At 39.1% G+C, this 463,612-nt stretch overlaps 12 protein-coding genes across 15 annotated transcripts; 5 read left to right on the top strand and 7 right to left on the bottom strand.

Annotated features, from left to right (window-relative positions):
• Positions 1-14,017: 14,017 nt before the first annotated feature.
• Positions 14,018-24,914, bottom strand: LOC135469582 (endoglucanase 4-like). The gene is made up of 12 exons (XM_064748071.1): positions 24,907-24,914; positions 24,185-24,372; positions 23,747-23,957; positions 22,607-22,777; positions 21,525-21,709; positions 20,609-20,768; positions 20,116-20,227; positions 19,320-19,476; positions 17,846-17,990; positions 16,308-16,473; positions 14,980-15,170; positions 14,018-14,351 (listed from the first exon to the last, which is right to left on the bottom strand). The coding sequence occupies exons 2-12, from the start codon at positions 24,365-24,367 to the stop codon at positions 14,311-14,313; spliced, it is 1,722 nt and encodes a 573-aa protein (XP_064604141.1). The 5' UTR covers positions 24,368-24,372; positions 24,907-24,914; the 3' UTR covers positions 14,018-14,310.
• A 1,329-nt stretch (positions 24,915-26,243) lies between these two features.
• LOC135469619 (endoglucanase E-4-like) lies at positions 26,244-39,325 on the top strand. Its single transcript, XM_064748129.1, has 11 exons — positions 26,244-26,420; positions 27,296-27,509; positions 28,575-28,745; positions 29,138-29,322; positions 30,275-30,434; positions 30,956-31,067; positions 35,077-35,233; positions 36,084-36,228; positions 36,427-36,592; positions 37,401-37,591; positions 39,174-39,325. The coding sequence occupies exons 1-11, from the start codon at positions 26,367-26,369 to the stop codon at positions 39,218-39,220; spliced, it is 1,602 nt and encodes a 533-aa protein (XP_064604199.1). The 5' UTR covers positions 26,244-26,366; the 3' UTR covers positions 39,221-39,325.
• Positions 39,326-41,649: 2,324 nt separating this feature from the next.
• On the bottom strand, positions 41,650-62,130 carry LOC135469840 (YTH domain-containing protein 1-like). 4 transcript variants are annotated; one of them, XM_064748451.1, is made up of 17 exons: positions 61,972-62,130; positions 60,770-60,865; positions 60,149-60,445; positions 59,155-59,364; positions 58,094-58,294; positions 56,940-57,065; positions 56,271-56,419; positions 54,229-54,283; positions 53,670-53,787; positions 52,679-52,763; positions 51,812-51,984; positions 48,574-48,650; positions 45,750-45,774; positions 45,195-45,246; positions 44,581-44,658; positions 43,763-43,927; positions 41,650-42,933 (listed from the first exon to the last, which is right to left on the bottom strand). In XM_064748451.1, the coding sequence occupies exons 1-17, from the start codon at positions 61,997-61,999 to the stop codon at positions 42,850-42,852; spliced, it is 2,019 nt and encodes a 672-aa protein (XP_064604521.1). In that variant the 5' UTR covers positions 62,000-62,130; the 3' UTR covers positions 41,650-42,849. The 4 variants fall into 4 exon arrangements, with proteins under 4 accessions (XP_064604521.1, XP_064604522.1, XP_064604523.1 ...); XM_064748452.1 differs by having other exon boundaries at positions 59,155-59,361; XM_064748453.1 differs by having other exon boundaries at positions 60,158-60,445.
• A 1,965-nt stretch (positions 62,131-64,095) lies between these two features.
• Positions 64,096-70,122, top strand: LOC135470689 (RWD domain-containing protein 3-like). The gene is made up of 3 exons (XM_064749723.1): positions 64,096-64,168; positions 65,243-65,769; positions 69,994-70,122. Exons 1-3 carry the CDS (start codon positions 64,096-64,098, stop codon positions 70,120-70,122), a joined length of 729 nt encoding a protein of 242 aa, XP_064605793.1.
• A 608-nt stretch (positions 70,123-70,730) lies between these two features.
• LOC135470687 (putative ferric-chelate reductase 1 homolog) lies at positions 70,731-312,310 on the bottom strand. The gene is made up of 9 exons (XM_064749722.1): positions 311,821-312,310; positions 309,339-309,548; positions 307,873-308,027; positions 307,509-307,597; positions 305,650-305,998; positions 304,900-305,004; positions 304,231-304,384; positions 302,840-302,965; positions 70,731-70,828 (listed from the first exon to the last, which is right to left on the bottom strand). The coding sequence occupies exons 2-9, from the start codon at positions 309,535-309,537 to the stop codon at positions 70,731-70,733; spliced, it is 1,275 nt and encodes a 424-aa protein (XP_064605792.1). The 5' UTR covers positions 309,538-309,548; positions 311,821-312,310.
• On the bottom strand, positions 139,401-153,130 carry LOC135469736 (ferric-chelate reductase 1-like). The gene is made up of 10 exons (XM_064748307.1): positions 153,005-153,130; positions 151,206-151,411; positions 150,507-150,652; positions 148,689-148,777; positions 145,994-146,201; positions 144,797-144,994; positions 143,700-143,801; positions 141,869-142,022; positions 140,933-141,052; positions 139,401-140,320 (listed from the first exon to the last, which is right to left on the bottom strand). Exons 2-10 carry the CDS (start codon positions 151,402-151,404, stop codon positions 140,262-140,264), a joined length of 1,275 nt encoding a protein of 424 aa, XP_064604377.1. The 5' UTR covers positions 151,405-151,411; positions 153,005-153,130; the 3' UTR covers positions 139,401-140,261.
• On the top strand, positions 253,512-266,183 carry LOC135469740 (uncharacterized). The gene is made up of 6 exons (XM_064748312.1): positions 253,512-253,615; positions 260,903-261,061; positions 263,441-263,621; positions 264,346-264,483; positions 264,970-265,105; positions 265,492-266,183. The coding sequence occupies exons 1-6, from the start codon at positions 253,554-253,556 to the stop codon at positions 265,638-265,640; spliced, it is 825 nt and encodes a 274-aa protein (XP_064604382.1). The 5' UTR covers positions 253,512-253,553; the 3' UTR covers positions 265,641-266,183.
• LOC135469675 (uncharacterized) lies at positions 273,827-279,563 on the top strand. Its single transcript, XM_064748227.1, has 3 exons — positions 273,827-273,894; positions 277,996-278,152; positions 278,325-279,563. The coding sequence occupies exons 1-3, from the start codon at positions 273,827-273,829 to the stop codon at positions 279,561-279,563; spliced, it is 1,464 nt and encodes a 487-aa protein (XP_064604297.1).
• Positions 284,813-288,753, top strand: LOC135469673 (sulfotransferase 1B1-like). The gene is made up of 5 exons (XM_064748226.1): positions 284,813-284,999; positions 286,566-286,889; positions 287,711-287,814; positions 288,323-288,503; positions 288,641-288,753. Exons 1-5 carry the CDS (start codon positions 284,813-284,815, stop codon positions 288,751-288,753), a joined length of 909 nt encoding a protein of 302 aa, XP_064604296.1.
• Positions 312,311-409,221: 96,911 nt separating the features above from the next.
• Positions 409,222-420,185, bottom strand: LOC135469739 (putative defense protein 3). The gene is made up of 5 exons (XM_064748311.1): positions 420,021-420,185; positions 413,786-413,996; positions 413,390-413,532; positions 411,745-411,833; positions 409,222-411,259 (listed from the first exon to the last, which is right to left on the bottom strand). Exons 2-5 carry the CDS (start codon positions 413,988-413,990, stop codon positions 410,821-410,823), a joined length of 876 nt encoding a protein of 291 aa, XP_064604381.1. The 5' UTR covers positions 413,991-413,996; positions 420,021-420,185; the 3' UTR covers positions 409,222-410,820.
• Positions 420,186-425,871: 5,686 nt separating this feature from the next.
• Positions 425,872-444,729, bottom strand: LOC135469737 (putative ferric-chelate reductase 1). The gene is made up of 11 exons (XM_064748309.1): positions 444,601-444,729; positions 443,046-443,141; positions 441,654-441,795; positions 437,699-437,818; positions 437,078-437,193; positions 435,675-435,761; positions 435,287-435,370; positions 434,734-434,833; positions 432,863-433,012; positions 431,038-431,111; positions 425,872-429,989 (listed from the first exon to the last, which is right to left on the bottom strand). The coding sequence occupies exons 1-11, from the start codon at positions 444,601-444,603 to the stop codon at positions 429,864-429,866; spliced, it is 1,098 nt and encodes a 365-aa protein (XP_064604379.1). The 5' UTR covers positions 444,604-444,729; the 3' UTR covers positions 425,872-429,863.
• Positions 444,730-444,739: 10 nt separating this feature from the next.
• Positions 444,740-449,302, bottom strand: LOC135470686 (ferric-chelate reductase 1-like). The gene is made up of 5 exons (XM_064749721.1): positions 449,284-449,302; positions 447,961-448,109; positions 447,592-447,680; positions 446,435-446,552; positions 444,740-444,796 (listed from the first exon to the last, which is right to left on the bottom strand). The coding sequence occupies exons 1-5, from the start codon at positions 449,300-449,302 to the stop codon at positions 444,740-444,742; spliced, it is 432 nt and encodes a 143-aa protein (XP_064605791.1).
• Between the last annotated feature and the right edge of the window lie 14,310 nt (positions 449,303-463,612).

Genomic DNA, 463,612 nt, shown 5'->3' with positions numbered 1-463,612 from the left:
GTTCATGTTAATGCACGAATAGTAGCAATTTACGCGCCCCCAAGCAACATGGCTTAAGCAGAATTGGGTCAGACAAAAATGCACCGCTGTTAATTGCAATTTATTTGACGTCACTGGTCTAGAATACTCAAAATGTTGTGTTTTCATCACATTTAACATACAACCACATTAAAACATTGCAAGGGGGCCAGGCCTCTGTGATGCCTAGCCCACCAGCAGAATCCTGGTTTATGCAGGAATACAATATAATTAAAGACGTACAGCACAGAGAGTAAAACCAGAGCAGCGACGCCGGTGTGACAGCTGGCAAATGGTCACACGTAACCGGTGAAATATGGCTTCTTGTCAGTTTACCTCAGTCAGGGATACCTTATGGTGTTTTGATTAGTTAATCTGTATCCTTTATTTATCACCATTGCTTTATCGTGTGTATAAAACTCCTTTTATATTTACATGCTTTTCATCATGGATGTCACTTTTGCTCCATTCCCGCTCTCGCTGTTTGTCTGGTGCTTCAAGACAGGACGTTTGAGATGTATCATGCGAAGTACTGTGGTTTACTCATGACCTTGCAGTTTCCAAGGAGGGGGCACGTTTTGATGCTAAAATTCCAAGATTTTAGATTTGACATGTTCGAGGACTCGTACGTTTGTTAGGTTTTCATAATTTCCCAGTTGATTATCCGCCAAGCAAGTTGTCCCCCAGAGATAATTACGCTATAGAAACTGACACGGAAGGCTTAGGGGATAATTCCTGTTCTTAGCCATTCTCTTACTAAAAACCACAGCTGCGCTTCGTAAACAACTGAAGCTTATACCAGACCAGAGAGCATCCGCAAAACTCAAAGCTGACGGCTATTCTCAGTCACCATCAGTCATTGACTTCATAGAGATTGCTAAAATTTACATAATAATTTGTTTATTTTTTTTTCGCTTACTTGGCACTCACCTTTATAAAAACAATTGGTAATATCTCTAGCTGTCTGCTTTTGTTTATCATGCATGTATCCATAACAATTTCAACCGGTACCGCGGACCTAAAACATACTAGGAAGGCAATTCGAACCATCTCGTATAAACCTCTGGTTCATATTATAAGAACTTCTTTTTTATGGCCCCCTAAGACTTTCCCTTCAGAGGCTGCGCCTACATTTTTTATAAACAATCCACAGTAGACTTCATGAAAGTCAATTAGAATTCACAGTTGGTGTGAGAGAGACACATTTACGTTTACGAGGCAGAATTAAGTAGACACTTAGTAATTTTACGCGGTTGGATTAGATTTTCCTACAGTTTACACAACCCGACAAACCCTAGAATAATCAATACTCTAAGTTCACGCACGCGTCTCTGTAGCAAGCCTCTTCTATTTTTAACCTTGTAATTTGTTTTCTCGACAGAGACTTTATTTTCTTCTCCACAGGGACAATAAACCAACTTGATGTCAGAGACGCAAACGAGTTCAGTTTTGAACACTGTATGTGTACCGGACAATCAGAAGTTGTGAATGTTCGAAAAAAAAGGAAAGCACATCAGTTAAAATAAATTCTGCTCTGTTCAGTGTTGAATTCACTTTTCAGAATAATGAACATATATATTAATTAGATACCAATTAAATCAATTTTCCCTTTCTTTTTTTTACAACATTTATTGTGTTTTCTAATGGAGGTGCATATCCTCTAAATGTGTTTTTCTAATGGAGGTGCATATCCTCTAAATGTGTTTATCTACAGTACGCTGTATATATCTCACAGATTCGTCTGTCTGGGAAGGATGGACATTTTGCTCTATACTTAATATGCAGTTCTTGTCAATATTGCTTAGTTGTACGTCATTTGTTATGTTAGATTGCGATTTTATTAATTCCTGTTTTATCATAGTAAAACTACAACGCGGTATTAATATGACTGTGTTGTATATCATCAATTGTTTTAACCAATTTTTTGTTATTATTTTTTGTTATTAGCATAGACCTACAGAGGGGGTTAAATAACAGCGACATCTACTGTCATCACTGACATCACTCCCCTCAAAGTGTTAAATAGTTTGTATCTGTTTTCTGGTCGGCTGCTGGTTGATCACTGGTCACCTGACGTCAATTCTGCTGCCTGTTTGGAAGACTCGTTGTCCGGGGCTCATCTAGTCAGCTTCACATCTCTGGTGCTGTAACCAGACAGAAGGCCCCAGGATCGATCAGACCCGCTTAGTTTTTCCAAGGCCGTAGCTTGAGCGTTTCGTGCAATTTCCAACTTGTTACATTGGCACGATGCAAAGAAAATAAAAGGAACAACAAAAAACCGCCAAGGAACAAAGCCGGTGTTTCAGTAAAACGTCTTTCAGGAAAACATATTCAGTCCAGAAACCGGAAATTTGCCTATGTTTTTCCTCGTATTTTAACCGGATTCTAATCAAGTTGGTGGGTGATATCAGCTCAGTGAATACCGTTAGCGAGGGGCAGTTACGTCCTCAACACAAGCGCTGTCTCATACAAATATGCAAGTAATGCCTGACAGATTGTTCATTTTCATGTGGATTAAATACGTGTATTAATTAATGACTTTATGTTTTATACATGTGAGGCATAGATTTACATGTTGTGAACTGATACAACTGTACCACACTTACCATCTAGGCACGAGTATAAAGCCACCATTTGACCCATCATTTAACACCGGGGACTGAACTAAGGTGCACACGATCTAACCAGAACGTTTTACATCCATTGACTATTAAAGATTTAAGCGTTCGTCCTGACGTTCAGTTTCAAGCTTTCGTTGTGATTGGAGGTGCAATGGGATTGAATGTCCAGTGTGAATGGGGGGGGGGGGGGGCACTGTGAATGCATGTCCAGTGTAAATGAGAATCCAGTATGATTGGATGTCCGGTGTAAATGAGAATCCAGTGTGATTGGATGTCCATTGTGAATGGGAGTCCAGTGTGATTGGATGTCCAGTGTAAATGAGAATCCAGTATGATTGGATGTCCGGTGTAAATGAGAATCCAGTGTGATTGGATGTCCGGTGTAAATGAGAATCCAGTGTGATTGGATGTCCAGTGTAAATGAGAATCCAGTGTGATTGGATGTCCGGTGTAAATGAGAATCCAGTGTGATTGGATGTCCGGTGTAAATGAGAATCCAGTATGATTGGATGTCCGGTGTAAATGAGAATCCAGTATGATTGGATGTCCATTGTGAATGGGAGTCCAGTGTGATTGGATGTCCATTGTGAATGGGAGTCCAGTGTGATTGGATGTCCAGTGTTAATTTGGGGGGGGGGGGTCAATTTGAGTTGATGTCCATTGTGAATGGGAGTCCAGTATGATTGGATGTCCACTGTGAATTGGGGGGAAGTGGGGGGGGGGGGGAGTGTGAGTTGATATCCAGTGTGAATGGGACCCAGTGTGACCGGATGTCCAATATGAATGGATGCACAGTCTGAATGAGGGCCCTATATGATTGGATCACTGTGAATTAATTGTTTTATTTATTTGATTGGTGGTTTATGCCGTATTCAAGAATATTTCACTTATTATGGTGGGAGGACTCCGGGCAGAGCCGGAGAGGAAGGCATGAGCTGGACTTGAGGCTGCTGGGTCAATACGCTAGCGCGCTAACCAACTGAGCCAGGGAGGCCCCCGCACTGTGAATTAATGTCGATTGTGAATGAAGTCCAGTGTGATTGGATGTCTACTAAATATGGACAGAGCGACCAGAATCTGTGGTGCTCTTCTTCATGATTGTGTCCTATTTCCGCTTAACCCTGGGCTAAGGACTGTACACCCATCGTTTTGAATTAGATCGCCACGTTGGATATATTAACAATTTCAATCAAAGCGCAAATGAGATAGATATTATTTATTTTCTAGCATGGTACACGATTTGAATACTGATTCTCTTCTTCGCCTGAAACATTCCTTGCGTCTTTCAAACATCATCGAAAACTGTTGACTCCTTCTCTTTGCGAGATACCGTCCTAATTTCGTGTTTTATATAGTTTTTTGATTGGTGGTTTGTGTTTTGTGAATTGGCCTTGCGATTATCGACCTGGAACGTCCTTATTGGTTGATGGCTGTTATGAGAATGTCTTTATAGACGCATAGATCAATTTGAATGGGTGGGAGGTGTCTGTGTGTGTGTGGGGGGGGGGGGGGCACGTGTGTATGGGCGCCCAATATGAATAGGCATCCTGCGTGAATGGGCGTTGGTAGAGACTCTATTACGCCTCATTGTCAATTGTCGAAAACTGATGAAGACGCCTGATATAAAAGAAAAAGGCTTTTTTAGGTTCATTTCCATTCCGTTTGCCGAAATCTGCAGACCTCGACATTAAACCTTGGTTGGGTCATACAGATCAGCATGTCATTTGTAACATCAAAGATGGTGCCTCTTGTGGTATGAGATTTTTACATATTAACTGGAAAGATGCAATCGTCCGTTACTTTTGAATCACAATCTGTTCGGTTAAGGTCTGTAACGCTCGTCATTTTCGAACTGTATCTAATACCGCTTAACCTGGGGCTAGGGGCCGTAAAAACAGCCATACTCATTACATCTGCATGATGACTTTATGAACAGTTGCAATCAAAAGCGCGACTGAAATACCTTGTTTAATCGTTATTTGGCCTGGAACCCATTCATTGACTACAAATTTGAACTTTGATATGGAATTCATGCCTGGAATATCCATTGTCTGCCCGGCATCATTGAAAACTGATGACCGCTTCTCTCTTGTGTGTTACCGGCTTTATTTCCAATTTGTATAATTTCTTAAATACCTTTGTCTTTGGGAGCTAGTGTTAAACTTTGTTTTGGAAATGTATCTTGCAATTATCGACTTGGAACGCCCTTTACGGACTACGAATGCTATACGAATGTCGGAAATGACGCTTATGTATACCAAAGACTTTAAAAATGATACGTGCTGCTGCCCCCCCCCCCCCCCCCCCCCCCCCACTCTCCCCCCTTGTCGCTCAGCACTGGAGAGGTTAGAGCAAGGAAACAGGATTTGTTGGCCCGGTGTCATTAAAATATGACTTGGTGATTTGTCATGTTGGGTATCTTGGGCATGATACTTCAGTAGCGGCAGCACCGTGGCGGGATTATTTCCCCCTGGTACAAGAGGACACAATATACGTACACACACCGAATGACTCCTCGTCGTGATGTGACTGAAAAGTTGTTAAGTACGACGGTAAACCCGAAACATACATGCAAATACACATATCACACCAGGTGCCACTGTGGCCAGGGGGTTAGAGTGCTAGCGCAGCACATCCAGTCACGAGCTTCTCGTTAATGCGACCTCTCACGCTGGCTTCCCTCCGGGAATGACTAATTCGGGTCTGCAGCAACCAGTGGAAGGTTGTGAGCTTCCCTAGGTTGTGCTCTGTTTCCTCCCACCTTAATGCGGGTCGCCGTTGTATAGGTGGAATATTTTAGTATTGCTAAAGGTCATCAAAGAAGTAAAAAAGTATTTGCCACCACCGTCGATATGGATGCCAGAAAAGTTTGAGAGTGAAGAAAGGTGAAATATCGCCTTAGAACCCAAGCTCTCTTACAAACCACCTTGGAGACTTGTTGACCTATAGTTACAGCCGATTCTGACAGCTTCGGCGTATATTGTGTGAGCTCATTAGTTACTGTCTGGTTCACAAGATCCACATCGCTTTGGTCTGCTGGATTCCAAAGGCTTTCGTTTTCTAGACAGCAACTGTGTCCAAATATGCCAGACTAAATTATTTATTGACCAATGTAGTTTTGATTTTTGCAAACAGGAAACAGGAATAGGGACAACGACAAAATAATACCAACTTCAGATAGAATGCCCAAAAGTATTATATATTGGACAAAGTAGTTTAGTGTTTATGTATGGTTTTATAAGATTGATATATATTGCGTAAATTTTCCTCATGTAGAATTGGATGTTCTCTAGATACACATTTATGTGTGTATACATTAACAATAATTCGTGAGAGTTCTCCCTCCCCCCATTAGCCATGCTATTCATCAGTAGACGGTATAACGGTAAATTTAAGACAAATTCCCATTGCTGTATCTTTTTTATTTCGTAATGATGTTCATTGCTGTCGATTTGTACGAAAAGATCTCAATCAGTTCTAACAGTCTGCACTATGAAAAAGAAAACTAAAAATAATGGCCAACATAAAGCAACAAGAAACTAACGGATGTTTATCCAGAACACATTGCCGTTTCGATGCCACTCCTCATAAAAAAAATCTTAAGATACGTTTTAAAATGAATTCTGTATCACACGCTTTGAAAACATCATATCGATTTTTGGAGCCTTGTATTGTCCGAATCATTAGCTGTGGAAACGAAGTAAAGAATTTATCTGAGTAATTTGAACAGTTGTCTATACCATCTCAAAGAGCAATTTTATCTCCTAATGACTTCATTTTACAGAATCTAGCATTCGTCTGGAAATATAGCTTTCATGTCTTGAACTCATATAATACATGGTAGGGAAAAGAGGACGGCTGGGGTGGAGATTGATGGAAGGGGTGTGGGCGGGCAGACGGGGATATCACTAAAACAAATATCATCCCTGGCACAAGGAATGACGAATATGCTACTGGTAATTCTGGTGACACCGTAAATATATCGTATTTATCACCGGTAAATGCCGGAAAACATACGGAGAATTTTAGTAACAAACTACTCACAAATTCGCGAATACATATATGTGGAGAATGATTATGTAACTATAACTAAGCAGCAGCGAAAGAACTGATGCTCTAGCATCGGTGATTAAATTAAAAAGAATTTACACAGGTGTCGTAGAATTAGGGGTAAACAAAAATGTTAAATAAATAAAGTGATAATAGACCGGCGACACCAGAAGATATATATATATATATATATATATATATATATATATATATATATATATATATATATCCCATGGAGTTAGCGCAGTTTAAAAAGGTAACGCCCTCATTAAAGCTGTTGCCAGTTACACACTTGTTAAAATTCAGTAGTTTATTCTACAAAAACAATCGATTTGTTATATTTCATAACAAAAGAGGCTGACGTTTAAGTAGGAAACACACCTCACAACCCTTTATTCTTGATAGAGACTCGATGTGGCATGGAGATTCGGAGAGCCTAGTCGATCTTGCCAAATATCAACAGTTGCTCGACTTTCATGGCTAAGTAGCGGTACTATAGAACTTCAAGCTCTGTACTTCAGGACTATCTAAATTCAGTGTTACAAAATCTACCTTGAAAGAGGACTCAAACTTTGGCAATTAGAAATAATTGTGCGCAAATTGTACGCCTTCAACAGATCTGTCATTGATTTGTCATTGACATTTTTCGAAAGAAAACCTTTTCTTCTCTAATGTACGATCTTGCGGTCCCATTTCACGTCCAATTTTTGTTGCAGAAGGAGAATGTAATCAAGGAATAAACTGTGTTTTGAGCAGATGACAACCTATAATCACCTCATGATAAACTGTTCGAATACTGACCAATTATCACGTGGGTACCAGTGGGTTATGTTCGTTACCTACAGGAAAATTTTTTTTATCTGTATTGGGTATAAAAAAGTAAGGCATAGAGAGTAAAACCCGAGCATCGACGATATTATGGTTTTATTCTGTTTATGTAAATGCGTTAATACCGTAGTGGCAAATTATACAGCCCCTGACATTCAGGTTACTTCATTTTGGTTAGGAAGCCAGATTGAGCTGGATGTGAAGTTATAACACTCACACTGGTGAGAAGTCATTATGCTGCACTGGCACGCTAACCAATCGTTCCCACTTATTCATGCATGTTTTAAATGATTCCTTACACCCAACGATTAACTAAAAAACTGCATTCTCTCTTCAATAAAAGGACCAAAGCCAGACATGGATCTTTGAATAATTATGGTAATTTTATAATAATGAAATTCTGCAACAGTCAATTAATACGACAAAATAATGTAATAATGTATGATACTATAGCATATAATAATGGCAACGTGTAATAATGTATGATATTATAGCATATAATAATGACAACATGTAATAATGTATGATATTATAGCATAAAATAATGACACCCAAAACATGTAATACTATACAATATCATATATAATTTTCGAAATAATGTAGTCTTTTTACATCTGTAAACCTAACACTCTTTGCCGTAAAGAAGAAGTAGCACAATGATATAACACTACACAGGATAGGCTACCCTATTATTTACAATATAACAAAATACACGTTTCACAACAAATGTAATGTTGATCAAACGTACAGGTCGTAAATGCAAATAATAGAGAGTCGCCTATACCTGTCTGTAAAATCAGTCATACTCGCACCCAAAATCGTATTTAGTCAGTGATGCTTAACAACACAAGCTCTACACATGGATATGTTGGACGTCCATATTCTTGCAAAGAAAATTAACACTCCTTCTAATTCATAATGTTAAACTTCATGGAACACCAGGAACTCATTGCCTCGGGTGACGTCATAATTATTTTAAAAAAGAGTGGAGAGTAATTTGTCTTACAATACGTGCATCAACATGCGGTTAGAACGAACTACACATTGTAATACAGTCTACACCCCCATTCTCAACGAATAGCAAATAACAAAATTTCCATAACATCCAGCTTTAAAACCATACTGCCGTGAGATAATATACTACAGCAGAAAAGATTAAGTTCATTTATTACGGTTATATTATAACTAAACGCGTAAAAAAATTCAAATATGGCAGAGGCAGAAGCAGGGTTTACAGTAAAATCGATAACAGTTTGAGAAACTGGTGTCGCCCTCCATGAAAACATGTTGAACTCCACACAATATCCATGATGGCACTGTTTTTTAATAATTATGACGTCACTGCAGGTAATGGATTCTTGCCGTCAAAACGGGGCTGATGGACTTTAACCTTATGAACTAGGAAAAGTGTTCTAACTTCATTTTCCATGCAATAATGTGAACTTCAAACATATCAGTGTGTAGAACTTGTGTTTTTAGTGTCAGTGACTACAAGCAATTTTGGTCGCGAGTAAGACTGATTTTACAGATAGCTAAAAACAGGGGACTGTATAATAGAAATAGACTATAGGCAAGTACTCCATCTACGAAACGCCCTATAACCTTACGGCTTAGTAGATAGAATATAGCGCTACGTCCTCTGCCTGGGGAGAGTAGGTAGGCAAACTGATAGTTATTGCTTACATTTCCTTATTCGCCTTTACACACAAAGTAACGTATACACCAGATATAATCAAAAGAGTTTCGCTATTGTATTGTTACCCGGAAACCCCTGACAACGCACATCTGTAGGGTTCCAACATATGGGCGGCATCATCCACGTTGCATCGTAATGCATAGCGCGAACTGCCTTTTTGATGGTGGCTATGTCTGTAACGAGTATGTCGTCCATGATTTGCAGGGTTACCATTACTTTCAAGTCTTTGTATTCATTCAGATTTTCCTGGATAAACAGCAATCCAGCATGAAGATATTAGCAATAAGCGTAATGGTGAGGCTGTCAGGGAAGACCTTGCAATATCCTCGTATCTGGGATATCGTTGGAACACAATCGCATGGGGGACAACCCAATTCCTCCTATAAAATTAAAATGAAATATTTAAAAATAATGAATTAAAAAATCAATCTAGTATAACACCCACTCATAAAAGTAAACAAAGACATGGATAGTTAACAGGAAATGGAGCGCTTGTTTAATTTATTAAAATAATTTAAACATAAGTATTGGGTAGGAAAATATTATGATACAACCGTTAACCAAGAACGCAAGGGGCAGAGGGTCAACAAGAACTAGGTTTCCTCTCCCAGTCTTTTCTGAAGGAGAGATACTGTTTTAATTCATTTTAGTTTTACACTTACTATTTTTACTTAGGTTTTTTTGACGTAATTGTGTCAGAACCATGGTGTTATGGATGCTGTGTGTTTCTTTACTTTGTTTTAGATCTTGAATTTCGTAATTTAATATAATCCTAAGTAATTGAGCTCAGTTTATTTGAAATGTTCAAATCAGTGAGGTAGGGAAGCCGATAGAGGACCTATCGCGACCTAGACCTTTCTGAGGCGAGGTAGCTAAGACAGGGAAAGAGGGAGCGAGGTGAGTCTGGCTACTTGGTTCACCTGACTGCCTCATTGTCTCACATCATAATGTTGGTCGCCGTGGTTTAAGTGAAATGGTCTCAGCGGTTTTATTTTTTTCTGAGCTGTAATGCTCTGTACAGTTCAGCTTTCTTTAATACACGTTCAAAGATATACATGGGGACAATTCCAGTCGTAGATGAATGAATCCAATCATAAATTATATTAACGGTCAAGTTTTAGTTCAAGAAAGATATGACTTCCGTATTTTAAACGAGTGTTATACGAGGCCATGACTCGATTGTGCACGCTGTCAATTTTAATCACCGTATTTTAGACTGACATCAGAGGTACTTATTCTAAGAGTGCAGTTATACCTTGTGCATCACATATGTTGGTAGCATATGTTTCCAATTCTTTATCAGAAAAAAAGATCTTTTTTCTCTCTTTACAGACATGTGTGGTCGAACTCTCGTTGATCAGATCGCGTTATGTGAAAACGATCTGTTTAAAGGTATAATCCGGTGATCATGGTTTGCTAATTTTTTGCTCGGTCAGACTTGTCGCTATATACGCAATCTGCTGATGTCGTTTTCATTTGTCGTGGAAATTTGTCGTTGAAAAGACGTGGACCGACTAATTGTGATACAAAATGTCAGACGAAATGTAGTCGACTAGAGAGCTCATTCTATAATCGCCGTCTCGCATTACTGTGTGTTTGTTTTGCATTGAAAATTATCGGATAACTATAAATCATATTTGTGAGTTAGTCATCAACATATATATGTTTATTACGGCCGAAAATATTCACGGAATGGTTTATTTTTTTTTAACGCAAAACTGTGGTATTAAGCTTTAAAATCACCCTTTTTCCCTTCGTACATTATGGATATTCACTCACGAGGTAGTTACTGTTGCCAAATTAACGGGATCCAGTTGTGTATATACATAAAGGTCATACATAATTTTTCTTTTATCTTAAGCACCCTTCAACATGAATTACGTTATGTGCAAGCAAGTAGCCTTCCCAATATGAGACAGGAAGGGAAAATGCTTTTCTATTGAGACATTTGTCATCATCCATGCGTATACAGGTTGTCACTTGAAGCACGATCTTGCTTCATTACAGATAAATACCCGTTAGAGTGTCGACAAGTCAAAATGCACAAACTTTCACGAGCATCTCTAATTGCGCGCTTTAACCTTATAAAAACACGCGTGCCCTTCAGTATGCGTGTATGTATGCTTGGGTATTAACGTCGTACTTTACAATTTTTCAGTCATATGACGACGAGGAGTCATTGGGTCTGTGTACATATAATTTGTCTTCTTGTGGCAGGGTGACTCCATGCCGCCAAAGCTCTGCCGCCCGTGAACTTTTAATACTGAAGACACCAGACATGACACCCTATCCAGTAACATTATACTGACGCTCGAGCATCCAGTCCTGTTTCCTTGCTCTTATCTCTCCGAGCAGCGCACTTTAGCATGGTATTCATAACAGTAGGGTATAGGGGCTTAATATTACACACAAGCGTAATTTGGCTGAACGACTAGCCAACAACTAATTATGCTCTACTTTTTTCGACTTTTTTGCAGCTCTAGTTTTTCGACGCACACAGTGGGAACTGAACGCGTGTGCAATTGATAACAGTTGTGTGGGATTGTGTATGAATTCGACATGTGGTGGTTCTAGAACGATGAATTGCCGTATAGAGACGTCATGGAGATGCTCACGTTTAATTTTGAAGAAGTTTTTTTTTCTTTCTTTGTATGTCTAACTTTACTTTCGACATCAAGCCGATTATACATGTATCACAACTATGCTCTTACGACGGGTCCCATATACAGGCATATGTGCAATATTGTACTTGGACGCCCTGCTAAAAACACCATGCGGGGCCTCGTTGGCCGAAGGGGTTAGCACGCCAGCACGGCGCAGTGCTCCAGGGTCCACCCACCAATGCGGTTGATGTGAGTTCAAGTCCAGCTGAGGCTAGGCTGTTCTCCGGCCGTACGTGGGAAGGTCTGGTAATAACCTGCGGATGGTTTCTCCTGGGCTCTACCCGATTTCTTCTCACCATAATGCTGGCCGCCGTCGTATAACTAAAATACTGTTGAGTACGGCGTAAGACACCAATCAAATAAATAAAGAAAACACCATGCCGGCATGATATACCGACCATTCGAATCTTTTTATTCTGGCTCTGTCGAAAGGCACCCTCTTCATCGAATGAAAGTAGACAATAACGAAATCAGTGTTAGCCAGTGGAACGAACAGTTCTAGTTAAAATCCTTGGCGAAAGAGTACAAATTCAAAGATGCATCAAAGAGACAAAATAGTTAATTGATGATTTGGATTTTTTTATTTTGAAAATATGCCAGTGCACTTATGACGTTTGCACTAAAGTGTCACTTTTAGTGTCGTTATAGATGCGCCAACTGAGAATGCCCCCATATTCATTTCGGTCAGCTTTCTTCGACCTATTTTTAGTTCGTTATAGTTTTAAATTGAAGGCAATTAATAAGTGTTCTGTTGAGACAGAGGTGTCTAAATTTGAAATTATGTGACCATATACTGTCTATTATTTTGGTGTTTACAGTTTTGACTGAAATCAAAGGCCATTCTGTAAAATTTCTGGAAAGAAGAAATTTGCGCCCTAGAAAATTGTTTGGACAGGGTTTGCATCTTAATATCTCCAACCGCTATGCAAAACCTCTTTTGGGGCACGGCCTCTTTCATGGTTAAGACAATAAATATATATTTTTGATTATGACTCGACTAAATACTATCGTTTAACGTGGGTTGGTTGAGGTCACATAATATTTTCTGTCAGAGTAACTCTCGTGATGACCACTCAGTTTGGGGTTTGCAGTTTACCGATGATTGACAGTTGTCGATTTTTTCTGGCTGTCGATCGGTTTATATTCCCGCGCTATGGCGACACGGTTTCAAGCTGACTCGACCATTGCTCCCATTGTTCTGTGTTACAAGTTTGCCGACTAAAAGTTATCTTTTAACCAGAATCAACAATAGACCACACAGTGACGTAAATTGCTTTAAGAAAGGAATGTTCCCCTTCATCTTGAAACAATAGATCATTTCACCGATTTACCGATTTGCCTCCATTAAAATTCATTACAAGGGATTTTTCCTTTACAAAATGCTTTTGCATGCCGAAGACCAGAAGTCGTTGTTATTCCAAACGTTGTCACAGTCGACTGAATCGGCATGACGGTTTATGTCAGTTTACGTGAAATTCCTCAGAGATTACTTGTGCGTGACTTTCAGGTAATGTTACTGGTTATATGCCAGAGGATGGTTCTATTTACCTACAAAACCTACCGCCATCTTATGTATGTATGTATGTATGTGTGTATGTGTGTATGTGTGTGTGTGTATGTGTGAAAGGGTGTATGTATGTATGTATGTATGTATGTATGTATGTATGTATGTATGTATGTATGTATGTATGTATGTATGTATGTATGTATGTATGAATGCTTACGTCAGACTCTAACATCTCAGTGCTGAGTGCCAAGCTATTCAGCATCAAGTACCAGTTTCACATTGGTCTGGCCCTGACTCTCGTTATGATTTCAGGTTTTATGACTAAGAGGTGGACGCTCTGACCACTAGGCCACCGATGCGGTCGATTTACTCTTGATGGTTCCATCTACTTGCATGTACACTGAACGCTGCGTTGTATATGAAATATTCTGAGGAAAGTTTAACGCCAACAAAATAAGAAAACGTTTTATTTATACCACTGTCTATCTTGAAGTACCTGACAAAACACCTAATTTACAGGCCGTTGAAAAGCAGGCAAGAGCTGGATTTGAACTTACGACCCGATGGATCGGGTGGCCGAACAGCTGTGGTGGGAAATTATCTGGCGAGGCTAAGTTTATTCTTCAAAGCTCTAATTTTTTTTCATTTGTATTTTAATATGAACGGGCACAAACAATATCATTTCGGAATAAAAACGAAATAACGTGACCTAAAACTAGATATAAAACATTTGTTATTTAAGAGGATTAAATGGGAGGTGTGACGTAAAAACATCAACCACTGAAATTACTGTATCAGTTTTGAGGGACATCTGCGTACAGTATAAAGATAACATCCATGGGAAATGAATGTTTGTTCCACCTTTATAACATATGTCATCTCGCCGTCAAGGACTCCGGATTATCCCACTATTATCCGGATGTCCCACTAATGAGGCAACTGATTGTGAACGGCCAGATGCTTGAGGCCTGAAAATCGAGGACAAATTTCATGATGTAGCAAACGTAGTATTGAATTCTTGATTACAAAGCAAAACTATTCGGCAAATGAATTCACGTTTCCGGTCACCACCCTAGTTATTATTGTTAATGCTTGGCTAAATAAAGTCAAATCTTATAATCATCAACCATTAACGAGGGTAAATTTGGATCCTGCCATCAGGGCGCTATTTTCCGATTTAAATTAACTATGCCGGAAATGATCAAATCCTTTTTACCCGAAGAAACCAAAGCAGAACACTTTCGGTGGGCAAATGTATACCGATGTCTTTGGAATATGCAGGCAAAATGAATTCTGTAATAAAATTTATGTGCAATAATATTTTTTTCAATTATATCGAGTATGAAGGCTCTCATATGTACACGCCCGACCCTGAACTTTTGCCGTGTACCTGACCAACCTCCAAACTTAAACGTCACAGCAAAAACAGTGGGAGTAAGCTGGATTCGAACATGCGATCTCATTGGTCTAGGACCTGATTGTCGCAGCAAGTCTTTAGCGAAAACTCTTACTTCATTACTCAAAAATTGGCTGGATTTACAATATCACGTAGACAAGACAACACTGGGTAGTCAGAGTTAGGAAGGTAGAACTCACCCGCCACTGCCGACTGGAACCCAGCATTGTAATCGCAGGCTACCTCGTTCTTTGTGTAGTCAGATCTTTCGTCCACATAATCGTCACTTCGTCCCGGACCGCCAACGAGAGCGCCATAGAGAACGTGCGGATCGGGGTCCTTCGTCTGCTCGTGTTCCCAGTCACATGTGGCTGGGATGTCAGGACAAGAACTGAATAACACCGATAAGATTCATTTGTTTATTTTTTTTATTGTTACTTAACTTTATTTCTTTGGTGTTAAACGCCAATAACTTTTCATTTATATGATGGATATTTGTTTTATGTGTGGAGAAAACCACTGACCTTTGGCATGCCACTGAAGAACTTTCCCACACATGACGTACAGATATGCACCTGCGCCATATTGGTGGAAGACAACTGGTCTTCAAGGAACACTGGAAAGTACAGCAGTGTACAATATGCCATTGCCTTTTATTTAAAGGCGTAACACCGATCAAAAAATCCATGAAATTTTAATTTATGTCATTTTTTACATGCATAACTGATATATAGATGTGCCTTTCGATGATGAAGTAAGCACGCACGACTTGGACAGAATACTAATTCTGTATTGCTATATAAAACGCTAGGCCACGGATCATGAATAGTCATTTCGACCATGGCATTTAAAAAAAAAATTACAAAAATAACTGCACAAATAGAAGTACATGTTGTAGAATTACAGTATTGACATAGCATGGAATTACATCTACTTACATGTACACTGATAGTAGCTGTAACTTTACATTAAGTTGATGTTCGTATATTTTCAGCGCTTTCGCTGCTAAAAAACGTTAAAAGGTGATGCTATACTGATCGTAATTGGCTGTAAATTCACAGTATGAAGGGGGCTGTTAATCTACACTGTAGCCCAGGTCTAATGTGAAAAATGTAGTGTGCCAGAATTACATATTATCAAATTACTATAAATTAACCCATACATTCATAACCATATGTTTGGAGCTAATGCTCAAACAGCCCTGGGAGCTTCCGTGGACGAAGTGGTGTTAGCAAGCCAGCACAGCGCAAGGACTCAGGAGTCTTTCACCAATGCGGTCGCTGCGAGCTCAAGCCCAGTTCATGCTGGCTCGCTCTCTAGCCGTAAGTGAGAAGGTCATCCAGCAACCTGCGGATGGTCGTGTGTTTCCCCTGAGCTGTGCCCGGTTTCCTTCCACCATAATGCTGGCCGCCGTCGTAAGTGAAATATTCTTGAGTACGGCGTAAAAACACCAATCAAATAATTAAATAAATCAATCAGCTCTGAAGTAATCCAGTCTTGTAGTTATACAATAACAAACGTTACTCACGCTGATCTGTGGTGAGGTTTGGTCGGAGGGTTTTTACCGAAACCCACCACGAAACTCCTTCCGGCGTCCCCCAAAGCGTAGTGAACCTGACTCATGGCCCACTTCCGGTAAGACGCAGGATTAATGCCGTAGTCAGCTGCCATCAGGGCGATCATTGCCATGTTTTCTAAACAAAGAAGACAGATTGAATAATAAGGAGCACAGTGACCTGGCTTAATACCAACGTTCACTTTCAGAGCTATGTTTGGATATGACTTTGATGATTTTTTGTGGGGGTGGGGGTGGGTAGGATTTATGAAGAAATAACCTAAATAAAAACAAAATTTAAAGGCATATTTCTAGTTACAGATGTGTACTTTTTCAAGCTGCATTTTGATTGTATGAGCAATGTGGTACACATATACAGAGGCAAAAAGTTCAGGCAATGCTATTTTGTCTTGTCATATCCGAGCAAAACTATGGATCACATCCATTATCATGATAGCATATTTGTCAACAAGAAAGCGGAACCATACAGACGGAAACTGAGCCCATTTCCTATGAATAACGGCTGATAACGATCATCATGGGTCATCAGGAAGGCCTTTGTCTTGCTTTCTTAATATAGACAGTAATGCACCGTGCATGGTGACACGATGACAAGGTCATTATATCATTCAGGCTGCTGATGCGATTGGCATTTGCCATTAGGAGGGCGACTCGCCCGTGTTCGAAAAGCAGAGGGTAAGGCGCAATTCTGAGTGAGATGACAGACTCATCTGAACATCCCTGTCACGACCAGAGAGAAACGACATCACAAAAGCACAACTTGTTATTTTCTCAAGTACGCGGATAATAGTATCCTTACTTTACGCCTATGGCATTTAAACGCGACGTGATGCCCAAACTAATCGATGTACGATATCATATTTGTTTTCGTGACTTATTACGAGTGCACGGTAATGACGTTAATATTTTATGGAAAAAATAGACCTCTGGTAGAAGTTGACACTCAAAATCATAATCTGTTAATTTTGACAGAAAGTCTGTTGTCTGATAAATATTGGAATGTATACTGTTATTATAATATAATACTACGTCATATTCAACATAACATTCTGTTAGTTTATTCTATTAGAATATTCCTGCTATATTTAACAGAATAATCTGCTGCAATGACAGAAAACATTCTAGCATTTCTCAGACAATAACATTTCTGTTAAATTTAACGGATTATTTTCTTTGGCCCATTATTGTAGCTTTCTGTTTTTTTGCTTTTGCGGTACCCATATAGTCCTGATAATGCGAAACAATACTCGGATATCGTCCATGACCAACATAAGCAGAGCGCCATCTAGTTGTTGTCTGTGGGAGGATAACTTAGCTGTATAACCCACTGGGTTATATCACGGAGTAATGGGTTATATCAGTGAGTTATCTTCCCTTAACCAACATCATGGTGTCTGTCTTGGCCATGGACTATAACTGAGTATCATTTCACCATGGCATAGTTAATCATGCGGGATATAACAGCATAGGGAATTGGTTGGAGTACATACGTGCATATCTTAATGGTCCCCACTCCAGTCTCCAGGCCAAGCCTTTAGGTGTGTAAGTTATAGAGCCACCAGGCATCCAGTCTTTGTACGTTTGAACGATGTCCTGTTTGTATGTATCCTTCTTCGTGAACTTGTAAAGAAGCAACTGAATCGAAAATGAGTAATATAAGGAATAGGAGACAGATTCCTGTAAGGTGTAAACATAGACATGTTACTTAGTTTCAAGCAGGTGTGAGCATCACAATTTAAGCATGTATGTAAGCTTGGGGTTTTAGACATTTTTTCAGTCATATGACAACGAGGAGTCATTAGGTGTGTTTGTTAACACGGTGTGTTCTTGTGACAGGGTGAGTGCATGCCACCAAAGTGCAGCCGCCACTGAAGCATCATGCTAAAAGCATCAGGCACGAACCCACCCTGACACGTTACACTGGCTGCAGGTCAATCAGTCCTGTTTCCTTGCACTATAAAATTCAGTGCTGTGCGCCATGTGAGGCTGTAGCAAGTACCATTTTTAAAATCTTTGGTTTGGCCACAAATCTCAAGACTTGACGCGGATGATCGAACTACTACGCCAACGTGTAGTAGCCCCAGCGGACAAAAGCCCCTCGATCAGAAATGAGTGTATATGGAAAATGACATAAGTTGTTTGCTTGCTTGATAAAACTTGAAACATTCTCCCTGAAGTGACGTTTCAGAATGCAATACACGTTTACAATCAATAGAACCCCGTTTTACTCGTTCAATCTCTATATATTCTAACCGACGAAATCGGAAAGAGTTGTCTTTCAGACAAACACGTGTACACAAATAAGCCAAATATTTATACATCATTACTAGTATGTCTTCCAGATAATGGAGTGTGCAAAAGAAAGCACAAGTCTAAAAAATCATTGAATGTGTAAAACCCAGAGTGCATATGATTTATAAATCATCAAACGTACATTTACCAGTCAGATGATTTCATAAACATAACAGAGGTTTTTGTAACTAAACAACGTGCACAAGATATAATCCCGATTTGTACCACGAAATGCACAAGCAATGCCGCGTGATTTAATAAAACTGTTTAATGGCGTATACTACTCTCTTGAACAAAAATATTTTGGGAAATTTTCCGTTCAAATCGTGTAAAACATTCTCATGGAGAATTTTGAAATGGGTTTTCGTTTCGGCTTGGTAGAAAGTATTCGTTACGTTAAAGACCCAATATTTATAGAGATCAGTGCTCACTCTCTGGAGCCAGGCAAAGTTTAACACAGCTTCTTAGTTAGTTTTGTCATTATAGAAACGGCCGTAAGCGGGAAGGTCTGTCAGCAACCTGCGGATGGTCGTGGGTTTCCCCCGGGCTGTGCCCGGTTTCCTCCCACCATAATGCTGGCCGCCGTCGTATAAGTGAAATATTCTTGAGTACGGTGTAAAACACCAATCAAATAACAAACAAATAAAATCATTATAGAACAGCGTGTCTTACATTTGCTCCAGCATCTTTCTCGTCCCAAGACTGTCCCCAGGCACCTCCAGCTATGGCAGGATGATGCTTTTCCGCATCGGCCAGATATTTAGCGTCATTGGTGGCGTAATACAGCCAGCATCCCGCCCACACGGCTTCGTCCTCGTAAGAGGCGGATCTATTAGGGGATACATCAAAAATAAGTGAAGAACTCTTGAGTATGGCGTCAGCCACAAACAAACAAATAAATTCATCAAACTGAACCAAATTGAATTTGAGGTTCTCTCTGCCCTCGAAATTTAAAGGTGGACAAAACATAAAAACACATAAAAATCAGATGAAAGAGTGCGAAAAATTAGTCGTAAATGTGGTCTTCCATACTTTTTCGACTTTTCTTTAAAGAGGAAGTAGTCCCAAATAAACACCATAAAAGAATATTTTAAATACCATTTTCTCGTGAAAAAAACATCAAAAAATAATCACACATCATACTACAAATAAGTTTTGAGGCTGTTTCATCTGACACTGGCATCATCTTTATGTTTTCTTCTCCTTTAATGGTAAGGCCGTAAAAATCATTTCTGATAGTAGTCATCAGCATGTTCTTCCTATCCCCACCCCCTGATCTTCAGCCTCTCCATCTATCGCGTTACCACCTTATATGTGTGTGAACAGTGTATATCATACACGGTGATTGGTTGGAATTGGAAATTTCCTTCCACGTAAGAAATCTTGGTAACACCTAAGTATATAGCATGGTTGACAAATTTCGAAAATGACAAAGATAAAAGAGACAGTGTTTCTGGAAAATGCAAACCTGTAGTATGCGGCAGCGGCCGGGACCGATGTGGAGTAAAGGCCCTTATGGTTCTTGGAGAAATCGTACAGCTGTTTGGCATGCGACAGTAGCTTGTTGGCGTATGCAGGATCTGTGTGGGAGGAAAATGCAACAAGCAGCTATTATATTATAAAACACGTTTTTTTTACATTCCTTCACTGTACCAAACCAGTGAGAAAGGTTGCAAGACGAGAACACTTTTGTATAGGCACATTTGATTGGTCAAACGTCTTCTTTAAAGCTTCCATCACTGGACAAATGCGGCCGTCTTAAAGTGGGCAGACACTTGGAAAGAAACGGGTTCGATTTTGTGTATTCTTTTTCGGCACAGGTTCTATGCATAGTGACGAGTAAAAACACTGTAAATGTGTTAAATATGATGAGTTGTATACCATTTTTAGCGCATTTCCATATTGCCTGTTTTTTTGTGCTCGTCAGCATGCGAACAAAGAATATGTAAACCTATGTTTACTTTTGTTTTTGAACACCAGATATCCAGCAGCCATGGCTGCGGCGGTTTCGCCAGCTACGTCACTTCCGGGTTTGGAGGTGGAGATCTTGTAGGAAGGTCTTGCCATGGTCATATTCTCCGGACGTCCCCAGTAACCGTGGTCTGCGCTACCATCTCCAACCTTAAAGAACAAATAGGATAAAATTAAGTATGAATATGGAGATTTCACATTTATGACGCAGTACTAAATGGATAAATTAATGAATGAATAATTATGGCTCAACGCCCAGTACCAATTTAAAGTTTTACAAAAATATGCACACGCATGTGGCCTTTTCTAAACTTTGACCACAAATCCACAGAAAACACATGTTCATGTCGAAGCTGTGCAAAGTATAAGTACAAGCCTTAGACTTACCATAATAAAAGGTTAACTTCATGAAGAGTATATAAACCACAGTTATCTCAATGTCTCCCGGCTCGGTTCTATCGGCAAATGCAGCATAGAACTTTCCATCTGATACTCCTTTGTAAGAATCTGCTTTTGTTTCGTATGTAAAAGTATATAAGTCATTCAATCGGCCATTAGGCCTTCCATGACAGCAAATCAATCAAATATAAATCACCATGTACGTTCATTTCTTTTATGCAAAAGCCTGTGTTATGTGCCCTCAATGTTTGTCGTGTTGCACTCGCTGACACGGACGGTTAAAGATGTGGATCATGAAAACTGTCTCTAAGCCCCTGGCGTACAGGTCGTGTGTTTTAATCCAGCTCTCGCTGCCGCGACAAAAACTTTACGTCGAGAAGTTTGTAACATATGAACGGCTATGGTTTGTTCAGGTTACTTCGGTTTCCCCCACAGATATGAATAGTTTATTAAACATCGAGGAGATTACAACACAAAAAATCGTTTGTCGTGTTCACCTGGACCTACCTGAACATACAGCTCATTAGGACCTGTGTGAGCTTTCAGGAAGTAATCCAGTGGCCATTTAATGCAGTCGTACATACGGTCAAGCTGTCCGCTGGACTGATAGGCGTCTTTCCACTGTAGTAATCCCCAAGCGAGTATTGTGGTAGAGGCCGCCATGGGCAATCCAAACTTAACGTGATCACCGGCTGCATGGGACATATCGAAACAAAAAAATTGTAACTGCACTTTGGCCTCGACCTAGAGATTTTTCTGTTTTACAAAAACACATTTGAATGAAAATAACTTCTTGGTGTTGACGGTAATAGAACCAGCAATGCTGTGAACTCTCTAATGCTGGAGGATAATTAAGTAAAAACATTTTAGATATAAGGAAATGTATTTATTACATTGTCGAACATTGTTTGCCTAAAATACAACATGCCGTTTACACTTACACCCCCCCCCCCCCACCCCACACACACACACCACCCTCCGCTCTAACTTATAGAAAATATTTATGCCATTGTTGTTCAACTCAGAGAAACCCAATAAGCGAAAACCTCCACAAAAGTATTGTTCAGTAGCTGATAGAGGTGATCTTTGGATATATCTATATCTGAGGTCGCATAGAACATACCTTGCCTTTTTCCAACATCATTGAAAACTGCTGATTGCCTCTCTTTGTATATTTCCGTCCTATATTTATACTATATACTTTTTTAGTTCTTTGGTAGTTTGTGTAAACACGTAGTTTGGGATTTGGTCTTGCGATAATTCACCCAGAACATCCATCTCGACTGACAATTGTTATACGAATGTCTGTTTCGACGCATAGAATAATTTCATTACTGATGAGTATCATTCATTTAGGAGCTATTGTAAAATGGAATTCACTTGGACCCTTCCAGTCGTTATCTCTAGTAGCAACAACAGCAACTTTCTTGCCAAAACTCCAAATAAATATTTCTCCCGAAGAGAAGCCTGCTAACAGCATGTGCGTAGTTCGATTTCTGCTTTAAATCAGGGGATTTGCCAGGTATCCATGGCAGCGGCAGTGGTGTCCTCCAAAGAATCAGTATCATTAAACTGACATTGTATCTCACCGTCATACCAGCCACCTGTCAGGTCATGTCCTACATCTTTCCCGTCATTGAGGGCGGAATCACCACGCCATGAAATAGGGTTATTTGCCGGAAGTTTACCAGACCTCTGCGCGGCGTAAAATAACAAAGACTTCATCAGGACTTCGTCGTAGTTGTATTTTGTGGATTGGCCTAAAGAAAAAATGTATTCTTATAGTTGTAATCATGGTACTTGTTTAATTATTATGTTGCAAAGTTTACCAGTGGTTTACTTTTTTTTTTTACTAAGTGAAAAATTCTTCAATATCGCGATAAACGACAATCAAAAGGCAATTAAAACATCCTGGATAACTTGGGCACTCGGAAAATTCAACACGCATAGGTTCCGCAAATCTCTTCGACAAACTAGACAACAGCATGCAATGTGTAAACGATTGCGGCAGCGAGAGTCAAAACAGAGCAGCGACGACAGTGTGATAAAATAGAGCTGGCAAATGGCCACATGTAACCGGTGAAATACGGCATCTTGTCAGTTTACCTTCGTTAAGATTTCACTCCACCTGTTAATGTATATTCTTCCAAAGTAGAAACTTACACCATCTCTAGGTCAAACTCCAAAAAGTGATGTTAGCAACTTTTCTTTCATGCCTAAAGAGTTAACAGCAATTAAATCAGTCAATACGTGTATATCTTAAAAGGTTCACTTACGAAACAAGAAGGACTGTCTGAATCATAAACTAAGTATTGTTCGAAGAGTTCGAATGTTGACCTAACTAAAATGTCCTCTTCGGGAATTTCTCCCAGACAAGCTGTGGGTTATATTCAAGAAGATATTAATTGCTTTCTTTTGGTTACGTTTACTTTCAAAGTAAGTATATGCTAATACACACAAAGTAATATTTTACTTATATGGATGATTAGTTTCATTTCAAAGGACTTTGAAATGATACGTGTCAAACCGTAACTGTAGTGTTTTGCAAATCAAGACAGACCAGAAGTGCAGGCTGAATATGGGTAAGGCCCACTTTCTCCAAACAATGCATATCAAATAAGCCTGACCTTTGACATCAGAGGAACACGCTGTTATAGACTGCGCAGAGCTAGTCACGGCGGGGTAAGTGTAATCTAGGACGTTTTGTGATCCAGGCGATTATGTCTCACCAGTATGATGTGGTAATGGGGGCAGGGTCTGGCTGTCGTGGGTGACGTCCACGAAGATCCCTGTAGCTGTTGGCACTGTACTGCCAGAGTACTGCCCCATCATGCGGATCTCCAAGGCCTGACCAGCGGGGTGAATTCCCTTTGACTTCTTGTTCACCAGGATAAAGTTCTGTCCGTTTGGATCCTTCTGGATGTAATCGCCATCCCATTGCTTTCAGAATATAAAAACTGTGAAAATAAGTTTTGGTCGACATTTCATATATTTTTTTTTCTTAATGGAGTAGACCAACTTAAGACGAAGTGAGCATCAAGAGAAATCCAATTATCAACAGTAACATTTTTCTTTCATTCGGTTCGATGGTATGATGAGATTTATGAACCATATTGATGAAAATATATGTGGATATACTGGTACAGGAATTCTTCGAGTGAGTTTACCTGGAGACTATGGACTGGGACGGAGAAGTGAATTTTAAGCTCCCATCCTTTGATGCCATATGTAGGTGTATAAGAAAAAGACCCCTCAAAATTGCCGCTCCAGTGCTGCTTTAATTTCATATGAACTGTGACGTCTTGGGCCAAAGCACCCCCGAGGAGAGCCAAAGCGAATACAACTAGCATTTTGTCTGAAAGAGAAACACTGTACAATAATTTCCAATAATATTTATATAATAATAAATATATCCCATCTCTCACTTTTCGAGAGGACTTGGTGACGCATAACAAGCTTTCCTTGGCACTCACAGAGCATTTTTCTTTCGCGTACGACCATCTGTTTTCCACCAATGTGTTGTGCAATTATGTGTGTGTCACACGTCATGGGAAAGTGCGTCAGTTGTTTACCACAGGTCGTCGGTTTACTCCGGGAAATCTGGATTCCTCCACCCATAAAACTGACCGCCATCGTATAAGTGAAAAATTCTTCATATGACGTAAAATAACATCAAATACATAAACAGAGCTTTATTTCGCTTTGGAAATCTTGCAAGGAGAGACATAGCCGGTCCTATTCTCCATGACACATGAGAGACAAACGTCTGGTCAAGATATTCATATACAACTAAACTCATAATTACATTCGGTATTTCTATGAAATTATTTCCAATAGTGTTTACAAAAAAAGTAACATTTTAAACGAAAACGATGTCCAGTAATGTTACCTTTTGTCTGCCTATCCCGTCTGGCAAGCGGCACCCTTGGTCAGCACGTAACTTATATATGTGGCAGAAACAGATAAGATATATCTCACTCTACATGATAGCTGTAATTTATCTGTGTGGCTTGTCCAGATTGGCTACATTTAACTGTGTGAATTATAAGTCTGGTCATGAATGGATGATGAACCGGCCTACATTCCAGTACCCATGAAATTTTTTAATGTTTCAAGTAAGCAAGCATTTGCTAACGTCCAAGCAAAGTTTCTTTAAAAGAAAATTTACAGAGAGCTGTGTTATCTACTTAAAAACTAGAATATCTATCATGTATATTCCACGTGAAGTTGTCCGCATACTATTACTAAAAATGTGGAATGATAAAGTTTAACTGAAAGATAATCAAATTAAAACGTCAGATAAATTTATGTCAACACGTTTAATATGAAACACATAAGTGAGAAAATTAGCCATACATGTAGAAATATGTAGGGTATCGGTACACTAAAACTTCAGAGTAGCAGATGGCTTTGGTTACATGCCACGGAGTTTGATTTTGCGTTGTTAAAGACAAGAGAGTTTCAAAAAGACCTTACAGACAGAGCAAATTTTGGCGGGTAAGTATTATTGAAGTAGGCTTGTCAGATAGAGCAGAGAAAAAGTACTCACACAGATATATGTGCAGAAACCAATTTGGAGTTATCAGTATATCTTTCGTTGTTTAAAGGATATATGTTTGTTTTTATGTTTCTTAATATGTAGTTTAAGATGTGTCCTTACATAGAAAAGTAGAAGAAATCTTCTCAGTTTACGCCTTGGGCTTTAGTCTACAGCGGTCAGTCCTCAAATTAAGTAGCCCACTGTCGTCAAGTAAACGATGATAGCTGTTAAAGCAACTATCTGGGGCTGAGAAGAGTCTAAATAGGGGAAAGGGGCTGCTAAGCTTTTCCCATGTTCATAGTAAGTTCATCGATGACGTCATCTCTGAAATTTTCCTACCTTTGACGTAAAGTATGCAGAAAATAGTGGATAATTAAAAGTTATAAACTATGCCTTAAAATGATTTTTTTTCTTCATTGTTCGTCTAGCCTTATCCATGCCCAACCTCTGTTTTATGTCAAAGACATAATTAAATATTAGAGATTGTTTCAGTCAACGCTTTGATTTTTAGAAAATCCTTTGAGTGAAAACTAACTGCTAAGCTTAAATATAAATTCTTTGAAGGGTATGCATGTTTTATGGACACTGTTCCCTGTGAAATGTGCTATATTATGATCCTAATTCTTCAGGGCATAATTAATGCTAATCTGCGCTCTATTTTTACTATTCATGCAGGAAGGATGTGGTATTGGAGCTTTCTGGTGATCTTTGCAGTGGTCAGGGGTCAAGACGTCACCGTACAGCTGAAGCTGTTACAGAGCCGGGGTAACCAATGGGAGGGAACCTTCGGCTACACCCCTAAAGATGAAATGTACGGTTGGGCCCTGAAAATGCATTTTAACGTTCCTGTTTCAAATATCAACGTAAGTGTGGTTTGGAGATTAATTTATAATTCTCCCTTCCGGCCTGTCAGCAACTTGCGGATGGTCGTGGGTTTCCTCCGGACTCTGCCCGATTTTCACCCACCACAATGCTGGTCGTCGTTGTATAAGTGAAGTATTTTGAGTATGGCGTAAAACACCAATCAAATAAATAAATAAATAAATTCATAATTCTTTAATAAATCATATCCACAATAGGCTGTTCGCCGGGCCAAGCGCCATTAAAGGTTGGATCAAGATGGATCAGTCCATTGTTATGTTTGAAACAGACCGTCTGACGTGATGTTATGCTGGATAAACACAAGTTCACTATATGCTATGTGTGTGATTTTCGTGTGTAAATCAGAATGATTAGTATGTAAATGTGTTGAAGATTTTTCGCTGAATCCCCACGATCATCGCGGAAGCACCCCTCTTTTGATGCATAATGTGGAATTTGCAACAGAAAGTTAGAGAGAAAGCTCAATGGTCTAAATGAGAGTGAAAGGAGAGTAGTGAGAGACAGTGTGATGGCAAATGATTACATATAACCGGTGAAATATGTATCTTGTCAGTTTACCTCAGTTAGGGTTTTGTTTTGAAAAATTTATTTCCCTGGGAGTTTATAGACGTTCATGTAAATTCTTGAATGATAACAATTAAGCAGAATTCGGTTAAAATGTAGAAAGTGATTACAGTATGCTGGACGTCACTGGTCTAGAATTGCTGAAATGCTGTGTTGTCATGGCATTTTATAACAAGTAACATGAAAACAATGCTCCACCAGAAGAATCCTGGCATAGTACAGGTAGAAATTCATAACACGTGGCGGGTTTTGATGTATTTTCTACGCTAGGCAAAATTGTTATGATTTCTAGCAATACGACGGAGATTGGCTGCTTAAGGATCCAAAAGGCCACGACTTCCTGCTGGTAAACAAACAAGCTAAGGGCATTCATCCGGCCAATAAGCCGTTCTCAATCAAGATGAGTGGCAACTTTGAAGGCAGTGAGCCTCCCACAGCGATTGGAATCTTCATGGATGTGTCACACAACCATCAGACCCTCCCACCGCTCCACGTCTCCAGCACAGGTAGCGTACCATAATTGTTCGTTTTGACTTTGTATTCAATAAGGTTTATACAGGAAGTCTGCACAAACCGAGGAACCCGAGATATTAAAGCAGGGAAACAGGACTGGTTGGCCAGGTGTCAGCATAATGTGACTAGGTGGCGTGTCATGTGTGGTGTCTTCTTCATGATGGCGGCAGTATTTTGGTGCCATGGGTTAACCTTGTCACAAGAAGAGACAGTATATATGCACACTCTTTATGTCTTCTCGTCGCCATTTGACGACAAATTGTTAAGTACGACATAAATCCCAATCATACATAGTCCGCAACATAGTTAAATCAGTGCTAGAAAATTTCTGTCCAAAACAGGATACTTAAACCAACTCAGATAAATAGGAGCAAATTTTTTCCATACAAACATTTGAATGTCTGTTTTTTTACACCACACTTCACAGTGTAATAATACTGCTGATGGGTCCTTAACAGAGCGATGTGAAAACATTGTCGCTTTGAGATTGGCTATGAGCGCAAACACTATACACAGAAGGTATCTTTATTTCTTTCACTGGGAGTTTAAAGACGTGTTCGAGAATGTTTCCCACAAGCACATATGACTCGTCAGTTTAATGTTTAATGGGTGGAAGAAACGGACCAAGGTCTATGGGAGACATTGCTCCAAATGTTCCGCCGGCAAATGCCCGTTCCAAGCCGTTTAAAACACATCATTCTCCTTCTCGTGAACTACCTATTTGTTTACGCCTAGAACTATACAGAAACCGTGACGTATTACGTACACTGACAAACATAATAGCACACCGCTCGGACCAACATTTTTAAGCGGTCAGTTTTCCTCGTTAGCTGCCAAACTTTCCAACACGCTGACCACAGGTTTTCTTCCGCATAAAGACTTTACTTCATGTAGGATCACGAGAACCACCATGGGAGCTCTGTTAACCAAGCTCTCCAGAAGAGTGGAATGGACGGAACATAAACTACAAGCCAGTGTAGTAAGTACTGAATTACTAACCAATGCCAATAAGAATTGTAGGTCTCATCTTCCCGTCTATTGTCGTTTTCTCTAAACAGGACAACATACGAAGTACAACTACGATGAAGTTCTTATGAAATCCATACTATTCTATGCTGCACAGCGATCCGGCAAACTTCCGGCTGATAACCCCATCCCTTGGCGGTATGACTCCGCCCTAAATGACGGAAAAGATGTAGGACATGACTTGACAGGGGGCTGGTATGATGGTAAGGCGTGTCATGTAGGACTACTTATCTGTTGGACAGTACTGTAGGATGATGTGGCTTTTTATATTCTAAAACTAATACGGAACCGATTTTATTTCCGAATGTATTTCGGATTAATGTTTTTCACCCCAAACTGCGTCTGCGTGTTCGGCATAATTAGGCGTGGACGTCCTAAACTTGATTTATCTCACCATTTAATTTAGTTACCCAGCATTATTTACGGTGTGTTTGTAAAAAAAAAGACAAGCAACAATCGAATTCCCCTTCTCATGAATTTGATAAAACTGATAATATATCATGTATTTAGGCAATCAGAAACCGAGCTACTACTACACGACCACGTGTATAAACGATTCTACTGTATGATGACCGGGTGCTTGTCTATAATCCAGCTGGAGATCACGTGAAATTCGGCTTTCCAATGGCGAACACTGTTACAATCTTAACTTGGGGTCTCATCCAATGGAAAGACGCGTATGTAGCAGGCGGTAATCTGGATCGCATGTACGACTGTATCAAGTGGCCCCTGGATTATTTCCTGAAGGCACATACTGCACCAAATGAGCTCTATGTCCAGGTAATGATATTGGCCTTTGTGCATATTCGTTACAGCTGCATGTGCCGCTCTTTACCCTCGATTTCATTACTGCCACCAGTAGCTTGATTTTAAAGCTTGTTCGACGCACGTTGGCTTCTTTAGGCTTAGCCTCACGATGCACAGGTGTCCACGCGCGGAACTATTTGATCAGCATTCAGCAATAAAATCATTTCATACTTTAGATGACTAAAATGCAAGTACATAAGGCATTATTAGGAACGAAGTCTGATACAGAGTTGTTGTGTTTTCTGACACATCACTTCCTGTCTCATCATCTCAATGAGAGTGGCGCATGCGCTGAAAGGAGTATGACCTTTGTGGGGAATAAGAAGTACCGGCATGAAGAAATGATACAGATTAAACTTAATCTAATATATGTACCGTAAGTTTTAGTAATACTCTATACCCTATGTATGTGTTGATATGCGAATATATCTCTGTCACGCAACGATACAGTTGCAATGTTGCTCATTAATTGTCTTTACGTGAAATGTTATTATGTGCTTTTTATACACCAGTCAGCCAGATTAAATCCATTCAGCAATTTAATGACAAACCTGTGGTGCTTGGAAAGCTACTAAACAGTAGAGCAATTCTGAAAAATGGAAATGTGGACGAAATTATCCATGTAGTTCTGTTTTGATAATGGATAACTTTTCATCGTGTGAGATCTTATCCTATGCTGGTTGTAGGACCTTTTTGGGAAATTTATGAAAGATATGGAATCTCTCGTCAACAATTGCCTATTTAACTTATAGCCTTGTTATTTTCTTTCCTCAAGTAACTGTTTGTTCCATGCAAAACTTAGGTGTTATCATGGTTATAACATTGAAAGCATTGCCAGATTCTGGGCTTACCCGCGCAGTTGTAACTTCTGTTCACCTTGTTTTAGTGATACCCTATAACACACTCAATATCTACATATGTCTAGGTTGGTGCTGGTGGTCCTGATCATGGATATTGGGGTCGCCCTGAGACGATGACGATGAAACGGCCATCTTTTAAAATAGACGCCAGTAGGCCCGGAAGTGACGTAGCTGGAGAGACCGCGGCCGCCATGGCTGCCGGCTCAATTGCATTCAGAGAAAGAGGTGAGAGTGAGGACTATCTGATAGGCGACAATAACTTCAAGTGTTAACACATACAGCTAATTTGATATTCGACTTCGTCAGCCTTTATAACTGGAAGGTGTAGCAGTCAGTAAAAAACTTTTCTGTTTGGAAATGTTGCTCATATCCGGTCGGTCGTGTGACGGCAGCGTGGATGGCAGACGGCAGCGTGGACCGTGGGTTTTATCGGTCCCTTCACGGTCTCCATCCACCATAATGCGGGCTGCCGTCGTGTATAAGTGAAATACGTTTCAGTACGACGTAAAATTCTAATCATAATAAATAAATAAAGCATAATTTTTAAATGTATCTTTATTTTTAATTAGTGGTTTCGTTGATACGCTGTTTCCAAATATTTTATTTGAATATGGTAGTTGCCGGGAAGTAGGGGCGGGGCAGGGCGGCTGTAGTTCTATACATCAACCTTGGTTTTATCCACATTTCATTTAAAATGGTCTGGGAATTAGTAGTACAGATGTAACTGTATTAAGGCTCCTCCCCAGATCCTGCTTATGCCGCTAAACTGCTGAAGCACGCCAAACAGTTGTACGACTTCGCAGTGAACCACCACGGAATCTATTCCCAGTCCGTATCAGACGCTGCTGGATATTACAGGTAGGGTCTAAGGTGAAACGAGAGCTATTGGGAATCCAAGAGTTTTAAATCTTATTATGACGTCATTATCAAACAACTGCGGATGTACTTTATACTGCCAATGCCAAGACTTTCGCCCCGAAAGTAATTATCTTATAATTGGGATATTTAATATATTCACTTATTTGATAGTTGCTTAACGCCATGCTCAGGGTTCTCATTCATCAGACAAGAATTAAATCATAAATTGCAAGGGCTCAAAATTACTAAATTACTGAACTAAATTCAAAACGAAAAAGAATTCAAATTGTGGTGGGTACATTGTTCTGCAGTAAGGAATCAGTGTAGAAATTTAAAATTTCTTTCAAGCAAACCATTTTAATTGTTGTTTTGTTCATATTTTGCATCCAAGTGTTATGGTGCTTGAGAATGTGAGCTCTGGATTGTTTTGTTTAATACATGACAGCGGTCAGTTTTAGTGGTAGAGGAAACCTTTGGTAAGTTTAGTAGAAAGATTAGCGTATTGGTGGGAGTCATGTGGCCTTCAACTAGCGTATGGCGTCGTAAACGACACAAAAACACGGTGATTCACTTACTACAGTCACCAAGGTCTCAGAAAAACTGAGCACATTTCCTGCCCAAGGACGGGATTTGCCCCTTATACCTAGTGATTGGAGCAGCACACTCCTTATAGCATACACCTTATATCACATACCCTATAGCATACACCTTACAGCACACATCTTACAGCACACATCTTATAACACATACCTTATAGCACACACCTTATAGCACACGCCTTATAGCATACACCTTATAGTACACTCCTTATAGCATACACCTTATAGTACACTCCTTATAGCACCAACCTTATATCACATACCTTATGGCACATACCTTATAGCACACACCTTATAGCACACATCTTATAGCACACATCTTATAGAACACACCTTACAGCACATACCTTATAGCACACATCTTATGGCACAAACCTTATAGCACAAACCTTATAGCACACACCTTATAGCACATACCTTATAGCACACACTTTAGAGCACATACCTGATATCACACCCTTATGGCACATACCTTATAGTACACATTTTATAGCACAAACCTTATAGCACACACCTTACAGCATACACCTTATAGCACACACCTTACAGCATACACCTTATAGCACACATCTTATAGCACACATAACAAACACCTTATAGCACATACCTTATAGCATACAACTTATAACACTTACCTTATAGCACACACCTTATATCACACATCTTATAGCACATACCTTATGACACATACCTTATACCATACACCTTGTAGCACACACCTTATAGCATATACCTTATAGCACACCTTACAGCATACACCTCATAGCACACACCTTATAGTACACACATCATGGCACATGCTTTATATCACATACCTTATGGCACATACCTAGCATACACCTTATAGCATACACTTTATAGCACATACCGAGGGCTTCCGTGGTTCAGTTGGTTAGTGCGTTAGCGCAGCGTAATGACCCAGAAGTCTCTCACCAATGCGGTCGCTGTGAGTTCAAGTCCAGCTCATGCTGGCTTCATCTCCGGTCGTACAAGGGAAGGTCTTGCAGCAACCTGCGGATGGTCGTGGGTTTCCCTAGTCTCTGGCCGGTTTCCACCCACCATAAATATAAGCGTCATGTTTGACATTCATATACCATTCGTAGTCCGTAAAGGACGTTCCAAGTCAATGCTGGCCGCCGTGTTATAAGTGAAGTATTCTTGAGTACAAAGTAAAAAGCCAATCAAATAAATAAATAAATAAATAGATAAATATAGCACATAGCTTATATTTATTTGTTTTGTTTAATTGGTGTTTTACGGCATACTCAAGATTATTTCACTTTTGTGACGACGGCCAGCATTATGGTGGGAAGAAACCGGGTAGAACCCGTGGGAGACCCATCCGGAGGTTGCTGGCAGACCTTTCCACGTACGACCGGAGAGGTTCATGAGCTGGACGAACTCAGAACGACCGCATTGTTGAGAAGCTTCTGGGTCAGTATGTTGCGCTAACATACACTTTACAGCATACACCTTATAGCACATACCTTATAACACACACCTTATATCACACACCTTATAGCACACATCTTATATCACATACCTTATAACACACTCCTTATAGCACACGCCTTTTATCACATAGTTTATAGCACATACCTTTTGGCACATACCTAATAGCATACACCTTACAGTACACTCCTTATATCATACACTTTATCGCATACACCTTATAATACTCTCCTTATAGCATACACCTTATACCACATACCTTATATCACATACCTTATGGCACTAACCTTATAGCATACACCTTATGGCACATACCTTATATCACATATCTTATGGCACTAACATTATATCATACACCTTATAACACATACCTTATAACACACACCTTATAACACATACCTTATAGCATGTAACTTATAGCACATACTCTATATCACACACCTTATGGCACATGCTTTATATCACATACCTTATGGCACATACCTAGCACACACCTTATAGTACACATCTGATAACACACACCTTATTAGGCATACCTTAAAGCGTACACCTTATAGCATACACCTTATAACACATACATTCTAGCTCATACCTTATAACACACAACTTACAGCACACATTTTATATCACATACCTTATAACACACTCTTTGTAGCACACGCCTTATATCACATGCTTTATAACACACACCTTATAGCACACACCTTATATCACACACCGTATAGCACATATCTTATAACACACACCTTATAGCACATACCGTATGGCACATGTCTTATGGCACATGCCTTATAACACACAACTTATAGCACACACCTTATAACACACGTTATAGCACATACCTTTTAACACACACTTTATAGCACATACCTTATGGCACATACCTTATAGCACACTCCTTACAGCACAAACCTTAGAGCACATGCCTTATGCCACATACCTTATCGCACACTCCTTATAACACACACCTTATAGCATATACCTTATAGCACACACCTTATATAACACACCTTATAGCACACACCTTATAGTACACACCTTACAGCAAGCAGCCACATCTCATCGACAATTGTCTGTTCACAACTGTATTTATCTCTAGGGCGCAATAGACTCCCTTCACACACCACATCTTCGTCTTTTTCCATCGGGATAATGACATTGAATCTGGAATCCGACCATGTTTTTCCTTCCCCAGTTTGTTGTCAAACGATGCTTTCAAGGACCCAAAGGTGAAAATCACCATAGCCACAGAAAGCAATTAAAATCAGCTTGCACATAAATTCGATGGGGTTTTTGTGAGTTTAAACTGGTGCAAATGGCTCAGAATTATACTGTTTATATGGGGGAAGGTGGTATACTCTTTGCACGGGGAAAGGTGGATTGCTAATGCTTTTGAATATTTTAATTTTTTCCACATTGAAGTGCAACATTTTTCTGTCAAAAACATTAAAAAACACTACAAATGGGATTTGCAATGTGATTTTAATCACGTGGAATGTTGTTAATGGAGCCACAGTTTTGTGCAACTTGACATTTAAGACAATTAGTCTTGAATCCTTTCGCTTAAAAAGTGCGAAAATCTGTCGTCATTAAGGCGATGAAAATAGCAGATTTAAATGTTCGAACTTATGTGTAAAAATAATAGGAGAGTCATTCTACAACTTTACCTCGCCTTTTATTTCTTATAATCAACAGCTGTGTTTTTTTAATACCTAGGCGTAAAAACAATGCCAAATGATTCCAAAAAAAAACCCAATATGATTTATTCAAATCTAGACACACTATCTTTTGATCAGTACATTCGTGTTGCACCTCGTGTTTCGTGTTCAAGAGAAGCCCGTAGTCGGTAGAGAAGCCCGTAGTGGAACCAATCATGCAAGTATAAAACAAAGATTTACCCACATTTTAAGAAAGCCGATGACTACCTATAAACTTGTTTTTGTGTTGTTCTGTCGCAGGTCAATGGCGATTGAAGACGAGCTGGCGTGGGCAGGATGCTGGCTTTATTACGCTACCAACGTGTCCAAGTACCTAGATGACGCGGAGAAACAACACGAGGCGATTGCAGGGCCAGCCTGGGGGCAATCGTGGGACGAGAAAAATGCCGGTGCCAATGTGAGATCCTTCACCATGAGCAATTCATATACTATACATGTTATACGTGCTATACATGTAGTTGGTATTTATGAGCGCAAAACCCCAAGATCATGAATTGCACAATGAACAGTTTCCATCTTTAACTAAAAAAACGTGAACAACATAATATTAGCCTTGGCAGCTTACTCGTCTATCCCAGTTGGCAATTTCCAAGAGTTATCCTTGTGGAATATGTTTTTCTTCAGGCTTCAGTTCCTCTGGGAGGCGCTTTTAAGTTTTTTGAAGAAAATTTTGTTAAATTTTGATGTAGTAAATTTGATAAAGGGCGTTTACGATTGAGCTCACTATATATATGCGTGGAACCGGGCAAACCCTGGAAAAACTTTTTTAAAGTCATTTTTATTTGTACAACAGAGAGAATGGCATAAGAGCACATACATTTTCAAATATATGTCTTACAGATATTCGGGGAAATTATACATTTGGTAGAGATTTTTTATATAGAGACCCAAAACAGCAAAAATTAATTTATAATCTCAAAAGTAAAATGTATCAGAAATATAAACCCATTCAAATAAGTAATTATCTTTGCAACCCAAATAGGGGCCTCCGTGGCTCAGTTGGTTAGCGCGCTAGCGCAGCGTAATAACCCAGGAGTCTCTCATCAGTGCGGTCGCTGTGAGTTCAAGTCCAGCTCATAATAAATAAATAGGTGACATTCACAAATCTAACTGATGTACATGTGCTATATCACCATACGAATCACTATACGACATTGCTACATTTAAAATGGTTTGAAAAGTTTTTACACTGTAAAATACAGCTTACATGCGGACATTCTTGCGTTCTGTTTATCCTTGTCCTCCAGTTATTGATGTACAAGTTCACAAACAAGGACGTTTACAAAAAAGACATCGTGGATACATTCACAGACTGGATGCCCGGAGGGTCCGTGCCTTACAGCCCCAAAGGTCTGGCCTTCCGTCTACAGTGGGGGACGCTCAGATACGCTCGTGAGTCTCGTCTTCACCAATGCTTAAGGAATTTGTTCAAATGCAAACACAAAGAGTTAACTAGTGGTGTGTGAGCTAGATGTTACGTGATCAGCTTCCAGCCTAATCTTTATGTGACTGCAATGTTTCTCAAGACACAATGTGGATCTTTGACGCAATGTGAAAAGTCAATGTTTTTCTTTCTTTATGTGATTTTAGAAAACATGGCCATGATCGCGTTAATGGCAGCAGACTATGGCATCAACCCAGTATCTTACAGGAAGTGGGCCATGGGCCAGGTCCATTATGCTCTGGGGGATACTGGCAGGAGTTACGTCATTGGGTTTGGGGTGAATCCCCCCACAAAACCTCACCACAGATCGGCGTAAGTTCAAACCTTCTAGAAAATTCTGGAAAAAGTTAGATGAATAGTTTTTTCTTGGCTTACAGCTGAATCACACCTTCATCAGAAGATCGAGTGAATCACAAAGGACAAGCAAATCATCCATTGACGTACATTGTATCAGTAGTTTTCAGTGGAAGAATCTATATTTGACTTTATATCTTAATTTGTCGGGTTGACTATAATGCTAGTCTCATTTTGTTACGAAAAGACGTATACCATATCTGTTTTGGAAAATGTTTATGGGGAAATTTTATTAGCAAATTATCGATAACGTGTTCTATGTTATAACAACAATGTTTGATTATCATCCGCTCTCAGACTTCGGAATTGGTAATGCATCTTGCCGGTCTGTCCGCATGTTAAAGGGATATAGAATCGATACTGATTGGCTGAGAGATTCTGAGAGATAAAGGAGCCCAGGATAGGACTAGCCTTAGCTGAATTTTAGATATGGTAGATTTATTCAAGCTTGGCCAAGACTGTATGGCTTAATCTAGGAAACCTTATCTCCACTGTCAGCCAGTCATTTGCCGATTCTGTATCCCTATAAGCTAGGAATCAGTCTTACTCTAATCTACATGTGTATTTATTTAACTATTTGATTGGTGTTTTACGCCGTACGCAAGGACATTTCACTTATACGACCGCGGCTGGCATTATGGTGTAAGGAAACCGGGCACAACCCGGGAAAAACCCATGACCAGGTTTGCAAGTTGCTGTGTCTGTGGTTATGATTTAAATTCGACCCTATTCATCATATCTAATGAATACCTTATGCATCGAGCAGATCGTGCCCAATGCTGCCAGCACACTGCGACTGGGAGCAACAGAAGACCAAGGACCCGGATCCGAACGTCCTGTATGGAGCTCTGGTCGGAGGACCAGGCAAGGGAGACGACTATGTAGATAATCGGGAAGATTACGTCAAGAACGAGGTGGCATGTGACTACAACTCGGGATTTCAATCAGCTGTAGCAGGTAGGCCTTCGGTTTATATAGATGGATTCGAAAGCACATGGGTCTATATTATAAAGCGGGTTTACTTGCCTTCGGTAAGGCGTTTCAGTAAAGCAGCACTAGATAAAAGAGAGGAGGAAACCCGTCCTGCAACTAAGATGCACATTACATGCATTCTAAGGATTCCTTCGTCGTCATACGACTGAAAAATGACTGAAAAAAAAAGTACGACGTTAAACCCCAGGCATTCACTCACTCACTCACTCAAACCAAGCATGTATAGGGCCTATGGATGTTTCTTACGCCCGCCAGGATTTGATTTATTTATTTATTTGATTGGTGTTTTACGCCGCACTCAAGAATATTTCACTTATATGACGGCGACCAGCATTATGCTTTGAGGGAATCGGACACAGCGCGAGGGAAACCACAGAGTAGAGGGGATCTACTTTGTTACAAAGAAGCCCGAAGATTGCCTACTTAAATTGCGCCACATAACATCGTAAAATAGACATAAAGCACATGTAAGTTAACTTAATATTTATTTTGCTTATTTGGTTAGTGTTTTACGCCGCACTCAAGAATATTTCACTTATAGAACGGCGACCAGCATTATGATGGGAGAAAACCGGGCAGAGCCCGGTGGAAACCCACGACCATCCGCAGGTTACTGCCAGACCTTGCCACGTACGACCGGAGAGGAAGAAGGCATGACGTGGATTTGAATTCACAGCGACGTCGTTGGTGAGGGCATTATGTTACGCTAGCACGCTAACCAACTGAGCAATGGAGGCCCGGGTTAAGTTAATAAAACAAATGTCTACATGAAATAGTATTAATGATTCATTAATTGGTCGTGTCATACTCAAGGTTAATTAGTCTACGTTTAGGCTCATGTAAACTGCAATGCTGACCATGCACGTCTACCTCCAGGTAAGTATTTTTAGTTCAAATTATACATCATTTAAAAGACTGTGACGCTAATTGTATTAACGAAACTTGGACCGATTCCACAAAGAACTTTTCTGACTGAAGTCAAAAATGACTTAACACTGATGGGGTGGTCTAAATTTTAATTTACACGGCTCAAAAATAAGAAGTGAAATCAGATTTAAAATTTTTGACTTGAGTCAAAACTGGCTTTTTGAATCCACCCCAGGTATCTGTGAATTTTGCTTCAGATACAGTTTTTCCTGTTGATGGCGGTTCTGAACTGTGATTTGGATACTTTGCTTAGGCCTACCGTATCTGTGACGACGGTCACGTTTTTGGGCGGAATACACTGAACGCCAATTACTATATAAATAAATTCTTGGTCAAAGCGTTTATGACTTCCAAACTACCGTACCGAGGTTGTGATGGAGTTAAGGAGAATATACCTGACAGTTGGATTTTCATTTTTAACTGGGTGTATCAGAGAGGCCGGACTACAACTACAGTTGATCCACTGAGTATATATACGTTGTTACAAGTTCTTTAGATCAAATTAGCTTTTTTTTTTTTTAGTAATTTTAGTATAACAGCACACCCCGTGATTATATGTCAGTTACATGTTCCGGTATCTATTCACATACAATTCTGTTTGTATTTTGTCTGTCCACAGGTTTGCGACACTTGTCTCTGGTGAGACAGATCCCTTCTGCCAGTTAGGAGGAAGAAACTGGACAGTCAACCACCCGATATTAACGTCCAACTGTATTGCCTTGTCTAGTGTTGGAAAAGGTAGACACATAGCAAGGCTCGAAATTAGTCCTTACACGTGACATGTTTTTAGCTGTTAATCATAAAACGCTTGCCAATCCATCGGTCTTGTTTTCCAGTTGTTGGGACACTGTTTTGCCCTTACATCGAGCTTACTTTCCTCTCATCATAATGCTGGCGCTGTCGTATAAGTGAAATATTCTCCAGCACGGAGTAAAACACCAATCAAATAAATAGATAAATTACATCGAGCTTACGAATTATTCTAGAACCCTATACCTTTACGGTCGAATCAGAAAAGCACTGATGACGAACCTTTCCGGTCTAAAGTCAATCGGCCTAATCTCTGTGCTCAGTTTATTGCTGCCCTGATAAACACTGAGAATGCCGAATAACAAGCTTTGTACTCGACGCGACTTGGACTTGAACCGTAATTGGATGCCTTGCTTCAGAGACTGCTTGTCGGCATGCCAACGCCTATATCACTGTAGCTTGAGCACAGAGGTTGGCAGTCGAGTGTGCTGCCATCAACGTGTCAAAGTTACAAAAATACTTCAGTAATTCTGATTTCTGACACAAATGTACCTGTCGTATCGAAAGCAAGCCAGACTGTGCTAATCGCTATTTTCGATACGAATCGGTTGCACTTGACATCATCCAGAAGAGATAAAGTCGTGGAACGTTTGAATTGAAACTAAAAAGATTACACCATTAAAATGGCGGTTGGGAGCACTAATTATGGTTTTCTTTTTTATTAATGAACATAATTAATTATAACAACATAAGTTCTACACATTTATGTTTGAAGTTAGAACACTTTTTCTAATTCATTATGTTAAAATCCATATGCTGGGTTTCGACGGCAAGACCCTATTTCCTCGGGTGACGTCATAATTGTTAAAAAAACAGAGGCATGATGGGTATTGGGTGGAGTTCAACATGTTTTGACTGAGGGCAACACCACTTGCCTGAACTGCTATCGATTTTATTGTAAGCCCTATTTCTGACACTGCCATATTATACACGTTTTAGTATAAAATAACCTTAATAAATGAATTTTATTTTATCTCTTGTAGTACATGATCTCACGGCAGTATAATTTTAAAGCTGGATGTTTGTTATAAGAAACAATGTAGTCGATTCGCTGAGAGCTGTGTTCCTACCCAGAGTTATTACCGTATGTTGGTGCACCTATTGTAAAACAAATTACTCTCCACGCCCATTCCACAGCACGTCACTTGTTTTTTAATAATTATGACGTCACCCGAGGCAATGAGTTCTTGGCGTCCAAACTGATCTTATGCGGTTTAACATTATGAATTAGAAAAAGTGTTTTTCCGATTTGATCCTCTTTGCAAGAACATGGGCTTACAACATATCCATGTGTAGAGCTTGTGTTGTTACTGGTTACTAACTCAAGGCAATTTTGGTACCGAGTATGACTGATATTACAGACAACTGAATATAGGTGATTCTCTAAAAGAAATAGATTATAGCAACAGAGAAACCCCACTCGAAAATGGTGAGTTCCGCAGGTCGGATGATGTCCGAGTAGATACTTCGGTTTTGGTCTTGATTATTCTCGCATAATGAGATCATGTGAATTCAAAATTATTTTATTTATTTATTTATGTATTTGATTGGTGTTTTACGCCGTACTCAAGAATAATTCACTTATGCGACGGCGGCAAGCATTACGGTGGGAGGAAACCGGGCTGAGCCTGGGGAAAACCATCCGCAGGTTACTGGCAGACCTTCTGACGTACGGCCAGAGCAAAATTACTTTAACATCACGTCGTGCACACCTGTGGGGACAGAAGAGAAAACACCGCTGGGTACCAGGTTTGTAAATGTAACAATTCGGCGCCTTTGATGGCCACCTATGGTCAACCCACCTCTGAGCTAAGCCGCAGTAGGCCCACTCCAGCACAGGTGCCAAAAGCTACGCACGCAACCCCTCTACTTATCACAGTGGTTGGGCTGAATGAAGAAACCTAACAAAAACTAAATTTGCTTCTATGAGGGTAAAGCTTCAGGCACCAGGTAATGTATAAACATTTTTGAATGTAACCTTGGGGTTCTAGCGAACAATTTTTCACTCATATGACAACAAGGGGTCATTGGGTGTGTGCATATACCGTGTCTTCTTGTCTACTGACATCGGGCCAACCAGTCCTGTTTCCTTGCTTTAACTTCGCCAAAAGTGGTAGCAACATGAACCTTTCTTATAATCTTTGGTATGACCCGACCCGGATTTGATCCCAGGAATCCCGATATCAATGCCACCCAAGCAGTCCCACTGGACAATGGTAGCGACTTCACGTTGGATTTTATGTGTGCAAAGAACAGTTCAAAAACATCATGAAAGTTTTCGTATAGACTTTTATTGTGCACATCATATTTACAAGATGTCCAAAATGTTCATTTTTCACAAAACTAAAAATATAATGTCCACACAATAAAATGATCTTCAGGAAAAAAATTAGTGTTGTGAAATGAAAATGTCGAATCTGAATTACGTAGGCATAGCCGCAATAAAAACGACAATGTTCTTCACCCAATGACCTAGACAATTCACAGTGTTACAAATCCACGTTAACAAAAAGGAACAATCACCTAATGGACTGGAATCACTAGGTCCCTCGTACTAAAAATTGGCGAAATGAATGAGCATTAAGCACATGTGAACGTAACATGTCAAAATGTTTCTAACAAATTAATGTGATGAAGCCAAATGCTATTTACATGTCGTTACTGACCAGAGGACAGCCTAAGTAATCAGCCATTAGCACCTGATCATTATTCCCCAAGCCTTAAGATGTGTCAGCACCTTCACTTAGCTATCATTCATAAAATTGCATCCCTCTCACTGTACTCGATCAGACGTCATTTGTTTCAGGAAAAAAAAAGTAAGTGATGAAGAATGACAGATAAATGTATATATGAAAAAAAAACACAAAACATTTCAGACGGCAGGTAATGTATTAATTAATACAGTAGAAAACACTACTCTGACAACGGAACATTTTACTGGTTACTGAAAAGTTGCCATTCAAAGGGCATACTGATAACCCTGCCAACTCTTAACCACTCCTTCATCGACTGTGTCAAGACTGATAACTGTCAGACACTTACGCAGCACAGTAGATGATGCTGCTCATAAATGCATGTAACCCTCTCTAAAGGAAAAGTTTCAGAAATGCAAAAGAGAGCAAAACTCTTAAACATCAAAATTTAAATAACCATACAATCTTATTCTTCTATATGCCTCCGTCCACATACGAATAATTGAAAATTTTCAAAAAACGATACTCTACAGTATTATAATTTTTTTTTTCTTTAACTGCACCATAATTCTTACTTTCTTCTGATTTAACTGGCTCACGGGCTTCCCATATAAAACCACAATGGGGAAAATCTCATTTGCACAAATTCACTACTAAGCAGTTTCTCTTCATGAGAGCACAGCCTCCAAATGACTCAGTTACAAAACTAACTTTTATTCAGATGTCAAACTCATGTAGGGTTTTATCACGATTAACAGACACTCTCTAACCAGCTGAAGTGATCTCCATTGCTCATCGCCTGTCACGATGTCTGTGACGATCTCGGCTGGTTCCATGCGTGGTGCGGCGCAGGAAGTCATCCACATCCCGTTCATACTGAAATCAAAATATAGGTCTTATAAGAAACAAAATTTAACTTCAAATCAATTCTAATGTCTCACTACCTAAGCCTAAATATGCAAAACCAATGCACGGATCACACTAGTTTTCAGACTTGATCTGAAGAGCAACAGAATGAATATCAGCACGAAATGTCATCAAACTGGGAGCGGTTACTACATGGATTTTATTTGTTTTTCAAGCAGTACCAAAAATATTTGACTTGTACGATGGCGGCCAGCATTATGCCAGACGGAAACGCAGTAAAGCCTGGGAGAAATCCATGACCATCCACAGGTTCCTGGTAGACCTTCCCACGTACAGCCAGAGAAGATGCCAGCATGAACTGAACATGAACTCACAGCGACAGCACTGGTTCATCCTGGATCATTGTGCTAAGCTAGCGTGCTAATCCCTGCAGCCGTGCAGGCCCCCAATTTAGTAAATATACAAAACTTATCCACTGACTGGGATTGGTTTTCACACGTGCATTTGTGGTCCACAACATAAACCTGCAAACTATTTATTTATTTATTTGATTGGAGTTTTATGCCGTTCTCAAAAATATTTCATTTATACCAATGCATCCTGTATTTTTGTGGCAGGAGACTGAGCAGAGCCCGTCAAGCTGCACACAAGATTTGACTAAACTCAAACTGTGATGCAGTAATTGCATGGAAATCTCACTAGATCAAAAATAGTGCCATAGACTAGCTTCAACCATAGTGGTCAGCTAAACCAGGACACATGTAAGTCCCAGGACACATGTAAGTCCCAGGACACATGTAAGTCCCGAGGCATAAACCTGAATACATAAATTACTCACTGATCGGCTGTTCCTTGACCTCTTGTGTTCTGGTCGACTTGACCGGGCATTAGGGGGTGGGCCTCCATGATGGTAGTCTGGGGGTGGGCCGTAATCCCGAGGGGGCCGGTTATACTGGTGACCAGGATAAGGGGCCATGGCCTCCATGTGGCCATAACCAGGTGGCTACAAACAATACACACACAGGTTACAGTGAAACACAATGGGCTTACAACTGCTTGGATATGTATATGTATGTATGCTTGGGGTTTAACATCGTACTAAACACTTTTTCAGTCAGATGATGAGGAGTCATTAGATGTGTGTACATATATTGTGTCGTCCATGCCGCCAAAGTGCTGGCACCACTGAAGTATCATGCCGAAGACACCAGACATGACACCCCACCCAGTTACAGTATACTGACACTGGGCCAACCAGTCATGTTTCTTTGCTCTAACCTCTGAATGCTGAGCGCCAAGAGAGGCCTGGAAGTACCATTTTTAAAGTCTTTGGTATGACCCGAGTCGGTTTTGATCCCAAGGTCTCCCGACTTTCAGATGAACCAAGCATTAGACCATCGAAGCCGTTCAAATACCTTGGTGATTAGGATTCCACATGGCCACACTACATATTGCAATACATAAATACTGTCTTAGGTTTTTCCAAATCATTCACCTTAGTAACGTTACGTGTAGACATCAAAACCTACAAGACAAACAAATTTTCACTTTTTTTCTGTTTTTATTTTCGGCAAATTCCTGTTCCTTAAGTACATGTAACTAAGTCCCATTATTTCCAGTCTGAGTCATTGAGCTAGTGTATTAGGATGTACTTACAGGTGGGCAGTAAGGTGGTACACCTGGAGGTGGGGGTGGTCTGGTGTGGTGAAACTCCCTCATGTAGTCACTGTACGACTGTCAGCATACAGAAAGCATTGTTATACACATAATAATGTCTGAATAATGTGTAAAACAGACATTAACAGTTTCTGTTTTACTTAACCTTTTCACATACTTTCTCGAGATATTTATAAAACCTGTTCCGAAGGGCGTTGTGCACACAGGTAAAATTATGCTTTTTGTTTAGCCATGAAATTTGCCAAAGCATTGTCTACAAAGTGAATTTAAAAAAGGAGTATTCCAATGGAAAGAAAGTTGCTCTTTCATTTGGGAAAAGGGTGAAGAATTAGGGACTATATTTCATAACTTTGCATCATAAAATCTTAACATCTGAAGTGTCCAACAAGAGAAGGATGCAGTTGCATGAGTGAATACGAAGAGATACTGGACCCATATGCGAAAACAAAAAGGCTCCTACCCAGAAACTAAGCAAGACCAAATTAATAGCAACATTAATTGTGAAATAGTTTAAAATATATGTCGTTAAGGAATGGGTAATATATTAATCTATGTTACTAATGGACAGTATCACAAAGTTGTGATGAGCTCACCCCATTGATGAAGGTCTCTCTTCTAACGCCAGAGTACCGCTGAGAGCCTCTCCTGTAACGGTAAGGGAAGAAGTTGTTCTATTAAAGTTGGAGAGCAAAAAAATTACATAAAGCTGCGATCAAAGACTACAAAAATTTACTTGTAAATGTTGTCTTCACAATTCTTTTTTTCTTTAAAGAGAAAGACATTTAAGAGAGTGCTTGGGGTTTAAGGTTTTACTTTCAATCATTCAACTTGGTATGTTCCTTTCCATTATTTTAGCTGAAATGTGTTTTACAATAACTTACCCAGGATTTACAATGTCAAGCATTATTTTGTCATTGCTATGCATGAAATAACAATTTTAGAGGATATGAATTACTGGCTTAAGTCTATCATTGTTTTGTGATCCCGGGGCCTGGCTTATACTGTCTCTGAGTAATAATGTTATAATGTCATCAGCATGTCTCATTACTCAAAGGTGATTCATGAAGGTACATGTAAGTATGGACGGTCCTTCACACCACGTGTGCATGTGCTTGTATTCTGTAATATACTGGATCTAGTATACGTACCCATCTCTTCGGTCTCTGTAGAACCCTGGGTTAAAAAAAATTAAACACAATATGATCAATCAGAAAACTAAGTAAGTTTATGAGTTTAAAATAAAGCTTTTAAACATGAACAATACACATGAAAACTTCTACACCAAGAACTCCTCCTTTAACTTTATTTAAGCATGCATGCATTTTAACATGTGTCTAAATAGCCATTGTTTTTTTTTTTTTTTTTTGATTGGTGTTTTACGCCGTACTCAAGAATATTTCACTTATACGACGGCGGCCAGCATTATGGTGGGTGGAAACCGGGCAGAGCCCGGGGGAAACCCACGACCATCCGCAGGTTACTGGCAGACCTTCCCACTTACGGCCGGAGAGGAAGCCAGCATGAGCTGGACTTGAACTCACAGCGACCGCATTGGTGAGAGGCTCCTGGGTCATTACGCTGCGCTAGCGCGCTAACCGACTGAGCCACGGAGGCCCCAAATAGCCATTGTCATCACATGTACATAAATATACCAGTAAACATAAATATAATTCATAAATTTGCTAAACATTCAAGAAAGCCACATTATTGTTTTCATAATTCAGTAATCGATAATTCAGACCCTCCAACACAACTCCTTCAAGATGTTGTGTTCCAGATTGTTTTAAATTTCCCGGTACAACAAATTTGATTTTATTTAACTTCTGATAGCTATTAACAATTTGGGCCAAGAGGCTTACATGTACATGGTTAGAGTTGGTGGTTTGATCCAGTTTCCTACCCCCATAAACCTGACTGCGTCCAGTAAAAGAAAAAAAATCAAAATTCTGCTTTTTGACTTTTGGTTTTAAACTGCCTACTTCACTAGTCATCAAAAAATCTCTTGTAACAAATATACCGGTGGCATAGGCAACGACGACAAAGTATATGTAATTCTGCTGTCCAAAAAAGAATTAATGCCTTAATGGACATGTACTCCGTCCCTATCTTTGTCTTGTTAATCCACTACGGTATTTCCACTGAACATGCTGAATATCTGAAAACTTGTACAAGTAGCTGTGTAGTTAAGTCAACACCTACATGTATGCAAAATTTACCACAAACATCTGAAAATGCACAGACTGGTAAAACTAGGAGGCTAGGCAAAACTTGTAATTGAGACACATGTCCAAAATGCAGGGGCTATACATGTAGGTTAAGACAGTACTCTGGTGACTGTGCTACAAGCCTGTGCCAACGTTTATCAAACGCCCTGAAACACAAGTTTGTCCCAAAACACAGCTACAATTACAAATTTTTTCCACTAGGAAGCTTAAAATGTGTAGATTGATGTTTTCATTGTAGAACAATGTACCAACCACAGTTCCAGGTCTTCCCTGTTCTGAGTTTGGCTTCTTAAACACTTGCAGTTTGTGATATACGTTGCCAAAATAAATATGAACCTAGATCAGTACCTTATCTCCATTCCCAGATGGGTGAGGTAAACCCACTTTAATTTGTTTATATTACTCGCTTGGCATTTACTGAACAAGTTTTCATTTCTAATGTCGCTGATTTATTGCTGAAAGACAACAAAGTGTCTGGTGTAAACCAACAAGGTATTTGTATCTGATAAACTCCTTCACTTACCCTAATTTCCCGAAGTTTTGGGATAGATATTAGTAGTGTTGAAAGTAGAATAATACATTTCTTTACCAGCCTTTGGGAAAAGTGAAGATATGAGCATGTTGTTCATTAGATTGTCTAACCATGTGAGAAAATTGAACTCAATATTCATCCCAGACCAGGTGTCCCAAAACTTAGAGAAAGTTCTACAATTCAAAAGCCTTTGTGTGTTTGAAAATAAAGAGTACAAATAAATAAGGGTCTATATTATCTGGATTCCTTAGTGAAAATATTACTGCTGGATATCAGAGACTCACATAGTTTTTCTGGGTCTTTAACTTCTGCTTGATGTTATGTCGTGTGGAATACACAAAAGTCACTCAGAACATTTAGCCACAAATGACAATTCACTTGACACAGTTTTTGAAAGAATTTCTGCAAAATTGCCTCATTCAAGGTCACATAAAGGCTGTGTTGTTCCCATGACCTCTGGTAAAATTGTGTAAAAACTATCAAAGGTTTTAGTTTTTAGAAATACACGTACATAAAAAACACCATTACATCTTATTATGCATCATAAATATAGTCAATGAAATTAATTTTCTTCCAAGACACTTTATATCAGACAACTGTATTAATTCAGTGATGTTTCTATCAGAACTAGGGTAGTACTTCATAGCGTTTGTCAAACCCGTTATCTCAGTACAGGTATGAACGTAAAATTATGACATTTTTTACTTATTTTTGCTTATAGTACAAAAAAAAAAAAGCGGAGTGTCTGGCATAATCCGGCAAGTTACTGACTTTCCCACTTGTGAATTGAAGATGTGCACGCCGTATCTGTGGAAGACAAGTCACAATGTGCACTTTCATCAACGTTAGACTCTGCAAACGGCCTCATCAGCATCACTGACCGCTGATTGTCACCAAATCCCAACGAGCAGTGAAAGAAGGGGAATTAACAAATTTTCTGTCTAGAGTCGGTTTGGAATAGCTATGTGTTACATGATCCTACCTTTATCCTGATGATCATACTAAAAAAACTCATAGAGACCTCATTAACTTTCACAATAATTCTTTTTTACTTTTATCATCCTAAATGGTGGCTAATGGAACAGCCAGAAGAGATTGGAACTCTGACCTTGCTCATGGGTGAGAGTCAAGGAGTCTTAAGTACAATACTCCTATTACTGAAAGTTCTTCACAAGCTAAATAATCACGTACATTTATGTTCAAAAGGAAATTTACCATCACGATGATCATAGTCGTGTCGGCTTCTTTTACGACGAGGTGGTTCGAATACATCGTCATGGTGACGTCGCCTCCTGTGAGAATCATCCAAATATCATTCATTATTTCAGTAAAGGGAGCTAACTCTTGATTTTCTCTACACTCCATGTGAAAAAGACACAAACCCAAAACAGGCACAAAAATCAGTTACTATGAAATACTTACAAGTACATACATGTTCAAGCTGAAACTGAATAGTACACATACGGTAAGTGACCTGACATTTTGCCCATGACAAAGTTGGCTAATCACATATGATCTTGAGGCTTTTATTGATCAAAGAAAGTACTTCAAATTATGCTTGGAAAGTAGAAGGATATCTTATGGAGAAAATATAAGTATTAGTAGTATTATGGAACTTATTTGCCTCCAAAGATGCAATTCATGGGGCTTAATTTCAAGTCATTTACCATAACTTTTGAATATAACAGATAAAAGGCACAAAAAACAAACAAAACAAAACAAAAAAGACCACAGGAAAAGAACATATTAAATGATCATTGGATGATAACAATTATACTTTTCAAGGAGATGGTTTTAGAAACAACCAAATTAATGGGAAAGTATTAACATGAAACTGGTATATATGCTGTATACTGTGTTGCACTGTTGTTTTAATAGATACCTGGATACACACACCTGCTTTTTCTCATTTATCTGCACAAAAGCTACTTTATATGTGGCACAATTTTCCTGAAATCTCTCACTCTGAATTTCACATTCTATTCAATATTTTACATGTATGCTTGTCTTAATATTCTAGAAATATTTGAAAATACAGTAAGTTTAGCAATGTGAAAATGTGTGAAGCCATTTATTTATTTCATTGGTGTTTTCCACCATGTGATGCCATCTAATTTCACACATTTCAAAATGTGTATTAATTAGAAGCTGATACTAAAATGTGTAATTTTTACAAACTAATATCTTGTAACATATGCAACAGACTGAATTCCATTAGACAAAGCAATGACAGGTACAAATAACCTGAACAGCAGAAGAAAATTTTGCCAACCCTGTCGAAATCAGCCTATGAAATTATCATGTTCATGATCTTTCTCATAATGAACCTCTTCAGTTACAAGCAAATGTATTTGTGTAACCACGGATTCATAGTGAGTCTGCAGTTTGACCACCCTACAGGAATTACTCTGGTTTATTTTGTACGCACATTTTGCATGCATCTAGAGCACCAGATACATGTACTCTTCTGGGTGGCTAAAAGCACAAGGCTTCTGGATTTAACATTTTCAAATTCAAAACAAATTTTTGTTTTGATTGGTGTTCATGGTTGGACTCCTGAATCTTAAAACATTAATATACACATGGTTTCAAATACAAGTGGACTAGTATTGCTCAATTTGTATTTATTTATTCATTCCATCCGTGTTTTACCTCGTACTCAAAAATATTTCACTTATATGACAGTGGCCAGCATTATGGTGGGAGGAAACTGCTCAGAGCCCAGTGGAAAGCCACAAACACATGAAAGTTGCTGGAAGACCTTCCCACATACGACCGGAGAGGAGGCCAGCATGAGCTGAGCTAGAACTCACAAGGATCGCATTGGTGGGTGGCTCATGGGTCATTGTGCTGTGTTAGCTCGCTAATCACTTGGATACAGAGGCCCCTAAGCGTGTATTACAAGTGGTTAGTTTTGTTTCCAAAGCTGACTGTGTTGTGCGGAAAAAAGGCACTTTAAGAAAAACCTGATGAAAACACTGCACCAGGTAAGTATGTGTACATGTGGGTATAATAGATGGGCTCAAGGTAACTGTAATTTGGATCTACCTGTACTTCAATTACATCATTCCGTTTAAATCCCAATTTTCACTACCATATTTTACACAGGTGAACAAAATTACTTATCCAAATGCAATAATCATCTACATGTATGCTTTTGGTATTTGAACTGAACGGCATTTCGATGACAAATTTACAATTACAATAGCATCGGATTCAAAATTTTATTTATTTGATTGGTGCTTTACGCCGTACCCAAGATTATTTCACTTAAACGACAGCAGCCAGCATTATGGTGGGAGGAAACCAGGCAGAGCCTGGAGGAAACCCACATCCATCCGCAGGTTGCTGACAGACGCCAAATTTTTCTTTATGTAACGTACCATTAATGTATGGAGATGTGTGGTTATCTACCTTATCAATCTGCAACTGTTATGCAAACAGGGGTTCTAGAAAACGAAAACAGTGAACGAACCACTTACGTAATGAGACTCCCAGTTGAATGGCTTCCATAATAAGCACGACTCTTACAACATTAAACTGCATGTACTCCACAGTAAGGCAGCATAGACAACAGGTACAGTGTCCCATACCTCAGATTACACACTGCACTGGCGGGACCCTACTTGTGTTTACTAGCCCCAAATACACTCCAGTCCAAACTGCACTATAACATGCCAGTTCATCAAACTATGAACAGTTCATCAAATCCATGAATAAATCTTTAGCTAGTTCATCATTTCTTGTTGTGCATTGGGACTAGTAAAGCCAGCTGGGGGGCTCAGGGCAGATCTACTACAAAGTTACCACAATCTGCTCCCTAAGTGATCTCCAGCAGGGGGAGACAACTCTGGTGGTACAGACTCTCCAAGAGATAGCACGTGTCAGACTACAAAGGCCCCACAATAACAGGCTGTTGTTTTCAACCTCGGCTGATGCCCGCTGTGATAGATTCTACTAGTGCCCATAGCTCAGGCCGCACCTCAAACAGTTCCCTGTTTTACATGGCTACTGGGCTGCTAGGAATTTCTGCCAAGCAGCTAGGTTCCAGCTTGCTGTGTCATGAGAAACACGACAAGAGTTCTTTAGCTGATCATCACAGACACCACAACCCCTCCCAGAAAAGCTGAAAAGTCTATCGAGAACAGTCTTTTAGTCCCTTTGATGGTAGACCTGAGAAATATACTTACCGGAGATTAAAAGGATTACAATTAATCAAGTTACCGAAAACAGCAACCACATATATCTTATTATCCCTGTGTTAGATTCAAAACTCATGTTTTCAAACTTTTCTTGGTTACAACTGGAACACAGCACCCAAGAGATTTGGGTATATTTTGAAGCCGGTGCACAAATACCAGTAGCCACTTCGTCCAAGGATGAAATCAGAAATGCGAGCACTGACAGGCACTCCAGACAGAGGCTCTGCTGGTCAAACAGGTAATGTCCTAACCTAGGAAAATCTCCATGCCGTGATGGTCCCCATGGGCGTTCCATGCGGCGATCCCGTGTGTGAGAAGATCGATGCGACGCTCTCCGCGCTTTCCGCACAATGGGGCTTAACTCCACGTTATCATCTGGTGGGAACAACTTGCATAGGGTTTCTCCAACGCTGGGTGCCACTTCCTGGAAGAGAAACAAGTCTTAGTTAATTCTGCTCTAAATCATTAGAACACATAACCATCATAAAACTATTAAAGGTGAATTTGAGTGAAAGGTGGAAATGATAACAGGCAAGATGCTAACTGACAAGTGGGCTATCATTTCCACATTCCATGATAAAACCTTACATGTACTCAACCTTCAATATGCAACATTCTACTTAGTCTTTATTTCACATTTTGGCAACATTCTGCTTTTGTGTATCTGAAACACCTGAACAGGTATATAATGTGACGTCATACATGATGTGATGTATGATACCGTGTCTAATAGATGCTGGACGTAACAATGTTAAAGTTGAATGAACTGATGTTATGACATCATTTCAAACGAGTTTGTCACAAAACAAACTGTCCTTTTTGATGTCATCGAGGTAAAATATCAACATGTAACAAAAATGATATTTAACGTGTGAAATGACACGAATGATGAAAAAAATCCTGATATTTGACTGGTATTTCCTGATATAAATTATAATTTCTTTTATCCTTGTTTTTTTTTATCTGAAAGGATACAGAGCATTTGTCCATTCTCTTCCTAATCAGTAACAGGAAAACAAGTGGGATGCTTCTGTGAAGGTTTATTTTACTTATTTATATATATATATATATATATATATATATATATATATATATATATATATTATTTTGGCACTTACTTGTCCATCTCTGCCTATCTTGACGGGCTTGTTGTCATTCCATGGATTGTGCAGGTGTGTGGCTCTTGTGAAAGGCAGCTCCTTCCTGTGACAAACATTTCATAGTTAAGTCCCTCAATCTCTTGTGCGTACATATATGGTGACCTGGGCCTAGTTTCACAGAGCGACGTACAACATTTTTTTTATTGTACATTTGTCGAACGATATTTTGTATGTCACTATTATATGCAATTACCATACATATACAACATCTTTGTGAAACTGGGCCAAGGCCCTCAGTGTACAATTTCCTTAGGACAAATTGTTGTAGGATAGTGGCATGATGGAAGTCAATGCCTATTTATCATAAGTGTTATTATATAATCTACTGGCCATAATCTGTTCAATCATTAATCCTTCAGCTATAGTCAGTTCCATATCTGACTACAGTCTGATCTGCATAAGAGCAAAAAGAACGAATCCTTGGGTTTTTATGTCGTGCTCAACAACCTCTTAGTCATATGATGAGGTGTTATTGAGGTGAAGCATTATGTTGAAGACAGCAGACATGACACCTCACCCAGTCACATTATACTGACGCCAGGCCAACAAGTCATGCTTCCTTGCTCTAGCCTCTCAATGCTGAGCGCCAAGTAAGATAGCAACAGGTACCATTTTTAAACCCTTTGGTATGATCTGACCCGGGGAGCAGAAAGAGAAGTAGACAATATATACTTGGAGCAGCTCACATGTCTGTCTGACTGACAAAGTTAAACCCACAGCGTAATCAAGAAAAACACACTTTGGCCAAAACACCGAGGTTTTTATTGAGTGCATGTATCTGACAAACTTATACATGTACATGTGGTGTGCAGATATTGACAATCAAACACACCACTGTACTTTGAATCATATAACAGACTAACCAATCAGGTATCAGACATACTTTACCATTCAGCCACCTGGAGACATACTTTGTCCAGTGCGTCAGTTTTGTGTAAATGAACATTACCTGTTAATCCAGTCTAATTTGAAGACTCCACTGAGCGCCTTCACACTGAGCCCGACCGGTAACACCCAGCGGATCTGGGGGTGGTCTTTGGTGGACTCCTGGGCCAGGCGGGCAAACCCTGTAAAATGCATAACTGGATGAAAAGCCTGACAATAGGTGCATGCCATTTTTGAAAACACTCGTTTTGCAGAAGTGGAAAGAGCCATGTTTTCGATGTTACACATTACTAAACCAAGTGGACATTCGACCCATCACCTGCGACAATTTATTTGGAGTGGTGTTTTACACCATTCACAAGAATACAGCCACCATGGCGTAGGGTATTTATTTCTGTATTAAATGTGCACTTGTATTTGCTTGGTAATGCTAAAAGAAAAGTACATGCCCAGAGAAAACAAGTACAACATCTCTTCGAACATGATACCGCTCCACTTGCAAAAGACATTTCAGTGACAATAAAAATGTGAAAGAAGACTATCATGGTATAAAGAGATAAATAAGGCCTGCATGGAAGTGAGAAACTAACAGTAGACAACTATTCCATGGTAGAGATACAAACCTTGGAACTTTCCACTCTCTTTCACAGAAAACACCAAGATAACATTGCTGCAGTCCTGAAAATGAGAAGAAGAATGTTTAAATAATGGAAAGATCACCAGGCCCAATCCTGTCCAGTTGTGTTCTTGGAGGACTAATTGTAGTTCTTTTCCATATGGCCTTGACCTTATCAGGGTCACAGTGCATGTCTCATCATGCAGTCAGCTGATTGCGTGATTTACACAGTCTATTGTTCGGCCCTATATAAGCTCAGAACATCAGGCCTTTCTCTTGATGCTACAACATTCACTGCCAATTCATGGAGAGAATCCACGAATCAAGAATACCAGTATGTCCTGGTGCCTATGGTCTCGTAAACGAAATGTCAATCCCCTTCCGCCAAATTTAATAGAGGTTTTAAACTACATGGCAGAACTAACCACTAAACATTCGTATAGCGTAGTCAATATGCATGGCTCAATGTTAATGCAGACATTGAAATTTTTTCACTGTGGGCGTATCTGCAGACTGTGTTAAACGATTCATGAAAGGGGTGTATGAAGCTGCATCTCCAAGACCCAGAGATATTCCACTACCTGAGATGTATCAGCTGAATGACATTTTCTACAAACTTTAGTTCCATTGGAAATTTTACCTGTGAAGCATCTTACATTTAACTTAGTGGCCCTCATGGTTTTAGTTGAAAGGGAGTAGGCGTTATACCCTTTGACATTTCTGGTATGAAAATGTCCAGGTGTGGACAAAAATTATATATTTTGCTAGTGCAATCGTTACGACCATTCAACAGGGTGGTGGCACAAAGAAAGTTGAGTTGATAAAGTATCATTACAGTAGTTTATGTGTTGTTTCCACTCTGATAGAGTATCAGAGACATACTATGTTTGAAGGAAGACCTGATCAGCTGTTACTATCTTTTCAAACAAGTAAACCTGTTTCCTGTAGTATGATATCCAGGTGGTGAAATATTGGACATGGCTGGAGTTGAAGGGTACTACGGTGGTCACTCTTACCGAGCGGCAGCGACTTCTGCTGCACATCACTAAGGAATGTCAGTAAGAGACATCATGAAAACGGCGAACTGGTCGTCAGCAAGAATATTCCACCAGTTTTATTTTAAACCTTTAGACGATGAAAATATATTTGCTAGAATTGTGCTGTGCTGAGGAAACTTGGTACTTAAGGGTGGAAAGTTCCTCTGTGTTATATGTAAGATAGTACATCTACACAGGAACCGTGTAAAGACTGTTGTCCTGAAGAAATGAACTTCACAATGGAAGGATTGCGAAGAGCTTTGTCATAAAAGACGAGATCTGTCGTGTGTTACAAACATGTATATGAATTTGTTGTCAGTTCTTTAAAGATACACTGTGACCCCAATAAGGTCAAGGCCATATGGAAAAGAATTCCATCTCTCATCCAAGCATCCTGGAGGTAAATGATGAGAGGAATTCTTTGAGCATGGCCAAAGCCCTTGAGGGTCACACCCACCCGTTCAGAAGGGGACGGTTCTTTCAGTTTCCTCTTGATTCTAGGCTACCCACCCATTTTTAGACTACCAAAATATTGACTTCTGATTTAAAAAGACAGCGGGCAGGGGTGGTGTGGGCCTTATATAGGGCCTCACAAGAGACTGTATATCATTTAATCAGCTGACTGCATGACAGGACAGCACTGTAACTCACAGAATTCTTCTCATCCTTCGCCTCCAGGATGCATGGATGAGAGAAGGGGAAGTTTGCACATGGGTGACTCAATTCAATGAGAAGCTATCACTTGCAAATAAGCATTGGGAGACTAATGATAACTACATCAATTGAAGTTTCTAGGTGAGCTCATTGTCAGTTTGGAAACAACACAACTGGATTGGCCAATTTCTGGGCTTCACAAAAATTTAGCAGCTTACCCAGAATAATGCCTTCAGAATTTGCTTGACAAAACAACCTGCAAACTCGCGAAAACGTTGAAGAATTACAGTATGTCCCGCCAGAGGAAAGAACTTGTAGGGAGAGCTCTATGAAAGAAACTGTACATTGTTTCACTTACCCTGAAAGCTGTGTTAAGCTTAGCCTCATTCTGGGGTGGAGTTGACCACACCCCCTTAGCTTTGGCCAGAGCTACGTTCTCATGGTTGTTACTTTTGATGAGGAAATAACGAGCATCTCTGAAAATGTACTTCATTCTCGAGGAGTAGCCTGAAATACATGTACAAGCATGTTAAAATGGTGAACGAAAAGATAATGGATTCCACCCATTGTTATTTTATGCCATACTCAAACATTATTCATTTACATGAATACAATATTCTAATGTGCGGTCTACAAGAAAGACAAGGCTGTGTGAGCAGCCCCTTGAGTGCTTATTGTCAATATGACCACATAAACATGGATAAGCCAGCAAAGCCAACAAATTCTCTATCCAAGGCTGGGATTGAACCTGCATCTCAGGTGCCTTGTGATTGAAATTGCACACCTTAACTCTCACCCACATCCTTCTCCACTGGATTATGATGATGACAGACATAATCGAATAGTAAGAAGTGTAAAACTATGTAATCATGAAAGAAATGGCACAAAACTTTTCAACTCTTCTTCATGTCACTTTATCTGCTACAAAATGGAAAACAAAAGCAAACTATGATAAACAAGTTACATGTAAGCTACACTATGGTATTCAAAGCCAGCTATAAAGCTCCATCAAGCTGAGCTGACTCACGCCTGGCCTCCCTCTCCTGGTGCTCCTGCTCGCTCCTCTGGTCCCACTCTATAGGGGAAATCCCCCGTTCTCCTCGCTCGCGGTCTATTGGACTACGGGACCGCTGCACTCTCTCCTCATCTTCACCTACAAAACAAACGACTGTGAAACATGTGCATGGCAAGGCATCATATCCATTATTATCCCACATCAGACAAAATACTCCGCTTTTCACTGAACCCCAGAGTCATGTGGGGTACAGATATATTCTCGAATCCTGCAGACCATGTCCAATGTGTCTTCTAAGTAGGTTATCTCCCTTTGTTGGGTTGTGAATGCAGAGAACAATAGTAACATCTCTGGAATGATTTCCGTATACATCGGTTTTCTGCATTGAACTGATGGGTTTTTGCAGGATAAATTCGTTACAAGGTTACTCGGTGATAGGAAATACACAAACATATGGTGTTACTAATCCTCGCATTGGGCGAGGCATCAATATGAGGATTGTTGTCAATATATCTGCGAATCCTATCACTGAGTAACCATGTAACTAATAATTTCAGCTGGCATAAGAATAAGCAAATTTCTGACAAAATGGTCTAACATAAGCCCTTAGATAGGAAGGAAATCATTCTTGATTTATTTATTATCTATTTGATTGGTGTTTTACTTCCTACTCAAGAATATTTCACTTATATCATGGCCAGCATGACCATTCGCAAGTTGCTGACAGACCTTCACACCTGGACTTGAACTCACTGCTACAGCATTAATAAGAGGCTCCTACATGTAGTTCATTGCCACATGCTGGCACACGAGCCACCTCAGCCATGAATATCATTCTTAAATCAAAAGGGTAAATATCCGATGTTCAATGTTTATGGAGGCCAAACTCGGTAAAAGTGACAAATGCAAGTTTTGAAGGCCACTTGTAAGTGCATACAGTACTTATATGTGTATCAAAGATACAAAGCAAATGGCAGATATTCAGCCATGCCTTCTCAGGCCTTAAATTTTGTTTTGTAGCAGGTGTAAGTTTTTCTGATTAGAAATTAATCAAACCACAAAAAGCTCTTGAATGTCCCTATAAAGTGGATGAATCTATCAGAATCAAATATGTCAGTCACTTGAACAATGCTGAACTGTAAGCGAACAGAGTCTGTATTTGTTACCCGAGTCCGAAATGCTTGTTTCTGTGTCGCTGTGTGTAGACTCGCCCTCACTGGAGCCCGCCTCACTGCGGGTATCGTATGCCTGTGTCTCCATTGGTTCAGGAGCAGGTTTGATGTCCTCAGGTTCCTCGGCCGTCAGACTCAAGTTCAGTTTATCATCAGATTCGTCCAGGTGACTTTCTTCTTCACCCGAATTATCACCTACAATGTAACAAAGATAAGAATAAAAATGGGTCACGGGTTCAATGTATTTCACTAGACCTTTAATGCAACATTTGGTTGCCTTTTAAAGTCCCATAATTTAGGCCAGAATCAAGAAGTTCTTGAAATATATTAAATATTAGCCTAAATAGTAAAGATATTGATTAAATAATAAGCAGTATTAAATCACTTATTTTCAAAAATAACTTATTCAAAATAAACACATTTTTCATATTTTTATCTCCTCTTAATTTAGGCTTTATTGACTTTTGGCTTAATTTGGGCACCCACAAAAAATTGCCTGCATGTGACCTTGCACACAGAACTGTAAGTCTTGTTTGTTATGTGGCATGTAATTTTAGCACTTGTAGCATGCCGGTGAGACATCTCTAAGCTTTTATAACATACCTACACCTGTACATTTTAAGTTGGTTTTTTTTTATTGTTGTTTAATGCCATACTTAGGAATCATTTTACCGGACTGATTGCTTCACATTTTGGATGTAGGGAACTGGTTTGCCTGGGGTAAACTGCCAATCTTTGGAAAGTTAATGACAAGCTATTTTTTAAATGTTTTAAACATAACAAAGAAACTTGAACACCATGTTGGTGAAAGACACATGGTATTGAACAAACAAAGAGTGTTCTGACATTTATGTTTAAGTATTTATTTGATTGGCATTTTAGATCATACTCCAAAATATTTCACTTACAGGCACCTATGGGGAAACCAAGCAGAGCCCGGAGGAAACCCACAACCATCCTCATGTGGACCTTCCCACATACGACTGGAGAGAAAGCCAGCATGAGCTGAAGATTAGGAAAAGCCCTCTTTATCATTCCATCAGTTACTGACTCACCCTGAAAATCCTCCACCGATTCACGCTCTGGCTCAGGTTCTGGTTCAGGCTCTGCTTCAAACTCCGCCTCTGGATCTATCTTCACAACAACCTTCTGTGTCTTACTGACAGCTTTCTTTGGAGCAATCTTAGAAGATCCTTTACTCGATACTTTTCTCACAACCTTCTTGTCACCACTGGATTTGGTAACCGTTTTCTTAACACCCTCTGCTGAAATTGTCAAGTTATTTATTTATTTCATACTTCTATATTACCATACTCAAGAATTTTTTACTTACATAGTCAGTCTGGAAGAAACATGGGGCTCTTTCTCGAAGGGGTCGTAACGTTACGCAAGTCACAAATACCAATCCGGCATATACGATCGGTATGCGACATCATAGTGATTAGAATGGCAAAACGTTATGAACCCTTTGAGAAACAGCCCCTAGGAGTACTGCAGGTAAACCACTAACCTTTGGCACAATACTGATGCACATTCCCACATGTGAAGTACAGATATGGGCACCATACTGGTGAAGACAACATAGCACCATACTGGTGAAGACAACATAGCACCATACTGGTGAAGACAGCATAGCACCATACTGGTGAAGACAACATAGCACCATACTGGTGAAGACAACATACGCTTGGCAGTGCAAATGGCAACATAACCCCTTAAACCCACAGCTGGAGTCTAAAATTTCAAGCCAAAAATATTCTTGGTACGTAGTTGCTGAAATATACTGGACATCACAACAGACCATCGATAAATCCCATATTTTGAAAATAATTTCCTCCATTGTAAAAACTAAAAAAAACAACAACAAATAATTCAAACCATTTTCCTTGACTTCCTTTGATAGATATATGTATACTTCATTTATGTGCTTTCTTTGCCTTTCAAATATGTTCATACTGACAACAGCTTTGAGTTTATCCTTGTAAGTCCATTCCCATACACTGTACACTACAAAACATAATCTACATGTAGTTGACCATACATGCTCACCAGACTTACTCGAAGTGACCTTCCTCACTTTCTTCACTTCTTTCTTGACAGGAATATCTTCTCCAGTCACCACAGCCTTAGTACTTTCGCTCTCAGATTTAGTTACAGTTTTAGTGGAATTACTGGATGTGGAATTCTTGGCCTTAACAGAGTTAGCACTTGATGACTTTTTCTTTACTGGAACGGATCCAGAATTCTGAGCAGTCTTTGATTTGGCTGATTTTACTCTAACTCCTGGTTTAGCTTTTTTAACAACTTCTTTCTTAAAACTTTTTTGGGCAGATCCTTTTTCTTTTTCTGAAACACAAGAAACGCAATATGACAACGATACTAGTGATCAGTTTAACATGAAGTAAAAATATCTGTGACACTGTTCGAAGCTATAATTTTTCTTCTCTTTGGGAATTACTATGATAAAATAAAGCACCGATATAACGACTTACACTAAAGTTGTGTGATAAAACTACTTATGTACTGTGCCAGTATTAGCTACCCTAGTGTATAAGAAAATTAACATCTTGAAAGGATTAAAATAATAGATATATATTAAAAATATGACTTTTTTAAGTGTCTGCAAATCCTCACTGCAAGAAAAGAAATACATGTACATTCCTCACAAACCTTTCTTGGTAGATTCGTCAATTTCACCAGTCAAGGTCAGATAGTCGTCCCCTGTGTGAGCATCAAGTATGAAGTCAAGAACGTTATCTTCAACACCTGGAGGTTAAAGAAAATTGGACTCATATTAAACTAGCATGGTCAAATGTAATACTTGTGTAAGTTTTGAGCGTAAGTCGTCATATAACACAATATTTATAGCACTCAGAGACAGCTTATGTGCCAATGGAAATGTCTTTTACGCCATATTTAAGAATAATTCACTTACACCATCTCAGCCAGAATTTTGGTAAGTCCTAAGGGACAGCGGCCCTGATGCCAACAATGCTACCTGTCATATAACCGTACCTGCTTTGTGTGCTGTCTGTCACACATTGATGTTGGGGTGGATAAAAAGTGCCTGCTTGTACTGGTAGTTGACCAAAATGCTCATCTTGGCCAGATGTCCCCTCTTCCAGTCACTAGTAAATTCAACAGAGTCGAAAACTACATGGCCATCGCTGCTAGGCACATACAAAAAACTGACACATTGATCTTGCAAGTTCTCGATAACCTGCGACATAAAGAGCTGATATTTTGTGGGTTTACCATTATTGACTTCAGAAGGACACGATAACAATGGAATGATATTCACACCAGGTCACATGGGTTATTGAGAACTTGTGAGATCATTATGTCGGTTGCGTTAGGTGCCTAGGAGCGATGGACACATACTTTTCGGCTCTGATGGATTTACTAGCGAGCAGAAATGGGGAAATCTGGCCGAGCTGAGCATTTGTAGCGTCCACTACGAGTATAGACAAACACTTTTTATCTGCCCCAACATCGATGTGTGACGGACATTAGGTAAAGCTGGTACGGTTATATGACTGGTAGCATTACTGGCATCAGGGCCGTTATCCTTCAGGATGAAGAGACGGCCCGGCCGAGTTAGCTTGCCAATGGGCCTCAGATTTCCGGTTTTCGAGATTGATGGAAAAAAGTGAATGATGTACACGAGACGCACAAATGAACGTCAAGCCATGAGCTCAAGTCTGGTTCACACAGTGTTGCACAATCCGACCTAGGATACGGTGGAGAGTATAAATTCTACAACTTTCCTATGGCGATCCACTGCGTTTCGTCGTCGAACATGTCGAAGACATTTTCCTTTTTTTCTTTTGCGCCGGGCACATGATCCTTTTTCATGTACATTTTTCGCTTACCTTTACTATCAGGGGCCTCTTCACTCATTGTGCCGTACACAATGGCCTTTTTCTGTTACCAGGCTGCTGTCTACGGTCCCAGAAAAACCCAACGCTACAGTTTTTAAGGAAAATTAAAAAAATTGCATTCATTCCTCTGTTCTCATTTTGATCATAATGGCCACCGTCTACTCTCGTGTTTTCTCGTACAAGGAAACGAGATTTAGTCATCTCCAGTGATAGAGGAAGCGGTCTGTTTTCAGTTATCTCTGCTCCAGCGCTCTTTCATGACATGTGTGAAAGACAGCGCGACTGTCTAGTTGAGGCGTCAAATTCGACTAATGGAAGGAAAATATGACCTGCACGATTTCATACGTCATCACCCCCGTAACAAACATTTGTATCTATTGTATAACATTAACAAGACTGAACAGTTACTTGTATTCCAGATGTAGGCCTTCTTGTTGAATGTCCTATAAGAACTCATCCGAATGTTCGGTTCTGTTAAGGATTTCCTGTATGATGTCAGATAACTGCAAATTTGTTTTTGACCACATGTTGGTTTATGCTAAAGAGCTATTTTGGTGTCAAAACATCTGTGTCTTAAAAAGCAAGGTAAATTGATAAAGACTGGGATAGTCTGAAATGCTTTGCTAAACTGTGAAAATATTGCAGTGAATTAAAACCGATATTGTACGTTTCGTCAGAGTATTATACGGAAACAAAATATTTCTGTCCCTTCCACTTTGCCTGGTGTCTCAACATCACATCTGCCTGATTCGACGTCATACAGGTAATATTATCACGTCACATCAGGAAAATTTTACGGACACAGCCGAAGATTTTGATTTTCAAGGAATCTTCAATTATATGGGTTAAATAGTGTCATTTATCAAAATCCTATTGAAACATAGTGTTAGGCTTACTCCATAGGATTTCTTTCATGCCATTGTAATATTTCTACGCTATTTGTATTCTCACCAGAATGGCACTTAAAGATAGCACAATAATAATGGGCTCAAAGTAACCGTTGAATAAATGGTGAACAAACGGTGAATAAATACAACATATAATCCAATTATGCTCAAAGACAATGGCTAGGTCTATAAAATATCATGTAATTAAAATAACACCCATGATGTGTTGATGTAGTGCATACCATCTATGTCTTTTGTTTTGTTCTTGAAAATATCATATTTTATATCGTTAAACAGCTAATGAAATGTAACCAGCATAAATCTTAAACTTTGGATGGTTAATTTGACACTGTTACCGAAAATGTGGGTAGGGTGCTCTGGGCCAAATAGATCTACAGAGCTTATATGGACCTTTGTTCTTAATTGTGACAGGTGCTCTTTGGTCACATTTGTTCATCAGAATATTTTATGTGGAAAAATCAAAGCTATTTTTTTTTTTTTTTTTTTTTGTAAATGATAATTTTTTATTATGGTAAGGTTGTTCTTGCCTTTAGCCAACATTGGCATCTCTATGCCATGAAAATGGTTTTCTGTAAATGTAGCATTCGAAATGAAATGCACAAATTTGCTTAAAACGCCCTGGCTTATTCCCCTTTAATTTCGGTACGTCGATAGTCAAAAGGGCCTTAGTTCATTCATCTCACTGGCAACGATGTTCTAAATACAAAGATAGATATTTAAGCAATGATTTTAACGAAATGTGTCGTTGTGATTTAATTGTAGGAACCATTTTTTTTTAATAAAACAGGCTTTGAAATAAAATCAACTTATGACAAATTGACGAATCTTGTCTTTGCTTCAGGGGGTCGGAGTTATGCTCTTGAAAAATACACTGACCCTTAACTGAAAAGAGTAATTTTTAATTTAAATTTTTTTTTTCAAATAGTCATTAAGATTGCTTTCAAAGGTGACGTGTTTTTACTTTAAAATGGAACTTACTTCGAAATGGGAAGGGGGGGGGGGTATGTGCGAGACATTTCAATATTTACGCTGACTTTCTTGTGCAGAGATTAAGCTTACCGGAGCCATTCGATGTGCACATGTAAGCAGTTTGCACTCCATGTCACAGTGCCATCTAGTGGCGGGTTATCGAAGGACAGGGAAAACATGAAAATGTCATACGTTTAGTCTTGCGGGAGTTTTGTTTTGATGATACCTTGTCCATATGATGGCTGAAGAAGAACTTGATGCAATTAAGGCTATATTCAGCTTACCAGGGGAAGTGCGCGTGGAGTCGTCAAGTAATTGTATAGAGTTGTCGTCTTCAAACAAAACAATCCCGTTTTCACTCGGACCATTTTAGTTTTCAACAACAACACCCCTAATGTTGACAATTGGAGTGATCAGAATTTTTACGCAAACGATATCATAGTATGCGGCATTTGTACAGTTGAGGTTGTTGTCATGTCGTAGAGTACTTGACTTCGATTCTTAAAAGAATCTGATTTCTGACTCTGAAAGGGGACTTGAAACCATAGTAGGCATGCTCTTGTTGTAGTAATAACAAATGCCAGTGACGATGTAGGCCTAGTAATAAAAAAGTCGCCTTAGTGGGCTAGGAGCTCAATTGCTCAACAAAACGTTATAAGCCAAAAACTTAAAAAAATGTTACTTGCACTGGTGAGGAAAATAGTTAACTTTTAGATCTCAGTTCAGAATCAGAGTGCAATAAGCTGAATCAGCATTTCAGGAGTCTCAAGGGCTCGCACACCCTTCAACAAGATAAGGTGGAAGGCACTTGCAAACTCTCATATCCGATGTTAAGTAGTAGCTATATTTAAATGTACATTTTGCATAATCTGATCTGTCTGCTCAACGATGTCAAACCTGTGTGAAGTCATAGGACTCAAGTAAAAATCCTGATTCACCTTATTGGTCCTTTACTTGCAAACTTCGATTGGTGAACTGAAATGAGTTGATTGGCCAATACAGTTGAATTGGAGTCTGTTGGCCAGTCAGAGTGCATTGCAGTCTTAAGGAGGTTGGAGGAAGCTGTGGCATTCAAATTAAGCTCATTCTACTGGTAAAAACAAGGTGACATGTTGGAAAGCTGGTTAGTTACTTGCCAGAAGCCAATCGTTTACTCCCTCATGAAAATGACTACTGGTGTGTGTCAAACATTCTTCAGTATAGTATTATGTATTAAGAGCTCATCAATCCATCAAATCAGTTGAGAAGCAATTCATGAATTTTTGTTGGTTTTCCCTGAACTCTGCTTAGTTTCCTCCCACCATAATCACCAATTAAATAAATAAATATTTAAATTAGTAAAGACAGGTAAATATTGTGTTTGTGGTTTATTGTTATACTTTCAGGGTCATCTGATGCAAAGCAATGTACAGTTGTGGTCAAGCCTTACGAAAATGTGCTTCACATCTTCCCTAACTGTAGCCTTACTGTTGTGGTCACAATACCGGCCAGTTACCCCGCAGAAGCTCCCACGTTTTCTGTATTCTCAGATGACTTGCCACGACAGGATCTCAGTAAACTTCGAACGAAAGCAGGACAATATCTAGAAGATTCTGCAGGGATGTTGCCAGGGATTTTGCCCCTGCTGATGTCCCTTCAGGATGAATTTTCTATGTTAATGTCGGAGAGGCTAGGGACGGTAGCCTCACTCAGCTCTGGGAACCCTGGGAGGCAGATCATGGGAGGCTCATCAGGAAGGGATATTTACGGCGATATGTGGATCTTGCTGGTACAGATTGACCACATGAGAGCTAAAGTGAAATACACAAAGACTCTGAGAAACTGGTCCACAGAATTAGGCCTAACTGGCAGGCTTCTCTTCCAGGGCAAACTCATCTTGAACTTGCTACAGGGTAGCAGACAACAGTTAAAGGTAAGCTCTAATTTTACTTGAGGATACCTCCGTGGCTGAGGTGGTTACCGTGCCAGTGTTGCACAATGACCCAGAAGCCTCTCACCAATGCAGTCTCTGTGAGGTGCTGCTCTTGCTGGCTTCCTCTCTGGTTGTGGGAAGATCTTCCAGCAACCTGCGGATGGTCATGGGTCTTCCTCGGACTCTGCCCGTTTTCCTCACTCCATAATGCTGGCTGCTGACCCTGTTTCATTAACCTTTTCACATGTGAAATAGCAACTTGCAAAAAGAATTACAGGAAGTTCCTTGAGTATTCCAAGTCTTAATGAAGTCATAATATGCTGGAACCGAATTTTATATGACAGATGATTTTGATGAGGCCATTTTTAGCTAAATTGGACTTTTTAGGCAGTACCAATAATTTTGTGTTTAATGGATGAGCAGACATAAAACATCCAAAATGCAATAAAAATTAAACTGAAATCCACCCTTTTCTGATCTTGATATTTTTATGATTTGCTTGTTTTTAAAAGCTTTCCTGTAGTGTCACGTAAATGTGTCCTCAACAGGAAAAATTACTGGTACACTCTACATTTCCCACAAATTCATCAGTTTTTAACTTAAATTTTTGCTTTTTATTCTCCTTGGACATTGGAAAAAGATTTCTTCTGCCCATAAAAGAACAAATAAGATTGGTGTGGCCAAGCTTAAGTTAGAGGCACAACATCAGGAGATCAGTCACCACGATACGGCTGAGATATTGCTGATGTGGGGTTAAGCCATAATCATTCATTCAAGAGATCAAACTCTCTTGATGGAATTAGGCGCTGGATTCCTGTCACTTTGAAGCAAATTACAAGTTTGGTCATATCAGGATCCAGATCTGTTTAATAAGGCCAAAATTAAAATATTATATGTTTGATGTTAGCCAACCAACGTTTCAAAAAGATCCCGACCGAAATTCATTTTTTTATGATTTTACAAATGCAAATTATTTTTTTTTTATTTCATTTTATATGTTTTTTTTTTCGCCTATCGTTTAAAATGTCACACTGTTTATACAGGTAACGCTTTTCCGAGATATACAATTTCCTATATCCGAAAATCCGGCCTGAGGATGGCTTATATTTACTAATACAGGGAGACCGCTGCCATCCTTAGCCCGGAGGACGTGTGCACCCGATTATGACATTGTATCCGTATTCAGCTACCCCATCGGCAAATCTCGCTGCTTGCGCAATACTTAATATCCATATCCACTTAATTCATGGTCTGCCTGCAAGCTAAGATATTTATGAACTTATTGCAACCATTGACATTTGCCATTATTCGATATATCCTCAGAAAATCTCGAAAATCTGCTTTAAGCGTGATTCTATCTACCCGATTGACCTAAATTGGTACGTCAGTCATGCTGATGTCTATTGAGACTCTGACATCATGTAAAACTATATCACGCCGTTGTTTATGTATTCCAATCTATAGAACAGCTCAACACGCAAAAGTGGACGACGATGGTCTTTTGAAAGCTTATGGTTGAGTGAAGTAGAAGTATCAAGTGCCAGATGCTTTTAAAATCACAAGAAATTTACCTTGTGAGTGCGAGTTTTTTTTTTTCTTTTTTTTTCTTTTGTACCGTCTAAACGCCAACCACATGTGCGAATGTGCCGCGCGCGAAAACAATAGCTGCACGTTTGTGAGTAGTGCCCAGAGAGCGAGATATTGTGAAATTACCACTCATATACGCCCCGGAATGAGATAAAAATTGTTCAGAAGACCGCGAAGCCGTGGGCGAATGTAATTCACTTGACTTTTGCCGATGACACGGTAGTGTTTTCTCGTATTTTCGTTCCGCCGGAAGGCTCTGTTCCCAAATATTTTACTATGGATAGGTTCTTGGCTGTGAACTGGTTTTTAACCAATATTAAAAGTTCACAGTCGATTTCTTGCTAACAGTTTCCTCTCCTGCTGTTGTACAAAGCCGGTCTTATAGCACTTCGACGGGTATACGTATCCGATACCCGTACATTGCGTATAAATTTGGATACCGGTACTTATAAAATAGTGTAGCCATATTTTTTTTGGGAAGTGGGTGGGGGGGGGTGCGTATACTTTACTGAACTGATGACCAATGTTCATGTGTTTCCATATTGAGGTGGGATTTCAAATTAATTACTCATTTTGTGAAATAATCATTGTAAAATGTTCAAGGAAATCTTGTAAACATTGCAGCTGTGTTTCGACGGCAAGATCTAGAATTCTCCTTGACCCAATTCTATTGGCCACGCTATACCTTAAAAATACACCTTATCTCGCAAAATTGAATTGCTGAGAATTGCGTGGCTGTGGTTATAACCGGCGCGAAATGTTTACAAAGGGGCGAAACTTGGACACAGGCCTATACCTCCAAGGAGAAGTCGCTCAAGCTATAGCTGAGATTTTACACGTCGCCCGCTTACGTAAATCCCCTAGTTTATGTCTTGTGAATTAAATTAATTTAGTCATGGACTGGTATAATCACGGTGAAAAATTGAGACCATACACCTAAATATCCCCTCAAACATGGTCAAAACGGAATATTTTTGGTTTAAACCTACATTGTCAAAAAATCCCCAACAGAGCCCCGTTTATGTTGGCATCCACCATTGTTACTCTCATTTCACATGTATCAGTGGCCCCTACATGAGCCCCTTGTGTTGGCATGGGAAGATACCGTTCGGTAGATCCCAAAATGTGAAAAACTTGTTACTCAGGTGTGTAGATACCTTTGGACCCCGTCAAAACTCAGGGATGCCAGGGAGCATGTACTGTCACTGTCACGGAGATCACCACTGTCAGATGCTGAGAAAACTTTGGTGGATAGAAACTCTATCTGTTTACTGATATATTGTTGTGAGGTGGAAACAATGGGAGTGATACTGGAAAGGGCAGAAGCATTTCTAAATGGATACAGGGAAGTTCACATATGTTGCTGATATGTTCCATCCTTTAATCTTCATGCAACACAACATGATTTTGGCTCTCCTCTTCCTCCTTTTAAAGGTTTTGGACAATGTAAGTTAGGTCAAAGCTGGTGATATGAGCTGAGGCTCACTTGGGTGCTTACACTCTTCATACTTTTAGACAAGCATGTAGATTGAGTGATGTGTTAGTGACAATAAATGTTTGATCCTTCACATGAAGGAAGAATCCCCAAAATCTCACAAAGTTTAATTAAAATTAGGAAAATTGAAACAGATTTCTCAGCATAGATTTTCTTTTACTAGGTCATGAGGTTCCACTGCACTCTGTCAAAAGTATCAGCTGGACAGGAGTTTGGTTGTACTTTCACAGGCTTGCCCACTCTGTACAGGACCTGAAAATCCCAGCACAAACTGTTGACTTAAATTATGCTGTGGTACTCATACAAATGTTTAACAGATGTTCATATGTTAATTTTATTGTAAAAATATTTATTTTGAGAATTGCCAAATATTGGGTGATATAATTTAGTACTGGGCTCTGATCGATGTTGAGAAAGTTTTATTGTGATCAATCATTTGAACAGGATTCTACGATTGTAGAAAGAAAAAGAAAAAAAAAAAAAACAAAAACAAAAAAAAACCCCACATACCAACCCTCTTTTCTTATAAAGGGCTTGTAACATGAAACAAGAAATACTAGTATTTTAATTTTGGCCTAACGTGAAAACGAAGTGGTGTAGGTAGTTGTAACTTTGCTAAAGTTTTCTGCCTAAAGCAAAAATAGTGTGTGTCAGTGCATTCAGTGGCAAATTAGAAGCAATGTATTACGTGTACCTGTAATTTTCTCCTTGTGTGCGAATGTTGTGGGGTCAGTCATTGATTGAGTTGTCGTTGAGTTATTGCTGATTAGCCAGACTGTCTCCTGCTCTAGAATAATGAAATAGGTGCAGCACTCTGGTCTCAAAATATGAATCTCTGAATTACTAGACAAGTAAAATATTTAAAATTGGTAAAAGATGGTCAGCAGTGCTGACCTCATCATTTTCACCTTGTTGTTATTTCACTATATTCTTGTGTTATAAAGACTCTGGAGGAGAATCCGCATTTTCATTGAATGACCCTTATGTTATGTTTGAGTTGTGAGTAGATGGATTTCTTTGGTTGACAATATCATATATTGTTACCCTGAAAAAAAGGGTAATTTGTTTGACCACACCATAGATCTTGTATTATGGTGTGTTAATAACTTGTACTTATTTGAGTACTTCTGCACATTGGACAGGAATTCTTGATGCGTCAAAAGATGGTGAACGTTGATGTTGACTCCAGAGGACACAAATGTAAAGAGCGACTTCTGAACATCCTGTGTGAAGAGAGGTTGCCCGACCAGGCAGAAAGGTTAGTCTCCTAAAGTGTGTCTCCCAAAAACTAACATCCTGTGTGAAGAGAGGTTGCCCGACCAGGCAGAAAGGTTAGTCTCCTAAAGTGTGTCTCCCGAAAACTAACATCCTGTGTGAAGAGAGGTTGCCCGACCAGGCAGAAAGGTTAGTCTCCTAAAGTGTGTCTCCCGAAAACTAACATCCTGTGTGAAGAGAGGTTGCCCGACCAGGCAGAAAGGTTAGTCTCCTAAAGTGTTTCTCCCGAAAACTAACATTTTGTCTGAAGCTAAAGTATCACCAGTCCTCTAATGAATGCTTGGTTCTGTGGTATTAAACTGTTCAGAGAACATCTGGTTTCCGAGACAAATAGGCATTATGTGAACTGTGGGATCTCCATTGACCAATTTGATTTCTGCCTGTTGCTTGAAATGCGTGAGTATTGGTTATGCAGTTGTTGGTTCAAATCCAGCTCCTGCATTGCCTGCAGTTTTTTTGGTATCTGTTGTAATGTTTTGGTTTATTATGGATTATGCTGAGTTTCCACAACCCTTCAACCTGCACCTAAATGGAATTTTTAAGCGCATATATTTGAAACAAAAAGTTTCATGAAATATTGTATTATATTATTATGAAGTATCTGTTACTGAAAATTACAATTGAGGCCACAAAGTTTGGCGCAAACGAAACGATTGTTCTCGTATCGGTTACGTGGAATATAATTGTGTAGACCCATAAATTGGCTATGCTGATGTGTCCTCCGGAACGTTCCCACAAATGCAGCACTTGAACTGTGGAGTGCTCAGTGGGTATATTAAACTTTCCCACACTAGGTTGCTGGCCATCCTTAGCATATGAATGATATGACGACAGCTACCACAAAATTGAAGTTGTGTCGTTTGTAAGAGCAACCTCTTCCCATACTTGTCCGTTAACAAAAAACAAGCGCTAATACGACTGAACGAAAGCCGTCATTCTATAGAATAGAAGCAGTTCAATGCCATTATGCACTATATGCAGTCACGATCTTTCTGCTCTGATCAAATTTCGTTGAGGTCCACACCTCAACAATTATTAATGGGGTCAATGCATCTGCGCTGTCTCTTGCCATTTGTGCCAACCTACAAACCACCTATTAACTTCATGACGGCATATAGGTATCTCTTGAGGAGGCTTCTGTGTTAAAAACAAAATATTAAAACTTTTGGCTAAGAAAGCATGTTTTGACTTTCAGACACATTTTCCTGACGCTAGCATGCGCATTATATGTCTCCTTTGTTCTGTATGCAACACGTGCTAGCTGGTGGCATTCATTGATCATGTATTGTGCACTTGGCCCTAGCGGGAGAAAGGTGACATTCAATTTGAAATGAATTCAAGCTTTCACTAATCAACAACAATCTAATAGCTGGCCATCTTTGACATTCCTTTGTGTCAGGGGTTATATCATTTCATCCTGTTGACAAAATTTATCAGACAGGGATGGTGAGGGCTCCATAAGCCAGTTGTATGTTACCCACACTACAAGTACATGCAGCCAACTATGAAAGTAATTATTAAACATCAAAAGAAAACAAAAATAATAAACAATTTGCCTGAACGATTGGCCTGTTTTTGCGTTGTGGCGAAACCGAACGATTGATTATTCAAGGCATAAAACCAGTAATCAATTTTTTGGCTTTTGCCAACCACCTAGATTTCCTGGTCTGCATTTTCTCAGTAGCACACTCTCCTACTTTTGAAACATTTTTCTTGGATCAATAGAGCACTCAGAATCCAGCAAAATTAGAAACTGTATAGTTATTGGTGAAATGTTAGGTCATTTACCAGTTGTGAAACATTCAAGAACATGATGTAAAAATAAACAAACACCTAAGTATATAATACACTGCAGTGACTGGCCCGTCCATGTAAGATGAATACACCTTGGACAGCTAATTATGTCTGATAGGCTTCATCAGTACCATGTGCAGCCAGTCAAGCTATGGTCTCACAGTAGAGAGCTGATCTGACATTTGTTCTATAAGTATGCGCTGATCGATAAATAAATAGTACATTATATTTTGCAGATACACAGACTTCAGGGTTGTTGAGTGTGAGGATGTGGCAGACTTAGAACAAGTTTTTCTCCAGGCCCATTTAGACCAGATTTACCTGAAACACGTTAAGCCTACAGGGAGCAGGTGAACCCTTAAGACTTCTGGCACCATGTGCGTGAAGAAGTACCACATGTTTCTATGATATGGCACCAGCCTGACAACAATGTGACTCACATTGATCTTTTGCAGGTACTCTCAAGTTAGTATTCTAGGTTAACTACTGCCGAGGCTAACCTACAGATTTAGACAATCCACTTGTTGTACATGTGATGGCATGTAGGTATCCTGTGTTTCTTGCTGTTGGTTAAACGGTTACATTTGGCTATGTTTGTTATACATGTTGGTGGAATTAGGAGCCATGAGGTTTGTTTTTTTGTTTTTTTGTTTTTTTTTTGAATATATTTGTAATGTATTTTGCTGAATAAAAAACCCCAAAATGCCTGCAAGATGCATACTTGATACATGTATCATGTATTTTACCAACTTCTTGCTGGTCTTAAAAACACATGTACCTTTAGTAGTAAACTTTTTCTTATTGCCATGAACCCCGGCATACATATATATACTTACTATCATGCTTTGAACATCTTCTCGTATCTGAAACCTTGATTAGAAAGCATAACATATAATAAGCGACATTCGCATTTTTTGGGATGCGCGCCACTACGCTTGCCACAACAAAGCAGCCGTTATCAGATTAGCACCCATTCGCAGACAGTGGCCTGAAATTTCTGCCTTTTACAGCCAATAAAATGGCAAGCTTCCGAAGTAACACTTTTTACTGCGTGTTTTCAGTTTCTCCATTATTTTTACTATGTGGTACTGTGAATGGGAACACGATTTCCAATGCAGAATTTCAATGAAACAGATGTTTAGCAAGCATGCTCCTGCGTAATGCGAGATCACGCGACATTTCTGTTTAAAAAAATGGCGGCCTTCCGAAATGCGAAAGTGACTTATTCTGATTGTATTATTATTATGCATGTAGTTTTGGTCTGATCATAGGATTTACTATAACAAAAATCATTTCTGCTGGTCAGTGCATTTATTCATGATTCTCAGGTGTGCTTTTTGAAGGTTGTAGCTTAAGTTATCTTTTATTTTTGGTTGGCAGTTTTGTAAATATGTAATACTTTGGATTTAGTCACTTGGTGGTTATCTGTTGACATCACAGGTACCTGCAAATCAAATTATGATCTCTGCTTCTTTTTTGTGTTTGTTAGTTTTTTTTTGTTCAATTTCCAAAGTCTAAAATGTACAGATACTTTTTATTTGTACTAACCACTAAAATTGCGATTAGGTTTGTGATGTATTCGTGTACATCGTAGATTTTAGAATAAGAATCATTTGGTGTGTATTCAAATTGTATGAAGTGATAGTATTATATAAAAGTCCTTGTTCATCATTTTGATAACTTTTTAAAAATTTTACGTGTCATGTATCTGTGGAAGTTACATGTGTGATATCTTATGATGTGTCACTGTAGAGTTACATTTCATTTTTTTTAAAATTCAGATTTTTTTTTTTTTATAGAATGGCAAAATACACTGTTGTTATATACAGCGTAATCACAGACACATGCGGCAGCTTTTCCCATAGGTCTGGGTCAGTAAACTATGTCCTATGACCTAGTAAATCATGTGACCTTGTAAATCATGTGACAAAAATGGCTCATGTTAACAGATTTCTGTGATGTTTGATCACATTGTCAGCTTCAGTTGTCTTGATCGTTCAAATTCGCTGGAGTGAAATCATGGACATAATTTTGATACGAGTTAAAATAGGCGCAGACGCCTGCAGAATACGTTCATATTAAGTGGGTTTTGAAAGTTTTTGCAAAATTCGACTTGTATGTGTTTTATGAATCAAAACAAGTCGCGTAGTGTGTTTGCAATCTTTATACCTTGGTTTGACGAACAGTCCTTCCATCACAAGTTTTTCTGTCCATTTTATTTTCACTGATATTTTAAACGAATTATTACTATTATCCCTTTTGCTGTCGGGCTGAAATTTGTGGCAAATATCTTGATTGCTTGCTGGTATGTATTAGCCAGCAATAACGTGATTAAAATCAAATGTAACTTCCATTTGCCAGAAGTGCCACTTAATACAAAAAATCCACCAAACTCACTCGATCCACTCAGGCCGCCATGGTCTGACCATCACTGTAAATACCATCATCAACACACTGGATTTCTTGTGTCTGTACGTACACTCACATGCTGGCTGTGGATGTAGACATTTTTGGGTTTACAATTATTGTATTTTAACTAATTTAAGCATGACAGGTTTTGAGAAATTGTGGAATGCATTACGTTGTTTCTTAGAATAACATATACGCACACCATTTTATTCTTGCTTTTGGGATTTTAATGTGGGTGGATTACCACCGTTTGTGCTTTACCGTTCATTTAGCATTTGTTTTTGTTTGAAGATTGTTCTTCACAATCTGTATAAAGAACTTAGAACATTGATGGTTCTTTGAACATTTTAGACGCACCTATACTTTTTTTAGTCCTAGTTTGGCAGGTATATGTTTGTTATGTCTTGATACTGTATGAGTTCTTTATTCGATGGTGAGAAGGAACAGATTAGTGGGCCGACATTGAAGGGAGATAACTCTTGTCGGTCTCGCGCGTTGTTGGTTGGGACTGCACAAGTTGTATTTAATTCTGTACCACGTAAATGATGAATATTGAATTCACTGCCTTAATAAACTCAAAGAAAGTCAAGGAACTGTATTTGATATTAAATAACCTTGTCTGCGTACTATTGGACTATATGTGGAGACGAATGATTCTTGACTCATAGGGCTACTGTAATGAGTCAGTTTCCCATATGTTATTATGTTATAAATAACAATTATGTTCTTTATTTCCACTTTCCGGATGACCTATAACAAGCCTCTCAGAAATAATTTTGGCAGAACCAAATTCAAATGTGGCTGAGTTTTGTAAGGAAGTCCTCGTCATGCCCTCATCATACAAATTTCTGGACCACTATGTTTCTGGTTCTTATATTCTGGATTATAGAGAAGAGGCAAGTTTTCATATCAGTTTATTTATACATACTGGTGGATGAAACACTAGTGCATTAAGCCTACACCGAGCAGGAAGAACTCTTTGTAAAGCTTTATGAACAATCGATGAATGAGGCGGGGCGGCTTGCTTGCCTTCGGTAAGTCATCTCAGTGAAGCAGCACTAGTTAAAAGAACGTTGGAAATCCGTCCTGTAACAAAAAGGGACATTACATGTCCATTGAGCACTCCGTCGTCATATGACTGAACAAATGTCCAGTGCGACGTTAAATCCCAATCACTCACTGACTCACTTTATTTTAGTGTTCCATGCAGTAGTGTATACAGCTATAAACCATGTGAAAGATATATACTGGTTAACTCTCAGGGTTGTACGTGGGCTCAGTAGTAATAATAATGAAGTCGAGGCATCACCACGTAAATGTGAATGATTTCATAAGCTTTCGATCTTGATAATGCTCCCGGCATGTGGATCAAAAGCTTGTGAAACGTTTTACCTTTATGTGGCGATGTCTAGACTTCGTTATTATTATTAACATGAAAGTTATATTTAAATTGTCACTTTGCGGTTTTGAAAATTAATATGCGATGTATTCAACCCACCAGGAAATGCTAAAAAGCACCTTAAAATAACTTAACTTGCATTGTATATACAAACTTGAACTGCAGCCTAACACTCAAGGGTGTAACCAGACACGTTATTTATGTGTTCAGATTTTATTGATTCGTCCTCCTTGTGTTGTTAGTTGTGTTTCAGCTTGAAGTTGACAATGTCAATGAAAGGTTGATGTAGGCCCAAATTCATTGGACTTAGATATCTATCGCTCTGGCAACCATGGGTGCAGTTATGCAGTCTATTGAGTGATAGAGGGCACCACGATGAATGGTCAAATGCCATCATGGGTGAAGTCAAGGGCAAAGCCGTATGCGGTGTCATAGAGTGATGGATCGATGCGATGGAACAATAATACCATAGAGCGATGGGAGATGGACCAAGGCCATGCATGGGGCGATGGAGCAAAGCAGTAATGTAATGGAGCGATGGGAGATGGACCAAGGCCATGCATGGGGCGATGGAGCAAAGCAGCAATGTAATGGAGCGATGGGAGATGGACCAAGGCCATGCATGGGGCGATGGAGCAAAGCAGCAATGTAATGGAGCGATGGGAGATGGACCAAGGCCATGCATGGAGCGATGGAGCAAAGCAGCAATGTAATGGAGCGATGGGAGATGGACCAAGGCCATGCATGGAGCGATGGAGCAAAGCAGCAATGTCATGTAGCGATGGGAGATGGACCAAGGCCATGCATGGGGCGATGGAGCAAAGCAGCAATGTAATGGAGCGATGGGAGATGGACCAAGGCCATGCATGGGGCGATCGAGCAAAGCAGCAATGTCATGTAGCGATGGGATACAGCGATCGATAGAGCAATGTCATGTAGCGATGGGATGGCTCGAAGTAGCTGTGCCCTGGAGCACTGGAAGGAGAGGTCAATTAATGCAGAAGGGACCGATTAATTATATAATGCTATGGAGATGGAAAAATGGACTAGTAACATTGAGCAATGGGATAGCTACATGGGTTAATTCCTTGCTGCAATTGGATGGAGCGATGGAGCAATGCCATGGAGCGATGGAGTGAAGTGGTGGATCAGTGCCATGGAGTGATGCCATGGAGCGATGGAGCAATGACATGAAGCAATTGCATTGGCTCTCAGAAGAGACACACATAAGCAATGAAACATTGCCAATACCAAGCATGAAAAGAAGTAGAAATAAAATAATGTATAAAATGAACTGATAAGCATAAAGAAGAATCGAGTCTGTAACAAGAGGTATTTTTTTTATATTATTATTATTTCATTATTGGTTAACGCCAAACTAAAGAACTTTCGCCAAATATATGGTGGAGAAAACAGGAGTGCCTGGAATAACCCACCTACATTTGGCAAGATACTGAGGAACATTCCTGCCGTTGGCTAACACGCCCTATATTTGAAAGACGTGGTCCTTGACAAACGTAAGCACGCGGAAGGAGACTCACGAACAGTTAGAGCAAGCAATCCCTGGCCAGTGCCTGGACCGAACTCACATCTCATGTGTCAGCAGTTCCGAGTCACACACCAGTACAATTTACCCACATTTGACTAGTCCAGGCGTTTGATCCAACTGATACGTAGGGCAGATAACAAGGGCCCAGGTACTCCAGGTATTGCACAGTCCTCCTATAAAACCCACACACTTAAATATATCTTTCCACATTTATTTATTCAGTATTTTTGACATTCAGATTTAGATATGGAATCGGTAAAGAAGAGGTGCGATGCGATGGCGCGATGAAATGTTGCGTTGGAGAGATGTCATAGAACTAATGTGGCTCAGTAGCTCCATCACATGACACCATGCAAAGGTGTTTCACCCCACTAACTTCCTGACTCTCACAATGACATAGCTCTAGAGGACTTCATGCATGTGAGCATACATGAATTTTGTAAAGCTTTTCAGTAATAGGATATAGATACATTATGACGTGTTGTGCAGCCGTAAAAGCGAACAGAATTTACATATATCACCTGCTGCGCAACAGTGAAGCAGAATCAGATATTCTATTCGCGTTTTGATAGGGCTGTACAATGGAATATTTGTAACTCAACCGGGCGTTTTAGCTTAAAGTGTATAGGTCCATACAATGCTTACTTCGCAAAGATTTTCCACAAAATACGTAACTAACATTTACACCAATGAACAGATCTATCCGCTATACATACACATATTTTTAAAAGATTTCAAAAACTTTACATGCTATTTTTGTAACTTCCTGATGTCAAACTTCATGTATGAACAAACACACGTGTACCCAGTACGTGTAAATCTGCATTGCATCAGCACATGCTGACAAAAGAAATAAAAAGATTTAAACGAAAATAAAACGAATAAATATTGGGCTTTAAGAAATCCGAGCCTGTAACTTATATACATTTATTTATTTATTTGACTGGTGTTTTACACCGTATTCAAGAATATTTCACTTATACAACGGCGGCCAGCATTATTTGTGGGATTAAATCGGGCACAGCCCGGGGGAAACACACAACCATCCGCAGGCTGCTGAATGGCCTTCCCACTTATGGCCGAACTTACATTCAGTATATATATATATATATATATATATATATATATATATATATATATATATATATATATATATATATATATATGTGTGTGTGTGTGTGTGTGTAGTCGTACAAACCACCCCACCCTCCTTCCCCTTAATATATTTCCAAAACATATCTTCCTAAAGTAAACGCAATTACAGCTTTTCTTTATTTATGTTTATTTTTGACAAACAGATTTGTGTTATAAAATTGAAATCAATGGTTTTGTAGCAATATGTAGTCGTTGGTTTCTGTAAATGATTTTATTGAATTCCTTTAAAAAAGTAATCCTCAACTTTTCGTTCCTTCGCTCGTAAATATCTAGCGGTATAGACATTGTGGTTACAGTTGTATGATTAAGATCAACGTGTATCATTTTAAGATGGAACTATATTCAATGCTAAATGGATATCACCATATAGATAACCACTGCATGTCTCGTACGACCCGAGAGGAAGTCTCGATAAGCTTATTAAAAACAGGTTGCCATGAACGACTTCTTGTAAAACGGTAGTCGTACAAACCACCCTACCCCACCCTCCCCTTAATACACATTGAAATGAGGATATGATAAGTTAACTCGCGTATACGTCGTGTTTGTTGTACATTTAGGCATTGCGGGCATCACAAGCGATACAACCACGTAGCAAATGCTGAAAACATTGAACTACAAAGAGCTATTGAAAGATGGCCTCTGGCTCTCCCCTAGTGCATCTCCGTTGACAAAGAAATATTTGTTTACTTTAACCGCCATTGCCTATCGTTTGGTTTGTTTAAATTAAGAGACTAAGCTCGGTACAGCCAAGTCAGGAATGTCATTGCTCTACTCTATAGTTTTAGTCTACACTAAGTGCGTGCTTTATATAACTGACAAATTTGACTGATTGGTTGACTGACCCGTATAGTCGTCTTTTACATGCACCAGAACTAGCAAAGGTGGATCGAATTAAGTGGTGTTGTTACTAGCATCAGGACTAACACAAGTGTGTCTAAATAAGTGGTATTGTTACCAACACGAGGACTAACACAGGTGTGTCTAAATAAGTTGTATTGTTACTAGCACGAGGACTAACCCAGTTGTGTCGAAATAAATGGTATTGTTACTAGCACGAGGACTAACCCAGGTGTGTCGAAATAAATGGTATTGTTCCTGGCACAAGAAGTAGCACAGGTGTGTCGAAATAAGTGGTATCGTTACTGGCACAAGAAGTAGCACAGGTGTGTCGAAACAAGTGGTATTGTTACTGGCACAAGAAGTAACACAGGTGTGTCGAAATAGGTGGTATTGTTACCAGCACGAGGACTAACATAGGTGTGTACAAATAAGTGGTATTGTTACTGGCACAAGAATTAGCTACCAAGTCGTGATTTTAATAGAACAAAGACTAACCTCTAATGAGGGACGATTTTACTTGCACAAGAGCTAAGACGGGTTGACGCGGAATGAGTGGTGTTTTCACTGGTACCAAAAGTTGTGTTCTTTTTTAATTTACTAGTACCAATAGTAGCTTTTATTAAAAGTGGTTCTATTAGCACCAGAAATAGCACGGCAGGTAATAGTAAATGTTGAATCATACCAACATGGTTGTGCATGTATTATTTTCATTCTGAGCGAAGGCCTATATAATGATGCCAATAAATTTCATATACTAGTCTATATCTGTTCAGATATCTCCTGAAATTATTTTTTTGTTCATTTTATACACTACACGCAGCTTTGCAAATCACTAATGTGAAAAGACCTATTGGATGTACGCTTCGTTGTTCATATTTACATTTATGGTGTAATAATTATGATATATGTATTTATCGGAGGCATACTATAATACACTGATGACAAACCATGCTACAAATCGACAAATCAGTTTGATTTGCATTCATTTTCACGATGCTTTGCATTTTTATGCTTCTTGAGTGAAATATGCATTCATATAAGAAAGAGTTACAAAGACTTAAAGAGAAAATCTATATACTACATGTAGTATGCATAGGTAATGTATCCCACCCAAATTTTTATTTATTTATTTGATTGGTGTTTTACGCCGTACCCCAAATTTTAAAAACATAACTTTTTATTTTGGTGATGATACATAGCCGAGATATCGCATTCGCGAACATTGAGAAAATCGAATGCCCTGTCATGTTATCAATTTTAACCAATTAGGCCCCAGTTTTTTTTTCTAGAGTTCAGGAATGCAGCTGTCTCCACTTACGTCACCCGAACTTTGATTTGCCTTTAAGCGAAATGCTCGTGGGTTAAGAGTGATGTGACATCGTTTTTCCGGTTCCTCTAACCTAGTGTGTTCCATGGCCTCGTCAGAATCTCACGCTAAAAGCTGAGGAGGTCAAAACAAAATGGCTATTCTGTTCTGGAATAATTGAGGTTAGAGTGCAGCTTTTGTCTTTTAAATGATGTTTAAACAAATAACAATCGTAATACTAGACTATACACACTGTAGCAGATATGCTGGTTTCTATCTTTGAAACAAACGTGATCATTAAGATTGGTACGGTGGACTGTATTACATGTGTTGTTACGACAGGAGTATAAATATTTCAGGTCAAGTTATATCAAGGCAAGGTATATGATGTGTCGGCTCTGTATGTCGGCCCACATAAGACAAAGTGTTTTTTTTTTTAATATTTTTGTCAGTGGATTCAACCTTCGTGAAAACAATTTGACCCGAATTGTTACCATGAGGATTTCAACTGCGTAAAAAAACAGTTCTCACCCAGACGTTTTCACCTAACGAAAAAAAAAGGAAACCATCTCGTTTTCGTCTCCAACGCAATAGAATGACATTTTTAAAATACGACATTTTAACCAAAAGTATATCTGAATGGAGATTAAGGCCATATGGACATGCCCTTCTACACTAAAATAATTAATCTATTAATTTTAACAGTCTGTTATCTGAGTGATGCTAGAATGTATTCTGCTATTGCAGCAGATTGCTCTGTTAAATATAACACCCTTCTTGCTATTATATCAACATAAAGATTCTATTAAACTAACAGCGTATTATGTTGAATATGACAATATTATGCTATAATAACAGAATTCATTCTAGCATCACTCAGACAACAGACTTTCTGTTAAAATTAACAGAGCAATATTTTGATTGTAAAGAATATTTCACTTATACGACTGCAGACAGCATTATGGTAGAAAAAAACCGGGTAGAAGACCATCCGCAGGTTGTTGACAGACTTTCCCACAAACGACCGGAGTTGAAGACATATTAATTAAAACACGAGCATGGAAATATATGTTATCTATTGTCAAGTATGCATATACCTGATCTACCAGGTTAAAAGGTTTTCTCCCAAGTGAGATCTTTTCTCATCCAGGGAAAAAGCTTTTGCAACTAAGTAAAAGCTGTTTTATCTACCTTGAAACCAAAGAAAAATAAAACAATCAGGCCGTAAGATATGATATCTGAGCCACACACACTAAAAAAAAGAATATGTTAATTTTATCAGAAAGTCTATTATCTGAGCATTGCATGTATTGTTATAATAACGTAATACTGTGTTACATTCAACATAATATCCTGTTGGTCTGATACAATCTTTGTGTTCATTTACTAGAATTTGTCTACAGTATTTAACAGAATAACCTGCTGCACTAACTGAATACATCCTAGAATCACTCAGGCAACATACTTTCTGTTAAATTTAGCAGATTATTTTTTGAGTGTAGCCCAGTCAGTTCCATTGTAAACTATCCCATGTCAGTTTGTCGCCAACTCCCAAAGTGTGCATAATGAGGCTATTGACCCGCTGTATTACACGCACCGTGAAAGGCGTAACACATGAGGCTAACGGAGCTTGGAGTGTGAATCTCTTAAGCGCTTCATACACCCTCGGGTTAGTTTTGGGATGCGCGTTAAACGTTCCACCAGTCTGTACAGACAGGATCCGTGGCATTGGTGATTAAATGAGAGTACAGTCTTCCTTCTTCCTTACCAGGTTCTCCCAGCGAGTTCGTGTTTGTTCGTTTAATTAGGATGACCTTGTAAACGATCGAGCTCTGGTATTTACTGATAGCATGACACTGTTCAACAATATTTAACGTCCTTTACAGATCCTGTATAATGTGATCTTCCCATCTGAGATGACACAAGGACGTGCTGTTTTGATGAAGACTCTCCCTGTTAAGTCATTATACTTTTGTTTTAACCAGACTAGGATTGTCTGAGAAAAAAGAAAAAGACTGTAAACAAGTCTTAAATAAATACGGCAGATTTCTGAACCACGTTGAAAGACTACCAAATAATTCAAATGCCATTAACAAAACTGTTAAACAGATAGTAACATTTTATTCCCTTCGATATATCGTATGAACAATATATCACGATACAGAAATGACAAATAACGGTCTTGAGTATTTACTTACAAAAAGCCAGAATTTTCGAAATTTAATTATTGCACTGAAATGTGACTGTGATTTAATTGACCAGCTGAATACGCTTGTTGATTTGTTTTATACACGGTGAACATGATGTGGTAACCATCCCTATTTTATTTATTGGTCTTAAATAGTAACAATGACATACATGCATACATGTACATGTATATCTGTGTGTGCACGTCTATCATACCAAAAACATTAATATATGTGGTACATGTACAATTTTCACGCGGTATTGCATGAAGTCCATTAATGGAAATCACTTTGTCTTTTACCATTGTGGCGTATACAGTGATTTTAATCTCCGGCAGAAATCGTATAGATGAATTTCCTCACTTTGCAAAAGGCGATTTCTTGCACCCACATAAATGTGAAAATCGATCAATCAAACAAACAAGCAATCAGTCTTAAATTAAGAATACAAGCAAGGGTAGAACAAAAAACTGATGGATTGGGCGCATAACTATACAAATGTATCGTTCTTGTTTTAGTGTCGTCAGCAAGATGAAGTATAATAAATACAACGGTGACAGTTTGGGATCCTAAAGCTACGTGTAAGAAGACACCAATCTCATGGGCGATGCGGAGGCTCAATACGTTTCAAGCGTCGACATTCTTACATGCACGTTTACATGTATATATGCTTTACAGCCTTTAAAAGTAGAATGAATGCCTATATGCCGGTATATGTTAATGGATTTAAGGTGAAGTAAAATGTATGATTTGTAATCGTTTTGTTCCATGACATATTCATTATTTTTATTTTTATTTTTTTGTTTTTGATTGGTATCAAAAAGACCTTCCCACATGCTGCTGGTTTTTAACTGTTAATGTGTCACTGCACTGCAATATAACATCCGCCGCATGAGGTATGCAATGGATCTTGGTGTGTAGTTTATAACGGTATATCCAGACTCCTCTGTCACCCTGAGATTCCCATAGTCGGTATATATTGACTCGTCAGCCCGACTTCCTGGTGAGGTTGAGTGTTCGGCTTCTTCCAGTTACCCAAGGTGGGTGGGATTTGTAAGAAAGACAATTATAACGGGAAAGAAAAATCCGAATTATATCACACTATACAGTGAAAAAACAAACCTGTTTGATACACGGAAACCACAAAAATGTCTTTCATCGCTGTTTGAAAAAGTTCTTGTTCGTTTGCAGAAAAAACAAGCCCAAAGTGTAAAATCTCGTCCTGGGGCCACGTAAGAGTTGTTGTCACAAGCAGGCTGTTCAATCCCAGGCCAACACATTTAAACATTTGTATAGTTATTATTAGTTTGAACTGAACGTTTACGAGGAAATCTCAAATGAACACGTGTATATGTGGAGGGATTTTCCCGTTTCCCTGTCTGGGGTGGTTGCGAGGTGAATTACTCCCCCCACCTCCCCCAGCCTCTCTCTCTCCATCCCTTCACCCCTGGGTCGTTCTCTATTCCTCTCATGGAGGGACTGACATGTTAAGGCAACTATTGACCAGCGTTTGCACTGACAAAGTGATAAGACCAGATCAAACTCTGCGATTATTCGGCACCTCGGCTACACACACGCGGATTTATAAAGGCTGCAAGGATTGGGGTGTGCAAGCTGGAGACATGGAGAGCCGAGCGTGCACTGTCCAAAGGAAAAACGATAGGGTTTACGTTTAAACACACTTATATGTGCAAATATTCAGTTTTATTTCATTTGTATCGACTTTTTTTGCCTTATATCTTTAATTTATGCAATGGATGTGGGCTTTGACAGAAAATATTCGCTTGCCCAAGCACGGCAGATTCAGGCTTCTAGGGGTTTTTTTTGCAGGACGTTTTACCCATTGTTGCAACTGAAACATCTAGAGCGCATTGCGACTTCTTGGCAGAGAAACACAGCTGCACTCCAAAATCACCAAAAAACGATGACACTTCCACGTTTTTGTGGCTTACAGCGCAAATGTGTGTGACGAGTGTATCGCACATATGCTGTTATAATATATAATATTAATGACTGTAGTATTATTAATTTATCAAAATATTATGCACGCCAGTTATCACATTTATAAAACTATATACATGTACATATAATATTTTTAAACACTTCACGATTGATCATGTCGTAGAAATAGGCGTTCACCTAATACGTTAGGTAAACACATTTAAAGGCGTTAAATGTTGTTGAAGGACAAAAGTCACCTATAGATATTGGACCAAGTGGTTATCCTGGCAGCTTTTCTGGTTGTAGTTTTGGTAGGTCTGTCAGCAACTAGCGCATGATTGTCGATTTCCCCGGGCTGTGTGCGATTTCCTTCCACCTTGTAGGTTTATTCCTCCCCAATAAACATACAAACAAATTTTTAAAAAAATTACAGTGTTAAAAAAATTATAGCAGTTTCGCTTAACTACGAGTTGTTATATAGAAACAGTTACTTTGTGTTACCGTTATGTTATCAGTTGTTACCATACCCACCATGATTTTATAACACTTTTTAATGATGGTTTCGATTGAACGATTGACATAGGCCTACAATCGGCTACACATGCCTGCGTGTAAATGTTGGCTTTCAGCTCAGAAGCTCGCAAAGCTTTATTATCTGTAACTGTAACATGCGGTTCATTCTGGCCCCGGTTTACAGGCCTACGTTTAACGACCTTATTGACGTAGTATAAATAGGCTAATAGTTTTTAAGACGTGGCGTGATTCTTTATAACTGGGTCGATGTCAACAACAACAACGTGAACCTCGTCACGACCTGAGGCGCATTCGGCTGTGTATTTGTTAATCCCACAAAACATCTTTCGATATTGGATTCTTTATCTATCTATACACTGCACTAAAACAAAGCTCTCATTTAGCTCGATCAAAGTCGCATTCCATGCCATTAATTACCGCTGCCGACGGGGTCGTCATTTTGCCCCATCAGGTAGACCCTAATGGTATTTCCGTGTAGTGCTAAGTGGCAGAGACATTTCCACTATCACTGTGCGCATGTCAGCTGTCACGCGGAGATCTCAGGAGCAAAATTAAAGAAAAAAAACCCATACATTCTCTGTATATACCGCAGATCCGTAACTGAAACGAAAACGGGTACATACCCAGCATGACACACTTAACACGCCAGTGGTGTACACGAATGGCATAATGTGATTATAGCTACATACCTCCATCGATTGATAATCAATGGAGTTTTCAACTTGTGTATAAAAAATGAAAATACCTTGTACGCTCAATTGCCCATACTGGTGTAAGGCTCTAATGTTGTCAATGTTATTTACAGATATACTGAATGTCGATGTAAGTGAAATGTCATGTATTGAAAAATGGAATTCATTTAATGTAAAGGTACCATTGATGTATTACTGTGAATGTCAAGGGTACGGGTAAATACATACAGAATTTGATATATGAGAAAAAAGTTGAAGATAGCTAAGACTTACAGCATTTTCTAACTCCAGTTAGACTGGATGTGTACAGAAGATCACTGCATTTTTGATGCATTTGAATAGGTACGTGATACATGGTCAGTAACATAAAAGCAGGACACAAAGAGCTTGCTGTGTATTTAACTGATTTGTATTAGTCTAGACTTCTCCTCCGGCTTTCAGTTAGCGGGTTTAACAGGTACCTGGTGAAAGGCGGTAGTTTGCCAGGTTACCTTTACAAATATACAAATGACCGCCTTGGAAGATGTGGAATATGCAGTTAAATGAAAACATAAATAGGAGGATTATCTGGATTTATTTTTCTGTCACGAAGACTTGATTCCTTTAGAGGTGTGACGTGACCAGGCTTTATATTGGTGTGGAACGCGCTGATTTTGATGGTGGATGCATTGTTTAATATTCTTGTTTTGATTGTTGCTATATGCAAAATTACGGCGTTGAGGAGCGTCCAAGAAGCTGAAGATGAGAAGAAGCCTTTAAAGAAACATTATATACAGAGACTGGACACGAAAATAACTATAAGATGAATTACAATGAAAACTGAGCAGGTGCAAGTACAATTTCTGATGAGCATTACATTGAAAATGGGACAATTTCAAGAGAAAATTAATTCATGTCCAAGCTGTATATAGTCTCTTGTTCGTCCATGTCGTTCTGGCGTTTTTAAGGCAAACTTGGATACATATTAATCATTCATTCCAAAACAGCAATAGTCAATTCCGCTGAGAGCCTAGGCACATGCGCAGGAAAAGATACCCTATTAGACCATCTATAAGCATATGTCGTTTAATTATGACAAGAAAGGCAATAAAAATTGAGACAATCATGAATGATGGCATTCTGTAGAAAGGTCAAGCTGTCAGGTGTCTGTGGCGTTCAGAAAATTGTCTTATTTGAATACGAAGTCAATTTAACCAGCGCGGTATAAGGTGACACGACGGACGGGCGGACATGGCACGTCCCCAGGCCAATACCAGTGGGTCCAAGCACGCCAAACCCAGTATGTCCGTATGCCCAATCAATGTGGTCAAGGCAATCGGTGAGGAAAGCAAACACTGCGTGCTGGGATCAACTCGGTGTCTTCTCTGTCGCCAAAATTACAGTGCTCACTATATTCGAAAAACTACAACAGTTAAATATTTAATTATTAAATTGTATCTTGCATTAAATATTAAATGGTTTTTATACGATTAAATGAATATCGTCCGTGACGCATGTATATAAGATGAAACATATATCGTTTTTAAAATTTAATCTATATGTGGGCATATTCATCCAAAAAAGGGTGTAATAATATCGACATAATCGATATAATAACGTAATATACACAAAAAAACTTAAGTTGAATTTGTTTACCACTGTCAAATTCGGTCGCCTTCTTTGTATTCAATCTGTTCGCATTCTTCGGCTTCTGGTTGATAATATTAGTTTATGAAGAAAAAAAGTTTCACAAGAAGTTTGAACTTTCAGGACTCAGTAACGTGCCTTTTACTTCGTCATTCACACATCTTGATTATCAAAAGTCGATTTATGTGTAGGTCTTGCCCATGAGAAATCAAATTTTCGCCTAGATTTATCTGAAGGGCGTTCAAGAATCTAAGCGGACACGCTGGGGATTGTGTAAACTTTAGAGGCCATAGGATCGAACCCATCCGTTATCCAGTGAATGGATGGCATAAAAGATTGTGCTATTGGCTATTATTGGGTTAGATCATAGGTTCTCCGAAAACCATGTCCAAAATTTTTTCCATCAAGTTCACAAATCTTTATGAAAGCAAAATCAGCTAAAATAAACATTGTTTGTCATTTAATACTGTTAAAATATTTCCATACGGATGCTACAAGTATTTCTAACTCCTATCCAGCTACACCTTCATTTTGTGCTTAAAAGTCAAATTTATGCTGATCCACTAACCGTTGTGTTGGTCTCCTTGTAATGGATGGATCCAAATTGAGTAAAGGTTAAACCTGTGCCAGTTCACTAACCGTTGTGTTGGTTTCCTTGTAATGGATGGATCCAAACTGAGTAAAGGTTAAACCTGTGCCAGTTCATTAACCGTTGTGTTGGTTTCCTTGTAATGGATGGCCAAGGACCCAAAGTGAGCAAAGGTCAAGATTATGCCGGGCAACTAACTGTGGTGTTGGTTTCCTTGTAATGGATGACCAAGGATCTTAAGTGAGTGAAGGTCAAAATTACGTCGGTCCACTAACCGCTGCGTTGGTTTCCTTGTAATGGATGGGCAAGGATCCTAAGTGAGTAAAGGTCAAAATTATGCCGGTGCACTAACCGTTGTGTTGGTTTCCTTGTAATGAATGGCGAAGGATCCAAAATGAGTAAAGGTCGAAGCTATGCCAGTTCACTAGCCGCTGTAATGGTTTCCTTGTCATGGAAAATCAAAAGGGTATAAGGAGCAAAATATACAGTTGCCACAAACGTTTGTGTCGGTCTCCTCGTGCCAGCATACTGATCCTTAAAACGACAATTATTGTGATACAACAGCATAAGATATGTCCATCTTTGTCATGAGCAGAAAAATCTAGGACTATACATGTAGTCTTTCATATTTTCCCGTCTTTAGTTTAGGGACGATATTTCATATACCACGTCTAAGGTAATAATGCAACTGTAGAAATTTGTGCAATTCCGAGCACTTTCTCTTTTCACTTTTTTGTCAAACCAACTAGGATTAGAATGTTTGCAGATCAGATTTTGTTCCACATTCCGTATTCCGCCGCTATCATCGTGGATTCATATATAAGAACAAATTGTGCAATTAGATCCATGTGTCAATGGAAACACGGGGCCCTACAATGTGAGTCTACAGCACTGATCTTCCATCGTTCGTTTTTTGCCAAAATCTTGTACTTGGTTGGTCTCATTACCACACAGGCGGTGATTAAAATGGCCACCGTTTATTTAGCCGATCGATCCTGTGTCCAGTGGCTTCATAGCCATTTGTAAATATCAACAAACAGCGACGAAAGAGGGCAAGTGCGCCCCAGTATAAAAGTGCGCCCCTTTTTGGCTGTTATCTCACATTACAAGAGCTCCCGCTGAATGAATCGACTGCTGTGAGGAGAGTCTACTGGACACAGACAATGTTAAATCATGTTAAGTAGTTCGTGGGTTTATTCAAAAGAACACATAGAACGATCCTGTTGTAATCGCTTCTCCATGCCTTTGTGACAAACACACGATTTTTTTTATTCTCTTTCTCCAGTAACTGGCAAGCGTCCAGATCCTGTTTGAAATTTAGCTCGGCTTACGAATTTCCACGACTTTTAACGAGTGGGTTCTCGGCAGACGTTGTTGTGTATCGCTGTGTGTCACTACCGCTCACGACTTGCCTCCAGTTCACTTGTATACGTGAAACAGCCCAGTGCCCATGTGTGGATTACAAGCTGTTACGTGGTGAGAGCTACAAACTGAATCCCACTGCAGCGAGCTTTCCCCAGATCCGCCAGGTGTCTGCTGCAGATAAGGTCTGAGGCCACCGGGTTAAGGAAAGGTGAGCTGGAAAACACCCTGCTATACTGAAGTATCTATACATACCTTCTAGTGTTTAACGGGCAATGCTGTAGGTTGGACACTTTACCTTGTGCCCAGATCGCTGTGAGTCGAAGTACCGGAGGTTTACTTTTGGAGTGATTGAATTTTTTTCCACCATGAATTGCATGGCACTAGAATTGCCATGTGCCCCTCTCGGGCACATCATGGGCATGTTTTCTCCCCGGAGTCTTAACACGGCTACTGGTCGTCCAGTCAGGTGTAAATTCACCGGGGTGTATGTCCCCAGCAGTAGCACCCCGATGCTGACGTCCTGGAGCAAGAACGGTCCTTCGGAGGAGTTTTCAAGGGACGTGGACACCCTCACCCCAAGATACGCCCAGCTAGGGGTGGAAGACGAGATTCCCCAGGAGTCGACAGCATCCTGCGAAGACACAGTGGACTTGGATTCCGACAGCGGCCACTCTAGCGATATCAGCGTCGAGGACACTAATCCGGACACCAGATACATTATGCCACTGGCTTCAGAAGCTTTTGAAACAGTGATGTTAGAATTAAAAGACGAGGAAGATTCGATGAAAGCCGCGTTGTCTTCGGAAAATTCGCTATCAGATTGTTCCGATGACAGTTTTGATTTCGGTGTGCACACTGTGTATTCCGAATCACCTACTCTGGATAGAGGTATATCCCGGGTAGTGGAGAACGAGTGTTCGCAGCTTTGTTGTGAGGCAAAAAGCGAGAATGGTACCGATGAATTAGAATTCCAGGGCTCGGATGGTTCCGAAGCTTGTGGACTCACGCGGAGAGTTCGTTTTGCTGATCATGTTCGACTTTCTCAGAGATCTCGTGACGGCCGGAAATCGACGAGGCCAAAAAGCAGCAAAATTCTTAAACCCATACTGAAATCTTCATCAGTTTTCCATTAACGCAACGAGAAATGTTGGCCGACAGCAGTGCAGACGCAATTGGGTACAGATTTTTTTATCTTCTGCATTTTTTTTTTCGACGATCATGACATTTGTGAAGGAATTCCTAGGAGACTGTTACCCAAGAAATTTATCGTAAGGAGAAATACATGTGACTGGATATGGATTGTTTTGAATATGAAAAGTTAAAAATATATACCGTAGGAATGACACTATCGTAACATCGTAGATATATTTCTTATTTCTTATTATCTAAACTCTATAATAGACTTGTCAGTGATACGTATAGATTTTAATTCAAACTACCCAAATATTTTATTACATGTGTACGTGTTTGTTTTGTTTAACTTGTGTGGAAGTGCAAATTCTACAATCGATAATTCTTGAAGGCAAAGCGAGTATCTCATTTTCATCAGCAGAAAATTGTGCTTGCTTCCATTTTGGTTTGTACAAAAGTATATGAAAATAACTTATAATTAATACTTATCGGTGTGAAAGAAATGCTACTTGTGCAATGGTGTGTTTGTATGTGTCTCATGGATTTATAATACTCTAGAATTTTCATTTTCAGAAACGAAATCTGTTATACGTAATGTTTATCCTTGCCTAAATTGTACAAAGTTTCAGATAAAACAACAGACAACAGTTCGTGCACAAAAGGGACATGCTTAATGAACATTACCTAAATATAGAATGTTTTCAAACTCTGTCAAGGAATCCATGCCTGTATTAATTATTCTTTTACCCTAGCCCCGTGCCAGTTATGGATGACCTGTTTTAACTATAACAGAGAAGCGTTTTTTTTTACCGTTTATAAGCCCTCATGCCAATTATAGATGAACAATTTGGAACATAATAGAGAGCCGTTTCAAATATCTATAGAATTCTAGTGTATTTATAGTGGCAGTTCGTATCTTAGCTCGTATGAAGTCTACTTGCATTCAGTTGGCTGCTTTGTTCCCGTCAATCAATGTTTGTGTCTTGGTCAGTATGCTTGAGTGGCTGACAAAGGAGAACCGTATGACCAACTTTATGATAGTCATTGTAAAGGAGGCATTTTTCTGACGAATGCCACTTCAATAACCATTGTCGGCTTGTTTTGCAGTTAATGCGCTTTTCTTACAACAAACCTCGCGAAAAGCTTCAGGGGCATATTATTTGCCCTAGCATTGAAGTCACGGTGTGATAATCAGATTGCTTGCGTATCGATTCTCAGTAATCACGAACAAGTACAATTGTTTACCGGTATCCATGTATGAGTTTACAGCAATATAGGATTCCTATTATAGTGTGCAAATCATGGCATATTTCCTATACTACACCCCACTGACATGACTGAATAAAGTAAGACGAAATAATCAGGAACCTCTCACATTGGATAAACATTTTCATAAGCCTCAGAGAGTTCTGGATACTTGTTCTCATAAAGTTAAGAGATAATCGTCTCTTCCGGACCCTCAAATTAAGAAAGGCTGTATGGACAATTAGAAGGACTGACTATTAATCCCTGCATTACCGTTTTTAGCGCACCCGAAATACCCGAATTAGGTATTATCGTTGTTGCATAATAATGTTCTAAATAAGGATGTGATGCTTGTCTAATAAATTTATTTGAATGTAAATTTGTTATTTATATCGAAACATATGCATTTAACCTAAATTATGATAATATTTATAAACATATTAAAAATATAAATATGATCCAAATTGAGGTTTAATGCATTTGTTAGCTGAAAAGAACAAATTCTAGAGCAAAAATATTTATTAAATCTGTGTTACATCCTCATTTATGACATTATTAAACAAAGACTATAAATACCAAAAGGTGGTCCCAAATATTCACCATATAAAAATTTTTTCAAGTGTCATTTTCTCCTTAAGGCAAAATCGGAAAAAATGTTGAAGTCCGCATTTAGGAATAACTTTTCGCACTCTTTCGTCTGAACTTTATGTCATTTTTATGTTTTCTCCACCTTTAACGATATCTGTAATTCGCAAAAAACTACTTCCCGCCTTTATCAAAATCTATCTAAACCTAAGTACTTTTTGATCGTATTTTTTGTATATAATTGCTCATATAACACTTCTGTTGCAGACAAGCAATGCAGTGTAACGGCAGAAAGGGACGTATTTTACTTCGATTTAAACCATTTTGCCTTGCTAGTAAATTTCCCGTTGATCCATAATTTTTAAGCTCATTTGAAGCTTTATTTGTCGGGAATTTGTGGCGACGAAACTGTTCTCTAACAACCGTCAATAACCTTCACTGTAGTTGATTTTAGTTCCAATATCACATGCTATGTGCCAAACCTGTTAAACAACTCTTTAATGAGACTGTGTCTTATACTTACAAAACCAAAAGTTTTCGCCAGACACGTTTTATAGGAGAAGGTTTGTGGTGATTGCAAAGTGGCCGAAAGACGTGTTTTTCCCTCGACTAACTGTGTACTCCGTCGGTCTTAAGGAAAATACATCAAACCAGCCAAATACACCAAGCTTGGCTGGATAGCAATTAACTCTCGTCCACGTGGTTGATGTTCTACAATTGCCTCTATGGTTGATCACACACTTTGTTAACTACGCACTGTGCGCTCAGTTTGAAGTCTCCTTTGTGTTTTTCTATGGCAAGTGTAGGGTATACATATAATTGCAGCCTATGGGTTTGGCAACTCCCTGTACAAGTGCCAAGTGTCCAATAGACCAACTGTCAACAGGTATCATGGTGTCGAGGACTAATGTTAAGTGTTTACATGAGGCACTCAACAAACTACATTGTTGCGGAAAGCGGATAGGAAACCCATTTGAAGCGTCTGCATCCTTTAACGTCAACAACGGAAGACACTGGATAATACAATGACCTGCATGCTTTCCTGATGTACTCTACACTGATTGGTGTGAGTTGTAGATAGCGACTTTGGCCCTCGTCTTAAAAGTTCGGTTCAACGACTGCTGTGGAGTTGAATCTAGTACCGAGATTCGCTTACCAAAGATGGAACGTTTTCGAGAGCCGGAATCCCACCGCAGACGAACAGCATTTGTTGCCGAAACATAGGATTTACCGGCCTGGATTCATGGACATTAGTATATTGAAGTTTAACAACTTTTGGTCTGAAGAAACTGGGTGAAGAGACAAAATAACACGGATATTGGAGGTTGTAAAGGGCTTATTACCCGGCTGAATGATCCACTTAACTGCATCTATGTCATTTGCAATAATTATGCACAGGAACTCTGAACCTCCAATCACATTTATGACGTAAAGAAGACTTTATCTGCTCATCGTACATGTAACTTGAAAACTAGCCGTATTTCACCGGTTACGTTGTGTAGTTTGCTAGCTGTCACACATCCTACTCTCGTTGTCAAGCGAATCATATTTTTGTCTGAGAATGTAATTCATGAATGCGCTTGATTTTCAAAACATTGCATTCTGTTTAAACAAAGACGTTGATCACGTGATCTATCACAATTTTTCACCTTGCGCCATGCACTAGGAACCCCATAATGCATTTCGAGTTAGGCTGAGGCATTATAACAGTGATATGTCAAATGCGTCACGGATGAGATTTACTGTTCACACACATCACAATAAAAGCTTGTCTATTGCTTTCTTGATTATTTAGTTACAGTCAGTTAACGTCAAACCGTGGTTTCGTGGTAGAATTTGCCGTTTTATATTCTCATCTATAGACGACTTTATTGTGAATGATGCAGAAGCAGGTGCTATCCAGGAATACACGTATCTGTATCAGCTGCAGTATATAGCCTGTGAGGAATATGAGTACAAAGCATATTCATGCGTACATGCCTATGTTTGGCGACATAAATGGACTTTCATTGTATAGTCATCATCCAACCACTGTGCTTTCAGGAAAAATGCAAAGTTCAGAGGAATCGACAAGACAAAGATAGCGACACGTGTTTGGCAGTGTCTTGATGATACTTCACAGATCACGGTTATTTTTGCATAATAACATTTAACTGTCAGGTGTAAATGGTAACTGTTGAGTTGCGGAAATCGGTGACGGGTGTCTGTGTAACACACTATATATGTATAGTGGGTACCAAATTTGGTAAGCTCGCTTTCTGACTTCCTGGTCGGATGAGATGACGGGAAATACCCCGGTCATTCCACCGTATTAAAAGTCACCTGATCGAAAGTTCTAATCTGCCTTCGTGAGTAACGCACTCCGTCCCCTGCCTGCTTTGGCCCAGAATGACGTTTGCTTTATATCTGTTTGTGGATTTAACGGCGATCTTCTGGGTTTGAGCATGGTATGGATCCGCGGCTGGTTCAGCGCCGGGGGCCCGGGAAAGGTTTGGCTCTGATAAAACACGGGGCTGCCCAGTGTCAATAGATGGCCCGGGGTGAACAGGTAGATTGTCATGTTTGATCGTCAGACGCTCAGCAGCTATCGAGCTCAGGTGAAAATGGCAAATATATTTTGAAGCAAGAAAATATGCGAAGACACATACGTACAGCAAGACAGCCAATCCGCCCTAACCTTTCTGTATATGCTTGTGTTTTGTAGTGTAAAGACATGATGCGCTGCCTATATGTACATCTGGACTTGTAATCCGTGACCAGGTATCATACCCATCCATCAAAGAGTGTATAACGTGAATTTGGCTTGATGTAAAGCACGTTAACGTAAAACACACAAGTTTCTGTAGTCATACGCCACAACATGTGTACCGTCAGAATTACAGCTATGTTCCTAGACGAATTCAACCCCAAGGTTAAAAAGGATAGATTTTCGACGGACACAAGAAGATGTAACGTTTAGGACATTTACACTTTCTCGACATAACACAGATTATAGTGCTAATAAGTTTTATGAATCAGAACCACTGTTGTTGCAAATGGATAGCATTCCGAAAAAGCTATCCTGTCCATTTCGTGTGAAAGACTTGAATTGGAAAATGTGTGCCGTTTTATACATTTGCATTCCACTCGTCAGTTTAGAGGACGTCCTAGCCCATCACACGATGTGTTAACAGGGTCTTTGTTGTGACAATGAAACTATTAATAAACAAGGGTATCTGATTTCCTTTAAATCTTTAGCCCCAAACTGCAATATAACTGATTAAAACATCATGTCAGTTAAAAAGGAGCTCAAAGAAAGCATGATCTACAACCAAGCCATTTTACCAACAAGAAATAAGCCACAATTTTCACACCCAAGGGAGACCTCTGATTGAGAATCTAGCTTTGTCTTGCCGTTTTAAGTCAGGAAATTTGTCATTTACCTGGAGATTTCCTTATCTCCTTGTTTTGATTGGGACACTTATTCAACATTATTCTGCAAAGACATGAGCCACGACGCTCCAATCAGTCATATAATATTGACACTAGGACGACCAATGACCATCTCTCTTACGCAGAAATTGAATCCCGTGTCTCCCTGTATACAAGTGATTGAGGGTTTAACGTCATACTTAACAATACTTCAGTCATATGACGACTAAGGAATCCTGGTAATGTGCCTCCTTGTTGCAGGACGGATTTCCACCATTCTTTTATCAAGTGCTGCTTCACTGAGGCAAGTACCGAAGGCAAGTAAGGCGCCCCGCTTATACGGATACTAATACGGGTCAACCAGTTGTGGCAATATCCCCTTCATGCTGAACGCCGAGCGAGGAAGTTACAACTTTCTTTTTAAGGTCTTAGGTGTGACTCGACCCAGGATTGACCCAGGATGTACCGCTCCGGAAACGGACGGCCCACCAACAATCGGGGCCGGTTCCCTGTATACGAAGCAAACGCTCTGTTCACTACTCCACCGCAGCCTATGACAACAAATTGCAACTGTCACAATCATTTTTAATAAACCCTGTGGTCAAGGGAGACAAAAAGGCTACCGTCCTATCCCTTGAACAATGATGTTGCAGGATCAAATCCAGCTCCAGATGGTTTTAGAACTGCGGTTTCAAGTTTGGTGATCTTTTGTCGTTTACCTGAAAAAAATGTGTGGTAATTTCAAATATACGTGACATGCTTTTCAGTACAATGTCAAATGCCAGTCAAACAAATAAATATATACTAATAAGTACATAAAAACAGTATCTTCTTTTCTCTCCTTCAGTGAAAGAGCTCCTCTATCTTGACATAATTGTAGTAGATAACACAGTTTCTCGTTATTTTGCTCGGATAATCGTTGGCGATGATCTAAATTGGACGTGCAACCTGTCATTCACAAATCACCTGATGCCACTGGCCAATTACCCGCTCTGGTGACACTGACATTGTGAGATTACGTCATCCTAGAGGGATCTAGCTCGTATTAACAGTTATGTGCTAAACAGTTGAAGGAATTTTCGTGGCAGCCCCACGGGTCCAAGGTTGCCTTGTCAGCCGAGACCTCGTAATCTTCAATGGTTTGACGTGATTATCTGCGTTATATGGGCGGGATAACCCACCATGACTTGTGCAGGCAAAGACCACCTCAAGGTTTACCAAGAGCAAGGTTATCGAATGTTTGCTCGAAATTAAAACCCGAAAAGCAAGTCGGGCATTACATCATAATCTGCTAGAGGTCACAAGAGTCTCATCTTCCTGTCCGATTTACTGAAAATCTGCGGCTGAGCGCCAGTTGGCCGCAAACTGATCAGAGAGACACAAGCCAGGAATGTAAGCAAATATTGGGACATTCCAAAGTGAGCAAACCTTACAGAGGTGAAAGCGAGGCACGTCATACGATATGCACCGAAAACACCCGAGCTCTACATTGACATACAATCATGTAATACTTTTGAAACTATCTGTTTCAAAAGCAACTGATCGCGCGAACATCCTGTCAATCATTTTGTCTCTTCATTATACAGTATATTGTTCACTTACATCAAATATTCTCCACAATATTTGCAAAAAAAACATTATTTTTTTTGATTCGTAGTAAAATCCCACCAATTTTTATTTGTAGATTTGCATGGAGTTGTCCTTAATCGCATATCGTTGAACAAATTACAAACTGCACTACAGGACTAAAGCCATCCCTTTTTCAAACTTTCACAATCTGTTAGTCCTTGTGGAAAAACTGTAATGGGCATGGATGACGATAAATGTCTAAATCGCAGGTAATATCAAGACATTGAACCTTTTTCAAATGTATATGAATTAATTCAGTTAACTTTGCAACATACTAATATAAAACTTAAATAAATAACATAACATAAATATTCACATTCTTATCTTGAAGTTCCATAAACTCATCATCTAACTGTGTGCAGTTCGAAAAGTGCGTTGTAGCCAGTGGGGTTCAAGGCTCGACTCCAACTCGCGCTAGTTGAGCTGTAGCTTGAATACATTTGCTTTTTTTTTATTATCTTTTTTGCTTAATTGTTGTTTACCTCTACACTCAATAATATTCACTTATACAATGTCGGTTAGTTTTATTATTGATTCATTAAATAATTGTTTAAGAGTTTTCGCTTGTTGGTGGTCAGATTTGTGGAGGGAGTAAACTCTCTGACCCTCACCCCCACCCAAATATGTATGGCTTTTGTACACAAATGCTTGTGTATTTGATATACATTAAAAGTAAGAGTACATGAAGATTATGTATCCAAGGAACACTAAAATATTACAATTAATGTGTGACTGTCGACACATCTTGTGTAGTTGTTGCACATAACTGCAAAGAGTAAAGGAGCAAATTACTAACAAAGATGTTCAAAGGACGTTAGGAAGCGCAAACGGCCACACGAAAGTGAACAACTATATATTGCCACTAAGGCCCCATAAACAGTGAGAGTGGAAGTCTACACATCCCTTGTCCACAGTGGCGTTTGAACACGCACCTCGCCTTTCATATACGGTTTGATAGGGAAGCACCCAAACCAATCGGCCACGATGTCTCCTAGTGGCTTTAAGTCAGGAGGTCTACCCGCCGGAAACGTGGTCGTATAATTACCCCAGTCACCCAGATTTTCGGCATACACAAACGTACCGAGCATCATATCACGAACAAAAATTGTTTGTCGTTATAAGCATCACTAAGATAAATGAATACAAGTTTGTTCGACACAGTTATCTCCCTTGTATCAGCCGGTATTCCTTACACCACCAATTGACCTCAAAGGCATGAAATTGGCGGCGCTCTGGTTATGTCGGATGCGGCAAATGTTTATTATAAAGGCAGCTTTATTTGCACCAGTCTTATCGCACGTGAAAGTTCATATCGCGAAGTGAAGCAGATTATTCAACTACTGTAATATCGCCTGTGCTCTATTTGACTCATGCGATAAAACTGTCTCCCTTAATTGGCGAAGATGATTATCCAAGGACCAATGAGGGCGAAAGTTCGAATCCAGTGTTCGGCCTCCTTTTTAAATCATAAGGTTTGTCAGGCACCTAGGATCGGACAGTGATTTTCTCTGGGCTCTGTTAAGTTTTCTCCTCTCACATCCATGGCCTCAACGCCGTACAAGCCCAGCGGGACATATATTTATGTAGTCTATTGTTAACAATCTTAGTATATTTATTAAACACTGCTAATTATACTATGTACTATTAAGATCTGAGGAATAGACAAAACCGCATCTTAACAATGGGTCTTGGGTTAGCAAATGTGGCTTAAGGATAATTAAAGGGGCTTACTAGCTTTTCACCATGGGGAGAAATTCTTGTAAAGGATACAACAGCTGTAGGAAGGAGACACCCTAACAAAACAGTCACCCCAGGGTGTAAATCCAAGCCATGACTGATTGGCTTACAAATAAACACTTTTGTACTTAACTAAGGGAATAGATGTTGTACTATAAGTCCAACAAATGATCAAACTGGTGACATCGAAATACAAATCTTTATAATCCGTGTGGAATTGTCGTTATTACCCATATAATTAATAAAACATAATTTTATATAACACAAGGCGTGAATCATATACTAAAGCCTCACAAAAGAAAACAGATGTTAATGATTTTGTATCAATAATTAATATTTGTTCATACTACTTATAGATTCGGCTCGGAAGTAGTTCTTTCTGGAAATGCCATAAGCAAACACTTCACATTTTCTTTCTCTCACATGTGCGGATACATGAACATAATATAGATAGGGAGGCATGTATACGGTTTCAAACACTAGTGACATACTGTAATTAACATACCGGTATTTAACAGCACACTTTCAATCTTTTACATACGTTAAACCTTACCCGCACAGTAATCTGCCGGCGTATTTATTACAGATTTACCTTCCATAGTATGTATCACACTATAGCGACACTGGCGTGTCAGGGGTCAACATGCCATAAATCATGCATTGTTTGAACTACCAGGTAAACGAAGCCAGTAAGACTGACTTTATGTGTCTGAGCCATATGCGAGTTCGTGACCACGATACCAGTCTAATAAGATGACATTGTTTGTACTGAACTATCATGTTAACAGCTTTACACGGAATTTCGTCCCGGTTTATCTGAGATGGATTTCCCTATAACTCATAGATTGAACATTTGTTGCATTTTACCTTTAGCTGAAATCCTGTGCAGGGAATCTTTTTTCTAGCAGGAGGTATATCAAGATTCTTTGTACAGCCCTGTTTTCAATTCGCTTAGCCCGGACAAGAGTTTTGTAGCCAAATTCTTTTACATGTTCACATCTAAATTGAGTCCATCCTTAAATATAAAGTTAAGGTCAAGAAAGTGAAAACTGTTTTGCGGACGAAATGTACCTTAGCACCATTCATTGCTTGAGATTATAACGTGCACGTAGGTCCATATCCCCCAAGCTTTCTAAAGAACAAGCAGCACAACACACACAATGTAACATTACGGTCCACTTAACAGTGACCAGTCAATTCCTTAGTACCTCTTTCAGTTTCCTTGGACTGAGTAGGTGAATCAAGTGTCGTATCTGCGGTCGAACATTAGACCTATTGCGACATTAATCTTGCCAATCCAGGCTTATGAGACTTGACGGATTGCAGACTAGACTGTCTACTTACTGGTTTTCGCCTGGAAGAGAGCCGGCTTTTATCATCATCGTCGCCCTCTGAATCCGAGGATAAAACAAATATATCCTCTTGTCTGGACGTCTTTCTCAATGCGGGCTTACCTTCAGAACCTTTGGCGTGTCTTTGGCTGCTCGAGTGTGACCACTGGCCACCTTGTCTTCGAACAGGGGATTGGTTCGTTCCGGTCAGATTTGAGGAACTCACCCTCTTCGTCAAAGGCGTTTTTTTAGGCTCGTTGGTGTTTGACATTACCCTTCCTTCCAGAACGTCCGAGGATGCGTCTTGGGATCTGAAGGAACTCGATCTCTCCTTTGAGACAATGTGCCTTGCACTCTCCGAAGAAGAGTCAACACTCTCTTGTTTTGTCTCAGAGTTGATATCGTGCATCACCTTCCTGAAATCTTCGGAACCTTCTGGTAAAGGGCATCGTTCCACCGGCGTCCCTAACTCCGCTGGTAGATTCTGTATACATTGCTGGATGAAGATCGACGCTGATGTTTCTGGATAAGACCCTTGTATCGATTGTGGGGAATCTTGGTAACTGGTGCTAGTCCAAGACTGTGGCAGCGAATCGGAGTCCTTGGAAGTTTCTTCGTATCTGGAAACACTTTTCTTTTTGATGAGTTTCGGAGAGGAAAGTTTACGACTAAGGCTGTTTTGGCGACGCACGACTGCTACACTAGGGCCTTTTGTTGGAGAAGACATCCTGGGCGTTAACCGATACAGTTTCTTTACTATGTCGGCAATATGTATGCCGAAGATACCACCGAAGTTATCCCCTTGATTCACTGTTTCTCGGTGCTGCGCATTTAGTGTAAGGATAAGTGTTCGCGGGCAGCACACATACTGTATGTATTAATCGTGTCACACCTCGAGCACGGGTCAATCAAATCTGTCTGATTATATCAATACACAAATCTTGGCAGCTTGCCCCACAACTTCTTCTTATTGCCTTCACACTTGTTTCGTCCTAATACTTGTTATCTTTTGTTTGCGTAGCTGTACAAAACACGATACCTGTCATGGAGGCAGACAACACAGGGAGTCATATAACAGTGCTGGGGTCTGGTCGTTACAGCACTGCTGGGATACACAATGACACACATACACGGCCAGAGGGAGAGAGAGAGAATACTTCATTGAGATTTACATAATTACTCAGGTCAATACCTTAACCAGTAACCCTACACTCTCTCTCATTAAAACGTCTACCATCACAGATTCCGGGGTTGACTTTGTCTGAAACATGTCGGTGCTCACCCAATCCTTTCCCCGCGAAAAAAAAAAAACGCCTTGACAAGACATTCCCAAGACTTACACATGCATCTTGTTTATAGTGGCCTTAAAACAGTTATGGGGGAAATATAGGGAGAAAACCACAATTATATATATTCTCCACTGGTACACATCACCATATAGGGATGTGTAGTATCGTTAAACTTACTGTCTTCAATACATAATTATTTGTTCATTGGATTAATGTCTGTTGGAGAAAAGTTAACCCAACATTTCATTTACACAACGGCAACAGAGCATATGAGTGAAGAACAGGTCCATGCAAGAGCTCGTGGCTTAAAACTGCAGTAGACTCTTGAGGGCTCTGGCGGTTAAAGCGCTGGTTCACTATAGCTATATCATGCCCTTCACCACTCATGTCACACGTTCGAATCCGGCATTTGCTATTTCGACTGCGGCTGATATTTGTAAGCTATCTTACAATATCCGCGATGAAAAGTTTACTCCGCGGTGTAAACGTTTTCGCCGTGGTGTAAACGTTTTCTCCGTGGTGTAAACTTTTTTCCTGCAGTGTAAACCTTAATACAGCGGGGAAAACGTTTTTCGCTTTTTTTCGAAGCTTACAATAGAATTTATCAATTTTGTGTAAAATGTTTTTGTTTGTGCGTTAATTCCTTATGCATTTACTTCAAATTCTGAAGGTCATAATGATAAGTTTCATTAGAAAGTCCTCTTAATTATTGTAAGTCAGTAGAAAATGTCAAAAATTCGAATGGCACTAACGGGCTACCGTAAGTGTACACACAGACTATTCAAATGAAGGGAGCTCGTGTTTTTATTCAGAATATACAAGATATGTGTAATTAATGGTTACAAAATTCAGTTATATGCAATGGACAAACACGTGATGAAAATAAATTGCCAATAAACTTTTTACAGACGGTCGGGAAAGTACTTTGCTGCTTAGACTATTTTCATAACACCAATCATAATACTATAATAATTCTTATCGGTTGAGCAAGGCATTTTGTACATAGTCTGAATTAGACTAATATCGTTATGTGGCTAATTCAGAGACCCTACAATTTTAGCACCGCGACTACAGTTGTAGTGGTTTGGAGGGGAGCTCGAGTGTTCTGGATTAGATGATGAGAATAATGCAGGTTCAGATAATCTTCTTGAGTAGATGACAGAGATAATGCAGTTCCAAAAAGTCTTCTGGATTAGATGACGAGAACAATACAGGTCCAAACAGTATACTGGATTAGATGATGAGAATAATGCAGGTCCAAACAGTATACTGGATCAGATCATGAGAATAATGTCGGTCCAAACAGTATACTGGATTAGAAGACGAGAATAATGCAAGTGCAAACGGTATTCTCGATTAGATAACGAAAATAATGCAGGTCCAAACAGTATACTGGATTAGATGATGAGGATAACGCAAGCCCAAATAGTATTCTGGGGTACATGTAAGTCCAAACAGGATACTGGATTATATGACAAGAATAATGCAGGCCCCAACAGTATTCTAGATTACATGACGAGGATAATGCAGGTCCCAACAGAATTCAGGATTATATTACGAGGAAAACGCAGGCCCCAACAGTATTCTGGATTAGATGACGAGGATAATGCAGGCCCCAACAGTATTCTGGATTAGATGACGAGGATAATGCAGGCCCCAACAGTATTCTGGATTACATGACGAGGATAATGCAGGCCCCAACAGTATTCTGGATTAGATGATGAGGATAATGTAGGCCCAAACAAAACATATGGCCAGGAACAATCCTACAAGAACATTCAAGAAAAAGAATGACACGTTACGAACAAAAATATATAGTCTAGAGAGAGATACTATCAGTCAAATAACGAAAAAGCTGCACTTTTATACATACAACACTTTTACGGCCCTTTTAGATACCTCCGCAGGCTAATATACTGAATAATAATATTAGAATTCAGCTATTTGCCGATAGGAAACCTTGAATGCATGAAGGATAACGGCATAAGGGCACATGTCAGTGTACATGCGCATTATAACTGATGCGGTATGATCTGGACACTTATAGCTGTTGTCTTTCCGTATAAGCTCCTGAATGAAATATCCTATTAAATAGCGGTAAAAGTAAAATGGCTAGATTTACTACGATTTCACTCAATAAATACTTTCATAATCATTCATGTTCGATTAAGCTTTGGTATTATTCAAAAAATGTAGCAAACTGAGAAAAATAACAATCTTGCCTTTGGGTCTGTAGGAGAAGCTACTATTTGGTGAGGTAGTAGTCGTCCCCTGGTTTTCAGATCTGACGAAAGTCACTGGATTCAAGGTGAAAACTGGTCTCTTTGTGTGGACTTCTTTATCATCACCTACAGTAGAATTATAAAGGGTATTCGATGTCCGTGGTAATCTCGCGAGAATCGCGGGATTTTAAGGATATAGAGAAACACACTTCGGGAAAATCTAACACTTTATACTAAGTTTGCAAAGGCCTTTCGATTATTGTTTATTTTGACATTCTGGTCACTGGGTAGTCATGTACGGAATGCAGAATGGTAATGTATTTTCTGAATGTCGGTTCAAAACTGTTGAGTATCCTCTTGTCAAACCGTGGAATCCTGAATAAAATGATAGACCTATCCTTAAGCTATTACCGTGGCTATCTTCTGACTCTTGTGAGATTTCTCCAAAAGTTTAATATCATTTAGTGTTCATGGAAAATAAAATTCGATGTTGAAATGAGGCGTGATATAGGCTTAAATAATTCTCGGTGGTTGACCCATTCAATGTAAAAAGTATAACTAGAAAAATAACTAGAAAAATAACTAGATTTTAGTGATTCTGGACAGTCCGAAACAAGTTCCAAATTCGAAGTTCAATATGAAGTTTCAATGAATAGGCCCAGTTAGATGGATAGGCAAGACCTTCGTAGAATCGGAGACGTCTGTTGTCCCTCTGAAGTGCGATAGAAGAATAACTTTGTGCAAATAGCGTAAATATACGCTTAAAAATAAAAGTCGTGTTCCCGTGTTACAACAGACTCGTCCGCATCAAATGTCTGCCTAATGATAGGCAATGTTGCCTGAAGGCTTCTCATATTACTTATGACAAATATATTGCCTATTCTATTTGCAAAGCATTTTCATGTCGTCGGAAAGCTTTACGTTCGAATTTGTAAGTAGGCCTACACGTATTCGTCGTAATTAACATGCAGTTGTAAGTAGGCCTACACGTATTCGTCGTAATTAACATGCAATCAATGGAAGAAACGCAGTACCCATTCCCCTCAAAATAAAATGAAAAATCAAATATATCACAAAACAAAAACAATCGAATATATATGCATCACTTTTATTCCTATGTTGGTTTATTCAATTGTCATATTTCCCCAGAGCAATTCGTGCAAGTGGGTCCAAGATTTGCCTTCGAACTGAAAAGTGCAGGGCACTGATTGGATAATACTGCCACACAGACATTTTAGATTCTTGATACATTATAAATTTCTGCACTACTATTTTCCACGTAGTTAAAATATATTACAATTTTGTCTCTCTTGGATAGAACAGAAACCTTTTTGCCCAGTGTTACTACCCACACATGGAGGTTATCAAGGTAACATAATGCTATGACTTAAATTCCGGCAACCATAGCTCAAAAAGATATATTTATTTATTTTGATTGGTGTTTTACGCCGTGCTCGACGGCGGCCAGGAATATAGTGGGTGGAAACCTGGCAGATCCCGTGGGGAAAACCACCACCATCCGCTGTTGGCAGACCTTCCCACACACGGCCGGAGAGGAAGCCAGCATGAGCTGGGCTTGAGCTCACAGCGACTGCATTGGTGAGAGGCTCCTGGGTCACTGCGCTGCGCTAACGCGCTTACCAACTGAGCCACGGAGGCACCCCAGCACAACAAGAGATGGTTATGCTAGGTTGATTTTGTGATATGCTGAAGAGAAAAGTACAAGTTGCATGTGGTAGTATAATATGGTTAGGGGAAAAATATATATATTTGAGGCTGAAGTTGACAAACTGACAGCATAAATATTAAGCAAAATCAATGCGCTCGTGTAACCTATAACCGGGATTTTGCAGGAACAAGGGAGACAACTCATGCATATTTGCATGCAATGCAGCGTAAAAAATGTTCATTCATTTCAAACCGGTTTTATCCAACTTCATGCCACTGTCTTCACTTGCACACCCATCTGACATCTTTGTATTACATTTGTGCAACTTACTGTCAATGTAGGTATTCCCCCAGGCGACAAGAAGAAACCAAGGGTAATTCAGGCTGAATACTCGACCGTCCCTCACGGAAAGCTTTCTCTGGAAGGAGCAGTGGAGGATGCCGTCGTGCAGAGATAGACTGAAGTTCCTTGTAACGATATCATCGGTGCCCTGTTTTAAAAAAATTCGAAGCACGCACAAAATTTCCAATGCTTCAAATGAAATATGAAATGCGCTGAAGCCTTTCATTCACGTCTTGTTATGAAAGAGAAATACAAGAAAAGACAGCTAATGGTGAATACTTAAATCAACACTGTAAAATTTAAATTACTTAAACCGAATGATACACAAGGTATCACTCAAACAACAAGTATATTATTCATTTATTTGATTGTTGTTTTTTTACACCGTACTCAAGAATATTTCTCTTTTACGCCGGTGGCCAGCATTATGGTGGGAGAAAAACGGACAGAGCCTGGCGGCGGAAACCCACGACCTTCCGCAGGTTGCTATCAGACCTTCCCACGCATGGCCGGAGAGGAAGCCAACATGAGTTGGACTTGAACTTACAGCTACAGCTTTGGTGGGAGGCTCCTGGGTCACTGCGCCGCGCAGACGTGCTACCCTCCTTGGCCAAGGAGGACCCGATTTTACAAGTTTTTTTTTTTTTTTTGTTGTTTTACGCCGTTCTCAAGAATATTTCACTTATACGACGGCGGTCAGCATTATGGTGGGTGGAAACCGGGCAGAACCCGGGGGAAACCCACGACCATCCGCAGGTTGCTGACAGACCTTCCCACGTACGGCCGGAGAGGAAGCCAGCATGAGCTGGTCTTGAACTCACAGCGACCGCATTGGTGAGAGGCTTCTGGGTCACTACGCTGCGCTAGCGCGCTAACCGACTGAGCCACGGAGGCCCCGATTTTACAAGTGACTGTACACGTAACACAACATGTACCACAGAATGCGAACGTGGAGATACATATGCCACAGAATGCGAACGTAAAGATACGTGTGCCACATTTCATTTTAGTTTCTCTTTAACTTTTTAACTTGTATGCAGCCAAAAGAATCATATAGAAAATGTACAGTACAGTAGATGAGTACAGTACAGTACAGCAGATGAGTACAGTACAGTAGATGAGTACAGTACAGTAGAGTAGATGAGTACAGTACAGTACAGTAGATGAGTACAGTACAGTAGATGAGTACAGTACAGTACAGTACATGAACACAGTACAGTACAGTAGATGAGTACAGTACACGGCATTTATTAATAGCTGCATATAAAACTGTACCGTTGTGTGATGTCATTGACGACAATGTGCTTTATCAATATGGACCATAAAGCCGCGACCACAATGACATTATTTGTTTGCATTTAATTTATATCAAAAAGAAAAAAAAAGTAGCTGAAGTATTTTCAGATACTTCATGGACCTTTTCTACTGATGCCTAGTTCTTTATTATTTTATTCCTTTCCTTTTTAAAATATATTCTGGCTTCCTCTCTGACCGTACGTGGGAACGTCTGGCACAGACCTGCGGATGGTCGTGGGTTTTCTCCAGGCTTTGCACTGGACCACCGCCGTATAAGTGAAATATTCTTGAATACGGCGAGAACACTAAATAAATAAATAAATGCCATTATTTTTATTTTCGATTTTATTTAGGTCCAAATCTGTTTGTTTGTGGGAAAGCTCTCTTTAAAGCCGCGTTCATACGGAGCGAGTGTCGAGCCGATTCGCCGAATTCGACTATGGCAGAATGAAAATAGGACATCGTCTGCGGGGCTAGGGTCCATATATTCATCCTGTTGGATTAGATCGCCACGTTTGATATATGAACAGTTGCAATCAAAGCGCAACAGATATACATATTTTGTTATCAGTACAACTAATATTTCAGCATAATACACGATCTGAATACTGATTTCTCTCTGTCGCCTAGAAGATACCTTACGCCTTTCCGACATCATCGGAAACTGTTGACTGCTTGTCTTTGCATGATGCCGGCCTATTTTCGTACTTTATATTCTTTCTTAGTTCTTTAGTGGTTTTGTAGACGTCGTTTTGGGAATTGGCATTGAGCGTATTGACCTGGAACATCCTTGTTGGTTGAATACGAATGTATGTTTGATGCATAGATTGGGAAATGGACTAGTCTTATTTACATTTCACTTGCCGAGCTCGACGAGTCGATATGAAATATAGCACCGAACGCGTATTAGTGTGAATAAACTGCCGCATCAATGTCGAAGGAGAGAAGAGATGAAAGTAGTGTAAAGTGAATAAGACAGTAATCTTACTGGTTGCAACCTATTGTTACGTTTGCCGTCTATTTGGTTGAAGGAGGGATATATCTTCGCTTCCTTGTCGTAAGATACACATTCAATGACGCTGTCGTTTCCCTGAAAGTTGTAGAAGCGGAAAAATAGTTTTGACACTTTCATATCATAATATAAGCATATTTTCTAAATCATTGTTTACATGAGCGCAAGGCGACAAGTCTTACGTCATCCTCGTCATGGTTGACAACTTTGCATTACAGGCGAAACAGGCACACCACAACTACCATGTGATATAGCAGGCAAATCTGTTGTTAAAATAAGAAAAAAAAACAAATATATACCGTTATTTATTTCAGACAATTTATTCTTTAAACGGCAACTTTCTGAGGGGCTTTTTTAATCACCTTTAACCAGAAATTTTTAAGAGGCCATGGAATACGCCATATTCATGCATACGTAAGCTACGCCGTTCAGTCCATGTGGCAAACAGGTTAAACAGCATTCTAAAATAGAAATGTAACTACTGCCTCCGTTGAAATTACATCGCTTATAGAATTGGGCGCCATACTGTTTTACATCAGCGACGTCGAAAGCAAGGCTAATGTATTATGTCACCTGATCTGAGACGACTACTTTCGCCTTATGTAAACAAGTGCACCTGATGGCGAACGTACCGAACTGTTGAGCAATACGCTATATACATGGCACCATGGCAATTTAAATATATTTACACACTTACCACTTGTTTTGCATACAGAATTCACAGGGGATACAACAATAGTTATTGTGACTTCTTCATTGTGGTCTCGACGCTGGATGACCTAAGGCATAAACTGATATACAAGATTTTTACCGTACCAGTCAACCAGACTGCAATGTCATCTCTTTTCTCACATGTCGCATGAAGAGCGGTGACCTGTTTTGCCTTTAGCTCTAGAGAAACGCCACCGCTTGCCTTGGCATACGCGATTACTTCTTCGAACTCTCTTTTCATGCTGTCTTTCGTGGGCGCTGGCATGTTGAATAACTTAATATTCATTAACTAATACGTGAGTAAATAGTTCATTTTTATTTTGGATGTTTTTTAATTTAAATGCAGGTAGTTCCTTGATTTTATACCATTGATACAGATTTAGACTCAAGGAATCTTAAAATACTTATGAATATCTGATACTCCTCTATCAACAATTATCCCCAAAGTTTGGGGGAAATCACTGCGCTGATGGCGCCCATCTATACACGCACCATGTCTTAGTACCGTCGGATCAAGTAGAAAGGCGCGTGATCTCGAATGGTTCAACAGGAAACAGGTGCCTTTTGGGGTTTACCGAAAAAACTTGCGACTCATTACTCGAAGTTGATAACACGGCTGCACTATCCTGATCTTCTCAAGATCCTGAGAGGCGCAGTTAATTATAAACTTCAAACCGGCTAAAATATCATAATGGTTGTATGGTGGTAGAGTAATTAAAATTTCTGGTCAAATTACTCTCACTCGTCCCCGGCATTCATGCATATCTGTATTCAGTCAAACAGAACCAGAGAAGAGAATATGACCCCAATATTTCTAGATGTAGACACCAAACATGAATTCTCTATACACAGCTTTAATAATAACGTACCATACTTGTGTCGTCGGACAATCCTATTGCCACCCATTTCTTTTGTCCATCAGCCACAAAGACAGACAAATGGAAAGTAACGAAATCCTCCATGACTTCTCCCCAAGAGACCAGAACTTGGCATGACGGCGTGTCGCACAGATGGATATGCTAGAGTGATGAATACACTTGACAGATGAATACGCTACAGAGATGAATACGCTTGACAGATGAATACGCTTGACAGATACCATAATATTATGTTTGCTGGGTGATGCTAGAATAGATTATTTTAAGACACCATAATAATAGCATTCTATGAAGAACACAATACTCGGTTACAACAAAAAATGTATTCTGTTGTAACAGCAGAGCTCGCCTACCATATATAAAATAACGGGTTGCAACAATAACAAAATCTATTCTGCCCCCACTCAGAAAACACAGTGTGTGTTAGTTTTTACATTGAAATAGAATTTTTGACTGAAATATTAGCTACCATGGAGATTCCACAAAACTATGAAAGGACTTAATTAAAAATTTTTAACAATGATACCAAGAAAAAGCAAAGAATTTAACCCCCATCTCAGAGCCTACCTGCATTTTGTCAGGGCAGGTCCATGATGTGGGGTACGTCTTGTTGGTGTCGTCGACAGTTGAGGAGGAATTGAAATCACTTAACACAGCAGAGAGAACGTTGGTCCAAAAAAATGAATATGTTTCCACAAATGTAACTCTGGAAATTGAAGAATAGGTACATTGATTCAAACACGATATATTACGAGAAGCACCGTAAGGACATGCTAGGTGCGGGTATTGGACTCACTTTCGGTTTACATGCGCACGAGATTTACGACTTCCTTTAGTTCGAATAACCACGGAAGTTACCATGCCGAAGGCGACTCGGAATACTTAAAATATGGATTTGACACCAGTGCGAAATTATACACAACTCGATTTCCAAACATAAAATGTGATTTTCCTTTCGTTTTGCTGCATAAAATGTTTCACCAGTACGAACCACAGAATTGTTATTTTCATATTTCTTAAGTGTAAAGAATGTTATTTTAACATTTTGATTCAGAAAAATGTAATAAAGCTGTAAAGGTTTAAGCATGCACTTTCGATGCATTTGTACATCCGTATAAACCGTGGTTATACAAATATCCGATACCACCATTGGCTAACTCTTTTGGTGTTTTTGAAAATCGCTATACGTGATGTATAAGAAGACACAAACGAAAACCTATTATGAACGCTCACCCAACCTCAAGCGCATGCACTAAAAGTTGAAACATTGTACATGCTAAAGTATAGCCCTCTGGATCGGCTACATGTACAGGTATGTTTTACAAGTCTTTCCTAGTTTCCTTCTTTTACTCGTCTTTTTACGTTGTATGTACACACATTTATGCTGCATTTCCCCGGGTTCTGCCCGGTTTCCTCACACCATAATGCTGACCGCCGTCGAATAAAGGAAATATTGTTGAGAAGCGCAAAAAATCCAAATAAATAAATAATTAGTTAATTAACAAAAGTTTAAAGAGTTCAAAGCCAGGGGCAGATAACAACCCACTTCTCTACGGGCTACATTGAGAAGATAATTGGCCTCGTGATACCTACGTCATGACCACGTGTCCAGACGGTGTAGACGGCGCTGTCCATTCGAAATCTACAGCCGATCTTGGAGAGGGTCCTTTATGGGTCATAACCTGGGGGAATGGGCAAACATTCACAATCAGACTGAGCTAGATCAAATGATGGCAAGGCTGTTCTGGCGTGTCGTGTTTAGAAGGCGACAGATGTTTAGATGGCCACTGATGTTAAACATTGAACTAAAACATTTTTTTTCCTTTCTCAACCTCCGAAGATATCAGAGTTCACTAAAAAACTGCTTGTTGCACTTGAATTCTTTCTCTCTTTCGGTGTGTTAGTTGGTGAGCACTGTTTACGAAAGACATTAAACATGGTATTTTTTGCTGCCTCGCTTGACGCTCATCACTGAGCAAATAGAGTAAGGAAGCAGATGTGCTTGGCCCGGTGTTGGTGTATTGCGCTTGTATATTTTTAGCTGCTGCAAACAGCTCTATAAGTCGTTCCATTCCTAAGAATGAAGTGCGCCACTACAAGGCAAAAACAATATATCACATATCGTATGGCACAGTGATATACCGTGTGGCTGTCTGCATTTGCTAACCAATATTCTTGGGTATGGCCTAAAACATCAAGCAAATAAATAGATAAAAAAATAAATAAATAAATAAATTTGCAAACCAAGCTGTTTTATAGATGTTTTGTAGATAAGTTTTAATTGAATGAATGAATGATACGTGTCTTAGGCAGTGTTTCAGCCATATCTATATCAGACTATGAGGCTTAACGTAAATTACCACTTTATAATTAAGGATATACAACACAGAGAGAAGAACGAGGGCAAGAGAAATACGGCTTCATTTTGGGTCCAGGCTATACAATTATTACATATTTTTCACTGCTGTTTATATCTATCTTCATTGACTTATAAGGCCTTATCTTGCAGCACAAGCAGAACATTCTAAATGGTAGCGAATACCCAACCAACCTGGCCTGGTGTCCCACAGCCTTCCACAACTTGTGTCCCCTCTGGTGAGTTGAATGATCCAAGTAAAGTCACGTTGTCACCGTCTGACTCGACACTTCTGGCTTCCAATAGAAAACCTTTGAACATTCTCCCACAATGTGCTTGCAGTGTCACTAAAACCAAGGCATATAAGCAAAATGATTGATCCTGTAAAAATTGCCTCTTACATCGCGGCTATCTCCACCCCTAAAGCTGAAAGGTTCACGAGAGGTTTATCTGGCTGGCCTTTCAGTCGATAGATACAGGTTCAATTCCAGCACTGGACGGGGAATTTGTAATCCACCTGATCTCACTGCCTTTGGGCCTTGGTAATAGTAAGTGGTTGATGACGCTCGTATGACCGTGTCTAATGTCCAATGAAGACCATTTGTCTCCACTATAGTGTGAATGCTTGACAGTAATCTGCCAAAGGTCGGTGCTTTAAGCCGTCAATTTTGGTTCCCTCCACCCATAAAACTAACCGCCATCGTATCAGAAAAACATCAGTGAGTATGACGATAAGCAAGGTCAAATTAAATAAATAAATAAATAAATAAATAAATAAATAAATAAATAAATCTAATCACAGGCGTAGGGTTTTCACATTAAACGTTTTAAGTATGCTAGTTTTAGCTTCAGTAAGATTTACCACTACGTATGGAATGATCTACTAGATTCACGCCAGTTGGTCTACACTGCGAACTGCACATCAAAAAAGTAAAAGTCATTTTCTATGCTAATTAAATGAAAAAAAAATACGGATACAGAGTAAAATATGAATTCATTGTTGTACCTATGGTTTCACATGCATATCCAAGAACGGCTGAGGGCCATTATATAAAACATTCTTGAGTAAGTTAAACATACAACACAAAAAGCTGAGAGCATTACGGACCGAGCAATAGTCATCAAGGGAAAGAACAAGTGATCTTGATTTCAAAGGAGTACAACTGGAGAATTGGACACAGAAACTGTTCTACATCAGACATGTTGAAAGAACACGAAAACAAGCCAGAAATTCATCTTTCATATTTTCTGCTAATGAATAAAAATAATATGAATTTGTTACATTGTTGTTGGAAATTATCACATCAGCTCTCTGTAATAATGGTAAAAAATGAGGTCGTATACAATAAGTCTGAAAGAAAATGTCTTAACCCCTAGGCTACTTAAAAACTTCAGAACCTCTCATCTTTTGCACTGGTTCTACCTCGTTGATATATACATTTATCATATACCTATGCCTGTTACCCGCCTAATACAGAACCGTGTCACCGTCCTCTGAACATCGCACGCGCCGAACTTCTTCGCAATTGGTGCCCTCTGGCTGGGAAAGCCCTGTCTTTCTGAGCGCATATTTCCATGCAGTGCTGGCATACTTACATGGACATGCGATTTACTGTCCTTAAACCATCGGAACAAGTTTCTACATTGTCTGAATGCCATTATCAAAGGCAAGCTATTTATAATAATTATTTGCGTCAGCTTTTTAGGTCGTCTGCTTCGTGCTTTTGGTACGGCCAGGTTCGAAGCCGTGGAGCATACAGCATTTCAGACCAGATTTAGCGTTCAAACCATCCGCACATTAAGTGTTATCGCCATTTCACTTCGGCATCACCTACAGGAGAACAGCTTCCAGTAGAGTGTTTTACAAATGTCAGCCAATGGGATAAGCCATAATTCTGAAATCCATTAATGAAGACTACGAAAAAAAGGTCTGACTCACCTGTCCGTTTAGTGCAAGTGACTCTGCGTGACTCCTTCATGCTGGTATAGCAACTCACTGGTCACAAAAAATGTTGCAACCATCTACAATTACACTGTTGCTTCTCTTAGTACTTTACAGGTATGCAAGAAAAAATGAGCCACCCCATTTCAAATGCACCAGTCCCATGTAGCCTTCAATCTCAAGCGTAGCCCTGTCCTACCAGCATAGAACATCTAAAGTACTGGACTCGTGTGTCCCATTCTGTACTTCTCCATTGCTGAACGATCCGTATTTTTTTCACAAAATTTCGCAGACAATGTGAACCATGACACTCGCACAATTACACCTGCAGGAATTTTCAGGGAGCACCCTTCTTAAACTGCACATTCCACATAAATTTCTGCTAAAGTTCAGATAGCCATTAACATTGATAATGAACCTTCCTATGCAGGAACTTCAGCAGTCTTGAAATATAATATAATTAAAACGTACAGCATAGAGAGAAAAAAACAATGATAGCTGGACAATGGTCACACGTAACCGGTGATTTACGTTACGTGTTCACTTGTTAAGAGGGGCATTTTTTTGGCGCATACAAATCTGGACTGTATTATATTTGAAAGTATATAAGATTTTGGTTTTTCAAAAATTGATGGTATGTTGGCGGAAAAATGTTTTTAAAAGAACAGTTACAAGTTATAAAGTTTATTTTGATCGTTTTACACGACTTTGCGTTTGCCTGTTATTTTGTTCTCTCTTTTTTCTTCACATAAACTGCTGTTGTCAACTATTGAAATACGCTACATTTTGGACGAACTCCACGTGGGCGGAATGGTTTGGAAGCGTTGTGGAAGCCATCGCGCAACCAGATAATACGCCAAACAACAGAGCACGAGGTACATACCCGGCATTTTAATGTCTCAAAATAGCTCTTATAGGAGGTATATGATAATTAGATTATCAGTTCACTGTTCTGATCTGCATCGTCGTATCACTCTCATTCTCTTCGGTTGCGTTGCCACATCGACCTCGCCCTGTGGGATCGGTCGATGCGGGAGCGCAACCGCAGGGAACTCGAGCAGTACGATGTTGCAGATTAGCAGTGTACTGATAGTCTCTGCGTATTGCTCAGTCCTTCTCTTAACACAACTTGCCTCGTATTCTGTCATCGGGGCTGTAGGTTAACCTGCCCACATCCACCGAAAAGACGGATGCTGTGACCTGTGGTCGGGATCTCCCATGAATTGGTGTCATATGTTGACAGGTTTTGACTGTGGCTCCCTCTGGTAGAGCAGTGTTGCCATGGGGTAAAGATAGGCTTATGATACAGCTGAGCCACAGCGATCCTTCACACAAGCTAAAATATAAAGACCACGTCAATCACCTTTTTCTTTGCTAACATTGTTTCAGGGTCATCGAAAAATTCTAATTGAAGTTAGTTAAAGAGGGAGAAGAAAACTTACGCAGCGAAAAAGACCGTAGTAAATTTTTTTTCTGTTCAACAAATGTCCGTTATATGTGCCTCAATTATCCATGACGCAGATATATTCTCGGTATTTCTGTTAAATTTTACTTTTAACAGAGAACTGGGTTTTATATTGTGATGAAGTTTGCATGTAAAAGTGCTGCTTCACTCAAACAATTCGCCGTTATCGTGTTGATCATTTATTGACACTTTTGCCCAAATGCTCGCAAATATCACTTACAGTATTAATAGCCTTTGTTAAAGCCATTCGAATTTTTGGAGTAAATTTTAATTTAACGCGTGGAAAATATGGACACTTTTATATTAGGGAATTAAATTAACCCAAGGATGACAGATCATAATAGTAAACAACAATAAAACAGCATAATATATGCCTCTTTCCAAAATCAGGCTCTCGCTATTATTACTTACAATAATAATAGCTTTTTCACATTTCTTCCAATTTTTGGGGAAAATTTTCTTTCACGTTTGGTTAAAACGAGGCATTGTACTATGTTAAAATAACAAAACAGCACAATTTCAAAAACAAGTTCCGTTGAAGTAAAAAAAAAATGTGTTATCTTACCTGAAAATACTTTTGGCCATTTTCAATATGTAAGTGACAGGTATTAAGGTTGAAACGCACCTGACGGCATACGTGTTGAAGGTATAATACCGATATCAGGGATGGTGCACAGCGTACCCTTTTTACTGTTCATCGAGAACGTTGATAAACTATTTGATTTATGTGATTGTCTGCGGCAAATCACATTACATGTCAAAAATGTCAGGCATCGAATAAAGGAACTCAAGCGGATATAATGATATAATGATATACCACGGTATCTCATTACGGTCTTCAAGACAGCCATTTATTGACACGTATATAGGCCTACTTGTGTGTTCATTGAACAAAATGATTGATAGAAATTTTACTTCTCTGAAATAACACCCCAGTCAGGTGGATGGTGATTTTGTGTTTTACACGTGTTTCGTAAGTCTTCGTCTTATGGGATAGAGGATGTCACACGCAGTCCTAGGGATAAGATCGAAAAGTGTTAAATGCTTTCTGTCTTAGAATTCTCACTTTTGTTCAAAACACATGTCTCATTTCGAAACTTTGATTCCAGTATTATGAACCAAACAGGGTTTTGAGAATTTCATGTTGGACACTGTCTCTGCAGTTTCACCTCAAAAAAGTGATGTTTAACTTTACTCAGTACACGTTATTAGTTGGAACTGTAAAGTTATAGAAATGTATGCATTATTTAAAAGTAAAATGTTGCTGGGGTGAAGCAATTAATACAATCAAAACGAAAAGAACAACATGTTGTGGAATAAATTATCAATGGGTCATCGCTGGACGAGATATTCAAAGTGATACTGTATGTGTAGAAACCACTTTAGTCTTTTTGGTTACTATAGTTTCAGTTTTAATGTCGACTGAGGATTTACCCTCACTTATCTTCGTTGTCTTTCCTTAGACGGTTGGCAAGGTGTTCATATCATTAAAAGAACCATCAAACTGGTTATTTGGGAGTTTCAATATAACGATCGATAATGTCATTCTTCAAGTTTGTTTGGAAACCACAAAGTGTTTAAAACTTGGAAAATAACGAGGAATGTTTTATGTGAGAAAATAGGAGCAATGTGAACTGAAAATGGCTTGCTTGGTGGCTATTTTATTTATTTTATTGCGGTACTCAAGAATATTTAACTCATACGACAGGACAGGACAGGTCCCGGGGGAGTCCCACGATCTGGTGGATAAGGAAGAGCCTATATTTTTGTTAGAGTGTTTGTCTATCCAACTGGGTATTCATAGTTCTCTGTTACCATAGTGTCTTTTAGGGTTACCTTAGTAACATCGCATCTTGAAAAATCTGCATAATAGGTTAAAGTTTAATAAAACATTAAACATTGACATTAATTATCACGTAGTCATTGGCAAGTACCAACTGTAGATACGAACCCTTTAACGAATAATAAACTGAACTCGTGTTGTCGAGAGTCTATATATTGCACAGACTGGATAAGATTGAAATAATTTAACTTCCACGCATTGTATTTAATAATTAAATTTAATTAGTGATTTAAACGACTTCTACAAGGGTATACAGGAACACGCATAACAAAACAGAGATTATGACAATTGTTGTAATTATTGTAATTGACTATGCTCATATTCGTATTTACAGTGTAGCCTCTTTTACCTGTTTTGAATACTGAATATTTTGAATATTAGTTATGAAGAATACCCAGCAAGGAAATTGAATTAAATCAATAAAAGTCACAAAGTTGCTCATCGCTATGGAAGCCGGATGGGGACATCTCGCCTCACGCGGCCCGCGGCTCGAGGACAGTGCACATCGCGCGCGAATATCACCGTTCTCGCCTAGGGAGACATACCGCAAAGGGCACGAGGAGGGTTCTGTTCGCGCTGACTGCGGGGCGAGATTTCTTCACCCGACGTCCACACAACGCTGAACCAAATAAATACAACTACAGGTTTTATCGTGTGGAAAATATTACACGACATGCACACCAAAAATACCTTGCTACGTTTTCTTTATTGAGTGTATATGTGCAGTTATTGTGATTCTACATATTTACTATGTATTTTTTTTATACTGTGACATGGTGGAATTTTGATACTATATACTATGCTATACTGAGACACATATTTTTATTATCGACAACTTATATACTAGCATGGTAAACGATTTGAATACCGATTTTACTCAGTATTCCTGGAATATAACTTTTTCCAACATCATTGAAAACTGTTGACTGTTTCTCTTTGCACGATTCCGTCCAAATTTCGCACTTCATGTACTTTTTTAGTTTTTTGGTGGTGACATTTGCAGAGGATTTTTGTGGATGAATTTATTCTGTTTTTGATTCTATTCAGGTGAAAGTAAAAAAGATCCACGAAGAGCATGATATATTTGTACTGGACGACTCACAGCGTAAGTACAAGGGATCCTTCGAGATATGAATTCTAACACGAGAGCTCTTTTGATCAGAACAACGCAGTTAAACGCTCAAGTTACGTGACATATCAGACCGTACTCCGAAAGGTTGAAAGGTGCACAAAGTTTGATCATTCAGTAAGGATTTGTATGGCTGTGTTTATCTGAAATATGATCTATCACAATTGCCAGAGCGTGCTGACTTTAGTCGTAAGGCACTAAGTGATGATCTGTTGACATCACGAAATCTGAAAATACGTTACCTTGTACCATGAAAGGTACCATCGACAAACACTTTTAGTCAAACGATAAAAAAATGTTGGGTATTTTAAGTACCGCTGATTAAGAGGTAGACAAATGCAGCCTGTGGTCACAATAAGACATAGTATATCTACACACATCAAAGGACTCTTTTTCGTCATATGATTGGAACACTGTAGAGTACAAAGCAAAGATACACACGTTCCGATTTGACTCGAGCAGAAACTGGATTCGAACGCGTGACCTCATTATTCACAAAGATAGCGGGAACCCCTAGAGCAGGGAAGATGCAGCCTGCATGTGTAGTTTATCCGCTCATGGAATTAAACTCCTACTAAATAAATATAATGAATATAATTAATTAATCAATAAATAAATAATACTGATATATAAATATAAATATTTATGTATTTATTTGATTGGTGTTTTACGCCGTACTCAAGAATATTTCACTTATACGACGGCGGCCAGCATTAAGTGGGAGGAAACCGGACACAGCCTGGGGAAATATGAGTAAAGAATATTAATAAGTGACTACAACTAAATAAAAAAATAAAAGAGATAAAAAGAAATAAATAAAAATGAATAAAAAAATAATCAAAACGAATAAAAAAATAATAAAAATGAATAAAAATAAAACTAAATAAATAAATTAATAAATAACGTAAATAAATAAATAGATGGACGATAAATACAGATTATATCCGTAACTGTTGGATTTTGGTCCTCAGCGACTGACATAATTTTGATGCAATGTGATGCGATGAAATTAAAAGTTTCGTATTGCAAATAAATAAACCTGCCAGATAACCTAACTGCTTAACATCTGAAACCATTTCAGAGGTACGAAGGAAAAGCTCTTTGTTGTCCCCGTGGACAAGTCTGCTCCTGTGGGATAGCATCGATTTGATAAAACCATGCACGGAGACTGGGGCATTGATAGCATAATTTCAGTGTCATGTAGTCCGTGTACTCCATTTGCGACCACAATTGAATTGTCGCTGTAGAGAAGAAAAACAGATAAATGACACTGTGCACTAGCTGTGTAATCCTGAAGGATGTGAGACTCCTGTTGACTCGATTTTTCGGATGGTGATTTCACGTTAAACCACTCTGAGAATTTGGATGCATCGTTGAGTGAGTGAGTGAGTGCTTGGGGTATCAATTTTTCAGTCATTTGACGACGAAGGGATCCTTAGAGCGCATGTAATGTGCCTCATTGTTGCAGGACGGATTTCCACCGCTCTTTCGTCTAGTGCTGCTTCACTGAAACAGCTCTTTACCGAAGGCAATTTTGCCGCCCCGCCCGAGCCATTATGCTGATACGGGTCAACCAGTCGTTGTACTATTCCCCTCATGCTGAACGCCAAGTGAGGAAGTTACAACTTCCTCTTTTAAAGTCTTAGGTGTGACTCAACCCAGGATTTACCCTCCCGAAGCGGACGCTCTACTAATTGTGCTGTCGGGGCTGGTAGAATGCATGGTTGAAGTTTTGATAAAGAAAACGGGAGACGCTCTAGACCAAAAAGGTACCAGAAGATTAAGAAGATTTTATAATAAGCTAGCGACAAAAGTTTTTTTACAGCAATCACAGGCGCTTGCTTTTTAATTGTTATGAAACACCCCGGTGCGGGTTCAAACCCGGTCTTAGGCAGAGAATTTGTAGATTCACCCGATCTCACTGCTGGTTTAGGCCTTGGTGAAAACAATGGACGAACGTCGTGCAACCATTTGCACAATCTAGCGACATTAATTTAATGACCACCTGGCTCCCACCACTATCTTGTGCATGTATGTATGTCACAAGTGAGAAATTTCGTCAGTTAATTACTCAACTTCGGTGGTTTATCCCCCTCTGCCAGGCTTTCACCACAAATAAAACTAACCACCGTTGTAGTTGAAATAGACTTCAGCTTGGCGCTAATCAACCATATGTAATTTTTATTATACAGTTGCAGACTACATATACATATACACAAAAAGCATATTATAATATGAACACCAAAGATAAAACACTTTATGGTTTTCTGTGGTTTACAAATTTACTTGTACTGTATACTTGCAAAACATATAGAAATGTAATTACTAGAGTTACAGAGCTTCCAACTGAAAGCAGTAAAATCTTTTTTCCTCTGTCAACACTTATGTTGGTTTAAATCACATCAACTATTTCTTCTCACAGTGGTTTTGTTTTTTACCAAGCACGTTTTTAGCTACCCATTTCTAAATCAAGACGTCTAAACTCCAAAGAACTTAGTATTCATGTACTGAATTATTAGTCAAACACGTTTAATTTTGTGCTTGGTTGAATGATGCACTCATTCCATAGTATGTTGTTAAAACTGTTAAAACGGCCTTTAAATTAAACATGTATGTGGGTCTACTTACAGGGTAAATAATATTGCCATTTATCTCTGTAATTCTGTAAGTGTTCTTTTTTTACCATCTATATATGTTGTTGTAAATATTTTACTGACATGGCCATTGTATCGGTTATTCGGTTTATAGCTGCAGGAAACATGGCACATGAGCCATTGAACATAGTCACTGAACATAGGAGGAAACTGGGAAAATGAGTAATCTGAAAAATGGGAACCCACATTGCACCCCAAACGCCTTAGCAACTTCAATGCGCACCGATACATGTAAAGCAGCGGTTTTGGGATTCTAAGACGCAAACTCGTATGTCTAGATCCAGAACTGACGGTCTATACCGCAACTAGAGCACACACATAATGCATTTGATTTAAGTTGTCACACATACATGAACAGTAATCAACCTCATGGAAACATAAAAATGACTCGTCGTTAGCATTGTGCACATCCAATGACCACAACACGTTGTAGGCTACAAATAACTAAGACCATCCTTGATTCTGGAATACACATACAAACTTTCCTTCGTTACATCAGTATCAGCTATTTTTTGCACGCTTGCCAAGTCACTAACAGTGACAAATCATCGTCGCAACAATAATCAGTGCTGACGTCAGGGCGGAGTCTGAAAAGTAGGAAGAAAGACCGACAACAGATATAGGTAAAGTAGGATTTTTTGGGTGATGTTACACGTTGTTGGTAGAACTCCTAGGTGCATGTACGACCGGAGAGGAAGCCATCATGAGCTGAGCTGGACTTGAACTTTGACTGCTTTGGAAAGCCTCCTGAGTCGATGTGCTGCGCTAGCACACCAACCACTCGCTCACTGAGGCCCCTGTTAAAGTAGGATAAACTCCTAAGAATTTGTAAGCAAGAATTTGTTTTTCTTTCTTGTCTAGTTGGTCTTAGGCAGTGGCAGCATAGGTTCATGACCGCCTGACTTGCAGAAATCTCGCCACTCTAAATGCCAAACCAAAGCTTCCTCCAAAACAGATGACAAGTATCACTTTACTGTTCCGCCTTAGCATCGTTTTTGCCATCAAAATCATGAACTCTTTACCTTTTGTTTTTTGCCAAGAAATTTTCTACTTAAATCTAAATATAAATATATTTTGTGATGCTTTGTTATGGCACCAGGTATTCAAACTGTGACTGTAAGGAATCTTTTCACTGATTATTTGATAAAAAAAGGGTCAATGTGGAGCTTTCATAAACTCTTTTGAGTCAAAAATGGCTCTGAAGAATCGGTCTAAGATATTTTAATTTCCTTATACTTCCGAACATACAGCATAGCTTGCAATGGAAACCCTTAGGAAAGGGAGGCATGTTGGATGGAGGGATGTTGGCTTTTCTGTTTTACATCATGGGTTCACTCACACATAAAAGTGTCGTGCTCGACACGATTTATTATCGTATAACTAAGTTACACAACTAAGTATATATACTATCTTTTATCTCACACGTATCAAGTATCAAGTCGGCCGGACAATTATACATGAACCGATACCATCTACAACTGAAACATTGACAACGTGGCAATTGGATATCCAACTATTGCATGAAAAGGTATTTGTGTTCATTCATTGTCTTATACATACTGGACTTGTACACAAGAGCGGGCGATTTTGGCGTTGTGAACTTTGCTGTTGGTTTTAAGGTCGTTGTGGTGACAGGCGGCTCCCCAAAGAAGTAGAACCGTTTCTGAGAGATGATGGGTTCCCCGTCTGTGTGCTCTCTGTCGTCAGCTGTTTAAAAGGATTCAAATGTTATTCGAATGGTGTCACTGCACATCATGGTAGAAAAATGTATGTACATTGATAACATTAGCGTTCACAAGAATATCTCACTTATACGACGGCGGCCAGAATTAGGATGGAAGGAAACCAGTTAGAACAAGAGGAAAACCCACGACCATACGTAAGATTGCCCGCAGACGTTCCTTTGTACATCTGGAGGTGAAGCCAGCACAAACTGGACTTGAACTCATAGCAATAACACTGAAAGGTTCCTGGGTCATTGCGCCGTGCTGGGTGCTATCTCCAGCTAGTTATGTGCTAAACATCTAGTTATATTTACCACAAACTTACTTTCATTGGCTGTATGTCCCCTTGAGAATATCAGGTACCAGTCCTTGTGAAGGTCGTATATCATTGAGTTATTCTCAACTTTGACCGCCCGGCGAAAGGAACACTGGAAAATGCCATCTTGGAGGCTTCCACTCTCCATACTAACCGATTCCTGATGCTGAACAAGAGGTGAACAGACAAAATGATTAAACAAGTATACTTCAAAGAAGTGTGTTCTGGATCATACAACCAGACACATAATCTTTTTTCTGTTTTTAGATTCACTACAGCTACCATTTTTGTAAACCCTCTTTAAGTAATATTTTACTTGACGGTAAAAAGAATGATTCCAACATTAATAACTCTTTTTTTTAAACAGCAACCCCCGTTGCAGAATTCAAACATTCGAATGTATTTTGCTCCCTCTGATGACTCTTTCTTCAAGTTTTAGCTTTCTTTCACTTTAATTCTTTTAAGCAGTCCATGATACTAGCAATTTCCTTCATGCATAATCAAACACTGGGTGGATTGTCGGGCACAACCAAACAGTCAAAAGTCAACTGCCAAAAGCAGTTAATATATATTTCTATCAGCTACACTTCCTGATCACTCACGTTGTCCAGCCTGTCCAGTCAAAAGTAAACCGCCAAAAGCAGTTAATATATATTTCTATCAGCTACACTTCCTGATCACTTACGTTGTCCAGCCTGTCCAGTCAAAAGTCAACTGCCAAAAGCAGTTAATATATATTTCTATCAGCTACACTTCCTGATCACTTACGTTGTCCAGCCTGTCCAGTCAAAAGTCAACTGCCAAAAGCAGTTAATATATATTTCTATCAGCTACACTTCCTGATCACTTACGTTGTCCAGCCTGTCCAGTCAAAAGTCAACTGCCAAAAGCAGTTAATATATATTTCTATCAGCTACACTTCCTGTTCACTCACGTTGTCCAGCCTATCCAGTCAAAAAAGTCAAAAGTAAACTGCCAAAAGCAGTTAATATATATTTCTATCAGCTACACTTCCTGATCACTTACGTTGTCCAGCCTGTCCAGTCAAACTCAACTGCCAAAAGCAGTTAATATATATTTCTATCAGCTACACTTCCTTATCACTCACGTTGTCCAGCCTGTCCAGTCAAAAGTAAACCGCCAAAAGCAGTTAATATATATTTCTATCAGCTACACTTCCTGATCACTTACGTTGTCCAGCCTGTCCAGTCAAAAGTCAACTGCCAAAAGCAGTTAATATATATTTCTATCAGCTACACTTCTTGATCACTTACGTTGTCCAGCCTGTCCAGTCAAAAGTCAACTGCCAAAAGCAGTTAATATATATTTCTATCAGCTACACTTCCTGATCACTTACGTTGTCCAGCTTGTCCAGTCAAAAGTCAACGGCCAAAAGCAGTTAATATATATTTCTCTGACAACGGCCAATCACTAAATATCACACCGTCTTTGCTGAGTTGCAGAGTCATCCCAGTCTGACTCATGTCCACTATCAGCAACACTTCCGGATCACTTACCGTGTCCAGCCTGCGATTAATACCCGAGGTCTCAGTGTTGTAAGAAAGGTACACACTGAAATTCCCGCCAAAAGATACGCATTCCACGACGCTGTCATTTGTCTGCAATGAAACCGATATAAAAGCGAATAAGCAAATGTTTAACATTCCCGTGTACTGCATGTGAATTGAACATGTTATGAAAATTTATTAGCATTTACTGTTATGTGTGCAGACTTCTGTTTTATGAGGTTATAAATTATTGCTTGCTTTCCATTATCAAAAACATGTCGAAAAGCGAAAGTGATAATAGGGTGCTGATTTCACATCGGAGTCAAGAGGAGACTAGCGTTCACACGAACCTGGCGTAGAGCCGTCTGGTTACCATACACACTGCTACACACTGTATCGAAAATCATCGTATTGTTTGGAAAAATCGAATAAATGCAAAGTATTATGTTCAGGGCTTAAAAAATAAGAGAAAAATATGCTACATGTCCAAGACAATTATTTGAATGTTATCAACGGCAATATTCAGGATTCAGTCGATAACACTGTATGAAGACAATGACCTGTTTTGCATCATCTGAGAAAGCGATTGCCATCCAATGATTATCTCCCCTTCCAACAACAGTCGACATGCTGAACATCACTTCCTCTGAGACCGGTATCTTGCTCCAGGTGACGGACATGTCACAAGTGGAACTGTCACAATGGGCGAAACAACTTGTATCTTTAGGACAAGGGTCATCTCGTACACTCGGCTATGAAGAAAACAAAAATGACTTATGATTTACTATATTCATCACACATATTGCAGAATACCTCCAACTAGAGATTGCGTTCTGAAATTAACAAAATAAAATCAAACCTTATATCGTTAAAATTAATATCCTCAGAAATATTTGTAATATGACAGAGTTGGAAAGGAGTTTAAAGGTGTAAGGTCTGGCAAAGCTTTGATTTGGTTTGATTCTTTGCCACAGATTATTATTACATAATGAGTGCCCGTGGAAACCACGAACAAAATTGTAATCCGAATGGCTGATTATCTCGGTGCCTGAGATTTTCCCCGGCAGTATTTCTTTTTTATTATCGTCTGCTTAAAAAAGAAGAAAAACTGCTACACGATCTCTTTTTCTGGGAATTTCTCTTTTTTTGAGGGCCTGCTTAAAACGCACAGTTAAAAAACCCCTCACCATGTTCCTTTTACGGCTAGAGGATAGGAAAGAAAGAAAAATAATCCACTGAAGGACTGACCAACGAAATGACCGACGGACGGACGTATAGGGCTGCTTTTCGCCACTGCAGTAAAAGGTAAGCGCTGCATTCTGCAGAGAAACTGTACAAATGACTGTAAATATACATATTATCTATAAAGAGGCAGAAAAGATCTACAAAATACTGTAGAGATAGAAGTACTTTCTGTAGGTTTACAACACTGACTTACCGTCGTATTGCGTACTCTCATTTTTGTTGCAACTTTACATCATGTTGTTGTATATGTGATTAGCTATTGCACATTTGCAGCATCTTATATATGCACATATAGCTACCCAACTGGCTGGACAGGCTTATCTACAGGAAAATGTGTCCCACACTGCTAGCAAATTTTACACACTGTGTACCTTGGGTGTGACAGAGCAGTCTTGGACCGGTGAAGGATAGCTCTGTCCTGTGAGCACGGCGTCATCAGAATTTCGATCTCGGATCACTACCGATCTTAGCTTCACCCAGAACGTCCTAATATCCTGCACAAAAGTCACTCTGAAAACAAAAAACGCCACAAAAAAAAAACAAACAAATAAAAACAAAACAACAAAAACAACAAAAAACACCCAACTATAAAGCACTAAGAAAGAGCAATTACCCCACCAGATGGCTAATTAATGTACAGAGGCTCCATACTCTTCATTTCCGTTGAAGTATAGGGTCATGCGCATGCCATCGATAGCAGATGTCGCTCAGGTCGACCAAGGGCGACAACTACTACACTTTTGATCTTTTACAGAATATCCCCAACTGTTTTGAATGGTAAATGTACATGTATATACAGATCGTCAGGAAGTTCTGATATGAAGTCAAACATTAGACATCCTAATAGCAATGATGCGTACAGGGAAATTGAGAAATCATACAATTTTTCAGTCATAAGGCGAGTCCAGGCCACCAAAGTATTGCCGCCACTGAAGTATCATGCCGAAGGTATCAGGTATGGCACCCCAACTATTCACCTAGTACTAAGTGTTTTTTTTTCAGAGATTTTGGCACGACCCAGCCTGAGTTTGATCCAAGATCTCCCTATTTCAAGACCAGCACTCTAACCATTAGGCGACCGAACCGTTTAACAGAACGTTCTGAAGTCAATGAATTTAGTATAATCACACTGACACATATAAGTTTAATGTCAATGACAGCATACGTACAGCATGACAACATGTCCTCCGGGCTGGGTAGGAGCAGTCCATTCAAACACCATGGTAGTTTTCAAACTGTTGATCACGTGGGTTGCAGCCTGAAACGCAGAGACACAGAACAACTAGACGTTATTGCCTAACTAATAACAGCGGATTGAGTATCGCGAGAAAGTTGTCCCATGTGTTGACCACGATGTTAATGGTAAACTAATACCAGCGAACTGGATATCGCGAGAAAGTTGTCCCAGGTGTTGACCACGATGTTAATGGCAAACTAATACCAGCAAACTGGGTATCGCGAGAAAGTTGTCCCAGGTGTTGACCACGATGTTAATGGTAAACTAATACCAGCGAACTGGGTATCGCGAGAAAGTTGTCCCAGGTGTTGACCACGATGTTAATGGCAAACTAATACCAGCAAACTGGGTATCGCGAGAAAGTTGTCCCAGGTGTTGACCACGATGTTAATGACAAACTAATACCAGCGAACTGGGTATCGCGAGAAAGTTGTCCCAGGTGTTGACCACGATGTTAATGGCAAACTAATACCAGCAAACTGGGTATTGCGAGAAAGTTGTCCCAGGTGTTGACCACGATGTTAATGCCAAACTAATACCAGCGAACTGGATATCGCGAGAAAGTTGTCCCATGTGTTGACCACGATGTTAATGGCAAACTAATACCAGCGAACTGAATATCGCGAGAAAGTTGTCCCAGGTGTTGACCACGATGTTAATGCCAAACTAATACCAGCGAACTGGATATCGCGAGAAAGTTGTCCCAGATGTTGACCACAATGTTAATGGCAAACTAATACCAGTGAACTGGGTATCGCGAGAAAGTTGTCCCAGGTGTTGACCACGATGTTAATGGCAAACTAATAGCAGCGAACTGAATATCGCGAGAAAGTTGTCCCAGGTGTTGACCACGATGTTAATGGCAAACTAATACCAGCGAACTGGGTATCGCGAGAAAGTTGTCCCAAGTGTTGACCACGATGTTAAATGGCAAACTAATACCAGTGGACTGAATATCGCGAAACCGTTTCATCGGATGTTGATTATGTTGTTAATGACAAACTAATACCAGCGGACCGAGTATCGCGAGACAAATGTCATAGTGTTGACTATGGAGTTGGTTTATCTGCTGATAATATTTTACATGATTTGGACATTCATTTAATTCATTCGCCTGGAGCACTCCTAAAGTTTCTTCCGTCATCGCTAAAAACTGTTTCTATGAATCCCTCCTAATTTCGTACTTTCTGTACTTTCTTAATTCTTTCGTGGTTTGTGCTGAGCGTTGTTTTTGGTAAATGTTCCTATGATTACCGGCCCGGAACCTCCATTATGTCTGTTATGTTTGTTTTGACTTCTAGATGATATAAATACCTCAGATGTTGATTATAAAGCTATTAACTCGATGTTGACTGTGACACAATTATCTCAGATGTAGGTTATGAGACACGATATGATCACCTCGCATCTTGATTATGAAAGTATATTCTCAGATATCGAACGGTGTTACGATTATCAGCGATGCGAGTTGTGAGACATAACAACCTCGGCTCTTGATCGTGAAGCTATATACTCAGATTTCGAATGGTGATACGATTATCAGCGATGTCGATTGTGAGACATGATACAATCACATAGGATCTTGATCACGAAGCTATATACTCAGATTTCGAATGGTGATACGATTATCAGCGACGTCGATTGTGACACATGATACAATCACATACAATCTTGATTATGAAGCTATATACTCAGATTTCGAGTGGTGATACAGTTATCAGCGACGTCGATTGTGAGACATGATACAATCACATACAATCTTGATTATGAAGCTATATACTCAGATTTTGAATGGTGATACGATTATCAGCGACGTCGATTGTGACACATGATACAATCACATAGGATCTTGATCACGAAGCTATATACTCAGATTTTGAATGGTGATACGATTATCAGCGACGTCGATTGTGACACATGATACAATCACATAGGATCTTGATCACGAAGCTATATACTCAGATTTCGAGTGGTGATACGATTATCAGCGACGCCGATTGTGACACATGATACAATCACATAGGATCTTGATTATGAAGCTATATACTCAGATTTCGAGTGGTGATACAGTTATCAGCGACGTCGATTGTGAGACATGATACAATCACATAGGATCTTGATTATGAAGCTATATACTCAGATTTCGAGTGGTGATACGATTATCAGCAATGTCGATTGTGAGACATGATACAATCACATAGGATCTTGATTATGAAGCTATATACTCAGATTTCGAGTGGTGATACGATTATCAACAATGTCGATTGTGAGACATGATACAATCACATAGGATCTTGATTATGAAGCTATATACTCAGATTTCGAGTGGTGATACAGTTATCAGCGATGTCGATTGTGAGACATGATACAATCACATAGGATCTTGATTATGAAGCTATATACTCAGATTTCGAGTGGTGATACGATTATCAACAATGTCGATTGTGAGACACGATACAATCACTTAGGATCTTGATCACGAAGCTATATACTCAGATTTTGAATGGTGATACGATACAATCACATAGGATCTTGATTATGAAGTTATATAATCAGACTTCGAATGGTGATACGATACAATCATATAGGATCTTGGTTATGAAGTTATATACTCAGATTTCGAGTGGTGATACAGTTATCAGCGACGTCGATTGTGAGACATGATACAATCACATAGGATATTGATTATGAAGCTATATACTCAGATTTCAAGTGGTGATACAGTTATCAACAATGTCGATTGTGAGACATGATACAATCACATAGGATCTTGGATATGAAGCTATATACTCAGATTTCGAGTGGTGATACAGTTATCAGCGACGTCGATTGTGAGACATGATACAATCACATTGGATCTTGATTATGAAGCTATATACTCAGATTTCGAGTGGTGATACGATTATCAACAATGTCGATTGTGAGACACGATACAATCACTTAGGATCTTGATCACGAAGCTATATACTCAGATTTTGAATGGTGATACGATACAATCACATAGGATCTTGATTATGAAGTTATATAATCAGACTTCGAATGGTGATACGATACAATCATATAGGATCTTGATTATAAGGTTATATACTCAGATTTCGAGTGGTGATACAGTTATCAGTGACGTCGATTGTGAGACATGATACAATCACATAGGATCTTGATTATGAAGTTACATAATCAGACTTCGAATGGTGATACGATACAATCATATAGGATCTTGATTATAAGGTTATATATTCAGATTTCGAGTGATGATACAGTTATCAGCGATGTCGATTGTGAGACATGATACAATCACATAGGATCTTGATTATAAGGTTATATACTCAGATTTCGAGTGGTGATACAGTTATCAGCGATGTCGATTGTGACACATGATACAATCACATAGGATCTTGATTATGAAGCTATATACTCAGATTTCGAGTGGTGATACAGTTATCAGCGACGTCGATTGTGAGACATGATACAATCACATAGGATCTTGATTATGAAGCTATATACTCAGATTTCGAGTGGTGATACGATTATCAGCAATGTCGATTGTGAGACATGATACAATCACATAGGACCTTGATCACGAAGCTATATACTCAGATTTCGAGTGGTGATACAGTTATCAGCGATGTCGATTGTGAGACATGATACAATCACATAGGATCTTGATTATGAAGTTATATACTCAGATTTCGAGTGGTGATACGATTATCAACAATGTCGATTGTGAGACACGATACAATCACTTAGGATCTTGATCACGAAGCTATATACTCAGATTTTGAATGGTGATACGATACAATCACATAGGATCTTGATTATGAAGTTATATAATCAGACTTCGAATGGTGATACGATACAATCATATAGGATCTTGGTTATGAAGTTATATACTCAGATTTCGAGTGGTGATACAGTTATCAGCGACGTCGATTGTGAGACATGATACAATCACATAGGATCTTGATTATGAAGCTATATACTCAGATTTCAAGTGGTGATACAGTTATCAACAATGTCGATTGTGAGACATGATACAATCACATAGGATCTTGGTTATGAAGCTATATACTCAGATTTCGAGTGGTGATACGATTATCAACAATGTCGATTGTGAGACACGATACAATCACTTAGGATCTTGATCACGAAGCTATATACTCAGATTTTGAATGGTGATACGATACAATCACATAGGATCTTGATTATGAAGTTATATAATCAGTCTTTGAATGGTGATACAGTTATCAGCGACGTCGATTGTGAGACATGATACAATCACATAGGACCTTGAATATGAAGCTATATACTCAGCTATCGAATGATCATTCGGTTATTAGTGATGTCAGTTGTAAAACGTGATAAAATTACCGTACATCAGATGTTGAGTACCTGGCTGTTATTTCAAATCACGTACAATGACTTCAGATGTCGATTGGATTTGATAGCCTGAACAAAGATTTTGAAGCTATTATATGTACACAGGTGCTCAAAGAGTTGGAATAAAAAATTTTCACGTCATGTCTTCAAACTTATTTGTTTCTGAGCGCCTCAGAATTCATATTAGAGCAGGATAATGATTACATAATGCATCCTCACGACCTAAGTGAAACAAATTCATGCAAATTTTGAATTATGTAACAAAGCCTTCTGCTGGGAGCTATTAAAGACCAAACGTCTGGTGTTCTGTCCTCTTCCTGGCTTAAATCTTGTGTGTAAGGAGCTCACGTTATCCACAATTGGCTGTTACCTTCATTACAAAAACTGACACAGAGGTTCCCTAGGATATGCCTCGTTGACCCGCATGGCCAATACGCCGAGGAGTGCTTGAACTCTGACGGAGATGTTACAAACAGGCCAAAGTCGCTGATTTCGTCTGGTTATCACACAGTACGGTCTGTAAAATCCTCACACATCACCGAGAGGTGGGTCACTACAGAACACGAAAATCTCTAGGACGACCACGCTTAACTACCACACGAGATGATTGCCGGTTGCTTAAACGAGCTGTCTTCGTCGTTTGTGGATAAGACATTATGGAATCAACGTTACTGCCAAACTGTGAATCGAAAATTGCTACAACCGAGCAAGACGAATGACCAAATATCCAAGCTTGAACCGCTGAACACAGACTTAAGCGACTGCACTGGGATAGGATCACGGAAAACTGCTGCCCGGGCACTGGCGGACATTTTGCCTTCACAGACGTTTGCCGCTACATCCTTGACCGTGTAGATGGACGACAAAAGGTTCGGCAATTACCTGCCGAATTCATCCGAGATGACAGGGGCATAAGGTGCTGGCAGGTTCAGTGATGGTATGGGCCGGGTTTTCATTATGCATGAAAAACGTTACTGGTGGTGCCGAATGGAAACGTCAACGCCGTGGTGTAATCTGGGCATTCTGGGGAAACACTGCCTTCCACATGCAAGAAGGGTTTATAGAAACAATTTTCGACTGCAATACGACAACGCTAGGCCACACAGGGCAGCTGCGGTGACAGTTTCTTCCAGCAGAGGGAGTGGAGCAGCTACCATGGCCTTCTCGCTCTTCTGATATGACCATGCGCTGGAATGCCTTAGGCCGAGCCATCAATGACAGGGACTATCATTTGCGAACTCTACAGGAGTTAGCTCAGGCTCTGTCTGATAGGTGGAACGCCCTGCCTATTAACATCATCAACAACCTTGTGGACAGTATGCCGTGACATCTTGAGGCCCTGATTCATGCCAGGTGTGGTCACACTAGGTATTGGTGACTGCTTCACATTTTGAACACTGCTAGTGAGCGTAAGGTACATGAAATAACCCAACCTGTTTTTTGAAAATGTTTTAACTGAGGTGGGAAAAGATTGCACCAAAATTCTTAATTGTGCTGTCTAAATACCCCGTCTTAATTTCAGGCTGAGTATGCAGTTCGTGAAGAGTTAAAGGTAGCAAAATGTCATGGTGATATCTTCTGAAGAGACCGAACGATCAAGTAGTATGGTGATATCCACCTCAGATATCATAAATAACACATACTATGAGAATCAATCTATAAAACGTGGCAAAGAATATTTTATTCCAACGTTATGAGAAACGGTATATTTTTGTTGTCGTCTGTGATACGACCACTTGAGAGTTCATGTATCTCGTATATCGATTATGGGACCATGATTGGCAGCTGTTACATGTAGCTGTGATGATCAGGATAGAGTGGAGTCGTACTGAAATTTAAGTTCAGATTTCTGTATCCACCTGCATGTATTGCGGTTTGATAATGCATACATACAGGCCACTCGAGATAACAAATCTAACATTAGAATGAGTACAAATTTTCACACACAATGTTAGATCTGTTAACGAACTTACTCTATACACATCATCATCATGACATCATTTTAATCCATACAACCGACTAGGGAACGTTTTCGTTGTTTTGGTATAAGAGTTGAAATCAAAGCCGTATTACCTGGCCTACGACACCACACCTCTGCAAGAATTGCGACCCATCCGGTTTGTTAAATATTCCTACACGAGTTATCTTCTCTTGATCCAAACTTCTTGCTTGTATGAGGAACCCTTTGAACTGCGTTCTCCCGCACGGCGCGTACAGTGTGACTACAAAGAATAAGGTTTGGGTAAAAAATCGTGATACACATACTAATATATAGGGTTTAAAATGATACTTTGTGATTCAGACTCGTAAGAAATTAATTACTAGCTCATAAGTGGCCCTATAAAGTGGATGAATCAGTCAGAAAGAAACAAAATGTGTCACTTCAAATAGGCCATACTTCAGAGGAAATACAGTAAACAATTTCAATAACAGAAACGTATTTCGGGTGACAACCCCACTGTACATGTAGCTCAAAGTTACACCAGTACGCTGCCATCTTCAGCCAAGTTACATAAAGAGTCCGTCACATTTTCAGGAATAACTCAACAAAGGTCATTTATTGATGACATCAGATTACAACTGGATCTCAGCATCTGATGTCTCCATCGTGTGTTAACTTCGTCAAAAGAAATCACTATGACTATATGAGTTTGTGTTGATATATTTACTTTTTTATTGGTGTTTTACGGCGTACTCAAGAATATTTCACTTATATGACGGCGGCCAACTGGACAGAGCCCCGGGACAACCCAGGTTGTTGCCAGACGTTCACACGTACGACCGGAGGGGACGCATGAGTTGGACTTGAACTCACAGCGACCACACTGGTGAAAGGCTTCTAGGTCATTGTGTCGCCCTTGCGTGCTAACCACCTCGGCCAAATTCAAACACAATGATAATCCGAAAAAACTGAAAAGTCACATATTTGATGTCTGAATATTTTTTTTACAAAACTTTGTCATCTTAAAGATACGCAATGATAAATGAAATTTTGTGAACATACATTGAAACGTCAAATAGGTGATTTCTCAGTTGTTTTCGGTGAATCTATGCTTTTGCATTATGCTTCACTGGAGTGAGATTAACGCTTGCATCCCTTTAGAAGACTTGAGTATTTTAAAAACTTATTGAGTGTTGCAGTCACAGTCGTCTTGTGAAAATAAAGGAATAACATTTCTGAAGAGAAACTTGTGCTTTAAAAAGAAACTAAATTGAAATAAAATAAATCTCGGTCAACAACTAAAACATTGTAACATTCTATAGTAATAACTTAGAAAACCGACGTTACATTTGAAAAGACTACGTGAGGGCGAAACATTTATCCAAGACAAATTTGGTTAATTGTCAAACAAAACAATGAGCTAATTAGGCTAAGAACAACAAAATAAACAACATAACTTGCGAATTTGTACCCTGGATTTTCTCGTTGGGACCATATGTGTCTGATGACACGTTAACAGCAAATGGTGCAGGGGAAGTTTGAGCAGCAAAGCGATGAAATGGTGTCATGGTTTCACAGGCGGATTCTGATGCCCCATCTGGGTACGCCCCGGTGGGCTTCAATGTCGCGGCCATCAAGGACCACAACACAACTGTAGCTGCCATTGGCATGCTTGTTTTCAATGTTGCTCTCTGAAGTTTTAAAAGCCTAAAACAGAACTCCAAGCGTACCATGTGATTCATATTCATAATTTTAAACGGATGAAGCTGATAAAAGCCACTATGATTAAGTAGATACTTATCATATTTATAAATAAGTAGATATTTATCATACTTAAATAAATGATACTTTAAAAGTACTGATATATTGAGAGAAAAAGGCATTTCTTTTTTTGAATTGTAAAACAAGTAAGGTTTTAAAATTGTACCAGATACGCTTATTATGATAATTATACCGTTAGCTTAGAATTTATATAAAGCGAAAGTAACACGAACTTAAATGAAGCAAAAAAGTTACTTGATGATGGCAAATGTGGGAAATTACACAATCTAGAATTGTGATGTTATAAAACGAGAAGTTTTAAAAACAAGGATACAAGAATTTTCTTCCACCTATTTCAGTCTCTAGCTGAGGTCTTTTGAGCAGAAAACTTCCCCCAGAATCATGAAGCTGTCACAGGCGTAAGCAAGTCTTAGTATGAACTTGTGGTATTTATTTCTGAAGATGGAATTCTACTTAAATGCTAATTTTCATTTTTGCCACAAAACTCGTAGACGATTCTAAGTTATAATGTTGCAAATTCACCAATTTTTTTAGCGCAGCAAAATTGTTTTGATGTTAGGACTAAGCCCATCTTAAGTCTAAGACAAATTCCTGATCCTGGAGGCAAGGATTAAATAGTTGTATCACTTACTTTTAAAAAGCAACCTCAAAATTCAGACACACAGGCTAATAAAGCTGAGAAGGTACAACATGAACGATGACGTACCGTTGAGCCGCCATGGAAGTGCGGAGTTTGTTTCAAAAGTCATAGTACATCTCCTGTAACAGGTATGAGTCCAGGATTTATCACAAACTCCTTTTTCCTCCTATGAGCTACATTTCAATCCGACATAAAATATAACCTCATGAAAACAGAAGTACAAGACAACCTTTCTGCAACTTACCAAAAGTCGTTGTAACCGACCAGTAAAATGGATAACCAAATGTCAGATCCGCTTGATACCTGCCCCAAGGCCGTACCCCACAAGTCATGTGATCAAAGTAACGGGAAGTTCACCACCGCTATAGATCTATTACAATGCAATCAAAAGATGCTTTCGTACAAATCGATGGCAAGAAAGAAAAACAAAGCAGGAATGATTGCAGTAATCTCAGTTTGCGGTGTTCTGTCATGATCTGTAGTCATCTTCCACAAATCGAGCAAAAATGCTTGGATTTCATTATATAAAGAATCAGGCAAATTGTCCTTCTCGTTAAGAGCGTGTCTGTGAACGTGCCTGATATTGACAACACACTATAAAGTGCATGTGATAGACGGGATGTGGAATGTCTTCTCAAGGTTTGGCGTAGTTTCGCGAACGATTTTATTATATACACATATACTTATTTATTTATTTGATTTGTTTTCGCCATCGTACTCAAGAGTATTTCAGTTACTAGTATGCGACATTGGCCAGTATTATGGTGGCAGGAAACCTTTTTGGTAGGAGGCAACTGGACAGAACCCGGGGAAATCCACGACCATCCGCCGGTTGCTGACAGACTTTCTCACGCACGCCCTCAACATAAATATTCATGTTCAGCGTTTCCACAGTTTGACGCAAATGTGTGTACCTGCTTACCAGTGGCCACTTCGTGCATACGATAAACGTATCGTACCATGAACGACAAAAACTATTCTTAGAGTGTTGATAATACGGGCAAGGACAAACAGGTCTACATGTATGTTCTTTTCATAGCGTGACCTAACATCGCTACAATGCGCACCATTTATGTAGATTTGCATACATTTTTTTTATAGCCTCAATGCACGGAATACAAAATGAATTCCCACTTGTTTAGAATCATACATTTTCGATTTTTGACGTTGGACATGGACCCAAAGAACAAACACCGCCTGATTAAACGATATGTGACTCTGAGAATGTAAACAAGATCTATTATCTCTTGATACCAGATCTTGGGAATATGTCACGGCCTTTACCATGATAGCTGAAGCCTCGTTGACACAGCGGATCAATGCATTATAAGCTTTGTCTGGAGCAGGCTGCCGTTCACAAATCTCAGATTGTGTTGTAGCGGGAAATAATCCTTTTTCTTTCTATAACCTTGCTCGTGCCAATATTGATCACTGGCTCCAAAGTTTGATCTTTAGAACCATAAAGAGGATATATCAGGATTTTCTGAACGTTTTCTTTGAAGGGGTATTGACCGTGCAAGAAAGTTCAAATTAGTATCGATGGCGTGTCGCTATTATGGGAGAAATCCTTTATATAATACTGTATGAATGCAGGGATATTTCAAATTCTGGTACGTTTGAAACATTTTCATATTTTCCCAAAGTGTCCCCACTCTAGCGCCTTTTCTGTACAAGGTGTAGATCGATACTGCATTTTTGTACACTATGCATGGATATACTCTAGATAAACATATACATAACCGTTATTAATAAGCCTCGGTCAACAAAACTCAGAACCATAACTGACCTTCTGTATCCAAAGACTGAAGCATTCAGGGTATGGTCAACTGGCCGGGAGCGTTAGCCAAAGACTGTGCGGATCCGGTCATCCACTGTTCTTCACATTACTATTCGTTAATTACGGCTATGGGATAATTTTTAATTCTGTTGAAAGCTTCCTGGTCTTCACGAGGTATGTTACACATGTATACACCATTAACACTTCCTCAATATCACTGATATGTGCTAATTTCATTTTCTAGCAAAGTGCTGTGGCACTATCATTCTCTCTTGTTGAGTGAGACCACTCGTGCCGTTACACGGATGCAAGAGCACTAGCCGCCAGAGCTACAAAATGGATGCTGGGGTAAAGGGAGTGACCAGCAGCACTTGACCACTGAACATTTACTCTTATGTTGTAGCCTTAAATATTGTTATCCTGTAATAATAACAAAAAATGTAAGAAGATATAGCAAGCAATTTTTGGCAGAGTGTTTGGCATGATTAATCAACATTGCCTTGCATTTGTGGCCCACCAAAAGACTTACAGCATGGAGAATAACACCAGAGTAGCAATACTACTAAGCCGTACTCAAGAATATTGACTTGCACGACGGCGGCCGGCATTATGTAGTGGAGAAGCGTCAATTCGTTTTCAAGAATCAGCTGTTGCGATCTGTTTCATCTACTTAAACGTGTTTGTAGTAATGTATTAACTATCGATTCATAGAATCGCGCGGTGTCGTTTGAAACAAACAATAAAAAGAAACTTTACTTCAAAATTAGCGTAAGTGAATGCTTTTTCGAGCCGGCTGAGCCGCACTATTTGCACAGCTGAAAATAATACGTAACATGGTTGATCTTTCGTGATGGTGTTACATGAAGTTTTAGTGCAACAGCGTTAAGTTGGCGCTTCAAGCCAATGGGACACGAGTCAGGTGTACTCTATATAGGTTACTACATGAGCATACACAGTGTGTGTACGATTATGGTCAGTGATTAATTATGTGGGAAAGTAAATCTGAATTGATTAAAGCTTACATATAATCTGGGGAAGTCTGACAGTAGGTTATACAATTTCTGTCACATTGACATAAGCAGGCCTCGTGATGTCCAAAATGTTCGTAATCAGAATGCCACAAATTCGACCCAACAATTCACTTTAGTACAAATTCTGTTTTACTCTTCCTATGTGTGCCTAAGAGAATTGATGACGCCACTCTAGCTTTTCTAACACTGACAACATTTGGTGTATTTGAAATGAGGGCGAAGAACGAAACTGTTAGGAAATAAATTTCCAGAATAGAACGGATCCTTCTTATGATCGATTAGACAAAGGACTGACGTCACAACATATGTTTAAGTCGTCTAAAAGGAAAGGTTTGTATGGTCTTTATGGATAGTGGGGTATAGGAATGTTTTAAAGATATGTGTTCGTGAAGGTAAACCATAAAAGAAATACTACAAACTTTAAAGAAAATCATAGAAAATTTATTTAAAATAACCGACAATCAGATCAACCTTTTTCAACACTCTTCATGATATACAGATGTTAATAATAACTGTGGTGATGCTGATACAGAACAATAGACACGAGATACACGAATCAGTAACATATATTCTCACTATAGCAGACAGATGTTAAGACAGATCATACATATGTAAACCAATTTAAAATAGATATGAATCTAATGGACAGTGACAGTTTGATAAAGATTTTGTAACCATGGAACAGACAAACAACTCCTCCATTTTCCCAATTCCTATAGCATGAGTGGACAATAGACTCAATCTTAATGTATGCAAGAAATATTTAAATGCTGCTTTTACTTATGCAACTGACGTCTTGGTAGATTTACCAAAAACTTCCCTAGTTCATCCCAGAAGCAATATTACAAAGAACAACTTTCCATTATCAAAACAAGGCAGCACACGAGTCTTGAATGTACATATAGTAACGAAAACCACTAACCAAACGTTAGACTTAGAACAATATATAATGTATATTTTATATGTATGTTTCCGATAAGTAAGATTCTCAGAGCTTGGTCACATGTAAAATAATAATAAAATTAAACCAAACGTGGTCATTTGTAATATATAGGAAAGCTGCACATTGTATTTTATGCGATATATAGTAGTATATATGGTCATCAGGGTTCAGTTGTTCAATAGTGTATTACAATTTCTAAGCCAGGTACTAACTAAACTATGGATGGATTAAAATTCCAAAAGTTATGTATTAGAACAAGATTTGTATCAAGATTTAAGCCTGGTCTAACTTTTAATACACTTTTGAAGAACCGACTTTTGCAGCTTATGTATGGTATTTCCGTTGGTTCTACAGGAAAAATTTTCCCACGGTACACATGAAGGCCGACAGCAGCAATGGCAACACGCCTGCGATAGAGAGCAAAGTTAAAGCTGTATTATTAGACCTGTTATATACGCATTTATTTTTTAATTCGGATGGTCACGTATAATATTTACAAATAAATCAACACATTTTACTAAAAGACTTTAAATATCTGAAGCGTTCTTTCGGTTCTATTTTTATGCAGGTATGTATGTGCATGTCCTTGAGTCATTTTAAATATTTACTGAACTTTTCATATACATGTATGACACACCGCTGACTAACAGTGTCATGAGGTCGAATCCAGTCTGCTACATTCAACTTCTGTGAATGTAAAAATACAGAACAGCTCTAGTTTGGTCACCTTTAATGACTAACTTCTCTAAAGAGCCGAGGTCCTATTGTTTTATTTTTTTTAACACAGAGGCTTCAGGAAGTAGCTGAATACGAACTGAGCCAGCTCGGTTGTAGGTATTTGACAAATACATGCAAAACTCTAAACTGGAAATCTACCAAACAGTGATTTCAACCCCCGAAGCTGTGTACGATTCGAATTAATTTATTGCTTTAATAAACTCGACCTTTGTGCTTTGACGGCTTGCCATCGACTCACAATGTTGGGCAGAGACAAACGTTAACTAAGCTTAGTAACTTACCCACGGTATTCGCCTTGCCACTGCTGGCGATCACGGGAGGTGGCATATTTTCATTGCCGAAGGCATTGAACTTCGTCTCCGTATAGAACGGCGGGTCATCGTGTTTCATTTTATCATCCGCTGAAAACGGCAAAAGATTGAACTTTTAAAGCAAGAAAGAACAATGGGTCTGATACCCTTGACGTAACAGGCAGCCTCGGACAGGGAATATGTACATTGCCTTGTTGACAATGAGCGGTCGATGTGACCATATGCATAGGCACCTTATCGTCTACTGATGACCACTTGTCTTCACCGATATACGTTACATGTGGGAAATATCGCCGGTAACTAGCCAAAGATCCGGGGTTTTCTCTGGCACTCCGGTTTCCTACACAAATAATACTAATCGCCATTGTATAAGTGAAAAATCAAATAAATAAATAAATAAAATTTAGTCGCAAGTTGACTCATTATACCCTATTATAATAGAGCTTTAAAGGTGGATTCAGTAAATGCATTCTTACATTGATCATAAATAATGATAATGCGTTGGTACAAGGTGATAATTTATGCATGCATTTGCCGGTACATAGGGAAAAAATCCTAATTTAACTTGGGTCATTAGTGGTTGAAAATATAATCTAACGATTCTGTGCCGATAGCTTTTAATAAACTTTTAGTTTTAAAGTATGTGTTGGTCAGGCAACAGGGTTACCAAGCTGTATTAGACTTAAGTTATACTCATCGGTGTTAAACACCAATCAAATACATTTATTTATTTATTTGATTGATGTTTTATGTCGTACTCAAAAAAATTTCACTTTCAATCAAATAAAATAAATAAATTACTAAATGCCACTCACAGATAGGCGGCTCAACAATATAAACACAACAAAGACCTAAAATAATAACCATTAACAATGACAACAACAGCAGCAACACAATAAAACTTACAGAACTGTTGAGTTTTGCCCGTGGCCAAAAGTAAGAATCGCTCATCAAACAAGTCAAAGAATTCCGGTTCTGGCGAGTCAATCTCTCGGCGAAACGAGCATTTGAAGATGCCATCTATAAACGATCCGCCAACTTTCGTTACGCCAAGGTACATCTGTGTACAACGAGAACACACACAGCAACATGCATAAATATGAACTTTTTCTGACATCATGCATGCATAAATCATGCAGCACTGATACCATGCGGTTCTGGTAAAATGTATGCAGTAGTGCCTAACATTTATTTATTTATTTATTTGATTGGTGTTTTACGTCGTACTCAAGAATAACTTACGCATTATGATAGGAGGAAAACAGGCAGAGCCCGGAGAAACTCACGACGACCCGCCGGTTGCTGGTAGATCTTCCCATGTACGGCCGAAGAGGGAGCCAGCATGAGCTCGGCTTGAACTCACAACAGTTGAACTGGAGAGAGGCTTCTGGGTCATTGCCCTGCACTAGCGCGCTAACCAACTGAGCCAGGGAGGCCCCGGAGTTCTAATATCATGAATGCGGACATCATGCCGTAAGCCCACTGACATCATGCAGTATTCATATCTTACTGTACTGCTTAGTACCGGGCATTTGTTAATTCGCAGTATGCACACTATGACGCACTTGTGCTGTACAGCAAAGAAGAAAACTACACCATAGTTTTAACATTGTATTATATTTTTATATTTTTTTTCTGAGTCACTGTCTGACCTACATTTTCCGATTGTTTACGTTATAGCCTGTACTGTATCTCAGTCCAACGTTCTCGAGGCTTCGGTGTTTATGAGTTTAGTGTAATTGTACACCAGGTGTACATTCTGGAAATATCTATCGGCATTGTGAACATGTTACGATCAAACCATCCCGAATTTTCTGTTACGTTAGTCTATAAATATGAGTGACGGAGTTGTGAAGCTCGCAGCCGTTCATTCAAGTTCACTTATGATCAGTTAGTTACTCAAGTCCATTTGAGAACAGTCACATTTACTGTCATTCACTGTGAAAGATTTTGCTGGGTTAGAGATATTCGTCATTTGTACTCTATTTTCTATGCAGAGTACTTTGTGAGTTTGTGATTGGCCACTTGCTATTTTTGGAGACGTCATTTTGGAGCTTGTATCGCTTATTGTATGATGGCGTACATTATATTCAAAGAAGTTACACATTCAAAGGCAACTGGCGAATAAACCACTTATCGGACTGTCATCTGTAAACTGAGTGAGTGACTGCTTAGGATTAACGTCGTGCTCAAGAATTTTTCAGTCATATGACGACGATGGAATCCTTAGAGTGCATCTAATGTGCCTCTTTGCTGCAGGACGCCTTACCGAAGGCAAGTAAACCCTCGAGCCATTATACTGACACGTAGATTGAGGAAATCATCTTAACTGTGGATAATTTGTAACTATTTGTGCTGATTTGTATATAAGTGTCAGTTGTATTGTTTGTCTATTGTATGATCTTGTATAAAGTTTATCGCTGATCTGAGAGTTAAACAAGACAGTTGTTTCTCACCTTTACTCTCCGATAGTGGTATCATTACAATATTGCACTGGGACTTGTCAAGTCAGAACAATATTTTGTGCGTATGTTGAGATATACAACAAGGTGTAAAATCATGCGATAGTGCGATAGGACTGAACTCCTCTGCACCATATCACGCCCAGTACTGTGCATTTGTTGTACAGTAAGTATCCCACACTATAAACCATGTGGAAGTACGCACGGACTTCTGTTCAGAAAGAGGAAATGTAGGCGTAGTACAGTGCAAAAAAACTGTTATTGTGTAGACTTACGTTGTTGAGTCTTGTGTTGTACTTGTAGTACGGGTGATTGTACGACGAGTACACATTAATCTGCCCTTGATAAGAGACACATTCCACAACACTGTCATTGCCCTAAAACATGAGTAAAACATTTACTGATAATGGTTTATATAAATAACGACAAATTCAAATTATCTCAGTGTCACGAGGTCGAAACTTGCGTCCGAGCAATGGGAACACAATGCCCAGTCATGACCGATGACATTCTAAAATAGAAATGTACCTACTGTGTAGTGCGCTATTTACATTCGTTCGTGGGTATTATTATGATCTCTGTTATGGGGGGATACAACAATAGTCATAGTGGGTTCCTCACTGTGTTCTCGACGCTGGGTGACCCAAGGAATAAGCTGATATGCAACACTTTTACCAGTCGATTGGGCTCCAGTGAGATCTTTTTTCTTATGCGTATGGAGAGCGGTGACCTGCTTTTCCTTCAACTCTACAGAAACGCAGAAGGGCTTGCCTTGGCATACTCGAATATGTGAGTAAATAGTTCATTTTTATTTTGTACGTTTTTGATTAATTCAGATACAGGCAGATGCTTGAGTTTTATACCATTGATAGAAAGTTAGACTCAGGGAATCTGAAAATAATTATTAATTATCTGATACTCCTCTATTGTCAATTATACCCAAATTTTGGGGGAAATAACTGATAGCGCCCATCTATACACGAGCCGTGTCTCGGTATCGTAGGATCACGTAGAAAGACGCGTGATCTCAAGTGGACCCATGAACAAGACAGGCATAGCGCCATCTGGATGTTGTCCAAGAGAGGATAACTTTGTGACATAAACCTATGAGCTGTATCACGGAGTAATCTTCCCTTCGGCGATATCCAGGTGGCGCTATGCCTGTTTCGGTCGTGGGCCGTGGGTGAACATTGTTTTCTATTTCAACCATTTAATATCTGTCATAGGTGTTCGATTCAAATATTCTAACACAAATGATGCTATCACTGATTAAATGCTCGTTTAAACGTTTTAACTTTACAAAGGATCATAACGACATCGTATCAGAGAGAAACATACACCGAGATTACCGTTTCACCAGTTAACTGATTACCATTTCCTTATCGTTCGAGAAACCGATAGCCATCCATCTGTTGCCTCCACCCGATATTTTAGCCTGTATCTCAAACAGAATGTCATTAGACTGAAACTGATAGTCCCAGCTCACGAGAAACGAGCACTTCCCAGCACGACAATCGCTGAAACAGCCTTTAGAGACACCACAAGCGCTGTCCGGCATCACTGAAGTTCCCTAAAATGATCAAGAGAAAACCAAATCTTGTTCGGGTTACTCCACCACGAAAGGCAGTTTGTGTGCAATCGAAAGGAAATGTGAAAGCATACACAGATGTCGTTTAGCCTCCGTATTTATTATTTATATATTTATTTCAGCTGCTCAAAGAAGGTCACCTACGGCAAAACATACAGGCCAATAGGGTTTTTATTTAGTTATTTGATTGCTGTTTTATCCCATAATTAAGTACATTTCAAGTATACCACGACGGGCAACATTATGGTGGGAGGAAACCAATAAGATTTGTGGTTAGCGGCATACTTATGATTCTCCCATGTATATAATGGTTGTCATTTAAGCATGGGGATACTGGAGTGCCTGGGGTAAACCACCGAACTTAGGCAACTTACTTACAAGTATTACTACATGTGACGTTCCGGACAAGTGATCGTGAATAAACGTCACATTGCACAAACGACACCACGAGTATCCTAGATCGCAGTAAGACCTAACACTCTGTGACAGAGTGGCCGGATTCAAGGCCGAATTTGAACTCGCACCACATGTGTTCTATGATCGAAAACCACGGTTCGCTCCGTATTACACACGAGGCAGACGTGTTCTTGATTAAATAGCCTTGACGTCGTTAACAGATTAAACACATTAATGGGTTTTAGAAATAAAGTACTGGTAACAATGTTGCTGTCAGTATCACCTGTATGCAAAAACACATCGCTAAATAAGGAAATCATTCTACACACAACAATACTTATTTATCAGCGATTTTGATATAAATGCTTATACACCAGTATCGATGAACAAACCATGAATACTTTTCGGTAGATGACCAGGGAAAATGCGATTTGTTTTGGAGTTGTGGATTAATGCTTTGGAATATCTCAAGGAGAAAAGCACAACACTGGAATAAAGGCACAACACTGGGAGAAAAGCACAACACTGGGAGAAAAGCACAACACAAGGAGAAAAGCACAACACATATAGATGTGTATACTTAACCATAGTTGTGGTTTGCCACAGCAGAGTAGTACTTGTGATGTTTTGCACCATCTTAGTGGTTGTTTTCATCAATGGCTGCTTAGTGGTGGAACAGGCAAGAGGAGATGGGTACACAGAAGAATTGGAGCCTACGGCTGGTCTACTGTCAAAGACGATCGTGGAGTTCACCTTCACCCAGTAAACGCTAAAGTGCTCCACAAACGTTGCCCTGCAAAGACAGTATGTATATTTATAATCGCTGTTTGTTCTATTAATCTGTTTTATTTGATCGGAGTTTTACCCCATACACAAGAATATTTCACTTACACGACGACGGCCACTTTATGGTGGGAGGAAACCGGGCAGAAACCTGAGACAATTCTCGTTGCTGACAGACCTTCCCAGATACTACCCTGTTAATTGTAAAATATTTCTTTCACAGATATACATTTCCAATTACCTATAAAATCGTCATGATTCAATTAACAAATTAACTTTTCTTTTTCCTCACGGTGCTTCGACTACACTTTGATATTCTTTTCGATTTTTTGCTTTCGGGACAAAAGTGTATTTGAACATATTTTTGTATGGTGGGTATTTTGGAACCATCTCTTGGTTTATATCGTTTTTGCAAAATAATGTTCTAAATAATTGTGAGATGCAAGTCTAATAAATATATTTGATTGTAATTTTTTTTGCTTATATCCAAACTCATGATTTAGTCTTAATTATAATATTTATGAACATATTAAAAATATAGATATAATCAAAATACAAGTTAAACACATTTATTAGATGAAAATATCAAATTCTAGTGCAAATATATTTATTAGCCATGTGCTACATCCTCATTTATAAAATTATTACTCAAAGACAATACACACCTAGAGGTTGCAGCAAATACCTACCAAACAAGTGTCTTTTTCTCGTAAAAAATCGAAAAAAATATATTCAACTAACTTTGCGCATTCTTTCATGTGAAGTTTATATAATTTTTATGTTTACTCCACCTTTAAATGAAAAAAAATATTCATATTAACAACACCACGTTTACATTGAATACATTGCTGAAATTTTAACGAATATTGTTGCAAAAAGTTATCGCCCTGACCAGGTTTCATGGCTAAGTTATCTGATTTTCCACGGCTACATTTGCTCATTTTGTCTTGGGCAAATATTGCTGCATCTTCCGCGTGTGTTGACCAATTGACGATACTGTATCTGCCGCGTGTACTGGCGAATTGACAATACTGTATCTTACGCGTGTACTGGTGAACTGACAATACTGTATCTTCTGTGTACACTGGCGAACTGTATGTTCCGCGTGTTTTGGCGAACTGACAATTTTATCTCTTGCGCGTGTATTGGCGAACTGACAATACTGTATCTGACGTGTGTCTTGCCAGATTGACAGTGTTTAATTTTCCGCGTGTATTTGCGAATTGACAATTCTGTATCGTTCGCGTATACTTGCGAATTAACAATGCTGTATCTTCCGCGTTTATTGTCGATTTGACAATACTGTATCGTCCGCGTGTATTGGCGAATTGACAATACTGTATCATATGCGTGTATTGGAGAATTGATGATTCTACATCTTCTGCATGTATTGGAGAATTGATGATTCTACATCTTCTGCGTGTATTGGCGAATTAACAATACTGCATATTGCGCGTGTATTGGCGAATTGACAATAAAGTATCTGCCGCGTGTTTTGGCGAATTGAATACTGTATCTGAGTGTATAGAGAATTGACAATACTATATCTTCCGGATGTAATGGCGAATTGACAATTCTGTATCTGCCGCATGTATTGGCGAATTGACAATACTGTATCTAACGCGTGTATTGGCGAATTGACAGAACTGTATCTGACGCGTATCTTTCCAAATTGACATTGTTTTATCTTGTGCATGTATTGGCGAATTGACAATACTCTACCTTCCGCGTGTATTGGCAAATTGACAATTCTGTATCTTGCGCGTGTACTGGCAATTTGACAATACCGCATTTTCTGCGTTTTTTTGCGAATTGACAATACTGTATCTGACGCGTGTATGGCGCATTGAACTTTCCTGATGTTGTTACTCGACACGGCAGCAGATTATTGGATAATTTACGTAATTGATTCATTTATCAGTTTTGGAATTAGCACATATATGTCGCCTCAGGGCTAGCCACGGTATGGAGGAAATACAGACGGTGATGTTAAAGTACAAGTCTAGGCGTCCAGTCACCTTTGCAAACAAGACATATGTACGTCTGTACTGCACGCTCATGTCTGGATACACTCAAACACTGAATGACCGTTTCAAGTGAAAGAATGCTGCAAAAAAAGCAAACTTCAACAGACAAAGAACTGAAAACTATATTTTTAGGACGCAAATGTTTGAATTCTATATCGAATGGTGGGCTTTATTAGCCATATAGCCGAGGACAAGTACTCTGACGTCACAAGAAGCATTTTCCGTTCTAAATGCAGCTGTACGGTATATATGGTATATGGTCCATACAGAACACATTAGAATTCAAAAATTCTGATCCACTTAGTTCCATGATAAAAAGTTGAAACATTTACATTTATCGATGTAAAAATTAACAACCCTGCATTATCACAACATGGAACATAGTCCTGTTTTAAAGAGTAAATTGGATCTTTTCCACTACCAGATGAGTGGACTTGATCCGGTAGTTTTCAGATTCATTGCATGCTTACATGAAGACCACGTGACCTGAGGACTGAGCTGGAGCAGTCCATTCAAACGACACACTGGACTTCTGGGTTCTTTCTGTGTGTGTTACAGCCTGAAAAGACAGATGCTAATTATAACCATCATTATCATCATCAGTAACACGTTCTATACCATTTGGAGCAAAGATTCCAAGCAGTATAGCGCAGTATATATGCTTACATGAAGACGACGCGACTTGCGGACTTCGTGTAATCGAGGTAGGTTCACTCAAACAACTGTTAAATCAGAGCCTAGGTATTAATGCCTTTAATGCGGTCGCTGTGAGTTCAAGTCCAGCTAACGCTGGTTTCCTTTCCAGCCGCACGTGGGAAGGTCTGCTAGCAACCTGCGCAGGGCCGTGAGTTTCCACCGGACTGTGCCTGTTTTCCTCCTACTATAATGCTGGTCGCCGTCATCAAAGTGTAATATTGCGGCGTAAAACACCAATAAATAAATAAATAAATAAATAAATACACGTAACTATAGAAAATAAACTAGAAGCACAGGTCTGAATTCTGTATAGTTTCTGTATTCTAAGAGGTTAATTATAAAATAATTAGTTCTCTCTGACGTTTTAAGACATGCTTCAGAGCATTTTGTCATTTAAAAATGCAGACACCTGACAATCTTCCGTCGCAGACAAAAGAGCTGCAGTTGGATTCGAAAATGTATGTTTCTGTTCCATATTTACAGTCAACACCCTTGTGCCACAGGTCGCATAGAGCATCTTTGTATAACCCAGAAAATGTACACTATTTTGCACTGTTTTCATATTAATTTTCTTTTGAAAATAATATACCACAGTATTTTAAGCAATCTCAGATTATTTACGTCTAAAACAATGCCTTTATAAAGATCGCTGACATTTTTACCTTATTCGGCTTACACCATGGTACTTGGGGTTAGGGGTGTACTGGGGGAGTAAAAGCAGAAACTTCATACGCATTTAAATGAACATTCTGAAAATATGTATCGGTGTTGTAAACATGTTTACGATCAAGTCATTCCGAATTTTCGTCTCTTTAGTCTATAAATATGAGCGACGGATATGCGAAGCTCGCAGTCATTTTACCGGGTTTAGAGATATCAACATTCACGGCATTCGACATTCGTCTTATGTACTTCATTTTCTCTACGTAGCACTTTATGAGCTTGTGTTTCGCCACTTTCTTTTCTTTGAGACGTCATTTTTGAGCTTGTATACCTCGATCATTGTCTCTTTGAGTGATTACGTACATTTCATCCCAATTTACCCTGACAGTGACTTTAGGTATATTTCCGAGGGGGGAAGCATACGCGTCATACATCGCCGGCTCGGTGTCACGACGCTACTGTCAACCTAGCCGCCTTGAGAAGTTACACCTTCACAGGCAGTTGGAGATCAGTCATCGTCGGCGTACCCTGCCGACTACAGCTGGTCACTCATGGGACTGTCATCCTTCGATTGGAAAATTCCTCTTAACTTTGGATTCTATATTTACGTGGACTCACTCGCCTATGGACGCTGTCATCAGTAAGAGACTATATATTTTTGTAATTATTTGTATTGTTTTCTATGTTATAGTTGTATTATTTGTCTATTTTTGTTCAAGTATATGTAATGAACTTATTCAAGCGTGTTAGTGTTTCTTAGGTTGATCTTGTGCAAGGCCTATCGCTGGTCTGAGATTTGTACAATCAGTTGTTTCTCATCTTTACTCTGGTACCCTTACAATATACACAAGATGAAAGAAAATATCTTGACATGCAGTATTTGAGAAAATGTGACGTGTGGAGGCAGGCTGAGGAACAGGTAGCGTTACCTGACTGGATCCACAGGTGACGATCCTAGATCCGCTGGGTGCGTTGAAGGATCCGAGAGCCTCATTCTGATCCTGATCAAACTCCGCTCGTCGAGCCTGAAGCATGAAGCCTTTGAAGAAATTTCCGCATGGCGCATTCAGGCTCACTGGAATAAAATACAATAGAACCAATCGAACCAATCAATTCACAATTCGCGAAAATTAGCAACAGCTTTCGACACCCTGCATAAAATCTTAGTCATCTTAGACGAGAGCCATTTTTCTGAGTGAGAGCACACGCTGGCTTACTGCCAACAGTACTTAGATTAGTGTATAAGATTCGTTATACTAAATCACTGAAAAAATGGCTAGTATATCAGATCAGAGTCTCCCACCATAATGCTGGCCGCCATTGTATAGCTGAAGTATTCCTGAGTGTGGCGTAAAACAACATCTTCAGGCAATGCATCGTATATCATTGCCTACACTGATGAGAGAGCATCGAAATTCAAGTTGTCTCTATCAGTGATGGAACCATATCTATTTAACAGTGTTTATCCGACCATACATTTAAACTAGTTTTCACGAAATCAAGGCATTTCAGGCAGATCCACAATCAAATGCTGTGGAAGCCAATAGAAGACGGTACCTAATACAAGTCGTTGAAGAGAGGTAGCAGTATAGGGAAAGGTGCTCTATCAACTTCCACACAATACTGACCTGTGATTTTACTGCGGCCATTGTAGGTGTTAGAGGACGTTGTAACAGAAAACGGCGGTGGAGTCCTCTGAGCGGAGCTTTGTCCATGATATGGTAACATACCTGAACACGCCTGGATTGGGGCACCGCCAGGGTATGCAAATGCGGACGGAAGGGCAATCCCCAGTGTTACCACTGCTATAATAAAAGCCAACTCCATGTTGGATCTGAAAACGAAAACAGAGATGAAAATGTGGTACGATGTGATTTTTCACAGAAAAAAAAGTCCTGTAATATCGGTAAATTGGGGAAGAAACTCACTTAAAATAAAACCGAATGTAGCTATACATGCGAAATACGGTAAAATATTTTACCGGGTACTAGACCAACCAGTCATGTTTCCCTACTCTATTCTGTCGTTGCTGAGCCCAAGCGAGGCAGCAACAATTTCCATTTTTAGTATGATACGATCCAAGGTTGTTCCTAGATATCCTGAATTCGTGGCGGTGGCTCTTATTCTTAGGCCACCGAAGCGGCCAGTCTCGCATACTTCAGTTTTAATTTTTTTTTATTATTTTCAAACGTACTATTATTATTATTATTTAATTACGGAAAGAATGAAAGATTAACATATAGAATGGGTAGGTTTATCGAAATCCACTAATTCTTCAGTGAAACGTTGTACTATCTAGCGTTGCACGATTAATTTAACTTTGCACATTTATGTTAACGTTGTGCAATGTAACGTTTTTCCACCAGTATGGCGTGTACATCTATATACGTAAAACATTAAAAAGCTCGTTAGTATAACATGTGACAGGTTGCTGGTTTACAATGGCAACTCCTGCTTTCTCCACTCGTAGATCTGGGCCCATTTTCACAAAGCGGCGCACGGCATTTTTTTATCGTACATTAGTCGTGCGATACTTGTGCGCCACTATTACCGTATTATTGTTCGAAATGTGCGATTATCGTATATGTACGACATCTTTGTGAATGATTCATATGATGTCAAAGTTGAAAAAGCAAACCACTGTGTAGAGGCCACGATCATACTGGTATATAGAACACGCGCACTGGTATGTACTGTGTGTATCTTAAGTATTCTGGAACCTGCTGGCCACACAGAACAAAACAAATATTTGCCTGGGTTGTATTTCCAAATTTGCCAAGCAGCGCGGTAGGTGGGCTTTACAGCCACTCCTGCTTTCTCCACCCATAGATCTGAGCCAGTTTCAAAAAGCGGCGTACGGCATTTTTAATCACACATTAGTAGTGCGACATTTTGTACGCCACTATTGGCGTATCATTGTACTATATGTGCGATTACCGTCCTTGTACGATATCTTTGTTAACCTGGCACATGATCACCAGCATATAAGTAAAAATCTCTGTCGAGTTTAACGTTAAACTGTTCATATCAAACTGGCGCGTTCCGCACCAGTAAACTACTCTTTAATCAAGGGGTGTCCTTACTGTTCTCTCAATACATTAGAAAAATGCTATGTCAGTTGCTATGTCAGTGTGGTGACACGTACATATGTACTGTCAAATTTTGTCTACAACCGTTCGACCTATCTGCTAAATGCTTGCTGGATGTATCTGAGAATCCAGCAAATTTCCGTATCGAGTATTCGAAAACATTTTGTACATTGAGTATCTGGTTCCCTGCACTTACAAAACTGACTACCATCGTATTAGTAAAAAATTCTTGAGTATGACGTTATGCACAAAATCAAAACAAATAAATCAAAATGTGTTTCTTTGAACATCTTCAAGCGTTCTTCAAAGTCAAATAAATGACTTTTGCTAAAACATACCTGTTCCTAACCTCGGGTGACACACAGCAGATTTGGAGAAGTTACACGCCCAGAATGTCCAGTCAATCGCCTTAACTATATGTCCCGGTAGAAAGGACTGAAGAGTACATAGTGGGCCAAGTGTATATGTACATGTACAAGTATAGCCCTTTTATCCCATGTCCTTTATACACTCAGAAGCCTGCCTATTCAGAGTGGGACAAAGGTACCAAGCTTACCAGTCACATGATTTTCCCGAGCAGGGTTAGTCATTCTTTGTATGGTGCAAAGCTCTAGCATTCTGAGGTATAGGACACCGTTTCCTATCACAGTGTTTACAAAAATATGAATACATATTATCATGTACACTGGATTTCACAGGTTAAGGTTAAAGTATTAGACACCTGTTTAATATATCAGGGTTTTACTTGTGATATATTCTATGGATATGCTCAATTCTAGGGGCCTCCGTGGCTCAGTTGGTTAGCGCGCTAGCACAGCTTTATGACCCAGGAGTCTCTCACCAATGCGGTCGCTGTGAGTTCCGCTCATGCTGGCTTCCTCTCCGGCCGTAAGTGGGGAAGGTATGACAACAACCTGCGGATGGTCGTGGGTTTCCCCCGGGCTCTGCCCGGTTTCCTCCCACCACAATGCTGGCCGCCGTCGTATAAGTGAAATATTCTTGAGTACGGCGTAAAACACCAATTAAATAAATCATTATAATCCTATTATATTTCAGCTGTATATATACTATTGGTAAAGGTGAGCGATTGCATTGTGTATGAATCACCCCTCCTCTCCCCTCCCCCAAAATCCAAGTTATGCTGCAAGAGGTTTTTTATATTTTTGTTTTAGTTCCTGACCGCCATCGTCTGAGTGAAATATTTTTGAGAATAGGGTAAAACCCCAATCAACTAAATATAGACATATTCCCATGCCACCCTAACATTTAGGACTGACAAAATCCGGCAATTTAACATAGATAAACCTATTTGAGTAGGGGGAAGAGGGGGTAGGGGCAGTGTGTTTCCATTTTCTTTGTTCACAAAATTTTTGTTTAAGTTTTGCAAAACAATTTTTTTTAAATACAGTATGGCTCGGTTGGCTGTGATAACCTCGTTCTACAGGAATCTAGGTCTGTCTGACTGGGACTGTGGTCGAACTTTCAGTAAAGTACCGGTATGGTGTATTCTTTCCGCTGCTTTGTGTCTTGTGTCAACATTTGTGTCAGTGTCAACATTTGTGTCAGTGTCAACATTTGTGTCAGCGTCAACATTTGTGTCAGCGTCAACATTTGTGTCAGTGTCAACATTTGTGTCTTGTGTCAACATTTGTGTCAGTGTCAACATTTGTGTCAGTGTCAACATTTGTGTCAGTGTCAAGACAGAATAGGATTCATGAATCCCACTTGGTAAGAATTTCGCAATCCAAAAGTCCACCGGCTTTCAGATTGCGAGATTGTTAAACCCGAAGTATGTTGCACTGACACGAGTCTTGTTTTCCTTCCAGGTTGTGGTCTGACCTGTCATACAGAATATCAACTGATTCTCTCACGCGTAAAGTGTGCACGTACCTATCCCACGCCCAACTCTACACCCTACCTCCTCTCCTAAGTTTTTTGTGGCCGTCACCTTTGGGTCACATTCAATCTGACTGCTTCTGACTACACTGAACAGATATATGAAAGGTAGAGGAGTGAGTGAGTGCTTGGGGTTTAACGTCGTTATATGACGACGAAGGAGCCCCTAGAATGCGTGTAATGTGCCTCCTTGGGCGGGGGCAGGGATTTGTAATGTCGTTTTGGGGCGATGCGCGCCAGCCAACGCTTGGAGTTCAAGTAGTTCCATACATTAAGTGGCCATTATCATTTATATAAGTGTTATGTCCGACATTCATATACCACTCGTAGTCCGTAAAGAGCCTTCCAAGTCGATAATCGAAAGATCTGATTTGTTTATGTCATTCCCTTAGAGCAGCTAGAATCTATGGCATCGAGTTAGGAATTTGCAACAGTCTGAAATACCTTACTATAATTTTACATAGAGCTCAACACCGTTACTTCATTAAAACCACGGATGCCGAGAGGCTGTAATTCCGTGTACAACAGGTGTCGGAGGTTCGTGTGACGTAGTCAACGAAATATGAGATGTGAATTCGAGTCCTCGACAAAACTCTCTTCGCAAAGCCCTGCATGGTGGAGACCAAATCTGAATAAGTATCGGTTGGTCGGTAGATGAACAGATAGAAGTCGAAATAATAGTATTTCATCCTGACGACGATTAAGCGACGGGTCATAGCGTAGACTAACAGGTGCGTTGCGTTCATGGAAAAACCTCCCTTTCTTAGAATTATTTCATTTGTTCTGCCAGATACCTGTGAACTTTTGCTTTATTGAACTAATTGCCTCTTCCAACGATAAAGGGACAGTGAGGGTTATATCAAGTAACAGAAGAGCCTGTTTAGCCAACAGGTCAGCCAGCTCGTTGCCAGGTATACCTATATGAGCCGGCATCCAGTCAAACGACACAGATAATCCGCGGTAATTAAGCGTGGAACATAGACGAAGTATTTCGAATATTAGTGTAGATGATTTGTTCCCTCAAAAATTAACAAGAGCTTGTAAAGAAGACAGATAGTCCTTGAATATAACAGCGTGGATTGGTCTTCGTTCCATCAAAAACTGGAGGGCACTAATAATTGCAGTGACTTAGGCACTGAGCACAGATAGCGAGTTTGTCAGTCTATAGGACTTGCTATAGTTATATTCTGGAAAACAAAATGACGCTCCCACTACACAAGTGCCAGGGCATTTAGATCCATCAGTATAGATTTGCAGATATTCCGACCAGTTAGACTGGATTTGATCTTTAGCACAAAGTAAGAATATAGCAGGATTATCAGACTTGTTAATCTTTTTATGGAGATCGGTGAAATGTGCCTCCTTGTTGTAGAACCACTCTTTTATCTAGTGCTGCTTCACTGAGATGACTTATAGAAGGCAAGCCGCCCCAACCGAGCCATTACATCGATACGGTCGTTGCACAATCCCCTTAATGCTGAACGCTGAAAGTTACAGCTTCCCCTTTAAAGGTTAGACACAACGCAGGATTGACTCTGGATTTACCGCTCCCAAAGAGGACCCTCTACCGCCTGAGCAATCATGGGCTGGTCAAATAAATAGTTCGAAAAAGTCGCTTAATATTCGAATCCATCTTCTGCTTTTTAGGCTACGGCCTCACGTTAGATGATTTCTCCGTTGCGGTATTTTTCTCTGGAATAGTCTTGGTTTCCTTTAGCCACAAATTTGATCTCTGCCCAAGTGAACTATCTTATTCCGGGTGCCACATCCTAATCTAAACTACATGTAGTTGTTTGAGGGGTTTGTTTTTCAATGGTAAGGACACACCTGTTGAGGGTTCAAGCCCGTTCTTGGGTATGGGATGTGTAAATTCTCCCGTCCTCACTGCCTCTGGAGTCTTTGGTGACAATGAGCGATAGACGACGCCAGTTTTATTGTCTGCGCAGTCGAAAGTTCGTTTCCGAGCAGCTGTTTCCGAGCAGTATGATGTACATGCTAGGCCTACGTCATACGTGGGAATGTTTGTCAGTAACTTGCTATAGGTCGGTGGTTTACAGCGGCACCCTGGTTTCCTCCACCCATGAAACTCATCACCATCGTATGAGAAACTTTTTAACATAGCGTTAAGCAACAAACTAAGTAAATAAATTCCCTGGCTTTATCTATAAAACCTCAAGACCCGATGAAAATACGTGTAAGCGACCCATAAAGATCCGCATTTTAGGTAAAAAGTGAGTTTATGTGACTCATGTCACTTGTGGGGATATTTAGATTGAGCTGCATGAGCTGGATTTGAACTTACAACGACCATACTGGTGAGAGGCCCCTGGGTCCATCCGCTGCGCTAGCACACTAACCCCCTCAGTCACGGATGCAGCAGCAGCACGCTCTGGATTTTGTTGAAGCATGTAAATAAAAGACTTAAAAAAGAAAAGAAAGGAGACCTGTCGGGGGGGGGGGGGGGACGGTGGGCACAAAATCCATTTGGTATAAAGTGACAAGACTGATTTCACTGCATAATGTTTATACAGCAGTCTTCAGGATCTAGCCTTTCTTCCATTCACATGTACAAAAAGGAAAAATACCCTGGTACTCTCCTTTGTTATCATATTACTTAGTAAATTTAGTTTATCAAAATATAGCAGACATAATATAAGAGGTCTGCATGTGTCAAGGAATAAGATATATGTAAAAAGATGTAGCGAGAACAATTATTATGAAAGAAGAAAATGGTCTTAATTTAGGGAAGAGCAATTGAGTTCAGTATGTCCAGGCCAACCATTAGAAATGGCGGTTGCTAAGTTAGTATATTGTCCAAGCTAATAGGGCGGCTACATGGGCGTAATAAGATTACACTGCTATCGCTCATGGACAAGACACTTATATTATGTCAGAATTATTTGAGGACTCGAAAGAAACCTTTCGAAAGCTCGAAAGCTACACGATCGAGTTCAAGGGCAACAACGTGTATACATAGAGCACATCAGTTAGCTCTCTTTTTATGTGAAAAACATGGAGACCTACAGAGTGAAAGGTAGTTTCATTTGGAGATGGATCATCTCGTTTGGAGAAGAAACATTAGCATCATATGGAAGTTGTGCTGAACAGCTTTGCCTTGGAAGCCGACACAAAAGCAAGCCTTATGGAAAGCAGGTGTTTTTATTACATGGTAGGTAATGCAATATTTAGCCAAGAATCCATGTGTAAAGAGCTAAGTTACCCGTTCCACTTCGTTAGCTTTCACTATGTACAACTCTAGCTCTTTTCCCTCAGCATGTATAAATCAGCTATGAGAGCTCCGGTACTGTATCTGCGACTTGAGGGCTTTATTGTTGTAACATGGTCGACCGATTTCATATTCCGTCGCAATCATTTTAGACCAACTTTGAAATTTTATTCATACCCAATTTTTCCCTTCAGAAAAGGCAAATCTCAGAATGGGTATGGGCTTTTCACGGCAAGCACTTTTTACCTTAAATATTTGTGCGTCCAACTGAACTAATGCTCTCGTGTACTCCTTTGAAGAAAACTAAGTTAAAAACTGCAGCGTAAACACGCGAATGTAGAAATCTAGAAAGTTGTTTTCCATATCTTTATATATACATTATATATACATATGTATAATCACATGAATCGTATTTTAAATACGTGCCTCCTCTCCAGCCGTACTTGGGAAGGGCTGTCAGCAACCTTGAATACCGCGTTAAACACAAATTAAATATATATATTAAATCCCTGCCTATTGATTGAAAACCACACAATTCTAACATGTTAACATTTTGTGCATCTGGCTTAGAGCGTTTATCCAGTGATGTGTTTTTTCTAGACTCTTCACATCGGTTTTTCCACACTTCAAAACGCTGATTGATCTCATATTCGTGATACATTATTGATGTGTGTATGTAGGTTAAGGTGACATAACACGTAAGAATTTGTTTTTCTCACGTTGTCAGCGGCTCAAAATGGAGCAAAAGCTGGGTTACAGATTTAGGAACAAATCAGTAATATTTAATGGATTTGCAAGAATGAAAACTACGGCCATTATGTCATAAATATTTATAATTGTAATTTATTTATCGTATTTTCAATGAGTTATTTTCTAAAATAAAGGCATTTAATATCACTGTAGTGGAAGTAGAAATAACATATTATAGTGACGCATGCATGCGTGGAGCACCTGCGTTATCAAACGATCAGTTTATGTTTCTGTCTCTAAGGCGCATGTCGTGTGATAAAGACTATCTATCGTTCTCCATTCGTGATAGTGTGATCGTGCGACTGAAAGCGAAATTGTATCACACATTCAAAACTTTTGTCTGGACCAGTAAATCGACAAATATCTATTTATTTATTTCGTGTTTTACGCCGTACTCGAGAACAGTTCACTTATATGACGGTGGCCAGCATTATGGTGGGAGAAAACCGGGCCCAGCCCGGGGAAAACCCACGACCAAAAACGACGAGTACGATCCTGTTGAAATAAGATAATCACATTCCACGTACGTAGAGATCGACAAATTTTCTGTGGTATAAATTACTGGCAGCAAGTATGATTTATTATGTATAACTTGAAAAAAAGAAAGTTGTACAGCATTTCTAAACAGTCTTTTGCTGTAAACATTTGCCATTACGATGCCTCGAAATACAGAAAAAACTATTATGCGTTTTTTTTTTTCCGCATCGCACTGCACGTCATGTGGAATCCCAGCTAATCAAGTTAAGTGCTTCCTCGATTAATTGCCTATATTCTCCTTACAAAAGTTACTGTAAATTCGCTAGATATACTCTACGTTATGACAAAAGGGTGACGTCCCAACATGTACCGTGAATTTTTTTTATCTTTACGACACCAAATCATCAATATAAAATTTGATCATGGAAATATTATATAGAAATTATGTAAGATATACCACACGAATTCAAGAAGATTCAATTAATCTTTTGAAATATTTTCTTTGTTGGGTTTGACCCAACGTTGAAAAACGCCAAAATGTTGTAAAAGTATTGATCTTTTGGCGATGGTTTTGTTCTAGACACGAATATTGCATAAAAAGATAGGCAAATACGGCGATGTCACTTTGCACTGGCATGTCACTCAGTTGTATGTAATGATGTTGCTCGAAAAACTATGTCAGCGTTGTTGGTTTTGAGAAAAAAATCATTTCATTATCGTTATAAAGTTGAAGTACTATGTCTCGGGAATAAACTACATGTATTATGGGTTGTTTTTAGGGAATCGATTGTTGTTAGACTTGGCCGTTTCATTAAATTGTTATTACAGTATTAAGCATCATGTGAGGAAAAATTAAGAATTAAGAAACATTTCAGTCAGATTTTCAAGTATTTACAGTATGTACATGTAAAATTTTAAAAGTAGTATGTATGTGTATTTATGCTTGGGCTCTTAAATGTGTATATATATATATATATATATATATATATATATATATATATATATATATATATATATATATATATATATATATATATATATATATATATATATATATATACTGTGTCTTCTTGTATTGAGATTAAAAGTACATGTAGTTGTTTATGTACAAAAACTGTTTGCAAGCCATAATGAAGTGTAATTACTGAGGTTTTATAGTTCAAATCCTTTGTTACAGTCTACGTCGATTTGTAATCGTGGGATATATAGTCATGAAGGCTTTTTAAATTGCACTAAAAGAAATCGTGTATGATTTTGTCTTATATTAAAGCCCGCTATTTTTAAGGCTCCTCATAAGATCGGAGTGAGGAGGGCTGATTACAACATAACGAAAAATCAGCTTACAGTTACAGATTTTCAATGAAAAGCGCAAATTTTTGATCTGAAACCTCAGAATTATAGCTCCAATTGATGCCACTTATTGCATCAATCTTTCCACTGTTCTCTACTGTTTTATATAATACGGCGCTTTCATTATGAAAATGAACAGTTAAGATTTATTTATTTATTTCATTAGTGTTTTACGCCGTGCACAAGAATCAGTTCATATTGGACAATGCACAACATACCGATGGTGAACGCCGCAACTCCGTTGTATGTGTATAGGACAGTAGGCCCGTATAAAATCTCGAATCCAAGGGTATTGAACTTCCTGGGTGTGAACAATGGCGTCATGTTGGGCATCTGTTTATCATCCGCTGAAAACACCAAGCAGGGGGGCTTTGAAAGCATTCTTTGCTTTATGAGGGACATTAAAGGGAGTTAACAGCTAATCGAGAATTATCGACAAATAATTTATTCTTCATTTATCAATACCGCCAAAACAATTATCGGCCACCTTCGCCACGTAGGCCGCCTCCAAAACATAGCGTATCAAAACTGGCTGCAATATCCCCGGTTTCAAAAACCAGTCTGTCGTTACACTTCATGCAACTATTAATGAAACAGATGAAAGGAAATCGTCAGATCTCCAGCTTCCTTCATGTCAGCTTACGCGGTCTGTCATAGATGTTAGGTTTGACGGAACTAAACACTACTCATGACAGATAAACAGATTAAATCGTCTGTCTACGGAAAGACTCGAAACGCCTTCTACAAACGATCCTCCCATCTGTGTCACCCCGTAGCGCGTCTTTGAAAATATGAAAATATATGTACATGTATGCATCGGTATAATTATATGGATTAAATGAAACAAATATTCCAAACCTGTATTTCTTGACCAGTGACGTCTGATAAATTACGAATAACATCACTGCATTTTTTAAAATTCTGCTTAAGCAGAACTTAATTCTGCTTAAATCCTGGTGGTAGGGGCGTGTAGATTGTTATTATTTATGCATTTACATGAACAGTTAAAATTAAACGCTGACTGAGGTAAACTGGCAAGAGGCCATGTTTCACCGAAATCGTGTGACCATTTGTCAGTTATTACAATGTTGTCGCTGCTCTGGTTTTACTCTCTGTGTTGTTCGTCTTTAATTATATTAAAAGCATGCTGTCCATCTGGACAATTCCTGAATGGTTATAGACTGAAAATACCGCTTGCAGCATGCCCTGGCGCTTGCCGGCTACACGACCGGTCACTGCAAACATTGTGACGTCTTACTTCATATGACTGAGTCAGGGCAAGTCTCTCTGTTTAACATACAGGTTTCAGCCCATGCTGAGGCAAAACGAAATCAATCGATTAATACTATACCTTGAATTTATTACACCATAGGTCGTCATATCCCAGGTCATAATGCTTCTCGCGAAGCACCTCTATAGTCTTCTAAATATCGTCATACTTTTCCGAAGTGTCTCCAACGCGACACTCTGTGATCCAAGGCCAATACATCTTTCAACTTGGCCAATACAACTCGGCCAATACAATTCAGCCAATACAACTCAGCCAATACAGCCTTGTTCTTGAGGTCTGTATTGTCAGACCGCATTGATTGTATTTTGGTAAAATTGCACACCTTTGATTAATAATACATGTATAATGTTATTAATCAATGATTTCCATATTGGCTAAGTTACAGGCCCACGGTGCACGTTTCCTAAGTACTGTATTAATAACGTCTATAGTTAAAAAATAATGCACCACGTGACCTGGGTTCCTACGTCTAAAATATAATTAAAGACGTGTAGCATAGGAAGTAAAACCAGAGCAGCGACTACAGTGTGATAGCTGGCAAATTTCTGCCTCTTGTCCATTTACCTTATTCAGGGTTTATTCTAACTGGTCATGCATATGTATAAATAGTAACAATTTACAAGCCCCCTAGCACCATGGGTTAAGCAAAATTAGGTAAAAAAAATGCACTGATATTAATTGGAATTTATTAGACGTCACTGGTCTACAGTTACTCAAAATACTGTGTTGTCATCACATTTAACAAACAATCACATTAAAACAGTGCAAAGGGACCAGACCTCGGGAATGCTTAGTCAGCCAGCAGAATCCTGGTTTATGCAAGAATACAATATAATTAAAGACGAATAGCACTGGGAGTAAAATCAGAGCATCGACGACTGTATGATAGCTGGCAAATGGTCACACGTAACCGACGAAATACGGCCTTTTACCAATTCACTTCAGTCAGGGTTTTATTCTAACCTTCCAGTCGTCGCCTGTATCTGGTAAACCAGCCAAGGTCTGCTTTCTAGCTTTATTCTGTAGGACTTGTTTTACAAACGCTGGTCGATCCAGTTAAATCCTTAAACGGATCACACATGGCTTTTGATTTGGGTTTATATCATAATAACATTTAGTAATACCAGAACCTAAATGGGCGAATCCTGAATGTAAAGATTGTAAATCGTCCTTTGATAACGTTCTTTTCAAGATACATCCATTCAGCACACTTTTTATAAACTATATATATATATATATATATACACACACACACAATATTTGGCTGAAAACTACAGTAAATACCTTACGAAGACAAGAGCTGTACAAATACAGGAACCTATTTCAAGTTTTACAGAACGGACTCTCCCCTGATTTGGGTACACTCATTTCAGCTGGAACTTTGCTTCACATTCACTGTTGCCCAACTTGCCAGCTAATATTATTGTAAGGATGCAAATTTGTTATTACAGTGTTTACTGGCATCAGAAAGGGAGCAAATTTGCGTCGTTGAGACGTGTGTTGTTCCCGTTGTTAGGCTGATTGTAGGATGGATACACGCTTAGCAGGCCCGTCAACCAAGATGGACATTTGTTGTCACTAATAATAAGACCAATTCCCAAATCAACATTCAACACAAACAAGCAAAACTAAAATAATAAAAACTACGAAAGCGTACAAAGTATGAAATTAAGAGGGATTCATGCAAGGAGAAAGACTCACCAGTTTTCAGCGATGATGTTCTGGGCGTATCAATTAAGTCAGTGTAGAAAAAACATGCTAGCTGATGTTTGAAAGACACAAGGCATGTTTCAGAATTCCTTTTTCAGTAATATAAATACACTGTCTTGTAAAACAACAGCTACATGTATACAGTAAGCATAAAGCGCTCCTTCCTAAATATAGACAGAGTGTTCAGGATCTCTGGCAGTTTGTGTCATATCTATGTTCTTATTCCGCTTAAACCGAGGATAGAGTAAGCATAAGTGTAAGTATAAATTGCAATAAAATCGCGACTAAGATACCTACACTAGTCATCAGTTTTGAAATTCTTCGGGGATAGAGAGTTTTAAAAACTGAATTGAGTGTCATCCCTACAGGATATCGAGTGTCTTTCCTTATAACAGTTAATTGGTCATCATCTAATTCCAGCTCATGCCGGCTTCCTCTCGGGCCGTAAGTGGGAAGGTCTGCATGCAACCGGCGGATGGTCTTGGGTTCCCCAGAGCTGTGCCCGGTTTCCTCCCACCATAATGCTGGTCGCCGTCGTATAAGTGAAATATTCTTGAGTACGGCGTAAAACACCAATCCAAAAAAATAAATAAACCATTTAATGTACTTGTAACAAGTTCAACTGTGGGTCTTTCGACTTATTTAGTTCCTGAACATAGTTTATGCATTTAATGCCCTTTGAAACGAGTCGTTTGGACACTGACTCTGAGTGTTTTTATTGGTTTTGGGATCCATGCGTATTTAAAAAAAAATGCACCACACTATCACAAAATCTGCAACGACAACAACAACAACAAAGCCGTCTCACAAGGAGAGACACAAATCAGAATCCAAACGGTGTACCATGCTAGTTCATAAGATGCCATTAATCCAAAATGTCTATTTCAGTTGTGCTTTGATTACAGCTACTCATATATCCAACCCTTTCGTATATTTCTATCCAGGTAATGATAACTGTCAATGTCAAAATTGAAACTATCCCAGCAAATTCTACATTTAAACCATTGTACAGAGAATGCAACGGAACAACTCTGCGCTAAAGTCAAGGTACGTGATATTCTCATTCGAAGAAGATTCTGCTGATCCAGATTTTACATACATGCTTTCGCTTAGCCGAGAGTTGAAAACTGAGAATTCTCAGAAAACTTAGAACGTGTTGGTCTAAAAAGACGCTGTCTTTGGCCGAGGTGGTTAGTGCGCCAGCGAGACACAGTGACCCAGAAGCCTCTCACCAATGCGATTCCTGCGAGTTCAAGTCCAGCCCATGTTGACTTGCTCTCCGGCAACCTGGTTACTTCGCAACATAATGCTAGCCGTCGTCATATAAGTGAAATATTCTTGGGTATGGCGTAAAACACCAATCCAATAAATAAATAAAAAAAGACGCAGTCTCATTAGGATTTAGCCGAAATAGTTACCATGAACATATCGTCCGAGAACCCGATAGCCGTCCAGTGGTTATCCCCACCGTACTTCAGGCTAGCCCGTATCGCAAACTGCATATCGTTAGTTTGGGACTGGTACTCCCAGGTCACGAGATATGTATACTTGCCACGCGTACAATCACTGAAACAGCCTTTGGAGATCCCGCACGCATCGTCCGCTGTAACCAAGGGTGACTGAAGTATCAAAAGTAAAAATGTCATTATGATTACATCTGCGTCAGAAGAAATGCACAAAATGGTTTATTTATTTATTTATTCAGGTTGAGCTCCAGAATATTTCCCTTACACGGCAACGATCAGCATTACAGTGGGCGGAATTGATCGGCCCCCCTGGGGGAAACCGACGAACATACGAAGGTTGATGTCAGACCTTCTTACATAGGCCAGGAAAGGGAACCATGCAGACTGAGCTGGGCCTAACTTTTTGAGAGTCATTATTCCGCGCTAACAACTCGACCACGAAGGCCTTCGTGTGCAAAATGAAGACTGAAATAAAGTTTTAATGTTTTAATCTTACACAGCTCATTTACCCTCCAATCGGATTACACTAGAATAATGCTAATCAACTTACTGCAATTGGGTATTGCATATAATTACCCAGATTTCTGTGTGCTAAATGTCCAATGGAGGGTATATTTTCTTCTGCCACATTAACCTGCATGGGATGGTGCCTTAATCATGTCGATTGTTAAACCTTTTTTTGACAAAATAGGAATGATTGATTGGTTGGTTGATTGATTGATTGGTCTTCAACCGCGTTCTCAAGAATTCCCCACTTAGATGATGGCGGCCAGGTTTATGGATGCAGGAGTAAACCACCAGCCGTCGACAGTTAACTGAAAAACTTCTTTACTTAAAGCCGCATCGAAACAGTAAGAGTGAGTTTCGTTCAGGTGAACCTGTTGGTCGCAACGTGTAATCTGAGATAGAAATATATGTATGCATCAATGAGTTTTAGGAATACAGTGACAACGATGTCTTTGAGACTATCAAAATCTTGGAAATATATGCGTCTATGACATCTGCATATCAGTCGTCAACCAAATTAGACATTCCGAGTCAATAAATGGAAGCCCAGTTCCCAAAACGTCGTTTAACACAAACCACCAAAGAAGTAAGAAAGTGTATCAAGTACAAAGTAAGGCGGGAATTGCATGTGTGCAAAGAGAAGCAGTCCATATTTGCAATGATTGTGGCAAGACCAATGGCATGTTCAAGACAAATGAATGAAATCAGTATTCAAACCGTTTAACACGCTATTATAAAAGTTGTCGATTACCCAAATATGTACCTCTCAGGTGTGTTTTGAATGCAGCTGTTAATATATCGAACATGACGGTCTAATTCATATTATGAAACAGACATTAAAATAATTATCGTACATGTATTTTCAACAATGATTATTAATCTTCGTCATCAGGCCATCTTTTCATATGATACATATGTGCATCTATGTATGCTTTATGTATACAGTTTTAGTATGCATAACGACGAGGAATCATTGGGTGTATTTATACCGTGTCAGATTATACCTGCACCAGGCTAACCAGTCCTGTTTCTTGGTCTAACCTTTCACTGCTGAACGCCAAGCGAGGCAGCATTAAGTGCCATTTTTAAAGTCTTTGGTATGACTCGGCTCCACACTGATCCCAGATCTACGGACTTCGAGCCGGACGCTCTAGCCATTAGGTTAACCAAGTTGTCTGGAAAAATATCTGAGTGCATTTACTTGTATCACTCCGTTCGTAGACAGGTTTAGCATTAGCCAGAGAAAAAAAACACCGCACATTCAAAAGCAAATACTCAACCATTGTGTTGACCATCGGTTGAGGTGTAGGAGGACTCCGTCGGAGTCATCATGTTAGAGCTTGTGGTAGAGTCAATCTCAGCACAGGCAAGAGGAGATGGAAAAGTGCTAGAGTTAGAGCTGGGAAATGGTTCCAAGTTACTGTCCATAACCACTGTCGAGTTAACCTTCACCCAGTAGGAGTCCGACTGCTCGATAAACGTGGCCCTATGAAACACAGAACGATGCATGCATTTTAATCGCTAAAACTTTTATCATATAATATATATTTTCTTTGGATAATTAAAAAAACCTACAAAAATCCACATCTTTTCGTACAAAAGCATGTCATATCCGTGTGTTCTGAAGAAAAAAATAATGAAATACGCGGGACATACATTGCTAAAATTTCAAAACCTTTCGTCATAAGGAATGAATATTAAAACCTAAAAATAGTGACGATATGACATATCACATATGTCGAAAAGTCTAAATTTACATTATCCGTGTATTTACTCTTCATAAAACTTGAACTTATAGGATTATCTAATTTTTGGATCGAAGGTCATCAGAGGTTCGGGTGATAATTAGATGCAAAGCGCATAAATATCCTTCGCCTGCGACCATCTCTTGTCCAGAACCACACAAGGGAGACTATCGCCAGTTTGTGCTAATCCTCAGAACTCTAGATTACTTAGGTGGTTAAGAAGTAATATCGGATACTAGTGGCTTTAGCCGACTTAATAGGAGCCCTTATGACAATAGCAGTTCATGAGGTATGTGTGCAGTGCCGACTGGGCGATCTATGGTTCTCTGGAGACCAATTCCCCTCCATCAATATGGCGTGCATATCCGTGCTCGTCTTTAATGAAACACCTGCAAACGTACATGGAGTACATGTATCAAATAAATACATGCTTACATGAAGATCACGTGACCTGTGGACTGGGCTGGAGCCGCCCAATCAAACGACATGCTGGAGTTCTCGGTGCTCGTGGAATGTGTCACAGCCTAAAAAGACACATGTTAATTACAGACTTTTTAACACGTTCAATACAGCAGATCAATACAGCAGATAGATGTCAAATAGATGAAAACAACTAGAAGAAAATCCAAGCATTGCATTTAGAATATATATGGTTACTTATTTATGTACGTGCGTGTGTTTTTGTTTTTTTTCCGGGGTGGAGGGGGGGGGATAATGGTGTTTAAAGACTTAATCATTATCAGTTTGCTTAATTCATGCTCTAAGCTGTGTAAAAAACATATCATTCTCTGCTGTTACGCTTCAGTGTTTGTGAACTACATCTTTGCTTTACGAGCACAGCTATACACAAACTGTGAAACTGTATTACAGGAAAGCAAAAAAAAGTTCACCGCTTGGGCCCACTTAGGCGCGCAATGTTTCCTATTGGGTTCATGGAAGAAGCAGGCGAAGAGGACGCCGTGTTATGTATTATCCTGACTACTGCAGCTCGCCGACAATACCGAATTCTTACACTACGTCACAGTTTTATATTATTGACAACGGCGTGTAGACGCACCATTTCGATTGGTCGAATCATACTGTGAGACATTTACAATACATGAATATATACGAAGTAACCTTGTGGACAGTATGCCACGACGTCTTGATTTACCGATTCATGCCAGGGGTGACTACACGCGATATTAGTCACTGCTTGACATTTAAAATAGTGCTCAGTGAGCATTCGGTGCATGAAAGTACCCAAGTTGTGTTATCTGAAAAATTAACTGAGGTGGAAAATATTGTGCCAAAAGTCTTAATTGTGCTATTCAAATTCATCATCTTTGTTTCAAGCTGAGTATGCAGTTCGTGAGGAGTTAATGATGGCCACAGGTCATGGTGATATGTTGTGAAGAGAATGAATAATCAAGAAATGTAGTGATATAAACATCAGATATCATAAATAACACATACTACGAGAATCAATCTATAAAAAGTGGTAAAATATTTAATTCCAACTTTATGAGCAATATTACATATATTATAATTAAAAAAATAAGGATTACGCCAATCTTTCCTCGTAGTATACTAATACAAGTTTTTTAAAATCTATTTAATATCTCATTTGTACGTGTTAATCTCCAACTTTGACGAGTTAATAAACCAATGCAACTAACGGTCACATAAGCCATCCTTCCTGGTCTGTACGAGCAATATGACCGTAAATAAGAATTTATGTTGGCTAATTATATGTAACCCGTCCAAAGGGGATGTTATGTAGTCCCAACGAGATTTGTTCTTTGCACGCGATATTATCTCCTTAAAATGAGATGTTGTCGTTAGAACAAAGATATCATGTCGCTCGAACAATGTAATACACTATCCGAAGGAGTTTTGTTATACCTCTCGTTTCCTTTGTATGATTCCTTGTATAGTTTCTAATTCTAACCCTTCTGTGATGCCAGCCGCGTGATTCGTGTATTTGCTTTACAGATATGGCTTTACAGTTACATGGCTTATTTTACCTGACAGATGTGAAATTCGTCCAGTTACCTGAGCGGATCCACAGCTGATAGTTTTCGAGCCGATGGGTGTGTTAAAGGATCCGAGAGCCTCATTCTGATCCTGATCAAACTCCGCTCGTCGAGCCTGAAGCATGAAGCCTTTGAAGGTCTTTCAGCACGGGGCATTCAGGCTTACTGGAAGAAAATAGTTTAAATGTAGTCTATAATATATCAACTTTTTCAGTGTTAAATTAACAAAGGTTTAAATTAACCAGTTCCTCAGATGTCTTATTTTTTATGCCAAATAAAGACTTATATACCAAGTCTGTCATGACAAACAATGACTTATATGTCTGATTTGTCTTGATGTGTAATGGTGAGCGAAGTTTGTCATTAAGCTGAATGATCGATAATATTTTAGGTTTGACTTGACAAATAATGGCTTATATGCCTGATTTGTCTTGATGTATAATGGTGAGCCAGATTTGTCATGTTGGCTGGTATAAGTTATCTCTATATTGAGAAGGATTTATACACATACTATATATATTCAAGAGTTTTTCACTTCAAGAGCAATGTCCACACAGAAAGAAATGGAAAAGAAAACCTGAAATTTCTTTATCACATTGTAATCTGCTTAATTAGCGTTTGTCACAATCTCCGCATGCTCTTGATTTCTCAAACTATTCGTCTACTATACCAGTACAGAACCGACCTATAATTTGACTGTTTCCTCTGTAGTTGTTGGAGGACGCCATAACCGAAAATGGCGCTGGGGTCGTCTGATATTGAAAGCCATGCTCTGGAATCATGGTGGAACACACCATATATGGCGCCCCCTGAGGATAGGCATTCTCGGAGGGAGAGACAATCCAGAGAGCCAACACTGATAAAATAAGAACCATCTCCATTCTGAACCTGAAAGGAAAGGTCAGAGGACGAATTATGCGAGTTTTGGGACAGCCCTGTTTATACAGCACCAGCCCATGAAATGGTTACGAAATTACTTTCTTTTGACATAATTTATTCAAAATGCTGGCTAGTTTACATGGCTAATACTACATACATATCATTTAACTTTATACAGTTTCGGCAGCTAATATATGCAAACACACACATACACTGCTATACATGTACCGCTTTACAAGTAGTAGTTACTGATTAAGCATGTATATATACAAATTCGTCTCAGTACGTCTGATTATCACAATGACACGGGATTGGAATGTTCCGACGCGAATATGAGGGGAAAATATTGACTCAGTAATTGTGATTATCACAATGACGCGGGTTAGAATGTTCTGACGCGTATATGAGGGAAAAACACTGGCTCCGTAGTCATGATTACCACACTGACGTGGGATTGAAATATTCCATCGCGTGTATGAGGGGAAAATATTGACTCCGTAGTCATGATTATCACACTGACGTGGGATTGGAACGTTCCGGTGCGTATATGAGGGGAAAATATTGACTCAGTAATTGTGATTATCACAATGACGTGGGATTGGAACGTTCCGACGCGTATATGAGGGAAAATATTGACTCATTGATTGTGATTATCACAATGACGCGGGTTAGAACGTTCCGACGCGAATATGAGAGGAAAACATTGACTCAGTGATTGTGATTATCCCAATGACGCGGGTTAGAATGTTCCATCCCGTATATGAGGGGAAAACATTGGCTCCGTAGCCATGATTATCACACTGACGTGGGACTGGAATGTTCCATCCCGTATATGAGGGGAAAATATTGACTCACTAGGTAATGAATAGCAAACACAGACTCGAAAACGATATATCCAAAGCTCACGGTGGAAAACTTCTGTTTACTGCCATGAATGACTCACACAATTGACTGGCAACGGAGCGTATATGGCAGAGGGCGATCATGACAAAAAAGATAGGCTGGTTTACCTGAAGTGAAAGAACTGTTGAATAACAGCCCACTGGGCCGTGTCCTGGCGGGTGTGGTGAAACGGAGTAATCTGAATGTGGAAGAGGATGGGTTAATTACTAATTGTTTCTTCTCAAATCAATCACACTGCTTAAGCCGTCAACCAAATCAGAGTTACGAAACAGCAGGTTTTTCACAGGGTCATGTGCATGATATGCAAAGATTGTGTAGCCCATATTTGTTAGCTTAAAGTTTTACCATTTTGTTCAACAACGTTTTGATCATATCGCAGTTGAGTCTTCTTGTCTTGTGAGGAACCCTGTCTTGTCTCGTTCAAACCTTTGTGAACTTGCGAGACTTCAGGAATACTCACAAGACTTATTGTTTGCCAAAATTGTTTAAGCCGTACTCAAGAGTATTTCACTTATATGACGGTGGCCATCATTATTGTGGGGGTGGGTAGTGGGGCTTCAGAATAGAACCCGGGGAAACCCACCACCATCCGCAGGTTGTTGTCAGACCTTTGACAACCCTGAAGTCAATGCAAAATTGATGTCTGTTGAAAAGTCCAGGTTTATTTGCTCTTCTGTAAACCTGGGGCCGGTTTCATGAAGCTTACCTAGTGTTAAATCACCCTTGCCCAAGTGCACTTATATCTCTACAACATACGTTGTCATGGTAGTTAGGGGCTTACCAAACTAAATGAGCTTTAAAAAACCGGCCCCAGGTTTACAGCAGAACATGTACAACAAGTTGTCAATTCGGGTCTTAAGAAAGGTAACACATGTCGTTTATGCTGTGAGATTTTATAGAGAGATTTGATGAAGAATTCAGATTTTCTGATCACGGAGGTGTGTAGCAGGAGGGACAAGGTGTGCTGAAGAGTTTAAAGATGATATTCTGAACATATTCTCTTAGTGCTGGTGATCGAAAAGCTGACAATAAGAAGTAAAAATATCTATTTGCCACAGATATTGATTGTTAATAATATATTTTTGGAGCAATATGATCAGTTCTAACGTGGTTTTACTGAGATTTTTCGACGGCGTAACAACTTCTAGGTATAGATCAATGCTATAGTTTTCTTGTTTAATCGCCTTTGGATCCTTAACAGAAACGGTATTATCGTAAAGGAAGCGTTTGAGATCACGAGCAATTAAACGTATACTTATAAAGCAGGGTTTGTGTATAACTACTTTTCCCCCTCCACAAGGACGACGATCGTATTTTAACTAATGTTGAGTAAACATGTATATGCCGTAAAGCACCAATCACATCAACCAATCAATCCATGCGCTTTTTATATATCATATCAGCCTAATACTGTATACATAGTGCATTACTAGGACACCACTATGTGTTCATTAATTAGAAGTTTACTTCTACTATTGTTAATGTGTACAGAGCATCATTAGTTTCCTCCCCCAAGCACAATTTACTTGATGTCATTATACGTAGATGAGAGGAAACAGACGACATTCCCAGATATAGAGATCTGCAAATTTACCTTATTAAGGAATGTTGTCATGGTTTCCATGCTGACACTGGGACATTACTCCACGTAGGTGTGAATAGCTTATGAAACTGCCGCATCTAATCAATGCTTCGTCCATATAAATATATATATTAAGAGACAGTATTATTTAGTTTTCTGCCACATCCTATATTGACAATTGGTTTAACGTAATAAGGTAACGTAAAATACAGCACGACAGACACATCCTTGTTAATAATGACAGACGAGTCCACCATTGTAATGGGACGTGAACAAGGAAAACAAAGACAGACGCCGCAGGACGATTTGTCCAGTACGGGGGTCATTTCCCATTAGAGTTCGCACTTCATTAGCCTCTCCCCTCTGAAATATATGACAAAACAGCGTATTTCGTGTACATACCATGTTAGAAACACTTTACACGAGAGAGTCTGAGCACTACACATATGGGCGGACTGAAATGTCCGCATGGGTGCCGAACCATTCTAATGTTTGGGTCTATAACGCTGGAATTTTACTAACAAACAAAGATTGGTCATGTGCTACAAAAAGGATATAACGCAGATTCAGTCTTTGAGCTCTGTACAGTTGACATTTTTCTTAACAGACGATAACGACTATGGTGTAACAGAAACTCAAAGCCCACCATTCCCTTGGAAGAAAGAGACAGTTGTAATGGAAATGTGTCATTATTCTCTGATTCTGTGATTCGATGATTCTGTGTCTTCACACTATTTTAAACTCAACAATCTTCACACATTCAAGAACTTTTTGTGTACCATCATCAAGAAGAAATCGGATGATTGTCTTGTGAACAGAAAGAAGCCTTATAACGGAGACAGTCTTGTGAGAAGTGTTATTGCATTGGTGTTTATGGACAAATTTCAAGGATAACCGTTCTTGCCATAAGTGATGATTAGTATATTTCACGCCCAAACTCGGGCTGCTTTACTGGCTTTGAAATGCTGTTGATAAAAGAAAGAATTAACTACAATCATTGGATATTGCTGGGGTTAACAATCTCATCAAACATGTATTTCGTCAATGGGAACGCCTCTGAGGCTGGAAACATCACAAGAGACGACCACGGAGTTCGCACAGCTTCCACAAGTTACTATATTATCGCGTCGGTGATGTGTGTTTTCGGAACTCTTGCAAATGCATTGTTTCTTCTATCATTTATTAAGGTACGCCAGTTGTGGACAGTGTCGTACGGACTTCTCTGGCACCAAGCACTTACGGATCTGCTAAACTGCTGCGTCGCTATACCGTGGTATTTAGCAGTGACTACAAACAATGTCTCAATTCAGTCATGTTATCTATGGAAGGTCTCATTCACCCTGTTGCCTAGCATGTCGCTGCAGACTCAGTGTCTAATCAGTATTAACAGATACTGTCTGATAACCAAGTCAGTGTCGGTGTACAAGAAATGGTTTAACAGGCGCTCGGCCGCTGCATACCTCGCCACTGGTTGGACTGTGCATGTTGTCATCGTTGGGTGTGTGTCTGTGATAACAAAGATGACGGATAAAGAAGATCTTCAGCATTGCAATAGCTTTACCGAATTTACAGCTCCAAGGAAACTAAATTACTATGTCTTAGGAATTAGTGCCTTGATTTATCTTGTGGTTGCGTCAGCATTTTACAGAAAGCTTATAGTGTTTGTCCGGAGGAACGCCATGACATTGAATGTCTCCAGACGAGCTGAATCCAAAACATCGCTCACCCTTTTCATCTTGCTTATTTTCTCCGTATTTACTCTTATTGTATCCCCTATAGCCCTACACCTAAATTCCATTTTTCGAGCTACACCACTTCGACTCAACACCCTGGATGAAATGGGAACATGTGTACTATTTCTTAACTACAGTATCAATCCAATTGTCTATGCCTTTCGTATAAGACCGTTCACTAACTCTCTCAAGACTATCTTTTGCTCATGTTGCAATAACAGGGTAGGTCAAGATCCAAGGTTAAGTAATATTGCAAACAGTAACAGAGTTCATTTACAAACCACTGGGCAATGGTCAGTATAATGGTCGTCTTCATGCTGCATGGGCCACGACTTTAAGTAAGGACCTTATCAGATAGTTCACGTGACGAACAGCAGTTATTTACTCTTTTTCTTGTGTCATCAAACTTGAGTGAGTGAGTGAGTGAGTGCTTGGGGTTTAACGTCGTACTCAACAATTTTTCAGTCATATGACGACGAAGGAATCCTTAGGATGCATGTACGTGTAATGTGCCCCTTGTTGCAGGACGGATTTCCACCGCTCTTTTATTTAGTGCTGCTTCACTGAGACGACTTACCGAAGGCAAGTAAGCTGTCCCGCCCGAGCCATTATACTGATACGGGTCAACCAATCGTTGCACTATCCCCTTCATGCTGAACGTCAAGCGAGGAAGCTACAACTTCCTCTTTTAAAGTCTTAGGTGTGACTCGATCAAGGATTGATCCTGGATCTACCGGTTCCGAAGCGGACTCATCAAACTTGACCTCGGGTATATAAATAAATAAATAAATTCATAAATTAATAAATAAAAATAAAAAAATTATAACTCTTTCAATCGCCCCTCCCAAATCCTTGTCATGTAAGTCAAAAATCTAGAGCACGGCTTTACACGAGAGAATAAATAAATCAATAAAAGAGTAAAAATAGCAAAACTAAACCCATACATGTCTCTCATCATTACAATATTTAAAAAACATGTCAGTCATTTTTGTTCTGCTGCTTTTCACTGATGTATTTGAATGGAATTTTAAGTCGTTATCGAACTAATATACAACCGAACAAAAATTGTATATAGATTCGAACATTCGACTTTGTTGACTTTGAAGAAGCCATTAGACTAGCGATTGTCCTGTTTTCTGTTAAGCTGCATGACTGTTTTATTCGTGTTTTAGTATTTGACTGTTCCCGTGCGACCTGCTCAAATATATTTCACATATAAAAGAATTTATTTTTTAGGGAAAACGGATATACTTTGGCAGTTTCCAGCACGGGTGGACAGACATGTGTGATTTAGACGCATCATTTGTCAAATATAAGCGTCATGTCCGACATTTGTATACCATTCGTATTCCGTCAAGGGCGTTCCAAGTCGATAATCGCAAGATCCATTTCCAAAACAACGTTTAACACTAGCTCCCAAAGTCAAAGGTATATAACAAATTATACAAATAAGAAATAAAGCCGGTAACACACAAGAGAGAAGCGGTCATCAGTTTTCAATGAAGCCGGGCAGACAGGGGATATTCCAGGCATGAGATCTATATCAAAGTTCAAATGCGTAGTCCGTGAATGGGTTTCAGGTCAAATAACAATTAAACAAGGTATCTCAGTCGCGCTTTGATTGCAACTGCCTATGGCCTCAAGGGGAACTTGACGCTCTACGACACAGCGAGAAATGTTGCTGTTATCACTTGCTACCAGTAACAGATATGGCTGGTGGTCGCTCGTGTGCGTAATTGTATTACAGGTCTACTCGGCCTCAAGACATGTACATGTACCTCATGGCCCCAAGAAGAGCCCACTATAATTTTGCACAGAAACGTCATACTGTATATATTTTAGAAAAAATTCTCTTGAAAGAAAGAAAGGTTCTAACTGATAGCTAAATTATTGCCTGTTTACATGTACAATAAAGACGTGGTTAAGAAGATTTAACAAAAAAAAATAACGGTTCGTAGGCGCATTGTATGCTGTTTTGTATTTTACAGTTCTTAGCATAGTGTTAGACGTTTTGTTTTTAAACTGGATAGAAAGTTGTATAGTCCTTTATTTGCAGTATAGCTTAAGCGATCGAGAAACTGGGATTAACTTCGCCGATCTACTTTACACTGATTTGCAAATGTCTCCTGAAGTTTTGTCACGCCTATCAATGGAGCGGCTCACCTTTATGGCATTTTACAAGGCTAAAACTATGTCATGTATACCTAACGTTATCGTGAAGTCTAACCCGTGTCATATTTTACAGAAATTTCAATGTCAAATGTATTATCATCTAACATCTTTTCCACGCCAGTCTTCTGATATCAGGAAAATAATAATGTTAGCTCTTGGTCAGTTTATCTCGCTTTAATTTCATGAAAAAGCTACTGAATGGAAATTGTTATACCGCTAATTCACGGAGAACTCCACGACCACACGGCGCCCTTTAGGTGGATTAATTTGACGTGAAAAATACGCCCCTGGTCTACATTATAATCTAATGGAGCTGTAAATATCACATTTAAGGAATTTACCTCTTTGACAGCTGCGTTAACACATGTCACATCCTCTACTTAATTCCCCACATGATCTAAATTTGTGACAAAATTTGACAGCGTCTCGGTTAATTAGCAAATATTTAACTGGTCTATGTGTGCTTTCTTCAAACTACCTCGTAAAAAGGGACATTCGCCGACGCCTGAGATGAAAAATTTGATCTCGGCGGAGAGAATGATCTAAAACATTCCTAGTGTCGAATCTATTCGCGTCCTCAGCTACGTGTAAAGGTTAAGGCCACGCGTGGAACAGACATTTGTTCTCAGCGACTTGTAAGTCTAACACCAAGACTGGGAAAGATATTTATTGTTAGTCACAAGTTAGTCGTGATGTCTATATTTCTTTCCAGCAACCGGTAACACCAAGGTCACGCGTGAGACACATATTTCTTCCTAGCAATTGCAGATAAGACCCTGACCATGTGTGAGACAGGCATGCTTGTTCTCGGCCACTTGTAAGTCTAACATCAAGCTTGAGAACGTATGACATATATATCCTTTAGCAATAGGTAAAACCGAGGTCACGCGCGAAAAGGATATTTCTTCCCTTCAACAGGTAAGACCGAGGTCACGCGCGAAACAGATATTTGTTCTCAGGCACTTGTAAATCTAAGGTCACACGTGGGACAGATATTTGTTCTTAGCTACTTTTAAGACGGACATCAAGCTTTGGAAGGATATCTATTGCTAGTCATAGGTAACACTGAAGTTGTTTTCAGCCACAAGTAAAAACAAGAGTACGAGTGGGGAAGATGCATGTAGAGCTTGTCATAAATATTAAAAATGCGGTTGACGATGACGATCTGCGGTTCCTGACATTGTGACAAATAAAGTCGGGGCGACAGTGAAGGCTTTTGAAAAGTATAATGTAATCTTATGGATCTCAATCGATCTACCTCTAGTGCAATAGAAATTCGCATCTCGCCGTTGTTATATTGGTAGTACACTTGTATTGTTATGCACGTGTTGCCCTCTGCCCTCACTCTGATTTGCTGCGTCATACCCTCGAGATAATTGTAAGATCTACGTGCAGAACTGCCACAGAACTGTCGACAGCACTACCGTCATTTGTAAACCTTCATTTCATATCGTTTGAGGTTAGGGTTAGGGGCGAAGCGCGACTCGGAATGTAACAAATGGCCAAATATTACTTTCTTTAGACTCTTGAGTATATCGTGTGACTGTTAATGGTTATCATCTTTTCAGCAAGATTGTATATGAACCTGCCTGTCAATTCATCATGCAGGTGGATAGACGAACAATAAGAAGGCCCTTTTTATTCCATTAACGAGATATACAATAAATTGTAATAGTTGGAAGACTGGGCTCAAGTCTTCATTACGTAGGAATGCATAAAAATGGAAGTACGTGCTCCCAGTCAAGGTTGCTGCTCTGTGGCCGTCACAAATGATAATACTAAACCTGGGAGCTTAAGCCATCGTAACACACTCCATCTATTGCTGATTGAAAAGACACTTCATCTAATGGATTTTCTGCAAATAATTAACGTACTTGTCTAAGTTCACCGTCTGCAGGAAATCCACATCCCGTTAACAGAATTATTAGAAGATGGTCAGTTCTGTGCTGTAGCTAATATAACGTTCCGACCCAAGCGTTTATCCGCCATAATGTCCCTAACACATAACATATTTTGGGACAGTACAGAAATAAATGCAGCGTGACATTTCAACATGCTGCGAGAAATTTGCGGCGCTGTGTGCAGTGGAAATTGGCCTTAACAGTGTACGACGTCACAAACGCCAACGTATGAGTAGTAGGCAATAAATCTGGACGGCTAATGATGGTGAAATCGATATCTTGTACGACTTTGTGTGACTTCGGGATGTCACGGCCTTGCGACTGGGATGTCAGTATAGTCACGGCCCTTCGACACAGGGATGTCAGTGTTACTACAGCCCTGTGACATCCATATATTTCTGTTATCACGGCGATGTGACACCAGTTTGTTCTGTCACCACCGGCTGTGACACTTAAATGTAACATGAATTTCTGTAACACTGGGATCTCATACTCATCACGGTCCTGTGACATTAGGATGTCATCATCATCATAGCTCTTTGTCACTGGAAAGCAATTGTCATCCCGGTCCTGAGACACTGGGAAGTCATACTCACCCCTGACCTGTGAGACTGGGATATCATACTCATCCCGGTTCTGTGTATGCCGTACTCATCACAGTTCTGTTACACTGGAATGCCATACTCATCCCGGTCCTGTTACACTGGAATGTCATATTCATCCAAGTCTTGAGACACTGGAACGTCATACTAATTCCGGTCTTGAGACACTGGAACGTCATACTAATTCCGGTGTTGAGACACTGGAACGTCATACTAATTCCGGTCTTGAGACACTGGAACGTCATACTAATTCCGGTCTTGAGACACTGGGACGTGAGACTCATCGCAGTCCTGTGAGACCGTGATGTCATACTCATCCCTGTCATGTGAGACTGGGATGTCATACTCATCCTGGTCCTGTGTATGTCATAATCATCCTGGCCCTGTGTATATAATACTCATCTCAGTTCTGTGTATGTCATACTCATCCCTGTCCTGTGTATGTCGCACTCATCCTGGTTCTGTGTATGTCATACTCGTCCCGGTCCTTTGTATGTCATACTCCTTCCGGTCCCGTGTATGTCCTGGCCATTTGTATATCACACTCATTCCGGTCCTGTGTATGTCATACTCACCCCGCTCACGTGACACTGGGATGTCATACTCCTCCCGGTCCTGTGAGAAAGGGATGTCATACTCATCCCGGCCCTGTGGCACTAGTATGTCATACTCTTTCCAGTCCTGTGTGTGTCACACTCATCCCGGTCCTGTGACACTGGGATGTAACACTCATCCCGGTCCTGTGACACTGGTATGTCATACTCATCCCTGCCCTGTGACAGTGGTATGTCATACTCATTCCAGTCCTCTGTGTGTCATACTCATCCCGGTCCTGTAACACTGATATGTCATTCTCATCCCCGTCCTGTGCATGTCATACTCATCCCTGTGAAACTGGGATGCCATACTCATCCCTTTGACACTGATATGTCGTACTCATCCCGCTACTGTGACACTGGGGATGTCATACTCATCTCGGTACTGTGACACTGATAGGTCACACTTATCCCGCTCCTGTGGCACCGTGATGTCATCGGCCTTGTCAGTGTGCCTTTGCCATGACTGTCCAGAAATAATCCATTGACGTAATTCACAGTCGAGTTGGAAAAAGACGGATTCAAGCAAGCATGTGGTTAGTGCCGTTAACTATACTGTTTATTACCTACACATTTATCAAGAAGCGGCTTCATTGCAGCACGACAATGAAAACTATTAATGATGATTTATTGCTCTTCAGCTACTTAGTATAGCTACACAATCAAGTCGTAATTGTTCGCGCAGAATGTTCTTCCAAGAACAAGAACTGTGTAACGGATAAACCTTTGTAATTTGATCTGCCATCAAAGCGAATGATTCCTTTACAGTAGAAACGTATCTATTGCAATCGATGTGCAATGACATATTGCTTAGTACATGCACTGCAACAATTTTTCTTTTCGCACGAAATCAGTTAATCGACACAACTTCGCAATACGGTACCCAATGACCATGATATCTTTGTTGATTTATTTATTTATTTATTTGATTGGTGTTTTAAGCTGTATTCAAGAATATTTCACTCATACGACGGCGGCCAGCATTATGGTGGGTGGAAACCGGGCACAGCTCGGGTGAAACCCACGACCATCCGCAGGTTGTTGGCAGACCTTCCCACTTACGGTCAGAGATATCTTTGTTGATGTTGATAATATAATTAAAAACACACAGCATGGAGTGGGGAAGAAGAGCAGCAACGACATAGTGATAACTGCCGAATGGTCACACGTAACCGGTGAAGTACACCTACTTCTTTTGCACGTAAACGACCACACACACTAAACTGATTAGCCGCCCTTTATTGGCCCAATCAAAACAGTATTGCACATCTGACTCGTGTTCAAGTATTAAGGTCCTAAGCTACCAAAGACAAGCCACAAACTAATCGGTTTTGACAACTGTCCCGATTGCAGCGCGTATATAGAAACTTATTAATGAGGCATTTGGAAATGATTCCACCAATATTTGTAAACGTGTAATAAGTTATCAATCTTTTATTTCATAGTTTATTCGACAATTGCCTTCGCCAAGTTAATATGTATGTTTTTGTGGGTGTTTTTTGTCTGTCTGTCTGTTTATCATTTTGTCTGTCTGTCTGTCTTTATGGAAGAGGTTATGGATGGTCTATTGCGAGTATCAAACTATTGTTATCAAAAATGTACACAACGTTCAGGATCGCTGGCGATTTGTATGTGTCAGAGTCATTTTATTTTGCCTAACCCGGGGCTAGAGAGCATATAAGCATTCATATTTATGACCTCGCCATATTGCGCTTCTATAAACAGTTTAAATCAATGCCCGACTGAAATTCCAACATTTGCATTCGAACTGGAAATTTTTGTGGGAAGTATTGAAGGATAATATAGAAGCAACCATTGATGCCCTCCCCGACCATAATAAAATTATTACAGGTGATTTAAACGAAAATATCTTAAATCCATCCAATAGAAACTTATCTAATGTTATTCATTCTTTTGGAATGACACAGCTGATTAATGAAGCAGGAAATGCTTGAAAATAATGTAGAAAAGCTTCATCAGGTCATCCCGAGAATATGCTGACGTCATCTGGGACAATATGTCCGAAGCTGAAGCTTGAGCACTACAGAACATAGAAAAATACGCTCGACGAATCACCGCTGGCCTCAGTCAAAAGCGTAGCCTCAATCCTGCTGTATGAAGAAGCAGTGTTTCTTGAGCTGAGCAAATGGCGATATATGCACCGCATAATCACTTTTCAAAAGCAGAAGAATGACCCTTTAAGATAAGATTAACAAAGATATATTACCGCTTCCAACTCATCAGGTCAATAATCAGTTCAAAACTGTACTAGGCAAGATGTCTAACAAGCTAAAACCGCCCCCATGTACTAAGGGGGAGACCGTATGTCTAATAGTATTCTATGTCGATTAAGAAACGGTTGCTGCTCCCTTAGCGACATCCTCTGCAATAAATGTATTTCTGACTCTGCAAGATGTCAATGTGGCAATCCTCATGAAACTGCTGCCCATTTCCTCTTAGAATGTAGCAGATACACTGTACCGAGACAACCCATGTTAATACATATCAAGACATTAAGTAAGTTGGACGATATATCGCCAACTGTCCTATTAGATAGCCACATACATATAAGTACCACGGTTAATAAGGTAATTTCTCTAGAGGTTTGAAAGTAAATTCTGGAAACAAAAAGATTTAATTAGCAGAGTAGAGCCAAATACACGCATGTTTATATGTATGTGTACGTATATATATATATATATATATATATATATATATATATATATATATATATATATATATATATATATATATGTATATATACATGTTCGTATATATACGTACACATGTGTGTGTGTGTGTGTGTGTGTGTGTGTGTGTGTGTATTTGTGTGCGTGTTTTTTTCTGGTTGCTTTGGAAATGAGTCACACGATTATCATCTTAAAATGCCCTTTCATGCCCTACGTGTGGTTAGCGAATGTCAAACTTTATCCTTAGATCAGATGAATTATTTTATACAGCCTAGCCTTGGACCAAAACGAACACATTGTAATAATAAATTACTGAAGTTGATCCAAGCGGATATAGGTTTTTTTGTTAAACCATTCCCTTGATGTAATTCTTCGTGGGGTAAGCGAGATACCACGGCTGTGAAACAGTGTTTCCGCAGTCTTCCATTTGCTCCATACGTATAGATGTATGTCGAACAGAAGTCAATCAAAATGGAAGTACTGAAGTTCAGTGATTGCAAGACAAATTCCCACAACAACGTTTCATATAAATCATCAAAAGACTAATAATGTACTAAAAGGAACAAAAGCAGGACGGAATCATGCACAGCGCAGCTGTCAACATTTTCAATGATGATGGAAATCGCAATGAATGTTTTAGGCGAGCGAATGAAATCAGTATGCAAATCATGTACGATGCTAGTATATAAGTTAATGCTAGTCCATAATCAATGCCAATGTCTCAGTTGTACTTTGGTTACACCTGTTCAAATATCGAATGCGACGATCTTATTCAGTACGATGAAGGTAACGCCTCTTGCCCCAGGTTAATTGGAATGATATGTACACCCCACCATATGCAGGACTCCCGGGTATACTGCTATCCAAGTAAGGATTATTGACAATGTCAAAATAAAAACTAACCCTCTTATCTTAATTAAGTCGGCGTGACAGGGAACCGTTTTTGGTGTTCTAATACACATTCAGATATAAGATGTAGCATCTGTAGTTTAATTAGATGCAGCGAGGGTGGATATATATCCCTCACACGCTGTATATGGATTGTTTAAAGCTATCAGATCTTCAGTATACCGTTAATGAATGAGAAAAATCGGGTTTTGGACTGATGAACATTACTCTTTAATAATTTCTGCGTATAGTGATAGTGTAGTATAATTCCATACAAGAGCGAGTATAGGTCAGCCGAAATTTGTACCTATCGGGATAGCTATACGCCGTTGATATACGGTTTCCGTGAATATCACACAGATGTTGATAATGAGAATAAACTCAACGAAGAACGCGACATATCATAAATAATAACCCTTATATGTAGTGGATGTGAAGAAAGGTCCGTGGGTTTAATGTAGCGCTGACCAGTTTTACTCAACACCGAAACAATCCCAGGTGAAATTTTATCAATTAATTCTTTGTAAGGAATAGTAGTGTAGAGAGTATAGATATCCAAAATAGAGATGCTCTTCTGTGAGACGTTGTCTTCATGCAGACACTTAGAGTTTTTAAGAATCCACATATACAGCTGATGCCTAGATTTTTTGAAACAGTGCATTTTCAAAATGACTGTACTTCTTGTAGTGCCTTATTTAAGAGAGTTGACACAAATTTGAAGGTACAACATCTTGAAGCGAGCTTTGAAAGCCGACTTGCCTTGCATCTGTCGAGTCTGTACCTCGCAGGGTGGCAACGTTCGTCAATAACTTGCGAAAGGTTGACGTTGATTACAAATGAATAGCTCTCGACATTAGGCAACGCTCTGATAAATAAAGAAATGCATATGATGTCAAATGCCACCGCACTGTCGGGAAGCCCAACAGAAGCAATTGTATTAATTATACACTCGGGATTACATTGATGACACTACAGCAGATGTGTCCTCCTAATTTAAAGATTATACCATTAGTAATTTGATTGATTATCGTTTCTGACCTATTCAAGCTGTGTCGTCCAGCTTAGTGACATGGGGCCTATTTTTATGGACTCTGATCTCGTGTAAGGTTTCCTGGAATATACCCACGGATGACAATATTATTGATTTTTCCAGTTCTCCCTTGGATTTAATTCGTATATTCGCGCAGGGAGTCGATTAAAAAAGTTCAAAGTAAATAAATGTCAAAAGGATGCAACTTTATTTATAGGTTAAAACACTGACAGCATTGCCTGATTCAAATGGAGGTTAATGAGTGGAAGTGTGTATCGAATGTATCATCTCTCCAATCTCTTCGAGCCCAAAAGATATGTCATATTTGCTTCTACTGTAATGTATTTATTTATTCAGGAATATTTCACTTATTGCTAACAGGCCTGGGAGGAAACCAGCATGAGCTGGACTTGAACTCACAGCGACCGAGTTGGTGAGAGGCTCCAAAGTCATTGCGCCGAGCTGGCGTGCAAACCACGGAGGCCATCTTCCCCTTTAATGTGAAGATTCGAGCTAATCCAGCTATATTGCTGTTTCCACATCGGTTTCGTCACCAAATTTATTGGACACATTACAAAGGTCCGTGGATTGCTCCAGCTCATAAAACTCACCGCGGTCGTATATGTGAAATATTTTTCAGCTTGGCATTAAACACTAATCGTACAACCAAAATATAAAAGGCACATAGTTTAGGTGAATTAAGACGCTTTACATATGGACAAGATTTATTGGGAACTTTGTGGGTGGGGTGTACATAAAAGACGAGACATTTTCACCAAAGGCAATGGATGAAATTTAACGACTATTAATTCGGCTTGCATTCTATTCCTATGTATATACATGGACTGTGTGTATAGGAGATGGGAGTTCCGACCAAGGCAAAGAGGATTGGATTAATTTATTTGTTTGACAGCCAGCATATAGTGATGGGAGGAAAGCGGGTAGAGCCTGGGGGAACCCCATGACCCTCAGCCCTTCCAACGTACGGCTGGAGGGGAAGACAATATCAGCTGGACTTGGACAAGGAAAGGAGAAAGCCAATATCAAACGTTAGCATCGACTGATGTGTTTAGACTTGAAGTATGACCCTCTGTTGTCATTTGAATCCTAACTGAATGCATGTCCCACTGCTTTAGCAGCGGCTTTATGCCAGGTACAAGCATACATGTACGTGCCGAAATGCGGAGGCTTTTCCTGGGCACTTTGCTGGATACATGTAGACATTAGCGAAAAATATACTAAATAGATAAATTTACGCATAGCTTAAGCTCATATATAATGCTTTTACATCCACAACTCTGAGACTTCCTAAGTATACTTCAGAGTCTAGGGGCGGTTAGTCTAATGTCTTTGGCATGACAATGCAATGGGCAAATTTACTGAAACTCGTCAGATAGAAGACTGCTACTCTCAAAAAATTAATATGTTAATTTTAACAGAAAGACTGTTTCCTGGGTGATGCTAGAATGTGTTCTGCTGTGGTAAACATATTATTCTATTAAACATAACACATATATTCTATTAACTCAACGCAAAAGTTTTATTAAACTAACATGATGAACACATTCATTTTTTCGAGTGTACGCAATCAACTCATTGAAAGAAGGTTGGAAAGCAACGTTAAACTCCAAGTCAAGGGAAAAATGAATGAGAACAAAAAGAAAAAAAACAAACACACACACACACACAAAACAAAAAAACAGAAAGCAAAGAACGGCAAAAAATAGTAAGATAGCATGATTAACATGTTTCACATATGGGAACAACATCCACTAAAAAGATGCGAATGTTCTATCTTTAAACATTCTGCAAGGCTTTAGGTATTCATTAACATCGCCAGAGCCACGCTACTTTGAGGCTTGTCAGTGCTACTAATTATACTCATTGTAACAAATAGGAAACCCTGTCTGACGTACAAATGGCGAGGAGCCCCATGTAATTAACAATGAAACTTTGCCAGGTATAAAATATCAAGGCCATACGTACAGTACCTGTACACCGCGGCTGTACATGTAAGTCCTATAATGATGACCTGGCCAATATTGGAAGTTATGAGGATAATTAAAGACGTGGTAGTATAGAGAGTAAAACCAGAGCAGCGACGACAGTGTGATGACCTGGCCATTATTGGAGGTTATGAAGACCTGAGCATTACGGACCGTGGAAGTCATTGTTAGATGAATACTCTATTACTTCCTGGCGCATCAAAGCCCCCTCTGATCTCTCATGTGGGCGCGTTGAACGCTTGGCAGGCGTAAGTCAGCTATGCTGCCGCTTTTACATCAAAGAACGATGTCTTATCTATTGATAACGGCGACAAGCGGCCATTCTCCAGTAACAAAAACACAGGACGTGCCACAAAATTCCAGGGAGCCGGATGCTGACTTAAATCATATATCGGTGCAATATAATGCTTTTGTAAAGACACCTACAAAAACAGCTCTATACCCAGACCTAAACTGTCTTCCAAATATGTTGTACCTTAATGGAACAATTGTATTTCTGATTTACATGTGCACGCACGTACCGCATTTTTGGTTTGGAGAGAAAGAGGTAGTCCTCGTAGAGACCACCTTAGTGACTATATGCAATGCACCAGATGTCAATTCAGCTATGCTCTCCGAGCCTGTAAAGAAGCGGGGCAATCTATTCTTGCTGACAAAATGGCCTAGGCCTTCTCTAATTATGGTGATGATGATTTTTGGGAAAAGATTCGTAGATCAAACAGTAAAGCTACCCTGTTACCCGGCAACATTGATCTTGCTGTTGGCGAACCAGACATTGCAAATCTGGGAAAACTTAATATGAAACTCTGCGGAACTAATAGCAATAGACACAAATGCACAGGACTAAACTATTTGTCGTCTATATCTAACTATGGCCATTTTTCACCAGTAGTATCGCCTGCTCCCATTCGGGATATCATCAGCGATCTAAAGCCCGGGAAATATTCTGGCATAGATGGCCTTACTGCGGAACACATAAAGCACGCGTGTGACAAAATATATGTGCAATTATGTCTCTGTATCAATCTGATGTTAAGTCATGGCTATTTACCTGAGTTAACCAATGTGACTTGTTAAGAATAAATCTGGCGGTATCACCCAATTTGATAATTATAGGCCTATGGCCACAGCGATGTTACCCACTCTGGTAACTATAGGCCTATGGCCATTACAACTGTTATATCGAAGATTTTAAAACGGGTTATTTTTAGTATTTGTGAACTCCTCTTGTACACATCTGATTTGTAATTTCTCGAGTCTATGTGTGATCTATGGACACGTCAAAAGCTTTCGACCGAGTGAACCCCAGGGCATCGTTACAAAAACTCATAGATAGAGATTTTACCTGCCTATATTGTCAAACATTGTTAGTGTGTTACTCGGCAGTTTACAGTGAAATGGTGGTTTGTGTTTTCACCTTTTTCAGTGTATCTAATCGCCTCCGTCATGGTGCAGTTCTCTTCCCGTATGTTGTCTATCTGCCTTCACGGGTTAAATACTCGGCTAACCAGTGCTAATGTCGGCTGTAATATTGCAGGCACCTTCACGAACCACTTAATATGCGCTGATGATATGTGTTTAGCTTATCCATCCTTTAAGTCTCTACAACTGCTTTTAAATAAATGAGAGCCTTATACCGCTTCGCATGATATTCTGTAAAATACGAATACATTATGTATGGTGTTCAAACCTTGTAATTATACCGTACACAAAATACCTAATTTGTTACTTAACTATTCAAAACTTTCCTTTGTAGAGTCGTACTCGTATCTTGGGTCACATTTGTACTTCTGAGCGTTGTGATAATTGTGATATTGAAGAAAGGAGATTATATGTTAGAGCTAATTTGCTGCAGAGAAACTTTTGTCATAGTACAACCTTAGTTTAAAAAAAAAACACTATTTCGCAGTTTTTGCTGAAATCTTTAATTTTCTCATTTGTGGTGTAAATTTACCAAACGTGTGTATAGTGGCATGCGGGTCATGTAACTCTTTTAGGTGGTTGATGTACTATAAATGTAGCGCAAGCCAAATATTTGTTATCAATCATTTTACATGTATGTCGTTTGGAGGGCTGATTCGAAGATCTATGTTCAGTTTTCAGTGCCGTCTAGGCCAATCGATCAATATGCTATTGGGTGTTCTCAGAAATTCTAACCTTTTGCTATTGAAATTTGCTACCTTCTCAAAGCAGAGTGAATGCGTAACCTACAGGGAATTTAGTAATTCTTCTCTTTCCTATAACACTAGCTAGCATATTCATATAAACTACCAGGCAAAAGAAAGGTTTCACCGTATTTTTTGTCATAAAAAAAAGTAAAAGCGCGGTTCCGGGTTTGATTCTAAGCAGGACTTAATGTATGACTGCATCGTTTCCTCTACCAGAACGCATCGTCACAAACGCAGCAATTGGAATTGTGAAATTGCGACCACATGCAAAACGTCCTTTTGAGGCATGGCTCGTGATGCACGTGCGGTAATGTTGCATAAATACTCTTGCTCGAAAGAGCAGATATTCAGTGACCGAAAAAACACCAACAGTATACCAAGACTTACACAAGCGCAACGAGACCAGGCCATCGGTATGTCCACCATGGCAGTCTCGCAACGTCACATTGCAAGAACGTTCAACTGCAGCCAAACCACCATCAGGAGGTTGTTGATACGCTATCAGCAGACAGGCCAGACCCAAGACAGACCAAGATCGGGAAGACCGAGGGTAACAACTGCGGCTGAAGATCGCTTCATCCGGCAGATCCACCTCCGAAACTGATTCGTCACGACGACGTCAACAGGGGCGACGGCATTAGGGCATGTCATCAGCCCCAGAACAACACTGCGTCGTCTTCGTTCAGCTGGTTTATGACCTTACCGCCCCTTCCGTGGAATGGCCTTGACCCTTTTACACCGTTAACGCAGATTGCGATGGGCACGTATTGTACGTCGGTGGCAGCGACGTGACTGGGCGAGAGTGCTGTTTACAGAGGACAGCAGGTTCTGTCTATTCCAGTCATCCGGCGACTGACGACGTCAATGCGGAGGCGTGTGCTTGCTTGCATTGAAGCCCAGGGTGGCCACACTCGCTACTGATGACTGTAGTCCTTCATTTCTGTGGATACTGTGACTTTACATGCACTTGCCAGTTAACTTTACATTTGCGTAATTTTTTCTTCTGACCCCTTGTCTCTTTCATTGTGTTTTGTGGCCAACTGAATGCCAATATTTTAAAGCCTTTTTGAGAGAATATTTCACAATGACACAATCTTCTTAATTCTTATATCTGCCTTTGTTTTTGTTTTATGGGCTCAAGAAGTGGGTGAAACCTTTCTTTTGCCTGGTAGTTTATATTTATATATGACAACATTCTATGTACAGGGACATCACTGCCTGGAATAAAATATATTTAGGAACCAAAATTAAGAGGCAAATAGTGGCTTTTGGTTAACTTTGGTCACGTGACATGGCGGCAATCTTGGATTTTGATCAAAACCTTTAAAAGCTTCTTCTCAAGAACCCACGAACGGATTCTTTTAAAATTTGATACACTTGTAGAGTGATCTCAGTTAGAACAATTTTAAGAAAATCTTGGCCGTGCATTGAAAACTTTGGAAGCTCACCATTGGTCGAACCTATGACGTCATAAAAAGTGCCTAAGTTTGATAATGTTTTCTTCTATTCTGGTGTATTTGAGTTACATCGGATTTGGCTGTCTTTGTAACTTTTTAAGATATGGTCAAAACATTATTCAGTCACCTAATTTCAATAGCATGCAACTCGAGAACTACGAAAGCTACAAATCTGAGACTTGCACCAAATTGTAGCCCAAAACATGTAGTTTCCGAAGCATACCAACGGATTTGAGGTATGGCCTATAGTATTCTCGCTAGAAATATTTAAATGAAATCACCCTACTTGAGAAAAACAAATGTAAGTCTGTGCATTTAACACAGACTTTGAGGTAACTGTGTATAACTATACATGTGCTGCAGATAACCTAACCCATAGGTTGGTCGCCTGTCACTCAAACCGAGAAATGAACAACTCTCCCTCCTGTCCACAGCTATCAACAGACAATTTTCAATGTTCGCACTTAAAGCTAGCCCTGCTCGCATTGCATCATGTATAATTCTCAACAAACCCAGCGGCATTCCATCGTACAGCTATGATATCAGGAATGTAAGTCCAAAGACATGGCGAAATATACAAAATTGTGTATCCGCACACGTACCTGGAGTCCTGACGAGCCCAAAACGTGTTTCTCTTATTAGGCCGATGTGGCGTTAAGCCATAATCATTCATTCATTCATTCTTATTAGGCCAAGTTCAACCGTTAAAGAACGGTGACGTTTCCTGTCACCTACATGCACTCTTTCCTCTCCCGCTCTCAATACCGAACTGATCGTAGGCAAACAAGATGGGCCACTACAGTGGGGTGATTGCACGCCAAGTTTCAAGCAACCTGAATAGTACATACTTATCGCCAAGGCCTAACTCGATCAATATGCTGCGGTGGATTTCAGCACTAGATGAATTGTATATGATATCTGGAAGTGTGGGGTTAAAACCCAGTTGATTAGTTTTCATTTTTATCATGCTTTTTCTCTACGTTGCCTGTGTTTACAAATACTGTCACAATTTGTACTTTGTACTTGAATGTGTTGAATTTTCCAATATCTGTGTATTTCGGCAGTTAAATAAAGCTGTTCGTCGTTAAGTGTGTTAGCATCTGGTGGTAAACAGAAGTCTCCAAAGTTTAATTTTTCCGATCATGGCAAATTAGTTCAGTGCATTACTTTCATAGTGTTTTCTAATTTGACATTCAGTTGTGCTTTGATGCTTGGCCACTGGTATCGCTGTAAGGAACGTAACAGCTTTTATTAGGGATCCCGTTCTTCCCGAACGGGATCCCTATTGTATTCGTTCTGTTTTTTCTTCTTCTTATTATTTTTTTTTCACCGACTTTGTTAGCAGGGAAACTTCTACACCGTTCAACATAGAAGTCCTAAATTTTGCTCATATATTCTGGCGGTGAATATCTCGGGACAAATTCTCCATTTTTTTTCTATGTCACGTGGTTCATATTGAATTTTGTGTAAAACCTTTAAAAATCTTCTTCTCAAGAACCACTGAACCGATTCTTTTCAAATTTGGTATGCAGCTAGAACGTTACGATTTACAAAAAGTTTGCAAAAATGGTTGACTTCAGGCCAAAACTCTGGAACCTCACTATTGGTCGAAGTTGTGATGTCACAAAAAGTTATGAAATGTCAATTGTTCTCAACGTATTCTGATGTATCTTGAGCTACTGATTCCGAATCTGCTTTTATTTTTTGCATATCTGTGTAACTTTTTGAGATATAAGGAAAAAAATTTAAAAAGTTACGTAATTTCAATGACCTATAACTCGAGAACTATGGGAGCTAGAAATGTGCAACGTGCACCAAATTGTAGCCCAAGACATGGTCTTTCGAACACTTGCCAACGGATTTGAGGTCCGATTAATAGTTTTCTCGCTAGAAGCGTTTAAATGACAACACCGTTTTTTGTTTAGAAAAAGATGGGAATCCTATTGCTTTAACATGGAGTTAGATGGGGACTGGACTGGGTTTATAGTATTTGAACTGATGCTTTCGGCTACACTGTCCGTGATCTCCCTAAACGGTTGTAGGATGACATTCAGTTATACAGTACTCTATTAGATGGCGTAGAATTCTAACTACAACAGCAAACGACGTGGACCTGTAAAAGTTAGCTTTGTTTTGCGCAGGCCTTGTCTTCTTTACTATACGCTAACCAGGCCAGGGTGATTGACAGATATCGACTTGTGCCGTGGTCCACGTGTTGACTTTCTAACAACGGTCTAGATATCAGTAGAGCAGTGAGTCTGTTCATGGCAGGTCGTGGATTGAGACATGAAAGTACAAATTTTGTTTTTTCTTCTCTTTCTTTTCTCTTACCGCTGACGCCTGTGGGTCATGTCCGAGTTCGATCCCAGCTTAGCCAATTTGTCAGGCGATGAAAATGTTGTGAATTTCAATATTTTACATAGGCTGCTAGGCATAGTTGGATGTTCTGATGACGAATCTGGTGGTTTTTCCTTTATCCGACGCACGGTTTTGTCGCCAATTGCCATGAAAATGCGAAAATGTGCATGTTTGGAGGCCACGTGACATAAAACCGTTGCAGCTGTGGAGCTGAAAATGACTGAGTGCAAAGGGCTATATGGGTACTGTAGGCGTGCGGAAAATCGTTGACTTGTCATAACAAATGTGGGAGTTGCGGGACTTTAAAAATTGTTCAAAGGCCGATTTGCTATATTCGGCACTTTGACATCCCCATGTTATATGATGCAATTTAAATGCATTTGCGACTAGGATGAACACACGAACATTGTAAGCATGCTACCCGACGTAGTTTGACGTCCTGATCATTAGTCTGGACTGGCGACGTACAGTTTTGCCGCAAATTGCGATCGAAGCGCGAAAAAGCGCAATTTTTCACCATATTTGACGGTCTGTTGCGAGAAAACCGTTACCGCTGGAAAGCTGAACATCACTGAGTGCAAAGGGCTACACATGTATTCTAGTGTGCTGAAAATCTTTGATCTGTGTTAACAACCACAGGACATGCAGGGGAACCGGTCATCCGATCCGATCTGTTCGCAGACCCATTCTAGTTATAATTGTTATTATCATGGGCTTCACGAAATACGTCCAAAATTCTGCTGCCATAAGAGGCATAGCTTCGTCATGGTAGTTTCGAGGCATAACTTCATCATGGTAGTTTCGAGGCATAGCTTCATCATGGTAGTTTTGAGGCATAGCTTCATCATGGTAGTTTCGAGGCATAGCTTCATCATGGTAGTTTCGAGGCATAGCTTCATCATGGTAGTTTCGAACGCATCCAAGGAAAGAAAGAATTTTATCTAGAGGCCCCCTTTGTTCTGTGTGTTTGTTGGACTGGGTTGGTCGATTCCTGATATATGCTGAACGCAAACTGGTGTAAAAACCGATATTACATTCTGGTGCTATTGTTACCCGTGAGTGCTTCGTTTGTCATATTACACTTTTTCTCTGAACAGAGCATAGGCGGTGTAGAACCTTAAGGGAGTTACACATCGATAATCACTCATCTTATCGATTAGATTAGGATCCGGTGATTAGTTATGTAACTACATGTACATGCATTCACATCTCCTTTTATACACGATAAATATTTTTAGGACGTAGATGTTTCTTAATGTCAGGGATCAACAAAGTCTGAAAGGCAAGCGGAAATATCCATCTTCATGTCGCTCATGTAGCGAATTTATCACAGTGAAGAGCATTAGTGACAAGTTTTCTCGAATTAACACCGGTGCTCCAGCAAACGCGCACAATCTTTTCAGAGACGCTCTGCCGCTGTGGGACCGAAATCGATGATACGAATTACATGGTGACAAAAATGCTGTTGTTAGCTGCTGAATCATTGGAATTCTTTGGAAAGTGAAGGTGAAAAAATTATTGACCAAGACACTTGATTTTATTGTCCACATGCAAGCGTTGTTATCGAACGGCACGTGTATCTGTGACTGCGTATGTATACAGAGAAAATATCCGAACTTTTGAGGCTGTATTCCGCGATTGTTGAGCGAATAATGAATTATCCAAGGCTGATGGACCAATCAGAAAGCTAGAATTTTCTCTGAATGTGATAACGCTATATATTCTGGCTTTTTACATTAATCTGATTAGAAAAATAATATTAATGAGTACTGAGGACACATAAAGATATCGTTGCTCGTACGCCTGACACGTATTATTTTATATTATCTATCCACTGTTGACAATAACGATGGATTTTATGAAAATTAGAGTGGATTTCATTTGGGCTGTCCAGTTCCCTCCAATCATAATGCTGGCCCCCGCCGCATAAGTGATATATTCGTGAGTAAGGCGTAAAACACCTATCAAATAAATAAATAAATAAATAAATAAACTTACACGTACGCAGTCGGTCATGGTGACGATTAAAAACTAAACTAGTTTACATAATGTTACAGTGCATTTACAGACATGAAAAACATTATTTTATATAAAGCTTTGTGTGAAATACGATTTATTTTAACAAAAACGGCAAGCAACGGTATATCTTGAAATAATATAACATGCATTAAATAAATTCATTGTATGTTAAACCAGGACATTTATCTGGCACCTTGCAAAGTGTTGTTGTTAACTGCAGGCACATTAGTTTCTTTTATCCATAAACCTGACCTTCCCTTCCGGAGTTCAACAGGAATGAATTAATGTATGTATGTATGTATGTATGTATGTATGTATGTATGTATGTATGTATGTATGTATGTATGTATGTATGTATGTATGTATGTATGTATGTATGTATGTATGTATGTATGTATGTATGTATGCCTGGGGTTTTACGTTATTTTTTCACGCATGTGACGACGAGGATTCAAGTCCATGAACAATAAATGTTTTGGATACTATGTAAACACTTGAGACGACGTTCATTGCTACTCATGTATATTAAACAGTTAAAAGAATGACGAGGATGTTAGAGACGGACTCTGGAAACCTTTACTTATGTAGGGAGTATTTGAGCTAGCTGCATTAAGTTATAATTCAAATCATCTTTATTTTTAGACAAGTCTATGGACCTTCTCTGTAAGCAAAGTTCATCAATCCATGCACTGTGTCGGATTTGACAAGATTCTCCTAACAATTCCCTCAGTTCAGATACATGTATTTTTATCAATCAAAATCAAAAGAAGTATGGGATTTAACAATTATTTAATTTAAAAAATACATCAAAATCAACACATTTATGTTTAAGTCCTTATCACATATATCATCCAAAATTGGACAATGATTGAACAAAAGAGATTTGAGGTCGAACATTCTGTAAGGCTTCAATCTGTACAATGCCCGTGTAACCCCTTGCCACAGCATGGAATCATCACTTTGTACATTTTTACCTCATTAAACAACGCAAAGACGATACACATAACATGGGCACACTCAACGTCTACAATAGCGATCATCACGAGCATTTCTGGGATAGAGATTTTAAATAAGGAAGAAACTTCGTAACGACGACGTCACTGAAAAACAGTTTTCGATGTCGGCGAGACAGTATCGATTTCTTAGGTGTGCAATATCCGCTCATTTTCCGGGTCGAAAAGCGTGTGATTCCATTGGTAATATAAGCCGGGTATGCATCTGAGTCGCAATTTAATTTTCATTATGGTTACCTTGGCGATGGTGTTATAGTCGATGCATGAAAACAGAGACTTGTGACTCTTTACTTCCTGGATAAGCTAGATGAGATATAGCTATGAAAGAGGGTGCCATAAATCAGTGTAATTGATAAATGTTTGCCCGTAGTGGTATACTCATCGTTAAATGTAATACGAAGCGTAGAAAGTTTTGTACCGTCAGAATTAAAACGGTCTGCTGGTGGTTTGGAATCTCCCAGGTTTTTTGTCCTTTAGCGTTGATTTGATGTTAATGTTTGTTAGATGTGATGACAACACAGCATTCTGAGAAACTCTAGGCAAATGTCCTATCATGAATTGTAATTAAATCAACTTTTTATTTTTCTACTCATTTATATTACCAGTTGGATTAAACAATATCGGAAGTGAAAAACACCAAAAAAGAGTCTACACTGATAATCAGTTTATTAAGTGGATAAATCCATTGACCGTCATCAAGAATATTTTCACAACATGGATGGAGGAAAAACAAAATATTGAAAGACGGAAATCATCAGTATCTGAAACATGTACGTCACTGGTTAGTGCAATATTGTGTGTAATCCACTTTGTACTAGCATGTTCTTGAAAATCAAGATTTTCAAATTCAGGTTGTAGCTACCATCTTACTAACTTCCATACGCTGTAATGTGCTCGTGTAACGCTGCCATACGCCAGCGCATATTTCGGTCTACAGAATTCCTATACAGGTCATATGGTACTATGAGCCATTCCGCCTGATTAGAAGGGTGTCTTCCTGAGGGACCTGTTTATGCTGTTATAAAATCAGAGACCCGGCACCGATCAGAATTACTATTCCCTGTACTGGCAAAACCAGCTACCAAGTCGAACGCCTTTTAGAAATGTTTAACATTGACACAGTCCTCGCCAGCAACCGGATCATCAAGGATTTCCTATCAGCTTCGGGAAAACGCCCTCTCTCTACCCCCCTCCCACTTAAAGCCTGTTTTTGCCAAATTCATGGCTCCTGCAACCAATGCTATATTGGGCAGACCTCACGGTCATTACCGCATAAAACCAAAGAACATCAGAACTCAGTAAGATTTCTTGATTCCAAATTCGCCATCTCCGAGCACATCAAATCTAATCTCCAAAACAAAACTGATCGGTTTAACGTCAGGACACTGGAGATGAATATCACCAATACCACAACAAGAAAGCTAATGGAAGCTATTCACATTCAAAGACTAAATCCACAGATCAACCAAGACCGTGGTCTGCTAAGCCCCACCGCCTATTGTGAACTGATCCCACAAGTGACAGATCGAGCCACAACTCTGATCTTCAGCTCACTTCTACCATTGATCTTCAGCTCACATCTACCATTGTTCTGTTTCTCTATAATCCCTTAATCCTTCATCCTGCTGACACTAATCACTTTATGTGCTTATATGCGCAAGGTTGCTGTGGTTGTTCATCATTCTCCTTACTAATAAAAATACATAATAATCGACGAAAGCCGAATCTAAAAAAAAAAACACTATTGACCATTTAAGGCGATACCTTGATTCTGAGGGCCGTTTCTGTTCTGGTGAAAAAATACGTCACTATTCTCCGATTGAAGACGGTTCATTTTCCGAAATAACCAAACACATATACTAACAACTGCGATACCTTGATTTTGAGGGCCGTTTATACATAATTCCTTCCTACAACTTTATCCCCGACTATATCGGCGATACCTTGATCTTGAGGGCCGATAAAACGTGTATGAAACCGATCTGCAAAAACATAGCAAACGAAAACAATGTAACCACAAAAGCTGATGACTGTAGTGATAAATAATATTTCTCCATTTACTAATCTGCCCACTTATTTCTTGTTATTTATATATTCTTATTAGTTGATATTATTTTTTAATTATTTACAAATGTGTACATGATCACACGACGGCAGGCCCTCTATAAATTTTTGATTGGTAGCTACACCACTGATTTTCTCTTTAGTATTTGTTTGATCAAATATCTTCTTGCATAAGATATACATTATCTTATAAACAAAACCCATTTGTTATTAAAAAATACATATATCTTGTATATTTGTTATTCTCTATTTGTTTTCACAGGAACAAAAAACAAGGATGAAAATTTTAATTATCGGTAGCAGTTACGTTCATAGGCTGGAGAATAAAACTGTTCTACCAGTCTATGCAACGTGCTGTCTGCGCCGCCATGGGAGGCCACGAATAAAAACTGGAAATAGAAAAGGAAATCAACTCAAGAGGAAGACAGGAAAAACAATAAGAAGACCCATGGGACCAAAAAAAATTAACACCAAGGAAACAAACACCAGAAACTTAAAAGACTTCATAGCAATAGGACTATCTCTTGCTTCAACTAAGTGCATGAGGCCTGACATCCTTGCTCCTCAATTACACCTGTCGCACCTGTTACAGGCACAAGTTTCCAGTACGCTGGTTTTTTCTGGACGGCGTCAGGTATAAACAGCGGGAGCAACAGAACTCTACGTCACAGAGTAGGAAGCAAGGGAACAAAAAGGTGATCCAATAAATAAAAGCACTACTGTTGTTTTCTGTCTGTGTAAATTTCTGTATAAGCAACTCAATGTAATGTAGATCAATGTAGATCTATGTATTTCTAATGTAAAGATAACGTAAATCTCTGTAAATAGCTTACTATCTATCCCCTTTCTGTGAAATAACCATGGCAGCATTTGAACCTATACAATAAGCTATAAACATACTACCACAAAAATGATTAATTCCAGTACTTGACTCATGTACATATGTAAATAGTACACCAACGCACTGTCATTATCTATCAGAAATATTCATGTGTTAAAAAAATAAAAAACTTATTTGATGAGCCACGATATCCTCCAGGAACGTGACCCTAAAACCAGTAATTAAACCAAAATAGTTCATTTTGCTTAAAAACGGTATTAGTATTTATACCGAAATGTCGCTTTCAAACAAATAGAAGTTGTTATCCATATATCTCGATATGTTATCTAACTCAACTTCTAAATGCCTGTCAAAGATGTGCTATAAAATCGCATAATGGTATAGAGAGGTTTCCCATTGATATATTTATGGATATGTTTACCTGTATCTGTACCAGCCGCGATCTAACTGGTGCGTTATAGTGGGTTCATTGCAATTAAATTAATCACTGCATGTTTTACCTAATAATACTTAATCCATGGTGCTAGGGGATTTGTAAGTTGGAACAAATCCCTAACTGAGTTAAAAAAAGTAAGCGGCCGGATTTCAAGGGCTAAGTTTGACCATTTGCTGATTATTAAGCTTTGGTGTCATTCTCGATGATGTGCTCTTTCCTATGAAACATCAGTCATATAAAAAAGGAAACAAACATACCAAAATGTGACCAAATTTACCAACATTTGAGGCAGACACGTGTTCTCATTACACTCTCGCTGTGTTGGGTCATACCAAAGATTTTACAAATGATACTTGTTACTTCCTGGGCGCTCAGCACGGAGAGATTAGAGCACTAGAACGGTGCTGATTGGCCCGGTGTCCGTATAATGTGACTAGATGGTGTCTTCGGCATGATTCTTCAGTGGTGGTAGCACTTTGGTGACATAGTTTTGCTCTGCCACAAGAAGACACAGTATATGTACACAAACCCAGTTTCTCCTGGTCATCCATTACACCCACGTTTATGTAATATTCCGTTTTTTCTTCGATTGTTTCGCATTATCAATACATAGAACGGCCGTGAACACCAAACTTTCAACATTATATCGATGATCATGAAATGTATGTTAAATGTGATGACAACACAGCATGTTAACAAAATCTAAACCAGTTACGTCTAATAAACTGGTGTAAACATCACTGCATTTTTCACCTAATTCTGCTTAAACCCTGGTGCTGATGTGCATGTAAATTCCTATCAGAGGCCGTATTTCACCGGTTACGTGGTCATCAAGCTGCCGCCGTTGCCATGGTTATACTCTCTATGTTGTACGCCTTTAACTATATTGAAAGTGTGGGCATGCCTGAATCGCTTCCCAAGAGAGACTTCCTTCCTAGCACAGTTGTTTTTAAATTATTATCATAAGTACATGCTTTCCAGAAAGGGATGGTTGTGTTGGTTTCTTCTCCTTATTGTTTATTTTTATAGTGTTTTTATTGCTTGTAAAATGTGATGAAAACACGGCGCCAGCATGCTGTTTTAATGAACATTTGCAATCATAGTGCAAATGGGATGTCTACTGTACTTACGGTATGGCCTGTACGGTATAAAACGCCAATCATATAAATAAACTAATAATTATTTGTATCAGACGTCTAAAATAGCGCCAGATAAATGTCTAATTTTTCAAAATCACTGTGGTCGTGTTGCACAACATATCTAGTACATCGCTACCAAGAAGAAGCTTTTTCACATACGTGTTACACGTATATAACTTATATAACCTATATAATGTACAGTTAAACTGAAAACCAAAAATAAAAAAGGATTTAACAGGCGAAATCTGTCACGTATTTGAATCAGCATATACATATATGCTATAAAAGGTTAAAATAACAATAGTCGTACTGTGCCCGTGTGTTGTAGATCTTAACTTCATGAACTTGTAATTAGACTAGGCTTAAAAAGTTACAAGAAAAAGAAAACATGAAAAATGATGCCAACATCAGATGAAAGAACTTATATACAAATATGATCTGTAACATTTTTTTCTTTCAGAAGAATAGTGTATCTGAAAATATATTTGTGTAGCGGGTATAATGGTCTATTAAATGTTTGATTTCACATCCTTTGACAGCAGCGTTGGAAGTTTCGGAAAAAGTTGTGTGGAGTAGACAAACGTTCGGGAAAACTGAAAGGCATAGCGTTTGTGAACATCGTGAAGGGAAGAGAGCTGTCATCTGTGCCGGTGGAACACGGCCAAACCATGATCGAGGGATTCACGTCAACAGGCTAAGAATTTTGACACGTCTAAAGATACAATAGTTACCTTTAACGCCAAAAGAGTTCGACCTCAAATCTCTTTCGTTCAATCATTGCCCAATTTTGGATGATATATGTGATCAGGGCTTAAACATAAATGTGTTGATTTTGATGTATTTTTTAAATTAAATAATTGTTAAATCCCATACTTCTTTTGATTTTGATTGATAAAAATACATGTATCTGAACTGAGGGAATTGTTAGGAGAATCTTGTCAAATCCGACACAGTGCATGGATTGATGAACTTTGCTTACAGAGAAGGTCCATAGACTTGTCTAAAAATAAAGATGATTTGAATTATAACTTAATGCAGTTGGCTCAAATACTCCCTGCATAAGTAAAGGTTTCTAGAGTCCGTCTCTAACATCCTCGTCATTCTTTTAACTGTTTAATATACATGAGTAGCAATGAACGTCGTCTCAAGTGTTTACATAGTATCCAAAACATTTATTGTTCATGGACTTATGTTTTTCACCTGCCATCTGGATTGTTTGCTAGTGTGCCACAAAGATCAAGCCTGTGCCATATGACTTTTAGAACGTCGAGATCAAGGTAGAATGACGTCTGCGAATGGCCTGTCAATATGCCACGAACACAGTACTTCGTAGATATCCAACGTGCCATTGTCCACAGCTTATCAAAAGTAGGACAAAGCACTAATGCCGTTAGCCACACATCACGAGTAAGGACGTATTGCACACTCATGCTAGTCAATACTTGTCCACAAATGTGCCCTCGTGCACACGTATACACGGTTTATCCGACGATATACACTGTAAAACGACAGCTTTGCTGTTATCGTCGTTACCATGAGCTTTAGAGGCAGCAATGCCTCTCAAAGGATATCGCGCTGTGGAAAAGCTTGTGCAGATAGCCCAGTATTCGAATAATACAAACGCTATGGAAAAGCTTGCCGAACTAGTCCAGTATTTAAATGATAGCACGCTATCGAAAGGTTTCTTCAAATTGCACGGTGCTTAGAACGATCAAACAGCTATGAAGTATTTATTACATATATCTCATTTAAGCTGAATCCATGGCTTCATGTGAATATTGTGTACCGTCGGGTAAATTCAAAGCTATTAGTCTTGATCTGGACAATTGTCGGGATCTAGATTAAATTCTGGAATTTCGGGATTCGGTGATCAATATTTTTCACAAGACGACTATATTTTACTAGGTATTATACCCAAAATATTATATTTAACTCTGAGACTGTTTGGAGTTGAACAAAGCATGGTTATCAATTCAGAAAGCTCCAGGAGCTCTGGGGAATTGTATAACGCTGGCAAATAATCACACAATTCACAGAAAAGGCAATCACTATCACACGGATTGAACACCATCTAATACCTAATGGCCAACAGCTAATTCGTACAAGAAGTTTTAGACCTTAGACACCAATAAAATGCATAAATAATAAAAATATACATGACAGGTATTTACCAACCTGCAGACCTCGGTGTATTAATTTACAAGTTTATTTATTTCCCAAACAATGAATGTGTATTAAGGTTTATTGTGAGGAATTTGTGACACTGTCTCTGTGGATACATAGCTTCTTTTCCCCGCCTTCCTCGCTCGTAAGACTAACTCAACATTGGAAATGAATTGCATTATCTATCTTCAGCTGATGTCGCTTTGTAGTCAAATCGAGTTTATCCAAGCACTTTTACAGCTTACGTATTCCGTTGGAGACTTGATAGTGCCTCATCTGTTGGTTCAGACCTTCGCTGTAGATTAATTACAAATGGGCCGCGGATGTCATCTCTTGGACTCACACTCGCAGCACGACAAGGATATAACATGCTTTTAACCGTTTCTTTAAAATATCTAATCTTAAATCCATAGAATACGGGATTCACACAATAGTTAATCAGCAAAACACAGGCAACAATTTGGTCGACGGCATCCAAAGAAGATCGGTTGTCGTCATCCTTGAATATGGAATTCAGATAGAGGATAACCGGTGAAAAAAGTAACGATATAGCGAATATAGACAAGAGAAACAAAAGCGTCATGGACGTCTTTGATTCTCTTTTCTTAACGAGGTCTAATTGCAATGGACAGCGACGCACGAACCAAATGAGCTTTCCATAATACACAATGGCAATAACAAAGTACACAAAGCTAAGCAAACCCAAAACGTAGTAATTTAACATTCTGGTGCCAGTGATATCCGTACTGGTGTCACAGTACACAATGTTCTTGTCCAAAGGTTTCTCAATGGTGACCATTAGAATTACAATAGCTATAGCAAATGTCCACCCTGCGCCGAGATATACCAACACAAATCTTCCGCTAAACCATTTCCTGTATACAAACCTGGCTTTTGTGACGAGGAAATATCTGTTGCAACTTATAATGCACTGGGTTTGCATCGAGAGGTGTGGAAAGAGAGAAAACGTTCTAGTTCCAAGCTGGCAAGACAAAATGGACTCTGTCCCTGCTGTGAGATACATGTTCCACGGAATAACCAAACAGCATGTCAACATATCCACAAAAGCCAAATGGCCAATAAGATAGTTTGAAACAGTTCGCAGCCGTTTTTCCTTAAAAATGCTAAGAATAAACAACAGGTTGCCCAATGTACCGAAAATACCTATGGATCCGGCCACAATGAAGTAGAACAGAAGGTAGGTTGCACCTCTTTTTCGCACCACAGGTGGTAAATCCGAGAAATTTGAAGTTGTGTTAAGGTTATTCTCGATCAGCTGGCTGAAGTTCATGACGTTTACAAATGTCACGAATTTCATGGAAGGATTTCTGCGCAGCGTGAGATTTATGTTGTCTGATGCTATATGCAGAGAGTGAGCCAACACTTCAGTGTGCACGCTGGTAATGACTCAAGGAGCATACGCCGATTGGCGAGCAGAGAGCAAGTAAGGTGGGCCTTGCCATCGATTATCGTTGTGGGCGTGCTTTGATCACACATGTGATGTTAAGAATATAATGGATGAACGTTATTACTGGAAGTATGCATCCTAATTCATTTTACATACATTGACGGCGGACAGATGGTTTGATGCAGCATACATGCATATTTGAAATACAAACACAGAATCAGTGGGAGAAAACTACCCGTCATAATTAACACGCTAGTACAAATTGAAGGCTTGGAAAAGATATACTTCTAAGCAATTGTGCGTTGTCACATTTTGCCTCAGCAGGATGTTTCCGGAAACGCTTAAATAAATATTGTAAAGATACTCAAAAAGTGTATGCTTCTGTAAAAAAAATTATATTCGTCCTAAACTTCATTGCATTCAACACATTTTCTTTCACAAAGTACATTTTTAACACGAGGAAAATTTGTTGTTCGGTTTTGTTACTAGGCCTTGGACATTTAATAAGGCAACACTAAAAGCAAAGAAAAGGTTTGAATTGTTAAGTCAAATCTTAAGAGTGAGAGAGTGCTTGGTGTATAACGTCGAATCTTTAGAGGTTTGATGAATATTGGTACAGCCCACAATCATACACTTCTAAGTAAATGTTGTGTCACCGGATCTATTTTGACACCCCAAGGGATGAACTCTGATTAGAAGGTGATCACGTTGATCGACGGCGCTCTAACGCACAGTATATATCAGATGAAAGACCATTAAATAATTCTATAAATGCAATCAATATAAAAAACATTTCTGGGACTGGTTTTTAGTTTATGCACTCAACTGCATGTGTGCAAATCAGGTTTACTCCACTTATGCCTGTGATTTGAAAAATTAGAGTAGAAAAGTCGAAATAGAATGTAGGCATAAGTGGAATAGAGGCACAGGGGGTTAGGACTAACGTCTCAGGTTGCAAGTCACCTCTGTGATCAGTCAAGCATGACAAAAAACAGATATTGATAAAAATTGTAGATTTATTTTTCTCAGACATAGGCACTATAAAATAGTCCTAACAGAATTTCGAACAGATCAGATCTAAATATAATTATGTTATTAGAAATCAGAAAGACAGCATCCTGGACACCGAGTCGGCATACCTCATCAGGGAATGACGCGTGCCACCAAGAAATTTTTTCTTCAGTTGGTTGTATGTGTCCTCCATCCATCTGTATTTCTTTCTTTTAAGTAAGGGGTGGGGCGGGGGTGGGGGGGGTGGGGGTGGGGGGGGGGGGGGGGGGCAGCACTGCCTTCTAACTATAGAAGTTTAACCTCATTGGCCGCCTATCCCTGCTTTATGGTGTGAATAAATTCAAAGATTTGCGGATGGGTTTTGCGCGCCATTCCTGTCAGCTTTTGATGTCAATCCTTGTAGGTCCAAACACGAATTGAAACATCTGTCCGTGTACAAATGCACGGATGGATTAGATTTCACATTCACACAAAAGTGAACACTTTTCAGACTAGAGCGAATGCTGACAAGTGACTAGATTTCAGTGACAGTCAGGTGATAATCGGATTATAGTCTTCCGCTGAGAAGTTTACGCGGTGTCTTAATCCCTTGGGTAGGCATAAGTCGAATGAATTAATTTCGAATCGTAGTCACAAGTGGGAGACACCGCATATTCACACTTCTGTAAAATGTTAAAACTGTAATGCTCCATGAAAGTGTATACTGGTGTTTTATTTTGACATTTCTTAGAGGAAAAAATGTATATAAACCTCCCCACTAATGGCACCCTGTTGGGAGGGGGGGGGATTGAGGCTGACGCTTTTGTTTACAACACCCAAATTCACTGCAGAGAAGGAGGTCTGCACAAGCAGCGTTGAACAGCTCATAGACAAATGTTTACACTAAGCCACTTTTCCCAGAAGGATATCTCTTTCCAGCAGATAATCCCTTCAGTGAGATAATCATAACACGTTTACATTGGTTTATCCAGTTTAAGGTATTTACAATTACAATTTGGTTTTCATCTTTAAGTGAGAGATAATACTGGCATCTGTCGTATGAGGGAAACATTCTTGAGTACCGCATTACGGCACTAACAACGCTGTTTCTAAGCATTGAAACACGGGTGTATTAATACAGGTGAAAAGAACAGGGGAACTAACCCATGTATTGAATTCAATGAGGGATCAGCAAGACCACTTCGTCTGAGAAATTAAATCCTCAGAGCGTGTTTCGCTGATAATCTCTTCAAGTAAATCTGTCTGTGAAAAGAAATCACACAAACATTTTCCTGAAAAGCAGGACAACAGATAAATTATGTTTTAAAATGGATCTAAGATAGTATGATAACGCTGGGGTGAGTGTCATTACGCAATCAGAAAAAAATTATTCTGTCAGTCAATCGGTCAATTAATGAAGATTGTTGTGTATCTTGTGACATTCCACATTGCAAACAGTTAGGTCTACTTCAGTACCATTCTCAATTATTCACATTGTTAACGAAAGCGTAAGTCCCTGATACAGTTCATTAACGCATGAACGTGCTTGTGGTTTTACATGGTACTGAACGATTTTTCATGTGACGCCTAGGGGTCAGCAGGTGTGTCTACCTGCTCTATTCTCTGATTTCTAAAGTCTTTGACATGAGCCGATCCACTGCGAGGCAGATGGTGCTCTATTGTCACCGAAGCGGTTTACTTCATTAATTAAAACCTTTACCAATGTATTACGTGAGAAACAAAAGGTCGTGTAGCAATCCTTACAGCCCGGATTTAGTTACTTACGAATTAAAGGTCATCTTTCCTTGCAGTAAATACAATAAAAAGGCTTTATTGTCTTAAAGCCACAGTATAAACTGACGGCCAAAAGAAACTTTACAAAGAGATCAGTTCATTTTATTTTGCCAAAGATAAAAAACAGGATGGTTGAAGTTTAATATATCGAAAAGACCAATGACTTTAGATATTGAAAGTCTTGAGCAAGAATGGACAAAGCAGCCCTCAAATCATTTTACAAGTGAGTAAACAGAGCAGGGGTAGAAAAATAGCCATTCCATTTTGGTTAACAATGGGCTTAGTATACAGAAAGTTGATTATTTTTAAAAGCAGTCAATATCAAAACAAATCAATATCGCGTGTGGCTACCCCTTGCTTCAATGCAAGCTCTCCGGCGCACAGAAAAAGTCCGCCGTCTGATGAGATGACGTGGGATTCGTTGCCATTCATCTTGGAGACCGAACGCCAGTTGTTGTCGGTTGGCTGCAAGGGGTGGCCGTAGTTTTACTCGACGACCCATAATATCCCAAAGGTGTTCTGTGTTGACATATCAGGGGAACGTGCAGGCTACGGCAAGATGTAGACGTCGTTGGCATCCATGACGCTCTGCACAACTCGAGCTGTAAGGGGTCTGGCGTTGTCATGCTTGTACACTTAAGCCTGAATTCGCCGAAATGGGCACCACATGGTCATCAAATTCTCGGCAACGCTATCATCTCAGGAAGCACCTTCCAACGCAGGTTCAACTGAATCTACAAGTATCTCCACGAAATAAGTCGTTTACTTCTGACAGTTTTTGTTAGTTTGACTTCAATTGCTTAAAAACATCATTCCTCTGTCGTCGCAAAACTGTTTTGTTCAAATTTAGAGCTTGAACTGAATTGGAGAAGTGCTGGCGCGAAATGCGCGTCAATTGGTTAATAACTGTCATGTGCCTCACTCTGATTTGATAATTTATTTCCCACCCATTTCACTGGTATGAACCTGCCCAAAATCATAACAACACGATGTAAACCGTTACATATTACCAAAATAGAGAGAGTCGATGTTTTCGGTGTTATTTTCCCCCTAATAGCCCGATTATTTCATAATGGTATGTTAGAACAGAAATACGTACATGTCAAAGCAGTCAGTGGTTTAGTTACATGGCATAATACATGGATAAGCTGTTGCTGGGAACAAGGTTGTACGTGTATAAAGCTGTTAAGTAGCGAACAATAGATTAATCAGTACCTGAGAGTGTACCGCAGCGCGACTAGTGACGATGCGTCTTTATTAGCATCAAACGGATGACGCTGCGGATAATCTGTGACATAAAATTTGTACGTATACAATGAGTAATATATACAATGAGTAAAAAATGAACTTGTTTGACAAAATTAATCAATGTAAATTATATAAGCACGTGGTACATCATCCTACAGCGCTACGATACTAGGGCCGGTGACTACGATTGAGGCATGGATTGTATTTATTTACGAAAAAAGTTTCTTTTACATCTAAAGTGGCTTGATTTCCATATAATACTTTATAAAATGGAGAGACTTTAGACGAGGGAGTCAATGACAATGCGCTTGAGCGTATGTGCTTACTGACTGGAGGATGACAATATTCTTCGTTGTTGATATGTTGTCGATGCACTAGTCTAGTATTTAAATGATAGCACGCTATCGAAAGGTTTCTTCAAATTGCACGGTGCCTAGATCATGTTAATATTTTAAACAGCTATGAAGTATTTATTACATATATCTCATTTAAGCTGAATCCATGGCTTCATGTGAATATTGTGTACCGTCGGGTAAATTCAAAGCTATTAGTCTTGATCTGGACAATTGTCGGCATCGAGATTAAATTCTGGAATTTCGGGATTCGGTGATCAATATTTGTCACAAGACGACTATATTTTACTCGGTATTATACCCAAAATATTATATTTAACTCTGAGACTGTTTGGAGTTGAACAATGCATGGTTATCAATTCAGAAAGCTCCAGGAGCTCTGGGAATTGTATAACGCTGGCAAATAATCACACAATTCACAGAAAAGACCATCACTATTACACGGACTGAACACCATCTAATACCTAATAGCCAACAGCTAATTCGTACAAGAAGTTTTAGGCCTTAGACACCAATAAAGTGCATAAATAATAAAAATATGTATGACAGGTATTTACCAACCTGCAGACCTCGGTGTTGTTACGGTATTGAAAACAGCAACAGAAAACAGACTCAGTGACTCAATATTACAATGCAAACAATGCTTTATATATAAAATGAGACGTACGGTTTTACAGACAGTTCAAGAACAACAACATAAAAAACATACACATCAGTATTACCGGTCTTTAAAAGTTTCCAGTTGACCTTTGCATCCCAAGGAACGTATTCCAGGAGATCCAACGTAAAGACCATGGGATAAACACACACTTCAAAAATAATTGAAACTGAAAACTTCAGTTTAGAGTCCGTGACGACCTTGTCGGTCAGGTGAGGTCAGCGTGTTAAACAAATTACACAGTCAACACTGTATAATCATAATAAAGATCCGAACACCAATAAACGTGACTTCCGCAGAAATTCACATAAACCTGACATCAGTACTACTGTGGTACACAAACGGTGCCGGCATAAAAATCTGTCCTCCCAAACGAAACTGGCATCACCAGCTCATATAAATATAATGGACTCGATACGAGAGCATCTCGAGAGAACTCACCTGGCCCCCAGTGGATGCAGCAAAAATACCTCCTCTCTGCACAGAAAACACGGCTTATATACGTGCCAGGTGGATTCAACTATTTTTAAACACAGAATTAACAGCCAATGAACAGCCAGTGAAATAAACAAAGCATTGAACAATGTGCTTTCCATCAGGTCCGCGCTGTACATATATAACAGGGCCTGTTATGCTTTCACAAAACTCCAAAACTCCAAAACTCTACTACAGCGAATTGATAGTATTCAATATTCTGCCTTAAAAGTAGCAACAGGAGCCTTCAAAGGCACTTCGCTTTGCAGTCTCCAAGTAGAAACACTTGAAAAACCCCTTCACCTTAGAAGAGAACAACTAACCCTCAAATATGCAGGAAAAATAAGCGCTTACGGTAATACACATCCATGTTACAATCTAATCCTCCCATATTCTGAATATGAATATCTGGCAAAAAAATGGACAAAACACTCAGCTCCAATAGGATATGAAATCAACAGACTACTTTGCAAATATGACATTGCCTTGCCAAAGCAACAAGAAAATGTATATCAACAACCCCCGTGGCTATTGCAAACTCCCCAAATAGACATTGCACTCCACGACCAAATTTCAAAACTGGAAAACCCAGTATATATCAAAGCTCAAGCCTTAGAACACTTCCACGAACACTACAACGGTCATCTAAAAATATATACTGACGGATCTAAAAATGTGCAGGGTCACACTGGATCATCATTTGCAATACCAGATCTAAACATAGTTAAAAACTATAAACTACCCAACCACCTCTCCGTCTATACTAGTGAATTAGTTGCAATTACAATGGCACTACAATGGATTCTTGAGAACAAACCAAACCGAGTAGCCATACTAAGCGACTCCCTCAGCGGTATAATTTCCATCCAAAACTCCAAATCTGAGAGTAGACCAGACCTCCTACAAGAAATAATCTCGCTAACTGACAAAATACAGAAACAAAAAACCGACCTGACTCTAGCATGGGTTCCAGCGCACGTTAATATTCGAGGAAATGAAATTGCAGATCAGGCAGCAAAATCGAGCCTACGAAAATATGAACAAGATATAGACGTCCCCCTGAGCCAAAATGAAATATATACATTGATCAATACCCAAATTAACAATCAGTGGAAAGAGGAATGGGATAAAGAATCCCGCGGACGGTGGCACTATAAAATATTAAACGGAACGATTACAAAATTAAATTCGTTCCAATTATTGAATAACCAAGATGACAAAAACATATCACGCCTGAGACTAGGGAAAACAGGGCTCAAAGCACATCTAGCAACTATAATCCAAAATTCTTCACCAACTTGCCCAGCCTGTCAAGAGCATGATGAAACCATAGAGCACTATTTGCTACAATGTATTAAACACAGTAAAGAACGAAGACGATTGGCAGAATGCCTGCAAATCTACAAATGTGAACTTGACCTTCAGACTATCCTTAACCCCAAACCACACCTGAGAGCACAAATATTCTCCTTACTAAAAGAATACATCAAATCGACGGGTTACGAAAGCCGAATCTGATAAAACACAATTGACCAACAACGGCGATACCTTGATTCTGAGGGCCGTTTCTGTTCTGGTGAAAAAATACGTCACCTTCTCTGATTAAAAACGGTGCATTCTCCGTAATTACACATATACTAACAACGGCGATACCTTGATTTTGAGGGCCGTTTATTCCACAGATACATAATTCCTCCCTACAACTTTATCCCCAACTATATCGGCGATACCTTGATCTTGAGGGCCGATAAAACGTCCATGAAACCAATCTGCAAAAACATAGCACACGAAAACAATGTAACCACAAAAGTTGATAACTGTAGTAATTAATAATATTTCTCCATTAACTAATCTGCCCTCTTATTTGTTGTTATTTATCTATTCTTATTAGTTGATATTTATTTTCTATTTATTTACAAATGTGTATATATCATACGAGGGCAGACCCTCTATCAATTTCTGATTGGTAGGTATACCACTAATTTGCTCCTAAATATCTGTTTTATCAAATATTTTCTTGCTTAAGATATACATTATCTCATAAACAAAACCCCTTCGCAAATCAAAAATACAACTATCTTGTATATTTGTTTTCTCTATTTGTTTTCACAGGGAAAAAAAAAAAAAAGGATGAAAATCTTTATTATCGGCAGCAGTTACGTTCATAGACTGGAGAATAGTATCCTTCGAAATTCGATCCCAAACTCTAGAATCGACTTTGGAACAGGCCAGGACATTCGGTTTTTTGGCATTGGGGGAGCTAGAGTTGGGACACTTAGATGCTCTGGAAGATTGGAAAGTCTCCTTCAGGAGACAAAACCTGACCTAGTTATCCTTCACATTGGGGGAAACGATGCGGACTCTCACAAATCAGCAGCAGCAATTTGCGCTGATATTTTAGACTATGTTGGTGCACTTAAAGTGAAATTCCAAATTCCAAGGATCTACATCAGCCAGCTTCTTTACCGTCAGGTAACTCGGCCAATTTCGGTCCACATTTATAATACAAAAATCCATGAAATTAACAAGAAGCTGACAAACAATCAATTGGCCACCTTCTGGAGACACCGGGGACTGATCCGACCACAAAAACAAATTCTAACCAACGACGGAGTGCACCTAAACACTCTAGGCCGGGAACTGTTCTACCGGTCTATGAAACGTGCTGTCTGCGCCGCCATGGGAGGCCAAAAATAAAAATTGGAAATAGAGAAGGAAATCAATTAAAGAAGAAGACAGGGAAAACAATAAGAAGACTCATGGGACCAAAGAAACTTAACAACCAGGAAACGAAGACCAGAAACATGAAAGACATCATGACAATAGGACTATCTCTTGCTTCAACTAAGTGGATGAGGCCTGACATCCTTGCTCCTCATTTATACTTGTCGCACCTGTTACAGGCACAGGTTTCCAGTACGCTGGTTTTTCCTGGACGGCGTCCGGTATAAGTGGCGGGAGCTCCTTAACTCCACGCCACAGAGGAGGAAGCAAGAGAACAAAACTGTTAACCAATAAATAAAGGCACTACTGTTGTTTTCTCTCTGTGTAAATTTCTGTATAGGCAACTCATTGTAATTTTTTAATGCAGATCTATGTATTTCTAATGTAAAGATAACGTTAATCCCTGTAAATAGCTTACTATTTATCCCCTTTCTGTTAAATAACCATGGTAGCATTTGAACCTATAGAATAAGCTGTAACATGCTACCACAAAGAGGTTAATCCCACTAATTGACTCATGTACATATGTAAATAGTATACCAACGCACTGCTGTTATGTAACCAAAATATTCATGTGTTAAAAAAAAATAATAAAACACTGATTTGATGGGCCACGATATCCGCCAGGAAAGTGGCCCTAAAACCAGTAAATAAACAAAAAATTTCACAAAGGTGACAAAACCTGACCTAGTTATCCTCCACATTGGGGGAAACGATGCGGACTCTCACAAATCAGCAGCAGCAATTTGCGCTGATATTTTAGACTATGTTGGTGCACTTAAATCGAAATTCCAAATTCCAAGGATCTACATCAGCCAGCTTCTTTACCGTCAGGTAACTCGGCGAATTTCGGTCCACATTTATAATACAAAAATCCATGAAATTAACAAGAAGTTGACAAACAACCAATTGGCCACCTTCTGGAGACGCCGGGGACTGATCCGACCACAAAAGTAAATTCTAACCAACGACGGAGTGCACCTAAACACTCTAGGCCAGGAACTGTTCTACCGGTCTATGAAACGTGCTGTCTGCGCCGCCATGGGAGACCACAAATAAAAATTGGAAATAGAGAAGGAAATCAATTAAAGAAGAAGACAGGGAAAACAATAAGAAGACCCATGGGACCAAAGAAACTTAACAACCAGGAAACGAAGACCAGAAACATGAAAGACATCATGACAATAGGACTATCTCTTGCTTCAACTAAGTGGATGAGGCTTGACATCCTTGCTCCTCATTTATACTTGTCGCACCTGTTACAGGCACAGGTTTCCAGTACGCTGGTTTTTCCTGGACGGCGTCCGGTATAAGTGGCGGGAGCTCCTTAACTCCACGCCACTGAGGAGGAAGCAAGAGAACAAAACTGTTAACCAATAAATAAAGGCACTACTGTTGTTTTCTCTCTGTGTAAATTTCTGTATAGGCAACTCATTGTAATTCTTTAATGCAGATCTATGTATTTCTAATGTAAAGATAACGTTAATCTCTGTAAAGAGCTTATTATATATCCCCTTTCTGTTAAATGACCATGGCAGCATTTGAACCTATACAATAAGCTGTAATATGCTACAACAAAGAGGTTAATCCCACCAATTGACTCATGTACATATGTAAATAGTATACCAACGCACTGCTGTTATGTAACCAAAATATTCATGTGTTAAAAAAAAAAATAAAACACTTATTTGATGGGCCACGATATCCGCCAGGAAAGTGGCCCTAAAACCAGTAAATAAACAAAATTTCACAAAGGTCCGCAGACTAACAGTACATGAAAACGTTAAATAGTCATACATAACAGTGTATTAATTTACAAGTTTATTTATTTCCCAAACAATGAATGTGTATTAACGTTTATTGTGAGGAATTTGTGACACTGTCTCTGTGGATACATAGCTTCTTTTCCCCGCCTTCCTCGCTCGTAAGACTAACTCAACATTGGAAGTGAATTGCATTATCTATCTTCAGCTGATGTCGCTTTGTAGTCAAATCGAGTTTATCCAAGCACTTTTACAGCTTACGTATTCCGTTGGAGATTTGATAGTGCCTCATCTGTTGGTTCAGACCTTCGCTGTAGATTAATTACAAATGGGCCGTGGATGTCATCTCTTGGACTCACACTCGCAGCACGACAAGGATATAACATGCTTTTAACCGTTTCTTTAAAATATCTAATCTTAAATCCATAGAATACGGGATTCACACAATAGTTAATCAGCAAAACACAGGCAACAATTTGGGCGACGGCATCCAAAGAAGATCGGTTGTCGTCGTCCTTGAATATGGAATTCAGATAGAGGATAACCGGTGAAAAAAGTAACGATATAGCGAATATAGACAAGAGAAACAAAAGTGTCATGGACGTCTTTGATTCTCTTTTCTTAACGAGGTCTAATTGCAATGGACAGCGACGCACGAACCAAATGAGCTTTCCATAATACACAATGGCAATAACAAAGTACACAAAGCTAAGCAAGCCCAAAACGTAGTAATTTAACATTCTGGTGCCAGTGATATCCGTACTATTGTCACAGTACACAATGTTCTTGTCCAAAGGTTTCTCAATGCTGACCATTAGAATTACAATAGTTATAGCAAATGTCCACCCTGCGGCGAGATATGCCAACACAAATCTTCCGCTAAACCATTTCCTGTATACAAACCTGGCTTTTGTGACGAGGAAATATCTGTTGCAACTTATAATGCACTGGGTTTGCATCGAGAGGTGTGGAAAGAGAGAAAACGTTCTAGTTCCAAGCTGGCAAGACAAAATGGACTCTGTCCCTGCTGTGAGATACATGTTCCACGGAATAACCAAACAGCATGTCAACATATCCACAAAAGCCAAATGGCCAATAAGATAGTTTGAAACAGTTCGCAGCCGTTTTTCCTTAAAAATGCTAAGAATAAACAACAGGTTGCCCAATGTACCGAAAATACCTATGGATCCGGCCACAATGAAGTAGAACAGAAGGTAGGTTGCACCTCTTTTTCGCACCACAGCAGGTAAATCCGAGAAATATGAAGTTGTGTTAAGGTTATTCTCGATCAGCTGGCTGAAGTTCATGACGTTTACAAATGTCACGAATTTCATGGAAGGATTTCTGCGCAGAGTGAGGTTTATGTTGTCTGATGCTATATGCAGAGAGTGAGCCAACACTTCAGTGTGCACGCTGGTAATGACTCAAGGGGCATACGCCGATTGGCGAGCAGAGAGCAAGTAAGGTGGGCCTTGCCATCGATTATCGTTGTGGGCGTGCTTTGATCACACATGTGATGTTAAGAATATAATGAATGAACGTTATTACTGGAAGGCACTCTGCCCAAGAATATGCATCCTAATTCATTTTACATACATTGATGGCGGACATACATGCATATTTGAAATACAAATACAGAATCAGTGGGAGAAAACTACCCTATCATAATTCACACGCTAGTACAAATTGAAGGCTTGGAAAAGATATACTTCTAAGCAATTGTGAGTTGTCACATTTTGCCTCAGCAGGATGTTTCCGGAAACGCTTAAATAAATATTGTTAAGATACTCAAAAAGTGTATGCTTCTATAAAAAAATTATATTCGTCCTAAACTTCATTGCATTCAACACATTTTCTTTCACAAAGTACATTTTTAACACGAGGAAAATTTGCAGCACTGCCTTCAAACTATAGAACATTAACCTCAATGGCTGCCTATTCCTGCTTTATGGTGTGAATGAATTCGAATATTTTCGGATGGGTTTTGCGCGTCATTCCTGTCAGCTTTTGATGCCAATCCTTGTAGGTCCAAACACGAATTGAAACATCTGTCCGTGTACAAAGGCACGGATGGATTAGATTTCACATTCACACAAAAGTGAACACTTTTCAAACTAGAGCGAATGCTGACAAGTGACTAGATTTTAGCGACAGTCAGGTGGTAATCGGATTATAGTCTTCCGCTGAGAAGTTTACGCGGTGTCTTAATCCCTTGGGTAGGCATAAGTCGAATGAATTAATTTCGAATCGTAGTCACAAGTGGGAGACACCGCATATTCACACTTCTGTAAAATGTTAAAACTGTAATGCTCCATGAAAGTGTATATTGTTGATTTATTTTGACATTTCTTAGAGGAAAATATGTATATAAACCTCTCCACTAATGGCACCCTGTTGGGAGGGGGGGATTGAGGCTGACGCTTTTGTTTACAACACCCAAATTCACTGTAGAGAAGGAGGTCTGCACAAGCAGCGTTGAACAGCTCATAGACAAATGTTTACACTAAGCCACTTTTCCCAGAAGGATATGTCTTTCCAGCAGATAATCCCTTCAGTGAGTTAATCATAACACGTTTACATTGGATCAGATTATCCAGTTTAAGGTATTTACAATTACAATTTGGTTTTCATCTTTAAGTGAGAGATAATACTGGCATCTGTCGTATGAGGGAAACATTCTTGAGTACCGCATTACAGCACTAACAACGCTGTTTCTAAGCATTGAAACATGGGTGTATTAATACAGGTGAAAAGAACAGGGGAACTAACCCATGTATTGAATTCAATGAGGGATCAGCACAGAAAAAGTCCGCCGTCTGATGAGATGACGTGGGATTCGTTGCCATTCATCTTGGAGACCGAACGCCAGTTGTTGTCGGTTGGCTGCAAGGGGTGGCCGTAGTTTTACTCGACGACCCATAATATCCCAAAGGTGTTCTGTGTTGACATATCAGGGGAACGTGCAGGCTACGTCAAGATGTAGACGTCGTTGGCGTCCAGGACGTTCTGCACAACTCGAGCTGTAAGGGGTCTGGCGTTGTCATGCTTGTACGCTTAAGCCTGAATTCGCCGAAATCGGCACCACATGGTCATCAAATTCTCGGCAAAGCTATCATCTCAGGAAGCACCTTCCAATGCAGCTTGAACTGAATCTACAAGTATCTCCACGAAATAAGTCGCTTACTTCTGACAGTTTTTGTTAGTTTGACTTCAATTGCTTAAAAACATCATTCCTCTGTCGTCGCAAAACTGTTTTGTTCAAATTTAGAGCTTGAACTGAAATGGAGAAGTGCTGGCGCGAAATGCGCGTCAATTGGTTAATAACTGTCACGTGCCTCACTCTGATTTGATAATTTATTTCCCACCCATTCCACTGGTATGAACCTGCCCAAAATCATAACAACACGATGTAGACCGCTACATATTACCAAAATAGAGAGAGTCAATGTTTTCGGTGTTATTTTCCCCCTAATAGCCCGATTATTTCATAATTGTATGTTAGAATAGAAATAAAGCGTAGTTTGCCATGTTCAAATCACCTAGATAATGCATAGCAGACGGAAGTTGTCCACTCTTTGTGAACTCAGGAGGCCTGCTGTGCATTATCTAGGTGATTTGAACATGGCAAACTGTGTTCTATATCTAAATTCCTCTATGAAGGTTATATTGTGCAAAAAATGCAAACAATGTCAAATATGCATGGCAGTCTCAGAAACAGGGTTTAGATTTAAGTCGATAGCAGTTTAGATAACTAATGTCTCTTCGTCGAAACATGCTGAGCTCTGCCCAGTATCCAGCATGAGACTGTTTTTTAATCATTAATAAATGTGAAAATATTTTATGTGCGTATTTAAAAATGTTAAAACCATATCTCACAACGTAACTGACATAGCACAAATCTATTGCTAATCTTTACCAGTTCTTTAATTAGTGGACTTGACTATGTCATTTCATAAGTAGCTATAGCGATAGAAATCGGACTATTTGCAGCTTTTGTCAATGGGCGACTTTTCTTGCTGAGAGATGTGATGAATGTTGTTGAAGGATGGAGCAAGGAAATTTTGCCCAGTCAGCTGTGCGTTTTCACGGATCGCAGATGGCTGATGTAATTATTAATTACATGCTGTTCGAAAGGAAGAAGAGAGTAAAATGAGCACGAACCCTTCATTAATCAGTGATAGATCACAAGGATAACTGATACGCTTGTTGGGGCTAGATATTGTGATAAACGCTTACTCTTATCGATAACAAAACCACTGTGTTTGTCCTCTGACAACCATTCTGACTGTTGAGCAAGAGTGTGACCCTCAAATCAAAGAGCACCAGCGAACGCAACAGCCTATTGTGGATAGATGCGCGATGAAAGCCAGTAACTCCAACACGACAGTGAACGCCTCAGATTTCCCACCGTTGACGAATTACACAACAGACGAGAACCTGCTAATATATGTTATCTTGGGTAGTTGCATATCCATTTTCGGAACATTTAGCAACTTGCTGTTCATTCTGTCTTTTTTCAAGCAGAAACGACTAAGGACTGTTTCATACTATCTGCTTGGTTATTTGGCCTCGGTGGACATATTAGTGTGCTGTCTTTCCATTCCGTGGAGCCTGCGAGTGACGGCCGGGACGACGTCTGTCGTTTCCTGTCAGTTGGAAGCAAAACTGGCGTTTTTGCTTCCACATCTATCTATGCAAGTACAGTGCCTCACAAGCTGCAACCGGTATTTCCTCGTTACAAAGCCCAGGTTTGTATATAACAAATGGTTCAGTAGGAGACGTGTTTTACTGTACATTGTTGGTGGGTGGATATTCGCCATAACAAGTGCAGTGCTGGTAGACAGTTTTACAGAGATTCATACAACCACTGAATACTGCAACTCCAGAACTGATGTCACCGAAACAAAGAAGCTGAACAACTATATTCTGAGTCTGTTAGTTTTCATATACTTCGTAATAGCTGTTGGGTTTTATGGAAGCCTCATTAAATTTCTACGTCAAAATTCCCTGCGACTGGATCCGGAAAAAAGAAGAGAGTCGAAAACGTCTGTGGCACTTTTCTTTCTTCTGTGCGTTTTCTTCATATCTTTTTTCGCTTCACCCCTTACGCTGTATATACATTCCTTCTTCAAGGAAGACAGAACACATATGGATACTGTGGATCAAATTGTTGCTTGTATCCTTCTCATGAACTATTGTCTAAATCCTGTTTGTTATGGCTTTCGTATAAAGCATTTTAAAGACGCGACGAAGAGCACGTTGTTTTGCTGTTTACCTTCTAGAGTACATGTCGCAGACGAAGCCCATGGCCCCTTTGTTTTCACCCTAACTCGTAGGAACGAAGCCGAGATAGATCCTTAGCCGTCAGACACAACGCACGATGCCATCTGTATGCTAAGAGCCACGTGAGACTTTTGGTTTTCATTTCTTATTACAGAGACAACGATGTGTCCTGACACAAAAAGTACAAATGAAAGCTTCCCAGCTTTGCTCGTGGAAAATACAAATCGCTTTAAACTACAGCTTTTCTGAGGCCTGACCGTTCCCATTAAGTAGCCTGGTTTTGTGGCGTCAACGTCGATAGCTTGTCAAACAACTTACTGTGTGTCGGGCAGGTGAGGTGATAAGAGTCCGAATGGGAGACGGCACATTCGTACCGCATTTCCATAAAACTGCACTGATGACATCACTTCCGAAAATGTTGGACCATTGACGGAAATTATGGAAAATCAATAGAGGGGCTGTAGAATACAAATATAAAATATGCCTCACAAACAAACAAAAATCATTTTTTTTATATATATTTCCTTTACCAGCATCCTTAGTACAATTTCGCAACTGAGAGGTTGTGCCTAGAATCACGGTTTTAATTACTTGAATGAACCTCGTTGATTTTTCGGTAAACCATGTTTCCAAATTGGTGTTAAGTTGACAATTGCTGGTATCCTGACAAAAGTTCTTCAAAAAAAAAAAATTAAATGTACATGTTTTGAGTAAGTGCTGCATAAATTGAGAGCAAGTACCGTGAAAGTATTGTTCAAGTGCTGTGTCAGTGCAGAGTAGGTACAGTGAAAGTGTTTTGCAAGTAGTATGTCAATGCAGAGTAAGTACCATAAATGCATTGTGCAAATGCTGCATAAATACAGAGTAAGTGCCGTGAAAGTATTACGGTAATGCTGCGTATATGCAGACTAAGTACCGTATAAGTATTGTGTAACTGCTGTGCAAATGCGGAGTAAGTACCATGGAAGTATTGTGTAAGTGTTGTGTAAATGCAGAGCAAGTACAGTGACAGAATTAGGCAAATGCTGGGTAAATGCAGAGTGAGTTACGTGGAAGTATAGTGTAAGTGTTGTGTAAATGCAGAGCAAGTACAGTGACAGAATTAGGCAAATGCTGGGTAAATGCAGAGTGAGTGACGTGGAAGTATAGTGTAAGTGTTGTGTAAATGCAGAGTAAGTACCGTGGAAGTATAGTGTAAGTGTTGTGTAAATGCGGAGTAAGTACCATGGAAGTATAGTGTAAGTGTTGTGTAAATGCAGAGCAAGTACAGTGACAGAATTAGGCAAATGCTGGGTAAATGCAGAGTGAGTGAAGTGGAAGTATAGTGTAAGTGCTGTGTAAATGCAGAGTAAGTACCGTGAAAGTATCGTTAAGTGCTGCGTAAATGCAGGGTAAGATCTGTGAACATATTGTGTAAGTGCTGTGCAAGTATTGTGAAAGTGCTGCGTAAACCCGATGTTAATGTTGTGTTTGAGCAAATGCTAAGTACCGTGAAAGTATTGTTCAAGTGCTGCGTCAGTGCAGAGTAAGTACAGTGAAAGTATTGTGCAAGTAGTGCGTCAATGCAGAGCAAGTACCATAAATGCAATGTGTAAATGCTGCATAAATACAGAGTAAGTGCCGTGAAAGTATTACGGTAGTGCTGCGTATATGCAGACTAAGTACCGTATAAGTATTGTGTAACTGCTGTGCAAATACAGAGTTAGTACCGTGGAAGTATTGTGTAAGTGCTGTGTAAATGCAGAGTTAGTACAGTGGAAGTATTGTGTAAGTGCTGTGTAAATGCAGAGTTAGTACAGTGGAAGTATTGTGTAAGTGCTGTGTAAATACAGAGTTAGTACCGTGGAAGTATTGTGTAAGTGCTGTGTAAATACAGAGTTAGTACCGTGGAAGTATTGTGTAAGTGCTGTGTAAATACAGAGTTAGTACCGTGGAAGTATTGTGTAAGTGCTGTGCAAATACAGAGTTAGTACCGTGGAAGTATTGTGTAAGTGCTGTGCAAATACAGAGCTAGTACCGTGGAAGTATTGTGTAAGTGCTGTGTAAATACAGAGTTAGTACCGTGGAAGTATTGTGTAAGTGCTGTGTAAATACAGAGTTAGTACCGTGGAAGTATTGTGTAAGTGCTGTGTAAATACAGAGTTAGTACAGTGACAGAATTAGGCAAATGCTGGGTAAATGCAGGGTGAGTGAAGTGGAAGTATAGTGTAAGTGCTGTGTAAATGCAGAGTAAGTACCGTGAAAGTATCGTTAAGTGCTGCGTAAATGCAGGGTAAGATCTGTGAACGTATTGTGTAAGTGCTGTGCAAGTATTGTGAAACTGCTGCGTAAACCCGATGTTAATGTTGTGTTTGCGCAAATGCTAAGTACACAATTGCAAATGCAGAGTAAATAATGTCTAAGTATGGTGTAAGAACTGCGGAGGTATGTGTACGGTACGGTGTGGCTTTCAAATTGGTTAAGACAAACTCGGCTCCTCTGAATTTACAATTTGTTAACCGGTCTCATGCCATGTCAGGCTACAGTATGACGTCTTTGTGAGGAGATACCTTACCAAGCTACTCTGCCATCACAATGGCGTCGCTGTTCTTTGTTGTAATCCCTTACATGTTTGAAGTGTTACCGATGAGTGATCTAATTTGAATGTACTTGCTGGTTGTAGGAAGAAGGCAAACTTTATAACAAATTATCATATAACCGCTGTGTAACTGGTGTCCTTACACATGAGAGTAACTCATGTGTAACCAATATGTAACTGATGTTGGTTTCATCCGTAACTAATGTATAACTTACGTGTAACTTGTTAGTAAGCCATGTACAATTAGAGTGTAACTGATATGTAATTGATCAGTTGCAAACGAACAACTGATCAGTGGTGTGGAGCTGATTACTAACTGCTCTGTTAACAACAATGGGACAGATCAGCAATCGCATGCATACACAGTACCTGTATAACTAATCCATTGATGTGAATAAATGGCTTATTGATAAATTGTGTTTTGATTTCGGTATTTTGTTTCAATGTTATAAAGGTGTGTGAAAAGTGCCTAAACCTTTGCCGGTGGCAATTGTGTTCATTTACGGATTAATTCATCTATTCAGTAAACAAGTTCTTTCAAACCAGTTATTCACACTGCACAAAAAAGACTTTAAGTCGTCTTTAATGCTAGTGTAAAGTAGAATTCTCAAAACCTTCACTTCTGTTTTCACGTAAAGTTGCATTGCAAGGTTGAGATCTTAAATACCAACCTTACTGCAAATTTAATGCTCTTAAAAGAGGAACAAATGGCCAACTTTACAGATGAACAAAAGTGATGGAAATGTCAACCTTTCATGTATTAAAGGTAAAATCCTTTTACCTTTAATATAATAAAAAAATAATAAAACGCCTTCTCAAGTTTTTACATTCTGTTATATTTCAACTGTAGTTTCAAACTCCGTGTTATGTTCAAGGAATATGAAAATAATTGTTCACGGCAGAGGTCTTTATATAGGATATGTGTTACCAGTAACTAAGGAACATGTTACGTACATGTCAAAACAGTCAGTGGTTTAGTTACATGGCATAATACATGGATAAGCTGTTGCTGGGAACAAGGTCGTACATGTATAAAGCTGTTAAGTAGCGAACAATAGATTAATCAGTACCTGAGAGTGTACCGCAGCGCGACTAATGACGATGCGTCTTTATTAGCATCAAACGGATGACGCTGCGGAAAATCTGTGACATAAAATTTGTACGTATACAATGAGTAATATATACAATGAGTAAAAAGTGAACTTGTTTGACAAAATTAATCAATGTAAATTATACAAGCACGTGGTACATCATCCTACAGCGCTACGATACTAGGGCCGTTGACTACGATTGAGGCATGGATTGTATTTATTTACGAAGAAAGTTTCTTTTACATCTAAAGTGGCTTGATTTCCATATAATACTTTATAAAATGGAGAGACTTTAAACGAGGGAGTCAGTGACAATGCACTTGAGCGTATGTGCTTACTGACTGGAGGATGACAATGTTCTTCGTTGTTGATATGTTGTCGATGCAGCGTCCATCTGGAGCGGAGATCTATATATATATATATATATATATATATATATATATATATATATATATATATATATATATATATATATATATATATATATATATATATATATATACCTTGTGTGTGAATCAGGAACACATAATCAACTGGCTTTATAGTACAACAGATTACCGAGAAAAACAACTAAGGCTGTAAGTCTGATACCCAGAATACACCCCTTAAATTAGCTCCTTAAATTAGCTTTCGAGCTACCCTTGACTGTGAAGCTGGAATGTAACATTATTATGTAAGTCAAGCACCTGGTCATGCCTATCTTCATGTATTAATGGAGTCTAGCCTTCAGATTAAAACAAAACTAGCCAGGAAAATCTCTGGCTAAGTCCATGTTTCAGTTTTATAACTGCTATTGAAGTTTTGGTACCAGTAAATCCAGTGTGTTGTATTAAAGCACAGTAGATGTATGTTACCTTTGAAACTATTCGGAAAATGAGAATATTCTGTAAATACCTGTATGTATGAACCCGACATATGAACCTGTACTTAGATATATATATATATATATATATATATATATATTCATGTCTTGTGCATGTTGAAATAAAATGTCAAATTTGAGCTCTAATAATTAAAATGTAGTGGCAAAACTCAGCGAATAATATGGGTTACTTCTCCAGTCCCTGCGAATTGTAAATTATTCAACCTGTCGTTTAGTCCATCCTCCACCCAGGTTCCCTTGGCCGGCATCATATATACAGGTTATATGTTTACAAATTCTTAAATTTTGTTCTTTTATAATCGTCATAAAACAACGAGGCTCCCTGTAAAATGCGTAGACCTGTATTTTGTTTGTAAAAGCTATAACTCAAGTGACTCTTATATTTCGACTGGCTATATGTTTTCAGCAACATCACCGATAAAAGCTGATGCGCCGTAACGATCACTTGTACTTAAAACATACATACAACGTCTGCAGATTTACCATTATACATTGGTTGTGATGTTGAGTGTAAAAAATATGTCGTTATTTTGTAGAAGATAACTCAGATTCAAAGTAAATCTACTGAAACGATTTATTTTCTGAAAACAGAACTATATTTAAGTTCATCTCTAGTGGGCCAATTAGTCTACTTCCATTATAATTTTTTTCCTTCATACATACTTTTATATGACTTATCCGATTGGGGCTTTGCTTAAACGGAATTACTTTAGTCACTATATAAATTTACATGTAAATTGTCTTAAACGTATTGTACATTTACTTTTATTCCGAGAAAAAAGGCACGGATTGACCAATATACGTTGTCTTCTGTCCCAAGCTGTGTGTGTTTGTGGTGTATATGCATTTTTATGAGATGTAAAGCTTATTAATAAAACTTGTTAAAATCGTTAATGGAAGTAAAACAAGACCTTCACTGGCCTAGTTTACAGCGCGTGTAAAATTGAAAATATTAAAATAAAACCTATAGGGATTGTAGAGGTTATATTAATTGTCAGTAAAGAAGATTTTTCAGAGATATAAACCGACGGCCAAAAGAAACTTTACGACTCCGTGACTATAATTGTGTAAAAACGTTACACACAGTGTGCTGGACTTGCAAACTGACTAAAACCACCAAAGTAAAGCATCGATTGACTCCAGAAAAACGCGAGAGGGCTTCGGGTATGGTTATCTTGGGAGCCTCGTATGCCTACATTGCAAGGACCTTCGGCTGCTCATGGCCAGGACAAGTCCGCTGCTGCCAAACTCCGAGCTGTCGGCGCCAGTATTTCACCTAGGAGGGAGAAAACAGTACAACAGATTGAAAGGGTGAACCAGTACCACAAGGTTTATAAGAAGCAACAGACAGTTAAGGGAGATCACTCTGCTATACAGCCAGAAAACTCCAAGAGCACATTCAGTTCAAGCTTTCAAATCCAGAGGAGAAAACTGACTATGCCAAGGGACAACTGGACAACACCCCAACAGATCACACATACGCTAGATATTTGTAACCCCCAGTTTTGTATATAATTTGTCAGCGCTGTTGTCGCTTATGAAGAAATAAATAAATACAGAAATTGAGCAAACCTGACACATCAGTTTGTTTATTATTTTTAATGAGGGGAAACCAGCCTGCTCAGTCTTAAATGCAGCATGCACCATACATACTGCCCATGGCCGAGACAGTGCCCTACTTTGCAGCAGCGCTGCCTGTTATTGTTAATACCATGTGGTTCCAAGCTTATGTGGTCCAAATTTACACATTAAAATGGATAATTTCAGAAAATAAATAACCCCAAGAAGCTATAAAATGGCTCAGTCAATCCAAAACACATCACAGACATACCCACCAAAAATTATCAGGCTGCGCATAGTGACAGTTTACGTATTTTGATGACTTTGTCGGTACAGGCCACAGACCCCCATTAATTTTCCATAAGCGACAATGTTAACGTCTAGCGCTGTAGCTCAGTCCCAAACATTCCGTGGCCAATAAGCTTTGGTGCATACCTGGCCCAGCCTGTGAGAAAGAAGCCAAAAAAAGTCTTGACATAGGTTGACTGTCAAAATCTGGACCTTTCCATGCCGGCGGCTGGGAGGCGTGCCTAGCAACGCCAAGGGGGCGTCACTCGCAGCCTCATCACTACCTCATACCTTGTGTCCTCTTGCCCAGAATTTCAAACCTTCATCAATAAAACTCATACTTCCTCAAAGGTTTAGACAGTTTCCAGCATTTTAATACCAAGCATAGACCTGTACACCAAAAATGGCCGCCTGGGAGCAAAAAAAAAAAAAAAAAAGACTTTGTACCCTAAAATACACAGAATTGAATTCGTAATGCATCAGACTAAAATGCATTTTAAACCTAAGTTTTATTGTCACACCGTGTTGGGAGCAAGAAGGTATCATTGACGTCACAGCAATGTATTTGGCTTGAATGATTGTATAAATGATTATGGCTTAACCCCCACATCGGCAACTTTCCAGCCATATCGGAGCCATGTTTTCGGCTTGAAAATAGTTCGTCTGAAGATCCCATACTTTCATAGCTTAAAATGGGATGCATTTTGAATGATGAAATATAGCAATCTATGTGTGTCAAGTGGCAAAAAAGTTGAAGTAACACCACAGGTCCCAATATGGTCAGTAAAGTAGATTCAAAAGTTTCAAATGCATTTCACTGGGGCTTCGAAAAATATTCGAAAACAATAAATCAAAATGTTTTCCCGCATAATAGTTGATGACCTTTTCTCTGAAAAGTATTAGGTGTCCATGTTTTTTTTTAAAATTCATGATCAGTTTAAATACATGAAGCTCCTTCCGATCAATGGAGTGTGAGAATGAAAGAGCTGCTCTGACCATGAAATCAGACTACATGTATGTTTCTTTGGTGTGCGCTGTAGACATGAGATCACAAGGTCAACTTGGATTTTGATAGAAAGAACATGTGATTGAAGATATGTACATGTTGCCGCAATGTCCAGTTTAACCACGAGTCTATCTGCAGCGAAGAAAGAGACTCGTTTACACGTAGCGTACAATCCTCGTGCCTTTGAGAAGTCATTACTATGCATAGCTCAGATTAGTTAGGTGGCAAAAATAAGGCAATTCTGTACTCATTGTCCCCTGAAAGTACAATATATCTTTCCATGTCATACATAAACACTCGATGTGCTCTCTCACTTAGATTGCATTCAATGTTAAAAGAAGGTATGTATAAAAGAGTACATAAGTCAATAGCGTGACCTAGTGCAACTCTCTGATGTACCGACAATGGGTATTTGACTGGATGTACCACACCCCATTTATGATACTTACATTAAACAGCTCTCTTTTCTTACATCTTACATGAGATATTCAAAAAGGCCTTTTTCAATATGAAATAAAATTGTCTTATAATACAAACTCTTAGATCTCAGATGTGTGCGGAACTAGAACACGTTTCCGGATAAGATTTATATGGTTGTAAAGGCAGTCCCGTTTGAATTCCCAAAAAATGGGGACAGGTACATCAAGAAAATAAAGGGCTTCCCTGATCAATCTCATACAAACAAGCCTAAGTGTATCCGAAAATAGCAGTTGCAGTCATTTACAGAGAGTGAAGAGGCATATTGGTAGAAATGACATCTACACAATCATGTATGATAAATAGATGGTCCCCAGTTCGTGACACTGCAGTATCAAATTTATCAAACGAGATTTAAACGAGCAAATTTCGTTTGTTTCGATTACCTAGCGAGTTTGATTTGAGTGAATAAATTTGATACTGCAGGGTCACGAGTTGGAGATTCAGTTTATCCCATAAATGGAACATTGAAAAAGAACAAAATTGTGACTCGAATCAACAAAATTTTTTTTTGTTATGTCACATAAGCGCGCCGAGAAGCGCGAAGTTACTTAAAGATGTGACGTTATAATCATTCATCCTCAGACCAAAGCGTAATATTTCTGCGCTGGTGTGCTCGCCATACGAAAGAGTTCAACTTCGGAAGATTGCACTCAATGCAGACGACACTCGCAGTGTGTTGGGCGCGTGTGTATCTTTTTATTGGCTGCTTTTTATCAATGAATTATCGCGAGCCAATCAAGTAGCTCTCAGCATTGTTGACGAAACGTGGGATATAAAAGTTATCCCATCCCCTTTATCCCATGTCCAGGATCAGATTTACAGGTTTGGGATAAATTCAGTTAGCTGTGTCATTTCTAATCAAAAGAGGTGTAACCCATATTCTCCGAAATGTCTTTCGCTAAAGCTAGCTCCTAACTTTGTGGGAGGTCAATTGGTAGAAAGGTCTAGACGGTTGACATGTATTGCTGGCGATTTGGTGCCTGGCTCTGAGCTCGTTGGTTCGAAACCCATAGTCGCCAGTTTTCAACACTAGGATCTCTGCTTCATCTAGAAGGTATAATCTCTAATAGGCATAGTACCGTTACATACTGAAGTGAATTCGTAAGCTTTTGTGAAACAAGGCGCAATAATGAGTATGTACTGTAAGTGAAGCCGAAATAGCATAACTCAAAGTAAAATGTTATTCCACAAGAAAAGGAGAATGGAGGACTATCCATCCTAGGACCTTCCTATCTGCACAAAAATGCTCCTGCTTGCACTTATTAGCTATTTGCAAAGTAACTCTATTTTTCTAAACCCAGCCACATCCAATGAACCACTGACAAAAATAACAGTTTTTAAAGTTTTCACTAAATAAATACCGTTTAAATGCAACGAAATTCACCCATAGTTGAAAATCCAGATCTCACCGTGATTGGCGAATTCGTGCAATGAAGTTTAGTAGTGGTCATAGAGAAAGGAACACGTCCAAATTGAAGTAACCATCATGAACCAGACTGACAAACTATAACTAAGGGTAATGTGGTTAAATGTTTTATATATTCTGAAATCCAATTACTTGTAAAAGTACGGAGCGGTAAAAGTGGCATGGCGAAAAAGTAATTTAAAAGAGAAAAAAAATTACACTGTGAAAAAAATTTTTTTTTGATTTTTTGTTTTAACCCCCGAAATTTAAATAACTGCTCTTAGTTCATTTTCTTTGCAAGATAATGAACAAAATATAATACATTTATTAAAGAACAAAATATAAGAATTTGTAAACATGTAACCTGTATATATGATGCCGGCCAAGTGAACCTGGGTGAAGGATGAACTAAACGACAGGTTGAATAATTTACAATTCGCAGGGACTGGAGAAGTAACCCATATTATTCGCTGAGTTTTGCCACTACATTTTAATTATTAGAGCTCAAATTTGACATTTTATTTCAACATGCACAAGACATGAATATATATATATATATATATATATCTAAGTACAGGTTCATATGTCGGGTTCATACATACAGGTATTTACAGAATATTCTCATTTTCCGAATAGTTTCAAAGGTAACATACATCTACTGTACTTTAAAACAACACACTGGATTTACTGGTACCAAAACTTCCATAGCAGTTATAAAACTTAAATATTGACTTAGCTAGAGATTTTTCCTGACTGTTGTTTTAATCTGAAGGCTAGACTCCATTAAAACATGAACATAGGTATAGCCATGTGCTTGACAGGGACAGTGCTACCGTTCAGCTTCACATTCACATTAGCTGGGAAGGACCCGTCAGAGGTAATTCAAGGGGTGTATTCTGGGTATCAGATTAACAGCCTGATAAGTTCATAGACAGTTGTGTTTCTCGGTAATCTGTTGTACTATAAAGCCAGTTGATTATGTGTTCCTGATTCTCACACAGGGTATATATATATATATATATATATATATATATATATATATATATATATATATATATATATATATATATATATATATATATATATATATATATATATATATATATATATATATATATGCACAACTGCCGTCAGCTTCTAAATTTAGCTTGCCACTGTTTACATATGCTGAGTTCAGGGCCTGCTGTCTGCCTCTGCCTTAGAATGTTCCAGAATACGCTCAGTTCGGGGCCTGTTTGTTTACAAGTGTTCAGGAGTTTTCTTATTGCAGAAAATTCCACCAGTCTATATAAGACCTATGAAAGCAGGTCAAGGGGGAGAAAGGAGAATTATTGAGAGTTTTGGATGCTTTCGCCGTGTGTTACTTTACTAGGCCTTTTGTGCTGAATTTTGATGTCTTTATAGCCTCTGGCTTTGTTATATCATATCTCCACCGAGCACTTGTTCAGTCTGAACTTGTATTTTTAATTTGTGCTCTTGTGTACACAGTGCTTATTAGTACATGGACCCTGTCTGTGGATTTTGTGTATATTTCGTCATACACTCAGTTATACTGTGGATTTTCCCTCTTATTTGTGCATTTATGCCTGTATGGTTTTCCGCATTGTGGAATATATGCGTCCGTTTGAACTTGACACCGTTGTACATGTAAGTACTTTTGTATTTGTATAGATACTGCTATCCTTTCTTGTTAAACTTAAGTACTTTAGTATTTGTAAAAGCCTTGTTATCTGTTCTTGTTAAACCTAATAAATTGTTGTAAAATAAAATCTACTGGTTTTAGTTACTTTTTCGTGCTGCTAAACTGTCGTGTATTTCGAACAAGCCATCTCTTTATAATACAGAGAGTTTGGGTCGTAACAAACAAAAACAAATATTAACTTTTTCATCACTTTTGTTCATCTATAAAGTTGGCCATTTGTTCTTCTTTTAAGAACATTAAATTTGCAGTAAGGTTGGTATTTAAGATCTCAAGCGAGCGATTCAAATTTACATGAAAACGGCAGAAAAGGTTTGGAAAAGCCTTTCTTTACACTTTCCTACAGTGTGGTAACTGGTTCCAATGTACTTGTTTACTAAATAGATGAATTAATCTATAAATATGCATACTTGCTACTGGCAAAGGTTTAGGTACCTTTCACATACCTTATAACATTGAAACGAAATACCGAAATCAAAACACAATTTATCAATAAGCCATTTATTCACATCAATGGATTAGTTATACAGGTACTGTGTATACATGCGATTGTTGATCTGTCCCATTGTTGGCATAGCAGTTACTGAACAATTGCAACTGATAAATTACAGATCAGTTACTAGTCAGCAACACATCAGTTAGTTACACATGAGTTATTCTCAAAATGGACGTCAGTTACACAGCAGATATGATAATTAGCTATCAGTTTTCACTATTCAGCAGAGTGCGACGTTAAACCCCAAGCACTCACTCACTATTCAGCAAGGACATTCGAAGTAGATCGCTCATCGGTAACATTTCAAACATGTTAAGGGTTACAACAAAAGCAGCGACGCCAGTGTGATGGCAGGGTAGCTTGGTAAGGTATCTCCTCAACCTGACAAGGCATTAGACCGGATGCAAATTATAAATTCACAGGAGTAGAGTTTGTTTTCACCATTTTGAAAGCCACAAAACCCGGTATCGTACACATACCTCAGCAGTCCTTACACAATACTTAGGCATATTTACTCTGCATTTGCAATTGTGTACGTACCTATTGCTTAAACAGAACATTAACACCGGGCTTACGCAGCATTTTCACATTCTTTCACAGTACTTACTCTGCATTTACGCAGCACTTATACAATACTTTCAGGGTACTTACTCTGCATTTAAACAACACATATACAATACTTTCACGATACTTACTCTTCATTTAGGCAGCATTTAAACAATACTTTCACGGTACTTACTCTTCATTTAAGCAGCGCTTATACAATACTTTCACGTTACTTACTCTTCATTTAAACAGCACTTACACAATACTTCCACGATAATTAGTCTGCATTTACTCAGCCCTTTTATTTATTTTCCATATTTTCCGTTAGTGGTCGGACATTTTCGGAATGATGTCATCAATGCATTTTTACGGAATTGCAATACCAATATGTCGCTCCCCCACACGGGCTCTTATCACCTCACCTGCCCGACACACACTAAGTTGTCGACGTTGACGTCACGAAACCAGGCTACTTAATGGGGACGATAAGGCCTCAGAAAAACTGTAGTTTAGTCTCTGTAATTAGAAATAAAAACTCAAAAGTCTCGCGTGGCTCTTAGCATACAGATGGCATCGTGCGTTGTGTCCGACGGCTAAGGATTTCTCTCTGCTTCGTTCCTACGAGTTAGGGTGAAAACAAAGGGGCCATGGACTTCGTCTGTGACATGTACTCTAGAAGGTAAACAGCAAAACAACGTGTTCTTCAGTTCTTCTTTGAACTCCTTTATACGAAAGCCATAACAAACAGGATTTAGGCAATAGTTCATGAGAAGGATACAAGCAACAATTTGATCCACAGTATCCATATGTGTTCTGTCGTCCTTGAAGAAGGAATGTATATACAGCGTAAGGGGTGAAGCGAAAAAAGATATGAAGAAAACGCACAGAAGAAAGAAAAGTGCCACAGACGTTTTCGACTCTCTTCTTTTTTCCAGATCCAGTCGCAGGGAATTTTGACGTAGAAATTTAATGAGGCTTCCATAAAACCCAACAGCTATTACGAAGTATATGAAAATTAGTAAACTCAGAATATAGTTGTTAACCTTCTTTGTGTCGATGACATCAGTTCTGGAGCTGCAGTATTCAGTGGTTTTATGCATCTCTGTAAAACTGTTTACCAGCACTGCACTTGTTATCGCGAATATCCACCCACCAACAATGTACAGTAAAACACGTCTCCTAGTGAACCATTTGTTATATACAAACCTGGGCTTTGTAACGAGGAAATACCGGTTGCAGCTTGTGAGGCACTGTGCTTGTACAGATAGATGTGCAAGAAAAAATGTCAGGTTTGCTTCCAACTGACAGGAAACGACAGACGTTGTCCCGGCCGACACTCGCAGGCTCCACGGAATGGAAAGACAGCACAATAACATGTCCACCAAGGCCAAATAACCAAGTATATAGTATGAAACAGTCCTTAGTCGTTTCTGCTTGAAAAAAGACAGAATAAACAGCAAGTTGCTTAATGTTCCGAAAATGGATATGCAACTACCCAAGATAACATATATTAGCAGGTTCTCGTCTGTTCTGTCATTCGTCAACGGTGGGAAATCTGAGGCGTTCACTGGCGTGTTGGAGTTACTGTCTTTCATCGCGCATCTATCCACAATAGCCTGTTGAGTTCGCTGGTGCTCTTTGATTTGAGGATCACACTCTTGCTCAACAGTCAGAATGGTTGTCAGAGGACAAACACAGTGGTTTTGTTATCGATAAGAGTAAGCGTTTATCACAATATCTAGCCCCAACAAGCGTCTCAGTTACCCTGGTGATCTATCACTGAATGATGAAGTGTTCGTGCTCATTTACACCAGCCATTACACCAGCCATTTGCGATCCGTGAAAACTCACAACTGACTAGGCACAATTTCCTTGTTCCATCCTTCAACATCATTCATCACATCTGTCAGCAAGGAATATCGACGACTGACAAAAGGTGGAAATAATTTGTAAATTGAAATGAAATGACATAGTCCACTAATTAAAGAACTGGTAAAGATTAGCGGTTGTGTATTTATTTACAAGTGAATATACGCAGGAAACGGAAGGAAGAAGGTCATCATATCATGGAATGATTGAGCTATTACTTAAACCAGTGGGTTATTTTACATTGTTTCAGATTTGATGGGGCACCATAAGTTGACATATCATCATAGGTTTAGTCTGAAGGACGTGTGTGGTAGGGAGCGGCGTTGTCTCAGTTTCTCGGGGACACCATATTGGGACAAAGTTAATATGGGATAGAACGAGAAAATAGATGAAAAATTGGAACAAAATTGGCTAAATCGGTGCATACCATGCGCATGTGTATTTTTGTAATTTTCTTAAAGCTTCTCTGAAACCTCTAACGGCGAATCGTGATTTTAATTTCGACGAAGAAACAGTTCATCTAGGGAGCTTTTGGCTATGCGCGCCGATGCTGACATCTCTCTGGGCACGATGTTCAGGAATTAAGCACAGCGAGTATTCTGGATTTATTTTTGTGATCATCGAGCTACATTCCCACTAGCTCCTCAAATGGCGATTTATGGATAGCGGCTCGGTGACAGTTGGTAGAAAACCCGATGTCAGTTAAATGAAAACCGATAATCCCGGATGTTTATTGAGAGAAATTAAGGACACCAAAATATCAGGGAGGAGGGAAACGATCAAGATATAGAAGTGACGTGAAAGAAACAAGAAATACCAAGGAGGAACAGCCAGCCATAATGTACGGAGTTTGAGCCTCAGAGGAGGACGCTTACATGTGAGTATTATCATTTGGTCGTACATTTATTCTTTGTATGCATTGTGCCTTTGGACTAAAACTCATTACCGTTATGTAAACAGAAAACAGTATTATGGCTAACTGGTTGTACGGCCAAGGAAAACTCAAAGGAAACAACATGTTTTAGTTATAACCCTATTGAACCGTAGCTTAGTACAGGTAAGAGCAGGAAAGTCAAAAACGCATGCATTGATTGACACAGGTGCAACTATTTCGTGTATGTCACACGAGCTTTTGAAAAAGTCCTGTTCAAATGTGACCTTAGGTCACAGTATCTACAAGTCAGTAACAGGTGTACGTGGAGAAATTCATACAGTGCTTGGCATCGTCGATATTTTCGTAACGATCTAGAAGACTTTCAAACAAAAACCAAGACATTATATTAAGCAGAGAGTTTTTGCAAGAACACAGAGCCCGTATAGATTATGATAACCAAACCTTGCAGCTTTGCGATGGACAGTTCAATGTTCCTGTCGGTTCGAGTATTAACGCAATTCACGAAAACAACACAACAGGCCTAGCAAAGTCAGTACACCTAATCCAGCAAAGCCAACTTCCAGTCCATATACCTAACGCTGAAAATGAACATATTGTGTTATTAGAACCAGTTCACTAGCTTTCACCAAAACATCAAAAAGCAGGCGGAAGATGTGTGGGCATTGTTCAAAACAATTTCAGGTACTAAATCCTTCGAATCCACCAGTAACACAAATGTAGCAACATTTTTATGTTATCTCAGACGAAAACATTTCTGAAGAAAATCACAACTCAAATGTAGAACAAACATTTGTCGATACAGATTTCAAAAGATTTACGAAAAACATTACAAGATTCAAACCTTGCCTTCCAACAAAAAGAATCAGTTTTGGCATTTCTAGGCTGCAACATGAATGTTTTCGCAAAAGACTTGAGTGAACTTGGTAAAACTGAAGCTCATTACCATAACATCTACACAACTTCTGAAAAGCCCATCTACTCTAGACCAAACAGACAAAACCCTAAAACGAAACAAAGAACCGATGATTTAGTACAAGAAATGCTCCAAAATGACGTCACTGAACCATCTCTCTCTGGGTGAGAGTCCTGTGGTGCTAGTGAGAAAACGAAACGCGATCATTTCCGCTCCCCTTACTGACTGATGCAATTGATTCAGTGGCACCAGCTGAAGCCAAAGTTTTTAGTGCCCTGGATCTTGCTAGTGGGTTTGGGGAAATACCATAGACGAGGAAACAAAACACAAAACAGCCTTCTGTACACAATATGGGCAGTTTCATTTCAAGAGACCACCATTTGGGTTGCAGAATGCTCCGGCAAGTTTTCAGCTCATGATGTACCAAGTGCTTGCAGCATTGAACTGGAAAGTCTCATTAGTTTACATAGATGACATCTTGATTTATATCAAAATACTTGAAGGGCACATTGACCACTTAGCTCCAGTCTAATCTCGCTTGCGGCAGGCAAATTTAAAGCTTCAGCCACCAAAATGTGCCTTTGCTGAAGACAGCATTTCATATTTAGGCCATACTCTTAGTGATAAATTCGGTGAGGATTCATGTTGAAAACGAGAAAGTTCAAGCAGTTGAAACATTCCCAACTTCCAAAAATCTGAAAAATATCCGTTTTTACGTTTGTGCAATTACTACAGAAAATAGAAAAAAAACTATGCAAATATAGTAACAATGTTCTGAAAAAGGGTACAAAATTTACATGGACAAATGATTGTGAAACAGCATTTCAAAATCGCGTCGAGAATATCCCTCAGCAGAAAACGTAGTTGGGGAAATTGTAGTAGGCCAATTAGATCCCAACACAGAATTGACAGGCGTAACATTTGATTCTTCAGATCAAGAGATGCCCCAAGAAAATTGCACACGAATCATGGCAATTAAAGAGAGTCACATAGAAATAGCTCTCAAACACAATCCATACTTGTCAGATCTTCAGAGAAGCTGCCCAGACTTAAAACACATAATTAACTATACTAAATGAGGAGAACTACCAGATGAAACTATCAATAACAAAGAAAAACAAGAATTATCTCCAAGTCTTCCCATTTTCGTCTCTTCTCTAAGACTCCCGAAGGTTATAAATACCGGTTGCCTGTTGTTGACAGCTTCAGTCATTGGCCAGAGTGCTTTCCCATGAAAACGCAAGAAGCAACGGATGTGGCCACTCTGCTTTATAGGAAAATGTTCACTAGATACGGAGCACCCAGAAAGTTAATCAGTGATAGAGGAGCACAATGTATGTCTAAACTGATCACTGCCTTGTGTGAGTTAATGGAAATCAAATCATACCACGCAAGTGCTTACCACCACCATGAATGAATCAAGTAATTGTCTGGCCTGACCACTTCCCAGGCATAATGACGGCGTATAGAATGACACCCGCCATTCAGTCCGCAAAGCAGTCGCCATACTTGGTGATCTTCTGGTATTTTCCCGTTGTCAACAAAGCTCTCATTCCCAAAGAATCTATGGCAGCCAGTCACAAATTATACTTGTCAAAAACTCTAAACAATTTGTCAGAATTCGGGCAAATAGCTGAGGAAAACACTATATGATGAGTTGTGCAAAAGTTCTTCTTTCGAACCAGTGCAAAAGGTCTGGTTGTACTGTGCAAAGAAAGCTGTAGGGTTATCTCCAAAACTTTGTAAGAAATGGGAAGGCCCTTACCAGATTGTGCTAGCTGGTGCGAATCCCACGAACAAACTACGTAAATGTGCGGACGACAAGGAAGTAAGGTCGGCGCTCCATGCAAACAGACTCAGAGCGTTCCATGATCCGAAGGACAGGTCAAACTACCAGCCAGATAACATAGTGGAAGACACAGAACTGAGTCCAGATGAAATTGGTGAAGACAAAATGAATAATGATACAAAGGGAAACATAGTCAAACAAAATTTAAAGCAAGAGAAATCAAAATCAAATTCAAACCACAAACAAACTTCAATGGACAAACTTAGGTTAAATGGGAAGGATGTAGATGCCAGCAGACAGACAGATACTTGTAAACAGGGCCGTCGACAGAAGAGCATAAAACAAAAACTGGTAGCACCCCAAAGCAGTCAAACCTCGCTTGGCGTTCAACATTAAGAGGATAGTGCAAGTACTGGTTGACCCGTATCAATATAATGGCTCGCGCGGGGTGGCTTACTTGCCTGCGGTAAGGCGTCTCAGTGAAACAGATAAAAGAGCGTAATCCGTACTGCAAGAAGGACGCACATTACATGCATTCTAAAGACGTCTTCGTCGTCATATGACTGCAAAATTGTTAAGTACGACGTTAAACCCCAAGCACTCACTCACTCACCAGAGAAGTCACAATTTCCAGCATCTATAACTGAGAAAATTCTGGCCTGCAAACGCATAAATGGTAAAATGTGCTACCGCATAAAATGGGCCATCAAGGGTCGGGCCTCTACCTAGGAACATGAGCAAATCCCGGAAGAGATACGTCGTAAGCTGCACGCAGACAAAACACTGGCTGGTAAAAACGACAAAAACCTTTGGCTCAAAATAAGTTTTTCGTTAAAAACACCAACAACGCAACTTATTCTGTTCACCCAGGCAATCAAACACATAAATTTCATGGAGACATGTTGGAACAGAAAAGTGTCAAGATAGAGTTCATTAGATGCATTAAAAAGGAATCCGGGTTGTATTTTGTCAAAGTTTTATATTAATTGCCTGAATATCTCAACTCACATCATCGCATCGAAAGGTTAGAATGGATCCCTATCAACTAAGTCCCAGAAGAATCACTTTGTAAAATACAAAGAAAGCTTCTTCGAAATTTGGATAAGTATGAGCAGGAATTCTATGAAAGATATCCGCGGAGATTCCTTTTCTGAATGTTACATACATCCAAGGATAAGGATAATGAGGTCTTTAAATGTAAAATGGAACAGGGCGAGGATCTTTCATCAAACCCTACACTGGAACCATCTCGATAACATAAACTTTCTTCATGTCAGAAGTTTCTGGAAGACTTGAGTTTTCACAACAGGTCACTCAGATGGAATCCTAACCTATATAATTAACTGATAGCAATGATGTAACTTGTACTGGTTTAACATTATAGCTTAGTTATGGGCCTTGTCACCCCCATGGAGTACGCTACGGTGGTCTCAGCAGTTGAATCGACACTCACCTTCTGACGGTATCCACACATTATCTGTACGTGTTGCACATTCTTTGAGTATCCTTTCCATGAGATTATTAAAGCGTAATGAGTTTTCTTACAGGCCTCCTAAGTTGCAGTAATAGCCAACTGTATTTCAGTGCTTGAAGGAAAGTATATACATTGTTTTTGCCCATTCTCATATATTACAGAAGGTTGCTTACCTGTGGAATCTTGTATCATGGGCCGACAGTGACATATATCTTGTACCAGCATAGTTGTTTATACTTATTTCGTTTTCAACGTTATAGTTTCCTTATAGACATTGTCAAGTATTATCGCATTCCATGATTCTTACTCATTGTGTTTCCTTGTAACAGAGAACTTGGATTGTCAATTCTTGTTCTAGCTGTACATGACTCTTAAACACCCTAGTAGTTTGATACAAGCAAGGCATGTTCACATGCATTCTCGGACCACCTTCGCTGCTCTTGTTTTGGTAATGTTGTAGATCTGCTGAAATGCACTGGCTAGATCCGTACGCTGACAGCATCCGACGGAAGCTCCAGGAACAGCAGAAATCTGAGAGTCGAGGCTTTAGCAAAGAATTCTGATCACAGACGTAGAATCAGATCAGTGGAGTTTCACCCTATCTGGACTCATGAAACCAAATAATGCAGATTGAGGCTTGGTTTCATTAAAAAAGTATAAATGTCAGCGTGAAAACCTTACCTAAAAGGTCAAAATTTTGCCTATTTAGGAAACAATGGTGAAAAGACTGGAGAATACTGATTTTTTTGGTACCAAATCTTTGATATAATCTCTTTAACAAGCATTCTCTAAATGAATTATGGAATTGCTAACGGACGCTTTCACTATCTAATAGTTAACTCGCGATTATGTTGTAAGTATTGGAATCACTATAATGCAGAGGCTTTGTTACTTATGTAAGGTTAAGTAGTGGCACGGCTATATAAATCTGTATCTGTATCTGTACTGTATATATATATGTATATATATATATATTTCCTCGTCTAAAATTTTCTGTATACATGTATACGGCATTGTAGCATTCCACCTCTCACTCACCTTATTTTAAACGCCTTAAACATTACATCTCCCATATTACAATAGGATAGTGTTGTATTTCACTTTATTTATTTATTTATTTATTTGAATGGTGTTTTGTGCCGTACTCAAGAATATTTCAGTTATACGACGGCGGCCAGCATTATGCTGGGTGGAAATCGGGCTGGGGGAAACCCCCGACGATCCGCAGGCAGACCTTCCCACTTACGGCTGGAGAGGAAGCCAGCATGAGCTGGACTTGAAGTCAGAGCAACCGCACTGGTCAGAAGCCCCTGGGTCATTACGCTACGCTAGCGCGCTAACCAACTGAGCCACGGAGGCCCCCGTATTTCACGTTATTTTAACAGCATTACTATAAATTATTTATATACGGAACCATTTTGATTATATTTTATTGAACATAATTTGTTATATTGTGAGGAAAATTTTGTGTTCAGTATATACTTCGATTTCACATTTTACGCCTAGTCAGATGTTATGTGTAAGATTTCACACCGTTTTCTGTACATGTATAATCAATGACTCAGGATGCTGATTATGTTTAGTGAACGAGTACGTACTCAGCACTGTTACGTTACTGTAATGCCATTAGTTTTGTTCAAGTTTCTGGACGAAACTTAAATGGACAGGAGGGAAATGTCACCAAGGTGGAATTAATATCAACATTGTATTTACTATGTCCTTTGTAATAATCTGGTAATTGTGTGTCAGCCCACTAATAGGTCTGCCAATGAGCCAGTTATACATGTACAAAAAGCGGGGTGAAATCTTACATATTTGAAAATGGTAACACTCAAACTTAAACAAAAAGAAACAGACGTTTTAATAAAGCTAGAACAAAAAGTTACAATACGACACCCACATTCGAAATTTCCTAAATTTAATTGTAGCTTTGGAAATGGAATCCAATCACCGAAGTTAAGAAAGGTCGAGCTGTGTCAGTATTTGGATAGGTGACCTTCTGGGAACACAGAGTGCTTTAGGCTGTTGTACTTTGGCCGTAAGTGGGAAGGTCTTCCAGCAATCTGCGGATGGTCGTGGGTTAAGAAAGGTCGAGCTGGGTCAGTACTTGGATGGGTGACCGCCTGGGAACACAGAGTGCTGTAGGCTGTTGTACTTTGGCCGTAAGTGGGAAGGTCTTCCAACAATCTGCGGATGGTCGTGGGTTAAGAAAGGTCGAGCTGGGTCAGTACTTGGATGGGTGACCGTCTGGGAACACAGAGTGCTGTAGGCTGTTGTACTTTGGCCGTAAGTGGGAAGGTCTTCCAGCAATCTGCGGATGGTCGTGGGTTAAGAAAGGTCGAGCTGGGTCAGTACTTGGATGGGTGACCGCCTGGGAACACAGAGTGCTGTAGGCTGTTGTACTTTGGCCGTAAGTGGGAAGGTCTTCCAACAATCTGCGGATGGTCGTGGGTTAAGAAAGGTCGAGCTGGGTCAGTACTTGGATGGGTGACCGTCTGGGAACACAGAGTGCTGTAGGCTGTTGTACTTTGGCCGTAAGTGGGAAGGTCTTCCAGCAATCTGCGGATGGTCGTGGGTTTCCCCCGGGCTCTACCCGGTTTTCTCCCTCCATAATGCTGGCCTCCGTCGTATAATTGAAATATTTTTGAGTTCGGCGTAAAATACTAATCAAATCAATCAAATCAGATCAAATGCAATATCTCTTTATCAAATTTTGTAATTTTCCCATGTTCCTCGTCAAATGTACTCGGCCTTTTGCCAATTTTTTCATATATTCTTGTTCTTTGGCTTTTCCATGAATATTATGCATGGTCTTTCCAAATGCACTCTGGGTTTTCTAAACATATACCTTGGCCTCCTAATTATTCAGGAGCCTCTATAACTCCAACTCTAACTGACTTCTTCTCCTGACCTACATGTGCCTTGATAGGTCGGCAGCAACCTGCAGATGATCTCCTCTAAGTTTAATCCCACCGTGATGCCGTTCGCCGTAAGTGGGATATTCTTGAGTATGGTGTAAACACCAACCAAACAAATACACAACATTTGTGCTCATCGTGTCCGCTCGTTTGAGCTCTATATTATAGTCTATTTCTTCTAGCCAATATTCAGCTATGTGTAAAATCAATCATACGCGGTACCAAAGTTGCCTTTAGTCAGTGATACGTAACAAAGGATATATTAGAAATCCACATTTTCTTACACAGAAATTGGAGTTAAAATACTTCTTGTAATTCGTAATGTTAACCTGCACACGCTAGGTTTCGACAGCAAAAACTCATTGCATCGGGTTACGCCATAATGATAAAAAAAAAACAGTGGCATGCAGGATATTGGGTAGAGCTCAGCATGTTTTTATGGAGAGCGACACCAGCTATCTAAACTGCTATCGACTTAAATCTAAACCCTGTTTCTGAGACTGCCATGCATATTTGACATTGTTTGCAATTTTAGTACAATATAACCTTCATAGATGAATTTAGATATAAAACACAGTTTGCCATGTTCAAATCACCTAGATAGTGCACAGCAGGCCTCCTGAGTTCACAAAGAGTGGACAACTCCCGTCTGCTGTGTATTATCTAGGTGATTTGAACATGGCAAACTACGCTTTATTTCTGTTCTAACATACAATTATGAAATAATCGGGCTATTAGGGGGAAAATAACACCGAACACAACCGCTCTCTCCTTTTTATTAATACGTAACGGTCCAGATTGCGTTTTTATGATTTTGGGCAAGTCCATGCCAGTGGAATGGGTGGGAAATGAATCGTCCAGTCAAGGAGAGGCACGTGACAGTTATTAACCAATTAATGCGAATTTCGCGCTAGGGTCTTCTCCAGTTCAGTTCAAGCTCTAAATTTCAACAAATTAGTCTTGCGACGACAGAGGAATGATGTTTTTAAGCAATTGAAGTCAAACTAATAAAAGCTGCCAAATGTAAGCGACTTATTTCGTGGAGATACGTATAGACTCAGTTGAAGCTGAAATGGGAGGTGCTTCCTGAGATGGTAGCGTTGTCGAGAAGTTGTTAATCATGTGGTGCCGATTTCGGCAAATTCAGGCTTAGATCTACAACTTCTTCAACTCTGGTCACATTTTGTGACGGGTAACTGTAGGTATGGAGCCAAACGCGCTGACACAAGCCTCGGAGACATCCGATGACTGGCAGGAAACAAAAGCAGAGTTCTAAAACACTGCTGAAAGAGCGGGGTTGTTCTCTAGGCGGCCTCCCTATATAACTCCCCCAGGCTGGACTCGTTCAGGTGGCCAGTGGTTTGTGTACCGCCGACTGAGCCCTGTATCACAGCAAATGTCTGCTATCATCGAGCACCAGCTGTTCACTCTCATCGCTTACCTATAATACCAGCAATCCGTCGTTTTAGATGGGTTATTAAGAGGACGTTGAAAACGAATCGTTGCCCATGCCGCGATTAAGTAGTGCGTAGATGCTTATTGTTTAATGCCACCCCTTTATATCTTATACATAAGTATGATAAGTGCTTACTGGCCACATAACATCGGTAATGGTAAATAATTCACATGTAAACTTGACTGCCTGACCGATTATGTGTAAATCCATTTTGCCTTTGTCCTTGGGTAATATAAGCCGTTAAATTTGGAAGAAAACAGACAGCACAATCCAGCACCCTCGCCCCCCCCCCCCATATTTTTTAGCGAAATGACACCACCAACTCTATAAACATTATTAGTTTGAGCACTCTTCGTTCACCAATGCTTTCAGTGTTAAAACTTTTAGAGGTATGTTAGAATTATATTTTTTCTTGTAATATATGATTTAACGACGGTATGGTCTTTGAGTGGCATGTTACGGAAATTCTGTTCTAAGAAGCAATGCACTCTGTTCGCTGAAACAGTAGTGCATTCTGTGTTACTATGTGAAGTTTGTTCTAACCACTTGTCGGCACACCTATTGTAAAAGAAATTACTCTCTACGCCCATTTCCCAGCATGCCACTTGTTTGTGAATAATTATGTCGTCACCCCACGTAATGCGTTATTGGTATTGAAACCAGATTCAAGGAGTTTAACATTATGAAATAGAATAATTATTGAATGATGAATTTGAATTTTCTTGCATTATTAGAGACGTACAACAGATCAAGGTGTAGAGCTTTATTGGATAGCTAACATAAAACAAAAACTAATTTGAAAATATGATTTTATATATAATTTATATAATATATAATTTGATATGTAACAGAGATTTAAAATACAAAACAAACTGAAAAACAATGTTCATGTTAATATGATATACAGCTTACGCTTTAGCGTAAGCCAGAAAAAAAACGTGATATAAATGGTATTTGACCGCTTTTGTTGCCTTATGGTTGGAACGTTCACCTCGAAGTTGGGAGACCCCGGGATCAAACCCGGGTCGGGCCACACTAAAGACTTTAAAATCTGGTGCCTCGCTTGGCGCTCAACACTGAGAGGCTCCAGCCAGGGAACATGACTGGTTGTCCCGATATAAGTATAATGTCACTGGGTGGGGTGTCATGTCTGGTGTCTTCGGTATGATATTTCAGGGGCGACAGCACGTTGGTGGCATTGGCTCGCCTTGCCACAAGAAGACACAATATATGTACACACACCTAATGACTCCTCGTCGTATCATGACTGAAAAACTGTTAAGTACGACGTTAAACCTTAAACAAACATACATCTATAAATGGTATGAAGATAACATTTGCGCACTGGTTTTCCTTACTATTTATGTTGTGAACTGAATTTATTTTGATTGGTTTTTTACGCCGTACTCAAGAATATTTTACTTATACGACGGCGGCCAGCATTATGGTGGGAGGAAACCCATAACTATCCGCAGGTTACTAGCAGACCTTCTCTGCATTTACTGGTTTTTCGTAAAGACTACAGGCAGTGTGAATGGTAGAATGATTGACCCAGAAACCAAACTGATTTGGATTAATGGTAGATTCCTCTTCTAGATATTCGAGTATTATTGGTACGGGTTTCTCATGCATTTTGCTGAAACAAGGCAGGACAGAAATAGGTCTATCCTTTTTAATGTGATTAGTCTGACCAGATTTATATATAGGTAAGGCTTGAGCGATTTTTAGACTTTTCGGAACAGTTCCAGAAGTAAGAGATAAATTGATAATGTGTGCTAGAGGTGTAGATATTACATCTAACACGAACTTCACGGGGGATGTACGTATTCCATTTAACCCAGGCGAGGAATTACCTTTCAGCTTACTGTGACAGAGTCATTTGTGTTTTTTTGTTTATAATCGTTATCCATATAACGGACATCTTCTGTCCCTGATCGCCCCGGGTACAGGTTAGCTATGACGCGCTCTGGATACGTCATGTCATGATGCTGTTTGTATGACGTCACTCCTCGCCACTCCATCGTCTGCAGCTATTCTGAAAGGAGTGCTTTATATTATTTTACTGCCGAGTTCTAAGCGATATCTCGTAAGTAGAAACCATATTGTTTACATGATTCTGTACATATAATAATGAGCTTTAGTTAGTGTTCGTTAGCGTTTATATATAGTCCTAATCTGCATTTGTAGGTTATTTGTAACAGTTAGTGCGACAACGTGTCGCTTATGCTAGGTAAAGATGGCTGCCACCGAATAACATGGCTTCAGCTAGCGCAAGTTCAAACCAGTGCGCAAGTTGTACGGGTGATCATCACATGGTCAATGTCATTTACCTATTTCTGCATCATAACGTTATGTTATTCCTAGACTTTTCTATTGCTTTCAGCGAGATAAACAGTTCGTTCTATGTTGAATTTTGTTATGACTTGGTATTACCACTATTGCACATGTAGTTTTCAATGCAGCTATGTGAAAATACATGTATGTTTCATTCAATTGTCGTAACACAATTAATGTTTGTGTATTTAGGTAGACACAGATGTCTTGACTGTGTGATGTACGGGTATTCTGGGTTGGATACACCGTGTATTTCCTGGTGAGTTCCTGGCCAACAGGGGTAATTAAGTTTATCATGATTTGTCTGATAATTTCTTTATCATATCGTTAGCAACAATATTGTTATACTTTGATGTTTTCGGTTTTGTAAATTGCGTTGAGAAAATATAATGGTGCGCACACTTTGCTGTGTTTACTGTGTTCATTCGCGATTGTGTATACTAGTAACTGTATATACGATAATAACTAATGAACCATCGCTCTGGGCTAAAGATACTTAAATATGCATTATTCTCTAATCTACACGAATTGTTTATTGCATATGTTTGAAATGAACATATCTTTGTAACATTACTTATGTCACATTCTGTGTCAACGTCATAAGGTTATTCGCGGGACTAGTGAATAAAATTATGCACATGAAGACCTGGCCACCACAAGCTGTGTGTGTGTTTTGTACATTTCCCACGTCACATTACCTATCACAGACTGAATCAGATTTGGAGAGACATGCGAAAAGTTGAACTCTGATCCAATAGGTTGTCCAAGAAAATCTGTAAATTGTTCATTTGCGGAGTCCATGTTGCTCACTAATTAATCTGCTATTGTACTGAAGTACTCATTACATTAGTTAGCAATCACGGTCTCATCACAGATGTCACTACCATTTATACTGAAAACCACTTACTTGCATTTTTATTTGGACACAGTAGTTCATTAATAATTTTCCACGTTTTTATTATGTCTTGATTTACTTTGTTGAACTGATGTTCGTGGATAGAATAGTACACCGAAAACATACGCAAACGAGGCAATGCAGATATCGAAATAGGTACACAAGCTTGATATCAGGTAAATCGGCGGGGATATTACATGGCATGGGAATTACGTAGTGTTTGAGGCAGCTGTAGCCAGGTGGTTATATAACACAGTTTGAGAACATCCAGAGTAGACAATAAATAACAATTTAGTGCATAGTTCAGTGCATAAGGTTGGGGCAAAACAGTTACATAATTGTAGCAAGCATGGAATATGTAAAGTGAGCCCCGTGCGTAAGATGCATAAAAACAAGAAAATACATTTAACACAATTAAGGCTGGGTTTACAAAGCAGGATATATACGCGGGCCGGCCAGGCATGAGTTAGGTGATGTGGCCAAATATATAAAAGAGCAAAAAAAGCCTCTCATCTTCCTTTCTGGGTCTTAACAGGCTTTATACTACAGTTTTTCCTAAGCCTCAATGATAAGTTCAGAAATTAAGTAGCCAGTTGTAATGACGTGAACAATGATAGCAGCCAAAACAACTTGTCGAGGGCAGATCCAGAATTGGAGTCGCTAGGTTGGTCCAACGTTTACATTATGTTCATTGATGACGTGATTGCAAAATACTCACATCACTTGACAGAGAACATGCATAAAATAGAGGGGTTATATAGAAATATAAAATATGCCTCAAAAGATTTTTCTCGCATCTTTTGGAAATGCCTTTCTTCATTTTTCTTAAAACCATACTCTTCGTTTTACTGCACCTTTCAATGTTTCCTTAACGACTGTTAGCTAAATAAATGTTGATTATGGCACAATTTTCAACATTATAAATCGTCTCAATTTTAAATTCTTTATTCTGCTTTGATCAATGCATTTCTCTTTGTTTGCTTCCTTGTAGCTAAATCTGACTTTTAGAATTATTTTGGACTTATCACAAGAATGAAATGAGTTTTTAAATTGTCAACGTCGACATACTTAGCGCTGTTGCATGGTCAAGGCTCACATGACATCACAGTCATCCGAAACCAAATCAACATATATAACTTCGCTCTAAAAAAACAGAGATTCCAAAAAACACTTTTATGCTAAGTCAAAAAAAAAACAACATGTATTTGTTAACTGGTGTAGTCGAGGTATGTAGTGATGTATTTATAAGAGAACTTGGCTTCATCAAGCATTGAAATCGTGCAGTGCTCTGGGTAAGTTGACGCTAGGAAAACACACGCACACACAAGCACGGCTCCCCGCAGCTACAGGTTATACTACCGACCTGTGTAGTGCAGGCATGCCCCCGGCACAAGCCCGCAGGCAGGCTGAGCTACCGTACATGGTAAGACCAGGTAACCTAGGCCATTGATATCTTCAGATCACCTACATCCACTGCACAAAAATGTCCTATTTATCATAGTCTTTTTTTAATTCGTATTCCGTGGTTACTACATCTATAAGAAAGTAACTCTTCACCGTCCCCTGAGTGATTTATACACAAGAATATATGCTACAGGCTGATACGAAAAAACATTAAATTACACCGTTCACACAACTGCTTTCTAGATCCCATGAAAAGATGACTATTCTATAGTCATGTATAGGCCCTACGGGCATAAAAGTAAGATTTTTTGATGTGGAGAAATGACAAAATAAAAAAAACCCGATGATCCTTCTTAACTTTCTACGTTTGTATTTTTACAAAAAAAAAACGCGAGCTGCATATAAGAAGTCCGCGACGGTCCTTCCTCGAGCCCGGAGCTTTGCGGATATCAACGCCGGGCTGGCCCTGGTGGGACAATATCCACCGTCATCTTATAAGTCTCCTGTCGGTAGGCTCGGTTGAAAAAACAACAACAGCCCTTGCCAAGGCTATTTCCAAGGCCCCTTTTCAGGGCCACCTATATCTTGCGAAAAATAACTTTTTTCAGTCTAAGTACTTTTGTGTTTTATGAGTGTCATCATAACAGGGTTATATAGGCAACAGACCAAGTCATGGAGTGCACCCGCACCCCACGACCTCGGGTGCATGGCTTGCACCGCTGGTAGGCCAGCCGGTGCACTTGACACGCGTGCTACAACACTGTTGCTACTACAACACATACGGTTCAAGAACATGGCACGCGCATTCCCCCTGCCACCAATCACAACGACCTATTTACCCACCCGCCTCGCCCATCCATAAGAATAATCCTGGCGTGGTGAAAGTGACCTGACATACTACCTATCTCAGTTACCATAAATGCGTACACCTCACTGAAGCCATGGATGGATGTATCTGAGTGGTGGTTTGAATGCATTCGCCGTATGTATCAGTGGTAACACATATGCATATATCTCACTGAAGCCTTTGATGGATATATCCGCGTGGTGGTTTGAATGCATTCGCCGTATGTATCAGTGGTAACACATATGCATATATCTCACTGAAGCCTTGGATGGATGTATATGAGTGATGCTTTGAATGCGTTCGCCGTATGTATCAGTAGTTACACATATGCATATATCTCGCTGAAGCCTTGGCTGGATATATCTGAGTGATGGAGATATGGCGTATATCTGAGTCAAGAATTGTCTATTGTATCGCTGTTTCCCAGTGCTTTGTTGGCTGAAACGGTTAACAACAATGACTAATTATATGTAGCCCTAATCACCGATTATGTCAAAATAGATATACAGGTAATTCATTTCTTCGGTCATTCTTAATATCAAGGAATAAAATGAGTGGGCGTGAAAGTAGCTTTGCTACTTTTTTATGATAGTCATATTACAGATTAACGAAGATCGATAGGCCTATCGCTGAAAGCAGACGAAGCAAACTCCAACAAAAGCAAGACATTTTATACTTTAGCTCAATAAAAAAGCATCTAATGGCTTTAATCCGGCTAATACAAAATGTCCCGCTAATTTTCCCATTGATTATCTAGTTAGAAGCTGAAAACTGGGTTTGACAGGATTTTGTTTCAAAAATCCTTGATGAACCATTGTCTTCGTAGCGCTTGATTTCACACAGTCCTTGTGCGTGTTGACCTCAGTGGAGTTCTTAAATGGCTATTCTCCCAGATATGGCGACGAACTGTTAATGTTCTTTAACAACGACAAAACACAATCACGTTTTCACACTCGATCCATTCAATCCCTGCTTTACGCTATGTTTGGTGTCTGGTTAGATAAAGAACATGTTTTCCACTGAATAACTTGCAGCTTTTGTGGAAGCCAATATATCTGTTTACTAGTTTTCGTGTATATACTAACATTTCTCGTGGTCTCTGACAATTCCTGAGACCACAGTATGCAGTCGTGAGATTTCTTGAAGTCTCAATTACATGTATACATGTAGGTGAAATATACTTTTTTAATCTTGTTTATGATTTTTAACAGATGTCCTTATCAAGCGTTAAACTACTCACATAATGGTGCTATTGTTCGCCGGTGAGTGCTTTACATAGCGTAAATGTCCAGTTTCGAGGTACAGATTGTAGAGTTATTCTGTAGAAGGCGTTGTTTAGCAAAAGGCAAATTGACTTCACACATGAGCAGTATTGATGCATGTAACATTCCAAATACGAACCTTTTATACTGGCTTACATAAATTGACACTATTTATGTCGACTAGCAGACATCCAAATGTGGCAGTTGGACATGAGAAAAAAAAAGAGTACCTTTGAGACTATTTTTCACAGCTGTCATGTAACAATACATTGTATGTTTATAGTTGTACATTTCCTAGCGCGGCTTAGTCACGTGACGTGTTCATTTCAGTCACAGCCGGGTAGTCTAAATATAGGAACATCTTGTAAATTTCTAGCCAATCAGTTTCTACTGACAGATGCTTCTGGAAAGTGACCTTGTTTATGTTTTTTTCTTGCTATTGGTAGTTTAAATCATTACTCTTTACGTAGTTTAAATCATTACCTTTTTTATTAAATTGTTAAACCAAACATTTGAGTGTTTGAGAGTGTTGCTCTGTTTGACTCAGGTTAGGCTCGATATCGGGAATTGACTTTGGCTTATTATATCGATACCCTAACACAGCACAAGCACTGTCTATGTCAATAACAAGCCCTTGGCTTGCTGGTACAACAGATGATATTAAAAAAATGGGGTGCCACAGATAGAAGGACTGAGATTTACAACCTAGTCCACCCTATTTTATTCTTAAAGGCAAAGACCACTGTAAAATGAAGTATATATTAGATGAAAGACGAAAAAAACTGCCCAGGAAAATAGCAGGATTTATTTTTTTAGAATTTTTCTAACCTAGTAAAATTGTGTGAAATTGTCAGATTCTAATGTGTTCATTTGTGACCCAGAAGGTATGAATTACGTCACATCTATACATTCTGCCTGAAGTAATTTGAGAGTTTTTCTTAGAAAGAAACTAATGTTTCCATTTGCTACCATGGGATAGAATCAAAAGTCAAAGTTAGTTGAATTATGCTAGCAGAGTTGTCCCCCTTAAAAATAAATTTCTTGACTATATTAGGCCGTGCAATTATCTAAACCACACTGTAAAAACTAATGCATTCAACTGTGTATCTACAGTAGAGTTTTAAAACAAATGTATAGGGAAACCATCGTTTTCAACAGCCGTCATTTCCGACCACACTTCTATAGGCCCTACTCCACACAGTGGAGGTTTCAATAAGACGCCGTTCATATTCTTGTTCTATACCGGGCTTTAGGTTACACATGCAGAATTCGGGCAAATGTATTCATTACTTAAAAGTAATATCTTTAAAGCTCGATCCTTTTCATTTACCAAGCGGTATATTGATGATCTACTGGCGTTAAATAACCCCCCATATTGCTGAAGCGGTGAAGGAAATCTATCCGCCTTCGTTGGATTTCACGGAGACAACAGATAGTCCTGATGGTACATCTTATTTGGATCTGTATCTGCACGAAGACGAACAAGGTCTCCTTTCACTTCGCCTTTACGATAAAGGGATAATTTCAACTTTGATATTGTAAATGATCCTTATTTGGGCTCTTAAAGGGTCATACATTTGGCGCATACATATCTCGCCTTGTAGCATTTGTCAGATTTTATGTAAATTGTGATGACTTTAATCCGCGTCACAAGTTGTTTGTTCAAAAACTAGTTTGTCAAGGACACTCCATTGAACGTCTTCATTCTAGGTTTCTCAAATTTTACAATGGGTATAAAACTCGTTGGCAGGTATGGACAGAGCGTTCCGAATCTCTGACGATCTGCATTGTGATCAACAACATAGACGTCTCTGTTATCCTTGTGTACAGATCTATCGCGTTCTATCTCATTACATCTGCATGATGCCTTTATGAACAGTTGCAATCAAAGTGCGACTGAGATACCTTGTTTAATTGTTATTTGACCTGGAACGCATTCACGAATTTGAACTTTGCTATGGAATTCATGCCTGGAATATCCACTCTCTGCCAGGCACCATTGAAAACTGATGACCGCTTCTCTCTTGTGTGTGTTACCGGCTTTATTTCTTGTTTGTATAATTTCTTACATACCTTTGTCTTTGGGAGCTAGTATTAAACGTTGTTTTGGAAATGGATCTTGCGATCATCGACTTGGAACGTCCTTTACGGACTACGAATGGTATATGAATGTCGGACATGACGCTTATATTCATTCTAAGTTTCTCAAATGTTACAATGAATATAACACTCTCGTTGGCAGGTATGGACAGAGCGTTCAGAATCTCTGGCGGTTTGCATTGTGATCAACCACATAGCGCTGTTATCCTTGAGTACATATCTATCGAGTATATGATATTTAACACCATAGACGACGCTGGTTGCCCAGTGTAACCGTCTATCTTGTAGGCAGCTTTTATACAGACCAGCATGTCATGTGTAACATCATAAGATGGCGCCTCTTGTAGTATGAGATCCTTACATATTAACGGGAAAGACGTAATCGTCCGTTACTTTTGAATCACAATTTATTCGGTTCATGTCTGTAACGCTCGTTATTTTCGAACTGTATCTAATACTGCTTAACTTGGGGCTAGGGGCCGTAAAGGCAGCCGTATTCATTACATCTGCATGATGCCTTTATGAACAGTTGCAATCATAGCGCGACTGAGATACCTTGTTTAATTGTTATTTGACCTGGAACTCAGTCGGTTACCGCGATAGCGCATCGTAATGACCCAAAAATCTCTCACCAATGCGGTCGCTGTGAGTTAAAGTCCAGCTCAAGCTGGCTTCCTCTCCGGCCGTACGTGGGAAGGCCTGTCAGCAACCTGCGGATGGTCGTGGGTTTCCACCGGGCTTTGCCCGGTTTGCTTCCTTCTTGAGTGCGGCGTAAACACCAATCAAATAAATAAATAAATAAATGACCTAGAACTCATTCATGGACTACGAATTTGAACTCTGATATGGAATTTATGCCTGGAATATCTACTGTCTGTCTGGCATCATTAAAAACTGATGACCGCTTCTCGCTTGTGTGCTACCGGCTTTTAATTTGACTCCGAACTAAAGAGTGAAGGAGCACTGATTGGATAATACTGCCATGCAGATATTTTAGGTTGTTGATGTGCGATAAATTTGTACCTAGTTAAATATATATCAGAATTATATCTCTTGTGGATAGAACTGAAAACCTTTTTGCCAGTGTTACTTTCTACATCCCAGGAGGTTAAGACGGTACATGTAACAAAACGCTATGACTCCACTTCAGCAACCAGAGCTAAGAAAATGGTGGTCATGCTAGGTTGATATTTTGATATGTTGCAGACAATCACGCGAAATCATGTTTTGTATCACGCGAAAGTTAGGGCTTACATATTTTTTAAGGTTGAAGTGGACAAATTTACTACATAAACAGTAAGGAAAATCAATGTAATCAATGTAAGCTCGTGTAATCTTTCTAAGTGACTATAAGGTCCTGTGGAATATATGATTCGCCGGATTTTGGTTTTCTGATCTTGTTTTAGATTAAAATTCACAACACCATTAATCTGATACATAGATGTACTTTTGGTACAAATAGACCCGTTTGCTTTCCGCTCCACGATACTGTGACGGTGATCACAGCACAAACCCTATCATGTTCATCACATTCATTTGCATGTAGCATATATCCCTTATCATATTCCGGTATGGTCTTACGAGTGAAACAAACGTTACCAAACTCACTAACGTTCAGGAAACTATCTACAGTGTCGTTGTGGAAAAAGATTGACCCGGACTTTCAAATTACTATTTCTTACGTAAAAATAGTCCCCAGAATGGCTTTTAAACCCCAATCACAAATGCCATAAAATTAAGTTTTGGTTTTGAAAAAAGGATTGGAACCTGCTGAGTAGGAAGCAGTGTCAGGTAAAAATTATCATTCATCAAGGTAATAAAACTGGCTCGAAACTTGAAGGTGCTATCCACTTAGAGCGAATACATGTATTAAGCTCGATATACATGTACATGTTGGCCTATATGGTTTAATAGTACATAATCTCGTTTTGCATCCCCACTATTTACATCCTTTTCCCCTCATGCCTTGGTGAAATTCCTTCTTAATCTATATTTCCACATTTTGTACATGTTGTGATGTGAATGAATAAAATGTAACAAAGTACACAGAGAGCTAAACATACCCAGCATACAGAACAAGCGAGTCTCAATCAAATGTACATGTAACGTATATGTGGAATATTGTTAGAAATATAGCGTGCTTCAATAAATTAATTGTCGGGCGACAAGTAGAGAGCAGAGCATGCGCTGTGGGGAGTATGATAACATGCATGACGTACACCCCCGACAGCCCCATTATAGCACACTGAATCGGGGTCTTCTGATTTTAAGTAAAATGTTAACAACGTCTGAAGCTTGCTGACATGTCTGTTGCCTATACATGTAGTTGGATATGCCATAGGCCTATACAGTGTGTGCCGGGTTGAAAAAGCTAGAATTTAAAACCAATCCATACATTGTAACTTTAATACTGTCATTTAAAAAAATCCTCAGTCTGTTTACACCCATTTAAATGGCTTGTTCTTAAGTTGGATATGACACAGGCCTCTATACTGTGCGTGACTTTTCTTTATATTGTAACGTACTGAGATTTAAACAATCCCCTTACCAGTAGAAATACCCCTGAACAGATTATACCGCATATGACATAGGTTTTTTTATACCCTGAGTACAGCTGCAATTTAAAACTCATCCTTATGTAGGAACTCAAAGACATTTAAACAGCCACTCATCTGTACGTACTCCTCTGAATAAATTCCCAAGAGCAGCGGAAACACATACTAAAAACGTTTATTTTGTGGAGCTCGTGACATCCCCAGAGGTCGTCATTTAATGCGGTGACACAGTTTCGGGGTATCCCAAGTATTGCGCTGTGCATGAGCGTGCTGGCTCTCGTTCAAAGTGCTTTCATTTCCAAACTTCATGACACTCATTTCAGTATGACTAGAACTAGGATATGTGTTACTTTTGAAGGTGTTCTGATTGCATTGAATGGTTACACTAAGTAAAGAAGTGGCAGTTGTACAACTGGTTGGGAGATATGGTGTCAAAAGGTAGGATCACTGGTCTTAAAGAACTGATAGTGTACGGGGTCAACAAGATCTCCCTATACTTTGATTCCATGTAGGTCTGCTTAAATGTGTACATCAGATGTACACACCACCACATTGATACGACTAAACCACTGTAGAATGTATATGAAGACTCTTGGTAATTGTCTTGGTACGTAGTGAAATTGTGTTCAGGTTCCATAGGTTATGTTTTTTCTGTACCTCATACTGGGACAGGCTACGCTATTTACACCAAGCTTAAACTCCTATAGTTCAAGCCTGATTGAACTCGATATATGTGAATACCTTTGTTATTTATTTGGTCAGGAGTTCCTCGGGCGAATTTTGTAAGGTTTTATATCACGAGTCGTATTGTGTTATGGCATTTCTGTCCGTCTGTCGGTATGTCTGCAAATATTTTGCCACTCTATATAGCTATGCAACACTGTATATAATGTATATGTCTAGAAGCTTTCTCATAAGCGTTACACATTTGAGCACATTTTGCCTGCCAGAGCAGAAGCCTGTTTTGTCCCATTTTGTGTGCATTAAAGGTGCTCACATACACATGCTAACTTGTTGAGACATGCTGGTGCTACGTGTACAGTTTTATCTTACGGTGGGTGGGCATCGGTCACCTGGACACTTCTTCTTGCCCTTACCAGAACCTGTTCTAGTTGTTGACCATTAGTCGCAGAACCCGGGGAGGAGGTGGGGTTGCTTTCGAACTGGACATCAGGACCACGACATGTGAATCTTCGTTTTTCTGCTATTCATTCTTTGGTGACGGGCGCATATTTAGACACCTCGAAACTCTTACTTTCAGTTAAAAATCAACTGCATGTTTAATATTCAATAACCCTTTAACCTATTTACACCATCGTTTGTTGGTGGTGAAAACCGGCCTCATGCCTCGGTGTATGATGAGAAGGAGTCCTACGACACGAAATTTGTAACACAATAGTTCATATCTGGCAGGTCAGCCGCAAAATTTAAACAACTCTGGACATATTACAAATAAATTAAAGTGGAACCTTCACACCCGGGTTTTTCACAGACATGGAATTGGGGGTTTGAGCTATTCATACTGTGTTTTTGTGAAGGCTAATTCAGTTATGTTTTGGAAAAGATTTTCACGCGAGTTTTACATTTCAGGGGTAATGTCACGGCTGAAGCCGGAAAGGCATGAGTTCGATTAGTCGTGAAGCATGCCTTATTATATACAGCGCATGCGCCGCTCTCAATACTCGTTTTCCATCACTGTCAACACTTGTAAGTTTTGTGAGGAAATCTGGAACAGCGCCAAATTCATTGGGGGTCACCGTCATAAAGAAGGAAGTGATGTCAGAAAACACAAAAACTCGGTTTTAACTTTTGTATTTATTATTAGTTGATATACATGGACATTTGAGGCAATTGTATTGATGAAGGTAGATACATGTAGCTAGCGACGATATGTGATACATGTAGATGGCAAACACAGTCATGTAAATGCTTAATGAATGAAGCTTATCTACAGATATGTGTTTAATATTTCTTTAAGAAAAGGGTATTTGCCAATATTTTCGTATGGTAATTAATTGGGATCGCCTTTTGGTGTTTATCGTCTTTGCATAATATTGTTCTAAATAATGATATTTAGAATGGTATGGTTAGAATGGAATGGTATGGTTAATAAATGTATATGACTGTACATTTGTTGTTTATATCCCCAAAATATGTATTTAATCTGAATTATGATAATATTTAGGAATATAATAAAAATATAAATATGATCAAAATTCAGGCTGAGCAAATTTATAACATTATTGCACAAATACTATATACAGGTCAAGCTTGTCTAGTGGCGGAAGTGATGTAAAGCAAGTGAAATGAGCGGCACATGCGCTATAAGGAATATATGGAAGCGGATATGACATCGCTCATGCCTCAATGTCGCCATGCACGTACACACGTCTTTCACCGCTGCCTTTAAATGCAGACGCAATGCCGGTTTCCATGGCAGCCGTAGAAAGGATAAAATTTCGATATGAACAAGTAAGTAGATATTACTATACCGATTACAAGGATCTGGTGCGAAGATATGACCAATGATAAAACATGTATGGTGAGTGATAGATCGCGAGTAACAGTGAGGATACGGGTGCTATTTGGGGAAACCATGGAATCCACTGAAGTGTGTCAGGTGTAGGCATACCTGCGTAAATAGGCGACTCTCACTCGTGCATAGATCTCTTACACAATCCCCTTGTAACTAACCGCCCGTGACGTTACATAAATGTTATTCATCAGCTATAGGTTACCTCTGACGTCCAAGGTGGTCAGACAAATATTCATGAAAGGCTGAAGTGACGACTTAGCTAACGACGAATGCGTGTGAAGTAGATTATTGATTTTCAGACGATACTATACAGTATGGATGCAGGAGGATGGTGTACGTGTATTTTCCAGACATTCTGAGTTCATGGCTTATACACCGCGCACTTGACAGTCTACCTGCATAGCTGGCAGTGCACTCGTCTTAAGAGCGTGTGGGGCTCTCGCGGGGTATTTCACACACATCGATCCCTGATTAATGCAGACAGACGATTTGTCAACATATAATAGACATTGATACAGCAGAGAGAGTAACATCAGAGCAGTGACGATAGTGTCATACATGTAGTTGGCAAACACATTCACGTAAATGCTTAAAGCAGAAGAAAACACAAAATTATACCAAAATAAGACGAAAGAGTGCAGATGAAGCTTATTTGCAGCTATGTGTTTAATATTTCTTTAAGAAAAATGCATTTGCCAATATTTTCGTATGTTGATTAATTGGGATAACCTTTGGGTATTTATTGTCTTTGCATAATATTGTTCTAAAAAGGATGTAATGTATGGCTAATGAATGTATTTGGCTGTGCATTTGTTGTTTATATCCCAAAAGTATGTATTTAATCTGTATTATGATAATATTTAGGAATATAGTGAAAATACAAAATATGATCAAAAAATCCAGGTTGAAAACATTTCTAACGTTATTGCACAAATACTATGTACACCAAAAGGTGGTGTCGAATACCCATCATGCAAAAATTATTTTCAACTGTCTTTTTCTCTTTAAAGAAAAATGAAAAATATATATATGTATATTTAAATATATAAAAGATTACATTTATGACTAACTCTTATCTGGATTTTGTGTCATTTTCATATTTTCTTCACCATTAAATATTAGAATATTACTGGACCCTTAGCACCATGGCATAAGTGGAATTAGGTAAAAGAAATGCCGTGATGTTAATTGCAAGATTTTGGGTAATTATGACCTGGCCAAGAGCTGTAGTTTATTTTGAGCTCCGGTGCATCCTTTACCACTAAACCAGATCACTTTTGTATAAAAGAAAAAAAATACATAGCATATGTAATCACAAATTCCTATATAGTGGAAGTTTAAGTTGGAAAGTCCCAAATGAGCTAAACTTTCGTTCATACAGGTGCAATTTTAGAGGCAAATGAATGTCACAAAATATTAGTTTTGGTGCCGAAACTTACAATTTTCCAGAAGGATATTATTCCATGTTCCAAGCAAACATCAAAACACCTTCTAAAATCAATAAAATTCTCAGGAAAAATGAGCACGTTAGTTGTGGTCGAAATTTATTGTCATTAAGCGTACCTCTGAGATCGATTGACCATGTTCCGAGCTTAGCTTTCAGATTAACGACTCACTGCATGTACTAAACTGGGACTCGACCCTGTCACCAGCGGTGTCCCCAGCGTGTGAAGAAAAAAGCAGGTTTGTTGTTACTTTAATGTAATGTTAATTTCACATTACCTCGTTACGCTGGAATAATAAACATCATAACATCGCAATTAAAACAAACGGAGCCTATGATGCTATAGAATGAACTCGACTGTTCACAAAATTAAGATCATGTTGTTCCACAATTGTTCCTTTTATTCCTTCTGTTCATGATTAAAATACAAATGCGTTATATAGTGTAGGTCCTACATCTTTTTCCGGACGATACCGTGAGCTTCCGACTCGATGTAAGAATGGCAGTTAGCGAAGTCTGGCTTGATGTCTATTCACTAGGTACATTTGTGTTAATAAGCCCAGTCGGCATTTTAGGGGTCTCACCCCTTTAGGCGTTCACGCAGATATCGGTGAGACAGGTGGGAGCCTCTGCGAACTACCGCTAAAACACGTGATTTTACGTTAGGTGCCAACGGTACCGACGATAGATAGATAGATGTGTATTGAATCTATCAACTACCGTAAAGTAACGTCTTTCATCTACGTTGGTTTGCGAGAGCTCCCGCGCGTCTCGCCGATATTTGCGTGAACTCGCGAGACCCTTGAAACGACCATTGGGCTTATTGCGACGCTGTGGTCTTTATTATGCACTACCAACTATGTGATATGAAGTCAGAAATGTTGCTGGGTGAAAGGGAACACCTTATTGTAGTGTACAGCTCTGACATATTGAGGACAGCATACTCAAAAAAAAAAACAAAAAAGCCCGAGCTCCAGGTTAGTGAAGGCGTGGAAAAGTGCATATTTTATTTATTTATTTATTTATTTGATTGGTGTTTTACGCCGTACTCAAGAATATTTCACTTATACGACGGCGGCCAGCATTATGGTGGGTGGAAACTGGGCAGAGCCCGGGGGAAACCCACGACCATCCGCAGGTTGCTGGCAGACCTTCTCACTTACGGCCGGAGAGGAAGCCAGCATGAGCTGGACTTGAACCCACAGCGACCGCATTGGTGAGAGGCTCCTGGGTCATTACGCTGCGCTAGCGCGCTAACCGACTGAGCCATGGAGGCCCCGAAAAGTGCAGATCAGTATTTCTGAAAGCTAAGTGCATGACAAGAATGAAACACATCTCAGATCTAATGCTGGAAGTCTAGTTCTTTGTATGGCATATACCTTACTGAAAGATTGTCGTGGCGATTGATGAACATAAAGTCAAACATGGAAATGGAACTACGAAAATATTAGAAAGTTGTTTAATCTTTTAGAAATGGAAGAACACCATTTTGTCAGAAAAAAACGGTATATGTGTTATTATTGGTTACGTTCGAGATGGTCGACGATCGGGGTTTTCTATTTGAATCTGTAAACCAGAGATTTGAGATCAGTTGCTCCAAAGTGTATCTTAAGTAAGATGTAACATTTAATACCAGTATAATACCGATACTCAACAAATGGACCTTCAGTCCGCATATAACTAAATGTTCATATAAGAAGCGCTTGCAATGTCTATTAAGAGTCACGTGTTTTCAAGAGCCACGTATGAAATGACACCTGTGTTAGTTGTTACTTTCCCTGCCATGACAACTGTTTGATACCAACCACATTAATCGAGGCAGTGGTTTCAGTGATACAGTCACAACCACAAGTAGGACGTATCGGGGTCACTTGCGACATGGTGAAATTAACATGGGTCATAAACCCCGGAGAATTATACGGCTTTGGAACAGCATCATATCCCCGATGAAATTAATGTTCTGAAAAACCGAATCGTAAAGTAGCCATAGTCTGGCATCCAGACCGCACGTGAAGTTAATGGCCCAAGTAAAACCTGCTTGTCGCATCAAAAACAAAAAGAACTTCTGCAGAGGATAGATTGTGAAGCCTTAGAGGAGAACCAAAAATACAGATGGTGGAAATTCCAGACGAAAATGCGCATAAAGTTGCTCACAAATATTGTGTTAAATGCTTTTTTTAGAATTTTCTTGTCGGAGATTAAGACATAAAAAATGTATGGTAGGTTTTCGGACCACCCTTTGATATATGTGGTTTTTGCATGATATGATGCATGGCTAATCAATTTATTTTAATGTAAATTTGTTGATTACGTCTTAACACACGCATTAAATCTGAATTATGATAATATTTAGGAATATGTTAGATATATAAATATAATCAAATTACAATGTTTAAAATATTTGTCAGCTGGAAAGTTCATATCCAAGGCCAAATTATTATTTATATATATTTATTGGACATTGTGTGCCATACTTCTTTGGGACTTTGTTATGTCTAGACGATATATACCAAAAAGTGGTCCTAAATACCCACCATATAAAACAGTTTTCAAATGTCCTTTTGTCCTGAAAGAAGAATCGGAAAAAATACTGATGATCATATTTACAAATAACTTTTCAGTCATTCTTCACCTTTAACATACTAATCGCCGTAGCTTAAAGCCATTCAAATGTAATATATTTGCAGATTTGTTTTTCACCTTATCTGGACTGATGAAAACATAGTGGTTTTTTTTAGATCAAAACAATCCTTATCAAAAGTTAACAGCATAAAACGTGACTAAAACGTGCATATCTCTCTTGGTTTCTCGTGTACATGTATAAACGATCATGTAAACATTCCTTAGGTGTTGTTGTACGGTACCTCACCTCTGTTTTTCAAAATATCAAATTTGATACCATTAAAGTGGTAAAGAAATGTACCTGACATAAACATTCAATTTTGAATAATTAATTGGACACTACTATTGTCAGAAATGTTCAAAAATATAGTTAGGATGCTCCAAAGGGATGCTCAATACGTTTTGTGCCTTGAAAGTCTACAAAAGTTCTGCGTGTTATAGTCCATTACAAGTTTTATAAGACAAACACTTCACATTTAGAAAGTATTTAATTAGTCTATAGTCCTGACGTCATACAGTCCAATGCAGATATGCATACTTGCTGACAAATGCCACATCCGGGTATCCTAATGATACAGATCACCGCAGTGACGTTCAGCTATACTAAAGCGATTCACTGAGGCAATTCGGAGCAAGCGCACTGCCCAATGTCTGATAAAATACGGCTTACATAAGGAGTTGCAACCTCTAAATCTACATGTGTGCGTCATTGCAAAGAAGCATTGTATTTATTGGGTGTCAAAATTAGGACTATCTACCATCAATTTCTACTCCGTAGCGACAAAATATTCTGATGTCAGAAATGTAATATAAAGTAAATCCAGGTGACCAGTTAAACGGATTGAAACAAAACAAACTGTTAACACACCCCTTGAATAATACACAAGGTGCAGGTTCAAACCCGGCATTGGACTGAGAATTTATAGATTCCTCCGCTCTCACTGCATGTGGGGACTGGGTAACGTTTGCGTTTTTATAACTATATAGTTATTAATGATTCTGAAGGACTACAGTGTTGGGAATTAGGGAGGAATGAAAACTATGGATTTACAAATAAAAAGGAAAACCTGAAAATATAGTTGAATACACCAATTAATAAAAACATAGTTTCTCTTTTAAACAGAATCCGACTTTACGTGCATATGAGAACAACACATGCACCGGAAGCGACGTACCAAGAAAACACGGAAGACGAGATGAATGAGAACCTCGCAGTGGCACAGGCGGGGAAGCTGTCATATGAGTCACGTGATTTTGGGAGAGTCTGGAATTTACTTCGTGGGTAAGAAATAGTCTGACCACCTTTCGATGGCATAATGTTGTCAGTGTTTTAGCAAGAACATCGATGCAGCTTCCGTTCATGTAAATAGCAACAGACTTTACATGACTACATGTAAAGGCAGTCTTGGTTAAGCATCACTTTGTGTATGTCACAAGCTGGTGTTAAACATCTATTAAAGTATGGCCGGTGTCCCTATCTTTCCATATCGACAGTTTAATACGACGGAATGCATGTAAATGCTTAAATATTGTAGCACCAAGTTACAAGCTCTCTAGTCACACGGCTTAAGCGAAATGGCACAAAGGCAAAAAAAAGTCCGTCTTGTTAATGACAAATTTAATCAGACGTCAACGGTCTAAAACTAAATGGTCTTAAATGCTTTGGTTTGCAATTATGTTATTTACTTAGTTGATTGTTGTTTTACACAAGAATACTTCACTTAAAAAAAAAACACAAAGCAATGTATTTTATTGTAGTTTAAACGTCTTTGTGTATCTCCTCAGAACCCAACGCTGGCCAGAAGGTCAACTGTTTCTCTTTTCTTTGGAGTTATTTATACAGTATTCTAAACATTTATAACTGTTAGAAAAAAAAGGTTTCTGAAAATTGTATTGATCGCATCTGACATCCAAATTGTTGAAGAGCCAGTTGAAACGAACCAGTGTTACTGTTTACATGAACAGGCGGAGAACGGCATATGAATAACGGTTTAACGCTTCAAGCTTCATTGTTGCGCTTTGTTAGCATTTATCAAGATGGCATGTATGATCCTGATAACTTTTTATTTGCATAACATATTCCACAGCACAGCAGTTTTAAAAATTCTAGACCAGTGACGTCTGATAAACTCTAAACCACATCACTACATCATTAAAATAATTTTGCGTAAGTGATGGTCACGGGTGAGTGGGGGGGGGGGGCGTGTAATTTGCTACTGTTTAAGCAGTTGCATAGACATTCAGAACAACACCTTGGCTGAGGTAAATTTACGAGAGGCCATAATTCACCGGTTACGTGTGACCATTTGCCAATTATCACACGTTCGTCGCTGCTTTGGTTTGAATCTCTATGCTCTAAGTATTTCATTTGCATATTTATTTAATTCTGCTTGGTGTTTTACGCCATGCTCAAGAATATTTTCTCTCATACTATGGCGGCCAGCATTATGGTGGCAGAGCATCATGTAAATCCATGTAAATCTATTATTACATTCAATCATAAACATATTATATATCCAGCAGCTGATGCCTGTACTCTGGTAATTTGTGCCCGATGACATGACAATGAACATTAACCGATCACAAATAACGATATTAAAGACTACAGCATTGGGAGCAGAAGCAGAGCAGTGATGACATTATGGTAGCTGACAAATGTCCCCGTGTTACAGGTGAAGTACGTCCTCTTGTCTATTTACCTCATTTAGGGCTCTGTTATAACTGTTCATGTAAATGCATGAACAATAGCAAGTTACACCCCCTCCCCACCCCCGGCAACATGGAGTAAACAGAATTGGGTAAACAAATGCAGCGATGTTAGTTGCAATTTACTAGACGTCAGTTGTCTCGAATTACTTAAAATGCTGTGTTGTAATCATATTAAATGAACGATCATATGAAAACAATGCAAAGTAGACATCACGGAAACAAAGGCAATGTGATAGTTGTGAAATGGCCACACCTAAAAGTTTAGATCTGGTCTCTAAGTTGGGGTTTTAATACACTGTTCATTTAAATGTAAAAATATTGGCAACTTTCATCTCCTACCTCCATGGCTTTAGCACAATTTGTCAAAGATTGCATGCTGTCATGTTAATTGCAGTTAACCCACAATAATATACCTCTCTATAGCGTTATGCGGTTATGTAACAGCACAAACACGTCAACTGAGAAGACAACCATAAAATCGGGTGGATTGTCTTGCTGGCAATTTGAGATGAACTGGATCATAGTTTATGGCCTCGGTAGGATTTCTCCAGACAGAAATATTCGCATGAGTCGAGCTGCGTTACATGGCCCATTGCATGCATGACTATATCTGTAGTATTTATTGCCAATCATGTGTATGTTATTCGGACAGTAACCTGAGTTTGAAACTTTGATTTTCAAAACTTGGAAAATACACAGCTGTAACGATGGCTTTCCACATTCATGTTTGATCTGGTTTGATCGACACCCGTGAAATAAAAAAGATTTTCGCGGTTCATTTTTCCTCTGTACTGATTATTAATTTAGACTGTTTCTATGTCGTATGACTGAGCACTCCTGAAATCATTATACAGTGTACAATGGTCTTGTTTACAGTAGTTTTTTACTCAGATAGGTGTAATTAACAGGTTTTATGCATACATGACACTATTTACTGTAAACTTATTAACAGGCCTTACTATCAGCACAATCAGCTCGTGCGGCATGCTCAGAAACTGAAGATGGAGAACACGGAAAGCGGTCCACGATTTTTTCGTCTTCTACCGCTAGGTGGCGGTTACAGCATAGCGACAGACGCCGCTGTTTTTGTGATCTGGCTCCTAGTTTTCGTGTACCCGTTTGCTGCCATGGGGGTAAGCGTAATTCATTGACCCCCGGGTGTCATGGTTTCGATGCATACCTCGAACATGCGAAATATTTCGTAAAATCAGAAATCTTGAGCTGGTACACGTCGCCAAAAAACCTCTGCATATAAACCTGTAGTCCTTGGAGATATAGATAACGGAAAATATCAGTTTTCTGTAATGAAATCCTAAACTATGGCTTGTGTACAGGTGACTAAAACTAAGATGTGTTTTTGGCATCATTTATATCTTTTTATCCAGAGAGCATGTAGGATGAACTTGGCTTGCAGACAAAACTGTGTAAGATGTTTTGAATGTCTAAAATGCGAGATTAACAAAGAACCGCCTCTCAATCTAATCATGCAGTGACAATCAATCACAACGGCGACAAAACTGGAGATTTTCGCATTAAGCGAGCCACATGTTATTAGTTGTTTAAAGACTATTGTGTTGTATTATGATCTCGATATATATATTTAGGCTATTAAAATATATTCAAAGATGCGAAATGTATATATAGTTTTCGTGTTCTAGTCATTTTTTGCGATGGATTTTACAAAAGGCAGCTTTTTTTTCGTTTGATTGTGGATGTTTTCACTTGCTTATCGAAAAACACGCTGTTTAATGATTGTTTATATGATACAGCGTTTATAAAATGTATTAGATCTTACTAAACTGTTTCTGTTTGCTAGAGACAAACTGGTTGATTTGTTGTTACTTTTCTCTGATTCAGACAGCTTGTTTCTGTCGGAATGTGGTGAACATTATCAGCGCCGTTATTCTGGCCCTGCTTATAAGCCTTCATATCGGATGCATGTGGTTGGCGAGCAAAAACTGGAAGAAATTAAAACGCAGCTGGTACTTTACAAAGGTGAGTAAAAAGCATGAAAAAAGAACTAATTTCTCAAAGTACATGTACACTTTAGCCTGCAGTTAGCTTTGATTGTTGCCACACAATTCATAAACAATAGAATATCCATTTACCCCAGTGAACCAGGTTTCTTTTTTTTTGACCGCTTTTCTCACCTTTTATAAAACAGAATCTGCTAAATTGTTTTAAATGCTTTGGCTTGTTTTTAAACTACGGCTTGCTCAAGAACAGTTTACTTATATGATGGTGATCAGGTTTAAGGGTGATAAAAACCTTCGCCAGGTACATGTACCCGACAAACTCTTGAAATCTCAGGTGAATCAGCGAGCATTGGACAGGCGGCCTCAAAGATGAAGGGCTTGAAGAGGACCGGGTCTTTCCTTTTTACCCATAAACCCAGCCGATTTCGTATGAAGGAATATTAGATCGCGGCGCACTAGTATTCTTCATGCGTTTCTGTTTCTCATGCAAGATTGTGTTTTGCAGATAGCAATGCCAAATCTCTTTGGCATGGAGAACAGACTGACAAATATCACAACTGAAACTTTAAACCAAACCGACCATTTAAACAAATCGCAGAAACAGATCATTCTAACAAAGCTACAGTCAGAGAAAAGGGAGAGTACATGTAGTTCAGCTGGCCGTCTTGTTTTAGCTTGTTTTACCACATGACTTCAAAATGGCTCATTGCACATATTCAAATATGTATTTTGGAACTGTATTTCATTTAAGATTACAAAGGGCATAAAACAGATCAGGTTCTTTTATGGTACAGACAAAATAAATTCATGGGAAGTTATAGCGTAATTTTAAACAAAATTTTCATAAATATGTACAGCTATTAAATTGGCAGCTTTGTGTGAAAGATATTACAGACCACTCCATCAGTTTTAATACAGTTTGTCTTGTCCTTCTTTTCCAAAAAATTCTTGTCATAGCTTGCAATGTAATGGTTGCTGGATTCTGCAAACAAGAAATGAGCGGATCCTTTAAATTTTGTCTTTGCAGATGGAAAAGTTCTGGTGATGATTGTAAGTGATATATACTGGAAGACCAAGGTATTGGATCCCATTATATTACTCTCCATCATGGCTACCGCCAACCTTGTGTCATTGATATTACAAATAGAGTTTTACAAAACTGACGGAGTTGCGTGACCTCAGATGAACCGCAGCAGCTGATGTCGAGACAGGGAAACATGATAGCCGACACCTTCGGAACTTTCGCCAATCCAGGATTTAAGCCAGCCTGCGGGCTGTGTTAATTTAAGAAATCGGAGAAACAGAGGGGTGTAGGCTGTACTGGTTTGACAAATCAGAGAAATACAGGGGTGTGTGGACTGTACTGGTGTGACAAATCAAAGAAATAGAGGAGTGTACGGACTGTACCCGTATGACAAATCAGAGACAAAGAGGAGTGTACAGACTGTACTGGTATGACAAATCACAGGCATAAAGGCGTGCACGGACTGTACTGGTATGACAAATCGGAGACATAGAGGAGTGTACGGAATGTACCGGTATGACAGATCAGAGAAATGTTGCATTGTACGAACTACTGTTATGACAAATCAGAGAAATAGAGAGGTATGTTGACTGTACTGGTATGACAGTTCACCCAGGTGGAGCCCTGGGAATACAGATGGTACTGATACATGCATTAACAGGTACAAATATGACCAGCCATATAAATGGAGAAACATTTAGAAACATTAGTGTGTGGATGAAGATATACTATAGTGCTTGTCCCTTTGATAATGAGTCTTGTGGACTGACGGTTGTATGGGTAGAGGAAAGCGGATTGTGCGGTGTAAACCATGGTTATTTGTATCGAACCAAAATCCTGACATAAAGCAGTGGCGGACGCAACAAGACTTGAACATGAGGCCTCAAACATCTTAAGTAGCAATAAGCAGCACGCCACTTCACTGAATTGCATTGCTTTACTTTATACACAAGCAGTAACATTGAAGCCAATTTATTTATCGTTATCCCTGCTTCTCCCCCCCCCCCCCCACCGTATTCTTGAGTACGGCGTAAAATACTAATGAAATAAATAAATAAATAAATTTATCGTTACTTAATATGGAGAACAAAGCTATACTTCAAACGTGTTCGGATCAAGGTGGGCTTTTTAAAATTTTATTTACTTGAATACTATTATGTAGTCCACCGACATTTGGTAATTAAGTTACTGACGAACTTTCCTGCGTGTTAGGCAGACATTGATACACACCATGTTGATGGAAGAAAAGAAGTTTTCAACGAACGCTAGACTGCGCAAATCGCCAAACGAAAGTTGCGTAGGGAAGTATACAAAGGTCGAAGATTAGGACTGAACTCGTGCTTTTTGTGTCCTTATAACTGACAGACAAGCACCATCAATCACTCGGCCAGGTCCTGTAGAATTAAATGGAAAAAGCCGGTAGCACTCAATTTGTATGTGGTATTGCGTCCTTTTTACTGTCTCGCAGGGTTGGCCTATGGGTTACCCAAACGTCAGAATTGTTCTTCGCAATGCCCCTTTTGCACTGCGTCTGAGAAGAACACTGATGATAAGTTAACCATGTGATATTTGTTTTAATTTTCGTGAATGTTTCTGTAATTCATGCATATGATGTCGTGTATATTTATTTCTTTGAGTGTTTAAAATTAAAGACTATTTATTTAAATGAAGGTGTAGAATCTTTTTACTTGAGAAAGCGTAAAATAACCGGAGAGACTAGCTTCGATTTGATGGAGAAGAAAGAACAAAAGCTGCCCAGATGATGTTATCATTTAACAAAATTACTAACAAAGTGAAATGGAGTGTAGACTGCAATCATACCAGAACAATACAGGATGAATAAAAATTACACCCCACCCGTCTGTCTGTACCCTGCGGTATAGACAGAAACGTAGTCTGACATTCGGGACTTCTTGCTATGGCTAAAGTCTGGGATGCTTATAGCAGCCGCAACCTTACACGTATCTTGGCATTTAGACCCTTCGAAAAAGGTTTGTAAGTAATCAGGCCAATTTGTTTTAATGTAACAATTACAACACAGTTTACTGACATTTGGAATATCAGACTTCTTGACTTGCGACAGCCGGACGTTGAACGGCTCGGGAGCCTTCAAGTTATCCTCATACAATACACCAGAAACAGACGACTTCATAGCATCAGAGGCTGAATTATGAATAGTGGACTTCAGTTTGATAAGATGTTTTACAGTACGGAACTGACATCTTTTGTACAATGGCCACTCATTACATAATACATGAAGCACACTAAGTGTTTTTTGTTCTCAAACCTGCGGTACATATCCGTAAAGCAGCACACTGCACTGAATATAATTTTGCCTCCAGAGAAACGCATGGAAATCGTATGCTTCACAGCAGTTGTCTAAGCGTGATGGATAAGGGCTCTGTAAAGTAGCAACTAACTGGATTTATCAGCTCCCCAAAATTTCCCATAGACAAAGCGCATCATAGTCAGGACTTTCTGACATTAACCGTAATTCTTCTAGGTTTTCGGACACTAGAAATTAGAACAGTATACTCTCGAATATCCCCACCCCTAAGCCTAGGTAATTAAACTTCTGAGGACGCTGCCAAAGGGGGGTGGCTAATTGGTGTTTACACAAACCAAGCGGATTATAACTGCCTTACCCAACCTTTCATATGTACGGCGGTGGCTGCTACCCGACACGCATGATTACCCATAGGGCTAGACTATTCTCCTTAACTGGACACAGACTCCCATTACAACTTCCCGTTGTAATTCTGTGTATTTTAGGGTGTAAAGTCTTTTTTTGCTGCCAGTCTGCCGTTTTTGGTGTACAGGTGCATGCTTGGTATCAGAATGATGGAAACTCTCTAAGAAAGTTTGAAATTTTGGGCGAGAGGACACAAGGAGACAGGTGGTGATGAGGCTGTGAGTGACGTCCCCTTTGCGTTGCTAGACACCCCTCCCAGCTGCCGACATAGAAAGGTCCAGATTTTGACGGTCAACCTATGTCAAGATTTTTATTGCTTCTTTCTCACAGGCTGAGTCAGGTATGCACCAAAGCCTATTGGCCACGGAATGTTTGGGACTGGGCTACAGAGCTAAACGTTAACATTGTCGCTTATGGAAAACTAAAGAGGGACTGTGGCCAACTATCAGTCACTGATAAATGTCCGCTGAAGTACTGGTGCAACAACAACAAAAAGAACAAAACAACAACTTCACGAAGGAGTTAGCGCCCTTCATTAACCGCAGAGTAAACGTTTACTACAGGTACTATGGTTGCAGTTTAACTATACTAAAATTTTCACAAAGAAACTTATTCCATACTGGTTCTAACGTTTTCGTTCAATCCTTGCCACAAACGCTTACTGTACCGGAACACATCAACGGCGGGCCATGGTTCCAATTTCATCAATATCCATAGCTGGTATAATCCTGGTAGGTTCTCCGTAATATTTTATATATAACTGCCCTTCTAGTAGCCTACTGTAATACTAAACGAAGTGCCCAACCATCAGGTATCCAGATGATAAATTGCATTGAATCAAAATGCATTCCATAAAAACACACGCCAGTACTGATTAACACTCATCGAGCGTGGCACTCAGTAATCCCAACATAATGAACTCAAACGTTTGGATTATCGGGACTCTGAGCCAGGTACCCAATATATCCTGTCGACTTTCGGTTATTGGATGCTCAGTCACCTGTCCTCTACAACGTATTACCCTTGTCAAACAACCATGTCATATGAACACCCACGTGGCGCTGCTTTGGCAGATCAAAGAAAATTCCGCCTAAATCCAACTAGGCGAAGACCGTACTAATCGATTAAACAATTGAAACACTTTCAGTATCCATTCCGCTCTAAATATCAAAAGTATTGATTTTAAAACCTCTAAATTCCTGTTAATTTGCCGCACTGTTTTTTGTTTGCACTATTAATCTACCTGTGAGGCTTTAATACATTGAAACAATGTTACAAATTGTTGTAAAGCTCTTGGCTTGAAATTATTTGCATTTCAAGTCAATTTAATCCTGTCATTTTTACTGAGCACGTATAGAATGCTGAACGGCCCAAGGTGATCTGGACATGTGAGACTGCTCTGAACAGGTTAACTTCAAACCCAGAGCAAAGTTGCGATTTGCATATCAACACAACTCGGATGTTTATATTTGATCACTCTAAGTCAGTCGTAGACTGACATCTCCTCACCAAAATTTCCGCACAATCTACTATTGTTAGATCATTAGAGCCTACATTTGTAAGTTGTGAAGACGTATGTATGTTCTGATGCAAACAATTTGGGTGAAAATGGATTTTCTAATGACATCACACCTGTAATGCTGAACCAAATTTCGGTAAGCCAGAGCTGTACAGTGTTCATGTTAGACAATGTTTTGTTCAACCTACGATAAGGTAAAAAAAACTTAACAATAACTAACAAACGTAAAGTATGTAACTAATAAAAATAAAAAAATAAAAATCACCAAATAGTAACTTAGTCTTATACTGCATTAAGCTCAGGACAAGCCAGGTCCAGCAACACCCTAAGTGATCCACAGAACACCAGTAACTGCTACAGCAACAACGTAAAGCAAAGAACAGAAACCTTCAACGATTGTAAATATACCGAAAATTTATGACTAACTGATTACCTAGAGAAGACTCTATAACACCTACATACAAACATACATGAGAAAAACCCCGACCAGACAAGACTTACACCTGAAAATTGTAGATATTTTCTCTGTGCAAACACTCCAAATCAACAGTAAACAGGGGCCGCTAACTCTCCCCGTTTATTCACAATGAGCCCGTAGGCCTATTTGTGTAAGCCGTTACCCTGGAAGAAGAAAAATGACCAGAGACTAAGCTTGTTTTGATGGAACAAACTAATCAGACGGAGTAAACCAGCCTGATGAGGTTATGGTCATCTATTTAAAGGTCTAAAAGGCGAAAAACAGGGTACTACATGCACCGATTCCCGAAGAATACAGGATGGCTGAAATATACACCCAACGCTTAGCTGAATTTTGAAGGCAATGAGAACACTAAAATGGAGTATATTTTATATGAAAGACCATTAAACATTGTCCAGCACTATATGGTCAGATAGGGCTACCATATAATCTAAAGTTTTAAAATATATTTTACACGTCGAAAAAATTCTAACAAAGTAAACCCATTTTTATGGACAATGTTTAATGGTCAGTCTAATATCCACTTCACGTGAGTGGGTTCTTTGCCTTTAATGTTAGTTACCCGTAAAGGAAAATTGTCAAGAATAGCTGTCTACCACTATCACCCCAACCAAGGTCAGTTTTCGAACTTAGAACAAAATGCGGTTTTGAACAACAGGGGTTGGGCATATAATGCTCTCACCAAACTACCCAACTAATTCAATCTGAAATAGAAAGCAAGTATACTTCTGCCCAGATTGCCTTTAAAATACACGTACATGCGTATTGCAATGCTGCCCCATCAGCCATGTATACAATTATGAGTACAAAGAAAACATTGCGGAGTAGAGAACAGACAGTAGTTCCAAACACCGTTGGTTTTTGTACGTTTAATCTTACAAGATACTGCACAGAAAAAGAAACACAATCTGAGAGGTAGCACGCAATGTTCACCTCACTTGCACATAACTGTACATAAAATGATTACGGTACGTCACAGAGAACGAAACTGAATTTGGGAGAACACAATGCTGGTCTCTCACATGCTTTATACACAATGATGTGCAGGGATTCTGATGTGCCAATATATATATAAGCTACAGGTGAGGAATAAAGCCTCAAGCATTGAGTATTTTTTCTGCACACATATACCTAAGGAGTCACGGACGCACTTGCTGGCCGATGGCACGGCTTGTCGACAATGTACGAGTTAATTACTTTCCTTGCCTTTAGTTTCTAATCTAAAGATTTCTAATGATTCAGCAGCTAGTAACAGGAACGTGTGAAATACCTCAAGTAACATCGTTTTGACACAAGTAAATGGCACATCCTTCCAAGTATGTCGAATATGAGTATCTAGAAATTTACATAACAGAAATATTTTCCCTCAGCTCAACCAAGGTCTCGAGCAGGGATCAGAGCCCTTCTAATCATACACGAGTCGTGACGTTGTTTTCTACCGCACAACGGCAAAGTGTCCGTGAAAAAAAAGCGAAAGCTTGCTGAACACTACCGGTGTTCATTCAAGAAAAGTTCTCCGCAATGCTCTTCAATGTGATACATTTGTGTTGCTGATACTTTGAAGAGATCAATATTTTCACGAGTCCGAAGGGTATAGCATATCATATATACGCAGAAGAGATAGTGAAATGTGTATTAGACTGGGGTGAGTTCTACGGGGCAGAAATGAGGTACATCCTTTAGAGCTTCTTTGCAACATGTCTGTTCAGATGTAAGGCTTAATTTCAGCTGAGTTCCATCGTTCCATGCATGATGTGAATGACGAATTCAGAGATGACACAGGCTGTAGCACTTGTGCTGATTTTTTGACTTCGTTACCCCCCAATCCTTTTCTGGACGACAGGGAAATATTCAGCAAACATCAAGTGTCAGACACGGTATTGTGTTGTAATCATACGGCCTACCACGTGATTTCAGTTCTGCCGCGCAGATCGTTGGGGATTACGAATGCTTCATAACACATTATGGATAAAACGGAAGATCGTATTTGGCTTACTAGAATCTGTCATACGGGTTACATGTGCGATCCGCGAGCGAATGTTGCACTGTGACAGTCTCTGCGCTGCCTCATTTGGATGTTATCTCGTCGCCGAAAAGTTTAGACCAGTAACAGATTTCTGAAAGTTCTGAATTTCTTTTTACTTTTAAGTACATTAAAGCGAACAAATGAGGTCAAGTTCTGGAATGTGATTTTTATGCATGGGTATATCCTAAGAGGGTGAATTTAATGTTTCAGACCCTTAGGATTCTCTTGAAAACAAAATTTTCAGAAAAGCCTTGAAACCGTGTACAATGTAGAAAGTGAGTTGAAATGTAAAATTATACTCTGTTGGACGTAAAGTTGACGGAAAGCAATGAACTGTATATAGTTGGCTAAAAAGTCATACGAGATAAGAGAATGGATCCATCAAGATGACTTTGTGAAACTTGGAGAAATGTGAAATGATGATAAGTTGAGATTTTTTTTGGTAAATCTGTAATGCAATGTGGACATGTTTTGAAGTGAGCCATGGTGCCAGACAACGTGTGTGGTGGTGGCGGTAGTTTGTTTACTGGCGTTACCATTCTAATGAATAATGCACTCCACTCTAGTGCTGAAACCAAGTAGTGTTCACGTTAATGCATCATAACACAGAGATGAGAATGAACTATACTCTTAATTTTCTTCTAGTACATGGAAGCAGGAATCTTACCGTAGCTTCGAAGACTCTACCAGACTTCTTGCCAGGCCTTAAAACATTGCCTGGGGTAAGATCAAATGCCGATACTTTGCCAGTACGGATGCCTAGTACTGGAGCCATCATTTAGGAGAACTAGATTATTTTCATCTATAAACTCAGCAACTGTACGATCATTAATATCTGTGTTGTCACTTACCCATAGTTCGTTATGAGCGTTAAAATCTCCGCACAACATTACTGAGCCGTCCAATGACTCAAGTAATTTGCCCAGGTCACGTGGCTCAATTTTATTGCAGGGATTGTAAAGATTTACAATGTAAAAACGATCATCACAGTATGCAGTTTTGTAACGCTGACATTCAAATGACTGCAGATTAGGTAGCACAACTTCTTTAAAAGACAAAAAATTCCTAATAAACGTTACCAACCCTCCTCCAGCACGATTGACTCTATCAACATGGAATATTTCATAGTCAGGGTATGTGTCTAGATGGGGTTTTAAAAACGTCTCCTGTAAGCAGAAAACATCTGGTTTATCTGCAAACGATGACAGAAAAAAATTTAAGTTCTTGACCATGTGAATACAAGGACTGTATATTCTGATGAAAGAGATTGAAACAAATAATTAAACAAAGAAGACCAAACAGAAGATGTTGAACTCATACCTTGCAATCCATTATATCGAGCTTTTTTTTGTACATTAACATATTCATTAACTCAGCGGAGTGAATTATATTCGTGCCAAGGTGACGCTGAGCACACTCCGCAAGATGTCAGAATTCTTAGGTATTTTACAACAATGAAACAAAATCTCGGTGATGAAAGCAACTATGTTCGTGAATACATCAGGCGCAAGACTATCGGTTTGTACAATCTCATTGTTTTCTGTTTGAGTTTCAACAGAACACATTTGGGGCGTCGGTCTTGGTGGGTGGGATTCATTCATGACAGGTGTATTATGCTGTACTATGGCTGTATTTGGCTATGGGCCATGGGAAATTCCACTGCTTGCAAAGGCTGTGGGTGTTGACCCCTGGTGGGAGAGGGAAGTTCGAACTTTATTGACCGAATTGCCACGGACAGTTTTCAGTGCAGCTGCATAAGACATATTTTCAGTTGCTTTTATGAGCTGCGCTTTGATCCCCTCTTTATAGGCCGGACAGCCTTGGCATACAGCATTAAGTTCTCCCCCACAGTTACAACATTTTGGGGGCTCTAAATTAGGACAGTTAGGAAACTCATGCGCCCCACCACATCGAGGACATCTGGCCGACCCTTTACAACGCATTGCTATATGCCCTATTCTCTGGCATTTGTAGCAACGAACCACAGCAGGAATAAACTGTCTGAGTGGAAATACCTAATATCCCAATTTTACTTCTTCTGGAAGTGATTTACGGTCAAAATGTAGTATCATTACGTTGCTAGGAGACTTATTCTTTCCGGTCTTTAGCCTTTCAACTTTACAACATTTCTCGGATTTCAGGATATCTAAAATTTCGTCCGGAGATATATCGTCTAAATTGCCGTATATAACACTCCTTGACAAAGACTTGTTTTGTACAGTGCAGGTCATATCTCTACCCATGATACTGCTTAGTCTCAGCAGTTTGCAAGATTGTCCTGAAGAAATACATGTCACAATCAAATCCCCCAACGGCATTTTTCTAACCGACTTTACATTACCCACTGCCTTTTGTAATTCTACTCCTAACTTTATAGGACTGAAGGCCGCGATAGGGACATTACCAACAGCCGACATTATAACATCCAGGCTGCTATTTATACAGTCCTGGCGGACAGTTGTCTCTTTTGGCTTTTTACCTCGAGTATAATTTTCGCGAGTATCATTTTAGGGAGACCGGCTTCGTTTACTTCCGGCAACAGAAGTTGGAGTTTGAAACATTTCCATGCCTTCCTCTTCCATAATTGGCTTGGTCGCTATATACACAATCCGTTTTCTTCCGACATGTATAGAAAGCGGTTTCCAATCGTGAAACATTGTCCACTCCATAGAGACCAATCATATTTTGTTCAGTAAGGTGATGTATTTCTTGTTGTTCTTTATTGTGTGTATACACCTTTATAGTTTTCTTGCTGTGGAGACCCGCTCGTCCATGACCATTAGGCTGCGGAAAATCATTGAAACAAATAGAGGATATTTAAATTACATGTGTGAAACTATAGATGTAGATTGAATGGGAAGAGTAATTTTCAAGTTCTTCTGAGAAGACATTGCAGGGGTCATAATCAACACATATATAGAGAGAAAAAGTATTCTTGCAAAGAAGAAGACTATCGAAATAAGATAGGTCCGGAGACATTATAACTTATAAATGGATGAGGCACTACCAAACATACATTGCCAGTATGCAGCATGTATTAAATGTGCGATGCGACCGCATTGGTAAGAAGCTCCTGGGTCATTACGCTGCGATAGAGCGCTAACCAAATGAGCCAAGGAGGCCCCCGCACGGTTGTATGTCTGCAGTGAACGATAATTTAGACATATACCACACCTTTAACTTTGTCGGTGCCAAACGGATTCCGCTTCCATGACGACGTGATTAAATTTATCTTCCAGACCCACTTTGTCTTCCTAGTCAAACGGCTTTGGCTTCCCACACATCACCAGATCCGTCTACATCCTCACTTACTCTTCTCCGGCCAGTGTATCACTCGGATCAACATGCAGACAGTACAGCGAAGTCATGAATAGAAGAAATGTTTTTGATGTAAAACATCTTTCTTTTCGTATGGAAAAAATTGCGGTCTTCCAAATCGCAGGTGACTGAGATACTACCTTGTGCGCCAATACTTTAGAGAAAGACAAACAACATGGAGAGCGTTCGCACGACAGTCGCTATGAACACCGACCTTGCGGAGTCAAGTTATCCTAATGCCACAGAAAATTACTTCAACAACCAGTTACTGATTGTTAACAGATCTGTGCTTATCACATCTTTTGTCATTAGAGGTTGTATTTGCATTTTAGGAACTCTGAGTAATTTGTTGTTCATCCTTGCCTTTATCAAGGAGAAAAAACTAAGGACTTCTTGTAACTGTCTTATCGGCCATTTCGCGTTTGTGAATTTGTTGATATGTTGTTTCGTTTTACCAATGAGACTGAGTGCCCGGGCAGGAAAGATGTCTTTTGGTTCCTGTCAGTTAGAAAAATGGCTGACTGCTTTCCTTCCACACCTATCTGTGCAAGCACAGTGCCTCATAAGCTGCAACCGGTATTTCCTCGTTACAAAGCCCAGGTTTGTGTATAACAAATGGTTCACTAGGAGGCGTGTTTTACTGTACATTGCTGCAGGATGGACTTTCGCTGCGGCATGTGTAGTGCTGGTAGATGTCTTTACCGAGACGCCTAAAGACAAAACCACTGAAAACTGCGAAGCCACAACTCCTATAACCGGAACAAGAAAGCTGAACAACTATATCCTGTGGTTGCTGCGTTTTATATACTTTGGAATAACCTTAGGCTTTTACGGAATCCTCATTCGCTTTTTGCGTCGGATTACATTAACCATGAGACGGAAAAATAGAAGAGAAGCAAAGGCGTCTGTGACATTTTTCTTTCTTTTACTTGTTTTTGCCACATGTTTTATCGTTTCTCCGATTGCCCTGTGTGTAATGTCGCAAATCAAAGAAAATTCAAGGAACAGTATCACGTATTTTTTTAAGGAATGTTTTCGATATCTGATTCAGCTGAACTATTGTGTGATCATTGTTTTGTATGGTTACAAGGTAAGGTATTTTAAAGACGCCATAAAAGGCGTGTTTCTTCCTTCTTGCGCTAACAAAATCGACCACACATCCAAGCCTCTAAAACTAGCTATCATTAATGTCATTCCCTGCAGAGAAGGTGGTAAACTGAACTCCACACAGAACAAGAGGAACAACACAGCCATTCTACATTTAGGTGACTAGAACTGTCTTTCAGATAGATTACTCCTCATACTGATATGTTGGAAGTCCATTTTATTGCAAGGAAAATGCAGTAATAGAATACTTTTCCTGATTCGTAATATTAAAGACCAAGACCAACAAATTTTAACAGGGGTTCATATCTTTGCTCGATGCCTTTTTTATAAACGTAGGACATGTGCCCAGGTAAATTAGTCTTAATGCAAACTATTAATTAACAAATTTCTAAAAAGGAAAATGCCACACGTGGTGCATGTAGGCAGTTCAACAACAACATAATGTTAATGTCAACATACACTGTCCGACCATGTGACAGCGGTGTGCTGTGATTGTTTGCCATATGTATTGTCCGTATGAAAGACACACAAACAACACTTAAGTCCAACATGGGGTGTCGATTGTTGTATATTAACCTACTTGCATTCATATGTGTCTTGCTCACGACTGACTCTGTATATGACCTCGCTCTTCCGTGTAGTCTTTTGACAGCTGAATTTTGCTTGCGGAAACCCTATGATGTTATTCGGTATACCAACTACACTTTCTTGTTTTTGTTATTTTCCCTCACTATTTTGATCTTTTGTTATATTTATCACTAGTGTATGTGTATATTACGTTGGCTTACACTTATAGACTAAGTGAATAAGTGGAGCAGTTTGTATTATATGATTATATATGCATAAAACAATGATAATATTTTTTCCAGCATTAATTTACAATATTTTTACGTTTCTTAATTGTGGGGCAAATTGAATCCATTGGATCACTTCACTCAAAGCTTTTATACGTGCCACGCAGCAGTATACGCTTTCATACCATTCGTTATATGGATATGCTATGACCTGAAAAAATAGAAAAAATTATAAGAAGCATGCAACCGGCAGACATTTCCGAAATATAGTTAGTAATTTACAAACTCTTGCTCTAAATCTTCAATTTTTTCAACCTCTAAAGCATCTTTTCCAGTTGAATTTACCGATACAAATATTATAAAAATGACACTGAAATGCCTCGTTTGTGTCTTATAAAACTTGTACCCTGTTGTGTGGAGATGTTTCCAAATATTAGGTACCGAGGTTGAAAAGGTTGAAGACTTAGGGTACTTCACACGATAAAGCAGACAAAAAGGACGTGAAGTTGTGCTTTCCGAGTCGGAAATCTTGTAACATTTCTTAACATCGTGGTTAACGTTATGATAATAAAGTTACGCCCCTCCCATCTCCACTCCTCCTCTCCTCCCATCTCCACTCCTCCCATCTCCAATCCTCCCATCTCCACTCCTCCCATCTCCATCCCTCCCATCTCCATCCCTCCCATTACCACTCCTCCCACCTCCATCCCTCCCATCTCCACTCCTCCCATCTCCACTCCTCCCATCTCCACTCCTCCCATCTCCATCCCTCCCATCTCCACGGCTCCCATCTCCACGGCTCCCATCTCCACGCCTTCCATCGCCACTCCTCCCATCTCCACGCCTCCCATCTCCACTCCTCCCATCTCCATCCCTCCCATCTCCACTCCTCCCATCTCCAGGCCTCCCATCTCCACTCCTCCCATTTCCACGCCTCCCATCACCACTCCTCCACTCCTCCCATCTCCACTCCTCCCATCTCCACTCCTCCCATCTCCATCCCTCCCATCGCCACTCCTCCCATCTCCACTCCTCCCATTTCCACTCCTCCCATCTCCACTCCTCCCATCTCCACGCATCCAATCTCCACTCCTCCCATCTCCACCCCTCCCATCTCCACTCCTCCCATCTCCATCCCTCCCATCGCCACTCCTCCCATCTCCACGCCTCCCATCTCCACTCCTCCCATCTCCACTCCTCCCATCTCCATCCCTTCCATCTCCACTCCTCCCATCTCCATCCCTCCCATCTCCACGCCTTCCATCTCCACGCTTCCCATCTCCACGCCTCCCATCTCAATCCCTCCCATCGCCACTCCTCCCATCTCCACGCCTCCCATCTCCACTCCTCCCATCTCCATCCCTCCCATTACCACTCCTCCCACCTCCATCCCTCCCATCGCCACTCCTCCCATCTCCACCCCTCCCATCTCCACTCCTCCCATCTCCATCCCTCCCATCTCCACTCCTCCCATCTCCGTCCCTCCCATCTCCACTCCTCCCATCTCCAGGCCTCCCATCTCCACTCCTCCCATTTCCACGCCTCCCATCACCACTCCTCCTCTCCTCCCATTTCCACTCCCATCTCCACTCCTCCCATCTCCATCTCTCCCATCTCCACTCCTCCCATCTCCGTCCCTCCCATCTCCACTCCTCCCATCTCCAGGCCTCCCATCTCCACTCCTCCCATTTCCACGCCTCCCATCACCACTCCTCCTCTCCTCCCATTTCCACTCCTCCCATCTCCATCCCTCCCATCTCCACTCCTCCCATCTCCGCGCCCCCCATCTCCACTCCTCCCATCTCCATCCCTCCCTTCTCCACGCCTCCCATCTCCATCCCTCCCATCTCCATCCCTCCCATCTCCATCCCTCCCATCTCCACGCTCCCATTTCCACTCCTCCCATCTCCATCCCTCCCATTACCACTCCTCCCATCTCCATCCCTCCCATCGCCACTCCTCCCATCTCCACCCCTCCCATCTCCACTCCTCCCATCTCCATCCCTCCCATCTCCACTCCTCCCATCTCCGTCCCTCCCATCTCCACTCCTCCCATCTCCATCCCTCCCATCTCCACTCCTCTCACCTCCACATCCTACAGTCTAAATGTACATTATATGAGGGTTAACTTCAGTTATTAACTACACAAGTGCCGGATACGTATATATGTATATATTCTTTGGGTTTTAACGTCGTACTTGGAAATTTTTCAGACATGTGACGACGATAAGTCATTAGGTGCTAGTACATATACTGCATCTTTTTGTGGCAGGGCGAATCCATGCCGCCACTGAAGCATCATGCTGAAGTGTTCTTTTTACTTGATAAGCTTGTTTTCGTTACGAAGACTTCATTGACTCTGATAACGTAAATCAAACCGCGATAAATTTTACTCTAAATCCTGATTCTAACACAGCCATATCTGAAAATATTTTAAAATTTTAGTATAACATAATTTTGATAAAAGAAATTCATTTTATCCCTTTAAGACTTCACGAATGTGCGACTTCAGATTTCAAGATAAGGAAATTCTATTTGACAAAAAATAATAAAGCTTGTATTCATGGAGAAAAGCAAATGTGGTCTTTGTTGCTGTGTGGAGTTTGTTCTAACCATATCCCATTCTTGCAATTTCAAAACAAAAGGAGTGAAATTTTAAACACAAATTTTAACCATGTAGTGTCCGATATTTATGCACGCCAATTATTTTAGTATTTCTTTTGTATATATACCGCAAACAGTACATCATTACACAAATAAAATGATTACTAACTGAAACTGAGTTTACACAACGATCCAAGCGAAGTAGATTCAATGTATACCAATATTTATACCACACAATACTCATATACTTTCTTTGTACATATATTTCTGAATATATGCGATGATGCTTTAATAATAGGTGTTTGTTTGGTGAAGAAAACGTCAATTTCTAGGTAGGTATATATGTATATACTTATATATGATCAACAATGTAACAAACGTTAGCAGTAAATATAGATAAATGTGCGCTTTTTTTTGCTTTGTATTCTAATATAAAATAATAATAGTAAACGGTATTGGTATATCTTCCTTTGTTATGCTTCATACACATATATGTTATGAAATCTTAACCATGTGATGTTTGCTCCACGTACAAGGCATATGTAAATAAAATGTCAGAAAACAGACATTTATATTCCTATATTCTTGGACGCTCATCTATATTCTGTGTCAATATCTTCTCGATTGATATGTTCCCAAACACTGCCGTGTAAATTGGGCACATTCACATTTTATAGAATTTCCGTCAAACTGTTGGCATGCGTATACATTTAGTATATACATTTGGTGTCCTCTGCTCTTGCAGATTTCGGGAGCCTCCGTGGCCGAGATTAGCGTGCCAGAGCAGCGCAATGACGCAGGAGCCTTTCACCAATGCGGTCGCTTTAAGTTCAAGTCCAGCTCACGCTGGCTTCCTCTTCGACCGTGCGTGGAAATATTGGTAGTAGGTTTCCTACGGGCACTGTCCCGTTCCCCCAACCATAACGCTGGCCGCCGTCGTATAAGGTTCTTGAGTACGTGGTAAAATACCGATCAAATATAAACAAATAACTAAGTTAGACCGGGCCACCAGACTTTAACAGTCTATAGACGAAACTGCCAACTTACAGCTAAAATGACATAAAAATATGATTATCGTACTGTTAGGAGACGAGCGATTTTCAACAAACGTCAGAATGTGCGAAAAGTCACAAGATAGTCGTCAACCGCTTATTGCGACTAAGGACCCTAAACAGCTAGCTGTAACAGCCAAAAAATTTGAAAATTTTCAGTTTCTAAGGCCGGGTTAAAAACTGCACCGCTATATGTTTGTCATAATTTCAGATAAAACCTGTTAATATCATCTTAACTTTGTCTTAGGACATAATGATTTATAATTATTAATTCATGTTTTCCATCGCGCCAGAGATTAAATAAATTCAACGAAGGTTTGTACAGGACTGTTTGATTATGCTAAGTGTAACCAATGGTCCTTGCTACCACCGTGTCCAGGACAGCATAGAAGGTGAAGGAATATTTAGGCTTGAGATGTGTTTAATTTTCCGTGGCCATATCATTTGCAATATACTGTCATTATGTCTAAGCTGCACACTACAATGGCTCTTGTCCCGCAATAATTCTGACTTTGAATCGCCTATTCGTGAATATTCGTGAATATTCGTGAATATATATATATATATATAGACAATAGCGTTAAAATTATGTCACATTCACCAGGCGTAGCTCAGCATTAAACGGAAGTGCAACGGCTGGTTGACCCGTAACAGTATATTGGCTCGGATGGGGCAACTTGCTTGCCTTCGGTAAGTCGTCTCATTGACGCAGCATTAGGTAAAAGAGCGGAGGAAATTCGTCCTGCAACAAAGAGGCACATTACATGCATTCTAAGGGCTACTTCGTCGTCATATGACTGAAAATTGTTAAGTACAACATTTAAACCACAAACACTCACTCATTAAATTTTTGAGTCGTCTGCCGTGGGCTTCCTCCGAAAAGACATACACTCTTGAACATTGGGAGTGATACCAAGATGATATACAGTTGGTGACAAACTCAACTTGTTGATATAGCTTATTAGTTTCACTGTATATATATATATATATATATATATATATATATATATATATATATATATATATATATATATATATATATATATATATATATATATCCAACTTTGCATCATTTGCGTGTGTATTGTGAGTTAACTCTTTCATTTCCTAGACACGGCATTTTCACATGAGATGATGTTATACATGGTAGTTAAAGGATTACATAAGGTCGCACGTGAGTAACGTTAAGCCGTGAAGATTTAAACAGCTAACACCCGTTGACTTTGAACTAAAAATATGTGCTGGTTCATCAGTTAGCTGTCTTCCAACCTGGTTAGCTCGTGACGATTTTTATCTCCTGTTCATGTTGGTACAGTTTTTGACCTACAGTTTTCTTTAAAGGCGAACAGGCCAGACATAAGTACACGGCAGACAATCCAGCTTTACATCATTTGCGTGTGTATGGTGAGTTACTAACCTCCGGACTTTCACAATATCAGTTATATCTACTTAATTACTTGTATGTGGATATCATATTTATATTTTACCAGAAAAGTTATTAATAAGAAGCCCACTACTTGACTATACGTCAGGTCCACAGAAATTCATAATCACGTATATATCAGTGCCTTTCCTGCCTTAGTTGTTTTGTATGCTCGGTAATTTAATTGAACTGGCGGAATGCAAAGAAATCTGTGTCAACATTTTAGTTCATTTAATTGATTCACACTTTTCTCCATACTCAAGAATATTTCACTTATACGACGAGAGCCAGGATTATGGTAGGAGGGATTACGGTAGGAGGGATACTCACGGCCATCCGCAGGTTGCTGGCAGACCTTCCCACGTAGGGCCGAAGAGGAAGCCAGCATGAACTGTGCTTGAACTCAGGTTGACTCATTGGTGAGAGGCTTCTTGGTCATTGCACAGTGACAGCGTGCTAACTCCATCGGCCACCGAGTTCTCTTCAACATTTCAATCATTGACTTCACAGACTGTAAAGTGTGGCACGAAATGTATCCCAGGTGAAAACTATAGTTTACCGGCCTGAATCGGAGAGCCAAGCGAGGCAGCAGCAAGAACCATTTTTAAAGTCTTTGTGTATGAACGGACCCGGGTTTGATCCCGGGATCTCCCGACTTAGATTATATTCGACTTAAAATCTCAAGCATACATACACGTGCATATCTATACACCAAGGGACAAATGTCAGACCAAAGCTGGAAGTGCTGGTAATGGAATTGGGTTCACCTTGTTTAATATTCACAGTGAAACATCGCGGGGGCGTTCCATAGGATTGGGAATATGCGGGAAGGATACACAGTGCTTGGCATTTTGTCAGTGTTTGTCGTCTCGTCTATCCAATCACTTGTTTGTCCCTAAAAAATGGATTTATCAATCAACCAAAACGTACAATATTGTGTTGGAAGAGATGCGGAACAGTAAACGCATGTTCGAAGAACGAAGAATTGATATATATTTAACCTCAGTAGTTAAGTATTTGAACAACATTTTTTGACGCTTATAAGGGCCTTAAAATGTGGAGAAAACGTTATGTTTTGGAAAAGAAATATACACTGCAGCCGGGTTCAAATTGTGTAGAGTATAATTATAATTAAGGATTAACTGTAATATTTTTGGATTTATTGGGGCATAAAGGAAAAAAAATACCTACGCAAACTGTATGAACCCACGAAGCAATAAGACGTTAAAAACGGTCGACGGACTACATAGTTGTAACGTACAGAATAGGTCTCGGTACTGTTTCAATCGTAATTCCTTCCAAATAACCTGTACCGATGCTGCTGCTTGCTGATGTGAATATAATACGGACGGAGACAGATATATTTAGAGTGTTCTGTTCGTAATTTTACATGCGTGCCTTCAATCTCTCTCAGTTGTATTCTTAGAAAAAATAGTCCAATGCGTGGGTGTGGCTTTTTTTCGGTTTATTGAAGCATGCACGCAAAAAACTGACCAGTCCGTTTGAGCCTTACAAACGTAAATTCAGGAAAATTAAAAATATGTGTTAAAAATTCTAACACATAGCACGGCATGGCATCGTTTATTTATCATGCTTTAAAGCGTTCCCTAAACACCATTTGTCTGCGCAATATCGTCATCATTTTTGTCGATATGACTCTACATATGGGTTAGACATCCTTGTCTGTTGTTACCATTTTTTTTTACTCTGTTTCCTTTTCTGATCTACCTTTACAATACACATTTAACTTAATGTACGTAGTATATATTAATTATGTGTATAGCACTCATTGCATTGATGAACGATATTTGCTTGACCAAACAAATATAAATAAGATAAACCCCTTTATTTTTGTAATCATTATTTACTTTATCCCCGATCCTGTTCATAGTAGATACGATGTATTTATATACACAATACGTTTCATATCCACTGAATTGGTGAATGTGCCTATTGTCGTGTGATCAAATATTTTGGCACATAGTTGCCACCAGTAAAGTATCTTAATACTGAAACAATTTGATACATTTTCCAACAAGCGCTTAAACAGAGACCCTGTTTGATCAGTAGGCTATTCCCTTATTGTGACTTAGACTAACCAGGAATTTCGTCTTCTACCGATGTGGTGTTAGAACGCACGTTTCATGTTGGATAACTGGTGAATATTTTGTCTACTGTATTATTATCGAACATAAATAATTAAGTTGTAAAGTTCGTAGTCCAATCGTGTTATTCTTTTATTCTATTTCAACAAAGTATCTGTTTTTTTTATCCCATATGTAAATTCATCGCTCTTTTTCTTTCAGCAAGCATGAGTGTGGTCAAGGATGGCGAGCATTTGATATACAAAGACCCAGCGGGGAATACTATCAAGTTTTTCGATTATAAAGGGATACCATTTCCTATATTTCCCGGGAACATGACAAAACGAATGGCCAAACTGCCGAATTTCAAAGTCAGACCAGATGACGTCTATATCTGCGGCTACGTAAAGTCTGGTACGAAAAATATTACTGCAACTACGCCAAAACAGTTAGGGCTTTATGGGCATACTAGATTGTTAAATGCCCGTGGAAACATATTTCAACGCATTCACATGATCGTTGTCTGTGAAAGTCAAACATTAGTTTGTATTGCAACGAAGGCAAGATGCATAAAAATGTATCCATGCAAGGTTAATTTGTTCCCTGTAGTTCGATAAGGTCCGATACAGTATTTACACTCTGCAATGAGACACTTGTTATAGCCTTAACTTAAGCATTAACAGCTCAAGTGTTCTGCTCATTCAGGTGCAAATGAATGCTGGCTCATGTTACATGCTACCCGTTAAGGCCATCATCGTGTCATGATTTCATCGTAGCATTGTCCAACGACGACAGCATGGGATGAGAAGATAGCACCCAGGGAGGCGATGAGGTAATGACACAAAGCCATGAAGCGGGTAGACAAAGATACAAACCGATGGTAAGATGGCCATAGCTTTGTACCATTGCACCACCATTTCATATCAGTCTCAGCGCTTCGTGCCAGCTTTATTGGTTTAGTGCAATCGTGCCATCGATCAAACATCGATTACTATTTTAACACTCTTCCAAGGCGTTTATATTCAAACTCCATTAAAAGTGTTACATTTGTGACCACTGTGAAGTAAATGTAACACTAGTTTCGAGAGTGCTTTGTGTCCGTATCCGTTAGTACTATGGTGTCATGGCATTCTGTTATCGTGTCATCGGTTAGTACTGTGATGTTATTGCATCCTGTCATCGTGCCATCGGTTAGTACTACTGTGTCATCGCTTTGTGCCATCGTGCCATTGCTTAGTGCTACATACTACTTTGTACTTTTGTTTCATTGCTTTTTGATTTCATTGCTTTACGGCATCGCATCATCGCGTCTTGTCGTGGTATTACTGTTCTTTAATAATGTTTCTATAATAATAATCTCCACGTTGTGCGTATTAATCCTATGGCACAATGTGATGAAACGATAATACGAAACAATAACACGATGATATGAAGAAAAGTTCATTTTATCATCTGTTTCGTAACACCGTCTCATCGCTTAAAGTGTTCACGTGATGCTAATCCCGCTATGTTCAGCATGTTATATTAGTTGTGTCTAGTTCGCATTAAACTTATTTGATTCGTGTTTCACGTCGTACTCCATAAAGTTCCACTCATACGAGGGTGGGCAGCATAGTGACGGGAGGACGCAGACCCCGGGAGGAAGCCACCCCGAGAGAAAGCCACCACCATCCGCAGGTTGCTGGTAGACCTTCCCACCTACGATCTTTGAAGACGCTAGCATGAGATGGACTTGAACTCACAGCGACCGCATTGGTGAGAGGCTCCAGTGTGCGGTTGTGCTACACTAGCACGCTAATCACTAGGCCACGGTTGCCCCTGCAACAAATTGTAGTTGATGTTCAAGTGTGCAATTTACACATCACGCGAGGATAGATTTTTAAAAAATTTTTTAGATTTAAAATTTAAAAAAAAAAAAAGTCTGAATTTGAGCGTGAAAACTTATTGTGCGTTTTTGTTCAATGTCGCCTGGTTTTTCAGGAACCAACTGGGTGTGGGAAGTTACAAACATGCTGCTTTCCGGCCTCACTGAAAACATATCCAATAACAAACAGTCGATGATGTTAGAAATAAAAGATGCGGAGGAGCTAGATGATAAGCCTTCACCTCGCGTTCTGAACACACATCTGCTGTTACCTGACCTTCCAAAGGACATCTTCGCGAAAAACTCTAGAATCATCTACCTCCTGCGAAATCCTAAAGATGTTTGCGTGTCCCATTTCCACCACGACTTGGGCCTCTCAGGATTGTACCAGTACAATGGTGACTGGCAGAATTACTTTCAGCTATGGCTGGACGGTCACGGTGAGTTATAGAGAACTGGGGTGGGTGTGTGTTCATTTGTGTGGTGGTGGGAGGGTGGGGGCGGTAGAGGGTGTTATACATGGCAAAAAACACGCTATCGGTGATTTTATAAGACTATTGTGTCATTCTAATATGTTTATGTATATTTCAAATCTAATTTGTATCTGGCTTCCTCTCCTGCCGCCACCTCAATACTGGCAAAACAGCAATCAAATAAAAAAAAAATAATTCCTATAAAGGCTATATATACATAGTCGATAACAATTATTGATTTTATAACAAAGACATTATATTAGGGTTACACTGGTTTGTGTTGTTTTTAAATATGTAAAACGTTTACTCTGTTATTATTTACTTATAATTCACCTAAAACAACCGCCATCTTTCATACTTGTACTTCCTCGGGATACATAGAGTCTTTTGTGACTATTTCCTGTAAACCTTTTTTTCTTCCTTAAAAATGAAAACGGGACCTCAGTGGCTGGGGTGTTTAGCACGCCAGCGCGGCGCGTAGTGACTTACGACCTTTCACCAATGCGGCCGATATGAGTTCAAGTCAAGCTCATGCTGGCTTCTTCTCCGGCCGTACGTGCGAAGGTCTGCAGCAATCTACGGATGGTCATGGGTTTTCCCGGCGCAGCCCAGTTCCCTCCAAATGTAATGCTTATCGCCTTCGTACAAGTGAAATAGTTCAATCATATAAATAAATTAATAAGTAAAAGGAATCACTTGTCAGTGAATTAATCCTATATTGATGTTTGTTCAGCGATTTTATATCATTTCGTATTTGGTGTCACATGCGGTCACTCGACTTGTTTCAGTTGACTACGGCTCTTGGTTTGATTACGTGAGACACTGGGAGGAGGAGCTCAAGTTGCATCCAAACTTAAATGTCCATGTCCTCCACTACGAGAACCTGAAGCTGGTAAGCATCCGTATGAGTCAAAACAGGGACCGTGGCTTGCCTTGCTGTCGTCACAGTAAATTGTCCCTTGACCAGTGACGACCACAATTCCAGAATAAAAGTTGACTTTTTTAGTTACCAAGCGGAACGGTCGACCGCCAGTTAAGTTTCCACCCCTCGCCCTCGTTCAAGAAGGACTTTTACAAGTTCCACATCATACAATCTGTGGAGACAGCGTTGGTGCTGAATAAGTAAATGTTTGTTCCCAGAGAGAGAGAGATGATATATTTGATGCTGCATTGCGATGTGTACGTGGGCGTTTTTCCGAGTTAAGTTGTATATATTAATATACTAGCTCAAATACTAAAACAATTAACATATTCACGTTTTTCAAAATAATAAGGTTTAGTTTACTATTACGACCCGGTGATTAAATAGGATATGCTCTTTTCGTTCTGCAAAATCCCTTTCTTTTCTTTTACATCTCTTATACTTCGAATATGTTGCCTATTTATATTTCCTAAAACAGAACTTCATAGAGGAAGCAAGAAAACTGGCCTCGTTTTTCGGAGTGGAACGTGATAAGCAGTTTTATGAACGCTTGGCTGAAAAATGCGATTTCAAGACTATGAAGGCCTTCAAAGACGATTGTTATACTGAAGTTGAAAATACTTTTTGGAGAAACAACAAACCGAATTTCTTCCGCAAAGGTAACGGTATATTGCTAAACTGCGTGACGTTAAACGTAGATGGATTTCAAAGCAATTGATTCAATTTAAGTTTTCCTTAATACATATGCGCCCATGTAAGCTCGTTTATTTTGGCATATAACCGCTTTGTTTTGTAGGTGTCGTTGGCGATTGGAAGACCCACTTTACGGTAGCCCAGAACGAGCAGTTTGATGCAATTCTCAAAGAGAGACTTCGGGGCAGCCAGCTACAGTTTACGTATGAGGGCTAATGTAATAGTCTCCATGGCCAGAGGTCACCCTTTTTTAAAAGGTTGTGGTGTTAAATTCTTTCCAGAGAAGTTCTATAATAATAATGACCCCACTGAACAACAGAGGAACGTATTTCTATCGTAAAACCAGAGTGCTATAATACTTCGGATTTTCTAGATGCAACGTTGAAGGTCAGCGGATCTAAAATTATAGACCCACGCTTCGGAACATACCCCCGTCACAACCTTGGACGACAGGTGTTATGGACGGTTGTCACAGGTGTTTAGGACACAAATTCATTAACGCAGACGACAACAAAATCATGCTAATTGCTTTACAAATAAATATGTAAAAGTTTAAACCAGGTACACTAGAATAGAAATAATGTTTCTTTATCGAGTCATTGTTGTTGGTTTTAGTCCGGTCAGTGTGGAAGAATTGAAACCTCAGGCCTCAGAGTTTTCGACCTCGGAAGCCTGCAGCGCCTCGTTCTAAAATTTAAACCCTTCCACATTTACCGGTGTACAATGAACAATAATGACTCGATAAAGAGTCATTATTTCTTAAATTTAACTTAGACAGAGCTGGTTGAAATGACTTGAACATTTGATTGAAATGGTACTTCATATGAGCAGTGTTTAAGCCATATTTTGCAACACGTGCTTGTACGTGTGGATTTACACGAGCTTATTTTTGTGCCAGTTTTGTTCATGCGGGTTTCACGCCTGTGTTCGAATCCACACGTGGAACGGTTTTACTAACCAAAATAAGTATAGTATTTCGATGTGATTTTACATGGATATCACCTCGTATAAAATAACATCTGTCATGTGCCTGCATTTTAATGTTGTTTCCATTGCTTTTGTTCTCCATATCTCCACAACTTGGAAAGAGGATTAATATAGTCAGACTTGTTTATACCCTTGAAAGGAATATTATTGGTTTCTTTGTTACTCAGTGATAGGATATGGAAATACACGGTGTCAATAAGGCTCACATTGTTTGAGGCGGCAGCGAAAGGCCTATCAGTTTGGCACAGAAGATCGATGTAGAAGCGAATGGCTTCAGAGATATGACCGTTGTTTTCACAACCAAATGCAGGGAGATAAGCTAGTCAACTGACACTTCTGGTGTCGGTTGCCGGGTATGGAAGTAAATATACATGTCCTTCCCTCACCGTTACTGTCCAGTGAAAACCGTTACTGTCCAGTGAGTATTTTTGTATGTGTGTATGCAGGCTTTTGAGTTCACGTCATTTCACTCATATGACGACATGCTGCCAGTTTTTTTTTCTGATTCGAGTTATAATATATCAGTATAGCTGGTTGTCTACTTTTTCAAATCCCAAAAGGGAAATATTCTCTGAATAACAGTGTATTTGTTGCCACCTACCAAAATTTGGTTTTCACTTCATCTTTTTTATTATTATTATTATTATTTTATAATTTTATGTATTCACTCAAGGACATTTACATTTCTAAAAATATATCGCTAGGCTTATGTTTCACAGTAAAACAAGCGTGAGGTAAAATAAAATTAATCCAGTCAATGATAAAGCAAAAGCATTATATTTTAATTCCGTAAATTATATATTGATATATTATAACTCGAATCAGAAAAAAACTGGCTGCATGTTTTTGAACGTTCTACACTCTGAAAGAGCCGGACAAGCACGTTTTATTTCTTTTGCTTTCGGTGGTTAAAACATTCCCAGCTACAAGTATTTGGAAACAACCATTTTCTTTAGAATCTTATATTTCGGGATATATTTTATTTATATATGGTTTAAAATATATTTTCAGGATTTAAACAATTGACGTATAAATAAAATCTGTTTTCTTGGAGTAGGAATGAAAATCTGACATAAACTGGAAAACCGCAAGTATTTAATATTGCGGGCTTCTTGAGTTTTCAGATAAGTCTGAAAGACAAGCATTCCGTATACACTTGAGAGAAAATAACCCTTTCCGATCTCGTGCCCAGAAAAAAAGTCGATTTCGTGAAAAAAAACGTTAGATTATATGGCGTTTAAACGAGTAAGAAGGGTTCTATTTAAACGTGTTTTGAAATCTGAGCCGTCAATTCAAATAGAAGGTTTCAAGTTTTCTTAAACTAGATATAAATGACTGTCATTCACCATTTACTCTTAATGCTGATCTAGGGACTTTTGTCCGCCGGGGTTTTTGTCCACCGGAGCTTTGGTTCGTCCCCCTACTTTACTGCCCTTCCGAGAAAAACATATTTATTGTTCTTCTTCATTAATGGTATCTTCATGTGGAACTTGTCAGAAAATGTACATATCTGTATTTGACTGTATATTTGTCCCTATGTTAAACAGCACAACAACCCACCCATGAAAATAGACCTCAGTCAAACATAGGGTAGGCCTACACAGACCATATCGAGACAAAATAAATCCTTTCTAATTATATGCCAGCATCCGGAAAGACAACGACATGAACAAGAACAGGCAGAACTTGATAAATTTATACTTTATCATGCAGACTATGGCCCAAAACGAGCCTTCTGCACCCCCCTAGGGCACTCTACTCACATTTTTGGAAATTTCTGAAAATAACGCTGGGAAAATATTCACCCAAAGTTTACAATTTACGTCAACTACATTCTTTAACTGCTAGTCACATAACATATGACATTTTCAAACAGCACAGGTGGGGTACCATACATTAACACATGTTTTACATGAATATGAGAAAGGCAAAGAGATATGCATGTTTTAGCCCATGGCATTGTCTTTGAACATAATTAGACTAATTTTGTTTACTGGTGGTTTTTATACGTTGTGTATATTGAAGTTTGATAGCGATTTATTTTGGCTATATTTAGCAGAAACCAAGATGTGGTCGAAAACAAATTTGCAGATATCTGACAACAGGCAATCTTTACAGGGGAAGTCCGATGGAAAGCCAATTCAACCTTGGACTCTGACCTGACCTATACAAATAGATTTACAAAATGACTATTTCCATGCGTCCGTGCCGCGTGCGTTGCAATACGCCATAAACATTTATTTATTTATTCGATCGGTGTTTTACGCCGTCAAGAATATTTCACCTATACGATGGTGGCCACCATTATGATGGGAGAAAAACAGGGTCCGGAGGACACCCAAGATCATGTGTAAGTTGCTGGAAGACCTTCCTAAGTACAGCCAGAGAGGAAGCCTGCATGAGCTGGAATTGAACTGGACTTGAACTCACACCAACTGCCTTGGTCGGAAGTTCCTGGGTTATTGCTCAGGGCCTGGGGTGCTAACCACCTCGGTCACAGAGGCCTGTATGGATTTGGACATGCACTAAGGCCTTTACTCGATCACAATGGACTCCGGCCTGTTTTTCTCCCAGACTTTAGAGTTCGTTTTACGAAGTAGTCGCAAAATGCGCCTGGTGTAACTTCCATGACAACGTTTAGCCATATCTCAGCATGAAGATATCACGTGGGCCTCCTCTTTGTAAGGCATGACAAAGGAAATGATGACGCGGACTGTGCTTTCCCACCTGCAGTCACAATCCTCTATCGCCAGTATGCACACTTTCTCCGCTCTCCGTGTTGTGAATACACCATGGATTGGTCCTGCATAGAAAATTTTGGCAGAAAGCCAAATGACAGGTCCACTCAGCCTTTACCTATGGCCCTTTGCTCTCCGTGCACCTGTTTTTCTGCAACCAATCAAATTGCATTTATTACTGTACCTCACGACTTGAAAGGTATAAGGAGACTTTCTTGTCAAACTGATATAGGTGTTACATGCAACAAGTTTAGTGAGAAGACCGACACTCTTTACAAACACGTTTCCTTCTTCTTTATTCGATTTATCAACAGAAATGACTTACCATGCAGGTATGCTTGCCTTTGCAAGTTTGATATAGCCTTTCCCTTTTTGTTGTATATCCATACTAGTGTTTTACCGATCTGTTATAATCTCAAGTGTTCATCATGACAAACATACACTAAATTTAAAAATTAATCTCTTAATTTCAACAGAAAGTCTGTTGAGTCATACTGGAAAGTATTTATTTATTTGATTGTTGTTTTACGCCGTACTCAAGAATATTTCACGTATACTTACGCCAGCATTATGGTGGGAGGAAACCGGGCAGGGCCCGCGGGAAAACCCACAACCCTCCGCAGGTTTCTGGCAGACGTTCCCACTTACGACCAGAGAGGAAGCCAGCATGAGCTGTGCTTGAACTCAGGTCGACCGCATTGGTGAGGGGCTCCTGGGCCATTACGCTGCTAGCGCGTTTACCGACTGAGCCACGGTGACCCCCTACTAGAAAGTATTTCTTTATTTATTTATTTATTTATTTGATTGGTGTTTTACGCGGCACTCAAGAATATTTCACTTATACGACGGCGGCCAGCATTATGGTGGGTGGAAACCGGGCAGAGCCCAGGGGAAACCCACGACCGTCCGCAGGTTGCTGCAAGACCTTCCCACTTACGGCCGGAGAGGAAGCCAGCATGAGCTGGACTTGAACTCACAGCGACCGCATTGGTGAGAGGCTCCTGGGTCAGTACGCTGCGCTAGCACGCTAACCTACTAGAAAGTATTCTTTTATTATAACATAATGCTGTGTCGTATTAAACATAATATTTTATAAGCCTAATAGAATCTTTATGCTGAATTGATAGAATATGTGTTATATTTGAGAGAATATGTATTTGCTTTCATAGCATAACTCCCAGTTGAGCGTCTGACGACCCTTGCTTCGTGTATTACAGATTTCTTTCACACGTCCAGACGAATGCCTATATGTAGCTGCATTCTCTCCATTACTTGCCTCTGAACACGTACGAAAGGATTTGATACAAAGCTTTTCAGATTCACAGCCCATTCTGTTGTAGAGAACCCGTGCTCTCCTAGAAGGCAAATGTGAATTTGTAAACATTTCCAATGTGTTAAAATCATACACCATGTTATACGCTGTAAAATGTAAAACTTTTAAAATGTTACACCAAGTAACAATCTTTTTTTCAAAAATCTATTATGCGGAACACAATAAATAAATGTGTGACTCTGACGTAGGAGAAAGTTGGTGTGTGACATTTTTCAGGCAGTTTGTAACGTGTTCAAATTTAAAACACATTGGAAAGCGTACTAACCTTATAATGCTGCAACTCCCCATGCGGACACAGAATAAAGAAACGTGTTAATCTGACACAAAGTGGAGTTGGTCGACAGCATTTTTCAAGCGTTTTGTAACGTAATACATTTCACACTAGAAAGTGTAGTAATCGAACGCCATAGATGCTCTCCCACACCACTGTCAAATTGATGTAACATTATTAAAAATTATACACATTACTGTTTTAGTAGAGTGTCATTCTCTTCCTGAATGTATTTAAAAGAATGTGTGTTATAAAGTTTAGAACACATGCCTAGATTCTTTGTTGTTTTTCTTCAAGACAGTATGAGTGTCGTCAAAGACGGCGAGTATGTGCTGTGCAAAGACCCAGCAGACAATACTATCAAGTTTTTCGATTACAAGGGAATACCATTCCCAATATATCCTGAAGATCTGAAAAACCGGATGGCCAAAATGCCGGAGTTCAAAGCTAGTCCCGATGACGTCTATATCTGTGGATATGTAAAGTCTGGTACGAATATTATAACTGCAACTACCAAATCATTCACAAGCCTGGCGTAGGAGAATTTTGGATTTTTTTATGAATGATTTGTTACTTTGTGATTCTTTGTTACTGTCAGAAATATGTTAGAACAGATTCACGTAACATTTAACATCGTTATTAAGAGCTTATCTGATCTGTTTACGTAAACACGATACTAAATCTCCCATGACACTTTTGTTGAACTAGTTCACCTGAAACAATTTTCGAAATTTCTTCCTAATTTAGACAAGTAAAGTTCACATGCACGCGCGAGTAATCCTGCTAAATTCAGCATTTTAATGGCGTGAACTCGTTCAGACAAAATTTTATCTAGACACATAGATGTAGGATTAGATTGGAAGAGATAATAGTGGCAGATGACTAAATGCAAGAGGGCAAGATTAGGATGCGTCCCAAAATAATTAAGTATCAAGAAAAGGTTTTCAGCCTCTTGCGGCGTAATCTGGCTTTAAAGTGCGGGCTTCCTCATAACCCCATGGTGGGGTCGTGAAGTCAACGGCTGTCAAAACGTGGTGGGTGAGGAGAATCATGAGGGCGCTGAGCTGGTCCTGCTTTCTTACTAAGTTTCTCTAGGACATCATTGCTGAGAATTTCCGACTAGTGACGGAAAATATGCATAAAAAGATGGGTTTTTAAGACATAGAAATATGTCTTAAAAACGATAAGGTTTTATCATTTTGTTGTGATTTTCTTCATTCCCTTTGAAACCATAATCTTGATTTCAAAAGTTCCTTCTAGTGTACCCTTCAATGCGTTTTTCAGATCATTTTGTTCTACAGGAACCACATGGGTGTGGGAGGTTATAAATATGCTCCTTTCCGGCCTGGCTGAAAACATGACCAGTAATAAACAGTCGATGATGTTGTAATTAAAAGATGTGGAGGAGCTAGATGATAAGCCTTCACCTCGCGTTCTGAACACACATCTGCTGTTACCTGACCTTCCTAAGGACATCTTCGCGAAAAACTCTAGAATCATCTACCTCCTGCGAAATCCTAAAGATGTTTGCGTGTCCCATTTCCACCACGACTTGGGCCTCTCAGGATTGTACCGGTACAATGGTGACTGGCAGAATTATTTTCAGCTTTGGCTGGACGGTCACGTTGCGTGAAACATTATTTGAAAGTGCATGATAAAAGCACGCACTTTTGTGTTGAAAATTTCATATGGCTATAGTACATGCATGCACAGTGTTAACTAGGTACGTGTTGATAATTCCATAGATCCATTATAGTGTCCAAGTGACGAAGTACATGTTACTTATTTCACCTGTTTAATGTGTGCGTGACGTGCACATTATTTGTCGGTTATTCCATATGGATAGCGTACACGTTGCACAACTGATGCATGCTAATCATTCGACATGACTAGGATTGTGATATGAGGAACAACTTTGCGTGCAAGTATCGGGTCGTAGCGATATTAACAACACGTGCGAATTTTGATTATTCCATATAACTACGGTTTTCCCTTCCATGTTTCCATGACTATTGGGTTCGGTCTTAACTGGGGAGCAAGCATGCATGCGCCTAAAATTTACTTCGTTGTGTTATTAAACCGCCCGCGTTTTGAAGATTCCATATGGTTAGGGATTTGACCTAAGAAACAAGCATGGATGCTCCTTAAACTTACAGCCTTGTGATATTGGTAAAATGTATGTGTTTTGCTTGACGACAGTGCTGCCCTGAGAACCAAGCATATACATGTATCCGCCTCAAATTTACGTTGGGGCCTCCTTGACTAAGTTGGTTAGGGCGCTAGCGCAGCGTAATGACCTAGGGGCCTCTGACCAATGATCGCCGTGACCAGCTCATGCTGGCTTCCTCTCCGGCCGTACGTGGCAAGGTCTTTCCGCAATCTGCGGATGGTCATGGGTTTCCCCCGGGCTGCGCCCGGTTTCTTCCCACCATAATGCTGGCCGCCATCGTATAAGTGAAATATTCTTGAGTACGGCGTAAAACATCAATCAAATAAATAAAATTCACGTCGTGGTCGTATTGACAAAACGCAAGCGTTTTGATGACTCCATAGGGCTGTAGTGTATTGCCTTGAGGTACAAGCATGGTAAAATTTACGTCCTTGTGACATTGGCAAAACACGTGCGTTTTAAAAATTTCGCTAGATAGGGTGCTGCCTTGAGAACCAAGCATGTAAGCGCCTAAAATTCACTTCGCGGTGATATTGACAAAAAACGCGTGTTTTGATGATTCCATAAGAATACAAGGCATTGCCTTGGGTACCAAATATGCATGCAAGTATAATTTACGTCGTTGTGATATTGGTAAAACGCCTGCGTTTTGATGATTTCACTTGACTAAGGTGTTGGAGGTATATGCGTACAGTTCACACCATTTTCTACGAGAAACCTTCATGGTATTATTACTAACGAATAAATATTTACATGTACGATAATTAATACAAAAAACTAATACAGTAAAATTCTGTTATGAAATGGCAAAACCCCAAAGTATGTAATAATTTACAAATATATAAATGCATGGTCGTGGGTTTCCCCGGGCTCTGTCCTGTTTCCTTCCACCATAATGCTGGCTGTCCTCGTACAAGTGAAATATTGTTGAGTACCTTTCGTAAAAAATTCAATCATATAAATAAATAAATCAGTAAAAAATTGAGTAATGTGTAGTTTGTTCAAATACTACCTCCTTGACTACGGCTCTTGGTTTGATTACGTCAGACACTTGGAGGAGCAGCTCGAGCTGCAGCCAAACTGAAATGTCCATGTCCTCCACTACGAGAACCTGAAGCTGGTAAGCACCTGTGTGTTATGAGTCAAAACAGGGACCATAGTTGGCCCTGCTGTCGTCACACCCCTTTAACTGTGAAGTCGCAGATTCGAATCCTGCTCCCGGTGGTTTGACTGCTGCTTTGAATCATTCAGGTGTGGAATGAAGGGCGGTGGTTTAGGCCCAGCTGTTCTCGACTCCAATAAAGTTGACTGCCATTTCATAACAATGCTACTTAAGTTAGAAATTTATTTCTTATAGTGTATAATTACACTAAATTAACCATTGTCGAAATAGTTATCTTAGATTCAATGCAAGGTGCCAGCCTTAGTTCTTTCTAGCTAAACACGGGGGAGTGGTACACAGCACAACAACTCAAGCATATATGGACAGCAAATGTAAATTTTTTTTATTTCTTTCTTTATGTATTTATCTATTTACTGATTTAGTGTTTTACGTTATACTCACGAATATTTCAGTATGACTGAAAAAATTGTTAAGTACGACGTTAAACCCCAGGCATACAAATATCTCGCTTATACGATTGTGGCCAGGATTAACTTTGGAGGAAACCGGGCAGGTTGCCAACAGACATTCCCATTTTGTAATTATATTAAATCGTATTTAAAATGCAGTTGCACAAGTCATAGCGCCCAGACGTACAGAAAAGAGCTTATAAATGCAATCGGTATTTTTATTCAGCTTTGTTGCTGAATAAATTGTTTTTTGTATTTAGGATGAATATGTTACCTTTTATATGCCTTCGGAAAACCTGTATATGTGAATATGTTTTTCTAGGGTACACTGTACACGTCAATAAAATAACATGAAAGATTAAAATAAATAAAAACGTCACTTTTTTGTCTACGTGATATATTTTTTTAATAACATGTGACTATTCCATGTTTCATAAAACAGAACTTCATCGAGGAAGCAGAGAGACTGGCCTCGTTTCTGGGAATGAGGCATGATGGGGGCTCTACAGAAAGTTGGCAGAAAAGTGCAACTTCGAGACTTTGAAAGCCTTCAAGAAACATTGCCATACTGAAGCAGAGAATGGATGGTGGAGAAACAACAACCCTAATGTCGTCCGCAAAGGTAACGATATTCAGAAATTACCTGATTAAAAAATAACTTACTTAAAAGGTAACATCACTTACATGGCAAAGCTCTTCGATGTAAAACAACAGAGCATTAAGTTTCATTTAAACGTTGAGCTTACAAACCCTTGTTAGCTCATTTATTTGTCATGTGATGATCCTGTTTTGCAGGTGTCGTTGGGGATTGGAAAACCCACTTTACGGTAGCCCAGAACGAGCGGTTTGATGCAATTCTCAGACAGGTTTCAAAACAGCCAGCTACAGTTTAGGTATGAAGGCTAGTGGGATGGTCTTCATAGAAACGGCATTTCAGAGACGCTGTTTTTAATATTAATCCGTCTCATTCTAACCAAGTCATCCAACAGTTTGTTCTACTTCTTCATAGAAGTTAATCATGTCAAATTATCGCCGATTTCAAATCCGCTGAATTTAGTCACACACTGAATATTATAGTCTATTTCTTTTAGCGAGTTGCCTATATTCCGCTCTCAGCAAAATCTGTCATACTCGCTACCAAAATTACCTTTAGTTAGTGACATGTAACAACATAAGCTCCACACATGGATATATTGGTAGTCTATATTACAGCTAGGAAGTAAAACGAAAAAAGTAAATGAAGGAAAATGGACCTGAACTCTCAGCAATGGCATCGGTGAGAGGCTCCTTGATCATTGGGTTGCGCTGACACCCTAAGCACCTCAGACACGGAGACCCCCCCCCCCCCCCCCCCCCCCCGAACTGGCTGCACAGTTGATGAAAGAGGGACCGCGTCGGGAGGTAGTAGATCGAGGGTCAATCCTGGGTCGGATCACACCTAAGACCTTGTAACTTCCTCGCTTGGCGTTCAGTATGAAGGGGATAGTACAAAGACTGGTTGACTCGTATCAGTATTATAGCTCGGGCGGGGCGACTTACTTGCCTTCGGTAAATCGTCTCAATGAAGAAGCACTAGATAAAAGAGCCGTAGAAATCCGTCCTGCAACAAGGAGGCGCATTACACGCACTGTAAAGACTTCTTCCTCGTCATATGACTGAAGAATTGTTACGTACGACTTTAACCCAAGCACTCACTCTCTCACTTGAAAGTGTCTTTCCTGGTGTCTTTATCGTGGCGCACAGTTCAGGTTTAGTACACCTCAGTAGAGAAATGAATTTTTAGATAATGCCCGAAATAGCTTGTGAAATGCGCCATTGGTCCTCTAAGTCGGCAAATATTTCAGTGCCTTTCATGTACATAGTTTTCACCCGTTTCTTAGCAAGGCGTTATGCTGGGGATAACCAGGTCACGGACCGGGACTTCTCACACAAGCTGTTACAATCTCTTTCATCCAGGGGCCCGTTTTACACAGCGGTCTCAAACTCCGTGTTGTCTCCTATCATTTGATAGATCCTGCACATGGTAGTATCTTGCCCCACTGAACATGAACGGTAGCATTTATGGGAAAATATATCATACGAGTATATATTCATTCCACACACGACACAGTCTCACATTCTATCCAATCCGTATCTCATTGCTCATGACTGACTTACTAGAAAATAAATGCGCAACTTCTAACCGTTGTGTTTTAAAATAAAATTCATATATCTATAATTCGAGGCCTCCGTGGCCAAAGTGGATAGCGTGTCAGGGCAGGGCAGTGATTCAGGAACCTTTCACCAGGCCTCCGTGGCCAAAGTGGATAGCGTGTCAGGGCAGGGCAGTGATTCAGGAACCTTTCACCAGGCCTCCGTGGCCAAAGTGGATAGCGTGTCAGGGCAGGGCAGTGATTCAGGAACCTTTCACCAGGCCTCCGTGGCCAAAGTGGATAGCGTGTCAGGGCAGGGCAATGATTCAGGAGCCTTTCACCAGGCCTCCGTGGCCAAAGTGGATAGCGTGTCAGGGCAGGGCAGTGATTCAGGAACCTTTCACCAGGCCTCCGTGGCCAAAGTGGATAGCGTGTCAGGGCAGGGCAATGATTCAGGAGCCTTTCACCAGGCCTCCGTGGCCAAAGTGAATAGCGTGTCAGGGCAGCGCAATGATTCAGGAGCCTTTCACCAGGCCTCCGTGGCCAAAGTGGATAGCGTGTCAGGGCAGCGCAATGATTCAGGAGCCTTTCACCAGGCCTCCGTGGCCAAAGTGGATAGCGTGTCAGGGCAGCGCAGTGATTCAGGAACCTTTCAGCGCAATGATTCAGGAGCCTTTCACCAGGCCTCCGTGGCCAAAGTGAATAGCGTGTCAGGGCAGCGCAGTGATTCAGGAACCTTTCACCAATGGAGTCGTGTGAGTTCAAGTCCAGCTCATGCTGCCTTCCAGTTCGGCCGTACGTGGAAAGGTCGGACAACACTTAACCTGTGGATTGTCGTGGGTTTCCCCCGGGCTCTCCCCGGTTTCCTCCCACCATAATGCTGACCGCCATCTTATAAGTGAAATATTGTAGAGTACGCCGTAAAACACCCATGACATAAATCAATAAATAAAATATATCTGCAATTCCAAATTAACCATTAAATAAAATCTACTCGAAGTCCTTCAAATGTACATATATTTTAATGAAAACATTATAGAAATGAAGAAAACAATTATAGTAAAATATGCATATTATGGCTGTTGTACACTGCACCTGTGTGCATAAATACATATATGTATACAAATATGGAACAGCATATATAAATGTGCATACACGATGCACAATGACTTGAGTATTCCCAAAATGAGGAGTATTCCCAAAGTGAGGAGCATGCGTATAGGCTTCAGCCACGGAACAGCGTAAAACAACACAGGTGAATGAAACGTAAAAATGTATTTCTTTACACTGGATATAAAACGTCACTGACTCTTGGTCACGTGACCTGGGCTGGCAAATCGCCAACTGATCAGCACTACCATATATAGGTATTGTGTACAAGATCAATGGATATCTGCTGATGTTGATCTTACACACTTAATGCAAGTAAATCCTTAAACCCTTGGTGGGTGATTACGCGAGTTGGCAAAATAACAGTAATTTATAATATGTAAAAAAAAGAAGAATAATGGTGCAAATGTTTCATCCTCAGCTATACATGTATCCGTCAGATTTGATTTTTTATTTATTTATTTGATTGGAGTTTTACGCCGTACTCAAGAATATTTCACTTATACGACGGCGACCAGCATTATGTTTGGAGAAAAACGGGCAATGCCCAGAGGAAACCCACGACCATCCGCGGGTTGCTGTCAGACATTCCCACGAACAGCCCTAGAATAAGCCAGTATGAGCTAGATTTGAACTCACATTGAACGCATTGGTGATAGAACGTATATAAGAGTGATTATTTCGGTGTAAGATATTATGCCGTAAAGGATGAGCTGATTAAAAGTATGTGTCACCGTGTAATAGACATATCTTGTGTAAATGAAGCAACTCTGATAGACGAATTGGTTATTCCTTGTAAAAATATGAGACAACAGAGGAGTTAAACCTGTGGTGTCATAACCGCACATCAACGTGATTTACTGCACAGATTCAAAAATGCAAAACAAGTAAAAAAACTTTGTTTGTACACATGAGAAAGATGTGTTGTGGTGTATCAATGTACAAATAATGACTTTTTTAAGAAGTACTGTCTGATAAAATGTCCGATTCAGTTTATAGCACACAACCGTCCCTACTTTCTCAACAACCGTCTCCATGGTCAGTCCCTGCTGTTATCCTGCCTGGTCTTTTCCAACCAGCATGCATGCCTCTTCTTTAGCTAGACTAGCTGGTTAAAGGAAACTTAAAACCTTTACGCCGAAGGGAAAACCAACGTTAAAGAAAGCAACCCACAGATGACGATCCCGATAAATTCTGAAACACACAAATATTTGTGCGTATAAATAAAGTTAACTCAACTGGTGAAACACGTAGAGGCACAATGTAACTATGGCTATACCTACAATTGCCATGGATTAAACCTACATGTATATTGAAGTACAAATCGTGTATAATACCAGCAAAAAGGCATAATCAATGAATGAGACGGTCTCTGAGTCAACGAATCAATGAATGAGACGGTCTCTGAGTCAACGAATCAATGAATGAGACGGTCTCTGAGTCAACAAATTCCAAGTATATGTATATAGTTTTATCCAATTAAATAATTCTTGCATGCGTGAGGACAACTAATCGCACAATTTTTCGGTGATCTACATATCTTTAAGATCACCTGATACGTCACGATGCTGGTTGATTTATCATGATTTTACTTTATTTATTTGATTGTTGTTTTACGAGCTATTCAAGAATATTTCATTTATATGACGACGGCCAGCATTAGGGTGGGAGGAAACTGGGCGGAGCCCGGGAGAAACCCACGACCATCCTCAGGTTGCGGTCAGACCTTCCCACGTACGACTGGAGAGGAAAACAACACCAACTGGACTTGAACTCACAGCGTCCGCATTGGTGAGAGGCTTCTGGGTCATTAAGCCGCGCTAGCGCGCTAACCGACTGAGCCACTGAGGCCCCAGTCATGATTTTACATACACTGTTTTTTTTTCGCAATTATAATAGAATCGACAAATATATGAGGTGATGAACAACGGTTATGTGCCGAAGAATTTAAGAAGAGTATTGTTTAATAGAAATAACAAGAATACTTACCAGCCATTACCAAAGATGAACCAGAGCCGGGTAACGGCTTTCTGTATGCTCCAACAAAGTCAATCTTGTCTTTTGAAACGACCGGAAATTTGCCTTTTTCGATCTTGTGTACTATTTTGTTATTCTCTGTGTAATATAGAATGAAAATAATGTTAACAGAAATGATAAAGGCAACGGCTAAATATTTCCTACAAAGCAGTTCACAGGTAAAAGGCGGTTCACTCACGCAATACTAATAACTAGTCTTGTAATCACAGAACTCTTGAGTATCTCGTAAAATACCAATCAAATAAAACATAAATAAATTTAGTCATACATGTCTGCAATTGATCTAGTGATAGCTGCATTAACATTACATGAATCTGCTTAAACAACTCCTTCGTTTTCGTAAAGCATAGGTTACTGTTGTCTTACGCTCTTGACATGGTATCATATACTTATACATGATGAACGCTGTTATGACAGCTTAATCAGAGAAAAGAAAGTTCTAGATAGGCCTTATATATAACGTCATAAATCATGTAGCTGTGGAATGGGTCGAGAGACAACCAATGTTCTTTCCACATGAAATACTGTCATGACACTTCGTGAATGCAGGACAAAAAGCACCGAAAGACAAAGATTTTTGAAGATAGGTGGCCTACTAACTAAATTATACATAAACTAATACGGAGCATGCGCACTGTGAAAAAGCGTGTATGACGTTAATCACACAAAACTCCGTGTTATCTCGCGTTCCTTGGCCTAAGCGAACATTACAGAAAAGCGAAACAGGTTTGAATTCAGCAACAACAATTTATTTCTATTATTTATGTGTTTTACGCAGTATTCAAGAATTTTTCATTTAATCGACGGTGGCGAGCATTATCGTAGGCGGAAACCGGCTGGGCTGAGGAAACCCACGAGCATCCACAGGTTGCTGGAAAATCTTCCAGGGTACGGCCGGAGAGGAAACCAGAATGAGCTGGACTCAATGAGCTTTATATGACTAGCCAGATGTGGCATCGCTTGAGCTCAAACTTCTGATGTTCAGAGTATAATTAGGCTCACATGCTGAAATGTATGCACCAGTCAGAATTGACGAGTGTGTCAGTTTCCAAGACCTAGTGACGTTGGTGTATTTGGTTCGTTTATAAAGCCCATCGTACACGGACAACATCTGTTGTTGAAAACGAGATTTCTTGATCTAGAAAAAAAATCCTTGCCACAAATGTTTCTTTGAGCGGGTAACCGATATTCCTGATCATTTGACACCGGGATCTGAAAATCCAATTTTCGATAGCAAATGTTGTCCGTGTGCGCTAAGCTTAGTAGACTGCCAGCTGTACGTGAGATAACGTGAGATATGCGAGGTTTTAGGAGACTAATATGTGTATATGACATGTACTTACTAAAAGTTGCTGTGTTTCCACTGGCGAAAAGTAAATAAAACGGCTCGTCTAAATTAAAGTAGGAGAAATCTTGGGTGACAACTACAAAACTGCATTTCATAATCCCGTCCACTAGGGATGAGTTGCCCTGATGAACACCGTCATCTGGATGAGGCTGCACACAAAGAAAAATATATATTAGCGTCACGTACATGTGTCGTCCCACTTGTATGAGAGATAGCTCTAGCAACAACTCATATAGCGTAAGAGAAAAAGTTACCTCCCCTCCAATGGGAATCTTTCTCACTTTTTTCAACCTGATATCTTGAAAAAGTTATGCTTGCCAGAAAATGAAAATGTTACAAAATACGAAAACATCTTTATTTCTAAATTTATGCCTTATACCTAAAACAAAAAATGAAAACACTAAAAAAGAATTTTAAAAAAATCATCAGTTTCTCTTTCCTTAAAGGCAAAGAATACACTAAATCGAATTATATTTCAGATTTTCTCATGAAAATAGTTTGTGTGTTTCTTTTTTTTTTCATTATTCTAACACAAATAGTTTTAAAACATCACATTTTACGGTGGTCTGTAGTTACCCGGAGAGTATGAGTGACGATACACAATAGATTTTCGTGTACAGCAATATTATTATGCGATGTTATTTATGTGTTGATTGAAACTTACGCTTTCATTCCTGACGTTGTCCAATCGGGGATCTATCGTATTGTAGGACGTGTACACGTTAATATCGTTCCTAAAGCTAACACATTCCACAACTTTGTCATCACCCTGGTAAAAGAAAACACGACAAAAAATTGGTTAAATTTAAGTCATGGCCAAGGACATCACCCAATTAACTTAATTCCAGACGCGTTAAACTTGACCAATATGATAGTCAATGGCCAAGGCGTTGCGCAAAAATGCCTGATCTGACTGCGAAAAGTTTGGAACATCAGCTGTTTTTCTCCCCTTTGCGGCTAATAAGAATATCGGGCTTCGTGATCAAGTTACATGTATATACCGATGACATTATTCTTGCAAAGTCTTAAAAAATTCGAAGTACGGGTTCAAAACCCGGATTTGTTTATTTCTTAGCTACAACCCACTGCTCGTGGGGTCCTAGTGACAATAAGTGGTCGACTACATTCGTGTAGCCGTTTGCGCTGTCTACGGTTCGTTAAAGACCGCTTCTCTTCCACAAATTTGACATGCATGTATGTACATGTACGTCACATGTGGGAAGGTTCATCAGTAACCTCTAACGAGGTCGGTGGTTTACTCCGGGCTCTCCAGCTTCACCCACTCCTAATACTGACCTCTCACATATCTAAGTCAAAAAACCTTGAGTATCACGTTAAAGAACAATGAAGTGAACAGATTAAAAGGTTTCAGTGAATATTTCTTGTTCTGGCTAATGCAAGTAATTAGCATTACCATTTTATTGTCCTCAGAAAATCCAATAGCTATCCACGTGTTAGTGGACCTTCCTGTGGGAGCGGCGATCTCAAACTCGACGCCGTTCTCGTGTTCGGTAGAATTCCTCCACGAGACCAGGAATCCACACGAAGAGTCCTGGCAGTCGCTGAAGCAGTATTTGGTGGTGCCGCAGCCCTTGTCCGGGGTCAGTTGTGGTGCGGGAGGCTGGGTTGGTGAAATGTCGCAGGTGGACGGGGTGGGGTATGTCTCACCCCCCGGGTTAGGCTCAGAGCTATTCGCCTGATCACGGACAACCTCAGAGTAGACTTTTACCCAGTACGAGCTCTTGCTTTTGGCAAACGTTGCCCTGAAAGACAAAATAAGTTAAAGTGGAATAATACCCTAAATATATGTAAGCATCAGAGGAAAAGCCACCGAAAAGTATGCCTAAAGCTACCTTATGTACTTGTTTTGCTTTTGATTGTTCTTTTTTTGCGTTTTTTTTTTCTTCGGACTGACTGCAAAGAATTCCAGTGTTTCAATTGCAACATAAAATTCAAGCCTCATGAATATTTATGTTTTCTACATAGACTTCATGGACGTGACCTATTCAAACAGGAAACTGCAATCAGTGACGGGCAACCTGGGAATGGGCTCTGTCCGGTTTCCTCCCGCCATAATGCTGGCCGCCGTCGTATAAGTGAAACATTCTTGAGTACCTCGCAATCACCAATTAAATAAATAAATCACTGAAAGGATTACCTATACATGAATGAATCAATGAAGGGACTACGTATACATACAATACATGAATCACTCAAGGGATCATGTGTACATACAATACATGAATCACTCAAGGGATCATGTATACATACATTGCATGAATCACTCAAGGGATCATGTGTACACACAATACATGAATCACTCAAGGGATCATGTGTACATACATTACATGAATCACTCAAGGGATCACGTGTACATACAATACATGAATCACTCAATGGATCATGTGCATATACAATACATGAATCACTCAAGGGACCATGTGTACATACAATACATGAACCACTCAAGGGATCCTGGGTACATACAATACATGAATCACTCAAGGGATCATGTGCATATACAATACATGAATCACTCAAGGGATCACTCAAGGGATCATGTGTACATACAATACATGAATCACTCAAGGGATCATGTGTACATACATTACATGAATCACTCAAGGGATCACGTGTACATACAATACATGAATCACTCAATGGATCATGTGCATATACAATACATGAATCACTCAAGGGATCATGTGTACATACAATACATGAACCACTCAAGGGATCCTGTGTACATACAATACATGAATCACTCAAGGGATCATGTGCATATACAATACATGAACCACTCAAGGGATCCTGTGTACATACAACACATGAATCACTCAAAGGATAATGTGTACATACATTACATGAATCACTCAATGGATCATGTGTACATACAACACATGAATCACTCAAGGGATAATGTGTACATACATTACATGAATCACTCAAGGGATCCTGTGTACATACAACACATGAATCACTCAAGGGATAATGTCTACATATCATACATGAATCACTCAAGGGATCATGTGTACATACAATACATGAATCACTCAAGGGTCATGTGTACATACAATAAATGAACCACTCAAGGGATCATGTGTACATACAAAACATGAATCACTAATAGGATTTACGTGTACATACAATACATGAATCACTGAAGGGATTACATGTATATACAATACATGAAACACTTCATGAAAATAAAGGGATTTCCAATATATGCATGAATCGCCTAAGGGATAACGTACACCAGTAAGCACAACTTACACGAAGACAATATGGCCGACAGTTTGTGCCGGGGCTGTCCACTGGAACGTCAACTGTGATTTGGGATGATCGTTTTTATGTGTAACTGCCTACAAAACAAATGAGAGACAGTATTTGGCATTCTAAGCTAAACCTAGACAGCAGATGTTATAATAAACCTCGTGTATTTGTAAAAAGAAAGACATTAAAGCTACGCTCTGACATTTAATTAGGCGTCGACCATTGTCTATAAATCGTGATCAGGTATTCTGATTTACAAGGAAAGTTGGTTTTTTTTTCTTTCTTTTTGGTTTTTTTTTCAAACAGTAATATCATAGCCTCTTTACAAATAAGATTCTCGGTTCATTTTGGCTTATTAGCTTACCTGTCGGCCATTCCCACAGAACTCTACATAATGTGACTCAGGTACATTCTCAAATGTTCCCAAAGGCTCATCTCTGTTTAGACCAGCGTCTGCTCGTCTGGCTTCCAGAAGAAAGCCCGCAAACGTTTCTGTTCCACATGGAGCTGACAGGACCACTGAAACACAAAATAGAATGTTCGCTGTTTAAAGGAGAGAAGAAATATATAAATGAGGCAAATATCAAATGAAGGAGTGTGAATTAACAGTTATTACCAAATGTGGTTTTTAATATTATTTTGCATTTTTCTTTCAAGACAAAAAAGGGTACTTGAGAATATTCTTGCACGGTGGGTATTTGGCGCTACCAATCAGTATTTATCATCTTTGCAAAATAATGTTCTAAAAAGAATGAGATGCATGTCTAATAAATTTATACCAATGTGAATTTGCTGTTTATACCCAAACACATACATTTAATCTGAATTATATTCTATTTATGAAAAGATCAATATGATTAAAACCCGGGTTGAAGACATCTGTTAGCTGAAGAGACAAAAATCTAGAAAAAACATATTCATTATACATGCGTTACATCTTCAGTTAGGATGGTATTACTCAGAGAAATTATATATCGAGAAATGGTCCCAAATACCCACCATACAACATTTATTCTCAAATGGCTTTTTCTCATTAAAGAAAATGGACTAACTTTTCAAATTCTTTCACCTCAACTTAATTTGAAATTTGCTACTATGCAAATATTTACATGCAGCAGTTAGAATAAAACCCTAACTCAGATGAAATGACAAGAGGCCGTGTACCACCGGTAACTTGTGACCATTTGCAAGTTATCACACTGTCGTGTTATGACTTTTGTGTAGTGCATATAGCATCACGGCGTTTGCCTTGCCATTCGTCATATTTTCCCGCAAAAGGCAAGGTACGAGACCTTTCTTCCGCTTCCTACATTTGGCAAAAATCCTAACCTTGATACTTTAAAAACTTGATTCCTGCAGAACATGATGCAAACATTACCATTTCAACATATGTGCAATTCTTGTGTACATATGTAAAATAAACTATAGTCGTGTATACCGGTCTGTGGTATAAAACTTATCCACAAATAAGAATCTCCTTTACATAGGCGTAAATAATATACAAAATGCACATATTTACACGTTTTTAATACATACATGCATGTTAAATTGTTTTGAAGATAAGCATATGGAAATTTGCATAAACATATTTATTTATTTTTTTTTTTATTTGATTGGTGTTTTATGCCGTACTCAAGAATATTTCACTTATACGACGGCTGCCAGCATTATGCTGGGTGGAAACCGGGCAGAGATTTACCAGTTCAAAACGTTTCAATAAATCTTACACCACACAAATCTGTGTAAGCCCATACAAATGTATGGAATTAAATGATCAAAGCACACAAATGTTTATACATGTATATCACTGGACGTTTTCTCAAAACTCACCAATTAAAGTGTTATTAGGGAGGTAAGAACTACTCGAAGCTGCGACTTCGAATGGCGGTGGAGTGACTTCCGATGATGTACCGCTATGTGGAGGTGCCATTGAAACGCACGCTGTCGCTGTGGCTCCAGATGGGTGCCCTTGCACTGTGTGTATACATAAGCACACAACAGAGCAAACAAGACCGACTAATCTCTGCATTGTTTTGATTCCTGTAACAAACAACAGTTGAAGAAATATACCGTCATTGGACTTTATCAGTCAAAATTAAACCTGTTAAAATAAACACTAAAATGCCAGTTAAATACACTTAATCTCGCAATTAACAGGAAAGCATTTTGGGTGCGAGTCTGTTTTCTGCCAGTTTATAATATTTAGCTAACCATATCTTCATTTTAAGCAGAGATGTTCACCACTCACTGGTGTGAAAATTTTACTGGGTGCAAATTTTGCACTGATATACTACAAATATAGAAAGTTTAAGTCAATTGGAGATACACAGGTTTGACCAAACACCTCCGGTATAGTCTATTACAAAAAGTACCACAGAGATATTTTAATATTATCGTTACATTTCAAAACATTTATTTTTTACTATTTATTTCGGCGTTAAATACCAATCAAATAAATAAATAAATATTCTTCATTTATTTTATATTATTTATTTTTCCCTTATACGTTGGCGGTCAGTTATATCAGTGAAAGAAACTGGGATGCCTGGGGTAAAACCACCGGTCTAAACTCCTGAACCAGCAAAATACTGATTTCTCTTCACATAAACAATGACTAACATGTAAATAAAGCTTTACGTGCACAGAACAATAGCATGATAATAATGTAAACCACTGCCGATACCCCTACAGCAACTAATGAATCGACGCCTCTAAAACGCGTCTCTAAAACCCAGCTCTACATATTTCGTAAGGACGGAATAAAATACGTATGTGTAAATCCCAGGCATCGTTTGCGTTTTACAAATAAGCCGTTTGCACAAGTTAGCATTTTCCCGTTGAGCCATTCACGCTTTTTCAACATTTTTTCAGCATTTTCTCAATAAACCATTTGCGTATTTTCAACAAGTCGTTAGCATTTTCCCAATGAGCCATTCGCGCTTTTTCAACATGTTGTTAGCATTTTCCCAATAAACCATTTGCGCATTTTCAGCTAGCTGTTAGCATTTTCCCAATAAACCATCTGCGCATTTTCAACAAATTGTTAGCATTTTCCCAATGAACCATTCGCGCTTTTTCAACAAGTTTTTTTGCGCTTCCCCAATAAGCCATTCCTGCTTTTTCAATAAACCCTTTCGTTTTAGCAAAAGGCCGTTTGCGTTTTCCCAAAAAATCCGTTTGCGTTTTCCCAGTATTACAAGAGGAATGATATTCACCATCTGACCACGTTAAGTACACGATACCTTAAACTGGATAACCTTAAAAGTACGGTGCGTAATATTGGTGAGCCGTTTACTAACCACATCCGAAAGAGATAAGACAATCCATGCAGGACTTTTGTATAGACATGTGTCATAGGAGTGTTACAGTACGCTAAACGGAAGTTAAAACTTTAAAATATTGTTTCCCCTATAGTTTTGCATAAGATCCATTTAATCGATCGGAATGGGAACAAACGAAAATGAGTGCCCCGAGTAAACGACCGCCCTTCGCATGGTACCAGACAATCTCCAAGACAAAGTTGCAGTGAGAGATGGATTCGAACACACGCGACCTCATTGGCCAAAGTTTGGGAGTTCGCGGCTGAGCCGATAATACGTCAGTCATACATGAAACTACTTTTCATTTTGTTAAATGAAGCGGGTCGGGTCATACAAAAGACTTTAAAAACAGTAAACTTGTTGCTGACTCTCTTGACGCTCAGCACTAAGAGGTAAAGAGCCAGGAAATAAGACTGTTTCGCCCGGTGTCATTATTATGTGACTGGTTGGGGTGTCATGTCTGGTGTCTTCGGCAGTGAAGGCAGCACTTTGGCGGCATGAACTCGCCATGAACTAAGGACAGATATCTATAAACCTGTATAGTTGTTTGCATAGGCTCCTACTGACTCCTCGTCCTCACGGGACTTAAAAACTGTTAAATACGACGTAAAACTCCAAGCATACAAACATACACAAACAGATACATCCATATGTTTGACATATCGCGCCTTATGCTTGACACAAATGTCTTAACCTTGTAGGCAAACAACTATACCGGTTTATAGAGACCCGTCCTTATACCCAGGAATATGTACACACTGCGCTCTTATTGTACGCAGGAATAAGGTTCATGCAACTCGTGTGAACAGTTAGAATAAACAAGCCTAACCCTTTGTCAACTACCGCACTATCGCATCAGCTCTACTCTTACTGTCCGTGCTCTGGTTTTCTAAAACAGAAACCGTTAAAGCTATACATGAATCCCTTACGAGGTAATTATACCTTAAGTAATTAATTTACTTACAGGGTTGTTCTCATTATGTTCACCTTACCTTTAGGCGATGGATACGAACACGGCACAGCGCAAAATCAACAGCTAGATCAGAGACCCGTGCTATAGGAGTTACGGAGCGATAGTGGTTTTCCTGACAGGTAGTTAAAGCATGTCACAGTGGTTTATTGTCGTACCATAAACTGAGTCACCGTGGGGGTAGCGGTGTGGGGTGTAGCTAATGAGTCAATTCCGCGACAGACACGACTAAAGACTGCAACCAATCCCAAGCGTTCCACTTCACTACTCACCCGGATGTGAAACCTGTACACAATTGCATGCTAAATGCAGGGTTTGATATAGCACTTTGTTTCACAACCAAACTTACAAAGATATACATGCTGAGAACAGGACATAAAATATTCAATACCGATGTCAAAATTATTCAAACATTCCTGACCAGTGACAAAAAAATTCGGCTAACTTTTGTCAGCATGTCATTTATTTTTTTACATATATTTCGTTTTTCAAGGACATAGCAACGTTGACATTTTCACTGTATAGGCTTTGAAAATACATATTTTCAGAACACTCATATAATTATGTAAATAAAATCAATACCATCCAGAAGGTGATAAAGATCGACCATGTGTTGAACACATACGCTGTCATGCGTGTAGTCGCGAGATTTCAGTCGTCGAGTTTACCGTCTCACCAGTAACCATGGAAACGTATTCATGAAACAATTCGTCTTTTTTCTTTACGGCTGTGGGCGCTCTTACGTCTGTGTATACAAAAATACTTAAGCATTCTCAAGCACCACGTCCATCGAACAACCCATGCAGAGATAACTAAACACAAGCATGTGCCCTTATAAACAGTTGGCCTTACTGCATATGGTATGTCCCTGTATCAACAAACTCTCATGAGTCATTATCCCTGCACATGCGTACCGAACGGCATCTGCACGTGGCATTTACATCACGACTGTAACTTGGACTGATCAACATGGCTTAATCTACCTGCATGTATAAAGAGCTGTCGCAAGATATGTTGAAATATAAAAAGCTCTGAAGTACCGTCAAGATACGGTGAAACTAGTATGGTAAATCAACAAGTTGAGTTTTAAATTTGCTTCTATAGCATATAATCTTCTATACCATATATATATATATATATATATATATATATATATATATATATATATATATATATATATATATATATAGACGCTTGAAGAAGTTCAGTACATATACTGTCTGTGCGCACAGACAGTTGCACTGCACACTTCATCCTTCAAAAATATGTATTGAACTTCTGCAAGCGTCTTCGTGTTTCTTTGTTTGATCTTGTGTACGACCTATCGCTGATCTGAGAGTTAAGCAAGCCTGTTGTTTTTCATATTTATTTTCCGTTAATAGTACTCTTACACATGTAGTTATAAATGTGGACCGTGCAGCTTGGTAAAATCCACTATCCTATTGTTGACAGGGCCGACCATAAATCACGAGTATAATACGTTATCCGACAGTTGAACAATGATATAGAAGCTGATAACAAGATACCTATATTATATACATGTATATCTATATCCTGATATCGGTCAAGTGCTACACAGATTTAACAGATACCATCCCGACAAGTGGACTATTTGGTCTATCTACGTCTGCTAATCGCCAGGCCAGCCTCGAAGTACGGCAAAATGTCAATCTGAAGTCTTCTAAACACAACCTCGAGTCTCTCGCTAACCCCTCCACCGTTCGAGAAACACGTGTTCATGTAGGCCTACGTTGTTGTTGTAATGCATGCGTCGTGGTCTTGGTCGGTGGATTTGTGAAAAATATTCTCTTACCCTCTTACCCAGTGTACTACTGGAGTCTAGTATGCCGTTGGTGGTGGTAGTAGTTTGTTGAATGGCGTTTCCATTCTAACGAATGATGCACGCCATGATCAGTGTTGAAACCAATGGCAGTACAGATGGTAAGATCAAATGCCGATACTTTGCCTGTAGTATGCCGGTAAACAAGCTTGCCGGATGCAAAGAACTCGTCTATAGTAGGTCTGCCACTATCAGGCATAACCTTGACGTTATAATAGCCCAAGCCTAGGCGACATATTGACTGACTCGCGGTTATAAATAATCCACACCTGACCTAATTAAACCCACTGGTGCCCCACAGACTTTCTTTGTGGACTGACGAATAATCCGCCATACTCCCGCTGTACAAGAATGATGACAGGCTGGACAAGCCTGATATGCTTAATTTTGTCGGTGAGGTTTTGCCATCACAAGTCTGATCGCTGGCCGGTGCATTACAGGGCCTACATGTACAAGTAGGCCTAGCCTAAGCCACGTGTAGCAGGCCTACACGTAACCTACATGTATTGCCTATATTATACACACGCCTAATCACCCATTCTCTTTTAAACTTCGTCCCCCAGACCAAGCCGCAAGTGTTACGACGTTTAAAATATGGGTAATCTTCCCGTCCAACCTAACTGGAGTTGAAGATATGCTTTTGTCTCACTCTGCATTTGCAATGACATAGGCCTACGTTAGAGGACAAATTTAACTGTTGCATATACATATTTATGAACCTAAGCCTATCAGGCAGACTCATTCATTGCAAGAACCGCTTTCATTCGTTACCTAGTGGTAGCGTCAGCCTTGTAGTCGGGAGATCGGGGATTATTTCCGGGTCTTAAAATGATACTTGTTGATGCCTCGCTTGGCACTCAGCACTAAGAGGTTAAAGCAAGTAAACAGGTCGGGTTGGCCCGGTGTCAGTATGGTGTAAACCGCATGGGTGCATGGGGTGTCATGTCGGGCATACAGGCATGGACTCGTCGTGCCACAAGAATACACATTATATGTACGCACGCCGAATGACTGATCGTCGTCATGTAACAGCATAATAGCTAAATGCATACAATCATTGCAAGAGAATAGTTGCCATTGCGGGCGAAAAATCTCCTATTGTGTCACTCAAATCGCCTCTTACTGAGTGTAGAGAATACCTCAATTGAACACAAATTATATTGATTTATAGGATGCCACACATAAATCTCTCTTTTTTCAGATGTTGAAGTGTAACTTTCTCACACCTGGCATTGTATGAGTCGCTCTCAAGAAATTCTCAACAATACGCAAATTGTACACAGAAACAACGCCAGAATTTCCAAAAAGAAACAAGGTCACTAGGTTAATGGGAATGAGGCAGGAAGTGCTTGACTGAACCTTACTTCCTATTAATACAAGTACTTTATATGTAGAGTCTACCCTTTCTCTTCATCGGGGACTCCGTGGCTCAGTTGATTAGCGCGCTAGCGCAGCGTAATGACCCAGGAGCCTCTCACCAATGCGGTCGCTGTGAGTTCAAGTCCAGCTCATGCTGGCTTCCTCTCGGGCCGTAAGTGGGACGGTCTGGCAGCAACCTGCGGATGGTCGTGGATTTCCTCCGGGCTCTGCCCGATTTCCACCCACCATAATGCTGGCCGCCGTCGTATAAGTGAAATATTCTTGAATACGGCGTAAAACACCAATCAAATAAATAAATAAAAATTTCTCTTCATCTGTGAGATACGCACGGAATTCATTGATGAGGGATAACTCTAAACGAGCCTCACACCTTCAAAAGTCTACGGTAGATCCAGGATCAATCCTGGGTCGAGTCACGCCTAAGACCTTAAAAGAGCAAAGAGGCATGCATGAAATCTCAAATGTTGCCAGTCAAACGTGTATTCTCGTTGGAATTTAAATTTAAAAACTTAATTTTATTTTAAACAAGGCATATAATATGTTCCCAAACATTCATGAGTGACTGAGATAACTGGTGTTGTCTTATCGGACAACCGAAGGATTTTTTAGCATATGTCAGTGGAGCACAACTTTTTCTTTGTAATTTGGTTGGGACCCGAGTTTTTGTATATATCAATTTATGATATGCATGGGTTCTTCTCCAGTGTTCTCGTGTTATCCAGCAAGTCCTAAAGTAATTAATCTAGAGGTGTCCAGTCACACCGTCTCGAGGAGTGCGTGGTGACATACATGGGATGAAGAGTACTTCTTATGTGGCACATATCTGGCCCTCTACATTCGCTTTACATCACTGCTACCACTATACATAAGTTAGACTTTTGAGTGAGTGAGTGCTTGGGGTTTAACGTCGTGCTCAACAATTTTCCAGTCATATGACGACGAAGGAATCCTTAGGGTGTATGTAATGTACCTCCTTGATGCAGGACGGATTTCCACCGCTCTTTTATCTAGTGCTGCTTCACGGAGACGGCCTACCGAAGGCAAGTGAGCTGCTCTGCCCAAGCCATTATACAGATACGGGTCAACCAGTCGTTGCACCATCCACTTCATGCTGAACGCTAAGCGCATCGCATTTAACAGGGTGGAAATTACATGTGTGCATGTACCGCATATAACAGGGGGAGATTACATGTATGCAAGTACCGCATATAACAAGGTTGAGATTACGTGTATACATGTACCGCATTTAACAGGGTGGAAATTACATGTGTGCATGAAACGAATATAACAGGGCGGAGGTTTACGTGTATGCATGCACCGCATATAACAGGGTGGAGATTAGGTGTATGCATGCTCCGCATGTAACAGGGTGGAGATTACGTGTATGCATGCTCCGCATGTAACAGGGTGGAGATTACGTCTGTGCATGTACCACATCTAACAGGGTGGAGATTACGTGTACCCAAGGTTGAGATTACATGTATGCATGTACCACATATAACAAGGTTGAGATTATGTCTATGCATGTACCGCATATAACAGGGTGGAGATTACGTCTATGCATGTACCGCATATAACAGGGTGGAGATTACGTGTACTCAAGGTTGAGATTACATGTATGCATGTACCACATATAACAAGGTTGAGATTATATCTATGCATGTACCGAATATAACAGGGTGGGGATTACGTGTATGCATGTAACGTATATAACAGTGTGGAGATTATGTGTATGCCAGCTCCGCGTATAGCAGGGTGGAAATTACGTGTATGCATGCTCCGCATATAGCAGGATGGAAATTACATGTGTGCATGTACGGCATATAACAGGGCGGAAATTGCATGTATGCATGTACTGCAATTAACAGGGCGGAGATTACATGTATGCATGTGCCGCATATAACAGTGTGTAGATTGCATGTGTGCATGTACTGCATATAACAGGGCGGAGATTACATGTATACGTGTACCGCATATAACAATGTGGATATTCCGTGTATGGATGTACCGCATATAACAAGGTGGAGAATACATGCATGCATGTACCACATATAACAGGGTGGAGATTACGTGTATGCATGTATCGCATATAACAGGCTGAAAATTACGTACATGTACTGCATATAACAGTGTGGAGATTACGTGTATGCATGCACCGGCTATAACAGCGTGAACATAACCTGTCAACACAGCATATAACCACACTTTTGTTACAGTATATGATGATACGCAAGGGTATTGTTGCAAGTTGTGTGATCTTTTCTTAAAATATCTGTACATATTTCCACACAAAGATTTCATCAGGTAAACAAGTATTGATGTTTTTTTACATGCCAACGTTTGGATGAATCATTTTTGCCAAAAGTTTTATGACCTATCCACAACTTTAAGGATGGATATGTTTATTTTCCATCCTTAAAACATGTTCAAATGCGTGTGCAGCTACACAAGACCCAAGAGCTAGATTTCATTGATGGCTAAGATTTCTAACAATATTGTTTGCTTCTCTGTTGGTCACATGTGGGGAAGCTTGTCAGTTACTTGCCAAAGGATCCATGGTTTATCCTCAGCACTATGTTTTCCTCCAACGTTTAAAATGTCCGCCATCATATACTTGTAGAAAAGTAAAATAACTGCCAAATGAGAACTATATAACGTTAAACAAAAATCATATAATAAATATACTTGTGGTTAAACATAACGCTCTTTTTGCACAAGGCTGAACTTAAGGACTTGGATAATCTGCTGAACCCGGAGAACAGTTATTTTCTTGTTTTGCTTTTTGTTATGTTATTTCCTTATGCATACAGTTTAAAGCTGACATTAGTCTGCCATTACAAACAGCTGAATACATGTTCATGTATATGCGTGTACTTTAAAATGAGGTAACATCTGCCGTATTTCCCTGGACATACCGAAAGACGATGACATCACAAAAATTCCTCCCGTCGCGGCATTTTCTGTAACAAAACTAAAACTAAGACTTGCCCGACACCTGCAGCCTGCGGCTAACCCCGCGTGTAAAGCTGGAGATGACACATTCCATGACTGAGCATTATGGCAGGACAGCTTCCTCCTTGGCCGGACATGTTTCAGACTTCATGTATGGGCTTACGCATATATGACTAGAAAACTGGAATATGATGATCTTTTCACCACCTGTTCTATTTCCTGCTATATGACAAAGCCATAGTTAATAATCAGAATCCCATTACGTACACACTATGCGGGTGCAATTCAAAATACTCTTTACCGTCACTGGTTTGGATTATGTTTAAAACATATATACATGATAAATTGACAGGAGGCTGTATTTCACCAGGTTTGCTTACTATCACGCTGCATATGGTTGCTATACTGTCATCATTATTGGATTTCAGTGTGGCAAGGTTGAGACGTAAATGTATACTGATATATGCACGGAAATGGGGCAATCCTTCTTGAAGGTATCCTATGTAGCTAAAATCAGAATCACAACCAAATATATATATATATATATATATATATATATATATATATATATATATATATATATATATATATATATATATATATATATATATATATATATATGCCAACAACAAACTATATATTCATACTCCGTGACAGTTTATTCATTTATTTGATTATTTTTTTACGCCGTACTCAATAATATTTCACTGGTACGATGGCTGCCAGCATTATGGTGGGAAGGACTTAGCCGCTCAAGAATTCAGTGAAGATTTCGTTGAGTTTTTCATCTGTAAATTTTCGTGTGACATTTAGTTATTTATTTATTCACCGATATTTGAATGGTGATTTACGACGTACTCAAGGATACTTCACTTATACGACGGCGACCAGTATTGTGGTGGGTCAAAGACTGGCAGAGCCCCCAAGGGAAACCCACGACCATCCGCAGGTTGCTAGAAGAGCTCGTTTGACATTTATATCGAATAATACAGATGTACACTTCCTAGGTGCAAGCATAAAGGAAGGTTTGAATATTTGTAGTTGTAAAAAAGTAAATATCGTCAATAGTCTATATTAGAAACCTACTTTCTCTGGTTTGTTTTTAGAATAAAAATTGACTGAAAATAACAGATTTTAGAATGTGGTATCGGACAAAAATTTGAAAAGGAAATTATGGTTGTGACACAGTTATCTCCCCTGATCGTTCATGTTTTTTTTTGTTTATTAACTCAGATTTGCTTATTATTTTATACAATTTTATCTTTGCACGTTATATATATTTTGCAAGCAAAACACAATAACATTACGTTGAAGTTAAACCTGACAACTGCGACTGTTCGGAATATTTGGACTGCTCGACCTGAGGTTTGCCTTAAGACGATAAATTTTTTTCTTGTTTGATTCGTGTTTTACACCATATTCAACAATATTTCACTTATACGACGTTGGCCAGAAGAGCCCGGGAAAACCCACGACCATTCGCATCTTGCTGGCACACCTGGAGAGGAACTCACAGCTACCGCATTGGCTCCTGGCTCCTTGCCCTGCACGCTAACCAAATGGGCCACCGAGCCCCCACTTCATTTATAAATGAATAAAAACAAATCAGCACTTTGACATGTATACGACGATTAACTTTTATTTTTCAGTGTGGTATATAAAACTTGTCTTGTATATTTTATTTTATTTTATTTGATTGGTGTTTAACTCTGTACTCACGAATATTTCACTTATACGACGGCGGCCAGCATTGTCGTGGGAGGAAACCGGACTGAACCATTGGGGAACCCATGACCATCCGCAGGTTCTAGCACACCTTCACACTTAAGACCGGAGAGGAAGCCAGCATGAGCTGGACTTGAACTCATAGAGATCGCAGTGGTGAGCTGCTCCTAGGTCATTGTGTTGCAATATAACGTTAACCTCGATGGCCCCAGATCTAAGTGTTAAAGCATAGCCCTAATAAATTAGCGTTACCAAACTATCAACAAAAACATTTGGAGATCTCCAGTTCATTGTTCTTATAGCATGTTAACTACAACTATAAACAATTCTGTTCAATGAGAGTAACTCAGTATTAAAGGCAAAGCGATGGACAATGCAATTCTATCTTACCAAGTAACTTTAAAAGTTTAAATTATGAAAATGATTCACTTTGAACAAAGAACAGACAAGATACTGCTCGAGACTCTAGAGCAGTTCTAGAATAAAATGAATGAGCTGAAATTAGTTTAGAGATCTGTGAATTACTCATTGTATAAAATGAGTCACTTTACTCAAATTTCTCACCTATATCTTAGTGCTAAAACAAGCTGGCGATGATGTGATCCAATGAAAGTTCTGTTTTTTCAACCATGATGGTGAGAATATAATTATTTACATATGTACATAAGTTCTATGAATAGAGTTCTAAACACAAATGTTTTGAGGCATTCAAACGAAAACTGCAATAACTAATGCGACGATCAGCAAAGGTCCGTACCGGAATGCATCTGTGGGGAAAAAAAGCAACCGTTTAAATGTTCCGATAGTTTGTGTAATGGCGACCACTGCATGATCTTAGTTTATTTTTTTTTATTTATTTGATTGGTATTTTACGCTTTAAACTCAGGAATTCGCTTATACGACTAACGTCCAGCATAATGAGGCTGGGGAGACCAAAGAACATCATAAAGTTGCTGACAGAGCATCCCACGTATGACGAAAAAAGAAGCCTGTATGAGCTAGACTTGAACTCATAACGACCGCATTGTTGAGATGCTTTTGAGTCATATTTCAGCGCTAACATGCTGACCACTGGGCCTCGTGTACTGTAAACAACTTCCAAGGCGAGAACGCATGCTAAATGAGTAAATCGAGTGCCAACAGAAAAGTACACTAAAATACATGAGTCGGTTACTATATATGCTATTCTCATTACTGAGTATTCCAGCAACCATTATGCTGGCCACAGTCGTATAAATGAAATATTCCTGAGAACGGTATAAAAAAAACAATCCGATAAATAATTAAATCATTTCTTAGTGTGAACTGGAGTGCAATTTAAGGACGAGTGCCCTGCACGCTGTCAAAATAAGTCATCACTGAGTGTGAACTGGAGAACGAGTGCCCTGCACGCTGTCATAATAAGTCATTACTGAGTGTGAACTGGAGGACGAGTGCCCTGCACGCTGTCATAATAAGTCATTACTGAGTGTGAACTGGAGGACGAGTGCCCTGCACTCTGTCATAATAAGTCATCACTGAGTGTGAACTGGAGGACGAGTGCCCTGCACGCTGTCATAATAAGTCATTACTGAGTGTGAACTGGAGGACGCGTGCCCTGCACGCTGTCATAATAAGTCATCACTGAGTGTGAACTGGAGGACGAGTGCCCTGCACTCTGTCATAATAAGTCATTACTGAGTGTGAACTGGAGGACGAGCAGAATATATTCTACATCGCGGAGACAAGAGGCTTTCTGTTAAAATTAACAGATTAACTTCACATTCTTCTTTAATTTCTTTCAAATGGGAAGAATTGTTTCTTCTAGGACATTTCCTGCCTTTGAAATACAGCAGTGTGTTATATTATATTACTTATATTCATGAAGTGCATGTACCATAAGTTATATTCATAATTAGAGCAGTTAGAAATTTAAAGTATTGCGTTACTGTTGACCTTTCATCCTACTATACTCATACCTGAGGAATTCTTGTACTCCTCTAGCGCTTCCAGATTATTAATGGCGGCATCTTGCTGTTTCGGCACCCTTGATGTAGGAGAGCCTTTTATTGACGGAGCATTAGTGGACGGTGCGACAGGCTGCTTATGGAAAACAACAAAATAATACAATTAGTCATAATTAACGTGATTTTCTGTTCTGTACTGAACAGGGAATTGAACATCAAATATATTGCACAAATGGTAAGAAGAGCATATCTTTTCTCTAGATATTTTACATCAGGCTGTACACTCAAAAAAATAATCTGTTAACTCTAACAGAACATAATGCTGTGTCATATTCAACATAATATCCTGTTAGTCTAATGGAATATTTATGTTGAATTGATAGAATATGTGTGTTGAAATACGTTGAGACATGGCTGAGCGAACAAATTTAAGCGTGTAACGAAAATCGACTCATAGAGTGAAATTGCATTTGAAAAGATTTATTATTTAGCCCATGTCTATTTAAAGCCCTTAGGCAAGAATATTTCACTGACATGACAGCGGCCAGTTATAACCATATCCTATCGCAAGGCGGGGGACAAATCACCCCTTCAAGCCAGAGAAGGCTGGAATCGAGCTTGCGCTCTTACTGGTCAGAGATCGTGCGGCTGCGAAAGTGTAAACGCCTTGTATGCATGTAGATGTATACGCAAACCAAGCACTGTTCTTTTAACTCTTGTTTTATACCATAGGAGCCTAACGCAGCGAAACTATCTTTCCTGACGGTCTTGTTCAAAATACCACATGAAACTGTAAACAAATTCACAGAAAGTTGAAAAAAATTTAAAGATTGCACGATTAAAAATATCATATTGTGACTGGCTCTAGTACGCGTTTATATGAAAAAGCTTATAATGGAGATTTTTGGCAAAAAATCCATATTCCCTAATAAAATCAATTTTTATTTATTTTCCTAGATGAGCTCAAGTTATTGTCGTTAGTAAATGGTGTCTTGCCTGTGCTATCCACAGAGTTAAAATTATTCTAAAATTTGAAAAATTCTAAATGCGACCCGCTTTGTATATTTTTAGAACTTTATGACCGCTTTTGAAAGACAAACAGGTGGTTGATATTGTAAGAAAGTTAATTAATTTATGGTACTTTTAGGGGGGAGAGAGAGAATTTGCCGTTAAGGGCATCTTCGATAAATCAATCCGCACTGTTAAAGACAAAATATTTATGTTGCTGTCTATAGCAACAGTGTACATCTATACGATGATTCGGAGGCAGACAAGATCCACCATTCGCTCCAACAACACCCTTCTATTTTTCATCAGCGAGAAGACTCTCATTTTGTAACACGTTGTACACCGAAGACAACTGGTTTTAGGGGACACAACTCTTAGCCTACAATAGCCCCTTGAAACTGTCATGGTATGTATATATGCTTTGGGTTTCAAGGCATACTTAACAACTTTTCAGTCTCATGACGACAAGGAGTCATTAGGTGTGTGTAAATATTTTGTGTCTTCTTGTGGGGCGAGTCCATGCCGCCAGAGTGCTGCCCGACTTCGAGGCGGACGCCATAACCATTAGGCCACCCAATCAGCCCGTAATTCTCACGGTAACACATGTGCGAAAGTTATATGTTGCCCGCATTATGCAGGCTTTGGAGAACTGTTTTTCATTTGTTGTCATCCGCAATTTGTCCTGGCTTCTAGAAATGATCAAACTAAAAGCTAGATCAGTCACCTCACAGGTGCTGGGCGTAGGGTACATGGAGAAGTATGGCGCGGCCACATCACGGGTCTGGGTGGAATCGTATATAACCTCTGAGTACACGTTACGCCAGAATCGTGAATAACTGTGTACGAACGTGGCCCTGGCAACATAGAAATAGATCTAGTATGATACACGTAGCATGGAGCTCGCGAGAATTGGGAGTTAGTGCCCTTGTTAAAGTAAAAATACTGATACGTGTGACATGAGGCACGCCAGAATGAGGAGTTGAGCATAAAATAAAAAGTTGAAAACTTAAACAGCGCTCCTTAATTTTTTTCACTAAAATCAACATTTTGACATTTCCATTTTTTTTCCTTGTCATTTTTTGGTTTAAAGCTTGCTGCAGAAGATTGGGGATATTTGAAAAATGTAAATATGTGTTATTAAACATGAATATTAATTTTCAAATCTAAGTTAAATCTAAATCAAGTCTTGGGAAGGGAAGTTTTGAGTTAGATAAATGATTGACGCTTCGTCATGTTTATAAAACTTTATGTTTCAACCGACAAAGTATGGTAGAAAGGGAGTATTTCGTTCAGTACTTACACCATTACAACATGTCCTTTAGCAGCCGGGTGACTCCACTCGAAGGTTAGATCTGTCTTTGTGACGTTTGATATGTGGGTAACGGCCTGGTGATCAAAATATGCTTGTTTTAAAATAATTAGTAATTTCAGTAATTTCAGAAATTATTACTGAAGATAAACATTAAAATGGCCTTTAAGCGATATAGGTTATATCTGACATACAAAAAACCAAAGACATCAAACTTAGTGTCAGTCTATTTATCAGACTGATTCAGATCAGTACAAAGAGCGGAACAACTATCACAGTCTATTAGCCGAGGGTCCAGGGGCTGCCTGAGCCCCGGAAGCTCCGGGAGATTGCCAGAGAGAGAATCTAAGGCAGATTTGGCCAATGTGTACACATTCATTTTCATATTTTAAAAAAATCCCCAATACAACTCAAATTCAGCTTAGGTGGGGTTGAAAACAGGCTGTCCCTAAATATATAGTATTTATTGTCATGGGTTCCAGAGTTACAAACAGCATAAGTAAAACTGCGGCATCTGTCTTGTCCACTAGACGGAAATTTCTACGATTCAAGAGAGGTAATTCTGTAAAACACGCCGTCTGCCACCGGGGACAATATGGAATGGTTCACATAACAGAACATGTCTAAGTAGGCCTATATACTATTTAGTAGGCGGGGTGACGGGGGGAGGGGGGAACCGCACCCGCACCCCCCAGCCTACACCCCTGTATACATGCCTGTTTCAGCGCTGTCCCACATCCCCTAACCGACTGTGTCATGGACGGGGTGTTGAAGACGCCGATGGGTGTGGTAGAATCCCCTGAAGCCAAACGAGCTTGTAGGATGAATCCCTTGAATCCCTCCACATCCTTCAAGCACGTTGTAAGTGTGACTAAAACATACATGTGTCCGAGTAAGGAAATTAGAGGACAAAATGAAGGAAGACAACTGTAATCGATCCAGAACATTAATGACTGATGAAAACGAGCCGAACACACAGAAGTACTTGACATTAACACTTTCTCTTCCTCGTGAGAAGGTCTACCAGCAACCTGAGGGTGTTCGTGGGTTTCCCGGAGCGTCTGGCCATTCCGCCCACCCCCACCCCCTCACCATAACGCTGGTCGCCGTCGTATAAGTGAAATATTCTTGAGTACGTCGTAAAACAACAATCGAATAAATAAATAAATAACTTGAACACCCAACCATGTTGGCTTGAAGGTAATGAAAACACCAACACGAAGTACATGTCAGTTTAAGGACCATTAATCTCTGTAGAGGAAAATAGTTAGATATCTTTTTTTTAACTTTTTGAACCTAGTGAAATGCATTTGAAACTTTGGTTTCAGCGGTGGCCTTTTCTGACCTTATTGGAACCAGTAACGTCAAATCAGGTCTTTGCTTCTTGCATTAAAATTATACAAATTTCAAACATTTAAACACATTGAGGTATTCTCACACTTTCTCCCCGGCCGTTCGTGCTGAGGTCTGCAGCAACCTGAGCATAGTCGTGGGTTTCCTCAATGCCCTGCCCGGTTTCCTCCATCCACAATGTTGGCCACAATCTTATCAGTCAAATACTTGAGTACGGCGTAAAAGAAACAGTAAAATAAATAAATATAATGTAACAACTGAACCAGGCTATATCTGTAACTCACCGAGTACTATATGGTGCGGACTATACTCAGACGGCTCAACCCTGATCCGGAATGGCGGAGGTGACCGGGTCTCTTCACCCACGTGACCCGGTGTCATGGAAACGCATGTCTCCCTGGGAGCGCCCGTGTTGTATGCAAATGTTGGAGTGCAACACGTGATCACCAAATTTAAGACCATGTAGATGTAGTTATGAAGGCGCCCCTGCATCATGTATTCACGAGACCTGCGACAGTAAAGGAAAATCCTTCAGAAAACGGCCAGACAGAAGTTAGAAGTCGCTTGGTCCACCCTCTGCACGTCTATGCCCATACTAAAGACACCGCATTCTGTCTCATGGCTAATAATTTTAATATAGCTCACATGCCATTAGATTAAACACGATTGTTTTTCTCTAAAACAACGATCTCATCAAGGCCTGTCAATCGAAAGTCCGACAGAAAACTCGTTTTACCGGTATGCTCATCGAATATTTGAATGACTGTTATCATAAAACAGGCAAAATCTCACGAAACATCTAAACGACTAGGGTTCACCATATACAGTTTCGCATCCGTTGAACTTCACGTAGACGTTCATTTGCAACCTAACCATAGCCTTCCCACCGTTATCTGCAACTTAGCATCTCCACCATCTACTTAAAGTAGTATCTTTTGATCTGGTAGTACACGCATATCAGGTGGGTTTTAAACATCCTTTAACTGCTATTAACTGCATGATATACTTGTATGCTGTTAAAAATCCAGGCACCATAACTGCCCATTAACCACTACCTGAAGTTACTTTTTTACTGCATTGTACACTATCGCCATGAGAATCCCTATGCTAATCTTTAATCGCAGAATCTTCTCTGTAACTATCAGTAGGAATTATAGTTTTGTTTAAGTTAGCTTCAGGGTACAACGTTTTTATTTTCTTTTCTTTTCTTCATTTTTTCTTCTTTTTGTTAGTAACACTTGTGATTTTTGTCTAGGGAATAAGCGAAGAATGTATATACTCAAAAATGGCTGTAAACGTACACTCATAAAAACAATTAGTTATAGTTTCACCAGAAAGTCTGTCAGAATACTAGAATATATTTTGTTATTATAACATACTATTTCGTCGTATTCAAAAGAATATGCTGTTTGTCTAATACCATCTTTATGTTGAATGAACAGAATATACATATATTTCGTAGAATAACCTGCAATAACAGAATGCAGTTTAGCATCACTCGCTCGGACAACAGACTCTCTGTTAAATTATTATTTATATTTATATTGTTAACAGATTATATTTTTGGGAGTATACTGTGCACGAAACCTGTGAATGGCCTGGGTCTCACGGGACCGCTGAGGTTAACCTTAAAATATAGATATGTACCTCTATGCAGTACGACCGCCTCAGGTATATATATATATATATATATATATATATATATATATATATATATATATATATATATATATATAGGTCGGTAATACACGAGTATAAGTAAAAAGATTGAGGTCCGTGTTAAAATTACCTTAGTTATAAAACAGGCTTGCCATTGTCCTGTCCCACAAAAGGAGATGGTGTAGGCCTTAAGGGGCCACCGGTGCGTGTGTATACATATATATCAACAATACGTATGTATAATGCAGCTAGGTTACTCTCTATAAATTGAAATGTTATATATGGCTTTAATAATGCTAAAGTCTAACCTTGACGAGCGGCCAACTTTTTAAAGAAAACTGCCCGATTTAATGCGTATAGGTACATGTACGCGCAAGCACGTATATGCGGTTTTGTTTTGTGTGTAACCTATACAGCTTTATGCATGACTTGACCAAAATTCCACAGACAGAAATAATCAAGGAATAAAACTGTGTGACCGTATCTCTGCCCTGGTATTTATATGTGTCATTAATGGCCCATAGATATGCACATTCTTTTCATGTTTCGAACAGATGTAAAATGCTAATTGTCTGACTGACAAAAACCATCGGCAGCCCTTGGGCGTAGCTCTGTATCATAACACAGTAGGCGGGTTCTGCTTCAGCGAGGCATGAAAGAATTACTCACATACAAATGTGGTACAGCACTAGTTGTTTCTCACATACATGTGCATATGAGTGAAAGAGAGCTGTGTTACAGAATTAGGTCTTTCACACATACATGTACATATAAGACATATGTGTTAAATCACTAGGCGTTTCTCACATACATGTACATATAAGACAGATGTGTTATAGAAATAGGTGTTTCTCACATACATGTACACTTTAGTGAGCCATAACACTAGGTGTTTCTCACATACATGTACATATAAGACAGCTGTGTAATAGAATTAGGTGTTTCTCTCATACATGTACATATAAGACAGATATGTTATAGAATTATTTCTTTCTCACATACATGTACATAAAGACAGATGTGTTATAGAATTATTTCTTTCTCACATACATGTACATATAAGACAGCTGTGTTATAGAATTAGGTGTTTCTCACATGCATGTGCATATAAGATTTATTTATTTATTTGATTGGTGTTTTACGCCGTACTCAAGAATATTTCACTTATACGACGGCGGCCAGCATTATGGTGGGAGGAAACCGGGAACAGCCCGGGGGAAACCCACGACAATCCGCAGGTTGCTGACAGGCCTTCCCACTTACGGCCGGAGAGGAAGCCAGCATGAGCTGGACTTGAACTCACAGCGACCGCATTGGTGAGATGTACATATAAGACAGATGAGTTATAGGATTAGGTGTTTCTCACATACATGTACATATGAATGTGCCATAGCACTAGGTTCTTTCTCGCATGCATGTACATATAAGACAGCTGTGTTATAGAATTAGGTGTTTCTCACATACCTTAATACCTTAAAAGAGGAAGTTGTAACTTTCTCGCTTTGCGTTCAGCATGAAGGGGATAGTGCAACGACTGGTTGACCCGTATCAGTAGGCCTATAATGGCTCGGGCGATGCGGCTTACTTGCCTTCGGTAAGTCGTTTCAGTGAAGCAGCACTAGATAAAAGAGCGGTAGAAATCCGTCCTGCTACAATTACAGGCACATTACACGTACATGCACCCTAAGGATTCCTTCGTCGTCATATGACTGGATCTATGACTGAAAAATTGTTGAGTACGACGTTAAACCCCAAGCACTCACTCACTCATGTGTTATAGAATTAGGAGTTTCTCACATACATATACATATAAGACAGCTGTGTTATAGAATTAGGTGTTTCTCACATACATGTACATATAACACAGCTGTCTTTTAGAATTAGGTGTTTCTCACATAGCCTACATGTACATATAAGTGTGCCATAGCACTAGGTGTTTCTCACATGCATGTACATATAAGACAGATGTGTTATAGAATTAGGTGTTTCTCACATGCATGTACATATAAGATAGATGTGTTATAGAATTAGATGTTTCTCACATACATGTACATATAACACAGCTGTCTTTTAGAATTAGGTGTTTCTCACATAGCCTACATGTACATATAAGTGTGCCATAGCACTAGGTGTTTCTCACATACATGTACATATAAGACAGCTGTGTTATAGAATTAGGTGTTTCTCACATGCTTGTACATATAAGACAGATGTGTTATAGAATTAGATATTTCTCACATACATGTACATATAACCCAGCTGTCTTATAGAATTAAGTGTTTCTCACATAAATGTACATATAAGACAGATGTGTTATAGAAATAGGTGTTTCTCACATACATGTAGATGTAAGACAACTGTGTTATAACACTAGGTGTTTCTCACATATATGTACATATAAGACAGATGTGTTACAGATGTTAAATGTTTCTAGGTGTTTTTAACAATAACATTTTAACCGATGACATTTTTTATAGAGGCTGTACAGAATATTTTGGGCAAAATATTTTGAAAAATTCATAATGCGAGTCGCTGTGTAAATTTTAGGGACTTTACTGCCGATTTTGAGCGATAACACGTGCACGGACAAGGCTGATATTTTGTGGAAGGTAATTATTTCGACTACTTTAACGTCATAGCAAAACTTTGACTGGATTTGACCTAATCAGTTTTTGCCAAAAGGCTCTGACAAATATAGCCTCTTTTTAAAAAAGACACAAAAAATGAATTTACTTAAAGTTCAAAGATGGCCTCTGAATGCATGAACTTTTGAAAAAATACTACGAACGAAATTTCTTCACTTTCTTCAAGGTTAGTATATTTATGGCTTTGAATATATTAGCCCATGCAATCCTATCCAACGCTGCGGACAGCAAGTAACGTAGGCCTGCACGACGTCTAATGTTTTCTCTTTCATACATAATATCATGCGAGTCAATAGTATTATTACCTTTTTTTTGCCATACCATTCATGTCTGTGACTTATATAGATATAGACATAGTGTACTGCAGCTCAGTATTATGTTACTTTCTGATGGACGGAGAGCTACGCAACGAAAGCTTACGAAATTAGGCGGGTAACATAGATCTTTAGAGACGGATCGTTGGCTAAACGTTACAGAAATAAAGTGATAACCAAACTCTCAATAAAAATGCATGCTTTCAAAGAAATTATGTCATATTTTTTTTTTACCACAGCTTCAATAAACAGCTAATATTTATGCTTCATGCGAGGTAGCCCACACTGCCATACTTATTATAGCGCATGCGTGGTTCTCTACCATTCGCTTTAAATCACTGCCACCACTAGACTAGCTTGACGTTTGGAGCCTGTGAGACGCACGTTGGTTTGCCTAGGATTAGTCTTATTCCATGTGTCTTCCCGTGGAACAATTTTATAAGTATTCATCAATTAAATTGTTTAGGTTTCTGTTAGAATCATGTTTTACATATTCTAGATAAAGAGAATGCATGTATATAAAGAATTATTAGAGACAAAGGTTGAGACGAATTGTTTGTGTTTTCTGACATCACGTCCTGTCTCATCACCATGAAGCCTGTGACCCCGGTGTTGTTCAAGATTTCTGTACAAAATTTACTACTGGTGGCAGTGATGTAAAACGGAAGGTACAGATCGCCGCTTGCCCTGTAAGGAGTATGTTTCTCTCCTGGTGAAACCCCTCATGTTGCCTCGTTTTGGCTCATGCTGGCTTTCTCTCCGACCGTAACTGAGAAGGTCTGTCAGCCGTTGTAACAGTGAAATATTCCTGAGTACGGCGTAAAACACCAATCGAATAAATAAAACATAGTCTATCGACTGATTGTTGTTTAAAGCCATACTCAAGAATGTTTCATGATACTCTGGCAGTTAGGGTTATGAGTGGGGTAAAAAACCGACTTTTGGTAAGTTGCTGCCTAGTTTCTTTAACGTCATCCAGGCTCCTAAGAACAGTGAAACCGAGGGAATATACAAATTTCCTGGCCAAAGCTGGGATTGAAACCTCACCTCGTGTACATCGTACAAAGGGACACAGGCCTTAGCCTAGATGACATAAATTCACTCTACATGAGGTGATAAAAACGACAGAAATAGCAGCTGCTGGTTTTCTGTCATAGACATAACGGAAAGATACTTCTCAGAGTGTTCGATCGCCCCATCTGACTGAATATCTGATTTTTCTAATAACTTCCGGTAAGAAGACTTTTTTTAGGAGAGTAAACGGAAGGATACGAAAGATTATAGAAATTGTGTCTTGCTTGATTTAGTAAAGATAACTTTATCGGACATCAGCTGAATGGGAAAAATACTTTGAAGATGTGGAGGAAGTGGGCGTTACCCATTTGACAATACGTTTTTACCGCCTCACTGTCCCACTACTGCTACACAGAATATGTGAGGTGTCTATTGAAAGGAAACTTCCATTTTCTTCCAAAGGCCAGATGCTTATACCTAAACTATACAGGCATCCGTATGTAGAACTACCAACGTCCACTGAAGTCCTATCTGCGCCAAAGGTTCGTTGCATTGCAATTATTATTCACAGGGCATTCACTTCGTTTAATAAAAATAGTAAAACAGTTTTTAGAAATACGATGTTCTTTAGCAAAGCCGTTGTCTCCCTCTCATTGGTTGTGGGGCCTTTGTGAAAATAAGCGGTCGATAACGCTTGTGTGACTTGTGCTGTGTAACAGTCGTACTTAACAATTTTTCGATCATATGACGACGAGGATTCATTAGGTGTGTGTATATATGCTCTGTCTTCTTGTGGCAGGGCGAGTCCATGCCGCCAAAATGCGGCCACCACTGAAGTATTATGCCGACGACTGCGACACCCCACGCAGTCACATTATACGGACACCGGGTTAGCCGGTCATATTTCCTTGCTCTAGCCTCCGACTGCTGTGCACCAAGCGAAGCAGGAGAAAGTACCAATTTTAAAGCCTTTGACCCCGGTTTGATCACGAGGTCTCCCAACTTCCAGATGGACGCCCTAACCATTAGGCCACAGAAGCGATCTTACTCTCATAGAGTTGTGGGGCCTTTGTGACAGTAAGCGGTCGGCTCTGCTCATGACAACTCCTACAGTGTAACAACCGTGGAAGATCACTTATCTTCCATCAATAAGGAATGCATATACCTGCACATCACACGTGGGAAAGTTACCCAGTAACTTGCCAAAGGTCGGTCATTTACCCCGGGCACTTCGTTATCATCCAACCATAAAACTGACCTCTACAGTATAATTAAAACATCAATAAAGTGAAAGAAAGCCAAAATATGAAGTAAGGTTCATCATAAAGACAACTGAAAACTATGTGTAAGAATACTTTCATTCATTTTTTTCCAGATTTTTTGAGAATGTTAAAAGGCATTCAAAAACTATGGTGAGCCATACTGACGGTATCTGGGAACTCTGACGTCACAACACACTTTTTTCTTGATGTTCACCAGACGGAATGAATTTTTGGGAACATTATTTCATTAATCTTTCACTCATGGGTAAAAAGATTTATAGCAACATTCAGTGTCGTGATTAGAGTTGGATAAACTTCTTGTGGCGTCAGAGTTCCAAACCTCTGATAGTATTGTTCATAAAGGCCACCTTAGAAGTCAAATGTTTGAGCGCCTTGAGCTCTTTCACAAAAATCTAAAAAAAAAATGAACGAAAGTATATTTATGCATAGTTTTAAGTGGTCTATTTAGTAATGCCTACTTCGGTTTTTAACGGTCTTTTCCTTTAAAATATCAACATTACATTGAGTATGTGTCCTTAAACAACAATGAAATAAATACACATGTACATATACATAACAAAAAACGTCTATTTCTTAATACGTCTATAGGCCAACGTCTATTATAAGATGGGATTAGTTAATAGTTAAAGTCAATCCACTCCACACAGCTAAAAGTTTTACAGCTCCATTGGATTCAATCATCCGTGACGGTTGTCATCCACGCATCAGGTCATCCAAGTTTATCCGCGTCAACACCAATAACACAAATGGATACATACATGTACTTGTGAACGCATGCAATATGAATGCGATGCAAAGACAACCATCTGACTAAACTTCGGAGCTGGTGTCCGTGAAATTATCGCAAGCTGAAAACTGGAAAATTTACATTCAGCTCCCCTAGCGCATGTAGACTCCGCTGACTGGAGTACAGTAAGTCCCTCGTCCTGATTGTAACTACTTCAGTTTATTCAGAAGACGTGGAGATCCCTGATGATATATATACATATCAGTCTTTTAACAGAAGATTTTCTCCCACCATGATGCTGGCTACTGTCGTATTAGTGAAATATTCTTGGGCATGGCGCAACACACCAATAAAACATATAAATCTTCTAACAGAATATTTATCTTGACAAATACATTCTTACCTGTACACTCTGTTTGGTCTCGAAATATATACAAATATGAAGAAACTGTATCCTCTACATACACAAGGTTTTACAACAGCTTAAGCGTCCTGTTTACGTCTCTCCATGGTAGTTTTGTCTTATTTTTCATCACAACAAAGGTCTGCGCAGCTGAGAAGTATGCGTGACCAATCCGAATGGAGCAAATGAATCTCAAGCTCTTAAGATGAACGCGTTTTTTTCCCCTTTCCTAGCTTGTATATTTTCTGACGTATAGACCGTTCCGTGTCGTTTATTTATAACATCAGACGCGCTTGGAATTATTTTTTTTCACTGTTTGCTCCTGCTTACAAGCTTAAAATCGTGCACGCTATATAAGGAAAGTAATTAATATATACAGAAAATCAAGCTCACATGTTCACTTCGAAATTATTTAATTTTAATATACAATATCTTTTCCTTTAGGCATTTAAAGCTCTCTTAAAATTAAACAATTGTGTGATTATTTCAGCTAGGTAATTATATTCGTATATTTGGTCCACATTTGTACACTAGGGTGTACACTTGATTTAAATTACAATCTTCAACCTTTCCTCTCGATATACAAAGAAAATACTATGTTTCTTGGTTGGTTTATTTGCCAATATGCATATCTGAAATTAAAATGGTTTGAAAATATGTCATACTGATATACAAAATCTAAGTGGCTTTACTTTTCAATTAATTTTGCATTATTTTAACATCCATTTGCGGCCAGCAATATGTTGGGAGGAAAAAGGGGAACCTATGACCTTCCGCAGGTGGCGGATAGACCTTCCCAGGTTCAGCATGCATGAGCTGGAGCTGATGGTTGAATGCCATTGTTCTGCGTTATTCTCCATTGAGTCATAAATATTTTTTAATGATAATAGTCTTAAATGTCATTATACTTTACAGTCGTGAAAATTCATATTTTACCTCGCGAATATGACAGCATATAGTTGACTACCTGATTAATTTTTTCAACACTCACCTAGCTAATTGTCGTATGATTTATTTGGAGCTTATTGCTCTTTACATCAAGCGAAATAAATTATTTTTATATTTTTTGATTTGATAGGTGTTTATGCCGTACCTAAGAATATTTCACTTATACGACGGCGACCAGTATTGTGGTGCGAAGGAAACCGGAGAGAGCACGGTGGAAGTCCAAGATCATCCGCAGTTTTTCACATGACCTTCACACGTACGACCGGAGAATAAAATAAATATTACGGAACCTCTAATAGAGAAATGCTGAACAACATGTAAAAACTTCAGTGCAAATATACTACATTTTCTGAGTCAAATGCTTATGAATAATACAACTGACAACTAAAAACGCCAAGTTTAAAGGGATACAGAATCTGTTTGGCTGACATTGGAGATAGGGTTTCCTGGATTTAATCTGGCAGCCTTGGTTACGCTTGAATAAATACACCATACCTAAAATTAAGCTTAAACAGGACATAGCCCGGACTTGTGTGTCTCTCACACCAGCCAACCAGACTCGATTCTGTATCCCTTTATTATTTCAGCAACTGTCCAGAGCATATTAAGTTTATTTTGTTTGTTTTGATCGTTTGTTTGGTTTTGTCACCGTAGTGAAAGATTCTTCCCTGAAATGAAGAAGGACAGGTTTATGGGTGGAGGAAAAGACCTCACCGCTCCTGGTACCTGCCAAACCTACTAACTTAAGTCCGCAGCCGAAGCAGAGATATGGTTTGTTCGAGCACGTGAATTCATTGGTTAACGGCCTGAGTGTCGCAGCCAGTCAGAGCTTAATAACCACCTAAGCCAACCGGTGTCGGTCACTGCATGTGATATGAATGCTTGATAGCTAGACGCGCTTAACCTAAAACAGAGAACTAAAGATAAGACAGGAGATATGCACTTGTAAAACGTGTATCCCATTAAATCAGACTTTATTTCTTTAGAATCTGTTTATGACAGCTTACGTGGAGAACGTGCAGTTATGAGAAGCCGCGGCCTTGGTCGTATGTACATGTACGTCTTCAGCTGTTTTTATTTTTTATCTTTTTGTCGGGGGTACGTGCAAAGTAAGATACATCCGCTCATATCAGTGTGCACAGTTAAGTTGTTCTTTATCTTCAAAGCCATCGCTGTGATAATTAAACAGATATGCTTTTACTTATCTGACTAGTGTACACGTATAGCATGATTTATAAAAAAGCTATGTTTACTTTAGCATTCTGCAGTTAAACGGGCTCCTCTTAATCTCGGCTGAACATAAACCATATAGGTTACAAGAGCGCATTGCTTTGCTTCCCTGTTTATGTAAGAACTTTATCACAATCATTTAAACAAGCGTATGTTATTTCCAAAGTCTCAACTAGCATACCCACCTTTTTTTTTGTTGTTGTTGCTGCTGGTATTTGGGTCATAAGATTTTGTCACCATGGTAACCTCTAAAGCATGGGCAGTAAACCTGGGCAGTAAAGCTGGGCAAGCAGATTTCAGGTCTTTTTATGATCAGAAACACACAAGAATGTGAGACTCTGTATATATTAACATTATACAAATAATAGGATGTAAATTGTGAACATAGTGTATTGGGAACAGTTGTATCTCATCATTGTGACAATATTATCTAATCAGTGGACTGCCATTCTTAATTTCTACTTTCAATTTGATATACGTACATAAACAATTTCAAACTGCTTTTGTGTCATGCACAATAGACTTCAAGTGATCAATACGTAATTTGGCTTGGGACATTGTGTACAGCAGCTTACTATCTATTACACGAGTCAGAGTAATATTTTGCAGATCATACCTTGATTTTATGGGGACTCAGGCCCTCGTGGATCTTATCCTGAGGTAGGTTTTCAATTTTGTCCAATCACGTTCAGTGTTCACATTATCCACTGCAATTCCCTCAGCAACTCTCCGTGACGCATGCGCACTTAACTAAGTAAGTACATATATACTGATATTTACGTACACAAAAATAATTCCATAGTACACAGTGTATTTGTTTTATTATAGGCCGTACGAAGGCTGTTGAACACTTAAGGCAACATTTGTTTCAATTTGAATGTACTAATTGATCATTCAATGATACCACGTTTTTAAGAAGACGTTTTTGTATATTTTCAGTAAAATTCGCAAAAACATACACTCTTTGGTATCCCAACTCAGTTTAGTCCATAATAGCTGGGATTTCTTTCTTAGCTTAATGAAAATATGATCAATATCTGTATTGATAATAACAACACAATAGCACATGCTCATTTGTATTCACTGAAGATTTATACAAAAAATAGGCATTTTTCAGTCGAATTAGACATTTTTAATGAGGTGTGCGTGTAATTAACGCAAACGAATAAAAAGCAGACAGATCTATTGTTATCTGAATCTCATATTTTCTACTCGGTTAAAAACGGCTATCCCAACGATAGAACATCAAGATAAAACAAATTGTTCTTCCAGTAAAGTGCAGTGTGGTGCACGATCCACCCATACGCAAATAAGCGCGGTGAGATATAGTATGAAAAACTATATGTCCCATATTTTTTATTTATGTATAATTACAGGCTCTAGTTTCACCAGTTGATGCAATTATCTGACGAAAAAGGTATCCTCATTATTTGCTCATCTTTAATTTGTTGACGGCTATAGAAGGTGGTGTTGTACAGTCGTCCCGCCGACAAGAAACAATCTGCAAAACAAGACAAACATCTATATGTATTCCTTGTACAACGAATCATCTTCCAAGGGCGTTAACATTACACACAAATTCACAAATGACGAGGAAAAAACCTAACCTGGTATAAAGGTCGAAAACAGGGAGGTGTTGCTTGCCGTTGGCCTGTTTTTTAGCTCAGACATAATGCATATGGATGTTAAATATGCACGCGGTAGCTTCGTCAAAGATATATTCACCAGATGAATCTGATCGGTAAACAATATCCTGATTAGAATAAATCGCAAATGCACAGCATCGTTCAACTTGACTTTACAGAACCCGTTTGTTTAAAATTGCCTTAAGACTTAATACTAGATTGAATTTTAAGCCTAGTCAATTGAATATATAGCCCTAGCCCTGGGTTAGTCGGAATTAGACACAATCATGAAGCAGAATATCACAGTTTCTGGACGTTCTGTCCATATTTACTTACAGCAGAATTATATTCATTGCTAAACTTCAGGGCCCAGTTGTTCGAAAGTGTATCAGCTAACACTGGTATTAAGTCATATTTTATATTTAAATTTTAAGCCAAACTCAGCAACCAATGCAGATCTCAGAAGAAGTCCAAGTGTAACATCAGAAGTTTTTGTTCATATTTACTATGTTACCTAACGTTTTTATACTATATTACAAAACTGAAGTCTTGGCTTGAAGTTAAATCTGGTCTTCAACCAGTTCTGAACAACCGGGTCCAGGGTTTTTTAAAACTTAATCCTTAAATGATTGCATTGCAACACACATGAATTAAATCCTTCGGTGCTTCTTTTTCCTGGATTCCGTTGTACGTAATTTCGTACTTTGTATACTTTCTCAGTTTTTTCGGTGGTTTATGTTAAACGTTGTGTTGGGAATTCACCGTGCGATTATTGACCTGAAAAGTCTATTTTGGTTGACGGCTGGCATACGAATGCCAGTTTCCACACAAAGATTTATGCGTTGTCTTTGTACAACTGTATTGGCTGTATATATAGTAGTATATAAACTATAAACCGTGTTAGAGAATATACTTGTGAGTAATCAGCTCCTTGGAGCTGTGAGTGGATCAGTGGTAAAATGCGCATGCCCCAGAGGTGACACGAAAGGCACGGGGTCAGTCCCGGCCATAGACAGGGAATGTGAAGATAACGTTAGTATATTTGCTTTTAACCGTTTTTTCCCGATAATAACATTGAGCGTCATTGCACAAGCGAAAACATCTTGAATAGGGCATTGAACACGAGTCAAATAAATATTCATTCTAAAAATACAGAGTCCGATTAATGACTGCATTTCTGTTACACCTAATAAACATTTCCTGGTATTTATTCATAAACATTATGTTTACTGATTACTGAGGTCTTATTCTTAAAGGAGAAGAAAATTTAAATATCAATCAAATACCATTGAAAAGAGTATACATTTCCTCACAGGTGTATGCCATAAAAAAATTCTAACATGTCCCTCAAGCTGATAAATTATAAATAAAATCCTCGCCAAAATCCGCTGTGGGGGACTCCATTTTGCCTAAGAACTAATCCTGAAGTCTTCTGTGTTAGGGGGAGAATTGCCGTCGGAAATCGCCGAAGTGCAGTTCGTACATTTCCGGTAGAACTCTTCTTCCCAGAAGGTAGCGAACAGTACTGTTCGTTTTCAGCTTGACGATCGGGAAACCGAAATGTTGGACGTAGGTTCCGAGTTTACACGAAAAAGCCGGCAGTTTTAACGACTCTCACTGGCTCAGAGGCACCACACCCCTAGCATAAATTGCGGGGGAGGGGCTCCGCGGCTAAGCTGGTTAGCGCGCTAGCGCAGCGTAATCACCCAGAAGTGTCTCACCAATGCGGTCGCTGTGAGTTCAAGTCCAGCTCATGTTGGCTTCCTCTCCGGCCGTACGTGGGAAGGTTTTTAGCAACCTGCGGATGGTCGTGGGTTCCCCCCGGGCTCTGCCCGGTTTCCACCCGCCATAATACTGGCCGCCGTCGTATAAGTGAAATATTCTTGAGTACGGCGTAAAACACCAATCAAATAAATAAATAAATAAATTACAGGGTGTTAGGTAGGGAGGACGCGATAGACTCAGCGATTTATGCTAGCTTTGCCGTATTCAGGCTTTACGTGTATGACGAGAAAAAATCGCAAAATTATGCAGCAGGCACCACCAGATAGAAAAAAATGTGCTCTTTTCAGCCTATAGTGTCATATTTTTAAGTTTTCTTCTCCTTTAAAGCAAAATGTCAGATGTTTACATAGAATATGTATTGGATATTTTCAAAAAACGCAAACAGTCCGGTAAACAAAACTGTTTGTTATTAAATGTAACAAGCCAATAAACAAAGTGTTTAAAAAGTTGTGTTTATAACAGTAAAACATGTGCAAAACACGTTTACATGGTAAACACTTTTACGTGTTTATCGGCTATAATAACAACTCACGTCTACTGGATATTTAAAATATCCACCACGTTACAATGTAGACTTTTTATAGTTTACTATAATAAGGGCATTTCTTTAAACACAGTGTTTATGACCACAAGAACGCGCTTATTAAGTGTAACAGAAATGTTTTGATAAACTAAACGCTTACCTTTTAACCTGCGCATAAAGTCCAGTCACTAGTAACTATTTCAATTTCGACTATATATATTACGATTCCAAGCTATTAGTCATGGACAGGGTTTCTGCTTTTAACTGTGAGTCTAACGTCAATCTATCTAAGTATATAGCTTACTGATATATCCACAAATTCAATAGTAATTGGCGTAAAACATAAAATCACAGTTTAGGAAAAATCCCAACGTATATCAAGCAGATTATCAGCGTATGTGGGCGTTTTTTAACTTACCTGTCTATTTGAGTGTACGCAGATGGCCAGATTTCGAGAAGTTGATGAACTTGGTTGACACAACTGGACCTTTTTTATATTGTATGCTGTGGACGATTTTTATGCCATCTGCAAAGAAAGGCGCGTGCGCAGTAGGTGAGCGGTGTGATGGTCATTATTACAACTTCAGTCATTTTTTTCTCGTTTATAAATCTACATCCAAAACTACATGAATAAAGGGTAAAAAAACACAATTGCTTTGAACTTACCGCGTGCCTAAAAAAAAGTAATGAGCCCACCAGTACATGGATTGATTGATTCATTGATTGGTTCATTGATTTTAACCAGTTAAATACACTGTGGAGAGACAGCTGAATTGCTGCAAGTAACTAGGTAAAGTAGGAGCCCTGTATGGTCAGAACTTGGTGCTAAGAACGGAACTGGTACAACAGAGACATTAAACAACTCCTATTTGTCTCTCTAGTACCAGGTTACATCACGTTTAGTAGTTTAATTTCTTGGGGGAAGCGAACCATACTGACAGAAGTCCACAATGCTTCCGGGTCTCCTGCTGTTGTCAGATATATTTTCTTTTCCTCCTTGGGAATGCTTTCCTTTCGTTTTGTCCCCTTATTGCATGTTATCATACTGTAGGAAGGGCTTCAAAATTTCGTTCTACATATACACTTATGAGTTTACAGAAACATAGATACCAGAGGCACAATAGTCAAAAGTAATGATAAGTCCTGTTTTCACCGGCCTCTGATTACTAAGTGGTTTTGACCTCGATCAGCTGTGTGTCAGTTTTGCCAAAAATTTTCTTCGGTCAACTCCATTCAGGAATTCACTGAAGTTGACCCACGGGACAAGGACTATCAGGAATATCCCCTATTTTGCGGGGGCTCAGACAATTTAGGGTCATTGCCTCAGTACAAAGGTTAAGCACTCATAATGAGAATGTGGCTGACCGATAGCCAGAAGATCAATTATTTATTGACATCATTAATTAAGTTATCGGTGTAGATAAATCATTTATCGACAACAGTAAATTCTCGCCATTTATCGATGTCAACAATTTATCTAACGATATGGATAATTCACTTATTATTATCGATAAATCATTATCGATTAATGATCGAAAAATAAATTAAATGTTAATTGTCCCCGTCCCTCCCACACGCACCCTCCCATATTAGCCATGTTTCACATAATTGCAGAAATAATAGTTACTCTTCACTCTTTGCACGAATATGAGTTGCTTAGCCGCTGTAATAATAGTCATCCAATGTTAAGAGTGTTACAGAATGAAACTTTTTACTAACTTGCGAGTACCGGTCCACGGGCAAGCAGTAGTCGATAGGTCCTGGCAGAAAGGTCAAATATCCTGTAATCACTTGGAACACTTACTGCCCGGCGGAATCGGCACGTGAATTTGCCGTTACTGATGGTAGCTCCAAGGGGAGTCAGTCCTATGTTAAACTGTAACATAACGCATGAGTAATTTTTTTAAAAACGGTGAAGTCGTTGAATGATACGAAGGGAATATTAACTAGCTTCATTGTGAAATAGGTTGTACAGTTTTTATTGAATAAATGTATAAGGTGAAACATATTTGAGTTTCTTAGTTATTTTGACAGAAAAGTTGAACATAAAACATTTCAAAATTATAAATAATGCTATGCGGTTGAAGGTTAGGGTTACGGTTTTCGATATCTGTTACATATTAGAGATACAGATTAGGGTTAGAATTACAGGTTAGTGTGATGCTTTGGTTACGGTTAAGATTTTTGGTTATAGTTACAGGTTAAGGTAAGAGTTTTGGTTATAGTTACAGTTTAACTTGGATACAGTTACTGGTTAAGGTTAAAGTTACAGTTTAGTATTACGCTTTTGGTTACGGTCAAAAGTTAAGGTTAAAACATTTTTGGTTACAATTACAGTTTAATACTTTATTTATTATTATTTTTTCTTTGGCTACAGGTTAAGTTACGTTCTTGGTTACATTTTATGGATAAAGATTGAAGTTACATGATTACAGTGTTACGTTAGGTTTTGGTTACAGTTACAGGTTGCGGTTACAATTTCATGTCAGAGTTATATTTATAGGTGCAAGTTAACAGTTTTTGTTACAGTTACATGTTGGACGTACAGTTTTGCTTAATTGCATTTAGTTAATAAAGCTAAGAAGTTTGGTTACATTAAACAGAGCCGCCCCACGGTTGAAGTTTGCTTACAGGTTAATTAGGTTGAGGGGTTACGTTTACGTACTTACGCCTTGAATGACAATGTTGTTTTTGGCGTTGGGCCGATTGTAGGACATCCGGAATGAGACATCACTGCTCTGCGTCTGTACACATTCCACTACACTGTCGTCTCCCTGTAGAGTTACATGCAGGTATTAAAGCGGATGAGGGGGAGGGGTTGAGAATCTTAGTAATTAGGGATGAAATACTGTAAACTTACATGGCGGGGTACCGATTACCAAAACATGGTTCCGTGCAAAGAATCTTAGATTGAACCTCTATGCAATATACGTGTTATTTTTGTTTCTCTCTGCTGCAAATAGATTTGCAATACTGCTGTAGCATTTGTCTTTTACCGGTTCCATTGATCACCACACGCTTGTTTCGTGTATTTGTTCCATTCACGTATCTCTTAATATTCGTTCTGGTCCTTGTCAGTTACTAGGTATAAGTGTATACGTATCTGTGCCATTTAACTATCTCCTATACTGACTGATAGCATAAGCCGCCAATATGTTCTTGCCAATAATCAAACCCAATTATGTATGTATGTACTCATCTTGCTACTCACCATGTGCTCTACCAATTGCCATTTTACTCGTGTGTGTCGCATAATATGCACTTGTCCTCTCCAGATACGAAATACTCGTCGTTTCCACTTTCCAAATACTCATGCTTTCTCTTAACAGGTACGGGTATTGTAATCGTCTTTTCCACTCACCTTGTACTTGAGCACGTCTATTACAATTAGAAAATAATCTTCTCCTCCATTTACCATGAGCTCATGTCTTACTGCCGCAAAACATTCGCTTATCCTTCCCAAATACAAAATACTCGTCGTTTGCACTGGAAATGTACCAATTGAAGATCACTTGTCTTCCACCAATATGATGTGGAGATCTGAACGACACAAGTGACAAAGTTGGTCAGTAACTTGCCAAAGGTTGGTGGTTTACGCCTGCCAAACCTGTTACCTCCACCCATAAACTTACCGCCATCCTATAAGTGAATATTTCTTGAGTATGAACTTAAGGGAAAATATATTAAATAATCATCAATACAAATAAGTAAATATCCGTGTAGTTGTTCTTTCTACTCACCATATACTCATCCTTGGAAAACCCTATCGCAATCCACGTTCTTCCAAAACCGACATCCTTGATATTTGCGGTGACCTCAAACTCGACCTCTGGAGGGGTCGTGCATGGAATATATGTCCACTTAACTGTGAACGACTCTGAGGATATCGCTGCCAGTCCAAAACCTTCGTCCTCAGTTGTGCAGACGCCTGGAATCTGTGTATGTAAAAGATAAACAGTACGATTATTTGACAGATATTTTCGTTATCTGTTATAGATATTTGTGACCATACCTCGTCAGCAGATAGTAAACAAGTAGATGAAACAAAACTGGTCATAAGATAAATGTAAGCTGTATTTTGGGGGGGGGGGGGGGAGGGGATGGGAGGGGGGTGTAAGTTTACATCGAAGTCTAAGCAAGCATATACATAAGCAAGCAAGTAATTGAACAGCATCATCAGTAGAGTGGAAGTTTCTGTTCATGTTTTCGCTGAACAGGATCATCAGTAGAGTGGAAGTTTCTGTTCATGTTTTCGCTGAACAGGATCATCAGTAGAGTGGAAGTTTCTGTTCATGTTTTCGCTGAACAGGATCATCAGCAGAGTGGAAGTTTCTGTTCATGTTTTCGCTGAACATGTATTTTCTGTTCAGTGTAAAATTTGAATTTTTCTTTCACACCTTCAATGTGTACGCTTAAGAAAAAATGCACCATATACTGCGGAAAATAAATCTGTGTATACACACCATCTATTATCTATTAACCTCAAGTTTAGAAAATGATACACTTTTACATGATTTATTTGATATTTTTAATTTATTTGATTGGCCTTTTATGCAGCATTCAAAAATATTTTTGCATATGTCGATTCCATGTAAAGGTCGACTTTGCACAAGTGCTGTTATCAGTGTAGGTTTTTTTCTTTCATATTTATTTCTTGCTGTTATTCCTGTTGTCATACAGTCGTAAGCCACGGAGGACGGTTACAAGCAGTCAAAACGTTGTAATACAACACTTACACCTGGTCCAGTTGATCCACCCGGGGAGGGCGTGGAGAATTGTGGGGGTAAAGTAGGCAGGACTTCCGTCAGTACACTCGACTTGATCTTTAGCCAGAATGTGTAAATATCCTTAACCACGGTGGCACTACAATAAGAAGTAATGTATCTATAAACTGAAGTATATTTCACACTCTTGAGATTTTAAAAAATAAAGATACTTTTTCTTGGTGAATTTCACAGTTCTCACTGATCGTAGTAGCAGTATAACGTGCAAACCCGTACGCCACACATGAAAGTTTATCAGAGCTATGCCAAACGTCCCGGTCCCGAAACGTGAAAACGAAAACTTCCTGGGTCCAACGTTAAACAACTAGTCAAGTAAATGATCAACATAAAAAGTAACAAGAAATGTTCCTAAGAGATATTGCCTCTTTCGTGGATCCGCAACCGATGAATATTACATGGTTTTGTACGTGTAATATCTTTCCAGGTCACGTAAACCAAAATTTGCCCTTTGGGGGCCATCGTAAATCTGATCAGTCACAACATCAAATAAACACCATTCTGAAGAATTTTTAACTCCGTTATCAGTGATGAGTGTGTTTTTTAAAAGAGAAGAAGACATAAAAATGATACCAAAATCAGATGAAAGAGCGTGAAAATTTATTTGCAAATGTGGCCTTTAATATGTTTTTCCATATTTCTTTCAGGAGAAAAGGTTATTTGAAAATGTTTTTTGTGTGGTGGCTATTTCGGACCACCTCTTAGTATTTATCGTATTTGCATAATAATGTTCTAAATAAGGATGTGATGTTTGTCTAATAAATTTATTCAAAAGCAGATTTGTTCATTATATCCAAACACATGCATTTAATCTGAATTATGATAATATTTATGAAAATATTAAAAATATAAATATGCTCAAAATCCTGGCTGAACACATTTCGTAGCTAGAAAGACTAAATTCTGGTGCAAATACATTTATTTTATTATGTATTTACATTAACATCCCCATTTATAACATTATTATACCAAGACAAAATATACCAAGAGGTGGTCCCAAATATCCACCATACAAACATTATTTTCAAGTGTTTTGTATTCTTTAAAGAAATATCGGGAAAATGTTGAAGACCACATTTATAGCTAACTTTTCACACTCTTTAATCTGAACGTTGTGTAATTTTTATGGATTTTTTTTCACCTTTAACCCTATTCGTAAAAAAGAAGCTTATAAAGAAAACAATGCCTTCTCTAGATGCAAGATACATTCCCATTCACTGAGCACAGAAAAGACGTTTTGCGTTCACGCAGCATGACATCACTCGATATGACATCACTTACGTCATCACTACGTCACCCACAGTCTGCGTAGGACCTGTCCAGATGACAGTCAGGCTGTTTACTGACAACCTCCGAGAATTAGTGATGGCCTCCCCCTGGAACAAAAACATATCAACAATAGATACATCTATGTTGAGTGTTTTGCAAAACGGCGTCATGAAAATGATCCTACCGGGGAGGGTCGATACTGTATTCCATCAAACAGAAATTTCGATACTGCACTCCACAAAACACAAGTGTGGACATTCCATCAAGCATAAATGTCGATACCGCACTGTAAGAAACAATGTCGGTACTGCACTCCATTAAGCAAAGCTGTCGATACCGCACTGCAACAAGCACAAGTGTCGGTGCTGCACTACATCAGTACAAATGTCGATACTGCACTACATCAAGCACAAATGTCGATACTACACATCACTAAAGATAGCTGCGAACACTATGTCACCAAACATCACCCAACACATGTGTCGTTACGATTGTAAACGAACACAAATATCTATACCGCACTTCATCGAGCTCTAATCTCGAAGCAGTATATACCGGATACTACTCAGTGAAGGTTGAATACCGTAAATATTGGCAGAGTGAGGCACGAAGCACTCAGTTTGCTTCACTTCACTTTTATTCAAGGAAATTCTGAAATTTCACCTTTTATATCAACAAAAAATTTAAAATGCCACTACTGATTACGCCGAACACAAATATTGATATTAAGTGTCACCAAAGAATAATATCGATACTTTATATCACGATATCTTCTATAATATGTTTAACCAAGGACAAACGTAGGGATTTCATTTCACTTAAAACAAAGTTCAGTACTGTGTACCACCAAACACGAATGTCGATACACCGCCGGAGTGTTATTCTATCATAATCATCACGTAAAAAGCGATCAGTGATTCATACAGCTTACCTCGCCACAACCGACGGTTTTCAAACCAGTATTGTCATGATCCCGGAAGTATCCAACGTGTCGGCTTTTGTCCGTACCTATGGCCTCTATCAGCACTCCAGCGATAACGTCACTCCCAGAAACCGTTACTTCAAACATATATAATACGATTTTTCCAAGAATGTATCCAGCAAATAGTTTTATTAACTTATTTATTTATTTCATTGGTGTTTCACGCCGTACTTAAAAATATGTCACTTATACATCGATTTCCAATATTATGGTGAGAGGAAACCGCAGTGGAAGAAGCAAGCATGGGAGTTTGCGATTGTCGAGTGAACTATTAGAATTCGACGAGATAAATTTTAAAAAAGGTCACTTGCTATTCATGTGATTGAAACATTTGACAAATTTGGCTTATCCAACATACCAGTCCCTCTTTCATTCCACTTGTCGAATTCGACGATTTGGTATTACAAATAGCTTGGTATTACAAGTAGCTTGGTATGTGGTCGACTTACCAGACATTCATTGAATTATTTAGTAAGATTAAAAAACATCATCGCTTTCTATCATATATATATATATATATATATATATATATATATCTCAACGCGCCTGGTGGTGTCTCTTCCACCAATAAAACTTACCGCTATCATATAAGTTCAAAATTCTTCAGCACTATGTTAAATAATAAAAAAAAACAATCAATCAATCAATCACCTGATATTTCCTCGTGAGAACTATATGTCATCTTCGATGCCCGGATGGTGTAAGGCGATGGCGTGACCTGAGCGGGGACTCCGTGCTGCGGTCTCATGTCGTCACAGGCTGCCGTGGTTGACCCTGTGGAATATCCTTCCGCGGTTTGTGTCAGGATTAAATAAATCCCCAATACACCAATGATCCATGCTGTCGCCATCTGCAGGGGAAACTTCAACATTACTAATGTCTATAGAGCTCATTACTATTTACAGAAATCTACCAGCACATAACACAATCGGAAATTCGTGATGGCTGAGACATGAAGATTACGGAAGGGAAAGTGGTGTGTTAAATGTGACCTTCATAAAGCTCCGCGTTGGAGCTAGAAACGCTTAGGGTTTCTCGGTGATATCTATCATTACAGAAATCACGAGCACCAAGTGAACCAAGTGATGTGTCGCTTTCGCTTTGGATATCTCACATCTGGTAGCCTCTGGTATATGGTACTTAAATCTTCACCAGGATTCTTTCTTTGACTGGAAGTTTTTACCTTTACCTTTGCTTTGTTTATTATCATTGTTTTGACACAGAGAATCATCTTCAAAAATTGCACAAAAAAGTTGTTCATAGACAATAACAAGAAATTATTTCAAAACCAGAAAATTGCAACTCAGTTCTTAACAAACAATACTTCTAAATTATTCAAAAATTGTGTTCTTAAGAGTCAAGCTATTTCAGTTTTGCTGCGACAAGAAACTTTATAAATTGCTCTTAATTGCTTTGATCGGTTGGACGGTCAAAGTATTCAGGAACACCCTATCTTTCCATTATAGGCCGATCGATCGAATGTTTAACATTCTACCCTCTTAGCATGGTCAGTACACTTTACGAAAGGTGTAAGACGACCACGATTTTACGGGATGTCTCAATTATTAACTTTTGTGCTTGCTTAACAAATGTTCTATGATCGAATAAAGTGTAAGAGTAACAGACTTACCTGGAGTTAGAATATGGCGAAGTTCAATGTAGTGTAGCCAGCAATCTAGAAAGAAAAATAATGTTAAATGACAACTAGTATTAAATTTGGGAACCTCCCGTAACCACTCTTTGTCGCGATGTGGTGATGTGTCGAGAAGTAATGAACACTGTATGAAATTAACGATGATTTAAGAAAGGATGAGATTGCTTGGGGACATAGTTCAAAAGCTACCGAAACGTGCTTGACTAGCATATTGCAACAGCCCGTCACTGTCAAATTCTCTTTTCGGTAAACAAATTGATTCAATAATTAAGAAAAATATTTGAGTTGGTGCAAGAGAATATAATTTTTTCGCAGGGATATGTGTTGTAAAGTATGCAGTCTTGATGTTGTGATAGAATTCAACTGCCTTTGAACTGTTATCACATTTGAATCTAAATGGGATTATTTGGGAAGGGAAATAACAGGGTGTCCTTCATCAATACAGGACTTGAGCACACTAGTGCTGAAGGCTGTTCACAATTGAAGGCGGATACAATTAAATCTCTCTGAGAACTTTTTTTAATAGAGGGCGGTAAAGCTGTGTTTCTCTTAAAATTGTTTGTAGTTATGACAGTGTGAAGAAGATATATGACTATCCAGTCAGCAGTCATTTGATCGTGGTTTGATCACTTGAGCGACTGGCATCACGCACTTTCCGCACACATCACTCTTACAGTCCAAGGACACGGCGATATTTCTCCACCAATCAGAAACATTTAAGTAAATAGTCCGAAGCCAATCACAAATTAGTCCAGTAATACCCAGCATACTTCGGTTTACGTGACTATTCATAAAATTTGTTTTTACTCCCTAACTATTCTTCGACAAGAGATATTGTTCACAGCGATCTGTCCGTTTCAGCGAAGCCAGGTTTGTCAAATTTATAACCCCTACTGATATGTGGAGCAGTTTTCAAGTTTAATAACCAAGATCATTGTGGATGTTAAACTTAAGTTATATGAATGGTTTGTAAATGCAGGAGGAATTTCTTACGGCATACCTGTACTTAAGATTCTTTTCCTAGAGTACAGTCCTGTACGTATGTTATGACAGTGCCTTCTGCATTTAGCACGTTACAAATCTTTAGGCATCAAAATACCGAGCGTATGCCAATCGTTAAGGTGTTTTATTTTCGCCTCTCAAAAATCCAGTGATGCAAAAATCGGGCTAATTTGGAGAGACTTTTCCTTACTTGGCATTTCCAGTTTGGGTCAGTTATAGATCTCAACGTGTGAAGTTTTGGATTTACCGCCGTGAACTCTTGTGAGATATGGGATAAGAAGCTAACATCTGACGCATTGCTCTGTCTACATTGAACTGTGTCAAACACTTACTGAACTTACAAATCTATACATGAGTTTTTACATTTATATTGAATATCACCCTAATTTCATGGGTGAATGAAACCGGGAAGCCTATTTCAAGTGGTTAGCGTGCTAATCCAGCGCAATCGCCCAGGACCAATACTCTCACCAATACTATGTCCAGCTCATACCGGCTTCCTTTCCCGTCGTACGTAGGGAGGTGAGAGGAAATGGGAGCTCTGCAGAAACCCGACCATCGGCGGGTTTCCCGCAGAGCTCCCATTTCCTCTCACCATACTGCTGTCCGCTGTCGTATCAGTGAAATATTCTAGAGGGCTACGCAAATCTAATTTATAAAAATACATAAACAAGTAAATAAACAGATTTATTTGCAACCAGCGCAAAATGAGGTAATGCTTTTGCTGGCCTCTATTTGTCTGACTGTTCGGAGCATTACGGAAACAATATGTACAGATCTGGACAAAGTTTCGTCAACAGGTTTGTTTTGGGTTAAGGACCAGTCCGTTAAATTTTGATGGTTAAATTTTCCAAGCGACAGCGTGTTTGTTTACAAACGACCAGCCCCCGACTGCTACCGATGATAGATTCGGGTCCATTCGGAAATGTAGTCTTGAGGTCATGTGACGCAATAGCTGTCAATCAGACGAGAAAGGCTATAGGAGAGAAAATATGAGTGAGTCTGCGAGAAAGACATTGAGAAAATGCGTGCAAGATAGATAGAGGGATAAGTTGAGATTGAGAGACGGAAGTATTGAAAAGAGAGAAGGAAAGATTAGAAGCGCTTAAAACTGAAATTTTCGAGTAAGCCCCAAAGCTTTTCTTGTGCACGTAAGTAAAAAATTACTGCAGTAAGTTGACAACAACAACCACCTGTCAGTGTTACTAACTCGGTCGCGATTTCTAGTGACAGCGATCGTTTTCCTCTGAGTTGATTGCCTTACGTTATTTCCGTCTTATAATTACTTGTTATTGAAAAATATTCGTGAGCGGACAACAAGGTAAGACTAGCTCATGATATACCAGTGGGGTCTAGAACTTGTGAAAGTTTAACTTTCAGCAGATAGCTGTCGTGAGCGATAGGTTTTAGCCTTTGCCCTCTCCTTGAAGTTCAGGCGATCGGGAATTCAGGACAGGTCGACAGTCGGCCATGAAGTATGTAAACAAACGAGTTCTGATTTCCGTACATATTAATAGCCAGATCTGTAAACAGCGACAATGTATGGTTGAAAAGATCAGTAGACCAGATCCAAATAAACGTTTCAAAATAACGTTGGGAAAATAATATTTGTCGTAACTTCTCCGACCACCTGGCTTCAAGATATAGGACAGAAATGTGGAGTTTTGTTCCTTTGTTTGGAGTGCCTCAGATAAGATTGTGGGTTCAGTTTCAGTCAGTCTCTGTATAGGTATCTCCAGCTAAAAGTTTCTTAACTCCAATACATGTTTTCTTATACCTTCTCTGAACATGGACTGATTCCATTATGCCATTTTGAACATAATTCAGTGTTTAAAACTACAATTAAATGAGTAATATATGCTCTCAAAAATTCTAATTGTGATAGATTTTCCTTATCACGTATATCAATACTTGGACTAAGCGTTTAAATAAACTTTTAATTTTAAGTTAAATTAAAATTGGCTTTGTTAAATAGACCCTATAGCGACGAATTGTTTAAATAAATCCAGGCCGGTTTATTCTCTAAGCGAATTGTGTCATCTTTTAATGGAAAGCGTGTTTTGTTTTTTTTTTTTATTTAAAGTGTCCTTCGTACCTACCATGCGGATGGGCATGCCAGTGGTGACTGTTGTCCAGTTATCTCCCTTCATTCCTGTTTGCAACATATTACATTGGTATTACCTCAGTCAATTTGTGTCCAATGTAGTGTGACCTTATGATAGAGTGTATTTAGTGCAAATTTTGGACATTGAAATAATTACTTAGAGTGCACATGGCTTAGTACTGAAATGTTCGTGTTTGTAAATAACTTTCCATATATGATACAATGGAACAGTTTCATGTCTATGTAAGAAAAGCTTGTCGATGGATTAGGCCACATGTAGAGCGACGTTGTACAAACAAACATTACATACAAAAGCTTTCTGGTTTTCTGAAAGATTAGTTTCTTTGTTTGACTGGTATAATACCAGTCTTAAACTTAATAAGTCTTAAACCTTTAGATACCGGTACCGCTATGAGTATAGTGCGGTTTACGGGCGAACCAAGGCACTTCCAGGAGGATGTGACGCTGCAGTCCAGTCTGCCGTCTCTGGATGTAACAGAACAAATGTCAATAAGATATTTAGGGCTTTTTAGAATTTATTTATTTATTTGTTTTATTATTTATTTATTTGATTTGTTTTTTAACTCTTTACTTTAGAACTTTTAACTAATACGATGACTGTCAGTATAATGAGTGGAGGAAAACGGAGTGCCTGGGGTAAACCACCGGCCAGCTACTGAGTAATTTTCACACATGTTTTTCGCTGCAGTCCAGTCTGCCGTCTCTAATTTCACAAATGGTACTGGTGGAAGACAAGTGATCTTTAACAAACATTGGACAGGCAAACAGCCACTTGAGCGACGTCACCAATGCCTCAAAACAGAGAGAACAAGGCAGTCAGCGCATTCTCTGTTAAGGCCTCAATCAGGACAGTTTAAAGTCAAACAAAACACTAAAGTGAAGTATATAGCATATATCAGATGAAAGACCATACAGCAAACACTGTCCTGAAAAATAGTTCGTTTTGTTCCATGGTCTTTCGCTTCACATCTACATCACCTTAGCGTCTTCTTCACATTTTAAGTTATTAAGGTGAATTGCGAAAAACAAAATTACCCAGAATTCTGCTATTCCGACGTTCGTGAGGCTATATATTTTGGCAAATAGTCAGGACCTTGTCCGTTCCCATATACCAGGTTTCTGTCAGTGGCAACTGGTAGTTATAATACTTAATGCGCATTTCATCACGCTTTTTCCTGAATTAATGTGTTGAGAAGGAACTAAAACTTTGAGACTTCATTGTATGAGATGAAATATCAATAAATTGTAAGGCCGATAGTTAATTTTTAATATTTATTAACCGTCAATAAGCATTACAAAATAATCAACATTCAAGAACAATTTATGTATTCACATTATATTAAAACAGAGATCAGATACAAGATGCGCCAGCATTTATTAGTGCAACACCTATTTAATTTAACAATCGTTTTTCTCGCAGAATGGGAGTTTTCGGCACCCTCAGCTGAACGGTTGGAACTCTGTTAAGTGCTTGAAAGCTTTACTGGAGTGTTTGATACGTTCCCGGTGTCAAGAAATCAATTTTCTCGGTGGACAAGACGGGTCGGTGAGTGGCCTGCAGGCTGTGTAACATCTTTATGTCACCTGAAAGAGTAACATACATGTATTATATACACATATCATAATGCACTCACGCAGATACACGTATATTTCCATCAGATGTTAAATGAGTGATTTTTAGCCTTGCACAGACAGTCCAAGGAAGTAGGCCTATGCAACAGGTTTCTGTGAAACCCGCAGTCAACACATTTATTGTGTAGTTTAAGTATTATATTAAAGCGAATGAATGAATGAATGAATGAATTCTTGGGGTTTAACGTCCTACTTGGGTTTAACGTCCACAGGGCGAGCCACTGAAGTATCATAATGGAAACAATATACATGACATCCAACATTATACTGACACCACGCTAACCAGGCCTGTTTCCTTGCTCTAACCTCTCAGTGCTGAGCGTTAAAACGATAACGGCCCATAACTGCGCAGTTTAAGTATATTCAGTATAGAATGAAGCTATCGTCATCATCATTTTAGCAAAACCTATATGCGGAATAACTTTTGCTCTGCGGGTTTTACACTATTTTTGAACAGAATAATATTTAGGCGTAGGGACGGACATTATATCCGTCCGCCATTTTGGAAGATCGTCATCTGGCTACTTCTGTTAATAACATGGCTACCTGGTAGAATTGAGCCCAAGTACAAACTTGGGTTTTCTCGCTGACTCAAAATAAATAATGTTTGTACTTTAAAGGTGATATAAATTGTTCGTTGTACTTAGTATTGTATTAGTTTGGCCGTCAACTCTAGATACCTGCATAGCAGAATTAAATTGGTTGGGGTGGGGGAGGGGGCGTCTGTGACTTGGTGGTCTGGGTTTTTTATGTCCCATAGGGAAGATTGGACATTTCAACTAATTATTGTCCTATGCCATTATAAAAAAAACCTTCCTCAAAGTAACGGTACCCTCACTACGAATTGGTCATTTATAGAAGGGTTAACTTACACGGGACGGCAATACCTATCGCCCCTGTTTACGCAAGAAAGATTTTAAATTTGAGTACCTTTAGTGAAATGTGTAGCTGTGAAAACCAGAGTAAGCTCGACAAAAATGGGCCAGTGAGATTGGTACCAATGCTTTCATTGTCTAGTACAAGGTTGTCAACAGGGATTGTCTTGTGAACAAAGGTTCTTGCTTCACGAGTATGTGTTTAGAACCATGCCATAAAGCGACTCTGTTTCTGTGTTTCAACTCAGATGATAAACCCTCAGTATATTCATGATATAATCCACAGTAGGCCTATATTATCAGTTGTTGTTACCTATAGCATGATTGTGTTGTCATCTTCCCAAAATGATGGCCGCATACAACTTGACATCACAGAATGCAAAATGGCATACCATTCAGACATTTCAATTATAATAGTAATTCTTGATCGAACTTATTCGTCTTGTTGGGAAAACTTTACGCCCTCTACCTCTTTAGCATAAGTGATGTATTTAATATATTTTCTACGCATTAGCAACGTCATGATTGAAGCACTTCACTAAGACTTTCTTGCCAATTGCAAAAGTGAAAAACTTCCTGTGACTTAATCGACACGATCACGGTGCAAAAAGCGCACAATAGCATTTTTGCTTCTTATATATCATCATTTTCTGTTGTTATTTTCTTTAACCGAATCTGCATGCTGATCGGTTCTACAAATTATGACAGGCATGGAATAAGGCGTGGCTTAGGTAGAGTTTGCTTAATCGTTCGTCATTTCAGAGGTAACCATTTTTTGCCTTTGTGATTCTAAATAGCCTGTAATTTAAGTCTGTATGACCTTGCCAACTGATTCTCTCAGAGTGACATATTACCTGCGCTGACATTTCCTGACGCCACGAAGAGACGGTAGGTTCCTGCGGAGAGATCAAAAAACTCGTTGTCTCCAGCTCTGCTGATGTCACGCTGAAATACACACTTCAGAATGCCGTTAGTACGAGAACCTGATATTAACTGGAGACCCGCGTTCCCCTGAAATATGTGAAAACACAATATATTGATTGACAATAATAAAATAAGATTGATTGACTGATTGATTGATTTAACGATGAATGAATAAAATTATGAATGAATAAACGAGTAAATGTATGGATAAATCTGAATGATTGATTGATTGATTTGTTGTTTCACGCCATATTCCAGAATGATTCACTTTATGATAGTGATTATTTTTATGGATGGAGAAATACGGTGTGCCAGAGGTAACTCGTTTGCCCTATGAACACTGAGAGTGAGGAGAATCTACAAATTAAAACACAATGGCCATCTGATAAAATGGCTTTCGAGATTTGCGGCTATTGTACCAGTTGGCTATTCTAGTGAAAATGAGATTCTCCGGTTCTCTACAAAGGGACGCAAATCTTGTAACTCATCACTAGAATAGTACCTGCTTGAAACTCGTCACTACATCAGTAATTACTTGAATAACACTGCCAGCTATGATTATTCATGACGATTCGTAACGTTGCTGAAATCACTGATATTGTTATAATATATATATATATATAGGTTCAGGGCAGTGTGGCCTTATGAATTGCATGATTTGATTCCCGTTCTAGAGGGTCAGAGAACCTCGATAAGTTCTTATTGCTGCCAACTGAAATACCTGTGTCAAGCAAGACCCCAAAACTTGATTAAATTAAAAATAGCAGAACTGAGTTAACGGGTGCAAACGACAATAGCCTATGGTAAAATGAGAACAGCCTGGAGAAAATCGACAGTATTCGAGACGAACACAAAACTAGCCTGGAGAAAACCGATACTACGCGAGAGTAACACAAGATTAGCCCAGTCAAGGAAATAGATAATAGTCGAGATTAACAAAAGTCTAGCCTAGAGGAAACCGATAGTATTCGAGAGGAACACAAGACTGACCTTTCCTTATCTTCATCAAGGAAATAGTGCAACACCTGGTTGACCCGTATCAGTATAATGTCTGGAGTGGGGTGGTTTATTTGGCTTCGGTAAGTCGTCTCAGTGAAGCAGCACTACATAAAAGATCGTTGGAATTCCGTCTTGTAACAAGGAGGCACATTATATGCACTCTAAGGACTCCTTCGTCGTCTATGACGGAAAAGTTTTTAAGTACGACGTTAAACCCTAAGAGCTCACTCACTGGCTCTTTATTGGGTCAGCCATGCTGATAAAACAATAGATAATGCACCAATTCATTGCGGGAGTCAGTAACATTACCTGCTGAAATATATATCTGATATTGTAAATAAGAATTACTCACCGCTGAGTTAACTGAGTTGAACTTCCCGCCATTGTACGAGGCCTGGACGCTAACAACCCCATTCACGCCCTTCTCTATGCAATCAACAACGCTGTCGGAGCCCTGTTTAGGTTAGCCAGAACTCATTTAAATGTCTATCCATTCTGAATGTCTTTAGTAATCCGACTATGATTGGATTATATTATTATTTCTACAGGTAAATATAACCAGTCTGTGTTTTAAGCCGTGTCAATGCTAAGATTTGAACGTCTTCAGTTGCCTTAACATCTTAACAAATAATGCACATGGAGTACATTTTTCTTGAAAAGCCGTGAATCCATGCGGACATTCATATACCAACCGTCAACCAAACTGGACGTTCCAAATTAATACCCACAGGACCAATTCACAAACCAGCGTTCAACAAAAACACTGATCAACGAAGAAGTATGTAAAGTACGAAATGAAAACAGATTCGTATACAACGAAAAGCAGTAAACCGGTTTCAATGTTGTTTTAAAGGTGAAGGAATGAAATCATTATCCAAAACCTGTACTAATGCTAGTTTATCATATTCTTTGTAAAACTTAAGAAAATCAGAGTGAAGGCTTTTGATGGAATGACATTGTCTTACCATGAGATTGTCGTTGGAAAATCCAATTGCTACATATTTGTTGCTAGAATCAGTGCCTACAGCGCCACTAACGGTGAACTCTATTTTGCCATTTGCAGGGGCCTTCCAAGACACGGCATAGGACTCGACGGACAACTCTGCTAATGTGAACTGATGGCCTGGTATATCACACGAAGGCTGGAATGAAACGAACAATAATGTACACAGACACCAATATAGCAGTGTTTATTTTAACACTGGGGACATCGGGTTGGACATCAGAACACGGCCTGGAGTGGGGAAAAGCAGCATGTACCACTTTAATAGTCATGCATTACCTGTGTCAAGATGTGAACAGTAATGCTGGCCTCCATCGTATAAGTGAAATATTCTTGAGTACGGTGTAACTCACAGATCAAACAAATAAATAAATCAAGATGGGTAAATCCATTATACAACGTTGATATCCTTAATAAAATAGTCCATATCCACCAATCGTAAAATTTTGTTGACTTCTTTCTCATAAATATACAACTTCTTGTATCCTTTAAAGTCAGGTACACAAGTATATATGCATGCCCACACGTGTGAGCCACACACAGCAAGAGCATCTTGCCGATATCCAAGATTGATTTATTTGATTTATTTATTTGATTGGTGTTTTACGCGGTACTCAAGAAAATTTCACTTATACGACGGCGGCCAGCAATAACGATATTATTATTATTATTCGGGAGGAAACCGAACACAACCCTTAGAGGCCCGCGACCATCCGCAGGCTGCTGACAGACCTTCCGTCGTACTCGAAGATTGATGTTGCCCCGATACATACATACAGAGACACACACACATACGCACACACACACACGTTCGGCATCATACATACAGGTACAAACAAACAGAGCTGACGCCTTCCTGTATACTCGGATGTAGGTGTTCTACAATGCATGTTACATTTGGTATTTAGTACTGGAAAAAATTGTAGGAATCTTACCGTTCTGGAGAGTACCGGGCCAGGGATCTTCACCCAGAACACGTTGTAGGCCTGTACAACAGTGGCGCTGAAAACATAATTATTTCACACGTGTTTTAATGTGATTCTATGTTGAATGTGTTGGCATCATTTTTAGTAATTTGAGTAATTCTTAACCAGTGACGTCTAATAAACTGCAATTAATATCACTGCATTTTTTGACCGAATTCTGCTTAAGCCGTGGTTGAAGGGGTTTGTAAATTGCTGCTACGTATGCATTTACATGAACAGTTAGAAGAAAACCCTTACCGGTTACGTGTGAGCATTTGCCAGCTGTCACTCTGATACCACTGCTCTGGTTTTACTCTGTTCTGTTTACTCTCTGTGTTTTCATTATATAATTCATTTTTGCTCCATAATGTTTCAATGCCGGCCCTTACCACCGATGACACTGACGACGTCTCTTAGCAGTTCCTCGCCCCTAGATCAATTTGGTCCCCTAACCCTAGACCAGGGAGGTCCCCTAAGCCAATACTAATGATTACCTTAATCCTGTCCCCTACCCTTGATCAAGGAGGTCCCCTAAACCTAGACCAATGATTACCCTAACGCTTGATCAATTAGGTACCCTAACGCTTGACCGGTGAGGTCTCCTATCACTTGACCACTGAGGTCCCCTAACCCTTGATCATTGAGGTGCCCTAACCCTTGACAATTGATGTCCCCTAACCCTTGGCCATTGATAACCCCTAACCCTTGACCACTGATGTCCCCTAATCTTTGACCATTGATATCCTATTTTGATCAATGAGGTCCCCTAACACTTGATCACTGGTGTCCCCTAATCCTTGACCATTGATATCCCCTAACGCTTGATCAGTGAGGTCCTCTAACACTTGACAAATGGGGTCAGGTAAAAGTTTATCAGCTCAATTTAATAAAAGTTAGCTTTATTCGCTCCTGTTGTTATCGTGTGGCACTTGAAGTATTAGACCTAATGCAATGATACCTGACGGGTATATTACAATTGAATAGGTGCAATGTAGCTTTGTTCAGACAGAAATTAAAATAGAAGAAATGAACACCTGTTTCTGTCGAAATCTCACCGTACCAATCATACTATTTCTGCCCAAAGACATTCTTCCATAGGCAGAAGTCAGTTTTAAATATCATAAAACAGCACTGTAAAAACTATTGTAGGAACTGATCTTTGATTGTTTGCTATACTATTTTGGTAAGATGCTTTACATTTTTCGGATTTTGTGAATCTCATACATGGGTTAAACCACTGTAAATCACCGTAAAGAATCAAATGTGGTTTGCCAAAGTGGAAGAACGGTCATTACCCCCAGGACAAAGAAAATCGGTATCGAATGTTTGCAAACTTTGTCTTGGTTACATGTGGTGGTTTTCATATGAAACGACACTATCGTTGTTGAAATCTTTATAAATTATATGATAAACTCCCATTTCGCCCTATACCATGAAATATATACCACAATAGTCTTATAGATACCAACCCAGCTCACATTGGGGCAACGGCGGTGTTAAGATAAGAGATTGCAAGGTAAACGACTTGGAGTTGTCATATTTTCCCATCAAATACGGAATGTTACAGGGTCCATTACAAAAAAAAACGAGATAACCGTAAACTGTGTCTTTATCCTTACATTTCTGTCTCATTTGAATGGAATAAAAATAAGCCATCTTTGTTATAACTCAAATGTTGTTTACAGCTTTAATAAAGTCAAATACAACATTTTTGCCGTGTTGAAGTAGGAAAGCATGTCTTAATGTTAGATTAATATTTTCTAAAAATTAAACATTTCAATTTTTGTTTTAAAAAGTAGGACAGCGCTCTTAAAGATGGAGTATTATATATAACTTTGATATCGTTAAATCCAAAGCTTTGACAGTGGTTCAGGAGCGAAGGCATTCATTTTGATATCGTTAAATCCAAAGCTTTGACAGTGGTTCAGGAGCGAAGGCATTTATTATTGCTCTGATAACACTTTCTAATGTGTTTGAAAATTCACAGTTTACAGAATGATTAGAAAATCTTTTTATTTTGCACTAAATTAGGTGTTGTGTAACCCCATAGTAAATGTTAAGCATCTAACATCATATGATAACCTACAAACAACCACGACGCAGTGTAACATTTTAAAATGATTCTCATATTTCACAGCATTTAACATTGTGTATCATCTTAACACCTCAAAAATGTTGACGTCTTAACAGCAGAGCGCAATGATCCAGGAGCCTTCCATCAATGCGATCAATGTGAGTTCAATTCCAGCTCATGCTGGCTTCCCCGTGGTAAGGTCTTCCACCAACCTGCGGATGGTCGTGGGTTTCCCCCGGGGCTCTGCCCGGTTTCCTGCCACCATCATACTGGAATGAGTGAAATATTCTTGATTACTCCTAAAACACCAATCAAATAAATGAATAAATTTGAACATTGATAAATGTACTTACAAGATCTGAATGTCTTCATCCAGACTGGGGGCCGTCCAGTCAAGAGTGATCGAACTCGTGAGCAGAGGTGTGCTGTGAGAAACGGCTGTGTTCTTTATGGGGTCAAAAAATAAAAGTGAGAAAACATAATATAAATTTACTCTGATATTAAACTAATTTTTCACATAAATTCTCACTTGTACTATTTTAGCATTCATACTAGCTTAGCTAAGTTTGTTTTGTTGTCTGTTTTTGTAGCGATTCCATAAAACTAATGTTTTGAATACTATTTTAAAGATTGTCGAAACATGTCAAAACTTACACACCAAAAACTAAATAATGTGACGATGTTATATATTTTGACTTAAATCAGAGATTTTTACACTGATTGTTTATTGTGGAACAATGTGCCAGCCACAATTTAAGTTCTTTGCTATTCGAAGTTTGCAATTTAATAACCAGCCATCTTATATTTGCCACGGTTGCAAACTCCTCGAGGTTGGGTACAAAGTCCTAGCCAGATATATCGAAAAGTAATTTATAGCCACTGACTGTGACACACTAGCGTAAAACTGTTATTACGCACCCATCTCAGCTGGAACCCGTCGTGCAACGTCGTGCCCGGATCCCAGCTGAGTCGCATCTTTATTTCGCATACACGAACGCCTCCGATGCAACACAGCTGGAAAAGAGTTGGGAAATATATATGCGGCACTGGGACATATACTTACTCCATTACACGTGAGTGCCTTAGTATTAGCTATAGGACTGAAGCTGCCCACATGTTGATCGTTACTGGCTGCTCTGGCTTGTAGAAAGAATCCCCTAAAAGTGGCCCCAGTGATCGTCACTGTAACAAGAAACAGTAACGTGTTCACCACCATTTGCTCCGAACACTGTTGAATGAATGATTTTTATCCAAAATTATCATTCGGCGATGATACCACACTTATCCAAAATTATCACTTGGGGTGGGGTAATAGTACCACACTTATCCAAAATTATCATTCGGGGTGGGGAAGGGGGGGGGGAGGGGGTGATGGTACCACATTTATCCAAAATTACATCAAAGAAATACACGTAACACCAACTGTGGTAAGACAATGTGGAATTTTAGTGAAACGTATAGGACTTCAGCCCTCTAGGAAAGCTTCGTTTAAAAGGTGACTAACCTAGAACTCTCCTATAGTTGGTGAACAGAATAGATCCATATCAATGACAGATTATTATATTTTGTCCTTGTTGGGGAATATGCCGTTAAGGGTGCCCTATATATGTATTATTATTATTATTATTATTATTATTATTATTATTATATATTATTTGACGCCGCTTTTATAGTTAAAAGTTTTGAAGATATTTTAAACATGTATACATAGTGCTGAACAATATTCAGTGTGATTCTCGCATAGTTATTTAACTTATTTTGCTTACGATTTGTTGTGGTTTTGGATGTTATAATCTTATCTAGGCTACCTTATATGGCCTAAAATTTCAACCATGACTAAGATTCTCATTTTGCCAGATTCTGGGAGCTCTGTTGATTTCAGAAAGGTGCTTTGGGAGGTGTTTGGAAGGTAGGTGATATTCTACTGGGAAAATGTAAATTTTAGCACCAGAGCTAATATGTCATTACATTTGTTTGCCTCCAAATAATGCTCTGTGGTCGAATTTTTAGGTCGTTTGGGGTATATCCTGGTTCTAACATGTTCTCATCAAGATACGTGTATGTCCAAATACTGCCGATGTGACGTTAAACTCTGATTATTCATTCATTTGTTAGACAAAAACAAAAAGGGGAACATATGTGCCCCGGGGAAATGGCATACATCAGCCAATAACTTAAAAAGGCTTGGCATAAGGGCAAAGTACGTGAAGGGAGCTAGGCATACGTTAATTAAGTATTCGTAATGGCACACCTTTAGGTGCCAGAGGGTTTAGGCTATTATAATTGAGCCTATAATCCATATGAATGTGGTTTAAATGAAAGTATATACTAGGGTCGGTAGTGTTTTGTATATACTGAATTCTGTCTACAAGGCGATGAGAATCGGTACGTGGACGTCTCTGTCAGCTCATACAAGAATGGGACTTGACACAAGAGAAGTACATTTAGAATAGCAGGAATCGGTACAACTTTCGTTTGCATATACTGAAATTAGCTCATACGGAAAGAAGGGTTGGCATAAGAGAAATATGATTGGTGGAGACCATGTGGAAAAAAGAGACTGACACAAGAACAAATTTCATATTATAAACTCTTATACAACACACACGGAATCGTACTCGTACAATACGTTATGAGAACTTTCTGTAGTGGCCTGTAACAGTTTTGATATTTTTGTTTGGTGTTTTACGCCGTAATTAAGAATATTTCACTTATACCAGGGTGGCCAGCATTAGGGTGGGGGGAGACGGGGCAGAACCCGGTGGTACTGACACACCTTCCCACGTGCGACGGGAGAGAACCGTCATGAGCCGGATTTGAGCTCATAGCCACTGCAATAGTGAGAAGATACTGGGCCAATGTTTTGTGCTAGCACGCTAATCACTAGGCAATGGTGGCCCCGCCTATCATTACTGACAACCAGTACAGCATGGAATCCTACCTGAAATTGTATCTCCAGGAGCGTAGGTGTTTTGATTGGTCAGAATCGAGTAGGGAGAGGACGCAGCAGACTGGGCGGGAATACCATTGTGGTTAGGGGCCATGAAGTCACAGGCCGTGCTAGGTGGACCGCTACTGAATCCGGTTACTGCTGATATGACCAGCAGAAAGATAAAAGACATCGAGGTCAAGAAATCCATCTGCAAAATTATGTACTTAAAATTAGTAATTCAAATTAGAACAATGTTTATACCGCACACAGGATCATTGGCGTTTTGCAGTTCCTGAGTATACCCGTATTTGGGGCTGAATAACAGAGCTGCATAAAATCACATCTTATTTTGGCCCTGGCTTCCTCCCTGAACGTTCGTGGGAAAGTCTGCCAGCAACCTGGGTTTCAAATATGTGGTCTCAAATTTCGAGAAACTCGACTAAGTCACGGAGATATTTCGACAACTATGTCCTGTTTCCTCCCACCATAATGCTGGCCGCCGTCGTGTAAATGAAATATTCTTGAGTACGGCGTAAAACACCAATGAAATAAATAAATAGATATTCGAGACTCGTCCATCAAATATTCTAAGCCGTATTGGGTTCTTTCACATAATTTATCCACTTACATCGTACCATCTTTTGCGTCTGGCCTGCTGATTTCGCTATCGTTTGAACTGTGGCAAGTCTTTGTATTATTATTATCTTGTTTTTGCACTTCTCAATTTTGGGGCTTCTTTGTTTTTTTTTTACGCAAGACAAACGACTATTAGTGCCTTCTGATGTATAGCTTAATATTTTTATCGTAGATGTATTAATACATGTTCAATGTATCACCTTCATACGGGAGGACTTTGTGTTGCGTGGCTACTTCCTGCCCATAAAGACGAATGGACTATGGCGATGTGAATCCGCCGTTGTTGTGCGGCAGTATCATCCGTGTGGACGGAATCTGGCTGAGAAGGTTTTGTCATGCACTGAATGTTATGTACGTGTAACTGTACAAATCTAACGAATCACTAACTTGAAGAAAAGAATATAGTTGTTCAACAAAAGGTCCAAAACATTCGGTGATAATCTGGTAATTAAGCATCTTTACCTATTAACCTTGTAGTCAAGGTAGGTTTTTCATTTGTACTTAACATTCGTATACGTACATAGTCAGTAATGGTCGATCAAAAGCGATCAAAACAGTTACAACTCGGTTGCACAGATCTGTTGTAGGCTAAGTTGTAGTAGCTACTGTACCATGTTACTTATAATCAACTTTGACCACAATGACGTTGATCACTTAAACTCTCTTAAGTGCTATAATACATTAAGTGGATTGTAATCTACCCTGACGACATACATGTTTGAGGATACTAAAACCTCTTTTTAGGGAATTTTGTCATTTGTTTTTTTCTCAATTTTAATCTTTGTTTTCTTATCTTTCCTCTCACGAATGATAAATGCCCTCAAGCCAACAAAACGTTCAACTTCTGTAAACGTGCCCCTGCTCAATGTTATTACCCGCTTTGAACAGATGTGCCTCCGCTAATTGTTTATTACCGGCTTCGAACAGCTGGGCCTATGTTAAATTTTTATTACCTGTTAAGAAATGACACTCCTCTGCTAATTGTTTATTACCGGCTAACAACAGACATGCCTCTGCTCAATGTTATTACCCGCTTCGAACAGCTGGGCCTATGTTAAATTTTTATTACTTGTTAAGAATTGACGCTCCTCTGCTAATTGTTTATTACCCTCTTTGAACAGATGTGCATCCGCTAAATGTTTATTACCTGCTAAGAATAGACATGGCTCCTTTAAATATTTATTTCCCGCTAATAGGCATGTCTCTGCTAAATGTTTCTTAGTTCTTGCTAACATTTGTTTATAAATTGTAAAGCACTGCCTGCACAGACCTCTGCCCATTGTGGACGTATTGTGGTCCTTATATACATGTTATGACAAAAACAACAGCCGTCAAGGGGGATTGGCAGAGGCATGTCACATTCCTTCAGTTTTGCCTCCGAGCTGTTCAGATTTAACACAAATACCTGCTTCAGTGGAGCAATACCATTTTGTACCTTTTACATATGCATCAAGCTATCCATTTTTAAATGTACTACGATGCCGCTTTGTAACCTCGCCCTATGAAAAATTCTCAAGTGATCGAAGTGGTGCATTGTGGACTTCGTCGTGTTCTTCCGGTACTTATGTTTTGTCGAAAAGGAAAGACACAGGGAGAAGAGCTAAAAATAAAGTCATGCTGAAATGCACCAGTAAGGTTCCAATTGTCAGATGACTGATGACATGAAAATTTACGAAAACGAAGGGGACCAAGGTACGAAGAGATGGATCAATGGTCATCGTCATCGCCTACGTATCTTAGTTTCATCGCCTCACACTTTTGTCTCATGACTTCGTGCCATCGGCACGTCAATTTACACCACTTTTAGGAGATGATACGATGAATGGTAATAAGATGATGACCTTAATCGGTTTCTATAGAAGTCCTAATTGAAAATCTGTAGCAGAAACGATATGCAGCCTACAGCTTCCTACAGCATATGTCAACCAACAACCGTTGAAGAAGAGGGCTGATGGTTGATTTATTCTATCCATAACTTGAGTGAAGGCATTGCAGCATTGAATGCCCGAATGATTCAGTTTTTAAATCCATTAAACATACAAAATAAAAAGTACGCAACCTAAACTGACTCAGGCATTGCTCGACTAGTCTGTTTTCTTTTTTAAAGCGAAGTATAACTAAGCAGTGCTAAGTTATACGTGGGATGTTAGCATCAAAACACAAAATCGTGACAGGACTCTAAACCGGATAAGTTCAGGTTATATATTGGTCTATATTTACGTCTTAAAGTTTCAAATGTTCTGTAGACTATTTTATACAAACTGATATTGATTTTCGATTAAAATTTAATCGCACATATTTTACAGTGTATGTCCGGCCGTACATGAGAAGGTCTGTCAGCAACTTGCGGATGCTCGTGGGTGTCCACCGGGCTATGCTCTGTTTCCTCCCACCATAATGATGGCCGCCGTCGAATAAGTGAAATAGTCTTCAGCAGAGCGTAGAACTCTAATCAAATAAATTAATAAATCAAGTAAATCTTTAAATTTCGAATAACAAAATTTTAATGTGGGCATTAAAAAGTGTTTGTGGTCTCAAATTTCGAGAAACTCGACTAAATCACCGAGATATTTTGACAACTATGTCCTGTTTCCTCTCACCATAATGCTGGCCGTAAAACACCAATCAAATAAATAAATAAATTTACAGTGTATGTGAACTGTCTATAAATCGACCTGTATCCATTTAATAGCCTGTTGGACTGAACCATTGCGAGCTATCTTCTTTATCTGGCTAGTATTTTGTCCAGCACACACGCTATGGCGTCTATAGAACGAAACAGCAAAATAATCATGTCTTACCTTAGTCAGCTGAGAGGACTTGCTACCAGTTGCTCGGCGCAGCAAAATATGTCCCGTAGCCAGTCGGTTGAGCTTATTTATTATGCGTATTGTCTCATGCTTTATGTTAATGAATTGATTACAGAACTCGACTACCTATTGGCTCTTTCCGCACCGGTTTAGTAGTTTTTTGCTAATTCAAGTTTTTATTAAACTTTGCCCCGAGACAATAAAGATAGATGATAAAATCCCGGCACCCTTAAATCCAGACATCTTGTATAAGCTTCAAACATCTCCGTATGTCTGGCCTAGGGCATGAGGAACTAACAACACGGATATGTTTTTTACCTTTTTAATAAACAGCTTAATAAATCGCTACTTGTATATCACTTGGACGAACAGAAAGTTAGGAATTGTGTAAAACGAGTACATATCTTATAAAAAAAAAAAAGCATGGCCAAAAGCTTTAGGCATGACGATTGTCAAATGTATGGAATTCTCATAAAGATCACTTTTCTGACCACAGCCTGTTTGCGAAGGCTTAATGATAATCGTCGTGTATATAAGTAAAACGCCAAACTACATAAAAAGAAGAATTAATATTTTTTCACCTTGAAAGTACCTATATAGGTATCTTATAGTTGTCTCTGTTCCGTCCTTTTATTTATACGTACTTTTTAATCCACATCGGAGATAAATGGAGTTTTTTCGGGGAATTTTTTAAAGTATGAGTAGTGAGACGACAAAGACGGGAGAGTATTGCTTACTCTTTTAATTGCTATTTTACGAGGACAGCAAAATTCTTAATCTGCATTATCGAATCAGATAAGGTTGTCCTATGTAATATGCAAAACACTTTGTTCTCACAACTGAACAACTCTTTAAAAAGACAATTAGATTAACTGTCACGCTTGAGAAGATGGCGAATTGCTGCGTCATTCGTAGGCTCTCTCTAACACACAATGGTTTTGATATATTATGCTAATTTACAGACTTCAGGGGCTATCCGTGACATCACGCTCCTGTCGTCCAGGCATTCCTTTACTGCTGTATATGTTTTCACTATTGTTACGATCTCATAACTCCTGAATATCAACAACTCTAAAACTCCAGCTCAGTGAATGACGTGTTGTTTTAATAACGGATCAAACAAGATAACAAAAACATCAGACGGTTCAGTTCAAAATATGTATTGACATAATTCATATCAAATTATGACTATCACTACAAACAAAAACATCACAGGAGCACATATAGAAAATAAAAAATGCCTTGTTTACATAAATATTTTTTAAATCAAATACCTGCACAGTCTTACTACAACTAACGGTCTAGCGTGATGTTGACAGCCGGCTAATTTATGCTTTCATTCAGCCCCAATCAGCAGTTGAGTCCATCGTTGACATAATTTTTCCGACCATGAACGGAAAATATGCATGAAATAGAGAAGAAATTAAGAGGTATTAAGTATGCCTCAAAAATTAAAACTTTTGCCACATTTTTGTCATTTTATTTAAAACCATAATCTTTCCCTCCGAGTTCTTTGTATAACGCCCTTTGTATAAGAAGGAATTGTATCCTTATCCTAGGATATCTAAGGATACCTTATCCTTATCCTGATATCAGTCACATAAGAATTTCTTAGATGCACTGAAACTGAAGTCTCGCCTTAAGCTGTTAATAACCGCCTTATTCAAGAAACACGTGACAGTAATCTTTCGGTTAAAGGTGTTTGGATGATAAAACTGTATGTATATAAGCTTGATGCCTTACGTTATACTTAATATTATTTTCATATGACGACGAGGAGCCTTTAGGTGTGTATACACAAACTCGCGAATACATGTGAGTCACTGAAGTATCATTCCGAAGACACCAGATATGACACTTAATCCGGTCAAATTATACTCAAATTTGGCCAATCTCTTTCTTTGATCTAGCCCCTCAGTGCTGAGCTCCAAGCAAGGACCATTTCAAAAGTCTTTGGTATTACCGACCCTGGTTTGAGCCCGGGTTTGACAACGTTCGAGTGAGTGAGTGAGTGAGTGAGTGAGGGCTTAGGGTTTAACGTCGTACTCAACAATTTTTCAATCATATGACGACGAAAAAATCCTTAGAGTGCATGCCACGTGCTTCCTTGTTACGGATTTCCACCTCTCTTTTATTTAGTGCTGCTTCACTGAGACGACTTACCGCAGGCAAGTAAGCCGCCCCGCCCGAGCCATTATACTGATCCGGATCAACCAAAAGTTGCACTGTCTTCATGCTGATCGCCAGGTGAAGAAGCTGCAACTTCCTCTTTTAAGGTCTTAAGTGTGTCTCGACACAGAATTGATCCCGGATCTACCATGCTATCGGAGACGGTCGACGACGTTCGAAGTGAACCTTCTAACCAATATCGGTACTGAGGTCGACGCATATAGTCAGAATGCGGAAAACTGATTTTCATAATGTAATAATGTCATTTATAACTTACATTTCACTTATGTCCGCTCGGTATCAAGCAAAAGGCCAAAACCCATTGTGAATGCGCCAGATACCGAACTTTGATATTGCATGATTATAAAGTTAAGCAGCGATATGACTGCTGCGAACCACAGTATGAACACTACGGGTTCTGAAAAGGCGAAAAGGAACTCTTCATATCATACTCCAGTAAGGAACCACCAAGCTGGTTTTACATTTTGGAGGACGTACGTGGGAAGGTCTGGCAGCAACCTGCAGATGGTCGAGGGTTTCCCTCGGGTTCTGCCCGGTTTTCTCTCACCATAATGCTGACCGCCGTCGTATAAGTGAAATATTCTTTTGTACGGCGTGAAACACCAATCAAATAAATAAATAAAATACATTTTGGGGTATAAAATACATTTTGGGGTATAGTTTTACCACTCCCGTTAGGTTTGCTTATTTACATATTCAGGTAACCATCATTTCATATTTTTCGTTAATGTTGTTGTAAATCTGGCAGTTTTACAAATCCTGGAAAATATTTTCTGTTGTCGGGTTATACATAGACCTTGAATCGACGCAGAATATATCCACTGTCCTGTTCTACTCTTATACGACTTTGTTTTAAAAATGGACGAAACTTTTCTACAAAACAGTTCAAAAATACTTTTTCTTATTTGTTAAACGTGTATTGCATATAACAGTATATCCTTACTCCGCAAATAGACACATGCGGTTCTCCCACGAAGGAACTTTAGTAACCGCACAATAGACTAGTCGACTGTGAGCTTTAAACTGATTTACCTATAGATTTATTTATTTGACTGTTACATAACACCATACTCAAAAATGTTCCCCTGTTCCCCTTATATCATTATCGGGGGGTGGGGAGTGCAACCACCCAGGAACCTTTCACCAATTTGGTTGCTCATGCTGGCTTCCTCTCCGGCCATACGTGGTAAGGTCTGTCAACAACCTGTGGATGGTCGCAGGTTTCATCCGGCTTCCCCACATGTTATGTACAGATGCACCCACTATTGGTGGAAAGAAACTTACGGCCTGAGAGGAAGCCAGCTGGACTTGAACTCACAGCGACCACATTGGTGAGAGACCAGTCCCGATAGAACAGTTGGTTGAACCTCCGCTTTGGGAGCGGTAGATCCAGGGTCAATCCTTGGTCGAGTCCCACCTAGGACTTTAAAAGAGGAAGTTGTGCGTTCAGCATGAAGGGGAAAGTGCAACGATTGGTTGACAAGTATCGGTATAATGGCTCGGGTGGGGCAACTTTCGGTACCGCCTTCGGTAAGGCGTCTCAGTGAAGCAGCACTAGACAAAAGAGCGGTGGAAATCCGTCCTACAACAAGGAGGCACATTTCATGCGCACTAAGGATTCCTTTGTCGTCATATGACTGAAAAAGTTCATTTGTTAAGTTAACCCCCAAGCACTCACTCACTCATTGGTGAGAGGCTCCTGGGTCATTGCGCCGTGCTGGCGTGCTACCCCTATCGGCCACAGAGGCCCCCGCGTGCTATGAAATACACATGTCTGAATACTTACGATGAAATCTATAAGAATGTTAAATGAATCTATACAGGTTACAATGTGTAACGGGCGTGGAATGTTCTGTACATCGTCTGCTTATGTTAATTGTTCTGTGAATTAAATGGGAAAAAGCTAAGCACGAATATGTGCATATGTGTACTTCAGAGTGTAATTGTTCAGGCTGTGCACTCAAACTTCGCCCTAGTCTAGCATTCTCTCAGCTCAGCAATCTGCAAAATGGAATGTGGACTGATTATGATCTACTAATCGGCCAGTAGGGAAAGAACCCTAACTGGGGGTAAATTGACAAGAGGTGGGCATGCCGTACGTTTTTAATCATATTCAGTAATTCTTTCCACTTGGGACGGGATGGGCAAAGTAAAACTGGCATGGTGGCAAGGGTCCGTTGATATGGATCGCGGAAACGAGTATTTGATCATTAGCGTCAAGTCTGTGGAACATAACACATACACAATCACGCATATGTCTTGAAGTCGTAATTTACAGGCGTAATGCCTGTGGTTTAAATACTCGGTCCCAGTGGGTTCCTCCACCAAAGAAACTGATCGACACTCTTATCAGTGAAAAATCGAACTAATCCTTCACACATAGACATTCCCAAAGGCCAAATTTCCCACCCCAAAATATTGGGCCAAAGCTGATCTGCTCTTTGATAATCATAGTTTTTGAAGTAAGTAATCACAATCACAAAAATTTCACAACAGTAAAGTTACATGTACTGAGAGATTCTTACACGTGGAAACAAGGTTTATTAGTTTATTTATTTATTTATATACATGAAAAATGCCATACGTTTTCACAAAAACATTAAACTCACCGCAAGTGAACTGAGGTCCGTTATCACTTACCGATGTCTCTGGGATACCCCAACGAGATATCATGTTCTTCAGCTTCCCAGTAATTACACTGGCCACTGGTGGACAGGTAAGCGATCTCAATATATCTCGAGTAGTAGTCTACAACTACGAGATAATTCTCAAAATTCAGTTCACACAAATCTGTACCAACTCTCTGCCAAGGACGTTCTGGTAGTGGTGTAGATGGTGTCCATGATGAAGTTTCTCAAGTGTACACCCAGGAACAAGAATGCGTGTCCCACGCACTAACAGTTCACCAACAACACTAAGTTCACCACGGGTAATAAGAAACTCACAGACATCCTTATCATGACTGTGCACGAATCTGGGCCAACCTTCCACGGTATAGTCGATCACTAGCTGCAAGGCGGGATCTTTGTCAGTTGACAATCTGATTTCGTGAAACAATGAATCTGAGATCTGCAGGTTAGCTCCAACTGACTTGTTTAAGTTGTGGAATAGGTATTCGCCTAGCTACTGTACACATACGGAATAGCGTCATCCCGTCAACTTAATTTTAACCATAGTGCATCATTAAACCTAGTTCACCAAACACATCTTCACTTTCCTCTGGGTGTGTTATAGTGTCAAGAAGTGCGATCAAATTCATTTTGACAGCTGCAGAGCGACTTGTCAGTATCACTCTATACTACGAACACTTTCAGGAAATAAGGTTGTTGTTTACGAAAATAACGACTGATGAACTGTCCCGGACACTTTAAATGACCCCCAGGACTGTCCAAAATGATTGATGTTAGTCTGACACTTTTCACTTGTCCCAGGATACACCTGTCATTAACGATTTCAGACACAAGCTCTATGCCATCGACTGATATTTCCTGAACATTCTTCTGCGGACATCTGGATGCAAACTGACCGACGGAACTACAGTTGTTACATGACTTATTTTTCGCAGGACAATGAGATCTGTCATGAATATCATATCCACAGAAATTACACTTTCTTCCCTTTTACTGTGAACATTTATGCTGACCTCTAGAATTCTTCTGTGGCTCTTGGGAAGATTTAGCGCTTTGTTTAGGTCTTTCTCGCAGTTCACTCACGGTACTTGCGGCTACGCCGTCACTTATTGCCCTTAACTGGTCTTCAGATGTCTCATGAGCTCTACACCGTTCAACAGTTTTATTCAATGTCAAATCAGGTATTCTCAGCAATCTAGCTCTCAAGGCATTGTCTTTAATACACAACAAAATGCGATCACGTATTAAACTTTCGGCCAAAGCTCCATACTCACAGTTTGCAGCAACTGACTTCAAATCAGTGACAAACTGATCGATACTCTCACCATCCAGTTGAGATCTCGTGCCGAATTTTATATCTCTCAAAGGAAATGTTCTCGCGCGGATCGCAGTGTCTCTCAAAACTGTTGATCACGGCTTCAAATGATTTCCTGTCATTAAGAGTTAAAGACTTCTAGTGCTTCGCCTCACCTCACATGTAGAAAGATAGCGCATTGCACCTCATCGGATTTTCCGTCCGCATCCGATACTCACATTCCCGCGCGCCAAATGTAGCGGTTTCGACGGTTTTAGTGAATCCATCGCACGGAAATAACGGTAAAACTATCCACAATGACTCGCAATCAAAGTTTGTTTCACTCGGAGAGATCGCTACTGTCAGATTTAACACGAATTTCACATTTTCACCGCTGCCACCATGTCATGGCTACATGGACTCATCGATGGGGTGATATTGAAGTGTTTATTACCAACAAGCGGTACAGTGTCGTAAACTGTCATGACAACCAGGTAGTCTCGTTTGTTCCATGCACAATGCAATGACATATTACAACAACTGGATCCCTTCGGCATGATACTTCAGTGGCAGCAGCACTTAGGTGGCCCTGCCACATGAAGACACAGCATATGGAAACACATCTAGTGACTGTATCACTATATGATTGTATTCAAACGTCACATACACTGCTTTCCGCAATTTATACTAAAACTTCCCGCAACAGATTTTGCATTTGTCATGCAATGTTCTTCTGTGCAACATTTTGTTCTTCTGTGCTGTATTTCAACAAAGTCCAAACTTTGCTATGTTAAATTTAAATACCATATTTGTCACTTCATATATGCCCATGTAGCGTCATGTCCAATGTCTTCGGCATGGCTTTAATATCTTGGCACTGGGACCGGATTCGAAAGGTCAGCATCATGGATTTGTTCACCATGTCATACGCATACATTTAGCTTAATGTATGTAAGAGTTGTCGCCCTTAACGCGAATGAGGAATAGTACTATCAAGTTCTCAAAGTGCACTTGCTATTTTCGACGCCATGTCAGAAAATCAGTGACCAAATGCTACCAAAGTGGGGCTATTTTCCAAATTTTCAAAAAGTTTGAGGGGAGTTTACAGCATCTGGATCCAAATCGCTTTTCATCTAATATGGCACATTTAATAAGGTCGACATCAAAAGTGAGATGGTTTCTCAATTAAACTGAACATAAAGTCTGCCACTGTATATACATAAAAAGGATACGGGACAAAGTTATCACAGAAAAACATGTAAAACATTCTATCAAGTTTTGAAAACCGAGAAGTTGAGCATTGGGGATATGGAACCGACGTGACAATTGGTTGTCACGTCAAAAAACCTATTAGCTCTCGGTTGTCATTGTGGTTTCTTAAATTGGATAGATAGATATCGGTACAAATAATTGGAGTTTACGGCTAGTTTAAGTGCAGAACACGTATTTTTGACCAGGGAAAGGAAATGAGAACGGCTGCCCGTGTCACGATGTGTACATGCTGGGAGACTGCAGTAACTTGCCACGATGAGCTGGCAAGAAAACTATCTCGGAGTCATTGCTTGAAGAAAACTATTGTGGCTTTGCATTATTTTTTCAGATTTCAGATTTATTGCAAAAATATCTTCCCGAAATGTGCATGAAAGTATCTGTTATTAATAAGAAGGTCCTGCTATGTTCGGTAAATTCCTTGATGTCGGTACAGCCAGCTAGTCATATAATGGTTACACCCATGCAAGTCGATGACGATGACCTGCAGGCCCTTTGAAAACGCGACAGAACTGATAATTCTTGGTTGGGTATTACGCGTTTCTGTTTGTATATTCCCGTTGGCGTATTATTTAATACCGACGATATAGGAGAGATCATAGGTTTTGTGACGTCATTTTAGATAGCTATAACGAGGCAAAATGGCGTCACTAAATGGGTGGCTAGGCACTGACAATCATTTGCTATTTATTTTCGTGATAAGAAGTGTAGAATTTTTTAAAATATCTTTAGAACATTTTTGGAATACTACACTGTTGACCATAAAGTTGGAATAAAATATTTTAGCCACAATCCCAGAAGTTTAACATTATTTTTCGCCTCAAAAATAATATAAGCCGATACGAATTGATGCATAATCTCTCTCTACTACGTGTACAAAAATGTTTTATTCTATGCTAATATGAGAATTACATAAGAGACTCTGATGGTAGTGATAAAAAGCCCTGTGCCTGGTGCTTCTCCAGTGATCTTCATTCAGAGAGAGGTCAAATTACCTCGCGCATAACGGAGTTCTCGGTTTCGCATGGAACAAAAAGTAGTGTAGCAGGGATTCCGGCTGTGCCTCGTGCTACTCCAATGCCAATACGCCGGAGAGTGATTGCCCTCCATCAAGAAGGCTACAAACAGTCCGATGTTGCCGATTTTGTAGGCATATCGCAAAGTACAGTCAGCAAAATCATCAGACGTCATCGAGACGTGGGTCATTTGCGGCCACGTCAAACTCCAGGACGACCACGACTGACTACGAGACGGGATGACCGCCGACTGCTCAATCTCTCTCGCACAAACCGGAAAATGTCTGCGAACCATATTCGCCGTTTGTGGCGGAGGCATTACGGAATCAATGTTTCCCGAACAACGGTGAATCGCAGATTACTTCAGCATGGTTATCGAGCAAGACGTATGACCAAATGTCCCCGCCTAACCGCCCAACATAGAGTCCAAAGGCTTCGCTGGGCTACGGAGCACAGACAATTGCAGTTAAGGCATTGGCGACATGTGCTCTTCACGGATGAGAGTCGCTTCTTCCTGAAACCTGTGGACGGAAGGCAAAGGGTTCGTCGTTTGCGAGGAGAAAGCCTTCGAGATAACTGTGTGCAGGAAAACAATCAAGGGGGTGGCGGTTCAATAATGGCTTGGGCCGGTATTCACTATGGTGGAAAAACGCCGTTGGTGGTGCCCGACGAAAACGTCAACGCCGTCGTGTCCATTGATATCCTTGAAAACCATTGCCTTCCATACGCACGAAGGGTTTATGGAGACAATTTTCGTTTGCAAGACGACAACGCTACACTGCAACACGAGAATTTCTTCGGGCACAATGGGTGGAGCAGTTACCTTGGCCATCGTGTTCCCCTGATATGAACCCAATAGAACATGCCTGGGACAAGTTAGGGCGAGTCATCAACGCACGTGACAATATTGCTGAAAATCTGCAAGAACTGGCACAGGCTCTGATCAATGAGTGGAACGTTCTGCCCATTGAATTCATTAACAATCTGGTCGACAGCATGCAATGACGTCTTGACGCATTGATTCGTGTCAGGGGTGGTCATACGAGATATCAATGACTGTTTCTCTTACAAACTGTATTGTCTGTAACTTATAATACGAAGGGAACAAATACGTTTATGTTTGTGATATGGAGACATTGCAGTAAAGCCTTCAATCCTTTCGTCTTGAAATGCCAGTTTTGTTTTTACGCCGTTCTACAGCCTATAATCGAACCATTAAAGATTACAATAGGCTGATATGTGTAGAAAAGACCAACATTTGGTGTTATGCTGATATCTACGCCATAATCAAGCATTCAATACCGCGTACAATTAGAATAACTCCGAATTCAGTCGTCGAATTAATTTATTCCAACTTTATGGTCAACAGTGTACTTTATTAATCCATTCAGCTTTGGTTGCTGACTTCATGTTCACTTTAATTGTCAAAGTCTAGTGGTTAATTCCTCGCGTACAATCGCCCGAGCCAACTGCTTTAACACTCAGGGCTTTTCGCCGGTGATATGTCATGACGATGTGTTTGATTAGACAAAACACCGTTGACCTCTGCCAGCATAAAACGTCTAACCTGAATAATCCGAGTAGTATTTAAATATTTATCCCAGTCCAGCTATCGCCAGTGATGGCGCTATGAAGCGTGTTCTACGCTTTTATTCTCTGTGCTGTAGTCTTCAATACAATAAGAATTTCTCACCTATATAATGCTGGTCAGAGTTATGTGAGGAGTCCCCGGGCTAAACCACCGACCTAAGCCGGCACTTGACACAAAACCTGACTTTAAGCCGCAGACGAAACATTGCGAGAGCTGGATTTGAACATGCAGTCTCTGTGACCAGGGGCCTAATGGTAAAACGAATTATCAAAATGAAGTATACTTTTAGATTAAAGGGCATTAGACACCGTCCAGGAAACTAGTTCCTATTCTTTTTTCTTTTCTTTTTTTTTGAACAGAATAAACTGCTTTTAATTAGATTCCAAGATGGTCTGTTCGAACCCAGAGGATATCTATGTCGTCACATCCATACTTTTTTCTTTGAAATATGTCGTTTGACGGAGGGTGACAATAGTTACCTAAAACTGCTATCGACTTCTCTAAACCCTGTTTCTGACACCGCCATATTTGACATTGTTTTCACGATTTTGGTATAATATAACCTTCACAGATTTTAGATGAATCTTTTGCAGTATATGTTCTCACAGCAGTATGTTTTTAGAGCTGGATGTTAGGAAATACTATTATAAAAACATTGTGGTATAGTCGCTCAGAGTGTAGTGTAGGCTGTGTTACTGCAATTTGTTCTTACCGCATGTTGGTGCAGCTAATGTAAATGAATTACTCTCCACGCCCCTTGTCCAGAATGCTACTTGTTGAACAATATGACGTCAACCGAAGCAACGAGTTCTGGATGATTGAGTGAGTGCTTGAGGTTTAACGTCGTACTTAACAATTTGTCAGTCATATAACGACGAAGGAGTCCTAAGGGTGCATGTACGTGTGATGTGCCTCCTTGTTGTAGGACGGATTTCCACCCCTCTTTTATCTAGCGCTGCTTCACTGAGACGACTTACCGAAGGCAAGTAAGCCGACCCGCCCAAGCCATTATACAGGTCAATCAGTCGTTGCACTATCCCCTTAATGTTGAAGGCCAAGCGAGCTTGGTGTTTGAATCCAGGCTTATGAAGTTTAATATTATGAGCTAGAAAAACCTGCATTTTTCTTGCAATAAAAAACATGTACAACATATGAATGTGTAGAGTGTAGAGTAGAGTAAGAAAAACACGACATATGGGGTTTGATTTCTAAACGCTTTATTCTAATTATTACAAATATGAACTACATTAGTGTAAAAGATGTTGCTTTTGAAGAATTTCAGTTGATTTTACGTGTATGGAGAGGTTGTTATTTCATAAATTTGCATCTTCATGTCAGCAAGATTGATACTTGCTACAGGCTTAGGTGATGTCGGAGATCTCCAGCTGATTAAATGAAGATGCAAATTTGGAGACATGGGCAAGTCGTTAATATTCATCTGTGGTTACACATAATGTCGGGTGATAACAGAGCTAACAATTCACTGCGACATTATAAAGAAAACATTCACTGCATGTCGAACTTCTCATCGAATGTCTGAAAAACAAGTGAACGAATCACGTGATCAATTGGTAAAAATTAACGACTGCTGTCTTACATACAGGTTCATCAGAGGCCGGTCTCGTGAATAAGTTTCAGAATATCTCGGTGAGTTTCTCGAAATTTGGGACCACATACATTTTATTTGCCCACATTAAAGTTTTGTTATTCGAAATTTAAAGATTTGCTTGATTTATTTATTTATTTGATTGGTGTTTTACGCCGTACTCAAGAATATTTCACTTATACGACGGCGGACAGCGTTATGGTGAGAGGAAACATTGCAGAGCCCGTGGGAAACCCACGACCCGTCCGCGACCGTTGCTGACAGACCTTCCCACATACGGCCGGAGAGGAAGCCAGCATGAACTAGACTTGAACTCACATCGACCGCATTGGTGCTAAGATTTACCCTACCCAACATAATGTCAACACTGCATTTGTACCGCACGGACTTTGGTTGGTGTTTTACGCCGTACTCAAGAATATTTCCGTTATACGACAGCCACCCGCACGTACTGAACATGAGGGTCATGCATTATAAGATGCAGTCAATGATAACACCATAAGTCAATTGTGAATCAATAAACATTTAAATGTTAAGGGGTATAAATCATGATTGTTAGACATACTGTTAGATTTTCGTGGTAACAATGATTTGTCGGGTAATTCACACACGTTCTCACTAGAAGTACTGGAAAGCGAATTTGTTCGAAGTCAGAACTATGATTATAAAGTATAATATAAAAATATAAAGTCCTGACACTTCCTTGAAGTAGATATGATCTCTTAAAGACATGATTATCATACCTTTGTCTACAGAATTATCTTGCTCAGCTCCGGGCCTTTAATTTTCACCCAGAAAAGGTCGAATTCTCTGACAACAGTAGCGCTGAAAGTAAAAATTGTTTCCAACAATATCTGATCTTTGTGTTTATCTGTTAATTTCATTGGTGTGTTACACCGTACTCAAGAAAATTTTACTTATACGACGGCGGCAAGCATTATTGTGGGAGGAAACCAGGCAGAACTATGATTACGGAAACCCACGACCATCCAGATTGCTGGCAGATCTACCCACGTAGGCTGATCTTTGTAGTTTAGACAAATACTTGCGGTGTCTGTCACTTCCTTCATTTATATAAATTTTATTGTTATCTAACGTCTGTCATTCATTTGTCACTTTCACAAAGGCAGTTATAGTTTTGGGGGTGGAGCAAAGCCCCTTAAATCATCGACGGACAGCAAGTTACTGATGAGCTTTGCTTCGCGGTATACATGTACCCGTGAAAAAGAAGTGGCCATCAAGAAACGCATAAAAGAGCGCAAACCTTCTCATGAGCGCAGTCAACCGGTTATTGACACCAATGGTTAGCGAAAAATTAATCGAGAAATTTCCTGTCTATGTCCAGAATTGAACCCGTGCCTTTTGTTCCATTTTGTTGGGGGTCACGTATGAGGCGCTCCTTCAACGCCAGTCACTACATTCATGTGCAAGCGGTAGTTTTTGAGAATTTTAATTTATAGATTTGATATTCTTCGGATCTGGGATCACAGAATATTTATTTATTTACTTATTTAATCATTGCATAAAGAATACACAAAACCCTTAGTTTCTACTTAATACCTACGGTAGTATAAGAGGTCACCCGACATGTATAAAACTACAAAAAAAAATGATCAGCTTTCTTTTTTTTTGGTGGGGGGGGGGGGGGGAATGTCTCTAAAGTAGACTTTTCTAAAGTCACCGGTAATAGCAATCCAACAACTTTGCTAAGGGCAGAGTCAGAATCTGGTGCGCTAAGCTGGTACCGCCTTACCTGTATGTTCATCGATGACGTCATTTCCTAATATTTCCGACCATTGACCGAAAATATGCATAAAATAAAGGGGTTCTTAAGAAAAATAAAGTGTACCGCAAATACCGTTTTTCTTACTTGGCATACCTTTCTTAAAACCACAAAAATTCGTTTTATAGTACCTTGACATGTATCTTTGAATGCTTACACAATGGTGGGCAGTTTTAAGGGTCGCGAAATCGGGATTACCCGAGATAAACCACCCACCCTTGACAAGTTACTGACTTGCCGGATCAAAAATAATGGGCTAACAGGTCTTAGCTGCGCCCATGGATATTACATTCTGTTTGCCATGAAAACTCTGTCATTTAGGTCAACGAAAAGAACGTCCACAGTTTTAATTGGTCAATGACAATCCATTCGTAAACTTACACGAACTGTACATCTTCGTCCACACCGGTGGAGTCCCACTCCAGACTGACGCTAGACACACTTAATTCTTTACTGTGGCTCACAGCTTCATTCTGAGGTATAAAAAATACATGTAAGCCCAACTAATGAAAAACATATACATATCTTTGCTACCACCCCCTCTTCCCGCCAGCAAAAAACTGAGATAGAAATGTAATATTTTGCTATCAGCAGTGCTAATATCTGTCCTAAAAAAAATAAAATTAATTTTCAGAGAAAGTAGTAACACAGGGTTGTCGTTGTGATATATTATTATTTCTTCAGAAATCCTAGTGGATTTGTTCACACCCGTGGTGTACCGACGTGCAGATTTTAGTATAAAAGTAGTAATTAGTATATCATTTGAAGAAATCCCGTTAATGACGGTAACAAGCTGAAATACTTACATTATTACATGGGACTACCTTCGTATCACCAACAGGCTTGAAGCTCCCCACATGTTTGTCGCCGTTAATAGTTCTGGCTTGTAGGAAAAATCCCTCAATAATGTCACCGTCAATTGTTACTGAAATTCATTTATAGATAACAGTCAGTTATTATATAGGGTTAAATAGGTTTTGCCATTTTCCATTTTAATATGTGTGAAATATGTTCTGTTAATTTTTTTTCTTACAGAAGCTAAATTGGTAGTTGAATAGACAGCCACGGTAGGGAGATGGGTGGTAACAGAATGGCGGAATCATGTCCTAAATTATGCTGACGTCGTCAAAAGATGAGACAAATTTGAGTAAATTATAATAAACACATTGTGACAAGTGAGCGAGCCATGGCCTATTGGTAGAGGTACTAGCCATTAAATCCTTGGGTCGGAGGCCTACATGGCCGAGGTAATTATCACGACAGCCCGACGCTATCACCCTGGAGCCCCACCTCAACACGGTCAGTGTGAGTTCCTCTCCGGCCGGTGGCAATTATTCGCTAGTATGCCGATAACTAAGATTTAAATAACAAGGCGCTCCGAGAAAGCAATCCACCCGCCCCCATAACCAAACGTACAAGATACCGCACTGGAGACAAAGGGACAATGCCCTGTATTTTCCCGCACTCTCAAGCAGTGAATAAACATATTAAAAATCCCTTCGTTCGGGGCGGTATCACGATTGCGTTCGTAACAATTTCCCGTAAAGTCAACTTGATGCAGAAAGACAGACAAACACCAAAGTACGTGTACATGTACGTCACACGTTGAAAGTTTGACAGTAACTTGCCGAAGGTTTGTGGTTTACCACCGGGCACTTCTGGTATCTTCCACTCATAGAACTGACCGATACCGAGTAAGTGAAAAATGCTTGTGTATGGCGATAAACTGTAATAGAGAAAGAAAAAGGGGGAGATGAAAGTATTAAAGCATGAAGAAATACCTGTGACAACGTCTCCCGGACAAAATTCCGTCACGCTTGCCTGGACTGTGTACGGTGATGGAACAGTCTGCCCTTGATGATTCATGTGAAAGGGCGTCATGTTGTCACATGCGGCGATAGGGGGACCGTTGGGGTAACCCATAACGGACGGTACCAGGAACAACAGAGGGACAATAACGGCTGTCAGGTGACCCATCTGTGTACAAAGAAATCGAATTCTGAAACACTGCAGGCTGTGCATATTAAAGGGAAAGATGGCTCAAAATCTGAAGTAAGCATTGTCAGATAAACTGGTAAAATCTATACCGATTCTGTATCTCTTTAATAAGGTGTATTTTATGGACTACATAGCCAATGGCACTTTTCCTTTTCTTTGTATTCACCTAAAAGAACATATTTGTCAACAATATTTTAACAAATAGTTTTTACTTGTCTGTAGAAGGCCTCCGTGGCTCTGCTGGTTTGCGCGCTAGCGCAGCGTAATGACTCGGGAGCCTCTCATCAATGCGGTCGCTGTGAGTTCAAGTCCAGCTCATTCTAGCTTCCACTTTAGGCGTAAGTGGGAAGGTCTGGCAGAACCCTGTGGATGGTCGACGATTTCCGGGCTCTGCCGGTTTCCTCCCACCGTAATGCTGCCCACCTTCGTATAAGTGAAATATTCATTTATGGTATGGCGTAAAACATCAATCAAATAAATAAGGTTGTCAGTCTAATGATCTTTACGTCATCGTTTAAATTTTCTTTCACCGTGAAAGGTTTCAAATGTGATATTTGCTAAAATTTATTTACTTACTTGATTGTTGTTTAAGGCCATATCCTCCAAAAAATGTACTCATATACGCTGTTGGTCAGTTTTACTGGTGGAAGGAACCACCAGTAAACACTCCTATATGTGTGCCATATCAGTGGAAGACAAGATATACCGTTGACTTCATGTGAGACTACAGGGTACCACTGCTTAATTTGAGACTTAGTGAGCCCCTCCCCCCCCCCCGCCCCCAACAACTTTGTAAATGATTAAGCTGCCGGGTAATGCGAAATCTCACAGGTAGTCGTGACCTATTCATGAATATCAACGAAACCTGTGTATCCATAACACTAACCCTAACCCTAAAACATATTTTCAGTGATGACGTGTTTCATTAATATTCATGAATAGGCCGCATCTATCTGAAGAAAGGGTTGGAATCTTACCACTTCCTTTCTGAATGTGAATTTCATATAAAGGGATTGGACTGATACGTAAACACGAGTCAATCCGATAACCTGCAAATCTCTTGTCTTACATGACTGATAAACCCAGCTGCCCCTGGGATCTATGGAATCCAAAAACTTCCCTGTCCGAGAATGGAATTAAACTGGAGTATCTAGGGACCTACATGTAGATATTTAAAGCTGAACATAAACCATTCTGCCACAATCCTCTGGTAGCTAGGGTTATCCCAGTAGCGCGGATAACATTGTAATTTCAATCGTTTGGTTTCGTGGTTACCGAAAACTAAATTGAGAACACATTTTAATAGGTCATTTGATTAAGTTACACATAAAGGTCGACATTCATCCGAGTTATCCTGGAAAACACCTTATTCAGCGATCTACTCCGTACAAGGAATGCCATTTTCATGTAGTCTGATAAAATAATAATATAAAATAGATTTTATATGAGGTGAGGCAACTGGGACCTTGGCCGGCCTAGTATACTAGCACACCGTCAACTGAGATAAACTTCAAAGCGATACATTTAAATGTTAAAATACAAGCGAACAAAACACAATGGATCGCGATAGTAAGAGCGTTCCGTTGAATCCCAAATGTTTTACCCTAAACCAATTAAAACGTATTATCATTGATAACATTAAGAGTGTTCCGATGAACCCCAATTGTTTTTTCCCCAAACGAACAAAAAAGCATCATAAAAACACATCACTAAAAGCGTGCCACTCAACACCAATTCTTTGTAACCCAGTCGAACAAAAATGCATCGTTGAGAGCGTGCCACTGAAAACCAATTGTTTGTAACCCAGTCGAACAAAAATGCATCGTTGGGAGCGTGCCACTCAACACCAATTGTTTGTAACCCAAATGAACAAAAATGCATCGTTGAGAGGGTGCCACTGAAAACCAATTGTTTGTAACCCAAAAGAACAAAAATGCATCGTTGACAGCGTGCCACTCAACACCAATTGTTTGTAGCCCAATCGAACAAAAATGCATCGTTGGGAGCGTGCCACTCAACACCAATTGTTTGTAACCCAAATGAACAAAAATGCATCGTTGAGAGCGTGTCACTGAAAACCAATTGTTTGTAACCCAAATGAACAAAAATGCATCGTTGAGAGCGTGTCACTGAAAACCAATTGTTTGTAACCCAAATGAACAAAAATGCATCGTTGAGAGCGTGCCACTGAAAACCAATTGTTTGTAGCCCAGTCGAACAAAAATGCATCGTTGAGAGCGTGCCACTCAACACCAATTGTTTGTAACCCAGTCGAACAAAAATGCATCGTTGAGAGCGTGCCACTGAAAACCAATTGTTTGTAACCCAATCGAACAAAAATGCATCGTTGAGAGCGTGTCACTGAAAACCAATTGTTTGTAACCCAAATGAACAAAAATGCATCGTTGAGAGCGTGCCACTCAACACCAATTGTTTGTAGCCCAATCGAACAAAAATGCATCGTTGAGAGCATCATTTCAAACGATCAATAACGTATCATCAAACACATCACTAAGAGGGTTCCGATGAATGCAAATTGTTTTCATCCCAAACGAACAAAAACGCACCATCAAACACATCACTAAGAGAGTGCCACTAAACTTTAATTGTTTGTAACTCAAAACAACCAGTACGCTTTATCAAACACATCACTAAGACCATTTCATTGAATTCCACACCGAAATGAAACTTGTGTGCAGATGTTCAGTGGTTGAAGGTTTGGTCTTGATTTATGCCTCCATCGTTCGTCCATGATTAGCAGCCATAAGAATACGTTTCCTTAAGTACATGTGCACATTGAACCAAAAGCAACAACTCATTTCAAGACAACATTTCCACACTCTTCAACATGACCCTTGATAATATTGTAGTGGATTTTATTGTCTAACATAAATATTCGATAAAATTCGATAAAATCTTTCTGTAGTTTTAAAGTGGAGCCTCTCTACCTGAGCCCATAGAGCGCTAGCTCAGCCAAATGGCTCCGGAGCCTTTCGCTTATGAGTTCAGCTACTGCTGCCTTTAGCGACCTGCAGATGGTCGTGTTGTTCTCTCATGCTCTGCCCGGTTTCCCCAACCCCTTAATACTGGCTGTTGTATCAGTGAAATTTTCTTAAGTTCGGCATAAAACACCAATCAAATAAATAATCAAATCAATGAATAAATAAATACTTCCACCACAACTGTACTATGGAATGATTAAGAACATTAATAGCCTTCTTAATTCCTACCTGCAAAAGTACAGCTACATTATATAAGAGAAGTTTTCGATACCTTACCTTGCTTCTTCTGTGGATTTACGTTATTAAAGGCGGCCGGCTGCTTTTCTTCTGATCTCGCTACGTCTTAGCTGATGGTTTTCTAATTCCTTTTTTTTTCTTTGGCAAATTGACCTGATATGACCGGGTCTCTGGGGAGTAGGTCATGTGCAGATACTTCTAATTCAGTTATGTTCCTTGGGCTAAATTTAAAAAAAAACAGCCTCAGGGGAAAGAAAGATGACATGAACATATACACACAAATAAATTATGAACAAGTGCTCCACTTAACTAAGGTTGTCTATTTAAACTCTACACAAATGTCAAACAAACGTTTATCATTTAAACAAATCTCATTTAAGCAAATGCTACAGATAATAAAAGTGCTTAACAAATTAATGCCTTTTAGTAAATATCGGACTACTTATAGCGTCAAAATGATTCAAAAGTTTCAAAAAGTTATAATTTGATCCGTTTTATACATTTTAGCAAATTCATAAACTATTTTGAGCGGTAACACGTGCACACAGTATAACAAATACTTACTTTTAACATGTTCAAGGTGTGTTTATTTTTCAAAACACGCGTATGTTTCATAAATATATTGATTTATTTTATAAATACAGGTAGTATTTTATAAATACTCACATTTATAAATGCAATATTTTATGTAGTAAATTGAATGGGTTTATTGCTTATAACGGAGTTATTTTAGGTTTTTGATGTATCTGACCAACATTATAAAGCGGTCTTAGAATTATAGTTGTTGGATAAACATGTTTAAGTGTTTAAGTATTAAACATGTTACAATTAAACATTAAGCCGGTTTATTATCTGTTGCAAAGAGGTGTTCAAATGTTAAACATTTGATCTTTCGGTGTAGATATTAAAACGCAATTAAAGTACAAAAATGAAATAATGTTTTGCCGCATCTATGAAGATAACACTGTTCGGTTTCCTCCCACAATAATGCTGGCCGTCGTCGTATAAGTGAGATTTTCTTGAGTACGGCGGAAACACCAATCAAATGGATTTTATTATCAAATGAATAAATAACTATGTCTGCTCCCTAACAGCCACCAAAATCAAAATGTAGTAGCGTATGTGTTCCACATATTAACGTGTAGATCCTAGCACCTTGGGTAATGGCATTTCGGAAATAACAATTATTAATATAATTAATATGATTAATAATTTATTAATATATTTGATTGGTGTTTTACGCCGTACTCAAGAATATTTCACTTATACGACGGCAGTGGAAATGATAGTTTCTGTTAAAAATAAGGAATGGTTGTTAATTTATTACGACGAAATAAAACGACACTGGTTCCTTTACGTTATTTTTCCGATAAAAGATATGTAACTTAGGTTGGTATCGTTCACTATTATGTTTACGGTTTCAACCATATCTCATGAAATCAAAAATCCTGTGAACTCTAAAAGACGATTATATTCCAGAAACTCCAGCTTGATGAACCAAGGAGCTTTTTTACCTGAGCCAGTTAACTCGACGAGAGTTACTTGTGAATTTGAATTTCGACGGATACATTCAAGGGTGATGTGGTCTACTCTCAACCCCTAGCACTAGCTCGTGGTGAAAGTTCAATTGGGGTCTTTGAATCTCACTGTGCGTTCCCTTTTGGTGTCAATGAGCGTTGTATGGCACCAAATATGTGTGAAAAGGTCAGAGGACTACTCCTGGCACTAGTTTCCTATAGACCACAATCACAAAAGTCAAAAACAATTGAGAATGGCGTTACATAAGAAATGTATTGAAAGTTTGTGTTCCGGTGTATAGTCCCAGATCGTAATCTGAAACGTTTTTCGCACGTCGAAAGTACATGGAATGTTGCTGAGCAGTTTACTAATACTTTTGCTCTGCGTCTCCCGACGACAGCGATGCAAAGGCCTGTTGTCAACTTAATGACGTCATCACTTAATGTGTATCAGGTATATAACCGCATAAAGTCTGGATGTGTTGCTGAATTATGCGTACCCATTACCTGTTTGTGTAATTGTCTCTGTCGACTCGCTAATGTAAAATACAATGCTTAGGTGTGTGAGGTTGCCAATCGATCGATCCTGGGTGCTGTGAATGCGTCAAACATAGCTGACTGGCAGAAAGTGAAACGACTTTGTACCTTTAAAAATGCACAGAATTACATTGGAAAAGCAAACGTTTTAATAGGGCCTCAATTCGCTGTAGACAGCTGTTTTTTCTGCATTGTATCCTGTGACAGCTACCTATAGAGAAAACCACGGCTCTTCGTAGGGGCCAACAATTTTACTCTTAGCTGGAACACATCACTCCATGCTGATGGTACAAACTGATATCGAACGATCAATAGCTGATTGCTCACGTGTCACCATTTGCCAACCATCGCACTGTCGTCGCTGCTCTGGTTTCACTCCATACCGTATAAGTCGTTTTTAACTTAAACATTTTAATTTGTTACGTCTTCACAAATGACGTCACAAATTCGGGGTTAAAGGTTTCCCTTTGTAAGTGTATAAGCAGTTATATTTATGAACCCTCATGTTTTACTTCATGATCTGTTATAATATTCCTCAAAAACTTACAAAAACATTTAGATCTAGCTCTAAGTGTCTGGAAGCGCATTATCAGTCACTAGTACTCCACTCAGCGAAGATCCATGGTCAACTTTGATTAGGTACAACCGATGTCTAAACTCGGCCGATTTAATATGATCCGCGTGACTCTTAAACAAAAAAACTGGCAGTTTGTCTGCCTTAGGGGCAATGTCAAGGGCACAGTCAATTTTTTTAAAAAAAGAAATAAAATCTTTTCTTATAAATTTTAATAATAGATGTATATATGAATTTATTATCATTTTTTGTCTCATTAACACCTGAGTTCTAAGTAAATATACATGCTTAAAAATATAAATTTAAATCTCAATGTAAACAAATCTCAAAGCTGATACAGACAAACTGGTTTTATATTGTGATTTATGTGGTGTGCTCAGTGGATGTGACGTATGCATACATCATTCGTATGTTTGGGCAGGGTGACACCAACGACTTTAAAAATGCTATTTGTTGCTGCCCCGGTTGTCACTCAGCACTGAGAGGTTAGAGCAACGAAACGAGATTGATTGGCCCAGTGTCGGTATAATGCGACTTGGTTTGATGTCATATGTGGCGCCTTAGGCATGATACTTAAGTAGCGGCAGAGCTTTGGCGGTATAGGTTCGACCTGTTACAAGAAGACACTGTGCTCGTATACACACCGAATGACGTTAAACTCCAAGCATACATGCATACATGCGTTATGCATTACATATACATTCACTTGATGTGTTTCACAGAGCTCGAAAAATATGATATTTTCCCGTACTACTGAGTATGAATGAACAAAAAGGTCACGTATTCGAATCCAACTCTCGATCAGTTCAGCAGAGATTTATTTATTGGTTTTATTTGATTGGTGTTTTACGCCGTACTCAAAAATATTTCACTTATACGATGGCTGCCAGCATTACGGTGGGAGGAACCCGGATAGAACCCACGTTTCTCTCAAGAAGTTTATCAGTTACCTGGCGAACGTTGGATTTTTGTACGGGCGTCTTGGGATTCCACTACCACTGAAAGTGACCACCGTCATGAGAGTGAAAACTCTTTGCGCATGGCGTTGAATACAAACCAAACAAATACATGGAATGTAAAAACATATCTAGATGTGTATTTGCAAATACGAATACAAGCCAAAAATTATTTTGATGCACACGTCTGTATTTGGTAATTAATAACAATTTTTCACATATACGATGCGCATGTGGGTCAGTATTATGAACAGAGAAAACAGGAGTGCCCTGCGTAAACCACCGACCTTTGACAATTTACTGACGAACTGTCCCACACATGAGGTACAGATACACACCATACTGGTGGAAGATAAAGTGCTCTTCAATGAATGTTAGATAGTGCAAATGTCATCTTCGACTGTGTGTCAATAAAGTCCTAGTGAAAGTAGGGGAATGCACAAATTCCTTACTCAAGATTGGGTATGACTGGGAAGGAAACTCGTGTGTCATAAACAAACAATTGTAGACTGTACCTGAGGCGTATCTGCAGTTCTTTACAAGCAGTTTGAAGTTCTGCTGAATCATGCCAGAATCTCTCCTGTTAAGAACGACGAACCATGCTGAGTTGTTATTCATAGAAAAGCTTAAGCGTGTTTCTCATAAAACCGACGGCCCCAACCGGCGGTACCAGCCAGTTGTATGAGAACATGGCCACCGGTGGTAATTTATCGCCGGCGATCCACCGCCGATTTGCACCGGTGAATTTGAAACGTGTTAGACTTTAACGGTCACATTGGAATGAAACGTCATCAGAACCGGTTCTGGCCGGACTCAACCGCCGGACACCTGTGGTCATCCGCCGCGTGTGTGAGCGCAACGGTTTAATGTTCAATGTCCATTATACTGTTCTCATCAACAATCTTAACAGAAGCTGTTTGAAAGGTGATGTTACAAAGGCCAAATCTCGTACAAGGCTTTCAATACATGATGCGTTACCACTGCAGTGTGATGTTCGATTCCAAAAAGTAAATGCTACCCAAAAAGTCGCACTCAAGAGGCAAAATATTGCTCTGCTCTTGCACGCGTTTGAATAAAAGTTGTGCGACTATTGCAAGGTGGTGTTCAAAAGGCTGAAAGCAGTTCCCGTCATGCATGCAAGACTTTCAATTAAGGCTGTGCTATGAAGTTCAGAAGACAAAATGTTCTTTTCTTCATTCAATGATTCACTGTAATAAAAATGAGCTAATATTACAAGGTGATAATGAAAAGGAAAGCTGTTCTCCAGCAAGGGTTTCAGCAAAAGATATCCTAATATTAACTAATATTATTAAGATACTGACCAAGAGGCAAGATGGTGTTCTCACCAACAGTTCTAGAAAGGGCGATGATGTGCGTTAACAACCACGCAACCTCATCTCCTCTTTCTCTCTCCTTCAATTTTCAAAAGATAACACGTAAACGACCCCTGTAACCCGTTAATTACCAGCTCTTGTTCGTGAAATTTACAGCAGATAAATCAAAGCTCACTTTAAATTTTTAAATCAAATATATCCTCAAGACGTAAAGAAAACAAGCCCTTCATGCTCGACTTATTTTTATCTTTTTTACGCCAGCAAGCATCTTTAGCATGAACTGATTATTGGGGTATAGAGGCGTATGCATGATCTGGGCAGATAATGTATAAACCCTGTCACACTACATATAAATCCTTGTTTATGCGTGATGGCTCAGCGGAAATGTTTATAAAACAGACTTAGCGTGCGTTCAGATGGGGAACGGCGACAGTTGTGAACAACGTCTGCTGAAGTGTGCACCACTCATTCTGCAACCAATAAAATATATTTTTAGGTGGACATGTGAATGATTTGCATTCACGTCCATGCATGCTTGATATGTAACAAAAGAATTCCAGGGACTTTCCAAGACTGCGCCTTTTCCTCTGTGCACTAGATAATGACATTCTCTTGTTACAGATCCAAAATGGCCGCGAGTGTCATCTATACACTGAATAAGCATCCATGTATGTCTGTGTTATTCCTTTGCAAAGAAAATGAAATCATTGGCGACGCAGTTATAAATGTATTGAACATTCAAACATTGACATATTGCCCTGCGGTAAGGAAACACGAGGGTCCACAGCGTGGTTGCGCCAAGATGTGTTAATATTGTGGTGAGGGTGTGGTAAGATTTACATGGGAATGCATCTACCAAACACCCACATATTAATTGATCATATACTGATCAACATGGGTTGTTACTGAGTGGTTGGTGCTGGCCTTCAAATCGCTGTTACACCTGCAGCGCGGGTTCAGCCCCGGCCTTAGACATTGAAGTTTTAGATTCCCCCACTAGTACAATTAGTAGGGCATTGTTGACAAAAAGCGGTCCACAACGCTTATGTGGCCGCTCGTGGAGTCTAACGTTCGTTGGAGACCATTTGTGTTCTTTCAAGAGGCTTCCAGTGCCCTCCACCCAAAAAAAACTAGATAGATGCACAACATACAATACAACTCGATGTTTATACTTCAAAACCGTTTCTTTATATGTGCTTCAATACTACATAAACTCTCATACAATTGTCAGCAAAATTGCAATACTCCAATAACTCCAATGTATATATATATTAAATGAGAAAAAGTGTTATACTCCAATTTGAGCAATTTGAGCATTCAAATCTACTTAGCAAATCATAAACTCATTCCGATATATATATATATATATATATAACATTATTATATATATATATATAACATTATTTAAACAGCATTCTCCTGAACAGAGGCAAAAATATTTCTGAAAACACTGGACGGCCGGAATTATACAGATGTTCTAATTTACACATAAATATTTTCTCTTCGTTGTATAAACAAAATTTCAGGCCTAAAGATAATTATAAAAAAATGAAAAATATTCCCGTTATATTTGTGTAAAAATTATACTTAATACATGGCGTAGTAAAGGTTACAGTCTTAAAGGGATATAGAATCGAGGCGCATTCGATAACAGTGACGATAAAGATTCCTTGGTTAAATTTTTGCTGCGTTGGTTACGCTTGCCTAAATGTACCACACCTAAAATTAACCTTAAGCAAGGAATAGCCTGAACTTGCCTATCTCTCACACCAGCCAATCAGAATCGATTCTGTATTTCTTTAAATTAAGGGGGTTTTGTTTTCATAAATGCAGAATCAGCAAAGGTTTGGGGGCATTCTTTGCACAACTGTTAATCCTTTCTGACTTCGATGTAACAAAATATTTGCACATTATGCACGTAGACAAGGATTCGAATACGCTTCACTGTAAAATAGTTGGATTCGAATACGCTTCACTGACAGATTCAATCATATAACTGTATACAGCAACTTTAGATTCAAACAATACACTGTGTGAACATACATATGCATACAAAGCAGCTTGCTGCTAGATTTGTGTATAATCTATACAAAATATAGTAGGAGTGTATACACGTGTGTGACCTCATAGTTGCACGGCCATTTCCTGCGTGTATATAAGAATGATATCTTTCAACATACACACCCAAACGAGCGTTACATTGTACATGTCCGATACTACAAATGACTGAGTACAAACAGACGACCAGCTTTCCATAATAATTCACTAAGATTATTATTTCGACTTCTTGGGTTTCTACTCCATCACACATAAAACTTTCACAGTTTATTACAAAAATCTGTTTTGTATTTTTCTTCTCTAACACTTTTTCTACTGGACAGACAAAAACCTTTTTACTTACGCGACACGTTGCGTACTTTCACTTCCGTGTGTGACAGTTTTTTACAGTTACATAGACATAAGAACCTGCTTACTGGTGCGTAACACTTTTAACACGTATTTCATACGAGCACAAGGGCGTATATTTTTTATTCCTTTATACACTCATAATTTCAAATTTCACGACCTTTTATATTGATACACGCGAATGGAAGCTTAGGATATCATTCCGCAGAATTGGAAACGTAAATAAAGTTAAATCTAGTTTTCAAAGAATGAAGTACGCGGTTGGATGACCATACCTGTGTGTTTAGCTGATCGATTACTTAAATCATAAGTCATGAGCATATATCTACGGGCAGAAATAAATAAGTAGTTAGTGTAAATGTAAAGAAAAATTATTTACCGGCAAAAGTGTCATTTATATCACATTAAACTCTACAAACTGCGATGAGACAAAAACAACCAATACAAAGCAAGATGTGATAAAAAGAACAATACTTGATGTACCACAATGAGAGTAAGTATATGTTAGTACAAAAACGTATAAATGTAAATAAAAGATTCAAATTTACTCTTAAAATCTTCAAATACATGACATAAAAAATATGCTGAGTATTGCACAGCAATTATTAAACACTAGCTTTGAGTGAGTGAGTGCTTGGGGTTTAACGTCGTTCTCAACAATTTTTCAGTCATGTGACGACGAAGGAATCATTAGGGTGCATGTACGTGTAATGTGCCTCCTTGTTGCAGGACGGATTTCCACCGCTCTTTTATTTAGTGCTGCCTCACTGAGTCGACTTACCGAAGGCAAGCAAGCCGGCCCGCCCGAGCCATTATACTGATACGGGTCAACCAGTCGTTGCACTATCCCCTTCATGCTGAACGCCAAGCGAGGAAGTTACAACTTCCTCTTTTAAAGTCTTAGGTGTGACTCGATCAAGGATTGATCCTGGATCTACCGGTCCCGAAGCGGACGATCTACCAACTGTGCTATCCGGGCCGGTCAACACTAGCTTTGACGAACATATATTATAAAATTAGGCCCAGGTAACAACGCGCTTTACACAGCAATGTCTGTTTGTTGCAGAAGAAAAGAACCATAACTGATTACAGAATGGCAATTAAGACCTATTTGTGAAGAAATACTAAGATTCTTTCGCCGAACCTCTACAATGTGAAAGATTTCACACACTGTATATCAGTTGTGTTCCATATTCATTTAATGGGTTAAAAATGTAACCAACTGGCTCTGAACTTGCTCAATACATTCAGATGACATGTTCTCAGTTGACGACCATGAGGTGAAAAACAAAGTAATGTCATACCGCGTAAATTAGCCATTTCACGCGAAATTCCACGACAAACTTAATTTCCCGTTATCATATCTGACCTGATAAATAAATAAAAGCATGTAAACTGCAAGGACTTCATCCGGAACACGCGTTTAAATATAAAGAAGTTTAATCAGATTTCTAGTATTCCAGCTGAGCCACTGCAAAGAGATCATACCATCAAATAAACCTCTTCCTGAACGTTTGTCAGTCAATCTATCCTGTTTTATCAAATGTGGTGTTAACTAGTATCAGCAAGGCCAAAAGAAGAAAAAACAACGCGAAAACATAACTGCATAAGATGAAGGATTTGAACCGTCCCACGCCAGACTGAAAAGGCAAGAAGAAAACTCTGTTAAGTGAACAGAAGGATATGTTTGCGATAATAATCATAATCATAATCAATACTTTTATAAAACATACATAAAAGTTAACACTTCCTTTACAAGATCTGGTCTTTAAAAATTCTTCCACGCAATACTAGTTTACACAGGTTGAGCAGCTCGTGAACGACCTATGAGCGACAAGTGACGCCATCGTTACCTGTATATGCATGTTTACGTGACGTTACGCTCGACGAATCTATGTCGCACCATCTGTTCGTTTTTTTTTTTTGTTTTTTTTTTTGTTTGTTTGTTTGTTTTTGCATGTCCTAGTCAATATTTGTGGGGTCCTCTTTGTTTGAATGAGAGAGAAAAAAAAGCCCACAGAATCATAAAGTTTTTGACAGTGTTGATTCTTTTTATTTTTTAATGTAGAAATTAAGGCAAGGAAAAAACAATTTCTTAATTGGGATGAAGACAATGCGTCGGGCCGTACAGCTTCATGTGTAATCTCATAAGAGCGTTCTACTTTGTGTCATTACTTTTTAATTCAACGATGACTTCACGAAAGCAAAAAGTTCTCGGTAAATATTGCTTTCAATACTTTTTTTATTAGGGAAAAAAGGACATTTAAAAATCACTTTTGTTTGTTGGGTATTTGGGACTACCTTTTGCTATGCCCCAATATGCATGATCTGTGCATACACTGTAATAACTGCTAAGGTTTAAAATGTTAGGTTTCATTTTTTAACATTCATGTGTTTATTTCATAAATACATTGATATAATTTATAAATACATGCAATTATTTGGTAAATAATTTTTATTTATTGTATGATTGCAGTCAATGTCATTTCTTAACAATGTTCATCACCAAGCCACAGATAATGGACACCCAGTTAACCACTACCTGGTGTATGCTCTGCACCACATGTTCAGTGCACCTAGAGTATAGATTTTGAAATTTTAGGTGTGAAATAACTAGACATTAAATCTGGATTGCAGCATTTAAATATTACATGTTGAACATGTTTAATCTATTGAATAAAACAAACATGTTGAAGAGTTTAGTATATAAACACCATTGGTGTTCAATAGGAGTTTATGGAGTGTATGCTTAACATGTTTACAAACATGTCGGTGTATACACATGTTTAAATGCTGTACAAGTAAACATTAAGCACATTCATTATCTGTGGAAAAGTGATGTTTATCATATCTTTAAATGAAGAACATCCCGTTTTTTCCCAGTGTAATGATAACTGAGGATGTGATCTAATAATTTTTTAGATAATACATGTATTTAAAAATATAAATATGATTAAACTTCAAGTTCTACATATTTGTTGTGTGATTTTCCATCATGCTTTACTGGTGTGTTTGCGGTACACTACTCAAAGGCAAATATTGTTTTCTGATCTTGTAGAAGCCGGAATCGTTAATTCAACTCCATGACTTGTCCAAAGCAAAATACAAGTTTCGTTTATAAAGCTATTTATAAAGGATCCACAGGGTCATATCATTCTGGCAACAGTTTTCGATGAATTGACCACTGTTGATCAAAAACGCCTGAGTCCCTAAACCGTTTCTCACAGGTACATATAATTCGGTCTCAAAGAATAAACTGCGGGGCGTTATTAAGTTTAATACAGGGGATCTATTTTTTACTTCTACATTCTACGCCTATGTATGCCTGATTGACTGCGGAGGGGGGGGGGATTATTAAGTTTAATACCGGGGATCTATTTAATACTTCTACATTCTACGCCTATGCCAATGCCTGCTTAACTACGGAGCGTTATTAAGTTCAAAGCAGGACATCTATTTTATACTTCTACATTCTACGCCTATGTCAGTACTAATACGTCTCTGTCGAACTACTTACAACTGGTTCCTCTACGAGTTCAAATCCCGCTCTTGATCGTCCATTTTGGCCGTCCATAGTTGTTAGTTCATATATACCTGTTGGAAACAATAGACGATCGATAGATCCGGAACATTACAGTTGCTTCTACACAATTATTTATTTATCTGTTTATAGCAGACGTAAAAAATTTGGATATGAGTTGAAACAATAACCATCCAGAATAAATCAATTTCTGAAAGTCTACATTTTTTGGGCTTCTTTGTTTGTTTATAAAAGAAATAAGCGAATACATATCTCCCCCTCAAATCAATCACACCAACCGGGTAGAGTGCTTGAACACAAATGGCTGAGATCACCTTACACATATTCAAGAATACTGAGTAAAGGGAATATTCGTCCAATATTTATGTAATATTATTACATAAATATAATATTATTTACTCTACAAGAACAAGATGTTCCCAAATTTACTGAAAAAATAGAACAAAAAAAATAAGGATCACTTCAGCCCCTGAAATTGTTCCCATCTGGCACTTTTCGTCCTTTTCAAATGCAATTCGGATGTTTCGAGATTCGATGTTACGACATCATGGTGAGATCCCTTTGTGCCATGACGTCGTCATTTTGTGCTCTGACGTCATCAGTTGTCGTCAATTGAGGGCTAATCAATACATTTTAATATGAAATAACACATGCCTGATACAGTGTATAAACTGTTTTACAAAGTATTTTGTGCGCTGCAAAATAAGTACCGAACAGAGTGTGATAGTTGAAACTGAGAGAATATTCGGACATGAGTCACTGTTCGTTGACATATTTTCAGCCTTTTGGTGCATAAAACGTAGTTTTTGAAGACTAGCACATGTCCGAGGTGTAATCTAAGATGTTGTGTGAGTTTATTTTAGCAATTTAAAAGGGTTGTTGAGGGTACCTGGCCATTATCATCAGTATATGCGTCAGAAATTAGTGATCAATTTGGGGATATGTCCAAATAGTGGTTTTTATCTTCACATTCCCTAGCAAAACTGCCGACTGCACCCACGTGGAAACTAGAAATTCTCGTATTATAACCGACGCTATCAGCATTATCAACTTTCGAAAAATGAGTTAAGTGACGTATAAGTCTACATGTACATATACCTGGTTTTGATTTATCACGACTGTCCAAGGGAACTTTGTCCACGTTGTAGCTGAGCCACTCTAAGAAAAGCTGAACGAAGAGATACAGACCCACAAATCCCACCATGACGTAATTGGCAGACGGGTGAATGCGGGCTTGGGGCATGGCAAATCCCAGAAATATTGTCGCCACTGTAACGAAATGAAAAAGCACCGATTTATTTGGCGCATCAAGAAAACATCGTTATAACTATTTTCAGTGACATTTTGTTCAATTGTGTTAATATTTCCATATTGAGAAAACAGATTTTTCCTTTGGTAGTGAAAAAAATGTTAAACTAGCACAATCAGATGTTTATTTATTTATTGATTTAGGTATTTGGTGTTTTACGCCGTGCTAAGGAGTATTTCACTTATACGACGGGGGCCACCATTATGGCGGGAGGAAATCGGGGCAAAGCCCCGGGCAATCCCACGACCATCCGCAGGTTGCTGGAAGACGTACAGCTTGAAGAGGAAGCCAGCTTGAGCTGGACTTGACCTCACGGCAACCCCACTGGTAGGAAGCTCGTGGGTCATCGCGCCCCGCCGTCGTGCTAATCGCCTTAGTCACGGAGGTCCCTCATAATTAGATAGAAGACGAGCTAACTTTGGATGAAGTTAACCGTCTTGCAACTTGAATTTTTTTAACGTTAAAATCATGTAGAAATGCCTCACTTCACGGAGAAAAATGTTTCTGGCGGCACACATTACAGTTTATATAAATCACACAAAAAATTAAGTTTTTCACAATTTACAAAAAATTAATGAAAATATTCTCGAAAATAAACTACGTGTGAGGTCACTTCAACACAGCCTCATGTCTATTTAAGTCAAACAACGAATCTCTCCAGGCATAAAGCAATCTTGATAACGAAAACAACATAACAGACTTCGTGCAAGTTGAGTTTGACACATCCTCAAGGTTAATATAATTTGACACATTCTCGCGGTTCACGCCGTTTGTTATATACTTACGGTTGAGACAGTTCACACATTTTCATGAATAACACAATTTAACATGGTTAATAAAATTTGTCATCCTTCTGCACATTAGAATTTGACAAATAGTCATGGTTAATAGATACAATGACAGCTTCTTGGACAATATAATTTGGCACATCCTCCTGGACAACATAATTTGGCACATCCTCCAGGACAATGTAATCTGGCACATCACCCTGGACAATATAATTTGGCACATCCTCCTGGGCAATATAATTTGGCACATCCTCCTGGACAATATAATTTGGCACATCTTCCTATAAAACATAATTTGGCACATTTTCCTATGCAATATAATTTGGCACATCCTCCTATACAACATAATTTGGCACATCCTCCTGGGCAATAAGATTTGGCACACCCTCCATTGGCAATACAACTTGGCACATCCTCCTGGGCAATACAACTTGGCACATTCTCCAGAACAACATAATTTGGCACATCCTCCTGGACAACATTATTTGGCACATCCTACCGTACAATATAATTTGGCACATCCTGCTGTACAATATAATTTGACTCATACATAAAACAACCGCCTCAATTAGGGACGCATCCATCGTGGAAGTCAGTAAAATGAACTTAAACTACGAGTATAAGGTCAACTCGTCTCACATCTGTTTCCCTCACCCTGATTAATAAATATAATGAGCACTAACAGTCAAGGAATATGAGGTCATAATATTTTTAACAAGAAAAACAACTACAATGGTCCATTGTATGTTATAATATATAGTACCTCCAAATATTGATTTCGTGCATGGTGGTATGATATCCTATATTTCGGCGCATTTATGTATCTAGATGTGCATGAATATACCTATGGTCCGTGTTACAGACAAATTTGGAAGCAAATAACAAAGGTCAATATTGACCTTTATATTCCACACCTACCTTTGTATGCAATACCGAGATTTATATGCAACACTGACATTTATATACAGCACCGACCTTTATATGCAATACCGAGATTTATATGCAACTCATACTGGCTCCCTCTGAGGCCGTGCGTGGGACGGTCTGCAGCAAGCTGTGAATGGTCGTGGGTTTGAACAAAACGTCGATCCCTCTCACCATAATGCTGGCCGCTGTCGTATGAGTGAAATTTTCTTGAGTACGGCGTAAAACACCAATCAAATAAATAAAACCTTTATATGTAACAAGGAACTTTAAATGTAACACCAACCATTACATGTATATTCTTGACGGTGGACATAGACTGAGACAAAGAATACTTTGATATACTTCCCTCATGACTTTGGTATTCAAAGCAGGCACACGTATATTTTCGGTCCGTGCCGAAACTGATCTGTGTTTGTTTATTATATCCAATGAAACAGTCAGTAATTCCAAATAACCAACGCAAGTTGCACGTACATGTACACTGTACTGTAACAAGACAATTGCTTATGGATAACAGAATTGTACCCATAAGCGATAATCTATAGTTCAAATCATCGAAACGTAGTTTGTAATAAATAATGAGTTGTTATCTATAAGCAATTACCTTCCTCGTGGTAAATGCTATTAAAGGATACATGGAAAGGAAGAACGATGATTGTGGTTTTAAGGGAAATGAAGAAGTTATGCCCCCTCCACCACTACACCCCAAAAATTAAAACGCATATTTTATATGTCTTAATAACCACTTTATTTTATGCATAGTTTCCATCAATGGTCGGAAATGTTCGGAAATGTCATCGATGAACTTACAGTGATCGCGGGACCAGCTTAGCACAAGCCGCTTGGGCTCTTCTCTCTCTCTGCCTCCCTCACTCACTGCAGGCTACTTAATTTCCATAAAACTTATTTTAAAGCCATTTTTACGTTTAAAAAGGAAGCTGAGGAGCTTTTGTGCATTTATATCTTGAAACACATCCTGAACTGTACATAAGAAAATAAAACCCAAATGTTCATTGTATCCTATAAAGACGCCCGTGCACTTACTGGCTGTTATCCAGGCACAGGTACCCGTGGCCCAATGCCCCCAGTTATACACAGGGCGTACCTTCCGTCCAGGTGCCGGCCGCAGTAAACCCATGGAAAACTGTGAACAAAAATATGTATTTCGTGGTGACTTTCGTTATGAAATGTGTTTATAGTAAATTCATGTAGATGCAATGCTCAGTGGATTAAACAATCAAACGAATCATTAAACATATACCCCTGAGGTTTACAAAAGGTAACAGGGTTTGGGACTACTTTCTGGAGGTATATGTATGTGTAAAGACCTTGGATAATGGTAGAGGGTTGTTAAATTATATATTCTTGCAAATCGGATATACATGTACATTTAAGATCCCATAAAAGCCATTCTGAAGTTTGACACCACAACAGAGAAATTCGAATTATGGGTAATAGAGAGATGATAGAGATGATTATCATTTAGTTTATGGTTGTTAAATACTGCATACTCAGGCATTTGTGACACATATGCAGGTTGTCAGTTTTATGGGTAGAGGAAACCGGGAGTGCGCGGTGTAAACTTTTGACCTTTGGTAAATTACCGACAGATGACGAACAGATACACAAACCATAAATTGTGGAAGACAAGTAGTCTTCAATGAAAGTTTGGCTGCGTAAAATCGTCGAAAGCTTAGTGTCAACAAGGCCCCATCAGCCAAAGAAAAATGGGGAATCTAGAAATTGTCTGGTCAGGTCCGGCTTTGATATACAGGTGTAAAACGATTGTATTTGAAGCGTGCCAGTCCATGTCTACGTTTTGACTTACATTAATAAGGACCAATGAAACGACGATCAGCCCTAATATCGGATGTGCGCTGAGGAATAAACTTCCGGTTTGACTCACCTGACAAGAAATATACAGAAAACCAGGCAACATTATAATCAATTTACCTATTTTGTCGAACTAAAAATATTAACAAATCAACGTTTTTAGCAGGCTATATAGAGGCAAACCGTAAAAACCATTCAGTTAAATTGACAGAATACTATGCTTTGTGATGCCTGCATAATGTATGTTCCTGCTACAAACTCATTTGTTGTATTTGTCAGACTTGTTCTGTTATTGTCCATAGCATAATATTCTGTTGTAAGAACATAATCTATTTTACCATCCTTCGTAAAACATAATATTATTTTAAAATTTTAGTTTAGTTTTAAGACAAAAATTTTGCGCACAGCATGGCATTGGGCTAGACACCAATTATTTTAAAAATGAGTTACCCTTGTGAGAGAAGATGTTACATACTTGTAGAGCATCGATCCCATTGTCAGTAATCAGGGGGAACGTGTACATTTAGCTGATGTGGCAAAGGTTTGGCACTCTCGAAATGCGTTCTAGTCCTTTTAGCATTTTACTGATTTATTGCATCTTACCTTGCTTAAGCCACCAACTTCAACAAAAATAATAATGATGGAAACAGAAACGCAGACCAGGGTAATCGACATACAGGCCCGGTGGACCTGTCAAATACACATTTATATCAAAGTATCATTTGGATGTATTATGTACTCGTGGTGCACGTATCTCTACGTCATGCTTGAGAAGTTGGTCAGTATAGTTTATCAGTCAGCATATATTGGTACCCGTGTGATTTATTCATTGTACATTGATAACACGCACTGTGCTTTCAATCGCCATATTCCCTAAAAGGCACTCTAAAACTGATACATATACATCAGTGTATTCCGTATGTATTATAATCGTATTCTGCGTCATCGGGCTGGACAAAACTCCAGCTGTGGCCTTTATCTTCATTTGACACGTAAACATTTCAACTTATTAACCATTCTTAAAAAATGTACCAGAAGGTATTGCAACAGAATATTCTTTTACATGTAGCACACATAATCTGTTAATTCAACATAAACACTGTATTAGACTCAGTCGTTGTTACGTTGAATATGACCGAAATAGTGTAACATAATGACAGAATACATTCTGGCATCACTTATGGACAAAAAAAATTCTGTTAACACTAAATTATCATTTTTGTGCCCTTTTTGCGTTAAAAAGACAACATTTCAGTGATTAAATCAGAATACATACGTGGAATGAATATCTGTTGTTTTGACAAGTAGCTCTCCCTCCCAGTAGTTTGTAATATCGAGCCACGATGATCCCAAAGCTGGTTGTGAAAACCCAGGCAACGAGCATTAACGAGCCTGAGAGTTGAAGTAGTTTAAAATATAAACAGAACACTAATAAATTGCAAGGTAAATCAACAGCATCTGCCTAACTCGTATGTTGCTTTCAGTTAAGAGTTTTATCATGATTCCTATGGATATTTGCATAATCTACCAATCCTGATGCGTTCATATGAGTAATTTATTCTTCAATGCAACGATTAAATTAATGAATGTCGTAGCAATTTTAAGCATGAATCAATTCAATGTATGTCACTATGTCTAAGATAAGAAAGTTTCACAAATTACTTGCTTTCTAATTGTGTGCAGCTGTTTCTTAACATATGAATTTTCATCTTACTCTGATAACTGGCAGTAGTTATACAGGGAGGCAATCCTGATGCTTTTGATAAAAGCAGAAGCCGGTCTCAGTTTACCATATATGTAATCAGGGTTATGTTGTGAAATGCATAAACACGTAAGAATGCAAATTGAAAATGTATAAAGCCACACCCTCTACGCCTCTAGGCAACGTGACATTGTACGGGGTAGTGTATAAGCGTGGTCACAAATATCAATAAATGCCCAGTCGTCAGTGAACAAAAAAGGTCATACCGTGCGCTCGGACTACGGCTAATCGATTGCTGGTAATCGGTCCCTGTTGCACAACAGTTCCAGTCTTATTCAAATTCACTGGTTCCGGGGAAATGTGAGGCGTATTAGCATGCTTTAACTTCTCATTCCCTGCAATTAAGATTGTAGACATTCATTAGGAAGTGCCATTAGCAAGCCAGATGAGGTATGAAGGTACAGGTACCCTGCAGGGCAGTGGATTTATAAGCAATGTTCCTTCTCCCCTGCCCCTAGTACACTCAAACTAGTTTGTTCGAAGTGCCCGCTGACTTGATGACGGACGCTTATGTCCAGTCCCAATGGCTTTTACATAGGGGTTGTCGAAGATCGATCAATAACATCCACCCACTGTTTTGCAAAGTAAACGAAAGCTAAATTCCTTGCCAGTTCAACATAAAGTAGTAGCTAGCAATTTCATTGATAATTGTACTGTTTTTTAACGTTAATGTTCTTATCTCGAAGGTGTATACATGAAAGAGACCGGTATATTCATAGTGCTGTCTCATTGAAATGCCATTCCCAAGACACCGAACACGACGTCCCATACACACCAAATACTGACTCCTACCTGTCTTGATTCGTTCCCTTTATCAGTGATGTTGAAAAGTCATGCAAATTTGCCCTGGGCGTGAGTGCAGTAAATAGACCTTCAACTTAAGGTGTAAGCCTGTATGTTGTGTTTAGTGAATTCATTTGACTAAACAGTGATTTGTTAAACTGACAGTGTCATTAATACAAACCCTGGGCCGGACCGGAAGCCAAGAAGAGATACCACTGTGTTTTATTGCGCAGGTCAAATACCCTAGAATCTCCAGCCACGACCAGTTTCCGCCTAAATGAACATCTTAAAACGCCGTCAACAAATGAGACGGTTTCCTCAGAGACTCCTATCTATCAACACAAATATTAAAAAAATATTAATTCATAAACTGCGTGATACCTTACGAAAGTTTACGTATTAGTATACAGTTAGAATCAGATATGTACATCTATACGAGGCTTTAAACTTTTTGTTTATATGAGTCAGGAATACTCCGTTGTCTTTACACAGCTTTGCAAAATCGGTTATTAGCTTTATGCTTGTAGGCTAAACGCAGAGAGAACACATGTCATCTACACAGTCAATTACCATGACCAATGCATGTGTTGACGAAATATTGTCAGTTTTGATTCTGCTTGATTGCTTGTCAAATACTCCTTTGAAACTTAAATGTTATAACCGTAGAGTTGGAAGAAAACATATAGATTATCACATTTAACAAATTTAACAGTTAACAAAATTGTCAGAAAATGTTGTAATCCGGAACTATCTCAATGTAAAACGAATGTTTCTAGGTTTTCCCCATCTTTATATCTTCCGTGTCAAATTATACATGAAAAAATATAGAAATGTTATCAATAACGTTTCAACATGTTGACATTTGTATTAAATTCAAATTGTATTACCTTAAAACTCCGACTTGCTGACGTTTTAACATTTGCCTTCTAAGAGTGTCGAAGAAGTCATACAGGCAACCTCTTACCATGTAAACGGCCCTTACTTTGGCATTTTATCTTTTGACCACCATGTTTGACAGTTAAATGTCTTTTCTATGAGGGTCCCACGTGCTGTACTTATACATCGTAGATCTATATCCAAGTCCACTAAATCACCACCTCAGATTCGGTACTACGTTGTATTGTTTCAAAGATCCAGGGGTAGATTCCACCAAACTGAAGTCAAAACTTAAAAAAAAAGCTCAGTATAATGCTCCCTTTTTCCCTAATTTTTGACATGTATGTGTGGTTTAACCAATTTTATCTCATATGGTCCAAAAATAAGCGTTTCTATAGCATTTTAAAATTTTGACCCACAATAAGTCAATACTGGCTTAGAGGAAAAGGTCCCTGGTTAAAAATATCATTACACAGTACAAATGGTATACAGACTTACCTGGCCTATCCTGTCGTTGTTGTAACCCCTATTATATGACACATAAACCCCTGCTCTCCCTCCACTCTGGACACATTCCACCACGCTGTCATCACCCTGAAAACACGTTTGATTATAATTTCCTCTTTTTTCTTTCTTTAATAATTTCCGATTTAGACTTACTTTCTATTTCTTTAATTAATTAATTAATTTATTTATTTATTTATTTATTTGATTAGTGTTTTACCCCGTACTCAAAAATATTTCACTTATACGACAGTGGCCTTCAGTATGGTAAGAGAAAACCGGACAGGGCGTGGAGGAAAGCCATGACCATCTGGACATTGTTGGCAAACCTTCCCACGTGCGGCCAGAGGAAGACAGCATGAGCTGTACTTGAACTTACGGCGACCGTATTGGTGGGAGGCTCCTTGATCTACTCGGCCATGGAGGCACCGTACTTCTATTCTTGAAACATTGAATAAATCGGACTGTTAGCTATGCTGCTTATGTGCAAAAATGAAGGAATTATGTGTAACCCAACAGCAAATCTGTCCATAAGCGTTCTGTTCGAATAAAATATAAGAAAAAAGGCAGCCTCTTTGCAAAACCCTCATATCAACATAAAACAACAAGTTCTTTATCTCTATTTGTCAGTTTGTAAACAAAACCTAAATCCTAACATTTTGTACCTGTACTGAGAAGATAACGGAGAATGCTGCCGATATTTTTTTTAAATTCTGTGGTTTTGTATTCGTCTGTCTATGTTTTGTTGTTTTTTTGGGGGGGGGGCGGGGGTACATTGCAATGGTGTTTATCATGCCACCAGTTTTACCTTGCCAGCATATCATGTTTATGTATAAACTGAAACTAAATACGATCAATATACAGCGCAACGGAGAGGGTGCCAGCTACAAATGTATAAATTTCTCGCCACAACCCAAGGGACAATACTCTGTATTTCTCTCTTATCCATTAATGGTGAAGAATGGCTTACAAATATACTGCAACCGGATCCCGATCTGGATCATGACCAAAATTCAATGGGCTGGTTCTTAGCCTACAAAATTTAATCAAAATCCCTGTATAGGGCAAGAAATATAACCTACATTTGTGGCGGTAATTAAACACATGTTGGTTTCATGTGGCCGAATTTTGGCCGTGCTTCGTGTAGTAATGTAGTTACTCTGGACATAATGTATGATAGAAACGTGGACTTCGTTAGGGTGCAATTTGCATTCAAAATTCAGTTCGTCAGTTTTCATACATTTGACTGTTGGCGTCACGGATAAAACTCGCTCGTCTGTCGTTTCCGTCCTCAGTTGTCTCAGTATATGTAATCATAGATACTGGATATTAAAAGTTGTGGCTTATAATTTATACACGTTACAAAGATCTAACCTATTAAATTGACCAAACACTATGCTTTTAAATCATGACAGAATATATTATTTTTTGGCCACAAACTATTATGTTGACTCGCTTCGTTTTCACCACTGAGAGGCTAGAGCAAGGAAACATGATTGGTTGGCCAGGTGTCAGTATAATGTAACTGGTTGGGGTGTCATGCCTGCTGGCATCAGCAGCCACTGGCAGTGGCGGCATCACTTTGGCGGCATGGAGACGCCCTGCCACGAGACGGAGCAATGTATGAACACACACCTATGACTCCTCGCCGTCATATGACTGAAAAACTGTTACGTACGACGTAAAACCTCATACATACATACATACATACATACATACATACATACATACATACATACATACATACATACATACAAACAAACAAACAAAACAAACATACATACATACATACATACATACATACATACATACATACATACATACATACATACATACATACAAACATACATACAAACATACATACATACATACATACATACTATTATGTAATATATTTATGACAGACTTGTTCTCTTGTTTTAGTATAACAGATTGTTACATTATGTTAAATTGAACATATTAGTTTAGAAAATTTTGCATGGGCAGTATTTTGTAATAGTTTTCGCACAGTCTGGTTTGTTGACATACATTCATGTTGCGCACCCCACAGTGTCTGTACGAACCATGTTAGTGTCACGGGAGAGCCCCATGGCTGTCCATACATTAGAACCCTCAACCACGGAGGACATCTCAATCAGCACATCATCCTCCGTGTATTCTGTTGTTATATTAAAACGACAATCTCCTGCACTGCACCAAGAGTAACAAGCTTTTCTTTCGCCACAAATCGACACAGCAGATTCTACATCCGTCGTCGTCGTCGTCGTCGTCGTCTATAAAGAGAAAAAAACAGGGAACTTTAAATGGAGGTAAATCCAGATTATCCAAAGGGTTGACATGTTAAAGAAGGTATACGGCGGCATAACAGTTTCTTGTTTGTAAAGATTAATTGTGCTTGTTCGTTTTAACACAAAATGTCTGGTGATTTAGCGGATATTATATAGGATTTGATGGCTTGTAAGATTTGCCAAAAGACGACATTTTGCGAAATATTTATTTATTTATTTATTTATTTGATTGGTGTTTTACGCCGTACTCAGGAATATTTCACTTATACGACGGCTGCTAAACGCAACCCACAACCATCCGCAGGTTGCTGTCAGGCCTTCCCGCGTACGGGCCGCAGAGGAAGCCAGCATGAGCTGGACATTTTGCGAAATAACTTTCAAATCATTTGTTTATCTTTAGATAATGGACACATGGATTTTTTAGCAGTTTGCTAACATAGCTGTTGTAACTTGTTAACTTTCAATGCTTTGTTACATTAGTGTGCCTGACAAATATTCAACATGTAAATGGTTGCCAAAAATACTGACAGCTAATGTAATCTACATGTACAACTGGGCCTATACGAAATACTGTGACTACCTGCGTTTGATAACAATACTGCGCGCCATTGAAAATATAAATCATCCGGAAGTACTTATTTATTTATTTGATTGGTGTTTTACGCCATACTCAAGAATATTTCACTTACACGACGGCGGCCAGAATTATAGTGGGAGGAAACCGGACAGAGCCCGAGGGAAACCCACGACCATCCGCAGGTTGCTGGTAACCTTCTCACTTACGGCCGGAGAGGAAGCCAGCATGGGCTGGATTTGAACTCACAGCGACCGCATTGGTGAGAGACCTCTGGGTCATTACGCTGCGAGAAGTATAGGCCATTTCTATCTTCATTTCAACAGATGTGTTTATTTTTTGGAGGGGGGGGACGGAGGGTAGTGGAAGACAAAGCAGTGTGGCTGCTGCCTAATTAATCATCAGAATGACAACAAATCTGAACAGCCATTTTCTCCGTTTACGGGGCATGTTTCTTGTCCAATCAATCGAGTCTCAAGTCTTCGTTTTCTTCTCACATTGTTCATTGCTTATTCAAATGTTGTAATAGCTTGTACAATCGATGACAGGTGACAAATTATTGTCAAGCATTTTTGCCAGCATCACTATACACGATCATGTAGTTCATAATTAAATAACATGAAGTTTATATGCCTAGTCCTTATCTTGCTACTCATCAAAATATAACGTAATTCTTTATTAGCATAAACAATGCCATGGTGCTAAATTTCAAAATGAACTCATTTAATAATGTCTTTATAGTTAAATAGTGTGTCGTAATGACTGAATTTACTTCGAATAAATGTGATCACGTCAATTTGTACCGAGTAAATCATAGCCTCGGAAGGCTATTGTTATTCCAACCTGTAACCTGACCTAATCGGAACTGGATTAGAAGGTGTAAATTCTTGCATTGGCCAATGATCCAATGCATAACGCTGTATTTAGGTTAAAAGGAGAACCCTTATATCCTACGAAAATTGCAAGATGTGTGCACCAGTATTTATAATTTCCAGGCAACCACGCATTTAAAGCTAGATCCAAAGTGCCCTTCTGTCCTCTGTATAGGCTCACTAAATGTATAAATGTGCACTTTATCCCGACTGAAATCATCAATACAATAACATAACGAAGCGGTAAGTTTTTAATCTGTTTAGTTTGAGGAATGGCTTATTCCAACATCGATTTTTCACAAATTGGTTGAGAGCAGACCCCGGAATGACGAAGCGATCTTAAATTTCAGTCATAATTTCAAATAATTCTTGCCAAGGTAAATTCTGTGTACGTCATTGTAAACTAAATTTCATCCAAAATAACGAAAAGCAAAACACCAAGTTCAATAATTGAAATTAAGTTTAAGTTCGCTTCGTAATCCAGGGCATACTAATTAAATGAGTGAACTTCAAAAGATGTTCCTTTTTTTGATGTCTTTGTATATAAATTACTTTCGTCAGTAAGCGGCGTTCCTATTCACTACTCTTATGCCCCCATCTTAGTTTCACTTTCAAATGTTGTTTCGTTTGCAATGGTCTAGTTTCATATTCCGTCACATTTACGGTTCTGTCTCAGTAAAAAATCATGTTACAGACACTAGATGTGGTACGGGTAATCATTTTTCTTTGCACTGACACCAGGGCAATGTGATATTGAACTTTCCTTGTTGAAATTTTGAACGTGAAGCTGTCCATTAAAAGACCGAGAGATGATATATTCAAACTGTTTGTATGGTCTCCTTCGGGATTTGAACTCTGGAAACAAAGCGAAGTTCAGTGCCCGTTCTTGATGCAGTGTGATAGGGTGTTAAAACTGCAGAACAGTTTAGCCACTGACTAATGAAGCAGCACGATCGAATTCGACTCTTGCATGATAACCTTCATGATAACCGCAAGGCATTATGGCCTTGATTTTGTATTATATTCTCCGATATACCCGGAATAAATCTGATATATACGTATGCACGAAAATAAAGTGACAAAACACCAGCATGCAATGTTTGGATGTCGTCTTGTTTATTTCTCATTAGGATGACAATAGAAATTTTACCATATCTTTGAATAGAAACAAACAGAAGAGAAGATGTTCCTTTAAACGTGTTCGTGAAAATCTCTAAAAGTAATAAGCTTGAAAAACAAGACAGCCGTAAGCTTATACATCTCCGATCTAAACAAGACACAAACGTACATGCACCGGTTTTTATCACCATATAATCGGTGAAAAAAATGTACAATACGACATTACCGTGCAAAACAGACCCACGTTATATTAAAATATACTGCCGAAACTGTTGCAAAAGTATATGTATCTCAAACCTTTATAACATCTCTGAAGACAAAAATATCACAACGTAATAGGAAATGTAATATGTAAAAACAGCAAACAGGTATACCTTGGCAAAGGCGAAATTCTAAAAAAAACAATACGCGTGTAAGAAATATCATAGGAGATGTACATGTAGGTATATTATAAACTTTACAGGAAAAAAATCAATAAAAAAGAGAAAGATTTAAGAAAATAGACCGAGCGACAAAACAATGCCACACAAGCATACAGTAAGCATCAACGGACAGTTCGACAACAGACTTACAATGCCAGATTGTATATTGCCGTGAACGTTCGGACCTTGACGCACTGTCGGCGAACTGGTTATTGCCTCACTCCTTGCTCTCACCGTCGTGGTCGGTGTTAGTTCCGGTGTTCTTTGTGGTGTAGGAGCGGTAGTTGTTGTTGTTGCTGCTGTTGTGGTAGTTGTTGTTGTTGGTGCCGGTGGTCGAGTTGGTTGCGGAGGGGAAATGGTGGGTCCGGGCCTGGTGGTCTGGTGAACAGTTCTTGTGAAATAATTGTCGTTCTTGAATGACCCCTCCGTCGGGTCGAAATAACATAGGCATAATGTAATATGTTTATAGACATAAGATAAGTAGCCTTGAGTGGCATATAGCCTCATAACCTTAGTTAAAGTATAATTATGGGGGTACAATAAACACCAAAGAAGATGTAGGCATATATATTGTTAACTTATATACTTATAACAACTAAAGAACAACTACAGAATAAAATCTAAAGAACATACAAAAAACAATAAAAACGATAAGGAAACTTCCTATGAACACAAAGTGGTGTAATTCTGTACACTCAGAAAATATCTGTTGTGATATAAAAAGTGATGCTAGAATGTGTTCATCTTCTGGACCAGATCATAGTGTTAAATAGCCTACAGCAGAACTATGGTATTACTTAAATATAAAGATTCTTTTGAAAGGATATTATGTTGAATATTACATATAATCATTTTATAATAACAACAATACTTTCCAGCATCACCACAGACTTTATTTTAAAGATTTATTTTTCAGTGTGAGCAAAATGGTTTGATTTGTATGTAGGCAAAACTCACTATACTATTTGTGGCAAAAATGGCAATGCATAAATTGTATCACGAACAAAATTTGAGTAAGGAAAAATAGGAAATAATTTCCCGGCATATAGTAAACATAGAGTGGATTCAGGGAGAAACTGACCTTTCTTTTTACTGGCAAAATGAGCGAATCGGCATTATACCTAGTACCAATATGGATACCATCACTCTGATTTATGACAATGTACCAAACGAGAAAATAACGCAGCATACAATAAGTATCACCGGTCGCTGAGACAAGACACTTACGGTGCTAGATTGTACAGTCCTGTTGCCGGGGAAGTTTGCTTCTTTACTCACAGTCGGCAGAGTGGTTGTTCCCTCCTTCTGTGGTCTCACCGTAGTGACAGGTGGCAACGGCGGCGTAAAGATTCTTCGCGGTGTAGGGGCTGGAGTTGTTGTTGTGGTGGTGGTGGTGGTGGTTGCTGTTGTTGTTGTTGTTGTTCGTGTCGGTGGTCTAGTTGGTTGCGGAGGAGGAATTGCAGTCTGGCAAACAGTTCTTGTGGGATATTCACTGCTCACACTGGGTCCCCCAGACGGTCTGGAAGCATCTCTAATGACGGCGGAGGCAACCATTACCCAGAACGTTTGGTAGTTCCTCAGAAAAGTTGCGCTAAAAATTAAATATAATGGAGAAGAATGTCTATAGGTTTCCTGCAACAAAAGTTCGCACGTTAAATTATCAGAAAGGGCTTTATGCTATGCTTTGAACTCTTTTAAAATGCTTTTGACATTCGGTATCGGTAGTGTGGGGGTCATGACTTTTACAACTGTCTTGGTGTTGTTCAGGGCTGTATTCAACAATATTTCCCAGAATAAACCGCCAGCTTTTGGCAGGTAACCTGATGTATTTTCTCAGATTTCACCCAAAGCCAGTGCAATGTGCATCACATATATTGGTAGAAGGCAAATAATATTCAAAGGAAAAACAGAAAGAAGGCCCCAACAGGCAGCGCATGTTGACCTCTCTTTAACACCAATGACTAAAGAATATTGGGGGTCAGGATAATCGCAAAAATCCCTTGTCCAAGACTGGGATGGAACCCATGCACGTCTTGCATAACCATGATTAGATCAGCAGCTTTTAATAATACTTACAAAACGACGACATCACCGACGGACTGATCAGGAGCTATCCACTGCAGGGCAACTTCCGTTTTCTCGCTGGACCCTGTATGTGTCATTGCCTGTAACAATGAGGATGTTCATGTAATTGAAATAATGTAATAAAAGACGTACAACAGTTTCGACATTGCATGTGATAGGCCTACTTGACAAATGGTTACACGTATTACCGGTGATATCCGGCCACTTGTCAATTTACCACAGTTAGGTTTCAATCTAAATGTTTATGTATATCCACTGCAGGGCAACTTCCGTTTTCTCGCTGGACCCTGTATGTGTCATTGCCTGTAACAATGAGGATGTTCATGTAATTGAAATAATGTAATAAAAGACGTACAACAGTTTCGACATTGCATGTGATAGGCCTACTTGACAAATGGTTACACGTATTACCGGTGATATCCGGCCACTTGTCAATTTACCACAGTTAGGTTTCAATCTAAATGTTTATGTATATGCCTACACTCAAAAATGAATCTGTTAAATTTAAAAGAAAGTCTGTTGTCTGCGTGATGTTAGAATGTATTATGCTATTGCAGCAGTTTATTAAAATATAACCCACATATTCTATTAATTCAAGATTATGTTAGTTGCAATTTATGACACTAAATGGTCTATAGTTGCTCAGAATGTTGTTGTGACCACATTTAACATGCAATCCATTAAAACAGGTAAAGCCGTGGGTACGCAATATGAGAAATTATGTCGTTAAAATTTACCTAAGGATTTCATTCTTACCTTCAATCTTAAATCTTACATGCCCTCTAGCACAATGGCTTAAGCAAAATTAGAGAAGAATACATAGAGGACATTGTACAGTGAAGGTTGAATATCCTCAATATTTTCCTCGCGAGAGGTGAAAATGATAAGCCACGAGACGCGAAGCTGTTACGTTTTGAATAATTCTGACGTCGCCCAAGGGGATGGGTTCTTGTCTTCGAAACCGAGCTTGTGGGCTTTAACATTATGAATTACAAAAAGTGTCCTGGCTTAATTTACCTTGCAAGAATATGAACATCCCACATATTCACCTGCACAGCTTGTGTTGTCATGTGTCACTGACTTAAGTCAGACAGTTAATTTACAGACAGCTGAATACAGGCGAACGAAATAGACTATAATACAAGCCCCTAATGCAAGCCTCATTCGTTATACAATTATTAACACGATTAACTGCTGTCTAGTAGCCGTTTACAAACATGCACATGTGCATGTACACATACGCAACGAAGCGTGAAAATCGTATCGTAGAAAACAAATCTCAAAGACGTAAAAGGGGCCTCCGTGGCTTAGTTGTTTAGGGCGCTAGCGCAGCGTAATCACCCAGGAGCCTCTCGCCAATGCGGTCGCTGTAAGTTCAAGTCCGGCTCATGCAGGCTACCTCTCCGGCCGCATGTGGGAAGGTCTGTCAGCAACCCTCGGATGGTCGTGGGTTCCCCCGGGCTCTGCGCGGTTTCCTCCCATCATAATGCTGGTCGCCGTCGTATAAGTGAAATTTTTTGGAGTCCGGCGTAAAACACCAGTAAAAATAAATCAAAATTATTGATCAGTCATGTTTACTTTCTCCACTAAATATGCTCACACATTTAAGCTTATCACGTAATATTTGTTCACCGACCTGATTAAATGATCCGCAACCAGGCACATTTCTTGTCTGTGGGGCGTTCGTGAAGAAACCCACCGGTGCAGTGGATCCAACGGCACGGACTTGAACCATGAATCCCTGGAATATCTCGTTGTTACAAGCGGAGTAGAGAGTCACTGAGGGAAAACGACACAGTTATCACATGTTTTACCTGGCTTTTTTTTTAGTTACGTGCGAACAAACTTTCGTTGATTTTTTTTTTGTGAGTATATTTAGCTTTATCTTAAAAACACTAGAAAAAAGGCCACACTGTTTTATCATAAAGGCTGTATCTGGTGAAAATTTCATCTCAGTTATATTTTACTCTCTGATAGTAGATTCACCTCTGTTATATATCATCAGTAGCTTTAATATACATGTATAATATACCTGCTATCTGCTCGTTGGGCGAGTATGTGTTTTTCTCGAGTCTCACAGCAAATGGTGGAGCACTTGTTTGCGGCAACTGACCCCTGTGTCCGGGAGTCAATGACTCGCAGGCTGTGGCTGGAGCCCCGGAAGGGAAAGCGTGGACACAAGGCAGCACCGCTGCCAGCAAGACAAGGAGGGCAACACTGGAAAAATAGGACGCCATTCTGTCCTGAAAAGAGTGCCATATATGATCATATAAGCATATTATAGTGATATGCAAGGGAGGTAATAAAACCGCGACTAATTAATGTATTCATGAAGTCAGTGTTCTCTCAATATTTATGAATGACCTATTTATTCATCTGCATACCACATCCATTTTTTTTGTTGCTTTGCGAAATAAAATTATATACGGTAGTATATATGGTAGCTATGAAATTAATAAACTTGAATACATTCATACTGAAGACCTGATGTTACAATTGCAGTTCTAATCAATATAAGAGTACCATTTATTATTTTCAACAGTTAAAATATTTAAAGAAAATAGCATTTAGGGACAATTTTTTGGAGGGGCGCTGAGTAACTGAATAACTTTCCCTTAATAAGGATGAGCGGCACCAAAGTATGTTATCGAGCAAAGAAAGTATACCTGATAATTTCGAATATAGTTGAATTAACCTTACCAGTTATAATTATCATTAGCATGTCACTGAGCTGTAAATAATCTAAGATATTACTCTAATGATTATTGATAATTCCAATCTATATAGGAAAGGAAACATATTCTGTTACTCCTGTCAAATAAAAAAGTTAAAGGAACTAACCAATCAAAAGTCAGTGTGTTCAGATTTGAAATGCGTGAGTGGACATGCAGTGCATGATGGGACTCCTCACCGAGAATATACTTTGCCTATTTTGTGCACTCCATTCAAAAACGCTTCCGTTATCTCGGTTCCGTAATGATTGTCAATCTAGTGGAATAAATCCATTCCTGGTTAAGGATTAATTCGTTAGATCGACGAAAATGTTAAGATGTTAGTAATGCCTTCAACGAAGGAACTATTGGTCTACGATTCATCATAGTTAGGGATGAGATATCACTCTGTTCTGCCACGGCTCAAATTCAAGTGATTTTGAGGTGCACACCTCTACAGTCTCATATTACGTAGGACTGAAAGATTGTGACACCCTGGCTAATCAACTGCATACGGTGGGCTGTGTCATATGCCACAAGCTAACGTATGGAGGAACATGTTATATTACCTTTACATGCCACCATGCGCTTCATAGCGTGAATGTTTTTAAGTACATAAGTACATGCTTGTAGCTCGAGTGAACAGAGGGAAAATCAAGAGTATAAACATATATGCGTGTGTATCTCTCATATGACTTCTTTAAATATAAGTGCAATCTGTAATGTCGTGTCTAGCCCCGCGTGTATAGACCTGTCTCCGTCCCCCAGGGTACAAACCGTGACTCGACAAAAAAAAAATTCTTAGTTAAGCCACGCTGTTTTTTTATTGTTGTTTAATTTGTCGTGTATTATTTATGTTTTTTACATTTATTTTTAACAAAACATGCAAAAGCCAGCATATAGGATAACGCATGGCACCATTGCCCTATGGTTTCATTATACACGAGGATAAGGCTTGCATTACCTAGATTGCATGCGGTATTTTCATCTCTTTTTCATTGGTTTTTAACACCACATTTTATCATAGTCTATGCGAAAGCAAATTAAAATTCAGTATCTGAATGAACTTTGGAATTCAATTTGATTAGGTCAAACCAAGAAGCTTAGGTGATGTAAGACCACTATAATTCAGAAATAACAGAAACATTTTGTTTGAATTTATATTCCAAATCGCTTTGTAAAAATCATTCCAAAAATCAATAGGAGCCCAACAATTTTTTAACAGAAATTAACCAGATAGTGGGCATACTGTTTAAACTCTAATGGAAATTCAGGGTGGAAGGTAAAGGGTATTCAAATGCCATCTGCGGCAAACAATGTCCACACCACGTCACAGGGCCGACCCACATAAGCACAGCCTTATGTCTCTACATGTATCTCTTATAACAAAATCCTGGAAAGTTTTGTCTGCAAACCTATCTTTAACGGATTTATGCCTGTAAGAAGCAAACGGTATCCTATGTACTGCATTCTGGCCAGTTCTTTGTGTAGGGAAGACGATTGTTGTGTTTTATGTAATATAACAAGTATTATAAAAGATTACAGCAAAAAAAGAAAAAATATGAAGAGCAGCATGATATATGTGATGATAACACATGCAGAGCAGCATGATATATGTGATGATAACACATGCAGAGCAGCATGATATATGTGATGATAACACATGCAGAGTAACAGAGCAGCACGATATATGTGATGATAACACATGCAGCGCCGCATGATATATACGATGATAACACATGCAGAGCAACATGATATATGTGATGATAACAATTGCAGAGCAGCATGATATATGTAATGGTAACGCAGCAGTTTTAGTAATTTTAGTCTCGAGAAGTGGCGCCAAATGGAATAAACTGCAAAACAAGACGCCAGATTTCGCCTGTCACATGTGACTATTTCCAAACTTGCACACTTTCGTTTCATTCTACGCGCTGTAGTCTTTATATTATTGACCTATAGATAATAACATTTGTCACATTTTCTGGAGAGAAACCTAGAATTTCAAACATCTATTAACCACACTTTTACCAACCTTCCCAGGTAAAAGTTGAGAATGTTTTCCGTGAGAAATGTCGCTCTTTAAGAATAATATTCATTACAATGTTAGTTTAGATGATGATCGTTTTCCAAGGTTTTTCAAAAAAAGTGTAACAGAAATTTATGATAAGCGGAAAACTAACTCAAATTACTTATATATAAGGACATACTGAACGCAACAGTTAGATAAACCTGTACATGAAAGAAATGTGAACTTGGTAAGGTCAATAAAAAAAGCGACTGATTTACCCTTACAAAACCTGATATTGCATGGTGGAATAAAATGGGCTTATTCTTCTGTAATACAGACAGGTGCAATATCCCACTTGTGTATATTTGACGCAACATTTCATCTAATCTATCTCACATAAAGTTTAAAAAGCGTATATCTTTTTTTAACATTATTAAAAAGGTTGGCGTGTGCCAGCCCTAAGCGGGACTGATTTACACCAAAACTGAGAGATTTACACATAAGACTTAATTATTCAGATCATTACGAAACATTATAATCTCCCTGTAGATATTATATAATCAGCAACAGCCTGGAAAATGTTCAATCGGTGGTTATTAGGACTTAGCAACCCTTCCACAGTAAGACATTTTACACTCAGAGGCGTATACCTTTTTGCATTTTGTGTTGTGGTATAACCGAAATGTCGGTATTGAAAGCGAGCCAAATAGTTCACCAAGTTAAAAGCGAAAAATATCCTTGAGTACGGCGTAAAACACCAATCAAATAATTAAATGAAAGCCAAAACTTACAAATAGCAATCAGGCGTATTTTTTGGTGTTTGTATAGCCTGGACCACGTCTTTTGTTTTTTGTTTTTTTTCACGAGGTACCTCAGTTATGTGGATATACGTCATTAATCGATCCAACTCCTTAGCGAGATATATATTATCGTAATTGCATGTATAGCTTCCACTGATTCTTAACCATTCCATCATCATTTTGTTGTGTATTGGACAACAGTTGATAACAGTTAATACGTTCTTTTCACTTTGCATGTTTAACACGGTGATCATGCGAGGAATGTTTTCCTCGACAGAACCACTATACAAAGTATCTCACAAAAGCCACAAGTACACAAGTGCCTCATTGTTCTCTTCACATGACATCACGGGATATTCAGCGTGAAACATCGCTAACCGACATTTGTGGTCAAATCTGATTAGATTGAGATCACTAGAATGTCCAAATCGGCGAAAAAAAAAATGAGACGCACGATTTCTTCCAGTGTAATGAATACTTCTGTTATAGATGGCTATCGTTCATGATTTGAGTTCGATGATTTTACCTGTTCATGTATATACCTGTAGGCCTACCCTTCAGGATAAGGACAGTGTCCTCGTTTTAACTACACACTCACTGCTTTGGGGTCAGCAATCTGATAAATTCGAATAATATGGATGATATAAAAGGCTATAACGCGGAGAATAAAGCTAAAGGAGAGGCCACAGTGAGTTAGATGGAATTTAAAGTTTTCACATGTAAGTGGAGAAATCCAGCCTTTGTCAGTCCACCTCAGCTATAGTGTTTGTATTTGTTTGTTTGTTTGTTTTTCTTCATATAAACAAAAGAATAATACTTTAATTAAACAAAAGATAGCCATGAAACATTGAAGAACGTCATTAACCTCACGTGTAATTATCAGTAATTGATAATGTCAAGGTCAATAAAATGTGGTCATCTTCACATCTGTTTTATAGCACATTTGGATCTGTACCTGTGCTTTTTTGTCGGAGAGAATCGTTTTTATTGTGTCTTGTATACAGTCACCACAACACCCCACCCCCTCACCATCCACCCACTCAATATTTAATAAACCTTAATATTTCTTTTTTTCCTTAAGAAAACAATTGCACATATAACGGGTTTTATATAGGCCTACAAATTTGTCGCTTTTGTAGCTTGTTATCAAAACTGCTATGGTATTTTTCGTTCTTCTCACAAGTATTTCATGCTGGAGGACTCATGAAAACTAAGATGATGTTTGTATGGCCAATAAAGTTAACGGATCTATTCATATTCTTGACCCCGGGCTTAATTAAGCGGTTAATTAAGAGTTAAGCGGTTATAGATTTTTCCCTTCGTCATGCATGTTACAGTTTTCTGGAGCGTATGCACTACATCCTTCAGGGCTAAATTCTTCTTTCTCATGTTTTCTGGTTGTTGTGTATATAATACCCAGGGTCGGATACAAACCTACAACAGACGTATTTTATTAGTTCGTTCTATGTTTTATAATATAATAGCCCAGGGGTACGGTAGATCAGCCAAGCGAGGGAAGAGGGGGGGTGGGGGGGAGACAAGTTAATCAATGATATTTAATCTAGTATTAACCATTCATGGTATCACGGCTTATAACACTCAAAAAAATCTTTTAAATCAAAAAGTCTGTTGTCTGAGTGATGCTAGAATGTGTTCCGTTATTGCATAATATTTTTCTGTCATTGCAAGACATCCCTTTATGCTGTTAACTTTATATTGTACAATTTTTAATTCATCACGAAATCTTCTTCTAGACTAACATATTGTGTTGAATATGACGCAGTAATCCATGTGATAATAACAGAATACATTCTACATCACTTAGACAACATATTTTCATTTAAAATTAGCAGACTTGTTTTATAAATAATATGAAAAAGTGTACCCATGCACCTCATCGCCCCCACAAGCCACGTTTAGTCAGCCAGTTACATCTACATCCGCCTATGAGAAGCCATCACAGTGTACACGTAGGTTAGAGTATTGATTCTGCACACTGTGTATACGTACATGCATCTATATACCACAACCTAAATCTGGCACGGCGCTTTAAATTACATTGTATTGACAATTTGAGCTTCAGTCTGGACTAGGAGTTTACAGTTTTTGCTGGACAATTTCTTTTTGAAAATGACTATCCGAAGATCTATCATGCATTTCTGAATAAAATATAACGGTATATTTACACCCACAGAAAACATTTATTCGGTCAAGGAGATAAATGAGTTTTAATTTATTAATTTAATTCTGTTCTGATTAAAATTTATTCTGATGTGCTCAGTGCTTATAACGCATCTAATATGTGCAGACATATAATTAATGTCCCAAGCAAAACGTCGGCTACATCACAGGTCCCGTGAAATGTCCATCGAGGCACACAAACCCAAGTGCAAGTAGTGGTAGAATATGCATATGTCCAAGAATATACATTATATACACATAAATTGTTTCTCTCCTGGAGATATTTGAGGTATAAAGCTGTAAATTCTATTAAATTACCTTTTCATAGTTAGGAAATAGCGATAGTTCAGGGTCAGTGCAGGTGGTTTATGTTAAATAACTTCAGAAACTCCAGCTTACTCCCACCACAATGCTGGCCGCCGTCGTGAAATATTCGTGAGTACGGCGTAAAACACCAAACAAATGCCTTAATCAATGCTGAAACAAATAAACCGACAAAACAGACGGAAAATATCATTTAAATGGAATGCTCGTGGCAGTTCTAACAACTATACTGGTACTTACGATATGTATATCTGTATCTTGATGTGTCAGTCTATGTCAGATCCTGTCTTAATCCAAATGTTTGGGGGCGACAATTACAAAGCACAGCTGCAATCAGTAACGTGTTCAGACAGCATGTGTAATTCAGCCCAACAGTCCTATATGTAAGGAAATAAAGTCCTGGAACGTTAGCCGACTCTTCTCGCATCAATTAAGTTCAGTCTGTAATAAGTGATATCACGACCCGGATGGTTACTCATGTGTTTCTAGCCTGCATGTCTATCTGCTTTAAGCGTCTCTCTATTTCATGACTGTGTTCATTTGACACGCTTGACTAAAAATCTTCTTCGTCAAGGATATTTTGTTTTGTAATTATAGTTTTTGCATGCGTCATCATGTATAGGCCCAAAACGTACACTCTATCGCACGAGATCTTCATGCGTGTTGACATCACGTAGCCTGCGGCCTTCATGTGAAACATAGTGGGCTGTTGGATCAAACTCTTTCAAGTGAAGTTTTTGTTTTATTTCTTATTTCTATATATGCACAAGCCAAAACGCCTGACATCGTTTTCTGCTATAAGTGAAACCCATAACACCCAGTGAAATAAAAAGAATGTGTGCAATGAACCGAAAAACATTCTTCATACTGTTTTCATTCCGGTATCTCATTGCATCTGACAAGATCGGAAATTCCCGGTATGTTACGTCGTTTCCGGAGATACACGATAGATTTGGCTTTTCCTTTTGTTCATTATTCAGGTCCACTAAAAGCCTACTTACTGACAGTGACAACTTGCATTCATATACACAGTGGGGATTTAAAGTCTCCTATTTAAAACAAAAAGCACGATTTATTTATTTATTTAGTTTTTGCAATACAACTTGGTGAAATAGCACGTAAGTCATTATACTTAACGGGGTTATAACTTAACGTTATAACTTTTATTTTGAGTGAGTGATTGAGTGAGTGAGTGAGTGCTTGGGGTTTAATTGTATCTTGGAAGTGTGACTGTTTGTGGGGTGACTATAAACCGTTTTGGGTGCGTGTGGATCCGTGTGTGCAGTTAGTTGAAGACCATTCGTCTTTTCACCTAAGGATTCCTTCGTCATCATATGACTGAAAAATTGTTGAGTACGACGTCAAACCCCAAGCACTCACTCACTTTTTTCACCAAAGTGATGTGCATATCTGTACGTCGCATGTGGGAATGTTCGCCTGTAACTTCCCAAAGCTTGATGGTTTTGAATCTTGAAAGCACGCCTGTTAATTTCTTCCACTCATAAAACTGACCTCCCTCGCCTATGTATGTATTTACATGTAGGTGAAAAATTGTTGAGTACGTCGTTGAACTGCAATCAGACAAAGAAATCAATACCTCGTATTCGTTTGGCTGAGAGGATGGAAAACAATGGTACATATATAACCATCTCGTACTTTTCTATCCCATACTTTCATTATCTTTTCACAATATGCACAATCTCCAGGCACATGCGCATGCGCATGCACAGATTCGATCTGAATATAAAATCATTAATACAGGGACTCTCATCGGCGCATCTTTGAACATCAGTGCATACACTCACACAAAACCCTCAATGAATGTATGATTATGACGGCAATATTTCAATCACATCGGGGCGACAAATGCATAGGCGGAAGAACAGCAGAGGTTTGTGTATACACTCCTAAAACTGACACTGTTATGTATGTATACAACAGTAATAATGTTGGAGGAGCGCATTATATAATATAATTAAGTAGTACCGCATAGAGAGAAAAACCGGAGCAGAGTCGAGAGTGTGATACCTGGTAAATGGTCACATGTACTGGTGAAATACAGCCTCTTATTTTGGAAGGCATTTGAAGGTTAACACTTTGACACTTTTTTGGGGTTAGAAATTTAACACTTTATACCATACTTTGTGGCATAATCTAGCACCATGTAGTGGAGAAACGACAAGAACTATGTTGCGGAGAAAACGGCATGGCGCGGAACGCCGCGTCGATTCTTTTTCAAGAATCAACTGCTGCGAGTAATTTCTCCAACTCAGACGTGTTTGTAGTAACGTAACAACCATCGATTCTTTTTCAAAGAATCGCGCGGTGTAATTTCAAGCAAATAATAAAAAGACGTCACAGTTAGCGTTAATAAATGCCTTTTCGTTCCGGCTGAGCTGCAATATTTGCATAGTTAAAAATAATATGCAGCATGGTTGATCTGACGGTGTAACATGAAGTTTTAGCGCAACAGCGTTTGAGCTTTTAACCAATAGGAGCAAAGTCCGTTGTGCTCTATGTAGGTTACTACTTGAGCGTGCACTGGGTGTGTCAGAATATGGACGGTGACTCGGTCTATGATTAGTTATGCTGGAAAGCAAATCTGAATTGACCTAAGTTTACATAAAATCTGGTGAAGCCTGATAGTAGATTACACAATTTCTGTCACATTGACATGTCAAGGCCACGAGATATCCAAAATGTTCGTAGTCAGAATGTCACAAATTAGACCCACCAGTTCAATGTATTACAATCTCTGTTTTGCTGTTCATATTTGTGCTCAAAAGAATTGATGACGCCACTCTGCCTTTTCTCACACTGGGAACGTTTGGTGTATTTGAAATGAAGGCGAAGAACGAAACTGTCAGAAAATGAATTTCAAACAAACGTTTCAAGTCGTCTAAAAGAAGAAGGTTATGTGGTCTTCCCGGATAGCTCAGTATTGGAATGTTTTAAAGTCTTGTGTTCGTGTGTTCGAATCCCGCTCTAGCGTACACCAATCGACGGCGCACTCAGGTGGTACAAGTTGTCACCATCACCACTCAAACCACAAACTTGCGAGTGTGGATTCTTGAAAAAAAAATCAGCTGCGCAGACAATAGCTTGACGTAACAGCAAACGTATAAGCGGTGTCAACAGTTCTAGGTATTGTTTGACTTTATACATCTTAACTGGTATCTAACACTGTGTTAAAGCTTTCAAACAATCACTTCTAGCTGGTGTTTCTAACTATATAAATGTTACAGACAGGCTTTTGGCCAAAAAGAAATCGGTCAGCGCGAGTCCAATCTAACGTCTGCTATTATTTTAGAATAGCCCAAATAACAACCTGTAGGTTTCACAAAATATCAGTCGCGTCTGTGATTACCTTGCTGTTTAAAATTGGTAATAAAAAAATCAAAAACTTTATAACACAGGTCGGGTTAAAATTTTTCAAACTTTAGAATCATTCTAACATTATAAGTAGATTGCGAAGTTTTCAGTGTTAAGAGACTGAACACGAATCTGCTGATTTGTGACGTAGACCATGTGTAGATTATCTGTGATTGTAGTGTGACCCAAGGTTATTCACTCAAAAAATTAATTTTAATAGAAAATCTGTTGTCTGAGTGATGGTGGAATGTATTCTGTTATAGGAGCAGATTAATCTGTTGAACATTACTCACATATTTCATGAATTCGGCATAAAAAGATTCTATGAGACTAACAGGATGTTTCGTTGAATATCACACAGTATTATGTTATAATAACAGAGTGCAGCACTCTAGCAGCACTCAAACCATGGACTTTCTGGAAAATTTAATTTTTTGAATGTTTGTTGATGAGATATATTGTATCTTCATAGATTCTTCTTATTAAAATCCTGTGGAATATCACGACACCAGATATGACAACCTATAACTGACAACATCTTGTCCACGAAAGGCTGAGTATACCCTGTTCATGAGATTGTATTATATCTTTAAAAGATTCTTCTCATTAAGGCCGAAAGTCAATTAAAGCTGACTTATCACAGCGAATTTGAGTACACTAGCTAACAGAAACTGACGATCTTCATTCTTGATCAGATAGGACAATCTAACGGTCTACACCCGATATCTATCTCCTCATATCGCTCATTTTTAAGAAAAAAAGTACTGAAATGTAGTGCATTATGTTTGTATATATGCTTGAGGTTTACTGTTTCAGTCAGGTGTGTGCGCATATACTATATTTTCTTGTGGCACGACGAGTCCATGCCGTCAAAGTGCTGTCGCCACCGAATTATGCCGAAGACATCAGACCTGACAACCCACCCATTCAATAACATTATACTGACACCGGGCCAGCTAGTCCTGTTTCCTTGCTCAAACATTTCAGTGCTTAGCGACAAGCGAGGCAGCAACAAGCACTATTTTTAAGTCTGACATGACATGGGTTTAATCCCGGTTCTTCCAACCTCGAGGCGGACGCTCGAACCATTACGCCAACGAAGCGGTGAACAAAGTGCGGAGTGGCCGGTTTAGACCTGCACGGTAGGAAGGAACATGCACGTTTCGTTGAAAATATCGACTGAAGAAGATTTCAACGAACTGGTCTCAATTAACTTTATAAGCAACAGATAACTGCAAGATCATAGAAAATGTGGAGGAACAATAGTAGTGTAATCTGTATTTTGCATGCTCAGTTAGAATTGAAGTTTTATACAGTAGATACACAGATAAAAAAAATGGAGCATTATTTATCATACAGTAAGGTGAACCTTTAGCCGTCATTCGCGTGTGAAAAAACAAACTCGCGGGTTAACACATGCACTTCAGTTCGGAAAGGAATCAAACATAACGTGTATACAGACATCCTGAGCAAACTTTCTGTCAAAACTAACTTCATTTCACCAATAACCGCCATGCCGCGCCATGTCGAATGTTTTTATCTGACTGGGAGTTTAACCGAATCTTCAATACACAGTTACATTGTTTCGGGCATATCAGGACGATGTCTTCTTGTAGCAGGTCGGGCAGAATTCCGATATTTTTATAGAGTTGTCTCATTGGAACGCCATGCCAACGCCAGACACGATATCCCATCGGGTGACATTATTCTGGCACCGGGCCGACCAGTACTTGGTCCATTTCTGTTACGCTGAATGCCAAGCAATGCATTACAAAATCCTTACGATCTAAAATTCTTAGATGTGACTCGACACTTATTTAATGCAAGGCTGCCTATATCTTACTTACACAAGCATGCTTCCGAAGGAAAAAAAAACAGAACCACAAAGAATCGATTTACTTGATTGGTGTTTTAAGCCGTAATCAAGAATATTTCACTTATAGGACGGCGACCAGCATTATGGTGGGTGGAAACCGGGCAGAGCCCGGGGGAAACCCACGACCATCCGCAGGTTACTGGAACAGCGACCGCATTGGTGACAGACTCCGATAACCAACTCAAAGAATCAAACGCTATGTCGAGGTGTGTCCTTCGGAGTGACTTGGTTAGTTCATTGTACTGTGAAGGATACTTAAGGGCCTATGATGGAAATACATATTTCACACTTGTCAAATTATGAAAAAACTGATCACATTATAAAGTTTATGTTTTACATATGAAGACAAAAGTTAACCAAAACAAAACTTTGACAGCACGCAGAGAAACACACGTGACTGTTTCCGGAAAAATATTTCTCTGGTTAACGTTGATCTTCATACTGCAAATTAAGAACACGGTGCCTCGTTTGAACGATAAATTGGGTTTTTTAAATCGAGGGTGCATTTTTGCCACATGGCGTAGTCTGGTTTGGAACACAGCTCAAAGCGACCAGCTGGTGTCAGGTATAGGTTATCATATCTGGTGTCTTCGGCATTAGGCAGCACTTTAAATATGTTTGCAATGGGATTGGCCTGCCAACCAGTCGGGATATGTTGAAGATACCGAAATAGTGTTGAAAACGGTGTAAAACTAGTTTGTACATTCTGACTTCCTCATGCATGGTATGGAATAAACCCTTATGCATGTACTTATAATATAGGTGCCACACCCCTCTCCACAACGGGTTGGACCGTATGCATACAATAGTTATCCTGCATGTACATGGACATGACATAGTGCAACAAGTGATATATTTTTTAATTAAAAGACCTTAAGACGAAATTTGTAATAAAATATAAATGTATATACATCGGCATTCAGAGGACGCGTTAACAGAACATCACTTCATACATGAACATGCACATCCAAACGGCGCCAGAGTCCCGCTACCAGCTGGACGGCACTGACTGCGCTCCTGGGTTAAGTCAAATGGCTCATGATACACAAATGCCGTCACATGTCATCTAGACTTAATAAAAGTAAGTATGTCATCTTTAATTAAGTGATCAACTCAACAGAAAATAACTGAGTAATAATTCCGTAAACGAAGACACTACATGCACTGCGGTCAAATAAAACAGAACAACTTAGATCAGTGGATTTTATAGGAGTGTGACATTAAACGGTCCAAGAAACTATGGGGACTTCCTTCATAATAACAAAAACTTCAACGCACATGTTGTAACTTTTATGAAATCATTATCCTAAAATCATATTACAAATATGAAAGATACAAAAAATAGGTTACAATATTATTGGATCTAACAACCATCATTAACAGGATAAATATTTCTCATTTTACCATGATAAAATTGTGCCTTTTCATCACGGAAAATGAATTCAACACAAATAATAAAAAAATATTTTCGGGTATTCTTTTCAATCTACGATCAGTTTATCATTACTTAGTAATTTTACTTTTCTTTAATTTGACACTATAATGGACCGTATCTACATGTATTTGTCATCTCAATACCATAGCTGACGATGTTTAGAATATATGTTTTAAATATTAACTAGCAAATACATAGTTGGTATTATCACAACAAAGATAAATGCCTCTACATATACACATACATATACATATTAGAGCAGTACACTGGATGGTCTGGGAATGCATCAGAATTGATTTGATTAATCTGAAGAAATGTTTAAATTGCAAACTGGCCAGCAGTTAGCAACAGGGACACTATCAGAACCGATGTAAGAAGTCTTGAGAGGATAGTGGGTAATTTAGTTCCAGCAGATAAGGAATCATACAGAAGACATGCTTATAAACCCATGACAAAGTTTGATACAAAACGTACCTTCGCAGTCAACTGGTTAAAAAAAAATAGCATTTTGCATTAAACTATCAATCAACTTTGAACTCCACTCTCCCCAACAATACTGTATATAAAAAATCCATTTCAGATATACATGTATAATGTATCATTACAATATGCGCCTCACTATTCACAACACAAGCAAAACTCTGGTATTGTGCCCAGAAAGCTCTGTACCTAAACTAATCTGATCCCTCATCCATTTATATTTAAAACCCTTCTTAATTATAAAATCATACACACTTACACAAAGCGTGAGTAGTGCTAATTAAACAGCAAAACCCTGTCATTATGTGAATAGTAATATATAGGTGTGTTTAGTGGCAAGCATCCACGTGCACGTACGAAGACAAGGAGATAGCAACCCACTTTTACTGCACGTGCACATGTAAGAATGTTAGTTTAAGGACCTTTGTTAAAATTAGTTGAAACCAATTTTATTTTGTTTTATATGTCAGCCCACACTAAAAGAAATTCCAAAAATGGAATAAAAACAAAACTGAGGATCCACCTTTTAGTTAGACCGATTTTGACACTTATGTTTCTCCTGTATTCAAAGCTTTCCTATCAGTCAAATATGTCTTGAACAGAAAAAAATTTTCAGGGAGTCTGCACAAATTCAACTTTTTATTTAATTTAGTTTCTAATTTTTTTACCCTCCTCAGACATTAAGAAAAGATTTATTCTGCCTGTAAAACAACAAATTAAATTGGTGTGGCATAAATGATCCAAAAAAGGCTTCGTTTGTTTAGGCAAAAAAAATGAGGCTTTGCAAAATTGGATGAAGATATGTACACTTACATACTACATACATAAAAAGTAAAAATGCAATACACACTAAAAATTCACATCTGCAGGTAGATGAAAAAAGGGGTATAAAATGTAAAATACTACTGCTGCTTTTTGGAAACAACAGCGACTTGGTGATCTAAAATAGTAAGCTGGTAAACCAAGAGAAACAACATGTTTGAACACAGAAATTGAGCATAAGCGTACATATATGAAGGGAAAAACAGCAGTATTGGATTATCATGTTATGAATAAAAATGTCTGGGGCCACTTTCACAAAGCAGGATACAACATTTTATTTATCATACATTTGTCCTACGATATTATGTAGGTCACTAATATAACTAACGTTGTCATACATGTTCAATATCCTATGACATCTTTGTGAAAGTGGCCCTTGAAGTCTTCAGCATTGAAATGCTACGAAAATAGAACACCTTCTAACAGAGGTGTATAAGTATATACATACATAGGTAGATGATTAAAACATTCAGTTTATTAAAGTCAAAGATTAACACAAATATGAAGTCTTTCCGAAATCTGAATGCTCCACTCACGATAAAACCTGACCTGTGCGAGCATTATGAAACTTACAAGGGTACTGTAAACCAAAATATACATGTGCATACAGAACAATCTCTATGGAGTTTTATTCCTGTCGGTAATATTCTAGATTTGTGCTAAGCTGTGCTACAAAATGTACACTGCTTTAATAAATAAATCAAATCAACTGAAATCATTTTAAAAAGAAATTTACGCCTGCAAATAAAACTGCAAATCAAAACATCGCTGAATTCCATTGTACACAGCAAAAATAGTAGGCTCACTGCTAACCTACCACATATAAGCTGCCTGCAGGAATCATAAACAAAAGAGATGTGTTTAGTCGAAATTTAATCATTTTGCAAATAAAATTACACTTCTCAACCATGAAACGAAGACTGCCTTACATACAGCAAAGATGTCTAAAGACACAATATAAACATGTAAAGTAGAAAAAAAAAGAACATTGAGTAAAAACATAAGAGTCGAAAGAGCTCTAATCATCTCTATTGATGTGCATTTTAAACTTTCAGTACCAACTTTAAAATACATAGATATGGATGTAGTGTAAACATGATTTCTAGAAGAGCAACAATGAGGAATTCACCCATACATCAGTAATACGAAACACAATTCACCTTGCTCAGACACCAGGCAAAGTACATGTATACATGTACAGTAGCAGTAAAAATTGTAAATAAATGTACGAGTGAAATCCAAATCAGCGAGAGCCAGGCAGATGTATTTACCGATGTAAAGTTTCTCCATAACAGTAACAATAAAAATACAGAAGTTTGTTCCACATTGATCACTGAAATTCCTTGTACTTTAATGTTCTAGTGAAGAGCTCAAAAGTCAGGGCTGTTCAACCAGGCATGAGTAGCTTCAATTACACTAAAATCAGTTCTACCTGTAATAGCTCAGCTCCTGGATGTGACATGGGATTAAGATAGTCCGTGGGATATGGAGCGGAGTGAAATGAAGCTCCGCTATTTAAGCCCTTAGTCATGAGTGTTATACTCACTTCTGTTTTAGCACTGGCTGTGGCTCCACACAGTCTGTGTAGTGCGTCTGATCTTAATCCCAGATCTAACTACATCTATAAAGAGACCGTGTGAAGGCCCAGCCTGGTGACCCACTGCAGTTCTGGTTATAACCACGCATAGTGCCATGACTATCTGACCAGTCCCAGAATTGGAAACAAGAATGTCATACACTTTAGTAGTCTCTGTATTCTGGTTTATTTACACATTTTAGTGCCACCTCCACCCAGCAGTAACCTGTACTGAAGATATGACATTTCCATGGTAATTAAACACATATATAAACACTATGAGCACTTCGTAAAAACACTCCCTGACCTTTGAGCTATTCACACATATCTACATCCAATAAGTATATTTGGACCAGGTTTTCACAAAGTTAAAACATGTGCCTGGCCACAAATGTCTGTGATGTACAACAAGACCAGTCACGGCATGTCAAGGTAACTGGTACACCTGGCACATGGTAGTCACAGGTTTGTAAAACCGGACTACCCACAAACACTGATGAGCAACAACAACAGTACTGCTGATTACAAGGAGTTATAGACACTCCTCAACATCTGCTTATTAACCAATGCCAACAGGGCAATAAGGAACCCGAGCAGAATGAAGAAATGAGCCACGAGGAGAACAGAACGGAACACTCCAGCCCCATTCTGAAAAAAACATCAACAGAGGTTTAATTTATTATAATATTAAGACTTATCATCAAAATGTGTGGAAAAAGTCACGTTCTCGGAATCGTATGAATATATAATTACCCACTGGTGGGTGTACTTATATTTCTCCACGTGGTACTACAAAGTACTCCATATTTATGGACTTCTTAAATTGTTTGATGATGATTCCAAAGACTTTTATGCAATACAGCTGCACCTGACTTAATTCGTACATGTGGAAGATGTATGTATAGACTGCCTGTGCGCTTTTCAGGCCCTGTGACCTCCTACTGCATATAAAGGCCACACACCCTAGATTTGAACACAAGCCACACAATCTTAATACCTCTGCTAATACAGTTTTCCAGGTGTTACATGTACTTCTCAGTCAACAACTTTACTGAATAAATCGTGATGTGATTCGGATGAAATTTTGTGCATGGGCTGTCCATGGGCCAAAGGAGCAATCTGTTAAATTTTGGTGGGGTTCCAGACCCGCTAATGATTATTCACCATTGATTGAGACAACAACAACAGGTGTCTGAGAAAACACGATAGAGCTGTAGTTACGTTACAAGGTTCATAAGCCTTAAAGATTTCAAATTTCTGGGCTTTTTCCAGGCCCAAACTTCAAATTTTCCAGGCTACTTTGGAACAAATACTGTACAGTTTTACAAGCTAGGAGCAATATACAATTACCTTGGAAATAGGTCTCGAAATAATACTTTCAGTTTCCAGGCTTTTCAAGGTCAAGGCATTATGGTACATTAAACTTATACTATCTTCAAGCAAGAGCCATGCATGTAAAATTTATACTTGTCTGCTATTTAAATTCATATCATTTCTTCCCAGAAAATATCAATGTCCCCCTGTTTGCATCGCCTACCCCCTTTTTTATAGGAATAAAACTTTTCAGGAAAAATGTGGTATTATATTAATTATAAAAGTATTTCGTAAGTATAGCAGTTCATTCATCTGGATTATTTCACAATTTTCTGGAGCACAATCTGTAAAGAGGTCTGATAATAACTACAGTTGTTCTTACCGTTCCAGACTTCATGGTGGAGTGTCTGGCCACTCCGCTAGTCCCGTTCATATTCTTCATCTCATAGCCATCTACTAAAAACACAAAAACAAATTAGATCTGTGTATACATGTAGTTGATTGGCAGGTCCAGAAGGGTCAGCTGAAACTTTGCTGGCTCAATCAATGTTCTCACAGCTGCCAGCCTGATTAATCAGGTCATGGATTTGTATCCAGCACTTGTTGAACCAGCAGCTGGTTTAAAGAGGATATACCAGACTTTTTGACCAACAATCAATTAGCACTAATCCAAATAAATTTGTGCTATTATTTTAGAATGGCTCAGATATAAAATTACAATTACCTGTAACAAAATACCAGCCTTGTCTGTGGACATATTACTGTTCAAAATTGGCAATAAAGTCAAATTCCTACAGCACATCACATTATAACTTTTCAAACTTTAGAATCATTTTAACACTATAAATAGTAGATGCAAGACTGATATTTATTGAAAGGCGATAAATTGACCTATCCTTCGTAAAGACAGAAAATTTGATTTAATTAATTAGCAAATAGGGATTTTTTGGCAAATAGGGATTTTTTGGCAAAGAGCTCTGGTATAGCCTCTTAATGAAGCCAGAGTGTTGACTATTGTAGGTAGGCTAGCAGTTGTGCTTTACACCAGGTCCTTCATTCTGCTCATCCATCCTTATGCCTGACAGCCATTGAAGGTCTGAGTGAACAATTCTGTATTAAACTCCAATGAATATATTTACTTATTTATCTGAATTGTGTTTTACACTGTACTCCAGAATATTTCAGTTATACGACGACGACCAGCATTATGGTGAGTGGAAACCAGGTAGAGCCCAGGGAAACCCACGACCATCAGCAGATTGCTGAACTCACAGTAACAGCATTGGCAAGAGGCTCCTGGGTCATTACACTGTGCTAGAAACTCCAATCAAGTACTTTAAAATCAATATATATATGTATATTCCAACAAAAAATATTTCACGAAAAAAGGGTGTTTCTTAAGTGAAGGAAAATGGGTTCAGGAGTAAGCAGGGTTCAGGAGGAAACTTGATAATTACACGAAAGCCATATGACCTTGCCTGGTACCGGACAAACCTCCTGATTTCAAAGCTGCAGTAAAGTTTGGAAAGCCCAGTTCAAGTGTATTGAGTGAGTGAGTGCTTGGGGTTTAACGTCGTACTCAACAATTTTTCAGTCATATGACGACGAAGGAATCATTAGGGTGCATGCACGTGTAATGTGCCTCCTTGTTGCAGGACGGATTTCCACCGCTCTTTTATTTAGTGCTGCTTCACTGAGACGACTTACCGAAGGCAAGTAAGCCGCCCCGCCCGAGCCATTATACTGATACGGGTCAACCAGTCGTTGCACTATCCCCTTCATGCTGAACGCCAAGCGAGGAAGTTACAACTTCCTCTTTTAAAGTCTTAGGTGTGACTCGACCAAGGATTGATCCTGGATCTACCGGTCCCGAAGCGGACGCTCTACCAACTGTGCTATCCAGGCCGGTCACAAGTGTATTGAACTGAGCAAACAAAAGTCCCTAACTGAAGGATATGCTGAGTAACTATGATTATAGTTGAAGTCACGTATGTAAAAAACTTATTAAACATTATCACCAGATACGACTGAACGTTTTATTACGCATCACTACATGCACTATGGAGGGGAAAATATACCCTTTGTGTTATAATGCAGATACACTGTAACAAATTTCTGTAAACAAATGCTCACTGAGATAAATTTTAAAGTGAAACAATATAATGTAATATGTTACATGTTATGTTCAGTTGCAGAATCTGCTTTACCTGTTTTCTGGTCAGATTTTTGAATACATCCTTGAATCTCCAGAACAAGTTCAACCAAAAGCTGATAGGCCACGAATGCTGCCATGACATACTTTGTATATGAAGGCACACCAGACTTCTCAATTTCAAATCCAATGAATATTGTCACCACTGCAAGATAAAAGACATAGCATATTCAGTCAAAAACTGCTACCCAATCCCTACTACCCAAACTACTAAAATGTACATGTATCTGATGATGTATTTTGCATCAAACAATTTGCACTGAACAATCAATGACATCAGCTGACCCTTCCTAGCGGGTTTCCATGTAGCACATATCTACATGCACTGATACTGGATGAACAGAGTGATCCTATTTGAAACTATGATTACTCGTCGAACAGTGACAAAAATTTACATACTGTTTTCATATAAGGCTCCTAATATCTGCATTCATTTGCCTTGGCATAATTCAACATTTAACTATAGATTATGTTTGGTAATGTCTTTGATGTGATCAGGCACTTCAGCGCCACAATAGAAAAATAGTTTGTCATTTCATTTGTATTCAATTCACTGAATAAAGAGGAAGAAAATGTATTATCTCTTTATCATTGTTTAAGACCATACTGAAGAACTCAGGGGCCTTTGTGGGCAAGGGGGTTAGCACTCCAGCAAGATGTAATGACTCAGAAGCCTCTCACCAATGTGGCCTCTGTGAGTTCAAAACCAGCTCATGCTGACTTCCTCTCCGCCTGTACTTGGGAAGGTCTGCCACCAACCTGCAGAAGGTCATGGATTTCCCCCGGGCTCTGCCCGGTTTCCTTCTGCCATAATGCTAGCCGCCATTGTATAAATGAAATATTCTTGAGTACAGCACAAAACGCCAATCAATAAAATAAATAAATACTAAAAAATTTTTCACTCACAGAATGGATGTCAGTTTTAAGGGAAAACTGGCATGCCTGGCAATTAACTACTGAACCCTCTCGGTTGTGACGTACAGATGCTCTTCACACCATGGTGGTGGGAGGCCACTAGTCTTCACTGACCATTGGACTCAGCACATTACATGAGTGTCACTAACTCCTTCTTGTCACCAAGGCTTCACAAACAGTGGGAGGACGGAAACTACAAACTCCCAGACCATGACTGGATTTGAACCCTCACATCGTATGCCTTAACATTTAAAGGTAAACACCTTTAACTACTCGGCTACAGTACACTCTCACAAAATGCTGTACCAACCAGATGACGCTTAATTAAAGACAGTCCGAATTTCAGATGCTACAACAATTTTCTTTGGTGATGGGGAAAGGGGGCTGGGGAAAATGGGAGAAGGGGGTCACTGTCAGCATCTGAGCACATTCCCATGCAAGAGATATCTGTTGCCTGCCACCCTGTATGGGCTGCCAAGGGTACTACTTTTCAAAGGATGCAAATTCACATAGACCCTTGGCATCACCATTTGCTAAATTCTTGGATGCCTAATTCACCTTTCTTGACGGGACATCCTGTCTCATTGCTTGATCTTCAGCGGATTCTAAAATCTCAAAGTAATTGTCTGCACTGCTGCCATTAATTATGTGATAGATAAAATCCGGACTTGGAGTCCCATAACAATCCAGTAAAGTGACCAGGTGTCCAGGCATTTAACAATTATGTTTTAGTCTTATCTAAAGACGGGTCTATATCATGGCCTCCTCTATTGCCAGTCTGCATCTTTTAAAGGTAGAATCATTTTGCTAAATAGCAGCCCATAGAAAAGCCATCTCCATCACAAAAGAAAGTCAAATATTCATCTGAATTTTCCCACTAATTTTACCTGTGAAGTAAATCATGATACTTTACCACCACGTACGTTTGAGTAATACAGCCCATATACTTACTGGAGATAATCCAAGCTGTTGTCCCCACCGCCCAGTGGAACCAGTTAAAGATGGGTCTGGTGGCAGAGTCGGGTTTAGGTCTGATTAGTGCCATCAGGGGCTGTGTTATGAATATATAAAACATCAGTAGACTTTCCATCAGGCACATACATGTATCTAACAACATATACACATGAAATATAAACACATGAAATATAAACATATGAAATATAAACACATGAAATATAAACACATGAAATATAAACATATGAAATATAAACACATGAAATATAAACATATGAAATATAAAGACACATGTACATTTAAATTACAATTTAACTACTGTAAGCCACATAAACTTCAGCTTTTATCAAATGATGCATTTTGGTTGATTCATCCTCATTACAGGGCCACAATACACGGGGTTTAAACCTGTAACACTGCAACATATGATCACATGCCACAGGCTGGACACAAAAACCCCACTTGATTTCCTAACATATCCAATTTGAAATGCTTCAAATGTTTGCATTTTATTAAATGCTCATGTAGGCATCTGCAAGTGTTTACTCACATTGATAACAACCAGAGCTGTGGAGATGATTCCAAGGATGGGATGAGCCTGTAAAAACTGCAGGTCATTCGCACCCTTTCCAACCTGTAATGAAACAAATGTTACCAATGAGACAAATGCAACCAATGACAGAAGCATGCATATTTCAGTTTGCCATCTGCAAGCCATACAGATGAAATAAATTTTTGTACTCAAAGTGATGTTATATTTATTTAATTGTTGTTTTAATGCCTTTTTAACTTTACATTAGGGTTGTCAGGCAATGAACTGAAGTTTTGCAGAGTAGCTGCTCATCATACTGTCTTGTCACTATACACCAGAGCTGAAGAAAGACTTTATACTCATTCATTCGTCCCATTAAATTCCTTCAAGAGGTTCACAAGTTTACCTGGCTGTAACCTTTGACATCCGCAAAGACAATAATAAAGGCTATCGAAGCTAGTGTGAAGGTCAGGACCATGGCAATTCTGTGGATCTGTAAGACAAAATGATTCACTGATTTAAGATGAGAGCAACAGTTGGTCAGAAAGTAGAAGAAAAATCAAGTCTCAAAAGTTCATCCATGCAACTTACTCTATGTAAATGTTTTTCCATCTTTTTTCAGTGGAATTTAAGCGTACAATTATTATGAAAATCATGCTAAAAAGGATTTGTTTGTGTCATTAAAGATACAAGTTCCATAAAACTGTTTGATTTATTTCTCTACATGCCATACATGTAGTTCTCTCAGAATGTTTCAAAATATTGGTTGCAAAGGTGACTGAAAAGGTTGAATGGTTAGGGTAAGGCAAAATGTTGTAGAAGTTAGTGTTCTACAGAACGGACTAAAGAGACATCTAAAAACTTAAATATTTGAACTAAAACATGTCAGCTAGGACTGGAAATTGATATGAAGTCACGTATGTAAAAAACATGTGCAAAGATGAAAAGCTGGATTTTCTTGCCGCACACTTGCACAATGGTGCATTCAAAAGTTTGACTGACTTCAGTGCCACATGATACTCCCTGAATAATGAGTTGTTCTCCAACAATCTGTCCATATATGTATTTACAGTATCAACATTTACATGTCTGCAGCATAAATAAACGCGATATCTAATATCACACTATTAGCACTCAGTTATCCCAATTCCTGAACCTTTTCCCCTATAAGAGCAACTTTTAACTCAATTTATGCACATTTGTCATTAGATTTTAGAGAAAAAACAAAATAGGCTCCATAGGCCAATTTCAGGGCTTTACAAAAAAATAATTTTAGGAGTCTGCACAGAATAATACCTTCAATGAACATCTTGCAACATGCAATAAGGCTCAAGAATTACAGTGGTCTAAATAAAAGCTGATATTTATTGATTTATTTATTTCACTGTTGTTTAATGACATACTCAGGACAGTGTAACTCATTACGCTTTTTGAACTGTGGTCAGTTTTATGGTTGGAGGAAACCAGTGTCTGTAGTCAATCGCTGACCAATCAGGTGTTACTTTCATCTCTCCTGCATGTGACATATCATACTGGTGTCAGGCAAATGTCTTTACTCCACTTCATGCAAGGCCACGCGAGAGAACACTGTTGACCACTTATGGATACCACTGCCCCGAGAACGATGGAAGAAGGGGTGTCTAAAATATTCATTGCCCAGGTATGGTATTGAATCCATATCTCTTGTGATCTATAGCGATTGAAAATCAAGATCTTTAGCAACTTGACGACAGCAAGTTCTGCCCCGCCCCCCTCCACCGCCCCTCCAAAAAGTTGACATTACAAATGGGATACAAATCTGCATCTAACCTGGAACCAGATGTGTAAACCACACCATCTACGACTTCCTCCTAGCTTTTTGTAGTATCTGGCAATAACCAATCCAAAGCTGGCAGCAAACACCCAGGCTGATATCATCAGAGATCCTACAAAATAACATCATACTGTACATGAAGACAAATGTTTGAACATCTAAAGCTTTGGCAGAAAACCTACCTTTTACAAAATTACTTTGATATCATTTCCTGAATGATACACAAATTATCTCGGCTGTAGTGTAAATCTAACCTGTATTGCATACATATCCTATCCATGGTTACATCAATTTCAACCTTAAATGGTCATTTTCAGACAAAGAGAACTGACAATGTCACTGCAGACCTGATGTACAAAGTGCATTCGGCCACAACAGTGCATATTCCGAGGCAAACAAATGCCATTTTTGGTACTGAAACATACATTTTTCCAACAGGATATCACAATACCTTCCAAACCAGCCTTAAAACACCTTTCTAGAATCATTAGAACTCTCAGAATAAAGTAAAATTGAGCAAGTCAGTCATGGGTTATTGAAACCTACAGTTGATGTACCAGTAGTTGTGCAAGTTGTGCACCTTACCACTGAGCCACGTCCATCGCATAACTACTCACCATGAGCTTTAACCAGGACATTTGAGGCTGGTTGAGATGACAGGGACTGCGTGTTGGACGTCAGATCAGCCTGTTCTGAGGACACCACAGGGAGGTTGGAGTGCTTAGTCTTCTCAGTGGCTGTAACAGTAAACAGGTAATTACATGAAACAACTGAGACTGAGGACAACAGAGATTTGTTGGTGTACTTGTTCTTCTCAGTGGTTGTAACAGTAAACAAGGGCTTAACTACTGACATTGAGGACACCACTGGGGTGTTGGTGGGTTTGGTCTTCTCAGTGAATGTAATGGTAAACAAGGGCTTAACTACTGACACTGAGGAAACCACAAGGGTGTTGGTGGGTTTGGTCTTCTCAATGACTGTAATGGTAAACAAGGGCTTAACTACTGACACTGAGGAAACCACAAGGGTGTTGGTGGGTTTGGTCTTCTCAGTGGTTGTAACAGTAAACAAGGGCTTAACTTCTGACACTGAGGACACCACTGGGTTGTTGGTGGGTTTGGTCTTCTCAGTGACTGTAATGGTAAACAAGGGCTTAACTACTGACACTGAGGAAACCACAAGGGTGTTGGTGGGTTTGGTCTTGTCAGTGGCTGTAACAGTAAACAAGGGCTTAACTACTGACAATGAGGAAACCACAAGGGTGTTGGTGGGTTTGGTCTTGTCAGTGGCTGTAACAGTAAACAAGGGCTTAACTACTGACACTGAGGAAACCACAAGGGTGTTGGTGGGTTTGGTCTTCTCAATGGCTGTAACAGTAAACAAGGCTTTAACTACTGACACTGAAGAAACCACAAGGGTGTTGGTGGGTTTGGTCTTCTCAGTGGCTGTAACAGTCAACATGCATGGTAACCACGTAATTAACTACTGACATTGAGGACACCACAGGGGTGTTGGTGTGTTGGTCTTCTCAGTGGCTGTAACAGCAACCATGCATGGTAACCACGTAATTAACTACTGACACTGAGAACACCACAGGGAGGTTAGTGTGCTTGGTCTTCTCAGTGGCTGTAACAGTAAACAAGGGCTTAACTACTGACATTAAGGAAACCACAAGGGTGTTGGTGGGTTTGGTCTTCTCAATGGCTGTAATGGTAAACAAGGGATTAACTACTGACACTGAGGACACCACTGGGGTGTTGGTGTGTTGGTCTTCTCAGTGGCTGTAACAGTAAACAAGGGCTTAACTACTGACATTAAGGAAACCACAAGGGTGTTGGTGGGTTTGGTCTTCTCAATGGCTGTAATGGTAAACAAGGGATTAACTACTGACACTGAGGACACCACTGGGGTGTTGGTGTGTTGGTCTTCTCAGTGGCTGTAAAGGAAAACAAGGCCTTAACTACTGACACTGATGACACCACAAGGGTGTCAGTGTGTTTGGTCTTCTCAATGGCTGTAACAGTACACAAGGGCCTAACTACTGACACTGAGGAAACCACAGGGGTGTTGGTGTGTTTGGTCTTCTCAGTGGCTGTAATGGTAAACAAGGGCTTAACTACTGATGAGGACACCACAAGGGTGTCAGTGTGTTTGATCTTCTCAATGGCTGTAACAGTAAACAAGGGCTTAACTACTGACACTGAGGACACCACAGGGGTGTTGGTGTGTTGGTCTTCTCTGTGGCTGTAACAGCAACCATGCATGGTCACCACGTAATTAACTACACACACTGAGAACACCACAGGGGTGTTGGTGTGTTGGTCTTCTCAGTGGCTGTAACAGCAACCATGCATAGTAACCACGTAATTAACTACTGACACTGAGAACACCACAGGGAGGTTAGTGTGCTTAGTCTTCTCAGTGGCTGTAACAGTAAACAAGGGCTTAACTACTGACATTAAGGAAACCACAAGGGTGTTGGTGGGTTTGGTCTTCTCAATGACTGTAATGGTAACCACGTAATTAACTACTGACACTGAGGACACCACAGGGGTGTTGGTGTGTTGGTCTTCTCAGTGGCTGTAACAGCAACCATGCATGGTCACCACGTAATTAACTACTGACACTGAGGACACCACAGGGGTGTTGGTGTGTTGGTCTTCTCAGTGGCTGTAACAGCAACCATGCATAGTAACCACGTAATTAACTACTGACACTGAGAACACCACAGGGGTGTTGGTGGGTTTGGTCTTCTCAGTGGTTGTAACAGTAAACAAGGGCTTAACTTCTGACACTGAGGACACCACTGGGGTGTTGGTGGGTTTGGTCTTCTCAGTGACTGTAATGGTAAACAAGGGCTTAAATACTGACACTGAGGAAACCACAAGGGTGTTGGTGGGTTTGGTCTTGTCAGTGGCTGTAACAGTAAACAAGGGCTTAACTACTGACACTGAGGAAACCACAAGGGTGTTGGTGGGTTTGGTCTTCTCAATGGCTGTAACAGTAAACAAGGCTTTAACTACTGACACTGAAGAAACCACAAGGGTGTTGGTGGGTTTGGTCTTCTCAGTGGCTGTAACAGTCAACATGCATGGTAACCACGTAATTAACTACTGACACTGAGGACACCACAGGGGTGTTGGTGTGTTGGCCTTCTCAGTGGCTGTAACAACAACCATGCATGGTAACCACGTAATTAACTACTGACACTGAGAACACCACAGGGAGGTTAGTGTGCTTGGTCTTCTCAGTGGCTGTAACAGTAAACAAGGGCTTAACTACTGACATTAAGGAAACCACAAGGGTGTTGGTGGATTTGGTCTTCTCAATGGCTGTAATGGTAACCACATAATTAACTACTGACACGGAGGACACCACAGGGGTGTTGGTGTGTTGGTCTTCTCTGTGGCTGTAACAGCAACCATGCATGGTCACCACGTAATTAACTACTGACACTGAGGACACCACAGGGGTGTTGGTGTGTTGGTCTTCTCAGTGGCTGTAACAGCAACCATACATAGTAACCACGTAATTAACTACTGACACTGAGAACACTACAGGGGTGTTGGTGGGTTTGGTCTTCTCAGTGGTTGTAACAGTAAACAAGGGCTTAACTTCTGACACTGAGGACACCACTGGGGTGTTGGTGGGTTTGGTCTTCTCAGTGACTGTAATGGTAAACAAGGGCTTAACTACTGACACTGAGGAAACCACAAGGGTGTTGGTGGGTTTGGTCTTGTCAGTGGCTGTAACAGTAAACAAGGGCTTAACTACTGACAATGAGGAAACCACAAGGGTGTTGGTGGGTTTGGTCTTGTCAGTGGCTGTAACAGTAAACAAGGGCTTAACTACTGACACTGAGGAAACCACAAGGGTGTTGGTGGGTTTGGTCTTCTCAATGGCTGTAACAGTAAACAAGGCTTTAACTACTGACACTGAAGAAACCACAAGGGTGTTGGTGGGTTTGGTCTTCTCAGTGGTTGTAACAGTCAACATGCATGGTAACCACGTAATTAACTACTGACACTGAGGACACCACAGGGGTGTTGGTGTGTTGGTCTTCTCAGTGGCTGTAACAGCAACCATGCATGGTAACCACGTAATTAACTACTGACACTGAGAACACCACAGGGATGTTGGTGTGTTGGTCTTCTCAGTGGCTGTAACAGCAACCATGCATAGTAACCACGTAATTAACTACTGACACTGAGAACACCACAGGGAGGTTAGTGTGCTTGTTCTTCTCAGTGGCTGTAATATGCAGTATATAGGTAATAAACTACTGACAACAAAATCACCACAGCATCTGAAGCAGCGAGAAACACATTTGATCATAAAAGTACAAGAGTACCTAATGGCCTGCTTTTTACCTTTTTCACCTTTTTTTTCCAACTAGAATCACTTTAATACAATAAATAGTATATGCGCCAGTCTACTGAAAGGCAATGATCTAAGCTATTTTTCATAAATAAAAAGAATATTTGTACAGCAAATATGGATTTTTCATTTGCCCAAAATCTCCAGTACTACAGCCTCTTTAAAGGGCAATATTTATGACAGCTGAATACTTACAAATTTCACTCTTAGTTTGTCCAGTGGCAAATAATAGGGTGTATTTCGTGTTGAAGTCAAACACTTGATTGCCTGTCTGAGGGACACTAAGGCTGCACATCAAAACATTATCTGCCAAAGATATTTCTGTGAAATCCAGGCCCTGAAAGATATCACATACACATGAATGTCAGCTTTTAATCTGGAATTTAAGGGACTGGTCAACCATAAGAATAGAAAAACCCCATATGACTGAATGGTCTCATGCTAGCATAGTGACAACCACTATTATTTATTTTATTTGACTGGTGTTTTACACCTTACTCAAAAATGTTTCACTTTTATGATGACGACCAGCATTATGGTGGGAGGAAACTGGGAAGAATCTCCGAGAAACACACAACCATCTGCTGGCTGCTTGCTCACCACGTATAACTGCTGAGGAGTAATGAAGCCAGCATGAGCTGGACTTCAACTCACAGCGATTGCATTAGTTAGAGGCTCCTAGGTCACGATGCTGCGCTAGCATGCTAACCACCAGGCCACTGAGGATACCCCCTCCCCCACACTCTGTTAATGTAGCTGTATGTTTCCATCTTACTGTCCTCATGTCTTATTTTGTTAATAACGTACAAATCAAACAGCTGTATGCAATCAGAAATGAGGCTGACATTATTTCTGTTGCATGGAGCTATCTGGGACATACACACACACAGATGCATTATTACGTGTAATATAAATGTGATAAAGAGAATGTCATATCTCTATCTTGTATGAATATTAATGACGAGTTTTGCCATAATTTTAAAGCATTTCTAAACAATTTTCTAAATGGGGAACCATTATTCAAATGCTTCTTGTAGATGACGAACCAAAATGCTTGAGTTGGTCAGAGGTTTCTGTACACACTGATTAAGCAGAATGATCTTGTTTGACTTCTGTGTATATTTTTTGAAAGCACAAATAATGAATTGTATGACAACTTGCCAAAATGAAAGAATGCTAAGAACAATGATTTATTACACACACAACTGAAAACTATACTCAAAATACTTTTATTCCATTTATTTCCTTTAAAAGAGTTAAATGTATTCAATTAATGTAAATCTTCAAAATTAAAAAAATCTAAAAAATTAAAATCTTCAACATGTATTTCACTACACCTCAATGTTCTCTCAGAATGTTTCCAAATATTCGTCGCAGTGGTGGTTGAAAGGTTGAAGTATTAGGGTATATGAATTCTATGGTGGGCTTTATGGAAAATACAGCCAGTCCAAGAAATTCAGAACCAAAAATATAAAAAAATAAGTAAATTTTATATGGACCATGCTGTCCACACCAAACTGTGAATCAAAACTGTTTCATGTTAAAATACTTTCAGGTCTATCCTAAATTCTCAACAATGAAACTTACACCTGTTCGGGAATTAGTTTTTCCATCATTCTTGGAGCGATTGACACTCCTCAATGTCTCCATGGCAACAGCGCACTCTATAACAGTGTCATCCCCCTGGAAATAAAGTGACACAGGTTATATTTATTTATTTGATTGGTATTTTACTCTGATAGTCATCAATATTTCACTTATGCGATGATGGTCAGCGACATGGCAGGGGAAACTCACAACCATCTCTGCAAATAGCTAGTAGACCTTCCATCATACGACTGGAGAGGAAGCCAGCATGAGCTGGGGTTGAACTCGGTGTCTGCACTGGGGATCAAGAGGCAACATACTGTAGGTCATAACTGGGACCAATACAACATATACAAGGATTTAATCCCAGGTTATAAGAACTGTACAGGTATATAAAGCCATAACTACAGTACAAAACCCAGGCCAAATCGTACAATAAAATCAAGCAAAATATTACCTACATATATTGTACATGTACATGTACATTCTTGAACAACTTTCATATCAAACACCCTGCTATTAAACCTTTGCAGTTAACCAATCAACAACAGAACACAAAAACAAACTTAACGTGGATATTGCTGATAATTGATTGGCTATAGACTTTCACCTGACACGTATACATGGATATAAAGATCATCATTGCATTCTCTGAATACATGATCATATAAAACAGCATAAAGCTAGTACTGAAACACTGCTTTTATCATGGCCGCACCAATCAGTTCACAAATTATCCTGGCACAATTATACACAAATTCTGAATAACAATACCAGCTATAAATATTCAGAACTAATTGCATTTAGTTGTAAATGTTGTAAATACAAGTCACTTGTACCGTTACTCATTAAAGGCAGAGAGGAACGGGTGTGCGGAGAGTTACAGCAAGATTTGCTGCCCTTTGCATAGGGCTGTATACATGTAGTAAGCCCCATTTAACTGTACAAAAAAGTTTGTGATCCAAACGTATGATTAACCAATATTACTCATTTGTGTAGATGTGTGTTACTCTCGTGATGCAGTTCTAGTTCCATAGCCTTCCATCTACTATCTCTGTAGAAAGAGCACATGAATTTACCAAAGATGTCTAATGAACACAATCCAGAATGACCAATAGATTGTCACCACCTAGGGCCACAACATGTTACAGTGACAGCACAGGACGACCTCAACTCTGAACAAAGCGAAAAGGTCAATACCAGCCAAATTTAAACAAATTCGTTTATGGAGATTGGTTTATAAGTATGGATACTGTTAATGGTTCATATAGGAGGGATCAGTGTATTGCTGGAGCCTTTTTTAGCTCAGTGTATAATAAAGTTATGTAAATATTAATGAAGACACAGCAATACATTGACTAATAAAAATTTGTTGGCTCCTTGTTTGCAAAGGTACTTTACTCATACATATGAAGGCACTGTCCACTGGTTAACACTGATTACATCACCTACAGTGTGTCATTTGTATCAAAAAACCAAGAGTTTTTCCTAACATCATAGAATCAACACATTTGAACAGTCTTTCGTGAAGAAAGTATGTGTATAATGTACATACCATCTTATCATCTGATGAAAACCCCAGGCCTATCCATCGCTGTTTACTGCTTTCGACACCAGCCTTAAGCTCAAATTTAACATTAGTTCCTTCGGTTTTCCAGGAAGCGATAAATGCACACTTGCCATCCGTACCACAGTCAGAGAAGCAACTCTTCGAAGTTCCACATCAGCATCCTCAGAGACACCACCAACACCTAAACAATAGGAGAAAAATCATGTAAGCACACCATTTTGTACTAGCTGAGATCTCATGCTAGAAACCACCAGTCAGTGATTCTGCTGCGTCTCAAGTACAGACGGGAGAGGAACATGTCTTTTTCAGTGAGTTGTCCTAGTTTCCCCATGAATATTTTTTTTGTAAATTTATATATATGTACATGTATTTACCCTAATTCCTCAACCTTTTCGCATATGAAAGAGCAACTTTAAGCGCAATTTATGCACATTTTCACGTGTAATTTGATTTTGGAGAAAAAACTACATTGGTTGGATTAGCCAGTTTCAGGGCTTTGCATAAAGTATAATTTCGTCAGTCTGCACAGCATAATGCCTTCAGAAAATGCTTGAATAGACACCTTGCAAACATGCGAAAAGGTTGAAGAATTACAGTACGCATGCATATACATGTATGTATGTATTTGATTGTTATCTAGCGACATACCACAATGTCCGATGAAACATGTCAGATTTATGCGGGAGGAAACTCAAGTGGCCGAGGTATAAAACCATAAACTTATGGCAAGTTTTACTGATGAATTTTCCCACATGGCACAAACTTCAATTACCCTAATTCCTCAGCCTTTTCGCATATGAAAGAGCAACTTTCAGTGCAATTTATGCATATGCTTAATTTGATTTTGGAGACAAAACTACATTAATCAGAATGTGCAGTTTCAGGGCTTCACAAAAAGTATAATTTTAGCAGTCTACATGAAATAACGCCTTCAGAATATGCTTGAACAAACACCTTGAGAACATGCGAAAAGGTTGAAGAATTATGGTCACTCAAGACTATGCAAATGGCTTTACAAGCTCGGTCCACTGTTTGTTGTCACTATAAAGTCCCTGTATAAAACAAAGACAGCAATCCACAAATTCCCTGTCCAACACCAGACTGATCCTGTGATCCTGTACCTTCTTTGCCAACAGTTGGGAGTAACGCTGATCTTCCAGATGAAATCTTAGTCAGTCACTCAAATGAATGAATGAATGAATGAATGAATGAATGATTTCAACATTAAAATACATTTTCTTACTTTATCTAACTGGAGTTAAAGATCGATGTATGGGATGGAAATAATCCCTGCGATATACACCTGTATAAAGCTGTCCCAATTTGGGAAAGCAGAATTCCATTAACCATGCCATTTCATGGATTCAGGGCCACTTGGTTGCCCCAAGTATGACAAGTAAACACTTAAGTTGAATGATCCAGGGAGTGAGTGAGTGAGTGAGTGAGTGAGTGCTTGAGGTTTAACGTCGTACTAAACAATTTTTCAGTCTATGACAAGTAATGTATTTCAACTAAATTTTAGTATTTTTTAAGCGACACATTTTGCTCAATTCTAATTGATAAATCTATCCAAGTATGTATCTCACAGGGCCACTTAAGAGTTTTTGTGAAGTTTGATCAATTCTTCTCAGGAAAACTTAAGTTGTAATATCAAAAGTAGCATTCTAAGGTCTATACGTGCTACTGAAAGTTCAACTTTACATACAAAAGATGAGTAAAAAGTATTTGTATTTAGGTGAAATACTGTAACAGACAAATAGTGCTATGAAAATAACACCCACCCCCCCCCTAAAACTGATATCCGATGGAATGAACATACCGGGCACTCATGTGGAGTGGGGAAGGTACCAGTAGGCAGATTGTTGTCACCAGTGTATTTCAGAACTTCTGAATATACCTTCACATAAAATTCTGAAAACCCCCGTACAAATGTTGCCCTGTTAAAAGAAAACAATGAATTATTTAATAGTTCTTTTCAGCTTTTTTTTTACTTTCAACAAAATACTTACAAAAATGTGGTTTTAAAATGCACAATAAATGTGATCCACATACTTTGAAAACTTAGGAGGCCCATGAATGGAAAACTTCAGCTCAATACATAATTAAGTACTGAAATTGTGAATTTGGTAATTTACTTTAATCAATATGATCACAAAGCGTTCTTAGACCTTAAGGTGAACATAAAGTCTGCCACTATATATACATAGAAAAAATGATACATGACACAGTTACATGTATCACAGAAAAATATGTAAAAATATTCTACAAAGTTTTAAAAGCTGAGGTTTTTAAGTTCAGCCTTGGGGATATGGCACTGACGGACAATTCACTCCAATTAGCCATGTTGTAGAAGCCCTTATGAACTTGGTCGATCACTAGTGCTGAACGTGTTGCGCGATAATTGCCTGTCACGTCCAAAAACTGACCCTTAACTGCCATTATTAAAATTAAGCCAACTGGGTCGTGAGCCCTGCTAACATGTATGTATGCAGTTCATACTCTTTATCATGCTAGCAGTGGACACGCTTGGTACTGAGAACTGTTTTTACTGACCACTCTGTTTTCATGCTGCCTTACATGTAGCTCTTGGATTATTGCCCTAGAGTGTGATAATCTGGCGAAATTGAAGCCACAATTAATTAAGGGTTTAACACCACTGCAGCGGTGTCTGTTGTATAACCCGATAGCACTTTCATAATGAGTCAAATCCCAAAAATGCACAGCATTCGAGGGATTTGACGAAACACACTCGTTGTTGGTTGAAGGGTCATCTCTATTTAATATGCATATTTGCACACATGATGAGTACTACCCTAATTGTTGCCTTACCATGTTATTTAATACTAAGAGAAAATATAAAAACTGCTTTGTGCATTTATATTTTTGTTGAGCATTCATGTATCAAAGTGATCCGAGGGACAAATCAGAGCTACAATAATACATGTAAATGGACATGTACTGTAACCATATACCTACACAAACACCACATGCTCAGTAAGTGAGCCTGTCACAGTCCACTCAAATTCAAGGTTATTCTTCTCGTTGTTATTTGTGTGGGTGACAACCTGAAAATAGGAAATAACCTTGCAATATTATTCAGCTCAGAGTTTGGGACGTGCAGGTTCAAATAGGTCGACAGGTCTGGATTTTTTTATTTGTCTGATTGGTCTCCAAAAATGAAAAACTAGCATGTGCGTAAAAAGGAGCAAAATTATTTGCCTACACCTACTACATAAAGAGCGGTACTTCTCTCCTTCAAAAAGTATTTATGAGTGAAAGAACGAATTTTGGCTTAATACATTGCTACTTTAATGAATAATAGAATGCTTTCACATTTACACGTACCTTGCCTCCGCTACAGTCTAACAAATGGGTGCCTGCCAGCCCAGGTTCACTGAATGAACCCACTATTGATTGGGTGTTAAGACTGTTTGCCTGACGCGCCTGAAGCATAAAACCCTTAAATGGAATCCCACAAGATGTGTCCAAAGTTACTGCAACAAAAAAACAACCACAATACATGTATTTGTTTTATTTGTCTGACTATTGTAGAACTTCATACTCAAGAATTATGGTTTCACACAATAGTGGACAGTGTTCTGGGTGAGGAAAACAAGAGTGCCTAGAATAAACCATCAGCCTTTGGCAAGTTACTGACAAACCTTTATGCACACCATATTGGTAAAGGCAAGTTCAAGAAATGTCTACTGACGCTTATTGTCAACTAGGCCCCATAAGCTGAGGGAGAATGACAGAATCCCTATAAATTTGCTGTCCAAGGCTGGGTTTGAACTGGTTTAACTGATCACCTTGTGAATTGCACTTTTAGTGATTGGAAGGCAAGCACTCAGCCACAACACTACGATTTGATCGCACAAAAACAGCTGTCTGAAAGAAACGGTGAACTGGATTCAACAAATGGCGTCCCATACTGATAAAAACTTGGTCTAAAGTCTACAGAGAGAATCCATTAGATAACATATATAGATATGGACAAAGAGGGCTTAAATGTTGCATCTGCCCTGGTCAGACAGGATCAACAGATGAATTAAAAAACTACTAAAGATAGACTGAATATACAGGCAGAGCATGACATACCAATACATTAACTTGGTGGATCCCGACTGGAATTTTACGACGTACCGTACTCAAGAATATTTCACTTATACGGCAGTGGCCAGCATCATGTTGGGTAGAACACTGGGGAAACCCATGACCCGAATGCTGGCAGACCTTCCCACAATATAACATATATGACCGGTGAGGCTGTTACCATGTCAAAAGTTAACTGCTGTGTGCAGTCATTGGTAATTACATGTATATTACAATCTCTGGAAAGGTAAGGAAGGCAAACTGTGAAATCTTTCTCCAGCTGACGCTTGGAGAGCTGATTTTGAATACCATATGATATAGCTCCAAGGGCTTAGGCATCAACTCGTCATTTTTAACCAACAGTATCGAAGATGTACAAAATGCAATTACGTTTTATCGCCACTGCAATGTATAATAGTGGTACCCAAGGCATTGTCCTTATGAGACAGCAAAAAGAAACCTCTCCCCAAATTTTGCTGCCCTTTAACACTACAGCACAGGTACACGTGTAAATCTAATGCAACAGCTGGAAGGCCATAAATTACCTTATACACCCAGCCTACATTAGGCATATACCTCCCAACTCTGTGGGCATTTTATTAGCCAATGAAAAAGCCAGAGTGGCCCATATACACTGGACATTCTACATCAGGTAGTACCTCCTATCACAGATGTATATTTCCTCCCACAGATGCCATGTTGGTGTTTGGCTTATATACATGTAGTATTTATAACTCGGCTCTGCCTTTTTGCTATAAACTGTATCGCATAACCCTTTCAAACATTCACTTAACCTGTATATGTACAACACTGTGACATAATCAGGAACATAAATATGTACCTGTAACTGTTTCCCCATCACTGGTGAAGGTGTTCTTGGAAAGCCTGACCCTAAAGGGTGTAAGACCTGTCTGACTGGGATTTGAACCATGGCTTGGCATCATCGAATCACATGCGGTGTTGGGAGGTCCGCTTTGGTAACCTCTGACAACCCCACAAACGGCAGCCCAGAGATACAAAACCAACAATGGTACGTTTTCAAGCCTGGTCATCATCTGTGAAAAGAATCAAGGACATCATTTTATTTAATTACTTGAATGGTGTTTTAAAATGCAGATCTTGACTGTGGCCTAATACCAGTGAGTGAGTGAGTGATTGAGTGATTGGGGTTTAACGTCGTGCTCAACAATTTTTCAGTCATATGACGATGAAGGAATCCTTAGGGTGTATGTAATGTACCTCCTTGTTGCAGGACGGATTTCCACCACTCTTTCATCTAGTGCTGCTTCACTGAAACGACTTACCGCAGGCAAGTAAGTCGCCCCACCCGAGCCATTATACTGATACGGGTCAACCAGTCGTTGCACTATCCCCTCCATGCTGAACGCCAAGCGAGGAAGCCACAACTTCCTCTTTTAAAGTCTTAGGTGTGACTCGACCCAGGATTGATCCTGGATCTACCGCTCCCGAAGCAGACGCTCTACCAACTGTGCTATCTGGGCCGGTGGCCTAATTTGTATGTTAATATTAATTCTTTCAGATATTAAAAAACAGAAGTTATATTCCAAATGATAGTGTCAAAATAAAGACTTGTGTAAAGCAAATCTGTATGTAGTCAGTGAGCATAAATACAAGGGACATTGTTACAAACATTCAAAATTGATACCAGATGACGAACACCATCATATGGGCTTTCCTGTACTACACTGAAATTTTATCTCCTGATAAGTGTATCAAAATGTCCTTGACTCTGAAGTCTTAAACCAACAGAGAAAGTATGCTACGGTTTACCAAATCACTTTCGCTGTCTGTGGTGCATGAATGTGAAAACAAAGAGTTAATTAACAGAAGACAAAAAGTTTACATGCACATGAAACTACTGATAAGCTTGATATGATTGATAAGCGCCAAGCATATCATACCAAAACAAAGAATTCGTGTTTAAGTCAAAAATAAGATGATAAATTAAAAGGCATTCCTTACAGTCAAATTTCATTCCATAAATGCGGGATATTTTGTAGTACAGACCCAGATCAAAAACAAAGGTAGGCCTACACATAGTTATTTGCTCAAAGATTGAATGGTGAAATTCGCATTTCGTGACCAAACTAAAACCATTGCAAGAAGCCTATTTGAAGCAAAAAAAGAATTTAATTTGCACATATATGATGCAAATATATGGCATAATTTGAGCCACAGTTTTTGCTCCAAAAATTTCTCATCCTACATGTACGTAGGCTTCAAATCTAATTACATGTAAAGTGTAGGATCTCAACAGAAAGCAAATTAACATGTGTATTAAATGTCTTGTGTATGTATGTGGGATGTACGTACAAATTTCAGCCTGCACATACATACATGTATGTAAAATTTTATGTAAATACAACACACAGTAGCCAGCGTCGCAACCTGAACCCTAGCATGTTTGTAACACTTCCCCATAGAATTTGCCTCTCCAGCCCATATATCCAGTTGACAAAAGACCTCACTGTACATGTACACAAACATGACAAATTCCCCCTAACAATAAATGGCAATAATGTTTGTGTAATGGTATAGAAGTTTTTGACCAATCACTACGACAACGTTATGACGTACCTGATGTGTGCACATCATACGTCATACAGATCGCATCCTGGTATATTGTGATACACATATTCATTGTCATGTTCTATTCACTCAAAAACCCATCAAAAATCAATCATGAAACATACACGAGACCAGATATACCACTTGTATAGTGCAGCTTGTGCATGCTGATTTTCACACTGCGTCTTTATTTTCTTTCTGCATGACTGGCACAGTAGTATAAAATTTCTCTTCCTGGAATATCAAGTACACCTAGATCAATGTGTGTAACACCTAGCTACATAGAATGTATTGTTGTACTATACATTTAGGAGAGTAATACTATATGTACATTGTAGACAAAAGATTCTATGTATAGCACCCCACACAATCACATGAACATTCCAGCACATGGGAATGAATTCAGAATTGTAATGCATGTCCTGTACATTAATACAGGCGCGTTCCTCTTAAAATGGTTTAAAATTAATTATTTATTTATTTGATTGGTGCTTGATAAAATGAAAAATGAATTTTTGTAGGATGCAGGCTTTTGAAATACATATGTACCATATTCACATGCATGTATCTATTGTTCAAATGTTGGCTGGGTATATAGAAAGGAAAAATGAAACTATGTGCATGTATGTTACTTTAATTTATATTTAATCTGAAGGTTCTACAAGCATATGCTCAATATCTATCATAACAGCATTATCTTTATCTTGAAATAAATCACTTCTTCAATTGTGAATTGTGAATCTTGTCCCTCACTAGACAAATACATCTACACCTGTAGCTATCATTAAAAGAATGTTCATCAAGAGTATAAACAAAAATAAGACACATATACAGTACACACATGTACACGCATACAGATGTGACTGTCTCAGTTTATATGTGCAGGTTCCTTAGAAGACCATAGGCAGTCTGTTTCACGACGCCAAACTTAAATCGCAAACACATGAATGCATTTAAGTTCGTTCAAAAATATTTAGTAGCCCAGGTATTTGGCTGCGTATAGTCATTAGGTGCGCATGCACCTGTGATTATAGAGATTAAGCTCAGCAGGTAAAACACAGCTTTCAACACAGTCACATCGTATATAGATATATCTATATTTAACAATACTTCACAAATACACGGGCCCTCCCATGAGTGATGCGGTGACCCTGTGTACGGATGAAGCTTAAAACAGCTAGAAAAGCGCAAGTTTACTTGTACATGTACATACAAAAGTTGTGGGGTAGAGAAACATGCTGTTTCCACCCTCACATGGGCTATAAACAGCCTATGTTCACCAGGACACAGGGTCAGGTAACATCAGGCATTCAATAACCTACATGTAACACAATCCGTCACATCCGTGTCTGACTCTTTTGAAGGAGTACCTGAAGCTCAAGCCCCTCATCATAATGAACCCTATGCCACTACAGTATGTATAGGGTATGGTTTGTTTGCTGACAGGACATCACAAAGCTGACATTTGCCAATGATTACCAGCTAACTGCATCCAAATGGTCACATTATATGACTGGACAATCTGTTCATGTATGTGTAAAGTTCCAGGACAGCTCTGGAGTCTAAGACAAATCATTCAATATATAAATGTACATTTAGATACAATGAAAGTACAACAAGTTATTTCAAACACCTGACTACAAACTAACTCTCCCCACATGCACTCACACCAAACAAAGGCACAGAAATTCTCTTCAAGAAAATAAATCAACATGTGTTTTTTACCAACACATGTAACTATATAATGTAACACACATGTAATGTGCAGATACTTTCCCCATTTTTACGGGGTTAAATAAAATTTAACAGATATATTTTTAATACCTACAGAAGTTGACAAGAAACAGGAATTTGAAGTATAAAACTAGTCTTCTGAGTCAAGATAATTAAAGTCATCTTTAACAGTCAATCATTTATTATTTCAACCGTAATTCTTCAAACTTTCCGCATGTTTGCAAGGTGTCTATTCAAGCATATTCTGAGGGCATTATTCTGTGTAGACTGATAATATTATGGGTTTTTTTTTAATAACCCTGAAATTGGCCTATCCAATCAATGTAGATTTGTCTCCAAAATTAAGTTAAAAATGTACATGAATTGCAGTTAAAGTTGCTCTTCCATATACAAAACAGTTGTGGAGTGATGGTACATGACTGTACATGCTGTGGCATGCCACTCTCTAATCTATTTATTCACTTCTATCCTAGAGTGAATTTGAATGCTAGTTAGTTTTAATATGCAGTTACATACTTGAACTACATGTACGGTATTACATCTAAAGTTTAGCGTGTAAGAATGCGCTTTCAGAAGCACATAAAGGCTTTAAATGATGTTTTAAGACTAACATTTAAGTTTTTACCTTAAGACTTTAATCAGAGTATAAAACTCTTCAGTAATTCTCAGTATCAAAGGCTGATGTGTCAGTCGGATCTCGAGTCAAGCAAAATGTGCCAAGTCAAAAACTTTGGTTGAAAATACACTATGTATATATATACATGTGTGATTCTGAAGTAAAATGTCCATGCACCTACATGTGCATGTAAGTGCTCAAAACCTGAACTATACTTCCTTAGGCCTTTATACGTTAACCCTGCAAACCCGATCATCTGTATCTTGATCAGTGTACACATTTGCATGACTGAACACACTAAACAGCTCCACAGGTTTATAATACATAAGATCTGGGGATCATTCTGTGCTTGGAAATGTGCCATCTCATCTGTCTCCATCACAAAACGTTAAAAAAACGTTCTCACCGAAAAGAATACAAGTAGTACAGTTTTGTATTATACACATGTACATGAAGCTGCTTGTCTTACAGTACATGTATAATCATCATTATAATGACCTTATGACAGAAGCCTGCAAAGCTATATACACATGTACTCTACAGTTCAATAATTCTGCCCTGAAGGTGCTAACTTCCAGTGGATGAGCTGATACACTTCAGATCAGCTAGCTGTCGTCGTTGAATGTATATACATGAACGTCTTAGTACAAAGTACTTCACGCAGCAATGAAACTGCTGTATTAAGTTTTGGCCCAGCTTTCACGTTCTTTATGCACAGAATCTAAGAATTGTCCTGATTGAAGCCTAACTTGTGACCATACTATATACATGTACTTGTACAAAACCATATATGTATTGCTGGGACAAAATTGGTGTTCCATGAATACGCTATATACTTCACAAACAGACATGATGACTGACAAGCATTGTTGATGGTTTGTTGTCACCAAGGCCCTCTCACATACAGTGAGAGAAGAAGCTATAATTTTCCTGTCCAAGAAGCCTGTTATAAGGTATACACACAAAACCCTATCTCACACATTATAAAGTACACAACAGAAGGAAGGCAACTGTAAGGTGAGAGAGCTTAGTTCATTAATGATTATGTGAATCAAAATGAAGCCCGATCTCACCTCGAAGTCCCTTAATTTGGTACAGAAACATTTGTGAATTGAAGTGTCATAAGTACATTACTTAACTACATTAAGGCTTTTACACGTACATGCACATTAGCAAAAAATTTTTAAAAATCAATGTACCTATCCAAAATCATACATGTAGATGCAGGTTAAGGTAAATGTTTCAAAAAGGTAATATAACAATTACTGTCAACATACTTGGACATGTACATGAGGAAGATTCACTCATGAACTTCAGTATATATGTTTGTTGTCAATATGTTTTGTTGACAATATGTTTGTTGTCAATATGTTTGTTGTCAATATGTTTTGTTGACAATATGTTTGTTGTCAATATGTTTGTTGTCAATATGTTTTGTTGACAATATGTTTGTTGTCAATATGTCTGTTGTCAATATGTTTTGTTGACAAACATAGACAGAACCTTAAATATGCCTGTATACATGTTTTCGCATAAATCTACAAATATCACAGTATTCACAGCAGGTACAAGATGTACATGTACATGTATAGGAAACATTTGCTTCAACAATGCATGGTGTACATGTAACATTTGTGTACACTGTGTACATATAGGCCTTATAACCGGGCTTAGCAGTACATGTATACTTACAGTTCTAAGTCAGTAGCAAGATATTAGAGACGAGGCTGTAATGAAGCTGTTTCCTGTCACACACTGAAGTCCTCAGTCTATACTCAATTCTGTATGATTTTCACACGACCAGATCTTCCGCTAACAGATCTGAAAAAGATAATGACAGTAGTTCATTAACATGACAGAAAATAGCAAGGCAATAATTAAGCTGGCTGACCCAGCGAAGCTCGATCAGCATCCCAGGTACAAAACCTCAGAGAGAGAGAGAAAAAAAAACAAGTAAAAACATACCACATACTTTTTGTTTTATCAAGAAGTGAAAAATACAATGTAAAAAGCTGCACGGGACAGCACAAAACACATAAACACTCTTTACCTGTGTAATGTTGCACATGTGTACTGTGATCCCAAACACCACTGGGCGTACAGGTAAAGCTACCGGTAATGAAGGCAGATCTGATATGACTAATGTCACAGTCGTGCTCCACATCTCCCACACAAGTGGTATAGTTTCACATGACTAACCATACTGTCCGCCCTAAAAAATTCTACATGCTGTTGTCTGGCCATGACAGAGCAGATTTTTTTTCTCTCCTTCAGTTCCTCTTGCTTAACAACCTGTCATTCCTTTACCTGTTTATTTGTATGTCAATATGGTTTTTATATTTATGAGACATGGAGAGGAAGCCTTTATACTCCTACCCATGGATAAATTCATGTCTGTGTATGTATTACAATCAAGGTAGCATGGTAATATGTAAGCCCAACAGCTGTATAGCTGCACCGTGTCCATTTAAGTGAGAGTTCAAGGTATACATCAACTTGCAGCCACGGTAGCTTTATATATCTGCATAGGGCATCCTTAAAAAATTGTTTGTTTGGTGAATCAGAGCACGAGAAAAAATAGGGTCGTTCAGTATGGAATTCTTTGTTTTAATTCTGACTAAATGAAAAAGATAAAGAGATTTTCTAGAAATTAACATGGAGAGAAAAAAAATTCCATCAAACACCAACAAAAATTGTTTATAGTAGGGCCCAATGTATATATTTCTATCTCCTTATTTATTTGATGTTTGCTGTTTTATGCCGTACTAAAGAATAATTCTCTTATACGATGGCAACTTCCCATTATGGTGGGAGAAATTACCAGGCTGAGCCTGGGGGAGACCCACGATCATCTGCAGGTTGCTGGAAGACCTTCCCATGAACAGCCGAAAAGGAAGCCAGCATGAGCTGGACTTACTCATAGCAACCACACTGGTGAAAGGCTCCTTGGTTAATGGATCGTGCTGGTGTGCAAACCACCTCAGCCAAGGAGGCCCCAAATATATTTCTAATGGTGGTGCATTCTTAAGCTACAGCTTAAGGTGGACGGAGATGCCATTCAATCACTGACTCCCTCTGAGTAAGATGGCCACAGCTTGATCAGGTCAAATACCCAGTACTGTATAATGTAAATACGTCCTACCCTCATAGTTCACACACAACAACTCCCTGTCCCCATTTCCTCACAAGTAAACAGTCAGCTCCTCAGGTTAGACCTCACATCTACATGTATCTGTATTTACAGTGACTGATATTAGGCAGATCGCCGCGTACATGTATGTGTTATATATTGACTGTGGGAGCTTGATGAGGGTGGATTAAGTGTTAATAAATAGCCTGATTGCCTGTGTATATACGGATGATCCTGTTTACATCATCCTGTTGAGCGGCATTATTAACACGACCCCCTTCAGTGTTTTCCTCACCACGATGAGTAACAGGCAGGTGCCTCTATTCTCCATGCCCCTGAATAGCCCACCTGTAATTAGTAGTGGCCATTACTATACATTAATTAATAAACTTATAATCAGGTACAAACATCATTTGGATGAAAGCTAACGCATATACATGTATGTACATATTTTATACTGCCACCACACTATGCTGCAACATTTACATCAACCATTAAAACATGCTTATCATCTGTTAATGACATGTATCTCTAAATATAAATATAGGAAAATATATTTTAGGATTTTTAATTTATTTATGTGATTCAATGAACATTTTTACTTACATTTTTTCATTTTAATAGTATAACTTGGCACATGAAAAGTCAGATTTGTGGATGGACAAACCTGGAGTACCTAAAAATTGTCTTTACTATAGCTTTTCACAAATGGATGCGCAACCTGACCACTCAATAGTGATCTTTTTTTCCCTGATGGATAAAACATTCTTCATTAATTATGTTGCAAACATTGATATTTCATTGCCTTAAAATCGTTGACAACCCTTGTATAGAACTATAATTTATAACCTACAATTCATAAATACATGTGAAAGGATCATATGTGGTATATGTACATAAATATCTTGACACTGTGACACAGGTACATTAGTACACACCTGTACACTTATAGCGTACATAACATGCATAAGGTGTACTCAAACTGTTTCAGAGTGAAGGTTTGGCACAAAGGCACATGGCATGATTACAAAACTGGTATCTCCGTATAATACATGTAGTAATTTTTCAACCATTAATTCAATGACTGAATTTCAATACATATTATTTTACCAGCATGACCAGGCTATAGATGTAAATCATCTCCAATCTACATCAAATAAATTCATGTACATGTAGATGAAGTATCAGACTGACAACATGGCAACAGAAAAACACTGGAGCAATAATTAGAGTTGACAAAATAAAAACTGAGTAGGGTTTAATTTACCACAGCACTACATGTATGTCAGACAAAATAATGCCAATATATCTTGAGCATTATAAGGATATTTAAGGACAGAAAAAAAATCTATTATAAAGTTTAAAAGGCCACTGAGCAATTTGCTGTCCATGCAGATCAATACAAATATATTTTATGAAGAGTTTATAATTGTATGATTTTGACTGTAAATGATAAGCCCTGTGAAGCAATGACATCACCTTTTCAAACCCGACATTCTTACTGGTTCAGAACTGAGCATCTACACTGTATGTATTGATGAACCAGGTTCTGGTAATGTGAGGCCACGAGGAAATGCGCCACATCTGCAACATTGCTTTAGAATCAAAATGATCACTCATCCATATACACAGCACTTCCTTTAGGCGAAAGTCTGACATCAACCCATGTCAAACATATAAGCTCTGAATCACCACTTTATACAAACATTGGATTCACTCAGTTCTCAAAGTCCTTTTCATAAATTCTTGTCATTTACGCATTTCTTAACAAAATGGTGGGTAATATTAAACATTTCATACTTAATATAATATTATGCAAATGAGTATGTGTGTTCATACAAACTGTATAGTCAACACAAAGAATATGAAGACAAAAGCTTGTTTTATTGGTATACAATAGACTATGTTCACATACCTGCACATCTAATATCGTTGGAGGAATAACACTTCAGACTGAATCTACACATTATAATTAAACTAATCAGGACACGGTTGGCTGAAAATGTATTCAGGTAACACTGGGGACCTATTAAAGGACAAGACAGCAACTGGCTAAAACATATTTCAATCTAACGTAGGTCTCTCAAGCTTTCTAAAAACTATCATGCTGTTATTATTTTAATGAGATTTCACTGAATAACATGCAGCACAAACTGTCAATACGGCACAAATGGCTGGTGTGAAGCAAGGAAGGAAGAATTTCCTTGAGAATTTCTTCCAATCAAACATGTCGCTATCAGATTGTGCGGCCTGAGCCATGACGTAGCCTTTACCCATTCACTCCATGAAGTGACATATGATAACACAGAACTACTGCATAAGACATCATTTTGAGATTGTTTACGATGATTTAGTTACGTATAGCTGAGGGACCATTTCTGACCCAGGACAGGTCTGTATCATTTACGGACCACCACAGATGCAAAATTAGCTGATGTAAAAGCCCTGTAATATTCAACGACCATATCAGACAGTTATGTCAGACAGCAGTGTACTGTTTCCGCCCAAACTCCATTCATCTCCCCAGTGGACTGTGGGCCTTCTTAGACATGCTGTTCAAATTATACAAATATATTTTTTTACCTGAACCAGGAATACCTGGGCCGTGCAGCTGCAGTTTACTTAACCTGTGAATGATATAGCAGGTTTACTGTATCAACAGTTCAAGCAAAGGAAGAAATATCCTTCCAGTAGATCAAATTTTCGAGAAAGCTATTTATCACTTGGACATTTATCACCGAAGTCCACAAATTTTACCTGCCATAGGCTACTGCTTACACTATAACAGGAAAATAACTCTGACGTTAGAGAGCTAGAGTAAACGTGACGTCACCTAGCTGTCGATAATATAGACGTGCTGAAGCTGTGTTAAGATGAAGTTTCACTAAACTTTTACTGGGTTGAAAAAAAATCTAAACAAATATTTAATGCCAGATTAAGATATTTTGAATGATAGCCTTTTATTGGACATAAACATTAGTCAGGCGCTGTCTTTCACTGTAAGTCATATTTTATATTTAAAATTTTAGCCATGCACTCAGCAGTCAATGTAGTTGTACATTGACTGTCGAAAAAGGTTAAGTACAAAACTGAAGACCAGGCTTAAAGTTAAGTCTTAGAACAATTTTGAACAACCTGGCCCAGGCATGTACATGTATGTGTCAACAAGATCGGGAAGTATAGCATGGGTGTACATGTAAAAATATGCATTTGATGACACAACAAAGCAAATATACATTTTTTGTGCTACATGTCTATATGAATCAAGAGTGTTTAGACATTGTCTGTTAAAGACAGACTTTCCCATGTCCAGAAGAACTCAAACTCGCAAAACTTCAGTGAGAACCTCAAATACAACAAGTAAAAACAATTTGGTAGTTTTATGTAAGAATGCTGAGGGTGACATTAAGTACTTTTGCTACAATAAGCTGAAATTTAACGCAGAATTCTAATATTTACAAATCAGTCTATAAATCACAACAATCTGAAAATTCAATGTTATTCATTAATACTATCATACTTTATTATCAGAAATTATTAGTCTATGTTATCTTATCACACAAATCATCTTTCAAACAGTGCACAGTGCAAGTGAATATCCAACAACGATAATAACGATGATAATTGGCACAGACATGCCGTCTTGTCACAGGGCACACAGACCTATGTTTACTCCCATAGAACCACACCTGATACCCACACTTACTGCAGTTTCATTTAACACTTTTTGTTATGTAAACATGCAAGGTCACCCTGTTTTTGCCAATATATAATCATGAGAAAAAACATTGACAAAATTAGTATCAAAGTAAGGGTAAAAAGTTAGCAGAGCCATAATTATGCTTTGCCTTGAATGTTTAGATGTAGTTACTGACAGTGCATGTTCATTACACCATGTGCTCCAAAAGAAAATAAATATATACCTGTACATGCTGACTCTATGAGAACCACAATAACAACCTGTTCAATTTATTACTTTAATTTATTTATAAAAAAGATATACATAGGCTACTGGCACCAGGATCACAAAGTAGTCTTAGACTTAAGTCAACATTGCAAATCACTTTAAAAATTGTTATTTCTCATGTAAAAAGATCAAAATATTATTTGACAACGTAACTTCTGGGTAAGTTATTGTACAACAAATTTCAGCTAATATAACGGAAACGAACATAATTAAATTTAATGGTTGAAGTTTTGACTTAAGTCTAAGATTGTTTTGTCATCACTGAGCCTGTTTTATCACATTACAATTCTGAAAAATACTGGCCTAAATCTTGCATGTGGTGTACATGTGTTTATTATACTACTGTAATTCTTCAACCATTTCGGATGTTTGCAAGGTGTTTATTCAAGTATACTCTGAAGGAATTATTCTGTCGTGACTGATAATATTCATGTACTCTTTGTGAAGCCCTGAAACTGGCCAAACAAACCATTGTAGGCTTGTCCGCAAAATCAAATCAAAAATGTGCACAAATTGTACTGAAAGTTGCTCTTTAATATATGAAAACATTGCAGAATTCGGGTACCTATGATTATTAGTACAGAGAATCTGGTGATGAAAATTAACAACCATTAAATATGACATTTTCACTTTAAAATTATCAAGCCCAAGTTCATGAATGTGTATCATTTTGTATCAGATTAAATTTCAAAATTGGATATTTATGTAGCTTCCTCTGATCTCTTAACTGACACAAACAATGGAAGACTAATTTTCCTGGTGGATTCCATCACAATATAAACGCGAAACTACATTAAAATGAAAACGAAAGAGACAATTATATGCAGCCAGCTCAGTTCCAGCGTAAAAATTTCATAAAGCAAACAGACATTGATCCCACAGACTAATGGTTATTTGAATTTATTAGTTTCACAAAACTTACCCTAAACAGAATCCAGCAGATTCATTGAGAAGTTCCACACAATACACAAGGAGTGTAATTCCGAAAAGGAGGAAAATAGCTTCATTTTGATCCAATATTTCACCAGGTTTTATTTTTTTTTTTTTCATTTTTTTTTATTTTGCAATTATCAGGAGTGATTATCATGACAAAATAAAATGCTAAAACACAGGGCTTGAAATAAAGGCATTTTAGGGGCCAAATGCTCCTACAAGTGAATTTCTGGTTTATTAATGATTCTATATCCCAAGGAGCCAAATTGGTTGTCAAATAGATCATTGGCCCTCAGTTAAAAACAAACATTTCAAACCCTGAGATATTCTGTCAAAATGAAGCTTAATTTCCATCTTCTGAGTTACCCGACCTGTGTACTTGAAACAGCCTGCTCTCAGTGACCTGGCACAGTTTAAGGACATACTGGACAATTTGATTTCCAGTTTACATGTATTAGATAACTATCTTACTTGAGCAATGATCTTGCAAAAACAAAGTTCAGGGCCAAATTTACAGTGTTAGGGTGTTCTAAATCAAGTCAAGACCAAGTCAGAGATAGCTGAATCACTCTAATACATGTGTTAAAAATCAGCAGGTATATTAGGTCCAACCCAGCAGAAGAATGAAACCAGGTCGGGACACAACACTTAGCATACAGATTATCATACAGACCTGCAGATATCAATCAAAGTGAAAATGCTTTTTTTTTTCCAAAGTTACAATTTAATACACTCCTCTCAGTAATTTTGACCCTCTCTATCTGGCATGAACATCAATAAAAACAAAACAAAAACAAATTCTGTATTTTTTTACATGTAACGCTTTTGAATGCTGTGTTTCAATCTTGCTCTCTAGTGTTAGCTGCCTTTAAAGTATTGGTGTTGGTAAATAAAAACATTTATAAAAGTTGCAGACTGGCTGGGATGGTTAAAGTGTAAATAAATAAGTTTTATCTGAAATCAATGGCAGTTATTTTAAACTTCTAACCATGAATAATTTCATTATCATCACTTGTGCTTTGAGTAAAGAGAAAAACAAACATGATGGAATGTACACATACATGTATCACATTCATGCCCAAATAGTTTTCAAATTTATTGAACTTATTCTGATACCCAGGATATATTTTCAACCCAAAGACAGCTCTTTGACAATTTTGTTGAAATGCAATCATGGTAGATTTGTATGTTTGCTTTACCCAGAGAGTCCCTGCTCCTATCCGCTAACCCCTATTTTAAAAAAGAAAACAGAACACTGGTACTCACTCTTATTTTAGAACCACATTGGTAGTGATATCCACAAACTAACCTTCACGACTGGTACATGCAACCAAACTTGGCACTCTACATGTACATGTGTGAATTCCCAACATTGCTACAGAGGACACAGTTGTCATGGTTGTGCTGCTGGGATGGATTGGTATGTCCATCAAGGCCAGGACCTGGGAAACCTTTTAAGTCAAGTTTATACAGTCAGGTACACCTACATGGGGCCCAGGTAAAAGATTTATTTGTCCACAATGTTAACTTTGATGTGTGTCAGACAGGTGTAGGTACACAATGTTAAAACACTCTAAAATACATCAACATGCAAACATGAAGTGAGTGAATGAGTGAGTGAATGCTTGGGGTTTAACGTCATACATGAAGTATAATATAAATATATGTGCATATATGTGGGTGTCTATTTTTGTTTCTCTCGCACATTTTCCACACATCATGTTGTATCAACCAATGTTGTCAGGCTACATGAACTTTCGAAATATCATTGGCATGTGCCTTAACTGACCTAAAAATTCGACCACAAAAGAGCATTTTTGAAGGCAAATAAATGTCATGAGATATTACTTCTGGTGCTCAAATTCACATTTTCCCAGTAAGATATCATCCTACCTTCCAAACACCTCTCAAAGCACCCTTCTAAAAACAATAGAAT

The sequence above is a fragment of the Liolophura sinensis genome, chromosome 7, assembly GCF_032854445.1.
Source record: "Liolophura sinensis isolate JHLJ2023 chromosome 7, CUHK_Ljap_v2, whole genome shotgun sequence".
Taxonomy (NCBI): Eukaryota; Metazoa; Mollusca; class Polyplacophora; order Chitonida; family Chitonidae; genus Liolophura; species Liolophura sinensis.
This window is presented reverse-complemented; position numbering and strand designations above follow the sequence as displayed.

Excerpts from the sequence above, each read along its gene's own strand:
- LOC135470689 (XM_064749723.1), top strand. The coding sequence starts at position 64,096 with ATGGCTGAAGAAGAACTTGATGCAATTAAGGCTATATTCAGCTTACCA. Across the intron at positions 64,169-65,242 it reads AGTGCGCGTGGAGTCGTCAA|GGTCATCTGATGCAAAGCAA; the intron begins GTAATTGTATAG and ends TTATACTTTCAG. Across the intron at positions 65,770-69,993 it reads GTAGCAGACAACAGTTAAAG|GAATTCTTGATGCGTCAAAA; the intron begins GTAAGCTCTAAT and ends CACATTGGACAG.
- LOC135469736 (XM_064748307.1), bottom strand. The coding sequence starts at position 151,404 with ATGGAGTTGGCTTTTATTATAGCAGTGGTAACACTGGGGATTGCCCTT. Across the intron at positions 146,202-148,688 it reads TCAGGTCACGTGGTCTTCAT|GGCAACGTTTGTGGAGCACT; the intron begins GTAAGCATGCAA and ends CTGTCTTTGCAG. Across the intron at positions 140,321-140,932 it reads TGGCAAGGCGAATACCGTGG|GCGTGTTGCCATTGCTGCTG; the intron begins GTAAGTTACTAA and ends TCTCTATCGCAG.
- LOC135469740 (XM_064748312.1), top strand. The coding sequence starts at position 253,554 with ATGGTTACACTAAGTAAAGAAGTGGCAGTTGTACAACTGGTTGGGAGA. Across the intron at positions 253,616-260,902 it reads GGGAGATATGGTGTCAAAAG|AATCCGACTTTACGTGCATA; the intron begins GTAGGATCACTG and ends TCTTTTAAACAG. Across the intron at positions 265,106-265,491 it reads ACAGTCAGAGAAAAGGGAGA|ATGGAAAAGTTCTGGTGATG; the intron begins GTACATGTAGTT and ends TTGTCTTTGCAG.
- LOC135470687 (XM_064749722.1), bottom strand. The coding sequence starts at position 309,537 with ATGCAGAGATTAGTCGGTCTTGTTTGCTCTGTTGTGTGCTTATGTATA. Across the intron at positions 308,028-309,338 it reads CCCTAATAACACTTTAATTG|TGGTCCTGTCAGCTCCATGT; the intron begins GTGAGTTTTGAG and ends TTTGTGTTTCAG. Across the intron at positions 305,005-305,649 it reads TTTCTGAGGACAATAAAATG|GGTGATGACAAAGTTGTGGA; the intron begins GTAATGCTAATT and ends TTCTTTTACCAG.
- LOC135469619 (XM_064748129.1), top strand. The coding sequence starts at position 26,367 with ATGTACGGTTGGGCCCTGAAAATGCATTTTAACGTTCCTGTTTCAAAT. Across the intron at positions 30,435-30,955 it reads AATTGCATTCAGAGAAAGAG|ATCCTGCTTATGCCGCTAAA; the intron begins GTGAGAGTGAGG and ends GCTCCTCCCCAG. Across the intron at positions 36,593-37,400 it reads AAACCTCACCACAGATCGGC|ATCGTGCCCAATGCTGCCAG; the intron begins GTAAGTTCAAAC and ends TGCATCGAGCAG.
- LOC135469739 (XM_064748311.1), bottom strand. The coding sequence starts at position 413,990 with ATGGCGTCCTATTTTTCCAGTGTTGCCCTCCTTGTCTTGCTGGCAGCG. Across the intron at positions 413,533-413,785 it reads GCCCAACGAGCAGATAGCAG|TGACTCTCTACTCCGCTTGT; the intron begins GTATATTATACA and ends GTTTTCCCTCAG. Across the intron at positions 411,834-413,389 it reads GTTGCGGATCATTTAATCAG|GCAATGACACATACAGGGTC; the intron begins GTCGGTGAACAA and ends TCATTGTTACAG.
- LOC135469675 (XM_064748227.1), top strand. The coding sequence starts at position 273,827 with ATGGCTGTATTTGGCTATGGGCCATGGGAAATTCCACTGCTTGCAAAG. Across the intron at positions 273,895-277,995 it reads GCTGTGGGTGTTGACCCCTG|TTACGCCCCTCCCATCTCCA; the intron begins GTGGGAGAGGGA and ends ATGATAATAAAG. Across the intron at positions 278,153-278,324 it reads TCCCATCTCCACTCCTCCCA|GCCTCCCATCTCCACTCCTC; the intron begins TCTCCACTCCTC and ends TCCCATCTCCAG.
- LOC135469673 (XM_064748226.1), top strand. The coding sequence starts at position 284,813 with ATGAGTGTGGTCAAGGATGGCGAGCATTTGATATACAAAGACCCAGCG. Across the intron at positions 286,890-287,710 it reads GCTATGGCTGGACGGTCACG|TTGACTACGGCTCTTGGTTT; the intron begins GTGAGTTATAGA and ends GACTTGTTTCAG. Across the intron at positions 288,504-288,640 it reads ACCGAATTTCTTCCGCAAAG|GTGTCGTTGGCGATTGGAAG; the intron begins GTAACGGTATAT and ends TTTGTTTTGTAG.
- LOC135469582 (XM_064748071.1), bottom strand. The coding sequence starts at position 24,367 with ATGCTAGTTGTATTCGCTTTGGCTCTCCTCGGGGGTGCTTTGGCCCAA. Across the intron at positions 22,778-23,746 it reads CCCATTACCACATCATACTG|GCCAATCCACAAAATACAAC; the intron begins GTGAGACATAAT and ends TTTTTTCTTTAG. Across the intron at positions 20,769-21,524 it reads CTAATGAGCTGTATGTTCAG|GTTGGAGATGGTAGCGCAGA; the intron begins GTAGGTCCAGGT and ends TTGTTCTTTAAG.
- LOC135469737 (XM_064748309.1), bottom strand. Across the intron at positions 435,762-437,077 it reads GTTTACACATCTGGTTCCAG|ATCCACAGAATTGCCATGGT; the intron begins GTTAGATGCAGA and ends TTTGTCTTACAG. Across the intron at positions 431,112-432,862 it reads AAAATCTGACCAGAAAACAG|TAGATGGCTATGAGATGAAG; the intron begins GTAAAGCAGATT and ends TTGTGTTTTTAG.
- LOC135469840 (XM_064748451.1), bottom strand. The coding sequence starts at position 61,999 with ATGAGTGAAGAGGCCCCTGATAGTAAAG. Across the intron at positions 57,066-58,093 it reads AACAAGCATTTCGGACTCGG|GTGAAGATGAGGAGAGAGTG; the intron begins GTAACAAATACA and ends TTTGTTTTGTAG. Across the intron at positions 52,764-53,669 it reads AAATTAGACTGGATTAACAG|GAAGGAGCTGCCTTTCACAA; the intron begins GTAATGTTCATT and ends TGTTTGTCACAG.
- LOC135470686 (XM_064749721.1), bottom strand. Across the intron at positions 447,681-447,960 it reads TAGACTGTAGCGGAGGCAAG|GTTGTCACCCACACAAATAA; the intron begins GTACGTGTAAAT and ends TCCTATTTTCAG. Across the intron at positions 444,797-446,434 it reads CCACTCCACATGAGTGCCCG|GTGTTGGTGGTGTCTCTGAG; the intron begins GTATGTTCATTC and ends CCTATTGTTTAG.